We start from the raw sequence: 576716 nt of genomic DNA on the forward strand, positions 1-576716 counted from the left end.
TCTCAAGGTTGTCCATCGTGCCGACGGAGCTTTTGGGCTCTAGCTGGCGCTGTGAGAGGACAAAGTGCACGCACAGATATCTCGAATGACCCGCCACCAAAAGTAAACCACCAGCACTGCCAGTGAAGCCAAACTAACAACCCTACCTGGAACCCTCCCAGCAGACATTCCAGCACATGTGTGTTCAGAGGCCACTCCTTCCCCCAGGCCAGCCACAGTTCGTGCTCCCTGTCTGCCTGGCACGCAACTCTCTAGGGAGGCTGGTTGTAACTACTCCCACAATTTATCCCAATCTCCCTCCATTCCTCACTCTTGGACACAGACTCCTTACAGTGCAGGCCATCTGACTGGGTTCTCTTAATATGGGTACTACGTTCTAGGTGACAGTTGGAGATAGTTGACTTACAGTGGGACCCAGGCGGCTTCAATAGTGGTGTACAGATCCGGCCAGGCACAGGTCCTGGTTGCCCACACTGCTGCGAGATGACAGGAAGAGCAGGGGCTCTCAGGGCTTCAACAGTGGTGCCTGCCGGGTGGTCATTGTTCGAGATGTTGTTAGGTGGTCCGTTGTCAAGCCGGTGATTTTGGGTTCGCTCTGGAGCTGTGAGAGGAGAAAGTGACACAGACGTTTGGAATGACCCGCCACCACAAGTGAACAGCCAGCACTGCCAGAGAAGCCACACTCAAAACCAATCCCAGAAACCATCCCTGCAGACATGCCAGCAGACAGTTGATCAGAGGCCATTCCCCGCTCCAGGCCAGCCACACTTGGTGCTCCCTGCATGTCTGGCATGCAACTCTCCATGTCAGCTGGTTGTAACTACTCCCCAAATTTGTCCTAGTCTCCCTCAACTCCTCAGCCTTGGACACAGACTCCATAGATGTTAGGTGGTCTAATGGAGTTCTCTTACTGTGGCTGTCACGTTCCTGGTGACCATCTGAGATCATCGACTTGTACTGGAATGTTACTGGCTTCAATATAGGTGTTCTCTTCTGGGCAGGCACACACCCTGGTCGCCCAAACGGATGGCGGGTGACAGGCACCGCAGGGGCGATCAGGGCCTCAAAACTGGTGCCCACCAGGAGATCATTGTTTAGGTCATCTCCAGGTTGTCCACCGTCCCAACGGAGCTTTTGGGCTCTATCTGGCGCTGTGAGAGGACAAAGTGCACACACAGACATCTCGAATGACCCGCCACCAAAAGTAAACCACCAGCACTGCCAGTGAAGCCAAACTAACAACCCTACCTGGAACCCTCCCAGCACACATTCCAGCACATGTGTGTTCAGAGGCCACTCCTTCCCCCAGGCCAGCCACAGTTCGTGCTCCCTGTCTGCCTGGCACGCAACTCTCTAGGGAGGCTGGTTGTAACTACTCCCACAATTTATCCCAATCTCCCTCCATTCCTCACTCTTGGACACAGACTCCTTACAGTGCAGGCCATCTGACTGGGTTCTCTTAATATGGGTACTACGTTCTAGGTGACAGTTGGAGACAGTTGACTTACAGTGGGACCCAGGTGGCTTCAATAGTGGTGTACAGATCCGGCCAGGCACAGGTCCTGCTTGCCCACACTGCTGCGAGACGGCAGGAAGAGCAGGGGCTCTCAGGGCCTCAACAGTCGTGCCTGCCGGGTGGTCATTTGTGGAGATGTTGTTAGGTGGTCCGTTGTCAAGCCGGCGATTTTGGGTTTGCTCTGGAGCTGCGAGAGGAGAAAGTGACACAGACGTTTGGAATGACCCGCCACCAAAAGTAAACAGCCAGCACTGCCAGAGAAGCCACACTCAAAACCAATCCCAGAAACCATCCCTGCAGACATGCCAGCAGACAGTTGATCAGAGGCCATTCCCCGCTCCAGGCCAGCCACACTTGGTGCTCCCTGCATGTCTGGCATGCAACTCTCCATGTCAGCTGGTTCTAACTACTCCCCAAATTTGTTCCAGTCTCCCTCAACTCCTCACCCTTGGACACAGACTCCATAGATGTTAGGTCATCTAATGGGGTTCTCTTACTGTGGCGGCCACTTTCCCGGTGACCACCTGAGATCATGGACTTGTATTGGAACGTCCCCGGCTTCAATATAGGTGTTCTCTTCTGGGCAGGCACACACCCTGGTTGCCCAAACGGATGGCGGGTGACACGCACCGCAGGGGCGATCAGGGCCTCAAAACTGGTGCCCACCAGGAGATCATTGTTTACGTCATCTCCAGGTTGTCCATCGTGCCGACGGAGCTTTTGGGCTCTATCTGGCGCTGTGAGAGGACAAAGTGCACACACAGACATCTCGAATGACCCGCCACCAAAAGTAAACCACCAGCACTGCCAGTGAAGCCAAACTAACAACCCTACCTGGAACCCTCCCAGCAGACATTCCAGCACATGTGTGTTCAGAGGGCATTCCTCCACCCAGGCCAGCCACAGTTCGTGCTCCCTGTCTGCGTGGCACGCAACTCTCTAGGGAGGCTGGTTGTAACTACTCCCACAATTTATCCCAATCTCCCTCCATTCCTCACTCTTGGACACAGACTCCTTACAGTGCAGGCCATCTGACTGGGTTCTCTTAATATGGGTACTACGTTCTAGGTGACAGTTGGAGACAGTTGACTTACAGTGGGACCCAGGTGGCTTCAATAGTGGTGTACAGATCCGGCCAGGCACAGGTCCTGGTTGCCCACACTGCTGCGAGATGGCAGGAAGAGCAGGGGCTCTCAGGGCCTCAACAGTGGTGCCTGCCGGGTGGTCATTGTTCGAGATGTTGTTAGGTGGTCCGTTGTCAAGCCGGCGATTTTGGGTTTGCTCTGGAGCTGCGAGAGGAGAAAGTGACACAGACGTTTGGAATGACCCGCCACCACAAGTAAACAGCCAGCACTGCCAGAGAAGCCACACTCAAAACCAATCCCAGAAACCATCCCTGCAGACATGCCAGCAGACAGTTGATCAGAGGCCATTCCCCGCTCCAGGCCAGCCACACTTGGTGCTCCCTGCATGTCTGGCATGCAACTCTCCATGTCAGCTGGTTCTAACTACTCCCCAAATTTGTTCCAGTCTCCCTCAACTCCTCACCCTTGGACACAGACTCCATAGATGTTAGGTCATCTAATGGGGTTCTCTTACTGTGGCGGCCACTTTCCCGGTGACCACCTGAGATCATGGACTTGTATTGGAACGTCCCCGGCTTCAATATAGGTGTTCTCTTCTGGGCAGGCACACACCCTGGTTGCCCAAACGGATGGCGGGTGACAGGCACCGCAGGGGCGATCAGGGCCTCAAAACTGGTGCCCACCAGGAGATCATTGTTTAGGTCATCTCCAGGTTGTCCACCGTCCCAACGGAGCTTTTGGGCTCTATCTGGCGCTGTGAGAGGACAAAGTGCACACACAGACATCTCGAATGACCCGCCACCAAAAGTAAACCACCAGCACTGCCAGTGAAGCCAAACTAACAACCCTACCTGGAACCCTCCCAGCAGACATTCCAGCACATGTGTGTTCAGAGGCCACTCCTTCCCCCAGGCCAGCCACAGTTCGTGCTCCCTGTCTGCCTGGCACGCAACTCTCTAGGGAGGCTGGTTGTAACTACTCCCACAATTTATCCCAATCTCCCTCCATTCCTCACTCTTGGACACAGACTCCTTACAGTGCAGGCCATCTGACTGGGTTCTCTTAATATGGGTACTACGTTCTAGGTGACAGTTGGAGACAGTTGACTTACAGTGGGACCCAGGTGGCTTCAATAGTGGTGTACAGATCCGGCCAGGCACAGGTCCTGGTTGCCCACACTGCTGCGAGATGGCAGGAAGAGCAGGGGCTCTCAGGGCCTCAACAGTGGTGCCTGCTGGGTGGTCATTTTTGGAGATGTTGTTAGGTGGTCCGTTGTCAAGCCGGCGATTTTGGGTTTGCTCTGGAGCTGCGAGAGGAGAAAGTGACACAAACGTTTGGAATGACCCGCCACCAAAAGTAAACAGCCAGCACTGCCAGAGAAGCCACACTCAAAACCAATCCCAGAAACCATCCCTGCAGACATGCCTGCAGACAGTTGATCAGAGGCCATTCCCCGCTCCAGGCCAGCCACACTTGGTGCTCCCTGCATGTCTGGCATGCAACTCTCCATGTCAGCTGGTTGTAACTACTCCCAAAATTTGTCCCAGGCTCCCTCAACTCCTCACCCTTGGACACAGACTCCACAGATGTTAGGTCATCTAATGGGGTTCTCTTACTGTGGCTGCCACTTTCCCGGTGACCACCTGAGATCATCGACTTGTACTGGAACATCCCCGGCTTCAATATAGGTGTTCTCTTCTGGGCAGGCACACACCCTGGTCGCCCAAACGGATGGCTGGTGACAGGCACCGCAGGGGCGATCAGGACCTCAAAACTGGTACCCACCAGGAGATCATTGTTTACATCATCTCCAGGTTGTCCATCGTTCCGACGGAGCTTTTGGGCTCTATCTGGCGCTGTGAGAGGACAAAGTGCACACACAGACATCTCGAATGACCCGCCACCAAAAGTAAACCACCAGCACTGCCAGTGAAGCCAAACTAACAACCCTACCTGGAACCCTCCCAGCACACATTCCAGCACATGTGTGTTCAGAGGCCACTCCTTCCCCCAGGCCAGCCACAGTTCGTGCTCCCTGTCTGCCTGGCACACAACTCTCTAGGTAGGCTGGTTGTAACTACTCCCACAATTTATCCCAATCTCCCTCCATTCCTCACCCTTGGAAACAGACTCCTTACAGTGCAGACCATCTGACTGGGTTCTCTTAATATGGGTACTACGTTCTAGGTGACAGTTGGAGATAGTTGACTTACAGTGGGACCCAGGTGGCTTCAATAGTGGTGTACAGATCCGGCCAGGCACAGGTCCTGGTTGCCCACACTGCTGCGAGATGGCAGGAAGAGCAGGGGCTCTCAGGGCCTCAACAGTGGTGCCTGCCGGGTGGTCATTGTTCGAGATGTTGTTAGGTGGTCCGTTGTCAAGCCGGCGATTTTGGGTTTGCTCTGGAGCTGCGAGAGGAGAAAGTGACACAGACGTTTGTAATGACCCGCCACCAAAAGTAAACAGCCAGCACTGCCAGAGAAGCCACACTCAAAACCAATCCCAGAAACCATCCCTGCAGACATGCCAGCAGACAGTTGATCAGAGGCCATTCCCCGCTCCAGGCCAGCCACACTTGGTGCTCCCTGCATGTCTGGCATGCAACTCTCCATGTCAGCTGGTTGTAACTACTCCCAAAATTTGTCCCAGGCTCCCTCAACTCCTCACCCTTGGACACAGACTCCACAGATGTTAGGTCATCTAATGGGGTTGTCTTACTGTGGCTGCCACTTTCCCGGTGACCACCTGAGATCATCGACTTGTACTGGAACATCTCCGGCTTCAATATAGGTGTTCTCTTCTGGGCAGGCACACACCCTGGTCGCCCAAACGGATGGCGGGTGACAGGCACCGCAGGGGCGATCAGGGCCTCAAAACTGGTGCCCACCAGGAGATCATTGTTTAGGTCATCTCCAGGTTGTCCACCGTATGGCAGGAAGAGCAGGGGCTCTCAGGGCCTCAACAGTCGTGCCTCCCGGGTGGTCATTTTTGGAGATGTTGTTAGGTGGTCCGTTGTCAAGACGGCGATATTGGGTTTGCTCTGGAGCTGCGAGAGGAGAAAGTGACACAGACGTTTGGAATGACCCGCCACCAAAAGTAAACAGCCAGCACTGCCAGAGAAGCCACACTCAAAACCAATCCCAGAAACCATCCCTGCAGACATGCCAGCAGACAGTTGATCAGAGGCCATTCCCCACTCCAGGCCGGCCACACTTGGTGCTCCCTGCATGTCTGGCATGCAACTCTCCATGTCACCTGGTTGTAACTACTCCCCAAATTTGTCCCAGTCTCCCTCAACTCCTCAGCCTTGGACACAGACTCCATATGTGTTAGGTCATCTAATGGGGTTCGCTTACTGTGGCTGCCACGTTCCCGGTGACCAACTGAGTTCATCGACTTGTATTGGAACGTCGCCGGCTTCAATATAGGTATTCTCTTCTGGGCAGGCACACAGCCTGGTCACCCAAACGGATGGCGGGTGGCAGGCACCGCAGGGGCGATCAGGACCTCAAAACTGGTACCCACCAGGAGATCATTGTTTAGGTCATCTCAAGGTTGTCCATCGTGCCGACGGAGCTTTTGGGCTCTAGCTGGCACTGTGAGAGGACAAAGTGCACGCACAGATATCTCGAATGACCCGCCACCAAAAGTAAACCACCAGCACTGCCAGTGAAGCCAAACTAACAACCCTACCTGGAACCCTCCCAGCAGACATTCCAGCACATGTGTGTTCAGAGGCCACTCCTTCCCCCAGGCCAGCCACAGTTCGTGCTCCCTGTCTGCCTGGCACGCAACTCTCTAGGTAGGCTGGTTGTAACTACTCCCACAATTTATCCCAATCTCCCTCCATTCCTCACCCTTCGACACAGACTCCTTACAGTGCAGACCATCTGACTGGGTTCTCTTAATATGGGTACTACGTTCTAGGTGACAGTTGGAGATAGTTGACTTACAGTGGGACCCAGGTGGCTTCAATAGTGGTGTACAGATCCGGCCAGGCACAGGTCCTGGTTACCCACACTGCTGCGAGATGGCAGGAAGAGCAGGGGCTCTCAGGTCCTCAACAGTGGTGCCTGCCGGGTGGTCACTGTTCTAGATGTTGTTACGTTGTCCGTTGTCAAGCCGGCGATTTTGGGTTTGCTCTGGAGCTGCGAGATGAGAAAGTGACACAGACGTTTGGAATGACCCGCCACCAAAAGTAAACAGCCAGCACTGCCAGAGAAGCCACACTCAAAACCAATCCCAGAAACCATCCCTGCAGACATGCCAGCAGACAGTTGATCAGAGGCCATTCCCCGCTCCAGGCCAGCCACACTTGGTGCTCCCTGCATGTCTGGCATGCAACTCTCCATGTCAGCTGGTTCTAACTACTCCCCAAATTTGTTCCAGTCTCCCTCAACTCCTCACCCTTGGACACAGACTCCATAGATGTTAGGTCATCTAATGGGGTTCTCTTACTGTGGCGGCCACTTTCCCGGTGACCACCTGAGATCATGGACTTGTATTGGAACGTCCCCGGCTTCAATATAGGTGTTCTCTTCTGGGCAGGCACACACCCTGGTTGCCCAAACGGATGGCGGGTGACACGCACCGCAGGGGCGATCAGGGCCTCAAAACTGGTGCCCACCAGGAGATCATTGTTTACGTCATCTCCAGGTTGTCCATCGTGCCGACGGAGCTTTTGGGCTCTATCTGGCGCTGTGAGAGGACAAAGTGCACACACAGACATCTCGAATGACCCGCCACCAAAAGTAAACCACCAGCACTGCCAGTGAAGCCAAACTAACAACCCTACCTGGAACCCTCCCAGCAGACATTCCAGCACATGTGTGTTCAGAGGGCATTCCTCCACCCAGGCCAGCCACAGTTCGTGCTCCCTGTCTGCGTGGCACGCAACTCTCTAGGTAGGCTGGTTGTAACTACTCCCACAATTTATCCCAATCTCCCTCCATTCCTCACCCTTGGACACAGACTCCTTACAGTGCAGGCCATCTGACTGGGTTCTCTTAATATGGGTACTACGTTCTAGGTGACAGTTGGAGACAGTTGACTTACAGTGGGACCCAGGTGGCTTCAATAGTGGTGTACAGATCCGGCCAGGCACAGGTCCTGGTTGCCCACACTGCTGCGAGATGGCAGGAAGAGCAGGGGCTCTCAGGGCCTCAACAGTGGTGCCTGCCGGGTGGTCATTGTTCGAGATGTTGTTAGGTGGTCCGTTGTCAAGCCGGTGATTTTGGGTTCGCTCTGGAGCTGTGAGAGGAGAAAGTGACACAGACGTTTGGAATGACCCGCCACCACAAGTGAACAGCCAGCACTGCCAGAGAAGCCACACTCAAAACCAATCCCAGAAACCATCCCTGCAGACATGCCAGCAGACAGTTGATCAGAGGCCATTCCCCGCTCCAGGCCAGCCACACTTGGTGCTCCCTGCATGTCTGGCATGCAACTCTCCATGTCAGCTGGTTCTAACTACTCCCAAAATTTGTCCTAGTCTCCCTCAACTCCTCAGCCTTGGACACAGATTCCATAGATGTTAGGTCGTCTAATGGAGTTCTCTTACTGTGGCTGTCACGTTCCTGGTGACCATCTGAGATCATCGACTTGTACTGGAATGTTACTGGCTTCAATATAGGTGTTCTCTTCTGGGCAGGCACACACCCTGGTCGCCCAAACGGATGGCGGGTGACAGGCACCGCAGGGGCGATCAGGGCCTCAAAACTGGTGCCCACCAGGAGATCATTGTTTAGGTCATCTCCAGGTTGTCCACCGTCCCAACGGAGCTTTTGGGCTCTATCTGGCGCTGTGAGAGGACAAAGTGCACACACAGACATCTCGAATGACCCGCCACCAAAAGTAAACCACCAGCACTGCCAGTGAAGCCAAACTAACAACCCTACCTGGAACCCTCCCAGCACACATTCCAGCACATGTGTGTTCAGAGGCCACTCCTTCCCCCAGGCCAGCCACAGTTCGTGCTCCCTGTCTGCCTGGCACGCAACTCTCTAGGGAGGCTGGTTGTAACTACTCCCACAATTTATCCCAATCTCCCTCCATTCCTCACTCTTGGACACAGACTCCTTACAGTGCAGGCCATCTGACTGGGTTCTCTTAATATGGGTACTACGTTCTAGGTGACAGTTGGAGACAGTTGACTTACAGTGGGACCCAGGTGGCTTCAATAGTGGTGTACAGATCCGGCCAGGCACAGGTCCTGCTTGCCCACACTGCTGCGAGACGGCAGGAAGAGCAGGGGCTCTCAGGGCCTCAACAGTCGTGCCTGCCGGGTGGTCATTTTTGGAGATGTTGTTAGGTGGTCCGTTGTCAAGCCGGCGATTTTGGGTTTGCTCTGGAGCTGCGAGAGGAGAAAGTGACACAGACGTTTGGAATGACCCGCCACCAAAAGTAAACAGCCAGCACTGCCAGAGAAGCCACACTCAAAACCAATCCCAGAAACCATCCCTGCAGACATGCCAGCAGACAGTTGATCAGAGGCCATTCCCCGCTCCAGGCCAGCCACACTTGGTGCTCCCTGCATGTCTGGCATGCAACTCTCCATGTCAGCTGGTTGTAACTACTCCCCAAATTTGTTCCAGTCTCCCTCAACTCCTCACCCTTGGACACAGACTCCATAGATGTTAGGTCATCTAATGGGGTTCTCTTACTGTGGCGGCCACTTTCCCGGTGACCACCTGAGATCATGGACTTGTATTGGAACGTCCCCGGCTTCAATATAGGTGTTCTCTTCTGGGCAGGCACACACCCTGGTTGCCCAAACGGATGGCGGGTGACACGCACCGCAGGGGCGATCAGGGCCTCAAAACTGGTGCCCACCAGGAGATCATTGTTTACGTCATCTCCAGGTTGTCCATCGTGCCGACGGAGCTTTTGGGCTCTATCTGGCGCTGTGAGAGGACAAAGTGCACACACAGACATCTCGAATGACCCGCCACCAAAAGTAAACCACCAGCACTGCCAGTGAAGCCAAACTAACAACCCTACCTGGAACCCTCCCAGCAGACATTCCAGCACATGTGTGTTCAGAGGGCATTCCTCCACCCAGGCCAGCCACAGTTCGTGCTCCCTGTCTGCGTGGCACGCAACTCTCTAGGGAGGCTGGTTGTAACTACTCCCACAATTTATCCCAATCTCCCTCCATTCCTCACTCTTGGACACAGACTCCTTACAGTGCAGGCCATCTGACTGGGTTCTCTTAATATGGGTACTACGTTCTAGGTGACAGTTGGAGACAGTTGACTTACAGTGGGACCCAGGGGGCTTCAATAGTGGTGTACAGATCCGGCCAGGCACAGGTCCTGGTTGCCCACACTGCTGCGAGATGGCAGGAAGAGCAGGGGCTCTCAGGGCCTCAACAGTGGTGCCTGCTGGGTGGTCATTTTTGGAGATGTTGTTAGGTGGTCCGTTGTCAAGCCGGCGATTTTGGGTTTGCTCTGGAGCTGCGAGAGGAGAAAGTGACACAAACGTTTGGAATGACCCGCCACCAAAAGTAAACAGCCAGCACTGCCAGAGAAGCCACACTCAAAACCAATCCCAGAAACCATCCCTGCAGACATGCCAGCAGACAGTTGATCAGAGGCCATTCCCCGCTCCAGGCCAGCCACACTTGGTGCTCCCTGCATGTCTGGCATGCAACTCTCCATGTCAGCTGGTTGTAACTACTCCCAAAATTTGTCCCAGGCTCCCTCAACTCCTCACCCTTGGACACAGACTCCACAGATGTTAGGTCATCTAATGGGGTTCTCTTACTGTGGCTGCCACTTTCCCGGTGACCACCTGAGATCATCGACTTGTACTGGAACATCCCCGGCTTCAATATAGGTGTTCTCTTCTGGGCAGGCACACACCCTGGTCGCCCAAACGGATGGCTGGTGACAGGCACCGCAGGGGCGATCAGGACCTCAAAACTGGTACCCACCAGGAGATCATTGTTTACATCATCTCCAGGTTGTCCATCGTTCCGACGGAGCTTTTGGGCTCTATCTGGCGCTGTGAGAGGACAAAGTGCACACACAGACATCTCGAATGACCCGCCACCAAAAGTAAACCACCAGCACTGCCAGTGAAGCCAAACTAACAACCCTACCTGGAACCCTCCCAGCACACATTCCAGCACATGTGTGTTCAGAGGCCACTCCTTCCCCCAGGCCAGCCACAGTTCGTGCTCCCTGTCTGCCTGGCACACAACTCTCTAGGGAGGCTGGTTGTAACTACTCCCACAATTTATCCCAATCTCCCTCCATTCCTCACTCTTGGACACAGACTCCTTACAGTGCAGGCCATCTGACTGGGTTCTCTTAATATGGGTACTACGTTCTAGGTGACAGTTGGAGATAGTTGACTTACAGTGGGACCCAGGTGGCTTCAATAGTGGTGTACAGATCCGGCCAGGCACAGGTCCTGGTTGCCCACACTGCTGCGAGATGGCAGGAAGAGCAGGGGCTCTCAGGGCCTCAACAGTGGTGCCTGCCGGGTGGTCATTGTTCGAGATGTTGTTAGGTGGTCCGTTGTCAAGCCGGCGATTTTGGGTTTGCTCTGGAGCTGCGAGAGGAGAAAGTGACACAGACGTTTGTAATGACCCGCCACCAAAAGTAAACAGCCAGCACTGCCAGAGAAGCCACACTCAAAACCAATCCCAGAAACCATCCCTGCAGACATGCCAGCAGACAGTTGATCAGAGGCCATTCCCCGCTCCAGGCCAGCCACACTTGGTGCTCCCTGCATGTCTGGCATGCAACTCTCCATGTCAGCTGGTTGTAACTACTCCCAAAATTTGTCCCAGGCTCCCTCAACTCCTCACCCTTGGACACAGACTCCACAGATGTTAGGTCATCTAATGGGGTTCTCTTACTGTGGCTGCCACTTTCCCGGTGACCACCTGAGATCATCGACTTGTACTGGAACATCCCCGGCTTCAATATAGGTGTTCTCTTCTGGGCAGGCACACACCCTGGTCGCCCAAACGGATGGCGGGTGACAGGCACCGCAGGGGCGATCAGGGCCTCAAAACTGGTGCCCACCAGGAGATCATTGTTTAGGTCATCTCCAGGTTGTCCACCGTATGGCAGGAAGAGCAGGGGCTCTCAGGGCCTCAACAGTCGTGCCTCCCGGGTGGTCATTTTTGGAGATGTTGTTAGGTGGTCCGTTGTCAAGACGGCGATATTGGGTTTGCTCTGGAGCTGCGAGAGGAGAAAGTGACACAGACGTTTGGAATGACCCGCCACCAAAAGTAAACAGCCAGCACTGCCAGAGAAGCCACACTCAAAACCAATCCCAGAAACCATCCCTGCAGACATGCCAGCAGACAGTTGATCAGAGGCCATTCCCCACTCCAGGCCGGCCACACTTGGTGCTCCCTGCATGTCTGGCATGCAACTCTCCATGTCACCTGGTTGTAACTACTCCCCAAATTTGTCCCAGTCTCCCTCAACTCCTCAGCCTTGGACACAGACTCCATATGTGTTAGGTCATCTAATGGGGTTCGCTTACTGTGGCTGCCACGTTCCCGGTGACCAACTGAGTTCATCGACTTGTATTGGAACGTCGCCGGCTTCAATATAGGTATTCTCTTCTGGGCAGGCACACAGCCTGGTCACCCAAACGGATGGCGGGTGGCAGGCACCGCAGGGGCGATCAGGACCTCAAAACTGGTACCCACCAGGAGATCATTGTTTAGGTCATCTCAAGGTTGTCCATCGTGCCGACGGAGCTTTTGGGCTCTAGCTGGCGCTGTGAGAGGACAAAGTGCACGCACAGATATCTCGAATGACCCGCCACCAAAAGTAAACCACCAGCACTGCCAGTGAAGCCAAACTAACAACCCTACCTGGAACCCTCCCAGCAGACATTCCAGCACATGTGTGTTCAGAGGCCACTCCTTCCCCCAGGCCAGCCACAGTTCGTGCTCCCTGTCTGCCTGGCACGCAACTCTCTAGGGAGGCTGGTTGTAACTACTCCCACAATTTATCCCAATCTCCCTCCATTCCTCACTCTTGGACACAGACTCCTTACAGTGCAGGCCATCTGACTGGGTTCTCTTAATATGGGTACTACGTTCTAGGTGACAGTTGGAGATAGTTGACTTACAGTGGGACCCAGGCGGCTTCAATAGTGGTGTACAGATCCGGCCAGGCACAGGTCCTGGTTGCCCACACTGCTGCGAGATGACAGGAAGAGCAGGGGCTCTCAGGGCTTCAACAGTGGTGCCTGCCGGGTGGTCATTGTTCGAGATGTTGTTAGGTGGTCCGTTGTCAAGCCGGTGATTTTGGGTTCGCTCTGGAGCTGTGAGAGGAGAAAGTGACACAGACGTTTGGAATGACCCGCCACCACAAGTGAACAGCCAGCACTGCCAGAGAAGCCACACTCAAAACCAATCCCAGAAACCATCCCTGCAGACATGCCAGCAGACAGTTGATCAGAGGCCATTCCCCGCTCCAGGCCAGCCACACTTGGTGCTCCCTGCATGTCTGGCATGCAACTCTCCATGTCAGCTGGTTGTAACTACTCCCCAAATTTGTCCTAGTCTCCCTCAACTCCTCAGCCTTGGACACAGACTCCATAGATGTTAGGTCGTCTAATGGAGTTCTCTTACTGTGGCTGTCACGTTCCTGGTGACCATCTGAGATCATCGACTTGTACTGGAATGTCACTGGCTTCAATATAGGTGTTCTCTTCTGGGCAGGCACACACCCTGGTCGCCCAAACGGATGGCGGGTGACAGGCACCGCAGGGGCGATCAGGGCCTCAAAACTGGTGCCCACCAGGAGATCATTGTTTAGTTCATCTCCAGGTTGTCCACCGTCCCAACGGAGCTTTTGGGCTCTATCTGGCGCTGTGAGAGGACAAAGTGCACATACAGACATCTCGAATGACCCGCCACCAAAAGTAAACCACCAGCACTGCCAGTGAAGCCAAACTAACAACCCTACCTTGAACCCTCCCAGCAGACATTCCAGCACATGTGTGTTCAGAGGGCATTCCTCCACCCAGGCCAGCCACAGTTCGTGCTCCCTGTCTGCCTGGCACGCAACTCTCTAGGTAGGCTGGTTGTAACTACTCCCACAATTTATCCCAATCTCCCTCCATTCTTCACCCTTGGACACAGACTCCTTACAGTGCAGGCCATCTGACTGGGTTCTCTTAATATGGGTACTACGTTCTAGGTGACAGTTGGAGATAGTTGACTTACAGTGGGACCCCGGTGGCTTCAATAGTGGTGTACAGATCCGGCCAGGCACAGGTCCTGGTTGCCCACACTGCTGCGAGATGACAGGAAGAGCAGGGGCTCTCAGGGCTTCAACAGTGGTGCCTGCCGGGTGGTCATTGTTCGAGATGTTGTTAGGTGGTCCGTTGTCAAGCCGGTGATTTTGGGTTCGCTCTGGAGCTGTGAGAGGAGAAAGTGACACAGACGTTTGGAATGACCCGCCACCACAAGTGAACAGCCAGCACTGCCAGAGAAGCCACACTCAAAACCAATCCCAGAAACCATCCCTGCAGACATGCCAGCAGACAGTTGATCAGAGGCCATTCCCCGCTCCAGGCCAGCCACACTTGGCGCTCCCTGCATGTCTGGCATGCAACTCTCCATGTCAGCTGGTTCTAACTACTCCCAAAATTTGTCCTAGTCTCCCTCAACTCCTCAGCCTTGGACACAGATTCCATAGATGTTAGGTCGTCTAATGGAGTTCTCTTACTGTGGCTGTCACGTTCCTGGTGACCATCTGAGATCATCGACTTGTACTGGAATGTCGCTGGCTTCAATATAGGTGTTCTCTTCTGGGCAGGCACACACCCTGGTCGCCCAAACGGATGGCGGGTGACAGGCACCGCAGGGGCGATCAGGGCCTCAAAACTGGTGCCCACCAGGAGATCATTGTTTAGGTCATCTCCAGGTTGTCCACCGTCCCAACGGAGCTTTTGGGCTCTATCTGGCGCTGTGAGAGGACAAAGTGCACATACAGACATCTCGAATGACCCGCCACCAAAAGTAAACCACCAGCACTGCCAGTGAAGCCAAACTAACAACCCTACCTTGAACCCTCCCAGCAGACATTCCAGCACATGTGTGTTCAGAGGGCATTCCTCCACCCAGGCCTGCCACAGTTCGTGCTCCCTGTCTGCCTGGCACGCAACTCTCTAGGTAGGCTGGTTGTAACTACTCCCACAATTTATCCCAATCTCCCTCCATTCCTCACCCTTGGACACAGACTCCTTACAGTGCAGGCCATCTGACTGGGTTCTCTTAATATGGGTACTACGTTCTAGGTGACAGTTGGAGATAGTTGACTTACAGTGGGACCCAGGTGGCTTCAATAGTGGTGTACAGATCCGGCCAGGCACAGGTCCTGGTTGCCCACACTGCTGCGAGATGGCAGGAAGAGCAGGGGCTCTCAGGGCCTCAACAGTCTTGCCTCCCGGGTGGTCATTTTTGGAGATATTGTTAGGTGGTCCGTTGTCAAGCCGGCGATTTTGGGTTTGCTCTGGAGCTGCGAGAGGAGAAAGTGACACAGACGTTTGGAATGACCCGCCACCAAAAGTAAACAGCCAGCACTGCCAGAGAAGCCACACTCAAAACCAATCCCAGAAACCATCCCTGCAGACATGCTAGCAGACAGTTGATCAGAGGCCAATCCCCGCTCCAGGCCAGCCACACTTGGCGCTCCCTGCATGTCTGGCATGCAACTCTCCATGTCAGCTGGTTCTAACTACTCCCAAAATTTGTCCTAGTCTCCCTCAACTCCTCAGCCTTGGACACAGATTCCATAGATGTTAGGTCGTCTAATGGAGTTCTCTTACTGTGGCTGTCACGTTCCTGGTGACCATCTGAGATCATCGACTTGTACTGGAATGTCGCTGGCTTCAATATAGGTGTTCTCTTCTGGGCAGGCACACACCCTGGTCGCCCAAACGGATGGCGGGTGACAGGCACCGCAGGGGCGATCAGGGCCTCAAAACTGGTGCCCACCAGGAGATCATTGTTTAGGTCATCTCCAGGTTGTCCACCGTCCCAACGGAGCTTTTGGGCTCTATCTGGCGCTGTGAGAGGACAAAGTGCACATACAGACATCTCGAATGACCCGCCACCAAAAGTAAACCACCAGCACTGCCAGTGAAGCCAAACTAACAACCCTACCTTGAACCCTCCCAGCAGACATTCCAGCACATGTGTGTTCAGAGGGCATTCCTCCACCCAGGCCAGCCACAGTTCGTGCTCCCTGTCTGCCTGGCACGCAACTATCTAGGTAGGCTGGTTGTAACTACTCCCACAATTTATCCCAATCTCCCTCCATTCCTCACCCTTGGACACAGACTCCTTACAGTGCAGGCCATCTGACTGGGTTCTCTTAATATGGGTACTACGTTCTAGGTGACAGTTGGAGATAGTTGACTTACAGTGGGACCCAGGTGGCTTCAATAGTGGTGTACAGATCCGGCCAGGCACAGGTCCTGGTTGCCCACACTGCTGCGAGATGGCAGGAAGAGCAGGGGCTCTCAGGGCCTCAACAGTGGTGCCTGCCGGGTGGTCATTTCTGGAGATGTTGTTAGGTGGTCGGTTGACAAGCCGGCGATTTTGGGTTTGCTCTGGAGCTGCGAGAGGAGAAAGTGACACAGACGTTTGGAATGACCCGCCACCAAAAGTAAACAGCCAGCACTGCCAGAGAAGCCACACTCAAAACCAATCCCAGAAACCATCCCTGCAGACATGCCAGCAGACAGTTGATCAGAGGCCATTCCCCGCTCCAGGCCGGCCACACTTGGTGCTCCCTGCATGTCTGGCATGCAACTCTCCATGTCAGCTGGTTCTAACTACTCCCAAAATTTGTCCCAGTCTCCCTCAACTCCTCAGCCTTGGACACACACTCCATAGATGTTAGGTCATCTAATGGGGTTCTCTTACTGTGGCGGCCACTTTCCCGGTGACCACCTGAGATCATGGACTAGTACTGGAACGTCCCCGGCTTCAATATAGGTGTTCTCTTCTGGGCAGGCACACACCCTGTTTGCCCAAACGGATGGCGGGTGACAGGCACCGCAGGGGCGATCAGGGCCTCAAAACTGGTGCCCACCAGGAGATCATTGTTTACGTCATCTCCAGGTAGTCCATCGTGCCGACGGAGCTTTTGGGCTCTATCTGGCGCTGTGAGAGGACAAAGTGCACACACAGACATCTCGAATGACCCGCCACCAAAAGTAAACCACCAGCACTGCCAGTGAAGCCAAACTAACAACCCTACCTGGACCCTCCCAGCAGACATTCCAGCACATGTGTGTTCAGAGGGCATTCCTCCACCCAGGCCAGCCACAGTTCGTGCTCCCTGTCTGCCTGGCATGCAACTCTCTAGGGAGGCTGGTTGTAACTACTCCCACAATTTATCCCAATCTCCCTCCATTCCTCACTCTTGGACACAGACTCTTTACAGTGCAGGCCATCTGACTGGGTTCTCTTAATATGGGTACTACGTTCTAGGTGACAGTTGGAGATAGTTGACTTACAGTGGGACCCAGGTGGCTTCAATAGTGGTGTACAGATCCGGCCAGGCACAGGTCCTGGTTGCCCACACTGCTGCGAGATGACAGGAAGAGCAGGGGCTCTCAGGGCTTCAACAGTGGTGCCTGCCGGGTGGTCATTGTTCGAGATGTTGTTAGGTGGTCCGTTGTCAAGCCGGTGATTTTGGGTTCGCTCTGGAGCTGTGAGAGGAGAAAGTGACACAGACGTTTGGAATGACCCGCCACCACAAGTGAACAGCCAGCACTGCCAGAGAAGCCTCACTCAAAACCAATCCCAGAAACCATCCGTGCAGACATGCCAGCAGACAGTTGATCAGAGGCCATTCCCCGCTCCAGGCCAGCCACACTTGGTGCTCCCTGCATGTCTGGCATGCAACTCTCCATGTCAGCTGGTTGTAACTACTCCCCAAATTTGTCCCAGTCTCCCTCAACTCCTCAGCCTTGGACACAGACTTCATATCTGTTAGGTCATCTAATGGGGTTCGCTTACTGTGGCTGCCACGTTCCCGGTGACCAACTGAGTTCATCGACTTGTATTGGAACGTCGCCGGCTTCAATATAGGTATTCTCTTCTGGGCAGGCACACAGCCTGGTCACCCAAACGGATGGCGGGTGGCAGGCACCGCAGGGGCGATCAGGACCTCAAAACTGGTACCCACCAGGAGATCATTGTTTAGGTCATCTCAAGGTTGTCCATCGTGCCGACGGAGCTTTTGGGCTCTAGCTGGCGCTGTGAGAGTACAAAGTGCACGCACAGACATCTCGAATGACCCGCCACCAAAAGTAAACCACCAGCACTGCCAGTGAAGCCAAACTAACAACCCTACCTGGAACCCTCCCAGCAGACATTCCAGCACATGTGTGTTCAGAGGCCACTCCTTCCCCCAGGCCAGCCACAGTTCGTGCTCCCTGTCTGCCTGGCACGCAACTCTCTAGGTAGGCTGGTTGTAACTACTCCCACAATTTATCCCAATCTCCCTCCATTCCTCACCCTTCGAAACAGACTCCTTACAGTGCAGACCATCTGACTGGGTTCTCTTAATATGGGTACTACGTTCTAGGTGACAGTTGGAGATAGTTGACTTACTGTGGGACCCAGGTGGCTTCAATAGTGGTGTACAGATCCGGCCAGGCACAGGTTCTGGTAGCCCACACTGCTGCGAGAGGGCAGGAAGAGCAGGGGCTCTCAGGGCCTCAACAGTGGTGCCTGCCGGGTGGTCATTTCTGGAGATGTTGTTAGGTGGTCCGTTGTCAAGCCGGCGATTTTGGGTTTGCTCTGGAGCTGCGAGAGGAGAAAGTGACACAGACGTTTGGAATGACCCGCCACCACAAGTGAACAGCCAGCACTGCCAGAGAAGCCACACTCAAAACCAATCCCAGAAACCATCCCTGCAGACATGCCAGCAGACAGTTGATCAGAGGCCATTCCCCGCTCCAGGCCAGCCACACTTGGTGCTCCCTGCATGTCTGGCATGCAACTCTCCATGTCAGCTGGTTCTAACTACTCCCAAAATTTGTCCCAGTCTCCCTCAACTCCTCAGCCTTGGACACAGATTCCATAGATGTTAGGTCGTCTAATGGAGTTCTCTTACTGTGGCTGTCACGTTCCTGGTGACCATCTGAGATCATCGACTTGTACTGGAACGTCGCTGGCTTCAATATAGGTGTTCTCTTCTGGGCAGGCACACAGGCTGGTCGCCCAAACAGATGGCGGGTGACAGGCACCGCAGGGGCGATCAGGGCCTCAAAACTGGTGCCCACCAGGAGATCATTGTTTAGGTCATCTCTAGGTTGTCCATCGTCCCAATGGAGCTTTTGGGCTCTATCTGGCGCTGTGAGAGGACAAAGTGCACACACAGACATCTCGAATGACCCGCCACCAAAAGTAAACCACCAGCACTGCCAGTGAAGCCAAACTAACAACCCTACCTGGAACCCTCCCAGCAGACATTCCAGCACATGTGTGTTCAGAGGGCATTCCTCCACCCAGGCCAGCCACAGTTCGTGCTCCCTGTCTGCCTGGCACGCAACTCTCTAGGGAGGCTGGTTGTAACTACTCCCACAATTTATCCCAATCTCCCTCCATTCCTCACCCTTGGACACAGACTCCTTACAGTGCCGGCCATCTGACTGGGTTCTCTTAATATGGGTACTACGTTCTAGGTGACAGTTGGAGACAGTTGACTTACAGTGGGACCCAGGTGGCTTCAATAGTGGTGTACAGATCCGGCCAGGCACAGGTCCTGGTTGCCCACACTGCTGCGAGATGGCAGGAAGAGCAGGGGCTCTCAGGGCCTCAACAGTCGTGCCTGCCGGGTGGTCATTTTTGGAGATGTTGTTAGGTGGTCCGTTGTCAAGCCGGCGATTTTGGGTTTGCTCTGGAGTTGCGAGAGGAGAAAGTGACACAGACGTTTGGAATGACCCGCCACCAAAAGTAAACAGCCAGCACTGCCAGAGAAGCCACACTCAAAACCAATCCCAGAAACCATCCCTGCAGACATGCCAGCAGACAGTTGATCAGAGGCCATACCCCGCTCCAGGCCAGCCACACTTGGTGCTCCCTGCATGTCTGGCATGCAACTCTCCATGTCAGCTGGTTGTAACTACTCCCCAAATTTGTCCCAGTCTCCCTCAACTCCTCAGCCTTGGACACAGACTCCATATCTGTTAGGTCATCTAATGGGGTTCGCTTACTGTGGCTGCCACGTTCCCGGTGACCAACTGAGTTCATCGACTTGTATTGGGACGTCGCCGGCTTCAATATAGGTATTCTCTTCTGGGCAGGCACACAGCCTGGTCACCCAAACGGATGGCGGGTGGCAGGCACCGCAGGGGCGATCAGGACCTCAAAACTGGTACCCACCAGGAGATCATTGTTTAGGTCATCTCAAGGTTGTCCATCGTGCCGACGGAGCTTTTGGGCTCTAGCTGGCGCTGTGAGAGTACAAAGTGCACGCACAGACATCTCGAATGACCCGCCACCAAAAGTAAACCACCAGCACTGCCAGTGAAGCCAAACTAACAACCCTACCTGGAACCCTCCCAGCAGACATTCCAGCACATGTGTGTTCAGAGGCCACTCCTTCCCCCAGGCCAGCCACAGTTCGTGCTCCCTGTCTGCCTGGCACGCAACTCTCTAGGTAGGCTGGTTGTAACTACTCCCACAATTTATCCCAATCTCCCTCCATTCCTCACCCTTCGAAACAGACTCCTTACAGTGCAGACCATCTGACTGGGTTCTCTTAATATGGGTACTACGTTCTAGGTGACAGTTGGAGATAGTTGACTTACTGTGGGACCCAGGTGGCTTCAATAGTGGTGTACAGATCCGGCCAGGCACAGGTTCTGGTAGCCCACACTGCTGCGAGAGGGCAGGAAGAGCAGGGGCTCTCAGGGCCTCAACAGTGGTGCCTGCCGGGTGGTCATTTCTGGAGATGTTGTTAGGTGGTCCGTTGTCAAGCCGGCGATTTTGGGTTTGCTCTGGAGTTGCGAGAGGAGAAAGTGACACAGACGTTTGGAATGACCCGCCACCACAAGTGAACAGCCAGCACTGCCAGAGAAGCCACACTCAAAACCAATCCCAGAAACCATCCCTGCAGACATGCCAGCAGACAGTTGATCAGAGGCCATTCCCCGCTCCAGGCCAGCCACACTTGGTGCTCCCTGCATGTCTGGCATGCAACTCTCCATGTCAGCTGGTTCTAACTACTCCCAAAATTTGTCCCAGTCTCCCTCAACTCCTCAGCCTTGGACACAGATTCCATAGATGTTAGGTCGTCTAATGGAGTTCTCTTACTGTGGCTGTCACGTTCCTGGTGACCATCTGAGATCATCGACTTGTACTGGAACGTCGCTGGCTTCAATATAGGTGTTCTCTTCTGGGCAGGCACACAGGCTGGTCGCCCAAACAGATGGCGGGTGACAGGCACCGCAGGGGCGATCAGGGCCTCAAAACTGGTGCCCACCAGGAGATCATTGTTTAGGTCATCTCTAGGTTGTCCATCGTCCCAATGGAGCTTTTGGGCTCTATCTGGCGCTGTGAGAGGACAAAGTGCACACACAGACATCTCGAATGACCCGCCACCAAAAGTAAACCACCAGCACTGCCAGTGAAGCCAAACTAACAACCCTACCTGGAACCCTCCCAGCAGACATTCCAGCACATGTGTGTTCAGAGGGCATTCCTCCACCCAGGCCAGCCACAGTTCGTGCTCCCTGTCTGCCTGGCACGCAACTCTCTAGGGAGGCTGGTTGTAACTACTCCCACAATTTATCCCAATCTCCCTCCATTCCTCACCCTTGGACACAGACTCCTTACAGTGCCGGCCATCTGACTGGGTTCTCTTAATATGGGTACTACGTTCTAGGTGACAGTTGGAGACAGTTGACTTACAGTGGGACCCAGGTGGCTTCAATAGTGGTGTACAGATCCGGCCAGGCACAGGTCCTGCTTGCCCACACTGCTGCGAGATGGCAGGAAGAGCAGGGGCTCTCAGGGCCTCAACAGTCGTGCCTGCCGGGTGGTCATTTTTGGAGATGTTGTTAGGTGGTCCGTTGTCAAGCCGGCGATTTTGGGTTTGCTCTGGAGTTGCGAGAGGAGAAAGTGACACAGACGTTTGGAATGACCCGCCACCAAAAGTAAACAGCCAGCACTGCCAGAGAAGCCACACTCAAAACCAATCCCAGAAACCATCCCTGCAGACATGCCAGCAGACAGTTGATCAGAGGCCATACCCCGCTCCAGGCCAGCCACACTTGGTGCTCCCTGCATGTCTGGCATGCAACTCTCCATGTCAGCTGGTTGTAACTACTCCCCAAATTTGTCCCAGTCTCCCTCAACTCCTCAGCCTTGGACACAGACTCCATATCTGTTAGGTCATCTAATGGGGTTCGCTTACTGTGGCTGCCACGTTCCCGGTGACCAACTGAGTTCATCGACTTGTATTGGGACGTCGCCGGCTTCAATATAGGTATTCTCTTCTGGGCAGGCACACAGCCTGGTCACCCAAACGGATGGCGGGTGGCAGGCACCGCAGGGGCGATCAGGACCTCAAAACTGGTACCCACCAGGAGATCATTGTTTAGGTCATCTCAAGGTTGTCCATCGTGCCGACGGAGCTTTTGGGCTCTAGCTGGCGCTGTGAGAGTACAAAGTGCACGCACAGACATCTCGAATGACCCGCCACCAAAAGTAAACCACCAGCACTGCCAGTGAAGCCAAACTAACAACCCTACCTGGAACCCACCCAGCAGACATTCCAGCACATGTGTGTTCAGAGGCCACTCCTTCCCCCAGGCCAGCCACAGTTCGTGCTCCCTGTCTGCCTGGCACGCAACTCTCTAGGTAGGCTGGTTGTAACTACTCCCACAATTTATCCCAATCTCCCTCCATTCCTCACCCTTCGAAACAGACTCCTTACAGTGCAGACCATCTGACTGGGTTCTCTTAATATGGGTACTACGTTCTAGGTGACAGTTGGAGATAGTTGACTTACTGTGGGACCCAGGTGGCTTCAATAGTGGTGTACAGATCCGGCCAGGCACAGGTTCTGGTAGCCCACACTGCTGCGAGAGGGCAGGAAGAGCAGGGGCTCTCAGGGCCTCAACAGTGGTGCCTGCCGGGTGGTCATTTCTGGAGATGTTGTTAGGTGGTCCGTTGTCAAGCCGGCGATTTTGGGTTTGCTCTGGAGCTGCGAGAGGAGAAAGTGACACAGACGTTTGGAATGACCCGCCACCACAAGTGAACAGCCAGCACTGCCAGAGAAGCCACACTCAAAACCAATCCCAGAAACCATCCCTGCAGACATGCCAGCAGACAGTTGATCAGAGGCCATTCCCCGCTCCAGGCCAGCCACACTTGGTGCTCCCTGCATGTCTGGCATGCAACTCTCCATGTCAGCTGGTTCTAACTACTCCCAAAATTTGTCCCAGTCTCCCTCAACTCCTCAGCCTTGGACACAGATTCCATAGATGTTAGGTCGTCTAATGGAGTTCTCTTACTGTGGCTGTCACGTTCCTGGTGACCATCTGAGATCATCGACTTGTACTGGAACGTCGCTGGCTTCAATATAGGTGTTCTCTTCTGGGCAGGCACACAGGCTGGTCGCCCAAACAGATGGCGGGTGACAGGCACCGCAGGGGCGATCAGGGCCTCAAAACTGGTGCCCACCAGGAGATCATTGTTTAGGTCATCTCTAGGTTGTCCATCGTCCCAATGGAGCTTTTGGGCTCTATCTGGCGCTGTGAGAGGACAAAGTGCACACACAGACATCTCGAATGACCCGCCACCAAAAGTAAACCACCAGCACTGCCAGTGAAGCCAAACTAACAACCCTACCTGGAACCCTCCCAGCAGACATTCCAGCACATGTGTGTTCAGAGGGCATTCCTCCACCCAGGCCAGCCACAGTTCGTGCTCCCTGTCTGCCTGGCACGCAACTCTCTAGGGAGGCTGGTTGTAACTACTCCCACAATTTATCCCAATCTCCCTCCATTCCTCACCCTTGGACACAGACTCCTTACAGTGCCGGCCATCTGACTGGGTTCTCTTAATATGGGTACTACGTTCTAGGTGACAGTTGGAGACAGTTGACTTACAGTGGGACCCAGGTGGCTTCAATAGTGGTGTACAGATCCGGCCAGGCACAGGTCCTGGTTGCCCACACTGCTGCGAGATGGCAGGAAGAGCAGGGGCTCTCAGGGCCTCAACAGTCGTGCCTGCCGGGTGGTCATTTTTGGAGATGTTGTTAGGTGGTCCGTTGTCAAGCCGGCGATTTTGGGTTTGCTCTGGAGTTGCGAGAGGAGAAAGTGACACAGACGTTTGGAATGACCCGCCACCAAAAGTAAACAGCCAGCACTGCCAGAGAAGCCACACTCAAAACCAATCCCAGAAACCATCCCTGCAGACATGCCAGCAGACAGTTGATCAGAGGCCATACCCCGCTCCAGGCCAGCCACACTTGGTGCTCCCTGCATGTCTGGCATGCAACTCTCCATGTCAGCTGGTTGTAACTACTCCCCAAATTTGTCCCAGTCTCCCTCAACTCCTCAGCCTTGGACACAGACTCCATATCTGTTAGGTCATCTAATGGGGTTCGCTTACTGTGGCTGCCACGTTCCCGGTGACCAACTGAGTTCATCGACTTGTATTGGGACGTCGCCGGCTTCAATATAGGTATTCTCTTCTGGGCAGGCACACAGCCTGGTCACCCAAACGGATGGCGGGTGGCAGGCACCGCAGGGGCGATCAGGACCTCAAAACTGGTACCCACCAGGAGATCATTGTTTAGGTCATCTCAAGGTTGTCCATCGTGCCGACGGAGCTTTTGGGCTCTAGCTGGCGCTGTGAGAGTACAAAGTGCACGCACAGACATCTCGAATGACCCGCCACCAAAAGTAAACCACCAGCACTGCCAGTGAAGCCAAACTAACAACCCTACCTGGAACCCACCCAGCAGACATTCCAGCACATGTGTGTTCAGAGGCCACTCCTTCCCCCAGGCCAGCCACAGTTCGTGCTCCCTGTCTGCCTGGCACGCAACTCTCTAGGTAGGCTGGTTGTAACTACTCCCACAATTTATCCCAATCTCCCTCCATTCCTCACCCTTCGAAACAGACTCCTTACAGTGCAGACCATCTGACTGGGTTCTCTTAATATGGGTACTACGTTCTAGGTGACAGTTGGAGATAGTTGACTTACTGTGGGACCCAGGTGGCTTCAATAGTGGTGTACAGATCCGGCCAGGCACAGGTTCTGGTAGCCCACACTGCTGCGAGAGGGCAGGAAGAGCAGGGGCTCTCAGGGCCTCAACAGTGGTGCCTGCCGGGTGGTCATTTCTGGAGATGTTGTTAGGTGGTCCGTTGTCAAGCCGGCGATTTTGGGTTTGCTCTGGAGCTGCGAGAGGAGAAAGTGACACAGACGTTTGGAATGACCCGCCACCACAAGTGAACAGCCAGCACTGCCAGAGAAGCCACACTCAAAACCAATCCCAGAAACCATCCCTGCAGACATGCCAGCAGACAGTTGATCAGAGGCCATTCCCCGCTCCAGGCCAGCCACACTTGGTGCTCCCTGCATGTCTGGCATGCAACTCTCCATGTCAGCTGGTTCTAACTACTCCCAAAATTTGTCCCAGTCTCCCTCAACTCCTCAGCCTTGGACACAGATTCCATAGATGTTAGGTCGTCTAATGGAGTTCTCTTACTGTGGCTGTCACGTTCCTGGTGACCATCTGAGATCATCGACTTGTACTGGAACGTCACTGGCTTCAATATAGGTGTTCTCTTCTGGGCAGGCACACAGGCTGGTCGCCCAAACAGATGGCGGGTGACAGGCACCGCAGGGGCGATCAGGGCCTCAAAACTGGTGCCCACCAGGAGATCATTGTTTAGGTCATCTCTAGGTTGTCCATCGTCCCAATGGAGCTTTTGGGCTCTATCTGGCGCTGTGAGAGGACAAAGTGCACACACAGACATCTCGAATGACCCGCCACCAAAAGTAAACCACCAGCACTGCCAGTGAAGCCAAACTAACAACCCTACCTGGAACCCTCCCAGCAGACATTCCAGCACATGTGTGTTCAGAGGGCATTCCTCCACCCAGGCCAGCCACAGTTCGTGCTCCCTGTCTGCCTGGCACGCAACTCTCTAGGGAGGCTGGTTGTAACTACTCCCACAATTTATCCCAATCTCCCTCCATTCCTCACCCTTGGACACAGACTCCTTACAGTGCCGGCCATCTGACTGGGTTCTCTTAATATGGGTACTACGTTCTAGGTGACAGTTGGAGACAGTTGACTTACAGTGGGACCCAGGTGGCTTCAATAGTGGTGTACAGATCCGGCCAGGCACAGGTCCTGCTTGCCCACACTGCTGCGAGATGGCAGGAAGAGCAGGGGCTCTCAGGGCCTCAACAGTCGTGCCTGCCGGGTGGTCATTTTTGGAGATGTTGTTAGGTGGTCCGTTGTCAAGCCGGCGATTTTGGGTTTGCTCTGGAGTTGCGAGAGGAGAAAGTGACACAGACGTTTGGAATGACCCGCCACCAAAAGTAAACAGCCAGCACTGCCAGAGAAGCCACACTCAAAACCAATCCCAGAAACCATCCCTGCAGACATGCCAGCAGACAGTTGATCAGAGGCCATACCCCGCTCCAGGCCAGCCACACTTGGTGCTCCCTGCATGTCTGGCATGCAACTCTCCATGTCAGCTGGTTGTAACTACTCCCCAAATTTGTCCCAGTCTCCCTCAACTCCTCAGCCTTGGACACAGACTCCATATCTGTTAGGTCATCTAATGGGGTTCGCTTACTGTGGCTGCCACGTTCCCGGTGACCAACTGAGTTCATCGACTTGTATTGGGACGTCGCCGGCTTCAATATAGGTATTCTCTTCTGGGCAGGCACACAGCCTGGTCACCCAAACGGATGGCGGGTGGCAGGCACCGCAGGGGCGATCAGGACCTCAAAACTGGTACCCACCAGGAGATCATTGTTTAGGTCATCTCAAGGTTGTCCATCGTGCCGACGGAGCTTTTGGGCTCTAGCTGGCGCTGTGAGAGTACAAAGTGCACGCACAGACATCTCGAATGACCCGCCACCAAAAGTAAACCACCAGCACTGCCAGTGAAGCCAAACTAACAACCCTACCTGGAACCCACCCAGCAGACATTCCAGCACATGTGTGTTCAGAGGCCACTCCTTCCCCCAGGCCAGCCACAGTTCGTGCTCCCTGTCTGCCTGGCACGCAACTCTCTAGGTAGGCTGGTTGTAACTACTCCCACAATTTATCCCAATCTCCCTCCATTCCTCACCCTTGGACACAGACTCCTTACAGTGCAGACCATCTGACTGGGTTCTCTTAATATGGGTACTACGTTCTAGGTGACAGTTGGAGATAGTTGACTTACTGTGGGACCCAGGTGGCTTCAATAGTGGTGTACAGATCCGGCCAGGCACAGGTTCTGGTAGCCCACACTGCTGCGAGAGGGCAGGAAGAGCAGGGGCTCTCAGGGCCTCAACAGTGGTGCCTGCCGGGTGGTCATTTCTGGAGATGTTGTTAGGTGGTCCGTTGTCAAGCCGGCGATTTTGGGTTTGCTCTGGAGCTGCGAGAGGAGAAAGTGACACAGACGTTTGGAATGACCCGCCACCACAAGTGAACAGCCAGCACTGCCAGAGAAGCCACACTCAAAACCAATCCCAGAAACCATCCCTGCAGACATGCCAGCAGACAGTTGATCAGAGGCCATTCCCCGCTCCAGGCCAGCCACACTTGGTGCTCCCTGCATGTCTGGCATGCAACTCTCCATGTCAGCTGGTTCTAACTACTCCCAAAATTTGTCCCAGTCTCCCTCAACTCCTCAGCCTTGGACACAGATTCCATAGATGTTAGGTCGTCTAATGGAGTTCTCTTACTGTGGCTGTCACGTTCCTGGTGACCATCTGAGATCATCGACTTGTACTGGAACGTCGCTGGCTTCAATATAGGTGTTCTCTTCTGGGCAGGCACACAGGCTGGTCGCCCAAACAGATGGCGGGTGACAGGCACCGCAGGGGCGATCAGGGCCTCAAAACTGGTGCCCACCAGGAGATCATTGTTTAGGTCATCTCTAGGTTGTCCATCGTCCCAATGGAGCTTTTGGGCTCTATCTGGCGCTGTGAGAGGACAAAGTGCACACACAGACATCTCGAATGACCCGCCACCAAAAGTAAACCACCAGCACTGCCAGTGAAGCCAAACTAACAACCCTACCTGGAACCCTCCCAGCAGACATTCCAGCACATGTGTGTTCAGAGGGCATTCCTCCACCCAGGCCAGCCACAGTTCGTGCTCCCTGTCTGCCTGGCACGCAACTCTCTAGGGAGGCTGGTTGTAACTACTCCCACAATTTATCCCAATCTCCCTCCATTCCTCACCCTTGGACACAGACTCCTTACAGTGCCGGCCATCTGACTGGGTTCTCTTAATATGGGTACTACGTTCTAGGTGACAGTTGGAGACAGTTGACTTACAGTGGGACCCAGGTGGCTTCAATAGTGGTGTACAGATCCGGCCAGGCACAGGTCCTGCTTGCCCACACTGCTGCGAGATGGCAGGAAGAGCAGGGGCTCTCAGGGCCTCAACAGTCGTGCCTGCCGGGTGGTCATTTTTGGAGATGTTGTTAGGTGGTCCGTTGTCAAGCCGGCGATTTTGGGTTTGCTCTGGAGTTGCGAGAGGAGAAAGTGACACAGACGTTTGGAATGACCCGCCACCAAAAGTAAACAGCCAGCACTGCCAGAGAAGCCACACTCAAAACCAATCCCAGAAACCATCCCTGCAGACATGCCAGCAGACAGTTGATCAGAGGCCATACCCCGCTCCAGGCCAGCCACACTTGGTGCTCCCTGCATGTCTGGCATGCAACTCTCCATGTCAGCTGGTTGTAACTACTCCCCAAATTTGTCCCAGTCTCCCTCAACTCCTCAGCCTTGGACACAGACTCCATATCTGTTAGGTCATCTAATGGGGTTCGCTTACTGTGGCTGCCACGTTCCCGGTGACCAACTGAGTTCATCGACTTGTATTGGGACGTCGCCGGCTTCAATATAGGTATTCTCTTCTGGGCAGGCACACAGCCTGGTCACCCAAACGGATGGCGGGTGGCAGGCACCGCAGGGGCGATCAGGACCTCAAAACTGGTACCCACCAGGAGATCATTGTTTAGGTCATCTCAAGGTTGTCCATCGTGCCGACGGAGCTTTTGGGCTCTAGCTGGCGCTGTGAGAGTACAAAGTGCACGCACAGACATCTCGAATGACCCGCCACCAAAAGTAAACCACCAGCACTGCCAGTGAAGCCAAACTAACAACCCTACCTGGAACCCACCCAGCAGACATTCCAGCACATGTGTGTTCAGAGGCCACTCCTTCCCCCAGGCCAGCCACAGTTCGTGCTCCCTGTCTGCCTGGCACGCAACTCTCTAGGTAGGCTGGTTGTAACTACTCCCACAATTTATCCCAATCTCCCTCCATTCCTCACCCTTCGAAACAGACTCCTTACAGTGCAGACCATCTGACTGGGTTCTCTTAATATGGGTACTACGTTCTAGGTGACAGTTGGAGATAGTTGACTTACTGTGGGACCCAGGTGGCTTCAATAGTGGTGTACAGATCCGGCCAGGCACAGGTTCTGGTAGCCCACACTGCTGCGAGAGGGCAGGAAGAGCAGGGGCTCTCAGGGCCTCAACAGTGGTGCCTGCCGGGTGGTCATTTCTGGAGATGTTGTTAGGTGGTCCGTTGTCAAGCCGGCGATTTTGGGTTTGCTCTGGAGCTGCGAGAGGAGAAAGTGACACAGACGTTTGGAATGACCCGCCACCACAAGTGAACAGCCAGCACTGCCAGAGAAGCCACACTCAAAACCAATCCCAGAAACCATCCCTGCAGACATGCCAGCAGACAGTTGATCAGAGGCCATTCCCCGCTCCAGGCCAGCCACACTTGGTGCTCCCTGCATGTCTGGCATGCAACTCTCCATGTCAGCTGGTTCTAACTACTCCCAAAATTTGTCCCAGTCTCCCTCAACTCCTCAGCCTTGGACACAGATTCCATAGATGTTAGGTCGTCTAATGGAGTTCTCTTACTGTGGCTGTCACGTTCCTGGTGACCATCTGAGATCATCGACTTGTACTGGAACGTCGCTGGCTTCAATATAGGTGTTCTCTTCTGGGCAGGCACACAGGCTGGTCGCCCAAACAGATGGCGGGTGACAGGCACCGCAGGGGCGATCAGGGCCTCAAAACTGGTGCCCACCAGGAGATCATTGTTTAGGTCATCTCTAGGTTGTCCATCGTCCCAATGGAGCTTTTGGGCTCTATCTGGCGCTGTGAGAGGACAAAGTGCACACACAGACATCTCGAATGACCCGCCACCAAAAGTAAACCACCAGCACTGCCAGTGAAGCCAAACTAACAACCCTACCTGGAACCCTCCCAGCAGACATTCCAGCACATGTGTGTTCAGAGGGCATTCCTCCACCCAGGCCAGCCACAGTTCGTGCTCCCTGTCTGCCTGGCACGCAACTCTCTAGGGAGGCTGGTTGTAACTACTCCCACAATTTATCCCAATCTCCCTCCATTCCTCACCCTTGGACACAGACTCCTTACAGTGCCGGCCATCTGACTGGGTTCTCTTAATATGGGTACTACGTTCTAGGTGACAGTTGGAGACAGTTGACTTACAGTGGGACCCAGGTGGCTTCAATAGTGGTGTACAGATCCGGCCAGGCACAGGTCCTGCTTGCCCACACTGCTGCGAGATGGCAGGAAGAGCAGGGGCTCTCAGGGCCTCAACAGTCGTGCCTGCCGGGTGGTCATTTTTGGAGATGTTGTTAGGTGGTCCGTTGTCAAGCCGGCGATTTTGGGTTTGCTCTGGAGTTGCGAGAGGAGAAAGTGACACAGACGTTTGGAATGACCCGCCACCAAAAGTAAACAGCCAGCACTGCCAGAGAAGCCACACTCAAAACCAATCCCAGAAACCATCCCTGCAGACATGCCAGCAGACAGTTGATCAGAGGCCATACCCCGCTCCAGGCCAGCCACACTTGGTGCTCCCTGCATGTCTGGCATGCAACTCTCCATGTCAGCTGGTTGTAACTACTCCCCAAATTTGTCCCAGTCTCCCTCAACTCCTCAGCCTTGGACACAGACTCCATATCTGTTAGGTCATCTAATGGGGTTCGCTTACTGTGGCTGCCACGTTCCCGGTGACCAACTGAGTTCATCGACTTGTATTGGGACGTCGCCGGCTTCAATATAGGTATTCTCTTCTGGGCAGGCACACAGCCTGGTCACCCAAACGGATGGCGGGTGGCAGGCACCGCAGGGGCGATCAGGACCTCAAAACTGGTACCCACCAGGAGATCATTGTTTAGGTCATCTCAAGGTTGTCCATCGTGCCGACGGAGCTTTTGGGCTCTAGCTGGCGCTGTGAGAGTACAAAGTGCACGCACAGACATCTCGAATGACCCGCCACCAAAAGTAAACCACCAGCACTGCCAGTGAAGCCAAACTAACAACCCTACCTGGAACCCACCCAGCAGACATTCCAGCACATGTGTGTTCAGAGGCCACTCCTTCCCCCAGGCCAGCCACAGTTCGTGCTCCCTGTCTGCCTGGCACGCAACTCTCTAGGTAGGCTGGTTGTAACTACTCCCACAATTTATCCCAATCTCCCTCCATTCCTCACCCTTGGACACAGACTCCTTACAGTGCAGACCATCTGACTGGGTTCTCTTAATATGGGTACTACGTTCTAGGTGACAGTTGGAGATAGTTGACTTACTGTGGGACCCAGGTGGCTTCAATAGTGGTGTACAGATCCGGCCAGGCACAGGTTCTGGTAGCCCACACTGCTGCGAGAGGGCAGGAAGAGCAGGGGCTCTCAGGGCCTCAACAGTGGTGCCTGCCGGGTGGTCATTTCTGGAGATGTTGTTAGGTGGTCCGTTGTCAAGCCGGCGATTTTGGGTTTGCTCTGGAGCTGCGAGAGGAGAAAGTGACACAGACGTTTGGAATGACCCGCCACCACAAGTGAACAGCCAGCACTGCCAGAGAAGCCACACTCAAAACCAATCCCAGAAACCATCCCTGCAGACATGCCAGCAGACAGTTGATCAGAGGCCATTCCCCGCTCCAGGCCAGCCACACTTGGTGCTCCCTGCATGTCTGGCATGCAACTCTCCATGTCAGCTGGTTCTAACTACTCCCAAAATTTGTCCCAGTCTCCCTCAACTCCTCAGCCTTGGACACAGATTCCATAGATGTTAGGTCGTCTAATGGAGTTCTCTTACTGTGGCTGTCACGTTCCTGGTGACCATCTGAGATCATCGACTTGTACTGGAACGTCGCTGGCTTCAATATAGGTGTTCTCTTCTGGGCAGGCACACAGGCTGGTCGCCCAAACAGATGGCGGGTGACAGGCACCGCAGGGGCGATCAGGGCCTCAAAACTGGTGCCCACCAGGAGATCATTGTTTAGGTCATCTCTAGGTTGTCCATCGTCCCAATGGAGCTTTTGGGCTCTATCTGGCGCTGTGAGAGGACAAAGTGCACACACAGACATCTCGAATGACCCGCCACCAAAAGTAAACCACCAGCACTGCCAGTGAAGCCAAACTAACAACCCTACCTGGAACCCTCCCAGCAGACATTCCAGCACATGTGTGTTCAGAGGGCATTCCTCCACCCAGGCCAGCCACAGTTCGTGCTCCCTGTCTGCCTGGCACGCAACTCTCTAGGGAGGCTGGTTGTAACTACTCCCACAATTTATCCCAATCTCCCTCCATTCCTCACCCTTGGACACAGACTCCTTACAGTGCCGGCCATCTGACTGGGTTCTCTTAATATGGGTACTACGTTCTAGGTGACAGTTGGAGACAGTTGACTTACAGTGGGACCCAGGTGGCTTCAATAGTGGTGTACAGATCCGGCCAGGCACAGGTCCTGCTTGCCCACACTGCTGCGAGATGGCAGGAAGAGCAGGGGCTCTCAGGGCCTCAACAGTCGTGCCTGCCGGGTGGTCATTTTTGGAGATGTTGTTAGGTGGTCCGTTGTCAAGCCGGCGATTTTGGGTTTGCTCTGGAGTTGCGAGAGGAGAAAGTGACACAGACGTTTGGAATGACCCGCCACCAAAAGTAAACAGCCAGCACTGCCAGAGAAGCCACACTCAAAACCAATCCCAGAAACCATCCCTGCAGACATGCCAGCAGACAGTTGATCAGAGGCCATACCCCGCTCCAGGCCAGCCACACTTGGTGCTCCCTGCATGTCTGGCATGCAACTCTCCATGTCAGCTGGTTGTAACTACTCCCCAAATTTGTCCCAGTCTCCCTCAACTCCTCAGCCTTGGACACAGACTCCATATCTGTTAGGTCATCTAATGGGGTTCGCTTACTGTGGCTGCCACGTTCCCGGTGACCAACTGAGTTCATCGACTTGTATTGGGACGTCGCCGGCTTCAATATAGGTATTCTCTTCTGGGCAGGCACACAGCCTGGTCACCCAAACGGATGGCGGGTGGCAGGCACCGCAGGGGCGATCAGGACCTCAAAACTGGTACCCACCAGGAGATCATTGTTTAGGTCATCTCAAGGTTGTCCATCGTGCCGACGGAGCTTTTGGGCTCTAGCTGGCGCTGTGAGAGTACAAAGTGCACGCACAGACATCTCGAATGACCCGCCACCAAAAGTAAACCACCAGCACTGCCAGTGAAGCCAAACTAACAACCCTACCTGGAACCCACCCAGCAGACATTCCAGCACATGTGTGTTCAGAGGCCACTCCTTCCCCCAGGCCAGCCACAGTTCGTGCTCCCTGTCTGCCTGGCACGCAACTCTCTAGGTAGGCTGGTTGTAACTACTCCCACAATTTATCCCAATCTCCCTCCATTCCTCACCCTTGGACACAGACTCCTTACAGTGCAGACCATCTGACTGGGTTCTCTTAATATGGGTACTACGTTCTAGGTGACAGTTGGAGATAGTTGACTTACTGTGGGACCCAGGTGGCTTCAATAGTGGTGTACAGATCCGGCCAGGCACAGGTTCTGGTAGCCCACACTGCTGCGAGAGGGCAGGAAGAGCAGGGGCTCTCAGGGCCTCAACAGTGGTGCCTGCCGGGTGGTCATTTCTGGAGATGTTGTTAGGTGGTCCGTTGTCAAGCCGGCGATTTTGGGTTTGCTCTGGAGCTGCGAGAGGAGAAAGTGACACAGACGTTTGGAATGACCCGCCACCACAAGTGAACAGCCAGCACTGCCAGAGAAGCCACACTCAAAACCAATCCCAGAAACCATCCCTGCAGACATGCCAGCAGACAGTTGATCAGAGGCCATTCCCCGCTCCAGGCCAGCCACACTTGGTGCTCCCTGCATGTCTGGCATGCAACTCTCCATGTCAGCTGGTTCTAACTACTCCCAAAATTTGTCCCAGTCTCCCTCAACTCCTCAGCCTTGGACACAGATTCCATAGATGTTAGGTCGTCTAATGGAGTTCTCTTACTGTGGCTGTCACGTTCCTGGTGACCATCTGAGATCATCGACTTGTACTGGAACGTCGCTGGCTTCAATATAGGTGTTCTCTTCTGGGCAGGCACACAGGCTGGTCGCCCAAACAGATGGCGGGTGACAGGCACCGCAGGGGCGATCAGGGCCTCAAAACTGGTGCCCACCAGGAGATCATTGTTTAGGTCATCTCTAGGTTGTCCATCGTCCCAATGGAGCTTTTGGGCTCTATCTGGCGCTGTGAGAGGACAAAGTGCACACACAGACATCTCGAATGACCCGCCACCAAAAGTAAACCACCAGCACTGCCAGTGAAGCCAAACTAACAACCCTACCTGGAACCCTCCCAGCAGACATTCCAGCACATGTGTGTTCAGAGGGCATTCCTCCACCCAGGCCAGCCACAGTTCGTGCTCCCTGTCTGCCTGGCACGCAACTCTCTAGGGAGGCTGGTTGTAACTACTCCCACAATTTATCCCAATCTCCCTCCATTCCTCACCCTTGGACACAGACTCCTTACAGTGCCGGCCATCTGACTGGGTTCTCTTAATATGGGTACTACGTTCTAGGTGACAGTTGGAGACAGTTGACTTACAGTGGGACCCAGGTGGCTTCAATAGTGGTGTACAGATCCGGCCAGGCACAGGTCCTGGTTGCCCACACTGCTGCGAGATGACAGGAAGAGCAGGGGCTCTCAGGGCCTCAACAGTGGTGCCTGCCAGGTGGTCATTGTTCGAGATGTTGTTAGGTGGTCCGTTGTCAAGCCGGTGATTTTGGGTTCGCTCTGGAGCTGTGAGAGGAGAAAGTGACACAGACGTTTGGAATGACCCGCCACCACAAGTGAACAGCCAGCACTGCCAGAGAAGCCACACTCAAAACCAATCCCAGAAACCATCCCTGCAGACATGCCAGCAGACAGTTGATCAGAGGCCATACCCCGCTCCAGGCCAGCCACACTTGGTGCTCCCTGCATGTCTGGCATGCAACTCTCCATGTCAGCTGGTTGTAACTACTCCCCAAATTTGTCCCAGTCTCCCTCAACTCCTCAGCCTTGGACACAGACTCCATATCTGTTAGGTCATCTAATGGGGTTCGCTTACTGTGGCTGCCACGTTCCCGGTGACCAACTGAGTTCATCGACTTGTATTGGAACGTCGCCGGCTTCAATATAGGTATTCTCTTCTGGGCAGGCACACAGCCTGGTCACCCAAACGGATGGCGGGTGGCAGGCACCGCAGGGGCGATCAGGACCTCAAAACTGGTACCCACCAGGAGATCATTGTTTAGGTCATCTCAAGGTTGTCCATCGTGCCGACGGAGCTTTTGGGCTCTAGCTGGCGCTGTGAGAGTACAAAGTGCACGCACAGACATCTCGAATGACCCGCCACCAAAAGTAAACCACCAGCACTGCCAGTGAAGCCAAACTAACAACCCTACCTGGAACCCTCCCAGCAGACATTCCAGCACATGTGTGTTCAGAGGCCACTCCTTCCCCCAGGCCAGCCACAGTTCGTGCTCCCTGTCTGCCTGGCACGCAACTCTCTAGGTAGGCTGGTTGTAACTACTCCCACAATTTATCCCAATCTCCCTCCATTCCTCACCCTTCGAAACAGACTCCTTACAGTGCAGACCATCTGACTGGGTTCTCTTAATATGGGTACTACGTTCTAGGTGACAGTTGGAGATAGTTGACTTACTGTGGGACCCAGGTGGCTTCAATAGTGGTGTACAGATCCGGCCAGGCACAGGTTCTGGTAGCCCACACTGCTGCGAGAGGGCAGGAAGAGCAGGGGCTCTCAGGGCCTCAACAGTGGTGCCTGCCGGGTGGTCATTTCTGGAGATGTTGTTAGGTGGTCCGTTGTCAAGCCGGCGATTTTGGGTTTGCTCTGGAGCTGCGAGAGGAGAAAGTGACACAGACGTTTGGAATGACCCGCCACCACAAGTGAACAGCCAGCACTGCCAGAGAAGCCACACTCAAAACCAATCCCAGAAACCATCCCTGCAGACATGCCAGCAGACAGTTGATCAGAGGCCATTCCCCGCTCCAGGCCAGCCACACTTGGTGCTCCCTGCATGTCTGGCATGCAACTCTCCATGTCAGCTGGTTCTAACTACTCCCAAAATTTGTCCCAGTCTCCCTCAACTCCTCAGCCTTGGACACAGATTCCATAGATGTTAGGTCATCTAATGGAGTTCTCTTACTGTGGCTGTCACGTTCCTGGTGACCATCTGAGATCATCGACTTGTACTGGAACGTCGCTGGCTTCAATATAGGTGTTCTCTTCTGGGCAGGCACACAGGCTGGTCGCCCAAACAGATGGCGGGTGACAGGCACCGCAGGGGCGATCAGGGCCTCAAAACTGGTGCCCACCAGGAGATCATTGTTTAGGTCATCTCTAGGTTGTCCATCGTCCCAATGGAGCTTTTGGGCTCTATCTGGCGCTGTGAGAGGACAAAGTGCACACACAGACATCTCGAATGACCCGCCACCAAAAGTAAACCACCAGCACTGCCAGTGAAGCCAAACTAACAACCCTACCTGGAACCCTCCCAGCAGACATTCCAGCACATGTGTGTTCAGAGGGCATTCCTCCACCCAGGCCAGCCACAGTTCGTGCTCCCTGTCTGCCTGGCACGCAACTCTCTAGGGAGGCTGGTTGTAACTACTCCCACAATTTATCCCAATCTCCCTCCATTCCTCACCCTTGGACACAGACTCCTTACAGTGCCGGCCATCTGACTGGGTTCTCTTAATATGGGTACTACGTTCTAGGTGACAGTTGGAGACAGTTGACTTACAGTGGGACCCAGGTGGCTTCAATAGTGGTGTACAGATCTGGCCAGGCACAGGTCCTGGTTGCCCACACTGCTGCGAGATGGCAGGAAGAGCAGGGGCTCTCAGGGCCTCAACAGTCGTGCCTGCCGGGTGGTCATTTTTGGAGATGTTGTTAGGTGGTCCGTTGTCAAGCCGGCGATTTTGGGTTTGCTCTGGAGTTGCGAGAGGAGAAAGTGACACAGACGTTTGGAATGACCCGCCACCAAAAGTAAACAGCCAGCACGGCCAGAGAAGCCACACTCAAAACCAATCCCAGAAACCATCCCTGCAGACATGCCAGCAGACAGTTGATCAGAGGCCATACCCCGCTCCAGGCCAGCCACACTTGGTGCTCCCTGCATGTCTGGCATGCAACTCTCCATGTCAGCTGGTTGTAACTACTCCCCAAATTTGTCCCAGTCTCCCTCAACTCCTCAGCCTTGGACACAGACTCCATATCTGTTAGGTCATCTAATGGGGTTCGCTTACTGTGGCTGCCACGTTCCCGGTGACCAACTGAGTTCATCGACTTGTATTGGAACGTCGCCGGCTTCAATATAGGTATTCTCTTCTGGGCAGGCACACAGCCTGGTCACCCAAACGGATGGCGGGTGGCAGGCACCGCAGGGGCGATCAGGACCTCAAAACTGGTACCCACCAGGAGATCATTGTTTAGGTCATCTCAAGGTTGTCCATCGTGCCGACGGAGCTTTTGGGCTCTAGCTGGCGCTGTGAGAGTACAAAGTGCACGCACAGACATCTCGAATGACCCGCCACCAAAAGTAAACCACCAGCACTGCCAGTGAAGCCAAACTAACAACCCTACCTGGAACCCTCCCAGCAGACATTCCAGCACATGTGTGTTCAGAGGCCACTCCTTCCCCCAGGCCAGCCACAGTTCGTGCTCCCTGTCTGCCTGGCACGCAACTCTCTAGGGAGGCTGGTTGTAACTACTCCCACAATTTATCCCAATCTCCCTCCATTCCTCACCCTTGGACACAGACTCCTTACAGTGCCGGCCATCTGACTGGGTTTTCTTAATATGGGTACTACGTTCTAGGTGACAGTTGGACACAGTTGACTTACAGTGGGACCCAGGTGGCTTCAATAGTGGTGTACAGATCCGGCCAGGCACAGGTCCTGGTTGCCCACACTGCTGCGAGATGGCAGGAAGAGCAGGGGCTCTCAGGGCCTCAACAGTGGTGCCTGCCGGGTGGTCATTTTTGGAGATGTTGTTAGGTGGTCCGTTGTCAAGCCGGCGATTTTGGGTTTGCTCTGGAGCTGCGAGAGGAGAAAGTGACACAAACGTTTGGAATGACCCGCCACCAAAAGTAAACAGCCAGCACTGCCAGAGAAGCCACACTCAAAACCAATCCCAGAAACCATCCCTGCAGACATGCCAGCAGACAGTTGATCAGAGGCCATTCCCCGCTCCAGGCCAGCCACACTTGGTGATCCCTGCATGTCTGGCATGCAACTCTCCATGTCAGCTGGTTGTAACTACTCCCAAAATTTGTCCCAGGCTCCCTCAACTCCTCACCCTTGGACACAGACTCCACAGATGTTAGGTCATCTAATGGGGTTCTCTTACTGTGGCTGCCACTTTCCCGGTGACCACCTGAGATCATCGACTTGTACTAGAACATCCCCGGCTTCAATATAGGTGTTCTCTTCTGGGTAGGCACACACCCTGGTCGCCCAAACGGATGGCGGGTGACAGGCACCGCAGGGGCGATCGGGGCCTCAAAACTGGTGCCCACCAGGAGATCATTGTTTACGTCATCTCCAGGTTGTCCATCGTGCCGACGGAGCTTTTGGGCTCTATCTGGCGCTGTGAGAGGACAAAGTGCACATACAGACATCTCGAATGACCCGCCACCAAAAGTAAACCACCAGCACTGCCAGTGAAGCCAAACTAACAACCCTACCTGGAACCCTCCCAGCAGACATTCCAGCACATGTGTGTTCAGAGGGCATTCCTCCACCCAGGCCAGCCACAGTTCGTGCTCCCTGTCTGCCTGGCACGCAACTCTCTAGGTAGGCTGGTTGTAACTACTCCCACAATTTATCCCAATCTCCCTCCATTCCTCACTCTTGGACACAGAATCCTTACAGTGCAGGCCATCTGACTGGGTTCTCTTAATATGGGTGCTACGTTCTAGGTGACAGTTGGAGATAGTTGACTTACAGTGGGACCCAGGTGGCTTCAATAGTGGTGTACAGATCCTTCCAGGCACAGGTCCTGGTTGCCCACACTGCTGCGAGATGACAGGAAGAGCAGGGGCTCTCAGGGCCTGAACAGTGGTGCCTGCCGGGTGGTCATTTTTGGAGATGTTGTTAGGTGGTCCGTTGTCAAGCCGGCGATTTTGGGTTTGCTCAGGAGCTGTGAGAGGAGAAAGTGACACAGACGTTTGGAATGACCCGCCACCAAAAGTAAACAGCCAGCACTGCCAGAGAAGCCACACTCAAAACCAATCCCAGAAACCATCCCTGCAGACATGCCAGCAGACAGTTGATCAGAGGCCATTCCCCGCTCCAGGCCAGCCACACTTGGCGCTCCCTGCATGTCTGGCATGTAACTCTCCATGTCAGCTGGTTCTAACTACTCCCAAAATTTGTCCTAGTCTCCCTCAACTCCTCAGCCTTGGACACAGATTCCATAGATGTTAGGTCGTCTAATGGAGTTCTCTTACTGTGGCTGTCACGTTCCTGGTGACCATCTGAGATCATCGACTTGTACTGGAATGTCGCTGGCTTCAATATAGGTGTTCTCTTCTGGGCAGGCACACACCCTGGTCGCCCAAACGGATGGCAGGTGACAGGCACCGCAGGGGCGATCAGGGCCTCAAAACTGGTGCCCACCAGGAGATCATTGTTTAGGTCATCTCCAGGTTGTCCATCTTCCCGACGGAGCTTTTGGGCTCTATCTGGCGCTGTGGGAGGACAAAGTGCACATACAGACATCTCGAATGACCCGCCACCAAAATTAAACCACCAGCACTGCCAGTGAAGCCAAACTAACAACCCTACCTGGAACCCTCCCAGCAGACATTCCAGCACATGTGTGTTCAGAGGGCATTCCTCCACCCAGGCCAGCCACAGTTCGTGCTCCCTGTCTGCCTGGCACGCAACTCTCTAGGTAGGCTGGTTGTAACTACTCCCACAATTTATCCCAATCTCCCTCCATTCCTCACCCTTGGACACAGACTCCTTACAGTGCAGGCCATCTGACTGGGTTCTCTTAATATGGGTACTACGTTCTAGGTGACAGTTGGAGATAGTTGACTTACAGTGGGACCCAGGTGGCTTCAATAGTGGTGTACAGATCCGGCCAGGCACAGGTCCTGGTTGCCCACACTGCTGCGAGATGGCAGGAAGAGCAGGGGCTCTCAGGGCCTCAACAGTCGTGCCTCCCGGGTGGTCATTTTTGGAGATGTTGTTAGGTGGTCCGTTGTCAAGCCGGCGATTTTGGGTTTGCTCTGGAGTTGCGAGAGGAGAAAGTGACACAGACGTTTGGAATGACCCGCCACCAAAAGTAAACAGCCAGCACTGCCAGAGAAGCCACACTCAAAACCAATCCCAGAAACCATCCCTGCAGACATGCCAGCAGACAGTTGATCAGAGGCCATTCCCCGCTCCAGGCCGGCCACACTTGGTGCTCCCTGCATGTCTGGCATGCAACTCTCCATGTCAGCTGGTTGTAACTACTCCCAAAATTTGTCCCAGTCTCCCTCAACTCCTCAGCCTTGGACACACACTCCATAGATGTTAGGTCATCTAATGGGGTTCTCTTACTGTGGCGGCTACTTTCCCGGTGACCACCTGAGATCATGGACTTGTACTGGAACGTCCCCGGCTTCAATATAGGTGTTCTCTTCTGGGCAGGCACACACCCTGGTCGCCCAAACGGATGGCGGGTGACAGGCACCGCAGGGGCGATCAGGGCCTCAAAACTGGTGCCCACCAGGAGATCATTGTTTACGTCATCTCCAGGTAGTCCATCATGCCGACGGAGCTTTTGGGCTCTATCTGGCGCTGTGAGAGGACAAAGTGCACACACAGACATCTCGAATGACCCGCCACCAAAAGTAAACCACCAGCACTGCCAGTGAAGCCAAACTCACAACCCTACCTGTACCCTCCCAGCACACATTCCAGCACATGTGTGTTCAGAGGCCACTCCTTCCACCAGGCCAGCCACAGTTCGTGCTCCCTGTCTGCCTGGCATGCAACTCTCTAGGGAGGCTGGTTGTAACTACTCCCACAATTTATCCCAATCTCCCTCCATTCCCCACTCTTGGACACAGACTCCTTACAGTGCAGGCCATCTGACTGGGTTCTCTTAATATGGGTACTACGTTCTAGGTGACAGTTGGAGATAGTTGACTTACAGTGGGACCCAGGTGGCTTCAATAGTGGTGTACAGATCCGGCCAGGCACAGGTCCTGGTTGCCCACACTGCTGCGAGATGGCAGGAAGAGCAGGGGCTCTCAGGGCCTCAACAGTGGTGCCTGCCGGGTGGTCATTGTTCTAGATGTTGTTACGTTGTCCGTTGTCAAGCCGGCGATTTTGGGTTCGCTCTGGAGCTGTGAGAGGAGAAAGTGACACAGACGTTTGGAATGACCCGCCACCAAAAGTAAACAGCCAGCACTGCCAGAGAAGCCACACTCAAAACCAATCCCAGAAACCATCCCTGCAGACATGCCAGCAGACAGTTGATCAGAGGCCATTCCCCGCTCCAGGCCAGCCACACTTGGCGCTCCCTGCATGTCTGGCATGCAACTCTCCATGTCAGCTGGTTCTAACTACTCCCAAAATTTGTCCTAGTCTCCCTCAACTCCTCAGCCTTGGACACAGATTCCATAGATGTTAGGTCGTCTAATGGAGTTCTCTTACTGTGGCTGTCACGTTCCTGGTGACCATCTGAGATCATCGACTTGTACTGGAATGTCGCTGGCTTCAATATAGGTGTTCTCTTCTGGGCAGGCACACATCCTGGTCGCCCAAACGGATGGCGGGTGACAGGCACCGCAGGGGCGATCAGGGCCTCAAAACTGGTGCCCACCAGGAGATCATTGTTTAGGTCATCTCCAGGTTGTCCATCTTCCCGACGGAGCTTTTGGGCTCTATCTGGCGCTGTGGGAGGACAAAGTGCACATACAGACATCTCGAATGACCCGCCACCAAAAGTAAACCACCAGCACTGCCAGTGAAGCCAAACTAACAACCCTACCTGGAACCCTCCCAGCAGACATTCCAGCACATGTGTGTTCAGAGGGCATTCCTCCACCCAGGCCAGCCACAGTTCGTGCTCCCTGTCTGCCTGGCACGCAACTCTCTAGGTAGGCTGGTTGTAACTACTCCCACAATTTATCCCAATCTCCCTCCATTCCTCACCCTTGGACACAGACTCCTTACAGTGCAGGCCATCTGACTGGGTTCTCTTAATATGGGTACTACGTTCTAGGTGACAGTTGGAGATAGTTGACTTACAGTGGGACCCAGGTGGCTTCAATAGTGGTGTACAGATCCGGCCAGGCACAGGTCCTGCTTGCCCACACTGCTGCGAGATGGCAGGAAGAGCAGGGGCTCTCAGGGCCTCAACAGTCGTGCCTCCCGGGTGGTCATTTTTGGAGATGTTGTTAGGTGGTCCGTTGTCAAGCCGGCGATTTTGGGTTTGCTCTGGAGTTGCGAGAGGAGAAAGTGACACAGACGTTTGGAATGACCCGCCACCAAAAGTAAACAGCCAGCACTGCCAGAGAAGCCACACTCAAAACCAATCCCAGAAACCATCCCTGCAGACATGCCAGCAGACAGTTGATCAGAGGCCATTCCCCGCTCCAGGCCGGCCACACTTGGTGCTCCCTGCATGTCTGGCATGCAACTCTCCATGTCAGCTGGTTGTAACTACTCCCAAAATTTGTCCCAGTCTCCCTCAACTCCTCAGCCTTGGACACACACTCCATAGATGTTAGGTCATCTAATGGGGTTCTCTTACTGTGGCGGCTACTTTCCCGGTGACCACCTGAGATCATGGACTTGTACTGGAACGTCCCCGGCTTCAATATAGGTGTTCTCTTCTGGGCAGGCACACACCCTGTTTGCCCAAACGGATGGCGGGTGGCAGGCACCGCAGGGGCGATCAGGGCCTCAAAACTGGTGCCCACCAGGAGATCATTGTTTACGTCATCTCCAGGTAGTCCATCGTGCCGACGGAGCTTTTGGGCTCTATCTGGCGCTGTGAGAGGACAAAGTGCACACACAGACATCTCGAATGACCCGCCACCAAAAGTAAACCACCAGCACTGCCAGTGAAGCCAAACTCACAACCCTACCTGGACCCTCCCAGCAGACATTCCAGCACATGTGTGTTCAGAGGCCACTCCTTCCCCCAGGCCAGCCACAGTTCGTGCTCCCTGTCTGCCTGGCATGCAACTCTCTAGGGAGGCTGGTTGTAACTACTCCCACAATTTATCCCAATCTCCCTCCATTCCTCACTCTTGAACACAGACTCCTTACAGTGCAGGCCATCTGACTGGGTTCTCTTAATATGGGTACTACGTTCTAGGTGACAGTTGGAGATAGTTGACTTACAGTGGGACCCAGGTGGCTTCAATAGTGGTGTACAGATCCGGCCAGGCACAGGTCCTGGTTGCCCACACTGCTGCGAGATGACAGGAAGAGCAGGGGCTCTCAGGGCCTCAACAGTGGTGCCTGCCAGGTGGTCATTGTTCGAGATGTTGTTAGGTGGTCCGTTGTCAAGCCGGTGATTTTGGGTTCGCTCTGGAGCTGTGAGAGGAGAAAGTGACACAGACGTTTGGAATGACCCACCACCACAAGTGAACAGCCAGCACTGCCAGAGAAGCCACACTCAAAACCAATCCCAGAAACCATCCCTGCAGACATGCCAGCAGACAGTTGATCAGAGGCCATTCCCCGCTCCAGGCCAGCCACACTTGGTGCTCCCTGCATTTCTGGCAGGCAACTCTCCATGTCAGCTGGTTGTAACTACTCCCAAAATTTGTCCCAGTCTCCCTCAACTCCTCAGCCTTGGACACAGACTCCATAGATGTTAGGTCATCTAATGGGGTTCTCTTACTGTGGCTGCCACGTTCCCGGTGACCACCTGAGATCATGGACTTGTACTGGAACGTCCCCGGCTTCAATATAGGTGTTCTCTTCTGGGCAGGCACACACCCTGGTCGCCGAAACGGATGGCGGGTGACAGGCACCGCAGGGGCGATCAGGGCCTCAAAACTGGTACCCACCAGGAGATCATTGTTTAGGTCATCTCCAGGTTGTCCATCGTCCCGACGGAGCTTTTGGGCTCTAGCTGGTGCTGTGAGAGGACAAAGTGCACGCACAGACATCTCGAATGACCCGCCACCAAAAGTAAACCACCAGCACTGCCAGTGAAGTCAGACTAACAACCCTACCTGGAACCCTCCCAGCAGACATTCCAGCACATGTGTGTTCAGAGGGCATTCCTCCACCCAGGCCAGCCACAGTTCGTGCTCCCTGTCTGCCTGGCACGCAACTCTCTAGGTAGGCGGGTTGTAACTACTCCCACAATTTATCCCAATCTCCCTCCATTCCTCACCGTTGGACACAGACTCCTTACAGTGCAGGCCATCTGCCTGGGTTCTCTTAATATGGGTACTACATTCTAGGTGACAGTTGGAGATAGTTGACTTACTGTGGGATCCAGGTGGCTTCAATAGTGGTGTACAGATCCGGCCAGGCACAGGTCCTGGTTGCCCACACTGCTGCGAGATGGCAGGAAGAGCAGGGGCTCTCAGGGCCTCAACAGTGGTGCCTGCCGGGTGGTCATTGTTCTAGATGTTGTTACGTTGTCCGTTGTCGTCGGCAGCCGTCCGTCTCGAGAGACGATGGTGTAGCTTCTTAAGAGTCTATCTGCACCGCCGAGAATGGCTGTGCAGTCCGACTCGGGAGTGACACGGTATCTGTCTCCTCCCGTGTTGAATCGACATCTTGCGATGACGCTGGAGTGTCCTCTCCAGTGAAGCTGAAGCTATAGAGCCTGGGCAGGTTGATATGGAGGGTCTGCTGTTTCCCATGCATCAGACCCCCCCTCTCTTCGCAGCTGAAGGGTCTAAGGGAAAGACGGAGTCAATACAGCTTGGCTTCAGGTGCGCCGCAGGAGTTGCCGGTGTTGACTACAACGTCAAACCGCCTTAGGGACTCCGGCTCCGGATTTTCTGTCGGGGTTTACTCCCTTAGCCTTTCCTCTGAAGAGGTATGCCGCAAGGCAGCGGAGGTTTTTTGGAGTCAGTTTTCCTTCTCTGATGTGCCCTGACTGGAAGATCGAACCAGCGACACTTAGCTCGCAGGCCGACGCTCAATTCACTGAGCCTAACCAGCCAGGGCATATATATATATATATATATATATATATATATGTATATATATATATATATATATATATGTGTGTGTATATATACATATGGTTACTGAATGAGGTTGAGGATGGAGAATTAGAGATAAAATAGGATTTATAGGGTAGTCTACACTCGGGCTACAAGTGACCGAGAATTGAGGCAATCTTCTTACCTGGAGAGTGGCGTGTTTGAAATGTCTCTCTCTCTTACTTCTAGGTTGCTGAGGCCACGGGAGATTTGGTGCACAGCAGGACGTGAATGCAGGTTCACCAATGACAGGCAGGAGGAAGGGAAAGAGGAGCCTCCTGCGCAGACAATCTAACAGGGCCCAGAATATTCTCCCATGAGCTGGACGGTCACGTCCTGCTCTGCGGAACGCTTCTAGGAATCCATTTAAGGACAATAAGAAACCAGGGTGTTTTCAGATTTTGCCCCTTTCTCAGTCAACACCCAAAATTTCAGATCATTTCAGTCCTATCTTCACCGAGGTTGAAGCTAGAGGTCCCATTTCTCACACACCCGTTTGCAATAGTCGAGGGCCATCGCAAGGTGGAGTTTAGGGGTCAGCAGAGGAGGAAAGTATAAAATTAAGAGAGCTCTACGAACGTGAGAGTTGTGTATATACCATCTATTTTCCTAATTTATTCTTAGTATGTTCCCATAGGATTATTATATTTATTCTCATGGTTAATATTTATATACTTCTGTTAAATAGTTTGGAAATAGTTGTAGTTTTGAAAACACACTGTTCCTACTGAGTTGATTATAACTCATATATCTGTTACATACAGGTACATTTAATTGTTTACACTTTCAAGAGGGGTTTTGGGGGTTTTATCTGTTATGTAATTTTAACCATCGTACCGCTAGGTGGGTAGTTCCCCCATATTGTCATCAATATAAGTTTTTCTGTTTCGGTATCTGTTACCGAGTTGTGGGAATTCACTGTCATTTTTTAGCTAGCCCACGTGACACGTCTGTACGTTATCTTACATCACTGAAGAGCACAGTGCAATGCCTCTTTTGAGGACATATGATAAAGATGAAGTTCTCACCTTTGTGATGTGTGTCGCTGGATCGGTTTGATTAGCTCTTCACTGTCAAGTGATAACGGAGCTTCGTGGGGTTGCGGTCACTCCACCAAACTCCTTAAATTCTGAAAAGTAACCCTGAATTGTTTTGCACGTCAGTGGGAAGAACAAGACGCTGAGGCAGAGCCTAAGCCTGAGAGCCCGAGAGCAGGAGAGAAGAGCGCGGTACTGCAGCAGCAGAAGGGGAACAGCAGAGAGAAGGAAGAAAGCACCACAGGCACCTAGACGATAACCTGAAATTGAAAACAAAGCGCAGGGGACTCCACGCGACCCGCTTTCCGGCAAATGGGCTGTGACAAGCAGACCCCCGGCACGAGAGGACACACACTGTGGTCACTACCTTATCCCTCATGGGCGTCCTTTTCACAACCTCCAATTCCAGCTTCACGTGGTTGAAGCACACTCGAGCCTGCGGTGGGTTAGGAACCGTGGGAGACAAGTGAAGGTGTCCCAGAAACCCTGGAGGAAAAAAAAAAAAAGAGAATACAGGAAGAAATAAGTCTGTTAAGTGGGGCGGGCGTCCAGAGGGAGGGGCTCATAACCGGAACACCGGGTCACGGAGGAAAGCAAAGCCTCCTGGGAGACGGCATCGTCGGAGAACGCCGGGATGGTCCCAGATACCAAGTTCCCGTGTCCTCTGGGTGTGCCTCCCTCACGGCACACAGATGTGCTTCCCCCACCACAGAAGCTCACCTGAGATTTGGTGACTTGTGTTTCCCTTAGGGTTGCAATAAGTAGGCAGGGTCTTTGCAATCACTGGCTACGCGGTGGAATTCAACCTCCAGGCTCCTCCCCGCCCCAGAGATTGGGCTCTAATCCTTGACCTCTAATCACAGGGCGGGGCCTTCTGGCCGGACAGATGACCATTGTGAAAATTTCGGAGGATTTACTTCCGGACTTTTTGCTAAGTTCGTGGTTCAGTGTTCTACGTTTGCTTTACAGAGTTGTGAACAATATACAATTGTAATCTTAATTTTTTCATAACACTATAATGTGCAATCCTATTCTATCAGACATTTCATAAACTTCCTTTATACAGGCTGCACAGTGGGCCTTTGTACGGGCGCTCCATGATACATTTACGATTCCTTTCAAATCGAACATATGAGTATTTCCAGTTGTTTTCCTGTGGAATAAATATCTTTGTCCCCTCTTTTTCGACAGTTCTCCTCTTCCTGACAACATTTCTTCATATCTTCCTCAGCACACCACGATCCCTCTATCCTTCCTTGTCTCAAAATTTACATTCTGGAAAGGAGCTGAGGAACTCATTCATACTAACGTGTACATGGTTCATAAAGCTTCATTTATTATCTCTGCTAAGATACCTGTATCGATTTAAGCCAAAGGAATGAAGCTCTAAGCTAGGGGGTTAGTCATTAGAAAATCGAGCTGGTGAGGTCCTCCAACCTGCCTAAGGAGAGTAGACTCCACAACAGCAAAAAGATTCAGGGCTTACTTACCGTTAGCAACCCTACGAGAAGGCAGTCTAGAGACGCGAAGATGGTGATGTGCTGGACGGAGGCAAAGCGTCTGAGTAAGCAATGGTGAAAAAGCTGGGTAGGAGAATGGAAGAAAATTAGAAAATTCACTCGGCAGCGCGGAGTCTGTTTGGTAGCACTTACCTAGTTTCCCCAACTCTCTTGTTTGACTTTCCAATGCACTTGGCCTCAGGGAGGGGCCTGCCCACCTTCTCAGAACCTCTTGGTCTGGCTCTGGGTCCTAATTACTCTGCCAAGTCTTACAGCCTTGGGGCTTTTGTCAGCCACAGAGCCACTCCCAAGGAGCAGAAGGGAAGGTCTAAGAGGGCCCATTCCAAGCCCTGTGTGCACAGAGCATCTTGTTGGACCTTCACCCCCTGCTATTCAAGGAGGAGAGTTCATAATCCCTGCGGCTGTGGGGGGCAGGGGGATGGGGCGAAATGGATAGAAGCCTCGCGTGAAAGTTCATAAAGTCCCAAATGTCACCTAAATAATGAAAGGTGAAGCTAGAACTGGAACTCAGGTCTGGCTGGCTCCAATTCCTTGCTCTTTTTTAATCTTTACTGCTACCGGACCCATTTGCACTTGACTCTGTTGATGGGGAGAAAGAGGCTCCTATACAAGAAGATGCATTAATTTATTTGTATATTGGTAAAAAAAAATTTCCCTCATGATAACTTTTAGGATTTTTTTTGGCAACTTTCAAATGTAACATACAGCAATGTTAATTATAAGCATCCCATTGTACATTATATCCAAGTACTTATTTATTCTATAATTGAACATTCCACTTTTTGCCTTCATCCACTTCTCCCACACCTCATTCCCCACCTCTAGTAATCACAGATCTGATCTTTATTTCCATAAGTTTGGTTTGTGTTTATATGCCACATAAAAGTGAGATGATACAGTGTTTGTCTTTCTCTCTCTGACTGATTTTATTTAGCATAATGCCCTTATTGTCACAAATAGCAGCATTTCCTTTTTATGGTTGAATAGTATTCCACAGTGTGTGTGTGGCTTCATTATTTTGTCAGTGGACACCTGGGTTGTTTCCCTGTCTTGGCTTTTGTAAATACTGCAGCAATGAACATGGGGGTACAAATGTATCTTCGACATTGTAGTTTCATTTGCTTTGGATATACAACCAGAAATGAAATTGCTGGACTATATGGTAGTCTATTTGTAATTGCAGCTAGAATTTGAACACAGGTCTTTCTCATTAAAAACCCTATGTGCTTTAATATTGTGCCACACAGTTTATTTTTTCTCTTTTTAAGATTCTTAGTGCATTTTGGTATGCTGAGAAGTCCAGCAGCAATCCAGTCCCCTCTACAGAATGCATTGGCCCCTAGGGAACAACTGTAGCAACATTCTAGAGAATATTTGTATCAGTACCAGTTAGGAGTCCATAGATACTAGCTACAAAAGAGTTCCTATGGGAACACAATACCAAAGATACAGAAATAAGTTGAAAAAATAATAATTTGGTTCATATATTCTTGTTCAATGCCAAACTTACTAGGAGTGTTTCAAATGGAGATTAAACAAGTGAATTGCTCAGCAGATAAAACCTGAGTAGACTGAATGTGCTATTGCATTCTGAGAAGACAGTAAGTAGACAATTAAAAATTAGGGAGACTACCTGATACTGAGTATTTCAAATGTAAAGTAGTTGCACTGTAGATCTGTAATTTCATAAAGACTAAAATACATTAAACTTGGGTAAAGGTAAGTCATTTCCAAAGACTTTATTTATTTATTTACTATTTAAATACATCATCTGTACACTGTTTTGTGTGTTCCCTACCCTAAGTTAAGTCCCCTTCCATCACCATTTATTCCCAATTTACCCTGTCCTACCTCCTCTTTCCCCCATTTCCCTTTGGTAATCACCATGATGTTGATTAAAGACATTATTAAATTAAAGTATGCAAGTACTTATATATCAGAAATTGGTAGAGTTTCAAAGCAGCTAATATAACAAATCCATAAGGAGCACAGTGTGGACTGTCTGTCCTAGCAAATTACTTCCAATAACTGCTGGCATCACATGGTGAGGACGTGTGGAATTTGAAGAAAAGGAAACTGGGCAGGTAAGTTTCTGTGAAATATGACAGAGCTCAAGGCCTTCAGGTAGAACCGTTTTTTCAGACCTTCTCTTGGCATATATATCACAGTCTGTTTTAATCAACTGGAATTGCTTTTTAAATAGCTTTATATTGTGATGTAATTTATATACTTAAAATTTACCCATTTATTTATAAAGTTCAATAGTTTTTAATACATTCATAGTTATTAAACCATCACTACTCTCTAATTTAGAACATTTTCACAATCTCTAGAAGTAACCTCACTTATAAGTATGCATTCTCCATTTCCCCGCAACTAACCCTCATTGCCCTAGCCCTAGGAAGCCACAAACTTTCTGACTATAGGTTTTCCTATTCTGGATATTCCACATATAAAATAATTGTATGATATGTGATCTTTTATGCCTGTTTTTTTTCCACTTAGCATATTTTCAAAGTTTATCCATGTTTTTTCATATACCAGTTCTTTATTACTTTTTATGTATGAATGTCAAAATAACATGTGGTATGGATATACCACCTTTTGTCCATCCTTTTATCATTTGATGGACATTTTAGTTGTTTCCACTTTTTGTTACTATGATAATGTTATAAATATGTATATATTTCTATGTAAACATATGTTTTTTATTTATCTTGGGTTTGCATGTAGAAGTGAAATTTCTGGGTCATATAATATCTTATGCTTAACATTTTAAAGATCTGGTAGAATATTTTCCAAAGCATCTCTATCATTTCACACTCCCGCCAGCATGGTAAGAATTCTAATTTATCCATATTCTCTCCAAATCTTGCTATTATCTTTTTTGTGACTATAACCATTAAAGGAGGTATAAAATGATATCTCAGCTTGGTTTTGATTTATATTCCCTTGATGGCTAATGATGTACAATATTTTTTCGTTTGCCTTTTTGCCATCTAGTTATACTCTTCAGTGGACTATCTCTTCATGTCTCTGCCCATTTTCTAATTAGATATTTTTTAAATTTGTTTTTCTCCTGAGTTTTAAGAGCTATTTATATATTCTAGGTACAATCATACCTACTATATTTATTCTGTGTTCTGAAACCCTGTTGAACTTATTAATTCTTTGTGTGTGTGTGCACTACTTTAGATTTTCTATATGCAAAGTCATATAATTAGCCAATAATTTTAGTCATTTATTTCCAAACCAGTTACAGTTGCCTTTTTCTTTTTTTTTTAAATTTTATTCATTGATTTTAGAGAGAGATAAGGGGAAGAAAGATATATATATATTTGTTATTCCACTTATTTATGCATTTTTTTCTTGTATGTGCCCTGAGCAAGCATCAAACCTTCAACTTTGACATAGTAGGACAACAATAACCAATTCAGCTACCCAGTCAGGATGCCTTTTTCTTTTTCTTGCCAGTTGCTTTGACTAGAACTTCCAATAAAATGTGTATAGAAGCAGCAATAGCCAGCATTCTTGTCTTGCTCTTAAAGAAAAATGTATTTGGTTTTCACCACTAAGTATAATGTTAAAAGTGGGTTCTCTTATATGTCCTTTATAAGGATAAGGAATGTCTCTTGTATTGTTAGTTTGTTGATACTTTAAAAAATCATATAAGGTGTTATATTCTTTCAAAAGCCATTTCTTCATCTATTGATATGATTGTGTGGTTTGTGTCCTTTAGTCTATTGTTAGACTGCATTACATTTATTAATTTTGGACTTTTAAACCAATCTTGTATTCCTGGAATAAATTCTACGTGATCATGTTATATAATTCATTTTATATATTTCTGCATTTGAATTGCTAGCACTTTGTTACTGGATCTGTTCTTGCCCAAGAATTTAGTGACCTTGTAAGGGTCAAACTGTTAAGTTCAATAGCATCTATTTATTGACATTGAATCTGTGATCATTTTACACCTTTACCTAATATTTTCCTTATCATATTCAACACTATCAATCTTTCAGTTTCTTCTGTTGGCTGTGCTATACCCTTGTCTCTGTCTGTTACAGATGACATTTTTAAAAAATTGATGTGTAATTGACATAAGTATCCCATTAGTTTCAGGTATATATCATAGTGATTCAATATTTATATACATTATAAAATAATCCTCATGATAAGTCTAGTTACTATTCTGTCATCATATTATAGGATTATTGACTATATCCCCTGTGATGTACATTCTATCTTCAGGACTTATTTAGTTTATAACTAGAAGTTTGTACATCTTAATCACCTTCACCTATTTTGCCTACGCCCAAGCACTCCCCATTTCTGGTAAGCACCAGTCTGTTTTCTAATAGTACTTATCTTTTTTATCTCTTCTTCACAATTAAATTCTTTTCAAAATTACAGCTTTCACTTTCTTTAATATTGCCTAGTACTCTGAATAATTATTCTTATCCTCTCTCTTCTTCTTCTAATTTTCCTCCTCCTTTCTTTCTCCTCCCTCTCTTCTTCATTCTCCTCCTTGTGTCTTTTTCTTATTTTTGTTTTTCTGACATAGTGAATATGTGAATACAGACGACTTCATGCACAGATGAGTGAAAAAGACAATTTACTACTTAAGCCCTTAAACTATTAAATCAGTGTGTGTTGGGAAGAGAATATAAAAGTCATGAGAAGAGAGCTGTAGTGAATGCAGACACTTTGGAGCAGTTTTTACCCACTGAAATGACAGTAAAGTTAGAAAAAAACAAGAGTGAGAACACTGTAGATTTCTAGATCATTGTTTTCTAGAGTGTGCTTTATGTGTTTACAGTTAAAACAAGTGGTATGGTCACTTATGTTTAGAAATTTATGTATAAAACAAAACTAACTGTTTTCTTAGAGTTTCCGATAGAATGGATTATATTTTCAATATGCAATAATCATAATAGCAAGCATGTATCAATCATATTTAGACAGGAGCCACTGGAAAAACACAGTTGTAGTCACCTGAGGATGGAGGCATGCTTTAGAAGGGGGAAACACAGTTGCCTTTATTCAGAGATAACATCATGGTACATGGCTGTAGCTCAATATTCTGGAATTTTAAATATTTCTTTTTGTATTCCAAACCAATCTATGAAGTTTTGGCTCAACTGGGATCAAGTTAAATCATTAGTATTTTAGAAATACCTATACATGTGATGTTTATTGATGGTGCCTGATCAGAAACTAGTACCTCAGCATTTAAATGTGTTCCTTAGCCTCTGATTTGTTGTACTTAACCACTGTCAGAGAGAGGAGGAGTGTGGGGCTGGCCAAAACGTGTTAAAGGATTAAGAAAAGAATTTTCATGAATACTGAAAACAGTATGGTGATTACCAGAGGGAAAAGGGGTGGGGAGGGAAGTAGAAGAGGGTACGATGGTAATGGAAGGAGACTTGCCTTGGAGTAGTAAACACATAATACAATATACAGATGATGTGTTATACAATTGTATACCTAAAATCTATTTAATTTTATTAACCAATGTCACCCTGATAAATTCAATTAAAAAGAAAGTATGAAATGTTTTAAAGCATCAGCATAAAAACAGAAGTGTAAAAAAGAAAATGATATTTCAGACAAAAACCTCAAAAAGAAACTATGTATTTATTAATCGTGTGGTCAGATATTAAATTCAGCTAGCTAGTAGGAAAATATCTAATGATATAAGACATGTAGCTACCTAAAATACAATGAGAACTAATATTTATTAATAAAAAAATTCTAGTAAGTTTATGTTTTGATAATATAAAAGGCACATTTATTTCAGTGTTAAATCTGATTTACCTGAAAAATGTACTTCTGGCAAAATAATAGAATAAAGAATTATTTAAAATCACCTTTCTATAATATCTACAGGAAAATAATTACATTAACTATAGATGTAGGATTTAATAGTTTGTAAGAATCAATATAATTTATAACAAATCAAATTAAGAGTTAATAACAAAAATATGAATTACTTAAATATGAAAATAGCAACCTTTCCCTGTCCATGCTAAAGGTGTTTTTTTCTTTTTTTCTTTTTTTGATAAATTAATGTCTAGTCAACTGAAAATGACATCTGAGGAATTTCCACCATATCCTTTCTTTCAACCCATCACTACTAAATCTGTTTATTTTAACTCTTTACTGTATTTTGAATTCTGCTTTTGGTTTTATTTTTACTGCTGATCAACTTATTTTAGGCTGTTATTACCTGAGTCAAATATTAGAATAACTTAACTTATCAACTTCTTTTTAATTTCTTCTGATGACTCTTGATCATGTCCCATTCTGCTTAAAATTTATTAATATAGCCTGTTATTCACAGTCTAAAGTATAATCACAAAATGACAGCAAGCTTAGATACTCTAATTGATTCCTTGTCCTTGACCACTTTCAAATTTGGAATTAGTTTATAACTAATATAGGCCCCAAGAATAAAGTTTCATTTTATGTGTACCTTCAGAAGGAATTTATCAGCTGAGATAGACTTCCTGTGTAAAACTTAGGGCCCAAATTTTGTGAATAATAAGAGTCAGAAATCACTCTCTGAGAGGGGCCCCTCACATACTCTATACTGAGAGGGAACTCTAATTGTACACTTGGCTTACTGCACCGTTTTCCACTTATTTATGTTGTCTGAGTCAACCACTGCAGGGAAACCCTGGTTTTGTCTTCCTGCTAACGAGCTGAGACTGCCTTATCCAATCAGAATTGCACAATTTGGATACCTCATTTACATAAAATAGACCTTATTGAGAACTTGGGTGGGAACTTTTTCTGTAAAGATGGGCTCCCCTTTATCTTAGTGAAACAGTTTAGGTTGCTACATGAATCTGTGTTTCCTGGCTGCAGCTCCCTTTACACAAACAAATATTATATATTACAGTCTAAAATTAATTTTGGTTTATATAAATGTTGTGTCCAAAATTACCCAATGATTTGAAGCTGGTATATTCCTGAAACATCTTTTTTAATATATTTAGCTGTTTGTAAATTTTTCTTTTTTAACTAGTTATTTATTTTTATGAAATATATGGGAGTGACATTGGTTAATAGTATTATATAGGTTTCAAGTGTACAATTCTATAATACATAATCTGTACATCACATTGTGTGCCCACCACACAAAGTCACATCTTCTGTCACTATATATCTGGCTCCCTTTACCCTTTACTACACCCCAACACCTACCATCTGGTAACCACCATACTATCGTCTGTGTCTGTGAGGTTTTGTTTGTTTTTCTTGTTTGTTCATTTGTTGCTTTCAGTTTTGTATTCCGCATATGAGTGAAATCATATGGCTCTTAACTTTTTCTAGCTGACTTTTTCGCTTAGCATAGTATTCTCAAGATCCATTCGTGTTCTTGCAAATGGCAGGATTTCAATTTTTATTATGGCTTTGTAGTATTCTTTTTTACATATGTACTACAGCCTAGCCAATCACCTATTGAAAGACATTTTGATTGTTTCCAAGCCTTGGCCAATGTGAATAATGCTGCAGTGAATGTGGGATGTGGACATCTTTATGAATAAAAGTTTTCAAATTTTGGGGTAGATACCCAGAGGACAGATTGCTGGATCACATGGTAACTCTGGAAAACAGTATAGAAGTTCCTCAAAAATTATGAATACAAAATTTTTACTTTGAAAGTCAGTTTTAATAATTCCCTCATTCATAGTGAAACAATCCATACTTGGGCTTAGTGGTTATTTTCCTGAGTGGGATATAAAACAAAATGTATACACCAACAGGTACTTAACTCATTGTATAGGAATTGTCTTTGTGTCATTTTCTTCTACCCAACTTTAGTATAGAACAGTTTTATTCATTTTGAAATCCTCATTGTTAGCAAATGCTAATATATTTATTGGGTATTAAATAACTTGCAAAATATATTAGATATTTTTCCTAAACCATTTTCTACTTCTTTTTGGGATAAATTAATTTTTCCAGTTTGTTACATTTTCTTGTAGCTAAGCGAGGTCATGTGACCATGTTTTATTCAATGAAAGATGAACTGAAGTGCTCTGCTCCAGGCTTCCTGCTACGGTCTTCATGCTTTTTTGTTTGTTTGTTTGTTTGTTTGGTCCAAACAACCTTAGAGGATGACAAAGCCACAGATATAGGAATGCTGATAGAATTGAAAGTATGCACAGTAGAGTGTTATAGTACTGTGTTAAATTGTTTTTTGCATTACTGAAATACAAACTATATTTTATACTTCTTTGTATATAATCACAATTACAAAGGCCGCATCTGATACATGTAATGGGGCAAAAGTAGGTTTATAGTTGTGAGTGTGTGAAACAGAATTTATTCTTGTATTATTATTTATTAATTATTATTGTTTTCCATACAACTGTAAACCTACTATTGCCCCACCCTGTATAATAAGTCTTAAATAAATTTTGGCATTTTCTGATCGAATAACTAAATGAAACATTTTGTTCAGTACACATATGTTCTTATTTCATACTTTGTGAACATAAAAATTGAAAGCTAGATTTTTTTTAAAAGGTCAGTTTTGATTTCCATATATTATTGTGTGATCAGATATATATGGTCACATGCACACACACACACACATTAACTTTCATTTTACTCTTTCCAACAATGGGTGCAGTTCATAAGTTAAATGGCATTTCCTCTTCTCCACTGTTAATTCAGGTCTCTTGAGAGCAGCGGTGCCTATTTACATGAAATCAGTTCAGTGTTTCCGAGACTAGCAGTCTATCAATATAGACGGATATTCTTTCTTAAACAATTCGTCATTATGTTTTGCTTGATTGACTTCACTTCGCATGTTTTCTCATTTGGATTATCAGACTTGGGGCATTGAAATTCTCACATCTTCACCTTGACTAAAGTTTTTCTTTGTTCAACTCAAAGGAAGTTGACTTTTGGTTAGTTTAAAATATTGGTTAGCTACAGCTTTATCTGCTATTGTTTTTACAGAAAAAAGTCATACTAAATTGTACTTTTATACCACATAATTAATGAGAGAATATGCAACATCTAGTTCTATAAAAGTTCCATAGCATAATAGCAATCCTGGACACCTTTTAAAATATTTAAAATATTTCCGGCCAAAATTTTGTGTGAAATTCAGAGTTTTACCCTACCTATTAAAATTCTAGATGATGTGAAAGAACAATTAAATAAAATGAGGACTTAAATACCCCTAACTACTTCAGTAAGTTAATTTGGAAATGAATTATTGAGTTAATGTGAACATTACTTGCATGCAGAATAATTTTCATTTAGTATTTCCTAATGACACAAAAAAATGTGAAAAGGGCAGATTTTAATGTTAGTATTTTTACTAATATATTCTATTTTTCAAACATAGGCTTTATCTAATTATATATAATGCGGCTTTTTAATATAAATACGTCTTAGATCTTAAATTCAGGTGTGAACTCCTATAATTATATATGTATTTATTCCTCTGCTTCTCCTGTCTCTATTGCTTTTAAAGATTTCATCATGGCAATATATTCGTTTGTTTTCTTTTCTTTTCTTATTAGCTCTTTAAAGTCATTAACAAAATATTGGAGCACTGTGAACATTTACACAGAATGTGTACATGTTAAACCTGTGTAATCTTTTCAATATTCTCTAGTTCATTTTGCTGCCAATTCTTTGTCAGGTAACTCAAATATTGTGGTTTTGAAAGAAACTAGCAGCTTCATTCAGGGTTTGAGTTATACAACTATGATTTTATTAAGGCAAGAGAGAAATTCAAAGAATAATTCTAATTTCTAAATGATAAAGTAATTATTCAATATGATGAAAGGAAAAAAGTAGACTCTAAAAATAGAATAAAACTTATAAATAGAATTATTGATCTCCACATTGGAGCTTGAGTCTTTGTTATCGTGTTCATCCATTCACTCAACTATAAAAAGCTTTTTGAGACAAACTGAGAGCAAGGACTCTGGGTATTAAGCATGAATTCTCCCCAACTCCAGACCTTTAGGAAGCTACTAGATACTAGTATGTCCTCTAACCACATTGCAAAAAAAAAAAGAATAAAAAGCTGGAAACTAAATTTCAAGAAAATAAGTAGAAATTTTCTATATGTTTAAAACAGAAAGCATAATTTTAAATAACTCATGGGTCAGTAAGAGATCACATTATAAATTTAAAAATATTTTGCATAGAATTAGAAGTAAAGTTACATATCAAAGCTTGTAGAATTAAGCTAAATTTGTGCTTAGAGGAAAATAACTATGTACATGAATAAAGAATGACTTGAAAGTTAATAATACTGAATTCCAGCCCATAGTCATAGAAACGGCAACATATAAAAACTCAAAAAAGTAAAAGCAAAGAAAGCATAAAGACCTAAGTATAAAAGTTAATAAAATAGTGCAAATATAAAATATAGAGGATCACTAAATAGAAGAGGAGAGCAACTGGGGGAAAATTAGGTAACTATAAAATAACAATAATAAAAAGGGTAAAAATAATAAAAAATAAAAATAAAAAGTAATAAAACCAATAAGCCTCTGTACAAATGTTTAAGAAGAAAAAGATGCTATCACTGTAGAACATGAAGGCACTAAAATCATAAGTGAATATTATAGAAATTACTAATAAATTAAGCATTTAGAAAAGTAGATAAATTTGGCTATATTTTTATTATCAAAAACAATTAGCCTCTTTTTTGACATTCAATATTATTTTATATTAGTTTCAGGCATACAGCCTAGTGGTTAAACAATTATATAATTATTTACGGAGTGATTCCTCCATCCTGATAATTCAAGTACCCACCTGACACCATACATCATTATTACAATGTTACTGACTATGTTTCCTGTGCTCTATTTTATATCCCCAGGACTATTTTTGACTACTAATTTGTAGTTATTAATCCCTTCACTTTTTAACCCAGTCCCCAACCCATCTTCTATTTAACAGCTATCAGTTTGTTCTCTGCATCTATTAGTCTGTTTCTGTTTTGTTTGTATGTTTTATTCTTTAGATTTCACATAAAAGTGAAATTATATGCTGTTTCTCTTCCTCTGTGTAACTTTTTTCACTTAGCATAATATCCCTAGGTCAATCCATGTTGCAAAGTCTGTATTTAATTATTTTTATGGCTGAGTAATATTTATAGTTGAATACCACAGCTTTTTTTTTCACTCATCTACTTATGGGCACTGAGTTGCTTCCATATTTTAGCTATTGTAAATAATGATGCAATAAACATACAGGTGAAAATATTTTTTTTCAAATCGGTGTTTTAGGTTTCTTTGGATATAGGGATGTAAAATTGCTGGGCTATATGACAACTCTATTTTAATGTTTTTAAGGAACCTCTATACTGTTTTCCATAGTGCCTATACCCACCAAAGTGCATGAGGATTCCCTTTTCTCCACAGCCTAACCAACAGTTTTTGATTGTTGGTTTATTGAAGATAGCCATTCTGACAGATGTTAGGTGATATCTTATTGTGGTTTTAATTTGAATTTTCCTAATGATTAGTGACATTGAGCATCTTTTCATATGTTTGTTGGCCATCTGTATGTCCTCTTTGGAGAGTGATTATTTAGGTTCTCTGCCTGTTTTTTATTTGGATTGTTGTTGTAGTTTTGGTGTTGTATTGTATACATTATTTATAAATTTTGTTTGTTAACCTCTTATGGTATGTATCATTGGCAAATATTTTCTCACATTCAGTAAGCTGTCTTTTCATTTTGTTGATTGTGTCTTTTGCTTTGCAAAAACCGTAGTTTGACGTAGTCCAGTTTGTTTATTTATTTTTCTTTTATTAACTGAATTAAAAAATACAATTTAAAATAGCCTCAAAAATATTTTTTAAATATAAATCATCCTAAAAATATGTTACAAAAAACTCTGTGCAAAATAAAACACATTTGGAGGAAGTTGAAGATGACAAATAAAATGAAGGGATATACCACATTCATGGAATGCAAAATGTAATAATGTAATAATGTGATGATAAAGTCAATTTTCCCCAAATTGCTTTAGAGATTAAAAAGAAATGTCTATAAAAATACATAGTTTTGTTAGAGTTGAAATTTGAAAAGTTAATTTCATACTTTAAATTGAAATCTAGAGGGACAGACACTATTTAAAAAGAACAAGATGAAAAGATCTTTATCTAATACCATTTTGTATTTTACAAATGCTGTAATTAAGAAAACAATGATAAAGTGAACAATGGAAAGAATAGAGGGTCCAGAAAATGTGTTATATATACTTATACACACTTGATTTATGACACAGATTATATTTCTGAAAACTGGAAGATAATTTTTTCATTTGGATACTGAGTCTGGTGGATATCCACATATTAATAGTAGAAATTTGATTCTTGCACACAAATCAGAAATAGTTCTATATGTGCATCAAGAGGAAGCTATGGTACATTTACACAGTAGAATAGTACTCAGCCACAAAAAAATGAAAATCTTACCCTTTACAACAGCATGGATAGACCTGGAGGGTATTATGCAAAGAGAAATAAGCTAGTTAAAGAAAGACAAAAAACATTATTTCACTGATATGTGAAATCTAATGAACAAAATAAACAAACAAAATAAAAAACTATCTATAGATACAGAGAACACACTGACAGCTTTCAGAGGGGAGAAGGACTAGAGGCTTGGGTAAAATAGCTGGAGGGATTAAGCAAAAACAAAACAAAACAAAACAATAACAACAAAGACAACTCATAGATACAGACAACAGTTTGATGATTACCAGAGGGAAGGGTGTAGGGGCAGATAGATGAGGGTAATGAAAGGAGACTACATTTTGGATGGTGAACACACTATATGGTATCATAAAATTGTACAATACAAAAATTTGTAATTTTATTAACCAATGTAACCCCAATAAATTCAATTAAAAAGGCAAAGGTTACTATTTAAAAAAAGAGAGATATGTGAGAATGCTTAGAACAGCATTAGTTCTAATGGCTCAAACTTAAAACAACCTGAAAGATATTCAAATATAGATAAGATAAATTATGGATTATAAATTATTGTAAATTATATATTTTGTGGTATAATCTTATCCATACTGTGATAAATAATTTAGCACCACACTTATATTTTGTACATTATTATGTAATGTGTTCTTCCTAAAATTTAAAAATTAAAAGAAAAAAGAAACAAAAAAACAAAACTCAGAATTAATGTTATATGTAAAACACCAATATATTTAGAATTAACATACTCTATTAAAAATTTGCCAATAAAACTAAATAGAGCTTAGAAGTAAGAGTCCCATGTTAAATAAATTATTCTTTAAAAAATCAACTAAGAAAAAAGAAAGAGATAAGAAAGACATTGCTAAAATTAGAAATAAGAGAAGGCCAATCATTACTGAGATTGTGAACATTAAACAATAATAAATAAATATTACAAAAAGTCTGTGTCCATAAACTTGATAACTTAGATGAAATAGACCAACTCCTCTAAAGACACAGTTTGCCCAGTCTCACAGATGGAGAAACACATAACCTGAAAAGGCCTGCATCTATTACAAAAATGTATTCAATAAATAATAACCTTCAGACCAAGATGGTTTCACTGATGCATAATACCAATCATTTAAGGAACATATGGTACCAATTTTCTATAAATATTTTCCAGAAAATAGAAGCAAAGAAAATACTTAATACATTCATTCTATGAGGCCTTCATTCCACTAATATAAAAAACATACAAAGATGTTACCAGAAAGGAAACTACAGATTAATATCCATCATAACAAATGCAAAAGCCCTCAACAAAATATTAGCAAATCCAATCCAATGCTGTATAAAAACATTTATATATCACCACAAAGTGGGATATATCCCAGGTTGGTTCAATGTTCAAAAAAATCACTTGATCTGATCTGTGACATCAATAGGTTGAAGAAGTAAAATGATATAATATCAATAGATGTATAAAGAGCATTTGACAAAACCCAACAGCCATTCTTGGTAAAAACTCTGAGAAAACTAAGAATAGAGGTTAATTTTCTCAACTTGATAAAAAATATCTATGACCAATTTGCAGATATCATATTCAGTGGTAAATGCTAAATGCTTTCCTTTTGAGATTGGGAACGAGTCAAAGATGCCCCCTCTCACCACTCCTTTTCAAAATATTCTATAAGTCTTAGTTAATATAACTAGATGATAATAGAAAATAAATGTATAAAATAAGAACAAATAAAGCTGTGTTTGTTAGCAGATGATATTATTGTCTATGTAGAAAATCCCAAAGTATCATCAGCAACAACAAAAAGCTTATACAACTAAGTGATACTAGTAAGGTTTCAGGATTGAAAGTTATTTTAAAAATCCAATATTCTTTTAAACCATTAATAAACAATTGGAATTTTCAATTAAAAACATAATACTATATTATCATTCTAAAAATATTTATCTCAGTATAAATCTACTAAAATATGTTCAAGATCGATATGAGGACTATTACAAACTGTGAGGAAAAAGGAGTTGATATAAAAATTTGGCAAATATTTTATATACATAGATAGTGAAATTCAATATGGCTAAGATGCTTGTTCTTCCCAACCTGATTTATACAGATTCAATGCAATCTGAATCAAAAATTTAGTGAATATTAAAAAAATAATAATTCTAAAGCTTACAAAGAAAGACAAAAAACACAATAGCTAACAATATTAAGGACAAAAATATGTAGGAAAACTTATAGTACCTGACTTCAAGATGTAGTATCAAACTATACTAATCAAAAGTGCGGCATTGGCCAAAAAAGTAGGAAAATCAATGGAATAGTATAGAAAGTTTAGAAACAGACCAACACAAATATATACAACTGATTTTTTTCAAAGGAGTAAAGTCAGTTGGACAGGGGAAAGGATAGTCTTTCCCAACAAATGGTACTGAAAGAAGTGAACCTCCAAGTGTATTAGTAAACCTAGACACAGAATTTATATCTTCCAAAAAATTCCCTCAAAATAGATCATAGGCCTAAATGTAAAATTCAAAACTATCAAACTTGTAGAGGAAAACTTATGAGAAATTCTTGTCATTGTTGGGTTTAATAATGACTTTTTAGATGTAATATCAAAAACATAATTGATGAAAGAAAAAATAAGTGAAACATCATTAAAATTAGAACTTCTGCTCTGCAAAAGACACTAGTATGAGAATGAAGGCAAGCCATAGATTGGGAGAAAATGTTTACAACTGATACAGAACTTATATTCAAAATATAGAATAAACCCTTAAAATTCAACAGTAAAAAATGACTCAATTATTATGGTTTGTTATATACTGTGTCAAATTATTCATTCTTTGAGTAACTTCAATTTTATATTATTTAAAAATCACAGACATGCTTAAGGAGAATGCTACAAGAAGATTCATAATAGCATTTTTGTTCTGTTGGAAAATTGAAATCAACATAAATATATACCAGCTGAAAAACCACATGCAATATCCATGTAAGCAAGAAGAATAAGTATATATACCCAATTATATATACTGCATACATATGTAGATATATATTTAAATATCCAGACATATTATAGTAGAACAAAAGCATGCATTGACAGTTAAATAACAAATTTGCAGGATGGTTACCTGTAAAGGACAATGGGTTCAAAAAGAGTATACAAGTGGTCTCAGTGATTAATATTTTACTTCTGAAAACGAATGAAGCAAGTATTTCAAAATAAGAGGTTAGGATAGAGTTGAGCAATGCATACTGTATTTGTTAAGTTAATCACAACATTGAAAAGTGTTAATTGTGGGTTCTATGAGACATTCTAAATATACGGGCATAGATGCATACTCTTCAGTCAAATAAAATTTATAGAGTAACATGTAACCTCTATAAAGAAAAAAATCACATGTTAAGCATATATTTCTATCACATATGCTTAAAAGCATACAAAGTACATGCTATTCTAATAGTATTTATCTCAGGGAGGGGGATAAGACTCTTTCAAGAAGTCTTCTGTTTTTTCTGCAATTTACTTTTTACCGTTTCTTTCCTTCTCCCCCCACCCCAAAATGTATTTATACCATCTGAGTAGGTAAAAGTAAATATTTTATTTAAAACCAGGAAAACACTAGATTTTTTGAGAAAAAAATAAATGAGAGAGAAATCTCAACCAAGAAGCTTCAAAACTATTTTTTATGGGTCCCATAAGATCTCCAGTCTGTATATTTTATTTTATTATATAGCTAAGGTGCTAGATAAGTAATAAAGATCTTCCCAGATCTCAAAAATTACTTCAAAAAAAAAAAAAAACTGCTTGGGAAATGATTACTTGACATGTTCCCATATCACCAAGATTTTTCTCTGATATATTATTTAAAATCTTTGTAGAACTCAAGGCAGTTACTTTTTAGACACCACTCTTTTCTCCAGCAATTTATTTTCAGTCTTCCCTGTAGCCTAAGTCTCTTTCCTTACCCCTGTGTTATTCTCATTCTATTCATTTTTGCTGGGTCTCCATAGAGAAACTTAGCTCCTGAATATAAATTGATAATACGCTTATCTCTTGCCTCCCAACCATGTGACAATTTCCTGGCTCATTCATATAGCCAACGACCTAGAAAACTTTTATACTTAGAGTCTATGCAGGTAGCTCTACTTTTTAAAAATATCCCCATCTAAGTAATAACTCCATTTTCAGGGGTACATTGTTCCTCACTGTATCGCAGGATTTTAAAAAATATTTAATTATTTATTGAGGATTTTTCACTATATCGTGGGATGTTGCAGTACTGTAAACATATGTTGTTAAAGTTATGTAGGTTTAAGAGTGTAGAATATGTTTAAGAACATAAGTAGTGTTTATAAAAGTGTGAAAATGATTAATGAGGGACTGGGAATGGTTTATAAGTGTGTGGGAAGGGTTTATAAAGCCTTAAAATATATATAAATACTAAAATAAATGTAAGGTTCCTACTTCATGGATTTTCACTTATCGCGGGAGTGTCTAGAATGTAATACCCACGATAAGTGAGGAAATACTGTACCAAATATCACAACTACCCACTTAGTTTTCTAAGCAAATGAAAATGTTCATACATATTGCTCTCTCCATTGGTCGGTATTGAATTTTTCATCCAGGCCCAATGCTGTATTTTTATTGTTGACAATATTACAAATGCTCCCAGTTTCCTCCTTTGCCCCCTCCACCCAGTCCCCACCCCCTCTTCCCTCTAGCCTTCATCACACTATTATCTGAGTCTATGGATTACAAATACATTCTTGGGTTAATCCCTTCACTTTCTTTCATCCAGTCTCCACTCCCTCCTCTCATCTGACAGTTCTCAGTCTGTTCCGTGTATCCATGACTCTGTCTCTATTGTGTTCGTCAGTTTATTTTGTTTATTAGATTCTACATATAAGTGAGATCATAAGGTCTTTGTTTTATGCTATTAGGTGCATTAAAAAAAGGGAAACTAGACCACCAATTTACACCATACACAAGAATAAACTCAAAATGGATAAAAGATTTAAATGTAAGTTATGAAATAATAAAATCCTAGAAGAAAACACAGGTAGTAAAAGCTCAGACATCTCTAGCGGTAATATTTTTGCTGCTGTTTTTTTTTTTAAATGCATTTGTATTTTCCCCTTGTCTCAGACTCTCATTTTTATATTTGATTCTGCAACAATTTCCTCATTGGTTTTCATAGACCACTCCTAGTCTATTTTCCATATCACTGAAGAAGCTTCCTACAACACAAACATGTTCATGTCATCTCTACCCTTTATTATTTACATATTTCCCATAGCATTCAGAATTTTAAAAAGACAATTACCTTGACATTTAAAATGCCTCTTGCTTGACTCTCCAGCCTTATATCCAACTACTTAGTGCTCACTTCCTCCCAATGATCATTTTTGGCATGAAATAATATATAATACATTTTAAAATAAAAAAATATTTTTAATGAGGCATAATTTACATATCATAAAATTCAGCCAATGTAACTGTCCAATTTGATAATTTAAGTAGAGTTGTGCTATCATTGCCACAATTCAGTTTTTGAATATTTACATCACACTAAAAATCTTCCTGAGCATATTCGTAATTATTCCTTATTCCTACTCCAGCTCCAGGCAATCCTCATCTTCTTTCCAGTCTTTATAAATAATAGAATATGATTAATTTGCCTTTTTGAACATTTTAATAATTGGAATCATATAACATCTAAAATTGTGCATCTAGAATGTTTTTGATGTTCATACATACTATATCATATATCACTTAGTGTTTAATCCTTTTTATTGCTGAAGAGTACTCTTATTTATTATACAACATTTTGTTTATGAATTTGCCAGCTGATAGACAATTGGATTGTTTCCAGAGTTGGGCTATCATAAATGATGCTGCTAAGAATATTTACTTACACGTCTTTGTGTAGACAGATGTTTTCATTTTTCTTGGATAGGATCCTAGGATTGGAATTGCTGGGTCATTTGGAGTTTTTTGTTTAACTTTTTTTAGAAACTGAGAAAATGTTTTCTGAAGTAACTATACAATTTTACATCCCTCCTCCGCCCCCCCCCCACACACACACTGTGATTCATAAAGGCTCTAATTTCTTTGCATTTTTGCCAGTCCTTGGTATGGACTGTCCTTCAATTATAAGATTTTCTATTGGGAGTTATCTCATTGTAGTTTAATTCACATTCCCCTATTAACAAATGATATAAAATACCTTTTCATGTCCTTATCAACTATTTGTATGTATTCAGTGTTAAAATGTCTTCAAATGTTTTGTTCAGTTTCTTATTTGTCTTATTATTGTGTTTTAAGTGTTCCTTAAATGTTTTGCATATGAGATTTTTTTGCAAATATGTCACCCAGAATGGTGTGGGTGTCTTAATTTTAAATGGTATATCTTGAAATAAAAGGTTTATAATTCTAAGGAGGTCTGAGCTTTCATTTTTTAAATGACTAATGCTTTAGGAATTCTAAGGACTCTGCCTAACTCAAGGTCATGAAGATTTTTGCCTAATTGTTGTTGTTCAGACGTTTTATAATTTTAATTTTTCCATATGTTACATGTCTATAATCTATTTTGAGCATATTGTGTATAGTGTGAGAAAGAGGTATTTTTAACTTTTTTAAATTTGGTTACTCAATTGTTTCAGAACTTAGTAAATACTATTGAAAGTTTTGACATTTTTCTTGAAAACAGTTGACCAAAAATGTGAGTTAATTTCTTAGCTCTGTATTCTCTTTCATTTATTTATGGATCTATCCTATGCTACTACCATATTGTCTTTTTTTCTATTTTTAAATATATTTGATCGATTATGCTCTTACAGTGATCCCCATTTTTATTTTTCCCCCTCCACCCGAAACTCCCATTCCCTACAGCAATCCCCCTTTTTTGTTCATGTCCATTGACTTCACCCTTTTCTATACCATCCTTAACATCCCCCTATTTTGTTCCTACCAATTATGCTTCTTGATACCTGCACCATTTCCCCCTTTCTCCCTCTTCCTCCTCCCAACTGATCAACCTCTAAATGATCTCCATACCTATGAATCTGTTCCTCTTCTGGTTGTTTCCTTAGTTTGTCTTTGTTTTTATTTTTTTAGATTCAGTTGTTGATAGTTGTGTTTGTTGTCATTTTAATTCTCATAATTTTGATCTTCTCCTTTTTATTAAATAAGTCCTTTTAACATTTTGTGTTTTAATGGATTGGTGATGATGAATGCCTTTAGCTTTATCTTGTCTGGAAAGCACTTTACCTGATTTTCCATTCCAAATGATAGCTTTGCTGGATAGAATAATCTTGGTTGTAGGACCTTGCTTTCCATCACTTTGAATACTTCTTGCCAGTCTCTTCTTGCCTGCAGAGTTTCCTTTGAGAAATCAGCTGATAGTCTTATGGGAACTCTTTGTAGGTAACTATCTGCTTTTCTCTTGCTGCTGTTAAGATTCTTTATCTTTAACATTTGTCATTTTAATTATGATGTGTCTTGTTGTGCTCCTCTTTGGTTCCAACTTGTTTGGGACTCTCTGTGCTTCCTGGACTTGTATATCTATTTCCTTTGCCAAATTAAGGAAGTTTCTTTCATTATTTTTTCAAATAAGTTTTCAATTTCTTGCTCTTCCTCTTCTCATTCTGACATCCCTATGATTTGGATGTTGGTTTGTTTATAATTGTCCCAGAGGTTTCTAAGTCACTCATTTTTTTTTTTTCATTTCTTGTTTCTTCTTTCTGTTCTGGGTAATGTTAATTCCTTCCATTTATTTCAACTTGCTGATTTGAATCCAGGCTTATTTCCCATCACTGTTGGTTCCCTGTGTATTTTTTATTTATTCCACTTTGTATAGCCTTCAATTCTTCCTCTATTTTGTGGCCTATTAAATAATTTCTCTGAGCATCCTGATGACAGCAGGTTTTGAATTAGATATTGTTAAGTCTTCCAACTTAATTCTTTCAAAAATTGGAGAAAGCTGATCAGTTGTACTTTCCTGGTAGAGATGTTGAATGATATAATCACTTGGGCAAATATTTTGGCATAATACCTAGCAATTGTTACATATTTATCCCAGAGAAATGAAAACTTATTGTCATGTTGAAATGTATACATATATCTTCAAAGAAGTTTTACTTGTGATAGCATGAAACTGAAACCTACTTTCCTGTCCTTCAGTTGTTAATGGTTAAACAAACTGTAGTTTATCCATACCATGGAATATGACTCGGGGATAAACAGAATGAGATTTTGATACATTTAAAATTTTCAATGAACATCAGGTAAATTATGTTAGGTGAAAAATGGCAACCTCAAAATGATAGATACTGTATGATTCTATTTGTACAACATTTATGAAATAACATAAGTATAGAGATGGATATTGATTAATAATTTCAAGTAAAATTGCAGGAGGTGCGTGGTTACAAAAGGGTATCCTGAAGAAGAATTCTGATGATGGTCCAGTCATATATCTTGATAGTGGATGTAGGTACACAAAGCTACACTTGATAAACTTACATAGGGACACACACACACACACACACACACACACACACGCACGCACACACACACACACACACGCACACACAGATAAGTGCATGCATATGTAACTGGTATAATCTAAATCACTTCTGTGACTTGTATCAACTTTCTGGTTTTGATATTGCATTATAATTCTGAAAGATGGTAATATTCACAGAGCTTGGGAGAATGATTCAGGAAACATCCTTTTATATTAATTTTCAACTGCTTATAAATATATAATAATTTTTAAGTTGAAAATATGAAAAGTAAAGTTAAGAAAATTCAGGATTTCTTGAGAATATTTTGATTCTGAAAAATAAGATATAAGAAAAATAATAAACCTAGCTTATTAAAAACTTTTAACAAGTAGCACAAGGACATTGTAGAAAATTAAGAAAGTAAATAAAAGCCCAAAAGATATAAAAAGTAGAATTAATTCTCACACAGGGATAACTACTGTTAATATCCTTGCGTACACATTTTTCTATCTTTTCATGCATGTAATAAATATTATTTTGTAATATGTTCTTAAAAACATCATAATTGTGAATGTTTTACCATATCATTAAGTATTCCTCCACATCATTTTAAATGTGTATGTAAAAAAAAAAATATGTGAAAACACCATAACTTCTAAAGAAATTGTTAGGAATTTAATTAGTTTCCTATTTTTATTATTGCAGAGTTGTAATAAAGATTCTTAAAGAACTTTATTTATATAAACTGATATTACTTATTTAGGATTAATTTCTAGATGTAGAAGTTCTAGATTAAAAATTGGACATATTAAATTTTTTTTGAAATATCTGGAATAATTTCTTTTAGGATTCATTGTACCAATGTACAGTCCCCACCAGGAATATATAAATTGTCTTACATATTTACATATTCAAAACCACTGGATATTATTGTTAAAACATGTGTTTAATATAAATATTCTATATATGTACAACAATGCATCTATATTTATTTCATTAAATTAATAGATAAATGAATCCACTGTTACTTTAATTTGATTTTTTTCACATACTTACTGGTTATTTGTAGCTTTCTTTGGTGATATATATCTTATACTATTTATCTATTTCTGTTAGGCTATATAACATTTTATCTAAACAACTTTTACTTAATCAGTTTACAATAATATTCTATTTTCATATTTCAAAGACATTGCCATCGTTGTAAATAGTAAAAGTATATTATATGTGCAGAACATATATTTTTTCAAAGTATTAAATTCTGTGATTGTTCTTGCACTTAGCTTTGGTCAATGTTCAACACTGTACTATAGCTTACAAATTTGGAAAATGCTATGGAAATCCAATATTATTCTCTTTCCACTATAACTAAGAAGGTTGATAAAATATTGCCATTTTTCTGTAATATGTTTAGTCATCAATATGCAGACACTATTTTAAAATTCATTTGTAAGTAGTTGTTTTATTTCATTTACTTATGGTCATTAGATGTGATATTAACATATTCCCCATTTTCCAGGCATAACATAAAAAGACCTTAAATTGTTTCATAAAGAAATGAAAGAACTCATAGATGGAGAGCAGGATGGCACCCAGGGGGTAGGGGGAAGTGAGGGGATGGAGGGATTGAGCAAAAAGGAAAAAGGATTCATGGACATGGACAATAGTGTGATGATTGTTGGGGGGATAGAGTATAAAGGGACTAAATGGTTAATGGATAAAAATATAATAAATATTAAAATTTAAAAAAAGGAAAGGAAAGCTTTTTATTTATTTTTATTTATTTATTTATTTTTGGTTTGTATGACCACTTTTAAAGTATGAAATGTCTATGGGTTAATATAAACACACACCAGGATTTTTATATTCCATTTTTGCCAATTACAGACACCTTAGAAAAGTCATTTAACATGTTGGTGATATGGCTTAACTATCTGTAAAAGGTTGATTGCAGGAATACTATGTGATTTGAAACTGAATTAATATTTTAAATGTCCTTTGAAATCTCAAATAGAAAAAATATACTAATAGAACATAATCTATGAAATTATAATTAGATTACTTTTATTTAAAACTTATTGAGCATTGTTGGAAAAAAATTCAATACATAAACAGAAACCAAAAGACAATTTTGGAAAGCTTGGTCTCATTGTTCATTTACATACAATTGTTGGCAAATATAACAAACTTCAAAGGAGAGACAAATGGCGAGGTCACCTCATAAAACATGGCTTATATCACTAATTCATTTCTAACATGAAAATGTCATGTTTTATCAACAGTTTTGAGAATTCTGTTATGTGTATTATTGGTTGTTTCCTTGTTATTCTTTGGGTTTTCTTCATAGGTATTATGAAAGAATTATCTTAGGATATTGACTTTCAGTCTTTGACTTTAGTTTCTTTAGACAAATTTAACAAAAGGGTCTCTGCTTCATTATGTGTGAGAGAGGGAGGGAGGGAGAGAGAGAGAGAAATGGAACAAAAGAGAAAGAAAAAGAAGAAGGGGGGAGAAAGGGAAAGAGGGAGAGTAAGTATGCTATGGAGAATCAGAGTGGTAATTTTTGATATGACAGAAGAAAATTGTTGTAGACTTATGTATAAGGCATCTTCATAACCATTTTTATTTTTGAACTTTGTTTTCCATTAAAAGAGTGCATATTTTCTCTGTGACTTTGTTCTTTTTTCAGCCCCTCCAAATGTTTGTCCTTCCTAATTTGTAATACTACTCTTTCAAGTTTCCATGCAGCTGGGTTGAGCTAATAGGAATATTTTAATATTTTATTAGCTAAGAGACCTATTCTAAAACTAAGGTGCATTCTCCAGTTAGGAAAGCTTAAATCCCTTTGGTACATGATCTAACTTTTAGTTAAACCTATTTCTACTTTTGATATATTGCTGATTGATATGAATCATAAATGTTTTATACATTAATAATGTTAATAAATAATATATATACTCTTTAAATCCATAAAATGTATATAGATTTACATATAAAAATTATTTCATAAATGCATGTCTTACTACATCATTCTCTAATGATGTTCTTTAATGGCTTAGCTCTAGAAGGAAATATGAAGTTGATAATGTGGCCTACAATTATCTATGATTAAATCACATTGCATGGCTCTTCATTCTCTTTTCAGATTGCTCTCCCCAACTTTCTCAGCTCCAACTTTGCTGGAGGACCCCCTGCCCTGCCCTGCCCTGCCCTCAATGCTCAGTAAACTTATGGTTTCCTTTTACTCCAGAGCTAGGCACAGGTAGTTTCCTGTGATTAAAAACTGTCTCTGATATTTAATCTTCTCCAAAAAGCTAATGCCTTTCAGCTTATAGTCAACCTTCTCTGAAATGTAACCCTTAAAATCTGGTTTAAAGCATTATACTCTTGTAATAATTTAATAAATTTATATAACACATAACATATTAAGTTATTTATTTATACTTAGTGCCACATTAGAAAGCAAACCAATCCATCTGGTTTATTATTTCACTCCTATTGTCTTGTTTATTGCCTTGGGTATGGAAGGTCCTTATGAGTATTGATCTGATTGATGATATATGTTTTTGGTTAGGGGAAAGGTTTAGAAGTACCCTAAAGGTGATATAATGTTCTTTGTTATTTTTTCATAAAATACCCTTTATAATCTGTTATTTAACCTCTGCTGGCCTCCCTTTACAGATAAGGGTCCCATTGCATCACAAGCAGCCCATTCCACTTTCAGACAGCACTAATGTCAGTTAGATGTAGACTTCAGCGCATCCACAGTCAGTAACTGCCTTGATCTTATAGATCATTCTTACTTGCAGGTGCTATGAAGATTTGTGTTAGAGCAAATATAAAATCTCTCACTTATGAAAAGAAAACTAGTTTTGCTCTTTATTATGTTAGTTGTATAAAGCAGTGCTGATATTAAAAACTAATTGAAATTTTATTGTCTTCTCCAGAACTTAAACTGTTTTCAAAAAGTTTAATCAAGGTGCAAATTGTAATGTGTGTTTTAAACTATAACTACATCATAATTTTTGTCTCTCTGGAAAGAAGATGAAGAATGCATTCAATATAGTATTGATGTTAGAATTATACTACCTAAATATTGGGGGACTTTTATGGAACTTTGTGTACCATTATAAATAACTTAATTTTGGGCCAAACCCCAACATTCATGTTGCTTTGTTTGGCTGGTTTGGGGTGTTTTGAAGAATGGAGCTTGTGTATTACTTTTGTCATGCTGAGCCATCCTGTTCTTTTCCTCAGCAAAACTAAGTTCCAGGAATTTAGCATCTGAGGACTTGAGATATATATTTTTGTAAGTTCCATCATGTATTTTTATAAATTACATCAATTGTAAACCTTTCTAGATTATCTTACATTCATTTATTTTTGCTCCCAAATTTCATAAGTGAAATATTTTCACAATATTTTATACTATATAACATAAGTAAAACATGTACTTGTCCTTTTATTCTATCATTTATAAAGTAGTTTGTGCAAAATATTATCTAAACTTGGATCTCATAATATGAAATCCACAGATGGGCTACAAAGGGCTCATGAATTCTTAAATTAATTTGAAAATTTATGTGAATATGTTTAGAGATATAATTTATATTTTTCTTTTTCATTGGGGAAAGATTCAAAAAGTTTATCATCTTAGCACAAAGCATTCTATCATGCACAAAAAATCTAAAACTTACTGTTTCTGTCTACAATCACTATTATTTTTTCTCACTGTATGCTAATAATGAGTTGACAATTATCTCAATAACATTTAATAGTCTTAACAGTATTATGAGCTATAATCCCATTTCCACTTTATAGATGAGAGGACTGGGTTAGAGGCTTAGTAATGTGCCCAGATCACCCAGATACTATATGAGAAAGCAAGAATTTGAACATGGGTCACCCGTATCTAGAATCTGTGCTATCATACTTAATATTGAGTGAATTTTTATTAAAAATACATATGGTTAACTCATGTAGGCCAGACATTTATTTAATGACTTTATACATGTTATCACATGTGATCATTACAATAATATAATGAATTAAATATAGTTTATTGTCTACATTTTATAGTAGATAAAACTAAGGTTAGAATAGTTTAAATAATATATGAATAAGATGATCCCTGTACAACTTGGTAATCTAGAGATTGTCCAATGAATACAAACTTCTCATTCTTTCTCTCCCTGAAGGCATCATATGCAAAGGAGAAATAAAGATTTTAAAATACAGAGTATGGTATTTTATTAATTTATGTATCATATAAGAAAATTAAGGAAAACAAAGGAGAAGTGAAACTTTGACACCACCATTTCTATTCAGGAAATGTGTTCATGATAGGGAAGCAGTATGGCTAGCCAGAAAAAAAAAATTGGATTCATTTGATACCTACTTTCATTTAGGTAGCTAACCAACTATGGCTTTTCTCCACATAATGAACATATCAGTTTCCCTTTTGTTTATGAGTTCGAGATTCTTCAAGTTTTTTAACTTTTTCCTATAATTTATTGATTTTATTTTATGTTTCACAGAAACTGTTCAGCTTGGTAGCATCTATTTAAAGCCAAATTTCATTTAAAACACTTTTAAATTCCTGAGCAGTTTAGATGCTGCCTACACTCACAAACTGTAAAGAAAATCTGTATATATTAGCCTTGTCTGTACTTACCATTTATTCTCCTCTGTTTTTCACCTCCTCACCTTAACTAAATCCCGACATTCTCCCAGAAGACCACATCTGCATACTGGGCTGGGAGATGGATCTGTTCTGGGCTTAAACATGCTGTTTCTCATGAGACCTTCACTCCCATGACCCTGTTGTCTCTGTTAGGGGTCCACATCTCCCATTTGTCCATTCTCTCTAATCCTGTTATCTCCTTCCAAGCTCTTACACTTAGCTCATATTTGTTTTCTTCAATCTGTCACCATTTTTACATTCTGTGTTTATAATCTCTGCTGGTAACCTATCTAAGGATTGAAATCTCATTGATTGCAATTTTCAGTATACACCAGCCACCTATCATAATCTCTTTGAAACTTGAAAGAGGTCTAGGAAAGGCATTGTAATGTAGTGGAAGGAACACAAGCATTAGAAGCAGACCAGGATCTGTTATTTTCTTATTGGAAAGTTTATTCACTTGCATAGTTTGTTGAAATCTTATTATATCTGCTGATAAAAATAACACAAAGTTTCTCATAAACTTATATTGACAGCACATGTGATATTGTAAACTATAGCTTGCTAGGCAAATTACAAAATAAAAGTGACTAAAAAAAAGACTATTCTTGGATCAATGATAATAGTGTGAGATAAAGCAAAGATTATGGATAATTCAATTTTGTACAGTTGAGGTCCATTTAAAACAAGTTAAAAATAGCAGTGTTATGGAACTTTCAATTCTTAGGCTTTAATTTATTAATTTAAAAAATTATTGAGTATCTTTACATACTGGACACTAATTACAACTCTATCAGATTTAAAGGTTTGTAAAAATTTATCCCTGTTAGCATTTTGGTGTAAATCCTTACAATGTTCAAAAAATGTCTCTATCTGCTATCTACAAATGACATCTTATGAAGATAAATCAAATTACACTATTAAACTATTGAATAAAAATAATAGCAATTCCAGTCAATTTTTCACTCCACTGCCATCTCAGTTCAGCACTAGGCCTCATTCATTCTTGACACAGTGTACTAAAGAAAGTCAATGAATAGGCCAAGGTCAAGAAATTTTTTAATAAGTAGAGAAAATATATCATATCTAAAATAGAACATTCCCCCTACCATTCTCTATTCTCTAATTATATTCGGTTACTTTATGTTCTTGTTTATTTCCCACCCAACTTATATATTTTACATATCTCATTAAAATGAAAGTTCTGTGAGAACAGGATATTATCTATCTTGTTTATTATTATAGTTCTAGAATCTACAGTCAGCAATTGACACTTAGAAACTATTCCATTCACATTTATTGCACAATAATGAATTTGGGTGTTTATTTGCTCTCAGTCTTTGTCTTTCTGTCACATTCTCTGTCTTTCTTTCTGCTCTTCAAACCCCGTGAAGACATAGGGCATGTGGATCTTGCTTCTCAGTGTCCCAGTATGTCCTCCAACATACTTGGTATATTGTATGTGAACTGTAAATATTATAAACAATTAATCAAATAAAGAGAAATGAGACACTGTCTTTTTTTTTTAGTTCATTATATCAGTTTACCTTTCAGAGTATTTTATATTAGTCTAGTTAAAACATTATAGATTTCAACTGATATTTGGTGATATACTTTTTAATGGGCAAAAAAATTCTCCCCAGAAGGTATCCAGCCATGTAATATGAAAATTAGAGACACTTATGGAAAAAGATACAAGAAACATTGTACATAGGACAATAACACCTCAGTTCCCTTCAAAGTAGGCACCTTGGGACATCACACAGTTCTCCCAATCACTGTCAGCTGCCTTGTTGTATTTTCCTGAATGTCATAGATGGTCTGAAGTCTCTTTCCTTTCAAAGTGATTTTAGTTTTGGGAAAAGCCACAAGTCACAAGGTGTTAAATCTGGGCTATAGTGGGATTGAGTCACCTGTGTGATTTGATGTTTCACAAAAAGACTCTGCATGAGACGTGATGCATAAACAAGCACGTTGATGAAGCTGCCAATCACCAGTTGTTCATAGCTGTGGCCTTCTGAATCATCTGAATAATTCCACAAAAGAATGTTCAAGCTTAATGTAAAATTTTATGCAGATTTATTCCTCTGCTCACTCAATGATTTTGAATGCAACGGCCATACAGGACACATGCTCACTTAGTGGTGTCTACCACCCCCACTGACTAGAATAGTGAAGTCACCATTTTTCATGCATGTGCATTCCAGTCCACTCTCATTGGCTGCCAGGTTACACTGAAGTTATGCAAACAGTTCTTGTTATATTAACAATGGTTGAAATTTTTCCTGACAGATCATGTATGTCTTCTTTCCCCATCCAGATTTTATCACTATTATATTATTTATTAGGGCAAAAGGGATCGTTACTTGTAAGCTGCTGCATAAATAAATCTTTAACACCAGGCACAAATTCTATTTCCTCTATATTTGACCATGTCCTGTATGGATCACTGTCCTGATTTATCTTCCTGAGGACTTTGGATGGCTTTCTTCCTGTTAGACTTTTACTTGTTTATATTGGAATGTAAGGAGATACATTTACTTCTATATTAATTTTTTTCTTTAAAAATGCTTTAATGTGGCTTACAAGAAATAAGATAACATTTTTAAAAGGTAAGAAATGAGGGGGAAGGGAAACAGATTAAAATATAAATGAGATCAATATAGAAGACAAGGCTATGAAATACAAGTATATCTGCAAGGGTGAGCCATAAATTTGCCTGTAAGTGAAAGTCACCACAAGAGAGCAAAGTGGTTTTCATGTTATTTACTAATTTATGAGATAAAAAGTAATAGTTTATTTTATATAGTATGACTACTATTCCTAATAAAAGTAGAGAATAAAATTTCTAGTTATTCTCAGGAAGAATATCCAATTTTAATCAATGAACAACACCCCCAACCAGTGCTCACAATTATACACAGGCAATTCTACCAGGGACCAGTGTTCTGCCCAGGTCTAAGTCCTTCTGCTTATCTGGCTTAATCTGAGCAACTTGGATGGAATCCTTTAGAAAATCCTGTGCTTTTGACAGTTAAGTGATAGTCTCCAGATTTGTTCTCTTGCCTGTACTTGAAACACTGATACATTCATATAATTGTATAAACTTTTGTAATTTTCCAGGGAAACCAATTCCCGCTGACAGAGATATGGTTTCTCTAGACATTCAGTCTGTGCTTTGAATGAAAGTACATTTTCATCACTGCAGGAATTTTTGCAGAAAACCTCAGGAAAAGCATAAAATTTAAAACTAAAAAATTAATAGTTAAGGATTCATAAAGATGGGTGGAATTTCATCAAACACCCTAACAGTGATTATATGAATGAAGCAAATTGGCATGGAGTTATTACTACTTAGCAAAGAAAAAGTATTAATTTCTACTCCTTGGACAAAATTTATGGCTGAATCAGGAGTCTGCATGGTATGTCTGGTTGGAGACAGAGCAGAGGAGTAAGTGATTCAGTCCCAGTAACACTAACTTGGATATATACTACAGAAACAGAGCAATCTGTCTGTCTTACCTTAGGTAATTCTCTTTTGTTAAAGACAATATTAGTGTAATGTGGGTGATACTCCTTAAAGAACAAAATATGAAGTATGCATGAAAGTAAATATTTCATGAGAATGAGGAAAGCAATTATATATTTTTTAAATGATAAATGCTACAAATATCACAAAACACAGAAATCTGTGTTAAGTTAGTAAAGCATAGTATCTTTCTGGAAAATATGCTATTCTTCATCATTACACAGCTGTAGAGGGAATTAAAGACTCCTAATTGCAAAGAGAACCCAGATCCCTATGGCTATAGAACTCTTGGACTTAATGTTTTTCTAGGTGATGTAATAGTTCTCCCTCAAAGAATCCCCTGGAAACAGGAGATTAGCAGTGAGAAATTTGTCCCTCCAGACTTGCTTTGTAACAGTTTCCACAGTAGCTACTTCAGGAGGAAGTAACTCTGGCATTGCCCAGGCTTAAATGGCATTTATCTGAAGCCTACACATACAGATATTCTGGAATAAGTAGGATTTCTCCTTCCAATCAAGATAATCCCCTTGTCTGTCTTCCTACCAGCTCTTATGCACAGTCTTCCTTTCCAGAGAGAACCCCAACTGCCCAACATATCCCAGTGTATGCACATTTTTAAGACGATGAGAATTTCTAAATTTAACGAACTTAGATTGAAATTTGAAATTTCTGCTAATCTAGAAATGTAGGGATTTAAGCATATGGATGTTACGAAAACCTCAAATCATAAATCTAGACATTGTTGTTAGAGTTATACAGAAAAATGTGAGCTTAGTAAAAATTTAAAAAATAAAATTTTATAACTAAGACCCTTGTTTGAAAGTATAGCAAGACATTTTCACTAAAGCATTATTTTAAAAAATAAATAAATAATTTTGGGCCACACTTCTAAAACTTCAAGGAGAGATGGACAATAAACTTTTAAATCATTTTATTAAATTTTGTCCCTCTGGTTCACCAAATATAATTATACTGGTTGAAAATGTTAGTTCAGGTTAAGAACTCATATTTCCCAATTTTTACATGTGTGCCTGGACAAAAGAGGGTTGACCTAATTGAAAGATGGGAAACACGTTTTCTTTACTTTGCAATACCCCTTTGTGCCATACCATAATGTCACCCCCGATACACTCTTTCATTCATAAGCGTGAAGTACTTATGTACATAAAAAGAGCAGTTTTCTGTTTTGGAAAGAAGTTCAGAAACTTGCTAGAAATGTATGGAATTCATCTATACCAAATAAGTATGAATGGCATTTATTTTACACGATCACATTAATAATGATACTAAGAGCACACATTTGCAGAATGCTCCGTGATCGAAAATGTGCTTTCACATTTACCCAGTTTATTGTTCATCACAGTCCTCTCATTCATGAAGAGAGATAAATATCTATTTTTAAGATTACCCTTGGAAATAACATACAAACATTTCTTTAAGTTACACAAGGATAAAAAGACTGATCTCTGTTTTCACAGGAGTTTTACTATTTTTTCAATTCTTTGCACATCAGGCTAAATGGCAACTGGCCCTTTATTTACAGTCTTCATTTTCCGCTGTTGGCACTCCCATCCTTTCAGCTGCTCTTAGCCTCCGGAGCCTGCACGTAATAAATAATACAATCTGCTGGAAGCTGCTAACAGCTTTAAATGTTTCTGCTAATGTGGTTGTGGCATTTTAGACCAGACTTTTAAAAATTCCCTAAAACTAGGAATTACAATACATTTATGGGTTTAAAGGAGATGGATTAATTAACTGATTGATTTTTTAAATTGATATCCTTTTCCATCTCAATCACTGAGTTCTTATTTCTGTCTAATATCCAAATGGCAAGGGCAACTAATCACCTATGACCATACTTTTTACATATCTTCAGCAAGACTGATCTACTGAATTATACTGTTTATTGTTTTAGAGCCAGTGTATTAGAATTGTAAACCCCAAATGAAAAATCAGCTTCTGTTAAATTCTGGAGGAATAAAAATGTTCTTTTGTTGGTTATTCATATCTTCTAAGGACTGCCTCTTCACTCTCAAATTCTGATCCTGATGGCAGGTTTCTGATAGATAATAGGAAGAAGTTGAAACTTCAAAAGCATTTCAGAAGTGAGATGCAGATAAAAAACCAAAATAATAAAGATGAGGCTGTTTTCATCTCAGATTATTCTCTGAGGAAGTCTTAATGGGCCAGGTGGGATGTGTATTATTAGTGGGGATAAATACTCTTTTAAGAATGCTTTCAAACCTCTTGAAATAAAGCTAGCTTCACTCTAAGAGCTGAAGATGTGCCATTTTGTTGTATTTGTTATATTTGCTATTTTAGTACAGGTACTGCATACCTTTCCAGTTTTGAGGTTCTGCACATTGATATAGATCAAAAAGCTAGATTTTTTTCAAAATGCTAAATTGTTTTCCATGTAGAATATAACAAAACAAACAAAACAAAACAAAAGCAGTTCAACAATTTAAGAATGTCATTGCAAATCAACTCTACATTTCCATTCATTAAATTTAGCTATTCCAGATTGGGCAGAATTTGGTCATTAAAAATTTAAAGTTCCATTTAATATTGTATACTTTGCTATGATTTTGGAAATGGCTAAAATAGAGCCAGTAGCATCATTACATTAAAGTACTTTGTTAAAAATAATGAACTCCCTTCAGAGAATCATTGAACTTACAAATGGAAGAACAACTCAAATACTCGACAGTGATATTCATGCCTATATTAAATGTGGCAGCTATAAGTAAGTATATTTTCTTTCTCTTCTTGGGCACAATACTATCTTGGCCTTACTGGGACTTTATTGTGTTTGTTTCTTTTTGGCTTCATTATTTGAACATTTATTAAGTTCCTGAAATTGCTAGTCTATTTACTTGGAAAGCACAAACCTCTGAGGTTTGATGATGTATTAATTGCTACAGTAGTCTTTACTATAAATCACCATTTTTCTACAAAGTTCCACCTAACCTACTTGTTCAATATTTTATTTTCACTTTCCTGCTATCTCATTGAATAAAAATATGCCTAATAGTGAAGATTTATTGAAATATATCTAATTTATTTAGTGATAATTACATGCAAAATATTATAATAGTTCTAGACATTCATAATTGTTTCCCTTATCTTGATATGCTGCTTGGCTTAATATTTATGTTAACTCAATCTTCAATTCTATTAGCACTTTTTTCCCATATTTAATTAATTAATTTTTTTCTATTACAGTTGTCCCACTTTTTCCCCCATTACTCACCCCCAGCCAACCCCTTCTCCCACAGTCAATCCCTACCTCATTGTCCATGTCCTTGTGTCATTTACACTAGTTCATTGACTAGACCCTTCCCCTACTTACCCCACTTTTCTCCTCTCTCCCCTACCTCCTGGTAACTATTAGTCTGCTTCTTGTTTACATGCCTCTAGTTCAGTTTTGCTCTTTTGTTTGTGTTCATTAGTTTCCTGTATTAGATGATATCATATGGTATTTTTCTTTCATTGCCTGGCTTATTTCACTAAGCAGAATTCTCTCTAGTTCCATCCATGTTATCACAAATGGTAGGAGTTCCTCTTTCTTTCTGCTGCATAGTATTCCATTGTATAAATGTACAACAGCTTTTTGATCCACTCATCTACAAATGGACACAGTCTGTTTCCAGCACTTGGTTATTATAAATAGCACTGCTATGAACTTAAGGGTGCATAGTTTCTTTTGAATTGGTGTTTCAATATTCTTCAGGTATAATCTTAGCAATGGAATTGTTGTTTCCAATAGCAGTTCCATTTTAGATTTTTTGAAAAAATTCCATACTGTTTTCCACAGTGGCTGCACCATTCTACATTCCTACCACCAGTGCAGTAAGGTTCCCTTTTCTCCACATCCTCTCCAGCACTTGTTGTTTGCTGATTTGTTGATGATGGCCATTCTGACTGGTGTGAGATGGTATCTCACCATTCTGACTGGTGTGAGATGATATCTCATTGTGGTTTTAATTTGCATTTCTCTGATGGCTAGATATGTTGAGCATTCTGTCATATGTCTATGGACCTTCAGTATGTCCTCCTTGAAGAAGTGTTTGTTTAGGTCCTTTGCCCAATTTATAACTGCGTTGTCTGTCTTCTTGGTGTGGAGATATATAAGTTTTTTTAATGTTTTGGAGATCTATTCATTATCTGAGGTATCATTGGCACATGTTTTTCCATATGGTTGGTTCCCTTTTCATCTTGCTGATGATTTCCTTTGCTGAGCAGAATTTTTTTTGTTTGATGTAGTTCCATTTCCTTAATTTCCCTTGCCTTAGGAGATGTAACAGAGAAAATATTGCTGTGTGGGATATCTGAAATTTTCCTGCCTATGTTTTCCTCTAGAACTTTTATGGTGTCACAGCTTACATTTAAATCTTTTATCCATCTTGAATTTATTCTCGTGTGTGGTGCAAGTTGGTGGTCTAATTTCATTTTTTTACATGTCCTTGTCCAGTTCTTCAAGCAACATTTGTTGAAGAGGCTCTTCTCACTCCATTTTATGTTCCTTCCCCTTCCATCAAATATTAGTTGACCACAGAGTCATGGGTTTATTTCTGAGCCCTCATCCTGTTCCATTGATCTATATGTCTGTTCTTATGCCAGTACTGAACTCTTTTGATTATAATGGCTTTGTAGTATAGTTTGATATCAAATATTGTGATTCCTCCTGATGTTTCTTCTTCCTCAGGATTGCTGTGGCTGTTCAGGGTCATTTTTGGTTTCATATAAATTTTTGAAGTATTTGTTATAAGTTTATGAAATATGTTATTGATATTTTATTATGGATTGCATTGAGTCTGTAAATTGCTTTGGGTAGTATGGCCATTTTGATGATGTTGATTCTTCCCATTCATGAACATGGTATTTGCTTCCATTTATTTGTATCTTCCTTAATTTCTTTCTTCAGTGTTACATATTTTTCTGATATAATCTGTTACATCCTTGGTTAAGTTTATTCCTAGGTACTTTACTTTTCTTGTTGCTATAGTAAATGGGAATTTTTTTTCTAGTTTCTGTATCTGATATTTTATTTTTGGTGTACTGAAATGCCTTCAATTTATGAATATTGACTTTGTACTCTGCTATTTTGCCAAATTCACTTATTAGGTTGAGTTTTTTCATGGTATCTATAGAGTTCTTTATGTACACTATCATGTAGTCTGCAAATAATGACAATTTTACTTCCTCTTTCCCAATTTGGATGCATTTTATATCTTTTTCTTGTCTGATTGGTGTGGCTAGAACTTCCAAAACTATGCTGAACAGGAGTGGAGAGAGTGGACATCCTTGTCTTGTTCCTGATCTCAGGGGGAATGATTTCAGTTTTTGTCAATTGAGTATGATGTTGGCTTCAGGTTTCTCATATATGTCCTTTATTATGTTGAGGTATGCTCCCTCTATTTCCATTTTGCTGAGAGTTTTCATCATAAATGTGTGTTGTACTTTATCAAATGCTTTTTCTGCATCTATTGATATTACCATGTATTTTTTTCTTTTATTTTGTTCATGTGGTATATTACATTTATTGATTTGTGAATATTAAACCATCCTTGTATCCCTGGGATGAACCCCACCTGATCGTGATGTATAATCCTTCAATTGTGTTGTTCGATCTGGTTTGCCAATATTTTGTTGAGGATTTTAGCATCTATGTTCAGCAGCAATGTTGGCCGGTAGTTTTCTTTTTTTTGTTGTGTCTTGACCTAGTTTTTGGATTAGGGTAATACTGGCTTCATAGAACGAGTTTGGGAGTGTTCCCTCTTTTTGGATTTTTTGTAATAGTCTGAGAAGGATAGGAGCTATTTTTTTCCTAAATGTTTTGTAAAATTCACCTGTGAAGCCCTCCTGGCCAGGGCTTTTGTGTGCTGGGAGTTTTTGATTATTGCTTCAATTTCGCTGGTTGTTATTGGTCTATTGAAGCTTTCTGCTTCTTTTTGATTCAATTTTGGCAGAACATATGTTTCCAGAAATTTTTCCATTTCAGCTAGGTTGTCACATTTTTTGTGGTACAGTTGTTTGTAATAGTTTCTTACAATAGTTTGCATTTCTGTGGTATCGGTTGTGATTTCTCCTCTTTCATTTCTGGTTTTATTTATTTGGACCCTCTCTCTTTTTTTCTTAATGTGCCTGGTTAAAGGCTTGTTGATTTTGTTTATCTTTTCAAAGAACCAGCTCCTACTTTTGTTTATCTTTTAAGTTGTTTGTTTAGTCTCTATGTCATTTAATTCTGCTCTAATCTTGATGATGTCCTTCTATTTGCTCTAGGCTTTGCTTGTTGATTTTCCTCTTGTTCTTGTAGCATTAGGGTTAGATTTTTTATTTGATATTCTTCTAACCTTTTTAGGTAGGCATGCATTGCAAAGAACTTTCCTCTCAGGACTGCTTTCACTGTATTTTATAGGTTTTGGGTTGTTGTGTGTCCATTGTCATTTGTTTCCAGAAACTTTTTGATTTTTTCCTTGATATCATTGTTAATCCATTCATTATTTAATAGCAGGTTATTCATTCTCCATGAGTTTGAATGTTTTTGAGTTTTTTCCTTAAAGTTGATTTCCAATTTTAAGCCATTGTGATCTGAAAAGATGTTTGATAAAATTTCAATTTTCTTGAATTTGTTGAGGCTTGTTTTGTGTCCTACTATGTGGTCTATCTTTGAAAATGTTCCATGTGCAATTGAAAAGAATGTGTATTTTGTTTCCTTGGGGTGAAACGTTCTATATATATCAACTAAGTCCATTTGGTCTAGAGTGTTGTTCAACGCCTCAATATCTTTGGTGTTTCTTTGCTTCAAAGATCTGTCCATTGTTGACAATGGTGTGTTAAAGTTCCCTACTATGAGCATGTTGCTGTCTATATCCTTCCTGAAGACTTTCAAAATTGTCCTTACATATTTGGTTGCTACTATGTTGGGTGCATATATGTTTATAAGAGTTATATCTTATTGGTGGATTTTTCCTTTAAGCATTATGAAATGTCCTTCTTTGTCTCTTTTTATGGCCTTTGCTTTGAAATATGTTTTGTCTGATATAAGTATTGCTACCCCAGATTATTTTTCATGTCAATTTGCTTGATATACTTTTTTTCCATCCCCTCACTTTTAGTCTATGTAAATTTTTTGTTTTGAGGTGTGTCTCCTGTAGACAGCAGATATGTGGGTCCTGTTTTTTTATCCATTCCACTACCCTATGTCTTTTAATTGGGGCATTTAATCCATTTACACGTAAGGTTATTATTGATAGGTATTTATTCATTTTCCTTTGTACTTGTGTTCCTCTCTTTTCCTTTTTTTTCCCCCCTTTCCTTATCTTTTTTAGATCATTCCGTTTAGCATCTTTTCCAATGCTGGTTTTGGTGGCGATGTATTCTTTTAGTCTTCCTTTGTATGGGAAACTCCTTATTTCACCTTCAATTTTGAATGAGAGCCTTGCTGGGTAGAGTATTCTTGGTTGTAGGCCTTTTTTTTTTTTCATTGCTTGAAATATTTTTTGCCATTCCCTTCTGGCTTGTAGTGTTTCTGTTGAGGAGTCAGTTGATAGCCTTATTGGAGCTCCCTTGTATGTTATTTGCTGTTTTTCTCTTGCTGCTTTTAGGATTCTTGCTTTGTCTCTGAATGTTGCCATTTTAATTATGATGTGTCTTGGGGTGGGCCTGTTTGGGTTCCTCTTCATTGGGACCCTCTGTGCTTCCTGGATTTGCATGACTTTTCCTCTCATCAAGTTAGGAACATTTTCTATCATTACTTTTTCAATCAGGTTTTCTATTTTTTTTTTTTTCCTCTTCTTATCCCTCTTGTATCCCTATGATTCTGATGCTGTTTTGTCTCGTGTTGTCCTGCAGCTCTCTTAAACTCTCTTTACTCTTTTAAAATATTTTTTTGTTTTGTTGTATTATCTGGGAATTTTTTTCTACATTGTTCTCTAATTCACTGATCTGATCTTCTGCTTCGTTTAGCCTGCATTTGATCGATTCTACTGTGTTCTTCAATTCAGAGATTGTATTCTTCTTTTCTTCCTGGTTCTTATTAATAGTTTCTATGTTTTTTTTTTTTTTGTTTTTTTTTTTATGCTGTGTAGGTCTCTGTAAGTTCCTTGTAGCTCCCTGCAATCTTTTGTAATTTCCTTGGAGATGTTGGTAATTTTCCTGAAGTTTGTCATAGTTTTCTTTGAGGTTTTCAAGGTCCTTAAGTTTTATAATAACCTTTTTTTTTTTTTTAATTCTGTGTCTGATAGTTGGCTTATGTCTCTGTTCTATGTATCTCTCTTTCTGGGGATTCCTCTTTTCCTTTCATTGGGAGGTTGTTTCTGTGTCATCCCATGTTGAATTCTTCTTGTTTGTTTTTGTTTACTAGATGTCTGCTTTGATTTCCCACTTTCATGATATGAGATTCTTTATAGGAGACCTGGGGGATTTAGTGTTGCAGTCTCTTTGATCTTCTGAGACTGATGCTCTTGTGCTGTCCTTTATGTTGTTTGTTTAAGCTGTCTGGTTGTATTTCAGCTACTCTTTGATAGGTCCTTTCATCTGGCTAGTTGATTGAGAGTCGCTCTGCCCACCTTGTTTTGAGTTCTTTTGTGGAGGTGCTGTTAAAACAAAAACACACAACCCAAGCAAGAAACCCACACCCTCCACAACCTTCCCCAACCACAATCCCACTATTGGCTGCAAATGAGCCAGTATTAATGTAATTGTATAAAGATTAAGACTCTTATTTCATAGGAGAAACAGATAGGATTTGTTTTAAATGAAAGAAGGGTAATTTTTGAGAAGAAAGGTGATAGAGTAATAATATTAGCTAATGGGGTCAAGGCTATGCAAGACAGCAAGTAACATTTACACTGTATGTTTGAAAAGGAGGAGAGGATTGTAGTATGAAGTGAGAAATTGGAAGTGTATAGTATTAGTTTTATATAGTAGTTATATGCTATATGTTTAGTGTGAAAGGGAGGATAGACAAAATAGACAGACAACCATACCTTAAAGCACAGAGATATGAGGGATAGAAGGTAGGAAACATATTGGAGAAAGAGTTTTTCAAGAATAAAAATACAGAATAGAAAATAGAAAGAAAGAAAGACAGAAAGAAAAGAGAGAGAGAAAGTAGAGAAAGAGGAGGGAGAAAAGAGAAAAAGAATGGGAGGGAGAAGAGGGAGGGGAGTAAATTAAAATTAAAAGATTAAAAAATAAAATAGAATATATATAGAGAGAGAATAGAGAGAGGGAGAAGAGAAGGGATAGGGAAGAGAAAAAGATGCTAATGGAAAGGGAGAGGGGGGAAAAATGAAAAAAATTTAATAAAATTAAAAGTACTTAGAAAGAAAGCAGGAAAGAAATAGAAAGGAAAGAAAGGGAGGAAGAGAAGAAGGGGGAGGGAAGTAAATAAAGAGAAAGGAAGAGGAAGAAGAGGGAGAAAAATTAAAATGAAAAAATTAACAGAAGATGAAATGAAGGAAAGAAATGCAAGAGAGAGAGGGAGAGAAGGGGAGAGGAGGAAAGCAAAAAAGAGAAGAAGTGGAGGGAGAAAAGAGAGGGGAATAAATTAAAATTAAAATTAAAAAATCAAAAGATTAAAAAATAAAATATAATAGAAAGAAAGAGAGAATAGAGATAGAGGGAGAAGAGAAGGGAAATGGAAGAAAAAAGAAGCAAATGGAAAGGGAGAGGGGGGCAAAATAAAGAAAAAATTAATAAAATTAAAAGTACTTAGAAAGAAGGAAAGAAAGAGAAAGGGAAGGGAGGGAGGAATAGAACAAGGGGGAGGGAAGGAAATAAAGAGAAAGGAAGAGGAAGGAGTAGAGAGGAAGAAAAATTAGAATTAAAAAATTAACAAAAAATAGGATGAAGGATAGAAATGCAAGAGAGAGAGAAAGGAGGGAAGGGGAGGGGAGAAAAGAAGAAAAAGAAAGAAGAAAGAAAGGGAGGGGCCGTACAAGGGTACAGGTTTTTACTCAATTCAACTTTTAGGCACAGTCTCCATTTTTTTTTTCTTTCTTTTTTCCTTCCTGGGTCTGCCCCTAGTCAAAATTCCCTGGGTTTCAAATCTTTTCTGGTTGGTTGGCTGGCTGTGGGCAAATCCTGCTTGATTCTTGGGTTGCTAGTCTTTTATTCATGGGTCTACCGCTGCTCTGCTTCGAGCTGCATTTAGTTGTCCCCCCCTGCTACACCGTAAGCCCTCCTTAGGCTTGTCTAGCAATGTCTTCCTATTGTTGCGCAGCGTGCACTTGCCAGTAATTTCTGCTCTGCCTCCAGTAGTGTCTTTGTTCCCAAGCTACAGCATCTGCTTCCTTCACTGTCTATAAGCCTGCTCGCGCTCACCTGCCCAGGAGCTCTCCCCCAGTCTGGAGTTCTGCAGCCGCTCTCCTTCGCGGGCTACTCTCCCTGCTACCAAACCATCTCTTTGTTTTGCAGTGCCCCAGCTTGAGTGCTGCGCATGCCCTGAATGCCAAGCCAAGGAGGCCTCCACCCAGACTCAGTCCACAGGGTTTCTCCCAGTCCCAGTCACCCACCGCTCTCCCACTCCTCTGGCCTCTTCAGCCAAATCCTCTTGCTAACTCCCTGCTAGACCTCACTGGCTGGTGCGCTTCTGGCAGGGGGAGCCTCCAAGCAGCTCCCAGCTAAGAAGCCCTCTGGCGTGGTACGGCAGACGCGCTGGGTCCCGGAGCAACTCAGCCTGGAGTGTGAAGTAGACCCCTCCACCCCCCCTCCACGCTGCTCCCACACTCCACTCCCTGTTCACGCTATCTGAAATCCACACTCATTCAGTTACTCCTCTCTACGTTTGTTCCTGAAGTTCCTCCGTGACAGGAGTGAGCAGACAATACCGTCCCTACTCCATCTCCATCTTCCCTCCCTCTGTAGTAATTTCTTACAATCTTTTGTATTTCTGTATCATCAGTTGTCATTTTCCCTCTTTCATTTCCAATTTTGTTTATTTGTTTGCTCTCTCCTTCTTTCTTGATGAGCCTGGCTAAAGGCTTGTCAATTCGTTTTTCTTTTCAAATAACCAGCTCCTGGTTTTATTGACCTTTTGAATTGTTTAGTTTCTATGTCATTTAATTCTTCTTATATCTTGATGATTTCCTTCCTTCTACTCACTCTGGGCTTCACTGTTGTTCCTCTGGTTCTCTCTAGTGCTTGTAGATATTAGAGTTAGATTTTTTATTTGAGAATATTCTGTCTTTTTTAGGTAGGCCTGTACTGCTATGAACTTTTCTCTCAGGACTGCTTTCACTGTGACCCATAGGTTTTGGGCTGTTGTGTGTTCATTATCATTATTTTCCAGAAACTTCTTGATTTCTTCCTTAATGTCAATGCTAACCTATTCATTGTTTAATAGGATGTTATTCATTCTCTATAAGTTTGAATATCTTTGAGTTTTTTCCTTGAGGTTGATTTCCATTTTCAAGCCATTGTGATCTGAGAAGATGCTTAATAGAATTTCAACTTTTTTGAATTTGTTGAGGCTTGTTTTATGTCCTACCATGTGGTCTATCTTTGAAAATGTTCCATGTGCACTTGAAAAGAAGGTGTATTTTGCTTCTTTGGGGTGAAAAGTTCTACATATATCAACTAAGTCCATTTGATCTAGCGTGTTGTTCAATACCTCAATATCCTTGGTGTTTGTTTGCTTTAAATATCTGTCCATTTTGACAATAGGGTGTTAAAGTTTCCTGCTATGAGTGTGTTGCTGTTGATATCCTTCTTGGAGTCTTCCAATATTTTTCTTATATATTTGGGTGCTCCTATGTTGGATGCATATATGTTTACCAGGGTTATATCTTTTTGGTGGATTGTCACCTTAAGTATTATGAGATGTTCATCTCTGTCTCTTTTTATGGCCTTTTCTGTGAAATATCTTTTGTGTGGTGTAAGTATTGCTACCCCAGCTTTTTTTTCATATCCATTTTTTTGGAATACTTTTTTCTACCCATTCACTTTCAGTCTTTTTGAATGTGCTTTGAATGTATATTTTGTATGTCAAGATATAAATTCTATGCAAACAAGGAATAGTTGAATTAATGAGTGAAAGAAGAGTTGAGGATACTATAAAACAGGTTTCTGAATAAATTATCACAAAATTTATTTGAATTAGATTTACAAATATTGAAATGGTTAGAGAACTTTTCTAAGAGACAAAAGTTTTTAAAATGCACAATAAACAAAAGAACAGCTAGCTTTATTTGGACATGTGAGACATACATGGATTCTCCTGAGTAGAAATAGCAATGTCTAAGCAAAGATTAAAAAACTAAGCTTTATGCCAGTTGTAAGGTACGCTTCCTAGTAAGGAAATGACAAGAACAGGAGTGTACCTCCTTCTGGATATATATATAACTTACTTGCATCTATATTGGGATTTTATAGAAGTGTAAGAAAAAAAAAAGAGAAAAGCAAAAAAGTGTGAAACATTTTTGAGAAACAAAATAGTACAAATAAACACAAAAAATTCCAGATGCTGTAATTATTTGTCAAAGACTTTAAATTATAAATAATAAAATATTAGAAATCTTGTGTAATACATAAGCAATGTGGATTAAAATAAAAAGTATTCTAGGCAGCATGTAAATTAACAAAAATATTTTAAAGCTATTGCCTGATATCGTCGTCGGCAGCCATCCGTCTCGAGAGACGATAGTGTAGCTTCTTAAGAGTCTATCTGCACCGCCGAGAATGGCTGTGCAGTCCGACTCGGGAGTGACACGGTATCTGTCTCCTCCCGTGTTGAATCGACATCTTGCGATGACGCTGGAGTGTCCTCTCCAGTGAAGCTGAAGCTACAGAGCCTGGGCAGGGTGATATGGAGGGTCTGCTGTTGCCCATGCAGCAGACCCCCCTCTCTTCGCAGCTGAAGGATCCAAGGGAAAGACGAAGTCAATACAGCTTGGTTTCAGGTACGCCGCAGGAGTTGCCGGTGTTGACTACAACGTCAAACCGCCTTAGGGACTCCGGCTCCGGATTTTCTGTCGGGGTTTACTCCCTTAGCCTTTCCCCTGAAGAGGTATGCCGCAAGGCAGCGGAGGTTTTTTGGAGTCAGAGTTTTCCTTCTCTGATGTGCCCTGACTGGAAGATCGAACCAGCGACACTTAGCTCGCAGGTCGACACTCAATCCACTGAGCCAAACCAGCCAAGGGTTGCCTGATATAACACAATAGTAAAAATGATGGGCTTAGTAGAAGACTAAATGCAGGTCAATGTAAAATACAACATTGAAATAAAAAAAATTAATTTCACAAAAAACAAAGCATCAACAATTCTATGAAGACTATGAAGTGGTTTAACATAATTGAACTTGCATGAAGAGGGAGAGAAACCGAGTCATATGAAATATTTGAGAAGATAATCACAGAGGAATTTTCTTTTCTTGTCTTTTTAAAAAAATTATTTATTTATTTTATTTTTTTGCTTTTCAATTACAGTTGTCCCATTTTTCCCCCACTGCTACCCCCACCCAGCCCACCCTTTCTCCTACAGTCATACCCCTCCATTGTCCATGTCCATGAGTCATTTATACATGTTCTTTGACTAAATCCTTCTATTACTGATCCCCCTTCTCCCCCTCCCCCCTCCCCCCTGATAACTATTATTCTGTTCCTTGTTCTGTGTTGTTCCTTAGTTTCCTGTATTAGGTGATATCATGTGGTATTTTTGTTTCATTTCCTGGTTTATTTCACTAAGCATAATTCTCTCTAGTTCCATCCCTGTTGTCGCAAATGGCAGGAGTTCCTTCTTTCTTTCTGCTACATAGTATTCCATTGTGTAAATGTACCACAGTTTTTTGATCCACTCATCTACAGATGGGCACTTAGGCTGTTTCCAGCACTTAGCTATTGTAAACAGGGCTGCTATGAACATAGGGGTGCATAAGTTCTTTCAAACTGGGGTTTTAGGGTTTTGGAGGTATAATCCTAGCATTGGGGTTGCTGGTTCAAAAGGCAGTTCCATTTTCAGTTTTTTGAAGTAATTCCATACTGTTTTCCATAGTGGCTGCACCAGTCTGCATTCCCACCAACAGTGCAGAAGGGTTCCCATTTCTCCACATCCTCACCAGCACTTGTTGTTTGTTGATTTGTTGATGATGGCCATTCTGATAGATGTAAAGTGGTATCTCATTGTGGTTTTTATTTGCATCTCTCTGATGGTTAGTGATGTGGAGCATTCTTTCACATGTCTATGGACCTTCCGTGTATCCTCCTTGGAGAAGTGTTTGTTTAGGTCTTTTGCCCATTTTTTAATTGGGCTGTCTGTCTTCTTGGTGTTGAGATGTGTAAGTTCTTTATATATTTTGGAGGTTAATCCCTTGTCTGAGGTATCATTGGCAAATATGTTTTCCCATGTGGTTGGTTTCCTTTTCATCTTGCTAATGTTTTCTTTTGCTGAGCAGAAACTCTTTAGTTTGATGTAGTCCCATTTGTTTATTTTTTTTCTTTATTTCCCTTCCCTTAGGAGATGTATTGGTGAAAATACTGCTATGTGGGATATCTGAAATTTTCCTGCCTATGTTTCCCTCTAGCACTTTTATGGTGTCACGGCTTACATTTAAGTCTTTGATCCTACTTGAATTTATTCTCGTGTGTGGTGTAAGTTGATGGTCTAGTTTCATTTTTTTGCATGTCCCTGTCCAGTTCTGCTAGCATCATTTGTTGAAAAGGCTCTTCTCACTCCATTTTATGCTCTGTCCCCCTTTGTCAAATATTATTTGACCATATAGTCCTGGGTTTATTTCTGGACTCTTTATTCTGTTCCATTGATCTATATGTCTGTTCTTATGCCAGTACCAGACTGTTTTGATCATAGCGGCTTTGTAGTATAGTTTGACGTCTGGTATTATGAGTCCTCCGGCTGTGTTCGTCTGTCTCAAGATTGCTTTGGCTATTCAGGGTAATTTTTCGTTCCATATAAATTTTGAAGTATTTGTTATAGGTCTGTAAAATATGTCATTGGTATTTTAATAGGGATTGCGTTGAATCTGTAAATTCCTTTGGATAGCATGGACATTTGAATTATGTTGATTCTTTGCATCCAAGAACATGGTATTTACTTCCATTTATTTGTATCTTCCTAAATTTCTTTCTCAGTTTTACGTAATTTTTCGAGTACAAGTGTTTTATATCTATGGTTAAGTTTATTCTTAGGTACTTTATTTTTCTTGTCGGTATTATAAGTGGGATTTTCTTTTTTGTTTATCTCTGTGATATTTTATTGTTGGTGTAAAGAAATACCTTAGATTTTTGTATATTTACTTTGCACTCTGCTATTTCGACAAATTCGCTTATTATATGGAATAGTTCTTTAGTGGAGTCTATAGGGTTTTCTGTGTATACTATCATGTCATCTGCAAATAATGACAGTTTTACTTCCTCTTTTCCAATTTGGATGCCTTTTATTTCTTTTTCTTGTCTCATTGCTGTGGCTATCAATTCCAAGACTATGTTGAATAAGGGTGGAGAGAATGGACATCCTTGTCTTCTTCCTGATCTCAGGAGGAATGATTTTAGTTTTTGTCCATTGAGTATGATGTTGGCTTCAGGTTTCCTGTATATAGCCTTAATTATTTTAAGGAATGCTCCATCTATTCCCATTTTGCTGAGTGATTTAATCATAAATGGGTGTTGTACTTTATCAAATGCTTTTTCTGCATCTATTGATATGATCATATGACTTTCATTTTTCATTCTGTTTAGGTGGTTTATTATATTTATTGATTTGAGAATATTAAACCATCGTTGCATCCCTGGGATGAATCCCACTTAATCGTGGTGTATGATCTTTTTAATGCACTGTTGGATCCTGTTTGCCAATATTTTCTTGAGGATTTTTAGCATCTCTGTTCATCAGTGATATTGGCCTATAGTTTTCTTTCTTTGTTGTGTCTTGACCTGGTTTTGGAATTAGGGTAATACTGGTTTCATAGAAAGAGTTTGGGATTTTTCTGTCTTCTTGGATTTTTTGGAATAGTTTGAGAAGGGTAGAAGTTAGTTCTTCCCTAAATGTTTTGTAAAATTCACCCGTGAAGCCATCCTTTCCAGGGTTTTGTGTGCCAGGAGATTTTTAATTACTGTTTCAATTTCATTTTTTGTTATCAGTTTGTTCAGGCTTTCTACTTATTCTTGATTAAGTTTTGGAAGATTATATTTTTCTAGAAATTTTTCCATTTCATCTAGGTTGTCAAATTTTTTGCCATACCGTTTTTTTGTAGTAATTTCTTAAAATCCTTTGTATTTCTGTGATATAAATCGTGATTTCTTCTCTTTTGTTTCTGATTTTATTTATTTGGGTCCTCTTTCTTGTTTTCTTGATGAGCCTGACTAAAGGCCTGTCGATTTAGTTTATTTTTTCAAAGAACCAGCTTCTACTTCTGTTGATCTTTTGAATTGTTTGTTTAGCCTCTATGTCATTTAATTCTGCTTTGATCTTGATGACTTCCTTTCTTATATTTGCCCTGGGCTTTGTTTTTTGTTGTTGTTTTAGTTCTTGTAGCTGTTGGGTTAGATTTTTTATTTGAGATTCTTCTATCCTTTTTAATTTTGCCTGTATTTCTATGAACTTCCCTCTCAGGACTGCTTTTGCTGTGTTCCATAGGTTTTGGGCTGTCGTGTGTTCATTATCATTAGTTTCCAGAAACTTCTTGATTTCTTCCATTATGTCATTGTTAACCCATTCATTATTTAATATCATGTTATTCATTCTTCATGAGTTTGGATGTGTTAGATTTTTTTCCTTGAGTTTGATTTCTAGGTTTAAGGCATTGTTGTCTGAAAAGATGCTTGATATAATTTCAACTTTCTTGAATTTTTTGAGCCTTATTTTGTGTCCTATCATGTGGTCTATCTTTGAAAATGTTCCATGTGCAATTGAAAAGAATATGTATTTTGCTTCTTTGGAGTGAAAAATTCTATATGTATATATCATTTATGTCCATTTGGTTTAGTGTGTTGTTAAATGCCTGTATATCCTTGATGTTTCTTTGCTTTCAAGATCTGTATATTGTTGACAATGGAGTGTTAAAGTCCCCTTCTATGAGTGTGTTGCTGTTGATATCCTTCTTGTATTCTTCTATTATTTTCCTCATATATTTGGGTGCTCCTATGCTGGGTGCATATATGTTTATCAGTGTTATATCTTATTGATGGATTGTTCCTTTAAGTATTATGAAATGCCCTTCTTTGTCTCTTTTTATGGCCCTTGCTTTGAAATCTGATTTGTCTGATATGAGTATTGCTACCCCATTTTTTTTCCATGTCTGTTTGCTTGGAATACTTTTTTCCATCCCTTCACTTTCAGTCTGTGTAAATCTTTTGTTTTGAGGGGTGTTACTTGTAGATAGCATATATTTCAGTCTTGTTTTCATAGCCATTCCACTACCTTATGTCTTTTAATTGGAGCATTTAATCCACTTACATTTAAGGTTGTTATTGACAGGTATTTATTCATTTCCCTTTGTACCTGTGTTCCTCTCCCTCTCTTTTTTTTCTTCTTTTTCCTTAAAGCATTCCTTTTAACATCTCTTGCAATGCTGGTTTGGTGGAGATGTATTCTTTTAGCCTTCCTTTGTCTGAGAAACTCATTATTTCACCTTCCATTCTGAATGAGAGCCTTGCTGGGTAGAGTAGTCTGTTTGTTTATGCTGTCTGGTTATATTTCAGTTACTCTTTGGTGGAACCTTCCCTCTGGCTAGTTGATTGAGAGTCACTGTACCCATCTTGTCTTAAGTTCTTTTGTGAAGATGCTGTTAAAACATATACACACAACCCAGGCAAGAAACACACACCCTCTAAAATATCCCCCACTCACTATCTCACTATTGGCAGCAAATGAGCCAGTATTAATATAAATGTAGAGAGTTTAAGACTAGTATACTATAGGAGAAACAGATAAGAATTATTTTAAATGAAAAAAAGATGATTTTTGAAAAGGAAGATGATAGGATAATAATACTAGCAAGTAGGGTCAAGGCTGTGCAAGACAGTAAGTAATATTTACCTTGTATGCTAAAAAAGAGAGGGAAAATGCAGAATTAAGTAAGAAAATGGAAGTGTATAGTATTAGGTTTAAATAGCAGTTATATGCTATATATTTAGTGTTAAAGGGAGGCTAAACAAAACAGACATACAAACGAACAAAAATTAAAGAAGAAGGATGGGAGAGAGAGGAGGTAGGAAACAGATTAAAGAAATAGTTTTAAAAAGAAAGAAAGAGAGAGAGAGAGAGAGAGAGAGAGAGAAAGAAAGAAAGAAAGAAAGAAAGAAAGAAAGAAAGAAAGAAAGAAAGAAAAAAAGAAAGAAAGAAAGTTTTTACTCAATTCAACCTTTGTTCACAGTCTTCTTTTTCTGGATTCACACCTAGTCAAAATTCCATGAGTTTCAAATATTTTCTGGATGGCCGGCTGTGAGGAGATCTGGCTGGTTTCTGTGACTGCTTTTCTCTCATGCATGGGCCTGCTGCAACTTTATGCTGTGAACCAAACTGAGTTGGGTTTCTCCCCACTTGTCCTGTGGCACTCTCCAGCAATCCTCAGGCTTCTCTAGCAACGTTGTTCTGCTGGCAAGGCAGTGCACATGTCCCTAGTCCCCACCCAGCCTTGGGTCCTGTCTTTGCTCCTCCTCCCAAGAAGTCCCTGTGCTCCAAGCCACAGTACTGGGCTGCTTCCAACCCTGGCTGGCAGTGTCTCATCTCACCATTCACCTGTGTGCACTGCTTGCCTGCCTGGGGTCCCCACTGGGTCTGAGTTTCTGCTGAAGCTCTCCCGTATGGGTTCCTCTCCCTGGCTTAGTTCTGCTCCTTTTTGTTTAGTGGTGCCATGATGCATGCACCCAGGGCTCAGGGTTGCTGGCCCAGAGTTGCCAGCCCAGGGGGTCCCCACCTAGACTCAGTTCATAGAGCTTCCCACAGTCTGGGCTGCTCGCTGTCCTCCCACACCTCCAGCTGTTTCAAGGAAACCTTCCTATTGTCTCCCTCTGGGTCTCCGCTGGTCCCAGCACCTATAACAAGCAGCAGTTTCCAAGCAGATCCTGGCCAGTGAGCTGGTGTGCAGCTGCTCCTTTTGGGTGCAGTGCAGAAGCACTGCCAGGGTCTGTGGGCCCAGTGACTCCATTTGAGAGCACGGGCTAGCCTTTTGCCCTTTTCCACTCTACTCTCACACTTCTTTCCCTGATCACACTGCCTGATATTTGCACTCACTCACTCATCTCTGTGTTTGTACTCCAAGCCTTTCCGCAATGGGAGCAAGCAGACAACACTGCTACCTACTCTGCTGCCATCTTCCCCACCTGAATTTTCAAATGGATGAAAGACATCGAGCAACATATCAGTAAACACAAAGCAAGGGACATTTAAAAATACCCTATATCTTGGTTGAGTTTTATAAATTCTCTATATATTTTGGATATTAACCCCTTGTCAGATGTATTGGCAAATATGTTCTCCTATTCCCTGGGTCATCTTTTTATTTTGTTGATGGTTTCCTTTGCTGTACAAAACTATATTATTTTGATGTAGTCTCATTTATTTTTTCTTTTGTTTCCCTTGCCTAAGGAGATATAGCAGAAAAAATATTGCTACTAGCAATGTCTGAGATTTTACTGCCTATATTTTTTCCTAGGAGTTTTATAGTTTTGAATCTAATATTTAAGTAAAAAACAAACAAACAATCCAATTAAAAAATGGGCAAATTACCTGAATAGACACTTCTCCAAAGAGGACATACAGATGGCCAATAGACAAATAAAAAGATTCTCAATGTCACTAATCATTAGAGAAATGCAAATTAAAACCACAATGAGATATCACCTCACACTGGTCAGAATGGCTATCATCAATAAATCAACAAACAACATGTTCTGGTGAAGATGTGGAAAAAGAGGAACCCTTTTGCACTGTTGAGGTGAATGCAGATTGATGTAGCTACTGTGGAAAACAGTATGGAGTTACCACAAAATATTAAAAATGAAACTGTCTTTTGACCCAGCAATCCCACTTCTGGGCATATATTGAAAAGAACACAAAATAATCATTGAAAAAAGCATAAGCACCTCTATGCTCATTAAAGCACTATTTATAATCACCGAAATATGGACACCCCAAGTGTCCATCAGTAGATGAGTCAATAAAACAACCATGGGACATTTACACAATGGAATACTACTCAGCTGAAACAAAAGAAGAAAATTTTACCATTTGTGACAACATGAATGGATCTGGAGAACATTATGCTAAGTGATATAAGCCAGTCAGAAAAAGACAAGTACCATATTATTTCACTCATATGTAGAACCTAATGAGCATACTGAAGTAACAAGCAAAATAGAGAGACTTATAGATAGAGAGCAGAATGAGAGTTATGGGGGGGGGGTGTTAACAGGTAGAGGAATTGAGCAAAAAGGATTTATAGACATGAAAAACAGTATGCTGATTGTAATGGGGAGGGGAGTATGAGGGGGATAAATTATAATGGAAAAATACAATAAACACAAAATAAAAAACCCTATGTCTATGTATATTATAATCAAATAGATGAAAGTCATAATAAATAGCAGAACTTAAGGTACACAGAGGGAAAATATATTGATATACAGGGGAAAATTATATGTTAATATTTTAACAGTAATAATAAAAGGTGGAAGAAAAGAAATCTGGAAGAAAAAGCTGAGTGTCCTGATTCTCAAGTCATTTGGCCCACAAATCTTGGCAATTCTTAGTTTCCATAATCACTTGCATCAATTTCTTATTCTTTTTGATAGATAGATAGATAGGTGATAGATAGACAGACAGGCTGACTAATAGAGATTTAGGTACTGAGAGTGTTTGTAGACAAACAGAATATTTAAGTATGAACTTTCTAATTTGGTTCAGGGGTTCTGGAATTGGATCTCTACTTTGATTAAAGATGCTAAGGACTCTTTCTAGCAGTGACAAAAGCACCGATAGTTCATGATGCAGTCTGGCAGTGGACATACACAAAATATCTGTATCACATATTTTTAATCAACCACTTAATAAAAGCAAGGAGCTGAGTGACTGTGTGTATAATACTTCTGAATATATTTGGAAAACTAGCAAATATAATGAGTTGGCTGATTGTTCCTAATTTCACTGGACAAACTGGTGCAAGGAAAGGATAAGCTCAGGGATTCAAATTCCCAACTAAAAAAATGACATAAATGACCTCAGAATTTCTGTGTTTACACTGAAAGAGACTCTTATTTTCTATAGTCGCAGGGCTATATGACAGATGCTATGAATCATTAACAGTTTATGGAAATTGCAGAAGAAAGAGAAGATAATAAATTTAATAATTCATGTTCTTGCCAATTCACCCTGGTTCAACATGGAGGAGTTATTTTTAAAAGGTTTTCTGTACTATTAATTGCAATTGCAGCTTTTCTTTAAACCAAGAAATGGCTGCCAAATAGTTAATAATCAAAGACAAAAAATGGCAGTGTAATTTATGTTTTTTCACAGATATTACACTGCACATGAATGAGATCAATTTGAAGTTCAAGGAAAGGAAAATTTATTATCTAAACAGGCAGATATGAAATGCATGCTCCAATTGAAACTTTTCAAAATAAGAATAAATTATAGTTTTATGCACTTTTCTAACATGAATAAACATACTGAGCAGCAAGAAGCTTCTGTAGTTTTATGGTAAACAGTTTGTTTTATTTCACAATACTTTACCTTAAAAACATATGTACTAACTATATACTTTATATGCTTTAAACTTTATATATATATAGTGGTAGTTTGAAAACTAGTTGCTCTTTAATATTCTGGTAATAAAAGTGATGTTAATGTGAAAATTAGTTTTAATTCAGTGCATCTAATATTTACTATTTATAAAATGTATTTTAAACCTTAGCCATATCAAATACATCGATCACACTAGGAAGTGCAACCCCAGAGGAATTAAATAATGTATGCTAATCATTCTCTTCTGTATTTCTAACAGATGGTGTCACATTATATGTCATATTAATCTCATGATTGTGTATTTATTTTTAGTTCTGTACATAAAATATATCTTAGCAAATATGTTACTGTCTTTTTTTTACTTTTGTTATGTCTTTCCTTTTATCCATAAGTTGGAATACACAGAAGATCACATTGAGCATAAAATCAAGTATAAACTAAAAGTGTTTATTAAATACATTAACAATAATATATTTTTTAAGCACCACAAATTTTAGGTTTCAGTGGAAGGGCTTTGGATGATGTCTCTGAGATCGGAGTAATTTGATTAAAAAGCCAATAAACATAGTTCCTCATTTCTGCATCAAATTTTGCATCAAGCTTGAACATTTCTCTGTAGAAACTATTCAGATGATCCAGAAGGCTACAGCTATAGGTAACTGGTGACTGGCAGCTTCATCACAACAACACGCCAGCTCATGCATCAATCTTGTGCAATTTTTTTTTTTTTGCAAAATATCAAATCATCCAGGTGACTCAGCACCCCCTACAGCCCAGATGTGGCACCCTGCAACTTTTGTCTTTTCTCAAAACTAAAATCACCTTTGAAAGGGAAGAGATTTCAGACTGGCGATGAGATTCAGGAAAATACAAGCAGGGCAGCTGAAGGTGAGTGGGAGAACTGTGTGGGGCCCCAAGATGTCTACTTTGAAGGGGAATGAGGTGTCATTGTCCTATGTATGATGTTTCTTGTATCTTGAATCTTCTTCAATACACGGCTCTATTTTTCATAGTGCATGGATGGATACTTTCTGGACAGACCTTGTATTCTTCAAAATCAGTTCAGCTTTCCAATTCCTGCTTTCCTTCAAAAGCATATCATTAATGATTCCATATTCCTAAATCCAACTGACATGACTCAGGCCATATTTGAGATCTAATACTTTTTAACTACTCTCTTTTCCATTGAATTGTTTTCCTTATAATCAAACTTAAGCACCTTTTAAAAAATATATATAATTTATTGATTATGCTATTACAGTTATCTCAATTTTTTCCTTTTGTCCCACTTCACCCAGCATCTCCACTCCCTCAGGCCATCCCCACACCATTGTTCATGTCCATGGGTCATGCATGTATGTTCTTTGTCTACTCCATTCCCTTACTGTATTTTACATCTCTATGGCTATTCTGTAATTACCTGATTCCCTCACCTCTTCATTCATTTCTCCACACATCCCTCCTTTCTGGAAACCATCAAAATATTTTCCATCTCCATAATTCTGTCTCAGTTCTTCTTATTTGCTTAGTTTGTTTTTTAAATTAAATTGTTGATAGATATGTATTTATAGCCAATTTATTGTTCATAGTGTTGATTTTCTTCTTTTTCTTAAATAATTCCCTTTAACATTTCCTATAATAACAGTTTGGTGATAATGAACTCCTTTATTTATTTATTTATTTATTTATTTATTTATTTATTTTCTTGTATGGGAAGCTATTTGCCCTTTGATTCTAAATTTTATTTTGGCTGGGTAAAGCAATCTTGGATCTAGGGCTCCACTTTTCGTGACTTTGAATATTTCTTGATACTCTCTTTTAGCACAGTTTCTTTAGAGATATCTGCTCACAGTCTTATGGGAACTCCCCTGCAGGTAACTAACTGTTTTTTTCTTGCTGCCTTTAAGATTCTCTCTTTATCTTTAATCTTTTGCATTTTAATTATAATGTGTCTTGGGGTGGGCCTCTTTGCATCCACCTTGTTTGGGACTCTGTGTTTCCTGGACTTGCATGTCTATTTCCTTCACCAAATTAGGAAAGTTTTTTTTTCATTATTTTTTAAAATATATTTTCCATTTCTTACTCTTTTTCTTCTCCTTCTGGCAACCCTATAATACAAATGTTAGAAAGCTTGAATTTTTCTAGAGGCTGCTTACACTATCCTTATTTTTATGGATTCTTTTTTCTTCTTGTTGCTTTGATTGTTTTTTTTATTTTTTTATTTTTTATGTTAAAAATCATTGATTTGATTCTCAGCTTCATCCAGTTCACTGTTGAGTCCCTGTAATTATTTTTTAATTATACTTAGTGTAACCTTTATTTCTGCCTGGGTCTTTTCATGCTGTTGAAGTACACAAGAGTTCCTTGAGCAACCTAATAATAAGTTTTTTTTTAACTCTGCATCTGATAGATTGCTTATCTACATTTTGTTAGTTTTTTTTTCTGGAATTTTGATCTGCTCTTTTATTTGGGCCATATTTCTTTGTCTCCCAATTTTTGCAGCCTCCCTGCATTTGTTTCTATGTATTAGGTAAAGGTTCTTTGATTCCCTGTCTTAGAATCATGGCCTAATATAGAAAAACACAGGTATAAGTTGGAGGGGGTGGAGCCTTAGGTAATCACCAGGGTGAGGCAACCCCTGTGAACTATGTTGATGGAGTCTCAGATATGGTGTGGCTCCTCTGTGGCTCTATGTGAGGAAAGACTTAAAAAAAGGACAATGGCTGCTGGCTGGACTCTTGTGTTTGTCTGGAGAAAGCTGTCCTCCAGCACTTTCCCTGATGCCAGACACTTCAGTTTCTCCCCATATACCACTGCTTCCCTAGTCCTGGAGCCCAGAGAGAGTGAGTCTGTGTAGGTCCTAAGTCTGTCATGGGCCAATTAAGAGGAGATGCTTGGGAATCCCACAGTATCTTCCACCATCTCAAACCCCAATGATTTTTACAACCAGAAGTTACGGGGACTTAATTTTCTGGCACTGGAACCCTAGGCTGGGTGGTTACATGTGGGTCTAGGACCCCTTGCTGCTGAGATATCCCTTCTAATTTTTATCCACCGAATGTGGATTTGGGACAATCCAGTCTATTCCCCCTCTCCTCATCTCTGCATATTTGCCCCTCCTACTCATCTGTAAGAATGTGACTTCTTTAATTCCTTCGTTGTCAAACTTCTATACATCTTCAATTTCTAACAATTCTGGGTGATAGTTATTTTGTAGTTTAGTTGAAATTTTTGCTGTGGTTGTGCAAGTAGGCAAGCCATGTGAAAGAATGTGAAGAGATTAACAAAAATCATTTATACATAACCCATAGACACAGACTACAACGTGGTGAAGGCTGGCGGGGTGGGCTGCTAAGGCTGAGTGGAGGTGGGCAAAGGGGGGGTTGTGGGAAATGGAGAACACCTGTAATAATGTCAACAATAAAAAGAAAGAATAAAATAATTAATAAATAATAATACAGGGTGAAAAAGTACATCTGTCCATGACGTAGTCATCAATATGGGTCAGGGATGTTTGGTTTTCTGTGGATCAAACACTGTTTCCTAATAATCTCACGTGTATTGAGTTATTCCCATTTGCCCTTTTTTAGTGCAATATAAAATCATCTATTGAAGTAACTTGTTGAGGCTATATGATATTTTAAGAAGGATTGGCTTGTCAAGAGTGGTACTTACAAAGTAGCAGTTCATACTTGTCAATTAAAACTAAAACCTCTTAGGAAAGAAATCTGTATTTACTTTCATGAATTGGTTTCTAAATGGGAAGTACATTTTAAGAAGAATTTAGGTAATCTAATGAGGAGAACTTTAAATTAGAATTGGCAGGGTTGAGACACCAAAGCCCAATGGTAAAGCTTCCACAAACTTCTATTAAAATATACAGTTAAATAATTAAATAAATACAAACATAATTTTAGCAAAGCATTAAACAAGGAAAAGCAAAAAGGTGAGCCTAGAAGGCCTAGCTTTTAATTATTTATTATCTCTGGGTCACTGGTCAAATTTCTTAATCACTAAAGGCCTCATCATTCAAATGGAATTGATAATTCCTACTCTTTACACAACTTTTTAAAAATAAAATCACATAATACATGATAAAATACTTTGCAGTACTCCAAAATTGTAAATTATTATTTATTCATATACCAAATATTAAATATTAAGTTCTTAATATGTATCAGGTACAGCATCATTATTATCACCATCATATGAGATTTTTGCCATTGACATATCAAAATAATGTCTTTGGGACATAAGTACTTTATTATCTATGATTAATAAACCTGGGCTAATTCTCTGGCATAATTTCAGAGGACTAAAAAGCACTTCAAAAATTGAGTAAATTAGGAAATGTGAGGCAAAAATTTTTGTAATATCTTCTGGAATAACTTAATCACTTGTCTTTGGAATTTAGATACATTATTTCAGACCCTGTAAACATTAATAAATGTTGAATGTGTGGATGAAGAAGTCGATGGAAGAAGTTGAATGGATAGATAGATGTGTGCATCAGTCAGTGTATTAGATTCATGAAACTAATCAGAACCTATACAGTTTTTACATTAAATAATTTATTGCTTTTTAGCATATATAACACTGGATAGATACACATTACATTTGGTTCTGTATATTTTGTCAGATATTTCTTTTTAAAAATTTGTAAGATGTTTTTAAAAGGGAATTCTCTATTCTCACATAAAGGCCCTTTGGGAACCTTGAAATTTTAGATAGAAGCAGTCACCTGCAAAAAAGTATCTATGTCTCCTCACTGAACAAGTGCAGTTGAATTCCCTTCAGAGAAATAGGCAAGCTATTCAGATCCTTCAAACAGATCTGCACATTTTTAAGCATTATACTTCTGTCATTCCTCTTCTCAGGAACCACAGAAAACAAGAACTCCATAAGGCCATGTGTACCTAAAATAGTTAAGCTGGGATGATATTAATACTTCTCATTCTTTCCTCTAGAGACAATGTGCTTTCTTCAGTCTGACTTTTGCTTTAGTTTTTGTGAAAATTAAGATGATGATGCATTTTAAATAGACAACTTTGATTTGCATAAAATATAAATTTCCCAAAGCTCTTAAAAGCACTTCAGAGATTATATCTCCCTGCTAATTATACATGCAATACAAAACTGCATCTGCTGATATATATTTTATTAACAGTGTTTCACCACCCATTGCCCAAATCTGCTGGTTTACTGATGGCTTCCTTTTACCTCTACTATGTATGACTGCTTCCACACTTACCTTTTTTCTCCCAGGTCCTATTTGGATGAAACACCATTGTGTGTGGTGGAGTGAGTGGGAGAAAAAGAAAAAGGGTTCTGAGTCAGTATTCAATACCTCCTTCAAGATGACTAGGATGGGAATAGGTGGAAAGATAGAGTGTGTGTAAGAGAAAGATAGAGAGCAGAGACAGAGACAAAGACAGAGACAGAGAGAATGAGAATAGACTGATATAAATAGCATTTACCACTTGTCAAGAGATTTTTTTAAATTTTATTTTTTAGTTACATTTATTTTAATAGTATTCTGTATTGGTTTCAGGTGTACATCATAGTAATTAGACAATCATATACTTCCATTATGATCATCTGATATTTTCAGTACCCAACTGGCACCATACATCATCGTCATTGGCAGCCGTCCGTCTCGAGAGACGATGGTGTAGCTTCTTAAGAGTCTATCTGCACCGCCAAGAATGGCTGTGCAGTCCGACTCGGGAGTGACACGGTATCTGTCTCCTCCCGTGTTGAATCGACATCTTGCGATGACGCTGGAGTGTCCTCTCCAGTGAAGCTGAAGCTACAGAGCCTGGGCAGGGTGATATGGAGGGTCTGCTGTTGCCCATGCAGCAGACCCCCCCTCTCTTCGCAGCTGAAGGATCCAAGGGAAAGATGGAGTCAATACAGCTTGGCTTCAGGTGCGCCGCAGGAGTTGTCGGTGTTGACTACAACGTCAAACCGCCTTAGGGACTCCGGCTCCGGATTTTCTGTCGGGGTTTACTCCCTTAGCCTTTCCCCTGAAGAGGTATGCCGCAAGGCAGCGGAGGTTTTTTGGAGTCAGAGTTTTCCTTCTCTGATGTGCCCTGACTGGAAGATCGAACCAGCGACACTTAGCTCGCAGGCCGACGCTCAATCCACTGAGCCAAACCATACATAGTTATTACATTATTATTGACTCTATTCCCTGTGTTGTAATTTACATCCCTGTGAGTTTTGTAACTATCAATTTTTACTTCTTAATCCCTTCACCTCTTTCTCCCAGTCCCCCAAATCCCCTCCTGTTCAACAACCACCAGTCTGATCCCTGTGTCTATGAGTCTGTTTCAATTTCATTTGTTTATTTTGTTGTTTTAGATTTTACATAAAAGTAAAATCATATGGTATTTGTCTTTCTCTGACTGACATTTCACTGAGCATAATACCCTGCAGGTTCATACATGCTGTAGCAAATGGTTAAGATTTTAATTTTTATGGCCAAGTAATATTACATTATATATTCATTCATTATACCAAATTTTGAGGGCAGCGCGGTCTGGGGCGGCATGCTCTGGGGCTGTCTCCCTCACTGGCGGGTGTTTGCAGGGGTGCTCTGGAGAAGGAGAGGAGATCCACGCGGTTTACAGAAAGAAGATAGTTTGCAAGGAGGCTGAGAATCCCGGCGGTTTTGTATTGAGAGCTGAAGGACACCACAGCACAGAAGGACCTCCCCAATCAGATTGAATGATGGGCAGCTGCTGGTAAAGCTGGACTGTGTTTGGGAAGTAGGGAAACGGTGTTTCTGACCTTCCTAAAACTGGCTAGGTTTGGTAGGGGGGAGGCAAGGATATGTGTAACTGTTAAATAAACAATTTTCTTTTCACTCAACTGAAGTATTAAGAGTTGTAATTCTGGCGGCGGGCAATCGGACCCCTAACTAAAGAGCCTGTGGGTTTGTTTTCAACTGGAGCAGCCCAGGGGTTCGGTAACAATATCATATTATAAAAATGGGTATACTGCATTTTTTATCAATTCTGAACTGATAAAAATTATAATGATAACACAATCTAGATAAATATTTTTGACACTTAGAGCTTTATGATCACATTTAAAATATTATTATTTATATATGTATTTTGTCTGCGGAAAGGTTTACTAGAGTGATTAATAAAATCCATTTAAATATAAAAGTATGTTACATTAAGATAAATTCTTTGGAGAGAGTATATTAAAATACAATTTTAAGGAAAAAGTAAAATGTAAAATTAGAGATTTTTAAAGAACTTGTCAGTGCATTTTTTAAATGGATAATGGTGGGTATGAAATTTTTATGATATACAGATTTCACTGGATACTGTTAAGGAATGATGTGAGTTTATTTTCAGGTCAGTGTTTATAATACACTGAAAATTGCATCTGTTACAACTATTTTAACTTGCACTAAAAACTTTTCAATGTTAAAATAAAAGTATGCAAAGATATAGTAGTTTTTCATGAATAAAAATATATGAAAACCACTGCTCTAAACCACAGCTTATAACTGGTTTGGTGCTTGTACTTTTGGGGTGTAACAGGGCAGGTATCAAGTACTTCAGTCACACTGCCCATTGTCTGGGGTATAAGTGTTTCATTGTATTCTCAAACAGCTGACCTGGGTGACTCAGTCTCAGGATGGCTGTAAATGCACCTGTTAATGCTTCTATTGTTTTATAACAGTAACTGTAAGTTTGAGGAAAGACCATTAAAAAATATTAAGATGTAAGATATTTAGGCACATGGAGAATAATTTTAATGTGCCAATGAAAATGAAAAGTCATACTCTGTAAGTCTGGGTTTTGGACACTTGGGTTACTAATAAATTCTGTATGTAAAAATGAGTGTACACATCTTAACTTAGGTATATCATTGTTATGGAAATTGTCCACGTAGCTTATTTTGTACATAATAGAAAATCATTGAGCTGACCAGTATGTCAGTCCGATACTTTTATCCATCCTATTAACTTATTCAGAAACTGTGGAGATTGTGCCATATGCAGTTAAATAAGAAGTTGATATGACTGAAAAATAGGTTCTCTTGTCTGTGTTCCTCACCACTATCCCAGACACAAGCACACAATTTGGCTTATGGTTGACTCACAAGCACATGTTAACGTTGAACTGATTCAGAGGGGAAGCATTGAGGGTGGGACATTCTCTGGCCAAGGTGTGGCAGGGAGTCTTGCCAGAAGGTGGTGATTTATCTGTAAAAACATTGTTTGAAGTCTGGACTGAAGCTTTGCAGGACTGGAAACTAGAATTTGGCCATGTATAGAAATGGGTAGGTTCAAATGAACAAAACCTGAGATAGATCTAGACTCATAATGCCAACTTATTAACTTATAAAAATCTAAGTCATGTGGACTAGCCATTCAAGTCTTGCCAGCTCAAGTGTCCCTCTCTTGGGAGGTCTTAAAGGGAAACCCAGACAGCATTGCCTCAGGGCAGGCAGCACTCAGTGGATAAACCCTCACGGCCAGTGCCAGCAAGATCTACAGGACAGTGTCCATTGCTGTCCCATGTGCTGCCAAGAAGTCTGAGGTCTGTTCACCTGGCCATGTCCTTCCCTCAGTCCCGGAGTCCAGGACAGCTTCTTGCTCCTTTGGCTCCATGTTCTAGCATCATGCTGACTTCCTCATGTTGTCAGAAAACTGTCTCCAGTTTATGAATAAGCTAGACTCAGTAGGATGAAAATAGAAATTGCCTCTATTCTTTTTCTTCAGAGCTCCTTTAAACAGCTTTGCCCCCCCTTCTTTGTGGGCATCCCAGAAACACACTAGAGGAGGTAGGTCTAGGGCAGAAGCCACAGCTTTTCTGGGGCTATCAGGTATTAACAAAGAATCACATCTCTTCAGTATAAAAAATTCCAGTCTACTCTAATATTAAGTTTTCCATTTCTCATTCAATTTTAACCTTCTCTCCTCCCCTAATCCAACCCTAACCTTGACTCAGGACTTAGAATGGAGGAGTGAGGCTGTTTGGCTTCTTATTCTTTCCCACCTGCCCATTCTCCTTGCCCCAATCACTGTGCTACCCATGGCTTCTTTGGGTGCTAAGGGAGCGGATGGGAGAGCTGTGAGAACAGGGAAGTTCCTACTTACGGGCAGAACTGGCATCTTCTGACATGTGGAAGTGCTTGTGTGTGTCCTTATATTAGATGGCCCTGCAGGGACCCTCCACCTATAGTTCCCCATTGTGCAGGGGGCTTCCAGCAACTGTCCCATGAGCACCAGGGGATTGCTCCCCAAAACACAGACCTGCTATTGGTGTCACCTCATCTTTCCAGAGGTCCACTTCAGAGGTGACCCTTCAGGGGTACCCAAGTCTGGATACAGGGCTTTCCACAGCCCCAGGGAAACATAAATGCTCCCTGACCCACCACATTGAGGGTACCAGCTGTTCCCAAGGCAGCCACAGGTGGCCACAGGCTGCGGGGGAACCTGTCACTATGCCCCACCAAGCCAGGGAGTGAGGAAAGCCCTGAACGTGTCTCCCAGCTCTCCTCTCTTGCTTGGGTGGAACACGTGCCTTCCTCTCTAGGGTGGGAAGAGAAAGAGCCTCAGTACCCCTTCCAAATAAGGCTCTCTCTCTACTCTCCATCCCTCAGCCAAATTCTCAGCCTTCTCTTGTTTAGTCTGAAGGTGAATGATGAGGGGGGATTGGCAGAGCCCTTGCTTCAGGGTACCCCTCACACTTTATTTTAGAATGTAGGGTCTCTAAGCATTTCTCTTTATCAATACAGCTGCTCTTGGTTTTTCCTTTTTTTTTTGAAAACTTTTAATTAAAACTAATTGTTATTCCCTATAACCCTCTGGTTTCTGAGTTGAGCAATATTCATCAGGGTCACAGAATCAGCCCCAGTTCTCTCAATCCTTTAAAAAAATTTTTATTGTGTTTTTTTTCTGTTACCATTTAGTCTCCTTATTCCTCCCCCTGTCCCCGTCCCCAGCAATCACCACACTGTTGTTTGTGTCCATTGAGTCCTTTTTTCTTTTTGCTCAATTCCTCTACCCCTTAACTTCTCCCCACCCTTAGCTGTTATCCTGCTGTCTATCTATGAGTCTGTCTCTACTTTCCTTGTTAGTGCAGTTTGTTCATTAGATTTCACATATGAGTAAAATCATACGGTATTTGTCTTACTAACCCTGGCTGGTTTGGCTCAGTGGATTGAGCGTCGGCCTGCGAGCTAAGTGTCGCTGGTTCGATCTTCCAGTCAGGGCACATCAGAGAAGGAAAACTCTGATTCCAAAAAACCTCCGCTGCCTTGCGGCATACCTCTTCAGGGGAAAGGCTAAGGGAGTAAACCCTGACAGAAAATCCGGAGCCGGAGTCCCTAAGGCGGTTTGATGTTGTAGTCAACACCGGCAACTCCTGCGGCGCACCTGAAGCCAAGCTGTATTGACTCCGTCTTTCCCTTGGACCCTTCAGCTGCGAAGAGAGGGGGGGTCTGCTGCATGGGCAACAGCAGACCCTCCATATCACCCTGCCCAGGCTCTGTAGCTTCAGCTTCACTGGAGAGGACACTCCAGCGACATCGCAAGATGTCGATTCAACACGGGAGGAGACAGATACCGTGTCACTCCCGAGTCGGACTGCACAGCCATTCTTGGCGGTGCAGATAGACTCTTAAGAAGCTACACCATCGTCTCTCGAGACGGACGGCTGCCGACGACGATACCAAATTTTATATATATATATATATATATATATATATATATATATATATATATATATATATCTCAGTTGGTCTTGATATTTAGATAATACTTGCATATGCCATTATCACCACCTGATGTCCTAATACATTGTAGGAAACACCCTTACTTTCTATAATTACATACATATTAATACAGATTTCTTATCATCTTACTTTTAATCAATTTACTCCTTCTTTCCTTCCTTCCTTCCAATTTCTTCCTCTTCATCTCTTCTTTCCTCTCTCTCCTTTTCTTCCTTTTCCTTTTTCTCTCACATCCTTACTTCTTTCTTTTTTAACTCACTTTTTTGCTGTCCATAGTGTATGCAGTGTGCCCTTAATTTCACATTAGAGACAACGATAAAGAAATACAGTGAGACTTATTACACATTGTATTTTATTTTACTCAAATGTTATCTCATCAAATCAGAGTTCAGCATAACTCTCAGAATTGTACTGTGGTGAGTATGTCCCCCTAATCCAATAGAGGTTCTCATTAAGGCTTACCTGAACTATTTTGATAAGACTTAATTGGTTCTAACGTCCAATCTTTCCTCTACCATATTGTTTTTTTTTATTTATCTGACACTTATTAAAATATGAATGTGTACATTTAAAGAGGCACATTAAATTTTGCAGTTTATTAGGAGTGCTCCATCAACAGGAGTTATGGGAGAGGTTTCTAAAGAGAAGCAGGGAAGTGGAGTGAGACAATTATTTGTTGGGCTATGGCTGAAGAAGTTGTCTTATTTGGGAAATGAGCTGGCTGCTTGTGATTGGTTGCTTTTAAGTTTCAATTTCTTGGATGCCAATGTGTTGACTCTGGCTCAGGTATTGCTTTGCTTTTGAGATATTGAATGAATGTAGTTTTATTTCATTGGGAGAAATAACAGTGGATCCTCAGTTCTTAAACTTAATTTGTTCTGGAAAACTGTTTGAAAATCGGTTTCTTAAAAAACTGAATCTTCTTTGTCACCTGAGAGACACATGACTGGTCATACAGGTATCAGCATGAAAGACTTGTCAGGTAGAGACTTAAGACTTGAAGTTTTCTTATAAAAGTGAAACATTTTCTTTGTGAATAACTTGGTCAAGAATTGAATTTTTCAAGAATCAAGATATTTGAGAACAAAGGTTTGACTATATTTAGGAATGTAACTGCTGGATCAAGACAATATTCAGCTGTATAAAAAAACTTTAACAGTGATTTCCAAGTGGCTGTACCATTTTGTATTCCCATTAACATGAATGAGTTATTATTCTTTCTCCACATCCCGCCAGTATTTGGTGTTGTATTTTGAATTTAGCCATTCTAAAAGATATGTAGTGGTATCTCATTGTTGTTTTGATTTTCAATTCCTTAATGACATATGTTAAACAAACATTTTCACAGCCAAAGCTTTTCTAAAAGAAAGGGTTAATTGAGGCATGTGTTATTCGGTAAAGGACCAAGTCCTGGGACATGAAGTCTAAACCACTAGCAGCAGCCTCAATGCAGAAAATAACCTGTCAGTCATGCTGGTGTTGATGGGCTTTTATACAACAAGTTTAAAGAAGAAAGATGTGAGTTGCTTTGAATGACTTTTAGATAGATTATAGATAAAGGGGGTGGGAGAAGGTGAAGCGAAGCTAGTTCTGAGTTTGGTATATAGTCTGTAAGGAAGAAGTGTTTGATTTTTTGGACTAGCTGTGGGTAAGGGTCTGGAAAGTCCATGCATTGGCACCCAGAGTGGGTTATTAGGTGATTCTATCTAGATTGTCATGAAAATACCCATGTGGAAGTTAATTCAAAGTTTCAACATACATTCAAGGATGAAAATAGTCTTCTATTGGTTTTGCCCTGCAGTTGTTGATCTCTCTTGTCTCTTCCTTTCACCCTATGGTCCCCTGTAATTTAATTTATGACATCTCAGAACTTTTTTATTGTCACATGCAACTCTTTATGTACTTAGTTATCATGTATATGTCTTCTTTGGTGAGGTGTCACTTTAGATCTTTCCACTTATTTTGAAATTCAAAAATTACCTGTTTTTCTTCACTACATAGTGTTAATGTGGATTTTTAATAATATTCTATTTTTGCCTGCATATACAAAATAATGTAACATAGGATGTTTCTTTGTTGATGTGGTCCATTTTTTCCCAAATAATTTTTATTAGTATTTTATAATTAATCTAATGTGATCCCAAGAGTTGGGCAAAGTGTTATTCTGAATTTGGGATAAATAAGCAAACATAAACAGGCATTTACTGAACTTATCTTCTAATAGAAAATCATAGAGGATGCTTTTCAAGTAGGTTCCTGTGATGTAAGCTATATGGAAAGGAGCTATTTAATAGAAAGACTGAAGCATAAAACTCTGGTAGTCACTTTAATATATGTAATCTGCCTAAAACAACAGATAAGCTATTATCTGATAGCAGCAACATAATAGGTAATTTGATTTAAAACTTCGTTATTAAGAGAAATTTGTTTTATTACTGATTTTTTTAAATCTATGACCAATTTATTTATTTTTTATTTTTTAATTTATTGTTGTTTTATTCCAGTTTTCCCATTTCCCCCCCATTGTGCTCCCCTGCCCCACCCACCCCATCTCCTCTCCCAGTCAATCCTCATCCTGTTGTCCATGTCCATGGGTCATTCATACTAGTTCCTTAACTAAACCCATCCCCTTTATTACTCATTTTGACAAAATAACATTTTTAGTAAGTACATGGATCAAGTGTATTTTCAAAATAAGTATTGTCATTTTTACCTCAGTAAATTTGTTTTCAGTTTACTTTTAATATTATTTTGTATTGGTTTCAGATGTATAGCATAGTGGTTAGAAAATCATATACTTTACAAAATGTTCCCCCTGATATTTCCAACACCTACCTGGAATCACATGTAGTTATTGCAATATTATTGACTATGTTCCCTATGCTGTACTTTACATCCCGTGGCTATTTTGTAATTAACAATTTATACTTCTTAAACCCTTCACCGCTTTCACCCAGTCCCCAATGCTCCTCTCTTCTGGCAACCACCAGTCCAATCTCTGTGGCTGTGAATCTAGTTCAATTTTATTTGTTTATTTTGTATTTTAGATTCTGCTTATAAGTGAAATCATATGGTATTTGCCTTTCTCTGACTGACATTTTTCATTCATCTTAATAACCTCTAGGTCCATCCATGTTGTCACAATAATGAGATTCCATTCCTTTTTTATTTTTTCTGAGTATGTATGTATCACATCTTTTTTACTCATTTGTCTATTGATGGGCACTTTGGTTGCCTCTATATCTTGGATTTTATAATAAATAACACTGCAACAAACATAGGGGTGCATATATTCTTTCAAATTAGAGTTTTGGGTTTTTTCATATGAATATGCAGAAGTGGAATCATTGGATCATAAGCAGATTATATATATATATTTAGGAACCTTTATACTGTTTTCCATAGTGGCTGCACCAATATATATCTATACTGCAGTGCACAAGGTATCCTTTTTCTCCATATTCTCACCAACACTTGCCATTCATGGGTTTATTGATTTTGGCATTGTGACAGGTATGAGGTGAGGACATTTTAAATTTCATGCCAGGAGACAGTGAAAGAGTATATGTAATGTGTATCGTAGCAGAATTTCTATGTTAGTAATAAAACATTCTAGTGAGAAAAAATTACTAGAGAAGATTTTGATATATATTTAAAGATTCATATTTTAAAATGTTAATATTTACTTCACACCACAATCCTGAGTCACTGTTTGTAAATGGTATGAATGCTTCATTTCCAAATTCAGGATTGCAATGTCCTCACCTTGAGCCATGAAGAGAAACAAAAGTACTAAAATATTTTAAATAGAATTATGCTTTATCTACTTACTCAGCCTTCATATGAATGTACTTAAATAATATATTAACTGAAGATTTCTGAAAAAATTCAAGAGAAAAAATTCTATGGTATGGTTACAGAGTTATATTTAAAACTACAAAGAATTGAGAAGAAACTTTACAAAGCAGAAACCTTCAAAAGGTGTGAGTTTTAGTACTGCTCTATAGATTTTTTTCCTAACTCAGTAAAACAAAGCCTGCATAACTAAGAAAATAATGTTTGCTAATAGAAACACCCTGTTGTATATTTTCTTGTGTATTTTGCACTTTAAGATTGCTTTATTTATGTTTTTAACATTATATTGTATAGTCACTTTAAAAATATTATATTAAAACTAGACAGTCATTTGCTAGAATACTTTAGAAACACAGTGATTGATTAGGGTGAGAGGTATTGGATATGGTAATATATTCTGCTCTGTGCTGGGTGTCATGGAAAATTAAAAATAAACATATCCTGATTGCTACCCACAAATAACATGTGATATTGTGGTTAAGGGCTTCAATAGATAATCAATCAGTCTCATTAATTGTAATATATTAAAACGTTCACTTAAAATTCCAGTAGTCATCTCAATATTAACATTTCCAAATGTGAACTACTATTTTCATTGCCAAACTAGACATGTTTTATCACAGCCTTTCTCATATCAGCAAAGATTATTTCATTCTTCAAGTTGTCAGGTTGAATACCTGGAGACATTTTTGAGTTTTCTTTTTTTCTCATATTCCTCATCTATGCCTTTAAGAAAGTATAGCTACTGTACCTTTAAAGTATATTCATAACATTAATTTTCACTACTTGTACTGCTACCAAAAGGTTGGAGCAACCATCAACTTTCTTCTAAATTATTACAATAGCCTCCTAGATGATTGTTTTATGATCTTGGCCACTTATTTACTTTGAAATTCTGTTGTCTATTTTCCATACATACAGCAGCCAGAATAAATATGTTAAGATGTAACAAATCATGCCAATCAAATCTGATCAAAACACCATATTGAATGGCTCTCCATTTCATTCACAGTCAAGCCAGAACCTTTACATAGTCTGGAAGGAACTACATGACCTGCTCTCGTTACCACTAGATATTTTCTTCTTCTACTCTAAGATGTTTTGAATTATCTGAGCCTAGAAAATAACTGAGGTTTTATATAAGTATAAAATATCTTGTGCAGTCTAAATATAAACTCAATATTTTCATGGAATGCAACTACCATATAAATCAAAGACTGTACTTTGCATTGCTTAGATTTTCCAAGAGTTGGTCACCACTTTGTAAAATCATCTCTCATGTCAGTGCTATATTTGTAGTTTATATTGAGTATTATAATAGTTATTTTGCAATCTTTAAATTGCCAATGCAACACTGCTATCAGTATGTATTTTGTTATATTCCCACTAGTTACAAGCATCTGACTACTTTGTTACATCTTTCCTCATAGTCATGCACAAGTATTTACATATTGAAATACATATTGTGTTACTGTAATATACATTTATTAAAATATTTATATTTATAATATAATATTTTTATATTATATTATATTTATAATATAAACATATTTATAAATATATATTTTGCACACTGACAATAACCAGTGACATGTGAACTTTCCTGGCATATTTATAGAGGTGCAAAGTCAGAGAGTATATGCATACTTCATTTGATTAGGTACTTCCAGACGATTCTTCAAAAAGTCTACCCTAGTCTACAGTTTTACAATTAGTACTATAGCTTTACATTGCCACCTACTTTGCTATAATCTAGCCTCCCACTTTTCACCATGCCACCATGATGACATAATATATTTTTAAAGTATATTTTATCGATTATATTGTTACAATAGTTCCATTTTTTTCCCTTTGCTACCCTCCACCCAGCACCCCCCTCCCCCAGCAACCCTCCCCCAAATCCATGCCCATGGTTTGTACATACAAGCTCTCCCGCTTCACCCTTTCGTATATTCTTCTTCTTTATTTAAAATAAATAAATGATCAATTAATTATTTTAATAATAAAAAATAACAATCCCTCCCTCTGAGATATTAAGACCCTTTATAATCTTATAAAGAACAATGGGCAAAGGTCTCAAGCTCCTCTAACTGCTTCAATCTGGACATGGTCGTCGTCCTACCTACCCTTGGGTCCAGAAATCCCTAATAAGAGTGGGGGTGTGGAGGGGAGGGTGGCCTTCCCACATGGGGAAGGATTGTACAGACTCCAGGTCAGTTGGCTGTCCCCGGACAACGGCGTGCTTGGTTTAACAGGCTGGCAGGTTGTTGTATTCTGGGGGCAACAGATTTGGCAAAAGGGTTAAAAGACATTATTCAATCCATAACTACTAGATGACAATAGGCAGGGATTAATTTTTCAATGTCCCACATTAGGAAAAAAAAAAAGGGGCTTCTGTGGAGGAAGGTGTCCCAGACACATCTCACTTGTCCAAAACCCTTTTGTCCATTATACTTAGTTTGGGCTGAGGGAAATAGTTTAGGTTTCCCCCTCTCAGACCTCTGGGCCCTTTCTGTCCAAGCCATTACAATAGAAAAGAGAAACCAGTTTTAGAGTGAAGCCCACAGACCACCCCATTCTTCACCAACCCAGCCACTTAGTTCAGCCAAACAGTTGAGTCTCAGGAGGCAGCGCTGCAAACAGAATTAAGTGAGGCCTATATGTACAGACAATCACTCAGATAATAAGATCACAGGCTTATGCCCTTGGAAAACAGAAAACACATGTTAATTTATCTAACATAACCCATAAACAAGTCTCTAAATCTGTAAGACTGTCTTATTGGAAAGACATTCAGTTGCAAGGCATTTGACATTCTTCTTGCCTGTAAATTAAAGATCTTTGATGATACCACAGACATAGTTTAACTTTCAAGTGAAAACATATTTTAAATGAAAAGAAACTCTAATGATGGTTACCTACACTACTTTATAGTCTACCACTGATCATTGTGATTTTTCTTGAATAATGATTTTTCTCCCTAAGATTACCCTCCTTGTCATTAAAGGGACGGCATTAAGTCCTTTTTAAATTTATCCTGTTCATTTGCATAAACACAATAAGAGCAGCAAATGATCACTTATGATCTTTAGTTCTGCTTTGCTGGAACTTATGCAAGGAATATTTAGGGTGACCTTCAGTCTGCCCTTCAGGGCACAGAAGCTGAGCCACATACCTGGCATTCAGCCTTGCCTGTATACACCTGTCTTTTCCAAGTCCTTCTGGTTTTCCATTGTGCCTTAAGGTCCCTTCTAGCCATCTTTCAGGAAAACAACCTTCATTCTTTCCCTGGAAAGATTGCTGTGGACTGCACAACCAACCATGGTACCAGGCCTTTTATCTCGTGGGCTTTTATTACCTTCAAAAGTCATTCCCAGTTCCTCGGGGCTTTTTGGTAACAACCAGAGCGCAAGCATGATGACATAATATCTTATTGCTGTTTAAATGTACATTTTGTATTTGTTTTTATATATGAGTATAAACATCTCTACATATAAATGATGGCCTTTGAGTTCCCCTTTTCTGTAAATTGCCTGAACATATATCATAGCCTATTTTTTTCCCACTGGGTTTTTTTCTTTTTATTGTAAATTTGTAAACTTTCCATACAGCTAAAATCCTTGTAAACGTTGCAAATGACTTCTTTCATCTGTTATCTGTTAACTTTAACTATAGAGTCATCTGTTGACCAGAAAGTCTTAGTTATGATGTATTCGATTTTTTTTCATATGGTTTGTGCTCTTAACACAAATATACTCTCTCTTATTTTATTCTATTAACTTTATAGATTTGTAATTCATTATTAGCATTTTATTCCTTTTGACTTTCAGCTTTGTATATAGAGTTAGTTAGGAATCCTTTTAAATTTTTCTTCAAAAAGTAAGTCATTTTTCCAACATCTCTATCAAATAGTCCTGCATTTGCCCTTGATATATGGTGCTAACTTTTTCACTTATTTAATATCCATATATACACAGATATTGCTCTGAGTGCTCTGTTCTTTAGAGTGTTGTTTTATTTTATTTTTCTGATTGTCCTACAACTACCTGTTCTTACTCATTTGGCTGTTTTAGGGTTTTAGTGTTCGGAAGGGCATTTTCTCAATCTTTTCCATGCATATGTGTGTGTGTGTTGCTGGTTGACCTAAGCATTCATAATCTTTTATTCTTTCATATAAGTCTTGGGGCAAGTAATTTTATTTTTCAACATATTCATTTGAAATTTTTATGAGAATTGTGTTAAATGCATAAATTATATAGTGAAGAATTGATATAATATTATTCCAGACAAGAGTATGTACTTTCTTTCACTTTTTATATTATCTCCTTTGTTCCCTTTTAAAAACAGTTTTAAGGTTTCTTGTAGAGTTTTTGTGCAATCTGAATCATTTTACTTGCAATACACCTCACAGTTATTTTTCCTATTATAAATAATATCTGATTTTATTAGACTTTCTAATTTGTTATTATTGGTGAAGCAAATAGTGTAGATTCTGAATTCAGGAAATTGTCTCAACTGTCTTATTAGGTCTCTAACTATTGCCATTGGTTTTAGTAGATGACCACATCTGCAAATTATGTAGTTTATCTCAACTATTTGCATTGTCACATTTTTGTTGGTATCCAGTTAACATTGACAATTTGAGATATTTACTCTCTCTAGTTTCTTCTCCTTTTGTTTCTCTGGGGCTCTTTATTTTATAATGTTGGCACTTCTAATTTTACCATCTATATCTCTCAGCTTTTCTCTCATATAGTTTCCTCCTAGGAGAACTTTCCTAGGAGAGTTACTCAATCTGAACTTTCCAATTCTCTGTTTCATTCTTTCAGCAGCATGTATCTTGCTTTTTCTTCCATTGATTCTGCTCATTTCAAACACAGTGCTTTTTATATTTAATATAATATATTTAAGTTGGAATGGGGGGTATTTTATTCATGCTTGAAATTGTGCCTGTTTTCTCTCCTTTAGAACATTCATCAAGCTTTTTAAAAATATTCTTGATAATACTTCCTCAGATTGTAAATATTGTTCAGTTCCCCTTCCTGCCTTTCCATTATACTAATTATAGCTCTTTAATTTCTGGTTAATTTTGTCTGTGCAGTCATGTTATCCAAGAAGGCATCAGTTACTCTGTTTGTCATACATATGAAAAAAGGCCAACAGCCAGGTTCTAGACAGTGTCTGCTATGGTGAGTTTAATAAGATTAAAGAAGATGATTCACCCCAATTCCCAGAGTAGAATGCAATGAACAACTGTTGTTTATTCCCTGTTTTTTATAATCTCTGCAGCAAATCTATTGTGCTTTCAGATTTATCACCTTCATAATCTGTGGTATAGCTCATTCCTCCCAACTTCTGTGATTAAAGGTAAGATAATGGTTGTGTGAAGGAAATGTGAGCATAGGAGAGAGCAAAAGTAGTAATTAAAATAGGAAACACAATCGGTGTGAAAAATAATAGGATGGATACAGGTCAAGAAGGAATTAGTGAACTGGAATGTCAGATTAAAGAATGTTTCAGAAGGTAGCTAGACACAAAAATGTAATGTTTGAAAATTAATTTTTGGCCCTGGCTGCTGTGGCTCAGTGGATTGAGCGTCAGCCTGCAAGCCAAGTGTCACTGGTTCAATTCCCAGTCAGGGCACATGACTAGGTTGCATATCAGGTCCCCAGTTGGGAGTGTGAGTGAGAGGCAACCACACGGGGATGTTTCTCTCCCTCTCTTTCTCCTTTCACCTCTCTCTAAAAATAAAATAAATAATCAAACAAACAAATAAATAAATTATAAAAAAAAGAAAAAACTTTAAAGAAAATTAATTTTAAAAAACCTTAACTGACATAGAGGATAGAAATAGAAATGTATGGGGTATAGTATGAATGAATCATTTATCTTATCAGCAGGCAAGCCAACCACATCTAAATGTATCTAATAGTACACTTTAACTTGTGTGAAGTCATAAAGCTATATTTCTGTGTGAAAAAAATAAACAGAAAAATAAGACAATTTCTAAGTTAGTGATAAACAGAAAAATAAAATTAAGAGATCAAGAAACTGATGCTTTTTAGCCAGAAAATATAAGTTTAAAAATTACATCAAATGCCATTCCATTTGGATAAATTTCATTAAGCTGTTTCAGAGAGGTTTCTCTCTTTGTAAAAGATGTTCATCAAACAAGAGATAGGACATCAGATAAATATAAAGTATGGTTAACTTTCCATGTGAAACTGTAGTTATATTTTAGAGAAATTAAAGTTTTCACAAACAATTTCATGAGGCAAGAGGACACTGAAGTCATTTGCACTGCCACTGATGACACTGTAAGTTGAAGTTTTTAATTGCTTTTGATAATGGACAATTGAAGCCATGAAAAGGTGGCAACAGCTGACATGTTGCCATGGTAGCATTTCCTCCCCAGCTGAAGAAGCAATAGAGAAGAAAGGATGTTGGTCAGAAAGTGTTTCCACTGACAAAACAACTGCATATTAAAATCAAATGCTTTTGTAAACATCATATGCCAAAAGAGAATTATGAAACCTAGTTTTGGACTATTACAAAGACAGACTGATTCATCTTTAAGATGATGGATATAGCAAGCTGCGCTGTGAGACATTCAAGGTCAAGATTATTCTCTTCCATGCATATTGGCAGTTAAACTAAAAAGAAAAAATGAGTTTATGATCAAACTTTTTCTACTGGTTCATCTGTATTCCTTGAAATAGAGATATATTCAGTTAAAGAATTCTCCCAAAAGGTAGTTCATCTTACAATGAGGTACTCCAGGGGTAAGAGATCAACTCTGTGTTTAATAAATATCCATTGGTTAGTTAATTTCTGCCCTGATTTATGACCAAAATTTCTGAAATGCAATTGAAGCAAGATACAACTAAAGTGAAGGAGTAAATAAGAATGAAAGATGTAAGAAGGAATGGAGTAAAGTTAATCAGTAGCCCAGAGGCAAAAGGAATGAAAGAAAAATTAACAAAAGTAGGAGGGGAGACATGGTAGAAAGGAAGGAAGAAAGGAAGAAAAACCACTGGGAAGTATTATAGTCTCCCAGATAAAAGGATGAAGATGATATTTGCAAGATGGTGGCTGAAAATAGAACAATTATATCTGTTCTCATCTGGGGAATTTGCACTTTGCATTTTATTGAATTTGATTTAGAAGGGGTTAAATTGATGCCCAGTTTTAATGGTAGTGTCTGATTGGCTTAAATTAATAATATATTCTATTCTCCACTGGACAAAGTAATTAGTTCAGGGATGGGCAAATGATACAATTTGGACCGGTACTTACATGCTCTTTGGTGTTTCTAAAAAGAAGAAAAAAATAAAACAACTTCAGTCTCCTCTTGGATTGGCAAATGAAGATGTGAGGTTTTCTGCAGTCACCTTGGGGACCACGAGGACATAGTATCAAATATTATGTGCTCTCCATATTAAATTCATTCACCCATGTATTCCATCCATTTATTGATAAACTGTATCTATTAGTAATAAAACAAGATAACTTTTGTTATCGTGAATAATCTAAATGACCTTTGTCTTTAGTTCCTAGGAAAAAACTAAATTTCTGAATTTTCTCTGTGATAAGAGTTTTTTGTTATTCATAGTGGGTTCTGGGAGTTTAGACAAATGAGGTGAGAGGTGATTCAGTGGATCTCTACTTACCTTCTGTTAACAAAATGATTTAGGGTGAGATAAGTCACTCAGAAACACCAACCATGTGACTTAAAGGTTAGTGCTTGTAGCCACAAGATGATAGCCAAAGCCCTGACCTCCTGGGAGGGTACCAGAGACTGAAGATTGGGTTCTATTATGTGGCCAGTGATTCAATCAATCATGCCTATGTAATAATACAGCAATAAAAATTCTGGGCACTGAACCTCAGTGAAGCTTCCTCTTTGGGGACTATACTGATGTGCTAGGAGGGTGATGTACCCTGATTATACAGGGAGAGGACATCGAAGCTCTCTGTTCTTTCCTAGACCTTACCCTTTGTGCCTCTTCATTTGACTTGTGGTTCTAATTTGTATTTTTAATAAAAATTTATAATTATAAATATAGTATTATATTTTTTGCATTCTGTGAGTCATTTTGAACCTGAGGAAATGTGGAACTTCCAAATTTATAGACAGTTAGCCAGAAGTGCAGCTGCCTCTTAAAATGACAATTTAAGTGTAACTGGCATTTGAATTAAGACCAGTCTTTTTGGGGATTGTACAATTTAATCTGTGAGGACTTCCCTAACTCTTTCTAGCTAATGTCAGAATTAAATTGTGGCACATCAGATAGTTTTAGACTAACTGGGTTGACATGGAATAACAACACCATAATAAAATTTCAGGGCCTTTGCAAAAAACAGAAAATACTATTTAACACAAAAGCAGTTAAAGGAGGAATAAATTTTCCTTGGTCTTTTCCTAAGACATAACTAGGGTTCCAGAGAGCTTTAGAGAATGCTTGGAACATTGTGGAGACAATGTGATAACAACAACAACAACAAAATCCCAAAACAAAAACAAACAGAAACCTTGTGAAGAAGGCTATTTTTCAACAGCTTCTGAATTAGAGCTACTAACATTCACAGCTTATAACTGGAGGATGAGAGACAAACAAAAGAATAACAAAGGCAGATGAAGGCAGCAATATATGAATTCCTTTCTACACCTCGTTGCATAATAACAGACTGCTTTCAAGATATTTTGCTTGCTGTCAAAGTCAACTGAGTTCAGTTAGGTGGGAAGGAGCTTCTGAGGCTCCAGTGATTATGTGACTTCAGAGTATATATGGAATGGATCTGAAACTGGAAGAGTAGGCATTCATGCTGCATGTCACAACCAGAATCAGTAAGTATAGTCAAGGATGGAGTCTTTATGGGCACTTTATTCAGATACTGACAATTTTAGAAGATGACAGGTTATGTACACTCAAAAACCATTTTAACATCTTATCTCAAGCCAACCTTTTCATGAGGAGTAAAAAGGCTAGTTAAAAGATTTGGGAAAAGGTTAATTGGTGAAGAATGCAGCCCAGTGGTGATTTTCATAGTACTTCTTTATCTGTTGATCAATAAATCTTTATCTTCCTCATGGACATTCACTCCCTGAAACCCAATGGCTCAGATATAATCTCCAAGGATGGCTTGCAGACCCTCTGGGGCATAAAGGTTGAATTGTTTGTTGACCTTCTGGTGTCTTATATGTCCTGCATTCCAGTTCCTGGAATAATAGCTTTCCATATACATTAATCACTTAAGCCTATCAACTGAGGCTAAAATCTTTAACTTGAGTTCTCCTATCAGATCCACAGCTCAACTTCAGGTTCTTTAATTTCTAACCTTGTGTTTTATTCTGTCATACCATACTGGTCTAAGGATTAAGATGGAGTTTTGATAAATTCACAAACAGGAAACATGTATTTGCATGTTAGTTATGATCATTTTTATAGTTCCTAAAAGAGTACTTACTCACTTCCCCTCCACTCCATAATGCCCTGCACACAATTTTGTTTTATTTTTTTATTTTTTAGAAATTTTCTGATTCATTTTAACAAGAACTTTTTTTATTAATTAATTTTTAACAAGGTTACTTTATTTTATTTATCTGTTTTTAGAGAGAGGAAAAAAGAAAGAGAGGGAGAGAAACATCACTGTGTGGTTGCCTCTCACTCACACCCCCAAATGGAGACCTGACATGCAACCTAGTCATGTGCCCTGACTGGGAATCAAACCAGCAACACTTGACTTGCAGGCCAATGCTCAATCCACTGAGCTACAGCAGCCAAGACTTACCCTGCACACAATTTTATTGCCCATGTGAGACTTTACCAGAAAATGACTAGCATTGCCTGGGAGTACTAAGTGCTGATTTAATGTCAGTGTGTTACAGAAACAGGGGAGTCCAAAAATCCCCGGAGTTTGTGGCTGGGGGATGGGGAGAAGGAAGCAGCTTTTAGAATGCCTCCACATGCCTGAGGCTGGTGGCTAGTGTCTTTCTTATGCAAAATGACTTTAATGCATCCAAAGCCTCAGGTAGATGGGAGGAGTCTTGAACCAGGGGATGGTATGGAAAAAGCACACAGAGCCTACATAAGGTTCTGTGAATGGTCAGAACTGTTTGCAATGCCCACTGCATCAGAGGACGCAGTCAGGGATATCCTCTCTCTCTCTCTCTCTCTCTCTCTCTCTCTCTCTCTCTCTCTCTCTCTCTCTCTCTCTCTCTCTCTCTCTCTCTCTCTCTCTCTCTCTCTCTCTCTCGTGCTCCCTCCATGTGGCTTGGAGAAGGGGTCTCCAGGCTGCTTTAAGAGGCTCTCGCCATGCGGTTTTGAGGAGAGGGGATCCATGCGGTTTGCAGGAAGAAGGCAGTTTGCAAGGAGGCTGAGAATTCAGGCGGTCCTGCATTGAGAGCTGGAGGGCACCACAGCACAGAAAGGACCTCCCCAATCAGAACTGAGTGATTGGCAGCTGCTGGTAAAGCTGAACTGTGTTTGGAAAGTAGGGAAAGTTTCTCTAACTTTTCTAAAACTAGCCTGGTTTGGTAGAGGGGAGGCAAGGATATGTGTTTAAGGGTGTTTTAAAGAACATAAGACTTAACAACAGAAATCCGCAAATAACTAAATCTATATAACTGTTAAATAAACAATTCTTTTTCTTTTCACTAAACTCTGGTATTGAGAGTTATAATTTTGGCAGCGGGCAATCGGGCCCCTAACTAAAGAGCCCATGGGTTTGTTTTCAATTGGAGCAGCCCAGGGGTTCTGTAACAATTGGTCATAATTTTATAGTGTTCTATGAAGTTGTAATATTTTCTCCAGAAAACTGTAACTGCATTGGAGCCAGCACAGACTTGGTTACTGAGATTAAGAGAAAGATAAGATAATTGTAAAAAAGTTACTGATAAATTATGAATCTATTTAAATAAAAAGGGGGGTATAGGAAACTAAATGATAATGAAAAAAATACAATAAAGATTAAATTAAAAGGCTACTTTTGGCCAAGATGGAGGCCTGGATAGATATGCTGCACCTCTCTTCACAACTAAGAAGGAATAAACTATCTCAGAACTAGAGACAACCAGAAGTTCCAGAAAATAAAGCTGCATGGAAGTCCAACAGACAAGATATAGAGAAGAGATACTCATCCAGACAGGTGAGAGAGAGATACTCATCCAGACGGGTTAGAGGGGCGGAGCCAAGGCAGACAGGAAGTAGTGTGGTGATTGATGGCCGTAGTGAAGGCAGCAGTGGTGGTAGCGGCACACTAACAGAAAGCACAGTTACACATTTTAAAAAGTTGGGAAGGATACCTGGGGAGCATTCCCAGCACCAGACCAGACCACGCAGCTCATGGTTCCAGCATTGGGGAAAATAAAGCCTCATGCTTCTGACTGCGCAAACCAGTAGGGGTTCAGGCAGAGGAAGAAACTGCCAGTCTCTGAGCAGAGTTCCCTTGTTTAAAGGGCCTCCACAGTCCTAGAATGTCTGCAGACCCACCCACTCTGGGAACGATGGCCAGGGCAACAGCTAGAGAGGCTCCGGTCCCATACAGGAAGTGGGAGAAGTGCTGAGCAAGTGGCATTGTTCCCTCTCTGACCTCTCCCCCACATGCGGTGCCACAACGTGTGAAACAGGTTACCCATACTAAAAAATACCTAAGGCTCCACCCCTTACAACCTAACAGGAGTGACAGCTCTACCAAAGACACAGAGGCAAACAAACACAGGAGCCTGTCAAAATGAGGAGACAGAGAAGTATGGCCAAAAAGAGGGAATGAATCAAGGTTCCATTGGGAGAACTAAGCAACGAGAAGATAGCCAACCTAACAGACACAGAGTTCAAAACAGTGGTGATAAATATGCTCACAGACTTGAAAGATATGCTTAAGTATGGCAAACACATAAGGTAAGAAGTGAAGGCTATGCTAAATGAAATGAAGGAAAATCCACCAAAACCAATGGTGAAGGAAAGGAAACTAGGGTTCAAATCAAGGATTTGGAACATAGGAAGAAAAAGACAGTCAACCAGTACAGAATGAGGAAACAGGAATTGAAAAAATGAGGAAGCTTAAGAACCTCTGGGACAACTTTAAATGTGCCAACATTGAATCATAGGGGTTCCAGAAGGATAAGAGGAAGGGCAAGAAATTGAAAGCTTATGTGAAAAAATAATGAAGGAAAGCTTCCCAAATTTGGTGAAGGAAATAGACATATAAGTCCCTGGAGCACAGAGAGTCCCAAACAAGCTAGACTCAAAGAGGGCCACACCAAGACACATCATAATTAAAATGCCAACGTTTCAAGATAAAGAGAGACTCTTAAACGCAGCAAGAGAAAAGCAGTGAGTTACCTACAAAGCGGTGCCTTTAAGACTATCAACTGATTTATCAAAAGAAACTTTGCAGGCAAGAATGGACTGGCAAGAGGTATTCAAAGTGATGAAAAGCAAGGACCTACAATCAAGACTACTCTATCCAACAAAGCTATCATTTAGAATGGAAGAGCAGATAAGTAAAGCTCTCCAGCCAAGGTAAAGCTAAAGGAGTTCATCATCACCAAGCCATTATTATATAAAACGCTAAAGGGACTTATTTAAGAAAAAGAAGATCAAAACTATGAACATTAAAATGAAAACAAACTCACAATTATCAACAACTGAAGCTAAAAAATAAAAACAAAAACAAACTAAGCAAACAGCCAGAACAGGAACAGAATCATAGGCATAGGGATCATTTGAAGGGTTATCAGCGGGGAGGGAGGAGAGGGGAGGGGGAGAGTTGAGGTAATGGTGCAGGGACTAAGAAGCATAATCAGTTGGTACAAAATAGGGGGAAGTTAAGAATAGTACAGGAAAGGGTGAGGCCAAAGAACTTATATGCAACACCTATGGACATAAACTAAGGGGGGTAGGATTGCTGGGGGGAAAGGAGGTACTGAGAAGAGGGGAGCAAGGGAAAAGAAATTGAGACAAGTGTAACTACATAATCCATATAATATACTTAAAAAAAGATTAAATTAAAAAATAAACAAGGAGGTAAAGGCAGGAGTTGGGTATAAACAATGAGAACATAGAGGGGTCAGTAGACTAGAGAAAAACACAGGTAAAGAAATGTTTTTGGTGGGCACTTATGGGCAGAGTGGCAGAAAGTGTGGGCAGATGCCAACATATTTTTCTAGTCTCACTTTTAAGTCTTCTGAGTTCAGAAGGCAAGAGGCCCAACCACCCTAGTTTGTTAGATTTAGGGGGGAAAAGTTAAAACTCAAAGTCAAATATTTGGAGGCTCCAAAGTAAGCACTAAAACTCAATGTATTTTTATATCCTACAGACTTGAAAAGCAAAGTTCTTAATACTGTGACATTTTAGTCGACAATTTATTTTAGTTTTTAAATTTCTGTGTATTATAGACAGATTTTCACATAAAATTATTCTAGACTTTTACAATATTTTATTTATTGATTTTAGAGAAAGGAGGGGAAAGAGTAAGAGAGAAACATCAAATTGTTGTTTCATTTATTTATGCATCATTAATTGCTTCTTGTATGTGCCCTGACCAGGGATGGAACCCCGACTGGTGCAGCTTAGTTGGCGCTCTAACCAGCTGAGCTTCCCAGCCAGTGAAATCAGGCACAGAAACAACTTACCTCATTCTACCTGTTGCTCCAGTTTAGTGTCCTATCAAGAACTGAAAACAGTCTCTTCTCTTAAAGTCTATTCTGTCACCATCCCATGGATCTCAGCCAGTGACACATTATGTATATTCCTCAGGGCAATTAGGAAAAGAGTGTAACTTATTCTTCAGAGCAATTAGGAAGCCAATATAATTGTTTATTTTACAAATTAATAAATAATTTTCATTTACAATGTGCTATGTACAGTTTTAAACACATTACAAATATTAAATCATTTAGTGCTAACAGAGTAGTAACCACTTTGTAGGTTTAATTTGTATTATGCATTTTTAAAATAAGAAAACTAAACTTTCAAAAAAGGAGAAATAATTTGTTGAAGGTTATAGCTAGTAATTTGCATGATTTGAGGCCAGATTATCTGATTCCAAAACCACCCCACTATCCTATCTCTCAGTGGTCTTTAAAGGACTTTAGGCTTCTGCTAGTGAGTGAGTTGGAGGAGACATTCAAGGAAACAGGAACACAATGAGTAGTCATGGAGAGAAAACAGATTTTATTTGAAAAATCCAGTAAGTTCAGACTGATTGAATGAGTAGTTTTATGGTGGAAAGGGATAGGAGTGGAAATTGAAAATAGTTATAAACTAGTGATGGTATCAACTACCAAAATAAACATACAAAGCAAATATTTCGGGTGAAGGTAATAAATATCTGTATAACAGTATCATTCCTGAATCTCAAGCTTTTGGCTAGAAATAGAGTTCTCCTTTCCATTGAGTGTGTGGGGGGTGTCCAAGACTAATCCAGGTTCAGTGATATAAGGGACAAAGAAACTGGTGATTCTCAAACCAGCAGAAAATAATTAATAGCAAAGGACAAATGTAATTAAATCTTGAATTAGGGGGTTGGTCTCTGAGTCAACAGTAAAGCAAGGGAAAATATTAGCATACAAGTCAGAAAAACAACATTCCGAAGCTCATCACAAATGTCTCTGAGATCAAAGGGGGAAGATATTCAACCCAAACTCAGGCACTCTGGGATTCTTCAAAAGAGACCTAGAGATAGGTTTATCACCACACCCAAACACAGGTGAACTCTTCAAAGGAGAGCTTAGGACAGCTTTATCACCAAACTCAAACACAAGGCAAGCAAGAGCTGGAAACAGACCCCTCACTAAATTAGCCTTATTCTTAGTTAATCATGTTAGATTGTAACTCCTGAGTATCCAGCAATGGAGAAAAGGGGGAGATGGGGGTGGGGAGGGGCTACTCAAGTGAGTATAAAACCATTTTGCTTTTTCTGCTTCCGCCTGCAATGTCCCTGATTTGACTATGTGCACAGTTCTGCAGACCTGTGAATGAACATATGCTTCGTTTACTGCTAAAGTCCTGTGTCCCGGTGTTTTTATTGTAAGCATTTCTCACAGTGACTCACTAGAAGGACTCCCAAGGCTCAGAATATAATTTCACTAATGGCTAAGATTTATTACAGTGAAGGGATACAAAGCAAAATTAGCAAAGAGAAAAGGTACATGGGAGATGTGAGGGTTAAAGAAGCAAGACAGTGAATCTCAAACCAGTAGAAGATAATTAACAGATGAATCATGAAAAAGGGGTGAGGAAATGACATTCCGCAGCTCCTCACACAGGTCTCTGGGGATCAAAAGGAGGAAGATTGTTGTCACCAAACACAGAGAAATGGGAAGATGTAGCTAGATAACTTTGCAAATGAGTTGGATATAGACCTATAACTAGATTACCCTTAGTTAATCACACCCTGAGTTAAGTAGTTAATCGTGTTAGATTGTGAACCTGGATTAACCAGTAATGGAGAAACTGGGGAGAAGGAGAGGGGAGGGGGAGCTAATCATGTTAGTATAAAACCAGTTTTCTTTGTCTACTTTGCGCACACATTCTCCCGGCTGAGGGTGCGTCCAACTCTGCAGACTCAGACTCGTGAATAAATGCCTCGCTTTGCTGCTCAAGTCCTATGTCCTGGTTTTTATTGTGAGCATTTCTCACAAAGATAAGTATGGAAGAAACTAGCAACCAGTTTTTGAGAGTCCTTGCCAGTGGAATCACACTGCACACACTACATTAGGTAATTCATCAAAGGCTCAGTGTCCAGGGTTTTTATTGGGGACAGGTTACATTGGTACCCTCTGTTTAAGTTTAGCATGCATATAACTTCTAGAATCTCAAAGAGAATGCAGGTGCTCAGAAAAAGCCACATTGTTTGCATAAATAGTTCAGGCACAATGAGCCACTTTTATTATTTAAGAACTCTTTCATATCAGTAGGGAACTGTTTATCAGCGAAGGTCCCAGGTGTAAGTCAAGGGTCACACCTTGCCAGCAGGATTTTTAAAGCTAGGCAGCTGAGGTCTACTATGCTCCCTCTTTTTTCTCCAAAAAATCTTCTTTATAAGATAATGTTCTTTATTCTGACTATGAGATACCAAGTACAAGAGGTATCATGCTTTCTTTTAAAAATTAATTTATTTGATGTATGCTTGTGATATAATGGAGACACTAAATCACAGTGCTCATAGCTGGTCTACATGTAGATCATGGAGGAGGCCTCAAAATGAAAACAAATACTTGCAAAACCACCCTCACATTCAAAGTATAGTGCAAGACATTCTTGGAAGTCTTGCAAGATGTTCTTGCAAGGCTTGCAAAGTGGATGGCCTGAGTGAATCGAGCAAATCTTAGTCAGTAAGGATATAAGTTAGATTTTATGGAGCAGCGACGGTAGAGGGCTTAATGAGACCTGCATGCCCAGAAAATGAAAGAACTCTTTATCTTCTCGCCAATACATGACTCTGCTTGTAAAAACCTAGGGAAAGAAAAGGCCCACCCAGCTAGGGTTGTGATATTGGAGTTCATAGATTTAATTTAGAGAAAATAAAGATAGGTAATGCTTCTGGAAAACCTGAATTTTCTGATGGTAGAGCCACATCTGGTACAGTGTTTATAGATCGAACAGAAATAACAGAGATATTGTAGAAAAAGAATTGGTTAGCTTAGAAATAGGCTAAAGGTGGAAGATGGAAAAATTATGTCTATAATATTTTAAATAAATATGAATGAATATATGATACTATAAATATATAACAAAAATGTAGGATAAATTTGTATAATGGAATGCAGTATCATTCTTTTCTGTGTTAATTAAGCATTACTAATTAAATGCATAGTTTCAGGTATCTAATAATAGTCCTGGCAGATGGGGCTTGAAAGAAAAATGTTATACCCGAAAGTCAAACAACAATAGATACAAAGTAAACACTGAAACTCACTATTTTTACATCATATAGACTTGAAAAATAATCTTCCCAGTGTTGTAACTGTTTTGTTTACAATTTAGTTTGACGTTATTGGTAATGTTAGCTAAATTTTAATGCAGAGTTATTCTAGACCTTTCAAAACCACTTGTATATTTTAACACAGAAAAAATTAATATAATCTCAATTGGTTGAAATTTGTGGTCCATGATATTCTAGCAATTTTTTATTTACTATTATTTAGACACATTAGATAGTGACATAATTAATACAATGTGAAAATTTCTGATTTTATTGTTAAATCTGATCTATTTAAAAATTTCCTAATACTTTCTGTTTCCTGGGGTTTCAATAGTAATACAATACATTTCAAATTAAAAAAAAAAGCATTTCCTCCTGAGTAAAATAAATAAATAGTAAGCAACTTACATTTATCTGTTATAAAATTTGACTTCATTGTGTTCATACTTTAGAAAATTAATCATGAAATGGCTGATTTTTTATGTATCTTCTTTATAATTCCTCACATATCATAATTTAAATGTTATTTAAAGACATTCATTTACACACATATTAAACAGACTTTTGTATTTTCTTAAAAAGCTGTAGGAATTCTTATGGCCATATTCTATTTTCCAGTACCTTTTACATTTTTCCTCTGAAATAAAATATGCCAAAAAGGAAAATTAGAAATTCTGCATGTTTTATTCCGTAAATCTTTTCTCACATTAAGGAGAATGTCTACTATACTTGAGTGTGATTAGTAATTGACAGCCTTGGTTCCCACGCTATCCCCTCTCCCCATGCCTGCCTGCAGCTGTCTGGGAGTTTCCCATGATAGTGGGGGACATGAACCAGAGCTCCGTTTGGCCTTGATGAGCCCTAGACTCACAGCTGTGAGATAACGACTGACTTCAATAGTTTCTTTTTTCTTCCCCCTATAAAACAGCCCCTCCTTCCCTAGGACCCCGGAGTCGGGCCATTCACAGCACGACTTCCTCCCCACTTGCTAGTTCCCTCAATAAACTTTTCTTCTGCTCGCTGCCTCCTCATGGTTCTCTGAGTGACACCATTCTTACAGTAATACCCTTTAATAATTTCAACAATGATTATACACTTTATTTATTTTTATTATACACTTTGTTTTCATGTTACAAATGGTCTTGTACAAAAATATTCCATTTTACACTCTTCCAAATATTCAGAATACTGATAAAAGCTTAATATGTATAATTTAATTTATCAAGAAATAACTTCTGCTCTCCTTTGTTTTATCATTTATATCGTGTTAAAATCCGTTGTTGTTTGATAAATATTTATACATTTACCAGAAATGTGTCATTATCTTTTTTAATCTAATGGGTGACTTCAAAAATATAAAGGAATAGGAAAGAAAAATAAATAAAAGATACTAAACAATGAAACATAAGAGGTAGTATAAAATGAAGTTGTTGGGTTTTTTTTGCAGTCCTATTTCAAGGCAGTGAAAACATTCGATTTTTGTTTTTTTCCTTTTGCCAGGAGCTTTTATGTCTCTGAAGAATTACTTCCCCAAGATCAAAAAAAGGAAATAAAAGTGCAAATATTCAACAAATATTGCGAAGACTAAACAAACACGTAAGGCTGTCTGACAGTATTTCTATTGCAGTATTCTTTAAAAAATTGTTTCAATGAGATCCTTTTAAAGAAGTTTTTATTTTGCCAGCATCCCTCATTCAGGTTCCTAGAGAAAGAAGATGTGGGTGGCAGTGACTAATTGAACTAGCAGCTACTAATTACCAAACAAGTTTCAACAGATTATATTCATGATAGCCTAATGAAATCAAAATCATTGAGTACAGTCAGTGTCAGGCAACCTAAGAGGGCAATTGGGTTTTATCTGATGGCATAGTGAGTAATCTGACTTATTCAAGTTCATTAACATTTGTTAGCCACCTACGTTGTCAAGTACTGAGCAAAGCTTTGAGTACAAAAACAATTCAAAATACTCCCACCTTTGAGTTTCTTGCAGACTCATAGAGGATATAGATCACCTCAGTAGGATTTTTTAAAAAACAATTTTATTTGTTTGTTTCTTTTTAAAATATTTTATTTTTTAAAAGATTTTATTTATTTATTTTTAGAGAAAGGGGACAGGAGGGAGAGAGGTAGAGAAAGATCAATCTGTAGTTGCCTCTCACATGCCCCCAACTGGGGGCCTGTCCCACAACCTAGGCATGTGCCCTGACTGGGAATTGAACTGGCAACCCTTTGGTTTGCAGGCCAGAGCTCAATCCACTGAGCCACACAAGGCAGGGCTCTAGGACTTTTAAAGTGTTAAGTGTTAACCTAAAATACCTTGCTTCTCCACAGTCTGCCCCATATCTGTAAGTGGTGACTCCATTCTTATAGTTATTAAAGTCATTCTTGACTCTTCCTTTTGTTTTATATTTCTATACTCAAACCATGGGCAAATTCTGATGACTCCATTACAAAAAAAGACATTTACCTTTAGCTTTTAACATAGGCTCATGGGTTTCAATAAACTAAGGTATCAAATTTTCTTTATATTTCAAATAAAAGAAGGATCTTTCCACAGAATCACCTTTCTTTGCGAAGATGAGTGCTGGAAGTGCCACCTGAGCCCCAGAGGCCCACATTAGCAGTGCTGTGTACTACAACAAAAGAAAGAGAACAACTGTGCTTCAAATATATTTTTTAGATGCAGCAATAATAGGAAAGTGTACATTAGATGAAATATTCAGTCTTAAAATATACATAGGTATTGCTAAAGTTTCCTGTTTTCATATACATGAGTGAATTATTAAAACGAAAGAGTAAAGAAAAAATATCAATGAACATTTGGTTAAGTGTAAAGACTGAAGGAATTGATAGTACTTCCTGAGAATCCTCAGAGATTTTGTGGTCTAATGGAGTTGTTGTTTATATTGTCTTTATTCAGATCTAAAACTGACACAAAAGGAAATTTAATTAGTCAATTCCTTTGACCATTGTAGACTACAAATCAGTGTCCAGAGTAACCACCCAGATTGTTAGTCCTACATAAATGGTATCTTCGCATTTTTCCTGGCAAGACACAATGACTGCAGTTAGATTTCCTATCTTCTTGATAGGAGAGTGCCTGTGAATTAAAATCAATTATATTGAAAAGAATTTTTAAAAACTATATTCCATCTAAGTGTGTGAATTGTGGTTCCTACGTACAATGTGTATGGTTGGTGGCTCATGTTAGGCCTCTATTCCTCTTTATAATTTATCTTTTTATATAACAAGCCTTGGGAGAAAGAGTACTAGTCAGAGGCTAGAGTCAGCAGTTGCATTTGTGTTAAATAATAAACCGAGATCTCAGCTATAAGTGAGCTTCTTACATGTCATGCCCACAAGGAGAAAATGCACTGACTACAGGAAAGGTTTTCTTTTGCTTGCTGAGCTATAACACTCATTGACTTTAATACACTTTATTCTGATATTAGTCTTCATATTCTTAAGTCTGGTTAATTGTAGTTCACCTTAGAAGACAGATTCTTACTGACTTTGTGCTAAGAATTAGTATCTAATTGTGCAAGTGCTCAGGTGCAGATTTGATCCATGCACATCTCCAAAAGAAAATTCTACCCAGAGTACTTTCTTGGAAGGGAGCGCTTCATTGCACACCGATGTTATGATAATGTAAATCGTGCCACTTAGTTGTGTGACTTGGACACTCAGTATCGAAGATACACATTCAAGCTACTGAAGTGAAATACATACCAGGATTAGGAGCCATCTGATTTCATAGTGAGTTCCCAAAAACCACAAGAGACAAAGAGAAAAAATAGATGATCGAGTTCCAATCAAAATTCCCAAAATATATGATCAAGAAGATTATTTTCATCTGTAGAAATCATAAAATAACTTATTATTAAATAATATTTGTTTTCTATTTAGTAATAAATGCAGCAACCTAAGTTTTCCCTAAAGAGCTGCTGCCAAACCACTAGGATTCTTTCTCTCTCTCTTTCTAAACTATGTTAGACCCTCTTACTTGAAACAACATTTCTTTCTTTAATGAAATGATGGAGAATTGTTCAGTTTCAGATCTCTTTACCTTTACCTTATCTTCATTGTCTTCTGTAGAAGAAGACAGTTTTTTGCTAAGGTGAACTCTTCTACAACTAATGTACATCCAAACATTTATGTATTTATTTATTATTCATCAGAAAGTTTTTAAGTGACTAAAATGTCTAGGTTAAGGGTTTATTGCTAATATGGCCCTATTAAAACTATATTTTATTCTCTCTGCATCTAGGTTGAGCTGTCTGAGCTAGAAGATTATATATATTTAACAGACTAACTGTGACATGCTTAATGCTTTGGAACAGATTGTAGAACACCAAGTGTTTAGTATATGGTAGTTTGAAAGCAAGAAGAATAAATATATTAAATATGTCCTATGTTCTATGGGAGAGGCAGTGGTGTACTGGAACCAAATTATGGGCACTTTGTATGGTGTTTTCTAGGCCCCCTCACTGGGATTAAATAGAGTTAAATGTATTCAATTATTTTATTCATATTTAGAAAATATTTTAAATATATATTTAAATAAATATATAAAAATAAAACATTATATATATTAAACTTAATTCAATAAATATTGAAGACATGCAAAAAGTGTCTGAACAACCACACTGGGAAAAGTATAGAGATGCACTTGTGTCTTGCAAAAATCAGAGGTGGATAATGTCTCTGTCTCATCTCTGTCTCTGTCTGGAATCTGACTCCTCTCACTTCTACCTCCAGATCAGCTGCTGCTGTGCCTCAGTTCTGTGTTTTGCAAGCTTGGCTACCTAGGGTGAGACTAATCCTAGAGTCTTTCAACCTCAAATTCAAAATTCTTTGGGAAATGTGTCTATTGAGATAAAATTGGCATAACACATTAGATAAGTTTAAAGTGTAAAATGTGTTGGCTTGGTACATTTATATATTACAACATGATTACTGTAGCAGCATTAGCTAATGCCTTTAGCCTGTCACATATTTATAATTTTTTGTGTGTGTGTTGAAAAGAGTTAAGATTTAGTCTCTTAATAACTTTGAGTTTATAATAGTGTTATTGACTATGATTACTATGTTGTGCATAAAATCGCCAGAACTTACTCATCTACTAGTTATAAGTTATAAACAACATAACTCTAATTCTCCACACTTAGCCCATGATAACCACCATTCTACTCTGTTTTTACAAAGTTAGTTTTTTTTCAGATTTCACATATAAGTGATATCACAGAGTGTTTGTCTTTTTCTGTCTGCCTTATATCACTTAACATAATACTTTCAAGGTCCATTCATGCTGTCACAAATGGCAGGATTTCTTTCTTTCTCATGGCTGAATAATATTTCTGCATATAGAAATATTATTTATATGTGTACATATGTCACATCTTCTTTATATATTTATTCATTGATGGACATTTAAGTTGTTCATATAGGGAATATAATTTATTTCCTCTTGCCACTCTCCTTTGCGGGAGCCATTATGCCAGGTCCAAGTCAGAAAGAAAAAGCATGAGCTGGTAACTGAGTTTTAAAAGAGATTATTTAACTTGGGTAGTGAATCTATGTTGGTCTCCATTATATTTTGAAGTTTACAGATCTGTGAAGGTTCAGAGTTAGCAGAATAATCACAATATTCCATTTCTCTCATCCCTCTTGTCCAAAGTTTCTAGCTTTCTCTCCCCAAATTCTCTCTCTTCTTTATGGTCTTAGATTTAAGTCCTGTCATTTAACAAGGTGTTTCTAAAATGAAATGACAAAGACCTTCAGATGAAAAACTGAATTTTAGAGAAACACTGCCACCTGCTGAATAAATCGTGGTTTAAAATGAAATGTCTTTTTCACTCAGAGTGAAAAAGGAAAATAGATACACACCTAGAGCAGTGAAAAAATTATTTCTATCTAATAAAAGCCATGCATCAAAGCCGATGAGTAAAAGTCCAAGAATCTGCAAAAAAGAGTCAATGAAATTTTTAGTTATAGCCAATAAAAATGCATTACATTTTCTAAATAATTTTGAAGATTCTTACCAAGAAAGCTCCATTAATGAAATTAAGAAAGTATTTTAAAATTGATGTTTTGATTTTCCTTAACATTCTTTTCCTCCCCAGAAACTGTTGATTTTGAAAAGATAAGCACAATTTTTTACTGTTAACACTTACCATAGTAAGGACTTTAAATAATTCTGCCTACTAATGTCATTTATTTTTACATTTTCTTCTCTTACCAGTGGTCAATGTAACATTGTGCTCTGTCCTCTCGAATATAAGGACATAGTGAAGCCATCTTGAAACTACTTGTCTTTCTCTACCTGCATTTTTTGGTTAGGCAGTTGAGACCAAGAATGCATTTGTATAACCTGTCAATAGCTGCCTTACTCAACTTCTTGCAGTTTTCAGAAAGTAAAATATTTTAAATAGTTTCTAGTCCTGCCACACTTTTCTATATATTTTTTAGAAAAAATTACAAATAAAATTAAGCTTAAAATTTTCACACATGAATTTCAACATAATATGGTGGCTTGACCATTTTAAGTGAAGAGTTTAAATGGTCTATAAACCAGCAGCATAACTAAAATAAATTAAAAGGGCATTTTAGCATGGACTTCGATAATGAAAACATTCTAAATTTAATTAGACCTAAAACTAGGAGTAGTTTATTTTTGAAAATCATTATCTTACGTGAATGAGGCACTAACGTGTTTTTTAATCTCTAAAGTCTACCAATTTCTCACTGTGTATTATCAATTTTTATGTTGATGCAATACAAGTTTATTGTTACCAGGCAATCGAGTTTATTTTCTTTCAAAGGCTCAGTGAAATGTTTGCTTTTAGCTTACTGTGTGTCAGATATCTTTTACAGTTATAGCCACTTCCTCTTGGAATTTAATTCTTTGTTTGCAAACTTAAAAAAATTAAAATCAGAAATATTTTTTACTAACTAAAATGAAATGTCACATTCATAACTACATATTTGCTCCACACAATGAAAAATTTGATAAACTTTTAAGTAAAAATAAAATGGCATAATATATAAACTTCAAATTTCATATTAAAATAGTGGGCGTCATCGTCAATATTTTGCAATAAAACATATTCCAGAAAATAATTTTTCTAGTTTCTCATCCCATTCTCCCATTCGTTTAGAGGTTTTTGATAGGCATTGAGCAATAATTGATTTTTCTTTGTATAAAAGAAACTGTCGTCATAGAAAACAAACAATTTACTTGCTTCTAATGCATATTTCCAGACCCCACAAATCACTATTTAGGATTACGTTTCTTTGGAATTAACAATTTATGAAAGGCAATTTAACATTCACTAGATGCAAGTAATAAATACAGATAGATCAGAAACAGCTTAAAGGTTGGACTACTTCTATTTGGGTAATTGTAACAAAATGTCATTTCTTTATTAACTACTTTCCAAAATTATTTTCAAAGATTAAAACCAGGTACCTAGGTTCCTTACCTAGCTCCTGAGATGCAGCGTTCGTTCCAATTTCTAAAGGAGATAATTTGTCCTACTCGGGCACCAGTAAGAAAAGCCGGTCCATCTGCTTCGGGATTGGCTGTTGCCTTGGTTACACTTTGTTTGGAGCCTCAGAGTGCTGTCTTCCGACCAAGCCCAGGAATTTAGCTGCTGGTGGGTAAGCTGGGGCCCCTTAAGACCGGGATTCACGGTGTGGGAAGAGAGGCAGCGCTGTGGGAGCCCAGACGGAACCGGGCCCCTCTCCGGCAAGACCAAGCCGTAGAGCAAAAGGAGGAAAGACAGGCTGCGGGCTGAAGGGCTGGCAGTGAAGCTCAAGCCTCCTAAGCTCGAGGTTCCCTTAAATTTTGTAGATTTTGGTAGCTCACTCAAAACTTAAAGATCAACTCTGACCAACCGTGCGTTAGTGACATCCCTCCTTCCTCTCTCACTCCCTCCTTCCCTATTCTTTTCTTTTCTATTTCCTTCCTTCCTTCCTTCCTTCCTTCCTTCTTCCTTCCTTCTCCCCATACATAATTCTGGTTACTTTTAAAAGTAGATTTTACTCTCCTTTTATTATGGTTGAAGGGTGGAGTCGCTTAAGATTTCCCACTTCTTGGCAGCTTTAGTCAATTCTAAGTGATTTATAATATTATCAACTTGGAATGTTTACTGTAGCCCATTTATCGTGGAATCAGTCTAGGGCTCTTCTGACCTATCCGGTAACCACTTGCTAAAGGAAGCTATTGAGGGCTGGAAATGCATCCAGTCTGAATGGAAATGTGCTGTCGGTATAAAAATATACATCAGATTTTGAATAATTAGTGTGCAAAATGGAATATAAAATTTTTACATTGATCTTAAAAATAATTTTTATTGATTACATGTTGAAATAATATTTCAGATAGAAGACGTTAAATAAAATATTTTATTAAATTTAATTTCAGTTGTTTCTCTTTACTTTAAAAAAGTTGCTGCTAGAAGATTTAAGATTACCTATATGCTCAAATGTGTAATTGGACCGGGCTGGTCTAAAGAGCCAGAAGATGAGCAGAGAGGAACATATAATGGAAATGACTCTTACTTTTACTCTATTCTTATTTTCCTGTCTTCCTTTCTACATAAAGTTTTGTCTACCTGTATATTCTGCTTTATAGCCACTTAAAAAAAACTAATTTCTACTAACCTTTGGATTCCACTCTAAGGTAGTTTGACTACAGGATCACATTTTGCACTGGTATGTTGTTTGGTTTCATTTTCCTTTACACAAGAGAGGTTGTGGATAAAATTGACTATTTTTTAACTAGCTTTAAAAATTATGAAAATAGTGCATATTTATTATTAAACTATCATTCAACATAAAGGTATGAAATGAAAATTAAAATTTTCTGTATAAAAAAATGTGTGTGGTTATGTAAAAGTGATGTTATTCTGCGTATCTTCTGCCACTTGGCTATTTTCAACTATTCCTTCTTGGCTACATTTCCAGAGGAGTACAATAAATATATTTATTTTTTAATAACTTGTATACTATTATATTTTATGGACCCATTATAATTTATTAAATTATTTCCTTAGTATTTAGGATACCATTAATTAACTTTTATTTGGGCAATTGTAGGCTCACATGCAGTTTTAAAAAATGACACATAAATATTTCTCATACACTCTGTCCACTGTCTCCCAAAGCTAATATTTTGTAAACTATAGTATAAATCAGGACCCTGGCTGGTTTGGCTCAGTGGATTGAGCGTCGGCCTGCAAGCTAAGTGTCGCTGGTTCGATCTTCCAGTCAGGGCACATCAGAGAAGGAAAACTCTGACTCCAAAAAACCTCCGCTGCCTTGCGGCATACCTCTTCAGGGGAAAGGCTAAGGGAGTAAACCCCGACAGAAAATCCGGAGCCGGAGTCCCTAAGGCGGTTTGACGTTGTAGTCAACACCGGCAACTCCTGCGGCGCACCTGAAGCCAAGCTGTATTGACTCCGTCTTTCCCTTGGACCCTTCAGCTGCGAAGAGAGGGGGGTGTCTGCTGCATGGGCAACAGCAGACCCTCCATATCACCCTGCCCAGGTTCTGTAGCTTCAGCTTCACTGGAGAGGACACTCCAGCGTCATCGCAAGATGTCGATTCAACATGGGAGGAGACAGATACCGTGTCACTCCCGAGTTGGACTGCACAGCCATTCTCGGCGGTGCAGATAGACTCTTAAGAAGCTACACCATCGTCTCTCGAGACGGACGGCTGCCGACCACGACGACGACGACGACGACGACGACGAGTATAAATCATGACCAGTATCATGATATTGATACAATTACTTATTTATATTTCCTCAATTTTACTTGTACTTATTTGTGTGTATATGTTCTATACAACTTTTATTATCTGAATAATGTATACTCACTTATATACTCCTACAATTAAGATACTGAACAGTTCCAACACTTTAAGGATCTCTCCTGTTGCCCTTTTATCACCATAACCACCTAGCTCCAACCCGGTCCACCCCCAACTCCTTCCAATCACTAATATGTTTGCCATTTATAGAATTGTGGCATTTAAAAATGCCGTAGGACTGGAATCATAAAGTATGTCATGTTTTGGTTTCTCAGCCCAGTTCCATGTAGATTCATAGAGTCATCTGTATTGTATCAATAGTTCATTCTTTTTATTGCATAGTGTGCATGCACTACAGTTGGTTTAACTATTCACTTTTGAGGGGCATTTTGGTTGTTTCCAGTTTGGGACTATTAGGAATACAGCTCTTGTGAACATTTGTATATATCCTTTTGTGTACATATAGTTTTAATTTTTCTGAGGTAAATGCCCAAGAGTGTAGACAATATGTGTATATCAGTCCAATTAAATCATTTGGTGAAATAAAGAAATTTGATTTCAATAGCAAGAGGAATGGCAGGCACAGGAGTTTATTTATTTATTTATTTATTTATTTATTTATTTATTCATTTATTGATGGGCGTAAACTCCTTGTGTTCATGTGGGGGGGGTCAGTGGAATAAAACTGTATGACGAGGCAGTAAACATTAGGAATAGTGGATGGAGCACCATTCAATAGGTGAGCAGTTGTCAGATTCAAAGTAAAAGTAGAGAATTCCCCTTTCTTAGGAGCTCCTCTCCTAGTAATATGGGTAAGAAGTGATTTCAGGAAAATAAATTAAAAAATGAGGGTGTTTCATTTTATTTGTTAAAAAACTATAAATTATGAAAACAGGTTACTTGTCTCATTTAATCAGTGTATTTGTAGCACCTAGCACTGCTGTGAATACCTTTGATAGACTTACAAAAAGTTTATTTTGAGATGAATAAGCAAAATAAGGAAAAGAAAGAGGAGAGGAGGGGAAAGAAGGAAGAGAGAAGGAAAGAAGAAAGGAAAGAGGAAAGAAGGAAGGAAGGAGGGAAGGAAGGCAGAAAAGAAGGAAGGGAGGGAGGAATGAAAGAAGGAAAAGCCAAGGTGATAAAGTTCGAAAGCCTTGAGGAAAGACTGAAACATTGGAATAGTCTGGAAAATAAAATAATGGCTGACTAGTACAGTTGTTTTCAAAATTATTTTTACCAAGACCCACAGTAATACAGACAAATAAAACAAACAAATATAAATAGATTACATTGTAACTCCAGCACACATACATTCCTTAGAAACATGTTTTTTTAAAACAATTCTTTTTTAAATAAGTATATTTTATTGATCGTGTTGTTACAGTAGTTCCAATTTATTTTCCCTTTGCTCCCTTCCAACCAGTATCCACCTTCCCTCCAGCAATCCCACCCCCCTTAGTTCATGGCCATGGGTCATGCATATAGTTCTTTGGCTTCATCCTTTCCTAAATTATTCTTAACATCCCCCTGTCTATTTTGAACCAACAAATTATGCTTCTTAAACCCTGCACCTTTTCCCCATTTCTCCCTCTTCCCTCTCCCAGCTGATAATCCTCAAAATGATCCCCATACCTATGATTCTGTTCCTATTCTGGTTTGCTTAGTTGGATTTTGTTTTTATTTTTTAGACTCAGTTGTTGATAGTTGTGAGTTTGTTGTCATTTTGATGTTCATAATTTTGATCCTTTTTTTATTAAGTAAGTCCCTTTGAAATTTCATATAATAATAACTTGGTGGTGATGAACTCCTTTAGCTTTTCCTTGTCTGCAAAGCACTTTCTCTGCCCTTCTATTCTAAATGGTAGCTTTTCTGGACAGAGTAATCTTAATTGTAGGTCCTTGCTTTTCATCACTTTGAATACTTCTTGCCAGTCCCGTCTTGCCTGCAAAATTTCTTTTGAGAAATCAGCTTATAGTCTTATAGGCAAACCTTTGTAGGTAACTCTCTGCTTTTCTCTTGCAGCTTTTAAGATACTCTATTTTCAACCTTTGGCATTTTAATTATGATGTGTCTTGGTGTGGTTCTCTTTGGGTCTAGCTTGTTTGGGACTCTCTGTGCTTCCTGGACTTGTATGTCTATTTTCTTTGACAAATTTGGGAAGTTTATCTTCATTATTTTTTCACATAAGCTTTTGATTTCTTGCTTTTCCTCTTCTCCTTCTGGCACCCCTATGATTCGGATGTTGGTATGTGTAAAGTTGTCCCAGAGGTTCCTAAACCTCTCCTCATTTTTTTCAATTCTTGTTTCCTCATTCCGTGGTGGTTGACTGTTTTTTCTTCCTTATCTTCCAAATCCTTGATTTGAACCTCGGTTTCCTTCCTTTCACCATTGGTTTTGTGTGGGTTTTCCTTCATTTCAATTAGCATAGCCTTCACTTCTTCCCTGATGCGTTTGCCATACTCAAGCACATCAGTCAAGCCTGTGAGCATCTTTATCACCAATGTTTGGAACTTTATGTCTGTTAGGTTGGCTATCTCCTTGTCGCTTGGTTCTCCCACTGGAACCTTGATTCATTCCCTCTTTTGGGCCATACTTCTCTGTCTCCTCATCTTGACAGGCTTCTGTGTTTGTTTGCCTCTTTGTCTTAGATAGAGCTGTCACTCCTGTTATGTTGTAAGGGGCAGAGCCTTAGGTACATATCAGTACGGGCGACCTGTTTCACCCTGTTATGGTGCTTTGTGGGGGGGAGGGGTCTGAGAGGAAAGAAAGCCACTTGCTTAGCACCTGCCCCCTTTCCAGGCACTTTTTCCATTTCCGTATGGCACTGGTACCTCTCTAGCTGATGCCCTGGTCGTCGTTTCCAGAGTAGGTGGGTCTGTGGATGTTCCAGGACTGTGGGGGCCCTTTAAACAAGCAGACTCTGCTCAAAGACTGGTAGTTTCTTCCTCTGCCCCAACCCCCACTGGTTTGTACAGTGAAGCAATGAGGCTTTATTTTCCCCGCCACTGGGACCGTGAGCTGTGCGGTCTGGCCTGGTGCTGGGAGAGCTCCCCACGTGTGCCTTCCTACTTTTTAAAATGTGTGACTGCTTTTTCCACCGGCCTGCTGCTGCCGCTGCTGCTACCACCACCACACTGGGTCCTCTCTGCTCTGCTCCACCCCTCCTACCTGTCTGGATGAGTATTTCTTTTTTTATACCTTTGTTGGACTTCCATGCAGCTTGATTTTCTGGAACTTCTGGTTGTCTCTAGTTTTGAGGTAGTTGTATTCCTCCTTAGTTGTGGAGGGAGACACAGCATGTCTGTCTAGGCCTCCATCTTGGTTGGAAGTGTCTAAAAACAACCCTTATCTTTACCTAGTGCATTTATAGTTTATTTTCTGGCCTATTCTAAGTTTTTATATCCTCTCCTATCATTACAACTTAATAATTGTGCCACTAAATTAATTTATTTGATCCACAAATGGGCTATGATCTGCAATTTGAAGATTATTGGACATGGAGATGTTCAGAAAGGTTGCTGGGCAGATGAATAGCTTGATTGAGCTTGGAGACTATTTGGTAATGAAGAATATAGGTTTTAAATTCAGGATGTCTGAATTAGGATCCTGCCCCCATTATTTATAAGTGTAGTGACCATGGACAGTTAAGTAACCTCTTCAAACCTGGGTTTTCTCATCCATACAATGACTATAATGACCTTTAATCTGTTCAGTTACTATGAAGATTATCTGTCATACAATTGTCTTCTAGTGCCTGCCTTGTCACAGCTACTCAATACATGGAAGCTAATAATGGTGGTTATAATGATGATTATGATGGTGTGAAGATATACGGTCTGTCCAGAAACTACCTAGCCATGTACTATGAAAAATAGAGGCATTTATTGAAGAAGATAACAAAACACAAGAAATATTATTGTACACAGGACAATGATGCCTCAGTCCCCTTCAAAGTAGGCACCTTGGCACCTCACACAGATCTCTGATCTTTGTTGATTGCAGCCTGTACAGTTTCAACATTCTCAACTGTTCTTCTTGTTGCAGGCCTTCCAGAATGTGGATCACTTTCAACAGATTCTAGATCATGTTTGAAGGGTTTGAGTCATACTTTTATTTGTGCTGCTCTCATTGTATCATCCCCCAAAGCCTTCTGAATCATATGAATAGTTTCTGCGGAGGAATGTTCAAGCTTAACACAAAATTTTATGCAGATTTGTTGCTCTACTTACTCAGTCATTTTTAATATGGCAGCCATATATTACACATGCTCACTCAACGGTGTCCACCGCCCCCACTGATTGGTACAATTAAGTCATCATTGTTATGCATGGGCATTCCAGTCAACTCTCCTTGGCTGCCAGGTTACATCGATGTTGAGCAAACTGTTCTCATTATACTAACAATGGCTGCACTTTTTGTGGATAGGCTTTGTTTATTGTAATATACTAGTTAACCTGTACCCATTATAAACATTAAAGATTTAAGTGACATAAATATGATTTTATATGCCATATATTATCCATTATTATATGTTATTTTTGGAAAATGTGGCTATCTCTGGTAAATTTAATAACTCTTGAGTTAATGAGTAGAAACTAGCCATGTGTTTCCCCATGCATAGACTTAGGTTGTTCTCTTCTGAGTCTTTTAATCTCTGAATATTTAAGCTGTTCATAGGTATTTTTCCATTAGTCATTTCCATGAAGATGGATTTTACTGTGAGGTTTCTTGGTTCAGGAAGATAAGCTAGCTCATTCCATGTAACTTATCCCTTAGAGAATTAATAGTCTATTATTAGAATTGACCACTTTGTAATGAAACAATAACAAAACAATTAATGATTAGAAAGAGAAATCAATTTTCTTCAATATATGGTACAACTAGAATATGGTGTGATAAATGTTTGTTAAATTAAGACATCTTTATATAGAACAATTTTTATTATTATGACACATTAAAGGACCCAGTTTTTATTGGCATATTAACCCCTTTAGTTTTCTTTAAATGGTTCTGTGTTTCATTTTGAAGGGTAATGGAAGATGATGATGATGATGATGCAAAGCTCAAAGAAGAAATAGAAGCTGAATTGGATAAAATCAGCATTTCTTCCTTAGAAAAAGATGATGTTGATAGTGATTCAAAATCAGAAACCCAGGGTGATGATAGTGATACAGTAAGTGTTAAGTGTTGGACTTTTGATCCTTTTAACTGAAGTAACCTCTTCAGGAGATACATTACTTTCTCATGGTATTTTGTGTACTAATCTCATGTTTAACTGTAGGATTACCTTTAAAACACTGGTTCTCAACCTTTTTGGCACCAGGGACCAGTTTTGTGGAAGACAATTTTTCCATGGACCGGGTTGGGGTTGATGGTTTCAGGAGGATTCAAGCACATTACATTCAAGCTCACTTCCTGCTGTGTGGCCTTGTTCCTCATAGGCCTGGGCCAGTACCAGTCCACTGCCAGGAGGTTGGGGACTCCTGCTTTAAACAATGTTTTTGATAGATATTTAAATATAAAAAGCATGTTGAAGATAGAAATCACCTATAATTCCACATGTCTTTATGGTTGGGTTGGGTTTTTTTTTGTAAACTTGGAATTATACCATATTATTTTATATATTTGTATCCTACTTTTTAACTTAACCAAACATTCTCATTTGATTATGTATGGATGAAAGCAAAATTTATGTCAAAACTTTAGATCTATAGAAATATTTACTTTTTGAATCAAACATGTTATTTTTTCCTTTGTGTATTTTCTCCAATGTTTATATGCTTAGAAAATCTGTTCATGATTCATTATTTTACATCAAAATTTTTAATCCAATGGGAATTTATGTTATAAAATGAAGATCTAATTTGAAATTTTCTTAAATATATTTAGCTAATGTTCCCTGTGTCACTTGTTGGATAATCCAATTCTTTTCAATCAATTTATCATATCTTTTGTATACATTTGTTTTGTATATGCTCTATCCAAGGCTGTCTATTATTTTTATTATTCTGTTAATTTTTTCCCTATTGTGGTTTTATATTTTTAAATTTCAAATGAGTCCAGTTCTTCCAGTTATTTTATTGTTTCAGAATTTTAACTTTTTTACAAAAGAAACTAATTTGTTAAGTTTCAAAAATAGTTATACTTTAAGTTTTAATGAAGATTTCTATAACCTGTACTTACTTTTGGAAAAATTGGTATTTTTACATTATTATATCTTTTTATCCACAGTTAATTTAAGTGAAACAAAAAATCCTGAGATTCTTTTTTTGATTATAAAATTCAATAGAATCATAGTAATTCCTAACACCTGAAAATGAAAAGCATATTTTCACAAAATATATTTGTTTGAACTATGCTTTTTATAGCCCTTTACCTCATTTACAGATTTTTCTCAAATTTTTGGTGTGGAATGAAATAGGGAATACTTAATACAGTTTTGATAAGCAATTTTATACTTTCTTTTATTATTGGAATTTTTAGGACTTAGATGAATTACCCGAGTCAGTTCTTCACTGTATTAACGTCATAAAGAATAAGAGTAAAACTGCTGAAGAGCTCATTCTTCAGGACTTAGAAGATACTGATTTTTTAGGTGAGTACAGCTCTTATCTGCTTGGCAGATAAGGTTTTTCTTTTTGTTAAGTATAATTAACTTATAATGTAGAAAATTAAACTTCTTGAAGTGCTTATCTCTTATTTTATGCATATATGTTATCACTAATATAACATTATAATATTTGGACTATTCATTTAGTTCATTTATTTTTCTTACTAACCTTCCTTATGTCCCTCATAAATACTAACTACCAACATTTGTTTAACCATTCCTAATTAAAGCCAGGCATTCTATTACTTTACATAAAAGAAAAGAAAACTAAAACTAAAACTAAATAAGAAGGTAGAGTTTGAAGGTTGCTTTTTTAGATAGGGTAGTCAGGGAAAGCCTCTCTGGGGAGGTGATATTTGAGCAATGGTTGGGAAGGTGTGCCACATGGATATCTTGATAAATTAGAAGATGAGCCATGAGGATATCTAGAGAGTTGATGTTCCAGAAAGAAGACATTGTAAAGGTCAAGGTGCACTGAGTGGCTTAATGTGTTTGAAGGACAGTCAACCTTGGTGGTCACAAATATCTAAGAATACAACAGGTCAGATCACCTAAGACTTTTATAAACCATGGTGGACTATTATAATAGTTTGGTATTGATGAGACTAATTTGAGTATAAATGATGAAAATAGTCATATTCTAGGACAACTTATAAAGTAAAAGAACCAAAAAAGTCTATTGATGGACTGGTATGAAAGAAAGAGGAGGTGGCACCAAGATTTTTGTTTTGAGTATCTGTATGAATGGATGTATAGAGACTTGCCATATGTATATGCTTCAAATTTTGCCAGTGATTATTTGTAGTTGAGTTATGGGGGATTTTAATGGTATATTCATTTATTTTTACTAAGGTTTACACAATGAAAATATAAATATATTGGTAATTATATAGCTTAATTATGAGAAAGGTCAAAGGTAACAATTATAGAAAATTAGTACATGAAAAGTTATATAACTACAATAATGGCAGTGATTTAGAAAAGTATGAGGTCCCTTGTATAGCTCTAGACAAATGAGTTTAATAACCTCTATGAGTGACATAATTTTCCAAGAAAATTCAAATTATCAAAATTGATTGAAAAAAATGGAAAACGTTAAATCTGTAATCTGGCAAAATGGTGGAAAGGAATTTCTTTTCAAATGTTTTGAGAAACTAGGAATAATTTTGCAATTGCGTTTTTATAATCTGTCAAGGAGCAAAAAAATCTACAGACTGTATAAGCTACATATTTCAAAAATAAAACTACATAGGGAGAACACACACTATAGAAGCCAGAGGCTAATTTCATTTGTGACTATAGATGTATTGATTAGGGCTCTAAGTTGTAGACATCAGAAGCCATTTGGCTACTTTAAGTAGTAAGGTTTGTTGAGGGGGTATTTGTGTGTTTGTTTTATGGGTACAGTAGATGTTCTGGTTACTTACTGCTGCAAAAACCCTTGGTGGTTTAAAATAACAAGTTGTTATTATCTTTTCTGTGTGTTGACTGGGCTTAGCTGAGCAGTTCTTGCTTGGATATCATGAATTTGGAGTCAGATGTTGATTAAGGCTGCAGTCATCTGGAGTCTTGACTGGATTGTGATTCCAGGATGGCTCACTCAAACGTCTGGCAGTTAATGCTAATTGTTGGCTGGGTGTTCAGTTGGTGCTGTCATCTAGAGGCACCTACATGTGGTTTCTCCCTTGGCTTGCATGTCATCTGTATAGTGAGAAGAAGCATCTCACAAAATTCTAAGGTGGAACCTTGTAAGGCTTCTTATAACCCATTCTTAGAAGTCATGCAACGTCATTTCTGCCATATCCTGATGGCCACACAGGATTAGTGTAGGTTCTGTGCAAGAGGGAAATATGCAGGGTGTAACTAGGAAGTGTAGGAAAGAAATCTTTGGAGATTAGCTACTACAATAAATAACCAATTGTTAATAGAACAGAAGAAACAGACTGTAGGCTGCATGCTGAACCTGTACAAGATATACACACACATACATTGTAGAATCTGTCTGCTAGTGGAGCTACTGTCTAAGAAATTCAGAGACATTTATCCTCCACTAAACTCTCCCATCTCCAGATCAAACCTTCCTTTATCCATCATGGTCACCCCCTGACCCCAGCCAAATTAAAATTAAAATATAGCTCTCTGTCTCTCTTCACACATAATATTTTTATAAAAATAAAGACTTACACAAATATATCAGTTGGTAGAACCTAAATCACCCTTAGAAACCTAGCTTGACAGGAATCTAGAGAATGTTGTTTTTTGCTTTATAGCCTTTCACACAGAAAGCATGCCAGAAAGGTTGTGAATAGTTGTTGAAGTCAGAAATCTGTATCTGACAAAATAGGTGTAAATGGCTAGCTAACCAGCACAACGGTTCTCTTTAAAAATAGTTTACTGTAAGTAAACATCCCCATGACATAACACATTAAATGAATAAGGAAAAGAAGCATAACTACATCTGCACAGATGATAAAAAGACTTGATAAAATTAAATAAAAACTTATAAAATCAAGGAAAAAAGTTCACTTCATTCACATGTTAGTAATTATAATCTTTTAAGCTGATACTTTTATTAAAGTGGTTTCCATATCTTGTGTAAGATTATATTGCTGGTTTGTAGCAGGTAGAATTAAATCTTTGTTGGTTTCTAATAAAGATGTCATATATCAAACAAAACATTATTTTGTGTATGTGGAGAATAAACTTTAGAATATAAAAGGTGATAAAAAAATTAGTGATATAACAATTTGTTACCTTTTTAGAAAAAAATACAAATTTCCTCTGTTCTTTATTCTTTGTTGTTTTTGTATTGTTTTGAGTTACTGATCAAGAATATGGTATGACAGAATTTGAAATTAAAGGATGATGAAGGGGTTTGGAATTTTAATATGTTGTTCCTTACTATAATATTTAAAGTTATAATATTTTTCTTTCTCTAGGCTGTATTTATGGAGCAGTTTCTAATAATCATATGCATTTCAGGATAGAATCATCAACTGAATATAAAGAAAAATCAGACCAATTAATAAAGGTATATGTTCAACACGACTAAAAGTACTCAATATTACTGTTAGAAATTTACCTGTCCCTCTTACTTTGGGTGATAGTTCACTGATTTAAAGTTCACTGATTTAAAAAATAAAAACTTAAATTATTTTTAAGGAAATAATTTTTGGTTTTATGCTTCTATTGGCATATAAAATAAAACCTCTCAAAATTCAATCTTTAAAAATATTAGAAATAGTGATTTGAAACATCAATACTTAGGATTTAATGAGCATGTAGATAGAATACTAGAACTACATTGCATGATGTTTTCCCCCTAAAATTCTTACTAAAAAAATTGAATATACTCTAGTATGTATTACCTTGCTTAGGAATGTAATATAGTCCAGTGGAGACTTTAAATACTGTACAGAAACTTTAAACTCAGAACACCTTATTTCAGTTTTTATTTAAAGATAAAATTAAATATCTCTAAAAAATAAGAGTAAAGAGAAGTTAGCATTTTTGGTTAAAATTCCCACACATCCCTTATACAGGTTCAACATCTTGGATTCATTTTTAACTCTCATTTTACTTAACTCTATTGTTGCTCTCTAAGATGTCTAAAATAATGTGAAATAATATGTGTGTCTCTTACTTCCTGTTTTGGTAACATTAAAACTTGAAATATTAATTTTGAGTTATATTATACTGCTATTTCATTGGAATAGATAACCTATTTCTTTTAATCTAGAATCCAGTAAAAATCTAATTATGGAAAAATATTAATCAAAATTAGGTCTTAATGTATAATTCAGGCTGAAGTAGATAATCTGTTTTTATTTTATTTACTTATTTAAAAAATTTATCTACTTTTAGAGAGAGGGAAAGGGAGGGAGAAAGAGAGGGAGAGAAACATTAACATGCAAGAGATTGGTTGCCTCTTGCACTTCCCTACCTGGGGACGTGGCCCGCAACCAGGCATGTGACCTAACTGGGAATCGAACCAGCGACTTTTTGGTTCACACGCCTGTGCTCAATCCACTAAGCCACACCAGGCAGGGCAATTCTGTTTTTAAAACATTAGCAGTGTGTATATGTGAGCAATCACTACAGATAAGAAAGATAGAAACATATTAGGAGGAAAACAAATATTAGTAGAAATGTTTTAAATAATTATCAAGCAAGTTAATTGATTATTGTGGATTAATATTATAGAGTGATTAAAGTCCTGAAAAACATAAGGTTAAAGTAAAGTTGTCTTACATGGGAAAAACATTATTATTTATTATAAAGACAAAATTATTAATATGCTATAGAATAGTATTTAAGTGGAGTTTGAAGTAAAGTTGTGGATATATGTATACAAATATTCTCTACATTATTAAAATGGTAGCTTTACACTCTGTTTTGGTTTTCTTTAATCATTGGTACTCTTTTAACCTCTTAGATATTATCTGAAATAGAAAAAGAAGAATTTCTGAGAAGTAAAATCCACTGTGGCAGTCCTGATTCTGTTCCAGAGCCTGGTCCTCATGAACATGTGGATGAATATGTTTTGCCAGGTGGACTAAACTGCTCACTGACAATTTTGATAATTTTTATCTTATCATAGTTATCTGAGAAAATTTAGAACTTTTTTTTTTTCAGATTTAATGTGTTTTATTGATTAAAATATTACATTTGTGCCAATTTCCCTTCCCTCTGCTCCCCTCCACCCGGTGGCCCCCCTCCCTCCAGTTGTCCCCCCCTTTTAGATTATGTCCATTAGTTGTGCATACAATTCCTCCCAACCTCTCTCCATCTATTCCATTCCCTCCTACCATGATCCCCAATTCCTATATCATCTCCCTCCCTCTCCCCACTCCCCCTCCCTGTTGACCTCCCCCCAATATGCTTCCCGTACCCACAGTTCCTTTTCCACTCTCGTTGCCTGTTTAGTTTGCCTTTGTTTCATCTCCCTAGCTTCTGTTTTTTAAACCAGTCCCTTTAACATCTCATATAACAGTGGTTTGGATCTAATGAACTCTTTCAGTTTTATTTTGTCCTGGAAACACTTTCTCTGTCCTTCTATTCTGAATGACAATTTCGCTGGATAGAGTATTCGTGGTTGTAGGTTTTGGATTTTCATTACTTTGAATATTTCTTGCCAGTCCCTTCTTGCCTGTAGGGTCTCCCTTGAGAAGTCAGCTGATAGTCTAATTGGGACCCCTTTGTACATAATTCTTTTCTTCTCTCTTGCTGCTTTTAAGACTCTCTCTTTATCTTTAATTTTTGACATTTTGATTATAATGTGTCTTGGAGTGGTTCTCCCTGGGTCCAGTCTCTTGGGAACTCTCCTTGCTTCCTGGACCTGCAAGTCTATTCCCTTCCCCAAGTCTGGGAAGTTCTCCTTTATTATATTTTCACTCAATTTTTCAAGTTCTAGTTCATCTTCCTCACCCTCTGGCAAACCAATGATTCTTATGTTGGGCCTTTTATAGCTGTCCCAGAGGTTTCTGATCCTCTCATTGTTGCTTCCCATTTCCTCTCTCTGCATTGGTTGACTGCTTGTTCCTTCTCCATATTCCAGTTTGTTGAAATGAACTCTGGATTTTTTTTCCTCACCATCTGTCTCGTATGTGGTTTTGTTCCTTTTGTTATGAATGTTTTTCGCTTCTTTCTTATCTTTTTCCTGCTCTTTTGTGAATTCTGTAAGCCATCTGATAACAATGGCCCAGAACTGAGCCTCTGACAGGTTTCTTATCTGCTCATCTGTCAGGTTCTCTATCTGTTGCCTGGTGAACTGTGCCACCGGGATTTCTATAGTTGCCTGCCTCATTTTGACAGATGCGTTTTGTTTTCTTGGGCCGGCTGTCCGGGGCAGTGCCTGTGTACGCGTCACAATTCAGCGACCGGCGCCTGTCCGCGACCTATTTCGCAGCCCTGTGGTGCTTTCTTTGGGGGCGGGGGTCCAAGATGGATTCACACAGTTATTCAGCTAGGAGACCGGGATCCGTCCTCCCGCCCCCCTGGGCCTCACTGTTCAAGGCGATGCGGTGGCTGCTTTCCCCAGCGCTGGGGTCACGCACTGCCAGGGGCTTGTCTGCTGCTGGGATTTTTCGCCGTCCCGCCGCTGTCCCTGGTGCGACCACAAACAGCGCTGCCCTCTTTAACTCTTACCTGCCCAAATGGCACCGCTGGTTTATAACTTAATATGTTGGGCTTCCGTGTAGTTTTATTTTCTGGAATTTCTAGTTATCCTTTGTTTTGAAGTAGTTGTATTCCTCTCTAGTTGTAGAGGGAGACCTAGCGTGTCCGTCTAAGCCTCCATCTTGGCCGGAAGTCTAGAACTTTTTCTTTGACAATTAGAAAAATACAAGCAATATTTAAAATTGTGCTTTCATTATACTTGTCGGCAGCCGTCCGTCTCGAGAGACGATGGTGTAGCTTCTTAAGAGTCTATCTGCACCGCCGAGAATGGCTGTGCAGTCCGACTCGGGAGTGACACGGTATCTGTCTCCTCCCATGTTGAATTGACATCTTGCGATGACGCTGGAGTGTCCTCTCCAGTGAAGCTGAAGCTACAGAGCCTGGGCAGGGTGATATGGAGGGTCTGCTGTTGCCCATGCAGCAGACCCCCCCTCTCTTCGCAGCTGAAGGGTCCAAGGGAAAGACGGAGTCAATACAGCTTGGCTTCAGGTGCGCCGCAGGAGTTGCCGGTGTTGACTACAACGTCAAACCGCCTTAGGGACTCCGGCTCCGGATTTTCTGTCGGGGTTTACTCCCTTAGCCTTTCCCCTGAAGAGGTATGCCGCAAGGCAGCGGAGGTTTTTTTTTTTTGGAGTTTTCCTTCCCCACATGGGGAAGGATTTTGCAGAGTCCAGGTCAGTTGGCTGTTTCTGGGTAGCAGCATGCTTAGTTTCCAAGGGCTGGCACTGCTGGACAAGTTGGCATTCTTGTCGTATTCTGAGGGCAACAGATTTGGCAACAGGGTTAAAAAAAAACACAATTTAACCTACAACCACTATATACAAAAGGCAGAAGTTAATTTTTCAATGTCCCACATTAGAAAAAAAGAATGGCTTCTTTGGAGGAAGGTGTGCAGGGCATGTCACACCTGTCCAAAGCCCTTTTGCCCACTATACTTAGCTTGGGCTGAGGGGTATAAATTTTGGATTTCCCCCCTCTCAGACCTCTGGGCCCTTTTTGTCCAAGCCATTAGGACAGAAAAGAAACCAGTTTTAAAGTGAAGCCCACAGACCACCCTATACTTCACCAACTTAACCACTTAGTTCAGCCAAACCGTTGAGTCTCAGGAGGTGGCAATGCAGATGGGCTTCTTAAGTGAGGCCTATATGTACAGATAATCACTTAGGTAGAGATCATAGGCTTATGCTTTATGAAAACAGAAAGAACATGCATGTTAAATTACACAACACAATTGACAAACCAGTCTTCAAACCTGAGACTGTCTTATTGTTAAGACATTCAGTTGCAAGGCACTTGACATTCTTCTTGCCTGTAAATTAAACATCCTTGATAATGTCACAGACTTGGTTTAACTTTCAAATGAAAAACAAACTTTATAGACAGCTGCACTGAGCATTGCGATTTTCCTTGAGTCACGATTTTTCTTCTTAAGATCACCCTCCTTGTCAGTAAAGGGACTGCATTAAGTCCAGTTTTTAATTTAGCCTGTTCATTTGCATAAACACAACAAGAGCAGTGATTGATTACATATGATTTTTAAGTCTACTATGCTGGAACTTACGCAAGGAACTTTCATGTTGACTTTTGTCTGCCCATTAGGGCACAGAAGCTGAGCCACACACCTGCCATTCAGCCTTGCCTGCAAACACCTGCTTTCCCAAGTCCTTTGGGTTTTCCATTGTGCCTTAGGTTTTTTCTAGCCATCCTTCAGGAAAGCAACCTTCGTTCCTTCCCTGGAAAGACTGCCATGAACCGCACAACCAACCAAGGTGTCAGGCCTTTTTTCTTCTGGGCTTTCCTTAGCTTCAAAAGTCAAGTCCAGTTTCTCAGGGAGTGACATGCCTGAAGGAGGCATGCATGGGCTCTGGTTGTCACCAGAAAGCCTATACCATTATACTTATTCAACTGTATACTCTCATAGTTTTCTTTATACCTTCTAAATGAACTTGATTTAAATATATTTATAATTTTTCTACATATATAGCTGACAGCAGTAGACATATGCACCTTTGAATTTATTAAGTATCCCTTATAACACATATTTTTTAAATTAAGTTTTGTGGAGTAGTTGAAAGCAACTTTTCTTTATTGACTGCAGTAGAATTTTCATGTATATTTAAGAATTTTTTTTTTTTTGTATTTTATGACCTTTTCTTTGGTAATATGTTCAAATTATTTCTTCCTTTCAAAGTTACTTTTATACTTTACATTGGATCACTTTTGACAGGTTGATCTCAAATATATTACTTCTCTTTATGAATGCAGATGATGGTGAAATAAAATTTGGATACTGTGAAGTGGAAGAAAGATGTAGGCAATCTTTTGCAGCTTGGCAAGATAAACAGAAAGAGCAAGAAGACCAAGAGAAAGAAATTCTCAAAGCACAGAGAGATAGAGAAGAAAAGCAATTTCAAGAAGAAGAAGAAAAGAGACATTGCTGGATGGAACAATTTGAAGTTGAAAAGAAGAAACTAGAGAATATTCAAAAGGTTTTTTTGTTTTTGTTTTTGTTTTTCATACATTTTTCCTAAATCAGTAGCTACTTCTGAAGAGTATTGATGTGTGGATTGAGTTCTTGTTTTATAGCTTTTAATTACTCCCAATAATAGAAGCAATTGACTGCAGATTAACAATATTTAATATGATTTCCTTGATTAGTTTTTATTGAAATTTACTGGAATTTCAGGTACTACTTTGGATCATTGGAGCCCCTAGAGTCTTTGAAGTTTCAAAGATAGTTTTTAAAAGGCTGGCATTTTTAGCATAAACTCTTGCTGTTTTATACCCGTCTACTCATAGGAAAAGGCAACCATTTTCTTGATCATGCAATGCCCTTGCTATGTGGTCTGGTATTTTGCAATTAAGTAAAACCCATTCAGTTGAAGAGGTTCAACCATGTAGATGATGGTTTGTCCATTATCTCCATAATTGAGCTAATTCCTTGGACTAGAAAATTTTGGCATGGAAGACTTTTGTGTTGTTATTATATTTGTATTTCAGTTTTTCTCCTAACCTCATCTAAGGAGGTCTGTACCCTCAGGTCATGGTAGTGGCATGTTGAGAAATAAGTGGATATTGAGGACCCTACTTGTGGGCTGTCATGATCCTTAGAATGCCGAGATAGAAGGCTGGACTGACTTCTCTGTCTTCTATCACTTGCTAGATTTGAATGTTTCATATAGAGAAATTAGTATGTGGTCATCTTTGCAGTTCAGGATATTCTAGCCCTCCATGTTGAGTAGATTGCATTCTCCGATTATATGAAAAATAAACTAAAAATAATTATAATATTGAAAAAGCAGTTTGGCTACAGTTTTTTTCTAACAAACTCTAAATCTTTAGCTTTCCTATAGTTATCTGTCCTTTTCACAAATCAGATTAATATGATTTTTCCATCATAAAATTATTCAAAAATTGACATTGGTAGGTTTAGTGAGTTCCTAAATATGTGCTTTTTATGCCTTGGGGCTTAAAACTTTGGCAGGCCATTACATATTTTTTTTCTTTCTTTTATTGTTCAGTTACAGCTGACCCAATTTTTCCCCTGTGGCTCTCCCTTGCCACCTCCCCTCATCTCTCGCTCCCACAGTCAGTCCCCTCCCTGTTGTTCACGTCCATGGGTCATTTATACTTGTTCCTTGACTAGACCCTTTCCCTTCTTTCCCCTGTTGCTATTAAGATGAAGACTAATCCTTTCTGAAACTGTTATTAAGATTAGATAGCTCATTTGCTGGTGTTACCCTTTTATATCTGCAAAAGCACCGAAGTTGAACTTTCATAGCAAAGGGGATGCTTTTTAGGATCTTCAGAGCAAAAACTTTGTAGAGATTATAGCAAATACCCCCCTTTATAAATTACTGTAAAAATCTCAAAAAAAAAAAACCCACAAAAATTTAGCCAGAGATCTCAATCACCTAATTTTTAATGATGGGTTTTAAATATGTAATTACTCCCTTCCAGGAGTTCTTTTCTGTGGCCCTCAGCATCCTTTTCTGTTCCTCAAAAGTGCTAATATAAATCTCTTTCCATGAGTTCCACCCAACTGCTCTTTCCTCACTATCAGCATGTAATCACATAATGGGTTTCTTTTTTTGGGGGTGGGTGCATCAATTATGAGCTTCCTCTTCTTTCTAATTCCATATCTAGTTAGTATCAACCTCTATAATCACTTTTTTTTTTTTTGCCTGTGCTTCTATCTCAGTAACTCATTAAGAAAGGTTTCTTCCTATGCCCAGGCTGGCTTTTCCTCCTCTGCTCCATTATTCTCCAGTTTAGCCCAGGTTTTTCTTATATGCAAAATACCCCTATCAGCTTCCTCCTTTCTTATTGTTTGTAAGCACGTTCAATTTTCTTCCATCCTAGAAACAAAACAAAGGAAAAACTGAGATCACCTTTGTTCATTTGTCTCACTTTATCAAGCTCTTCAGCTCTACTTATCATAGTCAGGCTTCTTAAGAGTGTTATTTTTGCTACATCAATTTCTTTGTCCCTCATTGAAGGTAACACTGCTAGGTGTTTACCACCACCCCAGTGAGTGAAACTGCTCTTCACCAAAGTGACCAATGACTTCTTTTTTTTTTTTTTAAGTATATTTTATTGATTATGTTTTTACAGTACTCCCAATTTTTTTCCCATTGCTCCCCTTTGCCCAGTAACCTCTTCCCACCAGCAACCCCATCCCTCTTAGTTCATGTCCATGGGTCGTGCATATAAGTTCTTTGGCTTCACCCTTTCCTAAATTATTCTTAACTTCCCCCTGTCTATTTTGTATCAACCAATTATGCTTCTTAATCCCTGCACCATTTCCTCATTTCTCCCCTTTCCCCCTTCCAGTTGATAACCCTCCAAATGATCCCTATGCCTATGATTCTGTTCCTATTCTGGTTTGCTTCATTGGAGTTTGTTTTTATTTGTTAGATTCAGTTGTTGATAGTTGTGAGTTTGTTGTCATTTTGATGCTCATAATTGTGATCTACTTTTTCTTAAGTAACTCCCTTTGACATTTCACATAATAATGGCTAGGTGGTGATGAACTCCTTTAGCTTTACCTTGTCTGGGAAGCACTTCATCTGCCCTTCCATTCTAAATGATAGCTTTTCTGGATAGAGTAATCTTGGTTGTAGGTCCTTGCTTTTCATCACTTGGAATACTTCTTGCCAGTCTCTTCTTGCCTGTAAGGTTTTTTTTTTTTTTTTTTGAGAAATCAGCTGATAGCCTAATAGGCACCCCTTTGTAGGTAACTCTTCTTTTCTCTTGCTGCTTTTATGATGTGTCTTGGTGTGATCCTCTTAAGGTCCAACTTGTTTGGGACTCTCTGAGCTTCCTGGACTTGTATGTCTATGTCCTTCACCAAATTTGGGAAGTTTTCCTTCATTATTTTTTCACTTAAGCGTTCAATTTCTTGTTCTTCCTCTTCTCCTTCTGGTATTCCTATGACTTGGATGTTGGTATGTTTAAAGTTGTCCCAGAGGTTCCTAAGCCTCTCCTTATTTTTTTCAATTTTTGTTTCCTCATTCCGTAGTGGTTGATTGTTCTTTTTTTTTTCTTTTTAATGTTCCAAATCATTGATTTGAACCCCAGTTTCCTTCCCTTCACCATTGGCTTTGTGTGGATTTTCCATCTTTTCATTTAGCATAGTCTTCACTTCTTCCCATATGCGTTTGCTGTACTCTAGCATATCTGTCAAGCCTGTGAGCATCTTTATCACCAGTGTCTTGAACTCTGTGTCTGTTTGGTTGGCTATCTCCTTGTCACTAAGTTCTCCCACTGGAACCTTGATTTGTTCCCTCTTTTGGGCCAAACTTCTCTGTCTTCTCAACTTGACAGGCTCCTATATTTGTCTCTGTGTCTTTGGTAGAGCTGTCGCTCCTGTTACGTTTTAAGGGGTGGAGCCTTAGGTATTCGTCAGTACAGGGCGACCCATTTCACCATGTTGTGGCGCTATATGTGGGGGAGGGGTCAAAGAGGGAACAATGCCACTTGCTCAGCACTCGCCCCTTTTCCAGGCACTTCTCCCTCTTCGGTATGGGACTGGTACCCCACTAGCTGTTGCCCTGGCCATGGTTCCCAGAGTGGGTGGGTCTGCGGATGTTATAGAACTGTGGAGGCCCTTTAAACACATGGACTCTGCTGAGAGACTGGCAGTTTTTTTCTCCACCCCAACCCCCACTGGGTTGCACAGTCAGAAGCAGTGAGGCTTTATTTTACCTGGTGCTGGGACTGTGAGCTGTGTGGTTTGGTCTGGTGCTGTGAGTGCTCCCCAGGTGTCCCTCCCTACTTTTTAAAACATGTAATGGTGCTTTCTGCCGGCCTGCCACTGCTGCTGCTGCTGCCGCCACTGCATTGTGTCCTCTGCCCCGGCTGCGCCCCTCCTACCTGTCTGGATGAGTATTTCTTCTTTATATCTTTGTTTGTTGGACTTCCATGCAGCTCGATTTTCTGTAACTTCTGGTTGTCTCTAGTTTTGAGGTAGTTATAGTCTTTCTTAGTTGTGGAGGGGGATGTAACATGTCTGTCTAAACCTCCATATTGGCCAGAAGTCCCTTTGTTCTTTGTGACCAATGACTTCTTAGAGCTACCATACTCACAGTCTCTTTTTTAGTTCTTATTTTGGCCTCTGTTGCATTTTATGCCAATAAAAATTTGGTTGTTGACCATTTCTCTTTCCCAAGACTTCTGTGGGACCACACTGCCTTGATTCTCTTTCTTACATGTTTGGAAGTTCCTCCTTGATATCCATTTTAAGCTTCTTTATTCTTTCTCCTTGAATATGATACTACTAAGGCTTTTATTCTTTGTCCTTACTTTTCTTATTCCATATAGTTTTTCATTCAATATTTTCACCAATAGCCTTGGCTGCTCAGAGCCAAATCTATATTTATAACAAAAAAGTGAACTATGTAACTCTCCTACATTAATTCATACTCAGAACTTGATGTATCTAAAACAGAGTGCACTGTCTTTCTTTCTGAATAGTGCTTCTCCTCTGGTATTCTGTATTTTGATGAACCATGCTACTATCATCATCCAAGCTAGAAAAATGAGGACCATTTTTTAGTCTCCCCTCTCTTTTATTATCCTCTTCTTAAAAAAAAATAGCTGTATTATACAGCTTTTCATCCATATATTTACTGCTACTCCATAGTTCAGAGCGTGCTAATGGCTAGCTTTGGATATTTATTATATTCTCCAATTGATCTACTTTTTGTCATTTACAGACCCATCCGCTATAATGCTATCAGAAGGATATTTATTTTTTAAAGTTACTTACCTTCTTAAACCCCATCAAAAGTTCCCATAGCTCATATTTTCATTGTCTTTGTATCTGTTATTGCTCCTGCCACACTGTCCACAGAGGTCTTCATTGATTCTCACATGGACTTCACTAATACCCACGTTACTGATCTTACTGGTGTCTCCTTGACTTTCTGTCTCTAATTCTATCTCATGTGACATTATTATTTTCCTAAAAACAGAGCTGTAGTCATTTTTGCAGTTCAAAAACATTTAATAAATACCTAAAATGTCTGTTTAACCTCTTGAAAGCCTAGTCATTTCAAATACACTCTTCTGCATGATACCATTCATGATCCTCCAGTTATAACACTTATTCCTACTGTGATTCTTTATAGTATTCTGTTACTATAAACTTACTCTTAAATTTGGAGTAATACGTGAACTTTTGAGAATGTTCCCATATTAAAGGTAAAGTTTAAGAGTAAAGGGATTATGTTTTACCTAATTTTTTAAATTCAGATCCTTAACAAAATATGTGCTAATTAAATGTTATTAAAAGAAACCCATTGCCCACTGAACCAATTTATTATGTGAATTAAATGGGATGGTGTGGAGAAAAAAAATATTGTAATGCATAGCCCATCTTACAAAGATTATTATTCGTAATTTTTGCTTTGCCTAACACTGTTTCTAGTTATTGTTCTTTATTATGTGAATAAACATTTTCAAATAAAATAAAACAACTTTCCCAGTTTAAAAACATCTTTATGTATTCAAAATGGAAACCCTAGATGTTATTTATATTACACTTTAGGTTGAGGTTAAAGTTGTTATCTCAGTACTAATAACTGATTATCATTGGGTGAGTTATTTTAACCATTATTTAAAAATAAATGTTGTTAGAATCATGTATAATGAACATAATATTTTTGACATTCGCTTATAATAATTTAATATTACTGTTTGTTCAGCAAGAGCAGGCCAAGATGAATGATGAACTCCATAAAGAAGAGAAAATGTGGAAAGAGAAATTTAAACAACATGAGGTATCTATTTGTTGTTTTTTAATCAGTTCAATAATTATTCTTCATTTGAAATAAATTACTATGCCTGTAGCAGACATTTTAAAATAATATTGTCTCAATGGTGTAGGATTTAATTTACTAAAACTTTAAATATTCATGAATCATTAGAAACTTTTCTTGAAATAGAATGTTGTGGTAATGAAAATTAACAGGTTAGTGAGTATGTCTATGTAAAACTATAATCTAAAATTTCTTTTAAAGCTTTAGAAAATATACTATTATGAGCATTTCATTGTGATTGAAAAATGGTATGAAAAGTTACTGAATTTCTTTTTAAACATTTTTAAAAGATTTTATTTATTCATTTTTAGAGAGAGGGAAAGGATGGGGAGAGAGAGAGGGAGAAAAACAGTGATTGGTTGCCTCTCGCACACTCCCAACTGAGTATCTGGCCCCGCAACCCAGGCATGTGCCCTGACTGGGAATCAAACCTATAACCTTTTGGTTCACAGGCTGGCAGTCAATCCACTGAGCCATACCAGCCAGGGAGAAAACTGGTGCATTTCTTAAACACAATTAATTGAATGTACCGAATAACCCCTTTGAATTTAAAATGATTCTCTTGACATAATTATTAATTTTAACTTTATTTATCTCACAGTTTTCTTGTTTTTGTTTTTAACAATTTTGTTTGTTTGTTTGTTTGTTTATTTATTTATTTATTTATTTATTTTTAGAGAGGGGGGAAAGGAGAAAGAGGGAGAAAAACATCACTGTGTGGTTGCCTCTCATGTGCCCCCAACTGGGGACCTGACGCACAACTTATTAATGTGCTCTGACTGGGAATTGAACTATCTCACAGTTTTTATATAAAATTATTTAATTATAAGTATAAAGTAGATAAAAATTTCTATAATTTCTATAATACCTTTATTTGTATTTCCTTCAAGTCTTTTCTTTATTTATATGAACACATTCCAGAAAAGGTAGGTTTCTACTGGCCTTATTTTTTTAATTAAAATATATTTGACATATAACATTGTATAAATTTAAGGTGTAAAACATGTTGATTGATATAGTTATATATTGTAATATAATTGTCTACTGTTCATCTTAAAATAAAAAAAACATTGGTTAGGCATATGAGGAGACAGATTCATATGAATGACAACAACAACAAAAAGAACATAGTATCTTGCAGGTAACTCAAGTGTCAGAATTAGAAGAGACATTAAAATAGCTAAAACTGTCATGCGATAGCAGAATAGTTACATAGATAAGAACGAGAATTAGAATCTATAAAGAAGTATCAAGTGTACATTTTAGAGTTGAAAAATTCAGTATATAAAATTAAGTTTTAGTGGATATTTGATGGTAGATTTGACACAATAAGAGAAATTGGTGAGCCCTGACTGGTGTGGTTCAGTGGATTGAGTGCCAGCCTGCAAAACAAAGGGTTGCTGGTTTGATTCCCAGTCAGGATACAAGCCTAGGTTGCAGGCCAGGTCCCTAGCTGGGGATGTGGAAGAGGCAACCACACATTGATGTTTCTCTCCTCTTTCTCCCTCTCTTCCCCTCTCTCTAATAATCAATAAATAAAATATTTAAAGATAAAAAGAGGTAATTGGTGAATCTGAAGTAGGTTAATAGAAAATACCCATATTAAAGCACATTGAAGACAAAAATTGGAACAGCAGAAAAGAACATAAGAAATATGTGATATATAGTGTAAAGATAAAAAAATGTATATAATCATAATCTTGGAAGGAAAGGAGAAAGAGAAAGGAGCAGAAGCAAGGGGTTTGAAGAGATAATAGTTGAAATGGTTTTAAATTATTTTTTAAAAATCAATCTGAATATTCAAAGATGGTTAATGATTCCCAAGGAGAACCAATATAAAGAAAATCACACTTGGCAACTATTGAAATTAAAGACAAAGGGGATAATAGTCTTAAAAACAGCCAGAGGAAAAAAGGCACATTACATAAAAAGAGTAAGAGTAAACAGCAGCTGACTTCTTAAGTGGAATGACAGAAGGAAGAAGACAGTAGAATAAAAAAAATTAAGTGCTAAGTGCTAATTAATGGTTTTTGTTTATTAGTGTTCTTTGAATCCTAAGTCTTCTCCTACTCTCTGGATCAGTTTTCATTTCCAATAGTATATACCAAAACACTTGTCAAGAAAGTTTTTTGGATGGCAAGTTTTCTCAATCTTTGCACCTTTGAATATGTTTTTATTTTGCTTTTAAAACTGGATGATTTGTTTTCTTGGATTTACAATACAGATTTATTACCATTTAGTTTTAACAATTTAAAGATATAGCCCTGGCTGCTGTGGCTCAGGGGATTAAGCATCGGCCTGCGAGCCAAGTGTCACTGGTTCGATTCCCAGTCAGGGCACATGACTATGTTGCACGTCAAGTCCCCAGTTGGGGGCACAAGTGAGAGGCAACTACACAGTGATGTTTCTCTCCCTCTCTTTCTCCTTTCCCTTCTCTCTACAAATAAATAATTTAAAAAAGATATAATTCCATTGCATATTTATTTAATTTTGCCTATTAGGATTATTTTACTTTTTACATTCATCCACATATATTTACTGGTTTTCTATTGTCTTTCAGGCATTTCTCTAAGTGCTCAAGATACAGCAGTGTATCAAATAGAAAATAACCTGTGCTTCCAGAGACCTTACATTTCTTAGGGTTCTGAACTACTATTACTATTTATACAAAGAGTGTGCGTGTGTGAGTGTGTGAGTGTTATGAGTGTTACCTCAGTTATTTATGTTATGTACTTTTCTTGGTTTAGAAAACATTCTTCTGTTTACTTCAATTTTTCTCAGTTCTTTATTCTGGAATTTCTACTGTTATATGAGTTTCTGTGTTGATCCTCTTTATACCTAAACATCTCTGTCATATATTTCATGTTGTTACTTTATATGTTGTTTTGGGAAAATACCTAATTTAGAAGTTTTTTTTTAGGAATTCAGCTGTTAAGCCATCCCATTTTGATTTTTGTTTGTCATTTTTTTTCTATGTGAGCACTTATATTTTATTTTTAGTGAGTTTATTTCTGTTTGAACATTTTTTTCCTAATTTTTTTTGTTTACATTTTTTAGTTTAATAACTCTGTTCTCAGAAATTGATTCTTCTGCGTTTAAATTATTTTCATTGCCTCACATCCTTTCTGTTAGTTTTCCTCAAATTTTGCTGAACTTTTTTATCTGTTTCCTTGTTTTTTAGGATTCTAGTGACAGTGATATTTTCTCACCTAACTCCAAATTGTCTCATTTAATACAATACATGCATATCAGTTATCTTAGTAGTTATGAAAGAATAAGATATGTGACTAGATTAATTCTTCATACTGCTTCGATAATGATTTACTGTTACCTTCCTGGTATCATATATCTCACAAAATAATTTTCTACTTCTGCAGTCCTTGTGCTAGCTCGGGGTGTCTGCTTTTTCAGAACTTTCTTCTCAGAAAGTTGATGTCCTTTTCTCCCACACAAATTTTGGCCTGTGGTTTCCCTTACTTTTTCTTTGTGTCATTTTGATTTCATATGCTTTCTATCCTCAAGGAATTCCTCAATTTAATCTGGGGGGCTTCATATAGCCATATTAGAGTATCAATTTACTAACTTGATAGAAACTCCTAAATGTTAAAAATTAATAACTTAAAATAAATAATTTTAACTTTATAGTAACCTTATTACTATTTCAGTTTTAATATTTGCTTTTAATCTCTATTTTAGATTATATTTTAATAACATTGTACCTTTAGTTTATGCTGACTACTATTTATCTTTATTTTAGGAGTTTATTAGAAACCTGAATTTGCAAATGGAAGAAGAAAGAACAAGATTTAAAAACCTACAGGAAAAAGAAAAAATGCATTTATTAAAAATGCAGCATAATGCAGCTATACAAATTCAAACTAAATATAGAGCATTTGTAGCCTACCGAAAATATGGCCCAATCATTAAAGAACAAATAGAAAACAAGGGGAAAAAAGCACTAGAGTGGAAAGAAAAGGAAGCAAGAATACGACAGATTGAAGAAGAAAAACGAAAAAGATTAGAGGAGGAAGAAAAGATAAAAGAAGAGATACAAAAGCAGAAGGAAGAGGAAAGAAAAAGGAGAGAAAAAGAATATGAGGAAAAAAAGAACATACTGAGACGAGAAAAAGAGCAACTACCAAACAAAGAAAAATTAAGATTAAAAGAAGATGCAAGAAAACAGTTAATAATAAGTAGAGCTTTAAAAAAGGGAGAACATCATTCCACACATTTAACTGTCAAAGATATATCAAAGAATAAGGATGAAAGAGCCAAAGAAATAGAGGATGAAAAATCAAACAAGTGGGAAGATATTCCACTTTGGCTAGTTAAAGAATTGAATGAAAGAGAAAATAGAGATAAACAGCTTGTACTCAAAGAATCAATACAAGTGCCATTAAAAGAATATATATCAAACCAAGCAATTTTGGTAGAATTTAAAATGGAAGAAAAAAATGAAAACCTAGCAAAACAACAATGCTCAGAAAAATTGGTCAAGCAAGGAAGAAAATATGAAAATACAGACAAAACAACTGAACTGAATAACCCAAATCTAAAAGAACATATGAAAGAACAGTTCCAGCTGCGAGAATTAATTTGTCCAATAATACAAAAGGGAAAAACCACGAAGGCTACTGTAAATGAGAACATAATACAAGAAACCCACACAATAATATTAGGGCATAGTCAAGAAATTAATAAAGTGAAAAAAAATCAGGTACAGAAAATAATCAAAGATAATCAACAGAATAAGATTCAAGAAGTAGAAAAAGAGATAACAGAACAGAATGAAACATTATGCAAAGAGGATAACATTTCAGTGATTTCAATGAAACAAAAACTACCACCACCGAAATTAGAAAATTCTGACTATATAGGGGAAAATGTAATAGTGCGAGGAAAAGAAATTGATTTAAAACCTAAAGAAGCTGAAGAGAACCCAAAGGGCAATGCTCTGATTAGTGACATAATTATTAATGCCAGTGATGCTATAATAAATGTAGAAGGCAAAATAAATAAACAAAATTATAATTTAGGCAGACATACTCCTTGTGATGACGTAGGTGACCATAATACGAAAAACTCTTTGGTTTTTAATCAAGCAAACTCTCTAAAGTCTCATATTAAAGAAATTCCAGAAGAATGTCATGAAAATAGAGCTGAATGTGAAAGTGTTGTGACCTGTTCTGTACCGGAGCCAACACTTCTATCTTCCATTGAAGAAAAAAGACTAGCTTGGATAAAATCATTTAAACCCTGGCTGGAAAATTTCAAGCAAAATCAACAAAAGAAGATTGTTAAGAGAAAGAGACTTGTGAATTGTCCAGCCAACATCATGCCCCCTTTGAATACACTAGAAATTCTTCAGTGTGGCTCTTGGAATACTTTACAACAGGTATTTGTAATTGTGTAATACATTGTCTTTTAAAATTGCAACTGGTTCTCTAAATGTAATTTTAAAAATCTTGGTAGAAGGCACATTCTATATTCATGAATTCTGTCCCTTAATCCGTGATGCTGCTAATAAAATATTGCCTTCATTTACAAGGGAATATGTTTAAATTATTAGAGGAATCTTCTCCCTCAGTGAGTGAATCACTATTAAAAGCTTTGATTTATATATTTTTAACATTTATTTCTTTTTTTAATTATATTTTACTGATTATGCTATTACAGTTGTCCCAATTTTTTTCCCACTTCCTGCTAGCACCCCCCATCCCCCACTCAGGGCAATCCCCATACCATTGTACATATCCATCAGTCATGCATAGGCTCTATGACTAGCCAGTTCCTCTAATGTACTTTACATCCCCATGGCTATTCTGTAACTGTCTATTTGTACTTTTTAATCTCCTCACCTCCTCACCCATTGTGCCATTCCCCCTCCCATCTGGAAACAATCAAAATGCTCTCTGTATACATGATTCTGTCTCTGTTCTTGTTTGCTTAGTTTGTTTTTTAGATTCAATTATTGGTAGCTAAGTATTTATTACCATTTTATTGTTCATACTTTTGATCTTTTTCTTAAGTCCCTTTAACATTTCATATAATAGTGATTTGATGATGGACTCTTTTAGGTTTTTCTTGTCTGGGAAGCTCTTTATCTGCCCTTTGATTCTAAATGATAGCTTTGCTGGTTAGAGCAATCTTGGCTGTAGGTGCCTGCTTTTCATGACTTTGAATATTTCTTGTCAATCCTTTCTAGCCTGAAAAATTTCTTTTGAAAAATCAACTGACAGTCTCTTGGGAATTCCCCTTTAGGTAACTAACTGCTTTTCTCTCACTGTTTTTAAGATTCTCTCTTTATCTTTAACGTTTAGCATTTTAATTATGATGTGTCTTGGAGTGGGCTTCTTTGCATCCATCTTGTTTGGGATGCTCTGTGCTTCCTGGACTTGCATGTCGGTTTTCTTCGGCAAATTAGAGAAGTTTTCTTTCATTATTTTTTCAAATAGATTTCCAATGTCTTGCTATTTTTTTTTTTTTTGGATTCTTTTTTCTTCTTATTGTTCTAATTGGTTGTTTTTTGCTTCCTTATGTTCCAAATAATTGATTTGATTCTTGGCTTCATCCACTCTACTATTGTTTCCTTGTAAATTGTTCTTTATTTCAATTAGTGTATCCTTTGTTTCTGACTGGATCTTTTTTATGCAGTTGAGGTCCTCACCAAATTCTTTGAGCATCCTTATAATCAGTGTTTTGAACTCTGCATCTGATAGATTGCTTATCTCCATTTTGCTTAGTTTTTTTTCCTGTGGTTTTGATTTGTTCCTTCATATGCGCCATGTTTCTTTGTCTCCTCATTTTAGCAGCCTCCACATGTTTGTTTCTATGTATTAGGTAGAGCTGCTATGACTCCCTGTCTTAGTAGCATGGCCTAATGTAGTAGGTGTCCTGTAGGGTCCACTGGCACAGCCCAAGCTGGGTTTTCAAGGTGTACTTCATGTGGGCCGAGTACACCCTCCTCTTGTAGTTGAGCCTTGATTGCTGTTGACAGGAAATGGGAGGAATTATCTCATGCCAGTCAGCTGCAAGGACTGTCTGTGACTACTGACCACCAACATTTGCCCTCTGTGGAGGATCAGCTGTGCAGGGGCAGGGTGGTAGTGCTCTGATGTGGTCTGTAGCTGTCTACCAGGTGTGTAGGCTTGGGGATTTCCTGGGAGGGGTGCTGTCCAAGGTCAGCTTCCACCTTTGTTTTGCCTGTAGATTCTGTCTGAGCTATAAAGCAATCTGAGATGGCTTCTACTTGTTCTGGGCTTGGAGATTCCCAGGTGAAGTCAAGCTATGAATCTGGGCTGGTTGCAGCTAGTGCCAGGCCTGGGGCCCTTTAGCAAGAGGTAGGGGTTCTGGGAGCTCACTGAGTCTTGCTGTTGCTTGTTTGAGAGGATTTAGGAAGTTGTGAAGCATGAACCAAGAACAACCATTCATATGGAAAAGCAGGTTGCATGGGTTGGTAAGTTGGTTAGGACAGAGTCTGGAGTCTCCAGGGATCTCCAGGGAGGGGCAAACAGTATTAGCCAGGTTGATGGACATATGCCACCAGCCTGTCAGTTCTGTGGCTGTGTGGGGTGAGGGTTCAGAAAAGGGACACTGATCTCTGCCCACCTTTCTGTCTGGGAGAAAGCTGTCCCTCACCTCCCTCCTTGATGCCAGACACTTCGCTTCCTTCCTGTATGCCACTGGGACCTTTCAAACTACTATTCAGGTCCTGAAGCTCAAAGGGAGTGAGTCTAATTAAGTCTGTATGTGAATTCTTTAAGAGGTACTGCTTGGGACACCAAAAGTTTCTTTCGCCAACTCAATCCCTGTAGGTTTTTGCAGCCAGAAATCTGGGGGATTATCTTCCTGGCACTGGAACCCTGGGCTGGGGGGTCACAGTGTGGGGCTGGGACTCCTCACTGCAGAGACATCCTCCCAATTTTTTATCCATCACATGTGAATGTGGGACCAGCTGAGTCCATGTCTCTGCTCCTTCTACCACTTTGGATGGATGTGGTTGCTTTAATACCATAGTTTTTATCTTCCATTCAACTTGATTTCTGAGTGATGGTGGTTCTATATTTTAGTTGTAATTTTGATGTGGTTGTGTGCTGAGGTGAGCCATATTTACCTATGCTGCCATCTTAACTGGAAATTAATTAATATATTAAAGCCTGTGATTAAGGGCCCTATAGTCATTATTAAGTTTCTAAGAATGGAGGCATCTGGGAATGTAGGATTGAATTAGAATAAGAAACTCATAACTGATACTCAGTGAGGAGTTTGCTTTAGTCTCTTTGTTAGTATTGTTATTCTGTTACAGTTGTTCCAAATTTTTCTCCTTTGCCCTCCTCTTCCCAGTCCACCCTCACTTCCAGTCAATCCCCACACCATTTTCCATGTTCCTGGATCATTTGTACATGTTCTTTGATTAGTTCTTTCCCCTTATTTCCACTATTATCCTTCTCACCCCTTCACTCTTCCCGCTGTCATTCTGTTCTCATGTCTCAATACCTTTGGTTATATTTTGCTTGTTAGTTTATTTTGCTTATTAGATTCCTCCTATATATGAGGTCATATGGTATTTGTCTTTCACTGACTGACTTATTTCACTTAGCATGATAGTCTCCAGTTCTATCCATGCTGTCACAAAAAGTAGGAGTTCCTTCTTTCTTTCTGCTGCATAGTATTCCATTGTGTAAATGTACCACAGTTTTTTGTTTCATTCATCTACAGATGGGCACATAAGCTGTTTCCAGCACTTGGCTATTGTAAATAGTGCTGCAATGAACATAGGGATGTATAGGTTCTTTTGAATTGGTGTTTCAGGATTCTTAGGGTATAATCCCAGCAGTGGGATCACTGGATCAAAAGACAGTTCAATTTTTATTTTTTTGAGGAAATTCCACATGGTTTTCCACAGTTGATGCACCAATTTGCTTTTCACCAATAGTGCAAAGGGTTCCCTTTTCTCCACATCCTCGTCAGCACTTATTGTTTTCTGATTTATCAATGATAGCCATTCTGACAGGTGTGAAATTATATTTCATTGTGGTTTTAATTTACATCTCTCTGATGACTAGTGATGTTGAGCATCTTTTCATATGTCTATGGGCCCTCTGTATGTCCTCCTTGGAGAAGTGCCTATTCACCTCCTTTGCACATTTTTTAATTGGATTGTCTTCCTGGTGTTGGGTTGTTTGAATTCTTTATATATTTTGGAGATTAAATCCTTGTTCAATGTATTATTGGCAAATAAGTTTTCCCATACAGTTGGTTCCCTTTTCATTTTGATGATGGTTTCTTTTGCCATGCAGAAGCTTTTTAATTTGATGTAGTCCCATTTATTTATTTTTCCTTTATTTCCCTTGCCTTAGGAGATAAATCAGCAAAAATATTTATATGCGGGATATCTAAAATTTTACTGCCTATGTGTTCTGCTAGGACTTTTATGGTATCAAGACTTATATTTATTTCCCTCTAAGATCAGAAACAAGACAAGGCTGTTCACTTTCTCCACTTCTATTCAACATAGTCTCGGAAGTGCTAGCCACAGCGATCAGACAAGAAAAAGAAATAAAAGGCATCCAAACTGGAAAGGAGGAAGTAAAATTGTCATTCTTTGCAGATGACATGATAGTGTACACAGAAAACCCTATAGGCTCCACCAAAAAACTACTTGAACCTAATAAGTATATTTGGCAAAATAGCAGGATACAGAGTTCAGTATTCAGAAATCAAAGGTATTTTTGCACACCAACAATAAAATATCAGATAGAAACTAGAAAAAAGAAAAAACCACTTACTATAGCGACAAGAAAAATAAAGTACTTAAGAATAAACTTAATCAAGGAGGTACAAGACTTGTACTCAGAAAACGAACACTGAGAAAAGAAATTAAGGAAGATACAAATAAATGGAATCATATACTCTATTCACAGATTGGAAGAATTAACATAATTAGAATGTCCATACTACCCAAAGCAAGTTATAGATTCAATGCAATCCCTGTTAAAATACCAATGACATATTTCACAGATCTAGAAAGAATACTTCAAAAATTTATATGGAACCAAAATGACCTCAGATAGCCTCAGAAATCCCAAGAAAGAAGAACAAAGTAGAAAGAATCACAATACCTGATATCAAACCACACTACAAGGCCACTGTAATCAAAACAGTCTAGGACTGACATAAGAACAGACATATATATCGGTGGAACAGAATATAGAGCCCAGAAGCAAACCTAGGTCTCTGTGGTCAATGAATATTTGACAAAGGGGGAAGGAACATAAAATGGAGTGAAAATAGCCTCTTCAACAGATGGTGTTGGGAAAACTGGATAGGGACATGCAAAAAAAAAAAAAAAAATGCAACCAGACCACCAACTTATCCCATACACCAGAATAAACTAAAGATGGATCAAAGACTTAAATGTAAGCCTAGACACCATAAAAGTCCTAGAGGAAAACATAGGCAGTAAAATCTCAGATATCTCACACAGCAATATTTTCACCAATATATCTCCTAAGGCAAAGGAAATGAAAGAATAAACAAATGGGACTACATCAAATTAAAAACTTTCTTTTCCACTAAAGAAAACATTAGGAATATGAAAAGGAAACCAATTGTATGGAAAAACATATTTGCCAATGATACCTCAGACAAGGATTTGATATCCAAAATATATAAAGAATTTATATGACTCAACACCAGGAAGACAGACAATCCAATTAAAAAATGGGAAAAGGACCTGAATAGACACTTTTCCAAGGTGGACATACGGAAGGCCCATAGATACATGAAGGGATGCTCAACATCACTAGCCATCAGAGAGATGCAAATTAAAACCACAATGAGATAGCTCCTTACACCGATCAGAATGACCATCATTAACAAATCAACAAACAAGTGCTGGTAAGGATGTGGAGAAAAGGGAACCCTAGTGCACTGTTGGTAGGAATGCAGACTGGTGCAGCCACTATGGAAAACAGTATGGAATTTCTTCAAAAAATTAAAAATGGAACTGCCTTTGATACAATGATGCCACTGCTGGGTTTATAATAGAAGAATCCTGAAACACCCAATACACCCCTCTGTTCATAGCAGTGCTATTTATAATAGCCAAGTGCTGGAAACAATCTAAGTGCCCATGTGTAGATGAGTGGATCAAAATACTGTGGTACATTTACACAATGCAGTACTATGTAGCAGAAAGAAAAAAATGAACTCTTAGCTTTTGCAACAGCATGGCTGGAACTGGAGAGTATTATGCTTAGTGAAATAAGACAGGCAGCAAAAGACAAATGCCATATGATCTCACCTTATATAAGAACCTAATGAACAAAACAAACCAATGAGCAAAATAGAACCAGAGGCATAGAAACAAGGGGGAGAAGGGGGAAAAGAAGAAGGGTCCAGCCAAGGAACTAGTATAAATGACTCAGGGACATTGACAACAGGATGGGGACCTGACTGACTGACTCTGGGAGAGGGGTGGGGGTACATGGGGCAGGGAAGAGCAATGGGAAAAATGGGACAACTGTTATAGATAACAATAAAATAAGATTTATATTTCAGTCTTGTCCATTTTGAGTTTATTCTGAGCATAGTGTAAGTTAGTGGTCTAATTTCATTTTTTTGCAAGTACCAGTCTAGTTTGCCAAGAACCATTTATTGAAGAGACTATTTTTACTCTACTGTATGCGTGGGACCCTTTGTCAAATATTAATTGGCCATAGAAACATGGGTTTATTTTTGGGTTCTATTCTGTTCCATTGATCTATGTGTCAATGGATTTATTTATTTTTCTTATCTGACCACTGTGGCTAGAACTTCCAGTACTATGTTGAATAAGTGGTGAAAGCAGATACCCTTGTCTAGTTCCTGATCTTAAGGGCAAAGATTTAGTTTTTGTCCATTGAGAATGATGTTGGCAGTAAGTTTCTCTTTTATGGTCTTTATTGTGTTGAGGTATGCTCCCTCTCTTTCCACTTTGCTGAGCGCTTTATCACAAATGAGTGCTGGATTTTATCAAATGCTTTTTCAGCATCTTTTGATATGACCATATGGTTTTTGTTTTTCATTTTGTTTATGTGGTGTATTACATTTATTGATTTGTGAGTATTGTACCATCCTTGCATCCCTGGGATAAATCCCATTTGATATTTATAATGTATTGCTGGGTCTGGATTACCAATATTTTGTTGAGGATTTTGGCATGTATATTCATTAGAGATATTGGCCTATAATTCTCTTTCTTTGTTGTGTCTTTACCTCATTTTGGAATTAGGATAATACTGGCCTCATAAAATGAGTTTAGGAGTATTCCCTTTTCTTGAATGTTTTGGATTAGTTTGAGAATGATAGAAGTTAGTTCTTTGAATATTTGGTAAAATTCACCTGTGAAGCCATCCAGTCCAAGGCTTTTGTGTGACAGGAGTTTTTTTTTTAATTACTTCTTTGGTTTCACTAGCTGTTAGTAGTCTATTCAGACTTTCTACTTCTTGGTTCAGTTTTGGAAGAGTGTATGTTACTAGAAATTTATCCATTTTGCCCAGGTTGTCCAGTTTCTTGGAATATAGTTGTTCATAGTAATTTCTTACCATCCTCTGTAATTCTATGGTATCGGTTGTTACTGCTCCTCATTCACTTCTAATTTAATTTATTTGGGTCCTATTTTTTTTCTTGGTTAGTCAGGTTAAAGGTCTGTCAATTTTGTTCATCTTTTCAAAAGAATCAGCTCCTGGATTAATTGATCCTTTGTATTGTTTTTTGTTAGTCTCTATTTATTTAATTCTGCTCTGATTTGGATTATATTCTTCTGTCTACTCACTCTGGGCTTTGTTTGTTGCTGTCCCTCTAGTTCTTTTAGATATAGGGTTAGGTTGTTTGGTACTTTTAAATCTTCTTTAGGTAGTACAACATTGCTATGAACTTCCCGCGGAGTTTGTTTTAGTCTTGAGCCACAGCACCACCTAGTGGGTTTTTTAGGAATGCAATGGATTTTCTTGTACTCAACAAGTGCTGTGAAAGCCGCACTTATAATGATAGAAGCCTCTAGAATTTCTATAGAAACATAATTATTTAGTCGTGTTATGTAAACTTGGTGGATATATTCATGAACTTTAAAATTCTCACCAAATGATACTAATTTTCTATGTTTATGGAACCCATAGTTTCAACCAAAATTAAGACAGAAACTAACAAATGTGTAGAAAAGCAGGGAAGAATATTTCAAATAGTGGAATACCAAAAATGAGTTAATGATTTAAAAACATGTGTTTATCTAGGGCCTTAAATTCAAATGTATTAAATAAAATTTATTTAGTTTCTTCATGTAAGCAGGTGCCTAGGAAACATTCAATCATTATGTATGCATTATTTTATTACTTGGCAAATATTTATCTATCCAATATGATTGGTCAATATTTATTTTTGGAACAAAGGGACAGATACAAAACCCAGTCCTGCCCTTAGGGAGCTTACCACAGCAGAGAAAAAGGTATTAAATATACAGATAAATACAGATCTTGATAATTACTGTAAATATGATTTCAGGATATTCTGTGAGAAGATAGTAGTTTAAAGAGATCTCTGAGATGTAAAAAAGCAGTGTGAAGAACAAGCTCTACTTTGAAGTGTCTCTTCTTTCCTAAGTAATGCATTTGCCATAGTCATCAGATCTATAGGTGTACATGATGAATCTTTCTTAGTTCTTCTGTTTTTTATCTTTGGCTACATTACCTTTGGAACCATTCTTTTTCTACTTTCCCAAAGATGTGGCTGCAGGCTTCTTAAGTAATGACATAGCTACTAACTTTTATTTAAATTAATTTTTCTAATGAATATCTGTTTGGGTTAAGCATGAGTGACAGCTTCATGTCTACAGTGTAATTGTTTCAAAAGTAAAACTGAAGTTAGGAGACAGTGATGTTTGCCTTCATTGTGGGTCTCTGTCCTGTCTGATGAGAAGAGCGCTGAGAGTGTTAAAATGTGTGAACAATTTTTTCCTTAGTTTCTTCTCCTACCCACTCAGTTTCTTCTGTGGAACTCTTGTCAACTTATATAAAGTGAGAATTTCCCCTTTCTTTTAGTTCTTAGAGCATAGCCTCCCAGACTGTGATGTAAATACAGATCACCTGGGGCTTGATTTATATTTGTTCTGCTGATCAATCACAGTGCTTTGCATTTTTATAGTGCCCCTGGGTAATGTTCTTGGTGCTGGTCCATCAACTAACTGGACTGGGAGTGTTTACAGAATCCTGTAAACCTCAAACAACTACTCAAGGCAGCTATCCAAACATTTAATTTTTCTTTGAAGCTTCAAAATATACAGTATAAAGCTGAAAAATGTATGTGAATGTGCAACATAAATATAGAAGTGTTGTAAAATGTCATCTTGCAGTGACTCTGGTAGATGGCTTATCATGCTATCTTCATTCACCACTGATGCTGACCTATGACTCATTTTATTACTTCAATTTTCTAATCTCTTAGCTTTACATCTTGAATCTTATCTTAATCACCCATTGCCACAGTTGAAAGGTTCTTCTGGAGAGGACATTTAGAAAAGAAGAGTTTAGGACTTCCAGCCAAGATGGAGGCATAGACAGACATGCTGCATCTCCCTCCACAACTAAGAAGGAATACAATTACCTCAAAACTAGAAACAACCAGAAGTTCCAGAAAATCAAAGTACATGGAAGTCCAGCAAACAAGGATATAAAGAAGAAATACTCATTCAGACAGGTAGGAAGGGTGGAACCCAGGCAGAGAGGACAGTCGTGGTGGTGGCAGTGGTGGCAACAGCAGCAGGCCAGCAGAAAGTGCAGTTACACATTTTAAAAAGTCAGGAGGGACACCTGGGGAGCATTCCCAGCTCCTCACCAGAGCAGTTCACTGCCCCAGCTGCGGGAAAATCAAGCCTCATTGCTTCTGACTGTGCAAACCAGTGGGGGTTGAGACAGAGGCAGAAATTGCTGGTCTCAGCAGAGTCTGCTTGTTTAAAGGGCCCCCATGGACCTACAATGTTCGAAGACCCACCCACTCTGGGAACGATGGCCAGGGCAGCAGCTAGAGGGGCAACAGTCTGGTGCAGAAGTGGGAGAAGTGCCTGGAAAGGGGGCAAATGCTGGGCCAGCAGCATTGTTTCTTCTCAGACCCCTCACCCGCATACAGCACCACAACATGGTGAAACAGGTCACCTGTTACTGGCAAATACCTAAGACTCCACCCCTTACAATGTAGTAGGAGCGACAGCTCTGCCTGAGACATGGAAGCAAACAAACACAGGAGTCTTCTGGCCAAGATGGAGGCTTAGACTGACATGCCCCATCTCGCTCCACAACTAAGAAGGACTACAACTACCACAAAACCAGCAATAACCAGAAGTTCCAAAAAATAAATGGAAGTCCAACGTATGAAGTTATAAAGAAGTGGTGCTCATTTGGACAGGTAGGAGGGGTGAAGCTGGGGAGGAGAAGTCAAGCTGTGCTGTCCGCAGTAGAAGCAGTGACAGTGGCAGGACAGCGGTAAGCACAGGCACCTGTATTTAAGGGGAGACGAGAAGTGCCTAGGGAGCACCCCTGGCTGTAGACCAGACGAGTCAGCTTGCGATTCCAAAGCCAGGGAAGGCAAACCCCCATTGCCTTGGTCTGTGAGGCCCAGTGGGGCTGGGAACAGAGGAGGAGGCTCCCAGTCTCTCAGCAGAGATTGAACAGCAGGAATTCATCTTCGACCACCACCCCCGCAGAAAACACCCGGTTGTGATGAGTGCACAGGGCTCCACCCCCTATAGGGTAAGAGGTGTGACAGCCCTGCCCAGGAAGCAAAGGTAAACACAAGCCTGTTCAGGATGGCACAGATCATGATAGAGATCCTGGTGACACAGCTGACCAGATAGCAAATTTCTAATCTAATGAAGCAACAGATAGAAAATCTTTTCTGAGGCACAGTTCAGAGCTTTGGTTATAAAAATGGTTACAGACCTAACAGCAGATCTTAAGACAGGGAAGGAATGAAGGCTAGTCCTGCTGAAATAATGAAAACACATACAAAACTAGTGGTGAGGGAAAGAAAACCAGGGATCAAATCAAATAGGAACATAGGGAAGGAACAAACAGTCAGCCAGTGCAGAAAGAGGGAAAGAGAAGTGAAGAAAATGAGGAGAGGCTCAGAAACCTAAGGGACAGCTATAAGGGGGCCAACATCCAAATCATAGCATTGCCAGAAGGTGAAGAAGAACTAGAAATTGAAAAATTATGTGAAAAAAGTAACAAAGCAGAACTTCCCCAACTTGGGGAAGGAAATAGACGCACAGGTCCAAGAAGCACAGAGATTTCCAAAAAAACTGGACCCAGGGAGAACCACACCAAGACACATTAGCGTCAAAATATCAAAAATTAAGGATAAAGAGAGAATCTTAAAAGCAGCAAGAGAGAAGAGGAGAATTACATACAAAGAGGTCCCAATAAGACTATCAGCTGATTTCTCAAAAGAAAGTCTTCAAGCAAGAAGGGACTGGCAAGAAATATTCAAAGTAATGAAAAGCAAAAACCTGCAACCGTGATTACTCTATCCAGCGAAGCTGTCATTCAGAATAGAAAGGCAGAGAAAGTGCTTCCAGGACAAAGTAAAACTGAAGGAGTTCATCAGGTTTAAACCACTGTTATGTGAGATGTTAAGGGGACTTATTTAGGGGAAAGGATCAAAACTATGAACATTAAAATGAAAACTATCACAACAACCAACAACAGAAGCTAGGGAACCAAAACAAAGGCAAACTAGGCAACGAGAGTGTGAAAAGAATTATAGGTATGGGGAACATTGTGGGGGGAGGTCAGCAGGAAGGGAAGGGAGGAAAGGAAGAGAGATTGTACAGGAATTAGGAAGCATAGTAAGAGGGAGTGGAGTAGAAAGCAAGATGTTGAGAGGAACTATATGCATAACCAATGGTCATGGACTAAGGGAGGGTGGACAACTGGAGGGAGGGATGTCACTGAGTGGAGGGGAATAAAGGGAAAAGAAATTGGGACAACTGTAACAGCATAATCAATAAAGCATATTTTTTTAAAAAGAGAAGAGTTTACTCTTCTTGAATTTCATCCAATAATGAGTTCACTTTGCTTATATTCATTTCTCACTTTGAGCCTTTAGGACACAAATCAGTTCTGCTTCTCGTCCATACTTCTTTACATATTGCAAATAGTGTTTTTTATTACTTGACTGTGGGTGGATAAACACTAGGATAGTTAAATAAATCAGGGTGAATGTTCATCTTATCTCCATATTATTACTAGCTTCACAATTTTGACAGAGTGTATTGATTGAAAATGGAATTAATATAAATTATTTGAATGTAATTTGTTTAATAAAGTACTAACAAGCCCTGTATCAAGTAAGATCTGGGATCTAATTTTATTTTTGCTGTTTACTGACTGTGCTACTTTGTGCAAAGTTCTTGATCTTTCTGATCCTCTGTTTTGTCTTCTATAAACTGAGAAGATATGCACCTACTCTATAGAATTGTTGACTTTAAAATATTATATAAAGAATAAAGTCTAGGCTCCTAATATATACAATAGTCATTATCAAATGTGGATCTCAAGTATCTGAAGAAAAAAGCAATTAAATTTTTGAGAGCTGCTTAATAGTGTGTTTTGTGAAAGAAGTTCTTAAACTGAAAATTCTGAAACATCCACTTTATGAAATAATATCATAAAAGGATATGACTGAAGATCAGTGATTATTGACAGCTAATATATTTTAATTTTCCTAGTTTTACTCTTTTAAGTATTTTCTTTCCCTTTCTTCCTTCCTGCCTTCCTTCTTTCTCTTCCTTCTCTCCTTCCTTCCTTCCTGATTTCTTTCTTTCTTTCTTTCTTTCTTTCTTTCTTTCTTTCTTTCTTTCTTTCTTTTCTTTCTTCCTTCCTTCCTTCCTTCCTTTCTTTCTTTCTTTCTTTCTTTCTTTCTTTCTTTCTTTCTTTCTTTCTTTCTTTCTTTCTTTCTTTCTTTCCTTCCTTCCCTCCCTCCCTCCTTCCTTCCTCCCTCCCTCCTTCCTTCCTTCCTACCTTCCTTCCTTCCTTCCTTCTTTCTTTTTTGTATTTTGCTTCTTGTGCTAACTTGCTTTAAATAAAACCAGTAAAAAGGATACTAAGCTTAAGGATTTTTTTGATATGGCTCTATAACATGGCACAAATTACATTTTAGCTGCTAATTAGCTTTTAGACCACAATTTCTCACCTCCCTTATACAAGGCAGATTGTAATAAACTGGATTAACTTGAAGTTAGATTCTCTTTCACTTAATCCACTAGTCATGCCTCACATTCAGTCTCTGCAGCTGATTTTTTAAAACAATGTTATTTCTTCAGGATTTGAGATGTAGTACTGAACAGGTGTTCTGCAAGAAAGCAAACATAGTCATTTTTTTTTTTTGTTACTTTTGTAATTTCAGTTTACCATAGATGATTGACACTCCTTAGGTTGAATTCAAGAATATCTGAGAGTAAACTTTCTAATATATATACATGTGTGTGTGTCTCTGTGTGTGTGTGTATACACATATATATAAATGATGTTTTCTGAAACCATGGTATGTACATATATTTATGTATATGTATATATATGACATATATATGTGTCATTTTATGTACCACAAGCTGTTGAGGATATTTAGGGAAGTAGAGGTGATTAAGTGAAGAACAGTCTTGTGATCTTTTGTTAAAATACAAATAAATGAGTTATAGATTTTATAGGGAATCAGTACATTTTCAAGTATTGAAAAATATTAATTTTTCAAACATTTTTACATTACCCTTTATAAGATAAAGAAGCTATGAATGCTGTAAATATATATGTAGTTCGGCACAGGAATAGTGCATTTTTTTCTTTCATTTATTTAGGAAACATTTTGTGATCATTCACTGTGCTTCCAGTTTCTCTTTTTCAGGCTGACCATAGGATGAAATGATGAACACCTATGAGAACTAATTCTCTATTTTTACTTTTTGGAACATAAAGCCATTTCATTTATTTGATTCTTGTCATGCAAATATCAATAAATAATTAATGTGATATTATTTTGATCTCATGTGTTTGGATAAATCTAGAGTGGCATAGTGAATAAATTGCTATATTATAAGGAAATTTTTAAATTTTTCAATAAAAGGGAGGAGGCAACATTATGAACCACAATATTTTCAAAAGTAGATACCATTAACAAGGACACTGCAGCAGTTATCACTCCTGTACTGTAATTGCCACATCAAAATAACTAGAACTTACTTGTGTTTATATGTTTAACTATAAGTAGCATATTATTAAATCAGGCAGAATAATATAAATTATAAGGTATAGCCTTTGTTACAATAAAGTTGTATTGTAGGCTTTTCAGTTTTTAAGGGCTCAACTCTAAATAGTGTTCATTTATTAGTGTCGAACCAGTTTTTCAATTAAGAATTTCTAGTATTTCCTGGTGGACAAAATAAATGGACATTACACAGCAGTTATCTTGTCACAAATGGATGAATTATTTTCTTTCTAAAATTATAAAAATATTTGTTTCAAGAGTTGTTACAGATTTATTTTTCAATTATAGTTGGCATGCAATATTACATTAATTTCAGATGTACAGCATAGTGCTTAGACATTTATTTACCTTACAAAAATGATCACCCCAATAAATCAGGTCCCCATCTGACACTATACACAGTCATTACAATACTATTGGTTATAGTCCTTATGCTGTACTCTACATCTCCTTGACTATTTTAGTAACTGTCCATTTGTACCTCTTAATAAAGTTTATCTTTTTCACCCATCCTCCAACTCCTTCCCATCTGGCCACCGCCACTTTGTTCTCTATCTATGAGTGTGTTTGTGTTTTGTCTATTAGTTTATTTTGTTTCTTAGATTCTATATATAAGTGAAATTACATAGTATTTGTCTTTTTTTGTCAGAATTACCACTTATTTTGGTCCTCTTTCTTACTTTCATCATAGATCTCCCATCTATGTTCACTTTTCTTTCTGCCTAAAATATATGCTATAGGCATTGACATATTCCCTCACTTTTGTTTTATTGAGAATGGATGTATTTTATCCTTATTCTTGAAATATATTTTCACTGAAAATGATGTTTAGATTATGAATAATTGAGAAATTCCTAAAATAATTATGAAACTAAAAACTTTCATTCACCCAAAGTTTTTACAATATTGATTGTTGCTTTTGGTACTTAAGGAAGGACTAGACAATCACTTCTTTATGTCTTTATGAATATATGGTTTTCCCATTCACTCATATAAACATGTAACTTAAAAACTTTTAGTTTAATATCATGCACAGGAAATTTCAGTATAAAGAGGAGTTACTCAACTTAAAAATGTTATACTTTTTCCAGATTTTTCTGAAGCAACAATGCTTTCAAATTCAATCAAACAACTTCTGAATTTCTATTTTGAGTATGATACATGTTGTACTCTTACAAATCTAATAATTTTTAAATTGTTAGTCAGCACATGGAAAACCTGGCCTTAGGATTTTTGATGTGGTAATATGAAAGTCGTCGTCGTCGGCAGCCGTCCGTCTCGAGAGACGATGGTGTAGCTTCTTAAGAGTCTATCTGCACCGCCGAGAATGGCTGTGCAGTCCAACTCGGGAGTGACATGGTATCTGTCTCCTCCCATGTTGAATCGACATCTTGCGATGACGCTGAAGCTACAGAGCCTGGGCAGGGTAATATGGAGGGTCTGCTGTTGCCCATGCAGCAGACCCCCCCTCTCTTCGCAGCTGAAGGGTCCAAGGGAAAGACGGAGTCGATACAGCTTGGGTTCAGGTGCGCCGCAGGAGTTGCCGGTGTTGACTACAACGTCAAACCGCCTTAGGGACTCCGGCTCCGGATTTTCTGTCGGGGTTTACTCCCTTAGCCTTTCCCCTGAAGAGGTATGCCGCAAGGCAGCGGAGGTTTTTTGGAGTCAGAGTTTTCCTTCTCTGATGTACCCTGACTGGAAGATCGAACCAGCGACACTTAGCTCGCAGGCCGACGCTCAATCCACTGAGCTAAACCAGCCAGGGCTTAATATGAAAGTATTCTTACTATAAAGTAATTTATATAGTTCTTTTGGTGCATAGACTCAATTATAGTGAAAAACCAACACATTACTCTATTCCTCTGCCCTTTCATTTAGCTGGGAATTCTTGTTTAATAAGTGAAGTACTTTACCATAATCCAAAAATATTTCTAATTGATATATTCTTGTAGAACAAGAATTGTAGTCCCCAATATAACATACCATAGAGTTGAATACATTCTTTGATAATGAGTTTCCTTTAGTTAAAAAGGCAAACCAAAAAAGAGGTTTCTTAAGAAAACAGCTTTATGAGTCTATAGTCGTCGTCGTCGGCAGCCGTCCGTCTCAAGAGATGATGATGTAGCTTCTTAAGAGTCTATCTGCACCGCTGAGAATGGCTGTGCAGTCCGACTCGGGAGTGACATGGTATCTGTCTCCTCCCGTGTTGAATCGACATCTTGCGATGACGCTGAAGCTACAGAGCCTGGGCAGGGTAATATGGAGGGTCTGCTGTTGCCCATGCAGCAGACCCCCCCTCTCTTCGCAGCTGAAGGGTCCAAGGGAAAGACGGAGTCAATACAGCTTGGGTTCAGGTGCGCCGCAGGAGTTGCCGGTGTTGACTACAACATCGAACCGCCTTAGGGACTCCGGCTCCGGATTTTCTGTCGGGGTTAGCCTTTCCCCTGAAGAGGTATGCCGCAAGGCAGCGGAGGTTTTTTGGAGTCAGAGTTTTCCTTCTCTGATGTACCCTGACTGGAAGATCGAACCAGCGACACTTAGCTCGCAGGCCGACGCTCAATCCACTGAGCTAAACCAGCCAGGGCAGAGTCTATAGTAATATCTCAATAATATGATATATTGTAAATGTATGGTCTTCAAGTGTTTGAAAAATACCTAAAATTACTATTCATGATTTGTTTTACCATAGATATTATATGCTTGGTTATATTATAATACATTATTCAGTAGTAAAGAATTACTTATACCTTTATAATATAGAAAACTTGTAACAGAATGTTGTTTGTATTCCATGGTTCAGGTCCCAAAGTCTCATCAACTTATGGCATCAGACTCAGACCTGAAGCACAGAATCACCTTATCTATGTCAGATGCAAAAGGAGATGATCTGCTTAGATAAGACTTCTCTGAACTCAGAGATTATTACTGTTAGATAATGTTGTGTACTCCAATTTTCTTGAATTCTCTAGGTTACAAGAGTAACATTTCAAGATTTGCCAGGTTGCAGTCTTTCCATACTGGCAGAATGTACAAACCTTCAGTTTCTGTCTCTTCGACGCTGTGGGTTAACTTCTTTGCACAACCTGAATAACTGCAAAAAACTGAAGTACATTGATGTACAGGTATGTCCTCTGTTCTCATTATTTATCTTGTAATAAAATATAAAATGGATTCATCTTTGCATTTCATAAATGACTACTTTGAAAAAAAATTACTAAAGTGACATGTAACTTATGTTGTAAAGAGATCAAGGACCAATGTTTCTGAACTATAGAAGGGAAATCATTAGACAGTATGACCTGGACATTACTTATCTCTATTTACAGATGATTGTTCTTGTTACCTTTTTCTGTATAACAAATAACCACATTAGTTAGTAAATTAAAACAACAGCCATTTTATTTCTTCATTGTTCTGGGGATCATGAATCGAGGCATTTCTTCTGCTTTTTTTTTGTTTTGACTGAGCCTCTCATATAATTTGCAATTTGGGCCGGGATGTCTAAAATACCATTTCTTAATTATTGGTACCTTGGGAAATTATCATTTCTTAATAAGGAGTCAGTTTTGCTCCATGGTAATGGTTTTCTGTGACTCTTGATTCTGCCCACTGTGCTTTTGACTCCATCCTCAAGGCATATTTCCTTGTCTCCAAGAAGTGCCCTTTTTTACAGCTGAGCATTTTGCCAACCAATTTCTTTCCCATAGAAAGTGTGGAGTGGGGCACCTAAAGGCTTCTTTTAATTTTGAATTATGTCCTTTTCAATTCAAACTAGTGGTACTTTCACCAATATGGTTTTCTTTTAAAACATTGTAGGCTTTCTTTGTTTCTTATTAAGTTCACTTCACTAGACAAGGATATACTCATACATGTTTTTGAGAGATGCTGTGGACTATACCCTTAAGATCCTTAAAGGTTCATTTATTATCTTTCTGAGGTCTAGAAAAAGAGAATTGTTGTTGCATATTTGACGTATGATCTTGACACTGATAACAACATACAAGGTCTGTCCAGAAGGTATCCAGTCATGTAGTATGAAAATTAGAGACACATTGAAAAAGATACAAGATACAAGGAACATTGTACATAGGACAGCAATGCCTCAGTCCCTTTCAAAGAAGGCACTTTGGGACCTCACAAGTTCTCTCAATTTGCATCAGCTGCTCCATCATATATTCCTGAATGTCATTGACAGTCTGAAATCTCTTCCCTTTCAAAGGTGATTTTACTTTTGGGAAAAGCCATAAGTCACAGGATGCCAAATCTGGGTTGTAGGGAGGCTGAGTCACCTGGGTGATTTGATGTTTTGCCAAAAACTCGGCACAAGATGTGATACATGAGTGAATGTGTTGTCACGATGAGGCTGCCAACCACCAGTTGCCCATAGCTGCAGCCTTCTGGATCATCTGAATAGTTTCCTCAGAGGAATGTTCAAGCTTAATGCAAAATTTGATGCAGATTTGTTGCTCTACTCAGTCATTTTTAATGTGACAGTCACACAGCACACATGTTCACTCAATGGCATTTACTGCCCCTACTGACTAGTACAGTGAAGTCGTCATTGTTCACACATGAGCATTCCAGTCCACTCTCCTTGGCTGCCAGGTTACATCAATGTCACACAAAACTTTCTTGTTATATTAACAATGGCTGAACTTTTTCAGGACAGACCTTGTGTATGTATTGCAAGATGTGTATGTGTATTGAAAGTACAAACTTATACATGAGATGTATACTTAATAAATGATATTAGTATTCTTGGGAGAGGAATGAACTGGGGAGGGGAAGTGGGAGATTTCACCTTTTTCAGTGTTTGGTTTCTTTAAAATTATCGTTTAATATTAACTCTTGTTCATTTAGATTGAAATATTTATATGATCCTTTGTATTTTCTATATTTTAAAAGATTATTAATAAATACATAGTTAATTATTTATTAGATTACTCATTTAAAAAATCTATATAGAATAACACTCTGCATGGTTATCTTGAAAGTTAGACATTTAAATATTTATTTGGAGATTATATCTCATTCTCTTTTTGCAAGCTTTAATTTTCAAAAATAAGCCATTGGAGTAAAACCAATTACATTTATTCTTTGTTTTAGGAAAATAATATTGAGACTATCAACTTTGAAAATTTGGAAAATCTCTGTGTTGTTCTTCTTAATAAAAATCAACTGACTTCTTTGCATGGTTTGGATGGCTGCCCTAATATCCAAAATCTTGAACTTTCACATAATAAAATCACTCGAATTGGTGAGAACAATGGAATTTGAATATATAGCCATTTATTTCTCATGATTATATTTTATTTCATTTACTTTTTTTAAATAGGCCACCATCCATAATTTATTTTACTTATGTTATACTTATTTAATTTTTATTATTTATCAAGGGAATAAAATAAATTTTAATATATATAAAAGGAATATACTCCCACCAGTGACAAATGGGAAGTTGTTAGAAGCTCCTGCTATTAGTAATATATTCACCTCCTATTTCTTTTCTTATAATTAGTAGTGATCTGAGCTCTACTGGGGAATATAATGCCCTAGGTTGGTGCCATTATATTTTTATGAATTCTATGCTTTCTGGTGGGAGCTGTCATAACTGTTCCTTGGTAAACCCTTTAATCACTGCTTTGCTTTCCTACGTACACCACTTGTATTAACTTTTTCTTCTTTAGCTAAGGTCACTAATACCACCTAGAAGAAACAATTCATCTTAATCTTCTCCATTCCTCCATTTGTACATTTGTATACCTATATATCTATATCTCTTTCCATTTTCATACTTTATAATTCATATAATTCAGCAACAGAACTATTGTTTTTCTTTCTTTGTTTAAAGCCAGTCCTTCTATTTCTATAAATATACCTGTCAGTCTCCACAGGTGCTTTATTCCATCATTTATCACCTGTCTTATGTCAAGTTTTCCTACTGCCACTCACTTCTACCATCATCTTCTCTCTCTCACACTTTGCTGACAAGTTTTGTGAGTGTTCTGTTCTTGCTCTCACTTTTTACTACCCAACTTCTCTTTTCTACTGACTGAAATTCAACTTACTTCTATACTGTTTCCAGTATGGTAATTCTAAAATAGAAATCTGTTATTTTTTACTACCTGGTTTAAACTTCTCTGTTATTTTTTTATTATTTAACTTGTGAAATTTTCAAGGGACTTGACAGGGGCTTAAATAATGATTAATGAATAATCAAGGATTGCCAAAAAATTAGAAACTATATCAAAATTTTATTCTGGTACAGTACTAATGACCTAAAGTTTTGGACCCTTCAAAAGCACTATCCTTCCTACATCCTCTGCCCTATAATTATTAGGAATATGATCTGGATGGAAATATCAGGGAGTGGTATGGGAGCAGATGGAGGTAAAGGTAAGCCAATGTTCTGTGCTTAGGCCTGGTTCTATTTAGGCCTCCTTGATAGTTTTGTTTGTTTGCTTATGGGCTTTTTTCTTCTGTTTTTTAATGTTGAAAATTTAAAACATTTACAGAATAAATACATGAAGATTCACATAAGCATTTTCAACATTTGTTTCATCATTACTTTTTTTTTCTTTCTTAAAGCAAATCCCAAAATGACATAATTTCATTCTTTCATGCTTTAGGAGATAGTTTTTAATAATATGGTCCATTCTTACTGAACCACAATGTATTGTGACACCTATTACAGTGAATGGTGATATCTTATATCAACTGAATATCTGTAATCCAAGTTTTCTCATTTTTTCAAAATTATCTGAGTTGATTTGAAACATAATACAAACAATGACCACATATTATATTTACATAGGTCTTTGAAGTCTCTTCAATCTGCAGGAATCCTCCCACTTTTTCAACTCATGCCACTAATTTATTGCAGAACCTATATTAATTGTCCTATGCAATGTCCCACATTCTGGATTTTTTACTTCCTTTTAGTGTCATTGGAATTGTTTCTCTAATCCCTGCATTAACTGTAAATGAGAGTTACCTCAACAAGCTTGATTAGATTCAAATTCAGTCATTCCTGCAGGGCTTTTTCATAGGTGGTACTCTGGGTATCATATTGCCTTACACTAGGAGTCATATAGTGTTTGTTTGCTTTTGATGGTGCTACAGTTGTCATTGGGTACAGCTAGTAATAACCTAAACTCTCCATTATAAAGATCTCTACCAAGCATTTACATATTATTTTTACCCATTAATTAATGCGGCCTGAATCAATTAATGCAATGGGGGATGCAAAAAGTGAGTTTTCTAATTTGATCATTTCTTCCATAATTTTTAAGCAGAAATCCTTTATTTAATAACTGTTTGCTTATCTTGAAATAATGTGTAGAGGAAAGGCAGGAATAAATGCCTGTCTTTGTATAGACAAATTTTTACATTAAAGTGTTAGTGGCCCTCATTACTTTCAATGATTCTAAATGAATTTTTTTTGTTTTATTTATTTTGCTTTGTTTTTACACTGTTTCTCTCTTTCCCCCTCTTTCTTCCCCTTAATCCTTTTCTTAGTATTCTTACAAACTCATATATTTTTTATAATATAGAATATTTCTGCCAGTTGTCTTATACTTTTTGATACTTAAATTTTCCTGTCCTGTGAATTTGATCAGAGATATAGAATATTGATATCTTCATTTCAAATTTACTTTTTAAACTTTATAGTATTCCCTTTTGCTTCCATTGTAATCCTTGGTTAATAACAATGTTAACATAACTTTTTACAATCTTTTATAATATTCATAAAATAGGTTCAAAACAATAATGACAATATTACTAAGTATGAACATACTAAATTGATTTTAAGATTTCTTTGCATTTCTTTTTATCCTTGTTCTTTGGTCCCAAAATGAAACCTGAAATTTATATCTTTGTGATTATGTGAAGAATTTAAAACGTATTTAGTTCACTTTTCCCGTTTGGTTCAATATTATTTTTTGATATGCTAAACAAATGTTTCCCAAGTCAAACTATATTTTTTAAAAAATGCATACTCAAAGATATTGTGCTTTCATGCCTGTCTTTTTTACTCTGCTCTCTTATCTATTTTTATATATAGATTGCTTTGTATATATGCATATATAACATGTATATGCAATAGCATGTGTTTCACACGTGTACATACGTGTTTCTAAATATACATACATGCACAGCTATCTAAGAAATATATTTATACATGCTGGTCCTTTCTCAAAATATAGAATATTTTAAGTACTGTGCTTTATCTTTTTTTTTCACTTAACAACATGTTTTGGGGTTCATAGCATTTTTTTCCTATGGCTTCATAGTATTTGATTGTGGGATAGACCAGAGTTTATTTCATGAGTCCCTGGTTGATAGACATTGAATGGTTTCCATTTTTCCACATTGCCATAAGGACTGCTGTGATACCCTCATCATTTTACACTTTATCAGATAAATCTTTAGGTTAATTCTCCACACTACATGTTTTTGGAGCAAAGGACATCTGTGATTTAGAAAGATTTGTGCCAGATACATTCTACATGGGTTGTATCAATTTGTATTCTTATCGTTAATACATGCTATATCAGTTTCTTCTACTTTCTTCTGTTTATGTTCTTTTTATTTTTTGATTAAATATTTAATTATTTTACTTTTTGTCATTTTTTCACTGTTGTTGACATAAATACTTAAGTCTATAAATTTTCCTCTGAGTACTGCTTAGTCCATAATTTACAATACATAGGTGTTTTCATCAGTTCTGAAATTTATGACGTATTTTATATTTTAGCTAAGATTTTAAATTTCTATATAAAAAGAACTTCTTTGTTGTTATTCTTTCTAGTTTTATTGAATTATATTCTGGAAATGATTTTATGCCATTTCTTTTTTTTTTGGAATTTACTGTGATTTTTCTAATATGTGGTCAATTTTCAGTAATGCTTCATGTGTACTTCAAAAGGAAGCTATTATTTTTATTTCAATATAAAGTTTATTTTTCCTCTTTAAGATCTACCTTAGTGATCACTTGTTTTAGATACTTTATATTTACTTGATCTAACTTGGATTGAGGGAGTTGAGCTAGTTTAAATTAGTCTGTTATCAGCATATTTCTTTTTGTGTATCCATTGGTTTCTGCTTAATGAACATTGCTCTATCCTGTTTCATAGAAATTCTTAACTGTGTTGTCTTCATTGTGAATTCTAGCCTAGAAAATTGTAAGTTCTGTTTTTGGTCTCTTTACTGCTTTTGAGACTAGATTCTATCTTGTCTAATATAGTTTCTTTTTGTATGTATTTGTCTTTTTGGCCCTTTAAAAAACAATTTTCTTTAATCTTTCTGAATCACTTTGTTGTAGATATATACTATTATGCAACATACATTTGTGTTTTATTTTTTGATCCAAGTTTAAAAGTTTTTCCCTCATATAGACCATGGACATTTGCATTGATTAACTCAACTTACATAATCGGTCCTGTAGTGTCATCGCACTTGGGATAACGCTATCTCTTTCTGGTGGGAGACCTTGTTGACAATACATGGGTTCTTCTACCACTAGAGCACCTTCATTTCTTATGTACCCATTCAATGTCCCTAGGACTCCCTCTGTATGAATGTGGATTCAGCCTAGAGTCTTTTGGTTGAGGATACTTACTGCCTTGCTTAGAAAAAAATTCAGCTTTTAATTCTTTATTTCCTATTTAGAATGGAAAGATAGTTTGTCAGAATTTTTATTTTTTGCTGTTTATGAAATTCTTGAGGAGGTATGAGGAGAGCTGGATTTAGGCAGTCACAATCATCTCCCATTTTTTTTTAAATTTGAGGAAAATACAGTGTTTGCACAAAGCAAGCTTTTATTTTGCAAATATTTCAAAGCACATTTTTGAAAATAGTATAATATAATATATAATACACTTCAGTCTGTTTATTTGCCTGTGTTTCCTGCTTTAGGACCACTCATGACCTCTCCCATATAGAAATATTAATACCTCTGATGCAAAATTTTTATTAAAATTTTAATTTAATATACATAGAAATAATTTTGCTGTTGTTGGAATGAAAGCAAGTGCATTGAAATGTAGGTTACTGTATTGACACACAGTGAAGCAAGCTTTAAAAAATTAAAAGGCTGTTTGTAAGAAGAAATGCTTGAACACTCATTTACTTCATTTTTATTGCCAGCAGTGCTGTATGGGATTTTTTGTAGCTATTTCCTGGGATAGGATATGTGCAAGATTTATGTAAAAACTGCCATCATATTAATTGATGTTCCTGAGATATCTCTATGTAGTACAGAGCTAACAAGGTAAGAGACATCTTTGCTGTCTTTTGAGTACAGTGAAAACACTGTATTTATTGAGTGTGAGTAAAGTATACATGAGAAAGTAGATTTTCTGAAAACTAGTTGCAGTCTGTTTTTCATCTTCAGAAACTGCTTACAGAGATTTTGGTTAAGTGAAAAGCATAGATTTTGTCTTTCAATGACAAATTGATGCTGAAAACTCTTATGAAAGGGCACAAAGGTAGATTTATGTTTATGAGTTAATAAGTTACTATTTCATGCTATATTTCTATGTAGGTGAAATAAAATTGGAAGCAAAGTCAGGTATTTTACATTTGTAGTTTCAAGTTTAATTTGTTTCTAATTCTTACAAGCTATAGTTATTGCAATAGTTAACATGTAATATCAGTGCTAATTATTCTTTTTATTAGAAAACATTAATACACATTTTTATTTGATCTTTGCATCTAAATGGATGAAGCTACTGTGTCAGTTTAAGACAATTTGTTAGAAATTATTCATGCTGAATATTTTTCATTCTAATTAAACTGTTTAATTGTAGAAATAGAAACACAATATAAAATATGTTTTTAAAAATTAATTTTAAATTTAATTCTATGAAAAATAATTATAAAGTTAATATATTTTTGTTATTGCCTTTAATATTTAAACATATTGTGTGCTGTTGGTATGGAAAGGGAATTTTAATTATTAATCATAACTAAAATATAAATTTAAAATAATATTTCTAAGGTATATATGTATTGAGATATAAATTATTCTCTGGTCAAATATAACAAAAAATAAGCTATTATTTTGGAGTTTATAGGGTCATATAAATTTTGTAGTAATAAAAAAATACTCTACATTTTTATATAATTTTCTATGATTGGTTCTATATTGGTAGCAAGTTTTTGATTATAGCATATCGTAAATGCACAAAATAGTTACTCTAAGTTTATTAAGTTCACTAGGTTGATAATTTTAAAGGTGAATTTATTTTAATCAAACAAGGCTTTATTATACTTTTTTATTAATTTAAAATCTTTTATGTTTTCCCTTTGAGTTACATGGTTATCTTTTATAATTCAATTTGGGTAAACTGTAGTTTAAGTGTTAAGGTTTTTATTATTATTATTATATGTTATGCTTTCTTCTGCCCACAATTTATTGTAAGTAAATTTTAGGCAAAATTGGTAAAACATTTTGTTCTGTACAAGTAATGTAGAAATGTATTTCTTGAAAGGATGTTGCTATAGTGATTATTAAAGTTTACAAGATTCATCTGTGGGAAATCTTTTGTATTTTAAGTTAGTATTTTTGATTTTTAATGAATGGCCAAAGGAAATGAAAAATAGGTAATATATAATTTATAATCTAGTTTTTTTGTTATGTGACATTTTATTGACTTTCTAGAAGAAACATTTGAAACTAATTTTGAAAAATATTTATAAAATGGCAAAACCATTTTATAAATTTATTCTAAAAAATACAACTTAAAATAATAAATATATGAATAGATAACATTTTTCCACCTGGCATTATTTTATTTGTTTTATTCATATTAATTCATTTCTAATTACTATGAGTTAGGTACTGTTAAATCTTTATTTATTTACATTTAGTTAAGATAACTGAAGCACAGAGAGGTTCATTAAATTGTCTGAGATCACACAGTTAGTAAATGAAAGACCCAGGATTTGAAACTCAGCACTTTACCCCTAGTACCTAATTTTTAAATTGCCCCTTTATACTGCCTCTCTAATAAATATGCATTTAATATTTAAGGTATTCATTTTTGTTATTTTACTATAGTACAATTCTTTATGCTGCAAAACATAATGAGTTTAAGGTTTATTCATTGATTAATTTACTATGAGAAACTTTATTGAGTACTTACTATATCTCAGCACTTTTCCAGACACTAGAACACATCATTAGAATATTGCCGAAGATGCAGTAATAAACAAAACAAATATCTTGACTTTCTCCAAGATTATCCTAGTGATAAATATTTATACATAGAGAAAGATTAGGGGTAAATTGCTATATCTCATTTGTTGAATATTGGTAAACATAAAAAGAAGTATGATTTTAATGTGTAAGAGCAAAGGTTTTATTTATGAAGCTTCTGATCTGCTATTTTAGGAAAGTTTTAATCTGGAAAAAAAGTTTGTTTTTTAAGTATATTTTATTGATTATGTTGTTACAGTAGTTTCAATTTTTTTCCACTTTGCTCCCCTCTGCCCAGTACCCACCTTCCCTCCAGCAATTTCACCTCCCCCTTAGTTCATGTCCATGGGTCATGCATATAAGTTCCCTTTCCTATATTATTCTTCACATTCCTCTGTCTATTTTGTACCAAACAATTATGCTTCTTAGTCCCTGCACCATTTCCCCATTTCTCCTCCTCCCCCCACCCAGCTGATAGCCCTTCAAATGATCCCCATACCTATAATTCTGTTCCTGTTCTGGTTTGCTTAGTTGGATTTTATTTTTATTTTTTAGATTCAGTTGTTGATAGTTGTGAGCTTGTCATTTTAATGTTCATAGTTTTGTGCTTCCTTTTCTTAAGTAAGTCCCTTTGACATTTCATATAATAATGGCTTGGTGATGATGAACTCCTTTAGCTTCAGCTTGTCTGAAAAGCACTTCATCTGCCCTTCCTTTCCAAATGATAGCTTTGTTGGATAGAATAATCTTAGTTGTAGGTTGCCTTTCATCACATTGAATACTGCTTGCTAGTACCTTCCTGCCTTCAAAGTGTCCTCTGAGAAATCAGCTGATAGTCCTAAAGGCACCCCCTGTAGGCAACACTCCGCCTCTCTCTTGCTGCCCCCAGGACTCTCTCTTTATCTTGCACCTTTGACATCTCAATCATGATGAGTCCTGGTGTGGTCCCCTCTGGGTCCAGCTTGCCCAGGACCCTCCATGCTTCCCGGACCTGTATGTCCATATCCTTCGCAAAATTTTGGAAGTTTTCCTCATTTTTTCCAATTCTTGCTTCCTCATTCTGCACCGGTTGACTGTCCTTTTTCTTCCTTATGTTCCAAATCATTGATTTGAACCCCGGTTCCCTTCCTTTCACCATTGGTTTTGTGTGAATTTTCCTTTATTTCATTTAGCATGGCCTTTACTTCTTCTCTTATGCTTTTGCCATACTCAAACATATCTGTCAAGCCTGTGAGCATCTTTATCACCAGTGTTTTGAATTCTGCATCTGTTAGGTTGTCTATCTCCTTGTCGCTTAGTTCTCCCACTGGAACCTTGATCCGTTCCTCCTTTTGAGCCATATTTCTCTGTCTTCTCATTCTGACAGGATCCTGTGTTTGTTTGCCTCCATGTCCCAAGTAGAGCTGTCACTCCTGTTACATTGTAAGGGGCAGAGCTTTAGGGATTCGTCAGTACAGAGCGACCCGTTTCACCACCTTGTGGCTATGTATGTGGGGGAGGGGTCCGAGAGGGAACAATGCTGCCTGCCCAGCACTCACCCCTTTTCCAGGCACCTCTCCCAATTCTTCACTGACTGGCACCCCTCTAGCTGCTGCCCTGGCCATCATTCCCAGAGTGGGTGGCTCTGCGGTCATTCTAGGACCGTGGGGGTGTTTTAAACAAGCGAACACTGCTGAGAGACGCAGTTTCTGCCTCCACCCCAACCCCCACTGGTCTTCACAGTCAGAAGCAATGAGGCTTGATTTTCCCTGGTGCTGGGACTGTGATCTTTGAGGTCTGGTGAGGAGCTGGGAATGCTCCCAGGTGTCCCTCCTGATTTTAAAATGTGTGACTGTATTTTCTGCTGGCCTGCTGCTGCTGCTGTTGCTGCCGCTGCCACCACACTACATTCTCCCCACCCCGGCTCCACCCCTCCTACCTGTCTGGATGAGTATTTCTTCTTTATATCTTTGTTTACTGGACTTTCATGCAGTTTGATTTTCTGGAACTTCTGGTTGTTTCTAGTTTTGAGGTAGTTGTATTTCTTCTTAGTTGTAGAGGGAGATGCAGCATGTCTGTTTACGCCTCCATCTTGGGCAGAAGTCCAAAATGTTTTTTTAATGCCAGAAATTAATTTGTTTCTTTATAAATTTCAGGTAATATATTTCTAAAAATATTGTAAATTGAGTCTTTGATTTTTTTCCCTGCTGTCTTATTTTCAGATCATATTGCTTTCTGGAAAAATGACACCAGTATATGATAATAACAAAAGGTACTGAAATAATTCAGCATTTTCATATAGCTTTATTACTATGTTGTGGCTCATAGGGGAAATGTGGCTGGGTTAATTCTTGCTTCAAAATGTTGGAACATTAAAAAAATAGCGAAGTCTATAAATGTTTTTATTATATACTTAGTGAATCCTTTGGATTCCACTAGATGGTGGTAGCTTACTCTTTTTCTTTTTAATTTAATCTAATTAAATTTTTAAAAAATTAAATTGTTAGGCTGACATTGGTTAATAAGACTATATAGGTTTCAAATGTACATTTCTATGATATGTGATCTATATATTGCATTATATGCATACCACTCGAAGTCAAATCATTTTCCATCACCATATATTTGGCCCCCCAACCCCTGTCCCTTTGGTAACCACCATGTGATGTCTGTTTCTATGAGTTTCAGTTTTATATCCCACATATGAGTAAAATCATATGGTTCTTAGCTTTTTCTTACTGCCTTATTTTATTTAGCATGATGTTCTTGAGGTCCATCCATGTTGTTGCAAAGGGCAGTATATTATCTTATCTTATTTTTAAAAATACACTTTATTGATTATGCTGTTACAGTTGTCCCATTTTCTTCTCCCTTTGTTCCCCTCTACCCAGTGACCCCCCCCTACAGTTGTTCCCCCCACCTTAGTCCATGCCCATTGGTTGTGCATATAGTTCTTCTCAACATCTTCCTACCTAATCCACTCCCTCCTATTATGCTTCTTAATTCCTGTATCATCTTCCTCCCTTTCCCCCTCCCCTGTCCCTGCTCACCTCCCCCCATATATTTCCCATACCTATAATTCTTTTCCTATTCTCATTGCCTACTTAGTTTGCCATTGTTTTGGTTCCCTAGCTTCTGTTGTTGGTTGTTGTGATATAGTTTTCATTTTGATGTTCATAATTTTGGTCCTCTTTCTCCTAAACAAGTCCCTTTAACATTTCATATAATAGTGGTTTGAATCTGATGAACTCCTTCAGTTTTACTTTGTCCTGGAAGCACTTTCTCTGCCCTTCTATTCTGAATGACAGCTTCTCTGGATAGAGTAATCGTGGTTGTAGGTTTTTGCTTTTCATTACTTTGAATATTTCTTGCCAGTTCCTTCTTGCCTGCAGAGTTTCTTTTGAGAAATCACCTGATAGTCTTATTGGGACTCCTTTGTAGGTAATTCTCTTCTTCTCTCTTGCTGCTTTTAAGATTTTCTCTTTATCCTTAATTTTTGACATTTTGATTATAATGTGTCTTGGTGTGGTTCTCCCTGGGTCCAGTTTTTTTGAACTCTCTGTGCTTCTTGGACCTGTGTGTCTATTTCCTTCCCCAAGTTAGGGAAGTTCTGCTTCATTATTTTTTCACATAATTTTTCAATTTCTAGTTCTTCTTCACCTTCTGGCAATGCTATGATTCGGATGTTGGCCCCCTTATAGCTGTCCCTTAGGTTTCTGAACCTCTCCTCATTTTCTTCACTTTTTGTTTCCTCTTTCTTCACTGGTTGACTGTTTGTTCCTTCCCTATGTTCCGATTTGTTGATTTGATTTCTATTTTTTCCCCCTCACCACTAGTTTCGTATGTGTTTTTATTAATTTCAGCAAGACTAGCTTTCATTCCTTCCCCATCTTGTTTAAGAGCTGCTGTTAGGTCTGTATGCATTTGTACAGCTAAAGCTCTGAACTGAGCCTCAGAAAGATTTCATATCTGCTGCTTCATTAGATTAGATATTTGCTCTCTGGTCAGCTGCGTCACCTGGATCTCTGTCATGATCTGTGCCAACCTGACAGTTTTGTGTTTATCTTTGCTTCCTGGGTGGGACTGTTACACCTCCTGTGCTATAGGGGGTGGAGCCCCGTGCACTCGTCATAACCAGGCAACCCTTCTCACCACACTGTGGCATTTTCTGTGGGGGTGGGGATCCAAGATGGATTCCTGCCATTCACTCTCCACTGAGAGACCAGAAGCCTCCTCCTCTGGGTCTCACATTCCAAGGCAATGAGAGTCTGCCTTCCCTGGTGTAGGAATCGCAAGCTGAAGGGTCTGGTCTGTAGCTGAGGGTGCTCCTCAGGCACTTCTCGCCTCCCCTTATATATGGGTATCTGTGCTTATTGCTGTCCTGCCACTGTTGCTGCCTCTGCTGCCACCTCCAGTACAGCTTGACCTCTCCACCCCGGCTTCACTCCTCCCACCCGTCTGGACAAGCACTACTTCTTTATAACTTCATATGCTGGACTTCCATTTATTTTCTGGAACTTCTGGTTATTTCTTATTGTGCAGTAGTTGTATTCCTTATTGTGGAAGGAGATGGAGCATGTCAGCCTAGGCTTCCATCTTGGCCGGAAGTCTCCTCTATTTTATCTTATTGCCAAGTAGTATTCCATTGTGTATACATACCACATCTTCTTTATCTAATCATCTACTGAAGGAAACTTTGCTTTTTTCCATGTCTTGGCCACCTTCTGTGAATAATACTGCAATAAACATAGGTGCAAATATTTTTGCAAAGAAATGTTTTCAAATTTTGTGGGTAGATACCCAAAGAGGTATTGTTGAGTCATATGGTAACTCCATTTTAAATTTTCTTAGGAACTTTTATACTTTTTTTTTTTATAGTAACTATACCAGCTTACATTCTCACCATCAGTAAATGAGGGCTTCTTTTTCTCCACAACTTCGTCAACATTTGCTATTACTTGTCCAGGACCAGATGGCTTTATCAGTGAATTTTACCAAACATTAAAAAAAGATCTGATACCTATCCTTATCAAACTTTTTCAAGAAATTAAAAAATAGAAAATAGTTTCTAACATATTTTATGAGCCCTACATAACCCTGATACCAAAGTCTGGCATGGTTAACACACACACAAAAAAAAACTACAGGCCAATGTTGCTGATGAATACAGATGCAAAAATCCTAAGTACTAGCAAACCGAATACAACAATACATTAAAAATATATCACTATCAAGCGGCGTTCATTCCAGGGGCACAAAAATGGTTCAACAGGTATAAATCAGTCAATGTAATATACCACAATAACAAAACAAAGAATAAAAATTACACTCTGTTATCAATAGATGTAGAAAAAGCATTTGATAAAATGCAACATCCATTTATGATTAAAACACTCAATAAAATGGGTATAGAAGGAAGGTGCCACAACATAAGAAAGGCTATATATGAAAAACCCTCAGCTAATGTCATACTCAACAGTGAAAAACTGAAAGCTTTCCTTCTAAAGTCAGGAAGGAATAAGGCAAGGGTATCTATTCTCACCATTGCTATTCAACATAATATTGGAAGTCCTAGCCAGAGCAATCAGGCAAGAGAAAGAAAGCAAAGGCATCCAAATTGGGAATGAAGAAGTGTCACTTTTTGCAGATGACATGATTTTTTACATAGAAAACCCTACAGACTCCACCAAAAAACTATTAGAAACAATAAACAAATATAGTAAAGTTGCAGGATACAAAGTCAATGTTCAAAAAACCCACTGCATTCCTATACAGTAACAATGAAATTTTAGGGAAAAAAATGAAACAAATGACCCAATGACTTTTGCAATTACAACAAAAAGAAGAAAATATCTAGGAATAAATTTAAGGGATGTAAAGGACTTACGAACTGAAGACTACAAAGCATTATTACAAGAGATTGAAAAAGACTGAAATGGAAAGATATTGTGTTCATGGATTGGAGGAATCAACATAGTTAAAATGTCCACATTACCCAAAGAAATATAGAAATTTAATTCAATCCCTATAAAAATCTCAATGACATTTTTTTCAAGAAATAAAAGAATCAAAATCATTAGATTTGTATGGAATCACAAAGAACCCCAAATAGCCAAAGCAATACTCTTTAGTCTTGAAATACAACACAATTCCTCATACAAAGCTGAAAGGGATTTTACAGATTTGCCAGTCTAAGCTTCTTGATTTATAGATAAAGAAGTAGACCCACATAGTTTTCACTTAACTTCTGGCAGAGGTGCGACTAGAATGTAAGTTCCTGATTCCTGTTCCAGTATTCTTTCCATGCAACATGTATGATCCTGTAGGACTTTTGCACTGAAATTTAAAAATCTCAAATGCAAACTCACCATGCTTGTAGGTAATTGCCAAACCTATCACTGAGCAGTTAAAGGAGATAGATGTTTATCCAACACTTCAATGACAATCTTCAGTCTAACTTAACATTTTTAATTTGGCTGTACTTTATAGGCAAGTTTTTTTTTTGTTTGTTTGTTTGTTTGTTTTTTCTCCTCTGGCAGTAATGTTTTATGAGACCCTTGACTCATTTCTGTGGAGGAATTAGATATTTATAGCAAGCGTTCTAAATGCTAATTTTGCCATGGGCAAGGGCCCTTTGGGGGATAAACATACCTGGCTTCAGTTTTATTTTGTGGGACTTAGGAAACTTTTTAAAGAGCTAATGAAGAATATTGAAGCAGTGAAGAATATTTTTAAAAGTCTTTGTATTTATTTTCACTTAAGTCTTTTTAGAGAGGCTCTTAATTTTTTTTGCTATTGTTTGTTATGTTTTGTTTTGTCTTGGATGTGGAGTAGAAGATATATCATAAATTTTGCCTGGGAGAAAATAATTTTCTTAGATAAGTTGAGGAATAATGGTATTCTAAGGTAATATTTGCTGTAAGTCTGTTTTGCTCAGTCTTTATCCTTCATAGGATAGCAAACAATTTGTAACAGCAAAAGAGGAAGGGTGGCAGTTTATTCTAATTTCCTTCCCATCTTGATTTTCCTTTTTTATAAAAATTCATCGACTGACCAAATAACTGTTTAATCACTTGTGCATAGATGTTATTTTGAGTGTATATTAATATCCTATTACTTCTTTGAGGTTGAGCTCAAATATTTCTCTCTGAAGACTTATTTTTTTCACCAGAGTTATAGTTTTTAAATTCCTTGTTTTCATTAGGGATAACTGTTAGGGAGCAATAATAACTATCATTTTTAGTACCCAGTATGTGAAAATGTCATCAAATTCTACTTTAAAATATTATTTTTAATCATCCCAATGACATGAAATCACTCCCACTCCACAAATTAAGGAACAAAGATTCAGGCAAGTTAACGAATTTGTTTATATTCATATAGCTGGTTTTGAAATATACATATTTATTGAAATTCAGGATTACCTGCCTCAGAGCCTCTTCTCTTTTCATTAAATATATATACTCTCTGTTGATTAAATGGTATACTGAAGATGTTAGTAGTCATGGAGAAAATTATATACATGACTCCCATGATGATTATAGATTGTATATACCTTTTATAGTCATTTTTTTACTTTATAAAAAAAGGGAAATAATGTCTTAGAATTATTATGAAATAGTTTTGACTCCATTAAATCTTTAAAAGCATCTCTAAGTGTGGAGGTTCCTCTGGACCACATTTTGAGAATCACTGGCTTAGTGTTTGCAGAAGGTATCTTTTTCTATTCTTTTACTTATAATGTTTCTACAAGTTCTATTTTTCATATGTTCTTTATGTAATGTAAAAACTTGTTGATTTTGTTATTATTTTATCAATACCGTCCAACAAATTCTAACTTCGATTTGTAGCAGTTAATCCCTAAGAATAAATTAAGTGTAACTCAATAATTAAATGCGATTACTGATATATTTGAGTCTAAATTCACTATCTTACTATTTGATTCTATTTGTTTTTCTCTGTCGTTGTTTTTTCTCTTTGGCTTGGTTGAGGTTTTAAATTATTCAATTTTTCCTTTCTATTTTTACCACTTTTATAGTATTATTTTACTATTCTTTCTGTTTTCTATAGATATTACATCATATCTTCCTTTTCTAAGTTTATTTATTGATTTTTTCTATTACAGTTGTCCCACTTTTTTCCCCATTACTCCTGCCTCCCACCCCATCACCCCATTGTCCATGTCCATAGGTCATTTATACTAGTTCCTTGACTAGACTCTTCTCCATTTTTCTCCCCTTCCCTTGTCCCCTCTCCCCTGGTCACTGTCAGTCTGCCTCTTGTTTACATGCCTCTGGTTCTATTTTGCTCATTTGTTTGTGTTGTTCATTAGTGTCCTGTGTTGGATGATATTATATGGTATTTGTCTTTTGCTGCCTGGCTATTTCGCTAAGCATAACATTCTCCAGTTCCATCCATATTGTCACAAATGGCAGGAGTTCCTTCTTTCTTTCTGCTACATAGTATTCCATTGTGTAGACGTACCACAGTTTTTTAACCCACTAATCTACAGGTGGACACTTAGGCTGTTTCCAGCACTTAGCTATTGTGAATAGTGCTGCTACGAACATAGGGGTGCATAGGTTCTTTTGAGTTGATGTTTCAGGATTCTTTGGGTATAATCCTATCAATGGAATTACTGATCAAAAGGCAGTTCCATTTTTAGATTTTTGAGGAAATTTCATACTGTTTTCCATAGTGGCTGCACCAGTCTGCATTCCCACCAACAGTGCAGTAGAGTTCCCTTTTCTCCACATCCTCGCCAGCATTTGTTGTTTGTTGATTTGTTGATGATGGCCATTCTGACCTGTGTGAGGTGGTATTTCATTGTGGTTTTTATTTGCATCTCTCTGATGGCTAGTGATGTTGAGCATTCTTTCACATGCCTTTGGACCCTCTGTATGTCCTCTTTGGTGAGGTGTATGTTCAGGTCCTTTGCCTACTTTTTAATTGGATTATATGTCTTCTTGGTGTTGAGTCTTGTAAGTTCTTTATATATTTTGGAGATCAAACCCTTGTCTGAATTATCATTGGCAAATATATTTTCCCATATTGTTGGTTCCCTTTTCCTTTTACTGATGTTTTCTTTAGCTGAACAGAAACCTTTTAGTTTGATGTAGTCCCATTTCTTTATTCTTTCCTTTATTTCCCTTGCCTTAGGAGATATATAAGTGAAAATATTGCTACATGAGATATCTGAAATTTTCCTGCCTATGTTTTCCTCTAGGACTTTTATGGTGTCACAGCTTACATTTAAGTCTTTGATCCATCTTGAGTTTATTCTGGTATGTGTTGTGAGTTGGTGGTCTAATTTCATTTTTTTGCATGTCCCTGTCCAGTTCTCCCAGCACCATTTGTTGAAGAGGCTCTTCTCACTCCATTTTATGTTCCTTCCTCCTTTGTCAAATATTAGATGACCATATAGATAGACCTAGGTTTATTTCTGGGCTTTCTATTCTGTTACATTGGTCTATATGTCTGTTCTTATGCAAGTACCAGATTATTTTGATTACAGTAGCCTTGTATATAGTTTATTTTTTTTATTTTTTATTTTTTTGTATATAGTTTAATATCATGTATTGTGATTCCTCCTACTGTGTTCTTCTTCCTCAAGATTGCTGTGGCTATTCAGGGTCTTTTTGGTTTCATATAAATTTTTGAAGTATTTTTTCTAGGTCTGTGAAATACGCCATTGTTCTTTTAATAGGGCTTGTGTTGAATCTATAAATTTCTTTGAGTAGTATGGACATTTTAATGATGTTGATTCTTCCCATCCATGAACATTTTATTTGCTTCCATTTATTTGTATCTTCCTTAATTTCTTTCTTCAGTGTTCTATAGTTTTCAGTAGAGGTCTTTTGCCTCCTTAATTAAGTTTATTCCTAAGTATTTTATTTTCTCCGTTGCTATAGTAAATGGGATTTTTAAATCTAGTTTCTATCTCTGATATTTTATTGTTGGTGTGCAGAAGTGCCTGCAATTTCTGAATGTTGGCTTTGTATCCTACTATTTTACCAAATTTACTTATTAGGTTGAGTAGTTTTTTGATGAAGTCTGTAGGGTTTTCTATGTACCCTATCATGTCATCTGCAAATAATGATAGTTTTACTTCCTCCTTTCCAATTAGGATGCTTTTTGTTTCTTTTTCTTGTCTGATTGCTGTGGCCAGAATTTCCAAAACTATGTTGAATAGAAGTGGAGAGAGTGGACATCATTGTCTTGTTCCTTATATTAGGGGGAATGTTTTCAGTTTTTGCCCATTGAGTATGATGTTGGTTTTAGCTTTTTCATGTATGGCCTTTATTAGGTTGAGGTATGCTCCCTCTATTCCCATTTTGCTGAGTGTTTTCATCATAAATAGGTGTTGTACTTTATCAAATACTTTTTCAGCATCTATGGATATGATCATATGATTTTGTCTTTCATTTTGTTTATGTGATGTATTACATTTATCGATTTGCAAATATTAAACCATCCTTGAATCCTTGAGATGAATCCTACTTGATCGTGGTGTATGATCTTTTTAATGTGTTGCTGGATCTGGTTTTCCAATTATTCTTGAGGATCTTAACATCTATGTTCATCAGCGATATTGGCCTGTAGTTTTTTTTCTTTGTTGTGTCTTGGCCTGGTTTTGCAGTTAGGGTAATACTGACCTCATAGAAAAAGTTTAGGAGTCTTCCCTCTTCTTGGATTACTTGGAATAGTTTGAGAATAGGAGTTAGTTCTTTCCTAAATATTTTGTAAGCTTCACCTGTGAAGCCATCCAGTCCAGGGCTTTTGAGTGGTGGGAGATTTTTCATTACTGCTTCAATTTAACTCTTTGTTATCAGTCTATTCAGGTTTTCTGCTTCTTCTTGATTCAGTTTTGGAAGATTATGTTTCCAGAAATGTGTCCATTTCATCCAGATTGTCAAATCTCTTGTCATATAGTTGTTCATAGTAATTTCTTATGAACCTTTGTATTTCTGTGGCATCAGTTGTGATTTCTCCTCTTTCATTTCTGATTTTGTTTATTTGGGTCCTCTCTCTTGTTTTCTTGATGAGCCTGGTTAAAGGCTTGTGGATTTTGTTTATCTTTTCAAAGAACCAGCTCCTAGTTTTATTGATTTTTTGAATTGTTTGTTTAGTCTCTATGTCATTTAATTCTGCTTTGATTTTGATGATTTCCTTCCTTCTTGCTCTGGACTTAGTTTGTCACAGTTCCTTTAGTTCTTGTAGCTGTCAGGTTAGATTTTTTATTTGAGATTCTTCTATCCTTTGTAGGTATGCCTGTATTGCTATGAACTTCCTTCTCAGGATTACCTTCACAGTGTCTCATAGGTTTGGGGCTGTTGTCTGTTCATTATCACTTGTTTCCAGAAAACTTTTTATTTTTTCCTTGATGTTACTGTTGACCCATTCATTATTTAATAGCATGTTATTTATTCTCCATGAATTTTATTGTTTTTGAGTTTTTTTCTTGAGATTGGTTTACAGTTTTAGGCCATTGTGATCTGAGAAGATGCTTGATATAATTTCGATTTTTTTGCATTTGTTGAGGCTTGTTTTGTGTCCTATCATGTGGTCTATCTTTGAAAATATTCCATATCCCCTTGAAAAGAATGCATATTTTTCTTCTCTGGGGTGAAATGTTCTATATGTATCAATTAAATTCATTTAATCTAGAGTGTTGTTCAATGTTTCAATATCCTTGGTGTTTCTTTGCTTTGAAGATCTGTCTATTGTTGATAATGGGGTGTTAAAATCCCCTACTATGAATGTGTTGCTGTTGATATTTTTCTTGTAGTCTCCAATATTTTCTTTCTATATTTGGGTGCTCCTATATTGGGTGCATATATATTTACCAGGGTTGTATCTTCTTGATGGATTGTTTCCTTAAGTATTATGAAATGTCTTCTTTGTCTCTTTTTATGGCCTTTGTTGTGTAATCTATTTTGTTGATATAAGTATTGCTACTCCGCTTTTTTTTTTCATGTCCGTTTGCTTGATATACTTTTTTCCATCCCTTCACTTTCAGTCTGTGTAGCTCTTTTGTTCTCAGGTGGGTCTCTCGTAGACAGCATCTATGTGGGTCATGTTTTCTTATTCATTCAGCTACCCTACGCCTTTTGATTGGTGCATTTAATCCACTTACATTTAAGGTTATTATTGACAGGTACTTATTCATTGTGATTTTTTTCTTCTTTGTACCTGTGTTCTTCTCTCTCTCTCTCTCTCTCTCTCTCTCTCTTTCTCTCTCTCCCTCTCTCTCTTTCTCTCTCTCCCTCTCTCTCTTCTTAAAGCAGTCCCTTTAGCATCTCTTGCAATACTGGTTGGTAGAAATGTATTCTTTTACTTTGTTTTGTCTGGGAAACTCCTTATTTCACCTTCCATTTTGAATAAGAGCCTTGCTGACTAGAGTAGTCTTGGCTGTAGGACTTTTTTTTTCATTGCTTGAAATATTTTTTGCCATTCCCTTCTGGCTTATAGTGTCTCTGTTGAGAAATCCACTGATAGTCTTATGGGAGCTTCCTTTTATGCTATTTGCTGTTTCACGCTTGCTGTCTTTAGGATTTTCTCTTTGTCTTTGAGTGTTGCCATTTTAATTATGATGTGTCTTGGAGTGGGCCTCTTTGGGTTTATCTTCATTGGGACCCTCTGTGCTTCTTGGACTTGTGTGACTTCTTCTCTCCTCAAGTCAGGGAAGTTTTCTGTCATTACCTTTTCAAACAGGTTTTCTATCCCTTGGTCCCCTTCTTTTCCCTCTGGTATCCCTATGATATAGACATTGTTATTTTTTATGTTGTCCTGAAACTCTCTTAAACCCTCTTCATTCTTTTTCAGTCTTTTTTCGTTTTGTTGCACTGTCTGGGGATTTTTTTCTATGTTGTCCTCCAGCTTGCTGATCCAATTCTCTGCTTCCTCTATCCTGATTTTAATTCCTCTACTGTGTTTTTCAGTTGATAAATTGTATTCTTCATTTCTTCTTGGCTCTTATTGATAGTTTCTATGTCCTTTTTAATGCTGGTGTAGTTCAAAGTAAGTTCCTTGTAGCTTCCCTGGAGTTCTCTATAGTTCTTCTGGAATTTGTTGTAGTTTTCTCTGAGTTTGTTGAGTTCATTGAGCTTCCTTATAACCATTCTTCTGAATTTCATACTTGCCTCTGGTTCATCTAGCACTCTTTTTGGGGATTCCTCTTTTCCTTCATTGGGGGGTTATTTCTTTGTCTTCTCATTTTAGGTGCCTCTTCTTGTTTGTTTTTGTTTCTTAGATTTGTCTACTTTTATTTCCTGCCTTTATTGCATGACCTTCTACAATAGGAGACCTGGGGGATGTAGTGGTGCACTCTCTTTGATTTCCTGAGCCTGATGCTCTTGGGATGTCCTTTGTGCTATTTGTTTAGGCTGTCTGGTTGTATTTCAGTTTTGGTTGTTGTATTGCTCTTTGGTGGGACCTTCCCTCTGGCTAGTTGATTGAGAGTCACCCTGCCTACCACCTCTTGAATTCTTTTGTAGAGATGCTGTTAAAACATAAACACACAACCTGGGCAAGAAACCCACACCTTCAAAAATATCTCCCACCCACAATCACAGTATCAGCAGCAAATAAGTCAGTATTAATATAGATGTAAAGAGATTAAGACTATTATACTAAAGGAAAAACAGACAAGAATTTGCTAACTAAAAGAGGTGATTTTTGGAAGAGTAATAATAGTAGTGGGTAGGGCCAAGACAATGCAAGACAGTAATATTTACACTGTATGCTAAAAAAGGGTGGGATGAAGGCAAAGCAAAGTGAGAGAATGCAAGCATATAGTATTAGATTTGATATAAGTTATATGTTATATACTTAGTGCTAGAGGGAGCATAAACCAAACAAACAAATAAAAAAATAAAGAAAGGAGAAGAGGGAGAGAAGGTAAGAAAAAGATTAAAGAAAGAGTTTTTCCCCAGTACAATCTTTGGGCTATGAATGGTATATATAGGTAGGATGGGAATAATAGGGGAAAAAAAGAAGGAAAGAAAAGTTTAAGAGATGTCCAAAGGAAAGGGAAGTGAATTTGAGATGACAGAGGGGGTAGTTATACTAGGAATGAGAAGTGAAAACCAGGCTAAGAGAAGGAAAAATTTTTTTCAAATTTAAGCTGGATGAATGGATACTAGTCATAGTAGGAGTGAAGATAGAATTTAAGACCAAATTAAGAAGAGGAGCTTGGATGGTAAGGTGAGGTGATACAAGGGAGGAGAAACATATGATATTTGTAGTAAACAATAATATAACAACTAGTGACTTAAAATGCATAAACTGGGGTGGGGGGGCAAGAAAATAGCTCTTGAAAAATACCGCGGCAGAATTTGTCCCAGTAATGTATGGTTTTAATCACTTTCTTCTCTTTCTGGATCCGCCCCTGGTCAAAACTCCAGTGGGTTTCATATCTTCCTTTCTGGCTGTCTGTCTGAGGAGATCTAGCTGGATTCTGAGCTTGCTATTCTCTCACTCGTTGGCCTGCTACAGCTCTCTGCTGTGAGACGCACTGAGCTGGGTCCCCCCCACTGGTCCTGTGGCACCCTCCAGTGCTCTTCAGGGTTGTCTAGCAATGCTACTCTGTCAGTGAGCCAGTGTGCATGACCACAGTCCCTGTCCAGCCTTGGGTCCTGTCTCTGCTCCTCCTCCAAAAAGGTCTTTGTGTGACCTCCAAATTTCAGCACTAGCCCATGTCCTGTGTTTGTACTCAAAGGCCTTCCATGATAGGAACAAGCCAGCAAGACTGCTACTTACTATGCCACCATATTTCCCCCTCACATGATGTCTTCTTGATTTACCAACTCTAAATTTATTTGGTACTGTCCTCTTATTCAAAGGGAATGACAAGGTCATAGAACACATAAACTTTATTAACTCCCCTCCAACTTAATGTGCTATTGTTGTGTATTTTAATTGGCATGCTTAAGACATTATTGTCATTATCATTTGGATTTACCCACTTTTTAAAATGTTCCCATTGTTCTTTATTTCATCTTTCATCTACCATATTTCATCTAGTGCAAGTCTGCTGAGATAAATTCTTTCAGATTTTATTTGGATAAATATGTTTTGAACATAAATACAGACATATCCATACACATTTGTGCATGTATTTTGAGATATAGACTTACCATTTGGCATATATTTTGCATTATGAATATATTCCATTTTATACTAGCTCCCCCTACTTAAGTTGATACACAACAATCTAATTGTTGATTTTTGGAAGATAGTATTCTCTTACCTTTTTAAGATTTTCCTTTTGATCTATTGTTTTCATCAGTTTACTCTAATGTTTCTACTTGTGATCAACTTAGAAGTTATTCTGCATCAGTCCCTTGTGCCTCTTAAATCTGTGGGTTGGCATCTTTCTTCAGTGTTGGAAAATTATGAATCATCATTTCTTTTTGTATATATATCTAAAGTTCTACAAAGATATAGATATAGATCCCCTTTATGTTCTGTAATCCTCTTATAGTCATAATTATACCCTTTATAATTTTTTAGAATCACTCTGATGTCTTATTGTGACTCTAAATTTACTAAGTCTCTCTTAAGCTGTGTCTAATATAGTGTCCAATCTGTCTATGAAAGTCCTGTTTGTAGTTATTGTAGTTTTTCTGTTTTGGAATTTCTTTGCTTCTTTTAGCATTCCATTAACATTTTATAATGTCTAATATATAAATTTCTAATATATAAATTTTTATATTTAACTTTTATGCATTTGACAAAGTTTTGTTGATTTCTTTGATAACATAATTATCTGATTCCCTGTGGATGGTTTCTATTTTTTGTTGATTTTTTTGTTTTTTGTTTACATGGCTTTACCTACTTTAACTTTTAAATTATTTTGCAGTCAGAGAATACTAAGAAAAAAACAAAACTGTATAATCCATTTGAGGCTATGATGCTGTTATCTTCTTCCAGAGGTCTTTTTGTTTCCAGCTACAAGCACTAACAATCTCTGTGCAGCTAAATCCGTACATATATTGATATCGAGGCTATTTACAGCTGGGCTCCAGTACCTTGGGAGCCATTCTGTATTTGGATTAATGTGTAAGCACATGGAGGTCCCAACCAAAAGTGAGGTATGGATTCATTTGGCCTCTTTTTTAGGAGAGCCCTGGAGCCTACATTTTTGACTCCCAAGTGTTACATGCTATCCTTTCCTATAATTAATATTCATAAACAATGTATTCATTTCACTTTTTCTGAAACTTAACCCTCTTCTATTTTAATTCTTCAGTGCTTGAGCAGGTGTGTTTATATTTTGTCATTTTTTTCTAGTTATCAATAAAGAATTGTTTCTCATTACCTACCTAGTCCCTCCTTGCTGTAAACAGAAAACGTTTGCTACATTTCCTATTCCTCCCTCCCTCACTTTGTCTTGTTTTGAGTTGATTGGTATGTTTTCCCCCCTCATTTTATCTTTTTTCTTAATTGTTTTAATAGCTATAGATTAATTAATTTAGTGGTCACCATGAAAAGGGTAAAATGTGTTCAATTCACCTCAATTTACTTTATATCCTTACCTAACTTTCCTAACTTACATGTTTTTTGTTGTTGTTGTTGTTCAGGATTTTAAATGCATTTTTATTTAACTATGGACTATACTATGGTTGTTTTGTATAGCCAAAGTTTGATTGTATTTGCCCATATTCATTGTTTTTATGCCTTAACTCTTCTTTCATTTAAAATCTTAAATCACTTTCCTTTTTCCTGATATAAATCCTTTAAAATTTCTTGTAGTAGTACTTGGAAAATTCTACAAGATTTTGTTTGTCTGCAAATGTCTTTATTTAACATTCATATTTGAATCATTTGACTTTTTTTCTAAATTGAAGTTTATTTATTTTTTAGTAATTTGCACATATCTTTCCATTACTTACCAACTTTCACTGTTGCTATTGAAAGTCAGATGTCAGTGGCATTTCTGAAAGTTCTGAGGGTATTTTCTATGCCTATTTCAAATATTTTTTCTTTGTTATTGCTGTTATGCACTTTTCCTCTGATGTGTCTAGGTGTGGATTTCTTTTTCATTCACCCTGCTTGGGGTCTGATGCAATTAATAGATCTGCAGCTTGCATTCTTCAACATTATTTGGCTACGTGTCAACCATTTTACCTTCAAGTGTTTTTTTCTTACTCCTTTTCTTCTCTTTTTCTGAAACATTAGATATATATTACACCTACTGATGCTAGTTTTTATATTTCCTTTATTCTATCTTTCAGTCTTTTTGCTGTCTGTAAGTAATTTCTTTATATCTAACTCCAGCTGACAAATTCTGATTTTCTATTAATCCTGGTTATTGAGTTTTTTTATTTCAAGTAATTCTAATTTCCATATGGATCTAGTTTTTCTGGAATTTATTGTTTCTGCTAACACTTATGGCTCCTTGTTTTATTGAATGTTTCATAAGATTTTTTTGTTACCTATTTATTTCCCTTAAAATTTAAGCTTTGTGGTTATTCTTACATATGGTATGAAAGTTTGTGCTTTAGAGAGGATTTCTTGGATGCCGGGAAACACGAACAATCTGGCTTCATTTGTGCTACATTTTGGGGGGAAGTTTTCTGATCAAAATTAAAGTGAATTTGAGCTGCAAACCTATGAGAGAGTCAGCTTGTGTTTATTATTTAAAAGGTAGATTTTTTTCCTTTTTTGTTGAATACTGAGATTTGAGACAGACAATTTAATTTCCTGTACTCTGGATGGGTATAGGTGATCGGGATTCCATATTTATGTGAGATTGTCTGTTATACTTTTCCTTTATAGGTGAATTTGGAGTTTTGTCTCTTCAAACTGTGAATCTATAGAAATTAATCTTCTTATTCTTCGGATTTAACAAATTTTCTCATACTGAAAACTGGCTTTATTGTTCTTCTTATTCTTTTCCTACCATATTTATTAAGATTTTAGACTGAATGGGGACAATTTAATTCAATGACAATAAATAAAATAAATTTAAAAAATTAAAATTAAAAATTAAATAAAAGATTTTGAACTGAGAATTGTTAACTTTCTTAACAACTCATTTGGAAACTTTTTTAAAATGTAAAAATTTTTAAATTATTTTCAGAAGTAAATGTGATAAGGTCATATCTGATCTGTAATTTCTGAAAATATAATTTAAAATTTTTTCTAAGTAATTTTTAATCTATGCAATTAGTACTTGCTTATTGTATGAAAATTATGATGTAAGATAATAAAATAATCTATAATCTACTATCCAGATATAGCCAGTATTGACAAACTCTCCCAGTTGTTTTCTACCTTTTAAAATATCACAGCAATAATATTATTTTGTAATTTATCTTAGTCACTGAATAAATTTTGAATAATTTTAGGTAATAATTAAAAAAATTTAGATGAATTTATCATGTAAGAGAAACTTGAGCATAGATTCCATATTCTTTTTCTGTTTCCATGAGGATATGACACAGTGCTGGGACTAGTAGAATGAGTCTCTGATGAGTTTCGTATTCCAAGTAAAACTACTTTTGGAAAATCTTTAAGAAAATAGAATGCATTAGAATATTTATACTTTATCCAGTTCTTTTTCTCCTCACAATTTTTGTTATATCAGGATTTATGACTCTATTTTTAAAATATCCTCATGCAAGGTTATGAGGGTTTGTTTATTGATTTTAAGAGAGAGGAAGGGGAGAAGAAGTGAGAGAGAGAGATAGGGAGAGAAAGAAAGAAGCATCAACATGAGAAAGAAACATTGTTGCCTCCTGTATGTGCCCAGACTGGGAATCAAACTCACAATTTAGGTATGTGCCCTGACCAGGGATTAAACCTGCAACCTTTTGGTGTATGGAACAACACTCCAACCAACTGAGCCATCCAGCCAGGGCACTGTCTCTATGTTTCTTTAGCAGCATTAGACTTGTATAAAAATGGGTCATACTAGTTCTTTTAAAAACTGCTTCTTTCATCTTTTGCTTGTCCAGATTACATAATTCATTAGCTCTTTTTACATCCCATTTTTCAGAATGGGCTAATGGATGTTCAGTCCCTAAATTCTTTCACATTTGAAAATATCTGTCATTGCTTTCATACTTGAGAATATATTTGTACATGCTGGTTTTTTTTTAAACAGAATTTTTCTTTTCTTTTTTTAATTTATTTTTTTAACAAGGTTACTTTATTTTTATTTTATTTTTTCTATTTATCTGTTTTTAGAGAGAGGGGAAAGGAGAAAGAGAGGGTGAGAAACACACTGTGTCACTGCCTCTCACACGCCCTCAACTGGGGACCTGGCATGCAACCTAGTAATGTACCCTGATGGGAATTGAACCAGCTACATTTGGTTCGCAGGCCGATGCTCAACCCACTGAGCCACAGCAGTCAGGCTGTACATGCTGTTTTTAGGTCACACTTTTACTTGGTATTTTATGGACACTGCTACATGATATATGTGATATTATGTGTTGCTCTTTGGTCCATTTGTTTACCTGTATCTGTTGTTTTAATAGTTTTGGCCTATTTTTTTTTTTACCTATATTTATTGTTTTGACATTTTTGAATTCTTGTTACATTAAATTTCTCTAAATGTTCTTCCATAGCCCAAAACATTTTCAACATATTTTCTTTCTCGTGTTTTTTTCAGACTAGAATACTTATTGTATTAGTTATATGTTGTTGTAAAGTATCCTAAAACTTAGAATTTAAAACCATCAATATTTATTACTTCGTATTTTCTATGGATTAGAAACCTCGGATTGGCTTAGCTGGGTGGTTTTGACTCGGGATCTCCCAGGAGGTTGAAGTCAGGCTGTTAACCAGGACTGCCTCCATCCCACAGCTCAGGGAGGCTGCAGGAACTACTTACTTTCAAGCTCACTCACATGGTGTTGGCAGACCTCAGGTCCACATATTTCTTAGATGATATTCTTTGCTTTTTTTTCATTAGGATGATTTTTAGGTTATATATTTAATATTTGCTCTCTTTTTAATGCATATCCTCCCTCACTGTTGTATTTAGGCCAGTGCCTTAGAGATCTCCTTTTTATCATTTCACTAAATTTTCTTTAAAACTTTCATCTTAAAATCTAAGAAGTATGCCCTCCTATCTATGAACAGAGTCCTTCCACTTTGGCTATATAACAAACTCTTTTGATGGATGACAGAAACAGGTTTTCTCAAGTTTTTCTACAGTTCAACAACCTTTTGTTGTTGGTGGCAATGGTCAAAATTAAATACAGAACAACAGTTCTATTCAATACTTACTTTGATTTTTTTCAAATATATTGTTTTTTAAAACATTACACAAGAAATGCATTCTCATTTAAAATATTAAAAAATAGTGAACTATGCAATACAAGCAGTGAAATTTTCTCTCTCAATTTATACTTTCTCTTTTTTATTTTGTAGGAGTAACCACTGTTTACAGTTGTTTATGAAAGAGTCAAGACCTTGTCCTATGCAATACAATTACAGATGTATAGATTTAGATTAAGGTATCAGACATTAAAAGTCTATGTATGTAACTTAGGTTTTACACATAGTAACATATCATAGAAATTTTCTAAGTCAGAGTACTTTGTTTTGAAGATTATATATATTCATTTTATAGATTCTCCATAATTTAACTGTTTCTTCGCTGATAGACATTTAACTTATCTCCCTTTATTTCTTTGTTTTTATCTAGTATGACAAAGAACCCCTCTATATATTATTTTATAGTTTTGTGTGTATTTATGTGTAATGGATTCCTAGAAGTAGAAATGCTCAGTCAAATATACCTTTGTATCTGGAGCTTAAAATCATAGTAATTCACCAGACTGGAATCTCTAACAGTTTTTAGAATAGATTAATCATACATTCTCTGTATATTCATTGAAAATCACATTGTCTTAATAATTGAAATTGGCTGATAAGGTTTATTTTATTCTTCCTAGCTAAGTAGTTATGCATTGATAGTTGTTTCTTACATATACATACAACATTAAGGTAGAAGCATGTGTAGCATGTTTGAGGAACAGCAAGGAGGTCAATGTGCTAGATTGAACCTTCAAGAGAAGGGGACAGTAGTAGTGGATGAATTCAGAAATAGGGTTTTGTGGGCCATTTTAAGGATTTTTGAAAAATTTTACTCCATTATTGAATATCTAAAAGTAGCCTACATTCATTGTCTCTGCTTCCACTGCACTGTCTTTGAAAGGGTTTACTCACTGATGCTTCATCACTGACAAAGCAGTGGCCTCTTCATACTGCTTTGCCTACACTTACACTGTTGACCATATATAACTGAATGTAAATAAAAATCCCTTTTATAATTGTAAATTATATAGTTTTATTTTTATTAACATCTATCATTCACACAGAATTCACTTTGTCTTTTTTTAAAATTTAATTTGCCTTTTCCTCTATTCTTTTTTCCAGTTGTTCTGCTTTATCTGTTGTTTCTTTTCAGCTTCTTATGCCAAATCTTTCACCTTTTTCAGTGTGTGCCCTAATGTTTCATTCTTTTTTTTAAATATTATATTAAACCTTTATTAAAATATATTTAAGACATTCAATTTGATAGTTTGATCATGGAAACTCTTCAACAGCACAACCAAATACTATACACATCAAAACATATTACATATATTTTTATAAAGTATATAAACAAAAGTTTTTAAAAACTTACAGTGTTAACAAATCCAATTATCTGAATAACCATCTGTGTTACAGCCTTTATATCAGAGCCCATGTAATCAAACTGAAAAAGATAAATTATTTTTAAAAATTAGTAAATGCCATTAATATATCACATGCCCTTTATATATGCAATGTACCCTATTCTACATTAGTGGTAGAACTACATTCCAGTTGTATCCAAGAAATAGATAATGATGTATAAATAATGATTTATAAAAATAAATTATTTAATTTTTTTTCTTTTTTTTTCCTTTTATTTTTTGGCTTTTCAATTACAGTTGTCCCATATTTCCCCCATTGCTCATCCCCACCCAACCCACCCCTTCTCCCGCAATCATACCCCTCCCTGTTGTCCATGACCATGAGCCATTTATACAAGTTCCTTTACTAGACCCTTCCCTTACTTATCCCCCTTCTCTCCCTCCCCCCTCATCCCTATTGACTACTATTCTACTCTTTGTCCTATTTAGTTCATTTGTTTGTGTTGTTCTTTAGTTTCCTGTATTAGGTGATATCATATGGTATTTTTCTCTTTGCCTGGCTTATTTCACTAAGCATAATTCTCTCTAGTTCCATCCATGTTGTTGCAAATGGCAGGAGTTCCTTCTTTCTCTCTGCTGCATAGTATTCCATTGTGTAAATGTACCACAGTTTTCTGATCCACTCATCTATAGATGGGCACTTAGGTTGTTTCCAGCACTTGGTTATTGTAAACAGTGCTGCAATGAACATAGGGGTACATAAGTTTTTTTGAATTAGGGTTTTAGGATTTTTCGGGTATAATCCTAGCAGTGGAATTGCTGGTTCAAAAGGCAGTTCCATTTTTAGTTTTTTGAGGTAATTCCATACTGTTTTCCATAGTGGCTGCACCAGTCTGCATTCCCACCAACAGTGCAGTAGGGTTCCTGTTTCTCCACATCCTCGCCAGCACTTGTTGTTTGTTGATTTGTTGATGATGGCCATTGTGACAGGTGTAAGGTGGTATCTCATTGTGGTTTTTATTTGCATCTCTCTGATGGCCAATGACGTTGAGCATTTTTTCATGTGCCTATGGACCTTCTGTATGTCCTTTTTGAAGAAGTGTTTGTTCAGGTCCTTTGCACATTTTTAAATTGGGTTGTTTGTTTTCTTGATGTTGAGTCGTACAAGCTCTTTATATATTTTGGAGATCAGTCCTCTGTCTGTGATATCATTGGCAAATATGTTTTCCCATATGGTTGGTTTCCTTTTCATCTTGCTGCTGTTTTCTTTTGCTGAGCAGAAACTCTTTAGTTTGATGTAGTCCCATTTGTTTATTTTTTCCTTTATTTCTCTTGCCTTAAGAGATGTATTCGTGAAGATATTGTTACGTGGTGTATCTAAAATTTTCCTGCCTATGTTTTCCTCTAGGACTTTTATGGTGTCACGGCTTACATTTAAGTCTTTGATCCATCTTGAGTTTATTCTTGTGTGTGGTGTAAGTTGGTGGTCTAGTTTCATTTTTTTTGCACGTCCCTGTCCAGTTCTCCCAGCACCATTTGTTAAAGAGGCTCTTCTCACTCCATTTTATGTTCCTCCCTCCTTTATCAAATATTAGTTGACCATAGAGGCCTGGGTTTATTTCTGGGCTCTCCATTCTGTTCCACTGATCTATATGTCTGTTCTTATGCCAGTACCAGACTGTTTTGATTACTGTGGCTTCGTAGTATTGTTTGATATCTGGTGTTGTGATTCCTCCTGCTGTGTTCTTCTGTCTCAAGATTGCTTTTGTTCTTTGGGGTCTTTTTTGGTTCCATATGAATTTTTGGAGTACTTGTTCTAGGTCTGTGAAATATTTCATTGGTATTTTAATAGGGATTGCATTGAATCTGTAAATTGCTTTGGGTAGTATGGCCATTTTGATGATGTTGATTCTTCCCATCCAAGAACATGGTATTTTCTTCCATTTATTTGTATCTTCCTTAATTTCTTTCTTCAATGTTGTGTAATTTTCAGTGTACAGGTTTTTTATCTTTTTGCTTAAGTTTATTTCTAGGTACTTTATTTTTTCTTGTTGCTATAGTAAATGGTATTTTCTTTTTTGTCTCTGTTTCCGATATTTTATTGTTGGTGTACAGAAATGCCTTAGATTTCTGTATATTTATTTTGTACCCTGCTATTTTGCCAAATTCACTTATTGTATCTAGTAGTCTTTTAGTGGAGTTTATAGAGTTTTCTAGGTATACTATCATGTCATCGGCATATAGTGATAGTTTTATTTCTTCTTTCCCAATTTGGATGCCTTTTATTTCTTTGTCTTGTCTGATTGCTGTGGCTAGGACTTCCAACACTATGTTGAATAGAAGTGGAGAGAGTGGAGAGCCTTGTCTAGTTCCTGATTTCAGGGGGAATGCTTTCAGTTTTTGTTTATTGAGTATGATGTTGGCTTCAGGCTTCTCATATATAGCCTTAATTATGTTAAGGTATGCTCCCTCTATTCCCATTTTGCTGAGTATTTTCATCATAAATGAGTGTTGTACTTTATCAAATGTTTTTTCTGCATCTATTGATATGATCATGTGATTTTTGTCTTTCATTTTGTTTAGGTGATGTATTATATTTATTGATTTGCGAATATTAAACCATCCTTGCATCCCTGGGATGAATCCCACTTGACCATGGTGTATAATCTCTCTGATGTATTGCTGGATCCTGTTTGCCAAATGTTTCATTCTTGATTCTCTTTTTGGGTGAACTTTGAAAAGTTTCACAAACATAGTCCCAACTCTAAATGAGTTAATAGAACTTTTATTTCTGATTAGCTCTAAAAAACTTAAGAGCAGTGTAATGGCTTTTTAAAATATTGTGCTTAGCCCTGGCCTAGTCGCTCAGTGGGTTGGAATGTTGTCCCACACACCAAAAAGCTGAGAGTTCAATTACAGGCCAGGATGCATACCTAGGTTGTGGGGTCCATTCCCAGTTAGGGTATGTACAGGAGGCAGCCAATCAATATTTCTTTCTCACACCGATGTTTCGCTCTCTCTCTCTCTCCCTCCCTCCCTTAAATCAATAAACATAACTCATGTGAGGATTAAAAAAATTTATGGTTAAAAACAGCTTGCTAAGACAATGAAATATTTGATTAAGGACATTTGAAGTTACATGACTACAAATTTATATTAATTATTATTTCCTTATGCTCGGAAAGCATTTATCTTGTTTCAGTGGGTTAACTGATGCTCATTAGATATGATTTTAATACTATACTCCAAAGTGTTGTGTTTTTTTTTTTTTCATCTCATTAGACTTTAAATTACATTGAGGCCAATACATAATACACTCCCTTGAAACTGATAATATATAATTGGTCTAGTATTTAAATTTAGTCAAATATCTTATAGGACCAAACTATTTACTCCCTGAGTGACATTAGATAATTTTCTGTAAGTTACAATTGCTATTTTACAATACAGGAAAATACTGGTACATTGATCCTAGATAAGAAATTAAAAATATAAGATTACTCCCTAAGTTTAAATTTCAGTTTCTTCTTTCTTCTTTGAGTCTTTATGCATTTTCCTGCTTCTCTAAGATATTGTGTAATTTATTTCTCATTATAAAAAGTTTACTTTTAGCATAAAAATGTATTCTTTGTTATAAGAATCATTGAACACTAAGTTGTTTTGATTCAAATCATTAGAGATACTGCAATTTTGAAATATGATCTTTCTTGAAATGTATCTCTATGAAGTATTTTACAATACACCAGTAATCCTACTATATTATCTGAATTTTAAAAATATGGTGTAGGGAAAGAAATGGAGGGAAAATGGGACAACTGTAATCGAAAAACCAAAAAAATAAAAATAAATAAATAAATAAAGTTTTATGATGATAAAAAATAAATAAAAAATAAAAAATAAAAATATGGTGTACAATTAAGTTTTCTTGTGAGATCTTGGTAATGTTATTGGGTTATTTTATTTCTCCATTTTTCGTGCAAGCAGGCTGTCTGCCTTTTTTTTTTTTTCTTCTGTAAATCACAATATATTGTATAATCAAAGGAACAGATATTTAGTTAAATGTTTTAATTTTTTCCAGGATAAATTGATTACATCTATTCCAGATATTAGTTTTAATACATAATTGTGTTTCTTTCAAGATTATTATCAAATAACATTTTTTGGTAGTAAAACATATCTATTTCAAGATTTAATTGAAAATATTTTGTGACTTTTTCAAGAAAATCAGATTGGAGCCTGATTCTCCAAGGTTTAGCCTCAGTGACCCTCAGACAGACAATACTCACTGAATATATTCTGCTTACCAGTGCTTACCCTAAACCTTAAACAATACTTCCATTTTCCTAGAACTGTTTATTTTGTATAGCAAGGTATTACCTATAGAGAACATATATAGTTCATTGTTCAATCTAAATGACACTTTATAGATTTTTTAATATCTTCCATAAAACATTTTCCCATTTTATTGAGAAATAATTGACATGCATCACTGCATGAGTGTAAGATATGCAGCATGATGGTTTTACATATATTGTGAAATGATACAATACGGTCACCTAATATGCATCTTCTCATATAGATGCAATAAAAAAAGAAAAAAATTCCATGTGATGAGAACTCATAGAATATACTTTTAAAATCAACTTCACTGCCTTTTATATAGCAGTGTTAGCTGCAGTCATTATGTTGTCCATCATATCCCTAGTACTTACTTATCTTGGAAGTTTGTGCCTTTTGATCACCTTCTTCCAACTTCCCATTCCTTACCCCTTGCTTCTGGTAACCACAGGTCTGATCTCTATTTCTATGAGGTTGTTGTGGGTTTTTGTTTGTTTGTTTGTCTTAGGTTCTACATATGAGTGAGGTCATACAGAATATTTGTCTTTCTCTGTTTGACTTACTACACTTAGTATATGGCCTCTCAAGGTCCATCCATGTTGTTGCAAATGGTAGGATTTCCTTTTTTTTTTCTTTAATGGTGGAGTAGTCCTTCCATGAAACTTTTACAGACTTTCTCAGCATCTCTTTACAATATTAATCATGAGTGGCTTATTTAAACAACTTTCTCAGTTTTTTCCTTATGATCACTGAGCTATAGTCGAAGCTTACTCTAATTGTTTTTAAGTAGTACCTTACTGATTTTAAGTTTACCTGAGCAAAAAGGGGGCCACTTGTGACAATTTTGAAGTACGTGAAAATATACTAATATTTCTTTGGTTTTATTTTATTTTTTAAATTTATTTTTCAATTAAAGTTGATACACAATGTTATATTAATTTCAGGTGTATAGCATAGTGATTAGACATTTATATACCTTTCAAAGTGATCACTCTGTTAAGTCTCATATCTACCTGACGTCATACATAATTATTATAATATTATTGACTATATTTCTTATGTTGTACTTTTTATTCCTGTGACTATTTTTATAATTAGCAATTTGTACTTCTTAATTCTTTTTTTTTATTCATCCACCCAACCTCCTTCTGATCTGGTGACTGTCAATTTGTTCTCTGTATTTATGAATTTGTTTCTGTCTTGTGTATTTATTTTGGGTTTTTGATTTCACATGTAAGTAGGATCATATGGCATTTGTCTTTCTTTATCTGACTTAGCATACTATCCTCTATCTAGGTCTATCCATGTTTTCCCAAATGAAAAGGTTTAATTCTCTTTATGGCTGAGTAATATTACACTGTACATGTGTACAATGAATTAATCTTTATCCATTTGTCTATCAATGGACACTTAGGTTGCTTCATTGCTTCATTGGTTATAATATGGTTGTACTTAATTCATTTGGAAGGTAGATATCTTAGTGGAGGTAAAATGTTATACATTAAAACCTAAAAAAGGATTCAAATTAAGTATGTCAAATCACTATATTGTATACCTGAAACAAATATGATCAATATAAGATTATATGCCAACTATACTTAGTAAATAATCAATTAAAAAAAACAATCCTTTGAAACTGAGTTAAACATTAATTTTTTAAATAACAGTCCTCCTATATATTCATTGTTTTATTGTCATTTGAAAATAGAACATTCAGTGCCCAATGTGTGTCTTTTAGCATTTTGTTCAATTTTCAATTCATATATGATATGCCATTCACAAATATGTCTCCCCAGTAGAAGTTTAAAGAATAATACATTTTACACTTACACATTTTTCACCAGGAATTTGGCCTAAGTCTTCGCTTGTAATTAGAAATATTAGAAGATATAAATATGCAATTATTTAGAAAAAACTGAAACTCTCTTTTAGAAGCTAGAAGAATTATGATACAAATGATCTTGGATTTTTTTTTTTTTTCTAGGTGGTTTAGAATCTTTGAAAAGTCTTCAGCAACTAGTTGTGGACCACAATCAGTTAATTAGTACAAAAGGCCTTTGTGATACTCCTACTATTATATACCTGGATTGCTCACATAATCATCTTACTGAACTGGAGGGTATTGAAAACTGTGGATTGCTTCAAATACTGAAGTTACAGGGAAATTATCTAAGTGAGGTAATTGCTTTAACTTAATTCATTTCTGTGATTAATGTAACATTTTTATTTTGATTGAAATATCAACCACACATTTAAAAAGCAATTTTGATTACTTTGCTCTTTTTTGCTTATCAGTTGTATCTTATTTTTAGTTTATTTTAAACTATTGAGTATTTTTCTCTTTTAAAAATGTAGCATAATTAGAATATTTTAAACAAATCAAATTTAACATTAGTTTTTCATAATACCAAAATACAATAATTCAAAATGTTTACATTACATTTTAGTATGTAAGTGGGACCAAATTTTCTATCATGAAATTCTAATTAATATTTATCAGAATTAACTTGTATAGAAAAAACAAGTTCTAATTATGAGGTTAATTCTTTAAAATTTTATTTTTGCTAAAATTCTCATTGTATTATACTTTGATTTATGTTATGTAGTTTACTGAATATATTTGTTGTTAGTTTTGATAGGTTTTATATTTTTAAATTTGTTAAGTGACAAAAATATTTTGCTTAATATAAGCTAATGACTCAAATTTAAATATAGCTTCCATCCTTGGAGAATCATGTTCTACTAAGAGAATTGTACTTGGATGATAACAGCATTTCAACTGTGGAAGCATTTTCTTCATATTGGCTGCCTTTACTACAAAACCTCTCTATGTCTCAAAACAGGTAAAGATGAACTTTATTTAAACAATTAACTCAGTAAATGATTACTTAAATGAATGATCTTCATAATAAGTAGAAAAGCTGTTAGCTTTTTCCAGTAATTCAGTGAAAGGGCATCACAATAAATTGGTTATAAATTATAAGTATAACTCTATAGAATTAGAAAAAATAAAGTTTATTGACATACCCTTGAATTTTAGTAGACTTTTAATTGTTACTTATCCTACTTATTCTGTTTCTTTTTAAAACTGTACTTGTAGAGTACTCTCAGGGAAGGTTTGTGTATATTTATAAAGAATATAGTCCTTGAAAAATACAGGAGGTAGTTAATTTAATTCAGAAGGATGTCTCACTTTCTCAAATGGTACTTATTAAGTCCTGGAAGAACAATTTTTAATGTGCTCTCAACTTGCATGTCTTTTTGTACCTGTTAAGATTGATTTAAATTCAATTTCCCTAAGGGTATAAAATAACACTTAAAAAAATTCCTTAACATTAAGTCAACATAGATACCTGCCACAGAAGATCCATTTGAAACTACCAAACATCTGGATCTTTGCAGAGAATAACTGTTAAAACCCAAACAGGAGCACAATGTGTGTATGTCTTCCTCTTCTTAATATTTCACTGAGACCTATTCGCTTTAATATGATTAATTTGTTTATGAAAGGCCCATGGAGTAGGGGAGAGGAGCCACCTTTAACAGAAATTTCTTCTTTGAGTTGTATGATTCTTGCAAAACAAATGAGCAAGGACAACCCAATATTAATATATGTGTCTATTTCCACCCCCAACCCCCAAAGTAAAGTTTTCTCTCAATCTTTGTCACAACAATGTTCATCTTTTGAACAGGTATGTCTCAAATGATTTAGTTTCCACCTATTAAATCATTCCATTATTTGACAAATCAAAACTGAATTTGTATTTAAAAATTACCTCAAATCGTTTTAATTAGTTCTAAGATATGAAGGATGATTTAACTTTTAAAGGACATTTATTCCAGAGGCACCTCCATCAGATAACACTTTTTAAGTAATTTGGGCCATCCAAAAATGCGATGAATCTTTTCCCAACATTTCCCAATAAGAAATAAATTTTTAGTAGAAATACTAGCATATCTGGCATATTCCATAGAAGTTGTTCTCAAGTCACAATGATGAGCATAATATTTTTTTAAAGATTAGGAATATTTATGTCAAGAACATTTTTGAGAAATAATGCCTTTAATTTCACAGCACAATTTAAATCATCAAAGTAGTATTCTACTTATAAAGGTTAAAAGTACTACTGGCTAATAATAGGTTTTTGCCCTATCAATCTGATATTACCAGGAATTATATATACTAGACTATTAAAATGTCTTTTAGAGATGATAACAATAATTGGGAAACTTAAACCAAATACTCATTTATAATTTTGTTTTCTTAGCCTTATATGTTTGGATATTGAGGTGGTGCTTCCTGTTTTGGGGAATACAGAACTGAGTAATACATGTCCGTTCCCTCAAAACACTCTTAGGAATGAAAGAACTTAATTTTTGATTAATTAATTTTTAAACTATATTTAAAAAGATATGAAATTTCTATGTAATATGTGCTATTTTGAACTTTTTAATAATGCTGTCACTTATATTTGAATTTAGTTTTCATGGGTCTCTTGCAACTATCCACCATTTCGAAAGGTGAAGGGAGAAGTTCTGAGGGAACCAGGGAAATGTGATTGATATGAATGGACAATTATTTTCTAAAATCATAGTAGAAGTAATTTTCAACCTTAGGATTTTTCACAATAATACCATAAGTGGAAAATTATCCATCTTACATCAAGCTTTTAAATGTGCATTGATTTTTTCAGAACCAATCAGTTTTGGTAAAATTCAGAATCAGCAGATTTGTTTGAATTATAAATCTACAATTTATTTGTCAATTGACATTGAACAACTATTTTCTCACTACCTGAACCTCACTTTTTTTCTTGTCTAAAAAGGATAGTAATATCTACCTTACCTATTTTATGGGATTTTAATGTTGATTCAAAATGTATGTGAGTACATTTTGCAAACCTGAAGAGAATTCTATGAACAAGATATTTGGATTTGTGTCTGACATCTTTTAAATTGTATACATTTTCTTAAAATTTTTTGATAAATATTTTCATCACAAGGAAAAAATTGTGTCCATATGCTCTTTTTCCAACAAATGAAATACATATAAAGAATGATACTTAGTACATATTGTTTGAAATACTTGTTTCATCCTGACTTCTGTTTTAAATTTTCATTAGGACATGTGACTGTTTTGAGTTTGACTCAATGGAGTTCTAACTGGAAGACTCTCTGGCTTCACAAGCCTTTCTACTTACAGTGAGACACTAAGTAGGAGCAGAAAGTGAAAACTATTACCCATTGGCAGCTCATTGTACAAATCTTTTGCTTTTTGTCGTCTTTGAAATTTATATCTTTTTTATGCCGAGGGCTAATGTGACAAGGTCAAATGGTATTAGGTTTTCACTAATGTCCTTTGTCTTTCTGGTTTGAATTTTCTTAGGAAAAATATACACAGAATGTCAGTAAAAAGAAAAGTTCTAGAGGGTTTTTTTTTTTAACTTAAAGATTCTACTATTAGGTTTCTACCAACCTAATGAATAGTCATAAAGGTGAACAAATAGCCAGTTTCTTGATTAAAAGTTCCCAAAAAGAAAAAGAACATGGTTCTAGAAACATGGCTATCTGAAAAGATAAAATTTCTATATTATAAAAATATTTGGTCAAATAAAATATTTCTTTACTTGAATAGATATTTGAAAAGGAGATTTTTGTTTTTAATTCCAGAACTTTATTGGTTACTTTTACTTGATGCCTTTATATAACAGTTTTTCTTATATGTTGCTTTGTAACCTTTTGGTTGAAAACATGATATACTCTAAAAAAGGACGAAAACTCATTATTGCTTAATCTTTCCAAATCCCTTTAGTAGAAGAGCAAAGAATATTAGAAATATATTAAAGGTAGAAGACAGATAATATATTTGTTGTTAATAAGTGAATTTATTAAAATAATATTTTTACTTGAATAACTTCAATTTCTTACTTGCAATAATGCTATAGAACATGCCTCAATAAGATATTGGGGCTTAAATCCATTAGGTACACATTGACAAAGTTTTAATTTTCATCTTTTTTTATTTCTCTTTTTTTTCTGTGTATGTGTGACATTTCAGTAAATTTTACTATTAAGGACTGTATGTACAAATAATGAAATATATGTATAAATGTAAAGGCCAGTATTTTTTCACTTTTTCTTTTATTAGCTTGGATTTTCCCCCTGGAAATTGTTTTTAAGAAGTAATGTTGTATAGGTTTAGTATACATAGTAATATTGTATGTATTTAGTATTGGCAACATTCGGAAAGATCTTCCAGCCTATTATTTAGTCTGTTTTTCATAGGTAGTATCTTCTGACTTCCTGCTAATATACAACAGGTTAGTGTAAGAGAGGAATCAAGGCCAATACAAGGGAAAGTTTTGTGTCAGATCCATGAGGCCTCAAATCACAGTATTATTCTATAAATTTCTGAACTTAGAATGATAGTTTTGTTTTGTTTTTTTCATTACTGGGAGCTATTAGAAATAAAGATGTAGAAATATGCCAGGCCAACTAGAGAAATCACTGGATATTAATGCATACTACTTTTTGTACCAAAAGTGTTTCTTCAATGGAAGCATATTTTGAATAATTATAGAGTTCCAACATTTATAGGGGAATTAGTCAGAACACATTTGTATTTGTGATGAGAATATTTTATGTGAAATAATTCTTGTTTAAAGATTCTTGTTTAAATCTTATTTAAAGATTTAAATGATTTGGCTTAATTTTTATTCCCAAATATCTAGGGTACTGTGATATTATGTCCAGAGTAAGTGTAGATTTGTCTTAGAAATGCAAATTAAACCAAAGTTAATTTTTCCTTCATGGCTTTTTTTTTTAATTCCAATGATGTGAATATTTTGAATATCATGTTTCTTGCTTGAATACGGGCTCTGAATGACAATTTTGTCTTGGAAAATAATAGAAACTTTTTAAAGTAGGAGAAGAGTTTATTATTATTAGAATTTGAGTGCACATAATTTAATGAGTATTGATTTTAAGTATTTATAAATTTTATAAGTTTATCCTACTGATATAAACATTTTCTATTATTGTCATCCTTTGATGCATATTTCCAATTTATAAATAACCTAGTATAACTTTAGATACTTAGAATACATGTACTTTCAATCTAGTAAACAAACATTTTAAAACTTAAAAACAAAACTAATGACTCTAATCAGTTATCTGCAAAAATTTAAAATAAATATTTTTATGATTTTTATCTTCTAATGGTTTGTTATGTGTTTGATCCAGGAAAATAACATATAAATAACATAAATTATCTATAAATTTGGCCTTATACAAAGACAAAACAAAACATTAGCAATAATATATGCACTTGTCTTTATTTAAATATCACACATACATTAAAATCCATGTTTTTGTGATTGAAATTGGCAATTTAATATTTCTCTTTAGAAATGAGTGTAAATTTTCTATTATAGAAAACTTGTATAAACATTGCATTTTATTAAGCACTGTTAATAAATGTTATTAAAATTGTGTTTTAGTATACAAATGCAATTGTATATATAGTTATATAAATGCATATCATTATACAATTGTGTTATATAATGTATAGTTATATAGTTAGTTCAATAATGTTAAGGACATTCCAATTTAAAATTTTCATGAATTCTATTTATTTATTTATTTTTTAGCTTGACAAAAATCACACCACTTTATCATTTTGTTTCTCTGGAAAAATTGGATGTCAGCAACAATTGTCTTTCTGGTAAGTTTAGAATGATATAAAATTTTTAAAACAATAAACTTTTGAGTTTCTCTTCCAAATACGATGAGGAATTGTTTTATATAGATGTGTTAATGGTATTTACAAACCATAGTGTATATATATGTATAAATGTATACGTAGTTGTATACAAGGTCTGTCTAGAGAGTATCCAGCCATGTAAAATGAAAAATAGAGACATTTATTGAAGAAGATACAAGACACAAGAAACATATACATAGGATGATGATGCCTCAGTCCCCTTCAGAGTAGGCACCTTGGGACCTCACACAGTTCTCCCAATGGCCATCAACTGCCTTGTCATATTTTCCTGAATCTCACTGAAGGTCTGAAATCTCTTCACTTTCAAAGGTGATTTTAGTTTGAGGAAATGCCAGAAGTCACGGGGTGCCAAATCTGGGTTGTGAGGGTGCTGAGTCACCTGGGTGATTTGATGTTTTGTCAAAAGACTGCACAAGATGTGATGCATGAGCTGGAGCATTGTTGTAATGAAGCTGCCAATCACCAGTTGCCCATAGCTGTGGCCTTCTGAATCATCCAAATAGTTTCCATGGAGGAATGTTCAAGCTTAACACAAAATTTGATGCAGATTTGTTCATCTACTCCACTCAGTCATTTTGAATGTGACAGCCACACAGTACATACATTCACTCAGTGGCATCTACCATCCCAACTGAGTAGTCCAGTGAAGTCTTCATTGTTCTTGCATTTGCATTTCAGTCCAACCTCCTTGGTTGCCAGGTTACATCGATGTTACACAAACTGTTCATGTTATATTAACAATGGTTGGACTTTTTCTGGTCAGACCTCTTATCTATATGTATATACACACATGCATAATAAGGTATAGAGGAGGAAGAATTTCTCTTCTGCCTTCTTAAGTTCTTAGGCTGAGACTAAGAATTAAACTGACACTAGACAAACAAAAAATATTACATGTTTTAAATGTTTTTTTTTCACATATACATGGGAGTTATCAAAAGAAAAAATGAAGATCCCAAGAAGCAATTAGAATTGATCACTAATAAGTAAATTGAATAAGAATAGTAAATTGTGAAAATGTGACAAAGCAAAGATGCTTGGGTTAAGGAGTTTAATTAAATGGAAAAGCAACTAAGAAATAAGGATTAGTTTAACAGTTTGTACACATTTCTCTTAGCTTCTGTTTCTGTCCTTGTGATAAGAATGTCTCTTTCCTCCTGGTATAAGGAGGGCATATTTCACACACAAATTTCATCTCCTACTTTGAAGAAAAATAAGGAAGATCAGAGGACCTCTGCGTCTGCTGTTTTTAGAGTTCTCTCTGGCCTATTGAAGCTGTGTGTTCTGAGCTTCTTGAAAAGCCTGATGAAATAATTACACATTTTTCCACTTTTTAAAATCATATTACTTCCATTTCTTTGGTAGACCTGGGCATATGTCAAACTTACATCATTACTTAAAATTCATATATCTTTTAACCGTGAATAAGTACACTAGTGAAGATGAGTAAACAAACTTGTGTAACTTGTTGATTTCTAACAGATATAGACATCCATTAGAAGTATATTAAGGAATGATGAATTGACTTGGTTAACTAATTTCCCCAAGGTTTGCCCATCCCAACTCCCCGTAAGTCCTCTCATAAAGACAACTATAGCTCCAATTTGTCACCATAGGTTAATTTTGACTGTTATACATCTTTATAATAATGAGATTAAACAGTACATTCACTTTGCCTCCAGTTTTCTTTGCTGAGCATTCATATGATATTTCACTATGTTCTTTATATCATTAGTCTTTTCTTTTTTTTTTTTTTTTGCTGAAGTGTAGTCCATTGTATGAATATAAAATATATCATGATTTCTTTGTACATTCTCCTGTTGATTGGTATCTTAATTGCTTGTGGTTTGGAGCTACTGTGATTATAAGTTCCTATGGAAATTCTTGTACAAATGTTTTTGTGGATATATGTTTACAGTTCTCTTGGGTAAATGGGTAAGAGGGTAATTTCTGGTTAATAGTATAGGTGTATGTTTAACTTGATAAAAAATTGAGAAAACTTTCTTCCAAAGTAGTTGTAACATTTTACAGCTCCACATGCAATGCATGAATGTTCCATTGCTTGATTCTCCAGGATGTTTTGTGTTTCATTGTGTTATTTTATTATGGTTTTAGTTTGCATTTTCCTGATGAAGAACGAGATTGTGCTTCTTTACATACATTTATTGATGATTTCTCTATATTCTTTTATGTCTATTCAAGTGTCTTAACATTTTTTAAAATTTGGTTATTACTTTTTATTGATTTATATACATTTTTATACATTTCATGTATCTTGAATGAAGTTCTTGTCAGATACATGTTTTGTAAATTTTTTCTCCCAGCATACTTAAACTTATTAATTTTATTTTTTATTTTATTTTTAAGTATATTTTATTGATTATGTTGTTACAGTTGTCCCAATTTCTATTCCTTTGCTCCCCTCTTCTAAGTAATCCCACCCCACTTAGTTCATGTCTATGGGTCATTCATATAAGTTCTTTGGCTTCAACCTTTCCTATATTATTCTTAACTTCTTCCTGTCTATTTTGTACCAACCAATTATGCTTCTTAGTCCCCGTACCATTTCTCCATTTCTCCCTCTCCCCACTCCCAGCTGATAACCCTCCAAATGATCTCCATACCTATGATTCTGTTCCTGTTCTGTTGTTTGCTTAGTTTTTTTTTGTTTGTTTTATTTTTTAGATTCAGTTGTTGATAGTTGTGAGTTTGTTGTCATTTTAATGTTCATCTTTTTCCTAAATAAGTTCTTTGAATATTTCATATAATAATGGCTTGGTGATGATGAACTCCTTTAGCTTTACCTTGCTTGGGAAGCACTTCATCTGCCCTTCCGTTCTAAATGATAGCTTTGCTGAAAGGAGTAATCTTGTTCGTAGGTCCTTACTTTTCATCACCTTGAATACTTCTTGCCAGCCGCTTCTTGCCTGCAAAGTTTCTTCTGAGAAATCAGCTGATAGTCTTATAAGCACCCCTTCGTACGTAACTCTCTGCTTTTCTCTTACTGCTTTTAAGGTTCTCTCTTTATCTTTAACCTTTGACATTTTAATTATGATGTGTCATGGTGAGGTCCTCTTTGGGTCTAGCTTGTTTGGGACTCTCTCTGCTTCCTGGACTTGTACGTCCATTTCCTTCACCAAATTTGGGGAGTTTCCCTTCATTATTTTTTCACATAAGCTTTCAATTTCTTGCTCTTCCACTTCTCCTTTTGGCACCCCTATGATTCAGATCTTGGCACATTTAAAGTTGTTCCAGAGGTTCCTAAGCCTCTCCTCATTTATTTTTCAATTCTTGTTTCCTCATTCTGTACTGTTTGACTGTTTTTTTTCCCTTATGTTCCAAATCATTGATTTGAACCCCGTTTTTGTTCCCTTCACCATTGGTTTTGTGTGGATTTTCCTTCATTTCATTTAGCATAACCTTCACTTCTTCCCTTATGTGTTTGCCATATTCAAGCATATCTGTCAAGTCTGTGAAATTTTTTATCACCAGTGTTTTGAACTCTTCATCTGTTAGGTTGGTTATCTCTTTGTTAGGTTAGCTATCTCCTCACTGCTTAGTTCTCCCCTGGAACCTTGATCTGTTCCCTCTTTTGGGCCATACTTCTCTGTCTCCTCATCTTGACAGGCTCCTGTGTTTGTTTGCCTCTGTGTCTTAGGTAGAGCTGTCATACCTGTTATGTTGTAAGGCACAGAGCCTTAGGTATTTGTCACTATGGGTGACCTATTTCACCATGTTGTGCTTTCTGTGGGGGAGTGGTCTGAGAGGGAACAATTCGACTTGCTCAGCACTTGCCCCTTTCCAGGCACTTCTCCCACTTTCGTATGGGAGTGGCGCCTCTCTAGCTGTTGGTTTGGCCATTGTTCTCAGAGTGGGTGGGTCTGCAGATGTCCTAGGACCATTGGGGCCCTTTAAACAAGTGGACTCTGCTGAGAAAACAGCAGTTTATTCCTCCACCCCAACCCCCACTGGTTTGCAGAGTCAGAAACAAGGAGGCTTTATTTTCCCTGGCGCTGCAACTGTGAGCTGTGCAGTCTGGTCTGGAGCTGGGAGGGCTTCCCAGGTATTCCTCCTGACTTTTTAAAACATGGGACTGCACTTTCCGCCAACCTGTCACTGCTGCCACTGCCACCGCTGCTGCTGCCACCACACTGCATCCTCTCCACTCTAACTGCACCCCTCCTACCTGTCTGGATGAGTACTTATTCTTTATATCTTTGCTTGTTGGACTTCCATGCAGCTCAATTTTCTGGAACTTCTGGTTGTCTCTAGTTTTGAGGTAGTCCTGTTCCTTCTTAGTTGTGGAGGGAGATGCAGCATGTCTGTCTAGGCCTCCATCTTGGCTGGAAGTCAACTTATTAATTTTATTAATGTTACCTGTAGATGAGCAGAAGTTTTAAGTTGTGATGAAATTTATCATTTTTGAATGTTTTTTTTTTTTTTGAGTCCTTTGTGGTATCTTCCAACCCCCAGAGTGAGATGATTTTCCATGCTTTATAGCTTTCTTAGATAGGTCTATGACCTATGTCATTAATTTTTATAAATGGTATGAAGTAAGGGAGAAAGTCATTTTTTAAAGTATATTTTATTGATTATGTTGTTACAGTAATTCCAATTTTTTTCCTTTGCTCTCCTCTGCCCAGTACCCCCCCCTTTCCTCCAGCAATCCCACCCCCCTTAGTTCATGTTCATGGGTTGTGCATATAAGTTCTTTGGCTTCACCCTTTCCTATATTATTCTTAACATCCCCCTGTTTGTTTTGTACCAACCGATTATGCTTCTTAGTCCCTGCACCATTTCCCCATTTCTCCCCCTCCCCACTCCCAGCTGATAACCCTCCAAGTGATCCCCATACCTATGATTCTCTTCCTATTCTGGTTTGCTTAGTTTGATTTTGTTTTTATTTTTTAGATTCAGTTGTTGATAGTTGTGAGTTTGTTGTCATTTTAGTGTTCATAGTTTTGATCTTTTTCTTAACTAAAGTCCCTCTGACATTTCATATAATAATGACTTGGTGATGATGAACTCCTTTAGCTTTACCTTGTCTGGGAAGCACTTCATCTGCTCTTCCGTTCCAAATGATAGCTTTGCAGGATAGAGTAATCTTGGTTGTAGGTTGCTTTTCATCACATTGAATACTGCTTGCCAGTCCCTTCCTGCCTGCAAAGTGTCCTCTGAGAAATCAGCTGATAGTCCTACAGACAGCCCCCTGCAGGTAACTCTCTGCCTCTATCTTGCTGCCCCCAGGACTCTGTCTTTATCTTTCACCTTTGGCATCTCAGTCACGGTGCTTCCTGGTGTGGTCCCCTCTGGGTCCAGCTCGCCCGGGTCCCTCCGTGCTTCCCGGACCTGTATGTCCATCTCCTTCACAAAATTTGGGAAGTTTTCCTCATTTTTTCCAATTCTTGCTTCCTCATTCTGTACTGGTTGACTGTTACTTTTTTTCTTCCTTATATTCCAAATCATTGATTTGAACCCCGGTGTCCTTCCCTTCACTATTGGTTTTGTGTGGATTTTCCTTCATTTCACTTAGTATTGCCTTCACTTTTTTCCTTATATGTTTGCTGTATTCAAGCATATCTGTCAAGCCTGTGAGCATCTTTATCACCAGTGTTTTGAATTCTTCATCTGTTAGGTTTTCTATCTCCTCATAGGTTTTCTATCTCCTCATTTCTTGTGTTGGCTATCTCCTGTCACTTAGTTCTCCCACTGGAACCTTGATCCATTTTCCCCTTTGAGTCATACTTCTCTGTCTCCTCATTCTGACAGGCTCCAGTGTTTGTTTGCCTTTGTGACCCAGGTAGAGCTGTTGCTCCTGTTATGTTGTAAGGGGCAGACCCTTAGGGATTCATCAGTACAGGGTGACCTGTTTCACTACGTTGTTGCGCTGTATGTGGGGGAGGGGTCTGAGAGGGAACAATGCCGCCTGCTCAGCACTTGCCCCTTTTCCAGGCACCTCTCTAACTTCTGCACCAGACTGGCACCTCTCTAGCTGCTGCCCTGGCCATTGTTTCCAGAGTGGGTGGGTCTGCAGACGTTCTTGGACTGTGGGGACCCTTTAAACAAGTGGACTCTGCTGAGACCGGCCGTTTCTGCCTCCACCCCAACTCCCACTGGTCTGCACAGTCGGAAGCAATGAGGCTTGATTTTCCCCAGTGCTGGGACCATGAGCTGTGTGGTCTGGTGAGGAGCTGGGAATGCTCCCCAGGTGTCCCTCCTGACTTTTTAAAACGTATGACTGCACTTTCTGCCAGCCTGCCACTGCTGCCGCCACCACACTGCATCCTCTCCACCCAGGCTCCGCCTGTCCTACCTGTCTGAATGAGTAGTTCTTCTTCATGTCTCTGTTTGCTGGACTTCCATGGAGTTTGATTTTCTGGAACTTCTGGTTGTTTCTAGTTTTAAGGTAGTTTATTCCTTCTTAGTTATGGAGAGAGATGCAGAGTGTCTGTCTACACCTTCATCTTGGCCAGAAGTCCAATTTTCTAAATTCAGATTATAATACAGATGTTTAGTTGTTCCAGCTATATTTGTTGAATAAGCATTTTTGTCATTGAATTATTTTGGTGTCTTTTCAAAGTTGATTTACATTTGGCTACTTTGGACGTGTTTCTATTAACTGCTTTATCTTAAGAAATGCTCATGATTTTCCGTTTCTTTTTATATCTAGTTTTTTAACTGTATGTTGAACATTTTACATATTACAGTTTATTTACTGAGTTTGGACATTATTTTCTTTCCTTTAAAGGGTGATAAGTTTAATTCTGGTAGGCAGTTCAAGTGTTGATTGGCAATTTTTTTTGTCAGTCTTAACACCTAGCCCTCATCTAAGGACCTGTGATAAATCTTCACATAGACTTCTTCCCCCAACTCCCTCTCCCACAACATATACATACAAAGCTTCTTCTCAGTACTTTTTACCATAAATTCCATCATCAAGTCTATTCTTTGCCCTCTCACTCAGCAAAACAGCCTCTTTGCTTGGTCTCCACTCTGTTACTCTGAAGTGGTAAAATGCTTTCAGGCAGAAAACCACTGTGATTATAGGCTCACCATGTATGTTTCCCTTCTCTCAGAGTCAGGCTTAAATACAGGTGCTTTATATATATAGACCAGTTTTATGATTGTGTTTCTAGGAGTCAGCGATTTCAACATAAATTACTCTGTAATCTATTTTTACTTTTGAAAGTTTAACAGGTCCATGTAATTCTATTTAAGGATATCTTCAATTCTACCACTTATACCATTACTTCTTAAAATTTAATTTAATTTTTTAGTTGTTTAATTATATATTATTGCTTATGCTATTGCAGTTGTCCCAATTTCCCACCTTTCCTCCCCTCTGCCTAGCCCTCCCATTCCCTAAAGCAATTCCCTTCTCCCCCTTGTCCATATTCATGGGCCCTGCATATATGTTCTTTGGTTTCTCTATCACATGTGCTGTATTTTGCATCTCTATGACTATTCTGTAACTACCTGTTTGTACTTCTTAATTCCCTTCGCCTTTTTCACCCATCCCCTGACCCCCTACCATTGGGAAACCATCAAAACATTCCCTGTATCTATGGTTCTGTTTCTGTTCTACTTATTTTGTTTTTTAGAATCAATTGTTGATAAATATGTGTTTATTGCTATTGTATTATTCATATTTTTCTTCCTCCTCCTTCTCCTTCAAGAACACCCTTTAATGTTACATATAATACTGATTTGGTAATGATGAACTCCTTTAGCTTTTTCTTGTCTGGGAAGCTCTTTATCTGTCCTTCTGTTACTGGGGAGAGATCCTAGTTGGGGCTCCTCCAGCCCCCCGCCCAAAGCTTGTTTCTTAGTTCTTGCCTTGCTCACAAGATAAGGATTAAAGTGAGAGGCAACACATATAGTGTCAATGATATAGCAAGTTTATGAAATACATATCAGTACAAAGCTGCAAGCAGGCACCCAACTAGTCTTAATTCACCATGTATGGAGGAAATAAACTTGTTAGTAAATTTATTAGTAAGTATGTTAGTAAATTTGTTCTATACACTTGAGCTCAGGCTACAAGTGGGCACCTGGCTAATCCGAGTATGCTATTGGTGTTATATACCTTAGTCAGCTTTTAGGTTCCCCCTCCTTCTTCCCCTTCTAAACCTTGGGAATATTGTACAACTACAAAGGCTGTCTTCCTCAGCTAGTGAGGCTCTTCGTCTTAGTCAAATGCTACAGAGGCTTCCTTTCCCAGCACAGTCTCAAGGACTCCCCTTCTGCTGCCCTATCCCTGCTTGTTATGTTCAGAACACCTGGCAGTCTTATTGGACCAGGCTCAGGACTACTTGGTTAATTGGTGAGATATGACTCCCTTTTGTTTCCAGCCTCATGTTTTAAGTTCTTTATTAGGTTGTAATGGCAGGAGCTCTACTTTATTTTCCCTCTGGCCACTCATTTCTAACTGTTACTTAATGTAACACTTCCATTCTAAATGATAGCTTTGCTGGGTAATCTTGGTTTTGGGTCCTTGCTTTTCATCACTTTGAGTATTTCTTGACAATCCCTTCTAGCCTGCAAAGTTTCAGATTTCAATTTCTCCTATTTTGTGTTTACAATCTGGAAAAACTTTTTAAAGCCCTTTACACACATTTAATTTAATCCTCAGTCTATGAGATAGGTATGAAACTGAATCATAAGTCAGTTGTGTGATTTGCATAAGTTCACAGAGCTGCTAAATGGTAGAAATATATATTTTGACATAAGATTCAGTGTTCTTAATATAGTCTCCTTTTAAAAGTAGATTGTTTCTGTAGAACAAATATTTTTTGTTGTTTTTTAAATAGCTAATTAAATAAAATCATTAATCTATGATTACTTTTTAAATCTGAAATATGTTTTATAATGATTCTTATTGTTTATTTCTGTAGATCTTACAAGTGCTGTAAAGTGGTTTAATGCATGCTATTCTCTCCGTGAATTGGCTCTTACTGGAAATCCACTTCTTCAAGAAATAAACTGGAGGTAAAAAAACATTGTTGCATACTTTGTACATACCTTACTATGGTTGCAGAAAAAAATATATTGGTGAAAATTGTTTTGCGTATACAATTTGCTTTGGAAAAGTTAATAAAAATAATTTAAAAGTTATTCAAGACAGAATAGCTTTATAAGAATAGTTTTAAAATATTCTTTGGCCTAAAATGATTTTTTTTCATGGGTATGAACTAATGCAGATTTATGTGGCAATTTTAATATGATGCTAACTTGAGTTTTATTTATAGAAAATATATTTGTTAGGAATTGCTTTATGAGTCATCTAAATCACATAGCTTGCTACTTAAAATTATTTCCTTTTTGACAATAATTTGATTTTTTTAAATTTCTTAAATGAGAAATTTGGTGTCTGTTATATGTATTATAAGCGTGCATGATTTCATGCCTCTCTGTGAAACATTGCAGTACCTGGGTGTAAATGAAGAAACATATTTTGTAATTTTTATAGTTAATTTTCCTCTTCAAAAGTATTTTCCTAATCTGAATCTCTCATATTATGCTAACACTATTTCCCCCAAATTTATTAGCAATTTTTATTTTTATATAATCAACTTCATCAATTTTATTTATGAATATGAGTATTGTGTAAAATCCACAAGCAAGATACTAAACATTTTTATCTCCCTAGCAAACTACCTCATTGGCCTTTGCAGTTAGTCCTCTCTTCCTGTACTTTAAAAACATCTCTCCACTGTCTTCTTGGCTTTTGTGTTTCAACATAAAGTCAGCTTACATTCTTGTCTTCATTCCTTTGTCTCTGAATACTTTTAAAATTTTATCTTTGTCAGTGGTTTTCATCAGTTTGATATAATGTGCTTTGGTGTGATTTTTATATAGATTTACTCTGTTTAGAATTAATTAAACATCTTGGAATTGATGGATTGATAACCTTAATAAAATCTGGAAAGTTTTGGCCATTATTTTTTTCAAATATTTTTCTGCCTCATTTCTATTTTATATTACTAGGATTCTAATTTCAAAATATTATACCAGTTTATATATCCCAGAAGTTGCTATTGCTCTGTTCTAAAATTTATTACATTTTTTTGCCTATGTTTCACTATTAATAGTGTTTTCTATGTCTTCAAGTTTTCTGATATTTTTCTTATGTATGTACTCTGTAATTAATTTCATACTGACTATTTTTCAGTTCAAATTTGAGATATTGTTTTTAACTTCTAGAAATTTCATTTATGTCTTTTGTTTAACATTTGCAATTTCTCTCCAAATCATGCTGATGTTTTCTTGAAACATCTTGAACATATGGAGAATATTTATAATGCTGTTTAACATTCTTTTCTGCTAGTTCCATCATCTTTTTCATTTTGAATTTGATAGTTTTTTTTTTTTTTTTTTTCTGATTGGGTCATATTTTCCTGCTTCTTGCATTAATGGTCAATGTTGATTGTATTTCAGACATTTAAATTTTTATATTGTTGATTTCTTAACTTTGTTTTTTTATTTTAAATGCCACCTGGGGGGGGAGGGAACCCCAAAAGCTGGAATTATCTGTTGCAGGTTGGAACCTTGTAGTACAGGCTTCCCCCACCAGGTGAGTGTTCTAGGAACCTATCTGTATCAGTGTACCTGCTGGCATTGTTGTGAGAGGTTGAGTTTGGCTTCAGTGAATTTGTTTGAAGACTCTTTTAATGTGTTTGCCTGTTTTATGATGGGTGACTTATGAGTACACCTGCCTACACTGCGCTGAGTGTTTAGCAGTTTTTGACCCAAAAGGGCATGACCTCCTTGCCCCACCCTCTGTATACCAGATGTCACCCCAAGTGACTTTCTTTTATGTTTCTCTGAATGAAAAAGTCCTCAAAAGGAAAAATTTTGCCAGTGTGGAAGAAGTGAAACAAAAAAACAGCAGAAACAATAAAAGGCATCAAAGTAAGCAAGTTCAAAAACTGATTTGAGCAGTGGAAAAAATGTCTTGATAGATGTATTACATCAAATGGAGAGTACTTGGAAGGTGACTAAAGTTTAAACATGTAAGAATAAATATACAATTTGATATAAATAAATTCTTGTATTTTTGGTTCCTTATATATATTTTTTCTGATGTGCAGCAGCAAAATTACTTGAAATTAGTAAGATACTTTCAAAGCTTGTTTTTGAGTTCTGAAGGAAATCTTAGTTTGATGCTAATTTAGCCCCCCTACAATTGTGCTGACTTTCTGAATATTCTCCCTGATACCTCTTATATGTATTCATTCAACTTTGGCTGATCAGAATTGTTTTCAGTCTTATGTAGGTTCTTGTAATTTTTCTGCCTTTTGCTTTCTACTGGTTCTTTCCATTATTCTTACATGGCGTCTCTCACACATCCTCAGCTCATTAGTCATTTACACAGGTCCAGATGAATTGCATCCCAGAATACTGAAAGACTTGCATATGTCTACTTTGGAATTTTCTAGTGATGATTTTGGCCTAAACTCTTGTTTCTTTTAATGTTCAGAACTACACATTTGTTAAATGGTTTAACATTATTTATTATATACTATTTGACATTTCTATCATACCAGGTCATGGATACATCAAGGCAGAACAAAGCTAAAAATAGGGCTTGTTACCTAATATAGCAAGGTGAGTTGGCACCAGGAAAGTGTAGGGAATGGTAAACATTTACTAAAATTCAGGTAGAAAAATCTGTTTCAAGATTCTCAGAGTTTGGATCAAACAGCAAGTCTTATCAATTTGATCAGGTAGTGAAAATACAACTTTTAAAAATAAAATATAGAGAAGAAGGAATAAAAGATTTTACAAAGTGTTATGACATCTCATTTTAGGGCAGAAGCAGTTGACGATTTGCCTTGCCTTGGTTTCCCTGTGTTGTGGACCACAGTCAGGAAGATCCTGGTTCTTATTAGGTCAGAAGCAATAGAAAATAGTTTACTGAGGAATCAATGATCTGATTATGTTTAAATTTTCTATATCTTATTTAATTTACCTACATAACAAGTTAGAGAGTCTAGGCTGTGGTCTCTGTTCCCTCCCTTGTCTGAGTTAACTGCAAACCTCTAACTCTCTTTCCAGATGTACAACAGTGGGCAAAAGTAGATTTGCAGTTGGAGTACAAGTAGATAATATAACAATTAATAAATAATAATAAAAGTATAAATTATTTTGTGTACTCACAACTGTAAACCTACTTTTGCCAACCCCTGTATTGGTTTCCTGTATTTGTTAATTGGTCTTTGGTTAAGAAAATAGTGTTTTACACCAAGTCAAACACCTGTGTAATTTGCTGCCCATGATAACGTGTATCACAGTGGAGTTATAGCTGTTGCCAGAAAGGCTTTTTTGTGTTGTTGTTTTTTTTAAATTTAAAGCTGAGTTTTCACATAAAGTTCTAATATTTCACTGTTTTTTTAGGGAAGCCTAAAAAATGTAATGTAATCAAATGTTTTGGAACAGAATTTATCAACTTCTACTTTAGAAACATGTTTCCAAGGGCAATTCAAGCTAAATAGCATACAGGAAAGAGCATAACACAGTACAATGATTCTCAATGTTGTATCTCCAGACCAGCAACTTTATCATCAACTGGCAGCCTACACAAAATATTGGACACTGTCCAGACCCATTTAATCAGAAACTAGGGGATGATGCCCAGTCTGTGATTTAATAAGCCTTCGGTGTGATTTGATACATACTAAAGTTTGGAAATCACTGTGTTTTTAAATAAGTACATTCTAATCTTTCCCCATACTGTGTGATTCTGGGCAAGTAACTTAACTTTCCTATTTCTCTGAATCTTCATTGATAAAATAATGACAATTATAGTACCTGTCTTATAGGGTAGTTATGAGAATTGAATGGGATGACACATATATTTTTAGAACAATTCCTAGAAGCACACAAAAATCTACTATTTTCTATTTCCAGGGTAACCAGACTATATGTAGGTTCTCAATTGCCAAGTATGTAGGGTATGCCTACTATATACAACTAGTGTCCTAACATGTTGAACATTATAAATGAAATTCAATGTAACTCAAAATTTCAAGTAATTTTTATAATCTTTTTTGGCATAGCCAAAAATGATAACCATGAAAACTAATAATAATAGCAAACACTCATCTAGCATTTATGTAGTGCCAGCAATGTTCTCATTTAATCCTTATTACATGCCTAATTAAATAATTCACTAGTACCCCTGTTTTAGAGTTAAGGAAAATGAATTACAAAAAGGTTAAATAACTTGCCCAAATTCACACACTTGGCAAGTGGAAGATCCAGGATTGAAACCCATGCAGTGGGGTTCCAGAGTTTGTGCTCTTAACTCTGAGATTTCAGTACCCAATGCTGATCATTATAGTAGGCAAGGATATGCTTTAGAAATTTGGAAATATCACCTTGATTTAGTGCAACTGGGAAAAACTGCCTTCCCTGAAAAGACAAACTGTTAAAGTTCGCAAGTTTGGTAAAAGTTAAAACCAAGTTTAAAGAAAAAAAACTTTTGATGAAATAAATATCTGATAATGGAGGGAATGTGAAAAATGAGGTCAGGCTCTGTTAGAAGGTCAGGCTGTTCAGGTGTGAAGTTGGTATAGTGATAAATGCCATTGGAAAGATAAGAAATCAAGTACTTTCACTTAAACAGTGTATCATAGAGTGAGCTAAGTATCTGTACATATTACTTTACTTCTCAGCAACTGTGAGTTGAGTTCTGTAATTATCATTCTCATTTCACAGAGGTATTTACTGAAGCTTAGATACATCATGATATCCATACTTAGGATATAAGGATCAGGGAAGGGATTTGAGTTCTCAAACTTGGAATTTAAACTCTATGCTCTATTGTTTCACATGGTGAATTTCTACCAGATTGGTAAGGGTCCTGTATGTTACTATTGTCATTGATAAAGGACTACATAGCATAGCAGATACAGGTACAGGCCTTGTAAATAAACTGCTCAGGTGCATTTCTAGTTCCCCTACTTCCTGTTTGTCTATGTAAGTTGCTTAACCTTGCTATATCTTAGTTTTCATCTATAAAATGGGTATAATAATAGTTACTACCTCATAGGATGTATTTATTAGGTTATGCTATACAACAACAAACAAAAATCTATGTGGTTTAATATGGTATAAGTTTATTTTTATTTACATTACATCCAGTGTGAGTTTGTCCTGCCTAAGCAGACTCAGAAACTCAGGCTTCTTCCCTTTTGTGGCTCTTGTCATGTAATTTAAATGTAAAATTCTTTTTTAAATAGTCGATTGTGGTGGGAGGGAGAGAAAAAGACCACAGAGGAAATTGACATTTAATCATGCTGCCATCAAAAGTGTCAGTGGCCACTTCTCTGATATGCTATTAGCTGTAACTAGTCGTGTGGCCACACAACTATAAGAGAGCCTGGGAAATCAAGAAGAACATGAGTATCAGAGTACACTAACGGTCTTTCAGAGAACTAAATGTGCTACTGCATGAAATCAATTTATGGTATTGCCTAGCATATCACACATTTGATGTTAGCCATTATTTTTAAGGACCTACAGAGAAAATTTGAATAGCTATGTAAATAGAAAAATAGTGTTTAGGGAAGATTGCTTTCAGCAACAAAGTGATAAGATTAGGGAAAAGTGAACAAATTAAAGGTTATTAGAGTGCCCTAGCATTAAAAATGGCAAAATTAAGTAGAAGTCGGCCTAGCTTACTGTACTGCCCATAATTGCAGCCTTCTGAATCATCTTAATAGTTTCCTTAGAGTAACGTTCAAGCTTAACACAAAATTTGATGTGAATTTGTTGCTCTACTCAGTTTGAATGCAACAGCATCACAGTAAACATGTTCACTCAATGGCATCTATCACCTCCACTGACTAGTACAGTGAAATTGTCATTGTTCACACATGCACATTCCAGTTCACTCTCCTTGGCTGCCAGTTTATATCCATGTAACACAAACCATTCTGATTATATTAACAATGGCTGAACTTTTTCTGGATAGATGATATATATATGAAATTGTATGCCATATAGGCACCCCAAAATTATTTGTTAAAGACATACATCATAACATTTTTTAAGTATATTTTATTGATTATGTTGTTACCATAGTTCCAATTTTTTTCCCCTTTGCTCCCCTCTGCCCAGTATCCCTTCCCTTCAGCAATCCCACCCCTCTTAGTTCATGTCCATGGGTCATGCATGTAAGTTCTTTGGCTTCACCCTTTCCTATACTATTCTTAACTTCCCTCTGTCTATTTTGTACCAACCAATTATGCTTCTTAGTCCCTGCACCATTTCCCCATTTCTCCCCCTCCCCACTCCCAGCTGATAACCCTCCAAATGATCCCCATACCTATGATTCTCTTCCTATTCTGGTTTGCTTAGTTTGATTTTGTTTTTATTTTTTAGATTCAGTTGTTGATAGTTGTGAGTTTGTTATCATTTTAATGTTCGCAGTTTGATCTTCTTTTTCTTAAGTAAGTCCCTTTGACATTTCGTATAATAATGGCTTGGTGATGATGAACTCCTTAAGCTTCAGCTTGTCTGGGAAGCACTTCATCTGCCCTTCCATTCCAAATGATAGCTTTGCAGGATAGAGTAATCCTGATTGTAGGTTGCTTTTTATCACATTGAATACTGCTTGCCAGTCCCTTCCTGCCTGCAAAGTGTCCTCTGAGAAATCAGCTGATAGTCCTACAGACAGCCCCCTGCAGGTAACTCTCTGCCTCTATCTTGCTGCTCCCAGGACTCTGTCTTTATCTTTCACCGTTGGCATCTCAGTCACGGTGCTTCCTGGTGTGGCCCCCTCTGGGTCCAGCTTGCCTGAGACCCTCCGTGCTTCCCAGACCTGTATGTCCATCTCCTTCGAAAAATTTGGGAAGTTTTCCTCATTTTTTCAAATTCTTGCTTCCTCATTCTGCACTAGTTGACTATCTTTTTTCTTCTTTATGTTCCAAATCATTGATTTGAACCCCGGTGTCCTTCCCTTCACCATTGGTTTTGTGTGGATTTTCCTTCATTTCACTTAACATAGCCTTCACTTCTTCTTTTATGCGTTTGCCATACTCAAGCATATCTGTCAAGCCTGTGAGCATCTTTATCACCAGTGTTTTGAATTCTGCATTTGTTAGGTTGTCTATCTCCTCATCTGTTAGGTTGTCTATCTCCTTGATTCATTCCCCCTTTTGGGCCATACTTCTCTATCTCCTCATTCTGACAGGCTCCTGTGTTTGTTTTTCATCATAAAATTTACTTATATTGTAATTTGTTAAAGCTTGAAAAAATGCATGTTTGATTTTTATCTATTCAATTTCTTATTGAATTTTTTAAATTATACTTTGGTAACTGAAATATTTACAATTGTTGACTTGCTGTAGTTGTCAATATCAGGAGTTCTAAAATGGGAGACCTCAGACTTCTAACGAACCATAATGTTCATCAGATTCTCCGAGTTTCCTGAGAAATTGATCCTGGGACAAATTACTATAGGAAATATCAACTATCATCTAATGTCTAGTCATAAGAGGATCAGAAATTTTAATTAATTAATGTGTATGTATATGTGAAAAAAACCACTTAAATATGTTTCTAGAACTCTCTATCATTAGATGGAAACCCTTCATGGAATAGAAGCAGTCAAGGTCCCCATCCAAACGTACTACCTCAAGTTCTGGGGCTGTTTCTCTTACATTGGGATTTAAAGCACTAATCCCCAAGTTTTAGGTTCTTATTTCTAGGATCTAGATCTTAGAATGAAATCTCCCATACACAAAAAAGGAGAGTGATTATGTCCAAAACACTCTGCTTGGCAGGTGATATTACTAATAATGAAAATACCTGGTGAGTTGTTTTAGATAGCTGTATTTACTTTTCAAAATAACTATATAGACCAAGTCTATGATGAGAAATAAAAATAGGTAGTTTTGTCCATTATTTGGAGCCTACTTTTATGCTAAGTGAATGGGGCAATGGTTTTTCTGTTAGGTGTTGGGCAAATGAGACATGAATTCTCCTGCTGATCTGATATCAGTTTCCATCCAACGAGCTGTCATGTTACCAGTTGTAACTAGAAAGAAAAAAATGTCCTGGATAATCTTTTAATTAATTTATTTTCTTTTGTTTTTATGGAGCATAAACACTTGTTGAATAAAATATGTTTGTGATAAATATATTTATATAAATCTATTGAAATATAGATATCCACATTTTATGTGTAACAATATATATTTTACATTCTTGAAGAAAACATTTAATTAGAAATAATATGGAAATAAAATAGGTAATATTTATATTATCAATATAAATTATATTGATACTATATTATCAATAAATTATACATAATTTAGCTAGTATAATTTATATATTTAAATGAACTTTTCTGGACTAGAGTAATACTTACTCTATTTGATATTATCTATCAAATTTCACTTAGATTAGTTCGCCTAATACAGTTTCATTATTTTAAGAAGGCATTAATTTATCTAAAGGGTTTCATATCTTATGATTTATAAAATATGGATTAGTTAGTGAAAGGATCAATGCAAACTTTAACCAGTGTGTTCCAATGAACTTTACATAACCCCTTGATACGAACAAAGGCATTAGTTGTAGATTTTCCCAATTGGCTTTTTACTTTCATGTCTAGCCAGTGATAACACGAACAAAACTGATGTACTAAAAAAAAAATTTTTAAACTGAAACCACAGACTCACTATGGAATCTCCTTTGGGGATGTTTTTCATTCATTAATGATTAACAGAGCTTCTTAAGTGACAGAATATTCACCAGGAAGTTTTTACTAAATGAAGTATTGATTCAGCCCTTGACTAGCAGGAACCCAGATGGAAAAACTAATGTCGACATACTTAGTATTTTTAAACTTCATTTCCAACATGAATCAACTTGTTACAGCACTTTCTAATATATATTCATCATTGAGTCTTATAAGGCTGCATTTGAACTTAATTAAGGACAGTCCCTGTACTACCAACCTATATAGATCTGAGAACTTTTCTTTAAATAAAAGTAAAGAAAAATATTTTTAAATAAAACACTAACTCCATTCTAGGTAGTTATTATATATATCACAAATTTCAAGATATTGTCACACTTGTGAAGTTCCCAACCAAATTAAATTTTTACATCCAAAAGAAGTTTAAAATATTGTGATTAAAATAAAACGTTATATAAAGATGATAAGTGTAATCTGAAAATATTCCAAAGGTAAAAATTCAAGCTATGTTGATGTATTTGATGATAAAATTATCACTTTGTTCCTTGGTGATGAGGCATCAGTTAACATCAGAATAGCTTCCACATAATGCTAGCTGCAACACCTAGAAACAAACCTAATCTCTGCTATTACTTTTGAATTTATTTATTTTTAATCACTTTGTCTCAAGCATAAAAACTTGTGAAAATATGCTTGGGGTAAAATATTGATCCATCCATTAATCTAATAAGCAAATTCTTATATTTGTTCCTCTAGGATTACATTAGATTATTTGATTAAAATGGCTCTTTATTTTGTCATCACTTTTTTTTCTGAATAGAAAGCTGGTTTCTTCTATATATTTGAAACATACTCTCTAATTTCAGTGTCACAGCAATTTATATAAAACCATTTATATAAAACCAATGACAATGTTAATCAGTGACCAGATCATTGGAATGTAACTGCCCATTCCCACAGTATCTCTTATTTTGGCAAATTCTCCTAATATCATACACACACACACACACATATATGTTTTGTTATAATTTTCCATGAAAGCTTTATTTATTTATTTTGAAATTAGAGATAATTTTTAAATGATCAGAATTTCAGACTTTTTTGTTTGTTTGTTTATTTTTAAATTTAACCTGAGCATCTCTAATTTTAGCATACAGTGTTGTAATCTATTTTCGTCCTAATACAATGGTTGTTATTCTTTAAAATGCAATAAAAGGGCTATATTTTTAAAATACAGATTCTCCTGGACTCACCAGTATATGACTGGTGTGACTGAAGATTCTGCATTTTTTAAAAATAGTCAAAATATTTATTCTCCTCCACCTTCTAATTAATCACAAGATTAATTTTTTTTTTAATCTGCAAGACTGTCTCATTGGAAACACATCCAGTTGCAAGACATTTGACATTCTTCTTGCCTGCATGTTAAGCATCTTTGATGATGTCGCAGACCTACTTTAACTTTCAAATGAAAACAAACTTTAAATAAAAATAAACTATAAAGACAGTTAGTTGCACTACTTTATAATCTACCACTGAGCATTGTGATTTTCCTTGAATCACAATATTTCTCCTTAAGATTACCCTCCTTGTCATCAAAGGGACTGCATTAAGTCCAGTTTTAATTTATCCTGTTCATTTGCATAAACACAACAAGAGCAGCAAATGATTAAATATTATCTTTATATCTGCTTTGCTGGAACTTACACAAGGAACATTTTGGGTGACCTTCAGTCTGCCCTTCAGGGCACAGAAGCTGAGCCACATACCTGCTATTCAGCATTGCCTGTACACACCTGTCTCTTCCAAGTCCTTTGGGTTTTCCATTGTGCCTTAAGGTCCCTTCTAGCCATCTTTCAGGAAAGCAACTTTTATTCCTTCCCTGGAAAGATTGTCATGGATCACACATCCAACCTAGGTACCAGGCCTTTTTTCTCTTGGGCTTCTCTGACCTTTGAAAGTCAATCCCAGTTCCTCAGGGCTTTTTGGTAACAACCAGAGTCCAAGCATGCCTCCTTTAGGTCCTTTAGGTATGACATTACAGTCAAAATCATGGTCAACAAAACCCTATTAATAACTGGTCTTCTTAGTTTTATGCAAAGAACTTTATGTCATTACTTACTTCTTCAGAATGCCAAATTCTGGAGGGATCAGGTAGGGAGAAAAATATACAGTATGAAGGGAATCCTTGTCCTTCTAATATTCACTAAAATTGCATTTCTATACTTTACATTTTCTTTTCTTCACTTTCCTACATGTGAGGTTATTTTGGGGCGGTGGGATTTTCTGGCTCATTTATTAATTTATTTTGCTTTCATTTTTTTCCCCCCACTAAAAATTTTTTTGTTTTTCTGTTACAGTTGTCCCACTTTTTTCCCTATTGTTTCCCCACACCTTGTCCACTCCTTCTCCCACAGTCAGTCCCGATCCAGTTGTCCATGTCCATGGGACATTTATACATATTATTTGACTAGACCCTTCCCTTTCTTACCCTCCTTCTCTCCCTTCCCCTCCCTCCTTATCACTGTTACTCTACTCCTTGTTTACATGCCTCTGATTCAATTTTCCTCATTTGTTTATGTTGTTCATTAGTCTCCTGTAATAGGTGATAGCATATGGTATATTTTTCTTTCATTGCCTGGCTTATTTCACTAAGCATAATTCTCTGCAGTTCCATCCATGTTGTTGCAAATGGTAGAGGTTCTTTCTTTCTGCTACATAGCACTCCATTGTGTAAACGTACCACAGTTTTTTGATCCACTCATCTACAGATGGGCACTTAGGTTGTTTCCAGCACTTGGCTATTGTAAATAGTGTTGCTATGAACATAGTGGTGCATAGGTTCTTTTGAATTGGTGTTTCAGGATCCTTCGAATATAATCCTAGCAATATAATGGCTGGATCAAAAGGGAGTTCGATTTTTAGTTTTTTGAGGAAATTCCAAACAGTTTTCCATAGTGGCTGCACTAGTCTGCATTCTCACCAAAAGTGCACTAGGGTTCCATTTTCTCTGCATCCTCACCAACACATTTTGTTGATTTGTTGATGGCGACCATTCTGACTGGTGTGAGGTGGTATCTCATTGTGGATTTTACTTGCATCTCTCTGATGGCTAGTGATGTTGAGCATTTTTTCATATGTTTATGAACCCTCTGTATGTCCTCTTTGGAGAAGTGTTTGTTCAGGTCCTTTGCCCATTTTTTAATTGGGTTGTCTGTCTTGTTGGTGTTGAGTCATATAAGTTCTTTATATATTTTGAAGATCAATCCCTTGTCTGATGTATCATTGGCAAATATATTTTCCCATATGGTTGGTTCCCTTTTCAACTTGCTGATGTTTTCTTTTGCTGAATAGAAACTCTTTAGTTTGATGTAGCCCCATTTGTTTATTCTTTCCTTTATTTCCCTTGCCTAAGGAGATATATCAGTGAAAATATTGCTACATGCGATATCTGAAATTTTCCTGCCTATGATTTCCTCTAGGACTTTTATGGTGTCACGGTGTACATTTAAGTCTTTGATCCATCTTGAGTTTATTCTGATGTATGGTATAAGTTGGTGGTCTAGTTTCATTTTTTTGCATGTCCCTGCCCAGTTCTCCCAACACCATTGATGGAAGAGGCTCTTTTCAGTCCATTTTATGTTTCTTCCCTCTTTGTCAAATATTAGTTGATCATATAGAGCTGGGTTTATTTCTGGGCTCTCTATTCTGTTCCATTGATCTATATGTCTGTTCTTATGCCAGTACCAGGCTGTTTTAATTATCGTGGCCTTGTAGTATAGTTTGATATCAGATATTGTGATTCCTCCTACTGTGTTCTTCTTCCTCAAAATTGCTGTGGCTATTCGGGCTCTTATTTGGTTCCATATACATTTTTGAACTATTTGTTCTAGCTTCTGTGAAAAATGTCACTGGTATTTTAATAGGGATTGCATTAAATCTATAAATTGCCTTTGGTAGTATGGACATTTTAATGATCTTGATTCTTCCCATCCGTGAGCATGGTATATGTTTCCATTTATTTGTATCTTCCTTAATTTCTTTCTATAGTGTTATGTAGTTTTCTGAGTACAGGTCTTTTATCTCCTTGGTTAAGTTTATTCCTAGGTACTTTATTTTTCTTGTTGCTATGGTAAATGGTATTTTCTTTTTTGTTTCTGTCTCTGATATTTTATTGTTGGTGTACAGAAATGCCTTAGATTTCTGTATATTTATTTTGTACCATGCTATTTTGCAGAATTCACTTATTAGTTCAAGTAGTTTTTTAGTGGAGTCTATAGGGTTTTCTATGTATACTATCATGTCATCTGCATATAATGATAGTTTTACTTCCGCTTTCCCAATTTGGATGTTTTTTATTTCTTTTTCTTGTCTGATTGCTGTGGCTAGGACTTTCAACACTATGTTGAATAGGAGTGGTGAGAGTAGACATGCTTTTCTGTTCCTGATCTCAGGGGGAATGCTTTCAGTTTTTGTCCATTGAGTATGATGTTGGCTTCAGGTTTCTCATATATAGCCTTAATTATGTTAAGGTATGCTCCCTCTATTCCCATTTTGCTGAGTGTTTTCAACATAAATGGGTGTTATACTTTGTCAAATGCTTTTTCTGTATCTATCGATATGATCATGTGATTCTTGTCTTTCATTTTTTTTAGGTGATGTATTATATTTATTGATTTGCGAATATTAAACCATCTTTGCACCCTCGGATGAATTCCAGTTGATCATGGTGTATGATCTTTTTAATGTGTTGTTGGATCTTGTTTGCCAATATTTTGTTGAGGATTTTAGCATTTATGTTCATCAGTGATATTGGCCTGTAGTTTTCTTTCTTTGTTGTGTCTTGACCTGGTTTTGGAATTAGGGTAATACTGGCTTCATAGAAAGGGTTTGGGAGTTTTCCCTCTTGCTGAATTTTTTGGAATAGTTTGAGAAGGGTAGGAGTTAGTTCTTCCCTAAATGTTTTGTAAAATTCTCCTGTGAAGCCATCTGGTCTAGGGCATTTGTGTGCTGGGAGATTTTTGATTACTGTTTCAATTTCCTTCTTTGTTATTGGTCTGTTGAGACTTTCTACTTCTTCTTGATTCAGTTTTGGAAGGTTATATATTTCTAGAAATTCATCCGTTTCATCTAGGTTGTCAAATTTTTTGCCATATAGTTGTTTGTAGTAATTTCTTACAATCCTTTGTATTTCTGTGGTATCGGTTGTCATTTCGCCTTTTTAGTTTCTGATTTTGTTTATTTAGGTCTTCTCTCTTTTTTTCTTCATGAACCTGGCTAACGGCTTGTCAATTTTGTTTACTTTTTCAAAGAACCAGCTCCTACTTTTATTGATCTTTGAATTGGTTGTTTAGTCTTCATGTCATTTAATTCTGCTCTGATCTTGATGATACTTTTCCTTCTTCTTGCCCTAGGCTTTGTTTGTTGTTGTTCTCGTTCTTGTAGCTTTAGGGTTAGATTTTTTATTTGAGATTCTTCTATCCTTTTCAGATATGCCTGTATTGCTATGAACTTCCCTCTCAGGACTTCTTTTGCTGTGTCCCATAGGTTTTGAGCTGTCGTGTGTTCATTATCATTAGTTTCCAGAAACTTTTTGATTTCTTTTTGATGTTATTGTTAACCCATTCATTATTTAATAGCATGTTATTCATTCTCCATGAGTTTGGGTGTCTTTGATTTTTTTTCTTTGAGGTTGATTTCTAGTTTCAAGGCATTGTGGTCTGAAAGTTCAATTTTCTTTAATTTGTTGAGGCTTGTTTTGTGTCCTATCATGTGGTCCATCTTTGAAAATGTCCCACGTGCATTTGAAAAGAATGTATATTTTGCTTCTTTGGGGTGAAAGGTTCTATATATATATCAGTTAAGTCCATGTGGTTTAGTGTGTTGTTCAATGTTTGTATATCCTTGGTGTTTCTTTGCTTTGAAGATCTGTCTATTGTTGATAATGGAGTCTTAAAGTCCCCTACTATGAGTGTGTTGTTGTTAATATCCTTCTTGTGATCTTCTAGTATTTTCTCTATGTATTTGGGTGCTCCTATGTTGGGTGTATACATGTTTATCAGTGTTATATCATCTCGATGGATTGTTCCCTTAAGTCTTATGAAATGTCCTTCTTTGTCTCTTTTATGGCCTTAGCTTTGAAATCCATTTTGTCTGATGTAAGTATTGCTACCCCAGCTTTTTTTCATATCTGTTTTCTTGGAATACTATTTTCCATCCATTCACTTTTAGTCTGTGTAAATCTTTTGTTTGAAGTGTGTTTCTTGTAGACAGCAAATATGTGGGTCCTGTTTTTGTATCCATTCCACTACCCTATGTCTTTAATTGGTGCATTTATCCCATTTACATTAAATGTTAATATTGACATGTATTTATTCATTTCCCTTTGTACCTGTGTTTTTTCCCTCTTTTTTTTTTCCCTTCTCTTTCTTAGATCATTCCTTTGAGCATTTCTTACAATGCTGTTTTGGTAGAAATGTATTCTTTTAGTCTTCCTTTGTCTGAGAAATTCCTTATTTCACCTTCCATTTTGAATGAGAGCCTTGCTGGGTAGAGTATTCTTGGTTGTAGGCCTTTGTTTTTCATTGCTTGAAATATTTTTGACCATTCCCTTCTGGCTTGTAGTGTTTCTGTTGAGAAATTGGTCTATAGCTTTATCGGATCTCCCTTGTATGTTATTTGCTGTTTTTCTCTTGCTGCTTTTAGGATTCTCTCTTTGTCTTTGAATGTTGCTATTTTAATTATCATGTGCCTTGGGGTGGGCCTTTTGGGGTTCCTTTTTATTGGGATTCTCTGTGCTTCTTGGACTTGCATGACTTTTTCTCTCATCAGGTTAGGAAAATTTTTGTCATTTTTTCTATCAGCTTTTCTATCCCTTGTTCTTCTTCTCCTTCTTTTATTCCAATGATATGGATATTATTTTGTCTCATGCTGTTCTGTAATTCCCTTAGACCTTCTTCATACTTTTTCAGTCTTTTTTCATTTTGTTGTATTGTCTGGGAATTTTTTTCTACGTTGTCCTCTAACTCACTAATCTGATCCTCTGCTTCGTTTAGACTGATTTTGATTGATTCTACTTTGTTTTTTAGTTCAGAGATAGTATTCTTCATTTCTTCCTGGTTCTTATTGATAGTTTCTATGACCTTTTTTATGCTGGTGTAGTTCTCTGTAACTTTCCTATAATTTTTTTAGACCTGTTGGTAATTTCCTTGGAGATTGTCGTAGTTATCTTTGAGGTTGTCGAGTATATTGAGCTTCTTCATCACCATTATTTTGAATTCCATGTCTGTCATTTGGGCTACATCTATTCCATCTACCTCTCTTTCTGGGAATTCCTCTTTTCCTTTCATTGGAAGGTTGTTTCCTTGTCTTCCCATGTTGGATTCTTCTTGTTTGTTTTTGTTTTTTGGATTTATCTGCTTTGATTTCCCATCTTTGTGGTATGAGATTATTTATAGGAGATCTGGGGGTTTCAGTGGTGCAGTATATTTGATCTCTGAGCCTGAAATTCTTGGGATACCCTTTATGTTGTTTGTTTATGCTGTCTGGTTATATTTCCGTTACTCTTTGGTGGGACCTTCCATCTGGCTAGTTGATTGAGAGTCATTCTACTACCTTGTCTTGAGTTCTTTTGTGGAGATGGTGTTAAAAACATAAACACACAGCCCAGGCAAGAAACCCACACCCTCATAAATATCCCCCACCTTCTATCCCACTATCGGCAGCAAATGAGCCAGTATTTATATAAATGTAAAGAGGTTAGGGCTATTATACTATAGGAGAAATAGATGAGTTGTTTTAAATGCAGAAAAAGATGATTTTTGAGAGGGGTGATGATAGAGTAATAATAGTAGCAAGTAGTGTCAAGACTATGCAAGACAGTAAGTAATATTTACATTGTATGTTAATTTAAAAAAGAGAGAAGGAAGAATTCAGGATAAAGTAAGAAAGTGGTAGTGTATAGTATTAGATTTATATAGTAGTTAAATGCTATATATTTAGTGTGAAAGGGAGGTTAAACAAAACAGACAAATGAACAAACAAAAATTAAAGATGAAGGATGGGAGGGAGAGATGGTATGAAACACATTAAAGAGATAGTTTAAAGAGAAAAAAATATTTATAAAACAATTAAAATTAAAATTAAAAAGAAAATTTTTACTCAGTTCAGCCTTTGTGTGCCGTCTTCTTTTTCTGGAGCCACACCTGGTCAAAATTCCATGAGTTTCAAATTTTCTTCTGGTTGGCTGGCTGTGAGGAGCTCTGGCTGTTTTCTACGGCTACTTTTCTCTTACTCGGGCCTGCTGTAACTATCTGCTGTGAGCTGCAGAGTTGGGTCTCTCCCCACTTGTCCTGCAGCACCCTCCAGCAATCCTCAAGCTTCTTTAGTAATGCTGTTCTGTTGGCATGCCAGTGCGCATGATCCTAGTCCACGCTCTGCCTTGGATCCTGCCTTTGCTCTTCCTTCCAAAAAGTCTCTGTGTTCCAAGCTGCCACACTGGGCTCCGCCCCTGGCTGGCAGTGCCTCACTGTTCGCCTGCGCACTCTGCCCGCCCACTTTGGGCCCTGACTGAGACCATGTTTCTAACACAGTTTTCCCAGCCCAATTCCACTTTTTTCTGATCAGTGGCGCCACGATGTATGTGTGTGCCCAGTATGTGGTGCCGCCAGCATCAGATTCAGTTCACACAGCTTCCCATTTTCTGGGTTGCTCACCATCTTACCATTCTCCTGCGACCCCGGCCCGCCAGTCTGGAGCTCTGACCAAGATCTTGTTTCTAATGCAGCTCTCCCAGCCCAGTTCAACTCCTCTTTTTTGATTGGCGCCGTGATGCGTGCACCCGGTGCATGGGGTCACCATCCCAGACCTGCCTGTTTGAGGGATGTCCACCCAGATTCAGATCATACAGCTTCCCACAGTCTGGGCCACTCGCTGTCCTCCTACACCTCCGGCCGCTTCACAGAAACCTTTCTATTGTTTCCTTACAGGACTCTGCTGGTCCTTGCTCCCACAGTAGGCCACAGTCTCCAAGCAGATTTTGGTTGGTGAGCTGGTCTGCAGCTGTCCCTCTGGGGTGCGGTCCGGTAGGAGCACGGGGCTTGGTGGGTCCAGCAACTCCTCCTGAGAGCATGGGCGAACCTTCTGCCCTTTTCCACTCTGCTCTCACTCTCCCTTCCCCACTGGAGCTGTCCGTAGTTTGTACTCATTCACTTGTCTCTCTGTTTCCCAAGCTTTCCATGATAGGAGCAAGCAGACAACACTGCTATTTACTCCGCCGCCATCTTCCTCTTTCCTCCCACTCTTTTTAGATAGGCCTGCATTTTTATGAAATTTCCTCTCAGGATTGCTTTTGCTGTATCCCATAGGTTTTGGGTTGTTTTGTGTTCGTTGTCATTTGTTTCTAGAAACTTTGATTTCTTCCTTGATGTCATTGTTAACCCATTCATTATTTAATAGCATGTTATTCATTCTCCATGAGTTTGGGTGTCTTTGATTTTTTTCTTTGAGGTTGATTTCTAGTTTCAAGGCATTGTGGTCTGAAAGTTCAATTTTCTTGAATTTGTTGAGGCTTGTTTTGTGTCCTATCATGTGGTCCATCTTTGAAAATGTCCCATGTGCATTTGAAAATAATTTATATTTTGCTTCTTTGGGGTGAAAAGTTCTATATATATCAACTAAGTCCACTTGATCTAGTGTTGTTCAATGCCTCAATATCCTTGGTGTTTCTTTGCTTCAAAGATCTGTCCATTGTTGACAATTGCGTGTTAAAGTCCCCTACTATGAGTGCATTGCTGTCTATTATCCTTCCTGGAGTCTTTCAAAAATATTTTTATGTTGGGTGCATGTATGTTTACAAGGGTTATATCTTCTTGATGGATTTTTCTCTTAAGTATTATAAAATGTCCTTCTTTGTCTCTCTTTATGGACTTTGATGTGAAATCTCTTTTGTCTGATATAAGTATTGCTACCCTAGCTTTTGTTTCATGTCCATTTGCTTCAAATACTTTTTTCCATCCCTTTCAGTCTGTGTAGATCTTTTGTTCTAAGGTGAGTCTCTTGTAGACAGCATATATGAAGGTCAGGCTTTATAATCCATTCAGCAACCCTATGTCTTTTTATTGGTGCATTTAATCCATTTACATTTAAGGTTATTATTGATGGGTACTTATTCATTGTCATTTTACCCCTTTGTAGTTGTATTCCTCTCTCTGTTTCTTCATTCTTAAAGCAGACCCTTTAGCATCTCTTGCAATGCTAGTTTGGTGGAGATGTATTCTTTCAGCTTTCTTTCATCTGGGAAATTATTTATTTCACCTTCTATTTTGAATGAGAGCCTTGCTGGGTAGAGTATTCTTGATTGTAGGCCTTTGTTTTTCTTTGCTTGGGATATTTTTGACCATTCTCTTCTGGCTTATAGTATTTCTGCTGAGAAATCTGATGATAGCCCTATTGGAGCTCCCTTGTATCTTATTAGCTGTTTCTTGCTGCTTTTAGGATTCTCTCTTTGTCTTTCAATGTTGCCATTTTAATTATGATGTGTCTTGAAGTGGGCCTGTTGGGGTTCATCTTCATTGAGACCCTCTGTGCTTCTTCACTTGTGGGACTTTTTCTCTCATCAAGTTAAGGAAGTTTTCTGTCATTAGTTTTTCAAACAGATTTTCTATCCCTTGCTCTTCTTCTCCTCCTGGTATTCCTATGATATGAATATTATTACATTTCATGTTGTTCTGCAGCTCTCTTAAAACCTCTCCATTCTTTTTCAGTCTTTTTTCATTTTGTTGCACTGTCTGGGAATTTTTTTCTACATTGTCCTCCAGCTCACTGATCCAGTTTTCTGCTTCCTCTAGCCTGTTTTTAATTTCTTCTACTGTGTTCTTTAATTCAGAAATTGTATTTTTTTATTTCCTCTTGTCTTTTATTGATAGCTTCTATGTCCTTTTTCATGCTGGTGTAATTCTCAATAAGTTCCTTGTAGTTTCCCTGGAGTTCTTTGTAGTTTTCTTTGAGCTCACCGAGCTCATTGAGCTTCCCTATAATCCATGTTTTGAATTACATGTTTGATGGTTTTCTTTTTCTCTGTTTCATTTAGCACTGTTTCTGGGGATTCCTCCTTTTCTTTCAATGGGAGGTGGTTTTCCTGTTTCCCCATTTTTGTGACTCTTCCTCTTTGTTGCTGCTTCTTAGATTGATCTAAACTTCCTGGATCTGCCCTTGGTGATGTCAGATCATGTACCAACCTGGGCCTAGACAGCCTATTGGAGACTACCAGAGATCTACTGCCTTTGCCTGTCTCATTTAGTTGTTAATCTATTCAATCTGTGATCAGCTGTCAGGCTTAAGCACTGAGGGTGGGAAAGATTAATTCCTGCAGGTGCGGTTTTTCCTTCCCCTAAGGCTGATGCCACTTTGATGGGAATGATCTGCCTGCAGTTTGGAGAATGAGTCAGCACTGGGACCCATTCGGCTGCTCTCTAAGTTCTGTCCTCAAAGCTGCCACCCCAAATTCTCTCCAAGCTTCTTTAGTCCTCTATGCCCTCTCTCTGCTTGAGCCCAAGGTAAGTGGATGCCAAAATATTTTCATACGTGATCTGTTTAAGAACTCTTTGTCTCCAGCTGTTTCTTTCAGGCCAGTAAAAAACCCTGTGGCTTTTCGCTTTTCACAGCTGAATGCTATTTTACTTTCTGCTTTGTTACTGTAGTCTGGGAAGTCCAGCTGGGGGTTTAGACCCTGCCCTTCTCAGGGGAAGCCCCGGCTGCTGAGTTGTTTCTCAGTCCCTTCAGCTGCCACCTGTGGGAGCCCAGCCAGCCCTTTCACATCTCCACACTTCCTACTGGTCACATTGTAAGTGTTAGGGATAAAGAAGTAAGCCAGTGACTCTCAAACAAGTAGGAGATAATTAACAGATGAATCATAGAAAAGGGGCGAGGAAATGACATTCTGGAGCTCCTCATACATATCTCTGGGATCAAAAGGAGGAAGATTGTAGTCATCAAACACAGAGAAATGGGAAGATGTAGCTAGATAACTTTGCAAATGAGTTGGAGATAGACCTAAAACTAGATTACCCTTAGTTTATCACACCCTTAGTTAATCGGTTAATGGAGTTAGATTGTGAACCTGGATTAACCAGTAACGGAGAAAAGGGGAAGAAGGAGAGCGGAGGGGGAGCTAATCACGTTAGGGAGGGGAGCTAACTGCATAGGATAAAAGCAGTTTTCTTTGTCTTCTTTGTCTACTTTCCGGGCACATTCTCCTGGCTTGTGGTTCACCAAACGCTGCAGATTGGTGAATAAACGCCTCTCTTTGCTGCTCAAGTCCTGTTCCCAGTTTTTATTGTGAGCATTTCTCACACGAGGAAGCAGCCTTTTCTGTCTCTCATGGCTATAAGACGTCTCTCCAGCTAGTTTTCAGTTGGTTATTCCAGATGATTTCTCCACAATTAATTTGTAAATCCTGGGAAAAGGTTAGTGTAGCTTCCACTTACTCCTCCACCATCTTGATCTCAACACTCTGCATTTTAAAGTGTCCCAGGCTCCACTGATGAAGCAGTTCAAGGACAGTCTTTTCAGAAACACTGTCTTAAGGTTGGAGGCACACATGGGAATCTAGCCTTTAATTCTCTTCACAATGGATTTAGAGTGATTAAGATAAAGAACAGCAGTGGTGGATTAAGGTCAGTTGAGGACCCAGGTGCAGAAGAAAATATTGGTCCCCTTAAAAAAAAGAGAGAGACAGGGAAAATAAAAATACATGTTAACCGTATTTTATGCAGTGTAGTAATGAAACCAAACTTGGTGTCATTAGAAAAAAGTGTAAAGTTGGGGTTCTGTGGAGCCCTTCAGAAGTCAGGGCCCAGGGTGTGCACCCGGTGTGTCCGCCATTAAATCCACCTCTTAACAGACATGTCAGACATGTGGTTTCCATGTTAGCAGTGTGTGTATTGGCTGTCTTTTTTTGACATGTTGTCATTTAGCCAAAATGAGACCTGAAAGGTGGCTGCTCAAGAGGGTCTCATTGGTGGTACCTGCACCTGCACTACCACTGGGGGCCAGATCCTGGTGAAAAATTTTGTATGTCTAACAGTTTAACTCTTTGTGTTTAACCAGAAATAATTGTACACTAGAAAATAAAAAAAGTCAACTTTACTTAACTTCTGAGTAATCCAATTTACAATAAGGAAATCTGGTTTATTAATATTCCTTATAGGATATAGCTTTTCAAAGACTCAAGCCTGTCATTGGCATACTGCATTCCTTCTGCTCCTCAGGACCACTCTGCAGATTAAGACAGAAATTGCTTGGTACACAAGTATTGGGTTGGCCAAAAAGTCAATATTTTTTTCTGTAAAATAAAAGACATATTTTTCATTTTCACCAATATCTTTATTGATTTGGATATGTTGAGTATGTTGTCTATATCTCATGTGGTATAACACCAATTGTTTTCAATGTCTTTATTTGATCTCTATCAACTTCAACTGGTCCACCTCAAGTTGTCCAGTGACAAATGTCCACCGCAAAATATTGCAAACCACTTTTGACACATTCAATCAGTCACAGCATCTTCTTTATACACTGCACAAATCTCTTTTTCCATTTCAGTTGTGTTTTTACCTTTCTTGAAATAATAAAGTATGATATGCCAAAAATGTTGCTTATTTTCTTCCATCTTCAATATTAAAATGGCTACACAAAAATTCACCCATTTTGATGTTTTTAAAATTCATGCTGATATGACTGCTTTCACAATACAATCTAACAAAATTGTTTTTAATGAAGTTAAAGACAACTAAGCACTACCAAAGCCATCTTATGGAAAAACTTAACAAACCTCTTGACCAACCCAATTAGAACAGTTGGTTATTCTCAAGGACTGTTTCCATCGAGTTATTGAAACCTTATGTTTGCTTTTCTATAATTTAGGAAATTTAAACTAAAGAAAAAACAATAATAGAATTAGAGCATCTTTTTTTTATTTTTTAAGTTGGTTGAACAGTACAGTCTTTCAATACCCTTTATTGTCACATCTCACAAACATTGTTATTTCATACCTGGCATTTTATAATTATGACTAAAGTTATTTTGACATTATATTCACGACTTTAAAATTATTTATTTATTTATTTATTTTATTATTATCATCCTCACCTGAGGACATGCTTATTGATTTTAGAGAGGGAGGAAGAAAGCGAGAGAGAGAGAGGGAAAGAAACATCAATGTGAGAGAAACATTGATCCCCTCTTTTATACACTTGTATCACACCAATCAGGGACCTAACCTGCCACCTAGGTATGCACCCTAACTGGGAATTGAACCAATGACCTTTTGGTTCATGGGACAACACTCCAACTAACTAAGCCACACCAGCCAGGGCTATCGTCATGATTTAATGAAAACTTGATACAGATTTAAAATACAATGTATCTCCATTCATAACATAAACAATTTAATAGCATATAATAGGGATAGTTAATTTTGCCATTATATTTTGATTATTATCAGCTTCACTTTCAGAGAGTAACCTTTCCTTGCTTTAAGAAGAGCCTCATAACAATATAATCAATAAAATACATTAAAAAAAAAAAGAAGAGCCTCAGTCAGAGATTTTATATTATGTTTAGTATTGTACATCTGTGATAAACACCTCTGATTACTTCATAACCTGTGATGAATAGCTATTAATATAGCATTCTGCTTTTGAACCACATCTTAAAATGAATCCAGCCAGAAACACAATATATGCTATTTATTTCACCCTTTGTGGTAAATGTGGTAATTTTTGGCAAACACTGGTAACATCCAGCCTACTAAGAAAGAACAACATAGTCCTGACTGGTGTGTCTCAGTTAGTTGGGTGTCATCCTGCAAAACAAAAGATCACCATTTGGTTTCCCCATCAGGGCACATGCCTGGGTTGCAGGTTTAGTCCCTGGTTGGCTCACGTACCAGAGGCAACTGATCAATGTTTCTCTCTCACATTGATGTCTCTCTCCCTGTCTTTCTTCCTTCCCTTTCCCTCTGTCTCTCTAAAAATAAATAAATAAAATTCTAAAAAGAAAATTCAAAATATGTGGATCCAAATTTTCTTAATTAGCTTGAACTTTTTGTTAGCAAACCATTATGCTTTTATCTGCTTCCTAATATTGTAAAATAGCTGATAATTACTCTAAAGAACAAAATCTAATTATTTTCTATCTTTATTTAAATATAAGGGAAAAAAAAGGTATTTTTTCCCCTAGAGAAATGGAGAGGAGTAGGGAGCTAATCATCTGTATCTCCAGAAAATATTCCTCTTTTTGGCTTTTGTGAAGGGAGATATAATTTTACCTCTCCTATAATTACTTTTACTTACTAGCAAGACTATCAAGATTGTAATTGCATACAGGGATGAATTATGATATTTGTTGTCCTAGGCATTTTTGCTTTAATGGACCACTTCCTTAATTTAATTTTTTTATTATTAAATTTTATCCTTACCTGAGAACATGGTTACTAATTTTAGAGAGACGGGAAGGGAGAGAGAGAGACATGGAGAGAAACGTTGATGTGAGAGAAACACAATGGTCAGTTGCCTATCATACGTGCCCTGACTGGGGCTGAACCTGCAACCCAGACATGTGCCACTGACCTGGAATCAAACCTGCAACCCATACATGTGCCACTGACCTGGAATCAAACTGTTACAGAACCCCTGGGCTACTCCAGTTGAAAACAAACCCACGGGCTCTTTAGTTAGGGGCCCGATTGCCCGCCGCCAAAATTATAACTCTCAATACCAGAGTTTGGTGAAAAGAAAACGAATTGTTTATTTAATAGTTATATAGATTTAGTTATTTGCGGATTTCCGTTGTTAAGTCTTATGCTCTTTAAAACACCCACAAACACATATCCTTGCCTCCCCCCCTTCCAAACCAGGCTAGTTTTAGGGAAGTCAGAGAAACCGCTTCCCTACTTTCCAAACACAGTTCAGCTTTACCAGCAGCTGCCAATTACTCAATTCTGATTGGGGAGGTCCTTTCTGTGCTGTGGTGCCCTCCAGCTCTCAATGCAGGACCGCCTGGATTCTCAGCCTCCTTGCAAACTGCCTTCTTCCTGCAAACCGCATGGATCTCCTCTCCTCAAAACCGCATGGCAAGAGCCTCTTAAAGCAGCCTGGAGACCCCTTCTCCGAGTCACATGGAGAAGGCCTCTTTACCAAGCCACGTGGAGGGAGCACACAAGAGAGCGAGAGAGCGAGAGCCCCAGACCGAGCGCGTTAGCGTGAAAAAAAGAGAGAGAGAGAGCTAAAATGTCCACAGCTGCTTATATATCCCTGACTGCGTCATCTGACGCAGTGGGCGTTGCAAACCGTTCTGACCATTCACAGACCCTTACGTAGGCTCTGTGTGCTTTCCATACCATCCCCTGGTTCAAGACTCCTCCCATCTGCCTGAGGCTTTGGATGCATTAAAGCCATTTTGCATAAAAAAAGACAGTAGCCACCAGCCTCAGGCATGTGGAAGCATTTGAAAAGCTGCTTACTTCTCCCCATCCCCCAGCAGCAAACTCTGGGGATTTTTGGACTCCCCTGTTTCTGTAACAGTTTCCCCCCTCTCAGACTAAGACCCTTTATAATCTTATAAAGGACAATGGGCGAAGGTCTCATGCTCCTCTAACTGCTTCCTGCTGAACGTGGTCGTCGTCCTACCTACCCTTGGGTCTAGAAATCCCTAATAAGAGTGGGGATGTAGGGGAGGGTGCCCTTCCCACATGGGGAAGAATCTTGCAGAGTCCAGGTCAGTTGGCTATTCCTGGGTAGCAGCATGCTTGGTTTCCAAGGGCTGGTACTGCTGGACAAGCTGGCATTCTTGTCGTATTCTGAGGGCAACAGATTTGGCAACAGGGTTAAAAAAACACAATTCAACCTACAACCACTATATACAAAAGGCAGGAATTAATTTTTCAATGTCCCACGTTAGGAAAAGAAATGGCTTCTTTGGAGGAAGGTGTGCAGGGCATGTCACACCTGTCCAAAGCCCTTTTGCCCACTATACTTAGCTTGGGCTGAGGGGTATAAATTTTGGATTTCCCCCCTCTCAGACCTCTGGGCCCTTTCTGTCCAAGCCATTAGGACAGAAAAGAAACCAGTTTTAAAGTGAAGCCTGCAGACCACCCCATACTTCACCAACTCAGCCACTTAGTTCAGCCAAACCGTTGAGTCTCAGGAGGTGGCAATGCAGATGGGCTTCTTAAGTGAGGCCTATATGTACAGATAATTACTCAGGTAGAGATCATAGGCTTATGCCCTATGAAAACAGAAAGAACATGCATGTTAATTTACACAACACAGTTCACAAACCAGTCTCTTAATCTGAGAGACTGTCTTATTGGGAAGACCTCCAGTTGCAAGGCATTTGACATTCTTCTTGCCTGTAAATAAAGCATCCTTTATAATGTCACAGACTTGGTTTAACTTTCAAATGGAAAACAAACTTTATAGACAGTTAGCTGCACTGAGCATTGCAATTTTCCTTAAGTCACGATTTTTCTCCTTAAGATTACCCTCCTTGCCAGTAAAGGGACTGCATTAAGTCCAGTTTTAATTTAGCCTGTTCATTTGCATAAACACAACAAGAGCAGTGATTGATCACATATGATCTTTAAGTCTACTATGCTGGAACTTATACAAGGAACCTTCATGTTGACTTTTAGTTTGCCCATTAGGGCACAGAAGCTGAGCCACATACCTGCCATTCAGCCTTGCCTGCAAACACCTGCTTTCCCAAATCCTTTGGGTTTTCCATTGTGCCTTGAGGTTCTTTCTAGCCATCTTTCAGGAAAGCAACCTTCGTTCCTTCCCTGGAAAGACTGCCATGAACCGCACAACCAACCAAGGTGTCAGGCCTTTTTCCTTCTGGGCTTTCCTTAGCTTCAAAAGTCAAGTTCAGTTCCTCAGGGCTTTCTGGTAACAACCAGAGCCTAAGCATGCCTCCTTCAGGCATGTCACTCCAGTCAAAAGTCTTGGTTAACAATACCTTTATTAACAACTGGTCTTCTTAGTTTTATGCAAAGAAACCTAATGTAATTACTTACTCCTTTAAATTGCCAAATTCTGGAGGGATCAGGTAAGGAGAACAATACACAGTGTGAAGGAAAATCCTTGTCCTTCTAATATTCCCAAAATTGCATTTCCATGCCTTATACTTTCTTTTGTTCACTTTCCTACATGTGAAGTTTTTTTTTTTTTAACTTTCTCTGGGAAACCTCAATTTTCCTTTCAGATTATATGGCCAGTACCAATACAGAGAATTCCAGACCCTTCCTAGGCCTCAGGGAATTCTAGACCTTACATAGGTCTCTAATGGCTACATGCCAATCCCAACACAGGGAATTCCGAATGACCTTTCATAGGTCCCCAATGGCTAATGCCAATCCCAACACAGGGAATTCCGAATGACCTTTCATAGGTCCCCAATGGCTAATGCCAATCCCAACACAGGGAATTCCGAATGACCTTTCATAGGTCCCCAATGGCTAATGCCAATCCCAACACAGGGAATTCCAAATGACCTTTTATAGGTCCCCAATGGCTAAATGCCAATACAGAGGTACAGTAACCATACAATTAGACCACAAGTAGTTGAGGTTTCCCTTTTCCAAGGTTTAAAAACTTTCACAACCTTTCTATATATTTACCCATTCAGATTTAACCATAACCCATTTCCAATTCTTTTCCACACTGTAAAGGACTCTACCCAAACTCAGTATTTGGCAGCTAAAATTCCCTAGATTTGCAAGCACATGCCTAAAGCAAAAGAAACACTTTTAATCTGTGTTTCAGTTCACTGTCCTTTTTTTCGAAAGAGTAATTTCAAATCTTCTTCCGGAGTGCAGGTCCAACTTTCCCTTTCGGTGCCAGTCACAGCAGCAGGGTCTGTGTCCTCCTCAGGCGGTGCTCATTTTACCCGTGTGTGGTGTATCCAGGGCTTGATTCCAGCAGCTTCAGCGAAGAATGTGTTGTTAGCAAAACATCATAGGGACCAGTCCATTGTTCAGCCAGCTGCTGTTCGGGACCTTGCGTCTTCCAGGTCTTCAGTAAGACTCTGTCCCCAGGTCCGAATGGGTGCAAGGGTTTTCATTTCTACTTCCCTTCTTACGATTTGGACACTCATTTTTCCAATGGCCCTTCTTTCTGCAATAGGCACACTGGTCCTTGCCCAATGGCTCTTTCCTCCTCTCTTTAGGGTCCTGTTTCTTCCTTTGGCCTCTCCAGCCTGTTTTAAAGAACATCAGGTCCTGTCTTCTCTTTTCTACTCCCCTTGCATGGTAAACTTTAAATGCGATGTCCACTAACTGAGAGGGGCTCATTCCTAATACTCCATCTATACGCTGGAGTTTCCTTCTGATATCTGGGGCACTCTGCCCAATAAATGTCATGTTCACCATTCTTAAGTTCTCTTGTGCCTGTGGATCAACATCAGTGTACTTTCTATAGGCTTGATAGATCCTCTCTAAGAACTCAGAAGGATCCTCATCTGGTTTTTGCTGAATAGTCTGTACCATATTCAGGCTTTTTGGCTTGGGTACCCCTTTTCTAAGTCCTTCCAATATACACTTCCTGTAGTGTTTCAAAGGAACTAGGCCTCCACCATTTGGGTCCCAGTTAGGCTCTGTCCAAGGAATTGCCACAGTTGGGTCGGGGGTCCCATGGGGATCCTCTCCATGGAGACGCTGAGCCTCTTCATTAGCCTTACTTGTAACCAGTCGCCTCTCATCCCCAGTTAGCAGAATATTTAGGAGAGCCTGTACATCTGCCCAGTTCGGGTTATGAGTGGCAAAAATGGAGGCAACAAGCTCTGCCATTTTCTGAGGATCTTCCCTATATGAGGGGTTAGAATTTTTCCAATTTAGCAAATCTGAAGTGGAAAACGGAGTATGGGCCCAATAGTAGCCAGAGGGCTGGCCTTGCTGATTTATTCCACCTATTGGGTACTGCCGTAGAGGGAATTGGCTTGCTCCGAATTGGGAGGCCCCCTGACTATACTGAGTTCCTTGGCGGGTTCTGGCGGGGGAGACCCACTCCTCCTCCTGTAAGGGTGGAGTCATTGACTTTGCAGTTACTCCAGAGGCTGGCTCCAAAAAGGGTGGCGCGAGAGAAGTCCCTTGAGTTTGCAAAAGGGCGGGAACCGCGGAAGCCACTTCCATCTCTGGAGGTGGTATGGTGGAAGCAACCTCCACCTGCAGAGGGCGCTGCGCCACAGGAACCGCCGCCCCGGAAGCCTGGGCCTCCTGCAGAAGAGGTGGAGCCACTGCTGCGGAAGCTATGGCCTCCTGAACCGCCCCCACCTGTGCCTGGCTTGGTGCCAAATTAGAGCCTTTGTCTCCCGGATTTAGAGAATTAAAGAGGGCTACTTCCTCATTCTCCCTTTCTTCCGGCGTTTGACTCTCAGGAAAAGGATTTGAGATCTCCTTTTTCCTCTGCACCATTATTCGGGCCTCCATTTCTGCTAAGGTCTTATTATGCAACTCTACAAATGCATTTAGATAATAAACATCTTCCCAATTTCCCGATTGCAGACAGTACCCCTTTAATTGATTAATCACATGGTAATTCAGAGAACCATTCACAGGCCACCTTTTCTTACCACCCAGAACATACTCAGGCCAAACAGTGTTACAATAATAAATTAATATTTTCTTAGTCATAGGATAACGACAGTACATATCCCAATTTTCCAAAATTCTCTTTAGTGGACTGCACTCAGGGGCTTGCCAAGAACTGCTTTTATTGACCCAGACATACATGACAATGGCTATAACCAGAAAAACCCCAAAGACCAGAAAACATATATACCACTCAGGCATCCATAGTTCTGTTACTTCCAGGAATTCTCCTAATTGGACAAACAAATCTAGTATCCATGATGCCATTATTTCAGAAATACTTCAGAAATAAGTTTTAGCAAACAATCTTACTTCTCTAATCCCTTCTCAGTTCTATTTTCTTTTCACCACACTGGCGTGCTTAGGCGGTCGGCGCCCTCAGAAGGTGTCTCCCAAGGGGGTCGACCTGCCACGGGCAATTATTAACGTCCCGTCTGCGTCGCCAAATTGTTACAGAACCCCTGGGCTACTCCAGTTGAAAACAAACCCACGGGCTCTTTAGTTAGGGGCCCGATTGCCCGCCGCCAAAATTATAACTCTCAATACCAGAGTTTGGTGAAAAGAAAACGAATTGTTTATTTAATAGTTATATAGATTTAGTTATTTGCGGATTTCCGTTGTTAAGTCTTATGCTCTTTAAAACACCCACAAACACATATCCTTGCCTCCCCCCCTTCCAAACCAGGCTAGTTTTAGGGAAGTCAGAGAAACCGCTTCCCTACTTTCCAAACACAGTTCAGCTTTACCAGCAGCTGCCAATCACTCAATTCTGATTGGGGAGGTCCTTTCTGTGCTGTGGTGCCCTCCAGCTCTCAATGCAGGACCGCCTGGATTCTCAGCCTCCTTGCAAACTGCCTTCTTCCTGCAAACCGCATGGATCTCCTCTCCTCAAAACCGCATGGCAAGAGCCTCTTAAAACAGCCTGGAGACCCCTTCTCCGAGTCACATGGAGAAGGCCTCTTTACCAAGCCACGTGGAGGGAGCACACAAGAGAGCGAGAGAGCGAGAGCCCCAGACCGAGCGCGTTAGCGTGAAAAAAAGAGAGAGAGAGAGCTAAAATGTCCACAGCTGCTTATATATCCCTGACTGCGTCATCTGACGCAGTGGGCGTTGCAAACCGTTCTGACCATTCACAGACCCTTACGTAGGCTCTGTGTGCTTTCCATACCATCCCCTGGTTCAAGACTCCTCCCATCTGCCTGAGGCTTTGGATGCATTAAAGCCATTTTGCATAAAAAAAGACAGTAGCCACCAGCCTCAGGCATGTGGAAGCATTTGAAAAGCTGCTTACTTCTCCCCATCCCCCAGCAGCAAACTCTGGGGATTTTTGGACTCCCCTGTTTCTGTAACAAAACCTGCAATCTTTTGGTTTACTGGACAATGCTCCAACCAGTTGAACCACACTGGTCAGAGCCACTTCCTTAATTAAAAAAAAAATTAAACTGATATTTTAGAACTGTGTATAAGTGGATATATAATTCTGACAGGTAGAAAGAGTAACTGATATTAGGGCTGTCATTGGAGTTTTCCCTCTTAAACCTTAGCATTTTAATAATGTTACCTTTGCGATCTTCCTTTAGTTTTTAGAAACTGTTTGTTTTTCAATTAATAAATTTTATTTTAAGCCCTGGCTGCTGTGGCTCAGTGGATTGAGCATTGGCCTGCGAGCCAAGTGTCACTGGTTCGATTCCCAGTCAGGGCACATGACTAGGTTGCACGTCAGGTCCCCAGTTGGGGGCACAAGTGAGAAGCAACCACATAGTGATGTTTCTCTCCCTCTCTTTCTCCTTTCCCCTCTCTTCAAAAGTAAATAAGTAAATAAACAAAACTAACAAATAAATAAATAAATAATTAGAAAAAAATAAATTTTATTTTAGAGCAATTTTAGGTTAGCAGGAAGTACAGAGAATTCCTACATACCTGTCCATGTCTCCACACATGCACAACCCCCAACCCCCCAATCGACATCACACTTCAATGTGGGATACCCCCTCCCCAACTACTGGACATGGAAGCATTATTTTTAAACCTCACAGACTCAGAGGACAGAGGGCTGGACACAGGGAGGCCGAGGGAGGCTGTGTGCTTAAGCTTGGCAGTCATGCTCCAAGGGGTGAAACTTCAGACCAGACTGGGTCACTGCCCCATGGAGCCGCCCCACAGCTGGAGGACAGGCCAGCTCAGTGCCTTTGACAAATGAGGCTTTACATTTCCATAGCTTGTTTTGGAGCTCAAAGCAGTACACTTGTACAATTAATGAACCTACACTGACACCTCATTACCACCCAAAGTCCATAGTATACATTAAGATTTTCCCTTGATATTTTACCTTATGGGTTTGAAAAATGCATAATGACATATATCTAACATGTAGCATTACATGAAATAGTTCTACTGATTTAAAATCTTCTGTGCTTCACCTATTTACTTTTTCCTCTACTTTAACCCCTGGCAACCACTAATCATTTTATATCCATAGTTTTGCTTTTTTCCAGAATGTATCATAGTTGGGAGTCATACAATATGTAGCCTTCTCAGATTGGCTTCTTTCACTTAGTAATATGCTTTTAAGGTTCCTCCACATCTGTTCATGGCTTAATAGATCATTTCTTTTTTTAGGGCTAAGTAATGCTCCATTATACGGATGTATCAAAGTTTATTTATTCACGTACTGAAGGACATCTCTGTTGATTTCAACTTTAGACAAGTACAAACAAAGCTGGTAGAGACAACTGTGTGTAGGTTTTTGTGCAGACATAAATTTTCAATTCATTTGGTAAATATAAAGAAACCCAACTGCTGGATCAAATGATACAAGTCTGTTTAGCTTTATAAGAAACCACCAAACTCTTTTCCAAAGTGGTTGTACCATTTTGCATTTCTGCCAGCACTTAATGAGAATTGACAAATGAGGCCTTACATTTCTTCATATCCTCACCCACATTCAGTGTTACATGTTTTGGATTTTTACCTTCCTAATAGGTAGGTAGTGGTATCTCATTGTTTTAATTTATAGTTTCCTAATAACACAATATTGAACATCTTTCATGTATTTATTTGGTATCTTTTATGTTGTCTTTGGTGAGGTCTCTTTTATGGTTTTTGACTCATTTTTTAAATTTGAATATTTCTTATTCATGAATTTTAAGACTTCTTCATATATTTTGGATAACAATCTTATCAGATATGTCTTTTGCAAATGTTTTATCTCAGTATATGGTTTATCATAGTCTCTTGGTGGTGTATTTCTCAGAGCAGAAATACTTAATTTTAACAAAATCTGGCTTATTAATTGTTTCTCTTATAAATTGTATCTTTTGGTTGTATCTAAAAAATTATTACCATACCCAAGGTCATCTAAATTTTTTCATCTTTGGTATTTTATGCTTTACTTTTAGTTTGTGATCCTTTTGTTAATATTTGTGAGGTGTTTAAGGCCTGTGTCTAGACTTATTTTTTGTATGTGGTTGTGCAATTGAGCACCATTTATTTTCTCTTCATTGCATGCATTTGCTTCTTTGTCAAAGATGAGTTGATTATATTCACATAAGTCTGTTTCTGGGCTCTCTCTTTTGTTCCATTGATCTGTTTGTTTATTCTTTTCCCAGTCCTACTATACTCTCTTGATTATAATAGCTTGATAGTAAATCTTGAAGTCAGTTATTGTTCGTCTACAAACTTTGTTCTTTTCCTTCAATACTAAGTTAGTTGTTTTGGGTCTTTTGCCTATGTAAACTTTAGAATCAGTTTGTTAATATTCTCAAAATTTTGCAGGTATTTTGATTTTGATTGTGTTGAATCTGTAGATCAAGTTAGGAAGAACTGACTTCTTGACAATATTGAATCTTCTTATATATGAACCTAATTTCATGGGACATCTTTCCACTTAGTCTTTTTTTTTTTTTTAATTTTTATTCCTTTTGGCAAAGTTCTGTATTTTTCCTCATAAAAACTGTTAGTTTTTAACTAAGGAGTTTTACTTATTCAACATGTCCATTTTGCCCTGTGACTACCAGTCATAAGTAGCCTTGTGAAAAGAGGCCTGTGCTCCCCTATAAAAGGCTTGTGGAGCACTTCAAAATGTCTGGGCTTGCTGGACAGTTCTTGCTGTCTGACCTGGTTCTCACAGGTTTAGTCTTTTAAATTGATACAGATTTATGCTCATGTCTTAAAGCCTTTTATTATTATAAACCTTAGCAATTTCAAGAATAAATAACATAATTTTAGATTTTGCAGATCATGAAAAACAGGGTAATCCTTACCATTCTTGTTTTAGCCCTATTTTTATCGTATTTTACTAAGAGAAACAATAAAAAATCTCCTGTATTTCTTTAAAAAAAACACCTTTCAGTAAGATTATTTTAATTATCTTCTTTTTAAAAGAGTGTATCTGATATTATTATTATTATAATGCAACCTTTTATTTATTCCCAGCTGGTTTCCTACTTCTTGAATTTCCCATTTGTGCTTTAGAAAACAATAGTTAAGTGCAAAGAACTCTAAAAGTTATTTTGTATGTGACATGAGATCATACATTTTAAAACAAATTTAACAGTATCATTTTCTCGATAAAACATTGATAAATTTCAAGATGTACTCTGTGCTTATATTGTTTAACTAATAGGCATATGGTTATTTTAGATATAAACTCTCCTTTTCAAGATTTTTTAAATGTTTTCAATAGGGAGTCTTTGCTTAAAATGTTACCTGCTCTAAGAATTCTCAATGGTGAAATGCTAAACTCATATTCAGAAAGCAACATTGAAGAACACTGTCAACCAGGATTAGGACATTTTCTGATACTTTGTCAGACCCAGATTAGAGAATTCAACTTACTAATTGAAAACTACCTTACTGGAAAAGGGTAAGACTGTTATCTTCAGTTTGTCAAAGTTTAAAAGATTTAATGCATTTTATATCTATGATTAAAAATATTCTGATTAATGCAATCATACTTTTTTGGATTAGAACAGTGCGTTTTAGGGATATTCTCCCTTTAAAATTCTAGTATCATCTTTTTATTGTTTGAAATAAATCAATATCTATTTTGAACATAATTTAAAAGTTAAAATATTAGATAAAATAAAGCATGAGGATAGTTTCAAGACAATATGCAGACATTCATTAAGTCAGTCATTCAATTAATAAAAGTTTATTTTAAAATTATTGTACAAAGACACAATCAGATTAATATAAGAGAAAATTAGATAAATAGGTAATTGCAATGGAGAAAGGCAAGTTTTATAACATAGATAATGTTTACATATAAGGTTTATTGCACATATTTTATATTTATATATTAAGCTATTATGAATCAAAGTGAGAAAAGCAGTCCACAAATGCACATATTCAGGGGACAGAAGCTGAGAGTAAAATTCTAATCAAATATCAAAACAAGAGAAATTCCCATTCTTTATCCAAAATTTGATTGCATTATTATGAATGAGTTACAATTGATCTTTCTATAATTTTTTTCTAATTTGCCTTGATCCAGAAAACACAAATGGAAAAGAAAAAGGATTTCATATTTCACTTAAGACATCTCCTTTATAACTAGAACAATAATATCAGCTTCCAAATGTCTTAATTAGTGAATTATATTATCAAAATATTGCCATTTGTACTTTCATACATGTTTATCTATATGAGTTGATTTTCTATTTAAATGTTTTTAAATATAGTTTATTCATATTAAAGACAAACTTAACAGCTTTAAAAATAATTCTAACTTGTGTGGATAATTAATTATCAAATACTAAGGTTATTTAGATCTGTTGTTGCATAAATCTAAACTTATATCTTCTTGTATATGTAGGGTAATATACAATTTTTTATGTAAAGATGACCCTCGATATTCCTGATGGAAAATAAACTATATTATATATATGTTTGATCACAAACTGTGGTAAATTTAACACCTAGCCATAAACAGTTGATATTACAACATTGAACTGAACTTTTCTGATTTATTAGTCAACAATTAATGAAATACAAAATATCAAAAATGTATTGGGTCCTGATTGGTATGGTTCAGTTGGTTGGGCATTGTCCTGCAAAGCAAAAGGTTACTCATTTGATTCCTGTTCAGGGCACGTGCCTGGGTTGCAGTTTCGGTCTCTGGTTGGGATGCACATAAGAGGCAACTAATTGATGTTTCTCTTTCATATTGATGTTTTTCTCCCTTTCTTTCTTCTTCTCTTTCACTCCCTCTAAAAATTTTTTTTTAAGTGTTAAAAAGACATATTAGGGGACCCTATGTATGTTAACATTCAATAATAACTTTGTGAATAGAAGGAGTGTCTACTTATCTCTACATCTTGGGAAATATAACTTTTACTTTGTATGGTATGGATAAAAATTCTTATACATAGTTTACTTATATCCTAAATTATTTCAGAATAAATTTAAGGCAGCTTGTGGCTATACATTAAATATAGTCAAATGTAGTCAATATTAAATGTATATTTGAAGTAAGTAAAATTAAATAAAAACAGGAATAAAGGTAGATAAATAAAATGTAGCCAAGAATAAGGCTCATACTAGAGCAAGGTCCTTTACATTTTCTATTAACAGCTGTAATCTGGCAAACTGAAAGTATGATTAATTACACAAACTATAACCTCAATAAGATAAAAATCCAACAATTGTTCAAGAGAATCATAACCATTTATCTCTTAAAGTATTTGAATTTTCTTTGGAATGGATTATTTTTCCAGAAAAAAATAGGAATAAAAACTTTCCCATAATATAAGTTCTTTGTTTAAAAGTCCAATAAAAATATTTTCTATGGCAAGTGTCAATGTAGAAAGTACTTTTAACTTTGTTTCATAAATAACTTCTCCAAATTTAGGCAGCAATGATTTCTCATGTTTAGCATGGATTTTTCCCATTCATTTGTACCAAAAATACCTAAAATAAAAATGGTTCTAAAACTTACAGACATTTTGTCTGGATTGACAGATCTATATTAACTAAACAAATATTTTCAAATTTTGTTACACATGATATCAATTTTTATCTAAACAACCAAGAATAAGTTTTTAATGAATGTTATATTAAAGTTTAATATTCATGTCAGGCCACACAGGGAAAATTTCAAAAGCTACATTAGTTTTAATATTTGTTGATATATTCTTATAATTAATTGTTCTCATTATTTGTTCAGAAATATATTCACCTTGGATGTTGCAGAAAATATCTGTCATTATTTTAAGAAATTAATGACCCTTAGTAAAGAATACCGATATGCTCATGAACACGGGGATGTAAGTATAATCAAGAGAGGAGAGTCAGAAGCCCAGCAAAATCATTTGGCTCCTACAGACAGTGATAGCATACTGCAAAATAGAGTTCTTCACTCTTGTGCAAACAAACACAAAGCAGACTCACCAGATATTTCTGAAAAATGGATGGACTCTGGTCCTAGTCATTTCCTATTAACCAACTCCTTAAGCGAAGATACAGAAGGAAGAAATCAGGAAAATATAGTAGACCAGAAGAGAGAAGACGGCAAGGCCAGTGCTATTCCCACCAAAAGAATCCCATTCATGGAAAGAGTTACGACAAGTTACCTGCTGAAGAATAACCCAAATATTGAACATTATGAAAAAATGTAAGATTTATAGATCGTTTTTCTATTACAGTTGTATATTTTTATAGATAATATTAGTTACCAAATAATAACTTGCTAAAGGATTTAAATCATTATTATATTTTATATTAATCCCTTTAATTATGTTCTATGATGTGCACAAGTTGTTAATTGAATACAGATTAATTTGATTGAATTATAGCAGGTTCTGATTTACTTGACTAGTTTTTCATTTAAAATGAGTACATGTAAAATTATTTTTCTATCTTCCAATCTCTAAATACAGTAGTCCCTCTCTATATCATGGTTCACTTATCAGGGCTTTTACTGTATTGTGGGATTTAAAAAATATATATTTAATTATCACATATTTTTCGCTATATTGTGGGACTTTGCAGTACTGTATACGTATGTTGTTAAAGTTACATAGGTTTAAGAGTGTAGAATATGTTTAAGAACATAAATAGTGTTTATAAAAGTGTGGAAAAGGTTAATAAGGGAGTGGGAATAGTTTATAAGTGTGTGAGAAGGGTTTATAAAGTCTTAAAATATATATAAATACTAAAATAAATGTAAGATTCCTACTTCGTGGATTTTCACCTATTGCAGGGATGTCTAGGACATAATACCCTCAATAAGTGAGGGAATACTGTAATTATTAAGGAGAAATGACATACTACATTATTTTATGAGTCAGAGAAAGACAAGTATGACTTCCATTATATGTGGAATCTAAATAACAATATAGACAAACAAAAAAGAAACAGACTCATCAATATAGAGAACAGACTGGTAGCTGCCAGAGAGGAGAGAGGCTGGGAGATTTGGTAAAAAAGTTGAAGGGATTGGTAGCTGCAAAACAGTCATGGGATCGTAAAGTACAGCATAGGAAATATAGTCAATTATATTGTAACAGTTATGTATAATGCCAGGTGGGTACTTAAGATATCAAGGGGAACACTTTGTTAAGTATACAATGGGGGACCCAAAAATAACTGGAATTTACTCATAGTTTAATATAAACTGATGTGTAATAGGGAAGAACCTAACAAGCTCATTCATTCAAAGTCCTCTCTGTGCCCATTGTTAGAGATGACCCAGCAGATATTTATTTAATAAACATTTGCTTTTCATTTCTATGTGAATTGCCTTCTCAGTCCTTGAAGTCCCAAACCATAATCTCCTCCCTTTATCCTTAGCTCCAGAGTGGCATAGAAACTTCAACTGCCCAATGCCTTTTTGGTCTCACATCTTATGGCTCCACTGAATGTATATTGTAATAACTTGGATATTTTCTCCTGTTAAATTTGACTATTAGCACAACTAGAAGAACTTAGACAGGAAAATTATTTTTGTTGCCAGACAAAAGAGGTCTGTTTGTCTGAGCGCATTAAAGCCCCAAAACACAGGAACAATAGTTTGCAGTGAAGAAAATAGGGCTTATTTTTAGGAGGTGGCTTTTGCTCATAGACATAGGTAAGTTAATGTTCAAAGATCTGGCTCCCCTATGGCTTCTGGGGAATGGGTTGTATAAGGGGGAAATCATTAATCATGGTGAATGAATTAGGGTCACGTCAGGGTCATGGTCTCTACTGACTGGTTGGAACTAGGATAGGGGGTAGTTGATCAGTGCATCCTGGTCTTGATGTCAGCCACAGCTTTTCTGGGCCTGGAGATAAAACATAAGTGAGGTCTAGATGTTATCTCTACTTTGATGGAAAATCTGTCTCTGTGGTCAGTATACCCCAGCTTTTGTTTCCTAAGATAATTTGGTGCTGACCGGACTCTCATTGTCCTGAGAGCTTAATGATTAAGGGAGTGGTCATGCAAGGGAGAAGGAGGCTGGTGAGTCAGGGTGCTGGATGAGGCCAGTCTGAATCAAAGGAAAGAAAGGAGAAAAGATCGTATTAAAGAAATAGTTTCCGCATGGTTACATTTTTTTGTGCCATCCACACGTGTCCCGAACCCCATTAACTCCAAATACACATAAACAATATTTAGAATTTATTAATTCATGATAAGTAAAATAACCAAACGATGATAATAGGGAAGGATGAAGAACTAAAAATATTGACAGACCGAAGACCTAAAGAATAAAGGGAAAAGAAAATGTATACCCACTTGCTGAACCTTGCCATTGAGTAATTCAGGAAGATTCACTGTCAGCTGTATAGGTAACTCCTAAGTGATTTACATGTGTTCTTATGCTAAGGACACTTTTATTATGATGATTTTTTGCTAAAAAAAATGATGGTGATGATGATAATGATGATGATGATGTAAAAATAATAGGAGTTCTTTTTCTCAGTATAGAGAGCACCCTATGTTCAGGAAACCCTAAAGTAACTTCTTTACCTGCTTTCACTGCTTTCAGTATAGTGAAAGCAGTCCTTGTGTTAGTGTCACTGAAGAAAATATCCCCCATCTGCATTTTCTCCCCTTGGGAAATTTTGATGACATTGGGATGAGGAATTCAAGCACTTCTTGACTGCTCAGCTTTAGAAGAAATTCACAATTACAGTCAGTAAAATTTGTATGTATCTGGTGAGAAACATATAAGATATTGTCTTAGGTTAAATACCTTATCTTAAAAGTTTCCCATTCATTACCAGTTACACACTACAGGTATATTTTCTTTATCAATCAAAGTACCTATTATGTACAATGCTTTAAAATTTTCTAACTAACCTAGGCTGGTGTGGCTCAGTGGATTGAATGCTGGCCTGTGAACCAAAGCATCACCAGTTTGATTCCTAGTCAGGGCACATGCCTGGGTTACAGGCCAGGTTCCCAGTTCTGGGTGTGACAGAGACAACCACACATTGATGTTTCTCTCCCCTTTTCCCCTCTCTCTGACAATAAATAAATACACTCTTTAAAATTCTCTAATTTTTGTTCAGAAGATGAAGGAATGAATGTGAATTAAAACTGTAACAAAATTTACAAAGTTTTCTCTGACTATAAACAAAAGATAGTGTCTTATTTTTAAATAATACTTTATATAGTCCAGGTTTACAAATATAGCTTATGAGAACCTCTTATATACAAATGTGTATTTTTGGGAACTAAAAGTATTTTCTTTTCTCTTCATAATAGTGTGGCAGCTATGGTAATTCAGGCATACTGGCGTGGTTACATTGTGCGTAGACAGTATCATTTCTCTGCAAAACTATACACTGCTTCAACAGGACTCCTGACCTCCCGGCCAAATTCCTGCATCAAAAATCAAACTCTTTTAAAGAAAGAAGACAGTGAAAATACTGTGAATATCCAAGAACAGAAGGAAAAGGCTGCTATTCTTATTCAGGTTTGTTTTAATATTTTGGCGAAATAGCCAAAAGAGATGTACTAGTCATCTTTCACTGGATTATTCTGTATAACAGGCAACCCTCAAATCTTAGTGACTTTCAAATCACAGGGTTTATTTCTTACTCATGTGACATGTAGGCTACAGGTTGGTTGTGCCTCTGCTTAGTATGTGGGCTGAAGGAGTTACCTGTAATTTGGAAATACTATTCTTGAGACGGAGGGCCAAGCTAAACTAAACAATTATATTTAAAGCATCTGCTCATATGTACCATATGTCACATATGTTAACATTTGGATAGACAAAGCAGGTTTCATTTGACCTAATATCTAGCTATTTTTAGAAGCATTTTAAAAATCTACTAAAATAATCTTAAAGTCCTTCAAATACACTTTTAACTTTAAAATTCAGGAAGCAAATAGTGAGTAGAATTGATTCAGCCTCACAAAGGCCAGATTTCAAAATGGTGTTCAATGTAGTCACATTTATCCTTTTATTTATTCAATCATTAAATAGTTTTTAGAACCTACTGTTAGTCAAGCACTGTTCTAGTCTCAAGAACTATAACCATGAACAAAATGTACAAGATTTCAGCCCTTATGGAGTTTATATGCTATTGGAAGAGGCAGACATAAACTAAATAAATACCTAAAATAAGGTCTGTGGAAATTCATGATACTTCACCTGAATTGAATGATCATACCTAACAAAAATTTAATGTTTCCTTCTCTTCGTTTAATCAGCAGATATTAATTGGCACAAAAACCTTACAAGTTTACATTCTGCTAAGATGTGCAGTTAATAAGTATGCATGCTAGATAGTGATAAGTACTAAGTGAAAAAATAAAGCAGGAAAAGGTGGGTTAGGAATATCAAGGAAAGCTTATTATTTGAGATAGGATGGATGGAGAAGACCAGAAAAGGTGACATGGCAGTGAGAGATAAGCCATTAGATATCTGGGGAGAGTATATTTCAGGCAGAAGAATTATCAGATTTTAATGCACTGATTTAGGATCATACTACTGTGTTCAAAGAGCAGCAAGAAGCTAGTGTGACTAGACAGTGCTCAGGGAAGAAAAGTGTAACTTAAAAATCATAAGCTGTTATAAACACTTTGGTTTTTACTCTCAATGACATGGGAAGATATTACAGGAAGCTGAGCAGTGGACTCATACAATCAAGTTTTCTTTGTCTTGTGATTCTACTGAGGGAAGGCAGGAGTAGAACTAACAGAATCAATAAGGAGGCTATTGCAGTAGTCCAGACAAGAAACAATATCAGCATCAGCAAAATTGTTTCAGTAGAATTGGTGAGAAAATCACATTCCAGAATATATGTTGATTTTCCTTATGGGTATGCATATATATTTTGAAGGTAAAGCTGATAATATCAGTTCACGGGGTTATGGTATATGAGAGATAGAAAGGAGTCAGTGATGTCTCCAAAGTATTGGCATAAGCAGCTAGAATAGCCTTAAAGAATAGCCTTAAAATTAAGTCTCTGGCTTTTGCTGTTTATTAAAATGATAGTTTTCAAGACCATTATCTTTTCTATGGCTCTAATAAATAAATTCAGTATTGCAGTTGGCGTAATTTATTTGGAGTGTGCTCTTAATGGCAATGCAATGCATAGACAAAGCTATTACTAATACCTGAATGGCGGTGGGCCATGGGGGAGGGCAATAGATTCAAGGAGACTCTGAATCTCAAAATATTATTCTGCTACATGAGGAATGAATATGTCATACAGTCCAGACCCCCTCCTGCCATCAGTTGATGAGTACTACATTTTTAAAGCATTAATGGTAAATAGATATTAAACTTTTGCTTCACTTCATTAAATAAAGAGAAGTTCATTACTTTATGGAACAGTCTAGTTCAGTGACTGATATTTCTGTTGAAAGTTCTTTTGAACATTTTCAGCTTCTTTATATTTGTAACAAAAGTATGCAAAATTTAGCCTTTCTTAGCAACTTAGAACAAGTCTCTTCTATATCATGGTACTTAAAAACATTGAAGTCAAATCAAATTTATTTTCTCTTCCCTTGAGTACAAAATGTAATTTAAAAAATCATTAACCTTAAAATATGAAATGAAGGCTGTCCAATCATCCCGGAGAGCAGAGAATGATACACTAGAAACATCCTGGGCTTTAGAGCAAAATGAAGATTTCATGAATGTTGTGGGGAAGACTGCTCTCTGCTCACCAAAACTTACATTCTCCTCTTCTTGCTAGCATACAGTCAGCTTCCCTTGCACTTTAGCATGGCCCTTTTTTTTAGTTCCAGTCAATTGAATTTGAGTGAAAAATACATGTACCACTTTCATGTCTGGCCCATGAAACCTCCCACAGATATTCCTATATGTTTTTTTCCTTTTCTGCCTGGCTGAAATGAAGACAGCCTTTGAGGCAACCCTTGGAAGAGTTTGGATTGCAGTCTACAAAGCATGGATATCTGAATCACTCTACTTTTTAATTTATATTTTATTGATCATGCTATTACCATTATCCCAATTTTTCTTCATTTGCCCCTCTCCACTCAGCATCCCCTACTCCCTCAGGCAACACCCCCACCACCATCATTGTTCATGTCCATGGGTCATGTCCATAAGTTCTTTGGCTACTCCATTTTCTGTACTGTACTTTTAACATCCCCTGGCTATGCTTTTACTACTTATTTTTACTTCTTAATCCTCTCACCTCTTCACCCACTCCTCCACACCTTCCTCCCATTTGGTAACCATCAAACCACTTCCCATATCCATGATTCTATCTCTATTATTGTTTGCTTACTTTATTTTTTAGATTCAAATGTTGATAGATACGCATTTATTGCCATTTTATTCTTCATAGTTTGGATCTTCTTTTTCTTAAGTAAGTCCCTTTAACATTTCATGTAATAATGGTATGGTAATAAATGATGAACTCCTTTAGTTTTTTTCCTTGTCTGGGAAGCTCTTTATCTGCCCTTCCATTCTAAAAGATAGCTTTTCAGGGTAGAGCAATGTTGGTTGTAGGTCCCTGTTTTTCACATCTTTGAATACTTATTGTCAATTCCTTCTCACCTGCAACGTTTCTTTTGAGAAATCAGCTGACAGTCTTATGTGAACTCCCCTGTGGATAGCTAACTTCTTTTATCTTGCTTATTTTAAGATTCTCTCTTTATCTTTAACCTTTGACATTTTAATTACGATGTGTCTTGGGGTGGCCCTCTTTGCATCCATCTTGCTTGGGACTGTGCTTCCTGTACTTGCACATCTATTTCCTTCACTAAATTAGGGAAGTTTTCTTTCATTATTTTTTCAAATAGATTTCCAATTTTTTTTCTTTTATTTTTGCTTCTGGCACCCCTATGATGCAAATGTGGGAACATTGTAAGTTTTCCCAGAGGCTGTTTTTTGCTTGCATATGTTCCAAATCATGATTTGATTCTCAGCTTCATCCACTCTACTCTTGTTTCCCTGTGAATTGTCCTTTATTTCAATTAGTGTATCCTTCGTTTCTGACTGTATCTTTTCTTCTTAAATTAATTAATTTATTTACTTTGGGGGAGGACCCCTGCTCTGTAACAATCCCCCCCCAGACTTAATACCCTTTATAATCTTATAAAGGACAGTGGGCAAAGGTCTCATGCTTCTCTAGCTGCTTCAGGCTGGGCATGGTCATCAACCTACCTACCCTTGGGTCCAGAAATCCCTAATAAGAATAGGAGTGTGGAGAGGAGGGTGGCCTTCCCACATGGGGAAGGATCTTGCAGACTCTGGGTCAGTTGGCTGTTCCTGGACAATGGCATGCTTAGTTTAATAGACTGGCAACCTTGTTGTATTCTGGGGGCAACAGATTTGGCAACAGGGTTAAAAGGCATCATTAAATCCATAACCACTAGATGACAAAAGGCAGGCATTAATTTTTTAATGTCCCACATTAGGAAAAAAAAGTTTTCTTTGGAGGAAGGTGTGCAAGGCACGTGACACCTGTCCAAAACCCTTTTGCCCACTATATTTAGTTTGCGTTGAGGGGAATATTTTAGATTTCCTCCCCTCTCAGACCTCTGGGCCTTTTTGGTCCAAGCCATTAGGATAGAAAAGAGAAACCAGTTTTAAAGTGAAGCCCACAGACCACCCCATACTTCACCAACCCAACCACTTAGTTCAGCCAAACCATTGAGTCTCAGGAGGCAGCGATGCAGACAGGATTAAGTGAAGCCTATACATATAGAAAATTGCTCAGGTAATGAGATCATAGGCTTATGCCCTATGAAAACAGAACACACATGTTAATTTAAGCAACATAATTCACAAACCAGTCTCTAAATCTGCAAGACTATCTCATTAGGAAGACATCTAGTTGCAAGGCATTTGACATTCTTCTTGCCTGTAAATTAAGCATCTTTGATGAATGTCACAGAGCTAGTTTAACTTTCAAATGAAAATAAATTTTAAATAAAAATAAACTTTAAAGACAGTTAGCTGCACTGCTTTATAGTTTACCACTGAGCATTATGATTTTCCTTGAATAGCAATATTTCTCCCTAAGATTACCCTCCTTGTCATTAAAGGGACTGCATTAAGTCCATTTTTAATTTATCCTGTTCATTTGCATAAACACAACAAGAGCAGAAAATGATCACATATGATCGATCTTTAAGTCTGCTTTGCTGGAACTTACACAAGGAACATTTAGGGTGACTTTCGGTCTGCCCCTCAGGGCACAGAAGCTGAGCCATTCAGCCCTGCCTGTAAACACCTGTCTCTTCCAAGCTCTTCAGGTTTTCCATTGTGCCTTACAGTTCCTTCTAGCCATCTTCCAGGGAAGCAACTTTCACTCCTTCCCTGGAAAGATTGCCATGAACTGCACAACCAACCAAAGTACCAAGCCTTTTCTCTCATGGGTTTTTATTTGAAAGTTAATCCCAGTTCCTCAGGGCTTTTTGGTAACAACCAGAGCCCAAGCATGTCTCCTTTAGGTATGATATTCCTGACTGGATCTTTTCTATGCAGTTCAGGTCCTCACTAAGTTCCTTGAGCCTTATAACCGGTGTTTTGAACTCTACATCGGGTAGGTTGGCTACCTTCATTTTTCTTAGTTATTTTTCTGGAGTTTTTACCTGTTCATTCATTTGGGCCATGTTTCTTTGACTTCTCATTTTAGCACCCTCCCTGTGTTTGTTTCTATATATTAGGTAGAGCTTCTATGACTCCATGTCTTGGTAGTATGGCCTAATATAGTAGGTGTCCTGTAGAATCCAGTGACACAGCCTCCCATATCACCCAAGCTTGGTACTCGAGGTGCACCCATCATGTAGACTGGGTACTCCCTCCTCTTGTAGTTGAGCCTTGATTGCTGCTGGCACACCAATGGGAGTGTTTTATCCAGGCCAGTCAACTGCCAGGATTGGCTGTGGCACTGTCCACCAACCTCTGCCATGCAGAGGCAGGGTGGTCGTGCTCCAATGTGGTGTGTAACTGTACACTGGGTGCACAGGCTCTGGGGTTTCCCAGGTGGTGCAGGCCAAGGTTAGCCCTCTCCTGTGTTCTATTCAGGGCCGCCCTGAATGAGCTATGAAGCAATATGAAATGGCTGCTACTTTTTCTGGGCTTGGAGATTGCCAGGTGAAGCCAAGCTGTGAATTCAGGTTGGCTGCTGCTAGTGCTGGGCCTGGGGACACTTAACAAGAGGTATTGGGATGGGGACTTACTGAGGCTGGCTGTTGCTTGTTTGATAGGATTTAGGAAATTGTGAAGCATGAGCAAAGACCAGCCAATCATATGGAAAAGTCACAGTTAACAGTTTGGATGGGCCTATAAGTTGAGTGGAACAGAGTCTCAGAGGATGTCCAGGGTGGGGCATGCAGTTTTAGCCAGTTTGATGGAGTCTCAGATATGGCACCTGCCTGCCAGGTCTGTGGCTCTGTGAGGGGAGGGTTCAGAAAAGGAACACTGGTCTCTGCCTGCCTTTCTGTCTATGAAAAAGCTGTCCCCCGGCTCCCATCTTGATGACAGATGATTCAGTTCCTCTCTTTATACCAATGGTGCCTTTTAAGCTGCTACCCCAGTGCTGGAGCTCAGAGGTAGTGTGTCTCTGTATGTGTGTGTGAATTCTTTAAGGGGAACTGATTGGGACTCCAGAAGTTTCTTGCACTGACTCAATGCCCACAGATTTTTGCTCCAGAAGTTATGGGAACTTATCTTCCTGGCACTGGAACTCTGGGCTGGAGGGGCTGGTGTGAGGCTGGGACTCCTCACTCCTGAGGTATCCCTCCAGAATCTTTATCTTCCACACATGGATGTGGGATCAACACATTTTAAAGCTCCACTCCTCCTGCCATTCTGGATTGATGTGGTTTTTTTAACTCCATAGTTGTCAGACTTACATTCAACTCAATTTCTGAAGGTTCTGAGTGATGGCTGTTCTACATTTTAGTTGTAATTTTGATGTGGTTGTGTGAGGAGGTTAGCCATGTTTACATACACCACCATCTTGACTGGAAGTTCTTGAATCACTCTATGTTAAAGCACTGCCCCATTGTCTTGTTTACTCTCTCAATGTTTGTTACATGGTCAAGAAATAAACTATTCTTTCTGAGTTATTATACATTTTTGGATATTTTTGTTATAGCACTTAGCTTACCCTAAACTAATATAAAGGATGTAAGGCACACTTTGAGAAATAGATAATGTTCAATGTACCTTTGTAAGAAAATAGAATTCCAGGTATAAAGGACAATGGAAGAAAATAAACACAGGGTTTCATATTATTGGAATAATGCTATAGTGCAACTAGACTACCATAAAAACTAGAATATTAAGGAAATATAGGAGGAACATGGTCATAGATTGTGAAAGATTTTGATAAGGAACAAGTGTATGGTATGTTCTAGAGTGGGAGGTGATGGCATTTGGAGAAGAAAAGTGTCAAATATGTTTAACATAGATATAGTCATCTATCCAGGGAGGGAATTGATTTGAATGTGTGAAATAGAGTTGAATCAATCATAGAGGGATTATTTGGAAAAAAATTGAAGTCTTTACAGAAATAAATAATAAGACTATGAACATTACTTATTACATAGTTATATTACCATTATTTCTCATAAAATAGAAATGCCTGGGACTTGAATTCCTGGCACAGATTCATGAAGGAGATATTTATGTGTCTTACACCAGAAAAACACATGCTATGTGTTATAATCTAGGGCTTTGTAGAAGTTCTGTCCTTGGTGAGCTGGGCTGAATCTATTGTGAATCATAATGAATCAATCTTTGTCACTGAAGGCCTGGTACACATTGTTTGTACTTAATCATTATATCTCCTATAACCAACCCATTGCTGCATCCTCATCATTAGATTTTTTTTTAAAAATCTCAGCTATTTTATTATTTCTTTAAAAAATATATCAGTATAAATTTCTTTTAAAAAAATGGTAGGATGGGTGTAGGAGGGCAAAGTAGGAAAAACTGGGACAACTATAATAGAATAACAATAAAAAATGATAATTTTTTTTAATTCCAAAAAAAATGAAGAATATGGTGTAACTGCCTGGAATTAAGATTGGAGACACAATGGTGTGAGTGGCACCTATAGGTGGAAAGTGTATGAACATGTCCTTGGTCCACGACAGCCCTCAGTAGGTTTCTTTAGTACTTCCCTAAGGCACATTCTGGGTACATTGCTCAGCCCCATACACTGAGTGTCTGCCAATACTAAAACCATATGGGAAAACAGATGCATGAACATGAATGCATCCATGTGGAAGGGCACTACCACCACCAAAAGCTGTACTGAGGCTAGCATCAATCATGACAAAAGAATAATTGGGCCCCCCAAAAAATATTGTATTTTTTTCCATTACCATATTCCATATCTCCCTCGACCCCACTCTTAACAATCACCACGCTATTGTCCATGTCCATGAGTCCTTTTTCCTTCTTTTTTCAGTCCATACAAATTTCTATAAGATCTATTGTTTTAAATGTGACTTCAGTATATCACTAACCTAAAAAATGACAATTATTTTTTAATATCAGTCATTGACCCCTCTTCACCATTCTTGGCTGATGTAGAAGTTGTAGTTTGACTTCTTAGGCTGGTTTCTGCAGAGGTTGTGAATGACTTCTGTTGTCATATATGGTGTGTCCATTGTCTGTTTTTATATTCCATTCCCCCCCCATATATATATACTTTTTAAGAGTAACAATATCAATATATCATTAACATTTTTATTACTGAAAACATATTTGAGGTATCTTTTATAATTAAATGTGACTTTTGAGTATTACTAGGGATATACTTAAATAAATCTATTTTAAAATCAGTTTAAGTAACTTCTGTGTAGTTACTTCCACAGCATAAAGCATAGTTTTATATCTTTAATGAATTTATTTTTACATATTTATTTTTTTAATGATTATTTCAAGCATGCACAATTTCCAAATCACATCTAAGCAAGGTACAGTCAGAGAAGTTTGGCTTCTATTGCCATAAATTCCACCTTGTTTTCTGTCTCTATAGTTAATATTTTTGTAACTAATTTTCTAATATATACATTTACCTTTTTAAGTATTAGAGACTAGATATACATATATATTTAAATTTAGGTTTATGTAATGTATTTGTTAATTATATATTTATATACAATCTTTCATAGGTAAATGGTAATATGCATTTATCTATAAAAATATTTTAAATAAGAAACAAAAAAAGCCCACTCTTATATCTGATTTTTCATACTTAATATATCGTGGAGCTTATTTCATAGCAGTATATAAAGGTATTCATTTTGTAAATAAAAATCTCTCATGTTCTTACAATTATAGTTAGGTAATCTTTCCCCATTCTAGAGCTACTGAGGAACCTGAATATTTTTAATTCTATTATTTTGTGCTTAGCTTATTTTAAAGTGAAATTAGTTTATTGTTATGAGCCAGGATACTATTTCTCTAATATGGACATTTATATAAAGTGAAATTTTCCTAAGTGTGTGTTAGTTTATTTTATATATAATCATTTGAAAATTAGCAAAATTGGTTTTTCTTTGTAGCTCTTTCTTCTTAGTTTAGAATGGGTCCTAGAGGAATTATCAGATAATTGATTGGTTGACCTACATGTGCAGTTGAGGGAGTTTTAAAGATTCTTTTCTGTTGACCACAAGAAAAGTCTCCTGAGATTCAAAACCTTAGACACATGCAGTTATTTAATTTATCTTGCAGTTTTAAGTGTCACATAAAGTTCAAAAAAACAGATTACTGAGCCATTAAACTAAGGTCTAAGATGTTTTATCTTCCTAATGGGGTAATACAGAGAATCTGGTTTGGAGTTTGATCTATAACCTTGTATAACATGCTTTAAATTTTGTTTAGGCGGTTTGGAAGGGCTTTCTTTTGAGGAAGAAACTGACAACAGCTCTACAGGCTATTAAGAATGAAGACTCTGAAGAAGAATATGAAGAAATAGATTTAGAGGATTTCACATTTGATGAAGTGAGTACCAACTATAACATATAAATATTAATCTTACAGTATTTTTACTATACTTATTTTGGAGCTAAACCAGTTTCTAAGGCTTTTATTTTTCAAACGCTCATATAGATTTTTCAAATAGCACTTGAAAGAGTATTCTAAATTCTTAACATCTTCATTTACCCAACAAGCTTGTGCATTGTGTAAACGTGGTCATAGAATATTTACAAGAGTTTCTGGGTGTTCTTCACCAAGATTTACATGTTGCAAATATTACTGTGACTTTATATATGTCCTTCTCAATAATCTTTAATAATTCTTTGTTTCTTAGAAAAATGAGAGCAACCTCCTTAAATTGTTATTTACATAAGCCACAAAAAGGTAGCAAGCTATACACACATATTCACCACTTCTCTGTGGCTTCCATATGCTCCAACCAAATTGAGTACACTTTTACTGTATAGACTACATTTTACAGCCTTAGCTTTGTTCATTTTGTTCCCTCTTATGTAGATAGTTAACTCACATAACCGCAGAAGACTTCCTCATGCCTCTGTAGTATTCATTATCATAGATTAGTTTTGCCTTTTTTTGAACATCCTGTAAGTGGAATCATACAGTATATACTCTTTTTTACACATGATATTATGTCTGTGAGATTTAACTATGTGGTTAAGTGCAACTGTATAAAAGCCACTATACCACTTATTTATCCATAATTTAAATATACCGCTTTTTAAGTCTATTCTTAACTACTGATAGATTATTTATTGTTGGACTATTACTAGTATTACCTATTATGACTAAAGATGCTATGGGCATTCTTGTACATGTCTTCTGATATGTATATTCACATTTCTCTTAGGAATACAGTTTCTGGATCATAGTGTTTACCTATGTATACTAGATAGTACCTAACAGTATTCCAGAGAGATTGTATTTTTTTAAAGTCATTCTTAAAAATTTTATTATTACTGTTTACCAAGGTGGAGATGCAATTTATATACATGAGCAGCCATAGGGGCAAGGGGCATACACAGTTAGCAATCTGTATAGGATGGACCACTTATGAAAAAATAAGATTCTCCAAAATGAAGGACAGGGGTGAGTTTCACTACACACTTCCCCAATGATCCCAGCATGCAATAATGCCAGGTAATGGCCCCTGGGCATGCGGTGATAGGAACTAAGGTATGAAAGAACAAGCCACAAACCACATAAAATTTTTAGAGAACCCCCTTCCCCCCATACACACACACACACACACACACACACACACACACACACACACACACAGATACATAATAGAATTGCAGTGTGATCAATACATTTAATTGAGGGAAGGATAGAAATTTTGCTGTTAAGAGGGGAGATAAGCAGAAATTGAGAGTTTTAGAGCAGCTCTAACCTCACCAACACTGTTATTTTCATGTCTTCCCCTCTCCATTCCAGTAGGTTTACTGTGGTATCTTGTTTTAATTTGAAATTTTCTCATAATTATGCTTAATACCTTTCCATATGCTTACTGGCCATTTTGTGATATGATCAAGTGTTTGTGTATTTTTCAGTTGTTGTTATATAACTTTTTCTTATTAATTTATAGAAGTTCTTTATATATTCTGAATACTACACTGTTTGTTCTTGAAAATATCCTCTGATTCTGAGGCTTACTTTTTTATTCTCTTTATGGTTCATTTTAATGAACAGAATGCTTCTAATTTTAAATTAAAAACAAAAGTTTCTAATTGTTGTAACATATAAGAAATCTTTGCCTATTTCTAGATTATATTCTAGAAACTTTATTATCTCAATAAAGTTAACTTCAAAGTTAAGTCTCTGATGCACCTGGAAGTAATTTTTGTGAGCAGTGTAAGGAAGGGGTCAAGATTCTCCTCCTCATGCAGACACATTTGGTTCTCTCATTGAGTTAAAATTATTTGTTGTATAGATCATACTTTTCATAATCGATTGCTGTTAAAGCTTTGCTTAAACTCAGGTAACTGTATGCGAGCTCTCTTAATTTTTCTAATTGTTTTTATTTATCCTTACATAATTACTTTAATTGCTGTATATTTATAATAAGATTTAATATTTAGTCTTATAAGAGTTCCACCTTTGTTCTTTCTTTTCAAGAAAAAACTGCTATTACTCTACTGAAATTTTAGAATCACCCTATGAATTTGCACAGTAAATATTAGGATTTTGTCTGAGATTGCAGTGAATCTATGAATCAACTTGGGGGACCTGCTTTTTTTTAGAATATTGCATTTTTAAATCCATTAACACAAACTTCTAGCCAAGATGGAGGCTTAGACAAACACACTCAGTCTCCGTCTACAACTAGAAAGGAATACAACTACCTCAAAACAAAAGATAACCAGAAATTCCAGAAAATAAAACTACATGGAAGCCCAACGTATGAAGTTATAAACCAGTGATGTTCGCCTGGACGGGTAGGAGGGGTGAAATTGGAACAGGAGTGGAAAGGTTGAGTGGTGCTGTTTGCGGAAGCAGCAGAGAGAGTGGCAGGGGGAGCAATCCTGGCTGCAGTTGAGCCCCGGCAGCTCGCAACCCCAACACGGGGAAAGGCAGCTCCCCCACTGCCTTGCACATTGAGGCCCAGAGGGCGGGAGGATGGATCCCGGTCTCCTAGTGAAGAATAACGGCAAGAATCCATCTTGGACCCCCGCCCCCACAAAAAGTGCCACAGCACGGCAAGAAAGGTCGGAATCACTGCCAGTCTCCGGGTAGCGACAAGTACATGGAGCTCTGCCCCACACAGCCTGCCCAGGAAGCAAAGCAAAACACAAATCTGTCAAAATGAAGCAGACAATGATTCAAATCCCAGTGACACAGCTCACCAGGCAGCAGATGAAGAACCTGACAGACGAACAAATAAGAAACCTTTCAGAGGCTCAGTTCAGAGCTATTGTTATAAGGTGGCTTTCAGAATTAACAAAAAATCTGGAACAAGACAGGGAAGGAAAGAGAGCCACTCATACTGAAGCGAATGAAAACACATACAAGGGTTTAGAAGAAGGAGGATCAAAACTATGAACATTAAAATGAAAACTGCATCACAAGAACCAACAACAGAAGCTAGGAAATTGAAACAAAGGCAAACTAAATAGGCAACAAGAGTGGAAAAAGAACTATAGGTATGAGGAACAAACTGGGGGGAGGTCATCAGGGAGGGGGAAGGAATAGAGGGAGAGAGATAGTATAGGAATTAAGAAACATAGTAGGAGGGCATGGAATAGACAGGAAGAGGTTGAGAAGAACTATATGCACAACCAATGGATATGGACTAAAAGGGGTGGGACAACTGGAGGGAGGGGGGCCACTGGGTGGATGGGAGCAGAGGGAAGGGAAATTGGGACAACTGTAATAGCATAATCAATAAAACATTTTAAAAAAATCCATGAACACAGAATATCCCATCATTTATTGAGGCCATTTAAGATTTTGTCTAAAATGCTCTGTGGTGGTCTTGTATATTTTTGCTTAGATTTTTTCCTTAGATATTTGATGTTTTTGACATTATATTCACTTTTGCATGTGAATCTTGTATTTAGTCATTTTGTTGAAATCACTTATTAATTTTAATAGTTTATCTCTCAAGTCTTTTGAATATTCTGTGTACACAATCATGTCATCTCAGAATGACAGATTTTATTTCTTTTTTTCCAATTCTTATGCTTTGCATTTATTTTTCTTGCCTAATTGTCCTGACTCCTATCTCCAGTAAAATGTTGAATATGAGCAAACATCTTTTTCTAGTTCCTCATTTCAAGGTGAAAGTTTTCAATATACCACCACTAAGTAAAGTGTTTATTAATATCAGTTCTTGTAGAAAATCTACATTTAATTAAGGAAGTTACCTTACTTAGCATCTTCATACCTTTCTAAGAGGTTAATATCATGATCATGATCATGATGATTCTAGTCCATTCTCCTTGGCTACCAGGTTACATCATGTTCTCACTATATTAACCATTCTCACTGTATTAACTGTTCTCACTATATTAACAATGGTTGGACTATTTCTGGACAGGCCTTATATATATATATATATATATATATATATATATATATATATTTGACAAATACATACATATATATAATATATATATGACATATGTATATGTCAAATGAGTAATATGTATATACCACTCATATATACATATATATGCACATATATATATATGTGAGTGGCATATATATGTATTTTGTGTGTGTGTGTGTGTGTGTGTGTGTCAGAGCTGTAATGAACATAAGAATACATATATTCTTTCAAATTGATGTTTTGGGTTTCTTCAGATATATATCCAAAAGTGGAAGCTTGGTCATAAGGCAGTTCCACTTTTAAGTTTTTGAGATTCCTCCATTCTGTTTTTCACTGTGGCTGCATGAGTCTGCATTCCCACCAACTAACACTCTCACCAATACTTGTTTGTTGATTTATTAATGATAGCCATCCTGACATGTGTGAGGTGACATCTCATTGTGGTTTTAATTTGTCTTTCTCTGATGATTAGTGATGTTGACAACTTTTCACAAGTCTATTGGCCATCTATACATCCTCATTAAAGAAGTGTCTATTCAGGTCCTTTGCCCATTAAAAAAAAATCAGATTGTTTTTATGGTGTTGAATTGTAGGGGTTTTTATAAACATTGGGCATTAACCCCTTATCAGATGTATCATTTAAATATGTTACCCCATTCAATGGGTTTTTTTAAATTTTGTTGATGGTTTCCTTTGCTGTGAAAAATCATTTTGTTTGACGTAGTTCATCTGTTTATTTTTTGTTTCCCTTACTGGAGGAGATATATCAGAAAAAGTATTACTAAAACAAATATCTGAGACTTTACTGCCTATGTTTTCTTTTCTAGGATTTTTTTGCTATTGAATCTTACACTTAAGTGTTCAGTGCATTTGAGTTTATTCTTGTATATGGTATAAGAAGTTAGTCTAGTTTCATTTGTTTTGCATATATTTGTCCAATTTTCCCAGCACCATTTATTAAACAAACTCTCTTTACCACATTGTATATCTTTGCCTCCTCTGTCAAATATTAATTGATTATAAAAGCATGGGTTTATTTATGGGCTCTATAATCTGTTCCATTATTCTGTATGTCTATTTTTATGACAGCACCATGCTGTTTTGATTACTATGGTCTTATAGTATAGATATACCAGGTAGTATGATTTTTTCAACTTTGTTCTTTTTTTCTCAAGAGTAGTGTGGCTATTTTGGTTTTGTTGTGGTTCCATATAACTTTTTGGATTATTTGCTCTAGTTTTGTGAAAAACAATCTTGATCTTGATAGGAATTGCATTGAATCTATCAATTGCTTTGGGTAGTATGGACATTTTAACATGTTAATTCTTCCTATCCATGAGCATGGTATATGTTTCTATTTATTTGTATTTTCAATTTCATTTTAAAGGATATTTTATTGATTAAGTTGTTACAGTAGTCCCAATATCCCCCCTTTGCTCTCCTTTGATCAGTACCCCCCTTTTCTCCAGCAATCCCACCCCCATCATTCATGTCCATGGGTTATGCATATAAGTTTTTTGGCCTCACCCTTTTCTATATTTTTCTCAATTTCCTCCTGTCTATTTTGTATCAATAAATTATGCTTCTTAGTCCCTGTACCATTTCCCTTTCTCCCCCTTCTTCTTCCCAGCTGATAACCCCCCAAATTATCCCCATACCTATGATTGTGTTCCTATTCTGGTTTGTTTAGGTGGGTTTTGTTTTTATTTTTTAGATTCAGTTGTTGATAGTTGTGAGTTTGTTGTCATTTTAATGTTTATAGTTTGGATCTTCTTTTTCATAAATATATCTTTTTAACCTTTTTTATAATAATGGCTTGGTGATGATGAACTCCTTTAGCTTCACCTTGTCTGGGAAGCACTTCATCTGCCCTTCCATTCTAAATGATAGCTTTGCTGGATAGAGTAATCTTGGCTGTACTGTAGGTCCTTGCTTCTCATCACTTTGAGTACTTCTTGTCAGTCCCTTCTTGCCTGCACGGTTTCTTTTCAGAAATCAGCAGACAGTCTTATAGGAACCCCTTTATAGGTAACTTTCTGCTTTTCTCTTACTGCTTTTAAGATTCTCTATTTATCTTTAACCTTTGACATTTTAATTACGATGTGTCTTGGTGTGGTCCTCTTTGGGTCTAGCTTGTTTGAAACTCTCTGTGCTTCCTGAACTTGTATGTCTATTTCCTTCACCAACTTTGGGAAGTTTTCCTTCATTATTTTCTCACATAAGCTTTTGATTTCTTGCTCTTCCTCTTCTCCTTCTGGCACCCCTATGATTTGGATGTTTGCACATTTAAAATTGTCCCAGAGGTTCCTATGCCTCTCCTCATATTTTCCAATTCTTGTTTCCTCATTCTGTACTGATTGACTGTTTTTTTCTTCCTTATGTTCCAAGTCATTGATTTGAACCCTGGTTTCTTTTTCTTCACCATTGGTTTTGTGTGGATTTTCCTTCATTTTATTTAGCATAGCCTTCACTTCTTCCTTTATGTGTTTGCTGTACTTAAGCATATCTGTCAAGCCTTTGAGCGTCTTTATCACCAGTGTTTTGAACTCTACATCTCTTAGGTTGGCTATCTCCTCATTGCTTATTTCTCCCACTGGAATCTTGATTCATTCCCTCTTTTGGGCATATTTCTCTGTCTTCTCATCTTGACAGGCTCCTGTGTTTGTTTGCCTCCGTGTCTTAGGTAGAACTTCACACCTGTTACATTAAGGGGCAGAAAGCCTTAGGTATTTGTCAGTATGGGCAACCCTTTTCACCATGTTGTGGTGCTCTATGTGGGAGAGGGGTCTTAGAAGGAACAATGCTGCTTGCTCAGCATTCTCCCCTTTTCAGGCACTTTCCCACCTCTGTATGGGACTGGCACCTCTCTAGCTGTTGCCCTGGCCATTGTTCACAGAGTGGGTGGGTCTGCAGACATTCTAGGGCAGTTTCTGCATCCACCCCAATCCCCATTGGTTTGCACAGATAAAAGCAATGAAGCTTTATTTTCCCTGGGGCTAAAACCATGAGATGTGGGGTCTGGCCTGGTGCTGGGAGCACTCCCCAGCTGTCCCTCCTTATTTTTTAAAATGTGTGACTGCGTTTTCTGCCTGCCTGCTACTGCCACCACTGCTTCCACCACCACCACACCATATCCTCCCTGCCCTGGCTCCACCACTTCTACCTGTCTGGATGAATATTTCTTCTTTATGTTTTTGTTTGTTGGATTCCCATGCAGCTTGATTTTCTGAAACTTCTGGTTGTCCCTAGTTTTGAGGAAGTTATATTTCCTCTTAGTTGTAGAGGGAGATGCAGCCTGTCTGTCTAGGCCTCCATCTTAGCCAGAAGTGTATTTTCAACTTCTTTCTTCAGTGTCTTATTTTGTCTGAGTACAGGTTTTTCACCACCTTAGTAAAATCTTTTCCTAGGTATTTTTGGATACAATTGTAAGTTGGATTTTTTTTAGTTTCCCCTTTTGATTGTTCATTACTGGTACATAAAAATGCAATGGATTTCTGGATATTTATTTTGTATCCTACTACTATACTTAATTCATTTATCAATTCTACCACAGTAGTTATTTGGTGGAACCTTTAGGGTTATCTATATACAGTATCATGTCATCTGCAAATAATGACAATTTTACTTCTTTCTTTCCAATTTGGAAGCCTTTTTTTTTTTCTTATCTGAATACTGTGTCTAGGACTTCCAGTACTATGTTGAATAAGAGTAGTAACAGTGGACATCCTTCTCTTGTTCCCAGTCTTAACAGAAATGTTTTTGGCTTTTCCACATTGTGTATGATGTTAGCTGTGCATTTGTCATATATTGCCTTTAATATATTGACATATGTTCTGTCTATTCCCACTTTAGTGAAATTTTTTATTGAAAATGGGTGCTGGATTTTGTCTAAAGCTTTTTCTGCATTTATTGGTATTTATTTTACTTTAAATTTTGAATGATATCTTCTCTAGGTATAAACATTTAAGTAGGCTTTTTTGTGTGTTCAAAGATGCAATTTTATCAGCGTGTGGCTTCCATGTTTTCTATAATTCACTAATAAATCTTATTTTTTTCTCTTCTGAAGATATTGCTTTCCCACACTTACCCTCAGACGGCTTTTAAGGGTCATTTCCTCTTTTTGTTTTTCAAAAAGAGTATAATTTTTTTCTGCTTGGAGTGGGAGACATCATATGACTTCTTGAATCTGTGATTGATGTCTTTCATCAGTTTTGGAATTTGCTTAAGCAGAGTTAAATATTTAATTTTTAAAATATGTCTCTTCTATAAGGTAAAGTGCCTCCAAAAGTATGTATTAGAATTTCTCATCATTTGACATGTTTCTCTTAGATTCTTATAAAAATTGTTGTCTTTTTTTACTTCTTTGTTTTAATTTGGAAGTTTTCTACTTACCAATTCTATAGGTCACTAATAATCTCCTGAGTTATATAAATTTTTTTTACCTATCAATTGAATTCTTAATTTTAGTTATTTTAATTTTTAGTTTGGAATTTCTACTTGATTATTTATTATAAATTCCAATTATTTGTTGAAGTTTTCTATCATTTTCTGTATATTTTTTTGAATGTGGCATTATGGTACTTTCAAAGTTTTCTCAGTTAATTGAAACATAAGGATCACTTATGGGTTCATTTCCATTGATTATCTCTTACATTTTGAGTCAGTCTATTCTCTTTATTAGCACTTAATTTTTAAGTATAAAAAATATATTTAAAAGTGTTAGGACTCTGGGAAATAGTCTTTCCTTAAAGAGGTTTGAATTTTATTATGGCAGACAGATACTATATAGGCAGAGATACTTTTGAGGATTACTTTGAAGTTTTGTAGGGGTGGTGTATTTCTTGTTTCTTTTAAGTTTGAGCCAATGTGATGTCTCAACTGAAAGTAAGATATTTACCAGGTTACCTTCATGCTGTCTGTCCCTGAATTGTAATTTCTTTCCCAAAAGCATCAAGTAACAGAACAAATGTCTTTTTGGCTTTCTGGCACCCAGCTATTGCCATCCTACTTTGATCTAGGTAGCTCTCCTATACATGTACTACTTTGAATTGACAAACAAATGAAGGAAAATTTTATGTATGACTGAGTTCACATTTTTATGGTTTTCTACTCCTGAGGATCTTAGTCCTTCAATTCTAACTGTCTTGGCACCTCTGCACATCAACCTCTGTCTCATCATCCTAGTGAAACTGCTACAAGCAGGCCTTACATTTCTGTTTGGTTTCTCTTTCCTGTTATTAAAATCGGAATTTCCCTGAAGGAAAATGGAGAGAAATATGGAGTTTACACCAGCAATTTATATGAACATGCAACTCTACTCTTTTGGATCTTGTTTCTTTAACTTCTGGTTGCTGTATTGCTCTTGAGTGCCTTCAGCGTTTTTTTTTTTTTTTTTTTTAATTTGATACTTATATATAGTTTGAGGTGCATCTTAATTCTAATTAAAGCTAAAACAGAACAAAATGTTTGGAAATGAATATTTCAAATCAATAATTATCTTAAATGTTTCAGGCATTGTTTTCACCACAATGAACAAGAAATAAATTCTGACCTCACAGAGCATACATTTAACCTGAAATGACAGACAGTGAATAAATATATAACTACACAGAATATTGTAAAATACTATTCGTCGGCAGCCGTCCGTCTCGAGAGACGATGGTGTAGCTTCCTAAGTGTCTATCTGCACCGCCGAGAATGGCTGTGCAGTCCGACTCGGGAGTGACACGGCATCTGTCTCCTCCCGTGTTGAATTGACATCTTGCGATGACGCTGGAGTGTCCTCTCCAGTGGAGCTGAAGCTACAGAGCCTGGGCAGGGTGATATGGAGGGTCTGCTGTTGCCCATGCAGCAGACCCCCCCTCTCTTCGCAGCTGAAGGGTCCAAGGGAAAGACGGAGTCGATACAGCTTGGCTTCAGGTGCGCCGCAGGAGTTGCCGGTGTTGACTACAACGTCAAACCGCCTTAGGGACTCCGGCTCCGGATTTTCTGTCGGGGTTTACTCCCTTAGCCTTTCCCCAGAAGAGGTATGCCGCAAGGCAGCGGAGGTTTTTTGGAGTCAGAGTTTTCCTTCTCTGATGTACCCTGACTGGAAGATCGAACCAGCGACACTTAGCTCGCAGGCCGACGCTCAATCCACTGAGCTAAACCAGCCAGGGCTATATATATATATATATATATTGAAAATTACTATGAAAATAAGAAAGGTTTAGGAATAGAGCATAGAATCTGATTGGAAGATTAATAAAGGCCTGTTTAAGGTATAATATTTTAATATAGATGTAAAAGTAAAGTGAAGCCATAGGATAATGCTTCTTTGGGCTAAGTACAAGACAAGTATGGAAGTTTTGAAACAGAACTGCTTTGGTATATTAAAGCAACAGAAAGTTCACAATAGGTAGAAATGATTAGTAGATGAAAAACAATAAAACTGGCCAAAGATCAGTCCACATTAGACCTAGGATAAAATGTCAAAACTTTGAATTTTATTTCAAATGTGATAGACAATTATTATAGGGTTTTTAGTAAAGGAGTTAAAAGTTTTTGCTTATTTGTAGGTATATTTTATTGATTATGCTATTACAGTTGTCCTAATTATCCCCTTTTGCCCCTGTCAACTCGGTACCCCGCCTCCCATCCAATAATCCTCACACCCTTAGTTCATGCCTATTGATCATATGTGTAAGTTCTTCGGTTTCTCTATTTCCTATATTGTTCTTTTTTTAATATATATATGCTTTATTGATTATGCTATTACAGTTGTCCCAATTTATTTTCCCTTTGTTCCCTTACACCCAGTGACCACTCCCCCTCCAGTTGCTCCCACCCTTAGTCCATACCCATTGGCTGTGCATATAGGTCTTTTCAACATCTTCTTATTGACTCCACTCTCTCCTCCTATGCTTAATTCTTGTACCATCTCCCTCCCCTTCCCCCTTGCTCCTCCCTGCTGACCTCCCTCCAAAAGGTTCCCCATACCTATAATTCTTTCCCACTCTGGTTGCCTACTTAGTTTGCCTTTGTTTTGATTACCTAGCTTCTGTTGTTGGTTGTTGTGATACAGTTTTCATTTTAATGTTGTTAGTTTTGATCCTCTCTCTCCTAAGCAAGTCCATTTAACATTTTATATAACAATGGTTTGGATCTGATGAACTCCTTCAGTTTTACTTTGTCCTGGAAGCACTTTCTCTGCCCTTCTATTCTGGATGACAGCTTTGCTGGACAGAGTAATCATGGTTGTAGGTTTTTGATTTTCATTACTTTGAATATTTCTTGCCATTCCCTTCTTGCCTGCAGTTTATTTTAAGAAATCAGCTGATAGTCTTATCGGGACACCTTTGTATGTAATTCTCTTCTTCTCTCTTTATTCTTAATTTTTGACATTTTGATCCTAATGTGTCTTGGTGTAGTTCTCCCTGGGTCCAGTTGTTTTGGAACTCTCTGTGCTTCCTGGACCTGTAAGTCTATTTCCTTTCCCAAGTTAGGAAAGTTCTGCTTCATTATTTTTTTCAAATAACTTTTCAATTTCTAGTTCTTCTTCTTACCATCTGGCAATACTATGATTTGGATGTTGGCCCACTTATAGCTGTCCCATAGGTTTCTGAGTCTCTTCTCATTTTCCTCACTGTTTGTTTCCTCTTTCTGCACTGATTGACTAGTTTGTTCCTTCCCTATGTTCTAATTTGTTGGTTTAATCCCTGGTTTCCTTTCCCTCACCACTAGTTTGGTATGTGTTTTTACTCATTTCAGCAGGACTTGCCTTCATTCCTTCCCCATCTTGTTTAAGATCTGCTATTAGGTCTGTAAGCATTTTTATAACTAAATTTTTGCATTGTGCCTCAGAAATATTTTCTATCTGCTGCTTCATTAGATTAGATATTTGTCGTCTGGTCAGCTGCATCACCGGAATGTCTATCATGATCTGTGCCATCCTGACAGTTTTGTGTTTACCTTTGCTTCCTGGGTAGGGCTGTCACACCTCCTATACTATAGGTGGCAGAGCCCCATGCACCCATCACTACCGGGTGGCCCTTCTCACCACGCTGTGGCATTTTTTGTGGGGGCGGAAGTCCAAGATGGATTCCTGCCATTCACTCTCCGCTGAGAGACAGGGAGCCTCCTCCTCCATCCCCACACCCTCCAACCCTCACAGGCCGAGACAATGGCGGGTCTTTTTTCCTTGGCATTGGAAATGCAAGCTAATGGGTTTGGTCTACAGCCACGGCTGTCCCCAGGCGCTTCTTGCCTCCCATTAAATATGGGTGTCTGTTCTTACCACCGTCCCACCGCCATCACCGCAGCTGCTTCCTCCAGCACAGCTTGATCTCTCCACCCAGCTTCGACCCCCCTACCCATCCGGACAAGCACCACTTGTTTATAACTTCATATATTGGACTTCCATGTAGCTTTATTTTCTGGAACTTCTGGTTATTTCTGGTTTTGCGGTAGTTGTATTCCTTCTTAGTTGCGGAGAGAGATGGAGCATGTCAGTTTAGGCCTCTGTCTTGGCCAGAAGTCCTTTTTCTGTACTGTTCCTTTTTTTAAAAAAATAGGTATTTTTTAAAGTATATTTTATTGATTATGTTTTTACAGTAGTCCCAATTTTTTCCCCTTCGCTCACCTCTGCCCAGTATCCCCTTCCCACCAGCAATCCCACCCCTCTTAGTTCATGTCCATGGGTCATGCATATAAGTTCTTTGGTTTCATCCTTTCCTATATTATTCTTAACAATCCCCTTTCTATTTTGTACCAATTGATTATGCCTCTTAGTCCCTGCACCATATCCCCATTTCTCCCCCTACCCCCTCCCAGCTAATAACCCTCCAAATAATCCCCATACCTATGATTCTGTTCCTATTCTGGTTTGCTTAGTTGGATTTTGTTTTTAATTTTTAGATTCCATTGTTGATAGTTGTGAGTTTGTTGTCATTTTAGTGTTCATTGTTTTGATCTTCTTATTCTTAAGTAAGTCCCTCTGACATTTCATATAATAATGGCTTGGTGATGATGAGTTCCTTTTACTTCTCCTTGTCTGGAAGCATTTCATCTGCCCTTCAGTTCCAAATAATAACTTTGCTGGATAGAATAATCCTGGTGTAGGTCCTTGCTTTTCATCACATTGAATATTTCTTGCCAGTCCCTTCCTGCCTGCAAAGTGTTCTCTGAGAAATCAGCTGATAGTCCTATAGGCACCCCCCTGTAGACAACTCTCCGCAACTCTCTTCCTGCCCCCAGGACTCTGTCTTTATCTTTCACCTTTGACATCTCAGTCATGATGCATCCCTGTGTAGTCCCGTCTGGGTCCAGTTCTCCCAGGGCCCTCCGTGCATCCTGGACCTGTATGTCCATCTCTTTCACAAAATTTGGGAAGTTTTCCTCATTTTTTTCAATACTTGCTTCCTCATTCTGCACTATTGACTGTTTTTTTCTTCCATATGTTCCAAATCATTGATTTTATCCCCACTTTCCTTCCCTTCACCATTGGTTTTGTGTGGATTTGCCTTCATTTTACTTAGCATAGCCTTCAGTTCTTTTATGTGTTTGCTGTACTCAAACATATTTGTCAAGCCTGTGAGCATCTTTATCACCAGTGTTTTGAATTCTGCATTAGTTAGGTTGTCTACCTCCTCTTCTTTTAAGTTGGCTATCTCCTTGTCCCTTAGTTTTCCCACTGGAAACTTGATCCATTTTCCCCTTTTGGGCCATATTTCTCTGTCTCAACATTCTAACAGGATCCTGTGTTTGTTTGCCTCCACGTTCCAGTAGAGCTGTTGCTCCTGCTACGTTGTAAGGGGTGGAGCCTTAGGGATTCATCAGTACAGAGTGACCTGTTTCACCACGTTCTGGCACTGTATGTGGGGGAGGGGTCAGAGAGGGAATAATGCCACCAGCCCAGCACTCGCCCATTTTTCAGGCACCTCTCTCACTTCTGCACCAGACGGGCACCCTTCTAGCTGCTGCCCTGGCTGTCGTTCCCTGAGTGGGTGCGTCTGCAGACTTCTCGGACCATGGGGATCCTTCAAACAAGTGGGCTCTGCTGAGAATGGCAATTTCTGCCTGCACCCCAACCCCCACTGGTTTGCACAGTCAGAAGCAATGAGGCTTGATTTTCCCAGGTGCTGGGACCATGAGTTGCGAGGTCCAGTGAGGAGCTGGGAACGCTGCCCAGGTGTCTCTCCTGACTTTTTAAAACATGTGACTGTGCTTTCTGCCAGCCTCCCACTGATGCTGCCGCCGCTGTCACCACCACACAGCATCCTCTCTGCCCTGGCTCCACCCCTCCTACCTGTCTGGATGAGTATTTCTTCTTTATATCTATGTTTGTTGGACTTCCATGTAGTCTGATTTTCTGGAACTTCTGGTTGTTTCTAGTTTTGAGGTAGTTGTACTCCTTCTTAGTCGTTGAGGGAGTGCAGTGTGTCTGTCTATGCCTCCATCTTGGCCGGAATTATCCTATACTGTTCTTAACATCACACTGTCTATTTTGTTTCTACCAATGAGGGTTCTTGATCTATGCACCATTTTTCCCGTTTTCCCTTTTCCCCCTCTCATGTGATAACCCTCCAAATGATCTCTGTATCTATGACTCTGTACCTGTTCTGGTTGTTTGCTTAATTTTTTTGTTTGTTTTGTTTTGTTTCTTAGATTCAGTTGATAGTTGTGAAATCACCGCCCTTTTAGTGTTCATATTTTTGACCTTCTTGTTCTTAAATAAGTTCATTTAGCATTTCAAGTAATAATGGCTTGGTGATGATGAACTCCTTTGACTTTACCTTGTCTGAGAAGCACTTTATCTGTCCTTCCCTTCTAAATAATAACTTTGCTGGCTAGACTAATCTTGGTTGTAGGGCCTCGCTTTTCATCTCTTTGAATACTTCTTGCCAGTCCCTTCTTACATGCAGTTTCTTTTGAGAAATCTGATGATGGGAACTCCTTTGTAGTTAACTGTCTACTTTTCTCCTGTTGCCTTTTACATTCTCTATTATCTTTAACCTTTGACATTTTAATTATGATGTGTCTTGGTATGGTCCTCTTTTGACCCAACTGGATTGAGACTCTCCATGCTTCCTTGACTTGTATGTCTATTTTCTTCACCAACTTAGGAAAGTTTTCTTTTATTATTATTTCAAATAAGTTTTTCATTTGTTGCTCTTCCTCTTCTCCTTCTGGCATCCCTGTGATTCAGATGTTGGCATATTTGGAGATATCCCAGAGTCTTACACTATCTTCATATTTTTTTTAAATTCTTGTTTCTTCTTTCTGTTCTGGTGGAATATTTGTCTTCCTTATGTTCCAAATCATTGGTTTGTATCCCAGATTCCTTTCCTTCACTGTTGGTTCCCTGTAGATTTTTCTTTATTTCACATAGTGTAGCCTTCATTTCTTCCTTTATTTGTTTCTGTACTCAACAAGTTCTTTGAGCATCCTTATGACCAGGGTTTTGGACTCTACATCTGATAGGTTATCTATTTCCATTTTGTTTAGTTCTCTTCCTGGGGTTTTATTCTTTTCTCTCATTTAGGCCATATTTCTTTGTCTCCTCAATTTTCAGCCTCCTGTGTTTGTTTCTGTGTATTATGTAGAATTGTTTTGACTCCTTGTCTTAGTGCACCTGTTAAGTTTTGTGGAGCAGAGCCTTAGGTATTTGTCAGGGCAGGGCAACCCATTTCACTGCTTTGTTGCTCTGTGTGGGGGGAGGATTCAGAGAGGAGACAACACTGCTGCCTGGCTTCTGGAGGTTTTCCAAGCACTGACCTCATTTCTAGTCACTTTACCCACTTCCTGTATGTGACTGGTGCCCTTCCAGCTGCTTCCCTGGTGGTGAACCCCAGATTGTGTGGGTTTTTATATGTTCTAAGTCTATGTGGGCCCTTTAAGTGGTGAAAATCCAGCAGTTTCTTCTGCCATCCCAACCCTCACTGGTTTCTTCAGTCAGATGTAATGGGGATTTATCTTCATGGTTCTGGAACCCTGGGCTGTGAGGCCTGGCCTGGGGCTAGGATCACTCACTCCTAAGATATTCCTCCAAATTTTATCCACCATACATAAATTTGTGATTGTCTGTTCTGCCGCCACCTGTCCACTCCACTCCACACATCTCTGCCTATCTCCATGACTCTGTCCCTCCTATTAGTCTGGTTGAATGTGGCTTCTTTAAATCCTTGGTTGTTGCACTTTCATACAGCTCAATTTTGTGATGGTTCTGGGTATTATTTGTTTTGAGATCTGATTGTAATTATTTCTATGGTTGTGAAAGAAAGCAAAGTGTCCCCCTGTGCCTCCATCTTGACTGGAAGTTACGTTTTTGTTTTAAATGAATGAGTTTATCTGCTATGTAGATATTATAAATTAGGGGAGCTAAGAATGAAAGCCAAGTAGCAATTAGGAAGGTATGTTTGCTCTGTCTTTCTTTGACATTTTTTACCCATTTTCTATTGCTGCTACTTTGTTTTAGAATTATCTATAACTTTAGATGACATAACCAAATTACCAGAGTGTTCCTGTACTTTCTTTTTTTCTATTTAATTTTCCTGTTTAGAAGTATAAAACATATTTAACTAGGACTTCCCTTTTATCACTTATTTAAGTAATAAACATAGTTGCCTTTGGATTAAGTGCATATATCTCTTTTCTTTAAAATTTATCACAATTTAGTCATATAACATCTATTCAAACTTCTTTTTTCCCTTCCAGCCAACAAAAATACTGACTGTTTACAATATGGCAGTCACCATACTTGGGGAGAAGATACCACATAAACAGATATAATATGTACTGAATTTTAGCCAATGTCAGAAATATATTTGGAAATTTGCATTGTATTATAATTGCTATAAAAATATTAAAAATTTAGTAAACTAGCCATGATCAAAAAGTCTATATCAATCTGCCATGAAATTTTTATGTTGGTTTGTTTCTGCTCTGAAACATGATTGCATTAAACAAACAGTTAATCAAAGGGACACTAATAACCAAGAATTAATTCATTTTAGTTTTATTAAGCATAGTTTACCATAAACTTTTAAATACCAAAAACTGTGAGGGCTGTGAGACTTTTATCCTGAACGCCATCAAACAATTTAAGCTGCCACACATTCATGGGTACTAGCAGAAGATATGAACCATTAATTATTGTCATGTCAGACAGCAGGAGTTTCATGTTCATATCTGTTAACCTTGACCTCCGGGTTCCACAGGGAGGAATCTGAAGAATTTCTCCTCTACAAATCCTGAGCCTAGGAAATTCTATGTTTTATAAAGAGTTGTTAGCAAACCTGCCCATCCTGTGCTCCAGAGAACGTCATTATCTTTATTATATCAAACAACAAATTTTGACTTCTGGCCCAGAGGGAAACACTAAAAGACTATCTCCATCTTTCAAGTCTTTTAGCTATATTAACATCTTTGAAAAGATAGTCCATAACAAAAGCTGTCATAAATCATGCATAAATGTTAGAGACCCATGGAAAATTACCTCCTAACAATATCTACCCCTTTCCCCTACATGGCAAATGTTCCCATAAGTACGCACTGCAGTGGCCACACTGAATAATCTGACAGAGGCTAGGACTATAACTATCAGATTATCCTCGTGATGTATTTAATTAGGATTACTATAATAGCTCAGGTGGTTTTACCCTTAAGTTTCTGTATTTACCTTCCAACTAGACTTGAGTCTTTAATCCAGGTACATCTGTAGTATTAGATATTACAGACTCTTACTTGGCTCTTGGAAATGGAATTTAATGCAATTCTGCCATCTAAAGCAACCCTGACCAGTGAGTTGTGGCTGACTTAAATACTTCCTATGGCAAATTCCATTTCATTTAACTATAACTTGACCTTTTTTCTAATTATTCTCTACTCACACCTTGACCTTTCATCTGGCTTGCTACTGGGGAAAATAAATATGCATCATGTGCAAGAATGATCAGGATAGACTCCTGAGTTGTCAATCTAGGTCTGTATTACCATCCATGCATTTTTCCTAATCATTACTTAGGAAGTAGATGTAGTAGTTGATCCCTTTCTGATCCTTAGTTAACTAATCAAACTGCTTTATCAAGTTGTGTGGATGGAAGGGAGAGTTGTAGAGTTAGACTATTAGCTAGCTAGCTCATTGTTGAGCAACTTTTGAGATAAAATGCATAGAATTGTCAGGTTCCAGTGAAAAATTACGAAGACAGTTTTCAAGGGCCACAGTTATATGGCCAAAGTCAGCTGATAGATAACCCCAAAAGATACAAAGAATAGTAAGGTATCGAAGGTGCGAGGTATGTAGTCAATTTTTCAAGAGCTGACAGAGGCAAGGATCCATAAAATGGGACCTCCTTCACCATAAAACAAATAGGTAAAATTTTCAGAAGTCACAAGTATGCCATGCATTGGTAGCCTCACATCTGAAACAGAATCAGGCCCATTTAATGATATGATTCTAGTCATCTCATCAGGGATTGAGCCTTACCATGGGCATCCATATGAGTAATCAAAATGGTTCTATATGCGGCTGTGATTTATTTCCCTTTTGTGAGGGCCCAAAACAGAGTGTCTTTAGTCAACACATGTGTAGTTTTCCATGTGGCAGATCAGACTGTGAGGTCATTGGCTACAGTGCAAGATGCAGTTGAGTTTCAGCTGAGCTGAAATATCCCTGAACCAGGTCCAAGTATTCAGGAGAACCAGAGTGAATAGAAGTCCCTCCAAGCTAGCAGCTTTGGATAAAGCCCTGAAGTGGATATAAAGTTTCCTTAAGAGGTATAACTTCTGTTTTTTTATATAAAGCCAAGATGCCACTGGAACCAAGCTGACTAATGTGGCTTTGGGGGGAAAGTTCACAACTTGTTAGTGATTATCTGAGATGTTCCACCCCAAACTGGGAATATCAGGTCAGACAGTCACAAGTTCTCCATCGGTCAATTATTTAGTTTCTAAAACAGTCCCATAGGAAGCCAATAGCTGATTTTCAATAGAAATATATGTGGTATCTGTGTCAGAAAGACCACAAATCCAAAACCACAAGGATGAATCTAGGTGGAGGCCAGAGGTTCCAAATGGCCAAATCATCAAGCCACAGATACTTGTATTATCTCCATTACTGAAAGGGTCCAGTATGATGTTGGGCTTCCTTTTTTGTGGTAATGGGCTGAAGAGACAGAAGTTTTTTCTTGGCTACTGAAGAGACTGAGCATTGAACATTTTCCCACAGAGACAAGTCTCAAGAAACTGCTTGATAAACAGACCTGAGAACGTAGGCCCTAGAATTTTGTTCAGATTTATCAGCCAGTCCTTGAATGCAGATGTGTGTGACAATACTTAACCATAATCAGGACCATTGAAACTAAGGATTTTTAAAATTGAGATATATGTAATCCACATACAGCCAACAGGATATCATTTATAGTAGTGAAAACTTAAGACTTCAGAGGATAGATGTCGCACTAAATCCATTGAATTGACCTAAAGGGCCCCACACAAGAGATAACTTTAGTTCTTTTCTCCACTGTGAACCATGTCCAAACCCCCTCCTTTGAATCAGTGTGCTCCACACCCTGTGAGTCTGGGTAACACTAAGATAGTGTCCTGTAAGATCAGGTGAAACAGTATTTCATCTTCCCAGGCTGTTAGCTATACAAAGATCCTTAAAAAGATAGTCTGTGGGGAAAAAAGCTGTCACAAAACATGCAGAAATGTGCTAGACTCATGGAGAGTTGTCTCCACAATTTATCACCCTTTTAAAAGAATTATTTTGGCAGAAGTTTTAATGAGCCTATGTCTCAGTCTCCTTTGTGGGGAATTTAGGCACTTTGTCATGAAATATATATAACAAAATAATACGTATCTAAAATATTTTTCTTTTGTTGCCTGGCTTATTTCACTAAGCATAATTCTCTCTAGTTCCACCCATGTTGTTGCAAATGGCAGGAGTTCCTTCTTTCTTTCTGCTACTTAGTCCTCCATTGTGTAAATGTACCACAGTATTCTGATCCACTCATCTACAGATGGGCATTTAGGTTGTTCCCAGCACTTGGCTATTGTAAATAGTGCTGCGATGAACATTGGGGTGCATAGGTTCTTTTGAATTGGTGTTTCAGGATTTTTCGGATATAATCCTAGCAATGGAATTGCTGGTTCAAAAGGCAGTTCCATTTTTAGTTTTTTGAGGAAATTTCAAACTGTTTTGCATAGTGGCTGCACCAGTCTGCATTCCCACCAACAGTGCAGTAGGGTTCCTGTTTCTCCACATCCTCGCCAGCATTTGTTGTTTGTCGATTTGTTGATGATGGCCATTCTGACTGGTGTGAGGTGGTATCTCATTGTGGTTTTTATTTGCATCTCTGATGGTTAGTGATGTTGAGCATTCATTCATATATCTATGGATCCTCTGTGTGTCTTCTTTGGAGAAGTGTTCGTTCTGGTCCTTTGCCCATTTTTTAATTGAGTTGTCTGTCTTCTTGGTGTTGAGTCATATGAGTTCTTTATATATTTTGGAGATCAATCCCTTGTCTGAGATGTTATTGGCAAATATATTTTCCCATATGGTTTGTATCCTTTTCATCTTGCTGATGTTTTCTTTAGCTGAACAGAAACTTTTTATTTTGATGTAGCCCCGTTTGTTTATTCTTTCCTTTATTTCCCTTGCCTTAGGAGATATATCAATGAAAATGTTGCTAAGTGGGATATCTGAAATTTTCCTGCCTATGATTTTCTCTAGGACTTTTATGGTGTCACGGTGTACATTTAAGTCTTTGATCCATCTTGAATTTATTCTGGTGTATGGTGTAAGTTGGTGGTCTAGTTTCATTATTTTACATGTCCCTGCCCAGTTCTCCCAACACCATTGATGGAAGAGGCTCTTTTCAGTCCATTTTATGTTTCTTCCCCCTTTGTCAAATATTAGTTGACCATATAGACCTGGGTTTATTTCTGGGCTCTCTATTCTGTTCCATTGATCTATATGTCTGTTCTTAAGCCAGTACCAGGCTGTTTTAATTACCGTGGCCTTGTAGTATAGTTTGATATCAGGTATTGTGATTTCTCCTACTGTGTTCTTCTTCCTCAAAATTGCTGTGGCTATTCGGGCTCTTTTTTGGTTCCATATACATTTTTGAACTATTTGTTCTAGGTCTGTGAAAAATGTCATTGGTATTTTAATAGGGATTGCATTGAATCTATAAATTGCCTTGGGTACTATGGACATTTTAATGATGTTGATTCTTCCCATTCAAGAACATGGTATTTGCTTCCATTTATTTGTATCTTCCTTAATTTCTTTCTTCAGTGTTATGTAGTTTTCTGAGTACAGGTCTTTTATCTCCTTGGTTAAGTTTATTCCTAGGTACTTTATTTTTCTTGTTGCTATGGTAAATGGGATTTTTCTTTTAGTTTCTATCTCTGAGATTTTATTGTTGGTGTACAGAAATGCCTTTGATTTCTGAATATTGACTTTATACCCTGCTGTTCTGCCAAATTCACTTATTAGTTCAAGTAGTGTTTTTGTGGAGTCTATAGTGTTTTCTATGTACACTATCATGTCATCTGCAAATAATGACAGTTTTACTTCCTCTTTTCCAATTTGGATGCCTTTTATTTCTTTTCCTTGTCTGATTGCTATGACTAGAACTTCCAAGACTATGTTGAATAGGAGTGGAGAGAGTAGACATCCTTGTCTTGTTTCTAACCTCAGGGGGAATGCTCTCAGTTTTTTCCCATTGAGTATGATGTTGGCTTCAGGTTTTTCATATATGGCCTTTATTATGTTGAGGTATGCTCCCTCTATTCCCATTTTGCTGAGTATTTTCATCAGAAATGGGTGTTGTACTATATCAAATGCTTTTTCAGCATCTATTGATATGATCATGTGGTTTTTGTCTTTCATTTTGTTTATGTGGTGTATTATATTTATTGATTTTTGAATATTAAACCATCCTTGCATCCCTGGGATGAATCCCACTTGATCATGATGTATGATCTTTTTGATGTATTGCTGGATCCTGTTTGCCAATATTTTATTGAGGATTTTAGCATCTATGATCATCAGTGATATTGGCCTGTAGTTTTCTTTCTTTGTTGTGTCTTGACCTGGTTTGGGGATTAGAATAATACTGGCTTCACAGAAAGAGTTTGGGATTTTCCCCTCTTCTTGGATTTTTCGGAACAGTTTGAGGAGGATAGGAGTTAGTTCTTCCCTGAATGTTTTGTAGAATTCGCCTGTGAAGCCATCCGGTCCAGGGCTTTTGTGTGCAGGGAGATTTTGGATTACTGTTTCAATTTCCTTCTTTGTTAATGGTCTGTTGAGACTTTCCACTTCTTCTTGATTCAGTTTTGGAAGGTTGTATGTTTCTAGAAATTTGTCCATTTGTTCTAGATTGTCAAATTTCTTGCCATACAGTTGTCTGTAATAATTTCTAACTATCATTTGTATTTCTGTGGTATCAGTCGTGATTTCTCCTCTTTAATTTCTGATTTTGTTTATTTGGGTCTTCTCTCTTTTTTTCTTGATTAGACTGGCTAGAGGCTTGTCGATTTTGTTTATTTTTTCGAAGAACCAGCTCCTAGTTTTGTTGATCTTTTGGATTGTTTGTTTAGTCTCTATGTCATTTAGTTCTGCCCTGATCTTGATGATTTCATTCCTTCTTCTTGCCCTAGGCTTTGTTTGTTGTTGTTCTAGTTCTTGTAGCTTTATGGTTAGGTTTTTTATTTGAGATTCTTCTATCCTTTTCAGATATGCCTGTATTGCTATGAACTTCCCTGTCAGGACTGCTTTTGCTGTGTCCCACAGGTTTTGGGCTGTTGTGTGCTCATTATCATTAGTTTCTATAAATTTCTTGATTTCTTTTTGATGTCATTGTTAATCCATTCATTAATTAATAGCATGTTATTCATTCTCCATGAGTTTGGGTGTCTTTGATTTTTTTCTCTGAGGTTGATTTCTATTTTCAAGGCATTGTGATCTGAAAAGATGCTTGATATGATTTCAATTTTCTTGAAAATGTTGAGGCTTGTTTTGTGTCCTATCATGTGGTCTATCTTTGAAAATGTCCCATGTGCCTTTGAAAAGAATGTATATTTTGCTTCTTTGGGGTGGAAAGTTCTATATATATCAGTTAGGTCCATGTGGTTTAGTGTGTTGTACAATTCCTGTATATCCTTGGTGTTTCTTTGCTTGGATGATCTGTCTATTGTTGATAATGGAGTGTTGAAGTCCCCTACTATGAGTGTGTTGTTGTTGATATCCTTCTTGTGGTCTTCTAGTATTTGCTTTATGTATTTGCGTGCTCCTATGAATCAGGGAATCAGGTCCTGGAGGGGGCAGGTGGCTCAGACACCAAGTGGGCCATCTCTACTCCTGTAAAGCAGGAAAGAGGAAGGACATCTCTAAAATCAGAGAAGGAAAACTCTGACTCCAAAAAACCTCCGCTGCCTTGCGGCATACCTCTTCAGGGGAAAGGCTAAGGGAGTAAACCCCGACAGAAAATCCGGAGCCGGAGTCCCTAAGGCGGTTTGACATTGTAGTCAACACCGGCAACTCCTGCGGCGCACCTGAAGCCAAGCTGTATTGACTTCGTCTTTCCCTTGGACCCTTCAGCTGCGAAGAGAGGGGGGGTCTGCTGCATGGGCAACAGCAGACCCTCCATATCACCCTGCCCAGGCTCTGTAGCTTCAGTTTCACTGGAGAGGACACTCCAGCGTCATCGCAAGATGTCGACTCAACACGGGAGGAGACAGATACCGGTTATAAGCTCATCCGATTGGCGAAGGAAACGAGCGTCAGGGGTCTCCTCTGACGGTGGGAGAGGTCATCGCACCTCACTGGACAGCTACCGCCCGCCTCAAGCTGGGCAGCCCCAGCCAATTAGGTGCCGTCTCGCCATGGCTCGCCTGCCCCACTGGGTGCGTGGGGATCAGAGAGGCGCCTCTCAAAAAGTGGGCCACAAAACACCCGCACCAGTTAATTCCAAGCAAACAACAAGAAAGAAGCCTCCAGCTCTTCGTCTCGCTAGCTGGAACATCAGGACCATGTGCCCCAGACTTACTGCAGACCTTCCGTGGATCAATGGTGCCAGGAAAACCGCTGTCATCGATAGGGAACTGGCACAACTAAACATCGACATTGCGGCTCTACAGGAGACCCGGTTGGCCGACAATGGAACTATCAGAGAAACCAACTACGCCTTCTACTGGCAAGGGAAGTCTCCGGACCAACCAAGACAGCACGGTGTTGGGTTCGCTGTGAAGAACACGCTTGTTAACTCCATAGAGCCACCCACAGGAGGCACAGAGAGATTACTTACCCTCCGATTGTCAACAACTTTCGGCCCAGTCAGCATTCTTAGCGCGTACGCCCCAACCCTCTGCGCCACCATCGAAGAGAAAGAACAGTTCTACCATGCACTGGATGAAGCGTTATCCAAGATCCCCAGAAGTAACGCTCTCTATCTCCTTGGAGACTTCAACGCAAGAGTAGGAGCCAACCACATGGCCTGGCCCACCTGCCTTGGAAACTTTGGGAGAGGAAAGATCAATGAGAATGGTCAGCGACTGCTTGAGCTTTCGTGTCACCACGGCCTGTGCGTGACAAACGCATTCTTCAAGTGCAAAGAGATCCACCAGGTGTCATGGAGGCACCCCCGCTCCCGCCATTGGCACCAGCTTGACCTCGTCATCACCAGAAGAACGGGTATTGGCAGCACCCTCCTCACCCGCAGCTACCACAGTGCAGACTGCGACACGGACCATGCCCTCGTGGTAAGCAAGGTGCGCATAATGCCGAAGAGGTTGCACCACTCCAAGATGAAGGGTCGCCCACGCATCAACACCAGTTGTGCCAGCAACCCAGTTAAGACCCAGCAATTCATCAACAAGATGGAAGATGCACTCGGCGAGGGAGTGGCAGCAGATGACATTATCGAATCCAATTGGCCACGTCTCCGCGACGCCATATACAACTCCGCCATTATTGCTTACGGGAAGAAAGAGCGGAAGAACGCTGACTGGTACGAGGCTCACTGGGAAGAAATGGAACCCGTGATCGAGGCTAAGAGGAAGGCCCTACTGGCTTACAAGGTCACGCCCACTCCCAGTACACTTCAAGCTCTACGGGCTGCCAGGAACAAAGTCCAGAAGACCGCCCGCCACTGTGCCAACACCTATTGGCTAAACCTGTGCAGAAGCATTCAGGAAGCCACCGATATAGGCAACGCATGAGGAATGTATGAGGGTATCAAGAAGGCAACAGGCCCAATCCCCTCCAAGATCGCCCCCCTTAAGTCCAAGACAGGTGAGGTCATCACTGACCAGGAACAGCAAATGCGGCGGTGGACCGAGCACTACCTCGAGCTGTACGCGACGAGGAACACCGTAACAGACACTGCTCTTAACGCCATCCCAGACCTACCAGTCATGGAGGAGCTAGACACCCCACCTACTGCGGCAGAGCTCAACAAAGCCATCGACCGCCTCGCTTGTGGGAAAGCACCAGGAAGCGACGAAACCAGTCCTGCTACAGCCGCTCCACCATCTACTCTGTCGCTGCTGGAAGGAGGGTTACATCCCCCAGGATATGAGAGATGCCAACATTATCACCATGTACAAGAACAAAAGAGACCGCAGCGACTGCAACAACTACCGGGGCATCTCTCTCCTCAGCGTCATCGGCAAAGTATTCACCCGGGTCGCTCTTGCCCGCCTGCAGACCCTTGCTTCCCGCGTCCTACAACGGCGCAACCTCCGAGGCCTTCCCAGTCAGCAGCGGAGTAAAGCAGGGCTGCGTCCTCGCGCCTACGCTGTTCGGAATCTTCTTCTCCATGCTCCTCCAATACGCCTTTAAGGACTGCAGCGAGGGTGTCTTCATTCACACCAGATCCGATGGCAAGCTCTACAACCTGGCCCGTCTACGAGCCAAGACCAAAGTCAAAGAGGTGCTCATCCGTGAGATGCTCTTCGCCGACGACGCAGCTTTGACATCACACTCCGAAGAGGGACTCCAGCAGCTAGTCACTTGCCTTTCCCACGCATGCAAGGAGTTCGGACTAGCCATCAGCCTGACGAAGACGAACGTTATGGCTCAAGGCACGGGGACTCCCCCATGCATCACCATCGACGGATACACCCTGGAGGTTGTCAACGACTTCACTTACCTCGGGTCCACCATCTCGAGCTCTCTGTCAGTCGACCTGGAGGTCAACTGGAGAATCGCCAGGGCAGCCACAGTTATGGCCAGACTGAACCGGCGAGCATGGAACAATTCCAGCCTCACTGAGAAAACCAGACTGCGCATCTACCAAGCCTGCGTACTCAGCACTCTCCTCTATGGCAGCGAGACGTGGACCACCTACGCAAGGCACGAAAGGAAACTCAACAGCTTCCACATGAGGTGCCTGCGACGCGTCCTGCATGTCGCCTGGCAGGATAAGGTCCCCAACACCGAGGTGCTGAAGCGAGCCAATATGAGCAGTTTGCATGCAGTTCTTAGCGAGAGACGCCTCAGGTGGCTCGGCCATGTCAAAAGAATGGATGCAGGCCGTATCCCCAAAGACCTCCTCTACGGCGAGCTAGCAGAAGGCAAGAGGATGACAGGGCGCCCAAAACTGCGGTTCAAAGACATCTGCAAAAAGGACATGACACAATGCTCCATCAATCTCAACATATGGGAAGTTCAAGCAGACGACCGCCTAGCCTGGAGGCTCGCGGTCAGGCAAGGTACGTCACGTGCAGAGGCTGCGCGCAACGAGGAGGCGGTCCAGAAAAGATCGAGGCGGAAGCAGCGTCAACAGCAGCTACAACGGCCATCTGCCTTCACCTGTAACAAGTGTGCCAGGGATTGTCACTCCCGAATCGGACTGCACAGCCATTCTCGGCGGTGCAGATAGACTCTCGGGAAGCTACGCCATCGTCTCTCGAGACGGACGGCTGCCGACGACGATGTTGGGTGCATATATGTTTATCAATGTCATATCTTCTTGATGGATTGTTCCTTTAAGTATTATGAAATGTCCTTCTTTGTCTCTTTTTATTGCCCTTGCTTTGAAATCCATTTTGTCTGATATGAGGACTGCTACCCCGGCTTTTTTTTCTGGTCCGTTTGCTTGGAAGATTTTTTTATATCCCTTTACTTTCAGTCTGTGTAAATCTTTTGTTTTTAGGTTTGTTTCTTGTAGACAGCAAATATGTGGGTCCTGTTTTCTTATCCATTCCATTACCCTATGTCTTTTAATTGGAGCATTTAATCCATTTACATTTAAGGTTATTATTGACGTGTATTTATTCATTGCCCTTTGTACCTCTGTTCCTCTCCTCTCTTGTTCTTTTCTTCTTTTTTCTTAGAACACACCCTTTAGCATCTCTTGCAATGCTGGTTTGGTGGAGATGTATTCTTTCAGTCTTCCTTTGTCTGAGAAACTCCTTATTTCACCTTCTATTTTGAATGAGAGCCTTGCTGGGTAGAGTATTCTTGGTTGTAGGCCTTTGTTTTTCATTGCTTGAAATATTTTTGACCATTCCCTTCTGGCTTGTAGTGTTTCTGTTGAGAAATCAGTTGATAGCCTTATCAGAGCTCCCTTGTATGTTATTTGCTGTTTTTCTCTTGCTGCTTTTAGGATTCTCTCTTTGTCCTGAAATGTTGCCATTTTAATTATGATGTGCCTTGGAGTGGGTTTTTGGGGGTTCCTCTTCATTGGAACTCTCTGTGCTTCCTGAACTTGTATAACTTTTTCTCTCATCAGGTTCAGAAAATTTTCTGTCACTATTTCTCCTATCAGTTTTTCAATTCCATGCTCCTTTTCTTCTCCCTCTCTAATTCCGATGATCCTGATATTATTTCTTATCATGCTATCCTGTAATTCCCTTACCTCTTGTTCATATTTTTTTAATCTTTATTTTTATTCTTTATTTTTTGGTTGTAATTTTTTTAATGTGTTTTATTGATTATAATATTACATTTGTGCCAATTTCCTTCCCTCTGCTCCCCTCCACCCGGTGGCCCCCCTCCCTCCAGTTGTCCCCCCCTTTTAGATCATGTCCATTAGTTGTGCATACAGTTCTTCTCAACCTCTCTCTGTCTATTCTATTCCCTCCTACCATGATCCTTAATGCCTATATCATCTCCCTCCCTCTCCCCATTCCCCCTCCCTGTTGACCTCCCCCCAATATGTTCCCCGTATCTATAGTTCTTTTTCCAGTCTCGTTGCCTGTTTAGTTTGCCTTTGTTTCAATTCCCTAGCTTCTGTTGTTTCTTGTGATGCAGTTTTCATTTTAGGTTTCATTGTCTTGATCCTCCTTTTTCTAAACCAGTCCCTTTAACATCTCATATAACAGTGGTTTGGATCTAATGAACTCTTTCAGTTTTATTTTGTCCTGGAAACACTTTCTCTGTCCTTCTATTCTGAATGACAATTTCGCTGGATAGAGTATTCGTGGTTGTAGGTTTTGGATTTTCATTACTTTGAATATTTCTTGCCAGTCCCTTCTTGCCTGCAGGGTCTCCCTTGAGAAGTCAGCTGATAGTCTAATTGGGACCCCTTTGTACATAATTCTTTTCTTCTCTCTTGCTGCTTTTAAGATTCTCTCTTTATCTTTAATTTTTGACATTTTGATTATAATGTGTTTTGGAGTGGTTCTCCCTGGGTCCAGTTTTTTTGGAACTCTCTGTGCTTCCTGGACCTGTAAGTCCACTTCCTTCCCCAAGTCTTGGAAGTTCTCCTTTATTATATTTTCACTCAATTTTTCAAGTTCTAGTTCATCTTCCTCGCTCTCTGGCAAACCAATGATTCTTATGTTGGGCCTTTTATAGCTGTCCCAGAGGTTTCTGATCCTCTCATTGTTGCTTCCCATTTCCTCTCGCTGCATTGGTTGAATGCTTGTTCCTTCTCCATATTCCAGTTTGTTGAAATGAACTCTGGATTTTATTTCCTCACCATCTGTCTCGTATGTGGTTTTGTTCCTTTCGTTATGAGTGTTTTTCGCTTCTTTCTCATCTTTTTCCAAATCTTTTGTGAATTCTGTAAGCCACCTGATAACAATGGCCCAGAACTGATCATCTGACAGGTTTCTTATCTGTTCATCTGTCAGGTTCTCCATCTGTTGCCTGGTGAGCTGTGCCACCGGGATTTCTATAGTTGTCTGCCTCATTTTGACAGATGCGTTTTGTTTTCTTGGGCTGGCTGTAGGGGGCAGTGCCTGTGTACTCGTCACAATCCAGCGACCGGCGCCTGTCCGCGACCTATTTCGCAGCCCTGTGGTGCTTTCTTTGGGGGCGGGGGTCCAAGATGGATTCACACAGTTATTCCACTAGGAGACCAGGATCCGTCCTCCCGCCCCCCCTGGGCCTCACTGTTCAAGGCGATGTGGTGGCTGCTTTCCCCAGCGTTGGGGTCGCGAGCTGCCGGGGGTTCGACTGCAGCCAGGGTTGTTCTCCCCGCCGCTGTCCCAGGTGCGACCGCAAACAGCGCCGTCCCCTTTCTCTTGTCCTACCTGCCCAAAGAGCGCCACTGGTTTATAACTTCATATGTTGGGCTTCCGTGTAGTTTTATTTTCTGGAATTTCTAGTTATCCTTTGTTTTGAAGTAGTTGTATTCCTCTCTAGTTGTAGAGGGAGACCTAGCGCGTCCGTCTAAGCCTCCATCTTGGCCGGAAGTCTGATTCCATGTCTTTAATCTTTTTTCATTTTGCTGTATTGTCTGGTAGTTTTTCTCTACATTGTCTTCTCACTAATCCGATCCTCTGCTTCGTTTAGTCTGCTTTTGACTGATTCTATTGTGTTTTTCAGTTCAGAGATTGAATTCTTCAATTCTTCCTGGTTCTTGTTAACAGTTTCTATGTCTTTTTTTATGCTGGTGTAGTTCTCTGCAAGTTCCCTGTAATTTTCTTGAAGCTGCTGTTAACTTCCTTGGAGGTTTTCATAGTTGTTTTTAAGGATGTCGAGTATATTGAGCTTCTTTACCACCATTGTTTTGAATTCCATGTCTGACATTTGGGCTATGTCTATTTCATCTATCTCTCTTTCTGAGGATTCCTCTTTTCTTTTCATTGAGGGGTTATTTTTGCGTCTTACCATGTTAGATTCTTTTTGTTTGTTTTTATTTATTTATTTTTTTTTTGGGGGGGGGATGCTCTGCTTTGACTTCCCTCCTTTGTGGTATGAGATTCTTTATGGGAGATCTGGGGGTTTCAGTGGTGCAGTCTCTTTGATATCCTGAGCCTGATGTTCTTCAGTTATGCTTTATGTCGTTTGTTTGTGCTGTCTGGTTATATTTCAGATGTTCTTTGGTAGGATCTTCCTTCTGGCTAGTTGATTGAGAGTCACTCTATCCACTTTTTCTTGAGTTCTTTTGTGGAGACGCTGTTAAAAACATAAACACACAGCCCAGGCAGGAGACCCACACCCTCAAAAAATATCCCCCACCGTCTATCCCGCTATCGTCAGCTAACGAGCCCGTATTATTATAAATGTAAAGAAATTAGAGCTTTTATACTATAAGAAGAATAGGTAAGAGTTGTTTTTAGGGAGGAAAAATATAATTTTTGATAGAGGGGATGATAGATTATTAATAGTTGAAACTATGCAAGCCATTAGTAATATTTACATTGTATGTTAATAAAAATAGAAGAAAAGGATTGGAAAAAATGCATAATATTGTAAGAAAGTGGGATTGTATTGTATTGGGTTTATATAGTAATTATATCCTATTATTTAGAGTGATAGGGGAGCTAAACTAGACACACAAACAAACAACGATTGAAGAGAAAGGATGAGAAGGAGAGGTTATATGGAACACGTTTGAGATAAAGTTTGTTTTTCTTTTGGAAGGGTAAAAAACAACAAAAAAATAAGAAAGAAAAGCAGAAAGAAAGAAAGAGAGAAAAGAAAGAAGAAAGAAAGAAAGAAAAAATGAAGAAAAAAAAATTAAAAAAAATTTTTAAATCACAACAAAAAAGAAGAAAGAAAAGAAGAAAGAAAGAAAAGAAAGAATAAAGAAGAAAGAAAGAAAGAAGAAAGAGAGGAAAAAAAAGTGAAAAAAAAAGGGATGTTTTTACTCCGTTTTAACCTTGGTGTGTCACCTTCTTTTTCTGAGTCTGCAGCTGGTCTAGTGTGGTGGTTCAGAGGTTCTTGTTTCTTGCATCACTGTTGTGCGCCCGCGGTTGCCGGCACGGCGTGCACCCTTGCTGCCCGCTGGAGCCAGCTGAGGTGTCCTTTCGCGCGACCCTGCACGCGCAGGTGGCCCGAGAGCTTGCCCCGCGATTGGCGCCTCTTGTCCCTGGGCTGAGGGGTTTTTGCACTCGCGTGCTTGTGCCCTTAGTCCCGCTGAGCCAAGCTCCGGGAGTTGGTCTCTTGCCTCTTAGGGCGGGGCCCCAGACACTTGTGCACAGTGGAAGTGAACGTCTGTGAGTCGCTGCTGCCCACTGTTCTGGCACCGCACCTGCCCGCCTTCCCTCACCCGTCTGGGCTGGCATGAACAGAGCCTGAGCTAGAGGTCTGCTTTCCGGCCTGGGGCCCGGCGCCCACGGGAGCTGGCTAGGGGTGTCTGCGCACGGTCCTCTGCATGTTCAGTAGGCCCTCCCTGTGCCTGTTGGGGGACTGATCTTATGTCCGTTGGGGAGTGTCCGAGGGGCACCCGGACTCATGGCCCCGCACACCTGGGCCAGTGAATGAGAGCACTTCCGTATGCGCGCCCCCGGAACCCAAGGGGAGGGTTGGGGAGTGGATGAGCGTGCCTCTGCGCCTACGCTCCTCAAGAATGGCCTACCACCCCCAAACTTTCCACCCCTCTCCACCGTACACTATAGAAAAATATAAAGGAGAGTTATGTTCTCACTTGCCTGGGAGCACGCTGTCTCCTGTCCTTCAGTGCCAATGCTACTTGGTCGAGTCCCGTCTCTGCCAGTCGACAGAGATCCGCTCTCCTCCCGACTCCTCTCCGGGGTAGCCTGTGGTCGCCAAAAAGCCTTTGTGTACTTCCAGCCGCAGCTCGGGCAGCCGCCCCAGTCAGAAATCCCGTTTTGTCCCCTTTTCCTCCGCTATCCTCACTAAACAGGTTGTTCCCAGATGGATTTTTTCTAATCCAGCAGTGCCATGGCTCGACTCCTGCCAGTGTCCAGCTTCTCACTGAGATGTTCTGTCTGCAGTTAGCCCAAACTGCAGACGGGTCTTGGGAGCCTGAAAATGCAGCCTCCCCTCACTCCTCCACCATCTTCTCTCAGGCTTCTGATCTTTCTAATGTGTTGCTGGATTCGGTTTGCCAATATTTTGTTGAGTATTTTAGCATCTATGTTCATCAGTGATATTGGCCTGTAGTTTTCTTTCTTTGTTGTGTCTTGACCTGGTTTTGGAATTAGGGTAATACTGGCTTCATCGAACGAGTTTCCAAGTCTTCCCTCTTCTTAGATCTTTTGGAATAGTCTGAGGAGGATAGGAGTTAGTTCTTTCCGAATGTTTTGTAGAATTCACCTGTAAGCCATCCGGCCCAGGGCTTTTGTGTGCCGGGAGTTTTTTGATTACTGCTTCAATTTTTCTAGTTGTTATTGGTCTATTCAAGCTTTCTGCTTCTTCTTAATTCAGTTTTGGAAGACTATATGTTTCTAGGAATTTGTCCATTTCCTCTAGGTTGTCAAATTTCTTGCCATACAGTTGTTCGTAATAATTTCTTACAATTCTTTGTATTTCTGTGGTATCAGTTGTGATTTCTCCTCTTTTCTTCCTCATTTTATTTATTTGGGTCCTCTCTCTTTTTTTCTTGATGAGCCTGGTTAAAGGCTTGTCAATTTTGTTTATCTTTTCAAAGAACCAGCTCCTACTTACGTTGATCTTTTGAATTGTTAGTTTAGTCTCTATGTCATTTAATTGTGCTCTGATCTTGGTGATTTCCTTCCTTCTACTTGATCTGGACTTTGCTTGTTGTTCTTCCTTTAGTTCTTGTAGCTGCAGGGTTAAGTTTTTTATTAGAAATTCTTCTAGCTTTTTTAGGTAGGCCTGTATTGCTATGAACTTTCAGGACTGCTTTCGCTGTATCCCATAGGTTTTGGGTTGTTGTGTGTTCATTATCATTAGTTTCCAGAAACTTTTTGATTTCTTCCTTGATATCATCGTTAACCCATTCATTATTTAATAGCATGTTATTCATTCTCCATGAGTTTGAATATTTTTGAGCTTTTTCCTTGAGGTTGATTTCCAATATTAAGGCATTGTGATCTGAGAAGATACTTGATATAATTTCAGTTTTCTTGAATTTGTTGAGGCTTGTTTTGTGTCCTACCATGTGGTCTATCTTTGAAAATGTTCCATGTGCACTTGAGAAGAATGTACATTTTGCTTCTTTGGGGTGAAAAGTTCTATACATATTGACTAGGTCCATTTGATCTAGAGTGTTGTTCAGTGCCTCAATATCTTTGGTGTTTCTTTGCTTCGAAGATCTGTCCATTGTTGACAATGGGGTGTTAAAGTCCCCTACTATGAGTGTGTTGCTGTCTATATCTTTCTTGGAGTCTTTCAAAAATTTCCTTACATATTTGGGTGCTCCTAAGATGGGTGCATATATATTTATAAGGGTTATATCTTCTTGATGGATTTTTTTCAAGTATTATGAAATGTCCTTCTTTGTCTCTTTTTATGGCCTTTGCTGTGAAATCTGTTTTGTCTGATATAAGTATTGCTACCCCAGTGCTTTTTTCATGTCCATTTGCTTGAAATACTTTTTTTCATCACTTCACTTTCAGTCTGTGTAGATCTTTTGTTCTAAGATGGGTCTCTTGTAGACAGCATATATGTGGGTCATGCTTTCTAATCCATTCAGCTACCCTATGTCTTTTGATTGGAGCATTTAATCCATTTACATTTAAGGTTATTACCGATAAGTACTTATTCATTGTCATTTTCCCCCTTTGTACTCGTGTTCCTCTCTGTCTCCCTCTGTTTCTTCATCTTCTTAAAGCAGACCCTTTAGCATCTCTTGCATTGCTAGTTTGGTGGAGATGTATTCTTTCAGCCTTCTTTCATCTGGGAAATTATTTATTTCACCTTCCATTTTGAATGAGAGCCTTGCTGGGTAGAGTATTCTTGGTTGTAGGCCTTTGTTTTTTATTGCTTGGAATATTTTTTGCCATTCCCTTCTGGCTTGTAGTGTTTCTGCTGAGAAATCTGATGATAGCCTTATTGGAGCTCCCTTGTATGTTACTAGTTGTTTCTCTCTTGCTGCTTTTAGGATTCTCTCTTTGTCTTGAAATGTTGCCATTTTAATTATGATGTCTCTTGGAGTGGGCCTGTTGGGGTTCATCTTCATTGGGACCCTCTGTGCTTCCTGGACTTGTATGACTCTTTCTCTCCTCATGTTAGGGAAGTTTTCTGTCATTAGTTTTTCAAAGAGGTTTTCTATCCCCTGCTCTTCTTTTTCTCCTTCTGGAATTCCTATGATACAGATATTATTACGTTTCATGTTGTCCTGCAGCTGTCTTAGAACCTCTTCAGTCTTGTTCATTTTTTTTTCATTTTGTTGCTCTGACTGGGAGTTTTTGTCTACATTGTTCTCCAGCTCGCTGATCTGATCTTCTGCTTCCTCTAGCCTACTTTTTACTCATTCTACTGTGTTCTTCAATTCAGAGATCGTATTCTTCCTTTCCTCCTGGATCTTATTGATAGCTTCTATATCCTTTTTTATGCTGGTGTAATTCTCAGTAAGTTCCTTGTAGTTTTTCTGGAGTCCCTTGTAGTTTCCCTGGAGTTTTTTGTAGTTTCCACTGAGCTCATTCAGCTGCTCCATAATCCATGTTTTGAATTCCATATCTGATAGTTTGCTCCCCTCTATTTCATTTAGCACTCTTTCTGGGGATTCTACCTTTTCTTTTGATGGGGGGTTGTTTCTCTGTCTCCCCATTTTTCTGACCTCTATTGTTTGTTGGTGCTTCTTAGAATTATCTGCACTTCCTAGATCTGCCTCTGGTGGTGTCAGATCCTGCACCAGTCTGGGCCTAGGCAGCCTGTTGGAGACTTGCAGGGATCCACTGCCTTTGTATGTCTTCTTTAGTTGTTAATCTATTCAATCTGTGATTAGCCATCAGGCTTAAGGACTGTGGGTGTGGCAGCTTAATTCCTGTAGGCAGGGCTTTTGCTTCCCCTTAGGCTGATGCCACTTGGAAAGGAATGGTCTGCCTGCAGTACTGGGGATGAGTCAGCACTGGGACCTGGTCGGCTGCTCCCCCTGTTCTCCCCTCAAAGCCACCATGCCAAACTCTCCCTAAATGTCTCCAGCCCTCTCTGCCTTCCCTCCGCTTGTGCCTAGGGTAAGTGGGGGCCAAAATATTTTCGTATTGATCCACTTAAGAGCTCTTTTTCTCCCGCTGTTTCTCCCCGCCTAGCTAGAAACCCTGTGGCTTTTTGCTTTTCACAGCTGATACTATTTTATTTTCCACTCTGTTGCTTTAGGCTGGGAAGCCCAGCTGGGGGTTTAGACCCTGCCCTTCTCAGGAGGAATCCCTGGCTGCTGAGCTGTTTCTCAGTCCCTTATGCTGCCACCCATGGGAGCCCAGCTAGCCCTTCCGCCTCTCTGTACTCCCTACCGGTCATGTTGTGATGTAGTGGCCTTTTCTTTCTCTCCGTGGTTATAAGACTTCTTTCCAGCTAGTGGTCGGTTGGTTATTCCAAATGATTTCTCCAAAATTAAGTTGTAAATCCAGACTGGTCCTGGGAGGTTAGTGTAGCTTCCACTTACTCCTCCGCCACCTTGGATCCTCGTTGTGGTTTTAATTTGTATCTCTCTGATGGCTAGTGATGTTGAGCATCCTTTCGTATACCTAGAGGCCCTCTGTATATACTCCTTTAAGAAGTGTCTTCAAGTCCTTAGCCCATTTTTTAGTTGGGTTGTCTGTCTTCTTGGTGTTGACATGTAAGTTTTTTATATATTTTGGAGATCAGGCCTTTTCCGAGGTATCATTGGCAAATGTATTTTCCCATACAGTTGGTTTCCTTTTCATCTTGCTAATGTTTTATTTTGCTAAGTAGAAACTTTTTAGTTTGATATATACCCATTTGTTTATTCTTTCCTATATTTCCCTTGCCTTAGGAGATATATTGGCAAAAACATTGCTTCTTGGGATATCTGAAATTTTACTACCTATGTTTTCCTCTAAGAATTTTTTGGTGTAATGGCTTATATTTAAGTGTTTGATCCCTCTTTAGTTTATTCTGGTGTGTGGCATAAGTTGGTGGTCTAGTTTCATTTTTTGGCATGTTCCTGTCCAGTTCCCTCAACACCATTTGTTGAAGAGGCTTTTTTCACTTCATTTTTTGTTCCTTCCCCCTGTGTCAAATATTAGTTGACCATATAGACCTGGGTTGATTTCTGGGCTTTCTATTCTGTTTTATTGATCTATATGTGTGTTCTTATGCCAGTACCAGACTGTTTTGATTACTGTAGCCTTGTAATATAGTTTAATATCAGATATTGTGATTCCTCCTACTTTGTTTTTCTTTCTCAAGATTACTGAGGCTATTTGAGGTTGTTTTTGGTTCCATGTAAATTTTTGAAATATTTGTTCTGGGCCATGAAATATGTCACTAATATTTTAATAGGGATTTCATTGAATCTATAAATTGCTTTGGATAGTATGGACATTTTAATCATGTTAATTCTTCCCATCCATGAGCATGGTATATGTCTCCTTTTATTTGTACTTCCTTAATTTCTTTCTTCAGTCTTCTGTATTTTTCTGAGTACAGGTCTTTTACCTCCTTGGTTAAGTTTATTCCTAGGTACTTTATTTTTCTTGTTGCTATAGTAAATGGGATTTTTTTTCTAGCTTCTATCTCTGATATTTCATTGTTGTTGTACAAAAATGCCTTTGATTTCTGAATATTGACTTTATACCCTGCTGTTCTGCCAAATTCACTTATTAGTTTAAGTAGTGTTTTTGTGGAGTCTATAGGGTTTTCTATGTACACTATCATGTCATCTGCAAATAATGACAGTTTTGCTTCCTCCTTTCTGATTTGGATGCCTTATATTTCTTTTACTTGTCTGATCGCTATAGCTAGAACTTCCAAAATTATGTTGAATAGAAGTGGGGAGAGTGGACATCCTTGTCTTGTTCCTGATCTTAGGGGGAAAGCTTTCAGTTTTCGTCCTTGAGTATGATGTTGGTGACAGGTTTCTCATATATGGCCTTTATTATGTTGAGGTATGCTTCCTCTATTCCCAGTTTGCTGAGCATTTTTATCATAAATGGATGCTGACCTTTATCAAATACTTTTTCAGAATCTATTGATATGATTGTGTGGTTTTTGTCTTTCATTTTGTTTATATGGTTTATTACACTTATTGATTTGCAAATATTAAACCATCCTTGCATCCCTGGGATGAATCTCACTTGATTGTGGTGTATGATCATTTTAATGTGTTGCTGGATCCTGTTTGCCAACATTTTGTTGAGATTTTAGCATCCATGTTCATCAGTGACAGTGGCCTCTAGTTTTTTTTTTTTTTCTTTGTTGTGTGTTTACCTGGTTTAGGAATTAGAATAATACTGGCCTCATTGAGAGAGTTTGGGAGTCTTCCCTCTTTTTGAATTTTTCAGAATAGTTGAGAAAGACAGGAGTTAGTTCTTTCCTAAATGTTTGGTAAAATTCACCTGTGAAGCCATCTAGTCCGGGCTTTTATGTGCCAGGAGTTTTTTTTAATTTTTATTACTGCTTCAATTTCACTAGTTGTTATTGGTCTGCTCATGCTTTCTGCTTCTTCTTGATTTAGTTTAAGAAGATTATATGTTTCCAGAAATTTGTCCACTTCACCCAGTTTGTCAAATTTCTTGTCATATAGTTGGTCATAATAATTTCTTAAAATCCTTTGTATTACTGTGTTATCAGTTGTGATTTCTCCTCTTTCATTTATGATTTTATTTATTTGTGTCCTCTCTCTTTTTGTTCTTGATGAGTCTGGTTAAAGGCTTGTCAATTTTGTTTATCTTTTCAGTGAAACAGCTCTTGGTTTTATCAATCTTTTGAATTGTTATTTTAGTCTCTTTGTCATTTAATTCTTCTCTGATCTTGATTATTTCCTTTCTTGTACTCACTCTGGGCTTTGTTTGTCATTGTTCCTCTAGTTCTTGTAGGTGTAGGGTTAGATTATTTTTTTATTTGAGGTTCTTCTATCCTTTTAAAATAGGCCTCTATTGCTATGAACTTCCCTCTCAGAACTGCCTTCATTGTGTCCCATACATTTCGGGCTATTGTGTGTTTATTATCATTTGTTTCCAGAAACTTTTTGATTTCTTCCTTGATGTCATTGTTTTCATTATTTAATAACATGTTATTCAGTCTCCATGAATTTGAATGTTTTTGAGTTTTTTCCTTGAGGCTGGTTTCTAGTTTCAAGGCATTGTGATCTGAGAAGATGCTTGATATAATTTGAAATTCTTAAATTTGTTAAGGCTCATTTTATGTTCTACCATGTGATCTATCTTTGAAAATCTTCCGTGTACTTTTGAAAAAAAATGTATCTTTTGCTTCTTTGGGATGAAAGGTTCTGTGTACATCTGTTAAGTATATTTGATCTAGAGTGTTGTCAGTGCCACAATATATTTGGTGTTTTTTGCTTGTAAAATCAGTCCATTGTTGATAATGGGGTGTTAAAGTCCCCGACTATGAATGTGTTGCTGTGAATATCTATTTGATATCCTCCAATACTTTTCTTATATATTCGGGTGCTCCTATTTTGGATGCATATATGTTTACAAGGGTTATATCTCCTTAATAGATTGTTCCTTTAAGTATTATGAAAAGCCCTACTTTGTCTCTTGTTATGACCTATGTTGTGAAATCTTTTGTCTGATATAAGTATTGCTACCCCTACTTTTTTTTCATGTCCATTTGTGCTTGAAATATCTTTTTCCATCCCTTCACTTTCAGTCTGTGTAGATCCTTTGTTCTGAGGTGGATCTCTTGTTGATAGCATATATATGGGTCATGTTTTCTTATCCATTCAGCTACCTACCTTATTCTTTTGAATGGTGCATTTAATTCATTTACATTTAAACTTATTATTGATAGGTACTTATTCATTGTCATTTTTCCCCTTTGTACCTGTGTTCCTCTCTGTATCTCTTTGTTTTTTTATCTTCTTAAAGAATACTCTTTAGCATCTCTTGCAATGCTGGTTTATAGGAGATATATTCGTTTAGCCTTCTTTTGTCTGAGAAACTCCTTATTTCATCTTGCATTTTGAATGAGAGCCTTGCTGGATAGATTATTCTTGATTGTAGGCCTTTGTTTTTCATTGCTTGAAATATTTTTTGCCATTCCCTTCTGGCTTGTAGTGTTTCTGGTGAGAAATCAGCTGATAGCCTTATCAGAGCTCCCTTATTTGCTATTTCCTTCTTGCTTTCTTTAGGATTCTTTCTTTGTCTTTGAATGCTGCTATTTTAATTATGCTGTGTCTTGGAGTGGGCCTGTTTGGGTTCACCTTCATTGGGACCTTTTGTGCTTCCTGGAGTTGCATGACTTTCTCTTTCATCAAATTAGGGAAGTTTTCTGTCATTACTTCTTTAAACAGGTTTTCTATCCCTTGCTCCTCTTTTTCTCTTTCTGGTATTCCTATGATATGGATATTATTATGTTTCATGTTATTCTGTAGCTCTCTTAAAACCTCTTCATTTTTTTTGTTGTGCTCCAGCTCACTGATCTGATCTTCTGCTTCATCTAGCCTGCTTTTAATTCCTTCTACTATGTTCTTCAATTCAGAAACTGTATTCTTCACTTCCTCCTGGCTCTTATTGATAGTTTCTATGTTCTTTTTAACATTAGCGTAGTTCTCAGTAAGTTCCTTGTAGCTTCCCTGGAGTTTTTTATAGTTCCCCTGGAGTTCTTTGTAGTTTTCTTTGAGCTCGCTGAGCTCATTGAGCTTCCCTATAATCATTATTTTGAATTCCATGTCTGATAGTTTGCTTGCCTTTAGTTCATCTATCACTCTTTCTGGGAATTCCTCCTTCCTTTCAATGGGGGACTGTTTGTGACTATTTTTATTTGTTTCTGTTTCTTAGATTGATCTGCTTTGACTTGCTGTCTTCATAGTGTGATCTTCTGTGATGGGAGACCTGTGGAATTCAGTGCTGCAGTGTCTTTGATCTCCTGAACATGATGCTCTTGGGATGTTCTTTATGCTGTTTATTTGGGCTGTCTGGTTGTACTTGGGTTTTAGTTATGGTTGTATTGCTCTTGGTGGGTTCTTACTTCCAGCTAGCTCACTGAGAGTCACTCCTCCCACCGTGTCTTGTATACTGTTGTAGATGTGCACTTTATTTCCTGGATCTGCTCCTGGTGACATCAGATTGTGTCCCAGTCTGGGCCTAGGCAGCCTATTGGAGACTACCGGAGATCTACTGTCTTTATCTGTCTCCTTTAGTTGTTAATCTATTCAATATGTGATTTTCTGTCAGACTTAAGTGCTGCAGGGGGAGCAGATTAATTCCTGCAGGTGGGCTATTGCTACCCCTCAGGCTGATGCCACTTGAAGGGCAGTGGTCTGCCTGAAGTATGGGGGATAAGTCAGCACTGGGACCCTGTCAGCTGGTTTCTCAGTTCTCTCCTCAAAGCTACCACCCCAGACTCTCCTTAAATGTCTCTAGTCCACTCTGTCCTCCCTCTGATGGACCCCAGGGTAAGTGGGTGTCAATATATTTTCATACATGGTCCTTTTATGAACTCTTTGTCTCCAGCTGTTTCTCTCAAGCCAGCAAAAACCCTGCAGCTTTTCATGGTATTTTACTTTCTTCTCTATTACTGTAGGCTGGGAAGCCCAGCTGGGGATTTAGACCCCATTCTTCTCAGGGGGAACGCCCTGCTGCTGAGTGTTTCTCTGTCCCTTCATCTGCCACCCATGGGAGCCCAGCCAGCCCTCTCACATCTCCACACTTCCTACCAGTCAAGCTGTGATGAAGCAGCTTTTTCTTTCTGTCTGTGGTTATATGGCTTTTCTCCAGCTAGTGTTCAGTTGGTTATTCTGGATGATTTCTGCACTATTAAGTTGTACTTCCAGATTGGTCCTGGGAGGAGGTTAGTATAGCTTCTACTACTCCTCCATCATCTTGGATCTCCCCTGTTCAACTTTAACTGACCTATCACTCAGGACAAGTCTGATCCTTGTGTCATGCATCAAATAAAAGGATTACACTGGGTGACATGAAAAACTTTGCATTAATATGCAAATAAACATGTGAGTTACTTGTGGTTCCTCTTTTTGATAGCCTTATATTCTATCCTTTCAAAGTTTGATATAAAATAATGACTTCTTCCCCGATGAAAAGCCAAATATATGAATATATGATCAAATGCTCAATTGTGGACATATAGTTGCAAATTCATTTCAAGTTCATTTTTAATATATGTTTGATAATGGTGTTCTAGTAACCAGAAATATTTCCAGATCCTCATTTGTAAGTTAAAAAATATATGAATAGAAGGTATTCTTAAGCAATAACTGGAATTTATACAAATACCCAGTGGTAAGCATGATATATTAATATACATTTTTAAAACAGTAGTATATTTACTATATTGGCCAATTTCTCGTGACATTTTGAGATTTTTTTTCCTCAGCATACTGCCAAATATACTTTATATTAATAAGTTTGAACTCATAAAATCATTAGTCTTGGTAACATTATTTGTTTATGGTTATATAATTATTAAAAGCTTCTTTGACATTTTATATTAATGTTTTATGTTTCTAGAAAATTTTTGTGAATAGTCTAGTCTTCAATGTTTGGATCCTAAAAGAGGAAAAGGAGAAAAATGAAGGAGCTGGGAGGACACCAACCATTTAAATCCCCTGGAAACCACTTAGCTGGTAGGGCAGGGCCTTACACCAATAGAGCAGGTGCAACAACAAAGGCTCTTTGCACCTCTGTGATCAGAAGCAACAATCAGCGATTAGAGCATAGATCCCCGATGTGTGGAGGACAGAGTCCTCATTGTCTATCCTGACTCCTGCAAGCTGTGCGGAAGCCGCTCCAGACCTGGGAGAGCTGCCTGCCTAGGGGTTGGGGAGTGGAAGACAGATAGCTGCTACTGTGGGAGGAGCTGAAATTGACCAAAATTAACCTCAATTTAGGATTCCATTTTTCCCCTGGAAGTTACAAGCCTTCAATAGACCCCAGAGTTCCAAAATAGTTCCTCGGACAGATTCTGCCATAGCAGTTGTTGTCTAGGTTGGGAGGCAGGTTCCTGGAGCTTCCTGCTCCGCCATCGTCTCAGAATCCTCTGGCGCATTGCTGGATCGTCTCCATGTCTTCACTTTAGCGGTTTTCACCAGACTAAGAATACTAATATGATCATAGCTGATACGCTTTAGCCCTTGATCTTTCCTGAGATAGATATGGGTTTTTCTTTATTTGTCATACAAAAGAAAGAGTTAAAAAATCTGAGCCCTGAAACTTGTTTGTACTTTTGCCTCAAGTAGCATTCTTAAACCAGAAATAACCGTTACATAACTGTGATATACACAATTTCTGCCTAGAAGGAATTGGACAATGCACCTGTCTAACAACTAAGTGGAGGTGTCCTATTTACATAGGTATACAAATAATATGAATTTGATTATGTTTCCTAAGATTAAATGCTATGTAATTAAAAGTCTACCATTGCACTGCTAGACTGTAGTCAGGATGTCTTAGTCTTGACTTCCTAATGGTCAAGAAACATTGTAATTGTATAAATGGAAAATTGTATTTAAGTCTCCCCAGAAAGTAATCATTCTAGTTTTTAAAGCATGAATATGTTTGATCATTTTAGAACCTTTTAAGAAACAAGTTTATTGGTATTCTGATCATCCTTTTTCATACAGATTCAAGAAACATTATAGAACCATGGAAGTTTATTTTAAATCATAGTAGATTATCCAAGCAAATAAAATTTAGATAATTATGTCTTAAATTAAATTATATAAACTAACATAAGTAGTATAGTTTCATTATAGAAAGATAAAATAAATTTCTAAGTTACATAAATGGAATAAAGATGTTCTAAGATAAAGAGTGAAGGGATTTAAAATGGGATTTTTGCAAAATTTAAATTTACGTTTTTTATTCAAACACTTAAATTAGAGAATACAATATCAAGAACTATGTTTCTTATATTGCCATAAAATTACTTTACCATCTATTTAGAAAATTTGTGAAATCTTGGAAAAATATTTGGTAAATCTTACAGTGTTTATAGAAAAATTGGTATTAATGTGTTAAAATTTTATACATTTTCACTAGTGAGGTTTAATGGAAGATTATATAATTTACATTGTAAAGACCTAATAGATTATTTCCCTTAGGTACATCTAGAGTTGTCTCAGAGTCATAGTTAACAAACAGTTATATACTCTGAACAATCTGCACCTCTTATTTTTAGAGTACTGAGTATGCGAATTCTCACTTTGTTCCACTGGGGATAAAAAAAAAATCTTATCCTATTTTTTAGAATGATTGCATTAAACAGATGCATAACATCTCACAATAGTAAGTAGCAAATTTTCCTATAAATAAAAATTTTGATATACTTTCTGAAGTTTAGTAGCATGTAAGACAATTTAAAAACTCTTTGTAAAAGTTTTACAAACTAAATTATGTACTTTAATGTTATTATTTGTGCAGGCTGCCTTAGAGAAAGAATGGCTAGCTTTAGATTCCGCCTGCTTCCCTTCACAAACACAGCTTCTCCCAAACCAGCTGCACTGGCCAAAGGTAACATGTCATGGAAACTTCTTAGTTCTCCATCTTTGTTCATTTCTTAAGGTTGTGCTATTTTGCAGTGATTAATAATACAATTTATTGACTTGAAAAACACAATTACTTTTAGAAGCCTCTGACTTCCTCCCCATCCCCAGATGTAATTATTCATGTTGCTTTTCTTTCATTTGCTCCTAATTTTTTTCTTTATTTTGGATTTCTTTCAACACTTTATTTCACAGTAGCAAAAAAAAAAAATGATACAGTTCAGCTGCATATTTGGCAGTAGACTAAAAATCACTAGTCGAAAGCACTTTTAAAATATAAAAATATGCATTAAGAGGGCAACAGCTGAAGATTCTCAGTCAGAGGTCAATGGACTGCAATATCTGTTATTTATTTGATAATCTTTGAAGTTTTTGTTTCCTGAGATTTTTTAAGATCTTTGCAATTAATCATTTTGTATATGCAAACTATACCAAAAAGCATATTCCTAATCACTGGAACAAAGTATATTTATATCTGTATTCTATAAATTTAATTTTATTATAATTTTCAATTTTTATATGTTTTCCTTAGGACGCTACTTGCTCTATGCATGTAAACTAATGCAATGTAAATGCTAGAATTTTTCAGTTTATTTGATATTTATGTACATTTTTTTTATGATAAGTTCTCTGGAACCTTAAACTATGATGATACTTCATTTAATTTACCAAGTCATCCAGCTCAAACGTGCCTACATAATGAGAAAGAAAATTTGTTTTCATCAGAACACACACAGTTTAATGGCAGGTAAGTTGTATTATTTTTTTAGAGAATTAACCCATGAATGACATATTTATGAAGAATATTATATTCTTTACAAAATTAGGAAAATAATGAAAATGGGAGCAACTTGTTTAAAAGGTGGAAGAACATTTAATGTTAAAATATAATTATTTTATGTAATAAAAATACATAAGATTCATTTGAGCAACCACAAATCTTAAGTGTCAGTAAAATAATGTAATTAATTGTTATAAACATGTAGACTTTTAAATACTGCTATATAGGTTGAGATAAGGATTAGAATAAAATTCCAGTGCCGCCTTTCTTTCGACAAAAGTATTGAAATATGCTTCAAGTAATTGAAATGTAAACATTTTAAATTAATGGCAGACATTTATTGCTTTCCAAGATAAAGCTTTTTTGTAACTTAAATGGATTTTATTTTCAAGTTTGAGACAACATAAATAGCTTGTAGTTTTCAAAAGTGCTGATATACTTGTGTTGATTCAGTTGTGTGGGGTTTTTTTCTATTGCTAGACCAGAAAATGGAACTTTATCCTGGACATCCGAATCAAAGACCAGCAGAAAGAATTTGCTAAAATCTGTAAAAGAGGAAAAAATTTCAGAAGAATGGTATGTGATCTACATTACACTAAAATATTAGGAAACTTTTACAATTGAAAGACTTCTGAATGTCCAAGGCAGATATTTTTCAAGATTTCAAGAATACTGTTATTAGGTTTTCAGAAACTATGTATCTGTTATATTATAGATGCTGAAATAGAAATTCAATTTTGTTTTACTATAATTCAGATATCTATGTTTGTATGTATATGTGTTTATAAATATGGTCTGGATATTTGTTTTGTCTTCATTAAATTTAATCTTTTAATAGGGGCTTTAAGGATATTTCTACTGCTCAGCAAATGTTGAAGAGAGCACAAAAAATGAAATCAAAGAAATTAAGGAAAAAATTAGGTGGGTAACCAATGTTCTTTGAATAATAACTGTGTGTTTGATATGGAAGATAAATTTTTTAATATTTTTACCAAATTATATTAATAAGATAGAAATAAAATGCACAGATATAAGTATTTCTATGGTCATAATTCCAAAAATTAAACAAGAAAATTATTATTACATTAAATGATTTGTTGTATTCTTAAATGTTATTTTCACTTTTCCCTGTTTCTTACTTATTTTGCTATTGATTCTTTTACATGTTGTGCACTGAAAATTATTCTGTAATTGCTAAGTTAGTTTATTTTGGCAAAAGTTGATTTTAAAGAACATTTGTTTCATGTGCTTATTCCTTCTGTGTTTTTAAATTGCATGTTTAGTCAATAAACAAGTTATATAAACTCATCAGTTTCATCAGTATTAGCCATGAACATTTCACAATTTGACACTTTAGAAATGGAGCAGTGATATATATCTTTCATGATTATACAGAACTTTAGAAATGTTCAAAGACATCTTTTCTTCTATCCCACTTGCCAAGATATTTAAATCATTTATTGTTCTTTGGACAACTTTAATCATTTTAGTATAATTACTTAATATGTGGAGTAGTTAATAGGTGTCAAGACAAGAAATATCAAGTTATTATGATTTTTATATCTATAATTAAAACAATTTAAAATCATTTGCATATTGCATAACTTTGCATTTACTCATAGCTTAGTATTTACTCATGAACTCATAGAAAGCATACAGAGAAGATTCAATAGGTTAATTTTATCTTTATTACTTCTTCTATTTATTATTTTTGATTATTAGTTCAATAGTAGAATTCTAATACATGTAATATAGTTAATTTAAAAAAAACAAATAAAAATAACCAAAATACTGTTAGTTTCCAAGGAATAACTGATATTGTTGGCATAGCACTTACTAGCCATTGATAAAGTACTGATGATTCATTTTTATATTCATAAATGTTCAACTTTCCTTTTATGCTATTATTTTAGTGATTTCTTAATTTTATCTTTTATTTTTTGAGATAACTAATATTTTTTGTTGTGTACTGGAAGTTTGTTGGGTTTAAAATATAAAATTTTAAGCATTTAAAAAAAATGTAAATGTATGTTCTGCTTGTCTACTTGCTTTGTGCCTCCCACACTCTTAGTTTGCAGACTCCTATGAAAGTTTATCGGGACTCTGTGAATTGAATATTGTGAGGTAGTTACCCAGAGAAATAGTAACTCATATCCTTAATGACAGCAAGATTCTCAGTCCTGGGGAAGTAGAATCCAGTGCAGTAAATCAGGGTATTTCATAAACTTTTTTTATTGTTTTAATGTATGTATATTTCTACTTATCTTCAACAATTTTATCAAAACATTATTTAAATAGATGTTTTGATAATAAAAGTTTCTGAAACTCCTGGGACAAGTACAAATATCAAAAGTGGCTTGATAACTGATTCAGCCAATGTTCATCAAATAATTATTATTTTTAAAATATTTACAGTGTTTGCATAGTCTCTGACGGTGAAGCTAAGGAAAACTTTATCCTGTTAGAATCAGTCCCTGTAACTATATTATATATAGGTCTTTCTTACTAATTCTTATAACTGAGTGGTTGTTTTTTAGGTTGAGTACATTTTGAATAAATGATCATAGTAAATAATATGTATTAGCAAAAGTTTGAATAAGGAATATATGTTCATACATAAAAATCATTGCTTTAATGACCAAAAAAGTAGACAAAATTATTATCAGGTGAAAATTAAAACTCTTTTTATCTGTCACAAGGGGGCATGGTAGGGTAACAAACAACAAAAAAGGTACAACTAGACATCCAGTTATTAACAACTTACATCTTAAATTTAACATTTTGATAGTGGTTATTAAGCATGACCTGCTAGGTAAAAATCCTAAATGATAACTATATAATTTTCATCGGGGTCTTTAATTTCATGACTGTAAACCCAATTGCCTTTTCATTCTGTGTGAGTCTGTGTATCTCTCTGTTAAGCTTTTGTTTGATCAAAATACTATTAGATTGAGGAATAAAATGTACTTAAAAAATTGAATTTTGAAATGTAAAAATTAATGATAGCCTTAAGTTCTCCTCACTGTTTCTCACTCCCTTCACAACAGACAAATAGTAGAAATAGTCAAAGATTAAAGATAAAAACATGAAAAAGAGCATCAGTGGAACCTTCTCCAGTTATGATACTTTAATATTCTACTAGGTTGATGAGGTAGCACATATCTCATCTGTAAGCAAATTATTTAAGACTTTTAACTCAGGTTTTATTCTTATAAAGTAAAAAAAGCATTTTCTAGTAGTTTTCCAGTTTTATAATTTAATCAGTCTGTGATATGCTATAAACTTACTTGAATATGCCTAAAGTAATGGACATAATATAAAATTTTACTCACTAATAAATTAAAATAATATTTTAAATATTTAAATTCTGTTGAAATTGAAAAATTGACTAATAATTTTCAAATATAAATAGAGCTATATCTCACATGGACAACTGGCCAACTTGAAAATTTCAAGCCACCGGAGGGCAACCTTCTCCATAAAACTGCTGGAGACTAATCAGTTCTGTGGGCGTAGGGAGGGTGGAGGTGGGGTTCAGAGAATAAAAAAAATTTAATTAAATAGAACCAGTTACATGCTAAATCTAACAAAGTCATAATCCTCAAGGAGGCGAAGCAAAAATGCATGGAGTATGGAAGCTTGAATTCAGATTTCTGCCATGAAAAACCTTAGAGCTAGTTGCTCTGTAGCAAATACTTAATAAAATACTTCCTATTTTAATCTTATACATATATTTATTAGCCAAGAGATATATGAGATAATAATATTTGATTTATGAAGAAAGTGAAAATAGGGCAAAAGGCATGGGGCCAATTATTTAAAGAAAGTTGGGGGTAGAGGAATAATACAGCTGAGAACACTGATAAATGAAGAAACAAGGCGCTGAGGAAACATGCAGTGTGGGCAGCCGTCAGGGGAGACTCGGTATTGATGACTTCTATTGGGATAAATGAGTCTATCTGCTTTATGCAGAAGAAGCAGGAGGAGGAGGGGCAGGGGCAGAGAAATTGATTGAAAACCACTGGAGCAAATCTAAAATTGTAAGAAGACACCATGACGTATTTACTCAGTTTGGGTTTGGGTTCTGACTGTTGCTATTCCTAGTAAGTTGTTGATATTTCCCTCACGATGTACATAAGCATGAATCAGTTATGACTAGCCTTGTTTTTGTAGGGTTTTTACCTGTTTGTCTTTTTGTTTTTACTGTCACCTCATGCACAGAAGTAATCTCAGCATGTGGTGGGTGATCTGCATTGGAAATTAGTAGATACCCAGGGAACTTTAGAGTTTAGTACTGCAGTAATATGTGCAAGGTGAGAGTTGCTGGTTTATTAAAAACATGAAGGTCAATGACCTAAAGGTAGTGAGTATAATTGGTAGCAAGACTGAGATGAGCCAGGTGGCGAAAGAGTGAGTGACTTGTTTTGACGTGGAGTACTCCTCAGAGAGGGTGAGTCTGAGCATAGGAATTTTGGTGAAGAGCAGATGGTAAGAAGCTTAAAGGCTGAGATAATAAGGCTGAAGACATAATTTTTTTCAACATTTATCATATTTATCCATTTTGATTTTCATAATTAGATTAAAGAAAGAGCAGGCTAAAGCAAACAAGGTTAATTTAGTTACAAATGTAAAGCCACAACTAGGGATAGGTATAAAGCACAGTGTTAAGTACATGTTAAGCATTCAATATTTGCTGATTTTATTTCAATGAAAAAAATAACTTGAGACTGTGCTGGTAACAGTTATAGCCAAGAATTAAGCCAGCTAGAAAATAAGACAGGCTAACATTTTAACATAAATTAATCAGTTTATGGGCTATTTCAAAGAGATCAGGTTGCAAAATGACAAAGCAATTAAGGACTGTTAAGGGGGAAGGATCAAAGGAGAATAGTATAGACAAAACTGTAGCAAAATGAAGTTTATCAGTGATTTGGTTTTTTTTTTTACCTCATTGATTTCCAAAAGAAATTTACAAGAATTTTGATTAAATATTACTTTCTTGTACTCTCAGCCAAACAATAATAAAACCCACTTAACTAGGAAGGTCCTGAGGCCAAGACTCTGCTTTTTCTCCACTGATTTCCCAGGACCTTATACCATGCCTGGAATATGGTAGATGTTCAATAAATAACTTATAGCCAAATCAGAAATAGATAATAGTCACTAAATATATTTGACTGTGTGTATGTGTATGATTGTGCGTGTGTAGTATAGTTATTTCAGTACATGTTTATATTTGGGAAAGCAAATTTAAATTAGCAAATAATACTCCTTATAAGATGATGCTATTTAGCTAATTATTCAGCCTTAATATAAAACTTATTTTACAACATTGTTGTTCTTGTCACCTACAGAAAATGGATATTACCCAGATTTTTCTGTATGAAGTTAGCAAGAATTAGATAAACCAGTGAACTAAGATTAGGATTACAGAAATTAAAAAGGGATTCCACAGGGGAAGAAATAATTTTTAAGATAGTCTAATGCCTAAATAAAATTATGTTGTTTAATTGAGATAGTGGATATAAAGTGTCAAGTATGCAGCCACATGCAAAATGGATACTCAGTTTACTTATGTGTTTCTTTAAATATTTTATAAAGATGTATTACTCCCCCCTCCATACCCTGTATCAAAATGAATAAATAAATAGAGTAAAAGCAATGGCATACTAAGACAGGGCAATGGGCATGGTCTGTCCAAGGTGCAGGCAACAAGGGGTGCACAACAACATTAACCAAAAGCCAATAAAATGAAATGAAATAAAATAAAATAAAATAAAATATAAAGATGTATTAAAGCTTATTTCCCAGACACTGGGAAAGTCATACTGGGAAATATAAAGACATTAAAAGAAAAAAAAAAAAAAAAGGCAGGATAGATCTGCTGTTAATGATCTCAAAAGAGTAGATTTAAATGTACAAAACCGACTTTACAATGCAAGAGAAAGATGTCACAAGTTGTGCTCTTTACGATACCCCTTTGATCTTTATGCCCAAGCTTTCTAACTCAACTGTACAGTTTTTGAGGGTTAGAAAAGGGTCTTGTTCACAGTGGTATTTCTAGGGACTATCAAAATCAAGTAATGTATTTCCCCATCCAAAATTATTGTGTTTCTTCAGTTCCTTTGAAATTGGAATTAAGTTTTAAATTAATTTAAGGTGTTATAACCATAATGTTTTTAAATAAAAGGAGATTGAAAATGTAGCACTCTTTCAATAGGCTCTTGATGAATAAAATTTTTTTTGAGTAAATGGAGCTAGACAACTGTTAAATATTTTATATGTATTAGCTTATTTAATCTTGACAATAGTATGAGGAAAGTGCTATTGTTATCTATGTTTTACATATTAAGAACTCAAGTCACAAAGAGATTGTTATTTGCTCAAGAGAGTGTCAAAGTACTTATAAAAAATCAATAGATTTTATTCTATGTGCTATATTGAATAAAATGAAATCAGTGATGGATCTATCAGTCTGTTTTCAATATATCCCACCTTATTCTATGAAGGGTTCATTATTTTTAAGAATATAATAAATTAGAAATATTATTTATGTTGTAATTATATGTTTTCTAGCTGCCATTAGTTGAGCACCCACCTGTGCTTACTGCTTTACACACATTATCATATTAAATATCACAGTAATACTTTAAAGTCAATATTTTTTCTATTGGACAGAGGAGAAGGCAGAGGGTGAGAGCAATTTATCAGAGTCATATAACAAGTATAAGCTGGAGCTTGAATGTAACCCAGGTCTATCAAATTATCATTTCTTTGCTCAGAAAATACATATACAAACAGAAAGGCAAGAAAATCAGGAGAACGTGAGGAGAGGTCAGCAGATATCATTACAGTATGTAAGCCCATGCTAATCTGTCCTTCCTGAATCACTAATGCTCCTTTTGATATGTCAATAGGTTTGTTTGTTTGTTTTTTGGTAAATAACTTAGATAATATATAATAATTATTCTATTAAAATACATGCATATATACACACAGGAGTTTTATTGTTCCTGTTAATAATTCATATTGAATGCATATAGAAGCACCCAACTCTTATAATACTTTAGGTCATGTATAACTGTGAGATGTGCCCAAATATTGACCAATATTTTTTCTAATATTAAAAAATATAATCTAAGCCCTGGGTGGTGTGGATCAGTGGATTGAGTGCCAGCCTGAGAACCAAAGGGTCGCTGGCTCAATTCCCAGTAAGGGCACATGCCTGGGTTGTGTGCCAGGTCACCAGTTGGGGACGCATGAGAGGCAACTACAGATTGATGGGTCCCGCCCTCTCTATCTCCCTCTCGCTAAAATAAAGTAAATAAATAAATAAAATCTTTAAAAAAAGAAAGAAATACAATCCCTGTGAAACACATAAATCATGCTTAGTAAGGATAAATTATTACTAGTGGACTAATGGAAATCTTCAGTTTGCTCATGCTTGAGAATAACCCTGCAAATACTATTCTACCTTTCTTATAAACATTTTTAACACGTTACCTTAGCATTTAATTAAAATATGCATTTTGGGGTTTATGATATTTAAATTTTATTTTTTTATTTAGCATATTTAATTCTATTAATCAAAAATTCTTTATCTCTTTTTGCAAGATGATTTGAGATACTATGAAAATGCACACTGACCTAAATTTACTTTAATGGTAACATACAACTTATTATTTGATTTTTATTGAGATATAATTGATATACAATATTTTATTAGTTTTAGGTCTACAACTAAGTTAACCTACTTTAATGCATAATTTTCCACTCTTTATTCTATTCCTTATTACTTATATTTTTCTTTTCTTACAGTTCATCATCCGGCAAAATCTTCTGTCTTAATTCAATTGACCAAATTCTCAATTTCACATTTTATAGAACCATTCATTAACAATTAAGTAATTATAGGTACCTATATTTACAACCATTGTATTTATTTTGTAAAATTGGTTGATTTAGAATTCTCTTGCCTATAAAATATATATAGGATTTGTACATCTTTGTTATGTAAAATACCCAGGACAATAAATTAGGGCAAAAAGAAACAATTTGTCTGTAAAATTAATGAAAAATGATTTTTTATTTGTTCCTCGTCCCTTTAGTTGTCTTGTTTCTATCTCATCTATTCCAGCTCTTCATAATTTAGAGGAGGAAAAAGACAGGGTATTTGTTTTTTCCTGTAATAACAGCTTTTATCTATTATGCATTTATGGAAATTTTACTTTATTTCAGCAGAAATATAGGGAATTTGAAAAAGAAGCTAAAATAAACAGTGAAGCAACTCCCCAAATAAAATGATTATGCCATAAATGTAATTTTTCACATTATTAGTGTTTCTGCCTTTTGTATTAAGTAATGGTTATGTGTTATTTAAACAACCAAGAAAATAGAATGGTTGATTACCGTTTTTAATATTATCATTAAAAAATATATGGCTGTTTCAGAGAAGAAATGATCCAGAACTGAACTTTTGTCTCATCTTTTTATATTTTGTGTAGATGCCACTGTGCGCCTAGCATTATTCAAAAACAATGAAAATAAAGTTTCTGTTACAAAATCACCAGTGAAGGTACAATCCAGAAGAGATGGTTACTTCGAAGGTATGATTTAATCACATATACATAGAAAGGTAAAAAGATATGAAGATGAAAAAAGATATTTAAAACAAAATTTTAAAATCCTCAATAGCAATAAAGTGCATATATGAAAAATTATATATAAACTATAACTAAACAAACATCAAAATATGGTTCTTGGAACTAAAATACTATTTTAGTGTAGTTATTGATAGTATTGTATTTTGGTATTTGTATCAATGCTTGCATAAATTAAAATTCCTTGTATTTTTTGTGAAAATCTTATTATGCTGTAACATTAGTGTTACTAATTTTATTTAAATTTTACAATGACAGATAAAATTAGCCTATGTCAATGAAAGTAATAAAATGTTTAAGTTATATTCTAGTATATATACTTTATTGCTAATATACACATATTGAATTAAACACTCAAAATTAAACTCTGGAATTTTAAATAACTGACTATATTTAAAGCTTTCCTAACTCACTTTTTGGGTAAAGTATTTTGCACATCTAAGTGACAGATGATATTTCTTATTTCAGTAGTCAAAAGAGTTATAGACTTATATTATTAAATAAATATTAAAAGTAATAGAATGCAGGCATAACTTAAAAACAAGTTTGCCATTGCTTTCTCTTTAATATTAAAATAGTCATAGTTTTACCTATATTTCTTGATGGTACTTTCAAATAGGAGAAAATGAAGTCAAATATATTTGAATCACAGTGAACTATTTATAATATTTAATACTTTTCTATACATTTTAAATAAATATTAAAATTTATATATTTTTATAGCATGATTACATATATATGTTTTGATTTACATTTCTTTTCAGTGATTTCTCAAACTAAAGAAAAATTGATAACCATTTTATAGGGGTGAAAGACTTGAGGTTTAGAATTTTCTTTAAAGTTTATAGTAATAAATATATACATAGAAAGATAGGTTAAGCAAGTGTGGCAAATTATTGATATTGTTGGAGGAAGACATGATGGTATATGGCATTTGATTCTTTTTTATTTCCTTTTTTTTTTCTTTTGTAACAAGTATTATTTTTTTTCCTTTTCATTCTTGATATACCACTTTCTTGTTTATTACTTTGAAGATCTCCTACCATGCTTCCTTTTGGAGGGAGGGGTTCAAATGTTCAATTTAGAGCCTTGACATACTCTTCAATTGCTGTCACTGGTATAAGAACACACACAGCTTAATTGATGTAAGTGTGCACTCTAGAGTTAGTCTAACACAGTTTGAATCTTGATTCCACCATTTATTGACTGTGTGACTTTGGGGACATTACGTAACCTCTATTTAGCACTTTTTTTCACCCATATAATTGGAGGTTAATAATACCTGGTTGTTGAGGATCACATAAGATCTATTTGCACAATGCCTGCAACACACAGTATAAATGCATAGTAAGTGCTTAAAACTTCTAATCATTAGCAACAGTCACTTAAAAGTATAGTTTTATTTTTTCTATTGTTTGCAGTTGGTAGTGTTTACTATATTTCTTGCTAAGTACTATGCTGAGTTTTGCTTAACTCTGATTCAATCTTCCTAGAAACTCTGAAAATGTATGGTCACCATCAACATCTTAAAGATGAGGAAACTTGTTTCGAGAGTTTGACAACTGAATTGTCCAAGGTCATATAGAGAATAAATGGCTCAAGGGAAATGGGGATAGTTTCTCTATCAAAAGATAGTTAGCAAAAATCAAACAAAATGCAGAATTGAAGAGCAGAGTTTCTTAGGTAACCCTGAAATGTATACAAACCCAAAATCAAAATACTTAAGAAAGGAATAAAGACTAATTATTAAATTAAGGAAAACTCTGGGAGACTAATAATTTTGTTCTTTATTTCTCATAGCTTGCATCAATATAAATTAAAAAGCAGTTTAGTACCAACATGATAAAGATCTGATCTGTGTCCTAAATTAGCTGCTACCTAACTAATATTATTAATATTATTATGATTACCTCACATTATCAAGCACCTATTAAAGTGTAAGTAAAGAATGACCATATTTTCAACCACCTATTTTAATTTTCAGTTAGATGAAAACCTCTCCACTCAGCTCAAAAGTAAACATCCTATTTTGGCTCCATTTATTTCTCTTTTTAGTTATATATAAATTAAATGTCTTTCCTACCCTAATCTGCTGAAATTCTTAAATTTGCTCTTCCTGAAATCAATGTCAAATTCAGACTTCTGGCTTTGGACAAGGGCAGAAGCTGGGGAGCCAGCAAAAAATTGGATCTGACCCAACAGTTTCTCAGAGAGGAAGGTTTAGTCTTAGCCTCTCCATTCCCTGGGACAATTGTACTTGATTCTAAAGTCAAGCTTTCTAAATTTTCAGTCTGGTGCTTCCTATTTCTCCTCTTACAAACGTAAGATTTACACATACCATATGTTCACATACAACATAGATGTTCAAATATTTTTTGTATTAAAATTTTGAGTATCTATAATTTTACTTCAGAGTATTTCTAATTAAACCTTTTGCAGTATTTTTTACTATATAATTACACACATTTTTTTCTCTGCCTTTCTCTTTTTCAATGCAAGCTTAGAGCACAGAGTGACATTATATACATTGTTTTAAAATAGGTCTTATATTTTCATAGCTGTATAGAATAATTGCTAATAGTCCCAGCATGACTATGTAGTAGGAGCTGGTAGAATAAATGACTCAGGGCTATGCAGATGATCAGAAAATACCAGAAGTCATGCTTCTACGGAGAGATGCACATAATCACTTACACTGAGCAAGTCTCAATATTAGACAAAATAGACATGGATATGAATATTTATAAAATATGGTCTGTCCATCAATATATCAGTTTCCAACCTTCTCTATACTTTGAGTTACTCTTTTCCTATGAAATTTTAAGCTCCATGTATACCCTTAGTATCTATGGCCCTTAGCATAGAGCCTAATGTATAATCAATGCTTAGTAAATATTTTGTAATGAATAAATAAAAACACAAAGAACCTTACCCTTAAGTAGCTTCAAATATAGATGGAGATTCAACATGCTTATGTGATGTCTTTGAACACGCTGCTTCCTTTGACAGATTAAACTCACTGTCCTGTGCATTGCAGAAAATCTCTTCACTTGGCTAATTCTTCTCATCTCAGTCATTGATCCCTTAGAAATGCTTTTCTGATTTTAGCTTGGAGCACCACTCACTGTGTTCTCACAGTATCATGAATAAGCTTCTATCTACCATGTAAATTAGTGTAATTTGATATAATTTAATAGCTTCTTTACACTTTTTTTTCAATACAAGCTTATTTAGCATTGTACAAGGAATTGTTCTAAGTGCTTTGTCTATAATATCTCATTAAATTCTCACAACAACCTTTGGAGATGAGAGAGAAAACTTCTTTATTTTTAGAAAAGTGAAGATATGCCTGCACTAAGTAGGAATTAAAAATCAGGTAGAAAAAATCTTGTAGTCTAATTTTTATATGATTGTTTATGATTATTTTTTATGTCTCAATTTGACTAATAGAGAAAAAAGGGCCCGAGTAGAGTCAGTAGCAAAAATAAATAAAATTGAAATCTATCTTGAAAACCCAACTTAGGGATAGTTGAAGATCAAGAGCCATGCTTTAACTTCTCTTTTTAAAAATGTAATGTGGTAGCCTTTTATATAACAATGTATCTAAAATCTTTGCATGGCCTCCCACTGAACTTAGAATAAAAGGTATACTCCACATCATGGCCCACCTGACTTTAAATGTCAGACCCCCTTTCTGTTCCTCAGATATGATAAGCATTTTCTTAACTTGCAGCATTTGTGCTTCATCTTTGTGCCTAGAAACTCTGTCCTCCACACTTTGCCCAGTGGCTCCACTTATTGTTTAGTTTGCATTTGTTGTCCCATGCAAGGGCTTTCCCTTAAATAAACCCTAAGTAGCACTTTCATCTCTACCCAGTAACTCTCAATAAGTGAATAAGGAAGAAAATAAGTCTATAGGATATGATTATAATTAAAACTTTCTAAATATGGTTCAGGCACCATCATAACATTTGCCATTTAAAGTTTCTACAGGAAAAAAATATTATGAGAGAATTTTGTCCAGTAAAGCATAAAACTATAATTTAAAAAATATTTTTTCTATATATGAGGGGAATTTAGGGAATGAAAATCTAGGTTCAAAAAGTAGGCTATTCAACTCTTCTTTATTTACATCATCTATAATTTGTATTTTCTAATTTCCCCCAAATTCAGCCATATAGACTACATGTACTTTATTCCAAAGTGTATATATCTACATATGTATCATATATAACTTATGTATATATGATTTTTATGTTATGTATAAATAAAATATATAATCAACATATATACTTTATATATATGCTTCATGTATATGTGGATATATATGTATGCAGATGTAGCTATATGATGTATATACGGTTAAGCTAAAAATGGAAAGGGATTTTAGAGCTGTTAGTTTTTTTTTTAAATGAATATGAATAGCCTGTGAGATATTATTAGTTTATAATTCATTTAAAAAATAAAAGAGGACTTCCCCTTCTGATAATAGAACTATGTAATTTAGAACAACCCATCTGCAGAGAAGTATAAATGTTTGTAATTTTCTTTTTTTAAATTCCAATTGAATTCATTGAAGAATTAACATGTAAGTAAAGAATTATGAGTCAAGAAGAAATCCAGAAAGCTGAGAAGCTGAAGAAAGCTTTTGTAAGGTGAAATGGAAATAGACTCTGTTAGCCTCGTGCCAGAGGTAAACATAAACTGCCTCCAAAAAAAATAACAAGCTTCAAATTACCTCTATATTTCTTTCTATACAATATTTGATACATAGTAAAAATAAATATACTTAGAAGGAGATAAGACAACATCATTGACCACTATAAAAATCAACAGAAAATAGAAATAGAGTTAACAAGATTATGGGTATTATAGAATTTAAAGCAAATATACATTATTAATGTTGGGGCTATAGAAGAGGAAATTAAGATTTCAACAAGATCTTCTTTTATTCTTGGTAATCTCTTTTTAATATTTTTAGTTTAAATATTTTTTTTGTTTTTTAATTACAGTTGACACACAATATTATATCAATGTCAGGTGTACAAACCAATGATGAGACATGATATAACTTACTGGGTGATCATCCTAATAAATTTAGTACCCATCTGACTCTATACAAAAGTTATTACAATATTATTGACTATATTTCCTTTGCTGTGCTTTACAGCTCTGTGATTTTTCTGTAACTACCAACTAATACTTCTTAGTCTTTCCACATTTTTCACCCATCCCCAACTTCCCCCCTCAATCTGGTAACCATCAAAATATTTTCTGTATCTATGAGTCTGTTTCTGTTCTACTTGTTTGTTTATTTTATGTTTAAATTCACTTGGTGGTAGCTATGTACTTATCATTTTATTACTCATAATTTTTATTTTTTCTACTAAAGATGACACTAACATTTCATCATACTTGTTTGGTGGTAATGAATTCCTTTAGCTTTCTCTGGTCTGGGAAGCTCTTTATATGTCCTTCAATCTAAATGAAAGCTTTGCTGAGTAGAGTACTCTTGGTTGTAGATCCTTGCTTTTCATCACTTTGATTATTTCTCACCAATCTTCTCTGGCATGCAGTTTCTATTGACATATCAAGAGACAGTCTTATGGACTGTAGGTAACTAACTGCTTTTCTCTTGCAGCTTTTAAAATCCTTTCTTTGCCTTTCAGCTTTGGCATTTTAATTATGATGTGTCTCGGCATGGGCCTCTTTGGGTTCATCTTGCTTGGGATTCTCTGCACTTCCTGGAGTTGTATGTCTACATATTTCCTTCACCAGTTTAGGGAAGTTTTTTTTTTATCATTATGTTTTTACATAGGTTTTCAAGTCCTTGCTCTCTCTCTTCTCCTCCTTGCACCCCTGTGTATGAAAGTCGATATGCTTGAAGTTGTCCCAGAAGCTCCTTACACTATCCTCATTTTTTGTGATTCTTTTTTCTTTTTGCTGTTCAGATTCAGCATTTTCTGCTTCCTTGTCCTCCAAATCTCTGACTTCATCCTTTTGCTTCATCTACTCCACTTGTTGATTCCCTGTTATGTATTTTTCATTTTAGTTAATGTTTCTTACTGGTTACATTTTATGTTTTCTAGGTCTGTTCTCATGTTTCCTATCTCTTTGTTGAAGTTGTCACTAAATTCATCTACTCCTCCCCTAAATTCATTGAGCATCCTTATAACCAGTGTTTTGTAATCTACATCTAGTAGATTGTTTGTCTCCATTTTAATTTAGTTCTTTTTCTGGAGTTTTCTTTTCTAGTCTTTCATTTGGGACTTGTTTCTTTGTCTTCTCATTTTGCCATTTCCTTATGTTGGTTTCTATGTATTAAATGGAGCTGCTACATTTCTTGGGTTTGGTAGAGTGGCTGTATATGATAGGTGTCCTGTAGGGTCCAGTGGCACAACCTCTTTATCACCTAAGTTGGGCACTTCCAGTGCATCCCCCATGTGGGCTCTATGTACCCTTCTGTTGTAGTTGAGCCTTGATTGCTGTTGGCACATCAATGGAAGGAATTTGCTTCTAGGTTGATTGGCTGTAAAGACTGGCTGTGACCACCAACCACTGTGGAGGATCTACTGTGCAGGAGCCCACCCTAGAAAGCAGGACTTACTTCAGCAGGGTTGTGGTACCTTGCTGAGTTCACACTCTTGAGTGTATCACTTGTGGAGGTGGTTAGGTTGTGCTTCTATGTGGTCTGAAGCTTTCCGCTGGGTGCACTGGCTCTTGGGCCTTCCAGGAGGTGCAAGCCAAATTCATCACCACCTGTGTTCTACATTGGGCCACCACCAGCATAAGCTTCAAGGTGATCTGCAGATGGCTGCTACTAGTGCTGGGCTTGGAGCCACTTAGCAAGAAGCACAGGGTATGCTGAGACCAGACACTGCTTGTTTGAGTTTTTAGGGAAGTCTGAAGCATAGGCCAAGACAGACCACTTGTATGGAAAAGTCATTGGGAACAGCATATGAGATCTCAGGGAACCACCATTGTTGAGTGAGAACTGTTACCCAGGTTGACGGAGACTGAGGTATGGCACCTAACTGCCAGCTCCATGTAGGGAAGGCTCAGAAAAGGAACAACAGCCTCTGCTCATCCAGCTCTTTCTCTGATGCCATACACTTCAGTCCCACCCTGTATGTCTACGGTGCTTTTTGAGCTGCTGCCTTGGCGCTGGAGCTCAGAGTGAGACCAAATAAATCCATTTGTGGGTACTTTAAGACAACACCCAGGAGTCTAGAAGCCTTCCATCTCACTAAGCCACAATTCCCACTGGTTTTTATAGCCAACAGTTTTGGCGACTTCTCTTCCTGGCACTGGAACCTGGGATGGGGATCCTGGTGTGGATCTGGGGCCCCTCGCTGCTCAAGAGTGACCTCCGGAGCCAAGATATCCCTCTGAATTTTTATCTACCATATATGGGTGTGGGCCATTCGTGTCTCCACCCCTTTCACCAGTCTCAATGCGACCTCGTCTTTATACTTTTAGTTATAGGCCATGTGAGGATACATGGAGAAGATGACCTTCTGCAAACCAAAGAGAGAGGCTTCAGAAGAGACTAAATTGCTACCACCTTGACCTCAGACTTCCAGCCTTCAGAAACACAAGGGAATAAATTTCTTCTGTGTAATCACCCAGTCTGTGGGATAGTGTTATGGCAGCCCACGCTGACTAACATACAATGTAATGATATCTTCAAAGTGCTAAAAGTTCCACCAAGAAAGTGTCCAACAAAACTTTCTTCTTCAAAAATGCAAAAACAAGGCACTCCTGCTGCTCAGCTCCCCACTTGCTGCTTCTCTGTAGAGCCACAAAGAGGGAGGAGGATACCTGGATTCCTGAGTCCGAGCTTCACAGAGAAAGTGAGGAAGATAAGTGGTTCCAGATGTAGACTATGGCACATTTTCTCTATCTGTGTTGTTTCGTGCCCCAGGGAAGAAACTTCTGTCCCCACCTGTACCATGTGTCTGTGCACTTGCTACTTACACTATCTATATATCTGGGGTAGCAAACAATTCTTTCAAGGTCTCAGTGAATTATTATGAAACATTCTTAAGTTCACCATCATGGAAATTACTCTTCTATTGAAAGAAGGACAAATAAGATCACAAAGTAATAATGGATTTGGACTGAGAAGACAGGTTGGAATCTTGTACATAGTGGCAGTAGCTGTATGATCCATGTCTTGGTTTTCTCAACTGTAATTGGGAACACCAATCTTTACTCCTCATGATATTTTGAAAATAAAATCACAATTTAAGCACTTCCAGATAAAGATGATGGATATGAAGACTCTAAAACACTAAAACTTAGGTGAATATATTTTTAAGACACACTAACATGTAGGGTTATTAGGAAAAAGCATCAGCAATAGAAAATAAAATATGAGTAATGATGAGAAAGCAAAAGCTTAAACCAATAATGAAATATGAGAACTATCTCAAACTGAGAGTTTCAGGAATTGATAGCATTAGGACCTTTGAAAGTGGGGTAAAGAGGTTATTAAAATAAATAGGTCTGAGTTACTTTTGCAAAAATTTTAATTTATTTTTTAAATTTATTTTTTATTTAATTTTTTCATTACAATTTGTCCCCCTTTTACCTCCTCACCCTGCAATCACCACATTGTTGTTCATGTCCATGAGTCCTTTCTCCTTTTTGCTCAATTCCTCCACTGCCATCCACCCCCAACCCTGAATTGTCAGCTTGCTCTCTATCTATGAGTTTGTCTCTATTTTGCTTGATATTTCAGCTTGTTCATTAGATTCCACATATGAGTGAAATAATATGGTATTTGTCTTTCTCTGACTGGCTTATTTCATTGAGCATAATGTTCTCCAGGTCTATCCATGCTCTTGGAAAGGGTAATATTGTACTATAGTTTGATATTAAGAAGCGTGATTCCTCTACTTTTGTTCTTCTTAAGATTGCTGTTGCTATTTGGAGCCTTTTGTAGTTCCACATAAATTTTGAAATATTTGTTTTAGTTCTGTGCAATACATCATTGAAAACTTATAGGAATTGCATTGAATCTATAGATTGCTTTGGGTAGTATGGACATTTTAATGATGTTAATTCTTCCTATCCATAAACATGATATGTGCTTCCACTTATTTGTATCTTATTCAATTTCCTTCTTCAATGTCTAACTATTTTCTGAGTGCTGGGTTAGGTTTATTCCTAGGTATTTTATTATTTTTGAAGCAATTGCAAATGGGATGGTCTTTTTAATTTTCCTTCCTGAGAGTTCGTTATTAGCACAGAAAATGCAATTGATTTCTGGATATTAATTTTGCATCCTGCTACTTTTTATCATTTCTAGTAGTCTCTTGGTAAAATCTTTAGGGTTCTCTATGTATAGTATCATGATACCTGCAAATAAAGAGAGTTTTACTTCTTCCTTTCCAGTTTGGATGCCTTTTACGTCTTCTTGTCATCTGATTGCTGTGGCTAGAACTTCTAGGACTATGTTAATAAGAGAGGTGAAAGCAGACATCCCTATCTTATTCCCAATCTTTAGGGGAACATTTGTAGTTTTTTCCCATTGAGTATGATGCTGGCAGTGAGTTTTTCATATATGGACTATATTATGTTTAGGTATGTTCCCTTTATTCCTACTTCGCTGAGAGTTTTTATCATAAATGGATGCTGAATTTATCAAATGCCTTTTCTGTATCTATTGATATGATCATGTTGTTTTTATCCATTTTGTTTATGTGGTGTATCACATTTACTGATTTTCAAATGTTGTATCAACCCTACATTCCTGGAATAAATATAATTTGATCATAGGGTATCATCTTTTTGATGCATTGCTGTATTTGATTTGCCAATATTTTGTTGAGGATTTTAGCATCTATGTTCATCAGGTATATTGGCCTATAATTTTCTTTTACTGCACTATCTTTATCTGGTTATAGAATAAAGATAATACTAACCTTATAAAAATGAGGTTGTGAGCTTTCTCTCCTGAATTTTTTGAAATAGTTTGAGAATGAGAGGTATTAGTTCTTCCCATAATTTTTCATAAAATTCATATGTGAAGCCATCTGATGCAGGACTTTTTTTTGTTGGGAGTTTTTAATTATGGTTTCAGTTTCACTAAGTGTAATCTGTATATTCAAATTCTTTGATTCTTCCTGATTTAGTTTTGGAAGATTGTATGTTTCTAGGAATTTATCCATTTTTTCTAGGTTGTCCAGTTTGTTGGCACATAATTGTTCATAATAGTTTTCTTATAATTCTTTGTATTTCTTTGGTGTCAGTTGTTATTTCTCCTCTTTCATGTCTGTTTTTATGTGAGTCATCTCTCCTTTTTTCTTGATGAGTTTGGTCAATCTTGTTTATCCTTTCAGAGAACCAGCTCTTGGATTCATTGATCTTTTGTATTGTTTAATTTTGCTCTGATTCTTTTTATTCCCTTTCTTCTACTCACTGTGGGCTTTGTTTGTTGTTCTTTTTTCAAGTTTACTTTAAGTATAATGTTAGATTGTTTATTTGAACTTTTTCTTGTTTCTTGAGATAGGCTTCTTATGCTATGAATTTCCCTCTTAGGACTGCTTTCACTTTGTTGCAGATTTTGGATTGTTGTGTTCTCATTTTCATTTGTTTCAAGGTATCTTTTGACTTTTTCCTAGATCCAATTGTTGACCCATTCATTGTTTAATGACATGTTATTTAGCTGCCATGTCTTTGCATGTTTTTCAGTGTTCTTTTTGTGACTGATTTCTAGTTTTCATAGCATTGTGGTCAGAAAAGATGCTTGATAGGCTTTCAATCTTCTTAAATTTATTGAGACTTGTTTTGTGTCCTAACATGTGATCTATCTTAGAAAATGTTCCATGTTCACTTGAAGAGAATATATTTTCTGCTGCTTTGGGGGTAAAATGCTCTGTAGATATCAATTAAATCCTTTTATTTAGTGCATCATTTATGGCTACTGTCTCCTTATTTATTTTCTTTCTGGAACATCTATCCATTGAAGACAATAGGGTGTTAAAATCCACTACTATGATTGTATTTCTGTCTATTTCTTCTTTACTGTGCATCGAGATTTGCTTCACATATTTAGGTACTCCTATGTTGGGTGCATAAATGTTTACTAGGGTCATATCCTCTTCTTGGATTATTCCCTTTATCATTATGTAGTGTCCGCCTTTGTCTCTTACTGTAGCATTGGTTTCAAAGTCTATTCTGTCAGATATAAATATTGCTATCCCAGCTTTCTTTATCCTCATTTGCATGAAATATATTTCCCCAACCCTTTATTTTAGTCTGTGTGTATCTTTTGATCTGAAGTGGGTCTCTTGGGGACAGAATATATATAGGTCTTGTTTTTTTATCCATTTAGCTATCCTATGTGTTTTGATTAGAGCATTTAAGCCATTTACATTTAATGTAATTATTGATAGCTATGTATGTATTGCCATTTTATTTTTAAACTATTTTCTTCTGTTTTCTCCTTTTTCTCCTTCTTCTTCTTAAAGCAATCCCTTTAATATTTGTTGCAATACTGGTTTGTTGTTAATGAATTTCTTTAACTTTTTCTTATCTGGGAATCTCTTTATTTTTCTTCTATTTTAAATACAAGATAACTTTGCTGGGTAAAGTAGTCTTGGTTGTAGGTCCTTGCTGTTCATCATCTTGAATATATCGTGTCAGTCCCTTCTGTTCTTAAATGTTTCTATTGAGAAATCAGATGACAGTCTAATGGCAGCTTCCTTGTAGGTAACTGACTTCTTTTCTCTTGTGGCTTTTAAGATTCTCACCTTATCTTTTAGCTTTGCCATTTTAATTATAAAATGAAAGATAGAGAAAAAAACAACAAACATAATAATCAACTTGAAAGAAAAAAATGGTACAAGGTGAAAACTATCTTAAAAAATACCAGGAACATTCTCATAGACTTAAGAAAAGATTGCATCCATGAAATAAGAGGGAAATCTGAGAACCAAAAATATTCCTTTGAAAATAAACCTTGATAACAGAAGTGGAAACTTGGCAGAAGATAGTATTAAATGTTTCCAGAAACCTGAGCAAAAAGACAAATTGATGGAAAACATAAGGGAAAACAAAGAGAAGAGACTTAGTCCAGGAGGTCCAACCCTTGGTAAATGATAGGCTATCAAAAAGAGAGAATATAACAACAACAAATAGATTGAAGGAGATTGTCAAAGATATCATTCCAAAAAATGCCCATACTAAGGGATACCAGTTTCAGGATAAAAAGTGCTTATTAAATGATAGGAAAATGAATGAAAATTAACCCTTGTTTGTTGCACATCTTAGAAAAAATGTTAACACCAGGGACAATCAAAAGAGCCTAAAAGTTGTCCAGAAATAAAACATCATTTACAACGGCCCAGTTATCTAAAAGTCACTGAATTTCCCAAAATTAATTCTAGAACCTAGAAGATAATAGGACAGTATAGTCAACATTCTTAGAAAAAGTTATTTCCAAACTACAATTCCATAAAGACACAAACTATTAAATAAACTTAAAATATAAAACCATGCTGAGTCTTAATTTATCTCCTTTGCAAACTTGCTCAGTATTGGAGGACCTCCACAAAAATGAAGGAGTAAACTATGAGAAAGGAATACACAAGATCTAGCAAGAAAAAGAGTCAAAGGAATGTTTATGATGGAGGTGAAGGAGACCTCAGGATGACAGCTCATGCAGGCTTAGAGTAAACTTTCCGTTGAAGACAGAAACATCATGAGCAATTTCTCTTCGAAAATAAATTCTTACTGATTGTCTGATGTGCTGAAACATATTTGGTAGGAATTATACTCTTTAGTAAGAGAGTTTGAGGATATACAGAATACAAACACATGAACATATAGTAGACATACCCTGCTAACTCAGAACCTGGAGAGTAAAATTGTACATGGAAAACTAACTAAATGGAAAAAGGGATATATCTAAATGTGAGAAAACAAAGTTACACAAGAAAGGAAATGTAATTGGTAACTGTTGTGCCATTTTTGCTATTAACAACTGTATGTTTTGAGTTCAAATAAACACATTAAATTGGTGAAACACAGAAGGCCTTACACACTAAATTTACTGTTCTTTGAGGAAGAACAAATGAGAGGAGTACACACAGCATGCTTAGTATGGTGAGGATCCGGTGATGCCTGGACACAGCATCTGGTGTCCTAGCCCTTCTGTACTTAGGAAATACATACACCTAAAAGATGAGGCTGTGACTGGTGGACAATCTCAGTTAAAGGAAGCCATCTCTGGAGGTCCCAGAAGCTTCTATAATCAGTTAGACTTGAAGTCTTCCCAGATGACTGACTAGCTAAGAACCCAGTACACTTAGGCTATGTAACAAACTCCAGTTCTCTGGCTTAGCTGCATTTCATCAATATTGGTTACTTATTACTCAATAAATAATCTCAACTATGAGGTAAAATGTAAAAGTGTTTGGTTTAAAAGAGAAGTTCCACCACAAAAGTGTTGAATTCTCATTCATCTTGGATTGAATATGGCTTAAATTCTAACAATTTCTTGACCTAAGGATCAAATACTTATACTTCTGCAGCTAGAGAAAAACCAAAGAACCAGCTGTTAAACTTATCCAGTGTCCTATATGGCTCATCTGTAAATAATATTTACATAGTCATAAGTAGGTAAATCATGATCTAACCAAAAATTATAATTTGTCTAGGAAATGGAAAGAGGAGGTATATGCGTGTATGGTATAGGTGTTGCAAAAGAGTGAAACCTTTGTCTTTTATGTTGTGAAGTCAATAGAAAGTATAAAAATTTTCAAAGACATTAAGATATATGTGGGCCAATTGCACAAGAAATGACTAATATGGCTACATGTGGTTGCCTTTAAGAGTGTAAATTGAGGATAGGGAGGGATAAATCTGGGGATTGCCATTTCCATTTTTAAAACAATATACATATATAATCTTGATGAAATTTAATTTTTTTAAATGATTAAATGACTTTTTTTAAACCAGCCATTAAAGGGTCTGATCCTGTGATATGTTGCATTATTCATCATCTCCTGTCTTTTTTTCTTAAATTTCTAACTCTACTATATATCTACTAACTTCTTAAAATCAACATATGAACAAGCTATATCTCTGCCATTGAAAATGTGATTATATTTCATTTTCAAGCTACTACTCCATCCATCTCTCTCTTTTATTTTTTCTTTATCAAACTCCATGGGCAATTAAATCATGTCTTTACTGCATACCTTCTGTTTGCTCTACATTTTGATTCCTTCAAAAACCATAGTGAGCTTTGGTTTTCTTTCATTGTACTTGAGACTGGACACCCACCACCACCACCACCACCACCACCTCCTCCTCCTCCTCCTCCTCTCCCTCATCCTCCTCCTCCCCTCCCTCCTCCTCCTCCTCCCCCTCCTCCTCCTTCTCCTCCTTGTAAGAGATAAACTAATAAATTGAAACTTATAACCTCAGGTACTATCCTTTTGTAAAGTTATGTAATGTATATACTCTGGTCACATTGCCATCATTCTACTCTAACTACATTCATTACAGTAATCAATGCTAACCCCTCAATTACCAAATTCAAGAAGGTCTTTTTTGTCCTCATTGTCCTTGCCCTTTCTTCAGGAATTTCTCTCCCTAGAATTTACCTTCTTCCTTTATATATTAATTTCCATTCTCTCTGGTTTTCCTATTTATCTGACTACTCCATTCTAGTTGTCTTCTCTGCCTATTGCTGCTACTTAATTATCAATATAGAATTGTTTCTGACCTTATTTTCTATCCAATCCACATACTTATTCATAGAGCAGATGCTTACTTTGTCAGACATTATACTAGATCTTGGGACACAAAAATGGATAAGCCCTAGTCTTTGTTAAAAACAAACAAACAAACAAAAAAAAACTAACCTTGATTCCAGTTGAAGAGTTATATAAATTGGCAAAAGAAAACATGAAAGTACATATGAGACCTATTCTCATGGCATGATAAAAATATTGAGATATAAAACACCCATTTCTCTTGTATAACTTACGTTTACAGGCAATGACAACTAAATCTTTATCTCCATCCTTCCCACTGTGATTTTTTCCTAGGCACTTCAAGCCCAGCATGTTAACGTGAACTGTATTGAATTTATTCCACTTTGCCCACTTGTTTGATTTTTAAAATTTTCTGTTTCTAGTTATGGTTATCATTAGTCTTTACTCACTTAACACAGAAAAATCAGAATCATTCTTAATTCTTTTTTCTCATTCACTGAATATAATCACTATTCCCACATGAGCCATTGCCTGCAATGTCTCTTGCCTCAAAATATTTTAATAGCTTCCTTTCTAATATTCCATCATCTCTCAATCTTGTAAATGCTATCATCTATACTTATACACATGTCTTTCTAAAATGTAATTCTGCACACAGCATACCTTTTAAAATCTTGCAGTGCCTTTCTGTTTGCTATAGTACAAATTTCAAAAACTTAAGCATACAATGTTCTTTACATACTGTTCTCAACCTGCCTCTTCCAGCACCACATTGTACCATTTTTCCCCCACCCTAAAATATTCCCTAAGCATATTTAACTACTTCAGTATATTCCCAACCATAATGGACTGCTTGTTATTTTTCCAAAATGGCCTGCCCTTTAAACTTTGATGCTATTTCCTTTATCTATGGTTATTTTTTTTACCTTTTGAGTTTCAGACTTCTACTTACCCTTGATGATGTGGATGAGTGCCATTTCATCTGTAAGTCATTCCTAATACTACTCACCCTCCTCTAGACCTTTGTCCATGTCTCTTTAATGTTATCCTATAACTATATGTGCTTCTCTATTTCTTCCCCTGACTGGCAATCTTTCCAAGATCAGGGATCAACTCTTAGAGATATTTCTGTTTCCTCCCATCCTCAGAACCTAGCAACAGTATTAGATTCATGTATACTAGGCACTCAATAAGTATTTGTTGAATTAATAAACAGTTATGACTTAAAAAAATACCTTTGGATTTTCAGAAATACTCCTTCTGCCAGTTGCTATTAGTCTAAGTCAGATATTGGCCTATTCCCAACTTAAACTTACAACTCATTCAGTGTTCACATTGAAGCTTTAGGTCCCACTGTCTCAACCACCTCTCACATCTATTTAGCAAACCTCGGAATTCATTTAATCATTTCCTACTTGAGCTCAACCAGCTGTGAGATTTTGGATTTTGAAGAACTTCATCATTATAAACAGTGTCCCTTCATTTCAAGGTTTCATAGTTTTTAAAACATTTTTGAAAGAGTAGAGATGAACAATATATTAAAGTCAGAAAAGGTTTATATACTTATTAGAAAACTAAATGATTTCTATATCCCACTGAGATTTTATAGTAGTTTAATAGAATGGTGGGGTCCCATATGTTTTTCCTAAGGCTTCACTACCTTCCACAAGACTTTTCAAGATCATTATTTTATTTTTTTAATGTTTAAGCTGTTACAGTTGTTCCCACTTTTCTCCCCTTCCCCTCCCTCTCCCAACCCCACTGTCTCCCCACTCCAAGGCAATCCCCACCTTGTGTTCCATAGTGTTGTGGGTTGTGTATAAATGTTCTTTGGTTAATCCCATCACCATCTTTCATCCTGTCGCCCCACCCCCACCCCAGGCCTCCCTTCCAGCAGCTGTCACTCTATTCTACAAGAGGACTGGCTTTAGTCAAGGGTATACGAGTAGCTTCAGTCCCCTGCGAGAACCTCCAAACAAGCTCTCAAGATTATTATTTTAATTTTAAAAAATGATATTTTACCTAATGATTAAGAGAATGAGCTATGGAGTGAGACTTATCTAGTTTTAAATCCCAACTCCACCCTTACTAGGTAGGGGTATGACTTAAATCAGATACTTAACCTTCCTGTGTTTGTTTCCTCACTTGTAAGATTGTTATAATGAGGTAAAATAATGTATAGGTCTCATAGTTGAGTAAATGAATTAGTACATGTAAAATACTAGGAATAGAACCCAATATATAGCAAGCTCAATACATTTTAGTTGTTCCTAGGATCAGGACCTGTAGTCATTCACAAAGAAACTTGTACAACTTAGAATTTGATTATAGTAACTGAATATATTTTGAAACATTATATTTTGAAACATGGTTTATGTGTGTCAGGGAAATTTATAATTCTGCTCAGCCAATCTATTTTTATGGAAAGGGATTTTCTAGGTGAAGGTAAATGCATATACCTGAGTGAATAGGCAAGATTCAGATTTTGGTCAGTGATCCATTCTACTCTTAAGTTTTAGCTAAATGATTCGATAGGCAGCTTTGATCCAGATTTCTAAAAGTGATGTCAATCAATCAATCAGTCACACATCTGGCAATAACCTACCCCCTCCAGTGTACACACACCGCTTGTCATTTCTTCTCTTTACTCCGCATAAGGTCTTGAATCTACCTAGGCCACTGAAGCATGAATCAAAGAAGAAACTGATATCTTTAAACATTCCAGTAATAAATCTAATTATAAAAATTAACTTAGTTTTTATCCTCCACTTAGAGATAAAATATTTTGATATGTTTTATAAGATAAAATTTATTTTACAATTTTATTCAAAGATAAAAAAAAAACTAATAGTTTCAGAATTGCTGCGTTGGAGCAGTAAATTGATTTTCTATAATTCTTGTGATTCTAGGACTTATCATTTTTAACAATTCTACAGTGTTTATCAACATTACATAGAAATAATATCATTTCTTAAATATTAGAATAAGTATATTCTAAAATATATTCTATGATTCTTTGTACCAATGACCTTATATTATATATGAGATTTTTCTATTTAGAGCACAAAATATATTAAATATTGTTTGCAAGTTAGATAAACAAATATTATAAGTAAAATTTAGACTTAATTTTAAGAAGTTAAACCATTTGTCACAGAGTCAGCATTTTATCATCACTCAAACACTAATCTCGAAGTTATAAGTTTCTCACAATTGCTACTGATAAATGACAGGCTTCTGTTCAAGTGGAATTGTGTTTGTGGTGGAGTATTTCTGTAAGCTGCTTTCCAGTTTTATGGTTTGCTTGTTTCCATTCTCATGAGTTTGCACATGTACATACATACAATCTTCTGTCTGATAGAATGAGGTCTTAGTCTTGGCATACAATGTTAAATTGGAATTTACGCATTTTTTCTTAAATTGTTTTATCAGACACTATATGAAAACCTAAACTTTACATTTCAAATATCTTTTAAATTTAATTGTATGTTTCTCCTTTGATGTAGTTCTGTTAATTTTAGAAGAGTATATGTTTAAATATATTAAGTAAGCTTTTATCTTGCCATGTGTTGGTAATTTATATATTTGAGAATTTTAATATTTAAAATATTTTTAGAAACAACCTGAATGTACATAATAAAAATCCTACTGCATTTGGGATCTCAAGTCCTAAGAAACTTGAATATAGTCTCCAAAATAATCTAGAAAATTTCATACCCTTTTGCACTGTTCCTTCAAAAAAGGAAAAATATTCTTGTTCAAAAAATACTAATAATCATCTCGAAAAAAGTCATCTAATCACCTCTGAGTTTAAAATATTTTACTTTGGAAAGGACATAAAAACACCCCAATTATTTTCCTGCAGCTTATCTTGCCCATGATTAGAAAAGACATTGTAGAAATAGGAACAATGACAGGGGTTGGTATATAAGAAGGAGAATAGATCCTTTTATGCATTTTTATTTGAGCATTAACTAAAATTGTGTGTGCCAAGATTTAGGTTAGTTGAAACCCCCTACAAACTGGGCTTATGGAAACAGTAACTGATCCTTCTAACATTGTGATTTTTAATACACCACAAGAATGCATTTCCCAAAATGTGTAAGATCCCTATCTTGAAATGTGATGAAGTGCTTTAAATTTTTTTGTAGGAGAGGAGAAACATCTTTCTTAAAATTTTAAATCACATAGCTAATATGAGCTCACACAATAGAGCCTGGCACATTAAAATATTTTCTCATTTTTTAAGGGAATTAATGGCTCTTCACCATCCCTCTAACATGTAAAATGAGTAAGTTACTTGTGTCCAGTACATCCAAAAAAGAGCCAGGATAAAATAAACAGAAGGGGTTGGATATCTTGGAAAAAATCTGTCATGGGTTTGGGTTAATCATCTCCAGAAGAAATTCAACTTGATGCCTGAAATGTAAGACTTCTTGGAGAAAGCAGAAAGGCCCGAGGCAGTGTTGATCTGAAGGAGTGCTCTCTATGGGTCAGAGCTGCTCTGCTGGCAGAGTGCAAACCCAGTTCACCACCGAGGCCTCTGAAAAGTTGTAAAAGACTGCAGGGGCCTTCCAGTGCACGCACTCCGGCTTTGGTTACAGAGTTTTAATGGCCCAGCTTCTTTTTATAAAATAAAACTTAAAAATAAAAGCTGTGCCTAATTTTCCAACTTTCTGTCTATCATTGATAGGATTACTTCCTTTAACATTTGTGGAATAAACCATCTAATTCTTAAGGTTTGCTGATGGTATAGAAAAGTTATGTCAATATGGAATACCTTTATTTGGTGCAGTTTTCATAACATCTTATTCTTAGGCTTCCAAAGATTGGAAAATGAGTTATTCAAACAGTACTTCTGCTTAATTCTCTTCTATCAGTTTTTATACATTTTTGAAATATTTTTTTTAGCCATATGCTTCTCTTTGCATAAAATTCCTGACACCATTACTTACCTTGGGAACTGTGCAAAATGATCATTTTAATTCCAGTAGTGATCACGACTCTAGGGAAACTGACCTAGTGCTAAATGACTCAAATCAAATATTTATTCATTTTTCCCCAACTTCCCCATATATTTCTGTTTTCCATCATTAAAGACAGATTGTATTCACCTGAATATAAAAAGAGGAAAAATTTCTATTATGGGCTTGGGTTAATCATTATTATACAGAAATAATTATATGATTTATCCAGTATAATAGTAAAATGTGCTGCTAAATTAGCATGGTAAGTTTCAAGTATAATTTTGAAGACAAATAGCATAGAGAAATAACTTTTAGGTCCCCTTTGCTCTTACCTGTAGTTTTATCACACCCAGTTGCCAAGAGAATTATATTAGCCTTGTACTCAGCTAAGTTGTTAATTAAAATACCTGTGCATATCCTAAAGACCACTCCTTTTTTTAGATGTATAAGGCTGTTCACTTGTACTATTATAATCTGTTTATATTCTGTATTTTTTAATTGCTCTAATTATATAGGCATAAGCTGACTTATACCAGTAAAGAAAGTTCAACCTTTAAACAATGTGGCAGTCAATCATTTCAATGAATAGAGTCCTAAGTACTGGAGCATTTCAAATCCTTTTTCATTTGACCACTCAGTGACCTGATAACTATTTCCTGTCCCTAAATAAGGTTGTGACCCAGGTCTTAGAGTGCGAAACTCAGATAATTTTAGAAACAACTCAAATGCCATAGAATTTAAGAAGCAGATGACAGTTTGACTAAAATTCTTTCTTTTAAGTGGCATTATTTATCTTAAATATAAAAAAATCAAAATAAAATGTATTGTCTTCTATTTGCTCACCATATTTAGAACTGCCAAAGTCATTGATTTTATTGCCTGTTAGGATGCATAATTACCAGGTGCTTCTAAAAGATTAACTTGCTATAAAATTTCTCATTTTTATTCCTTTAAGGTAGTTTAGATCATTAAATAAATAAATAAATAAAAAATAGTACTATTTCAATAACTCATCAGAATAGTTTGAGAACAATGATTTAAAAAATTAACTATGTGCATGCATATGTGAATACATGTGTGAGTACATTCTTCAGTCTTTATTAATATTTATAGCTATAGAAAGGCTAAAATAATGAAAGAATACCAACAAAAATTACCCATACATTTCAAAACATATGATAGGAATGTTTCTAGCCACCTATTTGAGCTGCTAAAATGCCTTTGGCAATTGGGTTAAGGGAAGGAAGACTCTTACAAGTGCCTTTTTCTAATCTGAAAGTGTAATTGACTTATAGTTCTGATATTTTTTTGCCTTTTCTGTGGATGGAAAATATGTTATGAAATATTAATTATTTTAATGTGGTCAAAAAGTGTTCCTTTAAAATAATAATTTTAATGTTAAACCTAAGTTGACACTTTTTCTTCTTATACAATTAATAAAAAAATATACTAGCACTAAACTTAAAAATATGATTTTTTAGAAAGTAAACATTGAGAAAAGTCTTTGTAATTGATACTTAGTCTGATCTGTTTAAGCTGAGATTTACATTTCTACAAGCATCATATAATTTATCAAACAATATAAGTTATCTGATTTGATATCACAAATTCTAAAGAATTATTATAAAATGAGCAACTAATAGGTAGAGGATTGATTGAACAGTGAAGAATGTATTATTTTTGATTCCATTTTAGAATGGGACCATGCTTTTCTATTGATAATATACTAATTACACAGCCATGGAAAAAGAGTTTCACTCTTACTCATTTGAATATTGAACTGTTGCCAGTTTTAGTTTTACAGTTTTACAACTCAGTTTATTGTGTGTTTCATCTGGAATTGTCATGGATTTGTGTGTGTATGTGTTCTATGAGTATATATAATTTAAATATTGGCTATAATAATTTTAAAGAGTGAAATATAAATTAATATAAAATAAAACCAAGCATCAAATTCTTGACTTTCTTACTTCTTGGAATTTATATAACCAAAAGGGAGCCCTCAAATGTATAAGTTTCAAACATGATTTGTGGAAAGTGTGTAAAAAGGAAAATTTATAGTAAGAATAATCCCTCAAGGGTTTTTATTTAAATTAAGCAATACTAAAGCAGTAGCATAACTAAATATATTTTAAATATTTACCATTATATTAAAAGCATAGACTACAATTAAAAATAAATTTTCAAATGTGATCTAAGGTTTCTTACAAGGTAGTGGTGATAAATCATAAAATCCAAATTGCTGTAAGAAACAAACCTGAATGAAACTGTGTTCCATATATATTTTATTTTCCCTATTTGATTTAAATGCATGTTTCAGCTACTTATTTATAAATATGGCATTTGTTTTATATTAATTAATAATGGTAAATTTTGCATCTTGTATCTAAAATTACTGTCCTGAATTTAATTGCTGCTATATAAGGTACATGTAATTATGCAAGGATACTAATTAACTGACAAAATTTGTAATTATTTAATCAGAATACAATACTATTTTTCTTGTTATTTTAAGTACAATGCCATTTATATATTAAAGATATGAAGTTTAAATTGTATTTACTATAGTAAAAATTTTTTAATTACACCTGAGAACACACAATGAAATGGAATTTAATGACAAATGCACATATTTAAATGAATGTTGTTAAGGTCAGAAAACAGAAAAGTTATTGAGCATTTACCTGGTCAAAAGAAAATTACAGTTCTAAGTTTAAAAACTATAAGGGATAAGCCTGGAAAGTAAGCCCTAATACCAGAAAGAAGAACTCAGATTTAACCTACAGATGACCTGGACTTGTTTGTTCAGATGACAGTTCTAAAAGTGTGCAGGGAATATTCCCATTTAACACAATTATTTGCCGCAAGCCTTGACTTCAGTGACTGTCAGGAACCAGATCTGAATTGGCCTATTCTCTGATACGGTGACATTGCTTCTGTTGCCTCGATTGTGACCTCTGATTGCATGGTACCCTTGAGAGTTCTATATAACAAGCGTAACTCCTGGTTCTTAGCCAGGAAGGTTGCTCTGCCTGCATAGATTTGTCAGCCCCCTTGGTCTGATTTCCACATGCAGTCAATCCTGCTATGGTAAAAAACTGTTATTTTCTGTATATGCATCTGTCTGAGTACTTTAATGGTAGCATTTTGCAAGTAGTGAAATATGCCAAAAAACATTTTCTTCACATAAGGAGAAATTTGTGACTTATTAGATTTTAAAACAAATGTTCATTAATTTTGCAAACAGGTTTTTTATTTTAGTGCATTTTTAAAGTTTATTTGTGTAACAATTATTTACCTGCATACCTTTGCCTGCCTCAAAGAACACACTGCCTTCTACCACCCCCCTCTTTCCCTCATTGAACTCTGTCTATGGCATAGAAAGTTGATGTAAAGAGGTAGCAAGGAGTAGTATAAAGAGCATAAGTATTAGAGAAGGAAGACCACTGCTTTATATCAGAGCTTCACCATTGTCACCAGGGCAAACTACTTAATTCTTTGAACCTCCATTCTCTCACCTTAAAAATGGGGAGTATCACTCAGAGAGTTTTAAGAATTAAATAAAAATGAATGTAATGTGAAGGGCATGTCACAACTTCCAGTACATATTGTAATTATTATTATTGTGGTGATTTTCTTTTTCATATGCCTTCCAGGGAGGGGAGAACATAAGTTTCCCTACACATAATGGATACAGGATAGTTCCAGAATTCTTGTAATCTCAGTATGGGATGGAAGCTGTTTCATGCACAGCAGCCCAGATAGAATAATTTGCATAGCTTTATTCACAGTTTAGCTGAAAGCTAGGATCAGAAACCTTCGGAATCATTTGTTTGTCAGTCATGTGTTTAGACATGGTTTGGTTATTTGAAGTCAAATTATAAATGGGCGGTAGAGTTGGAAATTTAATTTAAACGTGTTCATGCTGAGATTATGCTGTGTCCACCAGATGAATGATTTTCCAACTTTGTATTTTAGCTGAAAAACCTCTTTTTTTGAATGAAATATTAGCCAAAATTCAATATAGTGTGTAAAACAGCAAAGAGTACATCTGCTCTGGTTTAGGAAGTGGGTCTGGTCTCCTGGCTTCTGCCCATAGCAGCCACTGAGATGCATTTGCAAAGCCTCCTAGAGCTTCACAAAGCACATTGTCAGAACAGTGTACCTGATTAGACTTTAACAAAGGATAATTCCCTTCTTATTCACTCCCATTGAACCTAGGACTAACTTACTTGTCCTTAGTGCATATTACATGCATATGTACATGTTTAATAGCTACAATTAAAATGTATTTTGTTCACTACTGAAGTTCAGGACTCTGCTGGATCACAGCTAGATTATCAGCTCTTAGGCACTCAAAAAAGTGAAGCAATTCACATAAAATGTATCAAATTTATATTAACCATCAAAAATTATGTAGCATAAATCTTGTTTTGGGCAGGCTAATTTAATGATCCAAGATAGACTGTTATGGATAATTACATTTTATGTTATAAAATACCGTGTGCTAATAAAATAGTAATACATTGTTTAGTATTTCATTGATTCCAATATGTGCATTTTTTCATGTTAAGTTCTTTGCACTCAGATAACATCTCATAATAGAAGGAAGCTTAGAAGTTGCTGTCAGCCAGGTGGCAGTTGACACATTATGTGAAAAGCTTCAACTGCCATTTTCCAATAAGATCAAGATCAAAACATCACAGATACTATGAAATAACCTAGTGATCTAAAATTTGGAAAGCACTTAAATAGAGCTGATATAAGACTGGCATATCCAAATATGACTAGAATTAGTTCCTCTCTGTTGGTAAATAGCTCCTTTCTGAACCTCTCCCCACCACAACCACCCCGCCCACTATGGGTGTTTTACTTCTCCTGTGGAAATCTCTTCCCAAGTTTATGATACTCAGTAACTAAAGGACTGATATCCTGCACAGTAGGGGCCCTCCGGAACTCTGCTCCAGTTCGAAACCAGGGTCCTTTGTGATTGGTCAGTACCATGTCAGAAAGCTTTAAAAGTTTCAGTATCACCCCTTTCACATATCAGTCTTTTAAGATGATACAACTCTAAGAGTAAGGCAAAAGAATTGTGGTCCCCAGATTTATAGACGAAGAAATAAGACTCAGTAAGGCAACGTGACCTCTCTGGTTCTGCAAAGCTCATTCTAAATTGATGCCTTAAGTAAAAGAGACAGAATGAGGTGAGGAATCTCAAATCCAAGCAACTACAGGCACAACATTTGTGAGATTGAAAGATCAAGGTTAAATAAGCAAAATCCCAGTAAAAGATAAACAGACAATTCAAACATTCCTTCGGCCAGAGAATGCCAAGGTATGCTACCTGATAGTGAAGTAGCTCACATCAAAGAATGGCTAGCTTGGGGCCTACAGATGAGGCTAAGAAAAAAAAAAAAAAGCTAGGTTCAGTACTGGGGGTACACACTGAATATCAGCACTGCCTAGACAGTACTGTCATTACTCTATGAATGGAATGACCCTTCCAAGAAGTGCCTTGATAGACTGTACCTAAAGTTCCTTCAATATTGTCAGAGATGCTATATGTATTCTTGCCATAATATGAGCACTGAGATAAGTATAGAAGGGAAAAGAGACAGTTTCAGGAAAGGTAGGGAAACAAAGAAGACACACATAGAGAAATCTTGAAAAGCAAAAGAACAAAATTACATGGGTTTTGATATCAAGCTATTAAAAAGCATAAAGCATGCTACTCTCCAGCCTCAAAAAGATACAAACAGCAGCAAAAATATGTATGTAGTGACTAAATAAAAAGTTAAGTTTTGATAGAAAGCAGAAAAGTAATACCTGAATCCAAATCCTACATATGATTGTAGATTGGGACCTGAACTTTCTTTCTTTGGTGGAGAGAAAAAAAGAATTACAATAATGTACTTAAGAAATATTATGGTTGGAGACTAATTTTAAATTCTTGGCTCTGCCTCTTACTTTGCATTGTTATATGTAATCTCTCTCAGCTGAAGCGTTTCTGTATTTAAAATGGCAATATTATTGTGTGCTTCTTGGAGTCTTTATGAGATAATGTACTGAAGTGTGTGAACCACTTGGGCATGTAAGTCCTCAGCAGAAAAATATTTAATGACATATATCCATCATGATGGTATCATACAAAGTAATTTCACTGCTCTAAAAATCCTCTGTAATCTGCCTCTTCATTCCTCTGTAGCAACAAAGGTAGAGAATTCCTAAGAAGTCAGAAATAACATGAAAACATTAATATAAGGATGAAAAGGTCTAGAGACCTAATGTACAGCATCATGACTATAGTGAATACTGTACTGAGAATACTGAAAATTTACTGAGAGTAGATTTCAGGTGTTCTCATCATACACACAAGAGAGGACACACAGAAAAATGGAATGAACTTCTGGAGGGCGGGCCCCTTGTAGTACAGTCTTTCCCTGCTAGGTGAGTGTTCTAGGAACCCATCTCTATCAGTGTACCAGCTGGCAGTGTTGTGAGAGGCTGAATTGAGCTTCAGTAAATTTTTTTTGGGGGGGGGATCTTTCAACGTGTTTGCCCATTTCATGATGGGTGATTTACAAGCACACCTGTGCACACTGTGCTGAGTGTTCAGCAGTTTTTTACTGAAAATGGCATGACCTCCGTGCCCCACCTCCCTACACACCTGATCTCACCCTGAGAGACTTCTTTTTGTTTATTTCCCTGAATAAGAAAAAATCCTCAAAGAAAAATTAGGTGAAGCACTAAGAGCCATCAAAATTGATCAATTCAAAAATTGTTTTGAGCAGTGGAAAAAACGTCTCTATAGGTGTATTGTATCAAATGGAGAGTACTTTGAAAGTTACAGAAGTTTAAACATGTAAGAATAAATACACAAATTTTTATAAATTGTGGAGTTTTGGGGGGGCCCCCTCATACACAAAATCACTATGTGAGGATATCATATGTCAATGAACTTGTCTGTACTAATCATTTCACTGCATATATGTATACCAAATCATCAGATTCTACATAATTTTTATTAAAAATAAATATTAAACTTATAAAAATAAAGAAAACAAGTACAAGATGGGGCAAAGTACATTTACAGTTCTGAATAAACAAAACAGAGTTTATTCTTGTATTACTACTTATTAATTATTGTATTATTTTCCACATGAACAACTGTAAACCTACTTTTCCCGACCCTGTGTACAGATAGGTGTATGTAGCAGGTGATTGTTTAGGAGTGATCTTTCCAGGGAAGCAGGAGTGTGCCCTCTCTAATATCTGGCAGAAGCAGCCAAAAATCTTTCTGAGTTGTAGAGTTTGAATTTATCTCTAAAAGTTTACATTAATATATATTTACATAAAGAACATAAACTAACTAAAACAATAAGAAAATTACTAAACATCTTGGGGGAGAAAAGCCACTAGCGAGAGAACCAATAAAAACAAACTAGAAAATCTGCCTGTTGAATCATGAATATAGTCAATTTATCAGCTACAGAATAAAAAATAAAGGTCTTTAACTTGATGAAATACATACATAAATATGTATTTGAAAATGTAATGAAGCTAGTAAAATGTAAGAAACTAGTAAAATTAGGAAGCTTTGAAAAAACTGATTAGCAATTCTAGAAATTAAATATGATTAATAAAATTTTTAGAATTATTTGTAATTAATATTAGAAATGCAATAGATAGGTTAAACATAAAATTAGATTAACTGAAGGAAAAATTGGTGGATCTAGTCTACTACTGTTAGTATGCTTCATCTATACAATTAGCTATTAAATTCCAAAGATAGTACACTCTACTTTAAATTGTTACCTAATATTACAAACCTGAGATTTACTCAGGACTCATATGACCTAAAGTACTGGCATTTATTTGTAGATACTTAAGAAATTTTTTCAGTTTTCTGACTCTATAACTCAAAGGAATATATTAGAGAGCATTCTTGACCCTCTGTATATGAAAAGAAAGCACTGAGCTATGATCTCAACCAACTCTATACTCACTGGCAATATAGTAAAAAGGCACAAGTTTAATACTTAGAAGGTTTCTGATTTGTCACTAGCTAGCTGTTGCATCCTGGCTAAATCCTTAACTTTTCTGAATCTCAGTTTTCTCATCTGAAAAAATAACTGTATGTTTTCTTTTTTATTATGAAACTTATTTTCATTACTAAATTTATCTCTGAGTATAGCTAGAGTATGAAAAGACAAATCCCCTGTCCTCAGGCTGGTGGTTAAACAAGATGAAAGAGCACTAGTCAATTTCTATACCTGAGGAACTGATATCTAATATTCTCACTATTTGAGGCATCTGCTTCAGGAGAAAATAAAATAAAATAAAATGCTATTTGTTAAGCAACCAGAATACTCTTTAGGGACTTTATATGTCTCATCGAATCTTCACAATATCCTTGTAAGAAAAATATAATTATCCCCATATTTTTGAAGAATGCAATCGAGGTTTTGAGTTTATGTAAGAATAGTATGAATTGGAACCTACATCTGGCTGATTACAAAGCACACAGTGTTTCCACTTCCTCAAAGCCATATTTTCCCACAAAATTTCCCCTAATGTCGTAATTCTGAATATGGAAATAAATGACATTTTAAAAATGCTCTTAATATACCCACTGAATAAATAACACAGAATTTCTTTTTCTCTTGTGAATAACTTTTGGAAAATAAGGAATAATTTTGAATTAAAATTTTCCATATTTGGTCTTAGAGGAATAAATAAATTCTACTAAATCTATTTAGTTGTTAAATTATGGGAATGAATAATCACAATAACTTTGTAGCCATAAGGAATTATGAATTATATTTTCAAACTCTTTACTTTTCTATGTTAAATATAATACTTTCTGAAGAATAGCTTTCTTTCACACATTTAAATAATAAATATATTTGTGACTATTTAAAGCATACTTCTTATTTATGCTCACTGAAAAACTAAAATAATTTTTACCTACATGTGTTTCTGTGCTACAATAGAATTATAAAACAACATATTTTGATCTAAAGATAGAACATGTTGCTTTTTTTCTTTTTCTTTTTAACAAATATAAATGGTTTGGCTTAATTTTTTATTGGTATGTTTTTCAAATTAGAAAAACAATTTTATATATAAAATTTTTTACAAATTGGACACTCAAAATTATGAACACTAAATGGGACATAATATTTTGATTACATTAACTATATCTATAGGGTTACGTTAGTCTGAATTCTAATAGAAGGAAAGGAAAGGTAGATCATTGGTTTCACATTCAAACTTGACCTGGGGGTAGTGTTGTGAGACAATTATCTTGCATTTCTGAACACCCTAGAAGGGTAGCACTAACTACTCTTCTGTTCCAGATATCTTTTAAAAAATATTTGTATGCCAAGCAGCCTAAGAGGATAGAGCTGGTGTCTCCTCTGAAGCAGCGGGCAAATTTGCTTGCTGTCCAATATGATAAAGTTAATGTTTTCTCATCAGTGCAAAAGGCAGATTAATTTACAACCCATTATAAAATATTTGAGCTCCCTCAGCTTGGAACAAAAACCTGCCATGAGATTAGTATTTACCTGAACTCCTTCACTGAACCTCTGTGGAAATTTAGAGGCAAAGAAAACCAAAACCAATATGCTAATGTTCATGCTACTTGCTGTGCTATGAATAATAAAGCCCCTTTTTCCTGACCTAAAAGTCTTAAGGGATGTCAGGCAAACTTTATACCTTAAAGTGAAATCAAATCTCAAACCCACAAATTTCTTGACATAGACAAACATTAATTTCACAACTTAAGAAAGAAATGAATTACCAGTACTGGGTATGTGTAACTATATAACGAATCACCTTGCTTTATAAACTGTTCTTTAAGCTTATGCATATTTTATCCCATATATTAGTTGATTTGTGGAATGCTGTTAGGAATCTTGGGTGTGTAATTATTGCTTATAAACTCTATAGTAGTTTTGAGGAACACTAACATAATATTTTAGGACTGTAATAATGTGTCAAATGTGTCTGGCTGTGGGTATGACTTTAAGACACACTAATGGGATTTAGCACAGGCCAGCATTATCCCAGGAAACATATCAAATCATATTTTATAGCAGAGAGAGAAAATTTATGCTTACTTTTATTTATATAATTATTTAAATAATTTATAATTTATGTAATTTCCATAATGACTTATTATTGATAATATATTTATTTATAAATCTTGAAATTGTAATCATGTGGTATATACAATATTTTGTGTACATTGTATATATCACAATAGAATTAAAGTAATTAAAAAAGAGCTTTCAGCACTCACTTTTGCAACATGGATACAGTAATAAAATTGGAAGGATCTGGAGGTTAGCATAGCCCCTGCACAAGGATGACATGCGAATTCATGAAACATTCTACATTTGCTTTCCTTTCCCATGTTTATGGATGACAAAACAAAGTCTTGATCAATGAAGTGACTTTTCCAGGTGAGGTGAGGGCCCTTCAAGCTTAAAATCCCACCCCCAATTTATCCTCCCAAAAAACGAATTGCTTCCACAGATCAATATTTACATAAATAGTTTAAAACTAAAAATTAACTTTGTTTATAAGAAGACCTATAATGCCTTATCTTGACTTCTTTCTCTACTAGAGTGTGAGTGAATCAGTAATGCTTTTTACCTATTTCTTGAATTAAAAGTGAAATCTATGAATGGAGGCTATGCTTCATTCACATATGAAGACCTGCTGCATAAAACAAAATTCTATCTTTTTAAAGATAGTATAAAAGATTGAAATTTGTCATTAATGGAGTATTCACTTAGAAAACTCTTACATCTTCAGCAGACTATGAGGATAATTGCTTAAATTATTACCTAAGAAAAATAATTTTGGTACTACATTTATAACTCTCTAATATGTTGTCACTCAAAGTGTGAAAGAAATTTATTTTTACTTATATTTATTGCTTTTTATAATGAAAGCAATATTTAATATACACTCAGTATTTCATATGATGTTATTTCTCTCTGTAACAGAAGCATATTTGTATTCTAAAGCTTGACAAATATAGAAATCACAAGTTGTAAAAATTTAATAGACATTGAGAAATACATTATGGGTATATAGACATGTGCCATGAGCATTTCTGTTTTATAGCTATAAAAACTTATTACAATAATATTTTAAAATGTTTAATTGTTCCACCAAGCCTCTATATTAATGTATCAATATAATACCACTCATTGGCTTTTTTTCAAATAAAACTAGTAAGGAAATTAATTATCTCTTCTTAGCCTTCAATTAAATACACCAATGAGTAGAATTAAGGATTCCTTTGTATCAATAAGTAGAAATTTTTAGATATGTCAGGGACCTGAAGTTTAACAAAAAACCAACCAAACAAAAAACAAATAAAGAAAACACAGGTGGCAATAGAATTGACGTGGCCACTAAGTCCGTGTTATTTTAAAAGCCAACGTACTTACATCACCAAGTATTATTCTATCAGATGGGCCCTAGTTTGAATGACCTACTATATTAACACTCCCTGAGGGAGTCTGAATTGGGTAGAGGAATATTTTCTAAGAATAATTAAATTGAGAAAGTGAAACAAGAGAGAATCATATCAATGGAGCTTCTGTCATGGTTATTACTGAGCAATTGCTAAAATTATTTGAAATAACTGAATCAATTAAGACTGTGTATCCTTCTTATCTTTTGGAAATTATTTTTTCTTTATTTAAAACACAGTAAAGCTTTTACATATTATGAAATAAAATACATTTTAAAATACCTGTTACAGATTTAGAATTCTGGTAATGAGTATTTCCTGGACTCACCCCCAGACTATTGTTTTGTCTAGTTTTGTGGTTAATCCTGGAATCCTCCCCTACTGCCAGTGATTCCCTGGAACTTTGTTCTTGGTCTGAAATTTAGAGACTTCTACAGATAGTCTCACCTCCAGGGTAGGTAAGTCTTAATACGTGGCAATTGAGATAGCATAAAGACTGTGCACAAGGGAGTTTATTTCACTTAAAAAAATAGTAAAAAGACCAGTTATTAAATTATTAATATATTTTAGGCATTATATGTATTCTATTATTATATATTATTATATACATTTTAAGAGGAGAAAACTGAGGTGGATAGAAGATAAATAATTTGCCCAACATTTTACAGCTAATAAGTGAAAAGCCAGCTTACTATGTACAAGTTAGTTGCTAGGTAGATCGAAAGCTGACTGTAAGATGAAGTCTCTCCTTTAAAAATGGAATTAATTTATTCTATAATTAATTTCTCATGTCACATTTCCAAGGCCTCTTCTAATTGAAAATTAAGTGGTGTGCCTGATTCACAGAAAGCAGTAGAAAGCAATTTTAGATGATGATAGTTCTAAAAACAATATCCTATTGACACATACTAATATTTCTTAGATATGGTAAATCTGCCAATACCATGGCAGAAAAGAATCAGTATTACTGATATTTCCTTTTACCTCAGGCTCCAATAGATCTTAGAACATCACTATTTGACCCTGTCATTTCGAACTTTGATGTTTTTTTTCCATTATAGATTTTTGCATAATTTTTATTTTAAAGTATTTCATTAAAATATTTGTGTGTCACCACCTTAAATTTTGCACCTAAGGTAAATATTTCATTTGTCCTATTTAACTTATGCTAGTCCCAGCCTTAGTTAACAGGAAACATGGGACACGTTATACATTAATATCTATATAACTTTACCAACCTATTATTTTCTTTTTATTTTATTTTTTATTACTTCTTTAACTTTATTTTTATTGCTGACACTATTACCAGTGTCCCCATTCCTTCCCTCCTTTGCCCACCTCCACCCAGCGCCCACACTCCCTTCCCTCTGGTCATCACCACACTGTTGTCTATGTCTATGGGTTATGCATGTATGTTCTTTGGCTACTCCCTTCACCTTGAGCTATGCAACTCTCACAGAAGAAACCAAAGAACCACCCTTTATATAGTATTTGGAACTCTGCTGTAAAGATATGAATGAAGAGATACAGGTCAACTGAACAATACAAATGGCAAAATATGCTTTCAGGTAGAATCGTACATAGGCTAAATACAAAAGACACTATAATTGGTTAATAAGTATACTAACATCCACTCCATAAAAGGTTATTTCTGTTATTCCATGGAGATTTACTATAATATAGCAATTCTATACTGTGAATATTCCATCTGTAGAATCCACATATTTTAAGAGATAGAATTTAATAACTTACTTTTATTTTTCTTCGCTTTCATAAAGATATTCATATACTCTATGTACTACCCAAACCTCCAGACAGATGAATTTTGAAAAAATTAATTCAAATGTCAGGGAATAGCAAGTATTTTTCATTCTAGTACTTTACTTTTTTTAAAACTCAACCATAAAATAGAGTAAAAAATGTAAAGGAGCAATTAGTGCTGCAGTTAGCCTTTCACCCTTACATATAGCTTTGGCTCTATTCCCAAAATTTCTGTTTTTAAACTTTTCTACCAACAGTCCTTTATTCATGAAGTCATTTTTCCTTGGTGATCAATTACATATATATTTAATATATTTTAAAAGAATAGGAATGTTGCTTGTCACACACAAATGGCTCTTAGAGAGTTATTGGTTTCATGCCAGTGCTGTCAGCATTCCAAGAACACATTGGATTGGTTAAGGAAGAAGCCATAAACAGCCTATCAACAAGTATTTATACAAATGTTAATGAATTTAAAATTCTATTAGTGTAACATTTATGCCAAACTTCAATTTTATTTGTGCTTTATTTGTGAGGTATGATGCAATAACTTCTTTTAATAAACACATACAGACCACTTATACTTTATAATGTAAATCACATTTTTCGTATTTCCAGCCTAAGATACATAGAATCAGCCATTTATCAAAGTTACCAAAAATATTTCCATCATAGGAAGCATTTTGCTCAGCATGCAGTCATGTCCTCCAAAAGCTTTTGGTAAAGAAATGAACTCATCTCCATCCATGAAACTAAGAGTATTTAATTATTATATTACTGAGAAAGGCCATTAAAGGAAAAGAAAATAGTCATGGGAAAGTTGCCATATTTATAAAAATATAAATAATTAGCTTTTTTTTGTATGCCCCAAATGACAGTTGAATCTTAATTTCCCTCTGTATAGGATATACTATATTGGAAATTTAGAAAACTGATTTATTTAAGGCATATGGGTTTAATGAACACTAATTTTGCTTTATATAAAGAAAAGAATATTTCCATTAATTAAAAAAAAAACTATATTTCTTTTGGTATACCTCTTTAAACTTGAACTGCTTTTCTCTTGGATTGCATACAGTGTGAACATTTTATAAAGTAGCCTTATATGATAGAGTAGTTTTTTTTTTTTTTTAATTTCATACTGTTAGTTGTCATTTTTTTTGAAACATCGTTAAATCATTTATTCAGTAATAACACTCAGCAGATAACAGAAACAGACTGCACAATTCACCCATTTAGCCCGAATAACCAGTTTCCCTTTACAATGCTTTCCTAAATGTAAGTTTTTCCATCACTAGGGAAAACAGCATTTTAAATAGTCTATCTTTTTAAAAATTGAAATGACTTTCTGAACAGGTAATTAGAAAGGAAGTGAAAACAAGGCTTGATTACTATAAAAACAAAAACTTAACACCACAACTGTAGAACATTTACATATATTTATATGTGAAACTATATATAAAAAATTATACATATCTACATACTATATTAAAATACCTGTTCTATTTTGCTAACTAAATTTTTGAGATAAAAACCAACTAGTTCAAGCATTTCTAAATATAAAAATGTCAGGTGTATATTTATTAAAAACAAAATAAATCAGTTCTGTTGAAGTAACCATATATACACAAGATAAATATTTGAAATTGTGGAAACAGAAATAGTGAACAGCTTCAAATGTCTCAGTATTTTAATGGCTTATATAAGTTTCCTTTTTTCAGGCTTTTTTTGGTTAAAAATAAGATTACTTAATTTTAAACTAAGGTCAATATGCTTTTTTTAAAGGACAAAATACTTATTAAATATGGTAGATATTAGGTTTGCACCAGCTAAAGAATAACATTTACATTTGTCTAGATGTAACAATTTTTAAAACATACAAAGTCAATATGTAGTAGGAAAATTTGTAAAGAAAGACACAAGAAATTGCACCATTAAAAAATATAAATTCACCTTCTATTGATTATATGAATATGAAAAACTAAATATTGACTTAAAAGTAGCTTCTATACAATGTCAAAATAGTGGGCATTGTTTGCTTTCCTGATATAATGAATAATTAAGATGTATTCCTATCTCAATTAAATAGTAATATCAGTATTTCTTAGGAAAAATTTAGTATATACATGGAAAGGTAGGCACTGTCCTATACTCAAGTTTTTCAGTTTGATTTCCATTAAAATGCTTTTACAGCTTTGAAAAAAAATACACACAAAAGTAAACAGATGAGGTAAGCATCTTAAAAATTGAAGAAATACTTGAAAATTACTACTCAGATATCCAATGCCCAGGTTCTAGAACGATACTTAAGAAGTCCTCCATAATGATGATAACACAGGTATCTGAGACACATACTGCACAGCAGGTTTTTTGGTTTTCGAGTAGGCAGTGATGTTCTTCCTTGTTATTACAAAGCAATCGCTAAGTTTTGCCAGGAGCATTGCTTCAGTGAAAAAGGTTTACATGAGGTATCACACAGCAGTAAGAGCAGCTTCAATGCCATTCAAAATTGCCTTGTTACAGCCCATGTGGAAAGAATGCCCACTAAGTTTCTTGAATCTGGCAGGTAAAAGAGGAGTAGGAGAAAACATTCCTGGTTCAAAAGAATAAAAATAGATCACTGTTCAATAAAACCTGCAGCAGGAGAATCCAACCGTTAAGGATATTATAAGTAGAGTCCAGAACCCTAATAGCTCAGTGTCTTCATCACGTTCCTTCTTCAAAGTCTCGGCATAGGCAGCCTCCGGGTTCTGGGGCGCAACTCAGCTGACTTGGCCAGGTGGGGAGTGGAGAGGTGGCTGGCAGCTTTCCACTGCCTCAGCCTCTACAGGGTGAGGCAGTCTAAGCCCGGAAAGTTAGGACACGGTTGTCTTCCCTTCCCGCGGGGATTTTAGTGGAGTTTTTTCCATCAGAGGACTTGGCACAGAAACTCGCCCCACCCTTCATCTGCCTCCATGCAGGTGACGCCAAGTTCGTTGTTAACCTTTATTCCAGTCTAATTCAGACTTACATACGTGAAGTTTCTATTATAATGATTAAGTTAATCATGTTTAGATACATGTCATCTTCAAAATGCACAGGTTTGCATACATGCAAAACTTCTACATTCTAGCTCCACATTTCTCAGGGCACTGAGAGAACGTTAATCAACTATGACAGTTACTCCTTTATTTTACCAATATTTATTGTACACCATGCATGTACCACTTAAATAGTTTATATTCTACTATGTAAAACAGACACATCGAATAGGAAAAGTAAAATGTAATGTTACAGATGCTATCATGGGATCTCTATAGGATCCTTTGGAGGATATCTCTTACCTAGTTTAACAAGGAATGCAATGTTAAAATATTAGAGACTTACCCCAAAGAATGTAATTTCTAAGCTAAGACCTGGAGACCCGAAGCAAGAACATCATTAATAAAATGAATAATCCCAAGCATAAGGCCTATAGGCAAAAGATATCATTTTGAGTAATTATAATATATCTGGGTGGTTGAGGCAGGAACCTAACAGATGCATTTGAAGGTATAAGCAAGGCCTGTGTGTCACGTAAACATTTTTTAACATAATCTAAAAGCAGTGGAGAACCAGGAGTTTAATCTATGAAGCAGCCTAATTAGATTTGTACTTTCGCAAGACCATTTGCCATATGGAGATGGTATATATGTAAACAAGACCAGAGCAAACAGACCAGTGAGAGGCTGTTACAGTAATTCAAAAGAGTTGAGGGTAGCCTGAATTAAAATGGTGGCAATAGGAAAACAGAAGGTTTGATAGACTGAAAGAGTTTAGGAGGTAAAATATGCAGTTGAAAGGTGAGGAAGAATGCTGTTCCAGTATAACACTCTGGTTTCTGAGTTGTACAGTGACAATGGTAGTGGCATGGTAGCAATTTGGAAAGGTGGGATAATACATGGGTTTAACCTTTTCACATAACCTGTAGATATCTAAGTGAAGAAGTTATGGATAGATACATTTCAGAAGTCAATAAGGAAAGTGATTGAAGAAGTTGAATGAATATCCTCATACAGGAAAAGGCATAGCCTAAGAATATGCTGGAACCAGGATAGGACCCTGGAGAAGCACCCTGCAATAGGAAGGGATGGCAATAGAAGAGGAGCCCTTGAAAGAGACTGAGGTTAAGACAAAGGTCAGAGAAAACATAGAGAATGTATTGAAACAAAATCCAAAGGAAATAAGCCTTTTAACAAGGAAGGAATGGGCAACAGTATATAATATTATAGAGGAGTCAGTAAGAGAAGAACTTTAAACAGTTCCAAAGATTTAGCAGCATTAGTGATCTCTGAACAATTCCAGTGACATGGATGGGGAGGAAGCCATATTGCAGTAAACTGAAGCATGAATGGCAATAAGTCAACAGAGATGGGGCTTTGTCCCTATTTCAAGAAGTTTATCTGATTAGGGAAGAAGAGAGAAGAGTAGCTAGAGTGGAACATATAAAGCCCTTTCTGAGAGGTATTGGAAATACAGAAATACTGATAGCAAGAAATCCTGAATTATATGGAATGCTTGGGATTCAGGAGCAGAGTTGAGAGCATTGGTCTTAGGAGGAGGGGTGCTTCTTCTATAGTGATAGATGAGAAAGGTACTTTGCAGATATGTCATCACACACAAGCTTGCTTATTCCAGTTCAAAAAGTAAGCCTGAATAAAATGGGGGCAGTGGGCATGGAAAGGAGGAGCCAGGTGTTAGTGTAATACCCAGCAGGTGAACTAGCCCAAGTTTCTGATTAGATGTAGTTACGTACGAAATAAGGAATCAAGGTTGACTCTGGAATATCTGGTCTGGATGCCTTGGAATTTCAGGGGGAAAACAGACTTAGTGTGATGATATGGAGTAAACAAGTTGTAATTCTGAAATTCAAATGGATAGGAAAACATAAATAAAATATAGGTTGATGATACCTAGTCTTTTAGGCTGTCAACCCCATAAGGTAATATACAATGTCTATCTAGTTGACTATCCTCAGAAGCCAGCACAGTGTCAGGCACAGAGTAGAGGGTGTGGGCTCTCAGACACTTTTAGAATGAGGAGCAACACCATCTAAAGGAATCTTTAAAGAGATTGAAAGGAGCACTGAAAGTCTGCTATTTTACAGTCCTGGAGAGAAGAGTTTTCAAGACAAAGGAAATGGTCTGTGTAGTTGAATTGAACAAAGAGGTCAATGAAGATAAGGAATAAATGTGTTTTGTTTGTTAAAGAAGACAATTTAAGGCCTCCTTAGTAAAGACAATTTCAGTTTCACAGAATCAGATTACAGTAATTAAGGAGGGAATAGAAAGCAAAGAAATAGAGGCAGAGAGTAGACTTCTTTAAAAAAATAACCAATATCTTTTAGTGTGAAAACCAAAGTATTAGAAGATTATAAAATTTGTCCCTGAAATTTTAAATCTCATTTTATATGAGTTTACTGAATTTGGAGACACAAGCCTATAAATTATAAGGGGGAAATGGGTTGTAGTTTAGAAGATATTTTACAAATAGATAAATGTATTTCCCAAGAGAGAAAAAAAAAAACAAAAAAAACACTCCTTTTGAAAGTAGAGCAGAAACTAAAATCAAATGATGGGCAGGAGTAAATATTTGCACCAATGATAACAGATAAAGGATCATTAAAAGTCAATTGAAAATGAAAACAAAAATACTAAGATCCTGCAAATAATTGGGGAAAAAATGAAAGGTATTTTACATCATATGACCCATAATTAATAAACAATCATAAAAGAATGTGAAATCTCACTAGCCATAAAGGCATGTAAGTTAAAATCACATTGTACAATATTTTTATCAAATTGTCAACAGCTTTTAATAGGTAATATCCCAATGTTGACCAGGGGCTCGGTAAAATGAGAAGCTTCATATAATATGTGGTAAATTGATGAAAGCTTTTAAAACTATTTGACAGTATAGATTATATCAAGTTCCTCAAAATATTTATAGTTCTAGACATGTTATTTTTAATTCCACCTGAAAAAATAAATTGATTAAATGGGTTAATTATAAACTTATGTAACAAATTTGTACATTATAGTGTAAAATCACTAAAATGATGTTTAGGATGAGATTTACATTACATGGAATGCATTTGTTATAGTAGTAACTGAAAAGTAGGGTGATGTAAACAAAAAAACAAAGCAAAACACTTTTATGGGAAAAAAAACTAAACTACAAGAAAATGCCTTTAAAATGTTATTCAATGATTGTCTTTGGATATTGGGATTTTGGTGAATTTTCTTTTTATACTTTTGACTTTATTTTCTAAATTGTCTATAGTGAGACTTATTATTTTATATAAAAAGTTTAACAATTTAAATAAAATCATGCAAATGTGTGTTTAGAAGTAAAGAAGTGTATATAGACAGTAGTAATTAGGGGACAGCAGGAATTGGGGGACAGCAGGAATCAAAGGAAGATCTTTTTCTTAGGTTGGTGATATAAGAAATTAATGAAGCAAGACCCAGAGAAGTAGGAAAGCACAGTAGCTGAAGGGCTTCACTTTCTGCAGGCAGAATGATGTTGCTCCTAAACTGAAAGCAAAGATTTACTGGGCAGCCTGATTAAATACTGGTAAGAATTCGTTAAGTAATCCAAGTCACTATTATCTTTCCTACCCTAGATTCGGAAAGCAGGACTTCTTCCGCAAGCTTCAATGAGTACATGTTACTTTTTTCTCCCTCAGTGACAGAAGCGATCCTGAAATGATTTAGCAAAAACAGAATCATTTCCTGCAGCATTTGAATTGCAGTATCTTCGAATCCATCCAGCCAACTTCATCACTGTGTTTGCTCTGTTTCTCGCACCGAGCTCATGCCAAGCTACCAATCTATGCCTTAGGGTTAAAATGGTTCAGATGAATTGAAACCTTACAGTGAAATCTCTTGTCTTTACTTGGGAATACTTGTCTAGAATCTTGGTTGAGTTAGAATTTATAGAGTGTTACTGTAGAGCTGAGGAAAACTTTCCAAAATGAGTACTTTAAAAAGTGAGTATCATATGTATGTGCCACTATTTTTATTTATTTTTAAAAATACCTTTAGAAGATTTATTTATTTTCAGAGGGAGAGGAAAGAGAGGGAAAGAAACATCAATGTGTGAAGGGAAGCATCAGTGTGTGAGGAGAAACATCAATTCATTGTCCAGTGCCTCTTGCACGCCCCCAGCTGGGGACGTGGCCTGCAACCCAGGCATGTAGCCTGACTGGGAATCAAACTGGAGACCCTTTGATTTGCAGGCTGGTGTTCGATCCACTGAGCCACACCAGCCAGGGCTGTGTCGCTATTCTTAAAAACGGGGAGACACAGATAATTTTTATCTTTAACTGAAAGTACACTTGTTACAAAAGGATTCTCTGCATAATAAGAATAAGGGCCCAGCTGTGTGCTCTGTCCATTACCAGGGTCACTGAGTCCTCACTATTTTCTATCACTGCACTGCACTCTTGGGTCCAACATCTGGTCTAGCCAACCAAGAAAAATAGAAGGCTAGGACTCTGCAGGTGAAGAGTGTAGCAGCACCAAATGGTGCTGCTCAGGAATTCAGTTGTCAGTCCTTGTAAGTGAAGTAATTGTTCCTCCCATATACTAAATATGGATGGGTTGGCTACAGCTCAGGATGCAAGGGGTGTGGTTGTTTTGGAAACATAAATGTCATTAGAACTAACATCAGAGTTTAGAGAAATAAACATTCTGATTTTTAGCTTTCCGGAGAACTTGCTCCATTGTCTATTTATATTGAAAGCTAGAGTTATTTCACTAATTATAACAGCAACTTTTAAGGGAAAAAAAGATGATAGAGATATTCTCAACAAATTCAGAATGACAAGTGCTAAGCTTGCATGTACATCATGTGTGAAAGTGTATGAGCTCCTGCACAAGTATTCAAAATAGGCTTTGTCCCATGCTTCAAATGTTTTCTAAACAACTTGCAAAATAAGGTGACTTTCTATATATGAGGATCTATGGTGAAAGAATAGTTGACATTAATAAATTGACATTTTAAATATCCGGCTTTAAATTATAGCATTCTTGCGAGTTAGATTACCATGAGTTAGTTTTCAAGAGGTACATTTCTCTGGTGTACTATCTATAAAACCTACAAAACCAAGTCCCAAAACATCGTGACAGCACCAAAAACGAACCAGCCTAAAAAACTAAGCCTATGGACGAGGGTTATCCAACAGCAGGCCTTCAGTGTCATTCTGAAATGCAGCAGTATCTATAAATTTCTTAAAAAATATTAATATATATAGTATATTTTACATTTGAATATAAGGGTTGGATGTTTCTTTTTTAATTATTTTACATTTGTTATCTTGCATTTTTACCATGTATAATTCCTCCTTTTCATATTTTCAATAAATATCTTTAGTGTTACAGTTCCCCTCTCCATCTTTGAAATAGCTACTATGGCATAAGTACCTATAATCCTGATACAATGGTATTCCTAACTTAAAATATTATACTACCTTATGGAAATAAGCTTAGTTTTATATAAAATTAAAATTCTGTTTTAAGTACCTTCAGTATATTTGTACATTCTGCATGTGGATAAATAACACTGGTATAAGAACAATTGGACCTTAACATAAGCCTGAAAAGACATCATAGTGGACAAATAGATGTTCTTTTTATACTAGAATTCTAATGTCTACCAAAAGTAATTATTTGAATTTGTTAATTATAAAAATAAAAAACTCTTATAAAATGTTGGTTGCATTAAAACTTTTCCTTCATTTTTTCAAAATAAGTGTGTTTGAAACTCAAGCAGGAGTACTTTATCTATAAATGACTGACATTTTTCATTCACGTGATTTAGCTTCCACGAATTAGTGCCTTTTCCCCCCTTTCTTGTGATAAAATCATTACCCTAAACTGAACTGTTTGGACAAAACTGATCTCTTTAAATAAAAAATAAAATTTTTATATTTCTTTCCCAGGCAAGGAAGAAGAATTTACCTATAAGGATACTGTGGCACATGAAAAATTAGAAAGGAGTAAAGAATATACATATCAATGGCTTCACACACAGGTTGGACTTCATGAGACAACTAGTTCCAGAAATATGAAATGGTGAGGTCATTTCCTTTAAATTAGATTTTTATATTGTAAACACATCTTGAAAAGTTAAACCTAAGTTAATTGTGCTAAAACAAACATGCCTTTATAGCCAAAGGCGAATATACCATGATAGCAGGCTATTAAAAAGGCCTTTGATAGAGAATAGATTTAATCACTCTTCATATTTTTAATTTTAAAATGTTTGATAACTCTATTTCTGTAATGATTAATAACAACACATGAGCTGCATAAACGATTCTACTTTATGAAGTAAAATGCATGATATTTATTAATTGTTTATAAATACTATATGTATGACAAGTTGTATTTTATTTTGTTTTTTATCATTGTGTTTGGCAGTTAAAATTACAATTCACCCTGATGCTGCTGCCACTTTACCAGTCATGTAACTAGTTTTTAATGATGTCTCAATTCTCAGTTTCCTCTCCTTTATAGTGAGATGATAGTATTTTACTATCTAGCTCACTGAATAGAAATGAGATCACCAGGTTGAGGATAATAATTGTTTTATTTAGCAATAAACAGGATCGATTAATTTTAGTTATGTTAATGTATGTGTTAGTTTGCTAGGGCTGCCAAAACAAAATACCACAGATTGGGTGATGTAAACAGCAGAAGTTTATTTTCTCACAGTGCTGGAGATTACAAATCCCATATCAAGGAGTCAGCAAGTTTGGTTTCCTTGGAGGTCTCCCCCTTGGCTTACGGATGGCCACCCTCTCATTGCATCCTCACATGATCATCCCTCATCTGTGGTTTCTGTGTTCTAAGCTTCTCTTCTTATAAGAACGCCAGTCATATTGGGTTAGGTCCACCCATATGACCTCCTTCTACACTGATTACATCTTTTAAGACTCTCTTTCCAAATACAGTCAAATTCTGAAGCATTAAGGATAAGGACTTCAACATAAGAATTTCGAGGGAAAAAACTTCAGCCAACAACAATGTAATATAAAGCATATATGTGCATAACCACTGAATCAAAGTTTTACAGAAATAAAAGCCCAGGAATAATATTTTTTAAATGTATTTTTAGAGCAGGTGGGGGAGATAGAAAGGAAAGAAACAATGTGCAATAGAAACATGGATTGGTTGCTTCTCATACCCCCTCAATTGGGTACCTGCTCTGCAACCTGGGCTTGTGCCCTGACTGGGAATCAAACCAGCAACTTTTTGGTCCACAGGCTGGTACTCAATCCACTGAGCCCCACCAGCAATAATATTTTAAACATAAATTTTCAGGACTTCATTTAAGCTACATATATATCCACAAAAAAAGTTAAAAAAGTTACTATTTTAAGCATTTATTAAATATATCAATTGATATGGAATCTAAATGTAGATGACGTTTTGGAAATGTTTCCAGGCATTGTAGATATTAACTATTTAAATGAGAAACAAACAAAATCCTACAGTTCTGAGAGTTAAAACTTAATTTATGTATAAAAATGTATACAAATCAAACTTTTAAATAATATAATATATATAAATTAAAACCTACATATGTAGTCAATTTTAGCAATATAATGCTTTTGAATTATGGAAAAGAAAGTAAAGAATAAAAATGAAATTAAAACATTTTGAAATCTGAATTGTTACGTCCCATTTGGTTGTGAGCAGAGAGTATTAATAAAGCAATCAACATCTGGGAACTTTTTGTTTCACTAAGTGATCTAATTAAGGCAAGCAAAGTTTATTTTATGTTGGTATTAATCAATCTACTGTATTCATGAGATGAAATCCTTAGAACTATAAACTAATATAACCCATAGCTTGCCATCTATATTAACCAGATATAGGCGGACTGATTCAGAGATTTTAAAGCTTAGTGCAGATAATGTGAAAAATAAAAATGTAATAATAATTTAGTAAAAGCTTACACATTTAACAATATCCCTTACTCCTAGTAAATTACATTTAAATATAAGTACAACAGACAATTATTTATGGATTTTCACTCTTGAAATATAATATATAAAGGAATAGATAGCAGTATTTTAAGAAATAATATTTTTAGGAATGGAAATTTTTGAAAAGCCAAATGTTAATGTTCTAATTTTAAACAGAATTTAATAGTAGACATTAGTATAACATATTAAACACACTAAAAGTATTTTAAAAATAGGAAACTTTGTCTACTCATAAGATATGCACATAAATATAAATATTTATAGTTTTATGATTTATTGGTTATCATTCTTGTTTATTTCAACTTTTTTGTTTATGTTATGCATTTATGTTTGGCAAAGAAAGGAAGCATTAAAGTTTTATTTAGAAATTTAAATTTTATGTCAAATTGAATTTAAAATGACTATGGAAACAAGTAAATTTGTATATACCTTTGAATGTAACCTTTTAAATTTATTATTACTCCAATTTTGTAAATTACTAATTACTCCCAAAATTTTAATTGGGCATTTTTAATATCCTTTTTCTAAATTTGTATAATAATATGATTTCTGTTTTTGTCACTATTGCAGCAATCATTTCTTGCCTGAGTTAGATCCAGAGGTACTTAATGGTGGAAGAGTTCAGCTTGTGGTAAGAAATATGTTTAAACTTACAGAAATTTCCAGAAAAGAGGGTACCCTGACCAATGACAGAAATATATGGCCTCCTTGGCAGGTAAAAATAGTCCCAACTTGATGACATCTTCCATGTATATCAACCAATTAATATTCCTCACTCAGACTCTACGTTCACCAAGAGAAGTGATTATAATTTCACTTGTCTTGTAGAATTTAGTACAAGAAGATAATGTAGTTTCTAACAGAAACTAGTATTATGTTATCCAAAACAGTTATATTCATCATTCTCATTTAAGTTTTTCTGAAAAAGGAGCAAAATTAGGGCAATAGCTAAATTAATGTGTTTATGAAAATATTTATAGAATATAGATTCGAAATAATCACTGTACAAATAGTTTCTTGCATAATAATAGAGCCTCGCTGGCAGAGTGTCCTGGAGATACCACAGGAAAATCAGTACTTGTCTACTCGCACTGTGCATGTTACCTACTAGCACTTCCTCACATATTGTTCAGTGGCCATGGGAACAAGAATGGGAAACACAGAAGTGCCAAGAAATGCCAGAAAAAAGGAAGTAATATTATATTTAATTGTTATATTTCTAAAAATGAATGAAAACTGATTAGGTAGAATTTTAATCAAAATGGTTCTTAGAGATTAATGCTCTGACATTAATTCCCTTTTTCCACATACCACTATGTACAAGTAGATGAGCGATACATAGCAATGACAAGTGCTCTTCTTTTAATATTGAAGAGCTTTAGCAAAATGCAAAAACAAGATAAATGGTAGTAGAAAAGAAATATATGTTGTGTGAGTGGAGATAGAAAAGAAATCAAGGGAGCACTTATGCCAGAGAGATACTGGGTGAGCTGAAGGTCCAGAGTAGAAAGCTTACAGAGTGTTGTGGAATAAAAGCACCCTATTTGTGTTGGGGAACTGGACACAGATAACTACACAACTGGGGCCAGAGCATAGCACATTTTTTAAAAAGCTGCAGCGCCTATATTATAAGATCCTCAAAGACATAAAAAAAGACAGAAAATTAGAAAACAAAAGCAATCAAATTTTTATTAGAGGACAGATGGGTATGCAAATGAGTCTATTAGAAATTCTGGAAATAAAAATATTATCATTGAAATAAACTCCAGACTGGACCTCCTAAAAGAGAGAATTAGTAAATTAAGAGATTATCTACAAAAGAACAATAGATAGACAGCTAATGTTATATCATAAACAACGCATACAAAAAGACAATAGAGTTATTTTTTAACATTAAGGGTAAAAATAAATATCATCCACTACACTAATTTTCAGGAGTGAAGACAGAATAAAACATAATCAAATATTCAAATGCTGAGTTTTGATAACATCTCTGTGTTCCAAATAAAATCAAAGCATATAATGTGACTGACATTAATGAGAAAATTGGAAACAAAATATCATTTTAGTTGTTTCCAAATATAAATTAGAAAGTGTTTTCTACAGAGACAGTTATAGTTCAGGTTCCCCAGGGAACATATTCTGAGATTTTGATATTTGAGTGCAGGACATTTATTAGGGGAGGTTTTCAGAAACAACTCCTTGGAGGGATGAAAGAAGCAGGATTAAGTAGAGAAAAGGTGAACTGCAATACAGGTACTGCAGAGGTAGTGAGATCAGGTAGTGGGAAAGGCCCTTTGGAGTTGTCCCAATTTGAGGAAAATGGATCAGGATCAGGATTTTACGTTTCTGCATCGCCTCAGGAAAGTATGTGACTTGGGAAAGCCAGCTCTCTTCAGCAAAGGATACTTTCCCGAAGGAGTACAGCTGAGAGCCACCAGGCTTCCATATTTTCAGCTGCTGGAGGAATCTTATTCAGTTGTGAAAAGTGATCTGAGTGGGATATGATAATATTTACTATACTAAGTAAGTTTACCATTCAGGGATGCAACAACTTAACATATAAAATGTGCCAGTTACACCCAAATGAATCTATAAATTAAGAGCTATTCCAAAATAATTACAGCTGTTGTTTTAGAAACTTGAAAAATCTTATTCTAAAATGTATATTGCTGAATAAAAAGCCAAGACTATATAGGAAAACTGAAAAAGTAGAGCAACTGGTATCACCAGATATAGATAATACAAAGCTAGAGTAAACCTATGGTGCGGGCACCGGCATGGATAAATAGACCAATGGATATGAATAGTGAGTTCAGAAATACACCTAGCTATATTGGAATGTAATATGTGATAGAGGTGGAAAAGGTCAGATTGTTAAGTAAATGGCATTCAGTAAAATAGCATTAAGAAAAAAATAAGGACTATATAGAGAGCATATGTGCCTTTTATGACAGTCATGTGGAATGCAGAAAGTTTGAAGACTCGAAAGTGAAAAGTAAAGCTATAAAACTGATCAAATAAAAAAGAATATCTTTGCAACTTAGCAGTGATGAAATATTTCTTTATTAATATTATTTTTTGCCTTCTGAAACTGTTCTTTATTGTTAAAGACACATTCTTGAATATATGTAACAAAGAAAACTTGTCTAATTGTTTGGGCTGGTTGTGTGGCCTTGTCACCAGTTTGATTGCATAGCAGTTTTAGAGGCCATAACTAACTTTTCTGATTAGTGTCTTGAGTAATAAGTTAAATGTTGACACCTAATCCTGATTATTCATAGACATAAATATTTTTAACCTGTAAATAAATATGCATTAGCTGATGTGAATAGAGACCAACTTTGGTTAATCAGTAAGGATATTTTTAATGAATTTAGTTCACTGAAGCTCAGGGTGAATTAGGTCATCTGCATTAAATTTTGTGTTAAGCTTGAACATTCTTCCACAGAAACGATTCAGATGATTCATAAGACCACAGCTATGGGCAACGGGTGACTGGCAGCTTCATGATGACAACATGCCCACTCATGCATTAAATCTGTTGCAGAGTTTTTTGGTGAAATATTAAATCACCCGGGTGACTCAGCCCCCCTATAGCCCAGATAAGGTACCCTGCAACTTCTGGCTTTTCCCAAAACTGAAATCACCTTTGAAAGAGAAGAGATTTCAGACCATCAATGAGATTCAAGAAAATATAACAGCTGACGGTGATTGGGAGAACTGTGTAAGGTCCCAAGGTGCCTTCTTTGAAGGGGACTGAGGTGTCGTTGTCCTATGGACAGACCTCATACAATAAAAATTAACAAAAAGCAACAAACAAGAACAAACTCTTGATACATACAAAGACTTTGATGGATCTAAAGAGCATTATGCTGAGTAAAACAAAAATTATCTCAAAATGTTATATACTGTATGATTTCACTTACATAAATAACGTTCTCAAAAACACATAATTATAGTGAAGGAGAACATATTAGTGGTTACCACTGGTTAGGTTGGGGAGAAGGTATGACTACAGGGAGTTTCTTTGAGAAGATGGAACAGTCTGGTATCTTGATATCTTGATTGCAGTGGTAGTTATATAAACTTCTGCATGCAATAAAATGTCATAGATGTATAGACAAACCAAAAAAAAATTTTTACTTGTGAAAATTGGTGCAGTCTTAAAAAGATGTGTGGTTTAATGATATCGCACCTATATCAGTTTCTTGGATTTAATGATCACACTTTGGTTATATTTATTCGTGGCATGCTGGATGAAGGGTATACAGGGAATTCTCAGTAGCAATTTTTGCAGTTTTTATGGGAATTTTAACTTGCTTCAAAATAAATGTTTTAAATGATTGAAATCCATGTGTAAGGTTTGTTCATTTCAGTGCATGTAAATTATAGCTCTATGAAACATTTAAAATGTCTTCCATGCCCTCAAATGTTATACAACAAGGCCTTTGCCTCATTATATAAGAACAGGTGTTTGTGCAATGATGAATGGAGGGGTATGCATGCTTCAGCTTTTTGCAACCAAAGATTAAAATGGTTTTAAAACATTCATATGTCTAGAAATATTCTATTATTTAAAATAATTATATATAGAAATACGACAAGATAGCTTATATGTGAACTTTATGTTTTCTCTCTCTTTTTAAAAAATATCTGGATAATAAGTAAGTAGGTATTTTTTATATGTGCTGTTTAATATGTCTTAACTTCTAAAAATACAAAATTTTAAGATTAAATATTTTTTAATAAAAAGGACAGCTTTTCAAAAATATGAAGAAAAAGGAACTTCTTATTTTCTATAAATGAGAAAGAGTCTCTATATTTAATTAAGTTGCCTGGGTTGGAAGTGAATCATAATCCAAATGCTTAACAGTCATGTTCCAAAATTTATACTCCTCATTTTATTGTGAAAATATGGAGGAAAAAAAATATTAAAACTCTTGTAGATGGGACTACAAATGTAACTTGTTCAGAAAATAAAAAACAAAAATAATTTTTCAGAATTACTATTTAATAAAGTTTTATTGAATTGCACATGGAAAATTATTATCTAACATTAACTTAAAACTCATAACCATATAAAATATTAATATTACAGTGTTTTATAATTAAATATATATTTTTATAGAATAAGCGTTAAAAGCATGATCAGTTATACTGTTTTTAAGTATATGCATACGTAGCTGGGTCAGATGCACTTGGGATCCTTGATAAAATTTCTAGGTTTGCACTTTAGCTGCTAGGTGGCACCGTTGGGAAAAGGTGTATTCCTGTTAAATCTCACTTTTAAATTTATATCCCTGTTATAATCTCACTTAATTAGCAGCTGACATCAATTGTTTTCTATCTCAAAAGAAGCACTCTTTTGGCTATAAATGGCTTAGATGATAAAGAGATTTTTGGAAGGCATGTATGTATTCACAAATATTTTCTTGACATGTAGATATTGTTTTAATTGGGGGAGGTTCCACTTTCTATTTAGGCATACTTAACTTATACCATCAAATTGAAGCAAATAAGTCCTGATTTTAAAATCTTGAGGCTTATCGTTAAAGCCTCTTTAGCCAACAGGTAGGTTCCCCATGTGGTTAGCATCTTTTTCCTTGTTTTGTATCTGGTCTTACCAAAACTGTGGTATTGCTTTGGTATTTCCCTCTTATTCTGGACTTTTTTTTTTTTTTTTAAATCCAAGCATTGATGAAGCTATTCTAATAGACACATACTCTTGAGTACTAATTGAAATAAAATTCAGAAAGAATGTGTAACACTATTTATACTAATCACAAGAGTATGTTGGAAGCCAACTGTTCCTTATTTCATTTTAAACAGTTTTCTACTAAAGTGTTTTGACAATGTGATTGTATTACTTAACCAGGTACAAGAAAAAGTGACTGACATTATAGAATGGTTTCTATTCTGAGCTTAACAATGAGCAGTTTCTGTATGTAAGGTGGGAGATGTGGGAGAGGTTGTAAAGGAGAAAGGCAAACAAATTTGAAAGGGGATGATCATGAGGTGCTAGTTTCATGAGTTTTTCTAGCTCATCACATAGGGACAGCTTTTTAACCACAATGATGATTTTATGGCTTTATTTTGCTTTACTTAAATTTATCTCACATCAAACATTAAGGACAATGTTTTCTCACAGGATTTCAAATATCCTGTGGTTTGAGTTAAATCCCAGCTACTTTGAAGCTGATTTGCTTTCCATACTGCATTTTCCCCCACTTTGTGGCTGAATCCTGATAAATCTTTATTTAATGATATTAGACATTCTGTAAAACAATATTTTATAGGCAAGAAGCTATTCTTTCACTCTTAGGTTCAGTCTAAAATAGCAATAAATGTTCAGATGGTAATTTGAGATTAAATAAATTATCTAATCCTTATATCCTTAATAGATTTTGAAATTTCTATGTTTACCATTAGCTCCAAATTAGATTTAATGCATAGTATTTTTATATTAATAATTGTTGTAATGGGAAGGTAGAGATATTTTGTGGCTTTACAGTATACAAATGTGAAATGAAAGACACTTCAGGGAATTTTATTGAGAAAACCAATACTTATAAGTGATAAATATAAATATTGCAGAAAATAATCCAATATGACATTTCTAACATTCAATTAAGAATTAAATAATATTCTTGGTAATAAGTGATGTTAAACTGTGTAAAGTTTCATCAGTTGCCTTTAAGATTGATTTTCATAAAAATTACTGTACTAAAATGTTTTCTTTTGTTGTACAGACTCAAATCGCAAACCTCAATTTTAAAATCGGCTCTTATTTGCGAAAATGCTTTGACATAGTGCATTTGTTCTGCCTAGGCAGCAATAAAGGATTGTGGTATCATTTTGAAGAAGGTTGTTTGACAGAGCCTGTTTGTTTATTTGGGGTAATGTGAGCTGCATTCAGAAAATGCCATATTTTGTTTCATGATTGTATACATTCTCTCCCATTGCTCCCAGGCAAGACTTGTAAGCAGAGAAGACACGGATTTAGACCTTTTTTCCATGACCAGTGGAAATGCTTTGTCTGTGAAGAGAGAGAAAAAAAATCAGGCACACAGACACTCAGCGGGATCTTCAAGTAAGTTGTGGTTTCCTTCAGAATTAATTTAGAAATCACAAATGAATTGACAGAACCTAATGCCAACAAGCATTCTTTTACATATAGGGGGTAGAATGCCAGCAACCAGAACTGCCCAAAAATGTGTATTTGAATTTTTTCTTTCCTTAAATGTCTTCTTTTGATATAAGTGAAATTAAATTATATCTAAAATTAACAGCGCAGCGATTTTAATTATATTCTGTGACTCAATGATCTACTCTCCCACCCCACGATGGATCTCATTGAATTCTTTGATCATTTACTTCTAAAAGAATTTTTCAGGCTAATTGTAAAAAGTTGGATTTATATATCAAAGTAGTGTATTTTGGACTTCTGTCATTGATTTAATAGAGGTTTAGATAAAGTTAATTTTTAAAGAACTCTTTTAAAAAATAACAGATTTTAGATAATAGTATACCATCAAGACCATGCTTTAAAAAACGATTTCCATTAAACAGATGGCAGCTTATATTTATTAATGATGGCTTTTTCATTTGTAAATCTGTCATACACATTTATTACTTTTACCATGATTTCAATAAGAATTACATTACAGTTAACTCTGAAAAATATGTAAACACTTTAAAAATATCTACATCTTATGGTATCTTGGGGTAATTTAGCTTAATTTTTTCAAACTCTTTACTTAAGGTGTACACCCTAAAGATTTCACAATGTTTATTAAAATATTATGGTATATTAACATAAAAGATGTTTTATTTCATATCATATTTTGTTAATTTCCCCAAAGTATACCAGACCTCAGAAGTCAACACTTTAAGTTGCATTTCATTAAATGTACTGTTATTCTTGAAAAAGGTATATTACTCGTTGATATTATAGTTATGTATGTGTAAAGTCAATATTTGATTGAATGTAAAAAAGGTCAATGATCCAGACAGTACTCATTAAATAAATGAAAACTTCAAAATAATTATTTGCTTTTCATTTTTCATACAGGTACTTCATAAGTAGATCCCAATCATTTAAGTTCATTGATATATGCAAGTTCATTTTGACAAATGTTAATTTGCTTTTGAGATATTTTTAATATATCTAACTTAAACATATTTATGAGGCTTTTAAAATTCTTGGGGTGCTTGAATTTTCTTACCTGACTATAGAATTTGGACACTAAAAGGTTTCTCTAGTCAATATGGTTGAAAAATATTTTAGGTTTATTCACCTAATATAAATTTTTTACGTTATTAGTACTATGTATTAATTATATAAATTTTAAATATATATTACCTTTCAGAAGGAATCAATCTGTGCCACACATAGTGAAGAATAATACCATATTCATTTTAAGCACTGCATATTGCAAACTCATAGGCTATCATTTTGGGGGCAGCAGAGGTAAAAAGAAACAGACCAAATAAAACAAAAATTAAAAAAATTGCTTATGTCTTTAAAGAATATCAAAGTTTCTGTTAATAATGTATCATCTGAATCTTAAAACATAAAAAGCTCAATAAATCAGTAACTATCCTTAAATACACATGCTTAATCTTTCACTTATGTGACATGGAATCATAAATTGTAGAGTATACAAGATCATTATATATAGTTTATTTTTAACACATTTTCTAAAATCACTGAAATAAAGCTATTCTCACTATAACTCCAATTATTGTCAATAGGTAACGTTATTGCAAACACTGACCTCTAAATCAATTTACTAAGTGACAATTTAAACAAACTACTTTAGAGAAATAGTTTTTATTAGATAACAGATGCTACTTATCTAATTATTGTAGTTACTATTTTATTATAACAGCATACTATAATGGTAAAGACTGTAGGTTCTGACATTAATTTGCTTGGCTTTGAACCATGACCTAATTTCCTCATCCTTAAAATGGAAATGATAATGGAAGAATTGTCTTCAGTATTAAATGTAGAGAGTTTAGAAAAATACCTGGCACAAAATAAGTGCTTAATTAAAATGTGCTTTATAATTGCACCTACACATAGCTGTAGAAGAAGAGTCAATTGAGGTAAGATATTGAAGTCTCTAGATTCTAGGCACATGGCTCAGCTTATAAGAAACCTACTCTTAATAGTTGCTTGAATAAAAAGTTGGCATGGCCTATTTTTTTATAGAAATCTTTTAACCTTCAAAGTTGTTGGGTTCCAGGCCTACATGGCCCTGGGCCAACCACTTACAGCTTTGGTATTTTGACAGCTCTTCCCCCACTCCCCAGGCCTTCCATGTCTCTCTCAAAAACTTTTCACCTTATTAAAGCTAAAGTATTTCTTTTAGCTTTGCAAGCCAAATCTAGAGAGTAGTTTATGGGCTGCAGCTATAAAACTCTTTAAGCCTTTGAACTTTTCTAGATATTTCTCTTTTAATGTTTCTATAATATCTGTAACATGTATTCTTTAAAATCAGATAAGCTCAGGTTTAAAACCTCAGTACCACTATTAAATGTAACTTGTGTGACCTTCAATAAATTATTTAACCTTTAATAATGAGTTTATTGTCTGAAAAATGGAAATAGTAATGTCTATCTTATAGAGCTTTAGTGAAGAAGAAATAAGTAAAAATATATGTAAAGCATGTGATATATTGCCCAGCATATAGTAAGAGCTTTAAAAATAGTACTTGTTGTTTATATTGTCTGTTGTTGTATGTTTCATATTACAGTTGCACAATTTTAAACAACTCCAAGATAGAATTGTCTTCTGTGGGTCAAATAATACCAGGACCAGTATACTTTCAGCATGCCAGCCATCTCAAGCAATGCCTATTGTCTTTCTTTGTGAATTTCCAAAATTTTCTACCCTTTTCCTTTTAGGTCTTATTGCTCTCCTACAAGAAGCCAAGGCAGTCTTAGTCTACCTAGCTTTCTAATATAGCTTATGCCTTACAGAGGGATGAAAGAGGTCACATTCTTATTTATAAAATGAATATACCAAGAGATTTCCTCATTAAGGAAAAATATTTGATTTCCATCAATGATTTTGGTTTTTTTCAATTAATTTTCTCATTTAATACTTAAAACAAATGATACATTACAATAATAGTAACTGTATTGCTATAGCAATTTATAGCTTTACAAATTTATTTTAATTATCTTTTCATATTTATAATGATTCTTTTTCTTTGATAGCTAATGTAAATAAGACTCAGAGAGTTTAATTTATTTTGACACAAAAAGCTTAGCAAATAAAGTAGTAACTTGAACCTATTTTTCTTATTCCAAAGCCAGTGTTATATTGTTTTTAGTTTTCTATAGACCAAAATATATAGCTTAGTTGGTAAGAGTAGAACATGATTAATGTAGTTCTCATTCTTTCTTTCTTTCTTTCTTTCTTTCTTTCTTTCTTTCTTTCTTTCTTTCTTTCTTTCTTTCTTCCTTCCTTCCTTCCTTCCTTCCTTCCTTCCTTCCTTCCTTCCTTCCTTCCTTCCTTCCTTCCTTTCTTTCTTTCTTTCTTTCTTTCTTTCTTTCTTTCTTTCTTTCTTTCTTTCTTTCTTTCTTCCTTTCAAGACCCATTTATTGAATAATTACTGCTCACTATATACCTAGTTTAGGCTTCTATCTGCCTTGTAATCATCTCTACACATTCCAAGACATATTCCATTTTCAGAGTTAGCCAGGGATTGATAATCCACGATCCCTCTGTAATAGGGCATAATCAGCCCAAAGTCAACTTTTCTTTGAGGATAGCTAACAAAGATTTCTGAAAATACCTTTGTGTTTTAGAAAACGTAAGACCAATAGAAGGTATTCTGAGTCAGTTCTAACATTATGCAATGCCTCCAGTATATTTACAAAGTAATTTTATAGCTCTTATCAAAAAGATAATCAAAAGTATAAAGTGAAATAGTTTACTAGATGTCAATACTAAATAATATATGCAGATATAGAAACTAAAGGTGGTAACTAAAGCAAATGTAGATTCCAAAAATGACCATTAACATTTACTCCAAATTTAAAAGCACATTCTATTAACATAATTTTAAATTTTCAAACCAAGAATTATTAACATGTTATATATCCATGTATGTCCATATGTATATATGCATATATATGTATGAATATCTAACTTGTCATAGCTACATTATATATGTGTGTGTGTATATGTATACACACATAATATATGTTTATAATCCCCCACTGAGTAAACTTGAGATTTAAAAGTTATTGCATGTATTTGTGGGTCATTAGATAAGCCATGCATCATGATAGCAAGGAATTATATGCCTACAATGTTCATAGTACTATTCAGGCCATTAAAAATGTACAAAGATTGAGAGGCAGGCCCAATTTCAATATTTACTATAAAAAGAAATTCAAATTAAAACAAGACACCACTTCACACCTATTAAAATTACCAAAAACCAGAGCACTGACAACATCAAGTCCTGGCAAGGATGTGGAGCAATAAGAACTCTCATATATTGCTAATGGAAACGCAAAATGTTACAGCTACTTTAGAAGAGAGTTTGATGGTTTCATACAAAACTAAGCATACTCTTACCCTATTATCCAGTAATCATGCTCCTTGGTATTTACCCAAAGGAGTTGAAAGCATGTCCCACACAAAAACTTACACATGAATGTTATAGCAGCTTTATTCATAACTGCCAAAATTTGGAAGTAACTTTTAGAAGGTGAATGGCTAAATAATCTGTAGTACATCCAGATAATGGAATATTATTTGGTGCTAAAAAGAAATGAGCTACCAAGCTATGAAAAATGGAGGAAAATTACATGTGTATTACTAGGTGAAATAAGCCAATCAAAACAGGCTACTTACTGTAGGATTCCAACTATGTGACAGAGCAAAAAGACACTTCATAAACTTTTATTTTCTTCAATAAAATGGAAGTACTAAAATGAAGTGTATGTGCTTAGCACATAGTAGTCACATACATTAGAAGAATAAATGAACATATCAGCCATTGTTGCTTTTCTCCTACATCATGTATTCATATCATCTTATTTTTTAAAGAATATTGTTTTCTGCACAACAAGGGAAAATATTTTTAATCATTAAATTAATTGGGGTAACATTAATAAAATTATATAGGTTTCAGGTGTAAAATTCTATAATACATCATCTGTATATTGTATTGTGTGTTCACCACCCAAAGTCAAGTCTCCTTCCATCACTATTTATATCCCATTTACCCTCTTCCCCCTCCTCCTATCCCCCTTCCTTCTGGTAATCACCATATTGTTGTCTGTGTCTATGAGGTTTTTCCTTCTTTTTTTTGGGGGGGGTGGTTAATCCCTTCACCTTTTTCACCCAGCTTCCCAAGGCCCCTCTCCTCTGACAGCTGTCAGACTGTTTCTGTATCAATGTCTTTCTATTTTTTAAATTACTTTATTTTGTTCATTAGATTCCACTTATGAATGAAGTCATATAGTACTTGTCTTTCTGTGACTGGCTTATTGCATAATACTCTCCAGGTCCATCCATGCTTCTGCAAATTAGTAAGAATTCATTCTTTTTTGTGGCCTAATACTATTTAATTGTGTGAATGTAGCATGGCTTTTATTCCACTCATCTACTGATTGGCACTTGGGCTGTTTCCAGATTTTGTCTATTGTAAATAACTGCAATGAACATAGGGGTGAGTATATTCTTTCAAATCAGTGCTTTGGGTTTCTTCAGATATATTTCCAGAAGAGGAATCACTGGGTCATAAGGCAGTTCCATTTTTAATTTTTGAAGAACCTCCATACTGTTTTCCACAGTGGCTGCACCAGTCTGCATTCCCACCAACAGTGCACTAGAGTTCCTTTTTTTCTCCATTATTCTCAACATGTGTTTGTTGATTTGTTAATAATGGCCATTCTGACAAGTCTAATGTGTATCTCATTGTGGTTGTAACTTGCATATCTCTGATAACTAGTGATGTTGAGCATCTTTTCATATATCTATTGGCCAGCTGTATGTCCTCTTTGAAGAAGTATCTATTCAGGTCCTTTGCCCATTTTTGAATTGGATTGTTTGTTGTTTTGGTGTTGAGTTGTATAAGTTCTTTTAAATTTTGTATATTAACCCCTTATCAGATGTATCATTGACAAATATGTTCTTCCATACAGTGCTGTGCAAAATCTTTTTAGTTTAATGTAGTCCCATTTAGTAACCTGTGAGTAAAGAAATTAGGGATATATCTAATAGAATTTACTTTTTAACTTTTAATCCAGCAAAAGTTGATCTTTAATAATGTCAATTTAAAAACTTTAAGACTCTTTTCATTATTGCTTAAACCGTTAACTCTGATTCCTTTTTGGTCTCACGTGTTTGGGGGAGGGGAAGCTTTAACTACACAGCATTATTAGGTATTTGTCCCGCAATTTACAATTAATTAAATAAACACACTACCATTGCACGTCAGCCCTCAAAATATTGCTGCAACCATAACTGGATAGTCAAAATTAATTACTATCCTACCAAAAGCGTGGATGGTGGAATCATCTGATAGATAAATATTAGAAGTCTGCTACAGACTAGGCACACACTGTTGATCTGCTACGGCCTATTTTGAAGATCTGAAACAGTTCAGTGAAACAGTCAACAGTGCAGACAGACACAGTTAAATAAAAGTTATTAGTAACCACAGAATAATGTTTACAGATCTGAAACAATAGTTAGTTTCACCAGCACTTGACATTATCCAGAGAAAGACAAATTTCAACTGTATTTGTGTGAGAGAACTAGTTGTACATATGTCAGCTACATTTATTATTTATTTTAAAAACGCATTTTAACATTTTTGAGGACAGGATCCATGTATGCTCTATTGATAATAGATGAAAGCATCATGTTTCTAAAGGTAATGTTATAGCTTTTAGGCCTTCATGATTATTTTCTTTCTTATATAAACTGTTTTACTGATTTTGGGGGGGCGTTATTATTGTTGCATTCAAACCAATTTCTTGTACTAGCTAACATGGTGTGAAAGAAAATAGGTATAGTCAAATGTGAAATTCATTTGTCAAATGAACGAAACTGAAGTGCAATAATATAATAACTCAGGCTAGTCATGTTCATTGTTGCCAAATGTCTCCCTGCTAAGAACTAATAAGCATCAAAAGGGATAATGAAAATTGTCATGAAAAGTTTTGGGGAAAGTTACCCACAAGTTTTCACTATCTGGAAATGTGAAAATAAGTATTTTTTTTAATACAAGTTCCATATGAGGACTGTAAAGATGGAATTATGAGAATAGCATCAAATGGAAAGCAACTACAACATGATAGTTACTAATATTCTTTGGCACATGAAAGAAAAGTGATAGGAAAGCTCTATTGAAAGGCAGACTAGAACAGTGCCTGCTGTGTAGTAGGCCCTAAATAAATACCTGTCGAATAAATGTGTAAATAATTTTGGTTTTAAATATTTAAACTCCAAAGAATAATTGCTCAGTGATAATAAACATTTGGGATTTATTTCAAATACATATGTTTGCTAAACTTTTATTTACTCTGGAAAAATTGACATGGGAAAAAATGGGGTAAGACAAAATTATTACAAGTTAAAATATGGTGTTATGTAAGAACTGGGTTGTTTCAAAGGACTGTGCATATGAAGGATCATAGTATAAATTATGCCATTGTTATCTAATTATAAATACTATGGACACTTAGTTGTAAATATAATGAAATGGAATACAGTTCTTAAGAAAAATTTTAAAAAATGATTGGAAAATTTGGGAACAGACCTTCCCTGAACTGGCAAGAGTAAAGGGACATAGGACCTGTGGTTTCACTTTCCACAGTTTGTTACTGTGGTCAACCACAGTCCAAAAATATTAAATAAAAATTTTCAGAAATAAACAATTATAAGTTAAACCTCACACCATTTTGAGTAGCATAATGAAATCTCATTCTGTCTTGCCCTGTCCTGCCCAGGATGTAAATCATCTCTTTGACTAGCTTATCCATGTTGTACTATATATACGATCTACCCATTTGTCACTTAGGAGACATCTTGGTTAACAAATCAACCATGGTGTTATCACAGAGCTTGTGTCCAAGTAATCTTTATTTGACTTCATAATGGCCCTGCAGTGGTAGAATAGTGATGCAGGTAATTCTCTTTTATGCCAAAGAGAAGCCATGAAGTGTTTCTTTAAGTGAAAAGGTTTGTATGTACAGGAAAAACATATATATAGTATATATATTCAGTCTTATCTGTGGTTTCAGGCATCCTGGTGGATAAGGAAGAACTGTACTCTACATCTACTAGTTGGTGGGAAACCAAAGAACTGTAATAACCAGAGTTATAGAGAATAGTTACCAATGAAAAGAGTTTTAGTTTATTTAAGGTCCATATGAGAGAAGGCAAATGTAGTTCTGAAAAAAAAGTCACAAAGTCTATTTAGGTTGTACAACTGTAAATCAGTAAAACGTTTCTTTATGAAAAAAAGAAAGCAGAGTTGAACCATATTGGTATAAGAACCACAAAATTTATAGAAACAAGACAGTATTTTTAGCACCACATTCTAGTCATCCTTGTCTGTGTGTACATAGCCACAGTATCTTTAAGAAAAAATAAGCACAGTAGTGTGTTAAAAGTAACAAAAACTGGGAAAACAGTGCATATTATAATATAAGGAGGCCTCAAAGACTGTGAATGGTAACTTACAAAAATCACAAAATACAAAAGTAAAATTACACCTACCAAAATAATATTTCCAACTATATATAATATGTATTAGCATTCATCATTAGGAATTACTTTTCAAAATAAATGTACCTAAACAAAGCTAATTATTATGTCACACATGTTAACATGGACAACAGTGTGGAATTTGACTGTGGAAGTAGGATAGGCAGAGGAGGACAAATGGGGAAAATTGAGACAACTATAATAGAATAACAATTAAAAATGGGAAAAAAAACTAATGGGGATATTTGTAACTTTTTGTGCATCATATTAAAAAAAACAGTTGGGAAATTAAAAAAAAAAAGAAAGAAATGGGGGCCTAAAAAATGTTAAACTGTAAAGTGCATGAAGATTGCATGAAAGCTTTGTTATTATATTAATTCATATGAGTAGATGTATTTTATTTGGTAAGTGTACACAAATATAATTATTTATTTATTTTTAAATCATAGTTATTGTGATTTTTAGCAACAATAACAAATACTGTGGATATTTTTGTGAGTATTAAATGTACCAAATTTAACTTTTCTTATTTATGTTTCTTTAATATTGGGTAAGAAAAATAACTGTAAATGTCATTGTCCAATTCGGGTTTTGATAAAGAGATATTTTATTAATTTTTTTATAAGTTATATAAAAAGTTATTCACTAAAAAAATAGAAAACAATTTTTAAAACAAGCAAATTCACCATGCTACATTGAGGAAATCTGAATTTGATATAAACAACCTGTTTATTATTTGTTTTGTTTTTATCCTCAGCATTAGACTTTAAACTATCTACCTGGAGATCACTGTAAATGATCATTATTATTCAAGGCTGGACATAGCAATGTCCTTAAAAAGCAACTGTTACTTGAACCCTGTAGTAGCTACCTCAACCTCAAACTGGCCAAGTATAACTCAATTATAGCACTTAAATTGATGTAAACGCTTTGCTGCTAAAAATTTGTTCTGGTCACTTTCATTAAAATGTTGAAATTTTTTTCCATGCTTTTCTTATGCTGTATCTGTTGTTAAGCAATACAATATGGGAAGGACTTTGAAATGATTTCTATATCCAGACATGTAGTGTTAAGTGTATCAATGAAAATCCAATGACGTATTACTATACATCATGAAATTTCTATTTTGACCTGTTTAACAAAGTTTTTTTTGTACATACCAGGACAGTTATTCAAAGCATTTTAAATATTAAATTACTTATCAAAACACAGCATATAAAGACCATGACATTTGTTAAAGAACCAAGGATTTAACAACAAAAATGAATTTAAAGGACCAGAACAAATCTTTAGCAGAACACAGATTATGTGGCAAAGAAGTGACTTATTGGAAGATAAAGCATACTTATCAAGACATACTTTCAGCATATATGTAAGAGATAATTTGTTGATTTGTATGCTTACCTACAAATGTGTAGCAGACTATTGTTAAAGAAACATAAAATCTATAACAATATTGCAGGAAAGAGGAACAAGTGTCACAGTTCCTTCAGTCATAATTTTTTTTTATACCAGGAAAAACATTAGTAGGTCTAGCTCTAATGTAAGCTTTTTGAGGCAGGATTCTCTCACTATTGTATTTTCATGTGAGTAAGTAATTTTAGAATGATTATATATTGACTGTATTAAATTGCTGCTTTTTTTCATTTCTAGAGTAATCATGGGACAAAGTAATAGCTTTGCAATGAATGTCAATATGTGGTTCTTTTATAGATGTGTTGTTTTATCCTCAATTTATTTTCTATATATCTGGTGGTTCAAGAATTTATATGGTAACAAAAAGAATCTCACTAAATGCAATGAGAGAATAAGCTGTATTGATTACTACTCAAATTGTTTATTTACACATAGCCAAACAATAAAATAAAAGCTTTTAATCACACCTATAATATTGTTTTTAAACAACATATTCACATAAGTTTTATGCAATTTTAAACACTAGTTTTACAGCATTTTAATTCCACTAAAAGTGTCCTTCAAAACTGCTATAAAGCTATTTTGTAATATCACACAATATGATTTATAAATAATAGCTATTTGCTGAAGGAATTATGCTAAACAATTAAAAACTCACAAACTGCCTTTTAAATATAGGCTTACATTGTGGGTAAGTACAAAAGGACTTGAAGATTCATTAACAGCTTCAAAATCAAGACAACAGAACAGTGTTAGGAATAAAAACTTGTACCATACTGTAAATATGTAGTCAATAAGAAAACCTTTAGAATGCAGAAACACTGTAAGACTTAGGACTTTGTCTAAAATAAAAGCTGTTTTAGTGTAATTTAGTATATTTCTTTTTGAAATAAGTATTTTAGAAGCATTTAAAATTATCTATAAATATTCCAATACTTTGTCTAGAAAGTATCATGCTTCTTAACATGTTATTGCCATTTTTGATAAAAAGCTCATATTAATGAAAAAGGCACTAAATAGTATATCTTTATAATATTAAGATTCATCAAAGATACGAATCAATAATGTACTGTTATTGAATTCTATTTTAAAATTCATGCTTATTTCTATGTATTACCTTGAATAACGCTTGCATTAAACTTGATTTAGCTTTCTCTATTTGAACAAAACATTTGTGTTAACCATTTGTGAAAATCCACTTATTCTTTTTTTTAATGTCTATCTTTTCTTAAATAAATATATCTGAATTCTACATGTGTCCTAATAGCTCTTCATTTCTCAGACCTCCCTGCTTCCCCATCCCTCCAGCCCCAGCATTCTCCCTAAATAATGTGTTCTTGTAAATATGTACTACTTGCTATCCAGGACATAGCTTATTCATCAAAGTATTTTTACTGCTGAGGTAAGATGAGGGTTTACTGTTACTGTTTTTTTCTTTTTTTTAAGACCAAAATACACATTCCATTCTGTTACTTGGAAAGAATACATTTCCAATATGTAACTAGTAAACAGAAAGTGGATAAGAGTTTAGCATGCTATCTTATGTTTTTAGGCTACTATTTTATCATTAGGAAATTCTTGCTGTTCTGCACCAGCAATATTCCTGTTGCTGAAAGAGTTTTTACAGTTTTACAAAGGACTACTGACTGACTGACAGGGAGTAGCTCAATGCAGGCTAAATATGGCCAGCCCATGAAAGCCAACTCCACTTGGCATCTCCTAGTGGTTTCTCTCTGCTGAGAATGCCTTCAAGAATGTCAGCTGTGAAGGTCTCTCAACTGCTGAGCTATGTTCTGTTTCTAACTCCATTACACACTTGTGCTTGTAGCTATAGGAATTAGCTCTCCATGCCTAGCATAACGATGCCTTTTAATTTTTTCCTGCCTTTCAGATCTGTTCTCTTTATAGATTAAAAAGTAAAATATGCTCCCTTTACCGAGACTCATTACTCCTTTGTATATGTTTTCCCAATCACAGTTTTAAGATTAAAAAGCAGTACTTTATTTTAAAAGAGCTTTTAAATATGAAATGGGCTTTTAAAATCAACACTCACCATTATATTGCACCAAATTTGTAATTACAGATCAATTTCCACAAACAGTCTAATGTTTCCTAACCTATCTATTTGGATATATCTTTTTAATGGTTTAAAATTTTAATTAGAAATTTCAAAAAAAATAAAAGAATTAGATGTTTTATCCCTCTAAATTTATTTAAAGCACAAAAGCATCACAAGGGAAAGTCCCAGTCACGTGGTTTGAACCTTTGCCTCAAGCCAGCACCGAGGGGAGCTCTGGAATGCCTCGCTCTGCTGCTATGCAAGCCCTTTCCCCACAGATAGCAGCCCTGGCTGCTTCCTTAATCCTCGGGAGATTTAAAGCAGATGATCGTAGGTCTTTAATAGTATTCTTGATACAGTGTCTTGGTGTCTTGTTGAGTAAAACATTCCTAATCCACTATCCCATTCTTTCAACTGCTATTTGTTTTTATCCTCTAACAATTTGTGTTACTTTGCTCTGGAGAAATTATAATTTGTTGAATATAAATAATAAATTCTTCCATTTTATAGCACCTGTTTACAAGCACTCTCATAGATCTTACCACCACTGCAATATAATCAGAAAACCAATTTTCACAACTCTGTAATGCAAAGATTTTTTCCTCTTTTATAAAATGAACACTCAGAAAAGCTGTGAACTGTCCAGAATTACAAAGCTGTGTTATATGTAGTCAATCTAGAACTCATGAATATCTTTAGATTCTAGATCAATTATGTTTACCATTTTGTTAATAATTCTTTATCCTGAAGAGGTTTTTAATTCAATCAGACTATTTACAAAATGAATTTTAACACAATCAACATTTATGAAATTATAAGCAATTAAATATATGAACTATGAAAATATAAACAAATTTAAATATCTAAATACTAACTAGATATATTATCTCATGGTCTTGAAATAGCAGGGATATTTTATTATAGATATACATGAAAACTTATAGCTATTTAATTTTTTGTCAGTTACTTTTATTTAACCTAACTATAATTTATACACAATTTTGATTACATTATTTTGCAAATAAAAATGAAAACTTAATATACTTTTTTTAAAACTCAAAGATTATAAAGTTCTGCAATGTATGTTATTGCCAAATATACTGCTTACTTTAAAATATAAGTTATTTGATCAAGTAAAATGAAAGTATACATTTAATATCACTGTCTAGGTTTTTCAATTAAAGGAATACTTACACCAATGATAACAAATTCAGGACCTTCAAAGAAAGAACGTATATCATTCCGTAACAATCCTGTACAGCTCAGTGGTGGATGGGGAAGTGGCAAAAAGAAGGCAAAAACTTCAAACTAATTCTTCAAGCTTCAGCAAATGGCACTCAATTTCTTTTCAAGAGTTTTGTGGATGTCTGCTCATGTACCAATTGGATACAAGATTTTAGAGTACTGTATTTCATTTGTATTATTATACATATTTCATAATTTTGTTTTGTAGCAGAGTTAACTAATTTCCCTTCTGTAAAATATAATTTTGCTCTTGTTCCTATGTTCATACAGAATGGACTCCAGAAATTAATTCTTGAACTTTTCCAATGGAGTTTGCATATTCAATTTCTTCTTTTCTTTAAAGTGTTATGATTCATGTATTAAAGATAGTCTATACACATAAGAGAATATAAGTATATTTTATTGACACGTTATAGTCTTAATACATAATTAATATATTAATAAGTTTTACTTGGCCAGATTATTATAATTAACTATTTCAAAGATAAATTGATATATAAAGTGATTGAGTAAACAATGAAAATAACCTTCATTTTTTATTTTACTTTGTCATTTTAAGTAGATTAGAGTTACTTTAAGAAAATATACATTCTATTTAAGTTAAAATTAAATATAAATTTTAGAATTTATCAATTTAATAAATTGGATATTTTATGTATAATTTTTTATTCTGGTTCATTAATATTATTCTACTGACTCAAAAACACTCTATCACTTTAATTTTTGTGTAGGTGCCTTAAAATTACCATTTATAATTATTTTTAAAGCTCAACCTTATAATTTTATAATATTAATATATTGCCTAATATGACAGACCAGTTTTATTAAACTCATGCTATTGTGTGGTTAATATTCTGTGGTATCCTAGTAAATATAATGTGCTTTAATGAAGCATTACCTTTAATGCTCCTTAGAATCTTTTACTCTCCGAGTCTGAAGCTTATTTCACAAAACTAAATTCTCCAGTGACTTTTCAGAGTGTTGCTGTGTAATAGGATCAAGTGAACTTTAGTTTTTCCCCCTTTTTTCTATTTTTAATGAAATATTTCATCTAAAAGTGACTCAGCAGATTTAGAGATGCATTTATTTAGTTTGTGCCCTCATCTACTGTTGGATCTCTATTGCATTTCAAACCTGTACATTTCTTTCAATTTGATTGAGACAGAAATGTTAATGAATCTTGAGCTGTCGATCAATATAGGAAACTTAGATTCAAATGTTGTAGCCTAGAAATTGAGCTTTGGAATGTAAGCTCTATGTGTCGTTGCTTCACAAGCATGCTGTTATGCCATCCTTTTACCAGTAATACTCACAAACCAACATAGTGTGATGATAGAAATTACTTTATCTCAGCTTATCGTGAACCCTGCAGGAGAAAGCCACATTAAAGATGGGGTTTTATGGTTTATATACCCAAATCAATGAAGTGAAAAATTAGTATGAGAAGTGAGATGCTATTGGTAAAACTGTTTTAGTGCCTAAAAATTATTTAATTTATAGGTTCCTTATTCTGTGATCTGTGTAATTGTTTAATAATATAAATTTTGAGGAAAATGATGAGTACTGATGCTCCTTAAATTTTAAATGAATATATATATATTCAATAAAATAGTTTCCTAACTATGGTGTTAAATTGGAAATTCTTTTCAATGTTGTTTATTGTGTCTGGCCTTAAAATGATCATCTAAAAAATCTTTCAGCATTCAAAATTATTTTAATAATAGTTTATTAGTGTTTATGAAAATAGAAAAGATACATTTTAAATTGATTACATTTTGAACTTTATTTATTTTTTAAATTGTAATAATTGAATAAAATCTGAAAGAAATCAAAACAAGAGAAAGTCTTTCTTCTGTTTCCTTTGGCCATCATTAGGGCAAATATTTGTCTTTAAGATTTGGAAAGATAAAAATATGAACCTAAATTGTCGCTTACTTGACTAAATTATGGATTTACAGTGATGGATCTAGGCAACGCTACTACTCAAATATACTTGTACAACCTAAAGTGATATTTTGTCCTTTCCTGCACCCCAGCCCCTTCCCAACTCAATCCCCCCACTTTCTACCTGTACTCCTCCCCCAGTGCTATCTAAGCAATTACCATCACTCACTTCTAATAAGAATGGTAAAGTGAATTACTGTTCATAGAAATGCTGATAAAAGTGTTAGGTAGGGTATTTGGAGGTTCTAGAATGTCTTGATTTGAGAGTTAACTATATTGATTTATGGAGATATCACCTTCCCAAGGTTCAGTCTGCCAATGTGACCTTTCTGCACATAGCTTTTTATAAGAGATCTTATTAGGTGTTCTGGGAAGCATTCAAAACACTTATTTCTTATTGTGCTCATAAATTATATTATTATATTTTTTAATGGCAGAATAATATAACAACAGCCAAAGCACTGTTATAGACACTGCTCTGCCTTAGAAGCAAAAGAGAGAATGTACTGGAATTCTTAGGAACTAGTTTTCATGTTTTTTGTTTGTTTGCTTTTAGAAAACAAAGGAGAATTCATTTTAACTAGAAAACATGTTGGACAATAAAATTTTTTGAAATTATAACTGTAGATAAACAATAAATAGCTGTGTTTTAAGAGATCTTGTCTAATTTTAAATTCTTACATCATCATCATAATAAGCTTTGGTTCTTTTATTTTTTGATTATGTTGTTTAGCTATTGAATTGGTCATTGCCATGACTTTCTCTTATTTCTTAATTCACTCATATTTTATCTCACTGTTCTCAAAATCTGGGTAGATTAAACTTTATTACTATAAAGTTTAGAATAATGAAATTAAACATATAGAATATATTTTGATAATATTTAACTAATAGTCTTCTGTAATCAAAATAACAATAAGTTTCTTAAAATTTTTTTTGAAAAAAGTCATTTGTCATTCACTTAATAGAGATTAAATAAGTAGATAAGGTCTCTTGGTATTATTATATTTCCTTTATTATCATATTTTCTACCAAATGCAGTTTCCATGATATTTAAGGGCTACAAAAGTATCCACCACCTGGATTTATAATATTTATTACTGTACTGGGAGAAAGTAAGCTATCTAGTGAATATATTTTAATTTAGGGAAAGAAGACCCCTAAGCATTCTATAGAATAACTAATCGCAAATAGGAGCTCTAAGAGCTCTAAGTCTACTGTCCATTTCAGTATAAAATGAAATTCACTATCTTCCATTATATTTTTGTTTACCTAGAATGAAGCATTTTTTGTCTTTGATGATTGTGAGATTCAGAAAAAGCGTCTTTCCAGCAGATACCTAACTGCAATCTAGATCTATCTATGCTATCCAGAACGTTAGCCTCTAGCCATATGTACATACAGGATACCTATAATAAACTTTATCTGAACTGAGATAAGAAGTATAAAACAGCAGATTTCCAATATTTAGTATAACAAAAGAATGCTAAATTGTCTAATAATTGTTTGTTGATTGTGTTAATAGTATTTTGGCTTAAATAAAATATTATAAAATAATTTCTTCTATTTATTTTTTTATTCTTTAAATGTGAGTGCTAGAAAAATTTAAATGACATATATATTTAATGTTGTACTGGTCTGGAGGGCATTCTGTGAGATAACTTAGGCAGGGTATATTGATGCAAAAAATAATCAGTAATATAATAGATAAAAGATAGTGACCACAGAAAACAGGGCACAAAAATCCTATTAAAAAACAACAACATTTATTCAGCTAAATATAGTGAAGATTACAAAATTAAAAGGAATGATAACTTCCATTATGTTTCACTTCTAGACTTTAAGATGGCAAAATTGAACTTAACTGTATTAATAAAATTTATATTTTTTAAAAATTGGTTTTAATAACAGACCATTTTATAAAGCCAGGTTGAAACCTTTTATGTTACTGGTGGTAAGAAAGAATTAGTACTCACCTTGTAGTCTGTTGTATCAGGCTTTACATATAGATAGCTGTTCGTTTTTCAAGTGGCATGATATAAATTGTGACATAAATGGGGTCTTTTAATGGGAGCCGTATTATATTTGGCATCCTAATCTAAGGCATGAAACATAAAAGCCAATAAATGAACATAATACATATGAAGATAACAAATGGGTGTTTCTAACTTCCAAAAGCATGTAATCAACACATGCTTTATGCAGTACTGCCCAACCGCCATTCTTCCCTTCCCTCCGAATACCAGGTAGATCATCTACTGTTCCTAGGAGCTGGAATCTTACCCAAATCAAAAACTGAATAACTTCTTATGTGGCTTTTTATTTATAACTTATATCCCTGCCCTCACATTAGGGTAAGAGCCCTCTCTAATAGATCTGGAATGGCAACCTGTAGGAAGGGGATCATGAGGACTTTAGAGCTCAGTAAGAAGAACGTTAAAGCAGAATGCAAGAGAGAGAGGGCCACAATCTGTAATGTTTGCTTTAACATTGGGAGGTAAAAGTGAGGGCTTCCCTGGTACTTGTTTGTCATATCTGCTTTTGAAAAATAACTAGCCAAGGTGCTACAAAAAGAAAGATCCTTTCTATGAAGCTTTTGAGAAAAGTGAACCAATTCAATCAACATTACAGCAGGCAAAGTTTTCCTATTATTTCAAGGCTTATTTTTACCATAACTGAATGTAATCTGCATAGCATTCCTCCCTTTTAGAAGATGTTTTTATAAGCACTTTTACATTGTGAGAGCAAAGGTGAGAAAACACTTCAAGCCCAAACTTTCCTTATAGAGGCCTTTGCATTTACCAGTGTTAACCAGGTGAGTAAATGTAAAACAGTTTTTTAAATGTCATTGGGATTTCTGAAAATTTTCCCTTGCAAAGGCTATAACAGAAACTTTCAAACTTGTTTTAGGTTCTTTGTAGAATTGGTCTAGATCAACACTGTACAATACAAATATAGTGTGTGCCACATCTGCAATTTTAAATTTTCTAATGACCACATCACAAATATAAAAAGAAATTGATAAAATTAATATATTTTATTTAATCCAATATATCCAATGATTTTTTATGAAATGGAATTATAAAGACATTAACTTATAAGAAAAAAATTTAGCTATACTATTTCCTGAAACACATGTCTTAGAGAAAACTTAAAAAGGTATAAAATAAGATGATTTCTGATTGACATCTATAAATGTGTAACTATTAGTAATATTTAATGATGCATATTCCAAATCAAACAAATAAACCCTAACCCTACTGCTTTGCTCTTTGGTGTGGATTTGAGGCTTCCTCCCACATTACTGGATTCAAGATATCTCTCCAATGTTCATATCAACAGAAAATTACAAGGAGACATAATAGGGGAGATTCCATTTCTCATCTGTCTCTGGCTTATTTAGATTTGGTCTAGCCATGTACTTCATATTAACTTTAAAGTGAAACCAATGTGTAGTATAACTCAATATAATGCATAGAACAAAGTAAGAAATCAGCACAGCAATTATATATTTTGATATGATATCATGCTTTTTGTAATCTAATTGTCCTGTGTCCTAACCTTCACTGAAATGCCATTTTTGACAAGTAGCAAATTTTATGAGTCTGTTTGTTTATCATTAAATTAAGATTATAAATTGCCCAGACTGGTGTGGCTCTATTGGTTGGGTGTCGTCCTGCAAAGCGAAGGGTAAGGGCACGTGCCTACGGTGTGAGTTCGGTCCCTTGGTTGGGATGCGTGCAAGAGGCAACTGATCAGTGTTTCTTTCTCACATTGATATTTCTCTCTTTCTCTTTCTCCCTCTTTTCCCCTCTCTCTAAAATAAATAAATAAATACTTTAAAAGAGATTATAACTCATAGGATGCTATGAGATTAAGTGACAAAGAGTATGTAAAGCCCCTGACTCAATACCTTGGGTATCTGCTACTTCAAGTGTGCAGAACACTTTGGAACTCTGAACACTTGCAGTCACACATTTTTAATAACATGTTAACTTAATTTTTCATATGGACAAGTAAAATATCTGTTTCTTTTTTAAAAATAGGCTGAAATTCAGCACCAGAACTCTGTGAGCAATGCTTCATACTCCAAAACAGACCCATAAAAACCTTTCCACTACCAGGTCCCAAAAGCTGATACAAGTTAATTGGCTACACTGGCTCACATTCTTCATTTCCCTCTCATTCACCACACCTCAACCCCTTCCCTTCAAAGGAAAGCAATGGGTTATCTTCTCTCTAGGAAGACAAAAGGATATTCTTACCTTGATTTGATTTCTTAATGTCTATTTCTTTTATTATTCCACTTTTTAAGAACAAAAGGTCTATTATCTTGGTAAGTATAAACTAACTTTAAAAAATGAGTATTAACTTAGACCCAATAAACAACACCACAGAAACTTTTATTTTAGTATACTAAAAAGGATAAAAACTGTTTTGGGCATAGAAAAGTTTAATTACAAATGAGCATTGTACAGGGGAAGGATATTTTCATGTTCTACTTAACTGATCCTGAAGGAGGAGTTGATATTGAAGAAATCATTTTAGGCAAAGGATACAGCCTGGTTAAGTACCTGAAGACAGATAACAGCAATGTGTCCAGGGAATAGGGAATAGAACAATCCAGGAACTTAATTATTGGACAGAACTAAGAGAGCCTGATAAAAGAGACTGGGAATACATGGGAAATGTGATGTGGGATTGGATAAAAGACCCTGAGACCACTCAGCCTATAAATTTTAGGTTATATGGTGGCCTTTATGTGGAAAACTGCTATGTGGTTCTCAAAAATAAGAAGGTGATAGGATTCTCAGGCAACATTATCACCAATAATTATGAAGTTAATATCAAAATAAAAATACACCATGATTACAAGAAAACATTGATTTAATTCAAATAAAAAGTAACAATAAAGTTACGTACATCAAAGTCCCTGATTAATGGGTACACGGATTTTTAAATAATTATTATTAATGTTATAGGTGGGTGAAAACTCGAATGACAGAGGCATTAGCCTTTCAGTCTGCTGAAAGTTGATTTCATAGGCTGATGTTTCTTAAATCGGAAGCTGTTTCCAGGTGTAGACATTGGCAGATCTCTCTGTAAATGCTTTCCTCAAAAGGATATTGAAACAGTGATTTTCAGACCGAACTGTTCAACTTCACAGGGAACAAGTTCCATGAGGCCTTCAGGAGCACTCTGCTGGGTCCTCTAAGTCTAATAATGGCTCTAAAAAGCCCAATTCTAATATTATTTACTTGGAGTATATTAGAATCAAAAAATTGGAAGGCCTCTGTCTTTGCTTGAGCTTCTCTCAAAAAATACCGAAGACTGGGTCACTTAAACAACAAACATTTATTTCTCCCATTTCTGAAGGCTCAAATTCCAGGATCAAGGTTCCAAAATGGTTGGGTTCCTGGTTAGGGCTCCCTTCCTGGTTTATAGAAGGCAGCCTTCTTATCTTAACCTCACATGGCAGGGAGAGGTGTCACGTGCCTTCATCCATTTATGGTAGCAGTAATCTCATTGTGAGGGCTCTACTCTCATGATGATATGTCACCCTAATTACTCCCAAAGAGCCCAACTTCAAATGACATCATACTGGGGACTGTTTTAACATATAAATTTTGAGAAAACTCAAACATTCAGTCCATAGCAGACTTATAGAGACTGCATGGTTTAATTGATAAGAATTATATTTCTAATAATAACATCAATATAGTAATTTTCAATGTATTGCTTAAAATGAGACTATTTTAACAAGATGTTGACATCTTAATAGGGAACTCTGTTTGTTTTAGATTATATGACTTGATGTGTTAATAACAAAGCTGGGAGTAGGATCCCAGTCTCCCAAGCCATAAAAATCTTTTAAAAATTGGTAGAAACAATACCTAACATCCTAACAAAAGTGGTTTGGTAAAGTACACTTACCTTAAACTAGTACATACACCTCAGGATATAGAATCCTCATGGAGATTTGTTGCCCATATGTGATCCCTCTCCTCTTTTTATATCTGAAATAATTATATATTTTATTTTATTAGTGTAATTGTCTATTTTTAAAGTCAATTTTCATTTCATAGCATCATTAGTTTATTTTTGCTATGTTCATCATATTTATTAAATACTTTCCCATTCTGAATTTAAAAAATCATAATAACTGTATACAAATGTTGCTCATAACATGCCAGCCACTGTCCTGAATGCTTTAGATACATGAACTCTGATTATATTTACTCCTATCCTTTGGACATGGGTTCTATTTGGAGCCCATTTTACAGAACATGATACTAGATCATAGATTGGTTATGTATGTACCTTTCTCAGCATCATAAAGCCAGCAGGTGGTAGAGCTGGACTCAAACTCTGTGAGCCTGAATCTAATCTGTACTTTACTACACTTTTGACATTATAGATGAAGTAGATGCATATACATATACGTTTTCATAAAAGCTGTGTGTAACCAGTTAGCCAAACTTGCCATTCATAAGTAATCAAAAGGGTTATCTAGATAATAAAAACAAAGGCAGGTCAGAATGATGCTATGTTATTTGACAGAAAATGCTTGCTTTCTTAGTCTTTAATTTCAGGTATCATAATTAAGGCAAAATATGATAAAAAGTTATTTTTTCTACTTAGAGAAAATTAATCCTAATCTGGAAATTAATAGTACATCAATTTTTTTGTGTAAAGGAAACTTCAGAGAGGTAATGCTACTGTAAACATTAAGGACATCATTTACAAGCTTTGATTTGGAAGAAACCTACACACCACATTTACCTCTGTAACATCTTTTGTCTGGTATGGTGCAGCTGTGAGAATCAACCCACTTTAGTCATAGAGGACTTTCATTGTTAATAAGCTTGCTTTTTACATAAAAAATAAACTATATTCTACTTTAAGCAAATCAACTTATTTCCACCACTAAGGCTAACCTGAATACAGTTAATCACACGTCTGCATGTCTTCTCTTAATTAAAATTTACTAATTTCTTTAACTATTCTTTGCATGATATAGTTTCTGAATCTTCTTTGATTCACCCACTATGTACCAGGAAAGATCAAAGTTAATAATTTCTCTCTGTGAAAGTAGTTTCCAGAGCACTTCTCAGTTCCCTAGTTGTGTGCTCTAATACTGTGTGTAGTGAGGATCTGATCTTTCTTCACTTTTGTTACTATAATAAAAATTTGTTTTAGTTACTTAAACAACTGAATCATGTTGTAGACTCAAAATATCCTCAGATATTTAATGTACGGACCCTTATAAGCTTTGTTTACCTTCTCCTATATTTATTTTCTGACCTTATTTTTTTTATTTTATATTTATCTCCATTGGTTTAATTCCATCATTTGACCTTTTCAAAAAATATTTGCCTCTCAAATTTTTCTTCTATTTTGAACTGTCCTAAGGAGGTGTACTTTGTAAAACTTTGGAAGTATAGTATCTGAGTATTTGGTGAAAATATTGAATATAATTAAGATCCACCTTTAATGGGTGATACTTGAAGAAAAAAACAATTTAATGATTAACGGGATCCCACAGTACTCATCTCTAGAGCTAAAAAATGTGTATGGAAGCCCCTTTGCTCTATAGAGTTTGCCTAGGTATAGTCTTTTTTCCAATACATTGCTTTCAATGAGAATTTTTAATAAGAGATGTTGAGATCTTAATAGGGAACTGAATTTGTTTTAGGTTAAACAGATTGATGTGTTAGTAACAGAGTGGGGAGTAGGACCCCGGTCTCCCAAGCCACAAAAATGGTTGAAAACTTGTTAGGGTTAATACCTAACAGCCTAACTGCAGTTAGAAATACCCAAAGAAGCTTATGCTTATATAGCTCAAATCAGACATTGCCCATAGATCTATTTCATTCCATAAAAAAAGAAAATTACATTAATAAAGTTTCTTTTCTTCATTTTGCAAAGGTATATATTTCTTATTAATTCTAACACAGTATTCAAGGCTGTATCACATTATAAAGAATGAAAGATTTAAAGGCATTCTTAGAAGAATAATCAGTTACTTAGATTTTGCTTAATTCAACTCAATTATTGAAAAATTCTATGTGTAAAAAAACAATGGCTGCAAACCCCTTCCCCAACACATGTGAATCAAATATAGTGTAAATTAAATAATTCCATTAACATCCATTAAAAATAAACTTTATTGGAAATATGTGGATTACCTATAAATAACTGCATTTAATGGATTTTTCCCCAAACAAGTTCCTTTTAAAATGAAAGTTCTCTTACGAACTGTGTTTATTATAATTTTTGATAGCGCATAAGTGGTTGAAATTTCACAAAACAGCTGATGTAAATGAAATATTTAAAGCCAAATTTCTCTCTCTCTCTCTCTCTCTCTTTTTTTTTTTTTTGGTAACTTGAAAAAATATTGAAGTATTTGATAAAAATAGCAGTAAATATTTCAATCGCTTGCTATATTTGAACTTAATAAATTGTGCGCTCATGAGGCTTTGTGGTCTCAGAGAGCAAACTATGAAGGTAGAAAAGTGTTTAATTGTTCTGATTTTACAACAAAGGGCCATTTGGGGCATCAGTTGGAAGCTGAAAATGACGTAATTCGCAATTCGCTGAGGTCCTGAGGATTCTTTCTTAGCAGACGTCTTTGACTGTTGCGGTGCCTCCCTGCTAGAGGTAGTGCGCGTTGGCTTTGTTTAACAAAAAAGGACATCAAATATCCAGTAAAGGTTAAGAAGTTTTCACTGCTATACCAGATCTTAAGAAGAGACCGGACCGCTGCCTGGCATTTAACGTATCCTCTAGGAACCTCTTATGGTCATGCTGAAACCTGACTTCCCCCAACGCAGAGTGGCTCTTTAGCTCTAGAAGACAGGTCGAAATGTGTGCTAAGCAGCACGCGCGCGCGCGCGCGCGCGCGCGCACACACACATACACACTCCTGTCAAAGACAGTGACAAGTCTTCTGTTTTATCTCCTAAATGTGCAGCAATTTGTGATATGGATTAATTTAATTCTGATTGCCTACAGGTAAAACAAAAAGGGCACTGTCCTTACCAGGGGACGGTTGGATGATCTATTTGCCAATATCAATATTTGGATGGAAAGCTTAAAATATGTTGCTTTCCTAACAGACTTTAAAGGAAGAAATGCACTACTGATGAAATATTAGCAGTAAATGGGTTAACCACTAGCTTCTTTCTGTAGTCGTCTAGGGTCTTTTAAGTTTACCAGAGAAGCGAAGCTTCATTCTCTCTGCTCAGAATACACTCCTCTACATACGCTCCATTAATCACGGCGTCGTCCTCGGTCGTAGGTGACTTGCCTACTGCCTCGAGGTCAAACCAAGCGGCATTTAGAAATTCAACCCCCAACCCAGAGGCCCGCCTGGGCTGTCCCCTGCGGCTCCGCTGGCGGGTGGTTCTTCACCAAGGTGCGTACCAGGTGGTGGCCGGCCGGTGCCGGGGGACTCTCCGAGTTGCCTCCGGAAGTTGGCTCTGCTCACAACTTTTGCGCAAGTTCCCGAAGGAAAGCTGTGGCGTGAGTCGAGCTGCAACCGCCCTTGTGCGAGAGCTCAGGCTCTAGGGTGCGGCCGCTGGGCTGGGGCACCGCTCGCAGCACCGGGTCCTGCCAGCACCCCAAGGAGAGACATCCCGCGAGTTCGGCTTGCCTTCTGCGAGCCACAGAGAGCTTTTTGTTCTGAAACCCTACTGACGACACTTTGGATGTTGAAACTCATCAAAATTCACATCAGGAATCCATAATGCTGGGGGCGGGCAGGACAGGTTGGAAGGGAGAAGTGAGTGAACATTAATCTTTCTCTAAAGTTCTTTAATGTTTTTCGAGTAAAGGATTTGGCACCCTCTGCCCTCTTTTTTTATTTTCTAGATAATCCTTAATTTAATAAATGTGTTTGTGTTTTTTTTCCTTTCTGCTGAATTCATAAAGCACCACGGCAAAGAGGTTGAGATAGCTTGCGAATGGTTTCAGCTACTTACAATGAGGTGCGTTCTAAGCGCACTGCCTAGGCTTCCAGAACTTGGCCTCTCTTCCTGAGGTAAAGGGTGCCTGTGGGCGAAGGTGGGGCACAGTCGGTGAGGGGTTACCCGGAGGAAAATCTGATTCTCCCTCTTAAGACCAGCCATGATTATGTCTATTGTCCATACCTCGCACCTTGGTTGGATTTGATTAATGACCATGGACGTTACACTCCCATTGCAGAATTCCAGCCCGAAGAAGAAACATACGTTGTTATTTTGCCTCTATCTACATTGAGATGCTCTTTAAGGAAAGCTGAAAACTCAACGCATGAATGTGTATGCATTTCTATTTGAAAATAAGCTGTCTTTAAGATATATCTAGTAAACCAGTAGGAAAATGTATCTAAAATATATTGCATAGAAGTTTAACCAATTCCCATCTCAAATAAAATAGTGGAAGATATGTAATTGGTAAAGATTAATAATTTTCTGGTAAATCTGCGTTTATAAATTTAATGCAGTTTAGCTTTTAATTATGTATACTTTAAAGGTACATGTTATAGAAGAGATCTAACTTTGATGGTCTTTATTTTATAAAGAACTTTATGAAGCACTGACGACAGCCATAGCAAGAAATAGAAGATGATAAGATGGATAAGATGATCACAATTTAATTATGATTTTTAATATTTGTAGTAGAATAACTTTCTATAAAATGTAAACAACGATGCTAGATATGTCAAAATATTTGCACATTGGGAAAATAATCCTGTTAGATTTTCAGATTTCAATTGGATCCTTTAGGAAAAGAGTACTCAAATATAATTCTCTCTTTAAGAAAAGGGCAACTATACATATGTAAAAATCTGTTACTGAAACAAATTGAAATTCAAAAACAAATATAGCTTTTGAAAAATCCTGTACGTTTTTGAAATGCCAAATATTTATTATTGAAATCACAGGTAAATTTAATTTATTATATTTGAGAACTTTGTAACAATACACTTGAAAGAGAGACATGATTGATTAAACTTAAGGTAATGTTTTTTTTTTTTTAAATTAAAATTCACAAGCTTAAAAAATGTGATAAAGTTATATATTATACTGTGGATGTGTTTTCTGGAGTAGATGATGACAGATTGGGACATACCTTTTAAAGGAAAGTTTAAATATTTCTTTGTGTGTGTACATATTTTTATCTTGATAAAAACCTCTTGAGCTGCTTCGATGCAAAATATGTTTCTGTATCTGTTCAGTCTGCAGAGCTGTGAGAAGGTTGAAGACGAAGCCAGGGAAGGAAAACAGCAGCGGAGCACACACAAACATGAGGCCACCTGGCTTCTTGCCAACATACATGACATTCAATTATTTTAGTGCTTTTTCATGAGAGTTTTCCCTCCATCAGCTTCCCCTCCCTTCTCCAGACTCCTACTTTTCTACATTTGGCATAGTTCATCTGATTCAGCATACATTTTCCTCACTGATATGCCTCAAATCCACCTACAAAAAGAAAGTGCTAAGATTAAAAGTCTTGCAATCCTATCTTGACATTTACAGTATTACTATATGTGTGATGTTTCTTTCAATAAATTGAGAAAGGAACTAGATTGGTCCACACATTGCTTCAACTGCTACTTTGATGTATGTAATTCAAATATTTTTCATTTCCCCAAATATATTCTCACAGGGGAGTGAGGCATTAAAAGCAGCTTTTAGACCTTGAGAACTTTTTCAAAGTATAATAAATTGACAGAGAGGCAATCTCTTATCTGAGTTTGACTTATCTGAACTTACCTTTGTGTGTTTATGTGTGAGAGGAGTCAAATAGTCACTTCAGAGGACTTTTCAACTAGTTTAGCTTACTCAATTACTTTATTTCTAGACTCTAAAGGGAACTAAATAAGTAAAACTTTATTAAAACACCCCAAATCTCTGTATTAGGGGAGTTGGCACCAATAACAACAGCAACAAGCACAAACTGGTTCAGAGCATCAGTCACCTCACAAAAATAGTCTTTCCACTGTGTTAGCATCTGATGGTGCCAGGGAAATGAAGAGAAAACAGTGTTTCCAAGAGGTGGAGACTTGAATCTGCAATAGGTCTTATTAACTCTCACCCCTTTGCTTCTTGGCCTCTGCACATTCCTTCACTGCACTTCATTCCCATCAAGGACTTGTGAAGAAACATCAATAGCTACACAGCATCCAGAGATCTGAGAGTGCTGGAATTTTAGGATGTCCAAAATTTTGTTAAGCTTTAAAAGAAATAGATGGCTCCCGACTCTATCCCTCTCCAACTCCCACTCTCTCTCACCACCTCTTACAAGTGTTGCCCATCGGTAAAGCAAAGGAGAAAAAGAGGCAGAACAGCTTTATGCTTAGTAGATTTCTTGATTGTCATGAAAGACGGGGAGCAGAATCCTGGGATTAGAACCCAGGTTCTCTTATGGAAGGAGATGGACAATACTCTTAGAGATGAATCAGAAAGTGGAGCAAAACAAGGAGTGGTAGCCTGAGGGTGATGGGCTGAGCCTGCTGAGATAAAATCACAATTAGAACCTCACTTAATGAACTGGGTCTTACTTGCCAGCTAATGGCTCCTGGGGCACTGACCAAGGTGACTGTTTGGAATTGGGGAGAGTTGAGGTAAAGAATGAGGATTAGGAGAAAGTTTTAAAAGCCTGATGGGGAGGAAAGAGTCATGTCATGCCAGTCTGGATTTAGTAGCTGAAAGTATTTATCAAAGTGTTATGGTCATTTTCCAAGAAGGTTGTAGTCAAAGCATCAGGCAGAAAAAGCCTAGGTATGTCTCAGGGAAGGTGAGACAGCATCTCATCTGATTTCTGCTCTCTTCTTCTGACTTCCAGAAATAATTTAATTTTTATTGTTTTAGCTAGTGTTATTTTAAGTTTATTATTATTGCACCTTTGGCTAGAGTTGTATCATTACCATAAACTCCATCTCAGCCTCTCAAAGACCATTAAATGAAGCTCTTGGCAACCAGAGACCCAGCTTCTTGCCAAAAACTGCAGATTAAGCATTTCTTATGGGAGTTTGCCATTAGCTGTTCTTCTGTTATAGGCACATGTGGTTACATGTCCCAAAACACACAGGATACTGTGTAATAGATTTGCATTTCCAGGAGGTTCCAGCGATGTTAAGTGGGGTTGGTGACACCTTGCACCCATCCCTCCAACTACCACCATCAAACGTGGGTCTGAGGTAAGGGGTGGAAAGGACTTACTATGCAGCTGTCCTCCTTGGCTTCCCTGTAGTTTCCTCTAGGATTATACAAGTATTCTAGAGCTTGTATCATATGTCTTTCATTTATAAGACACCAAATGTTTTTCAGGGAATTTAGGGCTCTTAAGATGCATATTTATAAACAAACTGACAGAGCTCCACGACATAACTAAGTTTATAGCTAGGAGTTGTTTGTATATGTCCTCAAGTCTGCAAGGCATTCTTGCTGCTGTGAGTTTTTAGGGGGGGGGGGAGGGGTCTGCTAAACCATCATTTCTGGTATCCTCCCCGTGTTTATTAGAGAAAGTCAGACTTTCAGAATATCTGAAGGCAGGGTACAGAGGGGGGATAGAGAATGAAAAAGCATGAACCTGCACAGGAGAGAGTAGATAAATCTACACTCAACTTTCTCGCAGGGGCGGCCCAGGAACCGGCTAGAAAATGCCCAGGAAGCGCATGGCTGCTTCTCCTTAAGCAAGGTCGGGGTGACCCAGCTTCTGCTGGGCTTTTTGGGGGCTGCCAGGCTTGGAGGTCTCAAGCCTCGATGCCATCTGGCTTTCTCCCGGAGCCAAGTCCCAGAAAGCTTTTTTTTTTTGCGCCCCCTTGAGATTTAACAGTTCGTTGTTGGTGCCGGATGCAGGGCTGGGGAGACTAATAATAATGATACAGCAAAAGCTACAAAATTACAGGGACACCGTCAACTCGCCAGAGCCTGACTGCGCTCAAGGACACTGAGCGCAGCGCCACATGAACTGAGTTTATGTCCCAGCTCGGGGGAAGCGACTCGGGAGAAGCGAGGATGCTGCTTCGGGCCACCAGGTCAGCTCCCACAAGGCCAACCTGGAGTTTTCCGGCCGGCCTGGCTTCTGCGGAGTGCCTGAGAGCAACTCTGGGGTGCGCAGCGCTCCGTGATTGCTCCTCCCCCGTTGCGGCCTGTCCTGGCCTCGAGGAGAGCCTGCCAGTGAGTCTTGGGTCAGCCAAGGCCCTGAACAGGGTGGACATTTTAGAACGCACCTGGATATCCGGATGCTCTCCATAGCTGGGCTTGGCCTGACCACCACTGGGCTTCCCGACGTGCCGAAGGTCGTGGCAAGGTTGCCAGGCTGGCCTGAGGAAACGCGACGGGCGCAGCGGGGCCTGTGGGAGAAACCCTGGAGCAGAGGCTTCTCTCGGAAGGTGCAAGCTGTAGTCTCCAACTTGTGGGAGCTTTTCACCAAATTTGCCAGTTTTAGAGGCCTGTTGCAAATAGCTGCCTTTTTGTGCCCAAGGCCCTTAACGCATTCCGCTGCGGTGCCGCGTGCTCCTCGGAAGCCTGAGTCAGTCCAGAGCCACACAGGGATCTTTCAGCCCCCGCAGTGCCGCCGCCCTCGCACGGCCGCCAGCTCCCGACCCTCCTCTCCATCCCCTCGGGCGGGAACGGAGGCCGGGACCTGCCGGCTCCTGGGACACCGCCTCGCTCCGGCGCCCAGTCCGGCGCTCATCCCTCACTCCCTGCACGCGCGTTTTAAAGTAACTCCACCTCATTTCTTTAAGAGTAGAAATAATAGTGTTTAAAAAGCAACACTAAAGGCCGTCCTCTTGAACAAACACCTTCGTGTAAGGAGCCTCCCTCTGGTCTATACTGAGGACCCTTTAGAGGCACTTTTGCTATCAAGTTTTCTTAAAATAATCTGTATCTAATGATAAAATTATGGACCAAGAGGAGGGCTGGAAAGGAAGGTGTAGAAATAGGATGGCATTGGTATAACGGTTTCCATGCTTCTTGCTCGGTTTCCTTCTCCCACCCAACGCCACCGAGTCCCCCCGCCGCCGCATTCCTGCAAGAAAGGAAAGGCCACGGGCTCCAAGGCTCCCAGAGCCTCGGGTCGCCGAGCTCCTCCGGGTTAGAAGCAGAAGCGGCCCCTCTACCACTGCCATACCAGTTAATAGCTGCCAAGGTATCTGGCTTCTTGGGCTCCGGATTAATGTGGATCTTCCACATAAACGATTTACGGGTGAAATAAAAGCCCTTTAGAGCAATACTTCCTTTCAAGTTCTTAAGATGCCTCTAAATCTTCCTGGTAGTGAGTGACCAGAGTGGGGGCGGGGGGCGGAAGGGGGGGGCAGGAGGGCAGGGAGGGCGCAGAGAGTGGGGAGTGCAGGGTTAACTGCTTTGCGATCTCACCAAGCTCTTCCGAAATGCCAGTCCCCTGTCGCTGCGACAATGTTTCTGGGTGTCGGGGCCTCGTCCTTCCTGGCATTTGTCTGAAATGGAGCTGTCTGTCTAACCTAGGCCTGGACGCGCCCTGCCCGGGGAAGTGGGGGAAGGTGGGGTAGGGTGGGGGCGGAGGGGGGCCCGGGGTGGAGTTAGTCGCCTGCCTATTTTCATATTCATTAGAACTGGGAGGTTGCCCGGGGAGCCCAGCTGAGTTTCAAGATATAAAAGCAACTTCGGGTGCCCCCTTTCCAGCCGGGACGTATTAAAGGGCTGGGAGCGGGGCAGCTCCAGGCGCCGCGGCGCTCGCTTCCCCTTCCCTCCTCTCGGCCCTCCCTCCTCCCGCCCACCCTCGCCCTCCCCCAGTGCTCTCCAGCCTCTGCGCCCCCGGAGCCGCGCGACAGCTACCAGGAGAATGGAGTTTCTGAGCGAGAAGTTTGCCTTGAAGAGCCCGCCGAGTAAAAACAGTGACTTTTACATGGGTGCGGGAGGTGCGCTGGAGCATGTGATGCAGACGCTGGACAACGAGTCCTTCTACAGCAAAGCGTCGCCGGGCAAATGCGTGCAGGCCTTCGGACCCCTGGCCCGCGCCGAGCATCACGTGCGCCTGGACAGGACCTCGCCCTGTCAGGACAGCAGCGGTGAGTCGCCAGCTCCAGCCCGAGTCGCGGGAGCCCGTCTCCAAATCCGAAGTGCGGGGCGCCCCGGGGACAGGCAGGCAGGGAGGAAGGACGGGAAGAAAGAAAGGGGGCGCCAGGAGCCGAAGTCCGGAGGGAGGCAGACGCGTAGTGCCCGCTTGAGGAAGCGGGCTTTGGCTACCGGCGACTTCGGAGCCCAAAGGGAGGATTCGGCCCCGGGCTGCCTCCCGCGGTTCCCTTTCGGCTGTTCAGTCTAGTCCCCCACGGTCCCGGCGTCCCAGCATCCAGCATCCAGGCGTAAACTGATAGGGCGGTAAATAAAGCGTAATTGAGTCAAGACAGGGCGCTTCCTCTGCGAGCTCGTTGCGCTGCCCCCGGCAGCAGGAGCTGAAATCGATCACAGCTCGTTAGAAGACGTCACTGTCGTCACGACTAAGAAAGCCCTGAACTCCTTTGGATGAAAAACCTTTAAAAAGTTTTTTTTTTCCAAGACGTAGCGATATGTTTCTTTGTGAAGTTGGAGGGTGGATACATGAGCTTTGTGTGAATTTGTGATTTCTTCGTCTTTGGGTTTGCAATACAACACATAAATTTTGAACACCAGTCACTTTAAATAGATAGCTTCGGGCAAAGGATCCCCAGTATATTCAGTCACTCCGGAATTCTACATTGTCTATTTTTCTGACTCCACAGTAAAAGTCACTTCAGAAGACTTTCGGAATGCTTCTGGGTGAAATCTTCAACTTTGAATGGCCAAGTATCTCAAAGTCAAAATGTTATCAAAACAAACCATCTTTTCTATCTTGTAACCCAATATAAACCTATTTTTTTTTCCAGATCGCGACAGCTAAAGCAAGTTTACAATTTCAAGAGGACTTGTCCTTATCATTGTATATATTCCACAGTTAAGCTGTAAGGAGTGGGTTACTTTAAAATAACAAACGAATTAAGTGTGAAATATTTACAACAAGCCTCCTGCCCCCTATTTTAACGGAGGTTGAAAATCTGGCAAGGCACTGGCTCATAGGAGCTCATTTTCTAAATACTATTTTATACATAGTAAGCTGAAAACATATCTCATGTATTTTATTTATTTTATTCAACGTTACGAGTTACTTTTGATTTGCACTGTTAAACCAAAAATAAAGACGAAAACGATAGAAAAAATCAGTGAAATTGTTTCAGTCATTTAGAAAGATGCAGCAATTAACTTTTATCTTTAATACACTATATGTCTGTCTTTGTGCATATATTTTTAGATTGCAGTATCTTCAGATTTTTGAAATTCTTAGGTGCATACGTAAAGTTATGTGACTGGACAGGACTTTTCTTTTCTTTCCTTTTTTTTTTTTTTTTTTTTGATTCTGTAATGCCCTGTGTTGACTGCTGGGTAGAACTCAATCGTAATATTTTAACGTGTCGGGAATTCAAAATAAGAAAAGAAATAGGTGGTTTTTGATACTTTACCAACTTTTAAATAAACATCGCCGGAGTAGGACTAATTCCAATATGAAAGAAGTAAGATGAACCTAGGCAGCAGTCCGCTAAATTTTGGAGTTCCTGTCTTTCTCCTGAGACGCCCTTAGTTTCGAGAACTGCTTCCCCTCCCCCTATCCCTAATTACCGAAGTTCCCCCATTTAACTGTGCCCACGGAGACAAAACCATATTGTTAATCAGTGGTGGCTCTTCTTTATATTTAGGTTTATATCACATCTTGCACAAAAACTCCTCATCGTGTCAGTTATCTAGGTACTAAGTTCAATATTTACATAACGATTAAAGCAGTTGTAAAAATACGTGATGATAGATCATTTAAAAACAGACAAAAAGGAAAAAAGTATGACAGCTCATTGGCAATTATTGTTCTGGCTGGGTTGACTTCTTTTTTAATGCCTCTCATTTCATTATGTATATTAATTACGTGTATGTGTGGGGGTGGCACTACATGATATATTTTTGTTTTATATCATACCCCAAGCATGCAATCAGATTTGGAGGAAATCATTGAAATTAAAACATCCACAAACAGAATTCCAGATAATATTTATTGTAATCTTTTAATAGGTGTTTTCATTTTTGTGCTTTACTAGAGGGGGAAAAATAAAGCTTTCTGTGTTAAAACATATTTCATAAGAATAAATATGATATTTAAAAAGAACTGCAAATAAGTTTTTTAGCTAAAGAAGTCTATTTGTCTTCTTTTCTATAGGAAACACTTTGGAAACAGATGCAAAATTAATTTTTAAAGTTATATAACTTTTTGAAAAAATTTAATGCAGATATGAACATACAATTGAAATATTAAAAGTATTAAAAATATAGTGGGAAAAATACCATATTGTAAATCTATAGGTTTTGTGTGGAGAGGGAAGATAACTTTTGGAAAGAGTTTGGATTTGGGTTTACAGATATTATTTAAAATTGAAATTCTTTCTTGAGCCATGTAAGTAGATTAATTTTATCTTCACTGAATAAATATATGACTTACAATAAATTTGGTTCAGTTTTCAAAAAATATGCTCACATATGTTTTTCTGATCTAGAGATTCTTTTAATTTGACTGCCTTAATTTAATTTTAATTATGTGTACAAATATTGCATTGGCCCTGTAGAACTGTGAGGTTTGGCAAATTAGATAAGATTCATGTAAATAGTTTTAAATGGCCTTAAACCTGTCTAAAGTAGATTAATAATTGATTAATTAACACTGGCACAACAAATCATTAGTAGACTGCTTTTCTGATGCTCTAAATTACTTCAATTTAATTCCTTCCTCAAAATGCTTCAGAATGCTGAAAACTATTGTTTTCTTCCTGGGTACAGTGAACTATGGGATCACTAAAGTAGAAGGACAGCCTCTTCACACCGAATTAAACAGAGCTATGGACAACTGTAACAGTCTCCGGATGTCTCCTGTGAAAGGGATTCAAGAGAAGGGAGAACTGGATGAACTTGGGGATAAATGTGACAGCAATGTATCCAGCAGTAAGAAGCGGAGACACCGAACCACCTTCACCAGCTTGCAGCTGGAGGAGCTGGAGAAGGTCTTTCAGAAAACCCATTATCCAGATGTATACGTCAGAGAACAGCTTGCTCTAAGGACAGAGCTCACTGAGGCTAGGGTCCAGGTAGGAGCCATATGAAGGCCTGTGTGGGTGGGGTCGGGGGGTGGGAAGACAGTTTTAGAATAATTCAGTAGTTCCATTTTGCCATAAAGGAACTATTTGAAGATGTAGAACAATGTAATGTATACATGTAGATCTACTAAAATTACTTCTTACATGCAAAGAATTTAACAATAACATAACATGAAACAAACAAAAAAATATTTGAGTTATTATATAGGCATAAAAACCATTGATGATTTTAAAAGAACAGAATATCTTAACATAGCTCTGATTTCAAAAATTAATTTTAAAGGGCAAAAACAGAATCATAGTTATCTATTTAATAATGCATGTATTTTATTTTGTTTTTCTATTTTATCAGCTATTGAGTTTTTTAAAGGTTATATACCAGATATTGGTAAGTGTTATTTTTTTTTTTAATAGTGGCCTCTAAATCTATAATATCATTGAAGTTAAGGTAATAGTAAAATGAAGAAAAAATGAAACAATCTCACAAATCCCCAATTGTTATGTATATTAAATCTATTTTTACTGTACATAATTAAAGATCCTACAACTCATTTACAATTTTCTAACCTTAGTAGTTGCCAGTGGTGTCATTCCATTTTCATATTTTAACTCTAGATAACTTATATGGTTTTGCAGAGGTGATAGGAATAATGATCTTAATGATATATACTCAAGTATATTTATAAGTTTTATTCAAATTATAAAATTGTATGATTAAATATACTAAATTTTTAATAATTTGAAAAGGAAAAATTATAGGGTAAAATTCCACCTCATAAGCTTACTTTATTTTTATTAGAGTTGATATTCTTACACTACATATTATTAGGTTCTAAATAACAGTAATTCAGGGGAATGATCTTTTTCTTTGGCATGTCTTCATTACTCTATATAGGAAACTATTGAATTTTGCAGTTCTCATATACTACTATAATAGAGAAATGAATGAAAGTGAAAATTTTTGATCTTAGTGGAGTAACGGTATTTCTTCTGAAGATTAAGCCATTGGAAAGGCCTTCACATCATTAAACATAACATCTGGTGGTGCAGGAATAATAAGCAGCAGGTTTTTTCTTTAGTTGTGTAGGCAAATGGTTACTTTATCTTAGTTCAGGAAGTAAATATATAGAAAGTGTATGCTAATGAAAAATTTTAGAATTGTCAAGTGTTACCATGAGCCCTGCATGTGTTCTTTTTTGTCTTGTATTCATATGTTTAAATTGGTTATGCTTGTAACCATACAGAAATATGTTTGCTTAGAGTCATCAGCTGTGCAAAATGCATGTTTTCCCCCTTAACATTTCATCAAGTCTCGATTAATTTTTGTCTAAGAGCATGCACAGAGAGCCAACCTGAACCTAATTTACTCAGGTTATTTTCTTTCCTGCTTTTCACATCAGAGTGGTAATTGGCATCCATTTTAAGGAGATTGTCAAGGTCTTTTTCTCAATGAAAAAAAACTTCAGTACTAAATTTCCTTAGTATGCCCTCGGTGCCTGTCTGTGGAAACAGCAAGGAAATATGCTTTGTTTGGTTAGGTTGTTTGTGTTGTCTTGAGCCTGGGCATAATGGATAATACACATTGCCAGCAGTTTTCTAAGTAACCATACCGAATAGGTTGCTCTCTTTCCCTTGTTTTAAGTAATGAAAATTCCTCAAAGTGCCATCTTAAATTTGCAATATATGCTTCCATATTAAACTGAGTATTAGTATGTTTCTGTAACTGTGATTACAATTAAATTTGGAAAAGAGTAAACATTTTTGAGTAATTTTAACAAAAGTCTTTTTACAATTTGCATTTCTATATTTGATTTCCAGCTTCTTGCCTAAATATTATATATTTTTAACATAGTTCTCTAAAGTCTAAAGAGCTTCTTGGAAGCTGCTTTTGTAATGACTGCTCAAAAATTTCAATTTATACATATTGAAGGTAATTTTTTGTATCTTCCTTTAATGTATTAAAATATTAAAGTGAAGATCCTGGAGAGCTATAAGTATGACTAAGTGAATATTTAGCACTCTGTGGAAGATAGTTGTTATGATAAATATTATTAGTAGTAATTAGAGAAATTAGAATAAGAACATGGTGACCCTGTAGAGGCCCCATTCACTCATAGGCTTTCTTCACACTTCGTTATATCTCTTCTATTTTTTAAAAATTATTTATATTACCTGTAAGTCTTTTAAATTGGAGAAATGATTTTGAAGATGGATGAGTATTTTTCTATACAGGGAGATAAGTGTTATGAGTGCTATAATTTGTGTAATAAGCACATTGTATATTTTAAACCTGTAATTCAACTTCAGATGATTCCATTTTACCTTTTGTCTTTATCATGCTCAGTATTATATGTAATCTTAATATTATCTGTTTCTAAATAATCATGATATTTCATTGATGCTATATGTTTTAGGTATAATCTTTATATTTAAATTTTTCTAAGGGTGTCTGAGCAGGATTACAACCAAGAAGAGTGTTCACTTTGTGAAATGCTTTAAGGATCATTGTTCTGACAGACCCAGATACAGTATTCATTTGGTTATAAATTGGCTGGGTTAATGTTATGTGCATAATCCCAAACTAAAAGTCATGAATATCTTTCAGACTTGCAGCATTCTCTGAGAGAAGGAGTATCTATGATAATTTGTAGATGTACAGAGTCTTCAAGATCATATAATCTAATTTCTTTTTATTTTTCATAAATGATAAAACAGAGGCTCAGGTGTATTAAATAAATGTTTTGAAAGTATCTTGTCTCTTTATATTAATTTATACTGTCTCAGGGACATACCACTTATATAAAGGGAAAATAGAAAGTATAAAATTTGTGGATCCATTTCTGATAAAGAGATTTCTTGTATTAGTAATTTTATTGACCTGATTTACCTTTATAATTTGAAGTCTTTTAACATCCCATTTGTGTTATCAAGTATTCTTTAGCTAAAATTCTACTTCTTTAAAAAATTAGGTTTGGTTTCAAAATCGAAGGGCCAAGTGGAGGAAAAGAGAACGCTATGGCCAAATACAACAAGCTAAAAGCCATTTTGCTGCCACCTATGATATATCAGTTTTGCCCAGGACTGACAGCTATCCACAGGTATGGTAAACTGCATGGGAATACTGATCAAGAAAAATGGAGGTGGTGTCTATAATCTTAAGAGGGTTAGTATAGGCTTTATTATATCTGATAGTTAGGAATGAACATTTTAAACTCCAGAAGACTTTTTTCATGTTTGTTAGACTTTAATTTTACTGAAGTATTGATTTTGTTATTATTTTCTTTCAGAGACATTCTTTTAAAAGTATTTCAGGCTCTCTTCCTTGTTATACACTGCAACAACTGAAGTAGCATCATTCAATACTATATGTCTATCAATTACTCTACATTTTAATCATTCACAATTACTTCCCTTGTTAACTTTTAAAAATATATTAAATATTGTTGGGCATGCTGTCTCTGTGGCCAATGTTTTATGACTTATCCATACATAACCTAGGGTCAAATGTAGTCTATAAAACCTTAATTCCACTTAAAAATATCTTTTTCTATGTTGTCGTTTCAGCTTGGAAATTTCTCATTGTTTGAAGGGAACATTTAGCCCTTTCTTTCTTAAAATGTATATAGAATTAGTACTGGTTATATTTTAAAATATTTATCATGTTTCAAGACACATCCTTTTATACTGGGAACTCTCGTTTCAAAGAATAGAAATTATATTTTCTTCTAATTTTTCCTTTTAATTTAAAGATTTTTCTTTTTAATACTTTCTAATGCACATAAATAAAATATATTTTTTGTCTTTTTAAATGAGTACTACTTGTTTCTAATACTGAATTATTTGAACTGTTTTTGGTATAAGAGTAGGAACATATATTATAAGGAACAAGCCATCTGCTACTTAATTCCTCATTGTTCAATGCTATGCATTGTAAGAGACCATTCTGATAACAAATATGTAACATCTATGTGGGTGGAACACCTTGACAGTCCAGTAACCAAATCCTCACAGCCCCAGACTTGAGGTATCCATTTTCTTCAACTATAAATTCGTACTCAGTCACTGTGAATTCAGTCCTTTATTTTTGTTCTATTTTTGGTTTCTGGTGCTTTTCTGACCCTTAAAAACATATCTTGAGACCTTCGCTCCTCCAGATAAATTCACCAAATTTATTCTTGTAATAGTAAATGTAAACAGAAGCCTTACAGATCACCTTATTCGAATTCATTTTAGAAGTTAGGACATCAGACCCAGTTCAGTTAAAGAATTGATCTGGGAACACACAATTCCTTAAAGGACAGTCTGCGAAGGGCTGCATGGCTCAGCCTTGCCACAGCAGTTTGCTAGAAGACCAAACCTTAGGGGTACCTTTGGAATAAATGCTGTACCTGCCTTCAGTAAAATTTTGTTTTTCTTTAAAAAGTTTACCTTAAAGTAGTTTCCTTATTTTTCCTCCTGTTTAAAAGCATGAATATATTCCTAGTTACTTATTATCATAGGGCTAATGAAATTTTACTCACCAAATATTTTTCAATGTCTTAAGTGAGTTCTAAACAGTGTTAGGAGGCTGTTTCCCCTCCAAGCTATAAGCTTCACGAGATCAGGCACTGAAATATTTTCCTAGCAGTTAACTGGACTAGAGCCATTACTATTTTAGGCTCTGTTCTAAGGAGGCTATTTATATTAACTCATTTAATCCTCACAGCAGCCTTTTGCGGTATATGTTATTAATTATCCCCATGTTTCATATGAGGAAACTGAGGTACAGTATTTATTCGCTTTTGCTGGTGGTGAAGCCTGGATTTGACCAGAGGCACTTGAGCTACCACGTGCAAGATTGTAACCCTCAGTACAGACTGTCCAAGCAAATATGCTTAAATAATTGAATGATTGACAAATTAATACTGCAGGACCATACAGCTGAACTTGCATTATTCGAGCCAGCAGTTCAGTTCAGGGCAGAACAGAATGTGCTCACAACCAGAGAAATAACAATAAAAATAATGGGCATAGCATATACATTATATAATTTTGAACTAGTTGACTATGATGACTTTAGAAATATTGTCATAAATTATGAACTCTTTATAAACACTCTGATAAGTTGATCCTGCAACACTTAGTTATATCTTTTTTTGCACCTTGTTATTTCATTCTTCATTCCTTTTCTTGTAAACCCCATTTCTGCCTATTATTTACTTCTCTGTTTCTTACTGTTGGCTGCATTATCTCCAGCTCCTCATTCTTCTTCAGTACAGCATAAAACATGGGTACCAGTATGGGGCACCAATTAATATAACTTAATATACTCTGACTAGTTGTCCTTTTTACTAGGATTATCTTGCCATTGTGTTACTGTACCAGATAGCTTTAGATATTAACAATTAGCAGAACAAGGTGACCTAGCAGCTCAAACAGGAAAGGAAGTGATACAAATTATACATTTGACGGTCTTCTTCACTCCAGCAAAGGGCTAATTTAAAATTTGCCCTCACAAATCATGGGAATTTTGCACTAATTCTTCCTGTGGCTTCTCTGTAATTTATGTACATTGGTTATATCGACTCATAATTTAAGCATGGAAGCACACAGATCATATATTGAAGTTATTTTGACAGTGCAATTTCTCAACAAAAACAAAAATCAATACTATAAAATCCACAGTGCATTTCTATATTGATAAGTCATTTAATGTTTGGTTGCCACAGACTCTGAAATCAAATGTATTAGTTACAATAATTGGAAACTAGAAAATGTTGGAGGAAGGACAGAAATAAAGAATTAGCTATTTGACAGGAAAGCATAAGCATCTCAGAGATACCTGAAAATCATCGATGGTTTAGAGAATGATCTCCTCAAGTCTGCTTAGTTTGGATAATAATTTTACTTAGCATAAAGGTATCTATATATAACATATAATAGGTTTACTTGTGAATAGTAATTAATATTTTCTAAAATGTTCTACATACTTTCTTTCCACTGGCTTTCATTGCACTACAGCAACAACAGCCATAACAGTAAAAATAATAATTACCAGTTGAGGACTTATTTTAAGCCAGGCTTTCTTCTTATAGCCATGAACTCATTGAATTAGAGCCCAGGATTTCTGAGTTCAGGAGTACAGGGTACTTGATGTAACATTATCTTTGTAGTGTATCACTCAGCAATTAAATAGTTAAATTTTGACTCTAAAACTTTGAATTACTTGGGAAAGCAAAAACGCTTTCATTTTAAAGTTTATAAAGTAACGATATAAAGCATTTAAAAATGTAGACACTTTTAGACGTTTCAGGTATAATAAGAAAGTGAGTGATGTGATGTCAGTAGTAAATACTTGGAGATAGTACTGAAAAATAGTATTTTTTAAAAGCCCTTTATTTTAGTTCACGGTATCAGTTGCCATTCAACAACATTATGATTTAGGTAAACTAAAACTACTTGATGTTCTCCAAAAGATGTTTTAAAAACCTGTCTCATTTTTTGTGCTAAATCTGTTCCCTCTATCTGGAATTCCCTTCACCTCAACTAAGCCCCTTTTTCTCCATGAAACCTCTGCTCAATCCTACGTAATCATCAGCATGTCACTTTCTTCACCACAGTGTTGTGGTGAGCTGTATACAACGTCTGCCACCCAGTTTACTGTATAAAGTATTTAAAAATATGACTCAATTCTTACCTTTGTATCACAACAGTACTAATCAAATTATACAGGGGTGGACAAAAGAAGCTTTACAAATGTAATACAAATAAGTAATACAATAACTTATAAATAATAATTAACTCACAACTGTAAACCTACTTTTGCCAACCCTTGTATATACACTGAATAGATGTGAAGAAAGTACTGATTCACTTTAGTATTTATTCAGGAGTACCCTATAAACATAAAATTAATTTTTAATGAAAGAGTTGATTTCTGAATCTCTGCTATTAACCAGCTTTGTGATCTTAAGCAATTAACTTTTCCTTTTTGATCCTCGGTTTCCTCCTCTGCTAAAATGGACAGACTAGAAAGATTTTGCAGAACTCTTTTTTTTTTTCTCCTAAAGTTATTTGCATTTTATCCAATAAATAGTGTGTGTGTGGTACTTTTTTGTGCATGGGCGGTTACAAAAATGATCCAAACAAAATCTCTTGCTTTGTGGACAGATTACAAACTAGGAGATATTTGTACCAAATTCTGCAAACACTTCTTGATGCAAACTAGACCCAGTAAACTAAAACGACCTTTGCCTTTTATTTGAAAAAGCAAGAAAACATCTACCAACATCAGATTCTAATTTGTTTTTAATTTATTAAAACCAAAGCATTATTAAAACAATTATTTTGGTGAATGAAATATTTTGTTAAGGTATAAAAATATCTGGAAGAATGTAACCAGCCATGATTCTTACAAGCAACTCTAATTTCATGCCCTTAGATTTGCTTTGGTTACCTACCTGTGCATTACCTTGATCATTTACTAGCTGGGTAACTTGATAAATTTCTTTACTTCCTTAATCTTCAGACTCTTTATTTTGTAAATGGAGGTATTGTTAGTGCTAGAGCTTTTCGTGCTGATGATGAGCATCATTATGGTAAAGCTTTTTTCTCTTATTGAGAGTATTAAGTTGATTTCCAAACAGCCTGCTCAGCTAAATCCTGAGACTTGAGGAGGGCCAGGTGTTAATGGATGACTATGTGCCTCATAGTCAGAGAGTAGGGAGTTCAAATGCTGCCTATGCCACTAAATAGGTTTTAGACTTTTGGCAAATGAATTAACTTCTAGGAATGTTTCTCCTTTTTTATTAAATTGAATAAAAGTTCATATGATGTTTGTGAGAATTAAACAAAATTATGCATGCAAATTACTTAGGACATTGCCTGGTACATGATGAGTGTTCAATAAATAGTAACCATCCTCTAACAGCAATTAGTCTTTTTTTCCCCTACAACAGAGAGGTATCTAAGTGTCTCGGACTTTCACTTATGTTGTAGCAGTAAATTAATTCAATCTGTGAGTAAATCTACTATTTAGGGATCTAGGGAAAACCCAAATTCAGATAATATGTTTTCTTCTTTAAATTAAGATAACCAAGTGTGGTAACTTTAGGAAAGTTTGAGTATATTCTTTATCTGCCAAAATTATTTCCTCATGAAAAAAATATTTTTATCCATGATTTCAAACAAGGGGTTGAAATTTTTCTACCAAAATTTTTAATGAGTTTTTACTTAGTACATAGTGAGAATCATAACTAAATCTATGCTTACCAAATTATAAATGGACTTGCACAGTATCTTGGTTTATTTGTTTAATTGATTATTTTATAAATATATGCCACTTGGAGTTTGAACATACCAAGAGTTGGATTCTAGTTATTGACAATTTGTTATAATTTTGGTAATTTAAAACACAAGTTAAGGTTGTATAACATTTCTAGTTTAACAAATTCTAATTCAAACATTGTAAATATGCAATTTCAAAAGGAATTAATAAGGTAACAATATAGCAATTGTGAAGATATTATTCATCCTATCCCTCTTCTAGCACCAGTTTCTATACTAATCTTAAAGTTTACATTTACTTAAGCTAATTAAGAAATTCAGAACTTGTCTCCTTGAACAACTGTGGTGTAGCAATTTGGCATCTGGAGTGGTTTTTACCTTTAGAGAAAATCTCACCATTTTATCACTGTTACTTCTAGTTTCCCAAATATTTAAAATAAAAAATAACCCAAACATTTTTGAAAAATAATAATATAGCTATACTTATTGTATTATGTAACGAATTTTCTCATATCTATGAAATAGCCAAAGTGATGGTCATACAGTGAAACTTCCTTTATGATGAATGGAAGGACAAAAATGTTAGCATCATTAGATCCACAGGTCATATTGATATTGTACAATTTATCACTGCTTGAAAGCACAAATATTTAAAAGCATACCAGGAATATGATATGATAATTATTATTACTCAAATAAATATGGTTTTTATAACTGATAAAATTGTTGATTTAATTAAATGTTTTAAATATATGCAAGTGTTATATAAATATGTATAACATTTCATACATATATATTAAAAGTAAATTATGTGTAGCATGAGGGAGATTTTATCAATATCAATTAGCTGAAGGTGCAGCTGGACACAATTTGTGAAAAATTTTTATTTTGTTGAAAACACATACACTATAGAGAGATAAAGAATATGCAAACATGCTTCAAAGGAATTAAAGTGCATTAATGTTTTAGATCACGAAGATACTTATTTTTTTGATGTAATATGCAAATTTACTGTGATTTAATGACTTACACAGTATTTATAACTAGCTAATTTTGTTTTTTGCTTTTAATAGGAGACTACTGTTAAAACATTGAATTTAACTGAATCTGTCATAGGTATTTTATATATTTAAAATTTATTTTTTATTTTTTTCAATTACAGTTTACATACAATATTATTTAGTATTAGTTACAGGTGTACAGTATTTTCTATTTTAAGAAGAAAGAGTAAATAAAAAAGTTGAGTAGATTACCAAAATGAATAATAAGAAAAAATGTAAAAATAAGTAATTGAAGAGTGCCAATATTTCTTATACATATTAAAACTACCTTACAGGGGAATAGAGGAAAACTGGGGGGAAATTAATCCATCGAAGCCTGGGAAGTCTGTGAGGACAGACTTGTGGGTTAAAACTTGCAGTTCACACTATTATTGTTAGTGAGTAACAATAAGGTTAATGAGCCTTATGAAAAACTTTATTACAGAATTTTATCTGTGCCATATTTATTAAGCCTCATGTTTCTGTGGGTTTTTTTTTTAATTCTAAATCATGGAGAATTGAAGCAGAAAAAAAATCTGCATAAACTCACAGTTGAGTTAAAAATCACAAAAATAAAATTCCAACTTTATTGTTAACACAAATGCAAGATGACTATAATTTATAACTTTACTCAGAATTTTAAAAATAAATTCAAAGTTTATGTTTGATACCAAGTGGTCATTTCTAAGATTATAAACATTCCATGCAAATGAAAGTATCTGTCTATTTGACTTATATTTTATCAACTCAAAGGAAACACTTTATATTTTAATCTTTGTTTCTTTGTGTGAACTTAGTTTTAATATGGAAATTGTGTCATTAAAAATGAATCAGGCACTGATAAATCAACAACAGCTACCATGTATGTATTAAAATACTTGAAAAAGAAGGTGAAAAATAATTTGAGAATACTTTATATAACTATTACTGGATAATAACAAAATAACAAATGCTAGTGCTATGATTTTATGTGCTCTTTAAGTGAGGTGATCTAAAAAGTTTCATTTTAAGTAATGTAAGGTACAATTTTCTATACATTTTAAAATTATAATTACTGTAAAATTTACAAACACACCCAATACTAAAGGAAAAGAAAACAGTGTCTTTAATATTTCTTATATCTTTAACTTGGAGCATATTTTAAATATTACTTGAATAATACAAAATTTAAACAAATTTATATAATATAATTCTGAAAATTTCCAGACATTAACATTTCTTATGAAACTTGGTGCCTTTATTTTTGCACTAGTAAGAGATATATGTATTCTTCTCATATAACTGTTATGTCTAACAATGTTTTATTTTAAATGGAAAAGGCATTCTTTCTTGTTCTAAGTCTCTGTACATACTTATAAGATGCAATTTTATTTTAAAAATCAAAGTAGCAATCAATATATATATGTGATCCTTTTCAGATGAATTAATTTCTAATCACTAGCTTAATATTATATGTTTAGAAGATATATTTTTGGATTTTTGTAAAGGTAAATTATTTCAAAAAATTTTATATATTTAACTTTTTTTGGTAAATTACATTTAATAAGTAGTCACTGATGAAAATACATCCATATTTCTATCTCAGGTAGTACATAACGATGCTCAATTGATCTTTTCACTGTGAATTATTTCAGTTGGGATTTTTTTCCTGGTTGGACAAAGCTTTGGTTTGTGTTATTCACTGGGAGCAAACTCTCTTTTTAGTAAACCACTTAATTCTTTCTCCTTGCCAGCAACCTACTGATGTAGTGACTAGAAAAGTTAACAGGACCCTAAAGTTAGTCAACAGCTAAAAATATCTGCAAGTTACAAAGCATGTGATTCTTATTAATATTTTACCACCCTACATTTTAAAAGTAGGGATAGGCTAGTAAAGAAGGCAAATGGTCTCTTAGAAAATTAAACTGCTTTTGTAAAAAGTGATGTTTACATTTTTTATAGAGACTATATAAAAATTTGGTAAATTATGTAGTGATAATGTGGTAATAAATCTAATGTTTTGAATAATATGCATAATAGTCAATAAATGTAATCATTCGGTAAAGATGAAAAACCAAAATCAAATTTTGGGTCTGAATGCAATAGCTATTGCTATAATATCATCACAAACACCTTTTTGTGAATCCCTGATTTCTGTCTTTTTAAATCAACCTTTAACAGGGAAGCATGTGAACATATGATGTGAGAGCAGTGTGTGTAGTAGCATGATGTGTGTATGTGTTGTTTGTGTATGTGTGTATATGTGAGTATTGGCTATATATAGAGAAAGATTAGGGTTAAATAAAATTATTTCACTAAATAAATATTACTTAATTGGTTTTAAAGGTGCTTAAAAACAAAGGAATGGTTATTACTCATATATTTCTATGTTTATACGTATCTCTATTAAATCCAGATTAAATTCCATAGGCCAGTGCCTTCTGTATTGCACTAACTTTAATATACAGAATACATGATGCTGTCATGAAACTATTTTATTTTTTTATGCATTATACTACTTTAAAACTAAGGCAAGAAACTAGCAAACTTACGTTTCTATCAAGAGGTTTTAAAAAAGTGTGAAAAACTAATCACAAATAAAATTAGCAAATATATTTGAAATATACACTACATTTAACTTACTAAAGTTTTCTTTGTAGTCTTGGTCATACAAAAAATATATATTAAATTTCTAGGTAAAGGTAATTTCCATACTTATGATTTACCATATTACTCCAATTCATGGCAAATATATATTCACTGTGAAGAACTCTTAATGTGTGTAATTTACATATATATACCTTCTCTTTCCTATCTACAGCTTTTAATTTCTTAGAATAAAAATGAATGTTAAATGAATTTGATTTTAGTTTGGAAAGAATCAGACAAAAACTAACTTTCCTCCAAAATTCAAAGTCATGGAATAATTAAGTGTTAACTTTTTATTTAAGAAAACATTAAGGGGCAAATAAATGTTCAAAGTGAAATGTAGAAATCCGTGGAACTTCCATTCATGCTAATGGGAGGCAATTGACTAAGTTCCCTGGATGGTGCTTTGAACATACCCTTAGAACTTTTAAAAACGTTGCAAAGCACATTAAAACATGGAATGTTTTTAGATTCTCTACTGCTTTTAAACACAAAGAAGAAGAAGTGTAAAAGCAGGCAGCCTCTTTTTTTTCAGTGCCCATGAAAGAAGGACTTTTAAATAACAGCGTTCCTGCTTGTAAAGCCTTTCACAGAAAAATCCCAAAATTTATTTGGTGCTGGGCACTGTCCTTGTAGGTGTCTGTGAAATAGTCCAAAATAGTAGCAATCTTATATAGAAAAAGTATACATTCTTTTATTCTAAAATTTAACAGAAAATATATTTCTTTTAATGAGTCAGGGAGTGAGATTTTTGCATGGCTTCTCTTTTGACACAGTTTTAGACAATATGACTTGTAGACCTAGCACATAGTTTTAGAAGGATCACTTATATAAGAATACAATTGGTGGAGGCATGGAAGAAATGTAGAATGAGTCCACCTTGACAACAAATTTAGTAAACCACAAGATCAAACAATTTTATTGTTAAATCAAATATTGCCTTTAAATATTAACAGAAGTTGATAATCTGCAACAATGATGATACCTGCCAGGTTTCTCCTACAGTGTTGAGGTGACATGTAGAATAAGACATCCTGTTGTCAGTGCTGGATGTTGATAAGAGTGAAGTGAAGGGTGCTGACCCCCTCTGGCACATATGAGGACTGTGAATGGAACGAGCGGTCTGGAAAGCATGCATATGAGGAACGCTTAAAGAAGAGAGACTTGCAAGTGTGTAATAACTGCCTAGCCTAGGATCCTTAAAGATTTCCACATGTGAGAAAGATGTTACTTATTCTGCATCATTTTAAAGAAAAGAAATAGAAGGGATAGGCAGAAGAATACAATATTTCTCTTTTTACACAGCTCTCCAAAAAAGAATGGGATACTTTCCTTAAACAGGTGAACTTCTTGTCAGCAGCAGTGAACATAATTGAAAGTGTAGGAGAGGTTTTTGCATGTGGAAGGAAGCTGGAGTTTAACAGTGTTTCCTAATTCCTGATGATTTTCAGAATTTCATGTGTGTATTATTATCATGGCTATTATGTTAATTTAGATCCCTTGAGCCACACTCCATGCTTAATGAACCAGAATCTCTTAAGAAGATGTATCTATGATGGAGATTAAGTATTTAATAGAAAAACAAAACTACCCAGGGAAATATAGTCAGCAATGTCTAGGCATGTCATTTTCATGATTTTTGTTAAGGTAATAAATGTGGTATGGTGATCCTAGAGTTCTAATTATAAAACAAAATTCAGATACATTAGTATACGTTGTTCACAAAATTTTGATTACATCTGTAAGATGGATCGATCCAAATGTCATATTCTTAGAGATTTTCCAATCACTTAATAAATTTGAATTAAGGACATAGTATGTGTGGTGTTAGGCCTGAGGACAAACAGTTTGAGCAATCACTGGGGATTTTGCTTTCAGAGAGTGGAGCCTAAGAACCCCCATGATGTTAGGATTATGAATAAGTAAATAAGCAATTTTAACAATTTTTATATCATTGTAATATTTCTTAAGTTTCCTGCATTTAAGTTTGATCAACCATTGAAATTATGCAATCTTGAGTAAGATTCTAAAGTACTGTGTGCTATAGTGGATTAGAAGTCTTCATTAAGTATTTAATACAATGCCTGACACATGGTAATTAATTGATAATTATAAGCTCTCATAAGCCCATTTTGATTGTCATCTGGATGCTTCATCCAGAGGAATGAATGCTTTAGAGGAAGGAAAACCTTAATTTCACTGGGGATATTATTGTTTGTGACTTACATATAACTTTTGATATAAAAACCAACTAGATCCCTAAAGTCAAATGAAGACATGCCAGAAATTAAAAAATGAAAGCAACACATGGAGGATGTGAGAGGAGATAGAGATCTTGGAAACAGAACATATCAGTAAAAATTTGTGACAATATTGCTACCCATGCAAATGTATGGGTATCTTCCAAAGTCTAAGGTATTGCTGCAGTAACTTGCTTTACCAATCTGTTTTGTTCAAAAAACATTTCTATATGTTAGAAATTCTTTCACCACAAATAACACATTTAATTTGCCTAATCATGTCCAGATAAGAAGTTTTGATCAAAATAAAAACATTTTCCCATGTCTTGGAAACTGGATAATTTCTTTTCTACTTATAAGTAGGTTAATGTTAATTCTTTTAAGGAGAAAATACTTTCTTAGTTTATATTCATAGATTACCTTCCTTATTTTCCCTTTTTACCTAGTTGGTAAATATATTTCTGTGCATTTAGAATATGAGTAGATGCTTTTAATAATAAATTCTAAATACTATGTATAAATCGAGGAATCCTTCAACTAACAAAAATTAAATAATTTTTCTCAACCACTAGTTTGCCTTTCACTTATTTTTTCAAAAATAAGCAAGTTCACTTTCATTTCCTGAAAGCCCTTTTGTCAGACATGTGACTGTGGTTTTTTCAGCGTAGCACAATGTTTGATTGAATGGCAGAGGAAAATCACCCAAATCAAGTTAGAAGAACGAGTTTGACAGAGTAATGGCATCAACAGCCCCTCCTGTTGGTTTGAGATGCATAACTCAGCAGACACTGCCACCAATCATTGTATATTTTGGCTAAAGTGGGATACATAGAGTGAGCCAAGATTAAAACAACATAGACCATCATGATTTAAGGATTAATAAAATATGCATGCCATTATATATTTATAGATATATCTCATAGACTTAACATGTTTAAAGCAGCTTATAAATTATTAATATAAAGAACTATTATTAAAATAACACCCAAATGAACACCTTGCTAATTGCTGAAGCCCCACCTAAGAGATAAAATTAGATGTTCAAATTTTCTCTTATGTTTTGAAACTGGTTAAGTGGTTCTTCCTTAAGTGACAGAGTAACATCTCTACCAGTGTGATCCAAAAGAGTCACTAACATATTTTCTACTTTAAATTGGAAATAAGTTGTTTTTAAAAGTACAGTTTAAGTGTGGGTGTTGTAAGGCACACCAAAGGCCATTTGCAGTCAACTGGAATCTATGTGTAAAATAAATATTGGAAAACATAATTGGTATAAGTGTTGAAATGATTAATAATTCTATTGTAATTATCATGATTTTTAAAAAGCCAGATGCAATAAATAAATAGATGTATTGCTGCTGTGTTCCACTTCAAATTTATTGTAACAGTATTGCAAAAGGCACACAGTTTTTAACTGTCATCTTCTAAAGCGTCATTTCTCTGCCATGCTATACCAGGCAACATTTTTCTTTCTCTTTTTTCAGCTCCTGCCATTTGTCATGATTTTCTCTGTGCTTCTCAGTAATGCATGCAATCATTGTTTCTATCCTTGTTTAAGTATCTGGTCTAAGATAATTTCTATTTAAAATTTGTATTATACAAATTCTACTTAGGGTTTTATTACATGCTAATAACTTTAGAGATGTTTGTGTTTTTTGGTAATGTTGCACTAATTGTTTTCTGAAGAGATTTAATGCTATGAAATGTGAATTTCTTGGGCACAAATGATAACCCGTTTTCAGTCTTATATATGATGTTTGTTATGTAATACTTATATTATACTCATATTTTTGCTAATGTTTGAATACTTGTTTCAATTGCTTCCATTATTTTGGAAGCAAAATTATAAAAATCTAAATTTGTTTTACATGTCATACTTCTTTTGCAACTTCACTATATCATATATATCATAGGATAAATGTTTAATATATATTTAGTTCTCATCTTCACAGAGCTATGTATTAGAGATGATAGGAAATAAAAGCAATTAAAGGGCATACGTACATTTTCCAAAATGAGTTTGATCAAAAATATCTGCAGAGCAAACAGCCTATGTCAGCAATGGTTTCCAACAAAAGCTGCCACACCGAGTCCAACTGCAGAACTTAGAAAAATGAAATTGTGTCATCTGTTTAGAAATATGAAAACTATATTTAAACTTAAAACCGTCTTTTAAACCGCTTTTCTAAGCACATGAATTGGTCATGGATCATGACTAAATCTTCCAGATTTCATTTTAAAAATTATGACTATAAAAAGAGATTGACGTGTTTTGAGAGTATTTTATGTGGTTCAGCATGTGGGTTTTTCAAATAATTATTTTTCAGCAATCGCTTTACAAACTCAGAATGTAATTATAGACCACCCAACAGGAGCAAACAATGAATAGTTTAAAAATTTAGTAAATGCAGTGTAACAAAAGTGAGAATGCGTAAATGTAATATTTGTTGTTTTATGTATTCCAGATTCAGAACAATTTGTGGGCAGGAAACGCAAGTGGGGGTTCTGTGGTCACTTCATGCATGGTACCACGTGACACTTCCTCCTGCATGACACCTTATTCTCACTCGCCTCGGACAGATTCCAGTTACACGGGGTTTTCAAACCACCAGAACCAGTTCAGCCATGTGCCCCTCAACAATTTCTTCACTGACTCTCTTCTTACGGGGGCTACCAATGGACATGCATTTGAAACAAAGCCAGAGTTTGAAAGGAGGTCTTCCAGTATCGCAGTCCTTCGAATGAAAGCCAAGGAGCACACTGCCAATATTTCATGGGCCATGTAACATACAGTACTCTTATTTTTCTGTAAATGGAAAAGTAAAACATTCTTATTTCTCATATTTAAAGGATACCACAATAAGCTGCTGTGTGTGGAATTGCTAACGGTCAGGATATACAGTGAGACCAGCTTAAATGAATAGTTGTTATTATTTAACATTAAAATCTAAGAATGAACCTCTGAAGACTAAATAGGTTTACCATGCACCAGTCTCCACAAACTCTGTTTTAGTCGTAACTTTTTTCTTTTGTACGAGTCCATGAAATATGATCATGCAACTTCTTAAAAGAATAAATGTATTAAACAAATTTCTCGGTTATAGATTGATTTATGTTAGTTCTGCCTAACAAGAGATCCCTTGTAAAATAATACCTGATAAAGGAAGAAATGCCCTGGGGAAAATGCCAAGATACCGAGGCTGTCAGGTAAATATTGAAGCGGGGTGTTTTGCGGAATTAAATGACATTTCTCCTTCTCTGGCTCCAAGACACAGTAGGCATATCCCCTGTTGTTGAGAATTTATCTTTATGTCCAAAGATTTTTTTTATGACTAGATGTTTTAGTGAATTTTCATTCTGTGCAAAAAGGATACTTCTAAAATGACCAGCATTTGCATGAAATATCTGGACATATTTTCCTGAAACCATGTGGCTAAATGTGATAACTGAAGTATTCTGTTGTTATTTGAAATATAGTCATGAGAACAGTTTTTACAAATGCCATCTTTTTAGTAAAAAAGCCAGCATGGACTTAGTGACTTAGTTATCAGAAAAAAAGAAAGTTACAATACTGACTGTTGCTTTTAAATTAAAATTGTGTTGATTAAACTGTATACACAAACATCTAATAAATGCACTAGAAGAAATGTATTCTGTTAAAGGAGCAATGAGTTGGAATTTATATTTACTTCACGTGCAAGTGCACATTTGTGTGCGTGCGTGTGTTTATTTTTTGACATATAATCTGTAAGCATTTTTTGCTACTGTGGTTTTGCATAGGGAATTAAAATGTCAGAAGGCCTTCTAACATTTCTGGTGGAAAAGAAGAGAAGAAAAATACATTGCATCTGGAAAATTGCTAACCCCCTTGATTTACTTCTCCTCCCTTTCCCCTGTCACATTCCAAGCTTTTTCAGATGAGTGAAATGTCAACCTCCTTGAAAGATTCTCAAGTTCATAAAGGCAAAGTAAATTAATTGAAATGAAGATGAGTTTCATGGCTTGGATCAGAGCAAGATCTGCTCTTTGTACTCTCTTAGAATCTTCCTTGTGGTTCTTACAGTCTAGGGATATTCTTGGAAGTTCTAAAGGCTAAAGGACAAGAGTACATGAATTGAAAAATTAAATCTAAGAAAAAGTACTTAAATCCAGTAAGTATCTCTTCCTAGTGGGAAAATATTTACAGCAGTTATACTCTTTTGTAATAAAATTTTAAATCAAGCAGATGATGGAGATGAGTGATGTCCTAAGCAAACATTCCATGACTTCATAATAACTTTTCTTTATTACTTTTGTGTTCTCTCTTTTTAGTTTTGTTCCCAAGACAAACTTGCTCAACTATGGCCTTGAGAATTACCCTTACATGCAGGAGCTTTTGTTAAAGGATAGTTTAGGCAGCTGTTAAATATCCTTCGTGTTTTAGGGGAGAATGGCTTCTTTTAATATATTCATGTATGTGGTTAATAAGAATTTGTGAACTAAAACTTAGAACTAAAATGTAAGATTTAAAAATTTTTCAAATTAGTAGTATTCATGTTCATTTTCTTTTGCTTTTTTAATTGAAATTTTAGTATCCCTTTGGCTAATACTTTAGGTTTTTTTAAAATGAGACACAAAACTCATATAGTCCAGTTTAAATTTTAGTTCATTTCTTAGTTTTCCTATTCTATTTTTTCTGTCATTATATTCTAATAATTAGCTGGAGCTTCTGTAACTGATTTTTCCCCCAATTTATATAACACCTTTTAATTGAGGTTCTACAGCCACAATGCTCTGTATTAATTTAACTCAATCAGCACATTATTTGAAACACCTACAGTGTGTGAAGTATTATTTTGGATGATTAAATAAATAATGGAATCAGGATTCTTGTCTTTAATGAGTTCACAATTTTCCTGGACAGACACATGAATAAAGTATCCTTAACCATACATCAGATTTTATGATGGCAGTAAGAACTGCATAACATTTTTCTGAGTCAACATTCCCATCTTTTTTATTGGCTGAAAATTTTACTACATATTTAAGTTTCTAAAATATAATGAAATGAACTTCTGATGTAATAGGATAAAGTAAATCTTAAAAAGTGCTTAAAATATACTTCTGAATTTTCTCTTGCTCTTTATGAACTTAGGTTAAAGATTCAGAATTAATTCTAGAATTAATATTGTTCACAATAATGTTGAATTAGATACTTAAGAGAGGAAAAACTAGGTATGTTTCACTTACTTTTATGTAAGATCATCATTGACAGTATTGATCACTGAGAGTTTAGCTTCATTGAGTAGCTGACCCACTTGGGCATTTGTTCACATTTCACCCCCTCTCTGCTGCTTCCATATATTGTTCTGGCACCGATGGTCTAAGAGGTGATTCATGTACCCTTTTTCCTGAGCAATTTGGTTAAGGTTTGGGCCTCATGATAAGATATAAATCTAATGGAGAATTAGATAAGGTTTGAAGTTTTTTTCATAAACATAAAATGAAATTTCAGAAAACACTTTGTGGTTTTCTGAAGTTATATCATTTATTCCTTATGAATATTGAAAGTGATTATTTTCTTTTATGTAACTTCTTATGGAAGGAAAAAAAAAGAGAGACAAGAAAGCTACTGTACTCTTTGCCCTCAGTCTTGACAACATATCTCAAAAGAATAACAGAGTTACTTAACCTATATAACCTAGAGAAACCTCATGAAATTATGTGTATAAATTATGGGAGTGTATTAGTTTCATCATTTCAATTGGCTGTTGGTTTTTTTTTTTTTTTTTTACCTCCAAGGCAGGGGGAAAAGGCAGACCAATGCACTTACTGTAGGTTCTTATGAGATAGTATGTTATTGTTTCTTTTAATATCTTTACTTTCTCTTCTCACACACTTGACTTCCATAGTATACATCCCTTCCGTGTGTTTTCAATAGTGCTGTTATATATATAATGCTGATTTTAGTTTATAAGCAACTAAATGATACCTTAGCTAAGAATTGAAAAGATCAATTACAGTGTTTGCATAAGATGTTTGAAAATTTAAAAATAATTTTCTATACTTTCCGGTGACCAACCCTAACTTTGACTTGCAACATTTAATTCAAGTAGTATTGTAAAAGGTGAGTGATTATGTTAGATGTAATGTTAATTTAAAAAATTTCCACTTCTGTTGCCAATACTTTAGAAGAAATATGGAAATTTTCTTGCTTTTAACATCTCAGTTGGGCTGACTAATGATGTATGTTTATCATTTAAATATAATTGCTAACTTCAAGTCATCTCCACTTTAAGAAGTTAGGCATCCAAAATTCCAATAGACATTATTTCCTTATAGCTATTCATATTTTGCATTGAATATGAATATGACTTTTGTAAGGAATATATTTAATAAAATGACATATTAAATGTACTTTTGTTCTTACCTCTAAGTCTCATCATACATATTTACACAAGCCAAGAAGAAATGTCACTGATGATCCAACTGAAAAAGTGAAATGTTTAGCAGTAGAGTTAGCATTTATGGCACAAGTCCCCAAACAGATTAAATGCATTATCAGTCTTACAGGGTGTAGTTAATGCTAAACCAGGATATTTTGTTTAATAATCTCCTTTTAAAAGAAATATATTGCCATCATTTATCCTGGAAATGTATTGCAAAAATGGTGAACAAAGCTTTAAGACAAGAGCTAGCTAATTCAGCTAATGTGCTGAATAAATAGGAAATGGAAAGAAGTTTTTTCTTTTCTTAGTCTTAGAATTGTTATACTACCATGCATTTTTTTTAAGTCCACAGGGCAAATAAATTATTTCACATGAGTATTTCATCATGACACTATGGTACAGCATGTCTGACTTTAGAATACAAGACATTGCACACTGGAATTTTTCATGTATTTTCACATAATGTATACTTGTAATATTTCCTCTTATCTAGTTACTTTAACATACATGTTAAAGATTTAAGAAGATATGTAGTCACCCTTATGCATGGTTTTACATTCTGAGGTTTTAGTTACCCACAGTTAACCTGAGTCCAAAAATATTACATGAAAAAATTCCAGAAATAAACCCATTTAAATACCATCCTGAGCTTTAAATACCACCCAGAGTAATGTGCCAAAGTCTTGTGCCATCCCACTCTGTCCTGCCTGGGATGTGAATTATCCCTTTGTCCAGTGTATCCACACTGGGTACACTACCTCCTGTTAGTCACTTAGTAGCCGTCTTGGTTGTCAGATCAGTCAGAGAGAGCGAGAGAGAGAGAGAGACAGAGAGAGAGAGAGAAAGAGAGAGAGAAAGAGAGAGAGAGACAGAGACAGAGACAGATTACATTCACTTAACTTTTACTGCAGGATATTGTTATAATTTTCCTATTTTTTAGTAGTTATTGTGAATATACATAATATACATAGAGTTTGGTACCACCAGCAGTTTACTGCATCCACTGGAGGTCTTGGACTGTATCCCCATGAATGAGGGGGCACTATATAACCCAGAACAATTGCCAGCATTGTCAAAACATGACAAATTTTCAGTAGAAGGCAAAAGGAGCCCCCTTCAAGTTACTTACACAGTCCAACTGGTGGACATGAAAAGATTCAAATGCTCAAAATCCCCCATATATCGCTAGAGTAGGGTTCATAACTTAGTGGACAGTGGGTAGGGAAAGGGTACCTCTGGATAGAGTTTAGAGGGTTCTTAAACTGAGATGGAAAAATAATTAGATATTTATTTTCACTAACCACTAGAATAAAATGTGGCTTTAAAAAAATGTATGAATATGAACAACACATCTCAATAGTATTAGCAGTACCTGTGATTTTTGTCACCAACAGAAAGAACACAGTTTTCATATTATATTTGTTATCATAGATATATTGAAATAATTCCAGATGAGTCACCTCACCTCTCAGTTCTCAGAGTTCAATTCAATTCAGCAAATTATAATTTTAGTTTACCACTTGATTAGAATAGTTTTCAAAATTCAACGGCTTTCAAACTGCTTCAAAATTAGGGAAGATTTAGTTCTGTTGCTATATCCTGTTACTTAATCTATCAGTAAAGATGCATAGATATTAATACATCTTAAAATTAGTTTTGTAACTATTTGGACAATATACTTGGTTTCCCTCTTAAACCTATGTGTTTCATTTATTAAAAAGCATTATCTAAGAAGGGGTTCAAAAGACCAGAGTCCATAGCACAACAGGGTTTAAGAAACCTTTTTTATGCACCAGGGGCATTTATCCAGATTAAATATGATTTTTTTGTTCTAGAGGATGGTCATATGTTATGGGACTAGTAAAATAGGGTGCCTAATCATTTATCAGATTTTCTCTCACTAGCAGAATGTAGGGTGAAAAAGAATGGAACTTTTTAAAGCAGTCAGCCCCAGCACATAGAAGGAATGAATGGGGCATTTTGGTGAGGATCAGCGTGGAGCCAGGATACACTAGATGGGAACTAAGCGTTTGGGAATAAGGTAAATAAATGGTTTGGGTAGTGTAACGGAAAGAGTATGGCCATAGAAATCCTAGTTGTACCACTTTTTAGCTTTAAAACTTTAAGGGGGTCATTCAGTTCCTCCGAGTCTTAGTTCACTCAACTATGGTTGAAAAAGGCACATAAAGCTTTAAATTAACAAGGCACTTTAACATTAATTTTCTCACTTAACTTTCATAATTTTGTGACAATGGGTATTAATTATTATCATCTACGTTTCAGAGATGAGGAAATTTATGTCCAGAGGATATATGGAATTAAGTCCAAAGACTCTCCTCTGCCTTCTTTATTCTACATATTTTTCTTAAAGCTATGAAGAAAAATATAATTGGAGTATGCATTTGAAAATCCTTTGTTATAGCCTGTGAAGTACTTAAATATTTTTTTAGAGATTCTAATTTTTCTTCCTATTGTGTCAGTCATATTTTTTCTTCTTTTTCTTTATTTTCTAATCTTTAAATTTAATCTTATTTAATTTATCAAGCACTTACTGAGAACGTTCTTTGTGCCAAGACCTGAGAGAAAATAACATGCTAGTTGGGGAGATGAAAGAGTGCAATAAATAATTAAAATATGAATAGAAGTTGTTCAAGTAAAATACTATTGGAAAACAGAAGAAAGGAATTAAATCAACCCTTTATAAGTCACGGTAAACTGAAGATAAGAGGTGACATGTGAGCCAGATATTGAAAGATGAATAGGAACATATAAAACTGTAGCATTTTATCTCTTATTCTCTGAAAGAGAACCCAAATAAGATTTGATTGACTATGGGTGGTGGGCACACATGCGGTATAAGATAATATAACATGGGATAGTACACTTGATAAATATAGGTATAATCTTCTCAACCAATGTCACCCCAATACAGTTAATTAAAAGGCAAAAAGAAAAAAGAAAGAAAGAAAGAAAACCTATGTTTGTGGTAGTTAAAATACTTGCAATCCTTTATATCATACCACAACTTTTCTCTAATTTTAAATATATTTTACTTTTTTATTAATTGGAGAAAAGTGCCCAGTTTCAGCAAAGAAATATTGTTTCACTCAATAATGTTTTTCAAGTTTTCTACTCTCAAACAGTTCAATGAATATGTGCTTAGCTCATAATATTGCAATGTGCTATGCTAGCCATGGAGACTATGAATAAATGCAAGCCATGGCCTTTGTCTTCAAAGTATATTGAGTTTAGTTGGACAGATGACATTTTCTGAAACTCACCTAATATGAAAAGATAGTGTACATATTTTAATATGAACTCTGTATAAATGTATAACAAAAGAAAATGGAAAAGTTGTAAGTACAGCTTCAAATACACATCTGCAGAAAGTTGATAGAAAAGTTCACTAAGAAGAAGGTTTCACCCTGGTATACCCCTTGATCTCTGACCAAGAAAAAGACAGAAGATTCTGAGGTCATTACAGAAAAAATACTCCCTGCTCCATGAAAGGAAAAGAAAATGCTGCAGCAGCAGCTGGGTGTTGCTTTCGTGTCTTTAATTTAACTCTTTGTCGGCCTCAGTGAGGCCAAAGTTGATCTCACTTCATGCAAAAATTCTTTGCTAATGTTAATAAGCATAAGTTCAATGGAGGATTGCTCTGTCTTATCTGGATCCCTCTATTCCCAGCTGTGAAATTGATTGATGCTTTTAAGTCCTAAGAAGCCTCCCCTTGTAAATCTGGTTTCTGGTTCAAAGGGGAAAAGAAAGACAGGAGAAATTTTTTAGGGAAATACCTTAGAAAAAAAATTTGAAGGGAGCTATATAGCTAGATGTTATGAAGAGGGAAATCCCTGAAAGTAGTCAATGTATTAAGAGTGAAAATAAATGTCCAGAGAGAACTTGCTTCACTAATGTCATTATATGTCTCAGATTAACATTTTTAGCTGTGTGAAATTTTCTTACATTTAAACTTTTACATGTAATATTTCCATTGGCTGTGGCTGAGATCACTAACTGTTTGGCAGAACAGAATCAAGAATCTGATTCCAGATGTGTCACTGGTGATCAGTGCCACCTCACCTCTCAGTTCTCAGAGTTCAATTCAATTCAGCAAATATTTATTGAGTGCTTATGGCTGCTGACGTTCCTAAGTCGGAGAAAAAAAATGAGATGTTAGCAAAATGTGACATGTCTTGGGTAAGACAGTGCCACATATGGAAAACCATTATCATCATTGGCATTTAAAACCAGAAGTTGAATTTAATTGCCTTAACAACACCAGTAGTGTACATTGCTTTGAGGTACAATGATTTCCACACTAGATTCTGATTTTTTAATCTTCAAGAATCACTAGATACAAACCACAGTCCCTAAGGCTTGGCTTGTAAGTAAAATAACACCATCCCCTGTCTAGCATCAGTTATGCACATCCCTAATAGCTCAGCTGAGGGACAGCATTAGCCATTATATAAACTAATTGGGTTAATTCTGCTCTGGAATTTAAGCAAATAATGTAACTGAGATAAACAGAGGGTCACTTATGCGTCTACTTGTACACATTTATCTACACTTTTTATTTATACTACTAAATGCTTAAAACAACACTAGGCTATAAATTTGCCTTTTCTTTCTGATTCTCTTGGCAGGGTTTCTTACATGCTTAACTTTTAAAGAGTGGAGTTCGGTCTCCTCTCAAATAAATAAGAGAGCGTGGAAGGAAAAAACTGCAGCTACAAAGTAGTTCTAACCCATTAAACACAGATGGCTCACAGGGGGTTTAATCATCAGGAGCGAACACACATCACGCTGAAATATAGAGCTGTTTTCTATCACTTGTTACCATTTGAATGTCTGTCTCAGGAAAGTGAATTCCATATATCTTCCTGGCCATCAGTTGCCCTTTGAATACTCCTCTCTCTGATGTAGCTAGATTTCTCTTCAGAACTTACTGAGATGAATGAGCTCTTGCCACACGTAGAAGTGAAAGAAAACATTTCTTTCTCTGCCAGAACAGATGAGATTCGTCATTAGGAGAATGGATTTGACCTTGTAAAGTGGACCAAAGCAATTAACAAACAAACCCCTTCGGAGGCAAATTGCCTTTATCTTTTTCTTCTAACAGAAGCTTTTCTTCCTTCCTTCCTTCCTTTTTCTTTCTTTCTTTGTTCTCTCTCTCTCTCTCTCTCTCTCTCTCTCTCTCTCTCTCTCTCTCTCTCTCTCTCTCTCTCTCTCTCTCTCTCTTCTCTCTCTCTCTCTCTCTCTCTCTCTCTCTCTCTCTCTCTCCTCTCCCTCTCTCTCTCTCTCTCTCTCTCTCTCTCTCTCTCTCTCCTTTCTTTCTTTCTTTCATGTGCTCACAGCTATGTTGCAATTGATCACCTGAAAAGAATTCCAAACGTGGGACAAAAAAATCATCTTTAACTTAAGCCTTTCCATGCAAAGAGAATTTAATGGACGCTTAAAAAAATCATATGGATTTATCCCCAGCTGTCATTTGTCAATTATCAATTATTAATTACTCAAATTATCAGAAATTATTAAAGAGATCCATATGGCAGCGTATAAAATAAAACTGGAGATCAGCATTACAGTCTACTGTAAAGTGGTGTAAAACTCAATTTGAGGACAATTATGATACCTGAGGAAAAAAATTGATTTCACTTTGCATCTCTCTCCTCAACTCATGGTATGAGTTCCTTTAATCTATTTTTCTCCTAATTCATGATCTCTCTTCAATAGTTTCTTCCCCCCACTTCTTATCTATCTGTATTCTCCTTTTATCTACTCTTCTCTTTCCTGGGGACCATTTCTAGCTAAAACCCATTCTTCAAAACTAAAGTCTTAGGTGACACTTAGGGAAAGAGCAGCTACCAATCCCTGGGATAAAAGCAAAAGAAAGTAGCTTCCTTACTTTCCTGGAAGAGTGCATACTCAGCCGATGCTATTAAAGCGAATGACATAATCTTGGGTAAACCCAGCTGATAAACCACGTGGAGGCTGTTCACCTACCACAGACCTGCAGCATCTCTGTCTTACTATTTCACTTGTCTTTCTGACTGAGTATGTAAATCACTCAGTAATTTGGACACTGTCTAGAGATGAAAACTTATTATTTTACCCTGGGAACAATTTACTCAGTTCAAGCCACTTGTATCATAGAAAGGTATTCCTTCTAAAATTTTTGTGCATATATTTTACTCATTTTAACCTTTACTTGGCAAAATTACCTTTTGAAAAACAAACAAAAACTAGGTAAGGGGAAAGATATAAGACTAGCAAAATATCTCAGATCTTAATGGAGTTTTTATTGATAACTTAAAAAAAATTATTACTGATGGAAATATTAAATCCACTTACTATTATTTTTACTTTTACCAGTAGATGGCACTGCACAGGTATAAGAGATACCTACACCAATGTGAGTTGGGGAAGACAGGATCATCAACTATGCTGACTGGTATGAAATGTCCTCCATTAGAATTATCTCTCATAAAGTATTGTCTCTAGGAAACCCAAAAGTTGTATGTGAGGGAACATAAATTTACTAACACTAATTTTATTTATTAAATAGTACTTACTATGTGACAGATAAGTAGATCCTCTTATTTCTCTTTTCAGATAAGAAAACTGAAGCACAGAGAAGTTAAGATTCCCTAGCATCACAGAGCTAGTAAGTTCTAAGACCAGGATTTGGGCCAGATATTTGATCTAGGCTGTGCTCCCATTGCTTTGCTCCCTTTCAGTTCACTAGCATGCATCACGTATTCTGCTATTCAACAACTTTTAAGGATCTGACTTGAAAAACTAAGATTAAAATGGATAGATTCCAATCAGAAAACCAGGCAAATTTTAGGAGCATAGGGCTAATGTTGAGAAAAGTAAAGGGGTCCTCAGAGAGAGGGATGCATGGGTCTGTCTATGGCAGAAGACAGGGCAAGCTAACAGTGGTAAGGAACACTAGAGGAGAGTATGCCATACACAGAATTCACACCACTTCACACTTTGCTTAGAGTCAGGATCCTGCATATTTTTAAAACAAATATATTCTTAATATAGTTCAATTATATTTTACATTCTGGCTGATGTAGAAAACACTTTACAAACTTTACTAAGCAGATTATAATTAGTTTATGTCTTGCAACATCAACTCCAGTAACTCTCCCTTTCTGCATGCATATATATTCTTGGAGACACGCAGAGCTTTAGATTACTTAGAATTGTGCCATATTGAAAATCTAAAATAACAATTTCCTGACATTGTCCTACACCATTAAAAATTTTTAACTTAGTTTCTTCAACGTGCCTATATTATCTAACCCCATCAAATCCTCCAGTCCCTCTACCTCAGCACGTTTTTTCTTGACACTTTCTCCCATATCTGCTTTGTTTACTATCTAGCTTAAACATGGCAACCCATTTTTAAAAATTACTCTTGGCGCAATACCTTCAAAAGCCTACTGTTTTCCTTTGCCACACCTCCCTACCTCCACTTGGGCTAATCATCATTGCTTTAAAAACATCAGGATTTAAAAACAGAAAAAAAAAAAAAAAAAAAAAAAGCAAGCCCTGGCTTACGTAGCTCAGCGGATTGGGTACTGGCCTGAGAACCAAAGGGTCACCAGTTCAACCCCAGTCAGGGCATATGCCTGGCTCAGGGGCCAGGTCCCCAGTTTGGGGCACGAGAGGCAACCACATATTGATGTTTCCCTCTCTTTCTCCCTCTCTTCCCCACTTTCTAAAAATAAATAATAAAATCTTAAAAAAAAAATCAGGATTATGCGCAGATTAGCTCTGCCTGATGAATACCTATTAACTCCACTAAAAATGTGGGTCTTTGTTCCCAAAGGGACCTTCTACATGCCCGGGCACAGTCATTTCTACACCTTCCTGTTCTCCACTGTACACATTTTGAAGCTGTCCACTCTTCGAATCTGTTACCTTAATGCACCCCATCTCACGAACATTTTTCCAGGGAAAAAAAGCCATCCTAAGAGAGCTGTGTCAGTTTCCTGCCGCTGCAGCTACAAATACATACTCATAAGTACTTTTTAGTCTGCTGGTTTAGTTTAGGGGAATAGAGCTTCTTTTCAAAATTCTTAACATCATTTTCTATTGCATCCCTCCCCATCTTGTTAGAGTTTTTTTGTCATCTCTTATATGTTTAAACTTCTCCTTTCTTCCATTTACCTAATCTCATTTATTAAAAAAATAATAACAATGGGAAAAAATATTCATGCCCCTTCACTACTTCCAGATTTTCCTCCAGACTTCCTGTGAAGATACATCTGCACTCAAAAACTCCATTATTTCTTGACACTCATTATTCAAACCTCTAAAATTCAATTTTGAGTTCTACCAATCCATAGAAATTACTTTTTTCAATATCATCAGCCAAAAAACAATGGTCACTTTTCAGTTGTGTTGATCAATTCTGTGTTGGTTGAATTGTATCCCCTAAAAGTTCTAATCCTCAGGGTCTTTATATATATATATAATCAAGTTAACATCATACTGGGTTAGGGTGGATCCTAACCCAATCACTGCTCTCCTCATAAGAGGAGATAAAGTTGAACACAGACAGACAGATAATATAATGTGATCATGAAGGTAGAGATTTGAGTGGTGCATTAACAAGCCAAGTAATACCAAATATTGCTGTCAACCATCGATATCTAGAAGAGAGGTAGGGCAGATTCTCCCTTGAGCCTTCAGAACTTCAATGCCTATCATCACCTTGATTTCAGACTCAATAGATTCCAGTCGTTTTTAGCCACTCAGTTTACGGTACTTTGTCATAGTAGCCTGAGGAAATAATTGGCACTTCTGATTCAAATTACTATTTCCGGTTCTAGGAGCCTTCCATGTTGGCTTCTATGGCACCTCACTCATCTAGTCATTCTCTCCCTTCTCCTTCTTTTCCCAAGTCTACTCTTTCTCTGTGCCTGGGTGTTCAACTCTATCCTCTTCCTTTCTCTCTATAAATCTTTTCTGCAGATGTTTTTATTGCAATAACTATGCCCCTGACCACACCCCATATCTTCCTTCTTAGGAGCAGAGCTATATATCTGATTATTTATCGGTGTGCTCCACGAACAACACACAGAAGAGCGCAAAGTAACCATAAAATTCTAACCCACTTCTGCTTAAAAAATTATATAAACATGTATATGAAATATCATATATATAAAACAATTTTTAGAGCAATTTTAAGCTATAGCTCCTTCTATTATCAACATCTTTTATTACTATGGTACATATATTACAACTGATAAATCAATTTAAATATATTGTTATTAACTAAAATCCAAAATTTATGTTAAGGTTCATTCTTTGTGTTGTATGTTCTATGAGTTTTGACAAATGTATCCATCATCACAGTAATATACAAAATAGTTTTGCTGCTCTAAAAGTTCTTTGTGCTCTGCCTATACATCTCTCCCTCTACCTGAACCCCTGGCAATAACTGATTTTTTTACTGTCTCCATAGTTTTGACTTTTCCAGAGAGTCATTTGAGAATTATGTAGGACATAGCCTTTGCACATTGGTTTCTTTTTTAAAAATATTTTATTTATTTACTTTTTAGAGAGAAAGGAAGGGAGAGAGAAAGAGATGGAGGAAACATCAATGTGCAAGATATACATCAGTTGGTTGCCTCTTGCATGCCCCCAACTGGGACCTGGCCCACAACCTGGGCATATGCACTGACTGGGAATCGAACAGGTAATCTTTCAGTTCTCAGCCTGGCCCTCAATCCACTGAGCCACACCAACCAGGGCTCACATTGGCTTCTTTCACTTAACAATGCATATCTGAGTTTCCTCCATTTTTTGTGGTTTGAGGGTTCATTTGAATAATATTTCATTGTATGGTTAAATGTACCATAGTTTGTTTATTCCTTTAGTTATTGAAAGGCATCTCCTTGTTTCTAAGTTTTAGCAATTATGAATAAAGCTGCTATAAGCATTCTTGTGGAGATATTTGTGTGTACATAAGTAGTCACTCATTTGGGTAAATTTCAAGGAACACATTTGCTGGATTGTATGGTAAAAGTATATTTAATTTTGTAAGAAACTGCTAAACTCTCTTCCAAAATGACTGCTACTTTTCACTCTTACCAGTAATTAGTGTGAGTTTCTGTTCTTCCACATTGTCAAAACATTTGGTATTGTCAGTGTTCTGGATCTTGACCATTATAATAGGTATGCAGTAGTATCTAATTGTTACTTTAATTTGTAATTCACTGAGAGCATATAATCCTGAGCATCTTTTCATATACTTATTTGCCATCTGTATATCTACCTTGGTGAGATATTTGTGTGTCAAGTTTTAAAATTGGGTTTGCCTTCTTACTGTTGAGTTTTAAGAATTCATCATATATTTCAGATACAAGTCCTCTATCAGATATGTGTTTTCTGAAGATTTCCCCCCACCCCCCTTTTTTTGGTTTGTCTTTTCATTCTCTTTCATAGAGCAAGAAATTTTAACTTTAATGTTTCCTAATTATTTTTTTCTTTCATGAACCATGCTTTTTGTGTTATATCTAAAATCTCATTGCCTAACCCAAAGGCTTCTAGATTTTCTCCTAAGAGTTTTACATTTTTGTCTTTTACCTTCACATCTTGCTTCATTTTCATTTTTGTACACCAACAATAAAATATCAGAGATAGAAACAAGGAAAAAAAGTGCCATTTACTATAGCAACAAGAAAAATAAAGTACCTAGGAATAAACTTAACCAGGAGAAACTGTACTTGGAAGTCTATGAAACACCGAAGAAAGAAATTTAAAACAATACAAATAAATGGAAGTATATACCATGTTCATGCATTATAAGAATTAACATAATTAAAATGTCCATACTACACAAATCAATTTAGATTCAACACAATCTCTATTAAAATACCAATGACATATTTCACTGGCCCGGAATAAATACTTCGAACATTTATATGGAACCAAAAATGACCCTGAACAGCTTCAACAATCTTGAGAAAGAAGAACAAGTAGGAAGATATCAAACTATATTACAAGGCTAAAACAGTCTGGCATAAGAACAGACATATATAGATCAATGGAACAGAATAGAGAGTCCAGAAGCAAACCCAGGACTCTATGATCAATTAATATTTTTTTAAGTATATTTTATTGATTATATTGTTACAATAGTTCCAATTTTTCCCCTTTGCTCCCCTCCACCCAGCACCCCCCTTCCCCGACAGTCCCCTCCCCAAGTCCATGCCCATGGCTCACCCTTTCATATATTCTTCTTCTTTTTTAAAAAATAATTAATTAATTAGTTAAATATTTTAACAATAAAAAATAACAATCCCTCCCTCTCAGACTTAAGACCCTTTACAATCTTATAAAGGACAATGGACGAAGGTCTTGAGCTCCTCTAGCTGCTTCAAGCTGGACATGGTCGTCGTCCTACCTACCCGTGGGTCAAGAAATCCCCAATAAAAGTAGGGGTGTAGAGGGGAGGGTGGCCTTCCCACAAGGGGAAGGATCGTGCAGACTCCAGGTTGGTTGGCTGTCTCTGGACAATGGCATGCTTGGTTTAACAGGCTGGCATCCTTGTATTCTGGGGGCAACAGGGTTAAAGGACATCATTCAATCCGTAACCACTAGAAGACAAAAGACAGGTATTAATTTTTCAATGTCCCACATTAGGGAAAAGAAGGGTTTCTTTAAAGGAAGGTATGCCAGGTACATCTCACCTGTCCGAAACCCTTTTGCCCATTATACTTAGTTTGGACTGAGGGAAATATTTTAGGTATCCCCCCTCTCAGGCCTCTGGGTTCTTTCTGTCCAAGCCATTAGGATAGAAAAGAGAAACCAGTTTTAAAGTGAAGCCCACAGACCACCCCGTTCTTCACCAACCTAGCCACTTAGTTCAGCCAAACCATTGAGTCTCAGGAGGCAGCGATGCAGACAGGATTAAGAGAGGCCTATACGTACAGACAATCACTCAGGTAATGAGATCGTAGGCTTATGCCCTTTGAAAACAGAAAACACATGTTAATTTATGTAACATAACCCACACACAAGTTTATAGATCTGTAGGACTGTCTTATCGGAAAGACATCCAGTTGCAAGGCATTTGACATTCTTCTTGCCTATAAATTAAATATCTTTGATAATGCCACAGACATAGTTTAACTTTCAAGTGAAAACAAATTTTAAATGAAAAGAAACTTTAAAGACGGTTAGCTGCACTACTTTATAGTCTACCACTGGGCATTGTGATCTTCCTTGAATCTTGATTTTTCTCCCTAAGATTACCCTCCTTGTCATTAAAAGGACTGCATTAAGTTCATTTTTAATTTATCCTGTTCATTTGCATAAACACAACAAGAGCAGCAAATGATCACTTATGATCTTTAGTTCTGCTTTGCTGGAACTTACGCAAGGAACATTTAGGGTGACCTTCAGTCTGCCCTTCAGGGCACAGAAGCTGAGCCACATACCTGGCATTCAGCCTTGCCTGTAAACACCTGTCTTTTCCAGGTCCTCCTGGTTTTCCATTGTGCCTTAAGGTCCCTTCTAGCCATCTTTCAGGAAAACAACCTTCATTCCTTCCCTGGAAAGATTGCTATGGACCGCTCATCCATACAAGGTACCAGGCCTTTTATCTCGTGGACTTTTATTACCTTTGAAAGTCAGTCCCAGTTGCTCAGGGGTTTTTGGTAACAACCAAAGCCCAAGCATGTCTCCTTTAGGCATGATATTCCAGTCAAAGTCTTAGTCAAAAAATCATTATTAACAACTGGTCTTATTAGTTTTATGCAAAGAAACTTAGGTCATTACTTACTTCTTTAGAATGCCAAATTCTGGAGGGATCAAATAGGGAGAAAATATATACAGTGTGAAGGAAAATCCTTGTCCTTCTAATATTCACTGAACTTGCATTTCTATTCTTTATATTTTAATTTTTCCCCCCACTAAAAGTTTTTCTGTTTGTTTGTTTTTCCATTACAGTTGTCTCACTTTTTCCCCCCTCTTGCTTCTCTGCGCCCTGTCCCTCCCTCCTCCGACATTCAGTCCCCACCCAGCTGTCCATGTCCATGGATCATTTATACATGTTCTTTGACTAGACCCTTCCCCTTCTTACCACTTCTCTCCCTCCCACCTCCCACTTTGTTACTGTTAGTTTATTCCTCGTTTACATACCTCTGGTTCAATTTTGCTCATTTGTTTGTGTTGTTCATTAGTTTCCTTTAACAGGTGATAGCATAAGGTAATTTTCTTTTGTTGCCTGGCTTATTTTGCTAAGCATAATTCTCTCTAGTTCCAATCATGTTGTTGCAAATGGTAGAAGTTCCTTCTTTCTCTCAGTACTTATTCATTGTCATTTTCCCCCTTTGTACTTGTGTTCCTCTCTGTCTCTCTCTGTTTCTTCATCTTCTTAAAGCAGACCCTTTAGCTTCTCTTGCAATACTGGTTTGGTGGAGATGTATTCTTTTAACCTTCTTTTGTCTTGGAAACTCCTTATTTCACCTTCCATTTTGAATGAGAGCCTTGCTGGGTAGAGTATTCTTGGTTGTAGGCCTTTGTTTTTCATTACTTGGAATATATTTTGCCATTCCCTTCTGGCTTGTAGTGTTTCTGCTGAGAAATCTGATGATAGCCTTATTGGAGCTCCCTTGTATGTTATTAGTTGTTTCTCTCTTGCTGCTTTTAGGATTCTCTCTTTGTCTTTGAATGTTGGCATTTTAATTATGATGTGTCTTGAAGTGGGCCTGTTGGGGTTCATCTTCATTGGGACCCTCTGTGCTTCCTGGACTTGCATGATTCTTTCTCTCTTCATGTTAGGGAAGTTTTCTGTCATTAGTTTTTCAAAGAGGTTTTCTATCCCTTGCTCTTCTTCTTCTCCTTCTGGAATTCCCATGATACGGATATTATTACGTTTCATGTTGTCCTGCAGCTGTCTTAGAGCCTCTTCAGTCTTGTTCAGCCTTTTTTCATTTTGTTGCACTGTCTGTGAGTTTTTGTCTACATTGTCCTCCAGCTCGCTGATCCGATTTTCTGCTTCCTCTAGCCTGTTTTTAATTCCTTCTACTGTGTTCTTCAATTCAGAGATCGTATTCTTCATTTCCTCCTGGCTCTTATTGATAGCTTCCATGTCCTTTTTGATGCTGGTATATTTCTCAGTAAGTTCCTTATAGTTCTTCTGGAGTTCACTGTAGTTTTTCTGGAGTTCTTTGTAGTTTCCGCTGAGCTCATTGAGCTTCTCCATAATACATGCTTTCAATTCCATATCTGATAGGTGGCTCCCCTCTATTTCATTTAGCACTCTTTCTGGGGACTCTACCTTTCCTTTCGATGGGGGGTTGTTTCTCTGTCTCCCCATTTTTGTGACTCCTATTGTTTGTTGGTGCTTCTTAGAATGATCTGCACTTCCTGGATCTGCCCCTGGTGGCGTCAGATCCTGTACCAGTCTGGGCCTAGGCAGCCTGTTGGAGACTTCCAGGGATCTGCTGCCTTTGTCTGTCTCCTTTAGTTGATAATCTATTCAATCTGTGATTAGCCGTCAGGCTTAAGGACCGTGGGTGTGGCAGCTTAATTCCTGTAGGCTGGGCCTTTGCTTCCCCTCAGGCTGACGCCACTTGGCCGGGAATGGTCTGCCTGCAGTGTGGGGATGAGTCAGCACTGGGACCCAGCCGGCCGCTTCCCCAGCTCTCCCCTCAAAGCCACCGCACCAAACTCTCCCGAAGCATCTCCAGTCCTCTCTGCATTTCCTCCGCTTGAGCCCAGGGTAAGTGGGGGCCAAAATATTTTTGTATGTGATCTGCTTAAGAGCTCTTTTTCTCCAGCTGTTTCTCTCTGGCTACCAAGAAACCCTGTGGCTTTTCGCTTTTCTCAGCTGGATACTATTTTACTTTCCACTCTGTTGCTGTAGGCTGGGAAGCTCAGCTGGGGGTTTAGACCCTGCCCTTCTCAGGGGGAACCCCCGGCTGCTGATCCGTTTCTCAGTCCCTTCAGCTGCCACCCGTGTGAGCCCAGCCAGCCCTCCCGCGTCTCCGCACTCCCTACCGGTCATGTTGTGATGTAGCGGCCTTTTCTGTCTCTCTGTGGTTATAAGACTTCTCTCCAGCTGGTGTTCAGTTGGTTATTCCAGATGATTTCTCCAAAATTGCGTTGTAAATCCAGACTAGTTCTGGAAGGAAGTTAGTGTAGCTTCCACTTACTCCTCTGCCATCTTGTTTCTTTGTGATCAATTAATATTTGACAATGGGGGAAAGAGCATACAATGGAGTGAAAATAGCCTCTTCAACAAATGATGTTGGGAGAACTGGACAGGGATATACAAAAAAAAAAAAAAAAAAAAGAAAGAAAAAGAAATGAAACTAGACCACCAACTTATACCATAAACCAGAATAAACTCAACATGAATAAAATACTTAAATGTAAGCTGCGAAACCATAAAAGTCCTAGAGGAAAACAGGCAGGTAAATTTCAGATATCCCATGTAGCAATATTTTCACAGATATATGTCCTAGGGCAAGGGAAATAAAGGAAAGAATAAAAAAATGGGACTACATCAAACTGAAAAGCTTCTGTTCAGCTAAAGGAGACATCAGCAAAAGGAAGAGGGAACCGCCATATGGAAAAAAACGTATTTGCCAATGAGACCTCAGATAAGGGTTTGATCTCCAAAATATATAAAGAACTTATATGACTCAACACCAGGAAAACTAGACAATCCAATTAAAAATAGACACTGAATAGACACTTCTCCGAGGAGGACATACAGATGGCCCACAGACATATGAAAAAAAATGCTCAACATCACTAGCCATCAGAGAGATGCAAATTAAAATCGCAATGAGATACCAACTCACACCTGTCAGAATGGCCAAAATTAACAAATCAATGAACAACAAGTGCTGGTGAGGATGTGGAAAAAAGGGGACCCTAGTGCACTGTTGGTGGGAATGCAGATTGGTGCAGTCACTGTGGAAAACAGTATGGAATTTCCTCAAAAAACTAAAAATGAAACTGCCTTTTGAACCAGTGATTCCACTGCTGGGATTATACCTGAAGAACCCTGAAACCCCAATTCAGAAGAACCTATGCACCCCTATGTTCATAACAGCACTATTCACAATAACCAAGTGCTGGAAACACCCTAAAAACCCATCAGTGGATGAGTGGTTCAAAATACTGTGGTACATTTGCACAATGGAATACTATGCAACAGAAAGAAAGAAGGAACTCCTACCTTTTGCAACAACATGGATAGAACTAGAGAGTATTATGCTTAGTGAAATATGCCAGGCAGCGAAACATAAATCCGATATGATCTCACCTATAAGAGGAACTAATGAACAAAACAAATAAATGAGCAAAAAAAACTAGAGGCATGGAAACAAGGGACAGACTAATAAAGACCAGAGGGGAGTGGGGAGGAGGAGAAGGGGGAAAGGGGAAGGGTCTAGTCAAGGTTCCAGTATAAATGACCCACGGACATGGATAACAGGGTGGCGATTGACTGTGGGAGTGGGGTGGGTGTGGGCAGGGCAGAGGAGAGCAAAATAGGGGGGAATGGGACAGCTGTAATAAAACAATTAAAAAAAAGAAATAAAAAAATAAACCTTTGGTCCATTTTGAGTTAATTTTTATACAAAGTGTAAGGTTTATGTCTGGATTTATTTTTGCATACTGACATCCACCTCTTCCAGCACCATTTGTTGAAAAGACGCTTTCTTTTTCTCCCTTGAATCACCTTTGCTCCTTTGTTAAAGATCAGTTGACTATTTGTGTGAGTCTATTTGTGGGCTAAATCTAATTTTCATACTTTGTTATTTTAGCTTCCCTAGTACAAACCTGAATGTCATTCTTTACTCCTCTCTGCTAAGCACTTTGCATGTAATACTACAATAATCCTATGCTATTAGTAGGCCCATATTAATAGTGAAAGCCTGACCTGAGAGAGGACTCTATTTATATAAATAGACTGTAACAACTTTATTCTTAACCTTTATGGTGTATTACCACATACAGCTCATAAGTGGCAGAGCAATTAGACTTCAAGAAATGAACTTTCAAACATTACACTACTTTCTAAATATATTTTGAAGTCATTAATATCTCTTTATCCTCATTGCCACCATATTAATTCAAGGATCATCATCTTTCATTAAGTTTACTGACAGCACTCTCTTAATGGGTTTCTTGAATCCAGTCTGGCCCTAATCCAGGTTGCTACTTCTAAAGCACAAATCTGATAGCACTAAACTTAAAACCATCTCATGGCTCCCTATCACTTCTAAAAAAAGCAGACACTCCTAAATATGTTTACAACTTCTCCCATCATTCAAATTTCTAACTCTACCATACTGACCTGCTCGTACTTCCCCACAGGCCCTGGGCCCAGGGTTAAATCTGCATCTTTGTAGATGTGGATCCAATTGTCTGTGTTGATTTTAAAAAAAATTATTTATTGTTTTTTCCTATTACAGTTGTCCCACTTTTACCCCCATTTCTCCCCCCCTGCCCTCCCCTGTCTCCCACAGTCATTCCCCACCCCATTGTCCATGTCTTTGGGTCATTCATACTAGTTTCTTGACTAGACCCCTTCCCTTCTTTTCACCCTTGTGTTGATGTTTTCTGTCTCTCCATTTGACTTCTTCCTTCAGATTGAAATTTAAATATCATGTCCTAGTAGAGTTGCAGATTTAGAAAACAAAAATACAAAACACCTACTTATAAATATTGCATGGAACATACTTATATTAAGGAATCATTCATTGTTCATCAGAAATGCAAATGTAACTGGGAATCCTCTATTTTGTTTCTGAAAGATCATCCCCTAAGATTGGGCCAAGTGCCCCTCTGATCTGCTCCCATAGTGTCCTGTATTGATGCTATCACAGTATTTACTTCTTATCTGTTATTGATATAATACATCCATCTCTGCCACTCGTCTTAAAGACAGAGGTTGCATCTTTGCCAGCAACGTGTTGCCAGCATCTAGACACCCAATGCTTGGTGCTTAACAAATGCTTTTAAATGAATGGACTCAACACTTTTAATTCTAACACTTTGCTATTGCAGGTTGCTATTAATTGTACTAATAAAACATATTTTATACCTAATTTTGGTGTAGTTAGTAGGAATTGCTTTTTGTATTTAACTTTGAAGTTCTTGGTTTAGAATTTTGTGAAACTATATAAATTATCTTCAAGTAATTTCTGGCCAGCTTCAGCTGTTCTAACCACAAGAAAAAAGTATGCAAAATTCAGTTGTGAGCTGCTAAGTTTGGAAATTACCTAGATTGAAGTAAGAGATTGAGCTTCCTCTCTCTCTAGTCTGGAGGTGACAGCTGAGATGCCAAATATTGCTCATGTAGCCAATTTAATGGGGAAAAATAATTATTTTTCTATAGTAGTCATCTAAAATAATATTTTTCTCCCCAATATGTGTCAAGAAACATTAATTTCTCAGGTTGATAATAAATGTTTTTTTCTTTATTTTTTATTGAATTTATTGAAGTCACTGGTTAATAAACTTATATAAGTTTCAACAGTAATATTTTATGATACATCATCTCTATATTGTATTTGTTCACCATTCAGAATCAAGTCTCCTCCATCACTATTTACCACCTTATAGGTGTTCTTTTTTTTTCTTTTTAAAGTATATTTTATCGATTATGTTGTTACAGTAGTCCCTATTTATTTTCCCTTTGCTCTCCTCTACCCAGTATCCCCCTTCCCTCCAGCAATCCCACCCCACTTAGTTCATGTCCATGGGTCATGCATGTAAGTTCTATGGCTTCACTCTTCCGTATATTATTCTTAACTTTCCCCTGTCAATTTTGTACCAAACAATTAAGCTTCTTAATCCCTGCACCATTTCCTCATTTATCCCCTTCCCCCCTCCCAGCTGATAATCTTGCAAATGATCCCCATACCTATGATTCTGTTCCTATTCTGGTTTGCTTAGTTGGATTTTGTTTTTATTTTTTAGATTCAATTGTTAATAGTTATGAGTTTGTTGTCACTTTAATGTCCATAATTTTGATCTTTTTCTTAAGTAAGCCCATTTGACATTTCATATAATAATAGCTTCGTGATGATGAGCTCCTTTAGCTTTGCCTTGTCTGGGAAGCATTTCATCTGCCCTTCCATTCTAAATGATAGCTCTGCTGGTTAGAGTAATCTTGTTTCTAAGTTCTTGCTTTTTATCACTTTGAATACTTCTGGCCAGTCCCTTCTTGCCTGAATTTCTTTTGAGAAATCAAAAAAAATAGTCTTATAGGAACCCCTTTGTAGATAACTCTGCTTTTTTCTTGCTGCTTTTAAAATTCTCTCTTTGTCTTTAAACTTTGGCATTTTAATTATGATGTGTCTTGGTGTGGTCCTCTTTGGGTCTAGCTTGTTTGGGACTCTCTGTGCTTCCTGGACTTGTATGTCTATTTCTTTTGCCAAATTTGGGGAATTTTTCTTCATTATTTCCTCACATAAGTTTTCAATTTCTTTCTCTTCTCCTTCTGGCACCCTTATGGTTTGGATGTTGGCATGTTTAAAGTTGTCCCAGAGGTTCTTAAGCCTCTCCTCATTTTTTTTCAATTCTTATTTTTTATTCTCTACTGATTGGCTGTTTTTTTCTTCCTTATGTTCCAAATTATTTATTTGAAACCTGACTTCCTTTCTTTCACCATTGGTTTTGTGTGGATTTTCCTTTGTTTCATTTAGCACAGCCTTCACATCTTCCCTTATGCATTTGTCATACTTAAGCATATCTGTCAAACCTGTGAGCATTTTTATCACCAGTGATTTGAACTCTGCATATGTTAGGTTGGCTATCTCCTTGCTTGTTAAGTTGGCTATCTCCTTGTCACTTAGTTCTTCCACTGGAACCTTGATCCATTCCCCATTTTGGGCCATACTTCTCTGTCTCCTCATCTTGACAGGATCCTGTGTTTGTTTGCCTCTGTGTCTTAGGTAGAGCTGTTGCTCCTGTTATGTTGCAATGGGCAGAGCCTTAGGTATTTGTCAGTGCAGGGTGACCCGGTTCACCAAGTTGTGGTACTGTATGTGGGGAAGAGATCAGAGATGGAACAATGCCATTTGCTCAGCACTTGCCCATTTTCCAGGTACTTTCCCCACTTTGTATGGGACTGGTACCTCAGTAGCTGTTGCCCTGGCTGTTGTGCCCAGAATGGGTGATTCTGCAGATGTTCTAGGACTGTGGGGGCCCTTTAAATAAGCAGACTCTGCTGAGAGACTGGCATTTTCTTCCTCTGTCCCAACCCCCACTGATTTGCACAGTCAAAAGCAATGAGGTTCTATTTTCCCCAGTGCTTGGACCGCAAGCTGTGCAGTCTGGTCTAGTGCTGGAAATCCTCCCCAAGTGTCCCTCCTGACTTTTTAATATGTGTGACTGCGCTTTTCGCTGGCCTGCTGCTGCCGCTGCTGCCACCACCACACCACATCCTCTCCACCCCCGCTCCATCCTTCCTACCTGTCTGGATGAGTATTTCTTCTTTATATCTTTGTTGAACTTCCATGCAGCTCAGTTTTCTGGAACTTCTGGTTTTCTCTAGTTTTGAGGTAGTTGTATTCCTTCTTAGTTGTGGAGGGAGACACAACGTGTCTGTCTAGGTCTCTATCTTGGTTGGAAATTCTATAGGTGTTCTTTTTAAATGAAAACATATTTTAAGTTCACTTATCATCTAGGTAAAACAAATATGAACAGATTTCTATTCTGTGTGAATTTTCATAACTTTTAACATGTTGATCTACACACTGAATCTCTAGAGTGTAATATATTATGTAGAGGAGGTTTATAGTCTAATTAATCCCCAAATATTTTTATTAGTTAACTCCTAATTTGAGAATACTAATGCAGGTTTTGATCCTCTCCTCAGGGTGAGTATATCAACCAGATTTTTATTGTTAAATACAGGTTCTTTGGAATGCCTGACTCAGAGATGTTATTACATAATTTATATATTAGACCTCACTTTATTGGGTCATGTTCATCTGTTTTGAGCTAGAGTGCCAAAAAGTTTCCAAAATAAATGTCTATAGGAGTTAGTGTCTATAAAATAAAGTTTGTATTTGACACAGATATTGGTAAGTCCATAAGGAGAAAAGAGCTATGTAGAATCTTAAACCAGTTATATATAATTTGTGGATTGCTCATTATTTAGTATTCTTGACTTTTAAGACAAAAACTTCAAAGGTAAGATACAATTCTCACTAATAAAAAGCACATGTGATATAGCTGAAGTCCCCATAGGCAAGAGTCAGGGCAGGCCTGGTTTGTGATCAGTGTACACAGCCGGCCACCTGTGAGCTGCAGTATGCAGATCCTGAGCCACAGAGCTGCCTTGTAGATCATACTTATTTCCACCATTTAAATAAGGTTGGGTGTCACCAGAGGGTTAATATATGCCAACACACATCCGAAAGGTGGCACATCACCTATTAACCTAGAAGTGAGTATGACTTTGTTCCTATTTCTGTTAAATGCCATAGCTCTAATATTTAAAAATAATAATTTTAATTTATTCAACTGCATATACCAAGTACTTTGCCAATTACTTTACATGACAGTGACAATAGCTAATATTTTAAAGCATTTAGTATGTTTTCTACTTTGCAGTATTCCAATTAATTCTTTCAACAACTCCTTGAGGTTCAGCTCACTGTTTATATCTATTTTACAGATGATGAAAACTCAAGCCACTTACTCAAGACAGACAGCACATAGCTGAGATGGGCTTTGACATGATCCCTTTCTGAACTGAAACCCACATTCTTAAGCATCATGCTATTACAATGCCCCAGTTTGCACAGATCCCAGAACACTGTTGTAGGTATTCTTATGGCCTTTCACCATAGAAGAAAACTGAGGCTGAGAAAATATATCTATCTTGCCCAGGGTCTTGAAGGAATAGGTATATAGGTTTCATTATGGGAAAATAAAGGTATAGATTCCATGAAACTACCAAAGTAAGCAGAAACACAAAATGTGAGGTCCAGGACAATGAGAATGTACAGGTCTTGGCTTTGAGGAGAGAAGGTGAGGAAGAAGAGAACAAAAATAATATAGTACAATGAACTCTGAAGAGCAAATTGGTCTTTCTGGGAATTCTGTTTGAGACTTTAATAGAAAATTTTGGCTATTTAAACTTGATAGTGTTTTCCACCTAATTTAGACACTATATACATTTTTAAAAAAAGATTTGAATGTAGTGCAATGTTTTTTTGCTGTTAAAAGCATTAGGAAATAGACCACTTGAGGTCAGGGTAACACCAGAAGAATTTCCCAGCATTAAAATGAACCACATTGCAAACTCTTTATAAGTGCTTAGCAATGACCTGAAACGATTCCATTTATGTGAGGCTTGAGAAGTGAAAGGGGCCTCTTGTGAACTTTTCAACCACAGAGAGGAGTGCGCTTTAAGAAAATATATTCAGAGTGATATAACAAGTGCTAGATGTAAGTTGGTGAGTCTCCTTACTTAAGAACAAATGTCAATAAAATATATTCTTCCAGTTGAAAATCAAAATAGTTCAAGCTTCAGAAATTATGTTTCTGAAAGTCATAATAATTAAATATTATGCTTAATATTCTTTATATTCTATAATAAATTTTTAATATTTTCTCTTATTTTTCATATATGTATAATCTCATTAAAGATTTCATGGTTTTTTATGCAATGTCTTATCAAATGTTTGGGTGATATAGATTTATATTAATAAAAATGGACATTTAGTAATATCAGGAATTCTACCAAGAGGTTTTGGAATACAGACACTAAAAATTTGTCATGGTTGTTGTTTGATTTCAAACAACCTTTTCTTTTAAGCAAACATCTCCTGGAGAAAATGTTGGTGAGATTATGAATGACAGGTGATATATTACAGAGGTTAGCATAGCAAATTATTATTCTGCTAAGCGCTTCATCAGCAACTTTCCAAATCACTCTGTGAGACTGCTACTGTTATCCCCGTAGATGAGGATGCTGAGGTTTAGAGATTAAGTGATTTCACCAAAGTAACACAGCCAGTCAGTGATAAAGCTAGGATTCAAACTCTGACAACTTGACTCTACCACCAACATGTAACCATTATGGTACACTTGGCCTCCCATGGAAAGAGCATTGTTGAGGAACCCGTTCTGACACAGCTCTGGCCTTAATTTGTGTCTTGGATTCCCCATCTGTAAAGTGAGGGTCAAATTCAGCTGATCTTCCAGAGCCATAGAAGGTCTCATGTTCTATGATTCTCTCTAATTGTTCTAGCAAAACTTTAGAGAAATGACTACTTGTGCAATGTTCAAAATAGGTTATATTATAAATGAAAAAAACTAGAGAGAATGACTAGTGATTTATGAAAGAGGTTGTTAAAATCATACATATTAATAACTTATGAAGTATAGCGAAGTCATTTAGTGTTCCCTGTACATAGGAAAAAAATGCTTTTACAGATGCCTTTAGCAATTGCATACCTAAACTGTGGAACTTAAACCTGGAAAACATTCATTTCTTTATTTTTGGTTTTGTTTTATGTATTTGACTTTAGACAGCTAATATTGAGATACGGAGTGCCTGTTTCAGAATTATGTTTGTAATTATAGGTAAATTAGAAAAATTCTGCCAGGGAGCCTTCCCTTTATTTCTAAAATACACTTGTCTGACTCTCTTGGGTGTGACCAAATGACTTTAGTCTTTGTTTGGATTTTCAAGTGAACTTTTCCTCTTTGTAACTCCATCTTCCACTATTATTAACCAGTCAGGCATGTTTTACTTTATACTGTGATAAGGGGATCAGAAACAGCTTCCCCACATCTAAGGTGATGTTAATCATTTGCAAGGAACATATGAGTAGCATAGTGTAGAAGCTTCCTGCCTTGAGGAGGAAGAGATCTCTTCTTAATTATTATTTTGATTTCATTGATAGAGGGAGAAAATTAGGTAACCTTGAAAGCAAGATACGTTTGACTGAAGCATTTTGAGAGGACGTAAAGTAAATTCTCACCCTCCCTCTTGACCGTTAACTGACCTTTCAATTTTAACATATGTTTTGAAGTGCCAGCCATGTTGATTTCAATGGCTGTTTGGGTACAAGTTTCAGAGGAACCTATTGACCCCAAAACTTTAATTGCATTTTTGAACTTCTAATATAAGCATTCAAGATGATATTAGGGCTCATAGAAGACTGGCTGATCGGCACTAACTACATAACTTCCTCCAAAGTGTGTTAAGTAGCCCCTCATTCAGCAGCCTAACAATGATGTCTTATTAGGCAGACTGCAAAGTGAGGAGTGTAGGCTCATTGTGCACACAGTACCAAAGTAGTGATTGAATCATGAAATGTTCTCAATCCCCTGACTTTTCTTTGTGGTACAGCCACAGGAAGACCCACTTGTTTCTGGGGTATTTTCCAGGTTATATCAATGTGAATCAAGCAATTGTGTGCTGATATTTCTGTTTTTCAATACCATGAGAAACAAGAGATGAAAGAATAAATGTATAATTCATGTGATAGGAGACTGCCATAGCAAAATGAAAGCAAACTATCAAGGGTTCACTTTTGGCAAAGGCTCTTTCCTATGGAGTAATCTAAGAGTGTCAATGTGCAATTCATCACACACACACATAATATGGCCCCCCAAAGTGGAGAACAAGTGTTAAATACATTGAATTCTCTTACTTTATCTTTTAGCTTCTGTTAAATAACTTTATTTATTTTTTCCTATTTTTGCTACCAATGCCCACACCTCTAAAAAAATCCATCACATTTTTCTTTTTTAGAAGTAAGGTCACACGGATGGAATGAAAATCAAGTCTCACTAATGTCCAGGGCAGAACTGGCAGAGTTCCAGAAATGCTTTTCCAAAATACTGGTCTCAAATTTTCATTGTCGAGAGGGAAGGGAGAGAGGGGATTGTGGAATACTGAGAACCTCTGGGGATTATCGCTGGCTCAGACACCTCATTACAGAGCTTTAGAGGCAGAGTGACAGGAGAGCCCTGGAGGCCAGGGAGATCATGGAGAACTTCATGAAAGTAGGAGTGTAGAAAGAAAAAAAAAATAGAAGAAAATGAATGTCTTTTATTTGCAATATTCATGGTGTTCGCTTCCAATCTATGTGCCACCCAAAATCCTCCTGTGTATTGACATCTAGATACTAATTTCTAATGAAGTAATCATTAAATCATGTTAATTAAGGTATAAAAACTCAGTGTTATAAAAAATGTGTATTGCTTTGTTCTTTGGTGACAGCAAAACATTACACAATGGATGACACATAGTAAGTGCCAAAAATTTGTTGAATTAATTTATGTTAAATGTCATGTATATATATCAAATCTGAACATACTCTCTGTGTCAAGCAGTGTGTTAAGTATCATGGAGGATACAAGAATACATTCTTAGATATAGATTCTGCCCTCAACAGGTTTATAGTTAAACTATGATCATAATACAAATTTAAAAGTTAGTTTTATATAATGTAATTTGCCTTAAGTTAACCTTGAGTGATTGAAAAAAAAAATGCTATGCCAGTTTAAATGTATTTTGTATTGGAATTTCAATTGGCATGGATAAACTTTAGCTTTTTAAAAAGTTCATGTAGCAATGAAGAAACTAAATTTTTATTATTAAGTAAACATATATGTGTCAATACCTTATAGAAGAATTATCACATATAACAACCCTAACTTCTTTATTATAATAACGCTATTTAAAAATAGGTCTCAATGTGACATGAGACCTATTTTGTGATTATATATGCACAGATTAAAAATGTGGGAGAAAAAGAGAGGATGAGAGACAGTGTTGCTCTAAGGCCATGATGAACTTACCTTTTATGAGTTAATAACATGAGTCAATGACTAATATTAGTTTGAGAAAAGTTGTTACTAAATATTTCATGTGAAACATGATAAAAAGCAACATGTCTTCATGTTGGAATAAAAATTTAATCTGTTCATTATGTCTGCCTGGATTACTGCATCTCTGCCTTTGGTCTGATCTATTACAATCCATAGCCCATCTCCCTACTGCAACAGAGTGGAAAATGCACATCTGATCAAATCACTTCTGTGCTTTAAACTTTTTCATGTCTTCAAGTACCTTAGGTTGAGAAGCTTCTGTGAGTGGGCATCTGCTAACATCTCTAGCCTCTCTCACTTGATGCTCCAGCTCAAGGCTGATTGTTCAAATTCTGGATGCAGTCTATGCTCTTTTTGATCTTTAGACTTTCCTATGTATCTCCTTTGCCTGGAAAAAAAGTTCTTTCTCTTCTCCTTGTCTAATTATCTTCCCATGATTCGAGTTCTAACTTAAAAATCATTTGTATCAGAAGGTCTTTGCTGACTCTTTGCTAACATAACAATTGTTGGTTCTGCTCAGTGTCCTCCTACACCTTCTATCTCCCTGGTTATAGCAATTGTTATACTTTATTATAGCTGTTCATGCATCTATCTCCTTACTGCACCTTAACATTCTATGAGCATAGGAATGATGTCCTCTTGAGTTCTCAGTATTTGAAGTATAGTAGAAAAGGAATATATATAGAATTTATTAATTAATTTAGTCAGCTAATATTTAGTCCTTGATGCTAGGTACTGTTCTATGTGCTTGGTAAACAAAACAGACAACATGGGTTTTCGGAAGGAAACCTCAAGGAGGTGAAATGCTATTCTCTTTCTGTCATTTCTGGGTACATGATGTCAACATGGCCCACCACTGGTGATGTTAGCTTAATCATCTGGTTAAGGTAGTATTTGGCACTACCTACTTTATCCACTGTAGAATCACTTTTTTTTTTTCCATTTCACACTATATTTAGGAGGGAAATTAAGCTTTACCTCTTGGAGGAAAAAAAATCAAAGAATTTGTGGACATATGTTAAAACCACCATGAACATTAATAAATATTTGGGGGGCAATACTTTGGGCCATTCAAATATCTTGTTTTTTTCCTTAAAGTTTCACCTACAAATTATAGTATTCATTAGTAGATCTTACTTGCAGTAATTATTACTGTGGTGTTCTAATGGTGATTTTCTATTTTCTTAATTTCTTTTGTAGTCATTACTTGGAATTCTGTAAAGAGATTTAAGTAAATACATATAAACCATGTATGTATATATAGTTTAACTATAAAATATATTTATCTTTTTATAGTAATTTTATGCCTACTTCTTAATGAAATGAATTTTGCACATATTAAAAAGAATAAAAAATAAGAAATCAGTCGGTATTCCACATAGAAACTGTTCAGCTGGGAATTCTTTGGGCTGAAATGAACCTTAACAGGTCTGAAGCAAGAACAGAACTATGCTACCTAATGGATTAGTGTGTGTCTATTGAATCTACCTTAAGTGACATAAATATTGTCCTTTGAAGAATGTTTCAAAAGTTGTAAAGCTTGATATTTTACTTGATTATGTAGATTAGCTCATATAGTAGAAAATTGTTCTTGAAAATAATGACATGTATAGTAACTTAATAACATATCAAATGTATTTTTATATCAAAATTATAAGGAAAATAGGGGAAATGTTTTGAAGCTCAGTTATGGGTAAAGGTAAAATGCCTTGGGTATTGCACTGAACACAAGAAGTAACATAGAAGCTCAATGGGACTGAACTAGGCTTGGCAAATGCTATTCATTTCCTTGTTAAAATGACAGTTATCTTTCATTGTTTATCATCCTAAGTCAAAAGAAAACAAACCTAAGATAAAATAGATTCCTTCAAATTCTTTCACTAGATAGCTTTGCCTAGTTCATTTTTATTTAAGATATACATGTGCATTTTCAAGAGATAATTGTTGAAAACATAGAACCTGTGTTATCAAAGGGTTACTAGCCAAGCGTAAATAAACGGATAATTTCCTGGATATACACAGTCAAAGAAAGCATTTTAGTGTGTGTCATGTTGTCTGTGGGCCTAAGCTTGACTATCCCCGCCTAACCCCCACAGGCCATACAGATGTTTCACCTTCGTTTTCTTTCAATGGCTTCTATTTTCCTCAGTTGGATAATCCACATTGTTTATTCCTCCCTGCTTTCCCTGCCTTCTTTTCCTTCCTTATTTCCATTTTGTCAAATCTTGCTTTTAGTAGCCTTTGCCCCTGTAGCTACTAACTTCATATAATTCCTCTCTGTATTTCCTTAGCATTTATAATTCTATTTCTCCCTTCACCTTTCTCTTCTCCTCTTCAGTCTTATTGCAGGGTGAAGAGAGCAATCTGATTCTTAACTATGTTAACACAGTCACTCCTCTCACCTATGTGCCTTTCTTTACTTGTTCAATGTATACACATATGCACACTGGTTCTTTACACACACAAACAAGTGTGATTGTTTTGTCTGTACCACTCATGTCAATCATGAGTACACCCTTCATTTTTTCCTCCTGACCTGACTGATTAAGTCAGTCAAAACATCAAACTGGTTTATATGACTAGACAGTATCACTCTGTGTCTTGTTTGTTATGACATGCCATGGTTCCCTGACTTTTTAAAAAATTTAAGTTATGACATTTTCTTTGAAATCTGCTGCTACTGCTTCTTCAGGAAGGTATCTGTGAAATCTCCAGCTTTCAACCTCCCAGTTGGAACTCATCACTCTCTTCTGAATGCTTTCATGGCTCTTTGATCATATCTCTACTACTTCATGCGTTATGGTTAGCCGATCACGCAAATGTTTCCTCTGCTGGAATATACATTCTTCAGAGAGCATTTCTGATACCTTTAGTATTTCACAGAATTCATTTTACTTAGTGGGTGCTAGGCAAATGCTCACATTCTATAAATAGGTGAATGCTGGCATTCTAATTTTCAAAATTAAAATTTGAGTTAACACTAACCAAGAAAAAAATTGTTATAAAAATGTAGCAGCAAGAAATATAATATGTGATTTCAAAGGAAAATAGTTCTTATGCCATACTTAGCAAAAATCTGGAATAGTTAATCTTTGCTTATTCCACTCCTTGACTTTATAGATCAACAGGAAAAATAGTAAATATAGAAGAATTTTTGTGCTTATTTAGGAAAGTATTTTTTGTATGTTTTTATTGAATTAAAGGCAATGTACGTTCTTCATAGGCCAAACTGCTTTGAAGCTTTTTACTTAAAGTTTATGTAACTTTTAATTGGTAACATGTGCTCTGTGGATGTCCATGAATGTGTACACAGTATTCCTACAGATATGGCAATAAGGAAATAATACAAATCCTCCTTATCTGTTTATGTTTTTGCCTTACAGCTTCCAAAATTTACTAAATCTAAGTATTACAGTATTTTGGCAAATAAAAAGCATTTAAAGTGTATTTATGCTTCTGTCTCTCTATATCACATGTACATTGGTAGGCAGAGGACAGAGTAAGAAAAAAAGAAGAGAAAAAAGAAATATGTACATAAGTGAATATATTTGTGGGATAGCATGTTTATGTTTGTGCCGCTGTCAAGTGATCCATGATTGTTGAAATATATGAATAACTATATCTGTATCTTTATACCTCATTCTCTATGTAATTAAAATTTTTTTTGCTTATTTATATTTTTTAATTTTAAAAATGAGCACATTTTATGTTAGCAAAGATAATAATTATTAAAATAGAATGATAGTAATCATCCTACCAATTGTATAAATAATACAAAGTTTGAGTTTTAATATTACTAATGTGGGTATTTAATTAAAATGAAACTACAAGAAGCTTTTTCCATCACTAATAACTTTTTTAAATTATGATGTTTTTGCTCTTTGAAACACAGAGTAAGATATTAAATAGGAATAAATATTTGATTCATTTGACCAACCCTGGTTTTTATTCTCAGAACAGATTGTGCAATATGTCTGTGTAACTTCAAGTGAATAAATAGCCAAAAAAACTTTACATTTTTGTCATAGAAAGAATTTATTTACTATTATAATGATCTAATTTTTTACATTATTACTTTCAATAACTTGATATCATATTATGTGTGAAAACAATAACTTCATGCATAATTTTCAAGGCATATAAACCAAACATTTCCCGCCAAAATATACCTAAAATTTAAAAACCACATAGATTATTTAGTAAAATAGCTTAGTCAAGAAGTGATCCTCATCTTTTTTCTTTTTATTTTTAATTCTAAATATCTTTCCTCTTGTCAGTAGCTTCATGTTGTATTTGCTTATATAGAAGCTCACCCAAGTGTCTTGTGTAATCTGGCTGGGTTAAAAAGTTATTATTTCTAAATATATATAATCAAACAGCAATGTATTTGTTCCCATGCCTGTAGAAGCATAAATGATTTATTGATAATATAAATATGTACATTTCAGTTTCAGTAAATTAACTGGTTGTCAGCCTTGAATATAGTATAAGGAAAGCTTTTGTTGAAAGCACATAGAAGAAAACATGTCTATTTAAACTTGAATATTTATCCATTAGCTTGAAGTAGAGTCATTGCTATAATTTTTATTCTGATAGCATTTAAAGGATGTGAAAAAAATAAATGTCTTGAAAATAAATAATCACATATTTGTTTTCTGGAATTTTATTTTAAGGTCTGAAAAGAAAATCTTAGTCTTAGATTCATTCATATTGATGAATGTATTTCATTTAGTCTTTTTCAGAATAAAAACTTTATGAAAAAAGTTTAGGCAAATAAGACTCTGGTAAACAATCAAGTAATAAACTAGGTTATAACTTCTTTCTTTCTTTCATGTTTTCTTTCTTTCTTTCTACTGAATTCAATAATCCTCAAATCTTTTAGTGTGTCAATAGGTAATGCTGGATTTAATAACAAGAAAATTCTCATCACAAGCTATGTCCTGTAATTTTATGAATTAACCATATGCCAGCTTTTCTTAGTGTACATTTTTCATTGCAATTATTCACTATAGACTCTCAGTTTCTTCATAATTTACATGCACAGACACACTTCTTTTACTACAAAAACAGAAGAAGAAAAACTCAAACTCTTATTTCAACTTGTTCATATTTTGGGTGAGAAAAGGACACCGAAGAAGAAAATAAAATTATCCATTCACTAAAAGGAAGATTTAGAAAAATTTCCTGAAATTGCCTTCTTAAAGAATTGACCAGACAACCCCCACCACCACCATTTTAGGATTAAGATAATAATGAACAGATATAGTCAGTTTTTATCTGCATGAATAATACCTGTGTGTCGTTGTAATTCTTAATCTGAGAACTACCTTCTCTCATCTTCTTGTGGTCTTCATTGAGTTTTTCTCTCCCTTCTGTATTCTCTCTCCATTCACCTGTGTCCTTCTTCTTTCAGGGAAGAAGACTGGATAATGATGATTAGGATAAAATGGGTGAGGTACATAATATAAAAGAAAAAAGTGAGAAGAGGAGGGGATAATAAGAGAGGGAGTGCCTTAGGCTATTGAATGAAAAGGCAGGTGTGCCGGGCAAGATGTACTACACATTCTTCTTTCATTTCCTCTGTCATCTCTCCCTCTCTTAAAGATCATTTGAGTATGTATAGGTATAAACAAAAGGAAGAAACACAGATTGCTTCAAAGTACACATATAGTTTAGAAATTTGTCCATGAGGAGAAAACTCAGTGTTTGGAAGAAACACAGATTGCTTCAAAGCACACGTCTAGTTTAGAAATTTGTCCGTGAGGAGAAAATTGAGTGTTTGGAAGATTATTTTTTAAAAGTACACTGAAGAACAATGTTACACTGCTTTTATGTAATCATTTAATCAATTATAATTTTCAGATGATTCATCTACTTTGTACCTTTTGGATGTCTCAGTTGTGTCTATTGTGTGGTATGTTTCAGTTGTTGTGGTCGGTGCATTGATAGTGTTTAATACAAGGCTTTCCACTATACATAAATACACTACATATTTCAAAGGCATTGTGTTCTAAAATACCTTCATTATTGAGTGTATTGGAATTTAATAGACATTTTTATCTGCAATTGTAAAAAATGTTAAACATAGTGGTTAAGATATCAGGATACAAAGACACATTAAGCCTAACTCTATGCTCTGAGTTATTCCTGGACATGTACATACTAAAAAAAAAATGAATATGCATAACTTCACAATTCCATCGACCGACATGAGGCTTCTAGCTCTGGTAAGATATCATTTTTTCCTTTCTTTTGCTTTCTCCTTCTCACTTCATCTTTCTTCCTTCTCTCTCTCCCAAGATCACAGTTGTGGAACATTGAGCAGCACATGAAGAGAATCTTCTCATCCATACAGAGGGAAGTAAACTTATACCTGTCCAGTTTCATTATGCAGAGAGTGCCTGTCTAAAAGAACAGGTGGAAGAAACCCAAGCAATTACCTTGTCATACAAAAGACTAATTTTATTTCATGATGGGGCTTTTCGTTTTTCCTTGGGTTTTCTCAGGCAGTGACTTGCCATTGTGTGTATGTCAGATAAGAAAGTATTTTGATTGTATCTAGGCTACACAGAGTAGGCCATTTTATTGCATGTTCATAACAAGGTTCAATATGCTATTAAACTGAAGAATATACATTCTGCATCTACTTATGATTTTGCATGTTGATGGAGGACTGGGTTATAAGCAAGCATTTTTTAGTATATTTAAAGACAATATTCTAGAACTACAAACATTTTCATCTTCTTTTGATGTGCTCTGTAATTCTTGTGTCAAAAGGATGCTCTGTGTCATGTCTCCAAATTTCACTCGATTGCTTCCCCAATTTAGGGTTGGATAGAGTTTGTGCATTTAACATCACTTCTCTAGATCTGGTCAAGGTTTCCCCTTAAACCTAAAGGAAATAGCTGAGAGAAAACACTCAGAATATAATATCTTAGAAAGACTCAGGCTCGGTCTGGCTCCGTTTAGATTTCTTCCAAATTTTGGCTCGGTTTTAAGCTTTATTGGCAGACTCATTCAGAACTGTGGCTTTATCCTCTTTTCTTTCTTTTTTTTTTTTTTATTTGACTAATATGATTTGTTAAAACATCCTCTGTTTATTTCTTCTTGCTTAACATTTTTCCACATGGCAGGCATAATGAATTTTTGTTTATGATGGGCTGTGCTGCCTGAATTATGGTATGAAATCTAGATTTGGTTTTTTTTGGAAAGGTATTTTATTGCTCTTTTAGAGAATTTATGCATCCTGCTCCTGGTTCTCTTAGATATGAGTGTTTCTGAAGTTGGTTGTTTAGGAGGAGTTATTTCTAAGAAAAACTAGGCAGTAGCTGGTAATAAATAACCACAAAACTTATTAAATATAATTTTTTTTTTGCCCTGGCTGGTGTGGTTCAGTTGGTTGGAGCATCATCCCATACACCAAAAGGTTGCAGGTTTGATTCTCAGTCAGGGCCCCTACTGAGATTGCGTGTTTCATCCCTGGTCATGGTGCACACAGGAAGCAACCAATCGATGTTTCACTCTCTCTCTTCCCATTTCTCTCTCTTCAAAAGCAATGAAAGAATGTTCTCAGATGAGGATTTAAAAAAAGAAAAAGAAATAGATTTCTTGGTTACACATGTTATCATAATCCTTACCAAACTACATTCAATTGTGTGATGTACAGTTTTCTAAAAAAAAAAAAAAATTACTTTTTAAATAAAAGTACATCAAAGCTCTTTAAAATGCCTTAGGCACTGGGGCTAGTTGATGCTGATCAACCACAGAGAACACTTATTGAAACATATTCCCCCTAAAAAAACTAAGGAGTTCATATTTCTTTGTAGAAAGATGATTGATATAGGCTACATTTTTAAATCAAAAGTACCTGGTTTGTAGCTGAAGAAATTGTTATATCTCTTTGTGATACCTCATTGTAAATTTAAATTGTATAAAATAAATGTGTAAAGAAACCAAATTGCAATTTCCATATTATGTGCTACCATATCATATAAATTAACTTGACTTGTTAGAGCTTTCCAAGAGAATATTCATTAATTTACTTATTTCTGGAATATATACAGAAACAAAATTCATTTTATTTTTATACCAACTATTTTGGTATTTTTCTTGAGATGCAAAAAAAGAAAAAAAAGAAAGAAAGAAAGAAAGAAAAGCAGCAGCAGCAAAAAACCCTAAACCCTAATGTCTTTATATACAACTATTTTTAGCATATTTCTAATTTCCATCCAAATACCTTATGTCTATAGAGTACAGAGCCCAGACTTTGAGGCTGGGCTAATCTCATTTAGAATTCCAGTTCTATCTTGGAATAAATTACATGCTTAACCTATTTCCTCATCTGTAAAATAAAATTAAGAATGCAATACTTGAAATATTGTAGTACAGATTAAGTTATGTAGTGATTGCAAAATGCTCACTATAACATCTGGCAGATAGTGTGTATTCATAAATGGTAGCTAGAATTCCTTTATAATGAGTGTACCTTGGGAAACAATTTGAAATAGAAAAATGGGCAGCTATGACACATTTTCTAAAAATATATACTTAGTATTTAATGACTGACAAACAAAATATAGATCAAGAGTATAGAAATGGTATTTTTAAAGGCAACAATAATGTAATATTGTAACATTTAATTAATTTACCTCTGATTCTTTTCCTTTTATAGATTTTGCTATCAACCACTCAGGATCATAGAACTTGAAGTGAATTTCAGTGGGGAATCAAACAATGATTAAAGTATTAAAAAATAAGACCCAGGATGAGTGAAATAAAAAAAATATTAGTAGGTATTTTTTATTTCCTTAGGTGGAGAGTTGCTGTATAATTCCCACAGTATACTTGTTAAGAGCACAGGTTCCAAGGTCAGACTGCTCAGGTATGACCAATTTACTAACCTTGTGATTTTAGACAAGTAACTTTCCTCTTTGTATTAATTTTCTTGCCAAATATTATAAAATTGACATAATAATAATATCTTATAGAGTAATTTTTGTACTGTCTTATGTAAATACATAAAAAGTGTTTAAAATAGTACCAGCACATCATAGGTACTCAAGAAATTTATCTAATAAATTATACAGAAAGGGAAAAATGACTATTCTTATTTACATATTTACATATATGTATAGAAGTCAGAATGAGTGTGGAGAGTTTTTCTCATGTAAAGAATATTCCTGTATCAAATATGAGTCCAACTTTTTTACATTACTTTTCAGTGAAGATCAGTAGAAAATAAAATAAAAAATTAATGTTAGTGTGCTTACATGATTTATTTTTTCTTACCATTTACATATTTAATTTTTATAAAACCAGTGAATAAATAAAAAAATTTATACCCCTGTATTCAAGGAGGTTCATCCTTCTCATTTTGTGCCTATTGCTTTCTGCTATATTGTTTGTTATACATTTAATATATACTGGCTCACAGTATCTATTTATAATCCCCAAATTATAAAACTCCAAAAATCGAAAAAAAAATTGACTTATTTGGTAGAAAAACCAATTTTAGCCAAATAAATCATTTGATTATATTTGATTGCAAAACATGATCTGAAATAACATGACATTTATGGTCATTTTTTGTTCACTTAGTATGAATGCTTATGTGTATTATTAGTCAGGATGAATTAGGTTATGCTGTGTAGTATTAAACAGGTTCTAAATACAGCAGTTTAAATTAACCTGTCCACTACAGTTGGGCATAGTCACTCAAGATCCTGGGCTGATACAACATCCACCATCTCAAATATTACTGCTAGCTGTCATGACAGAGGGGTAGAGGGCTTTCATGAGCTTGTATTAAAAATTAATACTTCAAGCTCTAGCCACATAACTCACTTGGTCAGAGCATCATTCCAATATGACAAGGTTGCTGTTCAATCCTCAGTCAGGGCACAAACAAAAATCAGCCAATGAATGCATTAATGAGTGAAACAAGAAAGTGACACCTCTTCTCTCTCCTTCTCTCTCCCCCTCTCTCCATCCTCTCTCTCTAAAACAAACAAATAAAACATCTGTAAAAAAAAAAAAGAGCTTCAATTTAGAAATAACAAAAGTTATTATACTCAAAAAACATCTTATACTCAAAAAACTACTGGCTACATGGCTTCTCTCAACCACAAGTATAATCCTACTGTATGCCTGGTAAGAAAGAGAACTGGAAATATATTTTGCAAATAGCACTAATGACTACCACATTATGTTTCATTGCAGAAATGTTGTGGTGATTATCCGGTGTGGTCTTATAGATTATGTGTCATACACACCATAATATTTTTCTAAAATTCAAAAGATTTTTGGATTGCACCAAAAGTGTTTTAGATATATAATTAAGAATTAGTATATACTAAGCTCTATGGTATTAAAAAAAGATAAAACATGATCCCCTTTTTATACAACTCACAGCCCAACTAGAAAGAAAGACATGTAGCCATAAATTTTCAATGCAATACATAAAGTATTATATTAGAGATTTGATGGCAGTGTGATTAAGCATGGAGGAGGAGGTGAGTAATTAGGCCTAGACCAAATGGAATGGCTTCAAATAGAGGCTGTATTTAGGCTGAAGTTTGAATATGATCAATAGGTCAGTAAGCATTCAAGGGGATAATAAGCAATTCTGATAGATTTTAATAAAAAACATTTTTATTATTGGTAAGCTTTACTCCTTGCTTGTATAGCATGCACATAACTTGATTGCAAGTGGCATGTTTGGGGTATAGCAAGTAAATATAATGGTGGTCCCACCATGGGGAAAAGATAAGAAATGTCTGAAATAAAAATTCATACCTGATCATGAAGGATTTTGGATGTGGTAGTAAAGCAGTTTTAACATCCATCTGTGGGTTGCAAAGGCAGTCAACCAATTTTTTGAAAGGAACCACGAAATGTTCTGTTTTATGAAGAGATGCTCTTGAACCAAAGGATGGGCTGTAGGAATGTCATATTCATTGGAAACAATGATTTGTGAAAAGAGAAGTAAATTTCCTGTTTTTATCGTTTTTTAAAAAATAATGTCTTTTCGATATAGAGCTTATATTCTATATTAAACCTAGCTGGGAACTAAAATCTTAAATATCCATACACTCATTTGAACAAAAGGTCATACAGAGGTATTCCTCATATTTATTTTAGATGTGGTTGACTTCAACTTTTCCTTATGTATGTTGCATTTCTGGAGCCCTATGTTGTGTCGATGAATTTACCACTGTTATTCTATATTTTAATTCTTGAAATGTGTGAGTAGAATATGATGGAAAAACTCTGTACAAAAAGTGGTGTAAACACCTCCTTAAAAACCACAGCTGCACTTGCATCAATTCTTGAAGTGAAATTGCAGGAATATCTCTGAAAATGAGGAAAACATGAAAAAAAGTAGTTTACATTTATAGAGGAAACACTTCATTTAGAAAAAGATGGAATATTTGACAAATATTTAAGTCAGAATTTATTATTATATTTTGCACATTTTATATAATTATAGCATTTAAAAATCTATAGTGCAGTAAAATCATGTGTTACTAACTTATGGAGACTATTTCAAAGTATTTATGAGTTTGTATATATATGTGTGTGTGTGTGTGTGTGTGTGTGTGTGTGTGTGTATATATATATAGTGGTATATTGCTGTTCAATTATAATTGTTCTAATTTTTTCCTTGTTGCTCTTCTCTACCCTGCCCTCATCCTGCTCCCCCCAGTCAATCCCCACCTATTTGTCCATGTCCATGGGTCTTTTACATTTGTTCCTTGACTAGACCCTTCCCTTTCTTCCTCTTGTTATCCCCTTCTCCCATCCCCTCTGATCACTGTAAGTTTGTTCCTTATTTCCATGTCTCTGGTTCTATTTTGCTCGTTTGTTTAGTTTGTTCACTAGGTTTCACTTATAGGTGAGAATATAAATTTGTCTTTCACCTCCTGGCTTATTTCACTTAGCATAACACTCTCCATTTACATCCATGCTGTTGCAAAGTGTAGGAGTTCCTTCTTTTCTGCTTCATAGTGTTCTATTCTGTAAATGCACCACAGTTTTTTGACCCACTTATTTACTGTTGGCTAATTAGGCTGTTTCCATCACTGGGCTATTGTACATAATGCTCCTATGGACATTGGGTTGCATAGATTCTTTTGAATTGGTTTTTCAGAATTCCCAGGGTACAATACCAGCAGTAGGATCACTGGATCAAAAGGTAGTTCCATTTTTAGTTTTTAAAATAGTATTTAAATTTTAAAATATTTTTCTATACATTAAATTGTCACTAAATGCTAAAGTCATTGAAGTGATAAAAGTGAAAATTATATTGTATGTTCATTGAGCAGATATCAGTTGAGAATCATATCGTACTTACTCAAGTAAAGAAAACCAGCCATTAAAAATACTATGACACACTTTTTTAATACAAACATTTATGAAAAACCTTCCTCATAGTGAAAAAAAGTCTTTTTTTTGTGAGACTGATTAATAACTTAATGTCGATGAAACATACTTTTCTTCTTACTTGTTTATTCTATAGACCAATATAGAATGGGATAGTGGAATGAACTATAATTTTTAATGAAAGGGACATAAATTAAAATCTAGTTTTGTTATTTATTAGCTATGACCTTGAGCAAGTTGGTTAAGCTCTTCAGTCTGCTTTTGTACATATAAACTAAGGGTCTTGACATCTAGCATACTTATAGACACATGAAAAAATGTTCAACATCACTAATTATTAGAGAGATGCAAATTAAAGTGACAATGAGGTACTGCCTCACACCTGTCAGAACAGCTATCATCAATAACTCAACAAACAATAAGTACTGGTAAGGATGTGTAGAAAAGGGAACCCTTGTGCCCTGCTGGTGGGAATGCAGACTGGTGCAGCCACTGTGGAAAGAGTATGGAGTGTCCTTTAAAAATTAAAAAATAAAACTGTCTTTTGACCCAGCAATCCCACTTCTGGGAATATATTCAAAGAAACCCAAAACACTAATTCAAAAAATCTATTCACCCCCATGATCACTGCATTCTTATTTACAATAACCAAGGTCTGGAAACAGCCCAAGTAGATAAGTTGATTAAAAAGCTGTGGTAAATAAAAAAAATATCATATATATATATATATATATGTGTGTGTGTGTGTGTGTGTGTGTGTGTGTGTGTAAAATACGTAGACACAGACAACAATGTGGTGATAGTCAGATGGAAAGGGAGGTGAGGTTAGGTGGAGGTGGGCAAAGCGGGGATAAATGGGGATGAAAAAAGATTTTACTTGGGTGATGGACCTACAATGCAGTGTGCAAATGATGTTTTGTTGAGTTGTACACTTGAAACCTGTATGGTTTTGTGAACCAACATCACTACAATAAATTCCACAAAAAAAAAAAAAAAGAAAAAGAAAGAAAGAAAGAAGGACTTTTGCATGTGAAAAAATGATGCACAAATCTGTGAAAGGGAACTACTGATGGATAAAGAGAACTGCCTGTCATACCATTCTGTTACTAGCCTGCCACCTCCTTCCACGAAATCTCATCTTTATGTTTCTCATCCTTTAAGTAGAACATAACCTTACTTTCCAAGAAATCTGAACTAAATATATTCTAAACTGAGGTATCACATTTCATTATTTTAATAAGAAGAGTTACTTGATGTATCCATGGAATAGGAGATGCAGCCGGGTGTATGTTACTTACCTTTGAGTTGGCTCTAAGTTCTGGTGAGCCTATGAATGAGTGATGTCCACAATGTCCTGTCTTCTCAGCTCTTGTAGACTCAGACTATGGCTTCTTTTTTTTTTAAATATTTATTTATTTATTTTTAGAGAGAAAGGAAGGGATGGAGAAAGAGAGGAAGAGAAATATCAGTGTGTGGATCCCTCTCATGTGCCCCCAACTGGGGACCTGGCTTACAACCCAGGCATGTGCCATGACTGGGAATTGAATCAGCAATCCTTTGGTATGCAGGCCAGTGCTCAATTCACTGAGCCACACCAGGCAGGGCAGCCTATGGCTTCTTTTGTAGAGTCAATCTGCCTCATATCTGGTCTTCCTCTTTTCCTGCTGCCTTCTATTTTTCTCAGCATTACAAAGAAGATTAATCTGAACTTGGTTTATGTGATATTGTGATTTATAATAATAAATATCTATTTGAAATATCTATTTGGTCTTCAACCTAGTCTCTGGCACAGAGTTTCTAAAACCTTTATGATCCTCTGTGATAAAAGCAATAAGCTTTTTTTTTTTTTAATGTTAGGTAACCCAAAGACGGGGGCTGGTTGCCAGGGAACCCAATATGGTGATTAGAGAGTTAAAAGTGTCAGTAATTACTTTCCCAACTTCTGGAAAGGAGAAAGGGTCTGGAAGTTGAATCAATTGCCAATGGTCAGTGATTAAGTGAATCTTGGCTATGTAATGAAGCCTCCATAAAAACCCAAAAGTACAGTGTTCAGAGACCTTCCTGGTTGTTAAACACTGGAGATTTGGTGAGGGTGGTAGGCCTTGAGAGGGCGTGGAAACTGTGCCCTTTCCACATACCTTGCTCTGTGCATCCCTTCCACCTGGCTGTTCCTAAATTATATAATTTCATAATAAACCAATAATCTAGTAAGGGAAGTGTTTCTCTGAGTTCCGTGAGCATTCTAACAAGTTAGTCAAACCTGAGAAAGGGGTATTAGGAACTTTTGAATTATAGCCAGTTGGCAGAAGTGCAGGTAACAAACTGGATTTGCTGGCCACTGGCATCTGTAGTGGGGTTGGGTAGTCTTGTAGGACTGAACCCATCACCTGTGCAATCTGATGCTATCTCAGGGTAGACAGTGTCAGAATTGAATTGAATTGTAGAAGTTTCAGATGGTGTAAGGAGCAGAACATGGCTGTTGGAAGTATGGGGAACCACTTCCCTTACTGTCCACATTGAAATTGGGTCCAGAATCCAACTGAACATTTAAACTTCACATCAGATCAACCCTATAACATTATTAGTGCTTCAAAATATATACACTGAAAAACGATATTCTCTGTTCTTCTTCCAAATTCTTTTCCAGCTTAATACCTCTTACTTTCCCATTCCAGCAATTAGGTCCATGAAATGATCATTTGTCCTGCTTTTGAATGACTGAGAACTTCTTTCCCTCCTAATTCTGTTTATGACCTTGAGTTCTATGATGCCATATTCCCTGGGTTCTCTTGATACTGACCTGCTTATCTATTCTTGTTCAAGCCTCCTAATTACTTCTCTTCTGATTGTTCCTGGGATGTGATCCTCTATATTCCCTCACACTTTCTAGGTGTGAATCTAGTTTCATAGTTTTAACTATCATTTACCTACAAGTTTATTTCTTGAAGTTGAATATTTCTTCCTTTTTTATTTTCCTATTGCCACAATTACAGCTACATATTTAGCATCTTTAAACAACATAAAGTTATTCTCTTATAGTTCTGGGGGTGTAAGAAGTCTAAAATCAGTGAAACTGAGCTAAAATCAAGATGTCAGCAGGACTGGTTTCTTTTGTAGTTTTTGGCAAGAATCTGTTTCCTTGTCTTTTGCCACCTTTACTTTCCAAGTCTACATTCCTTGGCTCATAGCCCCTTCCTCCACACTCGAAGTCATCAGTCTAGCATCTTCTCTCCTCTCTGATCCCTGCTTTCATTCTCTTATCTTTTTACTCTGGACCTCTTATAAAGACCCTTATAATTACATTGGACCCACCTGGAAAACCCAAGCTAATCTTCCCATCTCAAGATGCTTAACTTAGTCCTATTTGTAAAGTCTTTTTTCCACATAAATTTCCAAGGATTAAGATGTGAATTTTCCAGAGGGCAATTTTCCAGCCTACAACAGTATCCTATTGACGACTCAGATGAACATCTCCAGCTAGATGTTGCACAAGCATTTCAAAATCAACTTATCAAAATTGAAATTGCTGTGTTATCCTATCTCCCACACCAAAGTCTTCTTTTGTACTTCACATCTTAGTTGTTGGTAAAACCATTTCCTCATTTATCCAAGTCAAAAACCCAGAATTCATCTATGATTTTTCCTCCATTCTCTTCATATAGTAAATTGTGACCTCCTAGTTTTTATTTTTACTTTCCATCCCATTAACACCACCCTATTTTAAGGAAAAATCTTATCATTTGCCTTTAGTCTTGCACTCTCAAATGCATCATGCTTGCTGTCATCTAACTAATACACATAGGAGCAAATAAGATTGTACCATTCAGAAGGCAAAGCTTGGGATTTATTCTTTGCCTCCTACTGCTTAATATAGTACTTGGCTATGCTCAATAAATATTTGTTGATTTGAACTGTTCTTTATCATGAAATAAAAGGTTCTCTATGATAAAGCTGTTTCTTTCTCACTTAACCTTATTCCACAGCAATCACAGAATTTATACACAATGGTAAAAACCACTATGTATTCATAAAAACAATTTCTTCCCTTCATCTGTAAAAAGATAAACTATATTTCCCAGCCTCCCTTGCAGATAAGAGTGGTAATGCCACTGTGTGCTTGACAAATGAAGGTAAGGTCAAGTAATTCCAGAACTGGTGTGTGAAAACCTCCCACAGGTTCTCTTACACTTTCATCCCCAATGCCAAAATGCTTGTAGACTTTGAAAGCCACATATTGACAATGAACCATCACTTTAAGAATGGTCTTTTGACACCAGGAACACTCGCTTTTAACTTCTACAAGGTTTGAGCTAATATAAATTTTGGAGTTGTTTATTATAACAGTTAGAATGACTTTGACCAATGAACATGCCATACAGTATCAGGTCTCTTTCTGTAACTTTGTTCTGGCAGTCCCCTCTGTTTGGAAAACCAGTTTCACTGTTGTCATCATTCAAGATTCAGCACAGACATTGCTTCTTCCAGAAAAACTTTGTTGGGACCCACATGTTAGGGTAGAAGCTTTTCACCTCACGTAATATAAGTTTAGTAATATTAGTACGATTTAACACTAAATTGAAGTTTTGTTTACCTATGTTGTTACCAACCTCCTTAACCAAGATTAAAATTTCAGTTCCAAGTTTGGCACTGTCTTCCTGTCTGAAGATACAAAATGATTGCAATAAGGTTGCAATAAATTCCTGCTGGACTGACCTCAACTCAATTTCCTCACCTATAAAAATAACATAATTCAGACCCCATATGGTTACTATGATGATTAAGTGAGGCACTATATACAAAGCACCTGGCATATAGCAGGTGCTTACTAAATGTTCTTTTTCATTTCTTCACAGAACCATCCTTTACTACGTTGGTTCATAGTTTCATTTTTTTATCTTGACCTTCTCCCATCAAGATTACAATTTGTGTCTTATTTATTTGATAATTATTGTGTGTGTGTATTAATTTAATCTCCTCATCCAGACTGAAACTCCTTCTGGACACAACAACATTTTATCATTTTTTTCTAGCCCCATTACACCTTGGACAGAAGAGGTGTTCAATATACACATTTTAAGTTGGCTGAGATCTCTCTATATGTATTCTATTATGTTGCATTAAAAACAGCTCCAAAGCCTGGTCTCCATGACAGAAAACAAATCTTTAGCCAAGAAATAAGCCAGTGCATAAAACATGCTGTCAAGTTGGCTTTCCTACTAACCTATGCAGGTGTGTCTATGTTTAGGGAGGAGAATATTATAGAATATCAGTGCCAGTTGTGTATGTGTCTGGGTGGGGGTGAGAAATATATGTGTGTGTGTGTGTGTTACAGATAATCTATAAAACATAAAACTTTTTGGTGCTTGGAAACCATTTACTGGATTTACTAGCTCTACGTCAGGAGCACATATACATATGCACTGATTCTAGAACCATACAATATCTGGCCGTAACTTGACATACACTCAAATATCCTCCTACTGACATGCTCTAAACACTTCCAGGGCTATATCCCCTTTTAAACCCATCCTTTTATAACAAAAATATTCTGCCTTTATTATTTATTTTACACATATTGTCAGAGTTGCAACATCAGAGGAATTCTGAGAAGTGGCCAAGTTTATTCAGAGTGGTGAGAGAATGGTATTCAGATTTGAGATATTGATGAGCTAAAGGTAATTTTTAAAATATAGTACAAGGGATAAGAGCAAAGACTCTGAAATCAGACTACTGGGTTTCAGTTCTGGTACTGGCCCTTGATAAATGAGGCAAGTTTGTTTAGGCATTTGAGAAGTGTTTATTAAGTTCCTAATATATGTCAGGCACTCTATTAGGTATGTAGTAAGGAGCAGTGAATAACAGACAAAAATTCCTTCTGTGATGGAGCTTACATTCTAGTGGAGAAGCAGCCAATAGACAATAAAGACAAAAATACACAGAATGTTAAAGTACTCTGAGGAAAAAATGAAAGTGAAACAAGGAAGGTGAATAATAAGTGCAAGGGTGTGTATGAATTTACAGGAATGTGAGGTGAAGATCCCCCCAAGGGTATAGCATTTGAGAGAAGACTTTAAAGAGGAAATGGAGAATGTTCTACACATACAGGCAAAAGATATTTCTAAAAAGGAATAGCAAATGCAAAAATATCTGAGCAACATAGGAGAGGAAGGTAGAGAATGTATAGGCCCCACAGGTTGTTTCTAGGACTTACTGGTTTTACTTGAGTGAGCTGGGAAGCAATGAAAATGTTTTAAGCAGAGTTGTGGACTTACATGACCTATTTTCATAGAATCACTCTGGTTGCTATGTTGAGTAGATCGAAATGGGGAAGGGCAGACTTCTGGGCAAGATGGAGTCTTAGACTGACATGCTCGGTCTCCCTCTACAACTAAGAAGCAATACAACTACCTCAAAAGAAAAGATAACTAGAAATTCCAGAAAATAAAACTACAGGAAAGCCCAACGTATGAAGTTATAAACCAGCGATGCTCGTCTGGGTGGGTAGGAGGGGCAAGATCAGAATCAGGATGGAAAGGTCGGGCTGAGCTGTCCACAGTAGCAGCAGGAATAGTGGCGGGACTGCGAGAAATGCCAGGGGAGCAATCCTGGCTGTGGTTGAGACCCGGCAGCTTGCGATTCCAATGCTGGGGAAGGCAGACCCCCCATTGCCTTGGATGGTGAGGCTGTGGGGAAGGAGCCACCCAGTCTCTCAGTGGAAAGTAATGTCAGGAATCCATCTTGGACACCCGCCCCCACACAAAGCGCCGCAGTGCGGCAAAAAAATGTCGCCGATCACTGCCGGTTGCCGGGCAGTGAAGAGTGCACAGGGCTCCGCCCCCTATAGCTTGCCCAGGAAGAAAGCTAAACACAAATTTGTTAGAATGAAGCAGACAATGATTGAAATCCTGGTGACGCAGCTCACCAGGCAGCAGATGAGAGACCTGACAGAGGAACAAATAAAAAACCTTTCAGAGGCTCAGTTCAGAGCTATGGTCATTAGGTGGCTTACAGAATTAACAAAAGATTTGGAACAAGACAGGGAAGGAATGAAAGCTACTCATACTGAAACGAATGAAAACACATATGAGACAAGTGGTGAGGAAATAAAATACAAAGATCAAATCAATAAACCAGAACATAGAGAAGGAACAAACAGACAACCAGTGCAAAAAGAGGAAACAAAAAGTAAGGAAAGTGAGGAGAAGATCAAAAACTTCTGGGACAGCTATGAGTGATCGAACATTTGGATAATAAGATTGCCAGAGGGCAAAGAAGAAGAATGAGGAATTGAAAAATTAAGTGAAAATATAATGAAGCAGAACTTCCCATACTTGGGGAAGGAATAGACTTACAGGTCCAGGAAGCACAGAGAGTTCCAGAAAAACTGGACCCAGGGAGAACCACTCCAAGACACATTATAATCAAATTGTCAAAAATTAAAGATAAAGAGAGAATCTTAAAAGCAGCAAGAGAGAAGAAAATAATCATGTACAAAGGCGTCCCAATTAGACTATCAGTGGATTTCTCAAAAGAGACCCTGTAGGCAAGAAGAGACTGGCAAGAAATATTCAAAGTAATGAAAAGCAAAAACCTACAGCCACAAATACTCTATCCAGTGAAACTGTCATTCAGAATAGAAGGGCAGAGAAAGTGTTTCCAGGACAAAGTAAAACCGAAAGAGTTCATTAGATCCAAACCACTATTATATGAGATGTTAAAGGGACTGGTTTAGAAGAAGGAGGATCAAAACGATGAACATTAAAATGAAAACTGCATTACAACAACCAACAACAGAAGCTAGGAAATAGAAACAAAGGCAAACTAAGTAGGCAACGACAGTGGGAAAAAAACTATAGGTATAGGGAACATATTGGGGTGAGGTCAAGAGGGAGGGGGAAGGGGAAAGGGAGGGAGATGGTACAGGAATTAAGAAGCATAGTAGGAGGGAATGGAGTAGACAGGAAGAGGTTGAGAACTATATGCACAACCAATGGACATGGACCAAAAAGGGGGCACAACTGGAGGGAGGGGGGCCACTGGGTAGAGGGGAGCAGAGGGGAAAGAAATTGGGACAACTGTAACAGCATAATTAATAAAACATATTTAAAAAAAAGAAATGGGTGAGGGTAGAAGCATGAAGCTACTTAGGAGGCTAAATTCAGCCATAAGGTTAAGAAGAGCAGCTTTTGATCAGATGATAGCAAAGGTGATAATAATAAGAGCTCAGATATGAGAATATGTTTTTGGAACTTGGAACTAGTAAGCTTTGTGGGGAATGAGACAATATGGTCATGGATAACTCAAATATGTTTGGCCTGAATAAGCAGAAGGATGGAGTCAACATTACCTAATAAGAAGAAGGCTTGGAAAGAATTTGAACAAGCATAGAAGCTAGCTCAGTCTGCTAATTTGAAAAGCCAATTATTTATTCAAAGTGGTAAGACATATGAGTGTCTAGTTCAGATGGAAAGATCTGAATTGGATAGATAAATAATAAAGTCAGTTCAGCATAGAGATAGTACTTAAAAGAATTAGATAAAATTATTATGTGAGTATTTGCAGGTAGAAAAGTTTAGAACCTGTAAGGTGTACACAATTATAGGACCTACCTCAGTGGTTCATTGTGAGGATTTAAATAAGTTATACATGTAAAATGCTTGGGGCATTGTCTGGGACATAGTAAGTCCCCAATGAATATTAAATGTGGTTGTTTTGCTTTAAATACAATGGAATGAGACAGCCTTATTCAGATATTATGAACTCAAATTTATATTGTTAAATGAAGACTATATTATTTAACATGACATGCTTCTCAGGCATAGTCTTCTCTCAAACATATTTTTGTATAGTAGTGTCATAAAATAAAAGAAAATGATGATATTTAATATTAAAATCAGAATTGAGCAAAGATACTATTTACTCTGACCTTTCTTCCAAAGAGAAGTGGTATTTGTTCAGTGTGTATTGTATTCTTCTATGATATATTAAAGCATACATTTCTCATTTCATTTATTTCTATATATCATAGTTTGTGTGCATGTTTTATCTACTAGCTTATGAAATACTTGAGACTACAGATGTGTCTTATTTACCTTTGTCATCCTAAGTCAATAACTTAGGCCAAAAATCCTAATACTATTCAATAAGTATTTGGTGAATGAATGAAATGAATGGTCTGACTTATTTAATCTTTACAGAAGCCTGGCTACATTAGTATGATTAGCTCCATTTAAAAGATGGAAAATTTGGGCATAGAAGCTCATTGATATACTTGAGATTAACAATCTAGTTAGTTATAGTGCTTGTATAATTACACAGGAACATCCTAAGGCCCACAGGTTGCCTGCTCTACTTAAATGTCTCTTGCCAGTACGTGAGTTTCTTTTCTAATATTTATGAATGATTATTGGTCCTTGACTAAAAAAATTTCAAAAATGGAAATATTACTAATTATAAATAAACTTATGCTATTATTAGATAACCTTAATCAATATCAGCTCTTACATATATTAAGTCAAAGGAAGACCAATCATAAAAATATGGTGATAGGTGTGTGTATATATGCAATATATGTATATATATTATCTTGGACAATCACAATCCTATAAAAATCAAAAGTACACAGTACACAGAATACTTTTTCTGAAGCATTTAAATGTGTGGTTCCAACATTGTGCCCTATCACCCTCAAACAACTTAGTCTATATTAATTACCAACATTAACCTATATAACCACAATACAGACACCAAAATCAAGAAACTGACATTGATACATAATTACCACTTCATCCTTATACCCCGTTCAAATTTCACTAGTTGGCTCAACAATGTCTATTGTAACACAATAATCCAGTTTAAAATCATGTGTTATATTCTGTTGTCACTTTAGTCTTTTTCAATATAGAACATTCCTTGACTTTCATGATTATGACACTTTCAAAGATTACAGGCCATTACTATGTTGAAGTGCCTCTTACATTGGGTTTGTGTAATGTTTCCAAATGATTAGATACAGAATATGTGTTACTGACAACATATTATTGCTGGCCTTCTTCCTGCAGCCTATTAGGTAGTATATGATTTCAGTTAGTCCCATACTAATGATATTCATTTTGATCATGTGGTTAAGATAAACTTCTCCACTGCAAAGTTAATTTTTTGCCCTTTATAATTGATAAATATTTTGTATATACTCTGTCAACAAGTTTCAATAAATTCATCTCTTTATTTATGACTATCTTGGAGTTTCTAATTTTTAAAAATATGTTATAACCTGTTTCTATCAATTATATCGATACTCAAATTGTCACAGATTGGGTCACTGGTAGCCCACTTCATGTTGGCTTTTTAATGCTTTTGACATCTCCTCATAATCTATGAAACACCTCCTACCTCCTCGTACATAAAAATTTTCCAGTCTTATTGTGTATTTTCCCTGGGCTGGCCTTGATAAACAATAGGTGGAGAAGAAATGAACCATCAAGTTGTATTTAAAAAAATCAAGATATATATGCTCATTGCCAATTTATTATTTTAAAATACCTTATGAAATGTTTTTCTTTATTCTTGTTATGTACTTCAGATTTTCAGTTCAAGCTTCTAGCAAATGACAGTCATAGAGAGTCTATGGAAAAAGTTTTTTTCATCTCACAGTTGCTAGTTTGTTTGCATTATTTCACTGTGTAGCTAAACACAAAAGCAAATAATTTTAGGATTGAAAGAGGTCTTGGAGGCTGTATTATCTCAGATCTCTTCCTCTGCAGAAATCTCTGTAGATTCTTGATTGTCTGTACCTAGTTTCCTTGAACCATTACAGGGATACTTCTCTACCTTTTGAGAATAACTTTTTCCCATGTTAGATTTTTCTGATCTTTCCAATTGAGTCAAAATATCAATTTCTCTGACTTGTACCATTAGTACTAGTTCTACATGCTGGTGTAAGAGGAGATATAAACCTTTTCTATATAACAGTCATTAAAGTGCTCAAGAAAGCTTTGAGTCTGCCTTGTTGGTTTTCAAGTTTTCCTTGTTCCTAATGAAATAACTTTATTTTCTCATTCTTTATAGTACATTTTTCCCTGATTCCTCATTTTTTTATACCATAACAGTATATTAATCTACTAGGAAAATGGAAAATATCTTTCTAGCTACAATATTACTATTTTAATTTAATAATATAAAATTACTACTTTATATTTGGGATAACCGAGAAACCATCTTCCTGGGTTATTTCAATAAGAATAATTTGCAATTAAAATTGGGGCCTATCTTGCTATAAAAGAGATTTCAGGGGTTGTAAATGATAAGTATTAGAAAGTCTACAATCTAATATCTACATACATATACATTCCAACGTAGGTTTTTCTTAGTATTTTAATAATACATTACATTTCACATTCTAAATTTTCAATAGTTTAATCTCTTTTAGGTATAAATAATTTTTAAAAGTGATGTTGAATGTTAAATATTTTTAGAAAGAATTTTTTTATTTTAAACAAATCTCTGATGCTGGTGAAAGAAGAGATTTTGGGAAAGTATTTTATTCAGTTTTACCGCTATGGAGGTTCAACAGATGACTGGAAATATGGTGAGAAATAAATTGTGAGATCAACCACATCAAAATATCATGAAATAATTCTTTGTGTATAAGAGTACCTAACTGGATGTCTAAAGAATTTTGAAAAACAAATGTCTTTAGGCAAACTCAATGATATCAGTTTATGACCTACCCTAAACCAGGAAGAAGTTCAAATCATTATGAGAATTCAGTGGATATTAATTTTAGCTCTGATTTTATAAGTGACTTTTTAAACTGTGATTGAGAAATAATTGCGCACTTCATGATTTCTTTGACCAGAATATTAACGAGGCTGTGCCACAAATTTTACTAGTTTTACCATACTAAGTTTTAATCATGATGTTTATGGATATTTAAATTGGCACCTGGCCTTTAATTAAAAATTCGTTTTTTCTTTTTTAGAGGAAACAAAAAGAGAATAAAATTATAGCATTTCTGGGAGAAAATGAATAAAGAATAAAAAACAAAGGCAATAAAAATAAAAGTGATTAAAAATAACAATGGTATCAATGCTCTAAATAATTAATATTTGCATATTCAGTCTGAAAAACAAAAAAGGAAACAGATGCATCAGTTTTCTATAAAGGTAACTCCTTATAACAGATGTGAAATCAATTAGTTAATTCTTTCAAGAAAATAATACAGACTCTAGTCATTTCATGTGGGACAAGAAAACATTAACTTTTAAATATATAGCTTCTTAAAATTTTATGATATGTTTTGACATATTTTATCTTATTTTCTTTTAAAACAACACTTTCAAGTGACATTTAAAAGGGACTATCTTCTAAAGAAAAGAAACTTTCTCAAAGTGGTAACTTATTTGTCAATACAGAGTACACAGTAGTCAGATATAGGTTATTTCATTTTACAATTCTTGACAATATAACTTAACTATGCAGTTTTGACAGGTGTGATTAAAAGTATTGATACTTTCCTAAAATAATTGATCCTTATGTAAGAATAGAGTTTTTTTTAGCTTATTCAACATAAACTGATTTCATAAATTCATATTTCCCCCTACCTTCTATTAAGATTACTTAAATTTGGCAATGGAAGTGAAAAGGAAATATTTCTTAGCATGTTTCATAATAAAAATTAGTGTCTTTCTAACTAAAAAATCATCTTTTAAGCTTGTTGAAGTTTAAACCACAACAATAATAACAGAATGCCATCATCAAGACTAGAGAACAAATACTTAGTGGTTTGCTTAAAGAACGATTCTGAAAAGTCTACCACATATTTGGTGGACAAACATTTTTGCCTAATTATATCTTATTGAAACAACCAAATATTCATGTATCAAAGGAGCCCACAAGAAAACTTTTAAAATTTAAATTTTAACACTTTCTATATTTGCAGATTTCCACCTTCATTGAAATAAGATTTCAGACTTTTGGTCAAGATAGAGGCATAGGTAGACATTCTTCACCTCCTTGCACAACTACAGAAAAAATGACAACTATATCTCAAAACTAATAACACCCAGAACCATCATAAAATCAAACTGTATGAAGGCCTGACAACCAAGGATTTAAAGAAGCCACACTAATCCATACAGGTAGGAGGGGTGGAGTCATGGAGAGGAGTGGAGAAGGGAGTGCCATGGAAAGGCTTTGATGGCAGCAACAGTGGTGGAATTGAAGAGAAGGATACTTGGGATCCAGTGATCACAGCCACAGGCCAGATGGCAGAGCCTGGGGTTCCAGCACCAGGAAGACAGAACTCTGTCTGGCTCTAAAAATCAGTGGGGGTTGGAGTGGAAGAAACTGCCAGATTTTCACCATATAAAGGGACAGTATAGTCTTGAGAACAGATGCAAACCTACCTATTCTGGAATTCATCAGCAGGGGAGCAACTGAAAGGGGGCCAGTTGCACATGGGAAGGGGAGGAAGTAAATGGAAATGTGGTGAGTGCTGGGAGAACTGCCAGAATCCAGGCAGTGGCATTGTCCCCTCTAAGAGCCCTCCCCACAGAGCCACAAAGCTGTGAAGTGGGTTGTCCCACCCTGGCAATTACCTAAAGCTCCACCCTAAACAATTTACAGGTGCCTTTTCTACATAGGCCATGCTACTAAGACAGGGAATAAATGCAGTTCTACTAATACACAGAAACAAACATAGAGAGGCTGCTAAATTGAGGAGACAAAGAAATATGGCCCAAATGAAAGAACAGAGCAAAACCCCAGAAAAAGAACTAAGTGAAATGGAGATAGCCAACCTATCAGATGCAGAGTTCAAAATACTGGTTATTAGGATGCTCAGAGAACTCCATGAGTATGGCTAAAAAAAAAATAAAGAAATGGAAGTTACACTAAGTAAAATAAAAAATAATCCACAGGAAACCAACAAAGAAGGGAACAAAGATGGGATTCAAACCAACTATTTGGAACATAAAAGGGAAATAAACATTCAACCACAACAAAAATAAGAAATAAGAATTCAAAAAAATGAGAACAGGCTTAGGAACCTCTGGGACATCTCAAAACGTGCCAACTTCTGAATCATAGGACTGCCAGAAGGAAAAGAGAAAGAGCAAAAAATTGAAAACTTACTTGAAAAAATAATAAAATAAAACTTCCTTAATTTAGTGAAGGAAATAGACATATAAGTCCAGGAAGTGCAGAGAGTCCCAGACAAGTTGGACCCAAAGAGGAACACACCAAGACACATCATAATTAAATTGCCAAAGGTTAAAGATAAAGATAGAGTCTTAAAAGCAGCAGGAGAAAAGCAGAGTTACCTACAAAGGAGTTCCCATAAGACTATTAACAGATTTCTAAAAAAAATTTTGCAGGCAAGAAGGGATTGCCAAGAAGTGTTCAAAGTGATGAAAAACAAGAACCTACAACCTAGATTACTCTATCTAGCAAAGCCATCATTAAGAATGGAAGGGCAGATAAAGTGCTTCCCAGACAAGGTAAAGTTAAAGAAGTTCATCACCAAACCATTAAAGAGACTTACTTAAGAAAAAAAGATCAAAACCATGACATTATTAAAAAGACAACAAATTCACAACTATCAACAACTGAATCTAAAAGTACAATGACAACTAAGCAAACAAGGATAGGAACAGAATCATAGATATGGAGATCATTTGGAGGGTTATCAGTTGAGAGGGGGAAAGGGGAGATTGGGGAAAATGTGCAGGGATTAAGAAGCATAAGTGGTAGGAACAAAATAGACAAGGGGATGTTAAGAATAATATAGGAAACGGAGAAGCCAAAGAAGCTATAAGCATGACCCATGGAAATGAACTGAAAGGGTGGGGGTGGGGGCATTGCTGAAGGGAAGTGGTTATCAGGCAGTGTGGGGCAAAGGGAGAAAAATTTGGACAACTGTAATAGCATAATAAATAAAACACACTTAAAAAAGAAAGTAGATCTCAATATGAAGGATTTCAAGGATTTAAACAAATATGACAATATATTAAATGTCAGGGAAAAGTAAAAATTTATATATTCCAAAAATCAATTTCAGGGCACAATTGTGAGAAACAAACACGTCCTTTTGTATATGTATTTTTTCATATACATATTTAATCCATATTGTTAATAGCTTAGAAATTTTAATTCCAAAATTTATCAGATATTGAAAAATAATGCCAAGTGATTATAAACATTACATATGGTAACTTTGGTTCTGAATAATAAAAAATATTTTGAAAGCAACTTTTAAAATTTCATGGCTTTAAAGTGTAGTTTGATTTTCTTTTAAAGTGTTGCCAGTTCTGTGAATCTCCTGACATTTGTGTTCTGTGGACAGTTTGCTTTCTGTCTATAGTGAATGAAGGGCATTAGTCAAGAGCTCCCTTGACCTCTGACAAGGCTCAGGATGGGATTATGGCCTGACAGGATGCATCTGGAAGACACACTTGACAATTCACACTTAGAGTAATCCCTGAAAATTGCAGAGCAGTTATGAGGAAGTAACAATTTGGCTCCCTTGTGAAAAAGACTAATCAAAAAAATTTCAAGTAGAGTTTTGGGACACTAACTATAGTTTTTAATTTAAAACTAAATGATTAAGATCTCTAAGTACCAGTCAATAACAAACACATTTTCATGGACAGATTCAATCTACAATCCTATTTCAAGTGGCTACCACTTTAGTCTGTTGATAGAAACCTCATTTAGCCGATGGATTATCTATACTTTGCTGACTTCTTTAACAGAGTTTATCACATCTCACATGTAAAAACATTTCAGTGAGGTCTCATGAAGAACAACAGGTGTAATCAGAAATATAGAAATGGTCATTTTCTGTAAAAATTATCACAAAAATCAATTATACAGAGCTTTATATGTTGTTATATTATTCTATCATGCTATTTTATTTAAAATGTAGATTTTTTCAGGTAACTACTCTGTTATAATTTTGTTTTAAATCCTATTGTCCATCTAGTAGCAATAATAATTTGTAAAATTAACTTCCAAAGTTTATATGTTAAATAATTTAAAATTATTATACACACTACATCATAACATATAGAATATATACTCAATAATATGTGTGTATATTCAAAATACAATTACCTTAATTCCTCTTTTTACTTCTTCCTCTATGAATATAAGAATATCAAATTTCTTCTTGCTATCTGCTACTATTTCTTTGCAGTTTTGATTGAAATCCATCTCATAACAAAGAAATGAAAACATCAGAAATTCACATTTTTTTGCAAATTTGCTATTTTTAATCTAACTTTGAATTTTCAACAAGCACAATATATGTTGATTGGCTTACACGTCTCTGACACACAATAAATGTATGATGGACTAAATTGAAAGAATTCATTAGCGTTGTTATCATAACTGCTCAAACTTTGTTAAATTAATTTCCCAGGTTATTCAGCAATGTAACTGATATCCACTATGTGATGAACGCTTTGTTAACTGCTGGATTCTCTTTTACTAAATGTCTTCAAAACTTTTTTCACTTTCTGCTAACTCATGGATTAGCCTCTATATTTACTTCTTATAAGTGTATAGAGCATTTTAGGGAAAACTAGGTTATGAAGCCCATACTTATTCATATTCATCTCTGCACTGTGTGGCACTCTGTGCAGAGGTGGATTAACCTTCCTACTAAAAAAGAAAACCCACCAAGTTCCTCATTCTCTACCTAATAGTTTTTCTACCTACAAACCTACTATCTAATTTATGCATCTTCTTTTAATATTTGTTTTCTCAGAGATTATCAGAAAACTCACTTAATTATGACCCTTAAAAACTATCTGTCATTATTTAGGCTGAATCTCCACAACTAGCTTTGTTTATTTTGAGGTTTTGAGGGACACTTAGGAAGAGGAAGGAGCAGAATATCTTCTCAAACATCATTGATGGGTGAGCTCCTGGTTCTTTTCTCAAATCCTAGACAGTGAGGTATAATAACTGCCTGACAGTAGGAGGGATTTAGATCTCCACAGTAATGAATGGGGTAGGAATGGCTGTGCAGCAGCTGTGGGATAACATGGCAGTTTGAAGGGTCTCATGGGCTTCCTCGGGTGTGTGTATTAAGAGTTACTGATTTAGACCATGTGTCTCTGAGGTAAGAGAACTACTTGTTAGATGATCAAATTCAGAGTCTTTATCTTTAGGGTAGGTAATGTTACCCAAGGGGATGTCAAAATCTTGCTAAATTTAGTTTTCCACTTCCCCATTCTTAATTTACATTCTATGGGAAATGTTAGCTAGGAAGATCTGTTTTTTATTTATTAATTTGTATTTCTTGAAACCTATTGAGAGCAATATCATGCCTACTAGGGACTTAGAGGATAACACATAATGTATCATGTTCGTTCCAGTTCTTGCAAATCACTTTAGGTGATTTTTTTCCTCATAGGTAGTGTATTTTTAATTTTTTTTAAGGTTTGATATTTTTTCCATTCTTGATGAGATTCTCAGTCACTACATTAAATGGGTTAAGAGTTCTGGACTTTACATAGCTTTACAAAGACCCTAGCTTTGATACAGGATATATAACCTTGAGCTACTTGTTCCACTACTTCGAGGCCTTCCTACTTTACTCATTGGTAAATTGAGGTTAAAATCCCATAATTCATAATTCATAAGATGTTAAAAATTAATGAGTGAATGTTGCTGCACATATCTTATAAATTCCAAGTCCTCATAATCATTTAAAATATTAACCTAAGTTTTACTTGCTTCTCCCTTTCATCCACTTATTACTGATATATGTCATACAACTGAAACTAGATTATACTTAAGTTTTTCTTCAGAAAAACTTAGATATAATACCATCTCAAGGATATTTTCTGTGATTCTGAACATTAAATTAATACTTCTGTGAGAAGTTCATTTTTTGGGTTTTATGGCTCATATACTCACTCATACCCACTCACACCATTTCCTGTGGCTATGGGTGTGGTTGAAAATAATGATGAAAAACATTTTCTTCTGTTATAAGCATATTCAATATGCTGTGGAGGCTTTGTATGAAGCTGGTTTTTGCCTGTAACTTTTAGGAAATAGTACAACAATGAGAAACTTTCCAAAGTTATATTTAATACAAAGCAAATGGACTTCTAAAAACTGCTTCACAAGAATGTCACGTTTTTTAGCTACTGTTTCATAGATCTTTTATTCCTTTTGTAACCACCCATTTAAAATGCTTATGCACATGTAATTGTTTTGTTTTGTCATGCAAATATATCAATAAAAATCTGAAGTTAGCTTTAAAAACTTTGTATTTCAAACTCCAGTTTCACAGAACACATTTTTTCTCTTGGAGTAAGAAGTTCCATGGGCCAAGAGCTAAGTGGTGAGCACATTCCTTCCAAACTTGGCATTTAGGGGTGAGAATATGTACTTTATGCTTCTGCTGTAGAATACATCAGAAACTGGGAAGTGCTTGGGCAGCTCAGACTTACACAGTTGCCTTCACTCAATATCAGCCAATGCTCTCTTTTGCCTATCCAATTGGCCTTTATAGACTTTATGGCATTCAATGCAGCAAAATCATAATTTAGCAGCTTGTAGGAGTAACATTACTTCATGTAACACAATTATTTTAAAATGTATTTTTTATTCAGATTTCATTAGGTCCATGTAACATTTCTGTGGCGTACCTTTCTGCATTTAAAACTCACCAAGGTAACAGAGTTGGTGATACTAATGTTTGAGCTCAGACTGTACATATGCCAACCTATCTCCTTAAAATTCACATTTAGCATGTATATATAGCTGTGAGAAATAAATCATTTATTTATTTATCTCATGGGAAACTAGGTATAAAGAATGCTGTAATCTTTGAGATCATGAAACTCAAGGTCAGAGACCACTTTTCTTATTGTGTCTCCGAATCTCTAGTACAATGCCTAATGTGGAGCAATGCATAATACATGTTTACAGATTGGTTAATTGTTGAACAGGAGGCTAGAGAGCTGTTGAGAGATGATGACTTATAAGAATGGAGAGGTCTTACCTGCTAGCTTTCCATAATCCCACACGTTGCTGCTTTTTCTCAGGTAATTATCTTCTGACCCTTACTGCTCCTGGCATTCTATAATTTGACTTCAGAGAATGTTTGTACTATTTTGTGTAATGCCCAACTGCTTAGCACACTACAGACCTGGAAAGAGACTCTCTCATCTATTTTTTTGTTTTATTTTTTAATAATTTATTTATTTGTTTTATTTTATTTTTTAGAGAGAGGGAAAAGGAGAAAGAGAGGAAGAGAAACATCACTGTGTGGTTGCCTTTCACTCATGCCCCAACTGAGGCATGTGCTCTGACTGGGAATCAAACCAGTGACACTTGGCTCGCAGGCCGACACTCAATCCTCTGAGCCACACCAGCCAGGGCTATTCTCATCTATTTTTAAAGCACAAGAAAACTGATAACATTGCCAATTTATTCAACATGCATTTGAAACCATTTCACTTGGGTTCTTTATAAAGACAAGGAAGCACATAACAAGAATGTTTTTATCTCGGTGAAAGAAGGAAGTGTTTATCACATTTACATAGTATTTTCATATTCAAATAATTCAGTTTGTTTTCATTCTGAAAAATAAGTAAGGCAGAGCAAATTATTTTAAACTTTATGTAAAATTGTGTATGCAATATAAATTTATCTGACAAGGGGTTCAATACATTATTTCACTGATTTACAAGTGGTCTTATGACAATTCCTCTTCTCCAATTTAGGATCTTTGATTTTGGATTTTATGAATAAAGAAGCAAAGTAAAAGAAACTTTAAACACAAGGTGGAATGTGTGCAGACCTGTATACGAGCAGCCATAGAATGGTTTTTTTTTTAAATTTTATTTTTTGTTATTCAATTACAGTTGTCCCATTTTTCCCCCATTGCTCCCTCCTCCCAGCCCATCCCTTCTCCCACAATTATATCCCTCCCCATTGTCCATGTCCATGAGTCATTCATATCCATTCCTTGACCTGACCCTTCCCTTACTTATCCCCCTTCTCTCCCTCCCACCTCCGCCCTACTGACTACTATTCTAGTCTTTGCCTATTTAGTTCGTTTGTTTGTGTTGCTGTTCAGTTTCCTGTATTGGGTGATACCATATGGTATTTTGCTTTCTTTGCCTGGCTTATTTCACTAAGCATAATTCTCTCTAATTCCATCCATGTTGTCGCAAATGGCAGGAGTTCCTTCTTTCTTTCTGCTACACTGCTAGGATTACACCCGAAAAATCCTGAAACCCTAATTCAAGAGAACTTATGCACCCCTATGTTCACAGCAGCCCTGTTTACAATAGATAAGTGCTGGAAACAGCCTAAGTGCCCATCTGTGGGTGAGTGGATCAAAAAACTGTGGTACATCTACACAATGGAATACTATGTAGAATGGGTTTTTTAAAAAGTTACATAATATCGGGTGGTTGGGACACAGAATACAGTAGAGATACCTGAAAATGTGGCTGCAGAGAAAGTTTATGAGACATTGTGAGATACCTTATGGCTTGTGTTAATGAATTTAAGTTGTATCCTGTGACCAATAATGCAAGAATACAGTTTGTTTGTTTTTAAAGAAAGATAACTGTGGACAGTTGCGTTGGCACAGGAGTGATTAGAGTTTAAGTGGTGATAAGAATTTTAACTAAGGAAGGATCATCAGTGTATAAAATAGGAAGAGTCAGGGCTGGGAGCAATCTTTGGTGAAAATGAGAGCATGTGAAGCTCAAGGACAAAGAGATGAAGTAGCACAACTATGTGAAAGATGTGCTGTAGAAGCTAAGGGAAGCATCTTCACTTTTCCTGACACATACAAAACATTCAATAAAGGTTAAGCAACTTGCTGAATGTTCTCATTAGAAGCATCAAATATCCCAGAGAGATTAACTGGCTAAGAACTTACACTAATTAAAGGCCACGAAGAGGTCACTGGTGACCTCTCTGAAAGCAAGCACAATAGATTTGTGAAGACAGAGGTCATATTTTAGAATAATAAAGAGTAAATGTGACCTGAGGAAGCTGTCATGGTGATTATATACTGCTCACACAAGAACTTTAGCCAAAAAAGAATAATTCAATTCAAGAAGTATTTATTGATCATCTATATTGTGTTAGGTTCTGTGCTCAATATTATGTTCCCAAACAGAGTTTAGAGCTCAATGGAGAAAACAGTCATTTAACAAGTTAGCAAAATATTAAGAAAGACTAAGCACAAAGTGATATGCGCTAATATAACAAATAAGTCAGCCTATTTTATATCAAGGAAAACCTCCCTAGAGAAGATATCCTATGGTGAAGCTGGGAATATTAATTGGAGTTAGCCAATAAACATAGGTGGGGGCCATAGGGAAATAGAAAAAATATTATTGGCTGAGAAATATACAGAGGTACAGGAACAGAAAGACCACAGAGTTTTGTTTTTAAGTATATTTTATTGATTATGTTGTTACAGTAGTCTCAATCTTTTCCCCTTTGCTCCCTTATGCCCAGTACCCCCCTTCCCTCCAGCAATCCCACACCCCTTAGTTCATATCCACGGGTCGTACATATATGTTCTTTGGCTTCACCCTTTCCTATATCATTCTTAACTTCCCCCTGTCTATTTTGTACCAACCAATTATACTTCTTAGTCCCTACACCATTCCCTGGTTCTCCCTCTTCCCCCTCTCAGCTGATAACCCTCCAAATGATCCCTATACATATGATTCTGTTCCTATTTTGGTTTGCTTAGTCGGATTTTGTTTTTATTTTTTAGATTCAGTTGTTGATAGTTGTGAGTTTGTTGTCATTTTAATGTTCATAATTTTGATCTTCTTTTTACTAAGTAAGTCCCTTTGACATTTCATATAATAATAGCTTGGTGATGATGAGCTCCTTTAGCTTTACCTTGTCTGTGAAGCACTTTATCTGTCCTTCCATTCTAAATGATAGCTTTGCTGGATAGAGTAATCTTGATTATAAGTCCTTGCTTTTCATCACCTTGAATACAGTAGTCCCTCTCTATATCGCGGTTCACTTATCATGGCCCCATTGTATCGCAGGATTTTAAAAAATGTTATATTTAATTATTTATCGCAGATTTTTTTGCTATATCGCAGGATTTTGTGGTACTGTATAAATATGTTGTTAAAGTTACATAGGTTTAAGAGTGTAGAATATGTTTAAGAACATAAGTAGTGTTTGTATAAGTGTGGAAAACATTGATAAGAGAGTGGGAAAGATTGATAAGGGACTGGGAATGGTTTATAAGTGTGTGGGAAGGGTTTATAAAACCTTAAAATATGTATAAATACTAAAATAAATGTAAGGTTCTTACTTCACAGATTTTCACCTATCACGGGGGGTGGGGGTGAGGGGCTCTAGAACGTCATACCCGCGATAAGTGAGGGAATACTGTACTTCTTGTCAGTCCCTTCTTATCTGTAAAGTTTCTTTTGAGAAATCAGCTGACAGTCTTACAGGCATCCCTTTGTTGGTAACTTTCTGCTTTTCTCTTGCTGCTTTTAAGATTCTCTTTTTATGTTGCAACTTTGGCCTTTTAATTATGATGTGTCTTGGTGTGGTCCTCTTTGGGTCTAGCTTGTTTGAGACTTTCTCTGCTTCCTGGACTCATATGTCTATTTCCTTCAGCAAATTTGGGGGGTTTTCCCTCATTATTTTTTCACATAAGCTTTCAATTTCTTACTCTTCCTCTTCTCTTTCTGGCACCCCTATGGTTTGGATGTTGGCACATTTAAAGTTGTCCCAGAGGTTCCTAAACCTCTCCTCCTTTTTTTCAATTTGTTTCCTCATTCTGTACTGGTTGACTGTTTTTTTCTTCCTTATGTTCCAAATCATTGATTTGAACCGTGATTTCCTTCCCTTCACCATTGGTTTTGTGTGGATTTTTCTTTAATTCATTTAACATAGCCTTCACTTCTTCTCTTATGCGTTTGCCATACTTAAGCATGAGTGTCATTCCTGTGAGCATCTTTACCACCAGCATTTTGAACTCTGCATCTGTTAGGTTGGCTATCTCCTCATCACTTAGTTCTCCAACTAGAGCTTTGATTCATTCCCCCTTTTGGGCCATACTTCTCTGTCTCCTCATCTTGATAGGCTCCTGTGTTTGCTTACCTCTGTCTCTTAGGAAGAGCTGTCGCACCTGTTACATTGTAAGGGGCGGAGTCCTAGTTATTTGTTAGTACAGGGCAATCCGTTTCACCACATTGTGGTGCTGTGTGTGGGAGAGGGGTCTGAGGGGACAATGCTGCTTGCTCAGCACTCACCCTTTTTCCAGGTACTTCTCCCACTTCCATACGGACCTGGCGCCTCTCTAGTTGTTGTACTGGCCGTTGTTCCCAGAGTGGATGTGTCTGTGGATGTTCTAGGACTATGGGGGCCCTTTAAACAAGCGGACTCTGCTGAGAGACCAGCAGTTCCTGCCTCCACCCCAACCCCCACTGGTTTGCACATTCAGAAGCAATGAAGCTTCATTTTCTGTGGCACTAGGATTGTGAGCTGGATGGTCTGGTCTGGTGCTGGGAGGCCTCCCAACTTCTTGAAATGTGAGATTGTGCTTTCTCCTGGCCTGCTGCTGCTGCCACTACTGCTGCCTCTGCTGCCACCACCAGACTGTGTCCTCTCCCCACCGGCTCTGCCCCTCCTACCTGTCTGGATGAGTATTTCTTCTTTATATCTTTGTTTGTTGGACTTCCATGCAGCTCAGTTTTCTGGAACTTCTGGTTGTTTCTAGTTTTGAGGTAGTTGTATTCCTTCTTTGTTGCGGAGGGAGATGATGTGTGTCTGTCTCAGCCTCCATCTTGGCCAGAAGTGTCAAGATCATAGAGTTTTAAATTGTAACATAGAGCATACACATAAACGTTTAGATAAAACTGCCATGGACTTACCAACTCACTTTCTTATTGGAAATAGAACATTAGTAATAATTTTGAAGCACTCTGTGCATCTGTCTCCCTTTATGTGTATATATATATATACTCACATATACACACATATTAGCATATTATATATAGTACAATTAACATAATATATATATATTATCATAATGTGGAATGTGAGCGGAGCCCTGTATGTAAGGAACAGTAGAATGTGTTTTTAAAGAGTCACACACACACACATATAATATGTTCTTTATATATTTAATAAATAATTACTATGATAAATTTTGTCTTATTTACCTGTCTTATTTCATATTATTAATATATGTATAGATTTAATTTACATTTATATATTAAGGTTTGTTAGTTTATGAATTTATTTGAATGAAAACTTATTGCATATATTATTTTATATTTTTTATTCAACATATTTTGAGAATCATCCATACTTATTCTTGTAGCTGAAGTAAATTAATTTTCATATTGTGTAGTCATCCAATGTAAGAAATATGAAAATGTCCTTATATTTCTATTAGATATTTGGTTTGTTTCCAGAATTTTGCTTTATTAATAAGGCATTTCTAAGTGTTCTTTTATATCACCTGTTGTAAAAATATTTCTGGGGTATTTACCTAGAAGTAGAATTCTGTGTCATTGGCTCTAAACATGCTTAGCATTACCATGGAATGCCAAAATGTTTTCAGATACTATAGAGTTTCTGAAGACATGAAAGAATTTGAGATTATTAAAAAAGAGAGAAACAAGATAGTAGGGTATGGGGAGATAAGCTTAAGGAAATGTTTGTTAGTTTGTGTGCCTGTTTGTATGATTTTAGCAAAAGAAATATAAGCGTATTTATGAGAGTATATTGGTTGGTAACCATTAGAAAAAATATTCTGAAGATGAAACCAAGAAACTGAATAATTAATGGTAGAAGTTCCCAAGGGAGGAAAGAGAATACGAGGTCAAGATTTTGGGTGAGAGTGGGAAACTGAAGTTCAGAGACATCAGTGGAACAGAGATTGCAAAGCTAATGGTGGAGGACTGAGAATAAGATAATCTTCCTGTTACACTACCTGGTGTTTCTTCCCACTGGTTAAAACTGAGAAATAAAGAAGAGCAAAAAAATCAGTACAATGAAGTGCAATGTAAATGTAAGTACATTATTCCTTCATAATTAAAAACAAATGATGTTTTAAATATAGTGGGAAGTTGTATGTTTTAGAGTTTTTAACATCTAGTAAATCAAGTTAAAAGGGGGGGGGGAAGTGTGAATTAAGTCAACGAGAGCAGTGTAGATGCTTGAAAGCTATTCTCTTGGAGTTATCCCTTGAAAAATATCTCTTGAGATTATGCCTAGTCTCCATTTTCATAGGCATTCAGATGGTTCGACTGAACTTTTTTTTAGGTAATAGACCTATATTCTTCAAAAAGATATGTGTGTGGTTGAACATTTTTTCTTATATTATTGCTCTTATTACAACATTGGTTAAGGGAGCTATATCTTTACCACTACATTGAACATTTCCAATGCAAGGACCAAACTGGGAAAATTCAAACATTTGAGATTTGTCCATGAACAGCTAATTGATTCCCCTGGAATGACTCAATTTAATCAAGTGCTCATAAAGAAGTATGCATAGTGGCTTTTTTATTTGGGGGCAAAATTTGTGTGTGTATATAACATATTCCAAATATAGATAATATATAAATATATTGCAAACATGAAATGTGTGTATTATCTTTCAAAACAATTCTTTAAATGTTTAGACTTCTTGGGAAAACTAATTTTTTGAAGCTGTGTAAGTTTCAGGACTCTACTTTTTGCCTCAGAAATGGCTTTAGAATGGTCACTTAAAAAACGTTCTGAGAGTAAGAATTAATTAAAGGAAAGAAAAATGTTCCCATCCTTTTGCTGCTGTTTGTATTTAAGTTAGACAAGCCTATCTCAGCTTATTGTTATTCCAGTATGCCTAATTCTCTTTGCATTTATCAATGCTGTTACATGTCTTTGCTTTATGTTTTTCAAATACTTAACTATCTACTTGTTTGTCCTAGAGGAACTTTTTATTTAGAGACACAACTTAAATATATATTTATTGCTGTTTACTATTTAATACTCTTTGAGGTTAATCTTATTGGAAAATACTTCCTGCTCCTTTCCCTCTAAAGTCATTTTCATGCCTTGTTTTTGTTGCCGTCAGAGGTCAAAATAGTAAAATCTTATAGTCATGATGGCTTTAGCTTTAGTTAAAAGCTGGAAGTTATGTTTGGAAAACCCTATATAATTTATACAATGTAGGCAATATCTCTAGCACTCTGCATGAAAAGGGTTTCGAGTAAAGACTATGGTCTTCCACTTTAAGGTAACAATTTTTTATCTCATATGAGGTCATCAGAATCACATATGCTTTTATTCCTCTAAAAAAACTGCTTCATAAGTCACATATTAAAGCTCATCATGGTTTTTCCATTGCTGCCAGCTCTAAGGTCACAAACAACTCTGAACCCAGCTGGAAAGATAACACTTTATTTCTTATAATCTTTTAAGAAGAAGGGGTTCCATTTTCTTTACAACCCAGGTCACCTGAGAAAAGATTTGTGATTACTATTAGTAATAGACTGTTTAGCTTCTGGCTCAAATTCCTGAATTTTATAGATTTGGTTTGGGCATCTATTCTGTTCTTTGCTCCAAGCGAGGTAAAAGAGGCACAATATAAAACAAAATGCTATTTTTAATCCTCACTTCCCCACTCCAGTTAAATGCTTGAAAGTAGAGTTATATTTTTAAAAAAGCAGTTATACAAAATACATGTGTCTAGATTTATAGTGGAATTTTGAAAATATCCTGTTGTAAACTGAAAAGTTATAAGCTGGCCTCCCCACACTAGTTGCTGATAACCTGCTTCATCTGTCTTATGTCTGAGAGCTAAGCTTAACTCAGAGATGGGGCAACCTTTCCAACTCAAAGTCAATATGAGAAGAAACAGTGACAGTGTAGGTAGGAATGATTTATATGCCTCAGACTCCTCTTACCTTCTTATTTTCAGTGACCTTTGTGCCCTACTTATGTCCAAAATAGCTTGACTTTTTTTTGCTTCAGATTAGTAGCTATATGGTCTCTAGAAGCTCATTTTAATGAGTTTATTTTTTATATGATCATATGTGTAAATAATTTTCAAAGTATATTCTTGGTCATTATGTCATTTAGCTAAATTAGATAATTGCTAACTAAACATCTTAAATAAAATTAACCCATTCTCCTTTTGAAAAAACTGAGGCTGAAGGTATGTACAATAACTTTCTCAAAGTTACAAGATTAAATTATCAAGTGGAATTCTATTCCTCACTTTTAATCCAGGGCTCTTTTTACTATGAATACTATATGATGTTGAAATATGAAGCATTCATCTCAATTTACATTTGGAATCTTACCATGAACTGACATTTAGTGTTTAATGTCTTTCCTGGTTAGAATCATGCTTAGACAAATTTGCTTTAACTGATTCTCAGCTATATAAAAGTCCCTTTATTTGTGTTAGTATAAATCAATTAATCTCCTTTACTTTTTTCTGAAAGTTTCAAACTTCAAATAACTTACCATTAACTTTGACTGTGTGCCCAGTGTACTAATAACATTAAAAACAAACATCTATGTGATATGCTGTCTGTGCTGTTATTATCAATTCAGTTTTTTATGCATTCCTTAAAGAGGACCACCAGGAATGGGTCCTTATATGTTATATAGTGGCAAGGTTTTGCTGATAGAGAAGTTATAATGGGTGACTTTTTTTTGCAAGAAGTATAATTACTTCAAATAGCTTTTAACCAATAGTAAGGTACAAGAATTTCAGCATTCTGTGTGCTAAACAAGTGCATATATAGAGTGAAAATCTCCCAAGTATACAATGGGAAAATGAGCCAAAGATGCAATTTACATAGCACTTTGAAAATGATTTCTTTAGCTTTATTTTTTTTCTTTTTTCCTATGGGGTTATGTAAAAGTATTCCATTTTCTTTACTGATCAGAAGCAGCTATCTAAAGCTCTTGGAGGCATCAAAGAATATGGAAAAGTCAGGCAGATAACAAAGATGTTTTCCTGAAATTCCAAAGAAGACATTCTTGAAGTTTTCCTTCCTCCCTTCCTTCCTTCCTTCTTTCCTTCCTTATTTTCCTTTATTCTTTTATTTCCTTCCTTTATTCCTCCCTTCCTCCCCCTGTCTTTCCCTCCCTTTCTTTCTCTTTTCTTCCTTCCCCATTTCCTTTCTTCCCTCACTTTCTTTCTTTCTTCCTTGATGAGGAAATAAAGGATTATTCTCAAAACTAACCTGTTAAGAGATATATAAAGTTCAGAGCACATTATATAAATAAATAACTGCTTTGTACTTTATTTTTTATTCCCTTTTGGATTACAGTTGACTAACCATCCTAACATATCGCATGTCTTGTAACATGGTCCTCTGACCCATGCCTGGTTCCAAACTCCTCACAGAGGCAACTCACCACATAAATTCCACAAAACATGATCTGGCCTATACCCTGTTGAAGGAATTCTGTTTCCAGATCATTTTCTGATTTGGGCCTTTCATTTTGATATGTTACAGGCATAGTTTGTCTGGAGCAATGCAAAGGTTATAAGGACACTGTTCTGTTGTGAAATGAGCATAAACAATGAACAAAATTGCATCAGTACAAAAGTTGACCTGGGAAAATATAAATGATGACTTGAGTATAAAAATTGAATCTAATGGTAACACAACGTGGCTTCTTCTGATAATTGCTTGCTGCTTATAGAAAAGGGATATTCTTCTGATATGTTGTGATTATTATTGTCAGCCCAATGCCATTTATGTAATGTACTAAAATATGTCTTGCATAATGAAAGTAACTACTGCAAAAAAATCTAATTTCATCATACTCCTTTTTCATATTTTCCAAATCAAATAAAGGTTATGCAAAATCAAAAGTCATTCTTTTCTGAGAATGAATAACTAGGTAGATTAGTAGACAACCCAGATGCAAGGTCAGCTGATGGGTAATGAAACAAACTCATCAATCCAGGAACACAATGTTGATTTTGGCCAGCCTTTAAGGAATGTTTGTCCAAATATTCAGGGTGGAGCTCACTTTAGTCCCCCCTAACCCCCCGACTAGCAAGATGCTTAAAATAAAATTTTCTTCTGCAAGTTTTCTTCATATGAGTGTTTATTCTCTGATGAAATTGTAAGAGAAAGTAAAAAAAAAAAACTGTCATGAATTTTCTTAGACATTTAATCAGATACATTTCTTAAAAAATTCAGGATCTGGTCTAAAAGATAAGGAAGTGGGATGTTGTCTAGACCCCAACTTTTTAGGAAAATTGTTATTAAGGGAAGATTTATGTTTCCCTTGTCCTATAGCATCAATGTCAGCTCATCCCTCTCTAAATTAAGGAATGCCTCAAGTTCCTAACTAGATGCTGACTTCGAGTGCTAGAGATTTATAAACAGTGATATCTATTGCTGTGTTCAGTGTTGGATATTCTTATGCTCTTTGCTTTTGCATTGTATGATCTGTTTATGTGTTTTTTCTACATAGTTATACTGCATGCTTTTAATATTTTATTATAGATACTAAACTATAAGTTGAATGATCTTAGATTGAGAACTATAGCTCAACATAAAAATCTTAATTCTTTAATTCATAATTTTAGTAATTTATGTTCACAAGGGAATAACAGATACAAAAATTCCATATCATTCCATAATTTTTTCTAATTTTCTATAACACATAACTATACTTACTTCTCTCAAAATATTTACCGTTCTGTAATAAAGATAAACAATGTTTTAACATGGCTAAGTGACAGTAGTATGGCAACTTAAAACATTACATACTTACCTGCATTTTTTCCTCCGTAAGACACACTTTTTTCACCCCCAAAATTGGGGGGAAATGTCTGTGCATCTTATGGAGTGAGTATTGAATCATAGACCATGATGTGTATTACCTGACCTGTTAGTGGTGGCAACAGCTGGTAGAAGAGAAAGCAGTGGGTTCATGCAAAACCCCTGGGGATGCTTAAATTCAGGGCATCTGATCAGATGCCATCTGCGTCTGCCCATCACCTGGAACCTGGGAAAGTGCAGAGAGCCACCTGACACTCCCAGCTACAATTGGCTGACCTGTTGAATCAGCTGAGACTAACAATGGGTATGAGACACAGTGCCAACTGCCAATTGTCTTTGACACTGGATGGGGTCTGTGTCAGTAGAAACGCCTCTAATCACCAATCACTGTGTCTTCAGCTCTGCCAATCATGAGAGGCAGATGGGTGGAGCTGAAGTAAGATGTTCTTGGCTGGCTACTGGCTTTGTTAAATGCTACAGCTGTCTCAACTATCTCCATACTGTTTCCAGTGCACACCAGATTTGTGTGAGGAGGCCAGCAGTAACTGGGTGAGCAGCCATAAATGCTGAGGTTTGTAGTATATAAAGGGAGTTATGGTGGGGGTCACTATTCTAGTAGTAACACAGGCACTGAGGGGATTAAGGGGTATCACTAGTCATAAAGGCACTGGGGGTAGTCTGCCAGCACCTGTAACTAGGATAGTGATACTCTCAGTGACTGCTGCAACTAGTGATACCTCTTAACTCCCTCGATGCCTGTCATTAAAGGCCCCCATAAACTCTGACCCTAACAATGATGAGTTCTTGGGGTTCCCAGAAAACTAGAAGAGTACTTGAACTCTAAAGTCTCTCCTCATTTGTTAATGACAGTGATGATGGTTCTTAATACCTCTGTTGACTGCTGTTCACTTTACATGGTTGAAATATTATTCTGTTATATTTTATTAAATATTTTAGTACACCATTTGATTCAGATTTTTTTTTCTTGTTTTCCTCCTCTAAACCTAGGTGTGTCTTATGGTCAGGTGCATCTTATAGTGTGAAAAATATGGTAATCCTCACCCTTGAATAGTTTTTCATTGCGTTTAGAAAGAAAGGAAGAGGGGTTGGGAGAGAGAAACATTGATGTGAAACAGAAACATTGATTGGTTGCCTTCTTGTATGCACCCAGATGGGGGATGGAACCTGCAACCTGGGTCTGTCCTTGACCAGGAATCAAACTGCGACCTTTTGGTCCATGGGAGAATGCTCCAACCAACTGAGACACAATGGCCAGGACAAAACATCACATGTTTAGGAAATACAGAAGTAATTGATCATATTTGCATGTGTTTAGTTAAAAGTCTTGTTCACAACCTTTAGATGAAACTTACTTGCAGTTAGTCTTTATTTTCTTAAAATACAATAAAAAAGCAAGTGGACAGATCAATGGATCTTTATTTTAAGTTTAAGAAGATGGCATAAGCCATTGTTAAACCCTAGCTTACTATAGCTATTGAAGAAAATTAAAATTATATGATGCTCTTTTCTTTTTAAAAGATCAATAAAAGCAATTTATTTGTCATTTTCAAAATTATAAGCTACTGGGTTAGATTCACTGTACAATCAATTTAGTGATAAGCAGAATGTGATCATTAGAATATCTTTAACAGACAAGTTATTTAAAAATGAGTTCAGACATCACAGATAGGTTATATTTGGTTTTTGACATTTAAAGAGGCATAAATAAAAATAATAATTTAAAAAATTGTACTATAGTCAATTTTGTGTAATAGTAGTTTCTGGGATAGAAGACTATAACATTGTGTATTAAGCATAAATTGGCCTCAATAACAATGCATGCTGTGCCAGCCACTTTATATGGATCTCTCATTTTATCATACAACAGCCCCTGAAAGGTAGGTATTCTTTTTCTTTTTGTTTTAAAGAACTGACCACTGAGTCTTGAAGTGGTTGAATCACTTGCTCAGGGTCAAATCATTAGCAAATATTTTACCCAGATTTTAATCCAAGCAATCTGATGCCAGAGTATAATATATAAAATATGTATAAATATATAATATATAATAAAATACATATAATAAAAATATATTTTAAAACTTGTCTTGACCCAGTTTTGAAACTCTGACTAGAGGCTGGTTAGTTCCCATTCTTAAGCAGCTGATTAGATCCATACTCCCAACACTTTACTTTTTCAGCTCTCACACTCTGGGCCTCTATGTTCTACTGCTAATCATTGCAGGGCCAAAGTACTGGACAATTAGATCCAGCACCTTTTTATTTTATTTATTTTATTTTTTATGATGTGCATTCTTTAGCCTTAATCCACAACACTGGGCATGGCTGAAGGTAAGCCTAACAGGTTCCTGCCACTCCACTTCCACTGTCTGCAGACTCAGCTGGATGCTCTCAGTGCAGTCTGGCAATCCTCCTGTGTCCCACTGCTAGTCAGCCGTACTGCTTAGGCACCACTATCTGCTCTCTATGTCATCATTTATTTATTAGCTGCCATGAAACTTAACTCTTAAATTTCTTTCTATTTCTCTGGCCACAGTTTAATTTTAATATAATAGGTCTCATTCACAAAAGACATATAATGTATATATGTATGCAACACAGATACACAGTTTTTGATAATAAAATGAATGCACATGTGTTTGCTACCCAAATATAAATAAATGAATAAAACATTACCAGCATCTTTGAAGTCTCTATGATCCCCTCTTATTTTTTAAGTATATTTTGTTGATTATGTTGTTACAGTAGTCTCAATTTTCTTTTCCCTTTGCTCCCCTCCTCCCAGTGCCCCCCTTCCCTCCAGCCATCCCATCTCCCTTAGTTCATGTCCATTTGTTGTGCATGTATATTCTTTGGCTTCACCCTTTCCTATATTATTCTTAACTTCCCCCTGTCTATTTTGTACCAGCTGATAACCCTCCAAATGATCCCCATACCTATTATTCTGTTCCTATTCTGGTTTCTTCGGTTGAATTTTGTTTTTATTTTTTAGATTCAGTTGTTGATAGTTGTAAGTTTGTTGTCATTTTAATGTTCATAGTTTTGATCTTTTTCTTAAATATGTCCCTTTGACATTTCATATAATAATGGCTTGATGATGATGAACTCCTTTAGCTTTACCTTCTCTGGAAAGCACTTCATCTGCCCTTCCATTCTAAATGAGAGCTTTGCTGGATAGGGTAATCTTGGTTGTAGGTCCTTGCATTTCATCACTTTGAATACTTCTTGTCAGTCTCTTCTTGCTAGGAATGTTTCTTTTGAGAAACCAGCTGATACTCTTATAGGCACCCCATTGTAGGTAACTCTGCTTTTCTCTTGCTGCTTTTAAGATTCTCTCTTTATCTTTAACATTTGGCATTTTAATTATGATGTGTTTTGGTGTGGTCCTCTTTAGGTCTGGTTGTTTGGGACTCTGTGCTTCCTGGACTTGTATGTCCATTTCTTCACCAAATTTGGGAAGTTTTCCTTCATTATTTTTTCACATAAGCTTTCAATTTCTTGCTCTTCATCTTGTCCTTCTGGCACCCCTGTAATTTGGATGTTGGCACGTTTAAAGTTGTCCCAGAGATTCCTAAGCCTTTCTTCATTTTTTTCAATTCTTATTTCCTCATTCTGTACTGGTTGACTGTTTTTTTCTTCCTTTTGTTCCAAATCATTGATCTGAACCCCAGTTTCCTTCCTTTCACCATTGGTTTTGTGTGGATTTTCCTTCGTTTCATTTAGCATAGCCTTCACTTCTTCCTTTATGCATTGGCCGTACTTAAGCATATCTGTAAAGCCTGTGAGCATCTTTATCAACAGTGTTTTGAACTCTGCAGTCTCCCTAATGTGTCCCCCTCAAACCGGACTCTGCAGTCTCCCCAGTGTGTCCCCCTCAAACCAGAAGGAAGTCACCCTATGATGGAAAGGTAGAGGTATGCTCAGTCCCTTCCTCATTTGAATCTGCTTAGTGCCTGAGAAACAGTGAATGTTAAATTGCACGTGTGATGAAATTTTTTACATTTAGGTTGGGGTGTCTGCCTAAGGCACATGTAGGGCAGAGGAAATGGCAATGCAAAAGGGGTGATTTAGGGAAGTGGGAGGAGGAAAACAGATTATTTGTTTTAATATGATGCAATATTTGTTAATAGGAACAGAGTGCAAGAAAGAGATAGGTTGGCTATCTCATTGTCTGTAAGGTTGGCTATCTCCTCGTCACTTAGTTCTCCCACTGAAACCTTGACCTGTTCTCATCTTGGCAGGCTCCTGTTTTTGCCTCTGTAGGGCCAGTACCTTTTGAAGCAGGTGAAATTACTCAAATTCACCAATCTACAGGGAACCAGGATGACCTAACCCACCCCACTTGCCAAACATAAACTGCCTCACTACAGTTCCAAATTGCTGGTACCCAGTCCAGGTGCAAGCCTCTGTGTGGCCCCGCCAGCACTTTGGATCTGTAAGTAACAACGAGTTCTGACTTTCATATGTCCCAGTGTCATTTTGTTGTGTCCCACCATTTAAAAACATTTTAAAGTCATTTTTTATTTTTCAATTACACTTGACATACAATATTATATTAGTTTCGGGTATATGCCCCAGTGATTAGACATTATATATATTTCTAAGTGATCATCTTGATAAATCTCGTATAGTCATGGGGATATAAAGTACTGAATGGGGAATACAGTCACTAATAGTCTAGCAACTATGTATGGTGCCAGGTGGGCATGAGATTTATTGGGGTGATCAAAAGAAACTTTAAATCTTATACACAGAGTCCACTCCTTCAAACTCTACACTTACTCCCATCTGGATGATATACAGTGAAGATACTTAGGCAGTTAGTACTCACCAACTTAGATATGTTGCTACTGTAAAAACTCTAGACAAGGACTATAAATTACAAACCAAGCAATTATTTTTTCTGTTTATGCTTAATTGGCCTGGATTCATATGAGCTGGAAATGATTATAAGCATTTCACTAAGCACTTTTCCCTCATGTGTAAACAAAAGTCATATTTCAGGTAAAATTAAATTTAATAGGGCAAAAAAGAGGTTATAACATTAAAAATAGGCTTTAAAATTATATTATACTTTCTGGCATGTAAGTTTATAAGTAATCAATTGATAAGAAAATTTATCAGAACAAGGAAATAATTATTAAAACATCTAAACAACTCAATACTGTGAGAATATAAAATGACTCAAATGAATAATTATTTGAAATTAGCTCCTTACATCTGAATACTTAGAGATGAAGGTATTAGTGATGACTTCCCTCCTTGGGTGTGGTAAGGAAATGATTGCAATGTGTAACCCACTATGAATTGCTTTAATTGTCTGATACAGGGTTTAGGAAACTTTGTCTTTAAGGAGTAAAGTAAGTAGTAAAGGCTTTGGGCGGGGGCACAAATTCTTTGTTTCAACTTCTCAACTGCCTTTTAGTGTGAAAGCAGCCCTTAACCAATGGGTATGTCTTCTAAAACTTTATTCACAAAAAACAGGCAACAGGTTGAATTCTCAGCCCATGAGCCATAGTTGGCTGACCCCTGGTCTACTACTTTGAATTATGACCCTGGATTTCTTTCTCACCCATTATTGACACACTTTTATATAAAAGCATACCAGTTTAGGAACTGTGAGGTCCACATGCTAGCGAAAAGGTTAACTCTAGAGTAAACCAGCCAAAACCTTTGTCTCTTTGCAATGTGAGGATCATAATTCAATTAGTATTTTAAGACAACTGGTATAGTTAGCATAGTGAAAGAGTGCTTTACTGTGATGCTGGCAGCGGCACATGACCACTGATCATCATGACAAAGTTTATCTGAACTGCCTCTGCACTTTCCATTAACTAATTTCCCCAAAATAATATGTACCCAATAATGTACTCATCTCTTATGTGCAATCAACTATCAGTTTGAACTAGAAATATATAACTATCTTTTATACATATGAATGGTAATAATAGTAATCTCACTATTAACAATAATAGGTACTAGCTATTGAATACTTACTGTGTGAGATTCTGCCTTATTCTTTAAGACTCATTTTGTCCAAGGAGCCTTTTCTGACTCAATGGACTGGGTTTTATACCCTTGTATTTTTCATTCTTCATACCACCCTGGTTTTTTTGTATCACAGCACTAAACACACTCAAAGGGTCTTCCTATCATCTTCCTCTTAAACTGGTAATAAGTGTCTGAGGGTCAAAAAACATGACTTATTAATCTTCACATGCCTGGCTCCTAGTAGGCTCCCCTTCCATCAGTTCTTTAAAAAGAAATGAATGAACCATTACCTCCAGCCCCAAGGTAGCAAGCAGGCTAGCCTTCAAGGCCTTGGGAAACTAGAAGGAAAGACTGAATCCTAGTGTAATGTTAAAGGCTCAGCTGTCTGAAAAGCTCATCACTCTGAATCATTCTAGCACAAATTATAGGCTTTAAAAGTGGTTTGCAAATGTTACATTTCTAAGTTTACTGCAATGTAAGACATTTTGAATTTTACTTGTTTCTTTGGGCAGCACTCATTCTGATTGTATGTTGGTTTGTCCGCTCAAGTGAAGGAAAAAACCATTTTGAAAACAAACCACCAATATAGATTGCTTTTCTTTTCTGGTTCCTCCTTTGTGTTGATCTCAGTACCAGATGCAGGGTGTTTAGGGGTGTGTACAGATAGGCTACCAGGAATGAAATCCCAATTCCAGTTTGGCATTAAGCTACTCTCCTGAATATCTTTTACAATGTGCTGACTGTAATTCTTTGACCATAAACCACTAGTAATAGCAAGAAATTAGGCCCTGGTTAAAAACATATTACTGCATTGCCAAATCCTTCTGTGGTATTCAACTACTACATATTTTTAGGTCAAAGAAAACTAGATCTTCTACACTTCAGCCAAATTTGACTTTGGTTTCAAATGACCTCAGAGAAGAATTTTTAGCTGATCATTTATTTTATATGGTTTGTTTCACATGGGGATATATTTACAATATATTTGGTAAGTAAACATCTTTTCTATTTAAAAGGCGATACTATTTCCCAGTGGAAAGTAACGGTTATTCTCTGAAGGAGGCTGGTCAGAGAAAGTGAATAGGAGTTATGATATCTTAGGTCACTGAAATGGGGAAGTAGGTGGTTGGAAGAGAAAAGTAAAGACTATAAGAGGACAAAGATAAAGGAACTCTGAGGACTCCACGGAAACATCTGGAAAAGTGTAAGACCTTATTCTCGGGAACACTACTGCTAGGTTGGTACCCAGCTATCTAATTGAGATGGGATTTGCTTGATTGTTTACATATATCACACGTACATACCTCTACAGACTGACATTTTTTATTTCTCTTGGTTGATCTCTCCTCACTTCTTTATCGTGAAAGATAAAGCAATGAAAGCAATGTGGATAAAAAGAGACATCCTGGAACACTGCCCCTAAACTCACTTGGGTAAGACTAAGTGAAGTTGGCTTTATTTCTTTGGTAACTCGTGATCCTCGTCATTATTTAAATGAGCATTTCAGGAATACCAGCGCCTCAGGGAACATCTTACTAGAATTTATAAAGGGAGAAACAAAAAGTGTCTAGGGCAAGTTTTTGCCAAGGAGAGACTTCACTAGTTATTTAGTTAACACACTCTGACTGAGTGCATGCTATATGAAAATAAGTAAAAATAATAATAAAAAAAAGACATTGTAATTCATGGTTTCTTCTTTGGGAGAGCTTATTTTGCAGTAAAAATTTCAAATTTGACAGTTTGAACTTATGGGTTTACTGAGAGATTCTAACTCCCAAATTCCAATATAGATTCTTGTTTGTGATAAGCCCGAGCCCCGACCTTTGTAAGTTTTACCTGTTAGGCTCTTTATAATTGATCTTAATGCAGGCTTTTTTATTTTTCAGATCCCTCTCAAGTCACTCCTGACAATTAATTTTACTAACTGCTAAACCTAGTTCTCAAAAGTGATTTGTGTCTACATACTCTAAGTCCATTGTCCAAGAGATTTTATCTAAGAGCAACTGAATATATTCTCAACATAAAAAGTTCAATTTTTTTTACCTAAATAAAATACTTGTTTCAATGATAAAACTGCTATTATGCCTACCCATATATAAGAAATGAAAAATATTCTAATTTTAGTTTATGATTTATTATAAGAAGTCTTAAAATACAAATTTTGTCCTAGCAATTATAATGATTCCGCTTATTCCTACTTTAAAAATAAAGCATTTCATTGAGATAGCATACATACAGCAAATGCATAGAACAAACATATTTATTTATTTCGACTAATAAACATAGTGGCATTTAGTCATTGACTACCTTATATAAAGAGTTGGGCAAAAGTAGGTTTACAGTCATCCATGTGGAAAATAATACAACAAATATTAATAATACAAGAATAAACTGTGCTTCACCTATGTATGTAAGAGAATATCACATTTTTAAAACCCAAAAGTTTTAAATTTTGGATTCTTTTCCCTGGTTTTCTTTCTTTGGAAGTACATGTTAAAATGGAATATTAGTTTTACTAAACTGGAGGCAATTTTTTTAGAGACTTTAAAAAGCTCTCTTGGGCTGTGAACAATTGGTTAAGCCTATCAACTGACATGCTTACATTGGTGAGGAGGAAAAATCCCCACCCTTGTGAACATTGTTCTTTTGCAAGTTTTCCTCAGCTCTTTATAATGGATAATCAGTATGCCAGAATGTCAAGAAACTAATGGTAATTAATAATGATGATTTATTTTTTTGCACAATTCATGACATCTTTGAAAGCTAATCTTTTCATTACTTAACATTGTTTTACCTACTAGATGCAAGAACAATAATGAAAGGGTTGTGATGTGTTCAGTAATATATTCAATCATACGCACAGTCAAACATGTCAATTCATCAATCTATGTATGAATACTTAATGTAGTTGACTCATTTAAGCAATCCAAGTTTTCAGGTGCAAGTTCAAGTAGCAAAGTTTTTAAGTACACAATGTAGCGTAGCCAAAAGAACACCGAGATTGCAATCAGGAAACATATTCTGGTTTATATTCTACCACTACTAGCTGTCTGATTTTTGGCAGATTATTTTAGCTCCAAAGACTTTGGTTTCCTTATCTCTTCAGTATCAACCCATTTCTAACATTCAGTGATTCTCTGTGGCTGAGAGCCTAAATAGAAACAAATGACCTGGTTTGAATAACTTCAGTGTTTTTAAACAATTGCATTACTGGATTATCCTTGTAGTTTCTTTCATGAGTTTCACATTTTTCATTCTTGTTTTGTTATTCATAGCATCTTCTTTTTTGATTATTTAACTGTCTTCTATAATTCTACATAGATGCTTGCTACCATAACAAATTTTGATTCAGAAGAGGTACAAAGTCCTGAGAGAAGTAACAAAGATGAGCATACAAATCTACGAGAAGGATTGTGTACTTGAAGTAGAACACTAAAAAGATAATTTAGCTTGCTGTGTCCATTTCTTCTTCATCACCATGTAAAACAAGTAGCCTGTCACTTGTATCATGTTTCTTATTCAGATAGTTAAGATTACTATTTAGCCAACTAAAATCTGAATTTTCTCCTTCTATTTTCCTTGAAATTGCTCTTACTAAACCTTTTTAAATACCAAATTGAATAATCACTTTTTGTTCCTTATTTTACTTACCCCATGTTTGATACTTATTCTCTCTTGGATCTCCCTCCCCTGGACATTTGAAATCTCTTTTTTTCTCTGTCCATTTAGATTCAGAATTTTTGGATGGCTCACCTTCCTTTGCCTACACATTCAATAATGATCTACCCCATAGCTCCATTCTGGGATTTTTTCTGACTCTACTCATTCTTTCATGAATTAATGACTTCAATAAGGAGCCCTTGAAATACTTATGTCTAATTTTCAACTCCCAGTTCCACATTCCTATTTTTTAACAACAACTTACTCATTTAGAGTGCCTACAAGACCCTCAAATTCAACATAAATAGAAGTAAAATCTAATTCTCTCCCCCATTCCCAATGATCTTTCCAGTTTAATGTTAATTTTTAATATTAGCATGATGCCTGTGCAGCCATCTAAGAGAGAAAACTTGACCCATCTTATTCCTTGTTTTTCATGATTTTCCAGTTTGAAAACCAGACTCTGGAGTCCTTCTTTGAGTCTGAATTCCAGCTCATTAGGTCCTTTACTTATTATTGGTGTGACCTTGGGGAAGATGCTTGACTGCCCAATGCCTTAGTTTCCTCATCTGTAAAATGGGAATGATAATTGAATGAAAGTCTTGGGGTTGTCCTGAGCATTAAATGTATTATATGGAAAAGTCTTAGAATGTTATCTGGCAAAGAATGAGTACTGAAAAAGTTCTAGCTCTTATTATCATTATTATTATTATCATTATTACTTCAGGCAGTAGCTCCTGATTCACTGCTATTGCCTTCTTCTGGGGTTTCATGATCTCTACCTTGTACTATTGAATTATAGACTCCTCAGTGCTCTACCACCTTCATCATCCCACTTTAATTTATGCTTTGCTCTGCTGCTTGAGTAATTCTATAGACAAAAAAATCTACCCTATATTTTACTTACATTGTTTGTATGTTTCTCTACCTGACAGATATTTGTAAGGGGAATGATATTATCTTATATATCTTTATATTTCCAGGGCTTGGCATAGAGCTAAAACATAAATCTTTGTTAAACAAAATAATGAATGAATGTTAGTTTATTTAGAACTATGATGTAATCCAATGCTTAAAGTTTCATGATCTTCAAATTATATTTACTAAACAGAATCCTGAGCAGACCAAAAACAAAAAAAAAACAAAAAAAAAAAAAAAAAAAAAGAAAAGGAAATTGTGTATATTTAAAACATATAATTAGTAAAAGTTTTATGAACATGGGTGAGCAGGGGTATGGGTGAGCTAGGGAGAGTGTTAATATCTAAAATAATGTCTGTTAAGTTTAAAGTTCATACTTTATTTAGAAGAACCTTATACAGATTGTTGTAGGATGTTTCCAGGTTTAATTTAATGTTTTTGTCTAAACAGAACCCCCTCTGGTTAATCTTTTACCATTGCATGAGGCCAATTAAAAGCTACTTTATAATGTTTTCTTAGAGAATTAAGAATCCATGATATGCCCTCTCCAACTAACCTAGCTTAGAAATCCAAGAAGAATTTAGTGACTGTTGAGCCCAGCATTAGGTGACAGACAAATATTTGACACCTCCCACTGCCAGAGTGCCTAGGACACAGCACAGCAGGCTCTCTCATTAGATAAGGTATAAGTTAAAACCTACAATCCACATTTTATGCTGGTCAGCCAGCATCTAATTGACTGTTAATCTTTCAAAAAAACAAAAGTAGTGGAACTTTTGCAACTAAACCTAGCTATTTTGAACAGACTGGGCTTCAAAAATAATTTCATTGGCTGTGCTAAGGGAATCATTAATTTAATCAATGTAAGTGTCAAACCCAAGTCATTCTGGGAAGAAATATCAGTTTATTCCATGATAATTTATTTTATTTCAAATTTAGAAATGCCCATAAAATTAGACTAAATGATGGGTTTGACTGGATGGACAATTAACTGGGGCTTTATGGCATCAGAATTGTATACTTTCCTTTGGTGGTAAATTACTGCTGAGATTGCAAAGTCAACTTTCCATGAGTTTAGATGCCAAAAACATTTACTTACAAATGAATAAGAATCTATCCATAACTACCTTAATTATAAATACCGATTTGAGATTATAATGCTTATTCTGTATATTGTTCACATGGAAATAATTGTTTCTTCTGAAATTATGCAAAATTTTGTTACCATTTAGTTTCTGTATTAAAATTTAAGTGTGTTCATGTTTATGCTTTGGTTATTTACTAAATTATATGCTTCCTAATTATAAAACTGCCTTCTGTAAGTTTTTGTATTATCTTTTCACCATGCTTTTAATTTACTGGATAAATAAAAAATAACCAAATTTTAATTTCATTTAATGTAATGTAAATGTAACATAATCATCAAAGCAACCTATGGATAAGTACTATTATACATATTTTATAATTAAAAAATCAGAGATTCAGAGAGTTTAAAGAACCCATAACCCAATTTCACCAGGGTAGAAAATGTAGAGGCTGAAAAGACCCATGATTCTTTTTGCTATGCCATACTGCATCACATATTGATTATACTAAAGGCAGGCCCTTAAGAGGTAGTATGTAAGTCCCAGAAAAAATTTGGTTAAAGGTAACCCAGCTGAATAATTAAAAAAACTTCATGGAACTTAATAATATTTGTGTGGTAAAATAAACGTCCAACAGCAGCTAGGAGGCCTCTAAGGAAATGAGCACTTGCCATAGCCAATGTCAGAACTTAATATGAAGCTATAATAAATGAGGCAGTGTGGCTCAAGGGAAGAAAAAAAAAAAGACCAACAGAATTCTTAACAGAGATCCCAGAAAGAAACCCTTTTGTGAATGTATACTTCAGCTAAGTCAGAACTGTGCATCTCAGTATTCCCATACTTTTGTTTAGAATGACATTTTAAAAAACTTTATACATAATATTTCAAGGGCTATTTTACGTTTTCTCCAATAATCTTTTCCTGATCACCTTAACCAAAAGTGGGCTCTATCTTCTCTGTACCTCTGTGACATCTCCTTACATATTCTGTACAAGAAGAGGACTTCTGTGGAAGGTTTAGTATGGTGCCTTATTTCTAGGAAGAACAGATTGCCACGGGGGAAAATCCACGCACAGTGTGGTAAAAAACTTATTCCTAAACCAGGACTTTTAAAAGTGACCACTTGTTTTTGTTGGATGAATTATAAAATTCTACTGAGGATATCTTAAAGGATACCACAATATTTAACATTTGATTTAAGTAAATAACCACAAAAATTTATCATTTCAAGGTTGCTGCCTGGTTGAACATTTTATTAGCATGACATTTTAATATAGAGATAGAATTTCTCAAACGTTGCTCCTTAAGGTATTAATAAGTGTTTTTAGAAATAATGAAATGAAGAAAGTACATTTGTATACATTTGGCAAGTGCTGTCAAGTATAAACTACTATTGGCCTCTAACAGTGATAACTATCATACAGAATTCTGATAAACCTGGACATAAAGAATTGCTAAATTTGTTTTGCCTCATTTTTCTATACTTATCTGTACACAGAATAAAATTTTCTTCAAAAATTCTTAAACTCCAAAGCATTATATAGAACATTTTATGCTAATCTCACTCATCTAAAAATTTAGTTACGTTTTTTCAATAAATAATGCATATGATTAAAAAATCAGACTAATCAAAAGTGTTATATTTAGATATATTCTCTTCAATCTGTGTTCATGTCCACTACTCCCATGATTAGCCACTTTTTTTGTTTCTTGTGTATGCTTCCAGTGTTTCTTTAAGCACAAGAAAATTAAAATACAGATATGTATTTCATCCATCCCCTTTTTTATTCCCAATTGACACAATATATATTGCTCTATACTTCATCGTTTTTCACTTAAAATATATATCATGGACTTTTTTCCAAATTAGTATAGATATGAACAACTTCTTTATTCTGTTTTACAGCTGCATAATGTTCCATTTAGTAAATATGTTGTGGTTTATTTCATCAGTCCCCTAAATTTGTATAGATATGCTGTTTTAAAACTTTTGCTATAACAAAAAAATGCCATAGCAAATAAACTTCATGGATGTCATTTCTTAGGTGTGCCCACATAGATGTAGAAAAAATTCCAAAGATTAACAGGTCAAAGAGTGAATAAAGTTGTAATTGTTTTAGACATTAGCAACTTACTTTCCATAAAAATCACATTCTCCACTTTCACAGCCTGTTTTACTGTAACCTTGACAATAGAATCTTTTCAAACTTTGAATTTTGCTAACATTACATTTAGAATATGATCATTTAATGTATATTTTTTCATACTATATTTAATGTAGAAGTTATTTTAATATGATTAAGAATCATTTGTATTATTCCGATAAATATGAATTCACATTCTTTGTCTCTTTTTTTCCAGAGATTTGTTTATTAATGATGTGACCTTTGAGCATGATATGAGTTCCAATTATTATCCTTGCTTCCCACTTATCTCCTGATTTAGCTTCTGATAATTATTTTCACTATGAGAAATTTTTTGATATTTGTGTACTAAAAAATATTTACTCTTTTTTGTCAATGCTTGTTTCTAACTTTCAGTTGTGGAAGATTGTATTTTCTTAAATGATCAAAAGATCTTTCACCTCACACGTTCTTCTTCTTAAAACATGGCTGAATTAGTTTGCTAGGACTGCCATAACAAATTACCACAGGCTTGGTAGCTTAAATAATGGAAGTTTATTGCTTCACAGTTCTGGAGGCTAGACAGAGCTGTTGACTGGGCTGATTTATTCTAAGGACACTCATCTTGGCTGTCTTTTTCCCTGTTTTCTTCACATGCTTTGCCCTAATCTCTTTTTATAAGTAGACCAGTTATATTGGTTTATGGCCCACCTTAATAACATCATTTAAACATAATTACCTCTTTATAGGTCTTATTTCCAAATACAGCCAAATTCTGTGGTATGGGGGAATCAGTGAATTTGGGGGAAACACAGTTCAGCTCATGACAGTAACTTTTCCATTCTTGTTCTTGAGAACTGGAATTGGTTTCCTCCCTTTAAATCTTGATGGATGTTTTGACTGCTTCAATCACTAAAATATGGCCAAGTAATATTATATGACTTCCAAGGTTTGGTTAGATAAAGTTCCTACATGAACCACCCTTTTTGAAATGCTAGTTCTAAGGAAGCCAGCCATTATGCTGGAGGAAGCCCAGATTACCACACACAGAGGTCAGTGTTGAGGAACTGAGGTCCCAGATAACAGTATCAATCCTTGACAGGACAGTAAAGAAATCTTTAACCAATCCAAGCCCCCAGATTTCCAATCTTTGCTATGGATGTAGACATCATAAAATTGTCTCTGCTCTGTCAGAATTTTTTTTTTGTGCCTTTTTTATTGTTGTCCTTTTACAGCTGTCCTAATTTTCCCCCTATTGCTCCCCACTGCCCTGCCCAGCCCCCCTCCCAGAGTCAATCCTCACCCTGTTGACCATGTCCATGGGTCACTTATATATGCTCTTTGGCTAGACCCTTTCCCTTCTTTCCCCCTTCTCCCCTCCCCCCTACCCTCTGGTCATTGTCAGTCTATTCCTTGTTTCCATGCCTCTGGTTCTATTTTGCTTATTTGTTTATGTTTATTAGGTTCCTGTATTAGGTGAGATCATATGATATTTGTCTTTCACTGCCTGGCTTATTTCCCTTAGCATAATACGCTCCAGTTTCATCTATGCTGTCACAAAAGGCATGAGTTTCTTCTTTCCTTCTGCTGTGTAGTACTCCATTGTGCACATATACCAGTTTTTTGATCCACTCCTTTACTGATGGGAACTTAGGCTGTTTCCAGCACTTGGTTATTGTAAATAGTGCTGCTATGAACATAGGGGTGCATAGGTTCTTTTGAATTCGTGTTTCAGGAATTTTAGGGTATAATCCCAACAGTGGAATCTCTGGTTCAAAAGGCAATTCCATTTTTAGTTTTTTGAGAAAATTCCATACTCTTTTCCACAGTGGCTGCACCAGTCTGCATTCTAATATGCAGTGTACTTAGGGTTCCCTTTTCTCCGCATCTTTGCAAGCACTTGTTTGTTGATTTGTTAATGATGGCCATTCTGACAGGTGTGAGGTGACATCTTGTTGTGGTTTTAATTTGCATCTCTCTGATGGCTAGTGATTTTTGAGTATCATTTTATATGTCTATGGGCCCTCCGTATGTCCTCCTTGGAGAAGTGTCTATTTAGGTCCTTTGCCCATTTTTTAATTGGATTGTCTTCCTGGTGTTTATTTGTATGAGTTCTTTCTATCAGAATTTCTTACCCATGGAGACCACAAATATAATAAATGATTGTTTTATATCCCCAACTTTTGAATAACAGTTACATAATCCTAATAATTGGAACATTGACCATAATTAGAAACCTTCTCCCCACTCTAAGACTATAAACAAGTTCACCTACAGTTTCTTCCAGTATTTTTATTTTATTTTTAACTTTTGAGGATTAAAACTCCTTTTGAATATTTCTTGGCATACAGTGTGTATGTAGCATAGGTTGAAATTTATCTTTTTTTCAGATGACTACTCAACTGTCTTAACACTATTAATTAAAAAGTTTATATTTGTTGATTTTAGATGCAGTCTTTCTTATGCAATAAATGTTATTGATGGATGCAGTCGGGTCACATTTTCACTTTCATTTCTGTTTCCTCGGTCTATCTTACTATTCATGTTCTAATACCATACTGTTTTAATCATCAAAGCTTTATTATTACTATTATTATTACTATTATAATCATCATTATTTTGATATTTTACTATCAGGTAGAACTAGTCCTTCTACATTGTTTTATTTAGACTTGTACTGGGTATTATTGCTTGTTTATTTTTCTTATTGAACTTAAGGATCAATACATCTGGTTTTTCTGGAGTAAAAAATAAAATAAAAACAGTTGGAATCTTCATTGTAATTATATTGAATATCTTAGTTTTAATCCTTCTTATTTATATGGTACACAGGGTCTCTTATTCCATCATATCTTTTAATTAGTTCTTGCCAATTATGATGCCTATGTATCTCCATACTTTTTAAAGTCACTACCTTACTAAATAACATTTTCAGTTGAGTATTTTGAGTATTTCAGTTAAATAATGATTGCATCTATAAGTAATAAAAGCTTTGCTCTCCTTTTATTTTAAATACCTCTAGTTTTTCCTTAATTTATTTTCACTGACACCTCCAAAAATATACATATATATAGTTGTACTAGTGACATCCTTATCTTTTTACTAACTTTGACAAGAATACTTCCAGTGTTCCAGTTTTTTCATATTCACTCTGATGCTGGCTTTAGACTGACATAGATACAAAAATCAAATTTTGTTTGTTTTACAATTTTTATATTGTCAGATTACATGGCATTCAATTCTGTCATGTCACTCAAATCTCCCTTTTTTCTTACATCAGCAATAAAATACAGTCAATGCTCACAGCCCATCCTTTTGCTAATGTTTGAATGGAATTATTCTTCTAGTCACCTCTTTAAGAAAGGTTTATGTGAACACTACTCTGAGTATTTTCAGGTTGAATAAGGTTTATGTGAAATGTTGTGTGGAAGTCTGATGCCAGCTTCTTTTCATTTGCGTGACATAATCTTTTTTGCCAGGCTCTTTATATTTGGAAGGTCAATAACTTTACAGAGAAATGTCTCATTGCTCTGAATAATGTTTCATTGGCACACAATGTGATTTTTCAATATATTAAAAGGTCATGGTTCTTGTATTTCAGAACATTTTCTTTAATTACATATTAAAATTTTTGTTTTGTTTTATAGTTTTTTCTTCAGGAATTTCAGTTATATATATAGTGAATCATCTCTTCCTCTCTTTTATGTTTATCACATTGTCTATCTCATATACAATATATATGGTTTCCTTAAGATCTACTTCCTTTTTTGTTTCTGTAATTTAGGGCTTTATTTCTGAACTTTTTTTACTATTTAACTTCTATTTGCTTTCTTCTACTAGTTTCTCATGTTCCTTTCTCTTGTGTGCTTGTCACTACTCCAGCCTATACAGCCATTCTTAGTTCTTGTATTTTTGGTCTTCCATTACAACAGGAATTGCTACTTTTTTTTAATGTTCATGATAATTGATGCTGTAATGAGTTATATTTCAAATATTGCTGGCAACTTTTCTTTCTAGTGAATTTTATTCTAGTAAATTTTTTCTTATTTGTGGCAGTTTTGTAATTCTTTGTTTTTGTAACAGTGTATGAATTTTTTTAATTTAAATAAAATACTTACATTTAAGAGAGATGGGTTTATCTGAATAAACTATTAGCTAATGATTTCTATGTGTGTGTGTGTTGGGGTGGTGGAGTGTGGAGTTGGGAGGAAAAGGGTCAGGATAGCTTCTAAATTTACAATTCTGATTCCTTGTTCCTTGAGGTAGTAGTATTCTGCACTTATTTAAATCCTTTGGTCTTTGTATAATTGTGCTTATTTCACTGATTTGTTGTGAGAAAAATATCAGGCAGGGTTCTCCTTACATAATTAACATGTATGGGAATTCTTGTTATAGATTTTTTTCTAATCTAATTGATGCTATAAAAAGTAGAAAATGATTCCAAATATCATATGTTGCTCCTCCCTTGTATTACCTCACTTTTACATTTAATCTCTTCTTCTTACTTTGGTCTTAAATTCTGTCTTCTCTTCTACTATGACTAGTATACCTTACTTCAACTTAAATCTGAAAATTTCCCCCCTCTCTTAGCCTGCTTTTCACTCCTCATTCTTAGTATACCTACACCCTCTATCTTCTCAAATTCACTTCCTTTTCCTTTGGACATCTCTTAAACTTTTCTTTCTTTCTTTTTCCCCTCTTATTCCCATCCTACTTATATCAACCCCAGCCCAAAAGTTGTCCATAGCACTGGGGAAAAGTTCTTTTTTAAATGTTTCCTACATTCTCTTCCTCCTCCTCTTCTTCTTCTTTTTTTTTTTTTGTGTGTGTGTGTATGTTCCCTCTTGCACTAAATATATATCCTATAACTTCCATATAAACCTAATATTATAAGCTTCCACTCTCTAACTTCATTCTGCCTTCTTCCCTTTCTTTTTCAACATACAATGTAAATTTTACTTACTGTCTAGCATGGCCTTATCTTTACTCACTACTATTATTATGCTTTCACCTTCCCTCTCAAAAGTCATCTTTCTTTCATTTATCCAACTTTTATCTGTTTTTCGTTTAGTATAATAGTCTTAATATCTTTATATCTATATTAATATTGGCTCATTTGCTGCTGATAGTGTGATTGTGGGTGGGGGATATTTTAGAGGATGTGGGTTACTTGCCTGGGTCATGTGTTTATGTTTTAACACCATTTCCACAAAAGAGTTCAAGACGTGGTGGGCAGAGTGACTCTCAATTAGCTAGCCAGAGGGAAGGTCCCACCAAAGAGCAATACAACAACAACAACTAAAACTGAAATACAACTAGACAGCCTAAACGAATGGCATAAGGGGCATCCTAAGAGCATCAAGCTCAGGAGATCAAAGAGACTACACCACTGAATCCCCAAGGTCTGCTGTTACAGAAGGTCACACCACAAAGGCAAGATATTAAAGCAGACAAATCTAAGAAACAACAATAACAACAACAACAAAAACAAAACCAAGAAGACTCACCTAAAATAGAGAGACAAAGAAACAGCCCCCCAACAAAAGGAAAAGAGGAATCCCCAGAAAGAGTGTTAGATGAAACAGAGGCAAGCAAACTATTGGACATGGAATAGAAAAGAATGGTCATAAGGAAGCTCAGTGAACTTGATAAACTCAGAGAAAACTACAATGAACTCCTGGGGAATTATAGAGAACTCCAAGGAAACTACAAAAAACCTCAGGGAAACTACAGTGAACTCCAGGGAAGCTACAAGGAACTTACTTTGAACTATACCAGCATTAAAAAGGACATAGAAGCTCACCTGGGACACGGAAGCAAACAAACACAGGAGACTTCTGGCCAAGATGGAGGCCTAGACAGACACACTCCATCTCCCTCCACAACTAAGAAGGAATACAAGTACCACAAAACCAGAAATAACAAGAAGTTCCAGAAAATAAATGAAAGTCCAATGTATGAAATTATAAAGAAGTGGTGCTCATCCGGACAGGTAGGAAGGGACAAGCTGGGGAGAAGAGTTCAAGCTGTGCTGTCCATGGCAGCAGCAGCGATGGAGGCAGGAAAATGGTAAGCACAGACACCTGTATTTAGGGGGAGGCAAGAAGCGCCTGGTGAGCACCCCCAGCTGCAGACCAGATGAGTCATCTTGCGATTCCAAAGCTGAGGAAGGCAGACCTTCATTGCCTTCGACTGTGAGGCCCAGAGGGGGTGGGGACGTAGGAGGAGGCTCCCGGTCTCTCAGTGGAAAGTAAATGGCAGGAATCCATTTTGGACCCCCACCCCTGCAGAAAATGCCACAGCATGGTGAGACGGGTCTTCCTGTTGTGACGAGTGCACAGGGCTCTGCCCCCTATAGCGTAGAAGGTGTGCAGCCCTGCCTAGGAAGCAAAGGTAAACACAAAATGGTCAGGATGTCACAGATCATGATAGAGATCCCGGTGACACAGCTGACCAGACAGCAGATATCTAATCTAATGGCTCAGTAGATAGAAAATCTTTCTGAGGCTCAGTTCAGAGCTTTGGTTATAAAACTGCTTATAGACCTAAAAGCAGATCTTAAACAAGATGGGGAAAGAATGAAGGCTAGTCCTGCTGGAATGAACAGAAACACATACGAAACTAGTGGTGAAGGCAAGAAAACCAGGGATCAAATCAACAAATTGGAACACAGGGAAGGAACAAACAGTCAGCTAGTGCAGAAAGAGGAAATGAGAAGTGAGAAACATGAGGAGAGGCCAGAAACCTATGGGATAGCTATAAGCAGGCCAACATCTGAATCATAGGGTTGCCAGAAGGTGAAAAGGAAGCACTAGAAATGGAAAAATTATGTGAAAAAATAATGGAGAACTCCCCTAACTTGGGGAAGAAAATAGACTTACAGGTCCAGGAAGCACAGAGAGCTCCAAAACAACTGGACCCAGGGAGAACCACACCAAGACACATTATAATCAAAATTTCAAAAATGAAGGGTAAAGAGAGAATCTTAAAAGCAGCAAGAGAGAAGAAGAGAATTATGTACAAAGGGGTCCCAATAAGATTATCAGCTAATTTCTCAAAAGAAACTCTGCAGGCAAGGAAGGACTGGCAAGAAATATTCAAAGTAATGATAAGCAAAAACTACAACCATGATTACTCTATCCAGTGAAGCTGTCATTCAGAATAGAAGGGCAAAGAAAGTGTTTCCAGTACAAAGTAAAATTGAAGGAGTTATCAGATCCAACCCACTGTTATATGAAATGTTAAAGGGACTTGTTTAGGAGAAAGAGGATCAAAACTATGAACATTAAAATGAAGACTGTATCACAACAATCAACAACAGAAGCTAGGGAATTGAAACAAAGGCAAACTAAGTAGGCAACGAGAGTGTGAAAAGAATTATAGGTATAGGAAACATGTTGGGGAGAGGTCAGTGGGGAGAAGGATGAGGGGAAAGAGAGGGAGATGGTTCAGGAATGAAGAAGCATAGCAGGAGGGAGTGGAGTAGGTAGGAAGATGTTGAGAAGAACTATAGCTGCAGGACAATATGAAACATAACAATACACATATCATAGGGATACTAGAGGGAAAAGAAGAGAAGTAAGGAATAGAAGACCTGTTTGAAAAGGTAATGATAGAAAACTTCCCTGACTCGAGGAGAGAAAAAGTCACACAAGTCCAAAAGTCACAGAGTCCCAATGAAGATAAACCCAAAGAGCCCCACAACAAGACATATCATAATTCAAGTGGCAACATTCAAAGACAAAGAGAAAATCCTAAAGGTAGCAAGAGAGAAACTGCTAATAACATACAAGAGCGCTTCAATAAGACTATCAGCAGATTTCTCAACAGAAACACTACAAGCCAGAAGGGAATGGCAAAAAATATTTCAAGCAATGAAAAATAAAGGCCTACAACCAAGACTACTCTACCCAGCAAGGCTCCCATTCAAAATGGAAGGTTATATAAGGAGTTTCCCAGACAAAATAAAGCTAAAGAAATACATTTCCACCAAACTAGCATTGCAAGAGATGCTAAAGGGACTGCTTTAAGAAGATGATGAAAAAGAGAGAGAAGAACACAGGTACAAAGAAAAAAAAATTCAATGAATAAGTACCTATCAATAATAACAAATGTAAATGGATTAAATGCTCCAATAAAAGGCATAGGGTAGCTGCGTGGATAAGAAAACATGACCCACATAGATGCTGTCTACAAGAGACCCACCTCTGAACAAAAGATCTACACAGACTGAAAGTGAAAGGATGGAAAAAAGTATTTCAAGTAAGTGGACATGAGAAAAGGAAGTGGGGGTAGCAATACTGATATCAGACAAAATAGATTTCACAAAAAAGGCAAAAAAAAAAAAAAAAAAAAAACACCCCAGAAAACCAAAAAAACAAAGAAAGACATTTCATAGTATTTAAGGGAACAATCCATCAAGAAGATATAACCTTGGATAAAATAAATGTGCGAGCAGACAGGCACAGATGCCCACCTCTGCCGTGCTCAGGTGCCTGTGACTCTGCCCCAACAGGTGCAAAATCAACCCACTGGGCAGGCATGAGACCCTGTGCAGACACCCCTGGCCTGGCCGCAATAGGCGCCAAACCAATGCACAGGCCACTTGCTCAGGTGCTACTTGTGCCCGCCCAAGCAGGTGTAAGAACAGCAGGTGGCCGCAACTCACAGATGTCCACTTCCACTGTGCATAGGTGTCCAGGGCCCCACCCCAAGGGGCCAAAAACCAACTCCCCGGGCACAGCTTAGCAGGCTTGAGGCTAGTGCACAGGCCACGTGGGTGCACACATGCGCGAGCACAAGCACCCTGGTCAGCTCCAACAGGCGCGAAATGAGTGCTCTGGCCATCATGCATGGGTGTCACCCAGGTGCTCGACACAGCGGGCGCGAGGCTAGTGCGACCAACACCACACACAGGCACACACCACTGCTACCAGAATCAGGAATCTCTGGCCCGCCTCAATAGACCAGGTGTGGATCCAGAAAAAGAAGACTGCACACAAAGGCTGAACTGAGTAAAAACTTTCTTTTTTAAAAATTTTATTTCTATTTTTGTTTTATTATTTGTATTTTATTTATTTTAATTTTTTTAATTTCTTAATTTTAATTTTTAAAAAATTTTAAAAACTATCTCTTTAATTTGTTTCATACTATCTCTCCCTCTCATTTTTCCTCTTTAATTTTTGTTTGTTTGTTTGTCTGTTTTGTTTAGCCTCCCCTTCACACTAAATATATAGCATATAACAACTATATAAATCTCATACTATACAATATCACTTCTTACTATATTCTGCATTCTTCCCTCTCTCTTTTTTTTATTATTAACATACAATGTAAATATTACTTACTGTCTTGCATAGTTTCAATACTACTTGCTACTATTATTACTCTATCATTCCCTCCTCTCAAAAATAATCTATTTCTTCATTAAAAACAATTCTTATCTATTCTTCCTATAGTATAATAGCCCTAACCTCTCTACATTTATATTAATACTGGATCATTTGCTGCCGATAGTGGGATACAGTGTGGGGGATATTTTTGAGGGTATGGGTTTCTTGCCTGGGCTGTGTGTTTATGTTTTTTACAGAATCTCCACAAAAGAACTCAAGACAAGGTGGGCAGAGTGACTCTCAATCAACTAGCCAGAGAAAAGATCCCACCGAAGAGGATCTGAAATATAACCAGGTAGCATAAACAAATGACATAAAGGGTATCCCAAGAACATCAGGCTCAGGAGATCAAAGAGACTGCACCACTGAAACCCCCAGATCTCCTATAAATAACCTCATACCACAAAGGCTGAAAATCAAAGCAGATAAATCCAAAAAACAAAAACAAACAAGAAGAATCCAACATAGGAAGATGCAGAAACAACCTCCCAATGAAAGGAAAAGAGGAATCCCCAGAAAGAGAGGTAGATGGAATAGACATTACCCAAATGACAGACATGGAATTCAAAATAATGGTGGTGAAGAAGCTCAATGTACTCAACAACCTCAAAAATAACTATGACAACCTCCAAGGAAATTACCAACAGCTCCAAGAAAATTACAGGGAACTTACGGAGAACTGCACAAGCATAAAAAAGGACATAGAAACTATTAATAAGAACCAGGAAGAAATGAATACAATCTCTGAACTGAAAAACACAGTAGAATCAATCAAAAGCAGGCTAAGCGAAGCAGAGGATCAGATAAGTTAGAGGACAATGTAGAAAACACTTCCCAGACAATACAACAAAATGAAAAAAGATTGAAAAAGTATGAAGAAGGACTAAGGGAATTACAGGACAGCATGAGACAAAATAATATCTGGATCAAAGGAATTAAAGAAGGAGAAGTAGAAGAACAAGGGATAGAAAAGCTGATAGGAAAAGTAATGACAAAATTTTCCTAACCTGTTGAGAGAAAAAGTCATGCAAGTCCAAGAAGGACAGAGACTCCCAATGAAGAGAAACACCAAAATACCCACTCCAAGGCACATCATAATTAAAATGGCCACATTCAAAGACAAAGAGAAAATCCTAAGAGCAGCAAGAGAAAAACAGCAAATAACATACAAGGGAGCTCCGATAATGTTAGCGACTGATTTCTCCACAGAAACACTACAAGCCAGAAGGGAATGGTCAAAAATATTTCAAGCAATGAAAAACAAAGGCCTACAACCAAGAACAGTCTACCCAGCAAGGCTCTCATTCAAAATGAAAGGAGAAACAAGGAGTTTCTCAGACAAAGGAAGACTAAAAAATACATCTCCACCAAACCAGCATTGAAAGAGATGCTAAAGAAAATGCTTTAAGAAAAAGAAGAAAAACAGAGAGGGAGAAGAACACAGGTACAAAGGGAAATGAATAAATACATGTCAATAATAACCTTAAATGTAAATGGATTAAATGCTCCAATTAAAAGACATAGGGTAGCTAAATGGATACGAAAACAGGACCCACATATTTGCTGTCTACGAGAAACACACCTCAAAATAAAAGATTTACACAGACTGAAAGTGAAGGGATGGAGAAAAGTATTTCAAGCAAACAGACATGAAAAAAAGCTGGGGTAGCAATACTCATATCAGACAAAACAGATTTCAAAGCAAGGGCCATAAAAAGAGACAAAGAAGGACATTTCATAATACTTAAGGGAATAATTTATCCAGAAGATATAACACTGATAAACATATATGCACCCAACATAGAAGCACCCAAATAAATAAAGAAAATACTAGAAGACCAAAAAAAGGATATTTACAGAAACACACTTATAGTAGGGGACTTTAATACTCCATTATCAACAATAGACAGATCTTTGAAGCAAAGAAACACCAAGGATATACAGGTATTGAACAATACACTAAACCACATGGACTTAACTGATATATATAGTACTTTTCACCCCGAAGAAGCAAAATATACATTCTTTTCAAATGCACATGGAACATTTTCAAAGAAAGACCACATGATAGGACACAAAACAAGCCCCTACAAATTCAAGAAAATTGAAATCATATCAAGCATCTCTTCAGACCACAATGCCTTGAAACTAGAAATCAACCTCAAAGAAAAAAATCAAAGACATCCAAATTCATGGAGAATAAATAACACGCTATTAAATAATAAATGGGTTAACAATGATATCAAAGAAGAAATCAAGAAGTTTCTGGAAACTACTGATAATGAACACATAACAGCCCAAAACCTATGGAACACAGCAAAAGCAGTCCTGAGAGGGAAGTTCATAGCAATACAAGCATATCTGAAAAGGATAGAAGAATCTCAAATAAAAAATCTAACCATAAAGCTACAAGAACTAGAACACCAACAACAAACAAAGCCTAGGGCAAGAAGAAGGAACGAAATCATCAAGATCAGGGCAGAACTAAATGACATAGAGACTAAACAAACAATTCAAAAAATCAACAAAAGTAGGACCTGGGTCTTTGAAAAAATCAACAAAATCGACAAGCCTTTAGCCAGGCTCATCAAGAAAAAAAAGATAGAAGACCCAAATAAACAAAATCAGAAAACGAAAAAGGAGAAATCACAACTGATACCACAGAAATACAAAGGATTGTAAGAAATTACTACAAACAACAGTATGGCGAAAAATTTGACAACCTAGATGAAAAGGACAAATTCCTTGAAACATATAACCTTCCAAAACTGAATCAAGAAGAAGTACAAAGTCTCAACAGACCAATAACCAAGAATGAAGTTGAAACAGTAACCAAAAATCTCCTGGCAAATAAAAGCCCTGGACCGGATGGCTTCACAGGTGAAGTTTACAAAACATTTAGAGAAGGACTAACTCTTACCCTCCTCAAACTATTTCAAAAAATCCAAGAAGAGGAAAAAATCCCAAACTCTTCCTATGAAGCCAATATTACCCTAATTCCAAAACTAGGTCAAGACACAACAAAGAAAGAAAACTACAGGCCAATATCACTGATGAATATAGATGCTAAAATCTTTTTTAAAATATTGGCAAACAGGATCCAGCAATACATTAAAAAGATTATACACCACGATCAAGTGGAATTCATCCCAGGGGTGCAAAAATGGCTTAATATTTGCAAATCAATAAATATAATACATCACCTAAACAAAATGAAACACAAAAATTACATGATCATATCAATAGATGCAGAAAAAGCATTTGATAAAGTATAACACCCATTTATGATGAAAACACTCAGCAAAATGGGAATAGAGGGAGCATACCTTAACATAATTAAGGCTATATATGAGAAACCTGAAGCCAACATCATACTCAATGGACAAAAACTGAAAGCATTCCCCTTGAAATCAGGAACAAGACAAAGATGTCCATTCTCTCCACTCTTATTCAACATAGTGTTGGAAGTCCTAGCCACAGCAATCAGACAAGAAAAAGAAATAAAATGCATCCAAATTGGGAAAGAAGTAAAACTATCATTATATGCAGATGACATGATAGTATACACAGAAAACCCTATAAACTCCATTAAAAGACTACTCGATATAATAAGTGAATTTGGCAAAATAGCAGGGTTCAATACAAATATACAGAAATCTAAGGCATTTCTGTACACCAACAATAAATATCAGAGACAGAAACAAAAAAGAAAATACCATTTACTATAGCAACAAGAAAAATAAAGTACCTAGAAATAAACTTAACCAAAGAGATAAAATACCTGTACTCTGAAAATTACATAACATTGAAGAAAGAAATTAAGGAAAATACAAATACATGGAAGCAAATACCATGTTCTTGAATGGGAAGAATCAACATCATCAAAATGGCCATACTACCCAAAGCAATTTACAGATTCAATGCAATCCCTATTAAAATACCAATGAAATATTTCACAGACCTAGAACAAATACCCCCAAAATTCATATGGAACCAAAAAGACCCCGAATAGCAAAAGCAATCCTGAGACAGAAGAACACAGTAGGAGGAATCACAATACCAGACATTAAACTATACTACAAAGCAAATGTGATCAAAACAGTCTGGTACTGGCAAAAGAACAGACATATAGATCAATGGAACAGAACAGAGAGTCCAAAAATAAACCCAGGACTGTATGTCGACTAATATTTGATAAACTGGGAAGGAACAAAATGGAGTGAGAAGAACTTCTTCAACAAATGGTGCTGGGAGAACTGGACAGGGACGTGCAAAAAATGAAACTAGACCACCAACTTACATCACATAGGAGAATAAACTCTAGATGGATCAAAGACTTAAATGTAAGCTGTGACACCATAAAAGTCCTAGAGGAAAACATAGGCAGAAAATTTCAGATATCCCACGTAACAATATCTTCACGAATACATCTCCTAAGGCAAGAGAAATAAAGGAAAAAATAAACAAATGGGACTACATCAAACTAAAGAATTTCTGCTCAGCAAAAGAAAATATCAGCAAGATGAAAAGGAAACCAACCATATGGGAAAACATGTTTGCCAATGATACCTCATACAAGGGACTGATCTCCAAAATATATAAAGAGCTTATATGACTCAACATCAAGAAAACAGACAAGCCAATAAAAAATGGGCAAAGGACCTGACAAACACTTCTCTGAAGAGGACATACAGAAAGTCCATAGACACATGACAAAATGCTCAACATCACTAGCTATCAGAGAGATGCAAGTAAAATCCACAATGAGGTACCACTTTACACCAGTCAGAAAGACCATCACCAACAATTCAACAAACAACAAGTGCTGGCGAGGATGTGGAGAAATGGAAACTCTAGTGCACTGTTGGTGGGAATGCAGACTCGTGCAGCCACTATGGAAAACAGTATGGAATTACCTCAAAAAACTAAAAATGGAACTGTCTTTTGAACCAACAATTCCATTGCTAAGATTATACTCGAAAAATCCTAAAACCCTAATTCGAAAGAACTTATGCACCCCTATGTTCATAGCAGCACTGTTTACAATAACTAAGGACTAGAAACAGCCTAAGTGCCCATCTATAGATGAGTGGATCAAAAAACTGTGGTACATTTATACAATGAAATACTATGCAGCAGAAAGAAAGAAGGAACTCCTGCCATTTGTGACAACATGCATGAAACTAGAGAGAATTATGCTTAGTGAAATAAGCCAGGCAAAGAAAGCAAAATACCATATGATATCCCCTAATACAGGAGACTAAAGAACAACATAAACAAGTGAACAAGGAGCAGAATAACAGATTTTAGCAGCAGGAGGAGGAGAAGGAAGATAAGTAAGGGAAGGGTTTAGTCAAGGAATGTGTATAAATGACTCATGGACATGGACAATGGCAAGGAATATGATTGTGGGAGAAGGTGTGGGCTGGTTGGGGGGAGCAATGGGGAAAAAATGGGACAACTATAATTGAAAAACCAAAAAATAAAATAAAATAAAAATAAAAAAAGATATAATCTTGTTAATCTTATATGCACCCAACATAGGAGCATCCAAATATATAAGGAAAATCTTGGAAGATTACAAGAAGGATATCAAGAGAAACACAGTCATAGTAGGGGATTTAAACACCTCTTTATCAACAATGGACAGATCTTTGAAGCAAAGAAACACCGAGGATATTGAGAAATTGAACAGCACTCTGGATCAAGTGGATTTAATTGATATATATAGAACGTTTCACCCCAGGGAAGCAAAATATACATTCTTCTCAAGTGTACATGGAACATGGGCCACATGGTAGGACACAAAACAAGCCTCATCAAATTCAAGAAAACTGAAATTATATCAAGCATCTTCTTAGATCACAGTGGCCTGAAACTGGGAACCAACCTCAAGGAAAAAACTCAAAAACATTCAAACTCATGCAGAATGAATAACATGCTATTAAATAATGAATGGGTTAGCAATGACATCAAGGAAGAAATCAAGGTTCCTGGAAACAGATGATAATGAACACACAGAGCCCAAAACCTATGGGACACAGCAAAGGCAGTACTGAGAGGGAAGTTCATAGCAATACAGAACTACCTAAAAAGGTTTGAAGAATATCAAATAAAAAATCTATCCTGGCAGCTACAAGAACTAGAGGAACAACATCACAGAAGCTCAGAGTGAGAAGAAGGAAGGAAAGCATCAAAATCAGAGCAGAATTAAATGACATAGAGACTAAGCAAACAATTAAAAAAAGCAATAAAACCAGGAGCTGTTTCTTTGAAAGATAAACAAAATTGGCAAGCCTTTAACCAGGCTCATCAAAAAAAAAAAAAAAAAAAAAAAAAAAGAGAAAGGACCCAAATAAACAAAGTCAGAAATGAAAGCAGAGAAATCACAACCAATACCACAGAAATATAAAGAATTGTAAAAAATTACCATGAACAACTATATGACAAGATATTTGACAACCTGGATAAAATGGACAAGTTTCTGGAAACATAATATTCCAAAACTGAATCAAGAAGATTCAGAGAGCCTGAGTAGACTGATAACAACTAATGAAATTGAAGCAGTAATAAAAAACTCCCAGCACACAAAAGCCCTCAACTGGGTGGCTTCACAGGTGAATTTTACAATACATGTAAGGAGGAACTAACTCTTATCCTTCTCAAAATATTCCAAAAGTTTCAAGAGGAAAGACTTTCACACTCTTTCTATGAGACCAGTGTTATCCTAATTCCAAAATCAGGTCAAAACACAAGAAAGAAAGGAAACTATAGGCTAATATCGCTGATGAACATAGATGTTAAAATCCTCAACAAAATATTGGCAAGCTGGATCCAACAACACATTAAAAAGATCATACACCACAATCAAGTGGGATTCACCCCAGGGTGCAAGGATGGTTTAATATTTGTAATCAATAAATGTATGCACCACATAAACAGAATGAAAGACAAAAATCACATGATCATATCAATAGTTGCTGAAAGAACATTTGATAAAGTACAACACCATTTGTGATGAAAACACTCAGCAAAATGAGAACAGAGGGAGCATATCTCAAGATAATAAGGGCAATATATGAGAAATCTGAAGCCAACATTATACTCAAATGGTCAAAAACTGAAAGAATTCCCCCTGAGATCAGGAATAAGACAAGGGTGTCCACTCTCCTCTCCTATTCCACATAGTTTTGGAAGTTCTATCCACAGCAATCAGACAAGAAAGAGAAGTTAAAATGGCATTCAAATTGGAAAAGATGAAGTTAAAGTATCATTATTTGCAGATGACATGATAGTGTACATAGAAAACCTTATAAACCCTACCAAAAAACTACTCAACCTAATAAATGAACCTGGCAATATGACAGGATACAAAGTCAACATTCAGAAGTTGAAGGTATTTCTGCATACTAACAATAAAATATCAGAGATAGAAACTAGAAAAAAAATGCCATTTACTATAGCTACAAGAAAAATAAAATACTTAGGAATAAACTTAACCAAAGAGGTCAAAACCTGTACTTGGTAAACTACAGAACACTGAAGAAAGAAATTAAGGAAAATACAAATAAATGGAAGCATATACCATACTTATGGATAGGAAGAATCAACATAATTTAAATGTCCATACTCCCAAAACAATTTATAGAATCAATGCAATCCCTCTTAAATTACCAATGGCATATTTTGTACACCTAGAACAGATACTTCAAAAATTTATATGGAACCCCAAAAGACCCCGAGTAGCCACAGCAATCTGGAGGAAGAAGACCACAGTAGGAGGAATCACAATACCTGATATCAAACTATACTACAAGGCCACTGTAATCAAGACACTCTGGTACTGGCAAGAGAACAGACATATAGATCAATGCAACAGAATAGAGAGCCCAGAAATAAGCCCAGGTCTATATGGACAACTAATATTTGAAAAAGGTGGGAGGAAGATAAGATGGAGTGAAAATAGCCTCTTCAAGAAATGGTGCTGGGAGAACTGGACAGGGACATGCAAACAAATGAAACTAGACCACCAACTTACACAATAAACCAGAATAAACTCAAAATGGATCAAAGACTTAAATGTAAGCCATGACACCATAAAAGTCCTAGAGGAAAACATAGGCAGGAAAATCTCAGATATCCCATGTAGCAATATTTTCACAGATATATCTCCTAGAGCAAAGGAAATAAAGGAAAGAATAAACAAATGGGACTACATTCCACTAAAGAGTTTCTGCTCAGCTAAAGAAAACATCAGCAAGATGAAAAGGGAACCAACAGCATTGGAAAACATATTTGTCAATGATACCTCAGACAAGGGTTTAATCTCCAAAATATATAAAGAACTTATCTGTCTCAACACCAAGAAGAGGACAATATAATTAAAAAATAAGCAAAGGACCTGAACAAACAGCTCTTCAGAGAGGACTTTCAGAGGGTTCAAAGGCATATGAAAGAATATTCAACATCACTAGCCATCAGAGAGATGCAAATTAAAGCCTCAATGCAATACCACTTTACACTGGTCAGAATGGCCATCATCAACAAATCAACAAACAACAAGTGCTGGAGCAGATTGGGAGAAAAGGGGACCTAGTGCACTGTTGGTGGGAATGCAGATTGGTGCAGCCACTATGGAAAAAAGTATGGAATTTTCTCAAAAAGCTAAAAATGGAACTGCTTTTTGAACCAGCAATTCCATTACTAGCATTATACCCAAAGAATCCTGAAACACCAATTAAAAAGAATCTATGCACTCCTATGTTCATAGCAGCACTATTCACAATAACCAAGTGCTGGAACAGCCTAAGTGTCCATCTGTAGATGAGTGAATCAAAAAAACTGTGGTACATTTACACAATGAAATACTATGCAGCAGAAAGAAAGAAGGAACTCCTACCATTTACGACAACATGGATGGAACTGGAGAGTATTATGCTTAGCAAAATAAGCCAGGCAGCAAGAGACAAATACCATATAGTATCACTTAATATAGGACAATAATGAACAACACAAACAAATTAGCAAGATAGAACCAGAGGCAAGTAAACAAGGAGCAGACTAACAGTGACCAGAGGTGAGGGGGAAAGGGAGAAGGGGAGAAAGAAGGGGAAGGGTTTAGTCAAGGAACTAGTATAAATGACCCATGAACATGGACAATGGGGTAGCAGGGTGGGGATGGACTGTGGTGGAAGGAGTGAGCAGGGTCGGGGAGGAGCAATGGGGGAAAAAGTGGGACAACTGTAATAGAAATAAAATAAATAAATAAGTAAATAAATAATAAATAAATAAACATTTTTTTAAAAAGTAGGAAATAGTTGACTTGTACTGTACCGTACATTTAAGTGCAGAAAGCACATAAATGTTGAAGTATGAGTAGCCAAAACCTTGACTTGATAATTCTGTGTATTGTTTTTTGGCATTAACCTCATTGTCTTGTAAAGAAAGCAGATACCAGCTTTGGCTTGCTTCCTAAGGAAACTCTTTGATACTGGCTAATTACCTTTGTGATTGGAAACTACAGATGCTGGAAGAGGGATGGATGAATATCATCTTAAAATTATCAATCCTCATCACAGATATCGTAAACAAGACCTTTGGGTTCAAGTACTGAAAGATTCTTTTGACTTTCAGTGCCTTTTCAGGGTGTGCTTATAGATCAGCATTGCATTTTCCTATGACAGTTCAGTGGAAAATATTAGTACAGTTCTCATGACATAAAAGATTATAAGTTTTTGACTGTCATATAATTAACTATTTACCCCATCTCTTTAGTTAAAAACATATTTGTATGCATGTAAAATAAAAGAAAGTCTTTTTTTGTTGGCTCAGTTAAACCAACAAAGAGGAAACTATAAATTAACACCATCTAAAAATTTAAAATATTTGTAAAGATAAAACTAGTATGTATGCTGCAATCAAAAAGTTATTTATCTTTCATTGAAAAATAGATTTCTAAGTTAAAAACTGAATCTAATTAAATTTATTCTAGTATATAGCTACGTAATTTTATTTTATCTACCTGTGTGTTCATTCGTGGAGAATTATATCATCTTGACACATTAAAAAACAAAATATTTATTGATAAACTTTAATAATAACTAATATACACACACTTCAGACATTTATAGTAAATATCTTCAAGTGTACACTTTAAAAAACTTGAATAATTTATAAAATTAAACTTGACAGCTCAAAAGAGATTGAATGCTAAATTTATATGTTATGGCTACTCTATTTCTGTAACTTGCTTAAAAAAACAACTATTTTATTAAATAATTTTTAAGGAGAAAAACTTGAGAAACTTTAAAAATATAAATTTGTTGGAAATGGAAATATTTGTAAGTGTTATTTAAACAGAAATGGATTTATTTTTGCCCTTTGAAACTAAGACTAAAAGCTTGGTGAAAATCAACTTCCCCTGCAAAGATTTACAATTCTTCATTTTTTTTTTCCATGGGAACAGAAATGCTGAAATATCATTTTCCCTATAAGAGTACAGTATTTGTGTCTCAGAGCCAAGCCAAACTAAAGCCATCTGGGAACTTGCCACTTCTCACCTTTCAATTTATTCACTGAGCTGAAAGGATGACCCATGGCTCTTAAGTTTTGGCACTTCAGTTCACCTCACAGACTGTTGAATACAGTTGGCCTTTTGCTAGTCAGCCCATGTGATTTTTATCTGTCTTTATTATTTTTATTTTGTTTCCTATCAGTCTACCTCTTTACAATATATAAGTTCTTAACAATGTACCGTATATAATTTTTTTCACTCATCTCAATTCCTAGTGTGGTGCTGGACATACAACAATGTAATATTAGTAGTTATCTGTGAATTCAATAGAATATTTTAGCTTCCAAGTCTAACAGAGAGCATTTTAAAATATTCTATTTTCAAATTCTTATTGAATATCACTGAAACTACACAGCAGATTATTGCAAATATTTTCTGTGTTCTAGTGATATATGTCATTTCCTCTCTTACTATGTAGCTTTCCTAACTGATCCTCAATGTTTTTATGCTTTTGAAGCATCTTTTCTTCACCTTTTCCCTCACTGTTAGGTTTTGTTAATAAAACTTATTAACTTTGTTAAGAACAAATTCTCATTGCTATTTTGACTTTCCTTCAAACTTTTCTCTGAACTCTCTACCCAGACCCCAAATGTTTTAATTTTTAATAGTCTTTACTAGCTCTATTGCATTGTTCTTTATTTTATATTTTCTGTGTCAAGATGGCATCTTTAGGAGCTAAGACCACTCTAAAAATACGTGTTAAGCTATACATTACAGGGATTATGCTGCCAGTCAGTATTTTTTACTTTATTTATATTTTTAGGTATATAAACTATTTATTAACAGACAAGGCATTGAACACAAAGACCCCCAAAGTGGTGCATTCTTTTGTGGGCCTGAATTTTCTTCAGACTCTCCAGGTCTTCTCAGAGCTTGTTGTCTAGACTACTGGCCAGGATCTGGCTGTGTTTTCCAGCCTTCACATATCCTTCACATCCTTCTGTCTATTTAACAATCAGCAGTCTGGGATCTTGCACTAGTGTGGATTCTGCCTAATGGTGATCACATGTTCTACCTCATCCTTAGTGAGCTCTCCTGCCTTTTTGGTGATGTCTGTCTTCTTCAACATCACATGAGCACGTCTTTGCCCCACATCCCAAGTGGCTGTGATGGCAATGCTCCTTTCCACTATCAACAGGTACTAGTGTTGAGAACTCATAAAATGTGCTAGAACTTCTCAGGGATCACCAGTGGCAGTGTGTAGTCTTCTTCTGGAAGTATGTGTTTATTTCTTTTCTCTTTCTTCTTTTTCTTCTTCTTATTGCTGAGAACAATATTTCTTAAAACTATTTCAGGGCAGAGTGTCACATATTACTGAAATGAAAAGAGTCTTGGAAAATAACATCCATGAAAATATCAGCATATGCTTTTCTAGGTATGGAATTTAGAGCCCTAAGTTATATATGAGGTCTGTCAGGAAAAAGTCCAGCCATTGTTAACATAACGAGAATGATCTGCATGACATCGATGTAAACTGGCAGTTAAGGAGAGTGAACTGGAATGCGCATGTGCGAACAACAACTTCAGTACTAGTCAGTGGGGGTGGTAGACTCTTTTGAGTGAGCATGTGTACCATGTGGCCGTTGCATTCAAAATGACTGAGTGAATATAACAAGGGATCTGCATAAATTTTGCATTGTGTGAACATTCCTCCACAGAAATTATTTGGATGATTCAGAAGGCTGCAGCTATGGGCAACTGGTGATTGATGGCTTCATGACAACAATGTGCCCACTCATGCATCCTGTTTCAGAGTTTTTTTTGCAAAACATCAAGTCACCTAGGTGACTCAGCCCCTCTACCACCCAGATTTGGTGCTCTGAGACTTCTGGCTTTTCCCAAAACTAATATCACCTTTTAAAGAGATGAGATTTCATACCACTGATGAGATTCAGAAAAATATGATGGGGCAGCTGATGGTGACTGGGAGAACTGTGTGACATCCCAAAATACTTACTTTGAAGAGGACTGAGGTGTCATTATCTGATGTACAATGTTTCTTGTATCTTTTTTTAAAAGTATATTTTATTGATTATGTTGTTACAGTTGTCCCAATTTTTTTTCCTTTTGCTCTCATCTGCCCAGTACCCTTCATCCCCCCAGCAGTCCCACTGCCCTTAGTTCATGTCCATGGGTCATGCATATAAGTTCTTTGGCTTCACCCTTTCCTATATTATTCTTAACTCCCTTTGTCTATTTTGTACCAACCAATTATGCTTCTTAATCCCTGCACCATTTCCCCATTTCTCCCCCTACCCCCTCACAGCTGATAACCCTCCAAATGGTCCCCACACCTATGATTCTGTTCTTATTCTGGTTTGCATAGTTGGATTTTGTTTTTATTTTTTAGACTCAGTTGTTGATAGTTGTGAGTTTGTTGTCATTTTAATGTTCATAGTTTTTACCTTTTTCTTAAATAATTTCATATAATAATGGCTTGGTGATGATGAACTCTTTTAGCTTTACCTTGTCTGGGAAGCAGTTTATCTGTCCTTTCATTCTAAATGATAGCTTTGCTGGATAGAGTAATCTTGGTTATAGCGCCTTACTTTTCATCACCTTGAATACTTCTTGCCAGCCCCTTCTTGCCTGCAAAGTTTCTTGTGAGAAATCTGCTGATAGTCTTATAGGCACCCCTTTGTAGGTAATTCTCTGCTTTTCTCTTGCTGCTTTTAAGATTCTCTCTTTATCTTTAACATTTGGCATTTTAATTATGATGTGTCTTGATGTGGTCCTCTTTAGGTCTAGCTTGTTTGGGACTCTCTGTGCTTCCTGGACTTGTATGTCTATTTCCTTTGCAAAATTTGGGAAGTTTCCCTTCATTATGCTTTCACATAAGCTTTCAATTTCTTGCTGTTCCTCTTCTCTTTCTGGCACCCCTATGGTTTGGATGTTGGAACATTTAAAGTTGTCCCAGAGGTTTCTAAGGCTCTCTTCATTTTTTTTTTTTTTCACTTCTTGTTTCCTCATTCTGTACTGGTTGACTTTTTTTTTGTTCCTTATGTTCCAAATCATTCATTTGAACTCCAGTTTCCTTCCCTTCACCACTGGTTTTGTGTGGATTTTCCTTTGTTTCATTTAGTATAGCCTTCTCTTCTTCCTTTCTGTGTTTGCCGTACTTAAGCATATCTGTAAAGCCTGTGAGCATCTTTAACACCAGTGCTTTGAACTCTGTCTCTTAAGTTGGCTATCTCCTTGTCTGTTAGGTTGGCTATCTCCTCAGTGCTTACTTCTATCACTGGAACCTTGATCCTTTCCCTCTTTTGGGCCATACTTCTCTGTCTCCTCATCTTGAGAGGCTCCTGTGTTTGTTTGTCTCTGTTTCTTAGGTAGAGCTGTTGTACCTGTTACATTGTAAGGGGTAGAGCCTTAGGTATTCGTAATACAAGGCAACCCATTTCACTATGTTATGGCACTGTATCTGGGGGAGGGGTCTGAGAGGGGACAATGCTGCTTGCTCAGCACTCGCCCATTTTCCAGGCACTTCTCTCACTTCTTGTATGGGACTGGCACTGCTCTAGCTGTTGCCCTGGCCCATCATTCCCAGAGCGGGTGGGTCTGCAGATGTTCTAGGACGATGGGGGTGCTTTAAGCAAGGGAACTCTGCTTAGAGACAGGCAGTGTCCTCTTCCACCCTGGCCCCACTGGTTTGCAGAGTCAGAAGCAATGAGGCTTTATTTTCACTGTCGCTGGAATCGTGATCTGTGCCATCTGGGCTGAGGCTGGGAGCACTCCCCAGGTGTCCCTCCCTACATGTTACTTGCTTTCCACTTCCTCTCCACCCTGGCTCTGCCTCTCTTACCTGTCTGGATGAGTACTTCTTCTTATGTCTTTGTTTGTTGGACTTTCATGCAGCTCGATTTTCTGGAACTTCTGTTTGCCTCTAGTTTTGTGATAGTTGTATTCCTTAGTTGTGAAAGGAAATGCAATATGTGGATCTAGGTCTCAGTCTTGGCCAGAAGTCCCTTGTTTATTTCTTAGCTCACTTCATCTTACAAGTGCAAGTGCATTGTTTAAGATTGTGTTTCCTTAGGAAAAGAGACACTGGAATGAAGATTTTATGCAGGTAATTTGTTGATGAATATTCTCAGGACAACCATTGTGAGGGAGTAGGGGAGGTGGGTCTGGGCAAAGGAAAAAGTTGACCTGAATCAGAGTCATAACAAATGTCTCAGGTCATAGGGTACTCTGGAGCTTATATGGCTCTTCACAGTTGTCCTTCCTTGAGATAAAGCACAGAGTCTTTAATGTCCATATTGATTAGTCATTTGACTAGGAGGTGTAACTTAGTGTGTGGTTCCCTTCAGCAGAGGCCATTTTTCGGAAAAGGACTTTAGTTAGGACCTGCCAACTACAAATATCTTTAGCTTGTAAGGAATAAGTACCTCTAGTCTGAAGGAGAAGTTCAGTGCTGCAAACCACACCATGGGGGGAAAATAAATAAAATACAGACTATTTCCCCAGCCACACCTCTTATTTAACAAGAGATTGTAGACTGCTCCCTAATCTCACTACATGTTTTTACATTTATCAGTAATAAGTAGTAAACAATTCTCCATACAGATATTCTTTCTCTTGTCTTTATAAATTACAACTGCAAGGAGAAATATGTAAGTCAATAATTATGGTTTGAAATATTTACATACACATCTGAAAAATAAAAAAAATAGATATGTGAAAGATCTATATAACATAAATTTAAACCAACAAATGCATTAAAAAACTCAATACCCAATGAAGAACAAATGTAAAATTTTAAAATAATGCATGGAACATTTGCAAAAAATTCATTTTATTCTAGGTCACAAATAAATATTAAATAAATTCCTACACAGTTAACCTCCTACACAATATGTTGTTTAACCAAAGCAAACAAAAAATATATAGCTTTAAAGAAGTCCCATATATCATAAGCTCTAAAGCATATTAAATTACCCTTGGGTTAAAAAAGACAAGGGCAATGATGAAAGGCATAGAACTGAACCACAGTAAAAAAACCAAACAAACAAAAAACCAAATTTTGAGACACACTGCTAATATAAAAAGGAAGAAAATATTTTTTAAAAGCTTGAATAAAAGCCACAAAGTAAAGAAAGGAGAAAAAGCAAATAATAAAGATAGAATAAATGAAAAATATCGAGAAATAAATTTTTTAAATTAAGATAAGAGCCTTGGCAGGGCCCTGGTCTGGGTTTTTATGAGTGTCTGTGGATGTCAGGAAAGGAGAAAGGAGCTGCCTGTTACCTGCCTGTTGGGGACCAGCTGTCTGCACGGAGAATGGGGAGCCGTTCTTATGGCTCAGGACTTTGCCTATGTCCGTGAAGCAGTGTCCTAGTAAGTGGGGGGCTGAGCACTTCGTCAGACCTCATCTCGGAGGACATAATGAGACAGCAATGCGGAAGAACATACTGCTGGCCTCACAGCTTGTGTGAAAAGAATTCACAGACTTTCTCAACCAAGCCCAACACCCAACAGAAACAAACCAGCCCGCCCGAGTCTCGAAGGCAAACATTGAGAACTGCTTGTCTCACTTCAGCTGATTACCCACGGGGTTGGCAGCCGGGCCATCTGTGCTGCTGTGTCTGCTGTGCAGAGCTACGGAGAAGCAGCTTTGGTCATCACAGATGAATCCTACATGAACCCTGGCAACCAGAGTCCAGCCGATTCCAGTAAGACCCTGAAGAAAATGGACAAGCACAGGAAATAAAATGGGTGGGAACAAAGGGCCAAAGAGTCTGGAAGGAAAAAGAACAAAACCACTTTCCACACGCACAAGCAGGGGAACTCCAACTGCCAGGGACACAAGTTGAGCTTGTTACCTTAAAAAGGCCTCTGTTGATTTCCCGATCTTGACCTGCCCTTTTGGAGTCAGTGTTTCTCTGGCGCTGAAGCCTCTTCTCAACTCTGGACAAGTTACCGGAAGGTAACAAGTACTGGTTCTTTACTCATTAAGCTTATGTTTTATTATGTTGTAGCCTGTTTTTCCTGCCCCTGAAAGTGGTGTTACAAGTTTTCAAATCTTTTAAGTTCATCTCTTGGGCTAACAAAAAATCCCACATGCTTAGCTGTTGACCTGTCAAACTGACCTGATTCAAATCAACAATAACTTTCACTCTTAAGGTAGTTGCTGGCTTCTGGGCCCACTAAATATCTTAAAAACGTTTTTATCTAGCGTCTTCAGATATCAAATCTTAGTGTATGTAGGAGACAGATTCTATCTGTTTAGCAACTAATTAAAAGGTGGTATTGGACTTAAAAAAAAAATCTTGTTCAAAAGGTGAAGGGATTAAGTAAAAAAATAAATAAAGATACTGACAACAGTGTGGTAATAGCCAGAGAGAAAGGAGCGGGTTCAGTAGCTAGAGGTGGGTAAAGCGGGGATAAATGGGGACAAAAAAAGATTTTACTTTGGGTGATGGGCATACAATGCAGTGTGCAGATTATGTTCTGTTGAGTTGGACACTTGAAACCTATATGGTTTTGTGAACCGGTGTCACTCCAATGCATTTCATAAAACAACAACAGAAAGGGGGGTCTTCAGATTTTACAAAACTTGTAGAAACAAAGCTTGCTGATGATTTTGTTTTCTTTTTATTAAAACTTTGAAAATTAACTCTTCAAATGGGAGATTCTTTGAAATTATATGTTCCTTTAAGGTACTAAAACTTTATTTGCATATTTATTTCACATCTTGGTGATTCAAATAAATTTAAAAAGGGTAGGCCTTTTTGCCTCCTGTCATACCCAAGTCCCAGAAGAGGTGCTGTTATTTGTTTTTTGTTTTTTTATTTTATTTTATTTTTTTTTGTATATAATATTTTTTAAATTTTATTTATTTATTTTTAAATGTGTTTTATTGATTATAATGTTACATTTGTCCCAATTTCCCTTCCCTCTGCTCCCCTCCACCCAGTGGCCCCCTTCCCTCCAGTTGTCCCCCCCTTTTAGACCATGTCCATTAGTTGTGCATATAGTTCTTCTCAACCTCTGTCTATTCCATTCCCTCCTACCATGATCCTTAATTCCTATATCATCTCCTTCCCGCTCCCCGTTCCCCCTCCCTGTTGACCTCCCCCCAATATGCTCCCCATACCTATAGTTCTTTTTCCACTCTCGTTGCTTGTTTAGTTTGCCTTTGTTTCAATTCCCTAGCTTCTGTTGTTGTTTCTTGTGATGCAGTTTTCATTTTAGATTTCATAGTTTTGATCTTCCTTTTTCTAAACCAGTCCCTTTAACATCTCATATAACAGTGGTTTGGATCTAATGAACTCTTTCAGTTTTGTTTTGTCCTGGAAACACTTTCTCTGCCCTTCTATTGTGAATGACAATTTTGCTGGATAGAGTATTCGTGGTTGTAGGTTTTTGCTTTTCATTACTTTGAATATTTCTTGCCAGTCCCTTCTTGCCTGCAGGGTCTCCCTTGAGAAGTCAGCTGATAGTCTAATTGGGACCCCTTTGTACATGATTCTCTTCTTCTCTCTTGCTGCTTTTAAGATTCTCTCTTTATCTTTAACTTTTGACATTTTGATTATAATGTGTCTTGGAGTGGTTCTCCCTGGGTCCAGTTGTTTTGGAACTCTCTGTGCTTCCTGGACCTGTAAGTCTATTTCCTTCCCCAAGTTTGGGAAGTTCTGCTTTATTATATTTTCACTTAATTTTTCAATTTCTAGTTCATCTTCTTCGCCCTCTGGCAAACCAATGATTCTTATGTTGGGCCTTTTATAGCTGTCCCAGAAGTTTCTGATCCTCTCATCATTTTCCTTGCTTCCCGTTTTTTCTCTCTGCACTGGTTGACTGTTTGTTCCTTCTCTGTGTTCTGGTTTGTTGATTTGAACTCTGGATTTTATTACCTCACCATCTGTCTCGTATGTGGTTTTGTTCCTTTCAGTATGAGTGTTTTTCGATTCTTTCTCATCTTTTTCCAGATCTTTTGTTAATTCTGTAAGCCACCTGATAACAATGGCCCTGAACTGAGCCTCTGACAGGTTTCTTATTTGTTCATCTGTCAGGTTCTTCATCTGTTGCCTGGTGAGCTGCGCCACCGGGATTTCTATAGTTGTCTGCCTCATTTTGACAGATGCATTTTGTTTTCTTGGGCCGGCTATAGGGGGCAGTGCCTCTGTACTCGTCACGACCCAGCAACCGGCGCCGTTCCGCAACCTTTCTCGCTGCGCTGTGGTGCTTTGTCGTCACAACCCAGCAATCGGCGCCTGTCCGCGACCTATTTCGCAGCCCTGTGGCGGTTTGTGTGGGGGCGGGGGTCCAAGATGGATTCACACAGTTATTCCGCTAGGAGACCGGGTCCGTCCTCTTGCCCTCTGGGCCTCACTGTTCAAGGCGATGTGGTGGCTGCTTTCCCCAGCGTTGGGGTTGCAAGCTGCCGGGGTTCGACTGCAGCCGGGATTGTTCTCCCCGCTGCTGTCCCTGGTGCGACAGCAAACAGCACCACCCACTTTCGCTCTTCCTACCTGCCCAAAGGGCACCGCTGGTTTATAACTTCATACGTTGGGCTTCCGTGTAGTTTTATTTTCTGGAATTTCTAGTTATCTTTTGTTTTGAAGTAGTTGTATTCCTCTCTAGTTGTAGAGGGAGACCGAGCATGTCCGTCTAAGCCTCCATCTTGGCCGGAAGTCCAGGTGCTGTTATTTGAAGGAATAGTGCCTCCAGTGTACAGATTTTATTTATGCATAATTATTTGGGTCTGTAAATATGGGTTCACTTTTTAATGACTTTTTGAGAAATGGAATTCCATTTAATAACTTTTAAAGACTTTTTGATCACCTAAAACATCCTTAGGTTTTATTCATATGTGCACAGGGTATTAAGAATTGGGATTCTGGGCTCTGTTCTTGATGCAAAAGATTCTATTTAATTGAAGCTCTCCTTTCACAAAGCAATAACTATGTCCCTTTTCTATTGGGCTCATTCCAAACGTGAGTATGTGGTATGGTGTATGGAGGTGCCATGCAGATTTGGAATTTAACTCCATGCCTGTAAATGTTCACAAATTGATTGTTGTATATATGAAATCTGTATAATAAAAGATATTCTTGAAAAAAATGGAAAAACATAACAAGAAAACCAAAACCTTTTTATTTTAAAGATTAACAAAATAGGCATTTGTCAATACTTATCATAAACAAGAGATTATAATCAACTAAAATGCAGAATAAAATATAAATAACTAGACACAATACATATTTAAAGATGATAAATGATAAATTTTTAATTAACAAATATGAAAAATCATGCACTAGAATTTTTTTTAAATATGCTGAACCAAACAAAATTCTAGAAATTGTTTAAAAATTAAAAAATTAATCATTAAAGAGTGCCCTACAAATAGTATTGTATAAAATTCAAAAAAAGCAGAATATTCTTTTCTTTTACAAGTTTTCTAGAGTTTAGGAACCTAAAAAAATCTGCTATGTACATTTCGTAATGCTACAATAATCTTGATTCCAAAACAAGATACAGATAGCACTAAAAAAGATTTGTCCAATGATGTACTTTGCTGATTCTTGGCCTAAACTTAAGAAAGTGATAAAAAAAGTTTATAATACAGTTCAAATTGAAATATGTGTCATGCCTATAGCACTCCAATCATAAATACCATAACAAATTGAGGAAATATTCTCCCAATGTTCAAAAACTATTTAATTTAACAAAAAAGGTGTTCATATCATTGATAAATTAATGAAAGTTCAGCATAACCCTTTATTGTTTTACTTTTATCTTACTAATTAATGTAAGGAAAAATATCAACCAATGTTTATGTTGGAACTACATGGTATTGTCAATTACAATTACAGTTTGGCTTTTGATGCAAGAGTGCAGCCAAAACTGATGAAAGCACTCTTTGAGAATCATTTGGCTATTTGGAAATACAATAAAAAATATTTTGTATTTTGTTATTCTTTATAAAACTGTGAGTTACACATTTTTCTATCAGTGAAGTTTATTATAAATCAATGTACATCAATAGATCTGTATATATACATACATATATTTTTTAGAGAGCTGGTTGTTAAATATTTGCCAATAAAGGATTGTATGAAGCTCTATTTATAGCTTCTCCCCTTCAGGTACACACATTCAATTAAAGTGAATATGTTCTCTTCAATGAATTTGCCTTTCATATTTCTCAGCTCCCTATGTCCAAGTTGCTCCTTCAACATGGAATGACTTCACAGTCTACTTCCATTTACTATTACCCTATATAATCTCTAAGATTTAGCTCACATTGACAAGTTTAAATTTATACCCTACATACCCATAGTTTTTATATTACAAAATTAGTCAGAGTTCATTATATATCCCTCAGTGCTTGATTAAAACTTCTTTGAGAATACATGCTCTGTCTCTTCCATTTTTCACTCCTTATGAAATCTAGCCATATGTCATGCATAGTATTTAATGCATTTACTGAATGGAGTTGAAGAAGCACCATGCAAATAAAATTGCTAGGATATTCTAGTAAACCTTATTTCTTCCATATGAACTCCCTTTAGTAACACTGATCTAACCACTTTCTCATGAAACATACATGTATGCACCTTTTACATGTATCTTTTACATGTATGCATTTTCCTGTATGTGCCTTGTTCATGTTATTTCTCTAACTGAAAATTCTTTGTCTTAGTTTGTCCAGGTCGCTATAGTAAAGTACCATAAACTGGACAGCTTGTAAACAACAGAAATTTATCTTTTACAGTTATGGAGGTTAGAAAATCCAAGATAAATCACAAGCATGATCTCATTTTGATGAGGGCCCTCTTCCAGGTTCACAGCCAGTGCCTTCTTACCTGGTCCTCACACAGTGGAAGGGGTAAGCAGGCTTTCCAAGCTCCCCTATTCATAAGAGTGCAGCTATCATGACCTAATCAGCTCCCAGAGGACCATATCATCTAGTGGATGAGGACGTTAACATGTACATTTTGGAAGGACACAAACATTCAGGTTACATTTATCTATTTCTCTGAATCCCAAGTTGAAGACCAAAGTTATCTCCCATATCAAGCAGAGAAATAGTCCCTGAAAATAGGAGCCAAAGGAGAGTTTCTCTGAACTTCATTATGTTTTACTTATCCTGTATTTTCCCAAAAAATTTATGTGTAAAAATTACACCTCCCAAACTGGATGTAGGTTTCTTGAAGAAAGGAATTATTTCTTCCTCAGCTTCAAAATGCACAGAGCACTTCCAAAGCACTCAGAATAGAGCCTTGCACTCAGATGCTGAATATAATGTTTCATGAATGAATACATTTTTCGTAAGTCTCTGTATTCCCTATAGTGCTTAATGGTGCTGAACACATTGTCACTCGATAAATAGTTGAGGATTGATTGATATGTCAGTGAAACATAAAAACTGACAGTAGATAAAAATTAGACTTATATTTTATTGGAATGCCATAAAACTATCTTCAGTTTCTAAGTATTTTAATGCTTTCAACTGTTCTCTCATCTTTTCATCACAGCCAAATTTTTATGCAATGTCATGAAGCTATTGTTTGCTCAAATTTATAAGAGCTTTAAAAATCCTTAAGCCCCATAGCAATGTCAGAATCTAGGAAATCTGCAGTCATTTATGATTAATGATGCTGTGTGTTTTATGAAGGATTATTAAAAACAGAAGCCTATGACTTCACTGTTTCTGACAATGACTTTAAACACAGGGTCAGTCCTTCAATTTTAACATTTCTTGGTAAGATTAAAACAAAGTAAAAACAATTGCATCTAGAGCTTCACCCAGATGTGACAAAATTGGAGACACAAGTTTTTAATTTGTTTCTCCCAAAGAAACATCACCTCATTCATAGAATACTGACGATGAGCAAATGTTACCAAAGGGCCAATCTAGTCATTGGAAAAACATAGAGTTCAGGACTCTATCAGGCATCACATGGTCAGTTCATAGAAGATGTCAACCAAAAGACTTAAGAGCAGTTTCAGAGCTAACTCATAATAACTGCAGGTTAATATTTGCATTTCCCTCCAGATGAGTAATTGGAATAAGAGTTATCAAGTTTAAAAAAAGTATTTAAAGTTCTACTAAAAATTCAGTAAGCAAACACTGAACATTTCCTGAAAAAAAAAAAATTGAATAAGGGCCATTTTTATTCAATTACTTAAAAAAAAATCATATCCTTCAGCAAATACAAAAGAAAAGTAGGACCAACACAATGGTTTGCTTGTAAATGGAAACTCCAGACTCAAGAACACACATAATTTGCCCTCTATTATTTTCTTTTTTTTTTTTTGCCTATAAATACCTATAGTTAAGTACTTTATAATAGGTTATTTGATTATAATTGTTGATGTTTCTAAAATAAATGTAAGCTTTTACAAAAATTAATTCAAACTGTTCAACTCTGCTTACTGACAAAACTTTGCAATCCACAGGAAATAAAAACTAACTTTTTATAAGATTTAGGACAGCCTTCCAAATATACCATTGCACTGAATTCCATCTTTATGACCATCTTAAAAGCATTCTCTTGTCAGGTAATATGGTGATGACGTTCACAGTTGCTGCATGGTTGTAACTTTTTCCATGTTCCAAGTACCTTACTGGGTGTTAGGCCACAGTCTGACCTTAAATTTGTATGAAAAATTAAGTGGAAGACGCACGATTGAGTTGTGGTTTTTCTCAATTTAATATGATTGCCCTGGAGTCTGGCAAGGGAAGAAAAAACCAGCTGCTTGATAGGAATTGTCACTTTCCAGTCCTTCAGCAAAACAGCACTAAAAAGGATTTAGCTGGAGCCAGCTTTCAGCCAATCCTTCTTCCTGAAAACGTGATGACATGAGGATAGACAGGCCTAACGAATGAAATAATCCAAAAAAATTTCCTCCTTTCTTTATTACTACAAGCTAACTTCTAGTTCTTATTTTTTTAGGGACTCTACTTGCCCTCCTTGCTTCAAAGCAGTGAAATAATGTGTCAAAGCTAAAAAGTTGAATTAAACAGTCCTGGGCTGCAAGAACAGAGATCTTATCCTGTCATGTGTTCAGTCCTATGGTAACCCCAATTTAAGATAATCAAACAGGAGATATTTGAAGAAAGAGCACCCATTCATAACTATGCAGTTTAAAACCTTCTTTTCTATTAAAATGAACAAGATTTGTGAATTAGAGGGTGTTGTATACATGTGCTGAAATAATGTTAATGTCACAAAGGGAGTGAATTATAGGTTATGTAATAAGACTCCTTTCTCTTTAAGTAATGAGTTATGGTGTTGCTTCCTACCAATGAGAAAGTAGTCCTTAACTTAATGAATTTTGGTGATTGTTTATTTTAATTATTTGACCAAGTCCCACATCCATGCCTTCAGTATTTGATCAATCATTTCCAAAATACTGTACATTATAAATAGATCCAGTGTTCTGGGTATGGATTTCTAAAACTGTTGGTTAAGTTCCAATAATTGGAAAATACAAATAATTGGTTCAAAAAGATTATTGTTAGTATATCATTTTTTATTTTGGGGGCAAAACTAGAAGCAGATATTAGAAATGTAAATCACCTTACTGTGTTTTAAAAACCCTCTTAGACACATGAAATGAATCAGCAATATTCTTTGTACCTCTCCCCACCACACAGTAATTCAGCTTTAAAAAAAGTTCTTATGCATTCATGGCTTTCATTCATCCACTCTTCCCTAAAATAAATATTTATTGAGCACCAATCATGATGACGCATTGTGTTAGGTCCTGAGGATGTAGCAGTAAAGAAGGCAGCCACAGACCTGTTGTCATGAAGTTTCTTGTCTAGTGATGTGAAATGATCATAAATAAGTACATTAAAACACATTAGAAAATGATAAGCTTGCCCACAGAGATGACTTTTTAGCTGAAATCTGAATGACATGATGACATTAATTATGTGACTAAAAAATTCCAGGCAAAGGATACAGAGGCCCTGAGGGAACAAGCTTGGTGTATTTGAGGAACTAAAATAAAGGTACCCTTGGCTAGAACCTGGTGGGAGGGGTCAAAGACCTGTGAGAAGGTATCAGAGAGAAAAGCTGGGCCAGATCACATACTACCTCACAGGCTAGTGCAAGAAGGTTGACATTTTTTTAGCTGTGATGCAAAGTCATTAGAAGATTTTTAAGGAGAGAAGTAATATGACTTAATTTATATTTTTAAAAAGATACCTCCATCTGCTCTATAAAGAATAGATTACCCAGAGCAATAGTTGAGACAGTTTTCTAATCACTTAGCTGTAGGGTAGACTACATGCGACAACCCTTACTAGGAGAGGGGTTTTTGTATATAATGGGACTCTGAAAACATTTGCCTGTTTGTAATAGTTTATCATGTGTTTTTTTTCTATGACATTTATTAGTTTTAGACCAAGTTTATACTTTGAAAAATGTTTGGAACTTTATGACTATAATATTTTAGTTACTATCTTATTTTTTTATTTTTATTTTTCAATTACAGTTGACATTCAAGACTAGCTTCAGGTGTGTAACATAGTGGTTAGACATTTATGTAACCTATGAAGTCATCCCCCTGTTAAGTCTAGTACCCATCTGGCACCAAAAATACATTATTATAATATCGTTGACTATATTTCTATGATGCACTTTATATCCCCATGACTATGCTGTAATTACCAATTTGTACTTCTTAATCCTTTCACTTTTTTTACCCAGTTGTCCCAACCTCCCTCCCTTCATCAGTTTGTTCTCTGTATCTGTGAGTCTGTTTCTGTTTTGTTTGTTTATTTTGTTCTTTAGATTCTACATATAGGTGAAATCATCTCCTGCTTGTCTTTCTCTGTCTGACATTTAACTTAGCATAATACCCTCTAGGTCCATCCATGTTCTTGCAAAAGGTAATATTTCATTTTTTTTTTGCAGCTGAGTAATATTCATTGTATATATGTACCACATTTTCTTTATTCATTTCTCTATCAATGGACACTAAAGTTGCTTCCATATCTTGGCTATTATAAATAATGCTGCAGTGAACATAGGGATGCATATATCTTTTCAAATTAATATTTTGGATGTCTTCAGATAAATACCCAGAAGTGGAACTGCTGGGTCATAAGGTAGTTCTATTTTTCTTTCTTTCTTTTTTTTTTTGAGGAAACTGCATATTGTTTACCACAGTGGCTGTACCAGCCTATGTTCCCACCAATAGTGCACTTGGGTTCCCTTTTCTCCACATCGTCGCCAACAGTTGTTGTTTGTTGATTTACTGATGACAGATATTCTGACAAGTGTGAGGCGATATCTCATCGTGGTTTTAATTTGCCTTTCTCTGATGGCTAGTGATGTTGAGCTTCTTTCCCTGTGTCTATTGGTGATTTGTATGTCCTCTTTGGAGAAGTGTCTATTCAGGTACGCTGCCCATTTTTTTATTGGATTGTTTAGGTTTTGCGTGTGTGTGTGTGTGTGAAGTCATTCATTTTCTTTTTAACTAGTCTTTCATGTGTGCTATGGACAATTCCTTGCCTCTGCTCCTTGAGATGCTGGTTTTTCTGTTCAGATCATATTCTATGTATCTACTGCCATATCTCCTTGAAACCTTCCATAATCATGATAAATTTTTATTTTCATAAATACATCTTCAATAATAACATAGTAAATGTAATAGTATCTATAATAATAATTGATGAAATAGCTATAACAACATTATAATACTTGAGGCTGATTTAATTTATCCTAACAATTGAATTAAAGATATTGTTCTTATTTACAAAAAATAAATTAAAGACTGAAAATATTCAATACATTGATCAGCTTCTAAGTAGTAGAGCCAGGGTCTGAGCCATAGATTTTCTAAGAAAAAAAGCTTCTGCTTTTTCAATATACAAAGCTGTCCTTTCAGTGAAGTACTTACTGGCAGTAAGTTTTCTGCCAGTTAATGGGGATCTTGGTAGGTGTCAGCATCCAAGAGAAGAATGCTCCCATATATGATTATAATTGCAGAGATAAATATTAATAGGCAAAATTTATGGGTTTAACAAATGTTAACATCCTCATTTCTTAGAAAATATGTCATAAGGTATAAATATGAAATATAAGAAACTTATTTCAAGGAAAGAATAGGACAATTTCATATTTTTAAAATTAAATTGTTTGAGAGACATATATTACATTGTGTGCCCACCACCCAAAGTCGAACCTTCCTCCACGGCCATGTATTTGGCCCTCTTTACCCTTTACTACCTCCCCACCACCCTTCCCTCCGGTAACCACCATGCTGTTGTTTGTTTGTTTTTCTTCTTTGTTTATTTGTTGCTTTTACTTTTATATCACACATATGAGTGAAATCATATGGTTCTTAAATTTTCCTGTCTCTCATTTTACTTAGCATGACATCCTCAAGATCCATCTATGTTGTCACAAATTATCATATTTTATAACAAGAGACACTTAATTGCTCACATCACAAGAAATGCCAATGGCTTTAGGAGCTCTATAGATGTAGAGCCAATATATATTTCTTTTTTAAAAATATTTTATTTATTTACTTATTTTTTAGAATGAGGAGAAGGGACAGAGAAAGAGAGGGAGAGAAACATCGATGTTGCCACTCATGTGTCCCCAACTGGGGATCTGGCCTGTGCCCTGACTGGGAATTAAACCTGCAGTCCTTTGGTTTGAAGACTGGTGCTCAATCCACTGAGCCACGCCACCCAGCAATATGTATTTCTTATAAAGCACAATATCACACATCCATTAACTTTTGCCTGAATCACTCAATACTACAATGATTTATTATTTTTAATTTTTAATATGCTTTATTGTTTATGCTATTACAGTTGTCCCAATTTCTTTTCCCTTTGTTCCCCTCCACCCAGTGAACCCTCTCACTCTAGTTGTCCCCCCATTAGTCCATGCCCATTAGTTATGCATATAGTTCTTCTCAACATCTTCCTACCTACTCCACTCCCTCCTACTATGCTTCTTAATTTCTGCACCAACTCCCTCCCTTTTCCCCTTCCCCCTCCCTGCTGACCTCCCCCCATAATGGTCCCCATACCTATAATTCTTTTTCTACTCTCATTGCCTACTTAGTTTACCTTTTTTTCAGTTCCCTAGCTTCTGCTGTTGGTTGTTGTGATACAGTTTTCATTTCAATATTCATAGTTTTGACCCTCTTTCTCCTAAACAAGTCCCTTTAACATTTCATATAACAATGTTTTGGATCTGATGAACTCCTTCAGTTTTACTTTGTCCTGGAAGCACTTTCTCTGCCCTTCTATTCTGAATGACAACTTTGCTGAATAGAGTAATCATGGTTGTAGATTTTTGCTTTTCATTACTTTTCATTACTTACTTGCCTGCAGAGTTTCTTTTGAGAAATCAGCTGATAATCTTATTGGGACCCTTTTGTACATAATTCTCTTCTTCTCTCTTGCTGCTTTTAAGATTCTCTCTTTATCCTTAATTTTTGACATTTTGATTATAATGTGTCTTGGTGTGGTTCTCCCTGGGTTTAGTTTTTTTGGAACTCTCTGTGTTTCCTAGACCTGTAAGTCTATTTTCTTCCCTTGTTTAAAGGGCCCCCATGGTCTTGGAATGTCCTCTGACCCATCCACTCTGGGAACAACAGCAGGGCAACAGCTAGAGAGGCACCAGTCCCATACATAAGTGGGAGAAGTGCCTGGAAAAGGGGCGAGTGCTGGGCAAGCAGCATTATTTCTTCTCAGACCCCTCCCCCACATACAGCGCCACAATGTGGTGAAAAAGGCCACCCTGTACTGATGAATCCGTAAGGCTCTGCCACTTACAACAGGAGTGACAGCTCTGCCTAAGACATAGAGGCAAACACACACAGGAGATTTCTGGCCAAGATGGAGGCTTAGACTGATGCGCTTCATCTCCCTCCACTACCTCAAAACCAGAAATAACCGGAAGTTCCAGAAAATAAATGGAAGTCCAAGGTATGAAGTTATAAAGAAGTGGTGCTCATCCAGATGGGTAGGAAGGGTGAAGCCAGGGCGGAGAGGTCAAGCTGTGCTGGTGGTGGCAGCTGCGGCAACAGTGGTGGGACAGCGGTAAGCACAGACACCCATATTTAAGGGGAGGCGAGAAGTGTCTAGGGAGCGCCCCCAGCTGCAGACCAGACCCGTCAGTTGCTAATTCCATCACCAGGGCAGGCAGACTCCCATTGCCTTGGACTATGAGGCCCGGAGTGGATGGGGAAGGAGGAGGAGGCTCCCGGTCTCTCAGCGGAGAGTAAATGGCAGAAATCCATCTTGGACCCCCCACCCCCACAGAAAACTCCACAGCGTGGTGAGAAGGGTTGCCTGATTGTGAGGAGTCCTTGGGGCTCCACCCCCTATAGCATAGGAGGTGTGACAGCCCCGCCCAGGAAGCAAAGGTAAACACAAAACTGTCAGGATGGCACAGATCATGATAGAGATTCCGGTGACGCAGCTGACCAGACAGAAAATATCTAATCTTACGAAGCAGCAGACAGGAAATCTTTCTGAGGCACAGTTCAGAGCTTTGGTTATAAGAATGCTTACAGACCTAACAGCAAATCTTAAACAAGAAGGAAAGGAATGAAGGCTAGTCCTGCTGAAGTGAATGAAAACACATACAAAACTAGTGGTGAGGGAAAGAAAACCAGCAATCAAATCAATAAATAGGAACATAGGAAAGGAACAAAGAGTCAACCAGTGCAGAAAGAGGAAATGAGAAGTGAGGAAAACGAAGAGAGAAACCTATGAGACAGCTATAAGCGGGCCAACATCTGAATCATAGGGTTTGCACAGTCAGAAGCAATGAGGCTTGATTTTCCCCAGTGCTGGGACCATGAGCTGTGTGGTCTGGTGAGGAGGTGGGAATGCTCCCCAAGTGTCCCTCCTGACTTTTTAAAACATGTAACTGTGCTTTCTACTGGCCTGCTGCTGCCACCACCACACTGCATCTGCTCCGCCCTGGCTCCACCCCTCCTACCTGTCTGGATGAGTATTTTTTCTTTATATCTTTGTTTGTTGGACTTCCATGCAGTTTAATTTTTTGGAACTTCTGGTTGTTTCTAGTTTTGAGGTAGGTTTATTCCTCCTTAGTTGTGGAGGGAGATGCAACAGGTCTGTCTATGCTTCCATCTTGGCTGGAAGTCATAGAAAAATATCAATACTACAATGATTTAAAATAATATCAATAATTTTATTTTCATCATCCTTGACACCTGCTGAACTGTGGAGATAGGCTCTGTTGGTAGGACTGCATGGTGTTTTGTATCTTTCTGCCTCCTTAAGTCCTGTTGAGTTTCCAGGAGGCTCAGCTTCTGGAAAAGCTAGAAGGTATCTTTAGAAGGGTAGGTTGCCAGGAAGAGTGAGAGAGATTTGAAGCCCAGTCTGGTGAGAGCAAGTACACTGAATTTGTCTCTCAGTCCATTCTGTTTTGGCTTCAGAGAAAGAAGACAGTTGCTGGTGAGATTAGTGCCATTTTTTATAGTTTCTATACCTTGAACTCTCTCATCTCAGAAATCTTACTCCTGGTTGTTTTGTTATTGAGGGCTCATCAGGTTTTCTTTTTCTCTGGATATGGAATCCAGATCTTTGATTTTGAAACCAAACTTGGATTCTTGACTATAAAAACCCAATTTTCTTAGCAATTTGTTCTCTGGAATCAATATTAGCATAAGGGTTATTCCTAACTGCTGTGATAAAGATGTGTAATTGAGAGAAAGTGTAATTAAGAGGAAGTGTAATTGAGAGGAAGTGTAATTGAGAGGACGTGTACTTGGTACTACACTCTACCTTCTCTACTTTGAACCTTTTCTTCAGGGTGATCTTGGTCTTGGCTGGCTTCCAAGTCCTCCTCAGATTCTGATCTTCCCTGGACTCAGTGCCTAGCTCTTCAATTCTGAAACCTAATATGGATTCTGGACTCTTAACTCTTGATTTCTAAAGCAGGCTTTTGTTTGGTAGTGTAACCTGCGTAAGACTTTTGGTTGAATGCTTTGGTAAGGATTTTTAACTCATCTTCTGTGAACTTGTTTTAGCTTCATCTCTGAATCATGGCTACAGACTTGCTTGTAGAATGGTCTTGGACCATGTTGGAAGAGAGTCCTGACTTCTCAGCCTTCAACCAGGAGCACTTGAAAAATGTAAATGATGCAGAGGAGCCACCTTTTATTTCATAACTCTTCATGTTTATTTAAAACATACTTTGATTTCTAATTATTGAGCTACTATGAGCTCTTAGGAGAAATTAAATGTTACTTTAAAAAAATAGTATGAAAGATTACATTTCAAAAGAAAACCTACTACATTTCCACATTAAAAATTGAGTATTCAGTCAGATCTACTTTCTTGGACTATATAATATCAACTGTCAAGCTATTAAACAACATTGACATTATAAGAAATATCAGTATAATGGAATTTTTATTTTAATTTGTACTTAAATTTTGGGCATCATTTATAAATCTTCATATATATATGTAAATGTCAATATATGTTTAAAACAGCATTAGAATGAAGAACATAGCACTCTCTTCTTGTTTGAATAGAGCAGTGGTTCTCTATGGGGGGTTGATTTTGTTTCCAAGGCACTAGTTTTTAATATGTAGAAACATTTTTAGTTGTCAATGGTGCCAAGTTTGAAAAACCCTGGAGTAGAGATGTATTAAAGAAACTTAATACTACAGAGGACATTAAAAATCAAATAACAAGAATGCAAGTATTATGAAGTTATGGGCTGGGTCTGTCTATCTAATAACTATGCCTTGTACATTGTAGAAACTTAGTGGATATTTGTTGAGTAAATACATAAACAGGTAACATACAAGCAACTGTTCCCTGAAGACTTGCACAGTTTTTTGTGTATAAAGGATACAAGTAATTGTTTTTTTTTTTTTTATACCAAAACTAGTTAGTAATCATCACTATAGAGCCATATATTCTATTTAATGTACGGAAAGCACTTTCAAGATTATGTTTGTGACATACTTCAGATGCATGTAAGTGTAGAGTTGAAATGTTTCAGCTTGTTCTAGTATAAGATATATTAAGATATATTTGGAAAAAACATAATGTAACCATTTTATTATATTGTGAAATTATTGCTCTTATGGAAAAATAAAATTTGTGGAAAGGGCCTTTTTGCAATTTTTTGCCATAAATAATAAAATTTTTATATACTCCAGGCATAATTTTACTTATAAATTTATACCATACAGTGCTTTAACTCGAACTTTTTAAAATTATTAAGTGGAGTAATCAGAGTCAAAACCATATGCTGTGGCTTTCACCCTATGGAGCTCTCCAATATACTGCAAGAATAATTATTCCTACTTAATGGAGTTACTGAAGAGAATGTGGTGCTCTACAGTGAGACCTATGTAAGCTAATAAAAATCCTCTGTAATCGCTCTAAAGGCTATGCTGAGAGTTTTGAGCTTTGTGGGCTTTCTCATATTAAAGACTAAATAACAGTGGAAATCTTTAAGAGAATAAAGAGTGCTAAGGATTCAAAAGCTTTCCTTCTCAGGGAATTCCATCATAAGTATATAATAAACGATAAGTATATAATAAACGATTTGGACCTTAGGGAAATCAGTGTCTTTCTGAGACAGGGAGGGGAGAGAGAGAGAGAGACAGAGACAGAGACAGAGACAGAGACAGACAGAGACAGAGACAGACAGAGACAGACAGAGAGAGACAGAGAGAAAGGGCGAGAGAGAGAAAATTTTAAAATTATGATCATGTTGAGTTTTTGTTTATTTGAAAACTAAAACATCAAGCATAAATTTAGGCCCTCATCATTTTCTTTTGGTTAGCCTCTTAAGTGTTCTCCTGCTTAAAATCTTTTTTCTGTATATCCCATTCTTCAGAGCTTTGTCTGTTTTTTTTTTTTTTTAATTTTCAAAAGGATGCCTGTCCCCAGCCTCAAGATTCTTGACCCTTTCACATGGCAGAAAATTTCTTTTAAAATCTGCGTTCTACCCTTCTTTCCAACCTTGTTCCCACCACTCATGCACATCTATACACATCTTTTCCTGTCTCCAAAAGATGCCATGATCTTTTATACTTTTATGTTTTTGCTGCTGTTTCTTTTTTTTTTTCTTTCTAGCTGGGTAATGTCAATATATCTTTCAAATAGTAAATCTTTAAAAATCTTCTCTAACCTTTCTTTGACTTCACTTTGCTATGCTCCTAAAATAATTTTTACTTACTTATATTAATGGATTTACCACATTGTACTAAATTTCAAAGTGTTTTGAAGTTCAAAGGGGAACTACCTATTAGAATGACTAAAATAAAAAAAGACTAGCCAAACCAAGGCAGCTGAGGTAAGGATGTGGAAGGACTGGAAGTCCCATATACTGCAGGTGGGAATGGAAAACAGTACAACCACTCTGGAAAATAGTTTGGCAATTTCTTAAATAGTTAAACAAACACTTCTGAATGATCAGGCCATTTTACTCCCAGACATTCAAGCATAGGTCCATACAAACACTTGTACATGAGTGTTTATAGCAGCTTTATTTTAATAGATCCAAACCGGAAATGACCCAGATTTTCATCAACAGATAAATGGGTAAACAAACTGATATATCCACTCAATGGAATACTACTTACAGCAATACATAGAGGGAACTATGGAAAGTGCAGTAATCTGAATGAATCTCAATATAATTGAGAGAAGTAAATGAAATAATAAGTGAAAGAAACCAGACAAAAACAAGTACATACTGCATGGATTGGTTTTTAATTTGATATTGTAACACAAAGTCTTAAAATGCAAACTCTTCTTGTTTATTCATTTTTTTTTTGAGAGAGAGAGAGAGAGAGAGAGAGAGAGAGAGGAAAGGAGAGAGAGAAACATCCATTTGTTGTTCCATTTACTTATGCATCATTGGTTGATTGTTGTGTGTGCCTTGACCAGGGATTGAACCCACATCCTTGGTGTATTGGGATGATGTTGTCACCAACTGAGCACCCAGCCAAGGCCTGCAAACTCTTCTATAGAACTGCTGAGGTGGGAGTTTGGCAAGTATCGGAGAACTGAGGAAAGTAACAGGAGGACGTAATTGCAAAGGGAATTGAGGAAACGTCTGAGGGTGATGAATATATTCACTATCTTGATTTTGATGATGGTTTCATGTGTATTAACATATGTAAAAGCATTGTATGGTATATTTTAAATATATGAAGATTTTTTCTGAGTCAATTATATTTAAATAAAGGTTTTTCAAGAGGAATTAAAAGGAGCCAAAATCATGATGAAAAGACATTTACAAGTAATTTACGCATAGATGTTATTGGTTTTCTTAGTGCATAACTGGAAAAGTACATATATTTATTGACATATTTGACAGTATGTATTTTTCTTTTTTACTACTGACAGGATTATTGATTTGAAATACTATAAAGCCAGACAATAGTCTACTGTATTAAAATCTATATTTACTATGGTGTAATGAGAAAAAAATTGAACTTAGCATAATTCTCATAATTCTGTCAAGGTTACTGTGTGGCCCCCAGGTATGTAATTCAAACTTGTGGGGCATTAGAACTTTATTTTGTAAAATAAGGCTGTTGCTGTACAGTGAATACTGTTGAATACATATTGAGACAATCGAGAAAGATGTTAGTGGTCAAAGTGTTAAAGGATTAACAGGTACATTACAATTTTCAAGAGTTTATTTGAGCAAACATTAACTCAACTCAGGCAACACCAAACTCAAAAGTGGTTAGGAGCACACTCCTTCAACAGGAGCTGAGGAGAGTCTTTAATAGAGCGGTGTTGGCTCCTATCCTCAGAACTTCCCAGGTGAAAACTGCAATGGGTCCCCATACATGGAAGGCAAGGAGAGACTGAAGGAAAAAGCAGACCTCTCCAGATTGGTAGGTGGCAGTTTTAATAAGCAAGGGAACTTCTATATAGGAGGCTTGTCTTTGATGGCCACAAGATGAGCAGATCTTGCACCTGCCCTGCAGAACCTTAAAAGTTTATATAGAGGCCTTAAGAGAGTTCAGTCATGTATACCACCCAGATGTTCTCAACAACACATTGTTCTCTCAAAGCTGTGTCCTTTAAAAAGCTCTGGCTGTTGCAAGAGTAGACATAGTGTATATTTCAAGGACTGAGGAGGGGTTGAGGAGCCTTCAATTGTCCAGGTCCAGCTTGCAGGTCACATGCTCTCCATGACCTCCTTCAACAAGCAGAAACAAAGGAAGAAAATGATTTGATTGACTAGAGTGTAAGTGGTTGACTTTTGGGGGCAAAGTCTAGTAGACTGGTTATGATTGGTTGTTCTCAAATTTTGTTTTCTTCCTTACGAGTGCATATATAGGAATTGGGTCTGGCTCAGGTTTCGTTTTGTATACATAGGCTACCAAGGCCACTTCCTTCTAATGGCCACCTTGTTTAATTACTTTAACATAAATGATATTCAGGAACTCTACAGCAGTTAAAAATCTAGAAGAATCCTGGCTGTGTGCCTTACTTGGTTGAAGTGTCATCTTGTAAACCAAAAGGTTGAAGATTCAATTCCCGGTTGGGGCACATACCTGGGTTGTGGGTTTGGTCCCCTGTTGGGGTACAGGATAGGGAACCAATCAATGTTTCTCTTTCCCTCCCTCCCCCTCTCTCTAAAATAAGTAAACATGTGCTTGGGTAAGGATAAAAATAAATAAATAAGTAAATAAAATAAATTCTAGAAGAGAAATGAGGTCACGCACAATAATTTTTAAATAAGTTATAGGTACAAGTGGGATATACTATAAGCAAGGTAAAAGCCAAATGCTCTGAGAGGACAGTGAGGAGCCTCCTGACTGGCAATAGGAAAGCTTTGGATGAATATCTTACTGGAGATGCCCTTGAAGGACAGGTAAGCTTTCCATATGGTGGAGTTGTGCTATTGTGGCAACACACACTCTAAATATTATTGAACCAAACAGAGATGGGAAGAAAGATAATTTAAAGAGGTGACTTAGCAACTATACAGAACAGGCTTAATAAAATGGACTAACAGTTATAGGCTATTCTTAGAAACAAATAGGAATATGGGATGGTATGGAAAAAGTTTAGTGTAAATCACTGAAGGCCAGGAATGCCATCATTAAAAAATTTGGATTTTTGTTATAGAATCATGTTTCAAAAAGCAAATTCTTAAAACTCTGCACTTCAGCAAAGCCATAGAATAAACATAAAAATATTTTGTTTTGAAACTAATTTTACTCTACCTACTCTGGAGAGCACTCATACTCCATACTAAGGTAAAGCACACACTGGATCATCTGGTTTATGGAGAAGGTGATTGGTCTCAGCGCCAGATATGTTCAATTTGAAGTGCTAGCAGAACAATCAGATACTAATATCCATTGGGTAATTGCTATTACAAATTTTAGACTATGCCTAAAGCTAGAGAGGTTCCTATAAATGAAATATGTTGCATTGGTGGTTTAAAATACACAAGCCATTGTTTTAAAAGCCCAATAAATGTATATACACATTGTGAGAAATACCCTCACCCCATCCAAAACTCAAGAAATGGACTTGGAGACAAAAAGTACAGTGAAAGCGAGGCTTTAATGGTCATCCTGCAAGACTGGGTGTCTGGTATGTAGGTACACCCAGTGGAGATACTGCGGGGCTCCTATTCCCTTAGTGCGTTGGTCCCTTCCCCGGGTTTCCCATTGGCTGAGTATTAGGGGAGGTACAATCTTTCCGATCATGTCTAAAAATGATTGGCTATTCCCTCCTCCCTTTGCTCTGGAAGGCATTCACGGCAAGTCACGGAAGTACTCAGCTCCTCGCACTGTCACGTCCTCTCTCATGTATCCTGTTTCCTCCTTGTTACCAGGTTTCCTTAGGGAGACCCTCTAACTGCCACTTTGCGGTTTGGCACATCCACTACGCTGTTTGTGCAAGCTGGCCACCAGTTGTTTTCCATTAGCTGTACTACCCTGAAAATAGACCATTAATATTTTTATTCCTTACACCATTACTCCACACAAATTTTTACAATAAATATCCTACTGAGGCACCTTTTAGTCTCTGTGGTTGGTTTTACATCCCTGACCTCTCAATGTAGGAATACTCTAAGGCTCAGTCTTTGACATTCTTTTCTCCTCTACCTACACTCATTCCCTAAGTGATCTTGTACACAGTCTTGTCTTAAAGCACAATTCTTATGTTGAAGTCACTGACAAATGCACTGGGCTAGACTTTTCCAGAACCCGCATGCCTAATAGAAATCTCAGGCCTAACATAGCCAAAATCAAAGTCTTGAATTCACTTTTCTCACCCAGATCGTCTTCTGCTCTTTCGTTATCAGAAATGGCAACTGTACGTATTCAATTACTGAAGCAAACAAAACAAAAGGAGGTATGCTATACTTAGTTTTTTCTTTCACACTTCACATCCACTCCATAAGTAAATCTAGTAAGTGCAACTTTCAAAATAAATTCAGAACTTATCTATTTCTCACCACCTTTACTGATACTACCCTGGAATAAGCCAACATTGCATCTCACGTAGATTAATACAATCATTCCCTAAATGGTCTACTTTCACTCTTACCCACTTCAGCCTATGATCCATATAACAGCCACAGTTGTTCCTTTAAAACTTGTGTCATATCCTGCTCTTCCAATGCTAATAATCCTCAGAATTAAAAAAGCTGAAATTCTTACCAAAATGCCAAGTGACCTCTTTCACCTTCTAACTTCTCCAGTGCTGGTTCGAACCAAGATGCATTTCTTGCTATTCCTGGAACTTGTTGAGCAGGTTTCACCCTTACGGCCTTCATGTGTACTGTTCCTTTTGCATGGAATGTTCTTTTCTCTTACATTTTCAAAGTTCATCCCTTCTCTGCCTCTAGGTCTCTTCTCAAATGTGACCTAATCAAATAGTTTTTGCTTAACCATCTTATATAAAAACAAAATAAAACAAAACAAGAAACCCAAGCCTCTTTTCCCCCCTACTGGCATATAGTAGGTGTACAAAATATTTAAATGAATATTCAGTATTTCAAAGAATAGTCTGTGTATTGAAACCAAGTAACCTGTGGCTTAAATAAATTTCCCAAAATTTCATATCTGTAAGTTATAGAGCTAGAGTTTGAATCCAATTATTTATGGCTCCAAAAAGTTAGTTATTTTATGGAGACTTAAATCTCAATGTTGAGTTGGAAACTTTCAAAGAGAAATATTTGCAACTGTAGGAGGAGATGGGATTACATAGTGGCTAGATTATACAGAAAAAGTAGGGATAGACACTAGACAAGTGACTCAGTTGTTTTCAGGTCACGAATCCCTTTGAAAATCTAATGAAACTCCTTGTCCCTTACTCCCCAAAGCACATGTAAGCATGTACCACAGCTTTGCATAATATTGCATGTGAGTTATAGACTTTATGCTCTAACTGAAAGGGATAAAATATGGTGAGAGAGGGTAAATTTGGAAATAATTTGTGTAGACTAGTTTTTTTGGAATTTTGAGAGTAAATGTAACAGGAGGGAAGTGGATCTTTCATATCTAAAGGCTAAAAATCTGACTTCCCTGTTATGCCTAAGTCATTCAAACATCATGGTCTCATAGAGTCAAGATAGAAGTGACAAAAGAGATTATCTAGCACCCTCATATGCACTTGAAACCGAGGGCCCAGATGTGTCCCAGTTGTTTGCCCCTGTACCCAGCTCACTAAATTCCAGGTGTCAGGAATCAAAGGCCTGAGCTACTTCTACTTGACCATGCTACTTCTGCAGAAAAACTAGGTTGTCTTTCCAAGCTTGTGAGCTGCTCTTGAAGTGTTTCAGCATACAAAATATTAGGTGTTTTTTAGCATCAAAATGTATACTGAATATAAATGATAGTGCTTTGCACTGGGATTTTTTTTATATTCCTGAAACATGCCAAAAAATCATTTTGTAACTAGCTCAAGGATTTGAGAAATTTGATGGTTAGTTATAACTGATGAAACAATATTTGATGGTTAAGTGAGAGCTTAAAAATGTAGACAAGGGTTAAAAACTAGTGGAAGAATTTTACTCTATTATGCAACTCACTTTAATCTACAATTTGGTTTCAGTTGCAGAGATGGTTGAAATAATAATGCAAGATTGTGAAATTATAATCAATCGCACAATTGCAAGGAATGTTATATGTTCCAGGTCTTGGTACAAACAGTACAAAATGTTAGTGGTATATTCATTCACCTGGAGAAGCTTAAATAATACTTAAAATCTTTAAGATCTGGTAGTAATACTGAGACAAGTAATTAAATTAAATCATTAACCTATGTATTTATCTATTTATCTATCCATTCATACACTGCTTTAAAAGAAAGGGTTTTGCCAACGAGGTGGAAAACCTCAAACATTGTTTATGAGCTCTCTCAAAGTGACTGACAAGACTACCTGAAGTGCTAACATACTCTCTGCTCTAGCTTATCAGTTAACTAGTGAAATTTAACACGAATGGTGTCAGTTTTATATTTAGGGTACAATTGTATAAACAGAAGAAGCCTCTAGGAGAGCCTTGTTTTAGAGTTTTCACCTCATTTAAATTCTTAATTAGTCTCTTCACTTTAGAAAAAGCTATTGCAGTGTGGTCCTGCTTCCAATTAATGAGCTTTAGAAAAGGATTAGGGTTGCCTTACTTGGTCTTCCCAAAATAGACCAACCTTGAATCACACAAACTTGAAGAAAAGATAAATACTCTGTTCTGATTTAAATTAACTTCAACAGGAAAGATAATCCTCCATTGTTTATTTTATTATAGCCTGAGCTGAAAGTTCCAAAAGTTAAAGTTGATAAAACAGACACTGTTTTTAACCTTATTTTTTCACTTAATCTAATGTTTTCCATTTCTAGTCATTCAATAAAATAGTAGCAGTAAATAATAGTTTGTATCAGTGTCATAAAGTCCAAAATAGCTGGGTGATTTTGTTATTTGAAGTTAAATCCTGAGAAGCCAGTTACCAAAAAAGCCCCTAATATATTTCAATATTAAGTACCTTAAGCATATTATGAAATTATAAAGGGAACATAACTGTGCATACATTCATAAGGTAACTTTCAGGATACTCACATCCCTGTAATGACTTTTGGGAAAATTCATAAATATCAGGATATCTGAAAGTATCAACAATCCATCTTCCCCTCAAACCCATCCCCACAGTCACATCCAAGAATGAGGAATATGTGTGGGGGAATCTAAGATGTCATTAATTTTTATCAATCCATTTTGGCAATGTTTTTTATGTATCTCTACCTGAGTCTTTTTATTCCTGAATTCGTTGACTTCCAACGTGTTCTTATCATT

General features: G+C 36.7%; 2 protein-coding genes and 3 pseudogenes across 2 annotated transcripts; 3 read left to right on the top strand and 2 right to left on the bottom strand.

The window, feature by feature from the left end:
* The first annotated feature begins 139037 nt into the window (after window positions 1-139037).
* Window positions 139038-404030, top strand: LRRIQ1 (leucine rich repeats and IQ motif containing 1). The gene is made up of 28 exons (XM_090275671.1): window positions 139038-139074; window positions 146260-146404; window positions 147715-147826; window positions 150781-150872; window positions 152277-152391; window positions 156284-156507; window positions 162226-162300; window positions 166097-167734; window positions 184602-184754; window positions 186739-186889; window positions 221774-221967; window positions 222505-222632; window positions 227439-227512; window positions 236467-236560; window positions 270611-270790; window positions 273092-273538; window positions 273720-273722; window positions 276614-276824; window positions 286185-286304; window positions 329965-330054; window positions 330713-330834; window positions 331348-331443; window positions 331706-331788; window positions 339372-339473; window positions 381444-381576; window positions 384066-384126; window positions 390468-390588; window positions 403888-404030. Exons 2-28 carry the CDS (start codon window positions 146264-146266, stop codon window positions 404028-404030), a joined length of 5103 nt encoding a protein of 1700 aa, XP_090131797.1. The 5' UTR covers window positions 139038-139074; window positions 146260-146263.
* LOC150012300 (U6 spliceosomal RNA) lies at window positions 369534-369633 on the top strand (annotated as a pseudogene).
* A 17693-nt stretch (window positions 404031-421723) lies between the features above and the next one.
* ALX1 (ALX homeobox 1) lies at window positions 421724-442271 on the top strand. Its single transcript, XM_090275672.1, has 4 exons — window positions 421724-421949; window positions 424771-425075; window positions 428054-428182; window positions 441723-442271. The coding sequence occupies exons 1-4, from the start codon at window positions 421724-421726 to the stop codon at window positions 442041-442043; spliced, it is 981 nt and encodes a 326-aa protein (XP_090131798.1). The 3' UTR covers window positions 442044-442271.
* A 105968-nt stretch (window positions 442272-548239) lies between these two features.
* Window positions 548240-549440, bottom strand: LOC150012302 (small ribosomal subunit protein uS13 pseudogene; annotated as a pseudogene).
* Window positions 549441-566913: 17473 nt separating this feature from the next.
* Window positions 566914-574201, bottom strand: LOC150012303 (double homeobox protein A-like; annotated as a pseudogene).
* Between the last annotated feature and the right edge of the window lie 2515 nt (window positions 574202-576716).

Source organism: Furipterus horrens, unplaced genomic scaffold (assembly GCF_987537825.1).
Source record: "Furipterus horrens unplaced genomic scaffold, mFurHor1.1.pri manual_scaffold_4, whole genome shotgun sequence".
Classification (NCBI taxonomy): domain Eukaryota; kingdom Metazoa; phylum Chordata; class Mammalia; order Chiroptera; family Furipteridae; genus Furipterus; species Furipterus horrens.

Bases quoted from the DNA above. Each gene is read 5' to 3' on its own strand.
- LRRIQ1 (XM_090275671.1), top strand. From the start codon at position 146,264: ATGGAAGATGATGATGATGATGATGCAAAGCTCAAAGAAGAAATAGAA. The intron at 331,789-339,371 runs GTGGGTAACCAA...TATTTTGTGTAG, and splicing joins GAAATTAAGGAAAAAATTAG to ATGCCACTGTGCGCCTAGCA. The intron at 339,474-381,443 runs GTATGATTTAAT...TTTCTTTCCCAG, and splicing joins AAGAGATGGTTACTTCGAAG to GCAAGGAAGAAGAATTTACC.
- ALX1 (XM_090275672.1), top strand. From the start codon at position 421,724: ATGGAGTTTCTGAGCGAGAAGTTTGCCTTGAAGAGCCCGCCGAGTAAA. The intron at 425,076-428,053 runs GTAGGAGCCATA...TTAAAAAATTAG, and splicing joins TCACTGAGGCTAGGGTCCAG to GTTTGGTTTCAAAATCGAAG. The intron at 428,183-441,722 runs GTATGGTAAACT...TATGTATTCCAG, and splicing joins GGACTGACAGCTATCCACAG to ATTCAGAACAATTTGTGGGC.